Genomic DNA, 500,723 nt, shown 5'->3' on the forward strand with positions numbered 1-500,723 from the left:
ATCATGTAGTGGCAAAGAAGCATGCGCGAAATGTAGGGCCAATGACCATCCGTCTGACAACTGCAATGCTCCTGCACTATGTGTCAATTAAAAGAACGATTATCCAGCTTACTCATGGAGCTTCCCATGCTGGAAAAGAGAAAAAGGAATAATCACAATCACTGTAAAGGATAAGATCTCATTCTATGAAGCGAGGAAAAGGGTAGGGCACTTAGCTCAAGTGAGCTATACCGGTGTGACGCGGCAGGGGGCAGCGCCACGCCGGTTTCAGGAGTCTGCAGGGTCCACGTCTGGTACTCCTGTAGAAACTCCAACCGCCCCCTTGGTGGCTGCAGCCAGTCAGCCAGTGCTGCTCCATCATCATCGAAGATGGGCCGGCAGACCGGAGTGCCGCAGGGCCCAAAGTTGAACCGAACTCCACGGCCCGAGACGCACGTCTCGGAGCCTGACTCGATCTTCCAGCGCCTCAGACAAGGCGTTGAAGGTCGACCTGAAAACCCCGGCGTCATTGATGGCATAAGATCCGCGATTCTTGGAGCGCGCCAAGAAGGACAAGCTTCTTGTAACTGCGCCGAAAAAGGGACAGGTAACCTGAACGGTTACCCCCCTTACCGCCTTCATTTATTAGCCCATCCCTTATGTAATACCCCCTAAACGGGGGTCTTTAAGGTAATAAAGTGATGTGATGTGATGAGAGTAATCAACTCTCTAATACATGCCACCTACGACTCACACACAAATAATTTTTTTCAATTCCATTAAAATGGCATTCATCATTTATAGGAATTGTAGAGGTCTAATCCACTATCTAGGTGACATCAAAAACATTATAAATAAGTTATTTCCAGTAGCATTCTGTCTTCAAGAAACGGAATTAGGCCCTAAAGATACATATTTTCTTAAAGGTTGAGTATCGTACGAATAGACCGCGAGCACTCCAGCCGTCTATCAGGAGTTGCCACTATTGTTGTCCAAGGTGGCGTCCCCACACGGAACATTCTATTAAATACTCTGTACGAGGCTGTAGCTGTCACCGTTTTATCATTTCAGACTGTCAGCATATGATCATTGTATATTCCTCCCAATACCCAATTCATACTCGAGACCTGCAAAATTTAATTGACCAGTTGCCGGAGCCTTTTGTTTTAGTTGGAGATTTTAATACTCATTGCACTCTTGGCCAAAGAGTGCAATGACCAAAGAGGACAACTTATCCAAGATTTTATTTTAATAAACAGCATCTGTATTTTGAACTCAGGTGCGCCAACATATTTTTCACCGAGTTCACGTAATTTTAGATGCTTTGATTTAGCATTTTGCTCACTGGATGTTCTGACCGATTTTAAATGGGAAGTACTGGAGATTTCATATGGCAGTGATGATCCTTTACCTGCTATAATCAACCTTACATCAACGCTACCCATTATACTCCATAGACCGCGCCGTTGGAAATTACATATGGCAGACTGGTCTGTTTTCAAAGAAAGTACCAGGCTGGAGAAGCTCATTTTGACAGACCTAAGCATTGATAAAATTAATGAAAAAATTGCTAATTGTACATATGCCGCCGCTGAAAAGACTATTCCTCCATCTTCTGGCATTGTTCGGAAAAAGCTGAATGCTTGGTGGACACATGAATGTACCGAAGCAAAATAGCAGCAAAATAAGGCCTGGGAAATCTTGCGTAGATACCCAACGCATAGCAACTTTCTGAATTTCATACAAGCCAAAGCGACAGCTCAATATATTCGGAGACAAGCTGAACAATTCTCATGGCAGATATACATATCTACAATTAATAGCCCCCTCACATCCAAAAGGATGTGGGAACAGGTCAGGAAGTTTAAGGGGGACTACTCATCATACACGATGCACTATACTTACTCCTTCAGGCACTCAGACAACGCTACAAGAACAAGCCAGTATACTTGGGGAGCATTTCTATGACGTCTCTAGCTCGGCGAATTATTCAAACACGTTCATAAAATACAAACTGTCAGAAGAAAAAGGAGAAATTACGAACTGCTTGTGTGTCAAAGGAAGAATACAACGCTCCATTCGCTTTACAGGAACTTAACAGGGTACTCTGTGTTGGCAAAAAAAAAAGAACTGCAGTAGGTCCTGACCGGATAGATTATTCCATGCTTGCCCACCTGTCCCAAGCATCCGGAGAAGCTCTCCTTAAATTTTTCGATAAAGTGTTTGAATCTGGAATAATGCCAAAAGGTTGGGAAAACGCAATAGATGTGCTTTTTTAAAAAATAGGTAAATCTCCCACATCCCCAAGCAGCTTTCGACCCATTGCCCTCACAAGCTGTTTGGCTAAATCGTACGAAAGTGTCGTAAATGCGAGATTAAAATTCACTCTTGACCTACTGAACTTATCTGATTTTCATCGTGCGGGTATAAAAAGGGCTATTTAACGACTAACTACCTCGTCCGACTTGAACAGGAAATGCGGGAGGCATTTTTACACGAACAGCACTGCCTGACAGTGTTCTTCGATCGAGAAAAAGCACATGACACCATTTGCAGATTTGGAATCTTACGTAACCTCGCTGCTTTAGGAATCTGTGACAAAATGCTAAACTGTCTCGCAGATTTTATGTCCAACAGAACATTTCAAATCCGTCTAGGCACTGCTCTCTCGCGCATATTTATCCAGGAAAACGGCGTGCCGCAAGCTTGCATACTTAGCACAACACTCTTTATAGTAAAAATGAACTCTATTAACAAAGTCACCCCCCCCCCCCCCCCCCCTCTGTTATGCACTCCATATACGTCGATGATCTGCAAACAGCGTGCCGCGCCTCAAATTTGCCAACATGTGAAATGCAGCTCCACATCACAATACATAATAGAATAGGCTGAGAAAAATGGCTTCCGCTTTTGTACTCAAAACACTGTTACAGTGCTATTCTCGCAAAAACGAGGAATGTAACCGGTATAACAAGAATATAAATTCTTGGGAGTAATCTTTGACAAAAAAACTAAACTTCCTGGCTCGTATAAAGACAACAAAAATTAAGCAAATAAAGCGTTAAATATTCTGAAAGTGTTATCCTATAAGCACGGGGGTTCTGACCGAACATGCCTCTTACGTATTTACCAGTCTCTTGTGCGTATGTAGCCTTCTAGACTACGGCTGCGTAGTCTATGGCTGAGCCAGACAGGCGGCATTCGATGACTTGACGCAGTACATAACCCTGGATTGCGACTGGCAAGTGGTGCCTACAGAACATCACCTGTCCCAAGTTTATACGTTGAGTGTAATGAACCTCCCTTACAGCAGCGCAGAGTTTTACTCACTTTTTCCTACGTACTCAGAATTCAGTCATCACCGCAACACATATGCTACATTATCACACAATAAACGAGAAGAAAGGTGGTTAACCAAGGGGCCCGATGTTTTATTACTCATATCATAAGAAGCCAACAAACGCTGACACCAAGGACAACATAGGGGAAATTACTTGTACTTAATAAATGAAATAAAGAAACGAAAAAATAATGGAAATGAAAGTGGCTGAAAAAACAACTTGCCACAGGTGGGGAACGATCTTCGCACTTCGCACTTCGCGTGCGATGCTCTAACAATTGAGCTACCGCGGCGCCGTTTCCCCACCAACTTTCTAGGGTATTTATGTTTGCTAGTAGAAACCTGGGAGTGTGAGCCAGCGCCACCACTCACACACTTTGGCGGCGGATGTGGAACATCCTTTCTGCCGCAGGTATCACGAGAGCGTGAGCTTCCAGTCAGGGGCTCAGCCATATGGGGGGGGGGGGGGGCGCTTATGGGGCTTCAGCTCCAATCCACGCGAAACGTTTGCGTGCCGTCATCCACCGCTGACCAAAACAACCCCCAGCACCGGAAATCATGCTGGATTTTGTCTAGAGTGTCTTTTTCACGCTCGAAAAGGTATATTAGCGCGAACATTGCGAAATCAGGCTGAATTTCGCGGCAACGCCCATGAACCGGGAGTCACATATATAACGCAAGCAGCCCCATCCGAGCACAAAGATTCAAGGGCGTTTTGATAGCGAGCGGTCTCGTCGCGGCATCTCGCGGAGGTCGCGGAATCTACGGGGCGCATGAATTTCCATTCCGAAACTTTATGGGCATAAATTGAGTTCTCATAAACTTTTGATTCGAAATGTGCATTGATATTTCCAAAGCCATGCTTTAGATATTCAATTCCGGAACTTTATGGGTTTAATGTTATACACATTTGACGCCAAAGGTGCATTGACTTTTCTAAAGCCGTAGGTCGGACCGTAGAACTAGACAAGCCAAATCAAAATCAACACACCATCAGGTCCGATGAGGTCGTCTCATTCGTGAGGCACCCAGGCCCAGTCCGCTTGCGCTTGCGTTTACCCGAATACCGGACACGCGGAGCACTAGTAATCACGCAGTAATCCTCCGGCGTGAAGTGACGGCCGCAATCGCGCAAATCCGGCGCCGATCGGATACAGACAGTCCGATGCGCTGGAGTCACTCTGCTCGTCTGCTGCCTTGCAGAGGGACACGATGTCGCAGCTTGACACAGTATTGCCAGTCGCTACGTTTGCAGCCCACAGCGTAACAAGGGCGAACCATGGCGCACACGAAAAGAAAGATCGATACCAACACTTACCACGGAGCTCTCGTCAACACAGATCACGTTGCAACACAAGCAGACGACATTTGCTGTGTGTCGGAAGTTTTGAGTGTAGTGATAAAATGGGGCTATTGTGCATTCTCTTTCTGTTACTTCCTTTTTTACAGAAACAAATGAACTAATATTGCAACTATTACGAACAACATTTTTTCGCCATACGGTTTGGAAAGTTATCGATGACGCACTCTGGGCAGCCAATCAGATAGCTCGCCCTACTGTGGTCATATGGTCATCTCGCGTCACCTTGTCAGGGGAGGCTGAAAACTCAACCGAGTGGCACGCTGCGATCGGGAGCGATGTACGTTTTTAAAACCTTGTAAAAACACTCTTTACGCGGAACACTTAGATGCGTCAATTAATGATCAGGAAGACTCAGCATGTTTGTACAAAATCATCAAAATAGTTTCAAGGTCCCTTTAATGCTACCAGTTGCTTTTCTTTACGATTTCTGTAATAGTTTGACGATATCTTTCTTTTTTCGTGCTGGATAATAGGATAGATTTTTTTCCTCTATAAAATGAACTCTTTCTAAAGTTCCGCAAAACAGCAAACGTTGAGGCACCGCTAAGCAGCCACTTTTTTGGTTTAGAACTGTGCCAGAGCAAGAAGTTCCTGCTTTGACACCGCTCCCAAAGGGACACCGCTGATAAGAGCAGACAGTTGATGTCTTAACGTTGTACTTTATTTAAGACAATATTGTATACTGTACAAACAGGAACACAATGGACCCATGACAGACATGAAACAGGTTCAGCTAGCTTGCTCACTCGGTATAACACGTTACAGTTAGGTGGTATGAAAACACTCTCAGGTTGACACAAATATCACACCCCTGAAAACATTCGGCGTAGCCAGCAGTATTGTACGGGTGGAACATCTCAAATCACGCACTGTGGTGTTGCCAACAGTGCGGATATGATTTGTCCCAAACATTCTTCAAGTCACATAGTTACTACAACCAGGGTGCGCACAAACGACCGAAGACAGTTTCCTAAAGCAACTTGTTTTTAGTCAGAAGAGGATCGCGCGTTCGCGCATTACACTCCAAGGAACATTGGCCTTGACTGAAACCGTCTGGTAGACATGACATATAAGTAGGGTTATTCGTTTTCGGGTTTTATATTTTTTCTAATTCGGGGGGTAAAAATCGGGCGTTATTTTTCGGCTTGATAATAGGGGAGAAATCGGGTTTTTCGTGGAAAAATTCCGCAATTCGGCTTTTATCGGGTTAAATTTGCAAACTAATAATTTATTCGATTTGCTCTAACCGGTGGGTAACAATTAGGGCTAGATTTTGGGCTGCTTTCAAGAAAATATTGTAAAATTTGGCGTTTCTTTGGTAATTAATTATTACTCGCAGTGAGAGGCAACGGTCAGTCTTGAGAAAAGAAACATTTTATTCACGAGGGCTGGTCATCGACGTTCTACACGTCCTTATTAACATACATAATCATCTGCATGCGCAACATCTCGGTTTCCATACGAGACCTGTCGGGTCTCTGCAGGTACCTTAGCTGAGAGAACGTTCGCTCAACGTCACAGCTGCCATTAGCTAGGCACGACAATGATAACGCTGCATTTGCTAGCCTTGGGTAACGCACAGTTGCGTCGTTCCAAAAGTCCGTCACTTCAACACCTTCATTTGTGGGGCTTGCTTCCAGCAAGTACTGGTTGAACTCCTCGCGAAGCGAGCCTACATCGTCCATCACGGAATTAAAGAGAGGTCGGTAGTCATCAAACGACTGACTCAGCAGCCGCTTCTGGAACCACGGGGTCTGCAGTCAACGATTGTCTGTCTGTCGGCCACTTTCGCCGCCTCTCGCCTGCGCGCCAACTGGAGGCACAGCAATTCCGTGGGCACAGTTGTTTCAGAAATCGGGAAAAATCGGGTTTTACCCGATATGTTAGGAACACGTTCGGGGTGCAAAATCGGGTAAAATCGGGTTTTGCCCGAAAACGAACAACCCTACATATAAAGCGCGCAAAAGCATCGCTAAGACAGAATACAATACAGTTGATTCATTCACAGGAAGAAAAGTCTTATTAAAAGGTCCGCGGCTTGAGAGAAGGTTTCCCATGCACATGCGCCGAGTTCAACGACACGGCAGTTACAGGGACTATCTCAGGACGATACTGTCCAGAAGTTGCAACTGTTACAGTGTCCATCTCCCACAGGAGCTAGGTGTTGGTCTTGAGGAGGCCTTCGGTGCAAGCAACCGAGTTTGAGAACGCTGCCATGACGGGACGTGATCTTGCAAGCCACAGCTCGCCAATTCCATGTATTGCCGAGCTTCGAGTCTGGCGGCACAAAATGCTGCGTTGCTCATTGTCAGAAAGCTCCTCAGTCCAGAAAGAAACCACACAGCGTGTATGAACGAAAAATCTAATAATAGTAGGAAAAAAAAACGCGCATAAGTGACCTGACCAGATAAGAGCACGTGGAGTATGGTTGAACTGCACAAAAATTTGCAGCTGGCAGGGGCGCTCGAATGCGACCGCAAGTGTAACAAGAGACGCAAGCGTCACATTTCCTGTGGCTACAGACAGCTGTCTTTGTTGCTGAGAATACGGCACACACGCAGATGAACGCGCTTCAACATCACAAACAAAACGCGTTCATTTAAAAAAGTTGTCTATTGATAAAGCGCGATACCCACCCGTGTGCATGTGTGCACAGGTACGAAAACGAGCAGGAAAAGCCGCTCCATTTCTTTCACCGCAGAGAGCTGTTCCATTTGTTGCTCGCAATGCGTACGCACAAGCGCAATGGATTCGCTCACTGCCAAACCCTGTCATTCGCACAGAGATCAGTCACACGGACCCTCGCATTGCGCATCGCTCAAGCGAAATGCGAAGTTCCCATCACTGTGTGCGAATGCACACTTTTCTCAGGCGCGTAACTCATCCCGAATAGTATACAGCAATAACACGTGGCGTGTTCACTCATCTATTTACGCTCGAAAATACATGGATGAAAACTACCGAGCTATTTTTAAAAATAAGCTGCCACTATAGTGCTATAGGGAGGCGCGAAGACAGTTATAATAAACAAGGGCTTCAAAAGAACAAGTTGAGTACATTCCTCACGACACGTGCACGAAAAAAAAAAAGAACACGAAAGAGAAGAAATGCGCAAATTTCAAGTGCAGCTTTATCTACGAAGGAAGTAGTTCAGTACTCGCACGCTGGAACTCGGCTGCCTAGAGCGCTCCGATCCCTCAATTACACTAAAGCATGGCTGAGGGAGACTACGCATAAGAATGTTCAGAAAGTCAGGAGAGAATCCAGTGTGTTCGTGTGTTTTGTATGCGTGTGTGCGCGCGCGCATGTATTTGGCGGGAGGCGGAAATGTGAGAAGCTTGTGTACTTACTAGTCCTGACGACAGTGATCATGGCAGGCGCCGTCAAAAACATTAAAACTAGTGTACAGAGGCAGCCTTTGGTCCAAAACAGGGCAATACGTGTTATTCTCGTGAAAGCACTTTAAACGTCGGCCACCTAGTTCTCGGTTTGCTACTGAAGTCATAGTTTCACGAAACAACGATCAGAAAGCGATTTCAAATTTCATCGCAAGATTGCTACCTTGCCAGAACGATTCGATGTTTGACAATTGTGCATTGCAGGACGAGAAATTTGTACGTAGCGCTTTGAGAGCCCTACGAGCAATCCATTCACTGGCGTTTTTGATCCGACATTAGCGTCCTGCGTAGAAGGCAAGTGAACAGCGGCTCGCGCCCGCCAAGACAGTGTCATCCTTTCGGGGACAGCAGTTGCACGAAAACAGTTCTTCGCGTGAGATCTGCGGCCGGCGGTGGCTTGGGGCCAGGACGAGCCGAGTGGCTGCTCAGGCGATGGTGCGCACCTCGTGCGGCGAGCGGGCCTGCTTCTTGGAGCCGGACTCCTCGGGCACCAGGGCGCTCTTAGAGCGCTCCCAGACGGACGCGTCACTGGCCTTGAATTCGAGATCCATGAAATGGCAGGGCGCCAGGCCTATGCAGGCACGCAGCACGTTGACGATGCAGCAGCGCTGCTTGAAGAGTGCGTTGACCACGGGCGCGCCGGGAGGCACGGCGGGCGCTTTGCAGAGGTACGACAGCAGAGAGAGCACGCTGTGGAAGCCCTGGAACTTGCTGCCGGCCACGCTGAACTCGATGCGTTCGCACAGCTCAGCCAGAACGAACAGATCGATAATGAGCGGCGCTGCCAGCAACGAGTCCTCGCATGTGTTGTGCACCACAATGGTGTTATGGCCGCCCATCATTATCTCGCTCGTGTATTCGTCCATGGCACGCTTGCTGTCGCCCACGTATGGCACGTACTTGATGACCACCTGTGACGTAATCGGGAATATAGAGAGGTCACTCACCACGTCAGCCACCACGTATTCACGTACTAAAACGCTGACACTATACATGAAGCACGTAATACGCTGATTATTATTACGTGCATCCCGAACTGAAAACGAGCGACGCCTCAATGTAGAACCAGGATCCAAATAAACTTGTCTGTGAAGTATACGAAGGCGTAGCAAACTCACGCCAAGTACTATGCTTCCGTAAAATTTTATGAACTGGTATTTGTCGCCGTAAGTTACTTTCGAGGAGCAATTTTATTTCTTCAATTTGCACAACGAAGGGGTGCACGGTCAGGCTCCCAGCTTCCAACACCCTTGAACAAGCCTGGTGGCAAGATGTCGGTTTTGTAAGTTCAAACAATATTACTATTATTTTTAACTGCCACCAGGAGATGCATGCCTGCTCTAGAGAAAGAAAGGCAAAAAGCAAAGAGGATAGTGAGTAATGAATAGCCGGGCTAATTAAAATAAGTAAATAAATAAAAATGGAATATGTGCAGGCATAAAACAGTAGAGCACTCAACATTCGGCAGACTAGACCACGTCGTCAGTGGTCAGAATATTTAGACTATAACAGGGAATATAAAACCTGAACGACAAGAAACAAACTTCAGATGCATTTTCGACACCGGCGGGAGTGGACAAAGTGAGCGTTCAATATCCTGCCGGCAGCTTCTAGGTATATGTTGCACAACAAAAAACCGGACTTGTACACGCTACCTAAAAAAAGAGTTAGCGATTACAATTACTTCAGTCAAAAATGTAATTAATTACAGTGATCAATTACCGCCCTATTAAATTAATTGAGCAATTACCGTTAAATGTAAACGATTACATTTACATTACTTTCCTCTCAACCTTTACTAAGACTGCACAAAGAGCAAACTGAACGAGCTGGCCTGGCTCTTTCAGTGCGCCCACTGCTCTGCAGCCCTTCACAAATTGTTTATATTCACTAACTACTGCATTTGACAAAAATTTGTTGGTCATCTTCCCTCGTTTTTATTTGAGGAAATCAGCAGCGACACTGAAAGGTTGCTCAATGTGTGTGCTGCAGAGAAGGGTGGTGTTGTGACGTAAAAACATGTGGTTATTCAACGCCACGAAGCTCGCGCCTGTGTCCTCTGCGAAGTGCAGCACTCAGTTGTTACTGGCACTCTTGAGAATGCGATCCCCGGAGCGCCAATGGAGAACTGAAAAAAATCGCCCGCAGGTGATTTGCATGGCACCAACATCCGAAGTGGGCGTAGCTATCGAGCCATAGCAAGGCCGGTTCGAATCGTCGGCCAACATCTTATGTGGAGGAAACAAATACTGAGCGATGCCTGCCTCTCTGTATACGCGCATCCGAGAGTCTGCTGCGTGGTGTGACAGCGGGCGTTCTATTGTATGTCGGGTGTTTCAACGAACACTTTCAAAAAAATTTTTTTTTTTGAACTGCCTGTGCAGATAGCATTATTCTAGTCCGTGAGCTGGTCTATTCGAAGAGGTGGACATTAGTTGCAGAAAAAAGTTGAAACGCATAATCGACTAATTAACAAAAATCTAGCAATTAAGTTGTTAACTAATTACCTTATGGCACACATTGCAATTAACAAATTCTAGCCAGAGAGTTCGCAAGGCGGATCCGCATTCTCAGGGTGACACCAGTTTCGAGATATTAATTCCCGAACTTTGTGAAGAAATGCATTGGCTTTCCAGTTACTTTAGCGATTTAATGCATAAAACGACGTTTTGTTAAAAAAGTAAGTGGAACGACAGCGCATTTTTACCGCACGTTTGAAGGCGCATATCACGTAAATGGTGTCCTCCACACAATTCTTTTCAAGTGATTATGCCTTATATCACCTGCTAGGATTTGCAAACGGCAATATGTACCATCAGGTAATTAGTTAAAAACCTAATTGGTGGATTTTTGTTAGTTAGATAATTATGAATTTCAATTTTTTATGCAAGTAATGTCCGCCTCTTCGAGTAGACCAGCTCATCAGCTAGAATTGTGATATCTGTCACAGGAAATTAAAAAAAAATTAATTGTTCACTGAAATAATCTGTATAGTGCCCAACAAATTCAAGCGCTCGAACCTACGTCGCCTGTTACAGCTTGTCGCGTAAATAAAGAATCTGGTTACATTTAATAATTGGTTACCGGAAAAAAAAGCAATTGAATTACAATGAGCGTTACCGATAAAGTATGTAATCGCTTAATTAGAAAACTAGCAGGGAATGCAATTGATTACAAGTAACTACATGCAACTAGTTAAGTGCAGATAAAACACTATTATTTATTTTATAAAAATGCCCTGCTATATTCAAAGTGCAGCAAAAAGTTTGATTGTTGAGTACATGGCTTCCGAGATCACGCGCGCCGTTCCCTGCGCATTGCCTCGTCTCGGAGGCTATGATATGTGTAATTTGCGTGCCTCTTGCTTTGCGAGCCATTTCCAGTGCCAGCGCCTGTATCTTGGATGGGCAGACTTTGGCGCTAAGCGAGTGTGACCTTTGGTCACGTTGTTTTTGGAGACGCCGCAAATACGCCGGCCGACGCTTGCCGGCCACCATGCCGGAAAAAGCATCGGATATTTGATCCTTTGCACTTGGAAATTTTAGAAGGGCTCTGAGAGCCGCGTTGTAGCACGGGTTGCGGGGAAAGTAACGCCTTCCAGCGTAGTACATTAAAATTAAATTATGAGGTTTTACGCGCCAAAACCACGATCTGATTATGATGCATGCCGCAGAGAGGGACTCGGAAAATTTGGACCACCTAGGGTTCTTTAACGAGCACCTAAATCTAAGTACACGGGTGTTTTCGCATTTGGCTCCCATCAAAATGCTGCCGCCGTGGCCGGCATTCGATGCCGCAACCTCGTGCTTAGCAGCCCAACACCACAGCCACTAAGCAACCACGGCGGGTGCGTAGTACATGTTGAGCACAGTGAGCTACATCTGTAAAGTGCAGCGCGTTGCGCACGAATTAAGCCAGGCATGGGCTAGAGGGGTCTGCTGCAACTATGCACTACTTACACAGTGATCCGGCTTCTCTCCCGGAGCGTAGAGGATGGAGTTGCTGTTAACCATGTCGTCGACAACGTTGCTTTTGCTGATTTCCTTGGAACGGAATTGGGCGGGAGCCGACAAGTTTTTGCCGTCGTTGTTGCCTAGGTGGTTGTAGCTGACGATGGAGACTGGCTTGATGCCGGCCGACACGAGGAAGTCCACGAGCACCGACTTGAGCTTTGTCTGGCCAGACTTGAAGTCATCACCAGCCAAGAAGACCTGGCGCTGCCTGGCCAGCTCCAGAAGTCCCGGCACGAAGGTGTTCTGGGGGGACCCGTTGATGTAGGTGCACTGCAAGGGCGGAAAGACGGAAACACCACGCTTACTAGCGGCAACGTGGCTCGTCCTAGGAGCAAGGGCCGGGTCGCGTTGATGTGAGCGCTGAAGCTATGCGCTCCACTGGGGCATGTGAACTGGTAATTAGCGACTGAGTGGATGTTTCCCACAAAAACACGAGAAAAATGGGTACTACAAATTTGAGAATGTGAACTCATGTTCGCTATTGTCCCAAAAGTGGTGAAAGAAAGCCAACGAACGATGCAGTGACGCGACTTTTGTAGAAGTTATATTTGTATAGAGCATTAGCTGACATTTTCAGTTTTAATTATTGCGCGATCCCTTACGTTCGTAGAGCACTTGCATGACCGTGCTGGTAATACTCGTTCGCATGGTCACTCATGTAAGCAGTGCGGCCTCCGTTCGACACTACGGAAGCACCAATATGACGAGCCACAATTACTGCGAGGCCTTTGTCAACGTAGTATTCACACTATTCAGCGCCGTAGTTGGCACTATTATTATATAAATTACTCGTAACCTTAATATTTTGAAATACTGCTCGTGGTGGCGTAGTGGATTTGGCGTTGCGCTGGTAAGCCCGAGGTCGCAGGTTCAAATCCTGGCCACGGAGGCTGCATTTTGATGGGGGGGATGGGGGGATTAACCAAGGCAGAATGCAAGAACGCCGGTGTACCGTGCATTGAGTGCCGTTAAAGAACACCAGGTGGTCAAAATTAATCAGTAGTCCCCCACCACGGCGTGCCTAATAATCATATCTTGGTTTCGACACTTCGTAATTGAATTATATTGGATTTTAGCATCCTCAACAACTACGTTTTTAAGACATCCTCCCCCCCCCCCCCTCCCCCTATTCCTTCTCTTGTTTGTTACCTTCCGGCGAATTCTCTATTTCCCACTGTATAGAAATATTACACTTCTAAGACGTTCAGTAAACACGTAAGAGGCGGGGAGCCTTACGCCTTCGAGCACTGCGGCTACAGCGAAGATTGTCGACGGAGAGATTTCAGGGTGGCTATTTTCGATGGCGTCAAGAAGTCTTGCAGCCGTGTCGTGGACGCCATCAGTGACGTCACAATAGCGTTCCGTGTTGGCTGTCCAGAGTACGATCACCTTGTCCACTTTGCTCGAGGCAACGAACTCGCGGATGTCAGCCCGGATGCGTTCCAGTTGTTGCTGTTTGTTGCCTGTTGTACAGAAGAACAGCAAGTAAACGTGGTGCGTTAGCATCATCTTAAGGTATAATTTATCTTTCTGTTGTTAGTTGTTTTTCCCCTGCTGCCACAACATGCGGAAGAAGTAATTCATACTTTATCTGAAAGAACTGAACTAGCTTAGTTTATTTTAGAAAATGCCGACTCGTAGTGGTTTATGAACGCATTAGAGCAAATGCCTGTGGATTTCGTACCTGGTATTACGTTGTCGGCGCGGTCCTCCTGGTTGGCGGCAACGAAGGCTGGGTCGAAGATACCAGGCCGAGGCCGCATCTTCTCCATGTGGGGCGCCAACTGATCTTGAAGCTGCACGTCTAGCACCCGGGCCCTGCGCATGGCCTCGGCCATGTTTAGGCTCGATATGTCCCAGCCGTCAAAGACTACATCGTTCGGATTCACCATGGGCAGCAGGTCCTTCATCGGCACACAGACATCTCCCTGGGGCCCAGTCCCCAAGCTGACGGTAGAAGCTTGCGTGATGGACCCGTAGTAATTGGCATGCTGGAAATAAGAATACGTTGACTTGAAGACAAAAAAAAAAAAACCATCGTAGCATTGAACTGGCGCGCTATCCACGAAGAGCATTGGCATAGGCTGCAAAAAGACAACCTTGCTACGGACGCTGGTAACTATACCTGCGATACACGATGGCCTCAGACAAGCCGCCTGCTAATCTGACAGTATACGTTTCGCGAGAGCACGCAGTCCTGTGCTATCGCCAATCTTTGTTCCCAATCTATGCCCCCTCAACACCAAGAAAACGACTGAATTCAACCGTCAGACCCCTTTCGTTACCTATACCGCGGTAGCCTATAGTGGCTACGGCGTTGCGCTGCTACGCTCGAGGTCGCAGGTTCGGTCGCAGTGGCCGTATCAGATCGCGCTTTCGGCACGTAGAAACCACGTAGAATTTCATTTTTAAGCACTTCTGTTGCAATCTGAATGTCAAGCGATTACGTCCTGTTCCAAGTTTTTTTTAGACCGCGTGCGCTACGCTCTTTTCTCTTCAAGCGAATGTTAACATTTCAGCATACAGTTATCCTATTTGTACACCATGGTCAGACCCTCGGTGCGCATACAATTCGTATGCGCACACGGTACGCTAAAACGACCATGTGTCGTACTGCTATAGCGCTATTACTTCCCAGGCGCTACGACTTTTGCGTTCAGTAGTTTGAGAATTGAGCGCCTTGGATTAAACGCGTCGCAGGGTGAAAACGGTAGCAGTACAGTGCTTAAACATTTAATCTACTTTAGCATTTGATGTTATCTGGGTTGCAACTCTCCTACGTTATAAAAGTACTCTTGTCAAAAGAGCTTAACTACTAAATTTCACAAGCACCAATTAAAGGTCATTCAATCCATTTAAGTAAATGTGATCTGGAAGCATATAGTGTACGTGGTAAATTTTTTGAGGTAAAATTTGCTAAAAGGGGGGGGGGGGGCGAAAGCGTTCCCGAAGAGCAGATAAATGTTTCTATACTGACGGTGCTGTCACATCGCAGCCTTTGTAGGATGCTTCACTTCATGCCTTCGCGAACACATTTTACTAAAATAAGTTTATCTGTGCCCTTGTGACGGCGGTGTAAGCTGCTCTTTGCCACGGGTTCTGCCTCCTTGCAAGCGCCTACACCTACCTCCCTAGCAGGGCGCGGCCGCTTACCTGGACTTTGTCCTTGGTTCTCCAGGACAGGCCCAGCTTGTTGGCCAGCGTGGCGGCCACCACGGTGGTGCCGTTGTTGCCTCCCATGCCGACCAGCATGACACCCAGCCGGGGCACGCGCCTCTTGGTGCGAAACGTCATGCGGACGTCGCGCGGCCGCACGCGGCACACGTTGCCCTCGACCTTGGCCTCGGACATCGAGTACACGTAGTCGGCCTCAATCAGGTCCGCCGAGTAGCGCACCATCGGGCTGTCGATCTCCACTTTCACCATCTTGGATGCGCAATCTGCTCCACACGGACACAGACGTCGCGTTAGTGACCGTCCCCAGGTCCACCAGTCGCACGCTGCGGTTAGCTGCAGGCTCGTCGAAGGTGGAGAGGGCCCGGTGCCTCGGCTATCCACGTACTACTCTGGCCGATTTCTAAAGGACACCGTGGCAAGAGGCGCAGCTCCCGCTTCGACGAGACTGTCGCACAATTCAGCAAGTGACTTCGCAGGTATCGAGCAGGCGTGAAGGCACCGCGTTTTTCACGAGTGATCGTTTGCCACTCGTGGCGTTGTTACGTCTGCTGTAAAATAAACTGCACCATTCCTGTCTGTTGAGCGTACATGGAAGAACGGCTGATACTTGTGCAAGACAACAGGCCAGAAAATTTAGTGCATGTATGCATAAGATATTGAATTAACCAGACGAAGACTGCATAGGTAGCTTACTGAATACGAAATGGGTGCAGAGCACACTGTAAGAGAGACAACGCAAGGGGATTTCACACCTGCTCTATACTGCGTCGCATTAGACACGGTACAGGTCCTAAAAGGCTGAGCTGATATCCGCTTGCGTGTTAAAGCTGGCACGAAGGCACCACATAACAAACGAAAGTAGAGATTTCGCGTACTGTTCGACGTTACCTACCCTAGGACTAGTACGCAAATTTATTGAGTAAAATGGTGCAAGCCCTTTTAAAAGGGGGTCACAGTACTGAATTTTGCTAAGCTTCGTGCGGCTAAACAGATAATTGAACAATTCTCATGCAATCGTCTAAATGTACATGGTTTAGGCCAGGTAACGTTGGGAGAAGTTCAGTTGCAAAGGAAGCAAAGCAAAACGGCTCCACGCATGTCTTCCTTCTTTAAGAGCAATTACGGTGGAAAAAAAGAAAACTCTATAACGTGGAAAAAAGCTTAACGTTAATAATTAAGGGCAAAATGTGGCCTAATGCGTTTTAGATATGCATTGCTTATTAGTGCCGTTGGAGAACATTCGCACAGAAGTCTTTCACACGCGGCACTACTTCAGCACGTTAGTGACGCGATTCTAAATACAATCGCTATTTGTACCAAAGGTGGCATAAATGCATATCGTGTGTCGACACCTCGACTTGGTGCACGCAAACGGCGAACTCGCTGCATGCAAGTTGGGTCACGGTGTCAGCTGCCTCTGCGCAGAATCGCAAATGCCGCCCTGCAGAAACTTGGCGCCTCAGTCCGGTGCATCGCTCAAAATCGTGCATTACTGTCCGCAGACCCACCGCAGAAGCATGCGAAAACACAGATAAGCTCAAAAGTTTCGCGATACAACAACGCCGTGTGACGCGCGCGTTATTCACTCGATCACATAAGAGCCGACGACGTGCAAGCGAGCTAATAAGACAGCCAGCAGAGAGGTGTCCAGCTGCGGCCAGTCCGTCGACAATAATGGGAATGCTGGGTGCCGAGCGCAAGTTTCATTCCTATTCTAGCGCAGCTCCCCGCAGAGAGCGTCTATTAAGGAACCTCCAATGGTTTGCCTCCGTAATGGAAGGCTTGTCGAGTCACGCTTACAATGCCGGGAATGAATGACAGGAATGGAACTTGTGCTTTACTCACGCACGCGATAATCACTGCGCGATCGGTTCTGTCGAAAATATTATGAACCCTGTAATGATAGTGCGACAGAGCAGCATGCGTTATGGCTGCAGGTTACATAAACCTTGCTACATTTACAGGAAAGCTCCCTGAAGAGATGCGCGACTTGCTCAAAGTTTTGACATACCACATTGTCCACTTGAAATGATCCACTTGAGGTCGATGACTTGGATGGCGCACACCAGTGACGTTCAAGAGTGTTTTCAATGTAATACGAATGTTATTGTACCTAGCGCTTCGTTTTCTATCGAACTTATGTGTGAGTAACCTTGCGAAAACAACTTGTCCACGTGGATTCTATAAGTGTATATCTGCTTTGCATTGTACCTGATGCAGTGAGTATGCAGTTGTCACCCATGTTAACAGTCAGTGCCTCCGTGTGCTGTGTAAGGTATTGTTGCGCAACAGTTCTTTGAACTACGTGACCCCTAACGACACAGGGTTTCATATGCAGCTAGAACCAAGCTTTAGCTGAGACACATGTAGTTGCAGGTATTCTGGAACAAATATAACAAATGAACTAATTCTTGTAAGGCGTCGATCTTAAGATAAAAAAAACACCATACTTGTGGGAATATTCAATTAAAAACTTAAATAGCGCGGAATAAAACGCTTTCAAATAATTGAGACGAACGCTTTCGTAGTGCGGGCACTTTTCCAAAGCATCGCAGAGGCGCGTTATTTGAATACTAAACAATGCTTTGAATATGCTGTGTTTGGTGGCACCTTCTACTGGTCGTTGGCATGGTGCGCAGCTGCGCTGAAATGTTCTCCAAAACGTGTCGTGTAGCTGACTTGGGGGTTTAAGAAGATTTACTGAATGAGGAAGCGTTTTCGCAAAGTGGAGAGCATCCTGTTAAGCATTCATTTAGTCAGTTTTCAGACAGCTATTCTTTTAGGCATGTTTGAATTTCACAGCTACCGACAGTCGGTTTGGTGCGAGTGCGACGATCCTATCTACACAACAGGACCTTCGTAACAATGTCACTTATCGCAAGATCCCCTTCAGTAGGGGTACTGGTTACATGGAAACCATGTGTAGAGCGACATCATGGAAACCAATTTCAGTAGTGTCGTTGCAGTGACTAAAATGATGAGATTTAAGCCAATGGAGATTAAGCTTGCTCCAGTGCTTTCAAGTCGTGTTAGGCTCCCTTAAATGATATGTAGGATGGAATAAGGTAGCCTACCACTTCGTGTTGAGACTATTTGCTATTTTAGAACGTCTTTCGTTTCGCGTGCACAATTTAACTTTTGTTGCTTCATGGCGAATGACATAACTGGTTAATTAACACAAGAAACAACGCCCATCTTCTAGCGCATACTTAACGCGGTCTTAAAGACAACAATGTTCATTTTGTCTTTCTAGCCAGATCAGTTGAGGGTTCTCCGATGGATTTACCTCAATTACAGTTATAAAGGCGCAGGGAAAGAAGTCTAGACGGAAAGCGGCAATATGCTTGTGTATTTCATCATTCGTTTTTTTTTCGCTAAGAAATGCTGAGAAAGCGAAGACGCGATTTCAGACGGATCTAATAGAAGAACTTGTGCGTAACAGCACAGCCCGTTGGGTTGCATGGAAATGATGTCAGGAGCAACATAACAGTATTTCTAACGCCAGGAACGTAACCAGGATATGAAGTGGTGCTTTACGGAAGACGTCTGTTCAGTCTGTTCAGCGCACTGTTGAAAATGCCGCACATAATTGGCCGTGCACCAAACCTTTACAAAGAGAAGGTTCTTTCGTGTTCAGTGTCCTATCTTTCTTCTTTCTATTTTGTCAGAAAGGTCGACGTATGCATGTCATGGGGCAAAACCCAGAGGCAGCACTCATAAAAAGCATGCTTATTTATGTTCTCGCTCGCAAGTAATGCAGCGTTTCATATCGTAACGGCTTAACACTAAACGATTACTTAAGATCCTGAAATATTCCCTACGGCTATCATCGCCTGCCAACGACGTCGCAGCGACGAACACACCGACTCATAGAACACACTGAATCAAGGCCTGACAAGGTACGACTAGGCTTATAAGCGATCGTTAGTTCGAATTTAGCAAGGCCTTTAGCAAGTATAACAACCTTATCAAACTAGCTTGGCCTTCTGGTATCGCGGAGTCGAGGCAACCTGCCGGTAACAGGCTGCGAGACGAGAAGACAGCAGTACCCAAAAACGAGACTATTTAGGAGTTCAACTTCACACAGAGCATAATTGGTCTTATTACGTATTCATAACTGTGCCCATGAAGTCCTTGCCAGGAACTTGGGCTTTATGAAATACGATGTGAGAGTTGTACATATGGGACTGGTGTTAGTGGGTGGCAACTGCAAAACATTACGTTGAAGAAGCATAATTTTGCTGAGGTCACCACTGTATTTGATTCAACAAGAGACGGCGTGCGGTCTCAACGGAGACATATGTTCTTGAAAGGTAAACAAAATATGATACCAGTGCTAAAGCTAATGAAAAATATGCTCACAAGAATTAGTCATATTGCAATTTCCTACTCCAGATAGAAATAATAAAAAGGATAAAAAAACTGGCTTTCCACAATGATCGTGTCAGTGTTCCTTTGGCTACCATTTTTGGATTGTTTTTTCGTACGTTTTTGCGTAAGTGCAGGAAAGCGAGTGAAACTGTTCAGCGCACAGCATAAATGAAGGGACCAAAATGTGTAGCATTTTGCACTGCAAGCATCGAACGGTCGTCTTGAAAACGAAACCAACGGTTCTTGCTTGCAATAATACAGGGCACAGGGTTTCTGTGGATGAATCAGCTTTATGTCAAGCAAGAGGTTACGGCGGCAGGCAATTCAACACAGAACGCTTACAGGTTGGATTATTTATGCCTCGGACCGTAACAAACTTTTTGTTGTTTTTGTTCTGTACACAACGCACTATTGTTTCTACTGTTCGCCCAGTTTTCGCGAGCACCGCTGCGAGAAATGGGCTTTGCTTGACGACGAAAATTCACTTGCCGAAGCGTTGGCACATACCCCGAGCCTCTAACACCAGAGACCCATCTTTCCTGGCAGTACAGCCTAGAGGCGTCAAACATTTTATTTGCAAATTGAAACTTGCACGTGTTACGACACACACTCGTACCGAAGACAATGGCAGAAAACTTAAATTGCACTTTTAATTATTTTCTAATGCTCAATGCACGAGAAAAATCTCGGTACTAAATACCTCGCAGTTTGGACTGTGGACGGCTATCATGTAGGCACAATTCGTGCTGACATCCTGCAGTAAACAGCTTCCACTGAAAAGCATTCAAGTTTTGACTGAGCAGGGGTGCACTTTCGATACTATCGTTATCCGGGAACTTGCGAAGGCTAGATTTCTAGAGAGCACCCCGGCATAGGCACCATTCATAACGCCTGGCTTTGGCGAGAATGAATATGCTTGACTACGCAGTACGATGTTTTACCGCACTTAGGTAGCTACAGCCAAGAATACAGTCTTAATAGACAGCACCCAATGAGACTGTTATGTATTTTATTAATTTATTCATGTGTATACAGTAAGCGCTGCAGGCGATGAATCCACAGGGAATATGTTCTTTAATATATGTTTCTTCATTTAATAAAAAAAAAACTCAACTACACTTGGTAGTATCATTGACTTAATACATTCACCTAGAGTAATTGTCCAAGTGCGTATTTCAATACATGACCAGACCCCGTGGAAGGACAGAGCGTGTCATATTGACATATACCCATGGGAGGTACTTGGTACTTTTTGGTCCAAAAGGAACTGTGCCGCTCAGTTTCAGGGCGACTGTAGTTGGCTTACTGCTTGCAAAAACTATTGTTGCAAATTTCTGTAGCATAGGGCTGTTGGGCTGTGGTTAACTAGCGCACTTGACTTCAACTACAAGTGATGAGGCCAGGAAATTCAATCTGTTTTAATCGAACATGCGTTCAGATAATCTTTTTAGTCGACCGGGTTATTTTAAAAGTTTGTCAGTATGAAAATTCAGAAGTGTCTCACTGCGCCAGAATTTGAAACTATTGAAGCTGTTTCTGACCCGACAACTCCCACCAAGATGTGTTGCTCATTGGTAGTCGAGGGACGCCAGTGCTTACAATGATACGAATGGAGCACAAAAGCAGTTGGTCAGTTTCATGGTTAGTAGCACACTTCACAAACATTTCATTTTATGTTAGGAAAATATTTTTTTACATAAAACAGACTGCGCCCAATGAGGAGTGAATAAAGCATAGTCATACAAGCAGGCAACGTGCGAAATTGCTCAGTACCGTACTGACATTGCAACATTACTACGAGTTGTTTTCCTTTATAACGGTAAACGTTATTTCACCTTCACGAATCATGAAAATGCCATGACGTATTTCATTTATTCAAGCTGTGGTTAGGCAGAATAAAACCAAAGTTACGGTGTTGTGCAACTCCTCATTGAGGCACAGTTATTTGATGTAAGAAACAACTGCACTGAGTGCTCGGTCAGTGCAACCTCCGTTGTGCTTAGCTGAATGGCAGTACATGGCGCGACGTGAAACAAAGGACGTCCGGCCGTTATACCTAAGGCGTAGAAACAGTTCGAATATGCGGCTAACAAGAATGTGGTTCCGCATAACCTCAATGTTCAGGCTATCTTGTTGCACCAGTCGTTATGTATAATTAAAGAACGCTACATTCACTTTTGAATTAAGAATGACCCTTCTCAACAAGATGGCATTCTTGAGGTTACGCGAAATCTTAAGGAAGAAAACGTCCAAAATCGGCACACTTGCAGCGCCTAAAGAGTTGTGACAACAAACACCAGAGCAAGTAATCATTTGTTCAAGAGGATACAATAACCATTCCCAAACAATGACGCCGAGTGGCGAGACTGGCTAATGCTTTCGGATACTAGTGCCGATTCTAGGATGATATTTGTCGAGTGATATCAGCCAATCAACGAAAATAAACGCTTCAATCACAACCGAAGAACCTAGGTTTAACAGCATACTAATAACGTGATGACAGCTGGTGACATTGCCTAACTGCACAAGCTTGAATAAGAAAGCGGCACTCGCATCCAACAGCAGATGGCGGCGCTTCAGGGCACGACGCATTGTGCTGCGCGCACAAAGCGAGTAACTTGACAATTAGCACCATGCCGACTGATTGATGCGAGTTGCTTTCTTGAGTCACTTGCGGCATTGTAAATGCGACTGACACGATGCGTGCGCTAAACACTTGCTAACCGCTCGAGAAATTACGTACTTACAGAAATTAGTACAACGCCATATTAGAAAGATGAGAACACCAGAAGTTGGAAGCTTGTCCCGGCATTACGGTTGTTGCAATGCTTGCTTCTTGTGGAGACTGGTCTAATCGTGCCATGAGCGCGCAATCCCTTACGTTGCGCCTACGCATGTCAGTTTCTATTTACAGGCTTGTACATACATGACCATGTTCAGGCAACGAGCGTCACGGGGAAAAGAAATGGTGAAATATTTTATGGAATATTGTGATTTGGCATACTCACTAAAATTTGACATAATGAGAAATGTTGCCTCTGACTGGGAACGAAATGTTCGTCTGAAAGAGTGATATAGTCGGAATTTTCTTTTTCATTGACTACGCTACCCTACCCTCTCTTACCCAATTATCGCCTGAGGGGCCATCCCTAATAAATTATTAAGTTTCTCTGTCAGCGCTTGCGGCAGGAGCGCGGCTACCACCCACCGTTGCAGACCAATCAATCCCATTTCCCTGCCTAAAAGCACTGCAGCAACCCATCATGGAGGGTATGATAACCTTCTCATCACGAAACAAGTTTGCATCTTCTGGTTGAAACTCGTACACAGGGCTCATTGTACGTAACCCCCGGTGGCACACAACACCATTCTCGACACAGCCGGAACTGAGGCGGTACATGTATCCGCGTGCGCCTGAGGCTTTCAGGTCGACACTGACCAGTGCCTAAGCTACTGGCACCACCCGAAGCGGGCTGAAACAGAGAAGAGAACTTCAGCATCGCAGCGCTAAATGACGAAAAATGGACAAACAAGGTTCAGAGAGGCTCGAAACGCTGCCCAGATCGGCAACGAGAGACATGCTGCAGTGAACGTGACAGCTGCGTGCTACATGCGAGACCAAAAAGGCGCGATTTCGCGACACTAAGCCCCTCTCCAGACTCTCGACACATGCTGTAAACATACAGCAATGCACTGTCAAACTGCTCACAGCGTTGTGAGGCAGCTCACAGCACACTGCCTAAGACGGGCAATCAGCATCGAGCACTGGGGATACAGCCTGCACAACTGAACGCTGATCGATTGCTAGTGACAGACAACTGCCAGGAACGAATGCAGCATTTCTCATTTCCACTTCTGGGGATGGAGCGTTTCGGTGCCTCCTTTGCCAAATTCAATTCACTCTGGAGCGTAATACAGTGCACGGTGCAGTGCATTATGCGCTCGGGACGACATGCACTGGATATTGGCCAAGACTTGGGTCATTCGGCGCGCATGCATGCGACTTCATGCGGTTGCATTGAAGTTCCTGGGCAAATCTGTTACCGTGTCCCGCGCGGGCGCAGCAGTGTGGCGGCCGGACCACGAATGGTGAAACAATGAGGCCCCGGACAACGCTCCCAGAAGGGGAACATGCACCATTTACAGGGATGCAGGCTCCCGTGAGAAAGCCATGTTATCACTCACGACTTGCTTGAATTTTTCTCACCACTATCAAGATGCAAAAGTAAGGATGGCACATTAGCTAAGAATTGAATCAAGATAGGCACTAAAACAAACAAGAAACCGTTAATGCGCTAACGTACAGTACGTCCTCATATTATGCATGGGGTGTCGGTGAGCCTGAGTAAGCAGTTCTAGCAGCAGCTATGGCGGAAAAGAGGAGAGTCCTACGGGTTCCGAAAGCCGCCATGATGGCGGCCTCGCTGCTCGTGCGGGCAGCCCTGGGACGCGGACATTTTGAAAGGCAAAAAGAAAAAGCCGGTGCGAGGTATGCATCGCTCTGACGCTGGGAGAATGATTTACGAAAACGAGCAGGTTATTCGGGATGTGCCAGAAGAGCTTAGGAAAAGAAAAGGAAGCATGTGCCGGTACGCATTACTGGCGCAGAAATAGTAACCGCACAGAGCCAGATGGAGGCGCGCAGGGTAAACAAACAGCCCTTCCCCCAGTCGTGTTTTTGCTATCTATATCGTCCTTTGAAGTGTGTGCTGTGCTTGTTGATCGCGGCTGCCGGCTTGAGCTATTAGAGAAGTGCTGGACCCAAATTTTGCTGACGTTCCGCGAATTACTACATAACGTTTTAGTATATGGATGCACGATAAACTCGGATATTTCACATAACCTTCGAAACTGCTTTAATTGCTGCTACTTCGGAGGAACGAATTGTTATTTAGCAGGGTTTAAATGCAGGGCAGCCTCCAATTTACACCGATACGAAAGCATTTTATTTTATTTTTATTTAAACATGTGCCAATGTGCTTCTATGCAACGGGTCACTCGACAAAACCATGTCCAAAATATTTTTCTGTTGGTTTAGTGCCTAGCGATTAGAGAATGGCTCCCCTCCAGGCGCCAATCAAGTTAAAGAAGTGCCAGATTGGGACATCAAAAGTAGACAAACCAATGACAATGTAAATGCCACATCCCGATTTTGCGACTGGATTGAAAAACGATGATCGAGACAGGCACTCGAACGTTCTCGCTTTTAACCCGCTTATAGGTATCGGCGAGAACGAACGATTGGAGCCATTCGAAGGGGGGTAGTGGTGGAACATGGCTTGCAGGGAAGCCGCATTACGCTCTCCTTGTTTACCAATACTGCGTGCTGTAGGAGCCGCAGGCGCTGAAAAATTTCGAACGGCTCTCGAAGCAGGCGCCGCGTCGCAGTGGCCGCCGGCACGGGGTTGAGCGCGCGCGGACACGCATCTCTCGATGGAGAACTGGACCGAAAGCGGCACCTACCGTGCAGTGGGCAGGAGCTCTAGGAGAGATCGGAGCAGCGACAGCAGCAGCAGTGGCTAATGTTGCAGTGATCGCGTACGAGGATGGCTTGGTAGCCGAACGAAGCTGACCTTCCAGAGACTGGAGAGTGCTGAGCCGGAGGAGCGAACAAGTGACGACCGGCCCGCAGCGGCGACTGTCTTTTAAGCGCGTCTACTTCCGTACTGGCGGAAAATCGATCCTCGCATCGAATCCGCCCTCCGAGAGAGAAACGCCTAGAAGCGGAATTTTCCTTCGCCGGCTGCTGCACAGGCGCAGCCGGTGACTAGGCGTGCCGTTGCCACAGAGACGCGGTCACGTGGTCGCAGCGGGAAGCGAAACTGCAAGCTGCGTGTCACGTGGTGCGAGGAGCACGCTCCGCGAGAGCAGCGGACGCAGCGGAAGAGTGCCGCGCCGCCGGTGTGGCCGCTTAACCATGGCCTTGGCATCGCCGGCGGCGCCGGCGGACCCCCCCTCCTGTCGCGGTTGCTTTCCCTCGCACACCAGAGCGTGCGGAGAGGTATACTTGCTGGGGAGACGGCCGGTCCCGCCGCCACTTTTTTTGACGGTCCATCATAACACCCTCACTCTTCGTCTTTATCAGAGTGCGCTCAGCGCAGCTACAGTTGTCTCGCAACATTCGAACGCATTGTTGCGACGCATAAAGCGCGCAGAACAGCAACAAAGCAACCCTCCCCGCGCGTTTACTGGCGCGCGAGACAATTCCGCGGAGCCAAGGCGCAGTGTTTACGAGCGCGATGTTGTAGAGGGAGTTGTATAACAAGAAAAACAGAACACACTTATTTGCATTATTGCTTCATTTATTCACACATTAGAAAAGCGAGGTTGGTGAAAAAACAAAAATGATGCGAGGAGCGCGATTGTACAGTTCATTGGAGGCTGGTTGGGGGTATCTATATGATGCTAGATTTACGTTGCGCTTTACGAACTTTGGGCAAAGCTAAACACACGTAACAGAGTGTTGGAGGCCTGTTCACAGATATCGACATGTACGCACCGAGTTAATAATTCAAAATGTTTGCTGCGTAAGCGGTGTGGTTCTTGCGAAGCATCGACCCATTTCCGGGGCTTGTGACGTCCTGATGCCCGCTATGAGAAGTCCGTTTTGGTTTATTTAATAATTCAACAATACTGTAGCGCTTACCTAGCTGTATTGTAATGTCGAAGAACTACTTATCAGCGGTAGGATTTCAGTCTAGCAATAAAATACGTGTCCAGCGTAAGACGCAATGATACCAAGTTTCTTAGTTTTTGTAAGTTACAAAGACCTGGTGAAGTCCAGTACGACATTCAACATTGCGAAATATTGGCGGTTTCTTTTTCACAGACCGAACAAGGGCGTAATAGATTAAAATGCAGAATGCTGATGCTACTGAACAACCTTTCAAAAAAGAATATCGATATAACCACAATTACCCGGCAGAAATTAAAAGGGCAATATACTAATTGGGGATAGATAGATGTGTTTACTATAAACGCAAGTTCACAGCAGAAAACTTTGTTTATACTCTGCGAAATTATGAAACTGAAATATATGCGTTGTGCTCAAATTGCGCCGGTGATTCGAATGCATTTAAATGTGCAGCAGTAAATTACTTCGTACAGCCACATGTTTGTATGTCCTTTGATGCGTGTTTTTTTTCTTTTTAGATGTTGTTTTTCATGAAGTGTTGCTCGACACACGCTAAATATGTATATATGCAATCGTGATATGTGCACTGTGGCTGAAGTAATATTGTTTATATCAATGTATTGTACTGTATAATAATCACGAGTAAATATTATGATTACAATGTAAATACATGTTCATGTGTTATTTGATATTTAGTTATTACAATGTGAGATATCATGTACATGTTTCGTGAATATCATTTATGTGTTTTTAACTGCCAAATGCAACGAGTGCCGGAGCCCTTGTCAAGCTGCTGAAAAGAAGCTTTTTGCTCCAGTCCTGGCATTTTGTTTTCTTTGTAAGAACGGAAAGCGAAACGTCTGTCCGTCCGTCCGTCCGTCTGTCTGTCTGTCTGTCTGTGTGTGTGTGTGTGTGTGTGTGTGTGTGTGTGTGTGTGTGTGTGTGTGTCGGTCTGTCTGTCTGTCTAAGGTTCGAAAAGCGGACAGCACAAGAGATGTGAAACACCACAATTCCGTCATTCTAATAAAATGTATCATTTTTATTGTACTTTATACAGTATTTTTCTGGCTGAATAAAATAAATCTGTGTTTTTTAACCGAACTTTTCCAGCAGGGAGAAAGGGAAAAAAAGCGATGTGACTAAGAGGCACCCAATTTTTTTCCGCCATCTCTTTTCCCCTTTTGTTCGTTTGTAGACGCGCTATAGCGACCGTCGATTTCCGCTCGCACCGTTCCGTTCTTTTCACCTTGGTGGCCATTGGTGACGCAGCCAGTAAAGAGGAAACGACAGTCGTGTTCCGTTCGCCAGCAAGGGCGCCGTGAGAGCGATGATACTAATGTTACTCCAGACGAAACAATGCACGAAATTCGAGAAGCTATATACCGGGCAGTAGGAACAGGACACCGTGCCTATACCGTGGCTGAATCTGCGCGAGGTCGAAGCAGGTCTCGAGCGCCCCCTGTCCCATCCCCTCTCACCCCTCCCCCTCTCTTGCGGTGCTTCTAGAAAAATCTCGACGGGAGATGAATGATATAGAAAGAGGGGACATTCGTCTGCGTCAAAACGGCAATGGCGGAATGCGCTCCAGCAAGACAACAAGGTAATCACCGAACTAAAGTGCCGGTCGCGGGACCCCGGTTAGCTGCGTCTTCACGCCCCTGCAGTGCATTCAGGTCAAGCAACCGCGCAAAGATTACGAAATCGGGACAACGCGTCTCGTCCGAATAAAAAATGGCAGGGTGCCATGGCGGGACGAGGCGTTTCATTCTCTTCGAAAGGCCGCACGCTCTGATTGGTCATTTGGGCACCCGTAGTGTGCGGCACGATGATCCGCTCACCAGCGTGGAGGAACCCAAAATAATAATACCACGCACCCTGCTTCAGCGGTCGGCAGTAGTAAATGCGGAACGTGACGCAAAGGCGGCGAAAAAGAAAGGGAGAGCACAATGTTGTCGCATAAACACCAATGACAACTACAATGACGCTCAAACCGAACGAAGGCCTCAGTGCTTGTGTGCGTGGGTGGAAAGTACACAGCCGTTCTGTACAAAAGTACACAGAAAGTACACATTGTTACTGCTCTCACAAAGCATAATTCCTCGAAATTTGTTGATTAGCCAAGGCCAGAATACGCTTAGGCTGAAAAAAGAAAAACACGAAGAGCAAGTTTATCTACTAACTAGCGGCCTTATTTCCCAACTTATTTAACATAAATGAGAATTGTACCTGTTTTTATTTTAGGGCACACTCTAGAAGAAAACAAACAAGAACACGTTTACTTTTTGTATGTCAAAATCATTATCAGCGAATTTTTGTTTTGTGAAATAAATTTGCACACATACGTAATGTAATGCCTGTGACTACTTGAACATTGCACGAGCAGTGTAGGCAACTGTCCAGTTACCCAGACATCCATCAACTACGAGTAAATAAAAAGAAAGAAAGCGAAGAGAGGTATTGAACGACTTGTTTCCCTTTGCAGAGCGCAAGGGAAGGGTGAATATACACGAAAAATCATTCCATTGTTGTTATACAAAAACTATGCGCAATGTTATGCGTCTTTGTAACACATGTTGATGGTACAAGGAGTTGCCCAGGCGCCGTATTTGTGCGCCAACATCTCCTTTTGACCATGCCAATAATACTAAAGAAAAGATACAGCACTATCACTGTTTTAAGCACAGCGTTAATCAGACACAACGATGAATGTTACTCTAATTGGGTTTCTGCATGCCCTTTCGTATATATTTAGACCAGCGGATTTTCTGCAAGCAGCTTCGCCGTTGTGTCACGGTCAGAGGCATAGCTGCATGCAGGTGGCGACAGGAAAGCTTAAAGGCCTGAAGTATATCGAATCGAAAAGGCGTCGAAGTTGCGTATCTTTTGTCCGGAATTTCATGCCCTACACTGCATACTAAAAAAATTTTTTTTTTTTACTATTTTGGTCAGTAAGATAAAACATGCCAACAGCGTGACCCATACAAGAACTCTCTTTTGTCTCTCGCTCCAATCACTAGCACTATACGTACTTTCACTTAACGCAAGGTTTCGCCGTCAACCGTCTCTCCCGAGTGAAGTCCTGGAGCTCACTGCTGCGGTGAACAGTGCGCACTGTGTCTTTTGTGCATTTTTCTCTCTGGCAAGTCAACAAACTGAGATCGAGATCATATCACTACGTTGGCGTTTCCCGAACATTGCAGGCACTTTTGACGAAACACTGCCCCCTTGTCGCCGTTTCACTTTCTTCAAAACAAAACAATTATTGCGGATTATAAATATGCATTTGAATTTAGAGGGCTGGTTAATTTGTCTGTTTCTTGCATTGCAAGAAGCAAGCAAACAAGCCCTTGAAATTCAAATAAACATTTACAGCTCTTCAATCCACTCGACAACGTTTCTGTTGAGCCCTGCAGTGTGCCTGTCGGCGCATATATTGTGCGCGTACACGCTCTTCCTTTATTAGTTAGCTTTCTTTTGTTAATTTGTCCATTGCAGTTTACTTGCTTAAACGCTATCATGCTTCACAAGAGCTCATGTCTTTCTTCCTTTCTTCAATAATATATTGCTGCGGAGAAACCAGCAACGTTTGCTGTACAGCATCTTGCATTATGCCCAAATAAATAAATAAATAAATAAATAAATAAATAAATAAATAAATAAATAAATAAATAAATAAATAAATAAGATGAAATATCCTCAACGCATTGAGGGCCGCGATACTCTAGCTATGGAGACGGGCTTATAGTGTGGAAGAGGGCAATAGCCGAACACGAGAGATATCACTCGGAAAACAGGTGCGGAACCTCAGATGATCGCGGCGCTGCTTGGCTGCGATTCGCGGCGTGCACTCCAGAGGCTGCGGCTGCAGCTGCGTTCACTACCTTCAACCAGCTGTTAGCATCGGAGGCGTGCTCCTTAAGCAACACGAGGACGTCAAAAAAGAAAAAAAAGAGAAAAAGGAAGAGAGAAATGCAAGCCAGCAGCTTTAGCGTTTGGGCTACCGCTGCTGGCGGCTGCTGCGAACTAGGCGTTGCGCCCTTCGTCGAGCCGGCAAGACAGGCCGCCCTTCCCCGTGGCCCGACTATCAACATGTGCGCCCGGGCCACTTCGCCGTTGCCAGAATATTCTCGCACACCCTCGGCCGTTGGGAGAGCGCGCGACTCTCTACTCCGCCGCGCACGCGCGCCCTCGTGCAAAACACAAACTGGCAAAGTGTGCCAGATAAACGCCGTCTGACCCACTTTTGACCTTTGGGAAGAGAAACGAAAACACTCCGAGCCGACCGGAGTAACCTGGGTGGGCCGCCGGTCGATTTGGCGGGGAAAGGCGGCGCTCGCGTTTTTTACCCCGTCGTCTTGCTTTATTAGACGACTGATTCACTGGAGGATGGTAGATGTAAAGCTTTAGGTAGATGCAGTCAGCACCTATGGCGCACGTGGTATGTGCACGCATTCGCTTAACGGAGGGTAAAAATAAGCCTGTACGGGCAGCACGTCGGCTGTCTGCTCGCTTTTTATACTCGGTGGAGAGGACCTTGTATTTTATAGGCAAGCGCAACGCGCAGCTGGTGCGTATGCCTTTTTTTTATATCTGTGCTGTGAGACCGGCGCTTTCATCGGCGTAAACAACACAGCCTCGTGCCACGTGTACAAGGGTATAAGCAGCCGAAAATGTCACTGACCCTTCCCAATTAAGGCCACAAAGAAAAAAAACGAGAAAAAAGCTGCTCCTCCGAGGCACTGCGTGTGGCAACATCGACCCTGCCATGGCAACGAAGAAACAGAAAGGAAGGAGAGATACACGGACCGTTGTTTCTGCTACATTGACTGTAAAGAGCACGGGGAGGTTAGGAGCGGGGGGAGAAGAGATGCGTGCTTCTTGCACAACAATTCAGATCACCACGACGTAAGCGGAAAAAACTAGATCGCCCTCGGGCAGGCGTTACAAAAGGCAAGTACCCCATATAGCTGAACGATCTTTCGACCTCGTGCTAATCACCACAGGCCGATGGAGCAATCTTAATGAACTGTAAGCCGACGGAACAACCTTGCCCGGCCCAATATTGAACTTAAAAGCCTAGGTTTGGCATCAGCGATAAGGCCGTATATCTAGGAGGTCAAAAATAGACGCATTTTTTGTTCCCTTGTTTTTCAGTCAGGATTTACATCACAACAGGTGGGAGTTCGAGCACTCTCAGAGAACAGGCAGGTTGGCGGTTAATGAAGATCAGTCGAATATCATGCTAGAAGACTTCGAAGAGGTAACTTCTCTTCAAGCAAGGTGCTTCTGCCCGGTGTATTTGTTAGGTTGGTTGTCTTACTGCGACGCACCCCGCGGACTCATGGTGCGACAAAAGCGTCTTCGTCGACCGAGCAGCATTCGTGCGTTTTATTGCGATATCGATTATATGGACACTCCAACCGCATTTCTGTCGTCGTCGTCGGCGTCGCCGTCGTCGTGCGTCGCCGTGAGGTTTCGTATAAAGTCCAAGTGCAATTACAACGTCGCCGCTCGTCCTGCGGTGTCCGTGCGAGTAAAAGCATGCGACGGGAGGCTCAATCTCGCCCGCGCGAAAGGGACGGAAGCAGCGGAAGCGTGTAGTCTTCCGCGAGGCACCGGGGGAGGGAGGGCAAGGGGGCGGATTTCTACTCTGGCTGCAATTGCGCATGTGGCAGGTGCGAGCAGTCGCTGAATCTTCAGAGCGATCTGCGTTGGGGCCTGAGTCTAGGTGCGTCGGCGGCTCGTAGCTTTGTGCGTGATGTGTGTTCTCGGCGCTCACTTTGCGTCGAAGCGATAGACAGCACGAAGATCGCTTCGCTCGCTGCTGCTGCCACGTTTCCTCACGCCAGCGTTTTGACAGCGAGTGTCCGCGGTCATCGAGTGCGATGGGTTCATGTTTGCACTGCGCGCTGACACCATGCTTGTTAATTTAGTTAGCAAGCGAATGTTTACAAGTTGATACGGCCGATAAAAGTACTATCGTTACTTCGTACGGCTGTGTTCTAATTTGCTGTCGCAATCGATGCTTTCCCTTTCGGGGAAACTGCGACTTTTTTTCGTAGCCTCAAAGGTGATATATTCACGGTATGTTGAAGAACCTAATGAAAAGAGGCTACTGAGCATGTTGACTTCGGAAGTACGGTCTTCGGCTTCAGGATGGATCAACGGCGTTTGTTTGTTTGTTCTCCTTCGAGTTATCCGGCGCGACGTGCGCTTTCTGTCGGATGCCAAAATATGAATGCCGAGCACAACGATTGCCGTGCATTGCTACTATCGGCGTAGCTCCTTTAGGACCAGTTTTCTTGGCGGAACCAATTTTTGGAACCGGTAAGACGTGGTTGTTTGTTAAATAGCATAGGAAACAAAAGCTAATCTTGCTTTGGTGATCCTCGCAAGACGGCTAGTGATGCACACATTCGCGTACGAGGTAAAAGAAGAAGAAAATAACTTGCATATTTAGATATTTGGCGAGGTCCTCAGTGTCTTCCCAAGCGGGTTTGGTCTGCGGGCTACATTTCTGAAATGACTGATCATGCATAATGGCTTGGCTTCGTTCTGTGCACAAGAGCATGCCATGTTTTTGCTTAATTTTGATTTTGTCAGTAATTTGATGTGAAGTGCCAAATGGGAAAGTTGATGCAGCGCCAACGAAGTAGTGAAAAATGTTGCCATTGACTTTTTCAGCCTGGCTCATCAATTAGCTGTGCCAGCTTACCAAAAAGATTTTTACGCCAGGGAAATTATTGCCTCGTACTACACGTTGTTAAGTTCTTGCGTCAGCCAGCATAGCCGCGTTTGCTGAGAAAACTTCCACTACCTATTCTACGCACATTTCCATAGCTTTTCTGCAGAGGCAGACCAGCCGTCAGAAAGAGTGTTCTATGGACCATTGAAAAAGCGTGAAGAAGGCAGGCGCGCCGTCACTCTGCTAATGCTTCCGACCAAGCGCTCGCGCACTCATATCGGAGCAGCTTACTCTATGACAAAACAAAACACAGGAAGCTGATGCTGAAAAGAACTGTGGGTCATGTTAATGCCTTCAGTGCGTGCGCGAATAAACGCATCCATGCGTCCTAATAGCAGGAAATGTATGAATCAGGGAAGCAGGGCGCATATCCAGCGCCAAATTCCACTTTAGAATGATCCTCGAGCACAGCTGGAGTTATCTAGCGCTCCCCGAAACAACGGTACACAGAATGTTTTCAGATTTCGAACCCCAACAAAATGGCGCTTACCATTGTAGCGAAGAGGAAAACGGCGGGAACAGACCACGTGTAATATTGCTGTGCGCACGAGTGAGCTATAGAGCAGCTGCCGCAAATGGACGTATTTTCGTATTTCCTCCCACGGGTTAGAATGAAAGGGCCGTTTGTTTTTGGCCCCTCGCACTGCAACAGAATGCTTGCAGAGCTGATAAAAAGAGTACGAACAAAACATTCAAGGTCATTCCGCCCTGCGAAGGTGAATGACCAGCGTAGCTGTAAACATCGTAGTAAAAAAATTGTGGTAAAGACTTTATTACAGTGGAGCTGTATACAGCTACGGTAGCATAAAATTTTCGTATCCAAACACAAAAAACTATCATCATTGATGGCTCATGCCCCCGTAAGCACTCATAACCCCATAAACAAGCAAATAATATAATGGCTCATTGCCTCTTAAGGCAGAGGCTACAAGCACTCAGGAAACTGAAGCGAACAGTGCTTACATTCTTTTTAATGACACATACACCATACAAAACCGCATGTCGAAAACTGTCATTATCAATGGCTTATACCCCCGTAAGCAATGTACCCCCTTAAATAAGCAAGCAAAAATTGCAATGGCTCATAGCCTCGTAAGGTTCATGGCGACTCGCTTTGCGTGGGTTAGTTGCGATGACACTACTCCTGCGGTGTTGTCGGTGATTTCAACGTGGATGTGCCGGGACCGGAAAGAGATTGGTGTGCGCGTTTCGTGTTGCAGACATATCACTTGCGATTGCCTCTCCAATCCGATCCAACGGACCGAGATGCTGATCTCTCTGAACATTTGTTTGTGAACACTCGACCTAGCAGTGCAATAGAATACACTGTAATCTTTCTCTCTTTGATAAATATTCGACTAGCTTCTACCTAGGCACTACCAAAGTGCATGACACCACGGAGATGTTATGCGGAAACATCAAGACGCCGTGGTTACCCGTATTTAGTTTCTTTTGCATCCATTTTGGTGTATGAAACCTGGTATACGCTGTTAACTTTTGGCAATTACAGAAACGTTATCTACCAGTACATTTCTATTTATGTGTGTTTTGATTTATTGCAAAAGTTTCATGGCACATATCTATCCAAGCACAAAGAGTGGCTGATGCATGTGCATGCAAGGCCGTTTTTATTCAAAAATATTATCAAATGAGCTCGCGCCAGCCCTCGGCTACGTTGCACAAGGAAAAGACGGCTTTCATACACGTCAAATAGCGTTGTTGCAATGACTTTATCTCACTTTCGGTTTTTGCTTCTGCTTTTTTATTTTCTCCCGTGCGGTTTATGACTAAACCCTATCCCCCATATGCGTCACATCTGTGAAATAAAACTTCCAGCGCAAGTCAGTGACAGTTTGTTTTCTGCCTTCATGTTCCGTTCATGTCGAGCAGTTGGTGAAAAATTTTTGACTGTCGTAACAACGGCAGTGCCAAAGAAACTGCATGTGTTTTCACTCTGCCGATGCCTTTGAAAGGGCAAGCTATATTCTGGTCGACTTTATGTACTATTCTGATTTATTTAAAGAGTTATTGCATAATAGAACATGCATTTCCCACTACCGCCAATGTAGGGCGTCCTGAGAGGAATTATCGCTATGGTGGTTGCTAACGGCAAGTTCTTTCGATAGACAACTCCAACATAGAAGGCGGGCATGTGTTGTAATGAGAGAGAGAGAGAGAAACAAAAAGAAATACAGATTTAACAGGGATAGGCGGGCTAGTTGGTGGTCGATATTGGAATGCATCATGTAACCGCACAAACAACAAAGCAAAAAGAAGGAAACACACAGGACAGGCGCCTGTCCTGTGGGTTTCGTTCTTTGTCCTTTGTTGTTCGTGCGGATACATGAAGAAATACAGGTACGTTAACCAGGTTGCAGCTGGTTTACTGCCGTTACTGGAGCAGGGGGAAGCGGAAAAATGACGGAAAAAGCAAGAAGTAGGAAGTGATGCACGTATGCACAGCTGCGTTCACTGTGCAACCATAGGTGGTTGCGGAGCTCAGTCGTACTTCAAAAGTGCAGTAGAGGTGGCTTTTTGCGCGGATGGTGATCGAGTCCATGGTTCTAATATTTTTATTTTCTTCTGTGAACGGTCTGTGACCTAGTTTGCTGAAAATGCATCGCAAGGGCTGTCTTTCGTCTTAAAAAAAAAGGGGGGGGGGGCAGTAGATGAGGACGTGCACCATGGTCTTGTCGTAAATACAAAATTTGTAATAAGGCACTGCCCATTTCATGCCGATGATTGTGAACAAGGCTCGCGTAGTGGGGCCGAAACGTATTTTTTTCTTTTCCAAGGATTGGTCGGCGCTTGATATTTCCCGCCAGAAATTGCAGGCGCTTGTAAAAAGTGACGGTAAAGTTGCGACCCACCGAGATAGGCGGGGCCGTAGGAGAATGGGGAATGAAGGGCTAAGGCGATGGGGCAGTCGCGAGTTAGCCCATTACACTGAATTCCAACGTTCTAATCCAAGTTGCCGCTGCGCTGCATGTAAGGGCTTCCAGAGTGGCAGAAGCGCGCACTCTGTGCTTGTTGGTGGGCGTAGTGCACACCTTCGATGGCATATTCGCTGCCGTAGATGCCGCAACGGCCTTGCATACAGTGAAATATGATTGTGTGCCCATTTTCAGCAGTGTGGTGGTAACATTCCCTGATTTCGGACACCAGGTGTTCATGAGGATCATGGTATAGGCTTTACTGCTCAAGTTTGGAGGGCCGCCTTGAAATCCCAAATGATGGCCCAGCTGTTTGCGTATCTTAGCCAACAGCGCCCGTTGCAGCCGCAAATTTCGACCATGCTGGTGTTTTGGAATCGGAAAATTTGAACCTCACATGCGCCGATCTTGGTGGGCCGCACCGAACGAGCTGTTTGCAGTAACCGAGCCATCTGTATATAAATGCATGCAATCAGAGCATATCATGCCTGACAGTGATTTGCTTCAGATCTACCAGCGGCAAGTCGGCTTACTTTTGAATGCCAGGAGCATTAAAAGTCTTATGTAAGCGATGCGCGTTGACTAGCCACAATACTGGAAAACGCAGCGCGTCGCCTTTGCGTTGTCAGAGACGCATGGGTGGTGAGATTAGACGCGAGATAAGTGGCGCATGGGAATTCTGAGCACTTCTATGGTAATGTGTGCAGACACAGGACCGTCTTGGGCAATGACTGTCGTTGCGACAGCACAAGCACATCGGGGAAGGCTGAGATAAACCAGGGTTGTTTGGACTTTTACGCTTTTCAGTGCACAGATATTGGTCCTGCATGTGTTGGGTAACTATGGGATGTTGTAGCGGCGAAATCCCCAAAAGAGTTCCCTGTACAACTCCAAATGTACGTTCATATATATGTACGGTTTAGGCTGCCATAGGTTTGCAGGACAACGCGACTAATGCGCTTTTGTTTTTGTTTTTTTGCTCAGGCTTGTCGTCCTAGTATCGACAGATAGGTATATATACTCACGAGAAAAAGTTCGGATGTCCATGATTCAGGGATTTTTTTTTTCTTCGCAGCCTGGGCAGGTTGGCTTAAGTCAGTTGGTACAGCCTATGTGCACATGTTCGATTATTGGAATGTATTGAAGAAATTCCACATTGCGAAGCTCTTTTAGAACTGATGCCGCCTACCGAAGTTTTGCACGCAGTTGAAAACGTAGTCCCCTAAGCAATAGTATGCTGACCAGGAATTCAACGATAAAGCCGATTTTCTGCTCCGCCTAGGAATTTAACTTGAAATTGACCACTGCAGTCAAAACTCGTTCCAGTGCGCTCGTCAATTTGAGTTTGTGCGTCTGCATTAGGAATAAATTTAGTTATTTCGGCGAAACCGGGGTTAATAATAACTGGGGTATAACGTTGTATTGTCGGTGCTGAAATTTATCTTTTTATTTTGATAATTCCTCTTCTGTAATGGCCCTCAAGTGAGAGCTACAGTATTCCTAAATAAATAAAAATATAATTTCGCTCACGGGTGTACGTGTCACCCCTGATGCCGAAATGCAGATAGTGTCTGCGTAAATCGAAATAGCGTCTGTGACAGGGATTGTAATAGTCAGACAAGGGGCGCTATAACGTAAATCTATTCCAAACTTTTCTATTCCACTTGTACAATCAGCGCTCCGCGATAGGTCACATTTTTTCGACCACCCCCACTTCACCTGTCTCTCATGCGACGTCACGAAAGCCGCGATAGCTCCCAATCTGGCATGACGTGTACACACTGATTATGCATGATCCTACCGAACAAAAGAAAAATAATCATTTCTGATTCGACGCCTTTTGGCCATTAACCCTCTGCTATTGGTCAAAAGGTTTCACGCTGCACCCACTTCACTTGCCTGTCACTCGACGTCACAAAACTGCGAAAACTCATTGCGTCAAAGTGACGTGTACGCGTTAAAGAAGCATTCATATGCCGAACAATTAAAACTAGATTTTTTTTGAATAGCCGGAGACTGCCCCGATCGGAAGGGAATAGAAGATGGCTGCCGCCTATCGCTCAGGCACTGGGTACTCGCACCTGCCGGAAAGCATGGATTTATTTGCGTATAGCAAAACTTTTTGCGTGGCCGTATAACGTTATCGTGCTTTTTCGGCACGTATACGACACCGCTCTGCCAACTCTTAGTTGCTGAGGATCCGTTTTAGCGGCATTTTTAACTCTGCGTTGCACGCCGCCGCGATTTTAGACAAGCCACCGCAAGCTAAGGAAGGGAAAGCGGACCAATCGCCTACGCCGGCCCCTTCCTCTTCATCGGGTTATCTATGTTCAATGCGCTGGCTCAGCCCCAACGAAACGCTCTCCACTTGAGCGTGCTCCTCACCTTTTGTCAGCCAGTGAGATAAGAAAAACCGCTCAGTGTAGGCACTCTTATTCGTTTTGAAAGCAAACAAAAGTGACCTCCTATAAACGAGGAGAGTGTTTGATTGGGCTGTTCAGTCAGCGCTGCTGGTCACCACTCGATGCTTGCGTTGGCGGTTCAGTAAATTTGACGCCAGGAGATTGGAATAAAAACATATCGGAATAGTTTTACGTTATCGGGCCCAAGGGCTAGATTGAAAAGTGTGGGACTCAAAAGCCCAGCCTGTTGCATAGGCGGAAAATTTTCATTTTTCCGAGGGCTGGTGGGGAGGGGGGGGGGAAGCTGGAGCCCGACCAGCTTTCCGAACTGTATATACATATACATATATATATATATATATATATATATATATATATATATATATATATATATATATATATATATATATATATATATATATATATATATATATATATTTGTGTGTGTGTGTGTGTGTGTGTTAGATTTAATAACAGTTTCACTTGAAGGAACTTCGTGTGACCTTTGAATTGGAGATCACTGAAAGAGGCCGTCCGAAGTGGACATACAAATAGGAAGATGATGAATCTGAGTGGCGGTGAATCGCGCGGCTCTACGAACCGCTCGCCCCCACTGCCGGCGTTCTTCGTAATGCCACTGAAGTGACAGCGAATGCGAGATATTTAAAGGTTTACATGCACCGCGTATTACACTATGTTTGTTATTTAAATTGATAAGTGAATGTTTACTATAACTTATGTGGCCGATATAAATATTCATTTTTTAAAATTTTATTTATTTATTTTCAATAATGCCAATCTCAGTTCAGAGCACAGCAGGTGGGCATTACAAAGGGATAATCATGCTTTAAAGAAAAAAGAATCGACATTTTGAAAACATGCACTCCGTACACACACACGTGAAAACAAAAAAGAAAGAAAAATGAAGCACATCACCCAAAGGTATACGCTTAAAGCAATAAATGTGGTCTAAGCAGTTTTTCACGCAAAGAACATCAATGTTTGGTATGCTATACTGTCGTATAGAGTCGTGTAAGGGTATGCACTTTTTTTGTGGCGATATTGACGAAACTTACATGGGACGCGGCCATTTTATCTAATCTTTTCAACTAGAAGTATGAAATCCGCCGTGAACCCTGGCGATAAAAGTCCCTTGATGATTATTCGCGATCGCCTTTTCTCGCCTTCGATTAGCGACACGCGAAAGTACACTGCGTGCGAAAATTCGCTGTTGAGCGCGGTCGGAATCAGCGCACCGAACGCAATTGCTCGTGTGTTGGATTGTTTTTTGAACATTGGCTGTAAAGTTGGGGGTGCGGCCTTTACACGGTTGCGGCCGTTGCACGGATTTAGACGGTAATGATCTTTCGTCGTGTTTTTCTCTCATACTTCGCTATCACCGATACTGCTTCGCCTTTCCGGGGAAACTACAGCCTCTTATTATTATTTTTTTTTTTGCTCTCGCTGTGAGTTCGAGTATAAGCGTTGCTGCGCACTGCTGCTATTCACTCTGATTTCGAGTGAATTCGGCTTGGTATATTTTGGGTTACAGAGTGAATTTAATACCTCTGTCACACGAGCACGCAAAAAAAAAAAAAACTTTTACGTGTTTTACCAAGTTTTACGTGTTTACCAAGTTGTACGTGTTTTGACGTGTTTTACCAAGTTGGAAGACTTTTTAATGAAGACGTGTTGCATAGCAGACACACGGCACGGGCGATCACATTTTCGTGTTTCCTTCTGGACACGCTACCGAAAGCGTGGCGCTAGCGTTTGACACAAAATCGGCCGAAATAAACTGATGTATCTCGAAATACAAAGTGAAAATTTACTGTATTACACGGCTTTCATGTAAGTTTAACACCAGATTAAGAAACGTTAATATGAATATTTATTGTAGCAGTTTAAAGAGCGTTCGAACTGCTTACGAGACCTGTTCGACAGAAGGAAATGAGCAGCACTGGGTTTACTGTACATTCTGCGAGACGTACAATTACTTTTTATCACGAGCCTAGGCAACAGAATAGTATCCACTTGCTTAATATTTTTTCATATATGATGCCCAATGGTTTCGAGGCTACTCCTTTTCCGCTTCCAGAAACGACCGCTTCTCAAAAACGAGATCGCTCCCTGCCGTGTGTCTGCGAGCGAAACTCTTTTTCAAGAGAGGTATTTTTGCGCAAAAGACTTTTCAGTGCCCGTGCGACACGGGTATTATATATTTATGACCGCTGCACGAAAGTGCCGATGTTTCCATTGCTAATAAATGTTGTAAATCATTAGGAAAGTTCTTTTTCATGAGTCGCTAGCCTTGCCTACTGGAAAGAGAACTAATACTGAGACACATATCATTCACAGCATTTCATACGCCATTGATAAAAGGCTGTCGTTTTTTAGGGTTAAAAAAAGCACGCAAAACAAGTTGAAGCGAGATGAACATAGAGCGACATATTCATTCTCTAGGCATAAGCTATCCATACCATTAGAAATAATTGTTAGTTGGTTACCTCCTTCTTTTAAAAAATATAATAAACTTTGTCACGTGTGTATATTTAAATATATTGTTTCTGTGCATGATGTTCACAGTGTAAACTAAAGAAAAAACTGTTGAGTTGAAAAAAATACGGATGAGGTAGCCTCCGCTGGTGCTTCTGATGCGCTTGTCGTCCTGTTAAAAAAATTATGGGTTTTTACGTGCCAGAACCACTATCTGATAACGAGGCATGCCGTAGTGAGGGACTCCGGAAATTTAAAGCACCTGGGGCTCTTTAACGTGCATTTAAACCTGAGTACACGGGTGTTTTCGACCCGCCGTGGTTGCTCAGTGGCTATGGTGTTGGGCTGCTGAGCACGAGGTCGCGGGATCGAATCCCGGCCTCGGCGGCCGCATTTCGGTGGGGGCGAAATGCGAAAACACCCGTGTACTTAGATTTAGGTGCACGTTAAAGAACCCCAGGTGGTCGAAATTTTTGGAGTCCCCCACTACGGCGTGCCTTATAATCAGAAAGTGGTTTTGGCTCGTAAAACTGGATGGCTAACTGGAGCGGCTTCGGGCAATTCGCTGATGAGCTGAAAGGCGATACAAATGCACAAAGTCGATGCTCCAACTCAGGCCGCGTATATGCAAAAGAAAATCAAGCGTCAGATGTATAAGCTTCTGCCAATTCCTTGACCCTCACAAATCACAGTGATGTGTACGAATAACTTTACAGGGTCTTCGTTTGTCCACACAGTAAGGTCCCTCTTTCTATGCAGTGGCTGTCAGTCAAAGTCGGCGAGAGATCATAGTCGCTGACGAGTTTCGCGTGAAGATACCTGGCGAGACAGTTCTCAACGATGTGGGCCTACAATGGTAGAATCTGGGGTAGCATAGTCCAGACTTTGTAGGACCAACCGTGAGACGAAGCACAATTATGGAAAAAGACAAAAAAAAACAGCGTAATGTGTGTGTTTGTTTTCCTTGTGCTTCGTCTATGCATTATTCCTACAAAATCTGGAGTCGAATTCACAGAGCCGAAGCAAGCAAGCAAGCAAGCAAGCAAGCAAGCAAGCAAGCAAGCAAGCAAGCAAGCAAGCAAGTAAGCAAAGGGACATCCATAAAAAATGCTGAAAAGCTGATGTGAACTGTTGGTAAACCTTCACCAGACGTAGCAAAATGAGTTCAGGTATAGTTCTCCCATACCACAAAACACAGTTTGTTGCCAGCGTGATGAAACAGAAAAAGAGCAGCGTTGAAGCCAGTTAAGGCATGAACAGGTAAATAACGCCGCAAGCTTTTCCAGTACTGCACCAGGTCCTTTCCCGTGCCATATACTTCAAGCACATGCCCGACACAACCCCTGTGCCACATACGCATATCCCAGATGTACTACGTAGTACTGCAGTAATTACAACTCCATCGACAACGTTGATTTTCATAAATTGCCCACACACCAGCGATCCAAAGCCCTCGCTCGATGCACCTCTTGAGCATCGAAGTCGAGGACTCGCGAGTTCTGTGTCGCCATTTCGATACGCTCTCATATCGCAGCAACCTGACGAGCTTCTGCTTTCGTAGCATCGGTAAGCCGATGCGAAAGACCCGTATCGGTTTCCATCGGGCCCGACCAACTTCCGCCTCTTGAGCAGTGGCATCGCTGCAGCGCTACTGCGGCCAACACGAGTGCGTTGGCCTAGTCGGACTAGCTGGATGCCAGTTGGATGACGAAACATTCGGCGTTGGTTACAGCACCACCGCATGCAAGTAACTGCGCGCTGTCCTTCTCCACCACCCGCGTTTATGAACTGCCGCGTGGTCTGTGACATCCGCGCCCCCGCATACGAAAACATTCAAGTCTAACTTACCTGGTGATAAACGCAAAAAGTAACAGTATTCAAGAGCGGCTTCTACTGCAATTTGTACCAAGTCACCGAACTGTACTTATATAAAAAAATCCCGTATGGCAAAAAAAAAAGAATCTGAAAACAAAACAATGGTGCGGCACCCTAAGGCAAGAATGCTACCCAATACGTATGCATTAGACTCTGCTGTTGTAGGCTAATTTTATTTTGAAGCGAAAATGTGATAAATATAATAAAATGTTGCACTTTCGGCCGGAAGGCGAAGCATCGATTGCGATAGCAAATTATGGACAGCTATACAAAGTTAGGACAGTAGTTTTATCAGCCGTATAAACTAGTAAACGCAGGCATACAAACTAAATTAACGAGCATGTTGTCACGCGCGCACTAGCAAACATGAACACACCTCACTTGATGATCGCGGAAACTCGCTGCCAAAACGCTGGAGTGAGGAAGTGCGGCAGCAGCAGCGAGTGAATTGACCTTCGTACTGAGTCTCGCATCAACGCCGATTAAGCCGCAGAAATAGCGCACGGCGGATTCTGTACCTGTCGCAGATGGTTTTCAAGGTACAGCGGCTTGGGTAGGAGCGCGCGACCACCCGGGACGCTCGCAGTAAAACGAGGCCCCCTCCCTACCCTGCCCCCCCCTCCCCCGTAGCCTCGCGCGCGACGGAAGACGGCGCGCTTCCTCCCCATTTTCTTCCTCTGCGCCCGCGAGATTGAGCCGCCATCGCCAACTCACCCTCGCACGCTTTCACTCACACATTCAGTATGCGGCGCGTGGCGACGATTTTATTGCCCTTAAGAGGAAGCTTTAGCTCGGGTGCTCCTATCTAAATACATGTAAAAGGAGAATTCGTTTTTCTAGGCAACCACTGCACCAAATTTGACGAGGTTTGCTGCATTTAAAAGGAAAACTTAAAATCTAGTGACTGTTGGTTTCGAATTTTCGATTTAGGTTGTCAATTTTTTATAAAAATTTGGGAAAATTCGCAAATTTTCAGAAAACGAAACTTTCAAGTTTACAACTCCGTAACTCAGCAAGAAAAAATGATATCGCAATTCTGTGAATTGTACCTGATAGCACATCTAAAGCGGACAAAATTGATATGTTACACATGAACCTCAAAAAATGGGGAAACGTGTAACTACAACTTTTGCAGAACCCTCGTAAACAACGTAACAAATTCACGTAAGATGTAAACTGACATAACAAATGTGTCCGCTTTGATTGGTCTAATGGATGCCATTTACAGAATCGCGATATCTGTTTTTGATGCAGAGCTATTAATTTGTAAACTTCGTGCTTCTATTTTTTTCAAACGTCTGAATTTTTGAAAATCCTTTTAACAAAATTCAAGCCCTAAATCAAAATTCCACTTCCAACAGTCACTAGAATTTAACTTTTTCTCTCAAATGCAACAAATTTCATTAAAATCGGTCCAGGGGTTATCTCAGAAAAACGTTTTTGCGTTTTTACATGTATTTGAATAGGCCGCGTCGGAGTTGGGCCCGAGCTAAAGCTTCCTCTTAAACTTTATACGGAATTTCATGGCGACGGCAGAAATGCGCGTGGAGTGTCCATATAATTGCTATCGCAATAATATTTGATTTTGCAGAAGTAAGTTCGTGGCTTGAATTAAGGCTCGTGCGCCATGACAACAAAACGAGAGCAGAAGCTCACCAAAAGAAAAAAGAAAATAGAATTAAGCAAAAGATCATGTTACTTCGATTTTTCCCATTTGCCATAAAACAGTTTGGCAAAACGTGGGACGCAGGGCTAGTTGTTTGGTCCTAAAGTGTATTGAACCAGCGTAAACGAAAACAAACAAACAAAGCCAACATAAACACAACATACCACAGGACTAACAACTGCGCTTATTTGAGAACGCAATTCTAGCCAGCCATAAGAAACTGAAAAGCACATAGTGGCATCCAGAATCGCATAAGGCAGGAAATGCACAATAAAAACTGTCCCTCTAGCTACATTCCATGGTACACGATGACAAAGCTAAGGTGCACCTATTGCCTTCAAAATTCCAAATTTGTTTTTTTTTATGTATGGTAGTTTGGAAGGCAAAAAGTTGCGTAAGCACTCTGTTAGTCTGTATAACAGAAAATGAATGTCGCTGCCTTCACGCTGGCAGTTAGACTTGATTTTGCAGCGGTAGTCTGTATACTCTGCTTGTTGTAGCACACGTGCGAAGGTGGCTTTTCATCTTGCTCGAATTTCATTTGCCTATACGCGCCATCCCGCTGCGTTTTGCACTTATTCCGTCTGCGTTGTCTCTGCTGCTTTAAGCTGGTTCAAAAAGGACAGCGCACGAATTCGATAAAGTTTCCGGGATACGCAAGGTGAGGATTGCATCCATTTTTTCCGCGCCCCATCAGCAGACGCCCAGCAGCAGACTTCCGACGTGCTTCCGATCGACCTTGTGTCGACTGGCTATATTTGACATACAAGCGAGGAGCGGCAGCTTTCCGGCCGCAATTCAGCGCCCGAGCTCACAACGCTGACTCGGGGCAGAGTGCACATCCGGTGGGGGAAATACGATGCCGAAAGTCACGTGACACATACTGGTTGCGTGCGACATCCGAGCCTACGCTCACTGATCCTGCCTGTAAATGGAAGTGAGCGTGTAACGGCGCAATAAACAAGTATATAGGCAGGCGAAGTCTAGGAAAAGCGGTTTGATTTGATTTGCCCTTTTTGGTGGTAGCAGGGCTAAACATGAATGGTTAGAACCTGCATCAATGGACTGTGAGTACTGCAGGGAGGTCTGAAGAAAGGTGTGTGCTTGGGGAAGGGAGGGGGGGGGGACATCAAGGTGCCGCATCATTCCCTGTTTGCTTCCAGTGGTACGTTCTCGTGTTTATTGAGAGACTGTTTGGTATATTATCAGTATTCTTTTGGTGAAGGGTGGCGGGGGGAGGGGAGCCGCTCTTACTGTAAAACGACGAGATGCGGAAATTGCCCTGCATAAATTTGGCAGAATGGTTAAACAGTGGGTGAACAAGGGATCTCTCAGGCTAGAGTGAACATTTCGACAGAGGCTTTTCACCTTGACGAACACAAGCTTTCTTGTCGAAACCTTTTAGCTCCCAGCGACACTTCTTGTTCCCCCACTGTTAATCAATTCAAGTGTCCACCTTCCTGTGAACCTTTGCCTTGTTTAGTTGAACAGGTGACTTTTGACTGCGTGATGCCTGTTGCTCTAATTGACATGCTTCCTGCACGTACGTTTTCGCATGTTTCTTTCTTTTTCTACCTTGTTCAAGGCGTGTGGAATGATAACGGTAGCTAATCGGGATAATCTCCCGAACCGTCAAACGCGGCGAGAACTCGGGTAATATAAGTAAGCTAAAAGGCCGCGCGGGTCCTGTAAGTTAAGCAGCCGCACCTCATTTACTTGTATACATTTGCATTCATGCGCTGGACACTCAGTTGTCTACGCGACAACTTCATGACGCGTGCTCCCACAGCATAGAAATGTACTTTTCTAGGATAAGTATAGGTACATTAAAGTATGCACGAACCTACATCATCTCCTTGCTCTGCTTTTGTTGCAGTCGGTCAGGCTAAGCTATTTATGAAAATAAAAATAAAATGGTAAGTGAAAGTTACAGAAAGGAATGCAAACCTGGTGCGTATGAAGTGTGACGGGCGGTTGCGAGGTAAGGTCCGCAGCAGCAGATGTTCTTCAGACGCCTGATAGCAGAAAAAAAGGAAAAAGAAAGGAAAGCACATAATTTATGAATGTCGCAACGGCAGCCATCGTTAAAGCGTTCTTATTTTTCGTTCTTTGGTGAGAAACAACTATGTGAGCAGCCATTAATAGCAGAAACCAAGGAAATCACGAAAATTTAAGTGTTTTTAACTGTAGAGGGCGTAAATGTTATTTCTTGGATTCCGCCACAGGAATATAAACAAAGCAAGAAAATGTCCCACGGGCGGTAAAAGTCAATTCAATTTTTATGTTATGTAGCAGTCTCCACTGACTGTTTAGACCAGTAAATTTCTTTGATTATTCTCGTGGAATTGTAGGAAGAGGAAGAAATAAAGCAAGTATCATGCACAGTACGTCAATATATGTAAGGTTTTCTTAACTTTACACATCTGATAAATGTTACTTCGCGGTCTTTCGTTCTCGATTGTAGACAATGCACCGTGGAGTGTCGATTCACATTGCTTGCCTTGGCTTTTTGCTCCACTGTAGATACATTCGGACATTGTCAGACTGTAAAAAATAAGGCTGTTTGCACCCTTTTTGCCAAACAGTTAACTATGTGTCACCTACATGATTATCACAATGGAAGATACATATTGATAGACTGACGGTTTAACAATTTCGCTAGGATCAGCACTCGCATTTGTAATTCCATCAATCGGAATGTGTCGCAGTTACCGCCTTTCCCACGAGACATCACCAATGGCAACATAGCGCCATGCAATTTTATTGGCCGCTGACTTCACTGAAGCGCAGGAGAAGCCGTATTCTACAATCTGCTGTATTCTAACAAACTCAAAGTCGGTTCTTCAACACTTGCGGTAATTTTGCCGGCGTGAGCCAAACGCAATGACGATTTATCAGGTTTCACCGAAAATGGCTACTGCTGTGCTGTCATGGCATCAAATGAAGCTGCAATGGACTCCTGGACATGTCGGTGTCGCAGGAAACACTGAAGCCGACAAACTAGCTAGAGATGCCCATCATTTCGCTCCTGTCGTACTAACTCAATTCACGAAGGCCGATGCTAACATTCGAATAAAACAATTATACAAGTTCATAGCACAAGTTAATCCACTTGACAAGATTCCTGTGAACCATCTCCTGTACAACGTTGGCCCATGGTTGAAATTTCTTATCGCTGCTGGCCGTGACATATAGGTGTCGTTTCGCTGCCACCGACGCCTGCTTTTTCGCTCAATAAGCCACTTGAAGTCAATAAATCACTCACACAGCAATAAACGTTTGTGCCTTGAAGTGGCAAATATATACCGGTGGCCTGTAAGTGTTGCTGCAGAAGTGATTTGTGCACCCACAAACCACCTCCTTCAAATGGAAACAGCCAGAATTTTAATTTAGGGCAATGCAGTAGTGGCCATGATGCCTTTTTCGTGGAAACGCCTTATTAGCGGCTGTGCACATGAGTGGATGTGTCATAAGCACTGATTAACTAAATATTTACCAAAATTGTTGAATTACAGGTTTGATTAACTACATTAGGGCACATATTGTGATTGTGGAAGGCAAGCAGATCAGTGCGCAAGACACGTAGCAGGAATCCTGAGGCTGGCCCCAGATTTTAGATATCCTTTCGGGGATGTGCGGAGCAACGCCCATTGGCGTCCGGTTTATTAGTTTCAGAAAAAGGTTCCTTTGTGTAATGCGAAAATAAAATCAGTGGAACGCCAATGTATATTTGGTCATTGGGAAACAGCGGCTACGGTCACAATTTCTCCTATAATATAGTAGACATACCTTGAGCACTGACCTATTTAAATTCTTAAGGTGGAACAAATGTCTAATATAATTAAAACAATAATTAATTAGACGTAATTACAATTACTTGCTTATATTACAGTTACTTATTTTACTTATTTTGATTACTAATTACTTACTAATAACTTACTCGATTAGCTAATCACATATCATCAGATATCATGCTTTCAATGAAGTCTGCCGCCATAATGTAATACGTTGCCGGAAAATAAAGACATTATAATCTTCAATGTAGTGCCTTAATATGTTGACTGGTCCAATCAGAAGGAAATTGCATATTCGAATGACAGCTGGAAACAATTACGTGCACAAACCAGGCACGTACCCAGGGGGGGAGGGGCCTCTATCCGCCCAAGGCACCACTCCTCACACACATTCCTAAAGCGTCGACAAATCAATATACTCGGCGTTCAACATTTTGCTGCCTTTGGCAGCGAAAGTAGTTTATGACTAAATTCCGTAGTTTTTTTTCGGCGGCCTTTAACAGAAAAATGTGGGCCGATCTTGGTGATAGTGCAAAAAGGGTCCAAGATAAATGGCACATACCCCTGTGGACTCGTTAACCTATAACACGCCCTTCGGAATCTTCGGGATGGTCCCACGTATGGGGAGTGCTTGACGCCTGGTTCACCTCCCCCACGGGCCGGCCCGGCATTGCACTACATTCGGGATGGACTCACGTATGGGGAGCACTTAATGCCTGCTTCACCTCCACCGCGGGTCGGCCCGGCATTGCACTACCTTCGGGATGGACCCTGTTATGTTTGTGCCTTGGGATTTGCCTGACGGGAGGCCAGTGCTGTGGTGTGTCGACCGCGGAGGCAGCATTCATCCCCACATAGTGCCCGCTTCGGGCACATCACAACTACGTGCACGGCTTGGGTGTCCTCGCGACTGCATGGCGTCAACGACGGAAGCGGCCGCCTGCTCACGGACTGCTATTCGGCCCCTCCTCGTGCCGGCAGCAATGCAGCCCCTCCCCCCCCCCCCCCTCCGCTCCTTTTTGCGGCGGCACCCAGGGGCAACACTTTTACCGACCACCCAAGGACTATAGTTTCGACACCGTGCCTTGCAGATTGTTCTCTTTGTCCTATGCCGGGCCATTGAACTTGCCCGGCGCACCATTCCGACGGACCGCCAGATTGGCCTGATGACGCATCGCGTTGCCCGGAGGCGCTGAAAGCGGCGTTGGGACCACGGAGGCTGCCCGGACCCTCTCTCTCTCTCGACCTTGTTCGTCCTTAGGGACTGTTTGGGGAATCTGGGGACGGGGAGATGTTATTTAAGCAGCTTGCAGCTGCTCTGTTGCTCTATCCTGATAACCACGCCAACTTGTAAACATTGTATAAAGAATTCTTCGCCGAGAAAGCTCTCCTCGTCTCTGACTGCGTGAAGCGGGGTCCAGACCTGCCGGCTACGCATACCTCGGCACACGCAACAACCCACACATGGCGAGCGTTTAACGCCTGCTTCACCTCCGCCGCGGCTGTGCCCGGTATTGCAATATGTTCGGGATTGGCCTACGTATGGGGAGTTCTTAATGCCTGCTTCACCTCCACCGCGGGTTAGCCCGGCATTGCACTACCTTCGGGATGGACCCACGCATGGCGAGCGCTTACCGCCTGCTTCACCTCCGCCGCGGCTGTGCCCGGTATTGCAATATGTTCGGGATTGGCCTACGTATGGGGAGTTCTTAATGCCTGCTTGACCTTCACCGCGGGTCGGCCCGGCATTCTACTACCTTCGCGATGGACCCACGTAGGGGGAGCGCTTAACGCCTGTTTCACCTCCGCCGAGGGTGGGCCCAGTATTGCAATATCTTCGGGATGGGTCTACGTAGGGGGAGTTCTTAATGCCTGCTTCACCTCCACCGCGGGTTGGCCCGGCATTGCACTACCTTCGGGATGGACCCACGCATGGCGAGCGCTTACCGCCTGCTTCACCTCCGCCGCGGCTGTGCCCGGTATTGCAATATGTTCGGGATTGGCCTACGTATGGGGAGTTCTTAATGCCTGCTTGACCTTCACCGCGGGTCGGCCCGGCATTCCACTACCTTCGCGATGGACCCACGTAGGGGGAGCGCTTAACGCCTGCTTCACCTCCGCCGCGGGTGGGCCCAGTATTGCAATATCTTCGGGATGGGTCTACGTAGGGGGAGTTCTTAATGCCTGCTTCACCTCCACTGCGGGTTCGCCCGGCATTGCACTACCTTCGGCATGGACCCACGCATGGCGAGCGCTTACCGCCTGCTTCACCTCCGCCGCGGCTGTGCCCGGTATTGCAATATCTTCGGGATTGGCCTACGTATGGGGAGTTCTTAATGCCTGCTTGACCTTCACCGCGGGTCGGCCCGGCATTCTACTACCTTCAGGATGGACTCACGTATGGGGAGCGCTTAACGCCTGCTTCACCTCTGTCGCGGGTGGGCCCAGTATTGCAATATCTTCGGGATCGGCCTACGTGTGGGGAGTTCTTAATGCCTGATTCACCTCAACCGCGGGTCGGGCCGACATTGCGCTACCTTCGGCATGGAGCGGGATGGACCCGAGATTGAACATGATCTGCGAATCGCTGCTTTGTTTCACGCAATGTACAGTACCTACGAATGATAAAACATGGTTGCAGAATAATATTACCACTGCTTGTAAAGTAGCGATTTCCGAGGTTTACGCACGAGGACTTGCCGCCATTCCGCAGTCCTACTACAGCGACTCGTGCAAATGACCACGAGGGCGCCAACGACTTCCGTGTAACCACACAAACGAGCTTTACTCTGCTAAAACATCGCTAACCATTTCAACGGCATGATTCTTTGCTTTCGACTGACTATATCGGTCAGTTTCCCGACTCGACGGTAATGCTCCTGACGTACATTCGCCACATGACTCGCGCTTAGAAAACAACTCTCGTGTGCTGTTGCTTTCCCCAGTTCCAGCTGTGATGTGTGCATTCTTCGAACTGTGGTGGCACTCTTACACCGGCGATGAGGAGTGCACGGAGTACACCTGACATTTAATAAGCGAGAATCTCTTGGCTCTCGCCTTTGGCTTCACCTCCTGTTCTCTCCACGTCGGCAACTCAGAGTGGAGCATGCCGATACCTCCTCCCGACACAATGAGCCTACCGCTCAGCAGGAGTAATTCGTCGATACCTGTACTTTGCGTCATCAACTGTTGTGGGATCAGCATCGTGACATGTCGTTTTCGTAAGCTTAGGCATGCAAGCTTCAAGAACAACCTGTAACAAGCCCGCTTTGACGAAGTCCATGGTGCTATTGTCGAAGAAATCGGAAATCGTTGCCCTGCTAAAGTACTATGCGATATGCAAGCCTGCTCGAAGAGGGAGCCGCGGCGCAAGCTTTGATGAAAATATTTTCAAACAACTCTTCTTACAGTGGAACACCCTCCTACATTACGCCGTAAGTCCTCGCAGAGCGCTCTGACGCGATCATGGAGATTGCCAACCAGTATCATAAGTGGCCTGCCGTGTTCTCTATTCTTTTCCCCGTGATTCTGGTTCAAGCACCACAGACACGGCTTCACCATCAGCTTCGAGTGAAATCATCCTACTCCGTTAACACCTATATATAATCTTCGTGACGTAATCGTCACCGCGATGCGTTCTCTATGCCACCAAAACTCGTCTAGCTACCAGCATCGCCATCGTAAGAAGTTCCACCCGCTGTTTTCCGGCACCCGCTTGGCCTCGCCACTTTCTCGCCGTCAGCAAAGCTCATCCGGTACAGCCACGTACTCCTGGTACAATGAGCACTTCTTCCAGACGCTTCACGCGTCCCTGCTGCTGCTTGCGAAACAACGCGACGGATCACTAATAGTCGCGAGTGGCTCCATGGGCCACAAAAATCGGATCTTCTAAATCAGAGACCCCACGTGTTTTCTCGGGAACTCAGCTTAGCATACTGCTCACCACTGCCTCCGGCCGTACCTTCACGCCCTTGTGCCACCTACAAGCGGTCAAGACTCGAGCATGCTAGGCTTAAGCTCGTGCTATGCCGTGCGCGTCTGGAAAGTTTTACAAAGGAAGCGCTGCGAGTCGGAGTGGAGCAGGAATGATTTGCCGACGTTATTTTCGCATCCTGCTTTGTTTTTAAAACACTTAGCCGAGCAAGGTCTCATTACGAGCCCTCAATAGTGCAAATTTGGCGTCTGCTTTCCGGATTGTTAGGGTCACCTGGTAGAGAGCAACGGGATTCGTGCCCTACGAAGTGAAAACTGTCATGGGCTTTCTAGACCAGCAATCATTATGACAGTTGTGCACTTCCTTTTGGCTCACCGACTATTACCGCAGCCTTATGCTCCATGGGCCACCATTTCGCAGCCTTTCGAAGCCATTCTCCGTTGAACGTGCAAGTACCTCCGGAACTCCCTTAATTTTGCCATTGGCGCTTTCGTTGCCACGTCGTCAAAGAGCCTTTCTACTAGCAATAATGCGTGCTTTTCGAGCATCCCGCTCATAAGTTGGTCAAACTGTTGCCAACTCTATGGTCATGAATATTTACCTTGCCCGAACAAACGCAGGATCTCCTCTCCTTCACTTTAAAATTGTCTCGTTCTACGGCCACCACCCATGCCGCCCTGACAACATACTGCTCCTCGACCTTTGAATTCATCACCCTTCCTTAAAGTACCGCTTCTTATTTACCAAACTTACACGATAATCAGTTACACACGTTTTTACAGACGGGTCATTCACATCGCGTTCACCCGGTGACGCATTTGTAGTAACAGTTACTGATCTTCGCCGGTATAAACTTCACTACATTACCAGCGCATGCTGTGTAGAGTACATAATATTTTTATAGGCCACTTGATACATTCAAAAGACGGGTCAATATACCACGATAAATATATACACTGAATTGTCTATCCCTCCTCATAGCACTAACCCGTATCACAAAAATTGACTCTGCCGTACAAACCATTAAACAACGTTTACATTCTTTTAGTATAACACATGGCGTTCACATTTACTACGTTCCCGACCATCAAAACATTTTAGGCAGTGAAGTGGCTGACACACCTGCTTCAATAGCCTGCTTAACTGGCAAATCATGCTAATATTACTCATCAATCACTTCAATAAGTTTTCAATTATAGCCTAATTAAATATAGAATGGACATCTATGTGGACGAGAGAACATAGGGACACTGAACTAACTAATTGTATAGATAGCCTCGTTTCAATATTTGTATTTTTTTCCACCTAGAAATCAATAACTCCATCTCATTACGGGACACGGTCACTTCCTCGTTTATCTTGACGGATTTAATTTATGCTCTTACAAACACTTGTTTTGTGCTTTATCGTATTATGGTATTTATGGCGGATTGTGGTATATATTTATATTACACATTTGAATTGTCAAATAATGAAGTATTCAGAAGTGTCCCGAGATATTCACCGTTACATAACTCTCAAAACGCTAATTTCACATTCAGAGGTGAGGGTGTCAATGCAAAGACAAACCTTCTATGTGACGCAGTCCCCCTCGCCGAAATACGTCTCTGAAGTGTTGCCGCAGAGAACCAGCGCAGCATTCTATAATTTCGCTAAACTCGGTGACCACCTCTGCAGTTAGGCAAGCTTAAAATATGTAGGTAGGCAGTCAGCTTTACCTGTTTTGGGAAGCTCGCATTCTTGCTAAAAGAGTTGAAAAATTGCAAGTTAACACAATATCCAGTTGGCGCTTTTTATTTATTTATTTATTTTACCCTCAGGGCCAAAGGAATTACAGAGGGGAGTGGCTAATATAGGTTACAAAGACAATCAATACAATACAGTGAGTTTTTGTTAGAACATAATTTCAACATTCTTCAAAATAAACAAAGGTTGTTAGTGCATTGCAAAATCGTTGATTATCTTCAATGGCTGCAATATCAGGAGGGAGTTGGTTCCATTCGACAGATGTCTGGGGAAGGTAGGACTGAAAACAAGCTTTATTATTGCATTTTTTGATGCCAACTTTGTGCCGATGATCAATGCGATGGGAGATGTATTCCGGTGGTGAAATAAAATCGTCGTGTAGCGTGACGTAATGATGTGCCTTGTGGGATAGAGTGAGGCGACTGATTTTCCGGTGAGATCTTAAAGGTGGGAGAGAAAGGTTAGTTTTCATGGCTGTGATACTTGCGGTACGGTTGTAATTTGAAAAGATGAAGCAAACGGAATTATTTTGGATACGTTCGAGAGAAGATAGAATATTTTCATGCCCAGGGTCCCATATAGATGACGCGCATTTGCTCTCCACTCCGTCACTTGACAAATATACAGGTCGGCAGCAGCTGCTATTCCTTTTTATTAACTTGCGCCGCTCGACACATACCAGAGAGGAGATGGGCCAACCGGCTGCTATGTGCAGCGGTCCGGAGGCAAATACAGTTGATGTGCCGCAGCGGTTGTCGCCTCGACGCGCGCAGCTGTCGAACAGTCACAAGCATGAGTTGTCGCGGATAGATGGCATGAGCGTTACTGCAACATCCGTTCCCCCGACAAAGCTATCGTTTGTATATTTATTGAGTACGATACCAGGATGATATGTTAATGAGAACAGCCGTACTTTTTGAATATACAGGGCCAGATTCTCTAAGTTTTTTGTTCGTGAGAACATTTGTTATTAGCCAGCCACCTCCGCTAATATGTTCACCTTTCGCCCTGTCTGCAGATTGTTGGAAATTAGCCCGCAGAATAAATGAATACTCGATCACTTACAGACACAATCGTGTTTACTCACACTCATCAGCACTCACATTCACACACACTCGCCAACACTCAGTCGTGTTCGTAGTCGCTTCCTTACCGGCACTCACTGATGCTGGTACTCGCGTGTACTCACCAGCACTCATGTTCCACTCACCTTTGCCGACAGTCCCTCACATTGATGCACACGTTCACTCAAACTTACCGGTACTTCGTACCCACGTCCAATGACACCTTTCGTCACCCCATCCCACGCCTGCGAAATCGGTGTGGAGTAAATATGTGCCAGTGTACTCATGAGTGAGTTTGCCCGACTTTTTTTTTTTTTCTGGAACAAGTTCTACAAGGACGACCCTAACGGAGGCGTGCGTCGCCATCGCCGCGTACCCGCTTACCACCGCAACCCATGTAGTCTGAGACTATCCGACATGTTCTCACAGTCTATCAGAGGTACCCCAAGGCATCATCCAGGTCGCCTATATGTTGTTTGGGGCCCTCATCCTCACACGACAAAGCGGCCGTCATGCTTCATCGGACGAACATTGCGGAGTTCGCATATAACGGACCATGCGCAGTGCTTTATGGCAGCCGGCAGCGGTCTAACCATACACTCCCAAGAATCACCGCCAAATGGTGGGAGCCATAGGGCTAAATGGAGGCCTACAGTAAAAGCAAGAGTAGTAGTAGTAAACGACTTTATTGGGATCCTGAGGAGCTAGGCAGTAGGTAGGTCCCTACGCAGTCGTTGGGTAGTCCCATGTCGGAAGAGAGAAGCCATGCCTCTCCGCTCGTTCCCGGACCCTCTGGACAGCAAAAGTACGATCAAGTTACATAAAGTACGTTTCCAAACAAGCTCTCGCTACCCCGATTGGTCGGTCGGTGACGATTCGTCGATGTGGATTGCGAAGCACTCTAACGGATAGAAAGAACTACAACGAGCTAACAGACAGCGACATCAAGAAAAAAGATACGAAGAATTCAGTAGAAGATGAGGGTTAACTTTGCGATAAACTTCACATCCCTAATGAAAAAGGGAAAATGTGAGTGCGAAAAAGAGAACGTTGTCCCTAGTGAGAGACGATCCCACAAATGCTTCACGAGCGTTTAAAAGCTTACTGAGGAGCGTTTCCTCATTGGCCGGCTTTCGGATGGCTGCCAGATTTGATAGCGTCCGGATATCGCCGCGGCAATAGTCAATCGCGGACGGCACATACTTCAGATTAGGGCCCGTATTAAAAAAAAAATCTCGCGATAGAACTACATGGTCGTAAGAGTGCATGGCAACCAGTTGTGATGTTACAGACATATATCATTAGCGAAGGCAAGCGGCCAATGGCAGGAAGTACTTACGAAAGAAAAGCTTTGTGAATTCGCCCATGAGTCCAGGTGCCCAAGGAAAGTCAAGAGGAACCTCCTTTTTGTATTGCTGTTGTATGACCATTCGCTTATTTTTCAATAGGCAGTGTGGTCTTTGCACTAGCATTAACCCCTAAACGAGAAACGGCACGGCACAGCGGTTCGGACGCCGTGCTGCAGGATTGTCACGATTTCCAAAGTAGGCGTGTGCCGCGAATTGCGGGAGTTGTTCGCAGTGTTACGCAGTCGCAGCACTGTTTTTTGCCGTCCACGACGGAGACGGCGAGTTATTCTTTGACGTCCGTTTCAGCATCGTTGTTTCTCTTTCCTCCTCGACCCCATACTCCAGGAGGCCGCATGGCATGGACGAAGAGCCGTTTCAAATATAGTTTTATTCATTCATTCATTCTAGGAGGTGCCATGGAGGCCGCTTCCCTTGGTGGAACATTGCGCAACTTGTCGTCGACTCTTCCGGGCTCGTGATATCGCATGGTGCAGAAGTGCAATCGGTTTCAGGCAATGCAGGTCCATCCGGTTGTCCCTTTCATTTCATTTCATTTCATTTCATTTATTTCTTCTCAAGGTCGTACAGGCATTACAGAGACGAGTGGCAATAAAACAACAAGGCTAATGAGGCAGCACATGATCACAGATAGCCGACTTGAATACATCATGATCTGTGACAGTGACGATGGAGGCGGGAAGGCGATTCCATTCTTGACTTGTTTTCGGGATGAAGGCTTAGAGGTATACATTGCTTTTACACTGAGGCACCCCAACCTTCATTCGATGATCAATACGGAATGACAAATGGCTCCGAGGCAAAAAAAGTGTCATTTTTAGGTCATTAATAGCGTAGTATATTTTATGAAATGGGCATAAGCGGGAAATTGAACACCTAGTAGAGAGGAAAGGTAGGTCAAGCTTTTGCTTCATGCGAGAAACGCTGGCTAAGCGGTAGCAGTTAAAAGAGGACAAACCTAACTGAGCTGTTTCGAACCGATTCTAAGGACTGTGTTAACGAGCTAGTGTACGGGTTCGATATTTGTGAAGCGTACTCGAGTTTAGAACGCACGAATGTTTTATATAGCAGTAGTTTCAACGGAACGGGAGCGAGGCAGAAATTCCGCCGAAGAAAACCAAGGGAACTGTTAGCTTTGTTAATAACATGGTGGATATGTTGCTGCCATGACAGGTTATTAGTGATATGGACGCCTAGATACTTGTAGCTGTCGACGAACTGAAGAGGGCAACCGTTACGATCATAGCCCTGAGAAATGGGCTGGTTAATCTTTCGAGACACCCTTATTGCTTTACAACCCGCCGTGGTTGCTCAGCGGCTATAGTGTTAGGCTGCTGAGCACGAGGTCGCGGGATCGAATCCCGGCCACGGCGGCCGCATTTCGATGGGGGCGAAATGCGAAAACACCCGTGTACTTAGATTTAGGTGCACGTTAAAGAACCCCAGGTGGTCGAAATTTCCGGAGTCCCCCACTACGGCGTGCCTCATAATCAGAAAGTGGTTTTGACACGTAAAACCCCATATTTTTTTTTATTGCTTTACATTTGCTAATGTTTAGTTTTATAAGCCTTGTATCACACCAAGAAATTTTGTCTAGGTCTGATTGAAGAACCGAGAAGTCAGACTCATTGGAAATTACGCGGTACAGAACGCAGTCGTCTGCAAATAGCATTATCTAGAAGTAACAGAATCAGGCAGGTCATTAATATAAATTAGAAAAAGAAGAGGCCCAACGACTGCCCCCTGAGGAACACCGGATGTTACATTGCATGGTTTAGAGTCATGATCATTAACAGAAACATACTGTGTTCTATTCGGCAAGAAACATTCAATCCACTTAAGCAAGCTACAATCAAGATGGAGTGCGCTAAGTTTCCGTAATAGTAGTCGATGTGAGACGGTATCGAAAGCTCTCGCGAAGTCAAGAAAGATGCAGTCACTAACTGAAGCTGGATCTAAATCGGAATATACATCATTAGTAAAGGTTAATAATCGAGTCTCACAAGAATAATTTTTACGAAAGCCATGCTGTTGTGACGCAAACAATTTATTAGACTCGAGACAACTAATCAGGTTGCAGTAGATTATGTTCTCTAATAACTTGCATGGAATAGAAGTTAAGGAGATCGGCCGTTAGTTTAAGGGGTTATGTATATCACTAGACTTGTGGACCGGAATCACCTTCGCCGTCTTCCAGTTGTCGGGAAATGTTGAACTCTGCAAAAACTGTGTAAAGATATATGACAAGAAAGCAGATGAATATGCTACAGCCCTCTTAAGGAATTTGTAATTTATGGTATCAACACTTGCCGATGAGGAAAGTTTAGCTTTTTTAATCAAATTGAATGTGCGATCAACGTCGATCGAAATCGGCTTCATCTCAAGGTACGTAAAGGCATGTGCGGATGGTGAAGTATCTATTAGAGCGTCAGAAAAAGATAGCGAAAATGTGTTGTTAAAAACCGTCGAGCAAAGCTCACGGGGGACAGGACATCTAGCGTCAGTTTTCAGAACAATTTCTTTAGGTTTGCGTACGTTGATAACGCTCCAAAACTTCTCAGGATTAATTGTGAGCAGATGTGGTAGTGTTTCAGAAAAAAGCAATTCTTGGCTGAGCGGATAGACATTTTATATTCATATGTGATAGCTACGTAGGCAGCTTTTGCTTTGGTATCCCCAGACAGCTTGAAGTGTCGAAAAATGTGTTTTTTTTTTCTTGTTAAGAAGCCGTTTTAAACACAAATTAAACCAAGGATCCTGCCCGATTGCATGAAGGTAATAAGCGAGTCGGAATATATTTTTCAATTAGTGTTTCAACCTTGTTTTTGAAAAGGAGCCAGTTTTCTGCGATAGACCTTTCCGAGAAGTGTGGAAAAAGAAATCGGCAAAACTTTGTAACTCGTTATTGATGCAGGAAAAATCTGCTCTATTGTAGTCCCGAAGTTTCTTACAGTATTTTAGACGCTGGGGCGAGCATAAGGTCATTGCAAAATGAATCACGGAATGATCGCTTAAACCAGGTATAATTGACAATGAAGAAATTGAATCACGAGATGTGGTGAAGACGAGGTCAAGGATATTGGCAGAAATTGCAGTGACACGGGTAAGCTCTTTAACAAACTGGGTGCGGCCAAAGGTCGAACATATATCAAGAAAGGCTGAACGTTGGGATGAGTATAGAGTCACTGAGGGGAAGTCAACAGCCCAGTCAATGCCAGGGAAATTCAAATCACCGAGCAAGAATATTGGTGCTGCTGGATATTCAACAACGATTTGGTTAAGACAGTTGAATAGTTCATTGCAAAATGTGGATGTACTATCGGGCAGTCGATAGCAAGCGGCAAATATCATGTCTTTGTTATTTATGTGAATGCAACAGCACAAGAACTCAATCTGCGAAGGCACGTGTATATCAAAAGAGGTGATATCAGATGAAATAGCGATCAAGGTCCCACCGCCACATCGTCCTATTCGGTAATTTCTATAAATATTGTACGCCTTACTGCACGCGAAAAGTTCCGAATTTTCAATTTTATCTGAAAGCCAGGTCTCGACTAAAACAACAATATCTGCATTACACGTGTCGATCAGCGCTGATAGGGCATCGCGCTTATTCACGATGGAGCGGATGTAAGTGAGCAGCACAGAGTAATCGTTGTCATGCTTATTCTGTACGGCCACGGCATGCTAACTCGAAAAGGGGGGATGGCGTATTCGCCGGGAAATTTATTTCGCTTCTGCCTACATTACCGCTGGCAGTAGCAATACTGTTCTGCTGAAGTTCATAACAGTATCGGTTTGAGAGCAATATACGTAGCACGTTTTGTTGATGAACACTTTATTGTACCTGAGATGATACAATTGACCGGAGGACTTCCCAAATACAATTAAGTTATTCCTAGTCATTCTAGTTGCCCGACAGAAGTCTTCTTGAATCGACAAACCGGATCCTTTCAGTCTCTTCTTTTCTGCTAATATGTTTTCTTTTACTTTAAATGATGTCAGTTTCACTACCACTGGTCGACCTTTGTTGTTTATGAAGGTATCTAAGCGATGCTCATGCTCAATTCCCTCTTCAGGTAATTGCAGCGCGAAAAATTGCACAAGAATTGAACGAACTGTTTTTTTTCTGTTTCCGTCCAAGTTTCAGAGGCCGCATTTCGATGGGGGTGAAATGCGAAAACACCCGTGTACTTAGATTTAGGTGCACGTTAAAGAACCCCAGGTGGTCAAAATTTCCGGAGTCCTCCACTACGGCGTGCCTCATAATCAGAAAGTGGTTTTTGCACGTAAAGCCCCATAATTTAATATTTTTAAAGTTTCAGAGGTACTATCGGCAATACCATAGAAAATCAAGCTATCTAGCTGTCCTTGACCTCTCCTTGAAATCGTACAGACGAGATTGCACCGATGCATTCTCACTTTTCATGGTTTCGGTAATAATGCCTTGGATATGAGCAGGTTCCTGCTGAGTTTCAAGTGCAGCAACTTTCTCCTCTACGGACGCTAATCTAGCATTCATGCTTGTAACACGCTCCTCAAGTAATTTTTTGGTTGGCTTGCACTTCTTTAAGAGTTGAGATGAGCTCAGTGTGACTCGCATCCATTTTAGTAATTTTAGTAGCAAGAGAGTTAATGGCCTCGAGGACCAGGTTAGTGCTACAACTGGATCAGGGCCAGGGTTAAGCTCAGTGTCTCCGGACATGACAAGCAACTTTGTAACATGTACACAGTCGATAATAAACACCGCAAGATGTCCGGGCATGGGACGAGCAGCAAAGCGCGATTGCTAGAGCGCTTACAGTAAAGGGAAGTCGAGTTACCAACCTGGTAGTAAAAGAAGAACGGTCTCAGCAAGGACTGCGCCATTGCTGCCATGCCATGCCCACTGACGAGGGTCTTCATCATTGGCCTATTTATATGCGCACCACAGGGTGACGCATGCGTCGATGCCGTTGGTTTGATGAAAAGATCCGGTGCGATGATTCCGCTGACATTTCCGGCGTGCGCAGACGAAGAAGGGAAGAGCAAACCACCGCTTGATGCAAAGGCCGGCCCTTAAAGGCCGGCCTTTGATTATAATATGCGGCCCACACGATCATAATAGCATGATAGCTAAGCATGGTTGCCTAAACCACGCGGCAAAACAATAATAATATTTGTGCAGATCCCACGCACTGTGGGAATCGACGTTATGCGAAGTATTTTGCAGACAGCTGGGCTATGCAGCACTGTTTGGTGTTCCGCAAAGCGTTACCAGACTGACCAGTGCGTTTGAGTAAAATCAGTATTTGTGTATGTGACGCGAGTACAGTGAAAAGTGAACTAGAATTCACGGGAGAATTTGTGTGTGTGACGACAGAAGCAAGACGACGACGACGGTAACGGCGATTGCATGATTTCTACGAAAGGTCGAATTCATGTGAACGAGTGGAATGGAGGTGCGGGATGGGTAAAAAACGCAGAAACTGAATGCCCACTGACGGCAGCACTAGGTATCACATGGAGGACAAAAACGGGTGACTTCACAGTGAAACAGCCCAACCTGAAACGTACGTGTCCTTTTATAGCCATTCGGATGAGTCGCGAGGCGCACGGCCACTTCGGCCGAGCCTTGATGACGCTGCCGCAGTGGAATTAGATGCAACGTTGTCGTACTCGGACATTACGTGCACCAGGAAAGAGCAGGCCTCGATGTTTGATTAAGCGGCCTGGTATATGGACCAGAATGGCCGTGAAAGTCCGGTACGAGCTTTGGGAGGAACGAGGAGGCGGCGCGTTGCTGTCCGGCATTCGGAAATCAACGCTCGTAGGAAACTTGCTTTTCAATCGCCGTTTGAACGGATGCAGCCTGCAACGGCCAACCAAGATAGCAACGCTGTGCAAACGAAGAGAGCAGCGCAGCTATAAATACGTTTCCTTCTTATCAATAAAGCATTCTTCTTGTAGCCACGACCGTGTGCATTACGCTTGATACATGGTGACAGAAGTGGGATCGCTCACGTGACCATGACCGACCGGCGCCCGCCTGAGCCACTTTGAGTGGGCGACAACGCAGCAGCGTCCTGGCAGACATTCAAGCAACGCATCGAGCTGTACCTGATAGCAACTGAGCCCACGAAGCCACGCAGTAAGGAGCGGAAAGCTGCAATTTTTTTGCATGTTGCGGGTCAAGGAGCAATTGACGTGTTTAATACTCTGAACCTATCACCAGAGGAAGCTAAAGACTACGTCGTTTTGGTTAAAGCATTTGAAAACTACTGCTTGCCTAAGTATAATGAAACTTATGAGCGATATGTGTTTCGCTCGCGTCGTCAGGCACACGGAGAGCCATTCGAACAGTTCTTTCGGGATCTGCAACTAAAAGCAAGAACGTGCAAATTCGGGGATTTACAAAATTCCATGCTGCAGGATCAAATTGTCTATGGCATTTGCAGCTCTTCCCTGCGAGGAAAAACTTCTTCGAAAGAAAGACCTGACCATAGCCACAGCGGTGGAATGCTGCAAAGGTGAGGAACTTGCCGAATCGCAAATTAGGGCTTGGACGGAGGAAAACAAGATTGAACCTGTACAGTGGCGTAGCTAGGTCGTCTGGCACCCGGGGCCCATAGGTCTTCTGTCACCCCCCCCCCCCCCCCCCCTGATGTAGTCGAGGAAGGCGAGGATATCGACAATTTCCGGGTTTCAGCACCAGGACAGCCGCCTTGGATACCGCGCACGTTCCCCGGGTCCCCCTCTCCTTAGCTTTCTTTCCCAGAGATCGCGAATGCAGCAAATATAGACGCCGTTTTTCCTGCTCCAAATAACACAGCGTGCTGCACTGATAACGTGTGATAAGCCAATGTCCACATCTGTCAGACTGTAAGGCTTGGCAGCCAATACAAATGGGGCATCGTGGAAAATTTCACTCACGTACAAGTAACAAAAATATCTTTATAATAAAGTTTTAATTACCAATCTTAGCGACAATATTGCATTTGAAAAATTGAAGCTTGACATTCATATCTTGCCCAACAACAACTTCACAAAAATCGTCGTAGGTACTATGGCACGCAGCCCTGAACGAAAACGAAAATTAAATTGTCAGTGACGCTAGCTCACCTTCCCACCCTATAGAAAACGCTACCTACCTCCCCGCTGCGCGGGCGCCAATGCTATGACAATTACGAGTTCTCTTCATTCTGACCAATAAAGCCTTTATTTTTCATTTGCTGCTAAACGGACAAACGTGATTATCCGAGCTGCGGCACCACCGGAAGATTGGGAACAGAATAGAGCACGCTTCGAGTCCATTCTTGGCGTCACCATAAAAAAAAGAAAGAAAAGGCCGTGATGAAGCCCGTGCCAGCGAAAGTTTCCACTACTGTTGGTTTGCACTCGCAATGGAGAGGATTAAGGGATCAACGTCACTGGTCCACTATTTCATATTTCTTTCGCTGCTGCCATATACTGCGCCGCCCGAAGTGCCGAAGTACTGTAGGTTGTAGCACCCAAAACGATTTTAAGAAGCTTTTGTTCAGTTAATAATATGACTTTGAGTCCTCAATTCTCGAATGATGTGCTTCCTCTATAAGTACTAATTACGGGATTACTAAAGATATGGTTATTACTTATCTGCCATATTTTTCGCGCTACCGAGTTCCTAGTAGTCACAAAAAGACAACTTCATAGAATCTCGATCGGAAAATATCCTTACAAAATTCACCTTTTCTTTAAATAAAATTCTGTGCAGCTGATACAGACACTGTACTTGTGACATGAAATCACACAACAACAGTTTTCTGAAACTTTCGAAGGTAAGGAGGAAAGCGTGAAACATAACGGCAGGCTTCGCAGCGGCTTCTCGGAGCGAGCGGGAGAGGGGAAAAGCGAGCCGGACATCGCGGCGGGCCCGCGACTACAGCCTGTCGAGTCATACGCCGCCAAACTCTTCGGCCGAACCGAGTCTGAAGACGATCCACAGAATCCTATTCGCGACTTTTGACTGCCCCACTTATGCAACGTCGCTCTCAACGAACGCTTCGCCGTAAACGCGAGCGCCGGGCGCGCTGGTTGAACGCCCTCTTGCTGCTGTCTTTGTTCGTCTTCGCTGCGCGTTCTGAACGGAAGAGCGGCTCAAGAGCCCCACCGACTTACAATGCCTCACTGTATGTTTAGCGACTCCTGCTCCCAGCATGAACGCACAGCACGAGCGCACCCCACATGAAACGTTCCGATAAAGCGAGTAGTTTAGCGACCATTTCGCCAATTAAATTTTTCAGCCCGCACATTCGTGCAATTATTTCGTGGGGTGTTGATAGAGCTGCAGCCGACAATTCTGCGGCGCAACGCATCGGGTGCATAAGCTCGGGCTACTGGATACCGGAACATTCTTTGCAATTTGCGCCCAGTCAAGCCGGCGGAAAGAGGGGTGTCTTCAGGCGTATATGACACCCCCCCCCCCCCCCCCCACTGGCCCCTTGCACCCGGGGCCCACGGCCCCCCGGCCCCCCCTGTTGCTACGCCACTGAACCTGTATTACGAACGCAAGCTAAACACGGACGCCAAAGATGCCGCTATTGCAACTTCTCGCATGCGCCAAGGAAGTGACCGGCGTACGGCAAAACATGCTACAAGTGCGCGAAGCCTAATCACTTTGCCTCCTGCTGTACGAGCAAGCGAGCAGCGTTGATGACGTGGTCGAAGGAGCGGAGAGTGACAGTGACTTCGACGTTCTGGAGATCAGGACGACGGAAAGTAAGCGTGGTCCCGAAAGTCGCGACTGGATTGTAACAACGAGCATTGAAGGAACTGATGTGCAGCTGAAGGTCGACACGGGAGCACACGCTAACTTGTTGCCGCGTTCGCTGTTCAAAAGGCTCGGAACCAGACAGCAGCCGTACCCCACGAGGAGCATCCTGCGCCATTACGGGGGCGGTGAAATACCGCACAGTGGAAAATTCGCCTCGCCGTGCAGTTAGGCAAACGGCGTGTAGTGCTTGAGTTCTTCATAGTAAAGGAGCAAGCCATTCTGGGCCTCGGGGCAAGTGAGCAACTTGGTCTGGTCAACAGAGTGATCTCGGTGAACAGCAGCGAGACATACGGAAGCTTAAAGCAGGCATTCCCAAGGCTATTCACGGGCATTGGCAGGACGCGGCGCGAGTACAAAATGGTGCTCCGGAAGGACGCTGTCCCTGTGGTTCAGCCAACTCTGCGTGTGCCTTACGCCCTCAAGAAGCCGCTTAAGAAAGAACTTGACCGGATGAATGCTGCGAACATCATCGAGAAGGTGGAAGAACCATCAGACTGGGTAAGTCCCTTGGTTATCGTGAGGAAGAAAAATGGCGACTTAAGAGTATGCATGGACCCGCGGGCAATTAATAGGGCGGTGAAGAGAGAGCACTTTCAGTTGCCATGCCGGGAAGAAATCGAAGGTGATCTTGCGCATGCAAAGTATTACAGCTGACTCGATGCAAACAGTGGGTTCCATCAAATTCCCCTCGACAAAAAAACATCATAAATCTGCACATTCAGTTCGCCGTTTGGTCGGTATCGGTATCTGACTGCCATTCGGTATTGCATCTGCACCCGAAGTTTTCCAGCGTACAATGGGCCAGATATTCGACAACCTCCCCGGAGAAACGTGTGTACATTGACGATGTGCTTGTGTGGGGTTCTACGCGAAAGGAGCACGATGAACGCCTGTACAAAGCGCTGGAAAGGGCACAGGCAGAGGGCCTAACTTTGAATGCAGAACAGTGCATTTTTGGACGTACTGAAATCAGCTTCTTGGGTGATAAGATTAGTTTCAAAGGTATTGAGCCAAATCCCGACCTGATAAAGTGCCTTTTAAACCACCCTTCGCCAACGACCAAGAAAGACGTTCAACGCTTGCTTGGCACCATGAACTATTTCGGGAAATACTTGCTACTGTTGTCAGCCCACACTGAGGCCCTTCGCAGCCTGATTAGAAACGACATACTTTTCGAGTGGACGCATGTTCACGAGCGTGAGTGGGTGCTGCTCAAAAAGATGCTGACGCAAGCACCCGTCCTGGTTACCTTTAATCCCGAGCTTTCCACGAAACTGTCGACGGATGCGTCAGCATTTGCACTCGGAGCAGTGCTTTTCCAACAACATGGAAAAGACTGGCGCCCGGTAGGCTACGCATCGCGAGCACTCGCAGAAACTGAGCGAAGGTACGCCCAAATAGAAAAAGACGCCCTGGGCATAACATTCGGCTGTGAAAAGTTTAATGATTACGTTATTGGAAGACATGTCGTTATAGAAACCGACCACAACCCATTTTTGGCTATTTCAAAGAAAGAAATCGGCGCCATGCCACCCCGTCTGTAACAACTATTTCTTCGACTGCTGAAGTACGAGTTTGAGTTGCAGTATGTTCCAGGCAGCAAACTGGTTGTTGCCGACACCCTGTCACGAATCCCATCACAGAAACAACCAGAAAAAGGCTCAACGGACGTTGAAGTTCATGCCGTGCACCCTGACTGCCGTTGTTGGACCAGCCACCCTATCTCGTCTGCAGGTAGCAACGGCCAGTGATGCAACGGCGCAAGATGTCATTTCTAGCCTGCAGTCGTCAATACCGGTAGAAGATGAGCTAAAGTCCTTCGCAAACGAACTTTCTGTAGTTAACGGAGTACTCCTCAAGGCCTGTCTGTCTGGGCTGTCTTTATCAGCAGAAAAATCTGCCTTCATGCTTTTCCCGCTTGGCGATGGGAGTTCCAACGGCGGCTTCAAACAAGAAAGTCACTAATGAGGCAGTCTCTCCCACTCCGCCTCTTGGCATCTCAGGCCTTGCTGACGCAGCTATTACGGCTGGGCGAGTCACGCGCAGGCACGGCGCTTCTCCGGCGGCTAAGAGCAAGAACTCGGTCACATTTTCATGCGGCGCTGAACACCTTCCGATTTTTAGGATTGGAATGGCCTAAACAAAGCCGCCTTGACCCGCCATGGTCTTTTCCGGACGTTACCTGCAGCCTTAATGTAACCCACCTACCGACGAAACGCACCATTTCAACTGCCGAAGCCAAGTTTCATGTGCTGAACCACTTGAGCACTGTGTTTCAAAGCCACCTACAAGTATACACAGACGGTTCGGTGTGCGCACAAACAGATAGCTGTGCAGCGGCATTCTGCATACCATCCCTTGATGTGTCATAGTCTGGCCGACTGGATCGCGTAGTTTCCTCTACAACAGTAGAAAGCGCCGCAATCACCGCGGCTTTGCGGAAACTACGGGCCTTTTCTGCACGTGATGTCCTGGTGCTGACGGATTCCAAGTCAGCATTACAGAGATTACATCGGGGCCTACCTATAGAGAAATTTACAAGGCAGTCTCTGGCACTGATTGACGACCTAACGAGCAAAGGATTTAGCATATGGTTTCAATGGATTCCATCACACGTAGGAATTGATGGAAACGAGGAAGCTGACGCCCTTGCACGCCTAGCGCTGACATGTGTCCCAAAAGTGAAAGCTCCAAAACCTTTTCAAAACTCTAAGGGTGCAATCCGCCTTCACTTTAGAGAGATGCACAAGAATCCACACGAACCCTGTGTGACTCATGGATTTACACGCGAACAAGCGACGCTTTTATACCGCATCAGGGCCGACTCCGCGTACACCCCAGCTTGGTTATTCAAGACTGGGCTTCGCGCTTCCCCACTCTGTGCTTTCTGTGGGGACATTGGCGACATCGAACATTTCATTTGGCTATGCCCGCAGTTTGACACAGAAAGAAAAGCGATGGTCGACAAGCTACAAAAAAGCGGTCTCACGCACAGGACCTTTGAGGACGTTGTTTTCCCCGGAGGGCCCGCGGCATTCAGGAAGAGAGTGCAACGACTGCTGATAGCCTTCCTGCAAGACACGGGGCTCATCGACAGCTGGTGACACACCCCTGATCTCAACTCGAAGGAGGATCAGGCGGAACAATTGCCGGCTATGTATGCCAGGCTAACCCCGCCTGCTTCAACATCGCCACCACCACCACCACTACCACCTACTCCTCAAGGGAACTAAAGTAGTCGTACCTGCAAGCATGCGAACAGAGATGCTGCGACGAGTGCACCAAGGGCATATCGGCTTAGGAAAATGCAAATCGAGGGCTCGCGAGTTGATGTATTGGCCAGGAATTTCAACAGATATTGCCCATTTCATTGACAGGTGTGACGTTTGCAAGAAGTTTGCTTATCGACAGCCTGTGCCAACGCACCGTTCCAGACATGCCATGGGTGAGGGTTGGTACAGATCTCTTTCAACCCGCCGGAAAGCATATTTTAGTTGTCTATGACGCCTACTCTAATTTTCCAGAAGTCGAGCGTCTCAAGGATACCTCTGCAACGACTGTCATCCATAAACTACGTCAGATCTTTGCAATGCATGGATTACCACTAGAAGTTTGCAGTGATGGCGGCCCGCAGTTCACGTCAAAAGAGTTTAAAGATTTTGCGGCTCGTTATGACTTCGTGCATACGATTTCCAATCGCCATTTTCCCAGGTCCAATGGACCCGCCGAGAAGGGCGTACAAGTGGTCAAGCGGCTTCTTGGCAAGACTGAGAGCAAGAACGAGGACTTCTATTTGGGCCTTCTCAATTACAGGGTGTGTCCTCTTGAGGATGGCCGATCACCATCGGAACTGCTAATGGGACGAAGTCTCAGAACCCTACTTCCAGATTTTTCAGCGTCATCATCAGGTCCCGTCCAAAAACATGTCCAAGCAAGGACCACAGGAAGAACACTAACTCCACTACAGAAGGGAGACGTCGTCCGCATCCTCGGAAATGGTAGATGGGAAATCAAGGCGCAAGTCCAAGATCTCGTGGCCCCAAGGTCGTACACCGTTCTGACAGAGGATGGCCGGGTTTTCCGTCGAAATAGACAGCACCTTCGCAAAACACCAGAAGCGTTCCATCGAGCCATCCATTACCAGGCGGACGACTGCGACGACACCCCTGATTCATCTTCGAGCGCAGCCTCGCAGCAGCCGCCTGAACCTCCGCAGGCCGCACCGGATCGACCACCAGCAGGCACATCCGGCCCACCTAAGCTCCCAGATTCACTAAGGCGATCTACCAGACCGCGAAGACCACCAGATCGCCTGGCCTACACGCACGGATTCCGGCAGACTGAAACAACCTATAAATATAGGAGTGTTGACTGCTACTCTTCGATGTTGAGAGCTTTCCGTGTTTTTAGTGTTTCCATTCTTCAAAGAAAGGAGGATGCAATGGCCAACCAAGCTAGCAACACCGTGCAAACGAAGAGAGCAGCGCAGCTATAAGTACGTTCCCTTCTTATCAATAAAGCATTCTTCTTGTAGCCACGACACGACCGTGTGCATTGCGCTCGATACACAACCACCACCCGGTGTTCTGCTGCTGAGATGCCGGGATCTTCTTACGCGTGCCACCTGACTCGAGCGCAGGTAGCACGGGGCAATCACAAATGAGAGTCGGATTACGAAGCTGGAATGACAATACAATGACCATCACGGAATCCCGAACACGAGTATATAGCAATCGGCCAAAGTTAGCGGACAGCTTGGCCCCTGGGTTGGCATAAGTTCTTGTCATGGTAATAATGTCAGCCATGCATGCATGCATTTTGGGACATTCTTGAGAATAATGTGATTTGCTTGACATACAGACTAATAACATTCATGACATTCATGCCACAAATGTTATCACATGCATGTCATTCATGTCACGCATGCATGCCATGACAAGCATATTAGAATATATCTAAGGTCATCCAAATTTTCATTCCTTAATTGTACACTTCCAAATTTATTGAAGACTAATCCAAAACGCTTCTGGGAAGCCATACGAGGAAACAACCATAAAACTAGAATATCATTGCTAACAACTTCTGGGGACCCAGTACCTGACCTATTGTGTTCTAATGTACTTAACGATACCTTCACTCAGTCATTCTCATCACCTCAGACCCCTGATCCGATGCCTGAGATAAAATCAACTAACTACCATTTCATGGATCCCATCGTTTTCGACGCAACTGGTATCAAAGCCATAATACAAAACTTAAAACCTAAAGCATCATGTGGGGTGGATGAAATTAACACTATATTCTTACAAAACACAGCGGAATACTGTTCAATCCTACTAGAATGCATTTACTCACAATCTTACAACTCTGGCACCTTACCGTATGATTGGAAAATTGGCAAAGTAATCCCCATTCACAAAACCGGACCAACCCATGATCCACTCAACTATAGACCTATTTCACTTACATCTGTACCATGCAAAGTTATGGAGCATATAATATACACGCATCTGGTTAATTTTCTTGAAAATAACAACTTCTTCACAGTTATGCAGCATGGATTCCGTAAGAACTTCTCTTGTGACACTCAGCTTATCCTCTTCACTAATGCCCTACATGCCAATTTAGATTCTGGTTTTTTAACAGATTGTATATTTCTCGACTTCTCTAAAGCATTTGACAAAGTGAACCATGCATTGCTTCATCATAAATTAGGCGTTCTAAACATAGACCCCCCATAATTAATTGGATTCGCGCGTTTCTGACATCACGTGTTCAATTTGTAACCACTAATGACGCTAACTCACCCTTAACCCCTGTTGACTCCGGCGTCCCGCAAGGGTCTGTGCTCGGTCCTTTATTATTCCTAATTCATATTAATGACTTGCCCACTCACGTTGCCTCGAACATTTGTCTTTTTGCGGATGACTGCGTCTTGTATCGTAAAATAACTAATTCTTCAGATATTCTACTAATTCAGGAGGATCTCAATAACATAAATGAGTGGTGTCGTACGTGGCGCATGGAATTAAACATTAGAAAGTGTAAGACAATGAGGATTTCTCGTACTAACGTCATCTGCCCCACCTATACGCTAAATAACATCCCACTAGAATGTGTAACGTCATATCGATACTTGGGGGTTCACATTGCCAGCAATCTATCCTGGAAAACTCACATTGATCACATAACATCTAAGGCCACTCGCACACTAGGATACTTTCGTCGAAAATTTTCTCAAGCACCATCATCACTAAAACTCTTACTGTACACAACTTACATTCGCCCACAACTAGAGTACGCGTCATCAGTATGGGACCCCGGTCATGACACCCTCATACAATCTCTAGAGGCAATACAGAATCGATCAGCCCGTTTCATTCTCACCAACTACCAAAGAACTGCGAGTGTCACTAACATGAAAGCTCTCCTTCACCTCCCGCTGTTATCAACCCGTCGAAAACTATCTCGCATATGTCTTTTCCATAAAATCTACTACCATAACACATATTTACGTTCTATCTTTGTCCAACCCCCACCATACATTTCATCTCGCTTAGACCACCACCAAAAGGTAAACATTCCGCACTGCAACACCGTCGGCTTTTCATATTCATTTCTTCCCCAAACGAGCAAAGATTGGAATAACTTACCCGCATTACTTACAAGCATTATTGACACCAATAACTTTAAAAGCACACTTCAAAGCTTCATGTTATAAATTATTGTTGCGTTTGCTTGTTCTGTATAATAACTGCTTTTATGTCATTGTTTTTACATTTTTGGCTTGTATTTTTATATCGTATGTTCTTTTCTTTCTTTATTTTGTTATGCCATGTATTTTTGCCACGCTCACAAGTTTCTTTTTACCATTATTATTTTGTATACGATGTTTTTTGCCATGTTGTTTGCCTTCCTTTCTTATTTTGTGATTTGCCTCTGTATTTACTTACTTTGCCCCTCCCCTCTGCAATGTACAACCGTACCTTGAGGGTATGATAAATAAATAAATAAATAAATATATCCAGTTAAAGCAACGCATGTCATGTCACTCAATTCATGATTGCCATGTCATTTCATTTAGGACATTCGTGTTATGTCATATGTGTCATGACATGATTGTCATTCATGTCAGGTCCGTTGTTTAACAAGTTATGTATCAGATATTCGTGTCATGAATGAAATGCATCGCATGAATGACATGACATGGGTGTCATGACGTGATTGTCATGAATGACATAATTAAATGATATGAGGTGATGGCGTCATGGTCGTTTCTTTTATTGGATAGGTATCAGGATGCGACGAGACATGCGTGCGTGACATCACGAGAATGACACATCTTGTCATGAATGTCATGTCCTGACAACGTGACATGTCAAGCAATTCATGACACTAATGTCATGACACGTTAGGCATTCATTTGCTGATATTTATGTCATGTCACCCGCCGCGGTTGCTCAGTGGCTATGGTGTTGGGCTGCTGAGCACGAGGTCGCGGGATCGAATCCCGGCCACGGCGGCCGCATTTCGATGGGGGCGAAATGCGAAACACCCGTGTACGTACGGAACAAACAGCAGTGGCCCCCATATAATCGGTCCATTTACATAAATTAAATACAACAGCACATTACATATATAAAAAAGTCCAGCGTAATAACGTGTTGCTACATCTCAACACCACAAAGGCGTTGGTTGGGCGTTTGCCACGTGTCAGGCCACCACCCCTCTTATCCAGACGTCAACGCGGCGTGGACAACGACTAAAAGCGCTCACCCCACCATTACCTGGAAGCCAAAGCAAGGGATGAAGAGGAGGGGGACAACGACGAAGAACTGAGAGGCGCAGTTAATTAAATGTTTGCCACGTGTCAAACCACCATACCTCCTATCCAGACAACAACGCTGCGTGGACACTCACGGTTGAAAGGCGCTCACTCCACCATTACCTAGAAACATGAGAAAAGGATGAAAGAGAGGGGACCACGACAACAAATTTATAGGCGCAGTTAGTTACACGAGTCTAATGACCACCCCTCTCTTGGCACTTATCCGGCCGTCAAGACAGCGTGTAGACCAGCTGTTGCAAGGTTCCACGAAAGGCCCTCAGCCAGCCCTTCACCTGGCAGCCTGAGCGAAGAAGAAGGGGCAGGGGGTACAATGACGAACGAACTAGGTGCCGGCGGTTGATTTCTTTCCACAGATCCTAAACCAGTTTCTTCGAAAGCGGAGTTACTGTGGGTTATTGCGAGCACGGGCGGGGTATGGCAACGGAGTCGACGATGGTGATTTGGTGCTGGACAGCGTTCAGATTCCCTAGTTGACTCGCCTGGGGAAGACGATGATATTAAAAGCAGATGCTTTTCGAGAGTGAGGAAAAAGGGTCCTGATGTGAACTGAGACGTTGAAATTGCTCTTGCATGGAGTGGGCTTCCGTACTGGAGCCGTGTAACTAAGCTAATAAAACATTTTTCCTTCATTTTCTACAACCTGACGTAGTAGTCGATGGTCTTGGTAGATTCCATGCCCTGAACGCCACCCAAGCCGCAAGAAACTGGTTGGTAGCGGTAAGATCAAGAAGGGAGTCCTCACGATCTGGGATCAGGTTCTACGAACTACGGGCGCAAGAACGACTTCTGCGGATCCGGGGTCGGCACATCTCCTCTTCGTGGCTCAGGGCGACAGAACCGTCGCAGTAACGGTATGGAGTCTTGGCTGACTCGAGGAATCTGGAAGGAAAAAGCAGCAGAAGGCAGTTCCACCATCTGGGATAAGCAGACCTGGGAACGTGGCCCCGGGAGACACGACCTTCGCAAGCTCGACTTTAGGTGAGTACTTGAGCGACTACGTTTTGCCGGACGATAAGGACAGCGTTTTATCGGGCAATTAGCTGTAGTTGATCGCCACCGGGTGTGCGGTCAATACAGGGGAAGTTGTGGTCAGCTCTCGAAAAGCATGAATATTACAGTGTTAAAGAAAGAGGAGCTGTTGCTCTTAGCAGCAGAGCTCGGTATGAACATTAATTATACGTTGAGGAAAGCCAAAATTCGTACTGCGATTGACAAAGTGGGTTTCAAGGAGGACGAGCTCACGGATGCTTGGGAAAAGATATGTCGCGAAAAGGAAGAAAAAAGAGCGCTAGAAAATGGAGCAAGAGAAACGAATGCAGGAAGAAATTGAGCTTGAGAGTAAACGAAGGCAGCATGAAACTGAGCTAATGGTAATAAGACTATACTCCGTTTCATGCATCATGTGCAACGCCGTGGAGGTTAGAGATACCTTTTACAGTGGCTGCGTTCGCACTTAGAAGTAGTTTGGTGTTTCTTGACCCGATTTTTTTTTGCAAAATGTTTCTTTATATAAGCTCAGTTCTGAAAGAAAAAAAATTACGCTTAGAAACAATCGGCATACTTATGCGGCTGCTAACACGTTGTTTTAAATCAATTTGCTTTTCATTATTTCTTAATTGCAGCCCGTCGAGGCAGCCTCACGTGCATGGTCGCGCGAGCAAACGCCGCTGGCGCTCAGTGAAGCATAGAGGGAAACGCGCGGAGTGATGCATTTTGGTGACCGGACTTCTTGCGTAGCTTCCACAACGTTGCACCTGATGTATGAAATGGAGTATAGAAATCGTGAGATTAAGGCGCAGGGCGCCGCCACAAACAGAAAGCGTGAAAATGACGAGTTTGCTTCAGCCGTACAAAACAGGCGATGACATCGGTCTCCACCTGAGTAATTTCGAACGGATTTGTGAGAAGCGGTCATTTCACCAGGACACATGGCCGGAGCAGTTGTTTAAGTTGATGCCGGGAGAAGTCGCGCAGGTCGTAGTCCGGCTGAGCGAGGCCGAGACAGACAAGTACAGGTTAGTGAAGGCGAGTTTGCGCTCCAGATTCAAGCTCGGTATGTCGGGAGAAACCGATTTCTTCGACTGAAATTCAGGAAGAAGGTCTGGCGCTGTGTTACGACATGGAACACAGTGCGAAGAAAGAGGATGAAAGTGCAAGCTCGGGAGGCGTAGTTAAGGCGGAGGAGGAAATCCTTCCGATTTCCTATACATAAATTCAGAAAGAGCATCAGGCGCTGTGTTACGACACGGAACACAGCGCGAAGAAAGATGATGAAGTAGGTAGAGGCGTAATTAAGCCGGAGGAGGAAATTCTTCCGACTTCCTCGAGAGAAGTTCAGAAAGAAGGTTTGGCGCTGGGTTACGACGCGGAATACAGTGCAGAGAAAGAGGACGAAGTAGCTAGCTCGGGAGGCGTAATTAAGCCGGAGAAGGAGGAGCAGGCATTGTGTTGCGACGCGGAACACTGTGCAGAGAAGGAGGTTGAAGTAACTAGTTCGGGAGACGTAATTCAGCCGGAGTAGGAAATCTTGCTGATTCCCCCCCCCCCCCTCACCCCTTTCCGAAAGTAGGGAAAAGAGTCAGGCGCTGAACTACGACGAAGACCTGAGCGCGAAAAAGGAAGATGAGACAGCTAGCTCTGGAGGCGTAGTTAAGTCGGAAGATGACATCTTTCTGATTCCCCCGATCGAAATTCAAGTTGGTCAGGTCGAGGAGCGGCGAACGAAAAAAAAGGCACTTTTAACGGCGCACCAAAAACAGTGCCAAGAGAAAGAGGCGTCGCAAATTCAGAATTGCAGTAGAGAAAACGCGGCCGAGTAAATCTAAAGCCACTAAACCCTTTGGAGAGCGCAGAGAAAGATTTAGAAAGGCGCGTTTGTCGGTTGCTATGTTCCTAGTATTAGCGCGTCCGAGTCGTCAGACGAGGTTGAAAAGAAAGCGACGTTCGGCGCGGAGGAGGGCAAAAGCCAGGGGACAGTTATGTTCCCCTCGTTTAGCTCTTCGAGGTGTAGCCTGTATGACACAAGAGAATGCGGCGTTGAGGCGACGCGACATGGTGATACCAGGCAGTGCATCACAAGGGCAATGACAGAGAGGCAGGTGGACAGGGCGAAAGGTATTGGGGGTCTGCGGACAGGGGAATGACATACGTGCCATTTGTATTCCTGAGTTGACAAGTTTGACAGGAGCTTTCAGACAGCGCCCACCTCGAGTACGGTTTAAGGAGACGGTTTTCGCACGCGTAAAGTTGGGAACTTTGTTTTTCGATATGTCGTTTTTTGTTTAGCAGATATTATTCATTTTTTAATACGCTTGCATCGCCGAGTCTAGGTTAGTTGTTTAAACCTGTAGTGGCACGCTTAAGTATCAGTTCGCTTTTCGTAAGTGGTCGTGAGATTTTTTTTTATTTGGCAGAAAGTCGCGCAATTTAGCGGAGCCGCTGGTAACCGCCCAATTTAGAAAATGCTAATACTGTGTCTTTGAGGTGTGTCATGCTCGGACACAAAGTAACCAAGCGTTGGTGCGTGTCTCGCACGTGTATTCATCAGGCAGCAGCGTTGAGAAACGATTCGAGCATGCAGAGTAGATAGAATTTAGCTCGGGTCATCGTGAAATTTCAAGTGCGTAGTTTACTAAACATTTTTTGGTTCTTTCATTAGTGCGGGTACTTTGTGGACAAGAGAAAGACACTATAAGTGCGTGAGTCGCACGAAAGTTGAAGATCAGCGGAACTTATCCGGAAAATGTGGTTTGCTCGAGTAAGAACCTTTATTTGACGGCCTACACTTGTCTCGCCAGACTTCTGCAGAGAATGCATTCCCTGGTCTGACCTGACGCCAGCAACCGTGGTCAAAGTGTCGTCCTTGACCCAAATTAACGAAAGAAGTGAAGCGCATCCTGTGCTGTACCTCAGTCGAAAAGTGACAGCTCGAAAAGAGGCATTTAGCACCTCGGAGAAAGATTGCTTTTGCATGGAATGGCCAATCCAAAAGCTAGGATACGATATTCGAGGCGCTAAATTCATGGTAGAGCACGTCCATGACCCTCTCGCATGGCTGAAGCAAATGTCAGAGAGAAACGGGAGACGAATGAGATGGTCACATTTGGCCGGAATCAGAATGCAGACGAGCTGGGTCGGGGTCACGAGCTCAGAGTTATTTTTTTTTAGAAACGTGTTTTGTACGTATCGCTAGTGATGTTATTAAGTTAGCCACCTATCTATATCTTGTCGAGAGCTGACCACGAGAGAGACAGAGAGAGGAGTAAAACATTGTAAATAAAACGGGGATCATAGCGTAGTCGTCGAGTATCTCGACTCGTCGGGGCTCTCGGCGAGACTATAGGATTTTCTGCAAAGACAGATAACCTTACGGCTATCCAAACCACTCTAGGCTACTCGACCTGTCCCAACCATCTGGCTCCTACTGGATCACCGCCGCTTGGCCTTTCACCAGATTGCCATTCCTGCCGGACCCACTAGGCCCTTGCTGCCGGTCTGCTCAGCCGCTGCCATGGCGACACTTTAACGGACTACTCTCCTATCTCCTTTGCTCCCACTATCTCCTCCCCCCCTCCCACCCCTGTTGGCGCTGAACCGTGCTCCCGCAAGGGCTGCAGAAAATAGTGTCAACCTTTTCTTTACCCTTCAAGAACCACTTCTCTCTCATAGCGTCCGTTAGGCGCATCGCTCGGGCACGCCGACGAGTGTGTGTGTGGGTGCCTGTGTATTCTCAGGGAGGTGGACACGACAAAGCGAGGGCTGGGCCCTTGGGCGGCCATGTGACATCAGTCATCACAACTAGAATGATCTCCGAGGCCGCGACCGAACATCGACGCTACGGGCAACCTGACATCTGGTTGGATCTCTTGGTGGCGGATGTGTTTGTTACGTCTCAACACCACAAAGGCATTGGTTGGACGTTTGCCACGTCTCAGGCCACCACCCTCCTAACCAAACGTCAACGCGGTGTGGACAACGACTAAAAGCGCACAACCCACCATTGCTTCTAGGCCTCAGCAAGGGCTGAAGAGTAGGGGGACAACATCGAAGAACTGAGAGGCGCAAATAACGTTTGCCACGTCTCAAACCACCGCACCTGCTATCCAGAGAACAACGCAGCGTGGACACTGACGGTTGAAGGGCGCTTACCCCTGCCATTACGTAGAAACATGAGAAAAGGATCAAAGAGAGGGAACCACGACAACAAATTTATCATCATAATCATCATCATCATCATCACCATCATCATCATCCTAGTTACGCCCACTGCAGGGCAAAGGCCTCTCCCATACTTCTCCAACTACCCCGGTCATGTACTAATTGTGGCCATGTTGTCCTTGCAAACGTCTTAATGTCATCCGCCCACCTAACTTTCTGCCGCCCCCTGCTACGCTTCCCTTCCCTTGGAATCCAGTCCGTAACCCTTAATGACCATCGGTTATCTCCCCTCCTCATTACATGTCCGGCCCATGTCCATTTCTTTTTCTTTATTTCAACTAAGATGTCATTTACCCGCGTTTGTTGCCTCACCCAATCTGCTCTTTTCTTATCCCTTAACGTTACACCGATCATTCTTCTTTCCATAGCTCGTTGCGTCGTCCTCAATTTCAGCAGAACCCTTTTCGTAAGCCTCCAGGTTTCTGCCCCATATGTGAGTACTGGTAACACACAGCTGTTATACACTTTCCTTTTGAGGGATAGTGGCAACCTGCTGTTCATGGTTTGAGAATGCCTGCCAAACGCACCCCAGCCCATTCTTATTCTTCTGGTTATTTCAGTCTCATGATCCGGATCCGTGGTCACTACCTGCCCTAAGTAGATGTATTCCCTTACCACTTCCAGTGCCTCGCTACCTATCGTAAACTGCTGTTCTCTTCCGAGACTGTTAAACATTACTTTAGTTTTCTGCAGATTAATTTTCAGACCCACCCTTCTGCTTTGCCTCTCCAGGTCAGTGAGCATGCATTGCAATTGGTCTCCTGAGTTACTAAGCAAGGCAATGTCATCAGCGAATCGCAAGTTGCTAAGGTATTCTCCATCAACTTTTATCCCCCATTCTTCCCACTCCAGGTCTCTGAATACCTCCTGTAAACATGCGGTGAATAGCATTGGAGAGATCGTATCTCCCTGTCTGACGCCTTTCTTTATTGGGATTTTGTTGCTTTCTTTGTGGAGGACTACGGTGGCTGTCGAGCCGCTATAGATATCTTCCAGTATTTTTACATATGGCTCATCTACACCCTGATTCCGTAATGCCTCCATGACTGCTGAGGTTTCGACTGAATCAAACGCTTTCTCGTAATCAATGAAAGCTATATATAAGGGTTGGTTATATTCTGCACATTTTTCTATCACCTGATTGATAGTGTGAATATGGTCTATTGTTGAGTAGCCTTTACGGAATCCTGCCTGGTCCTTTGGTTGACAGAAGTCTAAGGTGTTCCTGATTCTATTTGCGATTACCTTAGTAAATACTTTGTAGGCGACGGACAGTAAGCTGATCGGTCTATAATTTTTCAAGTCTTTGGCGTCCCCTTTCTTATGGATTAGGATTATGTTAGCGTTCTTCCAGGATTCCGGTACGCTCGAGGTTATGAGGCATTGCGTATACAGGGTGGCCAGTTTCTCTAGAACAATCTGACCACCATCCTTCAACAAATCTGCTGTTACCTGATCCTCCCCAGCTGCCTTCCCCCTTTGCATAGCTCCTAAGGCTTTCTTTACTTCTTCTGGCGTTACCTGCGGGATTTCGAATTCCTCTAGGCTATTTCCTCTTCCACGATCGTCGTGGGTGCCACTGGTACTATATAAATCTCTGTAGAACTCCCCAGCCACTTGAACTATCTCATCCATATTAGTAACGATATTGCCGGCTTTGTCTCTCAACGCACACATCTGATTCTTGCCTATTCCTAGTTTCTTCTTCACTGTTTTTAGGCTTCCTCCGTTCCTGAGAGCCTGTTCAATTGTATCCATATTATAGTTCCTGATGTCCGCTGTCTTACGCTTGTTGATTAACTTAGAAAGTTCTGCCAGTTCTATTCTAGCTGTAGGGTTAGAGCCTTTCATACATTGGCGTTTCTTGATCAGATCTTTTGTCTCCTGCGATAGCTTACTGGTTTCCTGTCTAACGGCGTTACCACCGACTTCTATTGCGCACTCCTTAATGATGCCCATGAGATTGTCGTTCATTGCTTCAACACTAGTGTCCTCTTCCTGAGTTAAGGCCGAATACCTGTTCTGTAGCTTGATGCGGAATTCCTCTAGTTGCCCTCTTACCGCTAACTCATTGATTGGCTTCTTGTGTACCAGTTTCTTCCGTTGTCTCCTCAAGTCTAGGCTAATTCGAGTTCTTACCATCCTATGGTCACTGCAGCGTACCTTGCCGAGCACGTCTACATCTTGTATGATGCCAGGGTTCGCGCAGAGTATGAAGTCGATTTCATTTCTAGTCTCACCATTCGGGCTCCTCCACGTCCACTTTCGACTAACCCGCTTGCGGAAAAAGGTATTCATTATCCGCATATTATTCTGTTCTGCAAACTCTACTAATAACTCTCCTCTGCTATTCCTAGAGCCTATGCCATATTCCCGCACTGACCTGTCTCCAGCCTGCTTCTTGCCTACTCTGGCATTGAAGTCGCCCATCAGTATAGTGTATTTTGTTTTGACTTTACCCATCGCCGATTCCACGTCTACATAAAAGCTTTCGACTTCCTGGTCATCATGACTGCATGTAGGGGCATAGACTTGTACCACCTTCAATTTGTACCTCTTATTAAGTTTCACAACAAGACCTGCCACCCGCTCGTTAATGCTATAGAATTCCTGTATGTTACCAGCTATTTCCTTATTAATCAGGAATCCGACTCCTAGTTCTCGTCTCTCAGCTAAGCCCCGGTAGCACAATACGTGCCCGCTTTTTAACACTGTATATGCTTCTTTTGTCCTCCTAACCTCACTGAGCCCTATTATATCCCATTTACTACCCTCTAATTCGTCCAATAACACTGCTAGACTCGCCTCACTAGATAACGCTCTAACGTTAAACGTTGCCAGGTTCAGATTCCAATGGCGGCCTGTCCGGAGCCAGGTATGCTTATCACCCTCTGCATCGTCACAGATCTGACCGCCACCGTAGTCAGTTGCTTCGCGGCTGCTGGGGACTGAGGGCCGGGGTTTCATTGTTGTATTCATATGGGAGGTTGTGGCCAAGTACTGCACCAGGGTGGCCAATCCTGCTCTGGTGAGAGAGTGCGTTACCGGTTCTGGTCGCCGGGATCAGGCCGCACTCCAGGCCTGTTTGTGCAATTTTCTCAACACACGTTTTTTTTTTATTTTCCGGTGGAGAATAGCGCGGCACCGGGATTTGAACCACGGTCCTCTTGCACGGGAGACAGATACTCTACCGTCCCCGCAGTAGTTAAATTAAAAAATTAAATTATGGGGTTTTACGTGACAAAACCACTTTCTGATTATACGGCACGCCGTAGTGGGGGACTCCGGAAATTTCGACCACCTGGGGTTCTTTAACGTGCACCTAATTCTAAGTACACGGGTGTTTTCGCATTTCGCCCTCATCGAAATGCGGCCGCCGTGGCCGGGATCCGATCCCGCGCCCTCGAGCTCAGTAGTCTAACACCATAGCCACTGAGCAACCACGGCGGGTACCGCAGGAGTTGTACGCCTCATTTAACCTACAGTGGTGCCCTATTTGATCAGTCAAGGTTGACCAATCTGAGATTGGTTATACCGCACGGATGGCACTCTACTAGAGAACCTGGTATTTATGACTTGCACATGTGTCGTCATACCTAATTGAGGATGTATATATATATATATATATATATATATATATATATATATATATATATATATATATATATATATATATATATTTTTTTTTAAGGGGGTTCCCGTACAGTCATAAACTAAAGGAAAAGACATTAAAAAGAAAGAAAAAAATAGAAAAAACGGGAAAAAAAGGAACATGACAGGTGATTTGAACTCATGACCCTTGGATGTTGCCCGGAAAGGTAGCTCAGTCGGTTGGTTCGTCAGGCCCCAGGTTACTTTCAAGCGCCATAACTCCTGCTCCGAGCCTCATACTTACTTGGAAAGGGACTGATGTTGTCCGCGACAGTCGATTTTCTGAAAGGGACTGATGATGTCCGCGACAGGCATACTTTCTTGGGAAAAAGGGGGGGGAAGATGAGGGGGGAAATATGCGACCAGCGAGAGAGCATTGTCAGCACGAGACCACCACCAGGCACCTTACTGAGATGTGGGGGGGGGGGGGGACTTCGCGGCCGGAACGAAGCCTCCCTTCTCCGCCGGCCAAGAGGGGGAAACGCGCTTTCCGATAGCTCAAGGTTGCGCGGACACAATAGTATAGCTCTAGCGTCTAGGAAAAGCTTAAAAAGGTGCGAGGGCGGCACGCATAGCGTGGGGAGCTAGCCGCCAGAATAGCTATCTCAAGGACTGCTGCTGACGAGGGCGAAATACCTTCGTGTAATTATAATAACCCTAATAGGACTACTTTCGAAAGAACAAAAAAAAAGAAAGGAAACGGCCCAGAAAGCTATACTGAGAGCTATGGCTGATAATTTTATATACATATATATATATATATATATATATATATATATATATATATATATATATATATATATATATATATATATATATATATATATATATATATATATATATATATATGTGTGTGTATTCATCTCATCTATGGGATCGCATGCGCGCGTTGTTGCTTTGTCTCTGCGTGTATTAGTGAAGAGGGCCAGTTTAAGGGCGGAGAAGAATCAAGGAAAGGAAAGCAAAATTGCAGCGCCGTGGTTTTAAAGCGCACCCGTGGTAGAGAAACGGAAGGCGATATAAGCGTGCGTGGCTATGATACGCACACGAAAAAACTGCCTCAAAATAGTTAGACTTGAGGGAAATCTTCGTTAACAAACGATAGCACAGCAATCAGCATACGAATATAATTATAACCCTAATAATAATTGTAAATATTCATCTCATCTATGGGATATAATGCGCGCGCTGTTACTTTGTCTCTGCGTGTAGTAGTTAAAAGAGCTAGTTTAAGGCGATATAAGCGTGCGTGGCCATGATACGCACACGACAAACTGCCTTAAAATATTTAGACTAGGCGCAGGCGCAGTTAATTTAGGCGCAGTTAATTAGACGAGCCTAATTGGCAGGCTTAGCGATGAAGAAGGGGCGGGCGAACGAACTAGGTATCACCGGTTGATTTCTTTCCACAGGTCCAAAACTAGTTTTTTCGGAGGCGGAGTTACTGCGGGTTATTCCGAACACGGGCGTGGTATCGCAACGGAGTCGACGATAGTGATTTGGTCCTGGACAGTCTTCAGATTCCCTAGTCGACTCGCCTAGGGAAGACGACGGTATTAAAAGCAGATACCTTCGAGAGAGAGGTAAAAGGGTCCTGATGTGAACTGAGACGTTTAACCTGCTCTTGAATGGAGTGGGCTTCCGTACTGGGGCCGTGTAACTAAGCTAAAAAACAATTTTCCTTCATTTTGAACAACCTGATGTAGTAGTCGATGGGCTTGGTGGATTCCATGCCCTGAACGCCACCCTAGCCACATGTATGAAATAAAGATTTATATTTAGAAGATATGACGAATGATATTCACTATATTGCGTATTTACTTGAGAATCCGTGTGACTACAATACTGGAAATTTTTTACGACCGAAACAACGGTAGTTGCAAGGATACGTTGCCATCTGTAAGTAGTGCTGGCCAATATTCGTAGCCTGAAAATAAAACATGAGACTAATACGCGTAGATGTGTATAAAATTCATGCTATTAATTAAAAATGGTCGCTTACTGCCTGTGATAAATTTCACACGTGCATAGAGTTTGTGTGGCAGGAGCACGTGGAGGAGGAGGAAAGCGAAAAGCAGAAGGCAGGGAGGTTAACCAGGATAACGTCCGGTTGGCTACCCTACGCCGGGTGATTGGGAAAGGGGAAAACAAAGGTGGCAGGGAGAGAAAGAAGGGAAGGAAAAAAGGAAATGATCGGGGAGTTCGCTGATGCGTGTGGTCTAATAGAAATTGCATTAATAGTCACAGACGTTCACACAAGCCCGTCGTCCTCAAGAAACACAAAAGCGCCTTCACCGCTTTATGGACCGACGAGCGATGGGGGCGATGTTTCAGCAGCACCTGCACAGAAAGCGGCCGATCGGCAAGTTTCTGGCGAGCATTAGCAAGTTCTTGTCTGTCTGGGGCATATCGTGGGCAGTGGCACAGCAGGTGGTCGATGTTTTCTTCGGTGCCACAGACCTCGCATGCTGCACTGTCAGTCACTCCAATTAATGTAGAGTATGCCTTTGTGAAGGCAACTCCTAACTAAAGGCAACAGAGAAGCGCAGCTTCACGTCGAGGAAGTCCGAGTGGAGTTCGTAGTTGCAAGGAGGGATTTAGTCGATGCAGTCGTGTAAGTCGGAAGTTTGGCGAGTTCCACTCGATCAGTGAGAGACTGCGTCCCAGGTGTCGAAGCTGCCTTGCGGCGTCTGTCCTCGAAAGCGTAATTGGAACGCTGTGCTCTTCTTGAAGTGATGTGCGAGCAGCGTTATCGGTGGAATCATTGCCACTGATTCCACAATGGCCAGGTACGAACTGAAAATCAACCTCGTGACCTTTTTGTTGGACGTGATGGTGAAGTTTCATGGTTTCGTATGGCAACTGTTCATAACATCCGCTTCAGAGAACTGACTGGTTTTGATTCAGAGAACACAGCCCATTTTCTAGCAGGAGCACGTGAATTACACAACCTACACTGTGGCTTGAACAAGACAATGTGAAGTAAAAAAAAAAAAGAGAGAAACGACATTGATGGTCGCGCCATAACATATCCACAAACAATTAGAGTTAAATATGAACAAGCGTGACTTCGTTATGAAAACGCATTAGAAGGATTTGAATACAGATAGTTTACAACGCAAAATACAACAAGGTAATTCTGTAACGCTGAGAAAATGTCAAATTTTGTTCGGTTCATTGAAGCCCACGGTCTGCACAATGCTTTTTGGACATACTTTTCGCTTCTGTCATTTGTTGCAGGCACTCTATAGAAAATAAGAAATACAGCTGAATAACCACGTGCACGATTTCTGATTTATATTAAAAAAGACAGAAACATTACGCGCTTCCCTGGGAATGCGAAGAATTTCGTTTCTTGACTAAGCACAAATTATAGCCACCAAGAATAATACTGCATGTTTCTGAACATTTTTAACAAATATATGATACTCGTAATTGCATGCTCGAGCATCTCCGCCTGAGGAAATGTTAAAGTGTAAACGGTGTTAAACTGTAAGAAGTGATAAAATATGCATGCCCTTAGGACCCTGAGTGATTCTTCAGTGTGCGGAAGACGGCACTACTTTCAAATAGCCTTTATCACGTCTTACATCCCGCATCTTGCATATGTAGTATACCTCAGCGCTGCACTAGTGTACCAGAATATTCTAGTAATCAGAAAGTGGTTTTGGCACGTAAAACCCCATAATAAAAAAAAAACACTCTAGCGTGTACACTATACGGAACTCCCTCCACCTCTTTTCCCCTCATTCCTGGGTCGGCCTTTTTGTCGCTGTTATTGTTTACGTTAAAGGACGTGGAAGTGAAATCGGGCTTCAACTATATAATGGTTCACTCTACAATAATAGCCCATATGGGCTCCTATTGGCTCTTCGGAAAGCAAGCTTTTCAGTTGAAAATATCGTTATGGTCTGAAAATAAAATCAACTTTTCTTTCATTTTGTTGCTTGAGGTTTTACACAGGGGGAGGACTGTGCCATAAACAACTAACGCCAGTTGCTCCGTCAGTCTATGCGGAAATTGCAATTCAGCTCGTAGAGGGCCTGTTATATGTGCATGCGTGGGGGTGTACAGCATACAAACTTCTTTCGAAAACGCTACAGTCGGTACCCACAAAATATTATGGGGATACGCTGAGGCAGTTCGTAGAAATAGACGTCAACCAACAGTAATGCTCAACATGCCATTACAGATGGCGGCTGGCCAATGAAGGGTCTTTTCAGCGAAAAGCATTGTGAATTCGGCCTCTGACGCCCAAGTAAATGTCGCGGTAGATAGTTTTCACGTGACGTCACGGGCACAGCTTCTCATTGTACTAACGCGCGGATATGGCAGTCTGTAACCCATATTATCACGCAAACATTGTTTTGCTTTTTGACGGTGACCGTTTTTCACCGGCCGATCACTGTTATCGGTTTGTAGTTGAGCGCAAGACGCGCCTGTCGTGCTGTTACGTTCCTTCTTTACGCCGCTTGCTGACGTGCTAGTACCCAAAGATGGCGGCCACGATGACGTCATTACAAATCATCGAGACATGTGGCAATTAATTTGCAACATGTTATTATATTTTTTGCCATCTTATTGAATGTTTCTTGCTTTCGCCACGCTATTATTGTTAGCATGTTTCCGTTCGCGCATAACGCGTTTGCAGTATCAGCCATCTTGCTACATGAATATTGTAAACGCGTCTAGAAAGACGAATCCCTCTTATCAGTGTATGGGCGCTGCTCATGCAAAGTCTTCGAATTGTCGTGACCTTTGCCGGTTGATCCGGGGACGTATTTTCGGACGACCATTTTCGGCGATGCTATCGCTTTCGCATGTCGTGCTCGACCAGCCAATCAGCTTATCCGGTTTTGCTCAACCAGCCAATAAGCGCGCACTGAAAGTGATATTGACGAAAGCGACCGTCCGAGAATGCGTCCCCTGTAATGTGCCTCACGCCTTTAATATCAGCACTGTCGACGGCCACTCGGGCGAGATCAACACTCGCATTTGTCGAAGGCTAAGGCAAAAATTAAACACGATAAAAACAACGGGCAAGAAGAGACAGAGCGCTATTGTGTCGTTTCTTCTCGTCCACTGTCTTTATTTTTTGTCCTTGCATTTGTCTCAGCATTCTAAAGTGCGCCAGCTAGCCCAACTGCTTTCATTAAATGTCACAGTTGTTTCATGCTTCTTTCGGTGAAGGATCATTGCACTTTCGTTCTCTAGAAGCCACTCACCCTCGTGAAATGCACATAGTTGTTTGGCATGGTTTGCTGTCCTACAAGGAAAATTTTGCATATGCTAAATTTTCTTGCACGGGATATCAAAGAATGACAGCATTGTGATCTCTTGTGGAGAGAGCCTCGTGAGCAAGTATGAATGCGGTTTGTTGTGCTGTAAAATATGTAAAATATTTCTTGCACGGGATAGGAAAGGAGAACAGTGCTCTGAGCTCTTGTGGAGAGAGCCTCGTGAGTAAGTATGAATGCGGTTTGTTGTGCTACAAAATATGGTAAATATTTCTTGCACTGGCTAGGAAAGAATAACAGCGTTGTGAGCTGTTGTGGAGAGAGCCTCGTGAGCAAGTATGAATGCAGTTTGTTGTGCTGAAAAATATGCAAAATATTTCTTGCACTGGATAGGAAAGGAGAACAGTGCTCTGAGCTCTTCTGGAGAGAGCCTCGTGAGCAAGTATGAATGCGGTTTGTTGTGCTGCAAAATACGCAAAATATTTCTTGCACGGGATAGGAAAGGAGAACAGTGCTCTGAGCTCTTGTGGAGAGAGACTCGTGAGCAAGTATGAATGCGATTTGTTGTGCTGCAAAATATGCAAAATATTTCTTGCGCGGGATAGGAAAGGAGAACAGCGCTCTGAGTTCTTGTGGAGAGAGTCTCGTGAGCAAGTATGAAAGCGTTATTTTGTGCTGCAAAATATATTCACTCGCCATAAGAAGCTGTCGCAAAGTTTATAGGCACTGGATAAAAAAACCGATATCACAAAGAAAATCATGGGTGCAAATCACGAAAAATTGAAGCACGTTGCTACACGCACGTTAGTACAATTTGTTCAAGAAGAATTAACCTCTGAAAGGGATTCGTAATGTAGAGCACATTCCTGTGCTCTGGAGATCTTACAGAATTAACACTAAAAGCCAACAAAATGGTTGGAAGGCTTCTTGATTGGAGCGACCTATCGTCGCTGAAATTAAGTACCTCAAAAGCAAAGCAATCATATTTGGACTTGAAAACACACTCGTGAGGTCTGTTCCTCAGTGTTGCTGGGCAATTTATGAGTTGTGTCATTTACAAAAATGTCCGAGCCCTAGCACAATCTCTTGGAGTCGGTGCGCCTCTCTTCCAATAGCTTCAGGATGGCCCTTGGCGTATCACAGTGACGAGGTTCTTGCTGAGCCACCATCCCGGCTTTAGGAAGAACTGTCTAAGGTAAGTGGTTTGTTCACTTCCATATTAATTATTTCCTCTTGAACAAGCAGCACAAACCAGGTGAAGGAAAGAGGCTACTTCAAGCCGGCATCTTTAATCGCCGCGATTGTATCAGCTCAGAGTAAATTTTACAGATATATAGGTTCACCCAGTGCTAATCATAGTTACGTAAAGTCTCATACAGCTTATAATCAAGACCCGCCGCGGTGGCTTAGCGGCTATGATGTTGAGCTGCTAAGCACGAGGTAGTGGGATCAAATCCCGGCTGCGGTGATTGCATGTCGTTGGGGGCGAAATGCAAAAAACTCCCGTGTCCAGTGCATTGGGAGCACGTTAACTATCCCCAGGTGGTCAAAATTAATCCGGAGTCCCCCACTGCGGCGTGCCGGCCTTTTAATTAAATCGTGGATTGGCACGTAGAACCTCACAATTCAATTCAGCTGATAATCAAGTGATTTACAGCATTTTATGTAAATATGAGTTATGTTCTTTACAGCACTTCTACGGCAAAATGAGGTCTACTTGGTCGGACCTAATTGAGGAACACGCCGAACTGGCAGTCGAGTAGATCCTCGTTCCTAAGACACGATGAGAGGTAAGGCGCGTGATCACTCTTCAAATCAGTTATTAGCGACGGATATGCTAAGAACGTGAAAGACCACGTTTTGCTTAGCGGGGGACGATACATTTATAATAACTTTATTTTTTAAAACTATTTGAATGAAATTTGCACAATAAATGTATTTTTAGTAGCTAATTTAAAAAATCCAAATGTTTTTTTCCTGTAATAAGCATTTTTATGCTATCCAAGACCGGGTCTCCTTTGTTTAGGCCCTAATTAGCGAATTAAAAGCAACTTGCACGGTAATGTACAGCAGACGGAACCGATTCTATATCCATAATGTGTCGTAAGCTATATGTCGTTTCAGGCTACCTTGAAGCGAAGTTATAGGTTGTCAAAGTCATAAAAAATGCCACCTTCATACTTTCTAGTACAGATACTTTCTACTTAAAGCAAAGCTCTGGTGAAAGGTTGTAATTAAATTATATGAAAACGTATACATATGACCCACGCAATTTGATTTTATGTTCAAGCACGCACAAGGAACTGTTTATGTTCTCTTCCCATCACACAAGTTTCGTTTCACTTGGCTTTGCAGCAACGCGCACGCAAAGACAGGAATACGCAGACCCCCCCCACGCGACCCACGTGACCTACGCGACCGCGGATTACACTGCCTCCGAGATCGCGCCACTTTTCGTTACACCAGCTCCAAGAACAGCTCACTTAACAGTGCACCCGGGATTCGCCCCTTAATCGACGAGAAGCCGACCGAGCATACGCGCCAAACCCCCGGGGAGGAAAACATGCAACGCTTCGCTTGAGTAATTGTGCCCTCGAAGGCGTATATTTGTTGCAGTTAGAATATTTAGGTACCGATCGTTGTTTTTCTTGCGTAATTTTGTGAAGAACAAAGCTGGCCACCGGCACATGTGTTTGTAGGGCAAGCACACATGGCTATATATATAAGCCGACTAATTGTATGCGTGTTGTACTGCGCGTAAGCTATTTGTTAAAACAGCAGCAACCGACGTGATCAGGAAAATCTGAAAAGGTTTGCGAAAAATATGTTCGCTTTAAAAACTAATTTTCTTTGCATAAACACAAAGCTGAGGCTGTAACATGGTTCGTTACGTTGGCATGTTGATGCTACGTCGTGGATTTTAATGTGAACTCGCGATACTCGAAATTTTGTTCACGTTTTTTTTAGCCGTCTGGGACGACACAACGGTCTAGATGAAGTTAGTGCCCATTTTCGCGAAAGATGACATCAAGAATATGGCTAAACCAGTTCCGTACAGTTCTGAAGGCATCCAATGCTATATTTTGCACGAATATTTTACGTCATTGCTTGAACTGCGCAAGAGCTGAAGGCACTGTGCCCCCCTCCCCATTACTTAATTGTCGCATTAGTGAACATGTTGTGTAATGCAGCATTACCAGACAGCTGAATGGGGTGGGGAAGGAGAAGAATCCAAAATTTCTCTGGCGCTGTAGCAGGATAGCTATTTCGCCAGGTGTTTTGGTGAGCAGCCAGTACGAACAGTGTTGAGCCGAGGTCGGGACTCTTCAGCAGGGACTTATGAACGATCGACACTAACGAACTCCACGAGCACCACGCACACCAAGCGTTTCTCAAGAAAAAGAAAGCATCCCTTCACAGAGAAAGCGCTTTCTACAAAAACACGGCCCGAAGGGTACAGTATCAAAAATCCAAACTAAATGTCGTACAACATGACGGCAAGGTTACACCAATGCGACTCATTCAGGTCGCTTTTTTCTTAATGCTCATTTGACAACTACACCAGCAGAAAAGGCCAATTATTGTAAGAGCAGAAGCCTTCGCTCGCCAGGCCATACGGCCGTAAGCTTCTGCTTCTCTTCAGGTACATTAATTAATTAATTCAATTATTTATGTAGTTATTGCATCATTTGAAAATCCGAATTGTAGTAGAAGCCAGGTATACCTTGTGGCGCAAAATACATTTCTTGAAAAGGAACAGAAGAAGGCAGTGAAGTGCCAAACTACCAACTGTTTAATGACAGCCTGAAAAATACAACTGTCATTAAACATTTGGTAGTTTGGCGTTTCACTGTCTTCTTCTGTCCCTTTTCAAGAAATTTATTTTGCGCCACAAAGTATACCTAGGAAATCTAAGCACCAACTTGCCCAAGAAGAAGTTCTTTTGTAGTAGGAGCGAACGCCTTGTCAGCCATAGGGACTTAAGCTTCCGCTTCTCATCAGGAAAATAAATAAATAAATAAATTCATTCATTCATTCGAAGATAACTGCTTCATCAACGAAGCTGAATAGATGTAGGAGCAGAAGCCTTCGTCATGCCACGGGCAGGTTAAGCTTCTGCTTCTCTTTAGGAAAATAAATTCATTCATTCATTCATTCATTCATTCATTCATTCATTCATTCATTCATTCATTCATTCATTCATTCATTCATTCATAAATAACTGCATCATCAGAAAAGCGCCGCACTTTTCTCGAATCAATGATTTACAAAGTTACTTGCGTCCATACAATGAGATAACGATACAAGGCAGTTTCTACATGTCCGGAAGCTGACGTCGCCGAGAAACCCAATACAGTGGGTATTCTGACTTTCCGGCACGTAGCCGTGGACTCTGTAGGATCGCGGGGGACGACAGTCAGAAACTAGAGACGACATGCGATCGCTATTATATGCCACCGAACCCTCGAGCTTTTTGGAAATATCGATTCCGCGGTGATAGGTTCTGAACAGCTACAGGTGAAGAAAGGCACGCCGGCCAACGCGCCCGCAGAGATTCTCGAAAACTTACGTGGCAGGGTGAGCGCCTCACAGCTTATTCACCGCGACGCCGTCGTTGGGTGTCGGAGTCCAAGCTGCGTGCGGCTGCTGTCGCTGCGAGGCGGTCGACAAGAGGAAGGAGGGGGCAGTAGTGCTGACGCATTTGGAAGCGTTGCATCGCACGATGTTTTTCGCCTCCCGCTCTTTCTTTCTGTCTATCGCGAGCTGGCGCGCTTATCGTGTTTCAGGGGGCTCGGCCACGTGTTTAACGGGCGACGGTGTCAGGCCACAATCTTACTCACGGCCACCCATGTGAGGCAATTCACTGATCATATATGTAGCGTTAGTGTGCGGGTAAGACGTTCTTGAAGCATTCTTCTCGCCTTCAATTCTCTCCAAGTGTCCCAGTAGAAAAAAAAAAAAGAGTTGAGCATTGAGCGCGTGGTTGAGTACGTTAAGAGGCTGTTTTAAACGAGCGATCTGCTCTCGTCTCCTTCAACGGTTTTCATTCTTTGTGAGCAAGTTTCAATCACCAGTACAAGCTTGTATTACGCTTTTAACTCGAGCCGGACATTACATGACAAAAATATAGCACGAGGTTATCTACCATTAAAACAGGTTCGGCCAACGCTCCGATGTAAACTACTTTGGCTGTAGTATTAATCAGAGCCCAATGAAATGAATATATTGAGATTAAAAGGTGACGAATGCTTATTTTCCAAAGTGTATCTGGGACTTGAACGTATATATACTGCGTGTTCCTGCAAGGAGTCTCAGGTTATTAATAAAAAGGGAATTGGAAGTAAAATGACATTTTTTACATACCAAGCTCTATAGTAGCGGCGGACATGAGAGTTTGTGCAATAATCGCCAACACCAATGTTTATTAACAATACTTCACCAATTAACATATAAGTTAAAGACAATATGAATGTATTGTAACTGCAGAATTACAAGCAAGGCAGCCAGTACTCAAAGAACATTACCTCTTGCGAGAAACTTAGTAGCATTTTTTCGCACGGTAGAAGAAGAAAGCATGCAAAAGTGTTAGCTAGAACAGCAATGCATTTCACGTCACATTTTGAGTGAGTCTCGAAACTGGTGCTGGGCAGAAAGTTTCTAGGAGAATTTTTTGCTGCGAGTGCCGGAGGAACTCAATTATGGACTTGCAACATGCCCCCTAAATTTATAATTTAGGATGTAATTAGTGAAATTGTTAATTAGATATCAAATTGGCGATTACCGCACCAATTCTGATGTCAGACACTGCTATACATCTTGGTAAAACGCTATTATACCTCGGATCCTTTTTCTTTAATAATAAGAGACATCTCGGGGGGGGGGGGGGGGGTAATACTTGGTATAATCCACCGCACAGTAGTGAAGAAGGGTGGTAAATTAGGCTGAGCCCGATAGGGCTGGTGTGTACCAAACATACAGATACTGTTTTAAATATCTTCTTTGGATGTCTTGTATCTCCATCATAATACATTCGGCAACACGAGTACCATTATCTGCATTTTCGATGCATCAATGGAAGCGTCGCGTATCTTAAAGCTACAGCTATCACAGCACTCAAGAATATGTCCAGAATCAATAAAGGATAGCAAATGACGCAGTTGAAGTTTATTCTAAGAAATTACAGTTTTATGTTAACTCATGATTCTAATAACGAAGCATGACCAGGAATATAAAGAATGTCCAACACAGTGGTATACCTATAAACTCTGCGCATTCCAACCTCAACAAATAGGACTACTTTGGCGAAATGAGGATTGAAAATACGTCGTGAAAGGAAGAGCTGCTCCAGGTAACAATTTGCCATGCTGCATTTTCTATAGCGTGGAAACATATTATCTGGAAGAGCAATGCTTTTCATTGCAGATTTTAATTTAAAGAGGCCGACAACCATGATAAATTGCTAGAAATGAAAAGACCATGATTTATAGTGATCTACTCCATCATGCTGTTCGCGATTTAAGTAAGAATCACAATTTTAAATTGGCGCAGAAAGTCGGACAAGCGCTAAGTGGCACGAACTGGCGGCGAAACCTTGACACTTTGGATGAAGTCAATGAGATTGCTGCACGTATGAATGTCGGCTATTATCAAGTGGCTCACACTTACTGCTTAATATCGCAGTCTTTATATTACAGGTGCGCTTGAGCCTTATTCTCTAAGCACTGCGAATAAAAACCGGTTCACGCTCATGAGCGGCGCTGCCTTCGCGGCAACGAGGGGACCGGGAGAGCTTAGCAGAGCCGTGGCGTCGCTCATTGCGTGGGGGTGCACATGAGCGCATTTGTAAGCGCGCACACGAGTTTAGGAGTGAGTTCCGCGAGTTCTGCGCTGTCCCTGTGAATGCCATAAATAGGTGCCATCACCAGAATAGGTTTATTCGATTAGAAAAGATACAGGGCACCACAAACGAAAAGGTGAAGGTGGTGCCGGTGGTGGTCCACCGGGCCACACCCACGCGCGGCAAGGTTCAAGGGTGCGTTGCACCGCGGCGAAACCTTTCCTAGCACCCCGTGCAATCGAGGACAGGGGATGCAGGGTGCGCCGCTGCACTTTGGTCAATCGAGGGCCTAGGTGCAGAATGTGCAGTACCACTTAGCTTGGCTTAATTAGCTAAAAAATGTCTTTATTTGTATGTGGCCATAGAAGTGAACCACGAAAGCACGTAGCTAATATCGGAGAAATAATTCAACATTTGAAAAAAACTAATTCGAGTGAACCCATCTCACGATGACTGTCGGCGGTAATGTTTTTAGCTTTGCATCATTATAGCGACACGACATATTGCCGCCGTCGAAACTGGTGATGTATGAGCCGTGTACCGCAGCGGGACTCCTCTTTCGCGCTTGCTTAAGAACACTCCGCGCCATCTATCGCAGCCGCCGCGAAGCCTGCGCGTGGCCTCCGAAATGCATCGCGCACCAATGCGTGCGAACGCTGCGAAACGGGCCATGCGGCAATCGGGCTCCCTCTCGCGCGCTTCTTCCTAAACACGACGCACCTTCTAATGGCGCTGTAGATATTCTGCGCGTGGCCTCCGAGACTAGAAGCGTGGCGCGCCGATGCCTGCGAAAGTTGATAATAGTTTCCTCGCTTGCCGCACACACAGTGGCACATACTCGGTGATCCGAATTGACGGGATATTTATTGAAGAGGGGCGCATTCATGGCGCAGCTCACTAACGCGTTGGCGCGAAAGGCGTTCATTGCAAAATGGCACATAGCCAGTGCATCTGATGCGCAGCCTGCTAAGCGTCAGGGTGCTGTCCTTGAGGAACCCTTGCGAGGTGGGTTCGATTCTGCTCAGCGTCGGATAAATTTAAGCGACCTTTTTCGTCATTGTAGAGCGGCACATTACAAGTGGCGCATACCTAATTACCCACGTTGGCGTCAAAGACGATCACTAAATAGAGGGACATACCTACTGGCACATACCGAGTGACCCAGGTTGGCATCAAAGAGGCTCATTGAAGACCATGCACAGGCCGAGTGGAACATAACCAGCGCTCCAAGTATAGGCGTCACATAGTTTTGTTGAAGAGCGGCGCCTACCCATTCCTACACCTACAGTGACCCGTGTCGGTGGGAAGGAGATTAGTAGAAGAGTGGCGCACATGTACACATGCACAGGGACCCAAGTTTGTCCGACGGTTAGGTTCGAACCCGGTTCCCTCAGCCCAGCAGCCCTATGCGCTACCCATTCGACCAGGGACTACCCAGTGACCCAGGTAGGCGGTAAGACGGTTAGATACAAACTTGCATAGATTGATACATTCTTGATCCCCGGAAATTGCGTGAAGTACCCTAAGAATACCAACGCACGAAAAATATGAACTGCAGAAACATCGTCTTCATAAATAAAATTCGACTTCCCGGCAACTAGGGCTGCTCTTGTCGTCTGATTCCCATCAATGCCAAAGTATTATATGCTATCGCGCTCACCTGTCACTCTTTCCAGCATGTTTCTAGCGTACGACTACATCCTCACTGCAGATCGAAAATTTTTGATTAAAAGTTTTCCACGGCGTTTGCGTGTTATTTCTGAATGATTGGAAACTGACCGGTAAACTTTCTGTAGCGCAAAAAAAAAAAGAAACGAAAAAAAGAAACGGGTACGACGAAATCTGTTTGTCAGCACCTTTAAGTATTTAGACTGGACTTCATTAGCGCGGATCCAGTCACTGCTGAGTATCTGGACAGACGCTCAGTAAAGGAATTCGAGGCCGCTAAAAGCAGGCGCTAAACCAAGGAGGTTAAAAAAATAAATAAATTATGGGGTTTTACGTGTCAAAACCAGTTTTTGTTTATCAGGCACGCCGTAGTTCAGGACTCAGGAAATGTAGACTACCTGGGGTTCTTTAACGTGCACCTAATTCTCAGTACACGGATGATATCGCCCCCATCGAAATGCGGCCGCCGTGGCCGGGATTCGATCCCGCGACCTCGTGCTCAGCAGCCCAACACCATAGCCACTGAGCAACCACGGCGCGTAAAGAAAAACTACTGCAGTGATATCCCGAAAGTGAACCGCACAGGAGGGGCACGATAAAACTATAAATAAAGATTAAAATATGGCAAAGAAGCACTTTTCGCACACTTCCATCAACCTTCTTGGTCAATCATGACTTATTTTACCAGACAGATCCTTATCTACGTGTATCTTTGTATTACTGATTTTAGTGTGAAATCTGAATATATTCAGATATATATTCACGTTCACGTGAGTATATAAATATAAGAACGGGATATATAATCACGTTCTTCCCATTATAATATGCCAGTGCATGTTGTAATGGGAAGGACGTGATCAATATTCAGACGAAATTATGTTCGTTGGGAACAACCAGCGTTTATTTTATAATTAGCCTAGCATTACAATAACAGAGTCAAATCAGCTAATCTGTAAGCGAAGATCATCCGATAAGGCTCTATTCCAGGTGAAAGGAAGGGCAAGCACTGGCTTCACCTTTCCTTGTAAGGAGCTACGGGAGCTTCCCCTCCAGCTGTTTTGCTTTAACCTCCATGCGCTAAACACGACAGTGGTCTTATTGCGCTTGCGGCGCTCGCCACCGCCGTACTACATCCCCTGCGTTTCGCCGTCCCCTTGAAACCAGGTTATTAGATTATCGCGAAGTGACGCTGGTATTTACATACAAACGCATTAGATCGCCAGTAAGACGACGACGAGTGGGGATAAGCTCCTGCAGAAAGGCAAGAGGAGATCGGCAGGCACGACGACGACGACGAAGACTAGCATTTGAGACACTAAGTTTGTTTAACTAGATATTAATTTAAAGTTACACTGTGCACATGTCAAACAAACCACAGCCAAACGATGTCGTACCGGTCGTAAGTGGGGTGCCTGAATTGCAGGTTCCCCCATGGTAAGTTGCGCCGTGAGCTGCTGTCTTCTTGCTCACCCCCCAAAATACTGGACCCCTTTTAAATCGGCTGTTTCAGTGTCCTAAAGACACGCGGACTTGGGGAGACGCAGTTCTATCTACCAATCAGGCAAGCCGACAGGAACCAGTAGGGGCGAGAGTTTAAGCGGCCTGACATGGTCAGACAAAACTAACCACGGCTGCTGGAAAATCGTCGCAGAGCAGATCGAGAACTGATCGCGACCCGTGCACACACTCGTCGCCATCCGTTTCGCGGTGCCTCCAAGGTCCGCCGCGTGCAGAAGATGGTTAAAAGAATGGATGCTTTATTTTGCCTAATGTCCTCTATCGGAGTAGGACACACAGGTTGTAATGGTTGTGTTGCATTTATATTTCACGAGATTGTATTGAATGACAATTTATTGTATATATAACATCTGTTTTATTGTTATAGCTGACTTCACTAATTATATGCATGAAACAATGTCTTTCTTTTTTTTGCATTTCGTATTTTTCCAGACTGTACTGTGTAGCTACATGTAGCGTATCTAGTTTATTGTACTTTGTATTCACATGTTCTATGAATAATGTTGTATCAACGCTTACTTTGTAACAATATGCCCACCTGCTATGGTCTCGATAAAGAGACTGGCAGTATTGAAAATAAATAAATAATAAATAAACACACACACACGAGCGCGCGCACCGCACGCACGCACGCACGTGGCTTCTGGCCTTCAAGGAGGCCAGAAGTGCCTAAATCGTCCGCTGGGCAGATATCTTCAAATTCTAATAAAATATGTTCCATCGTTTCCCTAGCTTTACCGCACCAAGTCCATGCTTCTTCCTTTATGTACATCGCTTTATAACAACGCGTTCTACGGCATCCTGATCTCGCTTCGAAAAGTAAAGAGCTTCCCTATGAGTTATGACAAGTTACTTCTTTTCTGATTTCATTTTTGCCTTTATGTAGTTACTCATAGCAGGTTTGTTTTCCATTACCGCCGCCCAGGATATTATCTCAGACTCTGTGACTTTGCATTTTGCGTTCTTTGTTGCCACGTCGCTTACTATACCGGTCGCATACTTGCTGGTAAGCTACCTAGTTTTTTTTACTCAACTGAGATCAATATTTTTCCTGTACGAATACCTGGACACCCTCGCAACCCATTTACTTTCTTTCATATTCCACAATCCTTCCCCAAAATAAATTTTTCTCCGACCTTCTGTCACTTCAAAACTAATCCAGCCCATATCACCCTATAGATAGCTTCATTTGTAGTCTTCATGTAAGCGCCAAGTGCGAGGCATCCCACTGACCTTTGGTTGCCATTGAGTCCTGATTGCACCCCTGACTTCAAGAAACGACCGCATTTTCAAATGTAAGTCCTGGAACCATTACACCTTTGCACATACCCAGGGTTGCCTCGTACCAATTGTTTCCCCATAGCGCTCTGGGTTTCATTACGGGTGCATTTCTCTTCCCCTTTGCTATTATTGTTTTTTCCTATGTTTCTATATATCTGTGGCCTTCGTTTATCCGCACAGCAGCTCGTTTGTATTCTTTTACCCGATGTATTGCCTGGCCCTGTATTGACATTGTCCGTTCACTGTTTTCACTAAATACCACAAAACCTAATTTGTTAAAGCTAAGTTTCAATCCTAAATGGTCACCTTTCTGTTCACAGATATTAGCCAGACATTGTATATTACTGTGCCTGTTAACAAGTAACGCAATTTGTCCGAATAGGACAAACCTAGAAGCTGCTGCCCTAACATCGTGCCCGCCTGTTTGAATGAGAGGTTAAACCCGATACTGATTCCTTCTAGCGCCCTTTCGCTCCTTATCATGCACATCATAAAGAATCGCGGGGATAAAAAGCACCCCTGTCTAAGTCTCTTGGATATATCAACTTTCTCCTCACTCCTCATTTCTTCTCATTCAATGCAAACGGTAATTTCTAGGCAGATCTCTCTCCAAACCGGTATACATTTGTTGACTAAGGTTTCCCCTTCAAGAATATCACACATAATGTTGCGGTCCACACTGTCATATGCTCTGGCAATGTCTAAAAAAACGACATATAAGGGTTTCCTTTCTGCTCTTGATATCTCTATACATTGAGTAAGAACAAGAACTTATCATTCAGACGCCTACCGATTCTGAAGCCATTTTGAAGTTCTCCCAATATGCCATTATGTTCTGCCTACGCTGGTAGTTGTAATTTAATCACCCTGCATTGCTAACCTGTATATTACTGATGTAATGGTCAACGGTCTATACAAGTATCTATCTATCTTAGTGAATTCCATCTATTCCTCCTTAGCTTTATAAATTAAATTTTGAATTTTTGATTAAATAGAAGATTCCCTTGACGGGGCGAATCCCTAGTGAAAGTTCCTGTCATCTACGACTGCGCAGGCTGGGCGAGAACACATGCCCGAGGTGCGGTTGTGGACGCTTCCGCCATCACCACGAGCACTCCCCATACAAAGATTCCAGTTGTCCGCACCACACGTTTTCGTGGTTCCACTTCTGGGACCTCGCTCTCTACCCGTCCCCCCACATCGAGGAAGATATAATAGTTACAAAAGGAAAAAAGAGCCCCGTGGCATACTTCGCGATAACGCGATGATTGAAGTCACGTGACGAAAAAGACGTCTGATGAATTCCACTGTAGGTGCACCGAATTGGTCAGCAGTTCACCATTTGCAAATAATCTGAATACCACGAGTCACAAGAACGTGGATGTCGTCATTATGAGCCAACCGCGTGAAAGAGTGTACAAGCGAATGCAGAGCCCACTTTCACTCAAGAGTCCGCGTGTTCACCAATAAAACTCCAGCCGTCTTTTAGATTACATATACTTTCCCGCGAGTTCAAATTCCAAGTGAATACGCTTACGAAAGTAATCTCCAACGATTCCCTTTGTCGGTAGCTTAGAAAGGATGGCAGGTGTTCGCGCAAGTTATGCTTACTCGAGTGACACGTATTGGAGCAAAAAATGACAACGCGTGGGGCTAAGCTCCGAAAACATAAAGCTGTAAATGAAGATGCATCGGTATTTAGTACTCAATAGAAGTCCGTGGCGCGTTCGCATGAAATATATTTAAATCGCTTCGAAGCTTAAATTTGGTCCTGCCAATTCGTGGACAAGTATGTCGCGGCGATATGCTAGCAATAATGCTTGTTGGCTTACCTGGCATTGCGAGATCGGCATATTCCCCAAGAATGCACTGGCTTGTGTAGCCATAAGTGTTGATTTTAATCAAAAAATACCCGCCCCGGGAACTCAGTGACTATGGCACTGGGCCATGAGCTCTCCAGTTCACTTCCGGCCGCATGTTCTATATATATATATATATATATATATATATATATATATATATATATATATATATATATATATATATATATATATATATATATATATATATATATATATGCCAACGAACACAGACACCAAGGACAACACAGGGGAAATTACTTGTACTTACTAAGTGAATTCCTGGTAAATTAATGACATCGAAAGGGGATCAACAACTTGTCGCAGATGGGGAACGATCCCACGTCTTCGCATTTACATGCATTTGAATAGGTGACACGACATCGGAGTTAGGCTTGAGCTAAAACTGCCTCGAAGTGTTTCCGACAATTATCGTAGCCCGTTGATTTCGCACCATTAAGAAAATACCATGGCTGCCTTTCGGGCAGTTTTTGAAAAACCCTGAATCAATCACCGCTGGGTTTGCCTCGTCGCGACTAAACGTTCTTAAGATGACAAGTAATTTTCAGCCGACAAGCGGCCACTCTTTATTAGGCTGTTTTAGCAGAGCGTTTTTGACGGTCCGCTCCGCTCAGCGGGCTAGCGGAAGCGCAAGTGCGCACGCGCGACCCGTTCAGCAGTGAGCGGGCGAGCGGACGGGAGCCTCCTCTCCGCTAGAAAGCTTCCTCAGCGGAGCGCGGCGAGCGAGTCAAGCGGGTCTAGCGAAGCAAAATGGCTGCCCCCAGTGCTGCTGGCCCATCAACGAGGTCGTTTGAATCGGGATTTGTAAAGCGCAAACCTAGAGTACACTTTAGGAAACACGAAGATCGTCTACTTCGGGAGGTTGTGGCCATGAACCCGTTTCAGAACCATGCCATGTGTGCCCGTTTGTTTATGCGGACCACGTTTTAGGTGTACAGAAAGAGCAAAAAACCTTGTCTTGGCTACAACACAGCGTAACGGCTTTGCTAATGTAAGGATTATATATATATAAAGAAATGAAAATGCAATGTATTGCGTGAGATGCCTTCAGACATTTGAGCAATTCCAAATATATTATTTTATTGCGGCAATTCTTACAACTTGAATATTATGTTCATGGCGGTTTTACCTTCTGCGGCAAGGTGGCGCGTCAGGCAAGCACATGCCTTTCGGACGCAGCCGGGCGCTCCGCTAAAACTGGGGCGCGATCGGAGATATTTTGTTCGCTGCGCGTTCTGTTCAGTTGCTGCAACGTCACAAAGTTGCAGTATGCAAAATTTGTGACAGCGGGGCGGAGAGAGCAGCCAATCAGGAAGCGGTGACCTCCCCGGAAGTTTACTTCCGTCGTTTGTCGTCTGCTTGCAAGCAGTATACTACAAAACCAAATGTTTCTCGTCTTCCAAATGAATTAAATCTTTATCTAAAAAAATGTATTTTTCTTCTCAAGCCCAAACACGTTTTCAAATAGTAGTACGTGTGACTTCTGCAATTTATAACTACAAGGTTCTTTGCGTCGTCCCTAGGTGGGGTCGCGCACAGCGAGAAGGAAAAAGAAAAAAAAAACGACGGGAAGAGTGGCGCACTTTTCAAGAGGCAGCGACAACATCCCAGTGGCTCGCTGGCACCGATGATGTTGTCGATTTCTCTGTGCAACCAACGAATTATTTGTTTCGAGAAAGAAAAACGACGCCGGAATTCACTTTCTGTCATTTCTTCAAACGCGTTTCGCAAACGTGCCATTCTGCAGCCGCAAAGGCCGCCTGTTGGATCCAATCCAATCCACCAGACGCGCCATGCGAAGCCGTATGATCGCTCCAAACTTCTCAACTCCCGTCGCGTTCGGACGAAATGCTCGGTGGGCGGATGATTGACAGGAGCGTGTCGTCATTTTGACGTCACCAAAAACGGGGCGGCGCCCCGCGGCTGGCGACGTCGGCGCGGAGTAGGCCAATCGCGCGCGCCGGTAACCGAACGAACGCGCCGAACAACCATCTCCGATCGCACCCCTGATTCTTCGTCCGCCGCTCCTCTGACTGTGAGCGGGTGCGCGAGAGCGGAGCGGACCGTCAAAAACGTTCTGCTAAAACACTCTATTAAGAGCACTGATAACGCCGGCGGGACATGCTTTGTGGTGAAGTTTGGTGTTCAGGGATAGCTTTTAATTCTTTTATTTTTGTTTCGTTGACGTCATCACTACGTCACCACGGGAAGTTGCAAAGTTTTAGGTCACTACGCCACGTGCTGGCACTCCCGCGAACTAAAACCCTGATGTCCAGAAAAGCTGGATACGTTCCCTTCATAACGTGATTGATGTGATCAAGGAGTACAGACATTAGCACTTGTAAACACAGGAGCCGCCATATTGGTACTGCATGCCCGCCTCTTCTGCCGACTTCAGGAATTGATGACGCCGCTTTCAGCTGTCTCCATATGCCCAGCTAGTACGCAACACATTCAGCCATCAGGTGCCTGCACAGTACGAGTCATCATTGGAGAGGAACATTATGTTATTAATTTTGTTTGTTCTTGCGTCTTTTTCTGACAACTGGAACTTTCTTTCAAGCCATCATACCATTGTCTGCGCCCGCGCCGAGGTTGCGCTTCTTCCCCTTTGTGACTCGCTATTTGAAAAGCAGCCTCCTACCAAACTTGTCACAGAAAGCATCGACATACCTCCATGGTCGTCTGTGATCGTTCCCTTGTCGTGCGACTCTATGTGTGGCGGTAGTGTGCTTTTTATACCGTCTCACCTCTTCACCCCTCGCCGAATGGTTCCTCTACCCTTCGCTATGCTTGATTTCTGTGTTGGTGCCACATCCATGTGTTTTTCTAACCCAACGACACTCCCGCTTCATTGGTTACGTCACGAATGCCTCGGTCGTGCTGATCAGGTGCACTTGTTTTTCAACACGCACGGAGACCCACCTGCCACTTACATCGGCGTTGTAGAACCTGTGCCTTCGAGTTCTTCACCGTCCCCCTTTGCAGCATCAATCGACCGTAACCTTACTCCGACGGAGCGCGACCAGCTTCTCCGTCTTCATCAATTCAGCTCTTCATTTAATTGCTACACTACTCTCTCCTTATATTGAAAGTTCAGCACGCAGGACCCGACGTAACATACGTAGGAAAGAGACGACGAACTTTTTGGAAGACTTCGTTTATTTAACGTTTTCGGCTGGTGGACCAGCCGAAAACGTTAAGTAAAAGAAGTCTTCCAAAAAGTTCGTCGTCTCTTTCCTGCGTGTATATATATATATATATATATATATATATATATATATATATATATATATATATATATAGTACTAATACGCACCTGCAGGTTGAAGAAGCCAAATAGTCAAAATTTAACCGGAGTCCTCCAACGGCGTCTCTGATACTCCAGTTGCGCTGGTACGCTGGACTTGTAAATTAAACAAGAGACCCAAAATTACTATTACGACAGATTGTCCCGCGTCATTCAACGAGAAGGCCTACTAAAGGGGAAAGAAGGATTTACTCAGTTCAAGAGGCCCAACCTTGGTCCCGTCACATGATCGTGGAAGAGGGTCTTGCTGACCGGACGCTGTTGCCTGTTGTAACAACACTGTCAGCTTGACGTGGGCTACAAGTACTGCATGGAGTAAATACGGCACTCGCAAGCCTAGAGAGTAGACACCATAGATCGTTCAATACCATAATTTCGCACTGAGGCCAGAAATGTTTCGATTTTGCAATAAAATACCAGATGCGTGAGCTCCTGCATGCATCTTATGCTTCCATCAAATTGTGTTCACAAATCACATTCTATACACGACACTTGCGAAAACGACGTATCGACTCCCATTACAATCTCAGGCTACGAACCATTCGTTTCATCGACATGCTAGAAAGTATCAAAGTTTTTTATTTGTTTATTGTTTTTACACTGAGGGCCATGCAGGCATTACAGATGTGACTGGGCAGAAACTAAAGCAGACAATGTGAAAAATGAAGTTACATAAGTGCTTGCTCCCATGTATACAACGTTAGGTAAGAAGCAAACAATATAATCGTTACTAATTACGAAATACAAAACTGTCAGTGTTCATACAATACCTCCTAATTTTTTGCGAAAATAATTGATGTCAGTAATAGATACAATTTCGTCGGGAAGGTCGTTCCATTCTGTAGAAGTGCGTGGAACAAATCAGCGTAGGTAAGACTATGTCCTGCATAATCGAATGGCTACTTTGTGGGGATGATCCATGCGACGCGACGTGTAATTGGGTCTATGTAACAAGTTATTGCGGAACGTGGAATGATAATATAACCTGTGGAATAGAGTGAGCCGACAAATATTTAGTCGTGAAGTCAACGATGGAAGATTCAAATTAGTTTTCATTGCTGTTATGCTTGCTCCTGAAGTTGGAGAAAATGAAACGAACACAGTTATTCTGAACACGTTCTAAGGATGTAATGAAGTAGTCTTCGCCAGGAACCACACTGCTGTTGAGTATTATAACTTAGCACGAATTCATTGTTTTGTAAAGAATTAATTTCAAAGAAGGGGGTGCGCGAGAGAATTTATGTCGCAGGTAACCTAGCGTTTTGTTAGCGTTATTGATTATGTAATCGGTATGAAGCCTCCAAATCAGTTCATATGTAATGTGGATGCCTAAGTACTTACAAGAATTGACACATTCAAGTGCAATGTCATTTAGATGGTATACACGGGAAGGAATTGAAGTACGGGTGACACGCATGACATTGCATTTGTTAAAGTTCAGTTCCATTGGCCATTGGTTTATTTATTTATTTATTTATTTATTTATTTATTTATTTATTTATTTATCATACCCTCAAGGTACGGTTGTACATTGGAGAGGGGAGGGGCAAAGTAAGTAAATACAGAGGCAAATCACAAAATAAGAAGGAAAGCAAACAACATGGCAGAAAACATCGTATAAAAAATAAGAATGGTAAATAGAAAGTTGTAAGCGTGGCAAAAATACATGGCGTAAAAAAATAAAGAAAGGAAAGAACATACGATATAAAAATACAAGCAATAATGTAAAACAATGGCATAAAAGCAGTTATTATACAGAACAAGCAAACGCAACAATAATTTATAACATGAAGCTTTGAAGTGTGCTTTTAAAGTTATTGGTGTCAATAATGCTTGTAAGTAATGCGGGTAAGTTATTCCAATCTTTGCTCGTTTGGGGAAGAAATGAATTTGAAAAGCCGATGGTGTTGCAGTGCGGAATGTTTACCTTTTGGCGGTGGTCTATGCGAGATGAAATGTATGGTGGTGGTAGGACAAAGACAGAACGTAAATATGTGTTATGGTAGTAGATTTTATGGAAAAGACATATGCGAGATAGTTTTCTACGGATTGATAACAGCGGGAGGTGAAGGAGAGCTTTCATGTTAGTGACACTCGCAGTTCTTTGGTAGTTGGTGAGAATGAAACGGGCTGATCGATTCTGTATTGCCTCTAGAGACTGTATGAGGGCGTCATGACCAGGGTCCCATACTGATGACGCGTACTCTAGTTGTGGACGTATGTATGTTGTGTACAATAAGAGTTTTAGTGATGATGGTGCTTGAGAAAATTTTCGACGAAAGTATCCCAGTGTGCGAGTGGCCTTAGATGTTATGTGATCAATGTGAGTTTTCCAGGATAGATTGCTGGCAATGTGAACCCCCAAGTATCGATATGACGTTACACATTCTAGTGGGATGTTATTTAGCGTATAGGTGGGGCAGCTGAGGTTAGTACGAGAAATCCTCATAGTCTTACACTTTCTAATGTTTAATTCCATGCGCCACGTACGACACCACTCATTTATGTTATTGATATCCTCCTGAATTAGTAGAATATCTGAAGAATTAGTTATTTTACGATACAAGACGCAGTCATCCGCAAAAAGACAAATGTTCGAGGCAACGTGAGTGGGCAAGTCATTAATATAAATTAGGAATAATAAAGGACCAAGCACAAACCCTTGCGGGACGCCGGAGTCAACTGGGGCTAAAGGTGAGTTAGCGTCATTAGTGGTTACAAATTGAACACGTGATGTCAGAAACGCGCGAATCCAATTAAGTACGGAGGGGTCTATGTTTAGAACGCCTAATTTATGAAGAAGCAATGCATGGTTCACTTTGTCAAATGCTTTAGAGAAGTCGAGAAATATACAATCTGTTAAAAAACCAGAATCTAAATTGGCATGTAGGGCATTAGTGAAGAGGATAAGCTGAGTGTCACAGGAGAAGTTTTTACGAAATCCATGCTGCATAACTATGAAGAAGTTGTTATTTTCAAGAAAATTAACCAGATGCGTGTATATTATATGCTCCATAACTTTGCATGGTACAGATGTAAGTGAAATAGGTCTATAGTTCTGTGGATCATGGGTTGGCCCGGTTTTGTGAATGGGGATTACTTTGCCAATTTTCCAATCATACGGTAAGGTGCCAGAGTTGTAAGATTGTGAGTAAATGCATTCTAGTAGGATTGAACAGTATTCCGCTGTGTTTTGTAAAAATATAGTGTTAATTTCATCTACCCCACATGATGCTTTAGGTTTTAAGTTTTGTACTATGGCTTTGATACCAGTTGAGTCGAAAACGATGGGATCCATGAAATGGTAGTTTGTTGATGTTATCTCGGGCATCGGATCAGAGGTCTGAGGTGATGAGAATGACTGAGTGAAGGTATTGTTAAGCACAGTAGAACACAATAGGTCAGGTACTGGGTCCCCAGAAGTTGTTAGCAATGATATTCCAGTTTCATGGTTGTTTCCTCGTATGGCTTCCCAGAAGCGTTTTGGATTAGTCTTCAATAAATTTGGAAGTGTACAATTAGGGATGAAAATTTGGCTGACCTTAGGGCTTTAATATATGAAATTGCTGCGTGTTTATATGCTATCCAATGTGTCTGTTTTGAGGAATGTTTCGCTGTACGTAATAAACGTTTTTTCCTGTTCGATAACCGATTAAGATATGTGCTGTACCATGGTGCTTTATTGTTAGCATAGACGGATCGAAGGGGTACGTGTTTGGCGATAAGCTCACTTATTTTATTTTTGAAAATAGACCAGTTAGTTTCTACGGAGCGTTGCAGATAAAGTGGTAAGAAAGTGTCTAGAAATATGCATAGTTCTCTGTTGATGGCTTGATAGTTAGCTTTTTTATAATCTCGGAACTTTTTCCGCTGTCGGTATGTTTTTTGTTGTGTTGTTGTATGTGTAAAATGCAAGATGTCATGATCGCTCAGTCCGGGCATGTGTGTCACCGCAGAAAAGTTATCGGGCGATGACGTTAGAATGAGGTCCAGGAGTGAAGATGTGTTTTGTGCTACACGTGTTGGAAGTCTGACGATCTGCGATAAGCCGAAGTCAGAGCAAATGGAAAGGAACCGATTGGCCTCAGCCGACGAAGGATTAGAAAAGGGCTTGACATGTGACCAGACAATGTTAGGAAAACTAAAATCGCCTAAGTGTATAATTTCAGTTCCGGGGAAACGCATGGTAATATTATTTAAACAATCATATAAGTCATCGCAAAAGGATGAGTCGCTTGATGGGGATCGGTAGCACACACCTAGTATTATTTTTTTAAAGCTAATAGTTATACAGCACCAAATTAGCTCTAAATTGGTATCAATGGTCACAAAAAACAATTAATACATTCTTTCACGGCGAGCAGAACGCCACCACCAATTCTACCAGTTCGGTCACTTCGGTAAACAACGTATTGGTCTTCGCACTCAAACAGTTCGGGGTTTGTTATTTTACTATTTAACCATGTTTCTGTGAGTACAATGATGTCAGCATTACAGTCGTTAATAACAGCACACAATTCGTCTTTCTTAGGAAAAAAACTACGAATTTTAGTAAAAAGAACTGAACACCCGCAATTTTTTAAGGCACCTCCCCTCGGATGGCCCTAACTTGGCTATAACTTACGGCCAGAACGAAGAGTTGTACCAGGTGTATGCGTTCTGCGCATTTCATAAATACTTTCAATGGCTTCGTCATATGGGTAGCATTTCCCATCCAACATTAGTTTTTTATATTTTAGTTTGAAAAGCGTGTTTTTCGATTTGCCACATTCTATTAATTTTTTCCTTATGTTACGAGTTGCTTGGCAGAAATCTTCACTCATTGCTGTGTCTGTGTCTTTTAACAAACCTCGCTTTGAAGAGACTAGCTCCCTGGTTTTATAGGTTTCAAATTTAGTTATTAATGGTCGAGTTTTCGCTGAATCAAAACGACCAATTCTGTGCGCCCGGCATATGTCAGAACCCGTTATGTTAACCTTCAATGTATTAGTCAGCAGGTTTAGTATCTTATTTTCTGATTCTGATGAAGTTTCGTCTGCGGTGTCCGGGATACCATAAAAGATCAGATTATTTCTGCGAGATCGATCTTCTGCGTCATCAAGACGCGAGTGAAACGCACTCGTGTCTTTTTTGAGGCGCTCTACCATGGCATGCAACTCTTTCATATCTTTTTGGCACTGCTCGAAAACAGAAGTTTGGGTTTCGACTTTCGCTAGTCTGTCCTTTATTTCGGACATCGCTTCTGAAACAGACTGCTGCTGTTGCTTTACTTCAGCTACTGTTTCCAATATTGTTTTTTGCGCTGATTCAATTCTCTTTGTGCGCTCATTCAAGTCCTTCATCGTTTTCAGGACTTCTGCAAGATTATCGGGGCCAGGGTTGCTTTCAACATCCCCACAAAGAAGCAGCAAGGAGCAAAAAGGCAATAGGACGGCTTCAGGGCACGGAAGCATGATAGCGAATGGATCATCTGATCTGAAGCTACGACAAGGTAATTTAGAAAGGCAACTAACCTGCAGGACGAAAAAAGAGGTGTGTAAGCCTTTGGTTCTTCCGCTCATCGTGCCTCCGTGCCCACTGGAGAGATACTACTCGATGCTTGGTCTTATCCTTTCCAGACGTGATGACGTTGACGTCGCAGCTGCGCACTGGCGGAATTGCAGGTGGCGCCCGATGCGCACTGTCAGGTCCACGTGAGCTGTTGCCAGCAGGTGTGGGTCCGGAGCAGAGGCGGCATCACAAATTCCGTCCAAGGGTGGAAGGTTACCCCGAAGGCCAACCACCGATGCGCCGGCCGTGAAGACAACGACGAACTGCAGGACTAAAAAAGAGGTGTGTAAGCCTTTGGTTCTTCCGCTCATCGTGCCTCTGTGCCCACTCACCAATTAGCCCCACCAATTACACCAATTAGCCCCAACTTCGTGCTATAACATGTTAACATCATAATCGCTTTTAGTCTCACGAAAAATAACAGTCATCGGCGAATAAATGTATGTTAGATGACACATAAGAAGGAAGATCATTGATATAAATTAAGAACAGTCGTGGTCCGAGAACGGAACCTTGTAGTACACCAGAACGCACACTAACAAATGGCGAGTTGCAGTTGGGGACGGTGACAAATTGCAAACGATTAATTCGTAAACATTATATCTATTGCAAACATTTGATTCATTTTAATAAGTTACTGTTGATATTAAGGTTAACCATATTTAGTAGAAGCAAACCATGGCAAACTTTATCGAATGCTTTTGAAAAGTCTAAAAAGATGCAATCAGCGACTGATAACCTGTCAAATATATAATACAAGTTATCTGTGAAAGAAATTAGTTGGATTTCGCACGAATATGATTTGCGGAAACCATGCTGTACAGACGAGAAAAATTAATTACTCTCTAGAAAGTTGATAACAGTGGTGCAAATGATATGCTCAAGCAGTTTGTAACACGTACAATTAAATGATAGATATGGGGCGATAATTAGCAGGAGAATTCTTGTTCCCAGATTTATGAAGTGGAACGATCGTTGCAATTTTGCATTGTTCAGGAAGTGTGCGTGTGTCCAGTGACTGTTGAAAAAATATAAGCTAGAATAACTGAGCTACAAGCACAAGTGCTTTTTTTAAAGAATTTTGCATCAACGGTGTCGTGTCTTGGACTAGTACGATTTTTTAAGGTATTGAATAATTGGACAACACCAGCTGGGTGAACAGTCACCGGAGGCACCACTAAGTAATCATGGTGATCTACATCAGGAACATGGGGGCTTTTATGTGGTGAAAAGTGATTAACAAAAGTATCATTTAATACTGTAGCACAAATATGATTATCAAATGGTTCACCACGTGAGTTTACCAAATCGAAAACATTGCTAGCTGTGGGATTAATGACACGCCAGAATTGTTTAGGACTTTTTTACAACATGTACGGTAAGGAATCGGACAGGAAGTTGTTTCTGGCATTATTTAGGGCTGTTATGTATGCATTAAAGCCAGAATTGTAAGCAGCCTAGTGCGAGTTAGTTGGTCAAAGTTTTGCGGTGCGATAACGTCGTTCTTTCTTGTTTGATAACTTTTTGATATGGGCGTTGTACCAAGGTGCGTGCGAGTTAGAAATGATGTTTCGAACTGGAATATATCTGTTTGTTAAATGATCAACCTCAGCTACAAAGATGTCGCAGTTGGTCTGAACGGACCGATCAAAAAAGTTTGCAAGAAAAGTTTTCATGAAGGCTCACAGATCGTTATTCATTACAATGAAATCTGCCCACTTATAGTCTCGTAGTGTCTTTCTTGCCTTAGAAGGTATGGGGGGCACTGCGTCAAGATGAAAAGTAATTAATGAATGGTTACTAATGCCTGGCAAATGAATGATGTCCGATGAAATATCAGGTCTTGTGGTCAGGATGAGGTCAAGAGTGTTTGACACATTAGATGATATTCTAGTCACTTCCGTCATTAGTTGTGTCAGTGAAAATAGAAAACTTAAGTGGACGAATTCATCACATTGCGCGGAGAAAGGAGACAATGTGGGCAGGGTATTAGGGTTCCAAACAATGCTCGGAAACAAGTCTCACAGTAAAAGCGTAGGAGCGGAAGGGAACGTCGTACTGATTTCGTTAAGGCAGTCATGGAGTTCCCCTATAAATGTAGGCGGGGTAGACGTAGATTGGTAGCAAACGCCTAGTATTAATTTATGATGGTCAAGAGTTAATGACACCCAGGCTATTTCAAGACTAGTATTAATATTGATACTTGAGGATGAAATGCTGTTAGATATGGCGAGAAGAACGCCGCTACCACGATCCGCAAGCCGATCGCATGGCATTTGCACTGTGAAAGATTTCATGGTTCTGAACGCCAAAGCTGAGCCACGTTTCTGTGAGGGCAATAATGTGTGCCGAGCATGTATCAAAAGTGGAAGACAGTGCATCATATTTATTTTGTGTGGTTATGGCATTGGTAAATATAACTGACAGTTGTGAATTGCATTAAGAATGAGAACCACCGCCCCTCTCACCGCCCTAGACTGAGGGCGACGATCAAGCACCTGAACGATTGGCGCTGATATGTGTGCGTGTTTGTAGTTCTTGAACGCTGTCCAAAATTGGGTGTCGTATAAGTAGAACCTGTTAGTTATGGATAGTTTATCGTATTTTAACTTGAATTTTGGTGACTGAGATTTCACGAGATATATTAGCTTTTCGCGGGCGATCCCTGCAGCAACTGAAAAAATCCTCGTTTACTGTAATGTCCTTTGGTTTCAGCTGATTGCAAAATGAGAGAACTTGATCACTTATTTTAAAGTTAGTAAACTTCGCTACAACGGGGAGACACTTGTTAGGAGCAAAATTGCCCAAGCGATGGGCACGTTGAAATGAATCAACGGGAAAAGATTCAAAAGTACTCTTAACCTCATTTCTTAGTTTTCCTTCTGTTTCGAGCCATGTTTCTTGAGAATCGGGAAAACCATAAAATATTAGGTTATACCGACGAGATCTGCCTTCTAGCTCGTTCAGGCGTGATTGTAAGCGGTGGTTTTAAGCTTTCAGTTCTTCCACTGACTCCTGAGTTGACGTTACTTCTTCAGAGAGGTGGTTGAAAAAATCTGATTTCGTTCTGGATCGTCTAGGCGCTTGCGATTATCGGTGATGTCAGAGTGCATACTTTTTTGGGCGGATTTTATGGACTTTATTTAAGCGGCCAATTCTGCTTGAAACTTCGCACTTTGTGGTGAACGAGTGTGCAAATATTTGAGTAGCTGGAACAGAACCGCCATTTGCTCGGGAGGGTCATATTGAGTGCAGACAGAGCGGGTGCGCGCTTAGAGGGACCAGAGTCAGTTTCAACGTCTCCACAGCATAATAGAAGAAATAACATGCACTCACACAGCGTTTCGCACAATGTTCCGGGGCACGAGAACACTATTAAGCATCTGTCATCAGATTTCTTTGCATAGAGTGCAAATTTTGTACACAGCTGCATATCGAAAGAGCGCTGAATCAAGACAATGCCTTGAGATGCCTCCCCGTGCTTAGTGAATTTTCAATTGACGGGACGGCTGTTTGAATAGCAGGCGGGTGACAATGTCGTTGCCGATGATGCCAGATGAAAATCAGTGAGTTGCGCCGAGGGTATGAAGTCACGGCAGGGAGGGAGCGTGATATTGTAGTCATCAGGCGGTGGAGTAGATACCGGGAATGACGCCAGCAATGGCTGGTTGAACGGTTAACTTATCTATTAGTTATCTACATTCTCAAGGACTTGACGTATGCTCACAACGCAGTACAGCAACATGACGACAACCAATATGTCCATCCACGTGTCAAGAAGAAAGCATAATTCATACTAATCGGTATCTACATAACCCCGTCGAGACAATTTTTAATGCGAGATACCTCTCAGTCACAAAGATCTCAGTCAGATTTTGTCGGCCTCTGTAAATGGTATCTGTTTCACGTATGATGGCATTCCGACATATCTGCGGGGCCTTACGTAGAGCAAGCGGATTTCCGTATTTGACTTTAATGCCCCAATTCTTAACCTAACAAGTTCAGTGGTTTCTGGACATAGAGACATAAGGGTTGTGTTGGGCTATAAAAATTAGTAAAAGTAAAATAATTAAAATAGGAAACTAAGCCCTGCCTGCTGCACCGAAGTATTGCAGGCTGCCAAATTAGAAAAATAAATGAAAATGACGTGGTCAAATAATTTTGTATAGAAAAAAATGGGGGGGGGGGGGAGTCTACCACCAGGGGAACCACGGCCAAGGGAACGGATGGTTGCGGGATTTATTATTCATGAATACAATACATATTATCAACATTGTCTGTCTTGACGTACAATTGCTCTTCTTCTGTTCCGTAAATTGCATGCATACTTATACAATGTTAATTTCTTGGTTGTCTTTTCTTGACTTACAATATTTTCTTTTTCCGTCTTCAATTGCTTGTGTCCTCTTGTCTTGTCGGTTATCTTCTGTCCGTCGTGTCTTGTCGTTATCTTCTTTCTTCTGGTGTCTTCTTTCCAGAGTGAAATACAATTTTTTTTTCCTCTCTCTAACGGTTTCCACAGCCTACAGAAGTCCAGATTGCTTTAACTGTTGAATTAATGATACCGATTGTAAAACCTAATATCTGAACTAATTCTTTCACTGCCTTTTTTTTTCCATTTGAGTTTGTAAATGTTTGATTTTATGTTAGCTCGTCTTTTCTTTTCCTCAAAGTATTTAGTTTGGTTTGTTAAATGATATAACTATGTACTATATATATATATACCATATAGATTTAACATGTCTACACATGTGCACGTTTCGCATGTACGTACTCGTACTACACTTATATATGTTTTCTGATTTTTTTTATTATGTTATTATTATTATTTTCTTACTTCTTCATTTATTTTCTCTGTTGTTGAATAATAACTACTAGTTTAAGTGTTAATGTGCCATAGTTCTATGAGAACTGGGAAGGTCGGATTTGGAGGAGATTGATTTGTTTATTACAGCACAATGCAGTATGGAGTATGGACACTCCGCCCAAAGGGTTATTTCTGCCTGTGACTTTACCTCCCTCCATCCAGTTTGATAGACCATGGAGAAGGCAGTTGAACTCGTTGGCATTCAGTTCTGACATTAGTCAACTGTTTATATAGGATGGTTTAGTTTCTGTGAGCCTCTCTTTACTCAGGTGGTAGCCTTGGCCGTCTTACCTTTTCAATTAAGGACTCAACAGTTGGTGTTCATCTGAGTTCGGTGCTAACCAACGCCGTCATACCGAAAGATGCAGTTGATGTTTTCTGCTTCGGTGGTAGCGTTGGTCGTCTTACCGATGATGTCAAATCTGTTTTACTTTTCGTTCCGTTTTGAAAAGTTTCCATATAATCTTTTTCATTCCTGTATATGCCTTTACTTCGGTGGTGGCCGCAGCCGTCTTACCGTTTGAAGGTATCAGGGTTGTTGACTGTTCGGTGCTAGCCGAACCGTCTTACCGAGTTGAGAATTATTCCTCGGTGATAGCTTGGTCGTCATACCGAAGATGTCAGGTGATGTTCCATTTTTTTTTCTGCCTAAATGATTGGTCTGAGGTATGATTGTTTATTTGGATGGGAGGTTGATTTTATGTTTAACTTGAAAATATGTCCTTTTGGACTTTTATTGGGCTTTTATCGCTTGCATGTGCTAAGTGCTTTTAGTCTATTTGTTTATTTTCTAGATTTTTTTTGTTCTTAACCAATAATATATTCGGTTTATTTATTTATTTGTTTTATTTGGTTTTACAAACCAACCAAACCAATATTTTTTAGATTTTACTATTTATCTCTTCTACCAACATCCATCTAAAGATAAACGGACTTAATAGTTCTTCTTCCATTGCTGCACTGAAAATAATCAGCCAGTCTAAATTTAAGGTTCACATGGAAGCTGCATGCCGCGAACGTTCTTGGCGACAAGTTGGATGATACCATCGCAGAGGAAATAAACTGCGCCTTGCTTGCTTAAGCCCTCAGTGAACTGAATCAATTTCGATACGGAATTGGGTATGCGACATGAAAGGCTACGTGCAATGCGATGACGAGCGGAATGGTAATACAGGAGCACACAAACAATTCACGAACTCAGGGTGGCAAGGCGCACATAGGAGGAGAAATCCGACGTCGTGCGGAGAAACTGCAAAAACAGAGTTTAAGACCTTTCTGTGCATAAATTAATCCTTGTACACCAATGTCGCGTATTTGGAGGCCTGTGCGCAGCCGTCACTTGTCCTTACCACAACGACATCCTTTCATGGCCCAGCCATCCGCGCCAGGGGGATGCAACTTGAGCTGGCGACTGATTTCTGTGCACAAATCGCTGGCGAGCTGATCATCACCAGCGGTGAAGTAGTGAGCATATTTCCCATCTCTCGTGTCACAGAAATGGACTATCCTTTTACAACTAAAAAAATTGGCTCACCTGTGGCTACTTCTATAGAAGTCCATCATCAACATCGGTACCCGACGGCATCAATTATGCTGCTCTAGTTCATCCCTGACAAGATAACAGGAAAGAGTTGCTGAGTTACTACAACCACTCATGAAATGACGGAATTCTTCCCCTGCATTAGAAGATAGGTCTTCAGGTATGACTCCTTAAAGAGAGAATGTCACCACTTGGCATCATATCGCCATATTGTACTTGCAAGCTATATTGTAGAATTAATGAACATGATTGTTTTTGCGTGGCTGCAGTGACATATTCTGCACCATAATACCTACCCTGACACCGTGGCGGCTTTCAGCGAAGCAGGTCATTGACTCGCAACGTTAATTACACTCCGAACATTGTGCAGCAACAAAAGCGCCTGTGTGCATATGCGTGGCATTTTTTATTTTTGTGAAAGGCGCGTACGATAATGCCACACACGAAGTTACTCTATCCTAGATTTCCTGAAGGCTGTCTGAATCGGCAGCCAAATGTTTCATTGTATCAGTGACTTTTTAACAACGATGTCCTTCTACACGCTTACTGAAACTTTGTTGACTGTTACAGATACGGTGGCATCGCTCGGTGTGGGGCTTTGCCATTCAGTGTTTAACGTTATTCTGACTGGCTTTACTGAACCTTCTCCAATGACAGTTTGCCTCTCAATTAAGGATGATGATACTTTCATCGATGTTCTGCGGTTCTCTGTTTTCAGGTAATTCTCCAGCGGGAAGCCATCTTAACATATTCATATTTCCATTCATAGGGCTTGAACGAATCCGTGAAGAGAATCCCGACAATTGCGTTTATGCGCAAGCTCACGACACCATACCCTTTCTCCAACAGCCACTATGTTTCATACCATAAGGCTTGCCACTTTTTGCGTATGATGATTGACATGCACTTACTGAGAAGCCCCCATTGCTACTACCGCAATACGAGACTGATATCCATTTCTTACTAAATTTGATGTGTGAAAAAATAAGGGGTTGACCTGTATGATGCATGTTTATGTTGTATAGGACTGCTACTACACTGTTCCTGGTTTTTTTACGTTGTCCCTTATGGTCGTTGGCGAATACATGCAAATAGAACATTCGCACAATGGAGAGTTCTCAAGGTCAAGCACTGCGTGTGTCACTGCCACTACCTTGGCGTGCCCACTTTTTATTTACAGAATTGAATGCATTATAACACTTGCTTGTGTATGTTGTATCCCGCCCCTTATGTAATAACCCCATTACGGAGTCTTCAAGGAAATAAAAGGACATGAATGAAATAAGTGCCTGAACTCGTGTAGCAATCACAGCTTTATATCCAACATCACAGAGTGCGCACTCGATCGACATCTCCGTCCGGTTACCGTTCACTTTTAGGCGTTGTTTTTTCGGCGCAGATACCTCCGACCATATTATCACAAGTCGTCACTCACCGATGCTGCCTGACGTAGAGTCACACTCTAACAACAGTTGCGTAAAATTAGGCGAGTTGGTTTCATATTGTTATGGAGCAACCAAGAGTGGCGCCAGTCAGAAGAAAATGATTTGACGTGTAGATGTGGAATCGGTCTTGACAGCCGTCTTGTATATGCATCGTTGTCTCTCTTGTAAATATAGTAAATACTTAGACTTTTCATCGTCTCATTCAGCCCTCTTTGATTGCACATCCAGTGTCATTCAAGTTGAACTGCCCCACGGCTGCTATAGTCCACCATTCACACAACCATGGTTATGCTCTCCCGAAGACATCCATCTGCCGCCTCAAACCACTACGTACGTGACTCTACTGTCGTTCACATCTGTTCCTGACGGCGTCTATGCACTATGTCCTACCGCTGACATACTGCTTGAAAGAAATTTGGCCGTTCTCCATACCGTGATCACTGTTACAGGCAATCAGACTTCGCTCCCTCTCCTTAATTTTAACTGCTTTACACAAATTCTACCCTGCGGCATGTCTTTGGGCGACATCTTGCCTGTGGACATCTCGCGTGTGAAAGACCCCACTGAACGATTAGGTAGATGGGCGCTATGGCTCCAGGGATATTCATTTGCTGTTTTATATAAATCAGGCCGTTTGCACAAGGACGCCGACTGCCTCTCCCGTCATCCTGTCGGCCGACCTGAATATGATGCGCATGACACCGATTCTTGCGTCGTGGCCATTTCTGTTCTGCACGACATCCGCACTGAACAACGGCGTAATGACTGCTTAGACGTTCTCGTCGAACACCTCAATTCTGGACATGCGAAGCCCACGAAGCGCACATTCGTGCTCCGCGATGTCGTTCTCTACCGTCGCAGCTAACGCCCTGAAGGACCACAATTTTTACTCGTTGTACCACGCCATCACTGGACATCAGTGCATGACGCCCCTACTGCAGGCCATCTCGGCGTTTCGCGTACTTACGACCGCGTTCGGCGCCGTTTCTACTGGCCGGGCCTGTACCCCTCTGTGCATTGCTACGTTGCAGCCTGTGCGATCTGTCAGCGCCGTAAAAAACCTGCTGTGCTGCCAGCTGGACGCCTTCACACCATTGATGTGCCCTCAGTATCATTATTTCGCGTCGGTCACGATCTTCTCGGTACTTTTCCGACGTCGAAATCTGGCAATAACCGGGTCGTTGTCGTGAAGGGTTACGCGACCCGGTACGAGATCACGCGAGCTTTGCGCACAAGCTGTGCAAATTTACTTTTACATGACGTCATCCTCCATCATGGCGCACCCCTGCAGCTCTTCACTGATCGCGGCCGCAGCTTCTTGTCCCGAGTAGTAGAAGACCTGCTTCGTTCCTCTTCTACCGAGTACGAGCTTTTCACCGCCTACCACCCGCAGACAAACGGACTCACGGAGCGGCTCAATCGCACGTTGACAAAAATGCCCGTTTGCGTACGTTTCCGACGATCACAGGAACTGGGACAGCTCGTTGCCCTTCATGACCTTCGCTTATAATTCGTACCACCACGAGACCGCTGACTTTTTACCAGTTTACCTACTGTTCGGCAGCCACCCTTCCTTGCCCTTTGACACGCTGCTTCCTTCCTCGACGAACGGCGCAGCCAAGAGTGGGTGCAGTCAGAAGAAGACGATTTGACGTGTAGATGTGGAATCGGTCTCGACAGATATCTTGGTTATGCATCGTTGTCTCTCTTGTAAATATTGTAAATACATCTTTATGTGTGACTTGTGCAACGTAACAATGTGTACGTGGCTCTCGCGGCGGCGGAAGACGATTGCCGTGAGAGTTGACGTGCGTGTTGTTTTTTCAGCTCGGGGTAAAATAAGAAGGGCTTGTGCTCCTGCAGAAAAAAAAGAGGGAAGTCAGTCAAGGTAAAAACCTGTGCTCTGTAAATCGTCGCAATCGTATTGTTCTCTGTGTTTATAACGTAATGTACAACATTCCACTATCCTATGGAAATATGTACATTGGTCAGACTGCAGGCGCCTGCCTTAATGGAGGTTCCGCCAGAACAACAACAATTTAAAGAGCACGCCTCCATCACATCAATCAGCGCATTGCCGGCCATGTGGTTGTAAACCAATGTTTTTTTTTTGCAAAAACACGTCATAATCAGGGACATGGATCAAAAAGCCCGTGCAATCACCGAGGCTCTCCACATAAAGAAAAATAAGGAATTCTGAATTTCGGTCCCTTCTATCAACACGCTTGATTGCGAAATCACTCTTCTTGAAAGATTTTGCCTAAGCTAGTACCTATGAGGTTACCCACGCATACGGGCTATTTGTATTTATTCCTTGCAGATGACAATGAACTGTCAGTTTTTAGCTCGGCGCTTGTCATGTGTCCTCCTCTTCTCTGTGTCGCTGCCCGCCCCTTCGCACTGCCGTCATAATGAACAGGAAGACCTTCGTCTTCCTTCAGATGCCTCAGAACAATCACAAGTGCGCCTCAACGTTCCAAGAATGGTGAAAAAGTCCAGTAAGCCAACAATGGCTCCGCAACAGAAGATTATATTTGAAAAAAGAAAATTCGTGGGGCCACAATATTCATATGGGGGCGGATTACCAGCGAAACTGTTTAGGCTGCATACATGGGATGCATACATGGGCTGCAAACATTATGAAATTATAGATTTTTTTTTAATACGGCACCACACTACGTCGACGCAAGCGTCGCCGCGGTCACCGCACCTCCCATGCATCTGCGGCAAACCACTGTTGTAGCCACGCTGGCACCTCCGACATGCGTGACACTATAACCACACAAGCCCAGGCAATGTGCACAGGCGCCGTTGCCACACTCTTTCCCCCTCTCATTACTCGTCAAACAGGATTTAAAACAAATAAAGCGCATGAAGGCCAACTTGCTACACTAAGTGCACTCTCTAATATATATATATATATATATATATATATATATATATATATATATATATATATATATATATATATATATATATATATATATATATATATATACACCAGTATATATGCAGTGTTTCTCTTACAATGCCGAATTTATGTGGTTCTATTTCTACCTAAGATATTAAACTTATTTTGTGAAGTTCGGCTTGAAGCCTGCTTCACCTCGGCCGCTGGTCGACCCGGTATCGCACTATCTCCGGGATCGGCTCACGCATTCCTGTCCACGCGCCGTGATACGGACGTAAGCCGGCCAGGGTACCCGCGCCTAGGAACGCGTGGGGGGTATGCATGCAGGGGCTAGAGGTAAAGAGCTTCGCTGTAATAGGTATATGGAAAGAAAATGCGCATTTACAACATGACGTAGCAAATTCAGAACGCTCATCCAAATCTGGTGGAAGGGACGTGAGGGAGGTTCAGTGGCCTTTAGGAATCCCGCGGTACTTGTCGACGGCATCTTGAGTTATTGACAGTCTCCGCAACTTTTGGCGTAATGGGCGACGTTGTCGATCAGGAGCAGCCAGTAATATTTACCCTGTAGCTTCCGAGTGTACGGGAGAGCCCGGGGTGCCCAGCTGTCATTTTCATGTACAGCGTAAAGGACCTCTGGCTGTAGCGCTGAAGGCACAATAAGAATGTAGTTGGCGCGGATCGGTGAGCTTTCTATTCGTTTCTTTGTTCTTTTTGCGAAGACGCTGCTATCCAAGAAAAACGAAGATAATCCACGCTTTAACGTTCTTTTGTAGTGAAAAAGGCTTTGCCATCCAGCTATTCGAGGCTTATTAGTTACGGCTCTGCTCGCTGCCCTTCGCTTAAGTCACCTGCGCTTATTGTGTCGTCTTCCATTGGCTTTTGTGATGGCGTGTCCATGGCTGCAGGGGACAAGCAGTCGGCATCAAAGTTTTTCAGTCCGGTCTTGACCACCGTGGTGTAGAATTCCTGAAATCTCAGACTCCACCGTGCGAGGCGGCCTGAAAGGTCCTTAAAGGGAAGCTGAAGAGTCTGTCGAATTCAATAAGACGCTCATATACGGATGCGGGAACCTTATAAACCATGTAGGTAAAATTTTGTTTTTTTTTCAATTAGGCGCGACGTAATCGTCGGTTGAAATTGCGCTGTAGCTCCGCCCCCCGTCGAATGCCGCACGCTGCTGCTGACGCTGACGATGCGAGCGGAGACCGGAAACCGCGGTGTTGTGACGTCAACTCTAGTGTTTCGTTCCTTTGCAGCGTCCGCGACCGTGCCTGACCGCGCTTGTTTCTGCGTGCGTGCCATCGTAATCTGCTTCGATCGACCCTGCATTCCTTTGTTGGTGCGTCTGCGTGTATGTTGAGTGGTAGTCAACGTGCGTGGTAGTCAACGTGAGTGGTAATCTACGTGAGTGGTAGTCAACGTGGTAGTCAACAGATGAAGGTCACTACACGTACTGCATGAACCGGGAAGCTTTTCACGCGTTTAAACCGTCTTTGTAGATTGCCGACAGCTTTCGACAGCGCACAAATGCCGACGATCGCATCCCCGCTTATGTTCCACAAGGACGCATGCAGCAACACAACACTACAGTTGTTTGACCGGAAACGAGCTCACTAGATCGGCGAAAGATCAGCGAGATCACTAGATTGCGTTGCAAAAAAAAAATTACCGACGATTACGTTACTTCCTAATGCGAAATTTGAGCGCAGCAAATAAGCTGTTTCACCTTTTCGATAGATTGAGGCAAAGAAATCGAGCAACACATGTATGCGCTATCACAGAATTTTTTTTTTATTTTTCACACGTATTCCTTTAACAAAGACTCCACTAACAGTTCTTGACAGTCATGAAGGAAGCTTTGTGGTCTCTGCTCTGGCAGCTCGTTTAGCAGCAGCAGCAGCAGCAGCAGCAGCAGCAGCAGCAGACGGAGGACTTCCATCGGTCGTCTCGCTCATGGCTCAGAAAGAACTGGCAGATAATTTCGCAGTGGCGAACGGCAGCGGGAATTTCGGCTCGGGCGGTGCACATATACAGATCCGCCGCCACCGATCTGGCTCTCTGATTGCCACCGCACAGGGCGAACGGCAGTGGCAATTTCGGCTCGGGCGGTGCACATATACAGATCCGCCGCCACCGATCTGGCTCTCTGATTGCCACCGCACAGGGGTTGCATTGGAGGAGGAGCGAAGAAAGGAATTAAGTTCGAGCCGGCGCTTTGACAACCGGAGACTCGCAGGAAGAGGGGGGAGGGGGGCGGCGTGTAGACCCAGCGGCAAACGATGGGGGCAGGAGCGCGCGCAGCAAGCGGACAACACGATAAAGGGAGGAGGGAAGAGTTAGCAGCGACTGACTGATGCCGCTGACGCCGATAGTGAGTCAACCCCAGCTGCGGAGTTGGTTTCAGGGACAACGCCGCCGATGCCGACACAAACAATATGATACCCCCGCTTCCGCAGCGCTAAGAACCAGGTCTAGCCGTGGGAAGGTGGTCACGTATTCGTCGACGTGCCGGGGCCTACGTGAAATAACCGGCGCGTCGGCAACTGAAGAGCACCCTATCCGCCACACAAGAACAGGGGGGGGGGACCCTTTCCTCCTCTTTCTGCATGGCGGCGACGGCGTTCTATGCAGTCACGTTATCTTGACTCTCTAGCGGCGTCAGCGGCATCCAGCGGTATCAGTCGGTCGCTGCTAGCGCTGGGGGGATGAAAGGGGGGCGGAGCTGGTTACGAGGCCGACGACAACGCCGACGACGACGCGAAACCCAGGAACGGACGCCAAAGAGCTGCGCTCTAAAAACATACTCACCAAACAGCATTTCCAACATGAGGAGATCCCAAGACTTTGCTTTCGTTCGCGTCGGAAGCACTGCTCGCACCAGCATCGTTTGCTTCTTCGAGAGGCCGGCTCTTCGCAATCGGCTCGTACATGTAGGGAGTAACGCCGAACTCCTCAGAAAAACGCAGCCTCTCTATATTTTCCATTACCGTCTCAGAAAAACAGCACCAAACTACCTGGCACCGCACTTCATGTGTAGCGGCAGCGGTCGGTTACTAGAGTTGACGTCACGAGGCGTCCGACCAATCACAGGCGGAAACGAGACGCGCGAGCTGGGCGTGTCCGCTGCTGCACTTTTCGTCGAAATAAAATATATTTGCGCTTTCTTTCGCTCAATTTCGATAGGATATTCGAATTCGGAGGGTTGAAAACCATTATGTACAGATGTTCCACTCATTTTTTCTGGAAAACCTTTCAGCTTCCCTTTAATGTTCAACAGCGAACACATCGCGCGGTGGTAGCGCGTCTTTTTTGGTTATTGTTATAACGTCATCACGCAGCAAAACCGGAAATGGAATCAGTTTATTCAGTGCCGGCGTACATATATATATCGCTATGTGACGTCACATGGATCATGGCAGTTAGCCCGCCCAGTACACATGCAGCATGACTTGCTGCGCTATCACAGTTATTATGTGATGCTTAGCAATTGATGTTTGTCAAATGTTTAATTGCGACGAAAAGCAGCCTTCGTGCCCTAGACTTTGAAGTTGTTACTCTTTACGCTTTGGATGCCTGGATTAATATCAAAAGTTGGTTCGACAACTTGAGTCGACGAGGAAGGTGGGGCAGAATCCGAGAGAAAAGACTGATTGCTGGCTTCGACAATTTCTTCGCTGTATGTGACAGTCGTACTCTTGTTAGGGTGTTTATTTGCGGCTAAAGTTTATCCCTGCAAGCTTCGCTTTCCCTTCCATGTAAATGAGCGATTTCGCACATGAAGCAGCTCCACTAGATGTCACGCTGTAGTGGCAGCCAAGACTCAGAAACGTCGCCAAAAGTGTGTGTCAAGCATCACGCTACACGCCGAACAAGCTGGTGCCCAATGAGCGAACGTAATCAATGCGGCCGACGTAAACAGTGCTCGGCGGACAGAAAGAACGAGTGGGCTGGCGACTGCGGGCGCTGACGGCAGGGAGCCAGAGTCGGTGGTTCGAATTGCGGAACAGCCAGACCACTTTCCACGCACCGTACTTGCGCATTCATTCGGCTTCACGCATGGTTTCAAAGCACCATAGCGTGCCCGGTCATAGGAAAGACGTTCGCCATCCGGCGGTGTGCAGGACATACTTCTGCGGAGTCATCAACTCAAAGCGACGGTGTCTATGTTAACACGATGCGGAAGAAGTGGATTTTCATAAAGGCACGCTGCGGTGGTGTTCGACTGTTTAGACACAAGGGATCCCAAGTGTGAACCCGAAGACCTTGCGTACGGCTACTTGTTATCAGAACGAACAAGACCCACGTAGCCCCTCCCCCCCAGTTGTTGTTCACACGCAACTCGTCTGCGGGCACGAACGAAGGTGGGAGACGTCCACCAGAACCTCCCAGAACGAATGATTGTTGTGGTTTTGCCGTGGGGTATAGATTGCTTCCGAGTCCGAGACCAGTTAACAACTTCTGGGAAAGACTACGCCCAAGCTCAAGACCAATGAAACGTTCCTGGGAAAGAGTACTGCCAACTTCTGGGACCAATGGATGAATTCTGAAAAAGGAGAAGCCTCAGTTTATTGGACGTTACTGTACACTGTAGTGTGAGATAATATTTAAAGAGGGGATCCAATCTTTGATAAGACTCAGGGCAGAGAATAAAGATCGCACAAATTTCCGTGCATGTCTGGAAAGGTCTTCGCATTGAGCTGAGCTTAGCAGAAGAATAGAAGTAGTGTTGCGAATTGGAGTCTCGAAGCGTAAATTGAATTACATATGAGGCCACCTAATAGTAATTGCATCAAGTTTCACAAATATCCAAATGTGTGAGTTAAGAATCTAACTTTTTATTGGGGAACCTGTGCCCCAAGACTCGTGTAACGCTCGAATCGCAATGTTAGTGGCGAGCATGTTCTTCGGTCGTCGAACCTGAACTATCGGTTTAAGTATCGTCCATCATTATACATGCATCACCGCACATTTCAGAGTAATGGCTGGCGCTCGCGTACATTGGGGAACGTCTGCAACAGCTGATATTCGCTTCGTGCGCGATCTCTTTATATCGGACATCTTCGCTATAAAATTGGCGACATTAAAGAAATTTCGAAAACAGTGGGCGCGTATTGGCGATAACAATGGCAATCCGGTGAAAAAGGGTCACCCACAAATAGTGATGCAATGAATGCGCGGCAACATTATAAAAGGCACAGACAGAAGCTCTTTATTTAGAGACAGCCAGATAGTTTTGCCGGCGTGCTGCTATGGCTAAGGGTATTGAAAGTTTCATGAGGATAGTAGAAAAAAGTAAAAAAAAAATAAATTTGGATAAACCTAATGAGGATATCTACAAGTGAAACAATGCCGGAAAACTTAGGCCTTTCTATATCACGAAGCGAACTTTGGTTAAACATTTCTGAGAAGGCCGCGTTCTCAAAGGCAATTGAGTAATGAATCATAGGCCGGCCACTGTTTGTAAGAGAAGTGTATAGGACCTTGGAAACCATTTAATGTGAGCGGCGCGTGATAAATTATTTCTCCAGCTGGCGCTAAAAGCATATTCTCTAGTCGCGATGCAAGGGGCATTAAAGTAACGTATGTGTCCCATTGTCTCTAAGCTATCGTGATCACCACAGTAGGAATCGGTGGTTCACTAGACGTAGACAATTTTTCGGGAATAATATGTTCAGTCAAAGTCGAGCCAAGGAATAATGGTTAACATGCAGATGAGGAAGTAGCCATGTAATTCTTTATATTACTCAGGTGTCAACCGATCGCTCGAAGTTGTCCTGGTGAAGCGGCAGACTCCAGAGGCGATCCTTTCATCATAGGCATTTCATTTGCCCCTTGTTGAAAGCGTCGAATTTTGTAAAAAAACATTCTTCTAGAATTTCTATAATGAAGTCTGTTTCGGACAGCCTCATCAGTTCTTTAGTTTGCCGAAATACCGCAGGGGCCAGATCGAACTGAAAGCGATTCAATACTCTGCAATGTTGGCCTTCTGCTAAAGATAGGCAACGTTACAGGACGCAGGTTGATCGTTACATCATTCGTTTTGCATATATTTTGTAGGGCTGCTTTCTGTCAATATGACTCAGCATTTTGATGGCTGCCGAAGCAACAGAGAAGGACCTCTTTAACGCCATAGAGCTCGACTGACATTGGTGACGTCACTCTCTCAAGGTGGAACGAGAATTGCTATCCTAGCACGAAGAGCGCAAAAGAGATGTAGAGCCATCCATGAAAATGTTAGTCATGTTTGAGTACTCTTTGTAAATATATATCAGCAGTTTTATTGGTTGCTACTTGAGGCGCTTTGTCCCTTGCACTAATTCCAGGTATACATGGCGCAACTTGAGGGAGCGGCAGTGTACAGGGTAGAATATTTAGTAGCATAATCTGCGACAAGAGAGGCTTCCGACGGGGTATACGTATAGATAGACCTAAGACGAGTTCTTGCAGTATGCCTTAAAGAGCAGGTATTCGCACGAAGGACGTGTATTCGCAAGACAGAGTGTCGAGAGGCAGGCATCCACCTTCGGCTATAGACTGTTCCTAACCAGGATGTTCGTACTCCCGGCGGCGCGGGCGGCCGGGCGTGCTCGGGCCGCTGTATCTTGAAAGCCATCTACGACGGGGACACAGTCTGCCACGCGCTGTGTTTTCGCGGCTTAATTCACGTTGATGCGAGACGCAGCACGAAGGTCAGTTCGCTCGCTGATGCTGCCGCGCTTCTTCACTACAGCGTTTTGACAGTGAGTATCCGCGGCCATCGAGTGAGATGTGTTCTTGTTTGCTTGCGGGCGCGTGACACCATGCTTGTTAATTCAGTTAGTATGCCTAGGTTTATAAGTTTATACGACCGATAAAACTACTATCCTTACTTTGTATAGCTGTCCACTGACTTACTATCGCAATCGATGCTTCGCTTTTCGGGCGAAACTACGACATTTTTTCTATCCCCCGCTTATTTATAGAATCGAGAAGTAATTTTATCCCAACTCACCCACCCATGCTGAAATCTTGGTGGCCGCCGGAGGCGATAGCCCATGCTTTCGAGTAGTGACTGGAAAGCAGGCCCGATAAGAAGGGGACGTGATAACGAACGTAAGAAGCCGGCGCAATCGCGCTCTGCCGCATGAGATAAACGCCACACCCGTCCACACCACTAAGCACAGATCAGCCTTGCAAGCTGTTGGCACTTGCGTCAGAAAGCCAGTGGGCAGACAGCGTATTTCTCAGGCGAGCAAGCTAGCGGAGCGATAACGCCAAATACAGGGATAGGAGCGCATGGTGACTGCACGCGTTTTGAAATTTGGGGGGGGGGGCGAATGAAACCTAAAATATTATGGGGTTTTACTCGCTAAGGCACCGATCGGATTATGAGGCACGCCGCAGTGGGGAGCTCCGGATTAATTTTGACCACCCGTACGGGGTTCTTTTACGAGCACCAAAAGTGCGGTACACGGGGCGTTTCTGCCTTCCGCCGCGGACTGGATCGCAGCGCAATGCCATGGCCTCTGGGCTACCATGGTGGGCAACGCAAGCTTGCAAAAATATTCTTTTTTCGTTTTTGTTAAAGATAATGATAAATTTTGACGTTTGAGCTGAAAAAAGAAAATCGAAGTGGGAAGTATGAGGAAGGGGTTGGCAACAGCACACCCACTGAGTCTGCAGTTTGACGTTCTGAGATAGTCACTGTATTGGCTTGCTTATTGACTTTGGAGATATCCCATAAGAATGTCATCAAGACGTTGCATGGCTTTGCTTTGAGCCGCCAAGTGCGCCCCCAGGCAGAGAAAATGAGCAACAAGAGTAAAGGTATCCGAGGGGGTTCGATTTTCTTTATTTGTCATAATTATACAAAGTGGCAGACAGTAAAGCCAGCAAGGCATAGGGAACTTAATTGTAAAGATTAATTCAAAAGTAGAAGTAATCAGGAAAAAGAAATTGAAAGCGTACGAAAAGATAACTTGCCACAGCTAGGGACCGAACCAACATTTTCCTCTTCACGTGCGCGGTGCTTTACCAATCAGCTACGGTGACGCCATCCCTCTGCCATTTCCTTGAGCATTTGTGCGCAAGGTTATGCCTGGGAGTTTTAGCCAGGGACGCTCACGGCCAAGGCGGCGGACGTGATCGCCCTTTCAACCGCAGGTGTCACGTAGTATACGTGAGCTTAGGAACAGACAGCTGGCCAATAAACCTTCGCAGGCACGTAACCAAGGGGCAGACCGGGGGGGCCCGGGGGAGCGCCCCCCCCCCCCCACCGAAATTAAGACGCATACCCCCCCCCCCCCTCCCCGCCCACGCGTCCACTTCTCAAACACATTCATAAAGCGCCCCCAAATCAATGTCGAAACTTGACAGCTATTTGGCGGTCAACATTTTGCTTCCGTTTTCACACCTTTTCGATGGCGGTAGTTATCGGCATCTTTTGGGGTGGGAAGGCCAGTTTACTCATCGATTTGGTGCCCATGCGATTAACTCAAGATGCATTCAGTTGTCACCATCTTTCCGACGGTCACGCGCTTCGCTGTTGCTTCATTAGTGTTTTTTTTTTATTTATTGCGATGAAGGCTTGCCCTTAAGGCATAATTGTTGGAGCGTATATGTGTATTATATGTGTGCTGTGAGGCCTGTGTTGTGTATGAATTGAAGCAGTGTTTTGTGAAATTTGTTATCATGTATCCAGCGGTCATAGCTGGTTGTCACACTGTAGCGGAGGCCGGCTTGCAGTAGGTGACGCGAGCGTTCCGATTGTAAACCCGTACATGTCCATATTAGGTGGTATGCATCTGATTCCACCACAGGAACGGAGCAGTATGGACACGTAGCACCCAGTGGTAAATGCGACCAGTTCCACCTTGAGACAACAGCCGGTGTAAGGGCCACCCCGGCCCGAAGCCTCCTAAGCACAACTTCCTCCGCCCTAGTAAGGTGAAGGGGGAGGGAGCAGACACACGGTGGGATAAGAGCGCGTGTGTCCTGCCGGAGAACATTTTTGCGGGCTCGCAGCGAGTTACGGGGTTGGGGTGGGAGGGGAATAGGTGGAGGATCAGGATTAGGAGGGCAGTGTGCCTGCTGGTCAGCAGCAATGTTGTGAGGGTTCGCTGAATGGCCTTGAATCCAGTGTACCTTGACGCAAGTAGCTGTCTTACTATTCATAGTGTGTATTCTCTCGCAGATTTCCATCGCCTTATCGACCTTCTTGAGTTCCTGAATAGCCGCTAAAGAATCCGTGAAGATGTCTAGTTGCTTGATGGTAGGCAGCTTAGATGTCTCATCTTGCATAGCGTCGTGGATGGCTTGAAGTTCCATTACTAGAGCGCTGGCTTCCGTAGATAAATAGCGCTGGTGGCCGCTGATGAAATTATGCGTTGTACTCAGGAATGATGTCCTTCCGCCGTCTGGGAGAATGGTAGCATCCGTATAGACTTTGCAGGTGTTAACGCATGATGCATCGACGATGTTGTGTTCGTCAATAGTACCTGTTGTATCGCTGCGTCGTAACTTCGTTGGCTTATTAGTTGTGATGCTGGTGAATTCCCAGGGAGGCATTGGACAGGGCTGATTGTCAATCCGAGAGCCGCGGTGAAAATGAGCATGCAGCGCAGCGACAGCCGGAATAAGTTGCTTTTTTATTTCACGTGCTTTTTCACATTGCAAAATTAGCTCTGCAATTGTGTTGAGCTGGGCATGTTCCTGTAGGGCTGGTATCGGAGTGATGCGGGGCAGTGCTGTGATTGTGCGCATAGCATCGCGATTAATCGTCTCCAACTGTGCTAGCTGTGCCAACGTCAGCCGTTGAAATTGTGCTTGATATAAAATTCGTGGCTGCAAGACTGCACGCACCAACCGTCGAGCTACGTCAGTACGAGCTCCAGCTGCTTTTGCTGCAATGCGACGAATAAGGTGAAGTGTTTTTGTCGAACTCTGTCTGGTTTTACGGAGCCAGTGTGCACCACTGCCGGATTGGTGAATATCGAGACCCAGTATGCGGACCTCAGAAGCCTCAGGGATTGTCACTGCGCCGAGTCTAAATGTAAAGGGGTGCTGCGTGATTCTTGTGCGTCCTTTCTTGTTGGCCACCACAACATAGCTTGATTTTTGGGCGGTAATGTCCAATCCTGCTTTCCGAGCGTAGTTGTTCAGCACATCAAGGGCTTCTTGAAGCTGTTGAGTTTGTCTAGATATATCTTTATGCACGGACCACAAAGTGACGTCATCTGCATAGATTAAGAACCTCACATCTGGAATCCGATGTAGTTGCCAGGCTAGAGGTATTAGAGCAACGTTGAAGAGAAGAGGAGCCAGAACCGAACCTTGTGGGACTCCTCTGTTCGATGTGAAGTATCCTTCTTGCCTTCCATCTACTCTAATCGCAAATGTGCGATTCTGAAGGAATGAGTAGATGAATCTTATCACCCGCGGTGGAAGTCCCAGGTCGATGAGGTTGGATATAATGATTTCATGGTCTATATTGTCATAAGCTTTCGTTATGTCTGTTGCTACTACCGTGCGCACAGCGTGACTGTGTGGAGAAACCTGTAAAACATCGTCTGATAAGATAGAAAGTCCGTCTTCAGTTCCCAAGTAAGAACGGAATCCAATTTGAGCAGGGTGATATTTATCGTGGCGTTCAAGCCACCAGGAAACTCGTGTGGCCAGCATCTTTTCAGCGAGTTTGCAGACAGTTGAGGTTAGTGAAATTGGGCGTAAAGATTGCAGGCTATTTGGAGACTTTCCTGGTTTCGGAATCGCGACAACAATTGAGTGCTTCCAATCAGGTGGAACGTTTCCAGTCTCCCATACTTTATTAATAGCCTGAAGAAGTGCGTCGAGAGCTGCTCCTTCCATGTTCTTGAAAACCTCATAAGGAATACCATCGGGACCAGGTGTTGTTCGTTTCTTCGAAGTTTCAATCGCCGCTATTAGTTCGGCCATGGTGAAAGGGCTGGATATATCGGATATGGAAGTTGTGTCACACTCATCAATTTCGGGGCAGTTTATAGGTGACGCTTGATCGTATTTCGGGAAAAACGCTCTAGCAGCGTGTTCTGCAAATTGATGCGGCGAACTCTGCATCGCTAACCTAACGCTCGCTGCAGGGTCAGGTTGCTTATGACCGCGTTCCATTGACCGGAACGTGCGCCAAAGTGCTCTGTTTCCAATGCCCGATCCAAGATTCTCGCACCACTCATACCATCGTCGTCGAGAAAGTTGCTTTTCGTGCTGACGCGCCTTCGCCGCTATATGGTTAGCACGTGCACGGCTACCTGGTGCATCGGGATTTCTCGACGCATACAATTCTGCCTGACGTCGCTTTGCCCAAAGTTGCAAAAGGGTGAGGTCCGGTTGAGGTTGTTCCTCGTCAACTGTGGTTACAGTGGTGTTCCTCCGTAGCAGTTCTTTCAAAGCGGGAAGAATTTCTGAGGGCTCTGAGGGTACTTTATCAGTCGATGATTCCCGAAACTTATCCCAATGCGTGACTGTTACTCGTCGTCGAATTTTCTTTATGCACGTTCTGTGCAAACCAATTATTATTGGCATATGATCACTGCCCCATGTATCTGGTTCCACCCGCCACTGCGGCATTCCAGGACCCAACCACCACGTGAGGTCTGGGGCGTTTGTTCTAGATACTGCGGGTACAGTACAGGTAGCCACAGCATGATGGTTCAGCAGTGTAAAAGTGGCATCGCTCATGATGTTTTTAACTTGGTATCCTCTTCGGGAGTTGTACCCCCATTCTGTATGTGGGGCATTGAAGTCTCCACCCACGAGAATAGGAATTCCCGGGTACGTAGACCGGAGATGGGCTATCCACCCCAAGTTCAAACGTGTGCGCTGCGGTCTGGCGTAGAATGACACTAGAATGACAGGAGTCTTCACTGGTCGTGTCAGGACCCCGACAACTTCTTGATTACCACTACACCATGGCTCCAGGTCAATCACTGTGTGAGCAATTTGCGATGATATATAAACTGCAGCTTTTCCCGGAGCTGAAGCCATTGTAGTAGCACGTCTATCTCTAATAGATGGGTTATGGTACCCATTAAAATTGGTTAGGGAGCATAGCTTATTATGCTCTTGAATAAGCAGTGCCCACACATGTAGCTTATTGTATTGAAGCTTGGTTTTAATTTCTCCTAACTTGGAGTTTAGGCCCCGACAATTCCACTGAAGAATTCCATCCTGTGACAGCTGCTGCAGAGAATTAGCCATGATGCAGGCAATTCTGAATGAGTAACGTTAGCTGAGCAAGTTGATCTAAAACTGCTGTCCAAACAGCTTGGTTGACCTGTGGTGCCGGACGGGATCCAGGCGTAACGGTGGCATTAGCAGTGGTTGAAGCGTCACGTGTCGGTCCTATTTTCTGACGACGCAGAATTACCAATTCTTTATTTTTGCGTAGTCGCTCAATCTCTCTGGCCAGTGCGTCTATCCGAGCGTCAATGTCATCATGGTCATCATCTGACTGATGCAGAGGTTCCGGTAATTTCTGTTTCTTTGTCTGCGACTGCTTGCCACGTTTAAGAACAGAAGAATACAGTTGTGTTTCTGGGGCTTTTTCTTCTTCTGCCAGGAGCATCTCTGGCTCTTCTGCAAGAACCTCATAACCATTGTGTGTTGTTACTATAGTCGTTTTTGGTATAGCCTTTCGTATCCGGATTGTGGCCTTCTGTGTAGTCGGACAATTTGTGCTTGTCAAATCGTGCTCATCAGATTTACATAAGCCACATCGATATCGTGGTTGGCCTTCTGGTGTGAGCTTTTCTGGATCAATAGTACGCTGTGGGCAAAATGCCTGCATGTGTCCACGTTGAAAGCAGCGGTAGCAGAATATTGCTCGAGGGAGGTATGGTTTAGGTCGCAATATGCAACCATAGTAATAAAACCGTTCTGGGATACATTGAGGGCCCTGTACCGTCACTAAGCATGTACGGCTTTTGCCCATGAATCTAGCTGCGAGCACCCTGTGTGTCGTGGAGGTCAATTCACGACATATTATCTCAGGGGTGTCTTCTGGGTCAATGCCATAGACAACACACCTCTGTATATTAGGGCCCGATGCAAAGTAGCACTGCACAGGCAGGTGTTGATCTTCTGACAGCGGGATAGATGTTAAAGTGCACATTTTCTGCACATCACTGAGAGATGCCAAGTGTACAGTGATCGAGTTGGTAGATTTATATGCTGCGAACCCTTTGTATCCGGTGGTTTCAAGAGATTGGTCGATGACCCTTTGGACATATTTTGTGGCTACTGAAGTTATGTCGTAGCATGAAAGGGGCCGTATGTGAACTCGATATGATTGAGAAGGGGTGGGCGTTGGGTAAGACTGAGAGGGAGCGGGCGTAGGGGAGGCCGTGGAGGAATAGTCTGGGGTGGCCCTTACCTTTTTTGCCGGTTGCTCCGATGCGATGGCGTCTTGTTGAAGCACGTTGATAGGGGGACCTCGCTTGGCTGCATTCGTCGAACCGCCAGAGGGCTGCACGTCCATGGGGTCACCAGTGTCCGTCGGCACGACTGCGGATAGGTTCACATTCACATCACGAAGAGGACTGTCCTTCTGTGTTTCATCTTGGGTATTCGAGCTATCGGATGCACACTTCGGCTGCATGGTTGGCATGGATGTTGTCACGCGCAGCAGTCCGGTGGAAGGTACAGATGAGGAGCTCACATCTGGCACAAACACTTCTTCTTCGTCGGGCGAGCGCGGCGGCTCGGTCGTACTAAGCCTAAGCGCCAGCCGTGCTTGTTTTGAGTCTATCAGACGAGCAGGATCAGTAGGACAAGGCAAAGAAGAGTCCTCACCAGAGTGCAACCTTAGTGCAACCTTCTTCGTTTAGAGTGATCCAGGGACCAAGAAAGGGATACGGTTCGTGGTCAGCTGGTCTGTATGCACATGGAATGAGTTGCGGCGAGAGAAAGCGCCAATAGCGTTTTACTTTTCCTTTTGCTTCAATATTTGCTCGAGTAACGGCTCGTCGCGACGCTGACAAATTCTCGGAACCATATACCCGCGATATGGGTTAGATAAGGTGGAAAATAATATAATGCGAGACAGCGTCCATCATCAAACTCTGCAATAACCCTTAAACTCATAGGCAATATGACTGTCACGCCTTAACTCGCCTGGTTTTTCTCTAATTGTAGAGCTCTTTTCGTGCAAAATTGCCAACTGGAAACAAGAGTCGCAAGGAGTTGAAAAATTTAGCGATCTACTAAGGGAGAGAGCCATGGCAACCACCAAACGGGAAGGAAAAGCGAAAACTATCAAATTTAACCACTGTTTATGAAAATATTTATGGAGCAACAACTTTTTATTTAAAAAGGAAGTAGAACAGAAAAAGGAAGTGGAGAACAGTTCCGTGTGTTCTGAATGACGCTTCCAGTTTTCATTCGAGCCGCCTAACGTAGCCGCTTCTCTGCTGTGCTTATTTAGGTGTTTTTCTAACCTTGGTGGGCGTAGTACGTCTAGAATCTCAGCGTCCTGCGCCCTACGCGGTTGTACGGGACTGGCAGCCACGCATCGTTACGTAACTTCCCAAATAACAATACGAGTCGGTTGTGGCACTTGGTAGAGCATAAACGAGGGATCCAAAAGAACTGTAATTCAGCAAATATATATTTCTGTATAATTCTTCCAGAGCTAATTCAAAAAAACGCTACTATAGTCGGATACAAATTAAGTCTGCAGTGAAGCCCCGCCCACGCCCTCATAACCGCCAGCCACTGTTCCTCCGGGAGGCTGCAAATAATTCGTATACTGCAAACTTTTTCTGTTACCCAAATGAGGCAGCAACCACAAAAATAAAATTATTAGCGCGTAATTTTATACCTTTTGCCTCGCCTATTATAGTGGAATGGCCAAACCCTAATTCTTTATTGAACTGAAATAACATGCATGCTTTGCTGCAACTATGTATTGTCAAGTTTCACTTTAGTTGGCAGTGAAGTTTCTTGAGTAAAACGGGTTCAGCAGTGAAATGAACGGCACCGCAGACTGTTGAAGAGTGAAAGGCCCGGACTCCATACACTTTGTCCATGTATGTTGCACACATCACTGGTTCCGCCGATGAAAAGACTCTCCAAGAACAGCAGACGCTCCGGAGGTATCAAGTACGACGCCATTTTGAGAAGGCTGCATGACGGCGATTTTGTTTGCTTTTGTGATTGGCTGACGAAGTAACACAACCCCGCGCGGTTTGTGTGCCTTGGTTGCCAACTGCTGCTTTTTTTTTAGTTGTAGTCTGCTAAAGTAATCTTTATTTTACACTTTGGCTTTTTTACTTGTCCTTGGCAGCATTCTTCCTGTGCTTCTTTCCTGCGCAAGTCCATTTGACGCAGTTCCTTGTTTGCCAAGTAAAGGAGAGGTATATCGCACAGAGCGTACCTGTAAAATACAGCTTGGGCGCTATAACATAAGACTATTCCAAACTTTTCTATTCCAAGGGCTGTATAACGTAAAACTATTCAAATATGTTTTATTCCAATCTCCAAACGTCAAATTTGCGTAAGCGCCGACGCAAGCACCGGGCGGTTAGCCGCAGGGTTGTCTGTAAAGACCAATCAAATGCTCTCCTCGTTTATAGGAGGTCACTTTTGTTTGCTTTAAGAACGAATAACATTGCCTACACTGAGCGGCTTGTCTTATCTAATTGGCTGACTGACAAAAGGCGAGGAGCACACTCAAGTGGAGAGGGATTTGATGGGCCGAGCCAGTGCACTGAAAATCGATAACCCGATGAAGAGGGTGGTACCGGCGTCTGCGATTGGTCCGCTTTCTCTTAGCTTGCGGTGGCTTGTCGACTATCGCGGCGGCATGCAACGGAAGGTTAAGATTGCAGCTAATGCGGATCCTCGTTAAAGAAGAGTTGGCAGAGCGAGGTCGTAAATCTGCCGAAAGTGCTCGAAAATGTTACAGGGCCACGGAAAAAGTTTTATTGTATGCAAAAAAAAAAAACCGTGCTCTCCAGCAGGTGCGCGATAGCCAGTGCCTGAGCGATCGGCGGCAGCGATCCTTTATTCCTTTCGGAACGGGGAAGCCTGCGGCTATTCAGAAGAAAAGTCACTTTTGTTCGGCATATTAATGCATCTTTCACGCGTACACGTCACTTTGACGCGGTGAGTTCTTGCGGTTTTGTGACGTCGCGGAACAGGCAGGTGAAGTGTGTGCAGCCCGAAAACTTTTGACCGATTGCAGAGGGCTAACGGCGAAAAGGCGTTGAATCAGAAATAACTATTTTTCTTTTGTTCAGTCAAATCATGCATAATCAGTGTGTACGCGTCATATGAGATGGGGACCTATTGCGGTTTTCGTGACGTCGCGTGACAGACAGGTGGAGTGGGGGTGGTCTAAAAAGTTGTTGACCAATAGCGGAGCGCTGATTGCAGAAATGGAATGGAAAAGTTTGGAATAGTTTTACGTTATAGCGCCCAAATACTGCAATCAGCCCACCGCGATTGGTCAAAAACGTTTTTGGACCACCCCCACTTCACCTGTCTGTCGCACAACGTCACGAAAACCGCGATACCTCCCCATCTGATATGACGTGTATTCACTGATTATGCATGATTTGACTGAACAAAAGAAAAATAGTTATTTCTGATTCCACGCCTTTTTGCCTTAGCCCTCTGCAATTAGTCAAAAGTTTTCGGGCTGCACCCACTTCACCTGCCTGTTGCGCGACGTCACAAAACCGCAAAAACTCACCGCGTCAAAGTGACGTGTACGCGTGAAAGATGCATTAATATGCCGAACAAAACTGCATTTTTTTCTGAATAGCCGCAGGCTGCCCCGTTCCGAAAGGAATAAAGGATGGCTGCCGCCGATCGCTCAGGCACTGGCTATAGCTCACCCGTGCCAAAGAGCACGGGTTTATTTCGGCGTAATAAAACTTTTTGCGTGGCCGTGTAACGTTTTCGAGAACTTTCGTCAGGTTTACGACCTCGTTCTGCCAACTCTTCTTTGCTGAAGGTTCGTTTCAGCGTCATTCTTAAGCTTCCGTTGCATGCCGCCACGATTGTCGACAAGCCACCGCAAGCGAAGAGAAAGCGGACGAATCGCAGTCGCCGGCACCACCCTCTTCATATGGTTATCGATATTCAGTGCAGTGGCTCGGCCCCAACGAATCCCTCTCCCCTTGAGCATGCTCCACGCCTCTTGTGAGCCAATTAGATAAGACAAGCCGCTCAGTGCAGGCAATGTTATTCGTTTTTCAAGCTAACAAAAGTGACCTCCTATGAACGAGGGGAGCATTTGATTGGTCTTTTCAGACAGCCCTGCGATTGACCACCCGATGCTTTCGTCGGCGGTTACGCAAATTCAACGTCAGGAGATTGGAATAAAAACATATTGGAATAGTTTTTCGTTATACGGCCCCTTATTTCATTTCTCTTTTGTAGGTTTACGAGTTTTTATGTCAAATGGTGGACGTTATTCACATTTGTACTAGTAAAGTACCCCCCCTCATTTGCATAGAAGTTACCTCGAATTGCCCCCCCCCAACCCAAAAAAAAATCCTGCGTACGTGCCTGAACCTTCGTATACTACATCATGGCACTAAGACTGCCTAATTCGAGGCCCTCGTTTTGGCAGCCCTGTGGCAAGTTATCTTTTCACCCACTTTCATTTCCCTTTACCTGATTATGTCTACATTTTAATTAAGCATGACAGTTAAGTTGCCCTATTGCTTTATCTGGCTTCCTTGTCTGGTCTTCGTGCGATTACGCAGAAGAAATGACATTTTACATTCTAAATTATATACCAATGCTATAAGAGCGTCGGATCGGCGAAGCCACCTCTACCAGTAATCACATAAGGTGAATTAGCTCAAAGGGGATGAAAAAAATTGTCATGTTCGTGTGCTTCAATCTACTCAAGGTGTGCACAAGCTTACATACAGTCAGTCAAGAACTTTATTGAGGTCCTGAGGGGTCTAAGCCGTTGGAGATCGCACGCGGGGAGCTCCTTGGGCCGAAACCGTAGGCGACGCCCAAGTCGGGACGGGAACGTGGTGACGCTCCGCCAGTTCTTGGGCCCTCTGGACGGCCTTGAGTTGCAGTTTGAGGTCCGGGCTTTTGAGGGCCTCTTCCCATTCGGGCTCACTGGAGAGAGGGCCCTCTGGTAACGCGGTACATTGCCAAAGCATGTGCGAGAGTGAGCAATAGGGTTCTGGGCAGTCTGGGCAATTTGCCGGGATTTCTGAATTGTAGTGGCTTAATAGGCCTCGTGACGGATACATACACAAAACCATAATCTTCAACTATTTGAACTGAGTAAAAGCACGCGATTACTTAGAACAACTCGACCTCACTGTTGAGCATAACGACTCCACATATCAAGCACCCCGAAATGCAGGAGGGCGCATGAACTACACAGAAGTGTTTCTTCTGCATCCGTGTAGTTACGTTACTGTATGCTTTCTATTACTGCGATAAGGACGCCAGTAATACGAAACCATGTTTGTCTAACGTAACTAAGGCAACGTCAAATTCATTTTGATAATTTTGAATGGCCGTCATAGGCAAATCGGCACAAGTACGGAGATGACGATTGGAAGTGAGAGAGTCAAACGTCCGGAGATATCAACTGCGAATTGTTAAGAACGTGAGAAAATACTACTTGGTATAATTAGGCCCAAAATGACCTACGTAAATGACATTGGATGACAAAGCTCGTGCAGAAAGAAGCGTTGAGTGAATCGACACCGGTTTGTGTCGAAAGAGTTGCGCAAACGCCAGTGGAGCCGAAGCCCGTGCAGAAGAAGAGAGAGAAATGAAGCGAGGGAAAAACAATTTATCCACGTTAACTGCTCTTCGCAGTAAAATATTCCCCCCCGGATACATACAGTTCTAATCTGCCATTTTCTTTCTTTCTTCCTTTCCCCTTTTTATTTTTTTGCCCTGTATTCTTGTGGCGCGTAACATGCAGCGGAATCAAATGGTGAACTCCCAAGCTACAGCGTGTGAGTTCGTCAACGAGAAGCACTCCAGTCAGGGCTGGGCAAAGATACTTCGCAATTGTATCATGATACAACACAAGATACCCGGGCAACAAGTATTTGAGATACAGATACACGATATTACCGCAATTATTGTATACGACGCAATACTTTTCATTTGTATGTTAAGATACTTTGATACATTCCCAAATTTTTTATCATAGATCTATGTAATCTAGCAGCAAACGCGTATGCACAAAAATGTTTGCTTGGAAATTTCTTAACTCCTACCAACCTTATTTTATTTCAATGAAGTGTCTGCTAGTTCCTCAAACATTCTTTTATTTCTCGATCGAAGCATAATATTTCATTCCGAAACAATTTATTGGGGTTGCTTTAGCTGCTTAGTAAGAAAGTTCTTTATACGCTGCGCCCTCACTGAGTTCTGCTTGTCGCTTTGTAATTGATGGGAGTCGTTACTCTGCTTGCCGACCAGCTATAACGAGTTGCCAAATAATTACAAGAACGTCAATAAGAAGCCTCTGCACAATGGCGCAAATACAGTTGTGGAGTTTTAGCTTCTCCGTAAACGTATTACCATTTACACAATAGCGGATCATCGGACAGACGTACAGCAGCAACGCTGGTAGCGAGATTTCTTGTGAGGTATTGTGTATACAGAGAGCACATAAAACCGTAATGACCTTTCTTATTTTACTTATTGGCTGGCGTAAAGGGTTTGTTAGTGGCATAATCATTAACGTGCAATCCTTTCATGATTTGTCTTACACGAGAAAACTTGTGCAGCCAAAAACGTTTCATACGTATTGTAGTGGCACAAGGCATCGCAGGATGTCGAGGCTATTCACACTACTGCTATTCACACGCGCCTTCGCAGTTTGCCCGTTTGCTTCGCGGAGCGTGCGTGGTGGCTAGTAAATTCGGCGTATTGTGTCGGTATACTTCTCGCTTGCATTTTTGCCGGGCATACTCGGCATTTATTGCGTCTTGGCGCAGTATTCTAGGCCTTGTTGGCGGGCCAGAGGCGTAAATGATTAGTTTTTTTTCCTTTGCCGCAAAAGGGTCGCACAAATGTGTGGAAGCAGGCGAACGAAAGGCTTGTTATGCTTTGAAGTGAACAATAATTTACGTCCGATGGCCACGACTATTTCAGAGAGCAAGTGCTAGCTGAGTTATTTCCGTGAGTTATAGGTCTATATATAAGCAACGTTGACAGAATCGTTAGAACGCACTCACACTGATCCTAAGTGTAACGCGGTAAGCACATGGTTTGTTGGGGCCCAAGTTGACGGATTCAATAACTCTTACATTTCTTAGCATTGTTTGCCTAATTTTGCCACTTCAAGTGTAAAAAAATAGCGTTCTTGTGTCTGGAGCGCGTTGACTATAAAAATCGACCTAATCAATTTTTCATAACGTATAAGCAAGCGCTTATACGTTATAGCGCTTATGCGTTATACGAAGCTTATTCATATTTCGCCGAATTCTAGTCATGTAACGTAGTCCAAAAAGCTGCTTTTGTGCTTGCGAGCAACAATGACGTACACAAAATAGCCGCCTCATGCATAAGTCATCCGGCAGCAGCGTCATCCACGCTTTGTTTCACAACAGTCAAACTCACATCCACGAGACCCTTCAAATCGCCGATGTGTGAAAGCCACTGGACGCGAGGCAACCACATTCTTGCATTCTTCAGAATTCGTAACAAATGACCACGCAAAAGAAACTTCGACAACGACACTACAGCGGTATCAGAATTTGCGCGAAAGACACCGCACGCACTGGCGTATACGCAGCACAATACGGTGGTAAGGCAGTAAGGGTAAGCAATAAGGGTTCCTTGAATGATATCGCATTCCAGTCTTAAAGGCGAAGCTTAACCGTCCTCCAAATATTTATTCAGGTGGCTTAGGGGCAGCAGTATCAGCTTCAGAAGTGGAGTTCAGCCAACGTTTATAGTTTCGCACGGTGACGTTGCGATAGCCAGTACCTTCCTAAGATACACGACACATTATTTAATGTATAGGAAATACAGATACTGATACACGTCCTGCCAGACGTATTATGACACAGATACAAGATAGCCAAAGAGTATCCAAAGTAGTATCTAAGATTCATGTGTCGCCGATACTGCCCACCACTGCTCCCAGTCTCCGCATTCAGTACTTGGCTGGTGCATCTGTTGCACTAACGCCTTGCAGGCTTGAACACGCAATACTCAAGGGCACATGGCAAGCGCTCGGGAAGAGTCGCACTCGCGAGCGCCTCTGGTTTCACGGCCAGCGTTTGCAGGAAATTTAATGCCTGCACCGCCGTGCTGTCTAGACGACACGTGATCCAGGAAGAAAACGGCGCAGCGAAATGGCAACACCGAACAACGCGAGACACATGCAGGACTCCGGTGACCGGCCCCATGCCCGTGGGAAAGTGCCCCGATGAGATTCGGCACTTTTGGAGGACGGTGCAAGCGCAAGGGGAGGGGCGCAGCGAAATCAGAGATCGTTCGTGAATACGAAAAGACAAACAAGGAAAAGCGTTAAACACGTGCTGCAGACTCCGAATAAACGAGGCTCGTGATAAACTTCTATAGCTTGTATAAACAAAACTTCCGGATGAAAGCCTACTTCGCGCAGTTTCGGTTATAATTGTATCATAGTAAATATTTTTATCTTGAATGGACATTTGCATTTGTGTACGGCGGATAAAAATATTTCAGCGTAAGAATACTATAGATGTATACGTCTTTGCCTCTGACTACGGTGCAATCGTAATATAAAAGGCAGAGATATGTGCTACAGTGAGCAAAAATTTGTCAGACCATGGCAGCTACAAAAAATAATAATTTACTCTTATCATTATGTTCGCTTCAGGAGTAGCTGTGCAGCGCGAAATTGGGACATACGTTGCATATGTCCAGTATGCCCACGCGTGTTGTGTCACTCGATTTCAGGCTAAATATTGTCAGGCTACGAATTTTGCGGCGCCTGTGGAGGAGGAGGGATAAACATTATTTGTGCACAGCAGACTTGAGACCTAGGCCACTCTACCTAGATGACGGCCTCGAGCCCTTTGCTTGTGACAGTAGCTCACTGCAACTACGGCCAAAATACTGCACGGAGCTTGCGCAGTCATGAATATCTGTTGTCGATATTGTAGTAGTAGTAGTCGTAGTAGTATTTGATTTGATAATATATATAAATTTGACAGCACAGTGAAAGCGAGGAGCAGACTGGCAACTCCATGGCCGCCGGGAGGGGCACAACGCCTGCCTGCTCTTCAGAAAGGACGAGACAGAAACATAGAAATGGAAAATAGCAAGAAGCGGAGGAAAGAGGAAAGGAAACAAGATGTCAAGTTTGAACGAATAAAGCTGAACACACGCAGGTCACGCACAGTTGGGCCGGTCACTGCCCAACTGTGCCCAACTGTGCGAATTTAATATAGAAGAAATAGCGTCTGAGGTCTTGTCATCTGAAAACATAAATATGCTACAAACGTGAGCCTAGGTCGCGCTAATAAAGAATTTAAAATAGAAGAAATAATGTCTGAGGTCTTTTCATTTGAAAACGTGAACCTAAGTTAGTAAGAGAGCGCGATGAGCCTGATTACGTCGACGCGCACAACCACTGGGGTACAAACATTCTTCGAGTGTCGTACACCGCAACATGAATGGGTATCTTTGAAAAAATTCAGGCAGAGAGTGCTCTGGGAGTGCTAAAGTATGTGTAAGCATTGTGCCACGCAGCCCGGTGAGATTATCAATGCTATGAAACTTTATGCGAGCAGTACAAACCCGATCGACCCGATTCTTGTCAAGCCTTATCTGTCCTTATCAACCTTACGGGACATGATCCGACCCTTATCAACTTTTATCGGTCCTTAACAACCTTATCGGCCTTGATCCGACCTTTAGCTACTCTAATCGGTGCTTATTAACCTAAACAGAATTGCTCCGACCATTATAAGCCCTTATCGCTCATTAGCCCTTGATCCATCCGCATCGAACTATTATCCCCATTACGCGATGAGAATCCTTGCGTGACGTGAAGCGCATGAGCCCTGAGAGGTTGGTGGCATTTTGGTTGGTGAAGCAGGGTGAGGAAACTCCTTATTATCCCTTGGTACGCTCGGTCGAAATCTGATGCGCTGCGGCAGCGCCGCTTCCACCATTGGCGGCTGCTGGATATTCAACTGGAAATAATTAACAAACAAAACAATGCTTTCATGACGTCACTAGCGAGGTCAGAAGGTGGACGGAGAGGGTGTGCAGCCGGGAGGAGGAGCGTTGCCGCGGGAAACCTCCTTTCCCCCTTCGCGTGCAAGCTGGATGTGTTCGTGCTCTATTGCAGGCCCGCAGGCCGCTCGGCGACATCGGCCAAATTTCGGAGCAGGACCCGCTGAAGTGTGCCGTATTGCGCTTTGCTATGTGCCGCGTTTACCTTGCAAGCTTCTGTCCATTTTTTAAAGCACGGAGACATCGGTCGTACACACCAGCGACAATAAATTATAATGAGAAATATTTAGTATATAGGAAACCATCGTTAACTACCAGTATTCACTGTTAAAATGTGAAATGTACATTTTGTCATTTCGTAAAACTAGTCGCTCTGAAATTCCAACTTGTGGTTAAGTTTATGACTACAGTTCAACTAGTCCACAGATATAGCGGGCGCTAGCATAAAGAAAATAACTTTCTGGCTCCAACATTCATTAATTGTGTTGGTGTGTTGTGGAGTGAATCAACTAAAGCTGGCCGATTTCTCAGTCAGCCAAAACTCAACACAAATAAAAGCTGTACATTTTTGTTTTTATTGACACATTTCGTACTGGAAAAAGACTAATCTTCACGCAGCGCGAAGTGTCAATCTGCAGAAAAATTCAGAGAAAATACACAGCCTGAACTTTCTTCAGTAAGATCAGGGGTGCATCAAAACGCAACAAGGAATTACGTGTGTGCATCGTTTCGCCGTCATTGCTCTTGAAATTTGATAAAACATCACGGCTGTGTTTTTTTTTACTTTAGCCTTGGCTGTTCATGTCGACAAAGGGTGAACAAGATATATAGCCCAACGAACACGCACTCAAGCCCTTCATTACACGTACTTCACAGGCACCAGATGGGCTGCCGTCATGAAGAATGAATCAAGCAACACTGTTCTTATGTCAGTTCACTCAGGCTTGCACAGAACTGGTTCACTCATTAAAAATGAATACCTGCTCAGAAAGAGTGAAATACATGTGCTTACCTGTTTACATACATACATACATACATACATACATACATACATACATACATACATACATACATACATACATACATACATACATACATGCATGCATGCATGCATGCATGCATGCATACATACATACATACATACATACATACATACATACATGCATGCATGCATGCATGCATGCATGCATGCATGCATGCATACATACATACATACATACATACATACATACATACATACATACATACATACATACATGCATGCATGCATACATACATACATACATACATACATACATACATACATACATACATACATACATACATACATACATACATACATACATACATACATACATACATACATACATACATACATACATACATACATACATACATACATACATACATACATACATACATACATACATACATACATACATACATACATACATACATACATACATACATACATACATACATACATACATACATACATACATACATACATCTTTATTTCAGCAGTTCACAAATTATGACACATATCGCGCCCGCATAAGCGCAAGTCGCTTGTGGGCGGGTCACGGCAGACATGAGGTGCTAGCTCGCTGCTAGCAAAAGAAGTATGACGGATGTGTTACATATCGCAACAGCTTGAAGAGAACACTGAACCGGAATATTTTACTGTGTTAGTAGCATGATAAAAAAAAAACTAATTTGAAAAATAAAGTTTCCCTCCATTTCTTTGGGAAACACATAAATAAAAAAGATCAAAATCTTTTTGTTTACAAGACAAAAGTGTAAATAATGATAGGAACTGTTTAAAAAACATAAGCACACAATACCTGTCAAGTATTTTGAGGATGAAGTAACCATGCTTTAATTTGTTGTTTGGCTTCTTTTTGGGAATGCTGTTGATCGAATTATTTCCTTCGGCAACTGGTTAAAATAAAAAGGAACGTAATATTCTCGACAGTTTTTACCATAGTTCGTATATATACGCGGTAACTGATAAAGGCATGTTTTTCTTAGCGTTTTATTACTTTTATTACTTTTATTACTTTTATTACTCTGTATTATTTTGTGGCGATTCGAGAAAACATTACGAAGAAGTATCACTTGTACAAAACTTGTACGCTTGTTGTCATTAGGGAACCCGAAAAACTTCGCAAAACTGGAAATCCCGGTGTTAGAACGCCACAGAGCCACACAAGACATGAGATGCGCCGATTTAGCCATCTTCGTCTAATGCTTGGGAGACCACCCTCTACTCCTTGCATGCCTGATCAAGCCTCCGTGTCTTATCTTTCCCATCTTCATACTTGGCACGACAACCCAAGCTGATGATCGAGGGTGGTTTGACTTGTGATATCGCGGAGCGAGTGGCAAGTGTGAGGGGACACGCGAAGTCAACCACTTCGCGCGCTTCCCCCGATTTAAAATTCACAAAAAGAGAAATATAAAAAAGCTAAACAGAAAGAAGTGTCGTTTGCAGTTAAATCAAATTTCTTTATTTGTGAAAACTTGTGAATGACAATAAATGAGAACATCCACATCTACTTTGCCTTGTTCCACGAGATCGTAGGATGTCCGGCAACCGCTAGGAGCGCGCATTTTCCTTGAAACCGAAACTAGCACTCGCCTTCCAGGGGTTGGGTGAAGGAGCGCTCCAACAGAAGGCACATGCTGCGACCACCGAAACAAATCGGTGATGTGGCGTGTTTGGCATTAAATTTTCGCAAAATCGGAAAGTTCCTGATCTCTACGATGCTCCCGCTCAGCTCTACACGTGGTCTTAGAGATTACATTTATTCAAGCATTACCAAATCTTTCAAGAAAGCGTTCAAAGAAACTTTTCTCAGTTTACATTTGTTCTGTACCACCGGTACAACACATTGATACTGTTCAGATATATTCATCACCTGCAAGAGTGGGTGTTTAGGCAAGTGGAGGAGGCACTCGTCTTCTCAGCGTGGGGTCCTAGGTAAGAAACTCATCACCGCCAACTATTTAGAGAGCAGCACTTAGGCGCCCGTTCCTGTGCTGGCCATCGGTGTGGCTTGGCGTCCGTCGGCGTAACCGAGTGATCGAGCAGAGCGAAGGGTAAAAGCGCTAACGCTAAGCGCAGAGAGAAGAGAGCGCGAGAAGAAAAGCAGAGGAGGAGGGTATGGCGAAAGCGTCAGAAGAAAAGCGTAGTGCCATGCAAGAATGGCTCTGCGCACGCGATGGTTGCGAGATAGCACCAGTGTAAGCGCGTCGTCTCAGTTTCGGTTACCTTTGTGACGGACGGACGTGGTTTTCCAGGGCTCCATGGTGTCGGCGAAAACAAGTTTTCGTGCATGCTTTGAGCTTGCTTCTGTTTTAAGATTTGCTGATTCTTTAGCCTTTGAGTAGCAATTAGCTAGTTTTCTTTTCTTTTTTTTTCATGTGCATGCTTGTGTTTCGTGTATATTTGATTTTGCAAGATAATCAGAGCGTCCTTTCGCACCACGTGTTTCAGCATGTGAAACCGTGTCGGACGTTAAGTGTATGTAAGTGTGTATAGTGTGATGACCGAAGGAATTCAGGATTAGTTGAGAGAAATGGTCATTGACGAGGGAAGGTGTAGCAGCATTGGGAGTGGCCATGAACGCATCATTTTGAAAATGGGATATATATGTAGTTGGGGAAGAGAGCAAGGAGCACAATATGGCCAGTCCAATTTTGAACGCTGAGCAAAGAGCAAATATAGTCTCAAGGGTCGAGGAGAACTTGGCAAACGGTGAAACAAAGAGTGGAAATATAGCGAGCTTCTAGGTGTCATAACATAAATACGGAAAGAAAAGCAACATGTTCGTTGGAAATGAAAAAAGAAACCGAAAAGCTGGTGGAACAGGGAGATACCAGAAGCAATCGCCGAACGAGAGAAAACATCCCGAGAGCTCAGGCAGGCGAAAAAAAAAGCGCAGTTGTCGCAGGATGAACTAGCCAGAAAATAGGAAATATATCGGCAGAAAAAATCTACGGTTCCAATACTACTTCAAGCAAAAATAAAGGGGGAAAGTGAACGTTGGTTCTCAGAAATCCGTGAGTAAAAGAAGGCCGCACCTAGAATGTCTTGGAACCACCTAAAATTATTAGGCAGGAAGTCAACAACAATGCAACAACATATCCTAGACGAAGATGGAAACAAAGTGGAAAGGGAAACGGGATTAAGTTACCTCCGAAAAGTAACTGCCGAATCTTTCCAAAGCAAGGACGAGGTTGTATCGAGGAACAAAAGAGCATGAAAGGCAATCAGTTGGAAAAGGAGCTGGTGCTGACAATTTAGGTGCTCGGGTAAAAGAATATAAATAGCTTGGTATATGGATAAACGAAGGCATTAGATATATGGAAACGTGTGGCTAATATCTGTGGACAGGAAGGCGAGAATTTAGGTCTGAAATTTAGCGTTAAAAACAGGCGCTATGGCATTCAATGAAAACAGTGAACAGACAGTGTCAATTCAGGGCCAAGAAATACCTCGGGTAAAAGAATATAGATACCTCGGTATATGGATAAACGAAGGCAACAGATATATGGAAACACAGGAAAAACAATAGCAGAAAGGGGAAGAGAAATGCAGCCATAATGGAACACAGAGCGCTATGGGGATACAATAGGTACGAGGTGCTCCGGGGTATGTGGAAAGGTGTAATGGTTCCAGGACTTACTTTTAGAAATGCTTGTTTGCTAGAAAAGGGGTACAATCAGGACTCGATGGCAACCAAAAGTAAATGGAACGCTGTTAGGTTTGTGCCTTGGGATTTGCCTGACGGGAGGCCAGTGCTGTGGTGTGTCGACCGTGGAGGCAGCGTTAATCCCCACATGGTGCCCGCTTCGGGTACGTGACGACGTGGGTGTCCTCGCGGCTGCACGGCGTCAACGACGGAAGCGGCCGTCGGCCCACCGACTGCTTTTCGGCCCCTCCTCGTGCGGACAGCAGTGCACCCCACCCCTTCTTTCGTGTGGCGGCGCCAGGGGCAACCCTTTTACCAACCACCCAAGGACTATGTTTCGACACCTTGCCTTGCAGGTCGTTCGTTCCCTTTGTCGTATGCCGGGCCATTGAACTTGCCCGGCGCCCCATACCGACCGACCGCCAGATTAGCCTGACGGCGCAGCGCAGTGCCCGGAGGCGCCGGCCACTGAAAGCGGCGTTGGGACCACGGAGGCTGCCCGGACCCTCTCTCTCTCGAGCTTGTTCGTCCTTAGGGACTATCTGGGGAATCTGGGGACGGGAAGTGTTATTTAAGCAGCTTGGAGCTGCTCGGTTGGTCTCTCCTGTTATCCACGCCAACTTGTACATACTGTATAAAGAATTCTTCGCCGAGAAAGCTCTCCTCGACTCTGACTCTGCGTGAAGTGGGGTCCAGACCTCCTGCCGGCCACGCATACCTCGGCACACGCAACAACGCCTAGCATTGGACTGGAAGAAAGGCGAAGAGAAAATTCCGAAGAGTACAGCCACCGGGCTAGACGAGGTTCCCGTTAGGCTGATTAATGAACTAGGTCCAAAAAGTAAGGAATCTCTGTTGAAAGTAGTAGAAAAAAAGTTTAAAAGATAGACGAATGCCAGACAGTTGGCGACAAACTAGAAATAATTTAATGTATAAAGGTAAAGTGGAGAACTATAGAATTCACTCATGGACCGTTGACCACTACTTTGGTAATATACAGGTTAGCAATGCAGGCAATTAAAGCTGCAAACGTGGGCAGAGAATGATGACATTTTGGGAGAACTTCAGAATTGCTTCAGAATAGGCAGGCATCTGGAAGATAACTTGCTTTTCCTTACTCAATCTATTCGTATTTCTAGAGTAGAAAGGAAACTGTTATATGTGACTTTTCCAGGCACTACAGGAGCGCATGACAACGTAAACCGCAGCGTTTTGTGGGATATTCTGGAAGGGGAAAGCTTGGGCGACGATTGTATACAGTTTTTGAGAGAGATTTACCTAGAAAATACCGTTTGCATTGAATGGGAAGGGATGAGGAGCGAGGAGAATGTTGATATCAACAAGAGACTGAGGCAGGGGCGCCCTTTATCCCCACTGCTGCTTATGATGTACATGTTGAGGATGGAAGGGGTGCTAGAGGGAAGTGATATCGGGTTTAATATCTCATACAAACAGACGGGTACAGCAGTAGAGCAGCAGTTTATAGGTTTGTTTTATGCAGACGACATTGTGCTGCCAGCTAACAAGCAAAGTGATTTGCAATGTCTGGCTAATATCTGTGGACAGGAAGGCGAGAATATATGCCTGAAATTTAGCGTTAAAAAATCAGGTGTTGTGACATTGAATAAAAACAGTGAACAGATATTGTCGATTCAGGGCCAGGAAATACCTCGGGTAAAATAATATAAATACTACCTTGGTATATGGATAAACGGAGGCAATGGATATATGGAAACACTGAAAAAACAATAGCAGAAAGGGGAAGAGAAATGCGGCCATAATGAAACACAGAGCGCTATGGGGATACTATAGGTACGAGGTGCTCCGTGGTATGTGGAAAGGTGTAATGGCTCCAGGACTTACTTCAGAAATGCTTGTTTGCTTGAAAAGGGGTACAATCAGGACTCGATGGCAACCAAAAGTCACTGGGACGCCTAGCATTGGGCGCTCACGGGGAGACTACAAATGAAGCTGTGCAGGGTGATATGGGCTGGGCTAGTTTTGAAGTGAGGTAAGCTCGCAGTAAAATTGATTATGAAGAACGACTGAGGAGTATAGAAGAAAGTAAACGGGCTAGAAGAGTGTTGAGGTATCTGTACAGGGAAAACATTGATTAACTGTGAAGGAAAAGAACTAGGAAGCTTACCAGCAAGTATGCGAACTTTATGATGAGCAACATGGCCACAAAGAACATCAAGCGGAAAGTCAGAGAAGCTGAGATAATCTCATTGGTGGCGGCAATGGAATAGAAACATGCTGTGAGTAATTACTTAAGAGGAAAAAAAACGAAATCAGGAAAGAAACAATTGATAATAATTCAAAGGTAAGCTCATTACTTCTGAAAGAGAGATAAGGATGCCTTAGAGCAGACCCTTATAAAGCGAGATACACGAAGGAACAAGAAGCATGTGCTTGCTGCTGTAAAGCTAGGGAAACGATGGAGCATGTTTGATTAGAAAGTGAATATATCTGCCTAGTGGTCGGTTTAGCCATCTCTGGCCTCCTTGAAGCACTTGGGTCCAGCGAGAGCAGGGGGAAAGTAAACATGCCCACAGTAGATATTAGTAAAAGGCGATAGGAAGATTGGTGGATGAAAACTAGTGAAACGACAAATAACGGAGGCGTGCAAAAGCAAAATTCACAATATGGGTTCAGAAAGTTTTGTTATGGGTATTCATCGTGTTTTTTTTTTGCGTTCCTTTATGTTCTTCCCTTCCCCTCCCCCCACATAGGTAGGACATTAGGCAGTATAATAACAAGAGCTTGGTGGGGCAACCCACTGCCCTATTGCAAAGGGGACGCTTATAGCATCCATCCCTCCGTCTGTTCACCGATGGCATGCGGTGAGTGCATCCAACGATATCATCTATGGAAATAAAGCACGGCATGAGCGGAGGTCTGTCTGCAGCGGCTGCTATGAATCGCGACCGTGCTTCTCCCACGCGCTGTCTCTCGCGATCTGACGATTAGCGAGGCAGTCGCCTTACACTTCGCCCCGTTTGCAACGTGCCGCACAAGACAGAGTGTCCGCGCCAGCCAACATATCGCGAAATGAAAAGACGTACAGAGCTGTGCTCAAATTTCGCACTTGGGTGTATCGTAAATCTCGGTTAATTTTTTGCCTTTCGAATTTGCTTCGTTTTATACGTTAACTTTTTTGTAAGTATTCCTCTTAAGTGACAGGCGGACGGACGGGTTTCCTCGTTGGGTATAGGCATAGGAATGCTTACCTAGTTAAAAGCAACAACGAACAGTGTTGGGCTGCTGAGCACGAAGTCGCGGGATCGAATCCCGGCCGCGGCGGCCACATTTCGATGGGGGCGAAATGCAAAAACACCGGTGTACTTAGATTTAGGTGCACGTTAAAGAACCCCAGGTGGTCGAAATTTTCGGAGTCCTCCACTACGGCTTGCCTCATAATCAGAAAGTGGTTTTGGGAGGTTAAACATCATAATTTTTTAGCAACATCTGCTTTAGTCATTTGGTGGTAAGAGAGGGATGTGAAGCGATAACAAAGTCACCGTAAACACCTCGTCCTTCGAAAGCATGTGTGTGAAGTGATATTTAAAAAGAAATGGAAGAGATAAATGCAGTGCCGTAACTGTCTCTCACAGGAGGACACCTCATTAGCACTGCACTCGAAAGCTAAGCGATGCGGTTTGCTGACTGTTACTACGGTGTTTAAGCGTTTTCTCTCGAAGTCGACAAATCACACCTGGCTCTGAGGCAGTCCTTCTGTCAACGAAATTAGTTATGTTGTTTTGCGCATCACAAACCAACTCACGGGCTTTGAAACGCGCCGTAATGGAGTGGTCCGGGTTAATTTCTACCGCTTGGGGATTTTCAACCCTCAACCAGCGCGCGGTACACGAGCGTTTGCATTCTGTCCCCACTGAAATGTGACCGGTGTGACCGAGAACGGAACACGGGAATTCGTGCTCAGCAAACAAAATCCATATCCAGTGAACCACAGTGGCGAGTCTCGTCATTCTGAATCCAATCTAAAATTCCATACGCTCGAGCACATTCACAGCAGTTGGCCTATATGCGTATCGCGGTGAGCTGTTGCTTTGGAATATAGTGTACTTTTCAGAGTGCGAACTGACGAAGCTAGAGAAGCCACCCCACGAAGCGCCGCCAAATGGTAGCTTGTCTTATTAAAATCAGAAATTAGGTTAACCCGAACTGTCCAACGCTCTGCTGCATAGCAGAAATAAAAGTATTATTGGGAGATGAATTATATGGACCTTGCAGGCGCATTTCTGCCGTCGGTGTCGCCGCAGGTCTCGTATAAAGTCCAAGGGCAATAATATCGTCGCCGTGCCCACTATGCTGTGTGTGCGAGTGAAAGCGTGCGAAGGTGGGCCGGCGATCGCAGCTCAACTTCTTGCGTACGCAAGGGAGGAAAGCGGGAAGGAAGCGCGTTGTCATCTGTCGCGCGCAAGACTCCGGGGGGAGGGTAGTGAGGGCGCGCGCGTTCCGCTCCGGGCGTCCTAGGGCGGCCCGGGTGGCCGCGCGCTCCTGCGCTGGCAGCTGTATCTGGAAAGTCACGTGCGACGGGGACAGAGTCTGCCGTGCGCTCTGTTTTCGCGGCTTAGTTCGCGTTGATGCGAGAGGCAGCACGAACGTCAATTCGCTCGCTGCTGCTGCCGCGCTTCTTCACTCCAGCAGTTTGACAGCGAGTTACCGCGGTCATGGAGTGAGATGTGTTCATGTTTGCTTGAGCACTGATGTCACCATGCTTGTTGATTTATTTAGTATGCCTACGTTTACAAGTTTATACGGCCGATAAAACTACTATCCTTAGTTCGCATAGCTGTCCACGGTCAATACATGGGCTTCTACAGGAGGGAAATACTAAAACACACCACAACTTTGCTGCTCGTCCTTCTTCACAGAGTGGAACGTCTGATTAATTTTTTAACAAAACACGGTTTTATGCCTTGAAGCACAAAAATAACTAGAACGCCAATGTATGCCAACGTAATAATGAAAGACCCAGAAGTACGACTACGCTGAAACCGTCGAAGGGTAGAGCGGGAGGAACGAGGTGCTTCGAAGGAACGTTGTCAAGAAAAAACGGGTCTGTTTGCCACTGTGATACATATGGCAGCTATCAACCACGCAAACGATGGGCTCAAACAGCGAATTGTCAACCTGTTTTAAGAAAGGGGTATTCTGGCCTCACGTGTAATTTTTCGACCGACTATCCGTATAATGCTACGCATTAAAGCTATCCCGGCTTAGCGGCATACACCTTAAGAAAAGGCGCACTGTTGTTAGAATAGAAAGTAGCGAGCTAGTGCTAGAATACAGGAGCGCCCACCCTTATTTGGGAAATGTAAGCTGAAATATTCTTACAGATCTACGAAACCTCTTAGCCGATATCGAACATAGCACAAGCAGTTACCGCAAATACCTGTTTGTCATTTTTTGTTATTTGTTTGTTTGCTGTAAAGCATTTAAACGTTTCGTGTATTATATGCGTTTCGTAGTCTACGTTTGCAAACCCGGCCCAATCGTTTTGAAACTGATCCCTTATCGACGCCCCGACAAAGGGTGGCCAAAGCGCTACTTGAGCACATTTCTACAAGAAACCTGGGAAAGCTGCAGCAGCTTGAGGGGCATAAGCGTGGAAGAGTTAAGGCTCTACTTTCTTTGGTGCATTTTCCGATTTTCGACGACTTAAGTTGAAATTAAAAAAAACATCTCACGATCACTGCCGACGGTAATGTGATTAGCTTTCAAGCAGAATAGCGACACTGTATTGCTGAAGTCTGTTACAATCTGTAGTGGTCAGTCTGAGAGTTCCGTTCCTTCGGCTACATGTGACTAACACGTACTGTATCCGGTATCGGCCAACTTTGCTATCGCACTCGCTTGCCAAGGTCGCCCATGATCATGACGGCATGACAACGGGTGTATGACGACGCAGTGACGATGATCGAATGACGAAAGAATGACGTCGATGAAAGGACAAAACGGTATGACGGCGACGGCATGAAGACAAGTGGATTACGAAGCGGGAAGGACGATAATGGCACGATAACGGGGACGAGTTGACGACGGATGACAATGGATGCATGACAGTGACTGTATGCTGACGATGTGCTGACGACCGTGGCATGATAACGGCGGCCTAATCACGATTGAATCACTATAGTATGATTAAGACAAAGTGACGAAGAACGACTGACGTCGACGGAACGACGAAGGCTTTATGACAACGAGGGTATGGTGACAATAAGATGACGAGGTTAGAATGACGACGAGGAAAGGACCACGAGGCATCACGACGACGGTATTACGACGAATGCATGACGACGATGGGACGACAACAGTATGAGGACACTGGGAAGACGACCAGAGTGGGACGATGATTGCGTGACGATGATGTGATGACGACGTCTGTGTGACGGCGATGTCGTGACGACAACGGCCTGACGAGAATCCGATGACGAAGCCGGGCTGACGACGCTGGAACGACCACAACCGCCTCACGATGCCGGCATGGCAGCTAATGCATGACGACTGTATGACGACGATAGCGTGATGACAATCACATGACAAGAGTCGGATGACAAGGCTGAAAGGACGATGCTACGACCACGACGACATTCCGACCACGACCGCATACCTAGGAATTGAAGCTGTTGATCAACTTGGGCCACAGGGTCAGTGCAGAAGGCGTGACGACTACGGCATGACGAGAGTCGAATGACGAACCGTACTGAGGCGATAGAACGACTACGACGGCCTCACGATGAAGGTGTAACAAGGAATACATGACGACTACACGACGACGATGGCGGAACGACGAACGATGGCATGACGAGAGTCGGATGATAAAGCTAAAATGACTACGATCCAACGACCACGATGGCATCGCGCCTGCGAGCGGATACATAGTAGTTCAAGCTATTAGAGAACTTGGGCCAGTGTGTCCGCATATAAGGCGTGACGACGTGAAGAAAGTAAGAAGATCGAAAGACCGCGATCGGCATCACGACGACGAGCACATACCTAGTGGCCCACGCTGGTAAACAACTTGGGGCACTGGATCTGTGTGAGAGACTATCTATCAAGAGATAGACTCGCAACTTTAAGAAAACCACTTGGTTATTGTAGGTATACTATATATAGTATACACACGTCTTCTTCCAGTCCTCATCACCCTCTTTAATCTCTGCGTTTTTGTTCCCTTCCATCATTCCCCTGTGAAGAGCAAAAGGCCAGAGCATACTAGCTCAGGCCCTTTCGTCTATTATATTCTCTTCTTCTCTCTCGGCCCATCGTGTACATGCAGACAGTCTCAAAAAGTAATGATTCAGTGGGCTGTATCGTCAAAAATGAGCACGAATGCGTGTCGCACTTTCCAGATCTGACAATGCAGAACGTGCGCTTTGCCTCGACCGCGGTTTAATGCTTTGAAATGTAAGCAGCTGCGAAGACCTAATATATTGTTTCGGCTTGCCTAATTACCTTGAACTCTCATAGATATGCCCCGTTACCGAAGCCTCAAACCTTACCACTTGCTCCGGAGTGACCACTGGTTGAATTTTTATGTTTAACACTTCTTTGTTCTCTTGTTTTCCCCTGTGATTATACCCAACCATCACCGCACTTTCGTCAAGTCAGTATTTGTCCTAGAAATTAATTTCACCTCACATGTGCATGTGCAAATATGCATATGTAAATGCGTTTATACTTGCAGACTAGCGCGCACTAGCTCAGGTCGACCTCTCTGTCTTTCCTGTCATTAAATTCTATTCTATATACTGTCAACCTGCTGTCAACACAGAGCGCTCCTCTAACAACTCATATTTAAGTCCAGTGATCCCAACTGCATGTATTCATGCATGTATCTGCCATAAAGGAATCGGCAATAAATTTCCTCAGGGCTATCAAGTGAAATTTCATTTGTGTCTCCTTTGAGTTGTCTTGATTCATTACTGTTCCAGCAAGGCAACACGTTTAGAAAGTGCCAGTGGTTTTTTTAAGGCTATACAGATTCCTGGATTCCTTAAAGAGACGGACATTACTTGCACAACAACTTGAAATGCATAATTTACTAATTAACAAATTTCTTCCACTTAGGTGTTCGACTAAATAATTTGTGGCAAGTATTGCAACGCACAAATAACAGCCGTTTACTTTAGAAGTCATCTAATCTTGGAACTAATTCTGAGGATTGTACAGGTTTTGAGATATTCGTAGTGAAAACTGTAATTGCCATGTGGACACTACAGGCGCACTTCTGCCGTCACCGTCAGGTTTCCTATATAGTCCAAGGGCGATGAAATCATCGCCGCGCGCCGTATGCTTTGTGTGCGAGTGAAAGCGCGCGAGGGTGAGCCGGCGATCGTGGCTCAGTCTAGCGCACGCAAGGGAGGGAAGCGGGGAGCCAGCGTGCCATGCGCGCCCGCCCAGGCCGCTGTACCTTGAAAGCCACCTGCGACGGGAACAAAGTCCGCCGCGCGCTGTGTTTCCGCGGCTTGATTTCACGTTGATGCGAGACGCAGCACGAAGGTCAGTTCGCTCGCAGCTGCTGCCGCGCTTCTTGACTCCAGCAGTTTGACAGCGAGTATCCGTGGGGATCGAATGAGATGTGTTCATGTTTGCTTGTGCACGCGTGACAATATGCTTGTTACTTTAATTAGTATGCCTATGTTGAGAAGTTTATACGGCCGATAAAACAACTATCCCTACTTCGCATAGCTGTCCAATAACATGGTATCGCAGTCGACGCTTCTCCATTTGGTCGAAACTGCGATTTCTTTTAATAAAATACTGTTTTATGCCTTGAAGCCCAAAAATACGTAGAACGCCGACGCATATTTCGTCGCACAATTGGGGATTAATATATATATATATATATATATATATATATATATATATATATATATATATATAACTTGGTGTAATGCTGCAACTTAGTTCCAAAGGAATACGCTCTGCGAACACACCAGCTACAATTTGTGAACAAGAATATGTGCGGTAAAGTATTTATTTCGAACTCATGTAGTGAAATTTGGTAATTAGTCGAATATGCATTTCGATTGCTGGTGCAAGTAATGTCTGGATTTTTGAGCAATACATCTCAAACACCAGAATTACGCTATCTGTCACAGGTGACTTTTAAAGTTCTGTATAGTCTTGGAGGAAAAAACGCGGTATTATGAGAACTGCATGCTTCAAGGTAGTGTGGAGTTTTTTCTTCGACAAGCGCAACAAAATTTAGCTCCCCGCTGCCTTGTCTTTACCGGGCCACACTGGCATCACGGGCAACCTGCAGGCCGACAGAGCAGCTCGAGGATTCGTACATAACCGAGCACTCATCACGCCGGCTGCAGAAGACCCGGACCCTGTCGACCTCGAGTATTCAGCCATCGTTAACTACAACAGAGGGCGTCGCTTGCGATATCCACCACCCCATCGAAATCTAAAGACAGAAGATGCCGTTGCCTGGCGTAGGCTCCAGACAGGCACTTACACGAACCTACACATATGACATCGGATACACCCCACAGCCTACAGGGACGAATGCCCATGGTGTGGGGCCACGCCAACCCTATACCATATTACGTGGGAGTGCACACTACAAAACATAGAACACCTAGACACGAACACCACGAGGGAGCAATGGGAGGCACTGCTGTCCAGCTCGGCCCTCGACGACCAGCTCAAGCTGATAAAGAGAGCTGAGAAGATGGCAAGAGCCAGCGGAGCCCTGGACTAAGGGCCCCGACCATTAGCGGTTTTCTGATTATTCTTTTTATAAAGTTTATCTATCTATCTATCTATCTTGTCTTTTGTTTGCCGGAAGGGAAGAATTAAACGGAAATATTGTGAAGCGAACAAATTTTCCTTCGACGGTCGTTCAGCTCGTAGTCCTCTGTACATATACGTTCTGGGGCAGCGAATTCGCGCATCCCCTCGCACATAATCACGATTGACGCATTGGTGGCCGCACTGGCTGTCCAGGAGCTTCGATAATCATGAAATGTAATTTTAGTATTCCTGCGGAAGCCATTTCATTATTCTACGTGCACCCGTGAACATAAAACTGTCCGTGCATCCGATGCATCGGCAAAATCCAAAGTATAGCGAGGATGTTCCGTCATTGCAATGAATTCATGCGCCGCTGGCACCGTGCAAGTTAGAGCATGTATTGTAAAAGTACTCAAAGTAATGCGAGTTGGTAGCTGTTCGTTGTCAAGCTGCAGGCCCACAGAACAAACGAGGACACAGGGCAGAAGTAACAAACGGCGCTTGTGCGTTGCCTTTGCCTTGTGTACTTGCGCCCCTAAAGAACACACATTCATTCATTGCCTTGTGTCCTCGTTTATTTTGCGTTAGTATCATAATGTAGAGCATGTACGCAAAAAAAAAAACGAAGTTATTTTTTTTAATATGGGATCGATAGAACGCCAATAACAATGAAAACGTTCATTTTATACTCGAAGGAACGCGAAAACCGGCCTCAAGAATTTCTGTCCCTCTCAGTCTGACTAGCCTGCTTGTGTGTTCCTCGCCATGAACGAGCATGACTGTGACAAACACTGGCCTTGGCCGTCGACCTCCAGACGTTCTTTATATCCTACGTGTAAGCGACTGGCTTGTCGCTCCGTGTCGGGAGCGCGCGTGCCAACCGTTGCGAGAACAGGCGTCACGCTGTGGCAGATAGACGCGCAGGTAGAGGCATGATGATGCATGCATGCATGCGGCCGCGTCTTAGAGGAGACTGCTGTCTTTCGGTGCCTGGCTCTGACGTTTACCGCGCGCGAGAATGTTTCCTTTCTAGAAAAAACAATCTTTTCAGCAACTTCTGCGGCGAAGTACCCTGTAATTAAGGTAAGATTGGTAGTTTTAACTGCGCTGGATAAACAAACATCATCAAAGGAACAACTAAACATGAAATAAAATAAAACGCAGAGAAAATTAAGCACTGTAAAGCAGGACATGTTAGGTTGCAACGTTGTGAGGCTAAACATCCTGCCGTGCGAACATTTCCTACACTTTACACACAGTTCTGCCAGTACACAGTTCTGCGCGCGGCCTTTCGTAGTGACTCAAGGTGCTCTCACACATTTCATCATCGCTTGTTTGTGCTTGGGGCTCAGTCCTCCACGCAGTTCTTTTTCATGCAGAGTGCTCGATCACCTAATCGCACTGTCCTCCTACTCTTTCCCCTCCCATGCCGTGATGGAACCACTTCCTGAACGCGGACATTCTGTTTTTGCTTACTTTATTTGAATAATCATTTCAACAAGGACACTTTTTTCCGGTGTCCTTGCATATCTCGACATTTTTGTTCCAAGATCTTGAAGTGGCGTGGTGGCTTCCTGCCACTAAGCACGAGGTCGCGCCTTCGGTTCGTGGCTGCGGCGGTTGCATTCTGACGGGCGCAGACTGCAAAAACTTTTGTGCACTGTCTATTGGTTGCCAGTTAAAGTACTCAATTATGGTGCAATTTAGCCCTGAGACCCCTGCTACCGACAGAAGATGCCGCAGTCGGAAGCCGACTGACACTGAACTTCTATGGTGTGGCTCTGTCCGGTTCTTGCAACATCGCGATCCACACAGATACGAAAATTGCCGCCCACCTCCAGACTGTCCATATCCTAAGAGTGAACGCGACCAGTCGGAGATCACAATCAGCGCAAGCGGATTCAATTCAAGCGAATTTCAACATGGCGAATGCCATGTTGATATTGATATACATATTACCTAGATGTAGGTAAGTTGGAACACGACACAGACTAGACCAGTTTGCCTGCTTACACACACACACACACACACCTATACATAGCTGTTTCTTTCTGGCTTAAAGGCTGCTCTCTTTGCGAGATCATAACAGATCGAAGCGCTTGTGACGATCAGAGATTACGGATTTCCGTTGTGGTTATTCTAGAAAGACAATGTTGCACTTTCCAGTGTTTCAGGCATGCGCATGATCATTCAAAATCGGACATGATGGGGTTAGAATTCGTTCATATCAGTTGTGAGCCATTGAAAGGTAACTCTGCGGAAATGCTATAGTTTGTATTTTGCCCAGCAAGTGGTATTGACACCGTTTCTCTTGAATATAACCAGGGTTCTTCGTGTTCGGGTAAAACCCGATGATTCCCGTTTCCTGCGCCCCGAACAAAATTTATAAAAATTGGCATAGAACCGATTTCTCCTCGATGGTCGCCCTTTCTTTAAAGGTAATAATCAAGGCAGGCGTTACAAAACTAATGAACGCTGGTAAATTTTTGTAAGGACGTGGTCAAGATATATCTACTTAATAATATAATTAATATATGACAACGATGTATGCCTCGTTTTGCTTTAACACTCAAGCGATAACCGGCATATATAAAATATGAAACGTGCAGGGCCTGCTGGCGTTGAGTGAACGATTACTTATTGATTTGAAGTAGGGGCGCGCTTACAAGAATAAGACAAAGGGCGCATTGCATGACGAAGACCTCACCCAGCGATCTTCAATTACCCATGTCTTGCGCTAGCTGATTCCAACTTGTGCCAGCAAATTTCCTAAATTCATCACCCTACCTAATTTTCCGCCGTCCTCGACGGCGCTTCTCTTCCCTCGGCATCCATTCTGTAAACAGGCTGGCTTCAGGCAGGGATATTCTGCAATGGATCACGACTATGCCACCTATCAGGTAATTGAGAAATTTGCGGAGTACAATCAACCTCTGTGTACGGCTTTCATAAGTTACGAAAAGGCATTTGATTCAGTAGAGATACCAGCAGTCAGGGAGGCATTGCGTAATCAAGCAGTACAGAAGGAATACGCGCATATCTTGGGAAATATCTGCAAAGATTCCACAGCTATCTCGATTCTCCACAAGAAAAGTAGAGAATTACCTACCAATAAAGGGATCAGGCGAGGAGACACAATCTCTCCAATGCTACCCAATGCGTGCTTAGAAGAAGTAGTAAAACTATTAGACATGGAAGGCGTAGGAGTGAGGATCAACGGCAAATATTTCAACAACCTTCGGTTTGTCGACGACATTGCCGTGTTCAGCAACACTGGGGATGAATCGCAACAAATGATTGAGGGCCTTAACTGAGAAAGTATAAGAGTGGGGTTGAATATTAATATGCGAAAGACAAAGGTAATGGCCTGGAAAGGGAACAAGAATTCATGAACACGTACATCTAAACTGCAGTAGTGCGCCAGGAAGCAAATTAAAGCAGCCCTGACGTTGCTCTCCATTGGGAATGGTAGCTGTGACGTTGAGAGAATCTTTACTCAACTACGAAGAAGGGTGGCTCATTCATCTCGCTTGTGTTTCATTCATTGTGTTGCAAGAGCGCATACTGGCAACCAGTAAAAAAGAACGACAGCAGACAAGGACGAAGACCCGAAGGTAGGATTGATACATAAACTCATATGACAATGTACATAAACAACGGCCCTTCTAAGATAAAGAAAAGAGGCACACCTCCTGAGAAGCATGCCCGGGTTCACTACTTAGTCTACATTTTTCTTTTGTTAAAAAGTGCAGAAGACAAAGTTAAAAAGCCATCGACGAACCCGCCTGGATTTGTTGTCTTTGTTATTGTGGTTTCTTTAAAGTGCCTGATAGCGACTACTTGTAGAAATGAGTTCGTCACATGATTTGCGAGCATTGCTCCTTGGCATTGCATGTTCCTCTGAGTAATCTCTTTTATTTAAATTGAATGTTTCTGTCCAAAATGATATCGTTGCTCACGTTAATAGTTGAAAAAGTTACTAGAAAAATCCTGAACTTTCGGCTGCCAGAGAACAAAACCCCAGGTTTCTCCCTGGTTTCCGTCTTTAAAAACTAACACTCAATTTTTTACTCCCCAAATTTAAAAAAAAAAAATAAAAAGAGCCGAGAACGAAGGACCCTAAATATACAACGCTTTGCCAATCTACACTCACTTGAGCCTGGTGCAAGAAGTTATTAAGAATGAAACAGTTATTACAGTTTGTTACCTGAAATATTCGCCAAATAGGGTCTATTCCCTACCAGGCATACTTATATATTCTATGATTTATAAATAAGAAGTTGTCTAATGGAAGCACAGCTGCGCTAGACAAAAACAAAGTGTTTCAAAGCCTAAGAACTATAAGAAAACAATGGAGAAAACTGCGTCTACCCCATTCCACCGAAGTACGATGGCGTAATATAAAATATGACGGAATAAACGAAACTGACAGTCTCCGATAGGCAACCTCGTGTAAAATAAAGCAAAAGGCATGGAGCGGATATACAAACGGGTGGAAGCGGATGGAATCGGACACGTTGAGCTTTTTCAACGTGAATCTGTTGATAAGCGAGACCTAAAGAGTGCGGGAAGCGTACTCATGGCGTTGTCCTTGAGCGGAGTAAGAAGGTGTTCAATTCTGGGTGTGCGCGGGGGAGGGTGGGAGGGTTTAGATTGATGCCTAAGGCCGTTCTCCGAACTACTATTCGCAAATTGCAATATGTTCCAGTAATTAACTAAGAAGTTTATTTGTTATTTTTATTATTTGAATATATGCTTCGATTTATCGTCCAAGTAGTGTCCACCTCTATCATCAATTTAGTTAAAGGGCTAAAATTATGTTATCTGCAATAGGCGATTTTTCAGTACTCTGGGAAACTTGAAAATGATCACGCCGTATATGTCGAGTGCTTTTTCAGTAATTTTCGAGAAGAAAACGGGTTAACCGAGAGTCCCGATTTTTTATTAGTCATATCATAAGAACCCAACAAACATTGACACCAAAGACAACACAGGTGAAATTACTTGTGCTTAATAAATGAAATAAAGAAACGATAACTTAATGGAAATGAAATTGGATGAAAAACATGACTGTTTTAGGCTTGTAGCGCAGCTCGGAAGAGCAAAAAAGGAAGGAGGAAGGGTAATCAAAGGGAACGGAAAACAGAGTGAGCGCTAACTTCCAACTGATGGTTTATTTCGTGACACAAGACTACTTATACACTCGGCAAACCATATGACATCAAGAGATAACACCGTCTCACATAATCTTATGAAAATCGCCCAGCGATCGAATGTTCATGTAGTGTTTTCTGCCCCTAACAAGCTAATGAGGATTTGCAAACTCACTAATCCGAATAAGGTAGCTCCTCTTTCCTGTGACAAGAACCAGAAAAATAGGTTTGTTAATTGCGCACATTGTGTTGTTTATTGTTTTCCACTCAAGTGCGGAAAACGTTACGTTGGTCAAACTGGCCGATGTCTGAATAACAGGCTGCGCGAACATGGTTACAATGCCAAGAATTGTATTACAGCTGGGGGGTTTCTTGCGCAGCACTGCAAAACGTGTGGTTGCGAACCTGTCTTAGAGGAATGCGTCATTCTTGGTCGCAGTCGTAATCAGCTCACAAGAGAAATCATCGAAGCAAAGGCTATCATTGGTCTGGGCCATGCATGTGTAAGCTCGCCTTCATTATCATTATCAAGCAATGAATTGGCGTATCTCCGACTGCAGCCGCAGGCTGTCTGAATATGTTATCACTTTGTTACTATCGGTTTTGTTGCTTGGTTTCTTTGTTATCTCTCGATGTCATATGGTTTGCCGAGTGTATAAGTAGTCTTGTGTCACGAAATAAACCGTCAGTTGGAAGTTAGCGCTCACTCTGTTTTCCGTTCCCTTTGATTACCCCTACCTCCTTCCTTTTTTTTGCTCTTCCGAGCTGCGCTACAAGCCTAAAACAGTCATGACATACCAACTCGCCCAAACTGCCATGCTTTTGGATGAAAAAACAATTTGCCGCAGATGGGGAACGATCCCACAACCTGTTGTGGGATCGTTTCCGACCTGCGGCAAGTTGTTTTTTCATCCACTTTCATTTCCGCTAATTTATCGTTTCTTTATTTCATTTATTAAGCACAAGTAATTTCCCCTATGTTGTCCTTGGTGTCAGTGTTTGTCGGCTGCTTATGATATTTTCAGTAATATTGTGACACAGCACATAAAAACGAACGCACTAAGGGGACAAGTGCACACACAGGGGGCATTTTTTGTGTGTGTTTGTCCAATTAGCTCCTGCATTATTTGCGCTGCTCGACGAAATGTGTAGTGAACAAGCCCAGCTCACAAGCATAATGACTGGAGGCCCTGGGGCCTGTGTTTTTGCCACGACAAAGCTAAAGACTTCGGTCGCAAAGGAAGACCTCAGGGTGGGGTAAAGCGCCTCGACTGCATCGGAAATTAATCTGGGCAGCCGAAAACAAGGTTATATATATATATATATATATATATATATATATATATATATATATATATATATATGTGTGTGTGTGTGTGTGTGTGTGTGTGTGTGTGTGTGTGTGTGTGTGTGTGTGTGTGTGTGTGTGTGTGTGTGTGTGTGTGTGTGTGTGTGTGTGTGTGTGTGTGTGTGTGTGTGCATAGCTGCATAGATGTGCATAGCTGAGGGGCAGATTTTAAATCGCTTACCGGGCAAGCTACCGCATAAAGTTTCATACAATAATTACTATAGGGAAGTATGGCGCTGCGATCGTTCAGCTACCATGGGAATGATGGGATGTACATAGATTTGTTTGATATTCGGGCTTGTGGATTTAGGCGTTCTTGTGGCTTTGTTGATTACGCTTTATGTGACCTCATTGTCCTAAATTGCAAACCGATCTATACTTTTCTAAGCGCAAAATACTTTCTGAACACGCACAATCGCTACTAAATGCAGCGGCTCAACTTGTCGAGGTGGCCAAATCGGAACGCGCCAAGGGCCTCAACACGCTGGCTTGTCCGCAAGGAATTCATAAGGGCGTTGTATGCTGCTTGTCGATGCATTCGTCGTAAAGTAATGGTTTAAATATCGGGCCTTTATGCTATAGGTCCTGTGTTCGATTGCTACCGTCAGACAATTTTGATAATGTTTATTTAAATATTTAATACACAGTATACTTGGTTCAAAATGACGAATTTACAAAGTCGCGAAGCCGTTTGAAGCCAGAAGGACGAAGTTTAGGCAAATCCATGTACTTCCCATAATTCGCATGCTGGCTGAACCGCGCCGATTGCAGCTCCCTAGACACAAGCGTCAGAGTTCCCTCTAGTAATTGTTGCATGAAACTATGAGCTACCGCACGTACGCCGCGATGCACCCATGACTATGACGTCGCCGCATGGCGTGGTTGGCTGCCTACGGAGCGCTACGTCAGATGCTTCGATACGTTCCCTCGGCCGCTCGATTGTGCAGATACCGACCTCGTTCTCAAAAGAGCGATGAAAAAAAATGCACTACATGATAGGGGCCGATCGGGATGTAAACCGGTGCCATGCGGTCGTGGTAACCCCAACCATCTTGCGTCGCCTGGTCAAAACAACATTGCATTTAGGCCTACCGCCAACCTTTTAGCGAGCGTGACGGACATGGCGTCGTTGGTAGGGTGAGCGTATATCGACGTTCCGCGCTTGCAGTGAACTCTGCACGCGCGTGTACTCTCTCAAGGCCGAACATAATGGCCTTAGTATGTGAAGCGCCTCTGCCTGGAACAAACAGCACTGCAGCTGCACGCAGGATCAACTTATTTTTAAACATGTTTCCATTCTTCTCTCTCTTCTCTTTCTTTTCATTTCTATATGATTCTTGCTCGCTGATTGGCGTCGATGGCCTCCTTCTGGTTGCTTATCTCTGCTGCTAGGGTCGTGTCATGGAGTGGATGGCGGTGCGCACAATGGCAGTGCGAGAGCTTGAGCGTTGTGCCCCAGATCCCAAACACATTCCGGTATGCGCATTGCCGGGGCAGGGACTGAGGGCAGCTTGTCACTCTCGGGTGAGTGGCTGGGGTTGCGCACGAAATAGTTTCCCAGACAAGCTTGCCTTATTGAAGTTTGAAGACTCGACTTCTAGTGGCTCGCCTCCCTGGGGAACAAGTGTAATGATGTTTTTTTCAAGAAGACGGGGGCAATTAGCTCATAATAAGGTAGCGACTTGGTAGCGTTACCCAAACTTGTGCCACCGGTTTCCAGGCCGATTATAACAGCGTTTGTCAAAGCACAACGTTTGTAATTCGGTAGCATATGCACATGCACTCAGGCAGCAATGCCACGGAGTAATACAAGAAATATTTTCTAATCTTGTGTATATACCAGATATGTGTTACATAATAGGGTAGATGCAAAATCCTGCAAGTACGCTTTCTCTACACAAATCGTTTGACTCGCACACGCACATGATGGCGGACATCGCCCTAGAAGTGGAAATCAAAGCTGGAGTGCACAAGTTAGTGCCGCTATTTTTGTCAGGATGGCGGCGCGGGTACTGTAAGAAAAAAAAAACGATAAAAATGAAAAAAAAACATTGAACGGGTTAGGCACTCACGCAAGCTGGCGACGACTTTGGTTCGATGGGCGTGGAACGGCGCAGCGCGGGGTGCATGACACCTTGATGCGCGACTATACGCGATCGGGCTCGTAAATATGGCTCTGGCAACCCTGTAATAACGTTGACGGTCGCTCGTAAAGTTCTTAGCCGCATAAATCTTTTCTCCGCTCTCGCCTACGCTCACGTATCCCCACCAGCTGCGATATGAAGCGGCAAGTTTAAGTCATTTTCGTGTCAGCTATCAGTGACTTACCCAACGAGCATGCAATTTTCTGTAGTCGCGACTGTGCACATATGCCGCAGGGTATACTGGCGCCAATAATAAAAAAAGAAGTCTGCGCCCATTTGCGGAGGCCCCTGTAGTGCGCGACAACATGCTTTAAGGCGAAAGCCTTAAATGCCTCATCATCCGGCGGCCTTGAAAACGCGACGTGCGGTACAGAAAGTCACGTGAGCTCGGCTCGCGCAGAGATAATTAATATTTGGGGTTTTACGTGCCAGAACCACTTTCTGATTATGAGGCACGCCGTAGTGGAGGACTCCGCAAAATTCGACCACCTGGGGTTCTTTAACGTGCACCTAAATCTAAGTACACGGGTGTTTTCGCATTTCGCCCCCATCGAAATGCGGCCGCCGTGGCCGGTATTCGATCCCGCGACCTCGTGCTCAGCAGCCCAACACCATAGCCACTGAGCAACCACGGCGGGTTCGCGCAGAGAGGTGCTCGTGCCACTGCTCACGCGTTCGTTGTCGTCTTCCTCTACAGCTGGCTCCGTTGCCATTCATCACGCCCCCCCCCCCCCCCAAAGAAAAAAAATGAAGTTAATTAAGATATAGGTAATTAAAGCATTTGAACCCACGACAGTTGTTAATTAGGGCGAAGTTAATTAAGGCACTCTAACCAACGGCCTATGGTGGGAGAAAACAATAAGAAGGAAGAGCGCATTCGAATGAGAATCTCAAGTAATTTAATGAATGTCTCTTGAGCGCACAGGCTCTCACCTTCACCCTCTTTTGCGCATGCTAAAGTGACTGACATTTTTTTTTGTGCGTGTGTGTGGTACAGAATAGTCTTGACATCACTTTAAATTGTTATCAAAGTTTAGTTTGCTTCGAACGACCCCGTGCATATTTATGTTAACGTTTCTGAAGCTAATTTTTCAACACAATTTCGTTTTATGACAATGTTTAGGCCAATTTAGCATCTTATATATACCATTCGTCGGTTCTAAGAAAAAAATGATTAAGCCGGGTGACTTTCAATAACCAAACATAATTTAGATTTAGCGGCGCGTGTCGTGAGTTATATATGCACGAGAAATACTCAGTGATATATACTTAGCGAAAACTAAGCTCTTGTAAAGTTATTGTGAGACTAGCGGGCAAAACATTTAAGCCACAACGAATAATAACAGAAGCGGAAATGTGGCCGCTTCCTCAAGCGATCCATGCCAAATCGTGCCAAATCGTAGAAAAAATGTATGTGCTCGACATCCTTGATCGAAACAGTAGTTTAACAAATCCAGCCGCTAAATTTCGCTCAAATGTTGGCACGAAATTCCATATTGAGAATGCTCACGCATTTTAGGTTTAGCGAAGCATGTATTGACTGCACATGTATATCAAACATCGCCCTCTGTCGGTGAGCGGAGACCGATATTAAGTACTTGCTAATTTGCTTAGTGTTAACTACTCATTAACTACACTACACGCATGAACTGTAACGTAGTGAATAGGTTCACTACATATATTACCTGTCCCATCTTGACTGTGCTACCCTGTCCCAGTGCCAGATTCTTTATTTGTGGGGCAGACCACACAGGGCAGTAGCGAATAATACCTTCGGGTTTATTGTGAGCTAGAAAGAGATAGAGATCGTGTCTCTGTGTGTGTCTTTAATGAGAACTTGAAAGGCTTGTTACTTGTAGGCTTGTAGCATGTTACTATAGATGAATGCGATGATGAGCGAAATGATGTGCACAGGATATACGACGCACACAAAGCATTTAACATGCTATAAATTATCTCCTTGATACCATTGTTTCGTGGTCAAGTTAAAGGCGCCTTCGCAGCACGCACAAGTCCATGGTCAAAGTATATTTCGTTGCTCAAGGTGCGTTCCCTGAGGTAGATTCAGTGCCTCTGAAGTCCTTTGGAGTGGGAAGAAGCTGCGAAAGAAGCATATTATGTCTTCTCGCACATTGCACGCAGGTCGTAGCAGTGATCCTTCTATCCACTTGGTGTTATGCAAGGAGTATTTTGCGTGGTCCACATTCCGTCGAATACGTTGCGCATATGCAAGATCACGCCTACCAATGCCACGCGGCAAATAGAAATCGCACATTGGACCGTAAGAGCAAACATGCATGCACTGCTGCTCCAGTTCGGTCCGCATGGCAAGCTGTGAGCGCCACAAAAAGGGAGGCGCTGTAGCTGAATCTTCGCTCCTACAGGAAGGCCCCGGTATTTTCCGTGTGCTGAGCCGCCAGCACAGTCAGTGCACGTACAATGGCCACTATGTCGCTGTAAGAGGGAAGCCCACTGCAGTACAACTCTACGCAGCAATCCACATGACTTGATGTGCTAATGATCAGCTATGCTCTACTGCCTCCACGCAGCCTTAGAGTTTCGCAGCGTATGTTATCTCAAGCACCCGCCAGATAGTTTATGAAAATATAAAACGAAGTTGCGAAAACCGCAGAAAATACATCGAGTAGGGCGCACCTTAACATATACAGGGACATTCCAAATGCTACGCATACCATGGCACCTTAATGGTATTATTGACGAACGCACTGTGTCATATGCTCTGTTTGCCAAGTTATTCCCAATAAGAACACGCGCGTTCCAATGTTGCAAGCAAAAGTTGGCAGGCACAAATTGAGCAGAAGCGTTGGCTTTTTACGTATACATTTGTGCTGTCAGTATGTGTCACGTAAAAACAGAAAAGATTCATGGGCTGGTTCCTTTTGACGTGGAATCATCTTAGAGGTCTATTACCAACATTTTCTAGAAATTTGTAAAGAAAGTAATGTCGTTGTCGGTATAATATCTGGATCAAAGGCGTAGACCTAAAGAAAATAGGTCCATACAAAAGCTCGTTTCCCAAGTGCCGATTTATCAACCATTGCCGCGGTTCCACTATTTCTATATCCTCGCTCTTTCTTCTCGTCAATTCTCACGCTGGGCATTCTTTCTAACAGAAAAAAACGTGGGCATGGTAAAATTTTCCGTCGGCTACTCACCAAAGATGTTTGTAGTCAAACGCTAGCGCTGGCACGCACTATGGGCGCGCTCTTCTCGCCTACTGCATGTCATTGAATTGCATCGTGGGGAACTGAAAATGGTCCTCGGCGCTTAGGTTTTGCGTTCGCCTTCTTCACTTCTGAAATTGGATAGTCATGATAACTGTTGCCTTACGATATCAACCCGATTGTTGCGACGGAAGGTGAGAATTGTTTGATCCAGTTATAATTCGGCAAACTGGCGCCGGCGGCTGCAAGGGTGCGAGAATTTTCGTATCGACGACTCAAGATTTCAAGGTGACAGTGACTGCTGGGTAGAATTAATTTTGCCTACCATAGAGAGCAGCCACAAAGGTTGCCCGAGTAGTTACGTGTCATTACGTTCCGCCACGCAAAATAAAGGATTCCTTCTGATTGGCTTGCGGAAGACTTGCGTCATTGAGCACACCACCTGCGTCAGAAATCACGAAAAGCAGTACAGCTGCGCGAGAACTAAAGCCAGTTTTTGCGCATTGCGATTCTAGGAAGCAGAAGCAGGCGTGGGAGCCGGCCGACAGCTTTGTGTTTTCGAAGGTAGTGGAACCTGTTTAGTGCACAATGTTGCAAGAAAACGGTTTGTCTTTTTCTTTTCCGTGGGTGTTTTATGGCGCTAATACATGTGCGGGTATTTTCTATCAGAAAGCGCGGATCAGCTGTGGAAGAGTCAAAGAGGACTGGCTCATAGAAAGAACAAAAGAGCTGTGAGTATTGGGCAATATTCAAATAATAATAATAATAATAATAATAATAATAATAATAATAATAATAATAATAATAATAATAATAATAATAATAATAATAATAATAATAATAATAATAATAATAATAATAATAATAATAATAATAATAATAATAATAATAATTATTATTATTATTATTATTATTTATTGCGCCAAGTATTAAAAAAATTGTACAACAATCCGGCCGGCCAAAGCCTCATTGGGCTTTAGTGGCAGAGCCCGACAGGCAGCGCGCGCGTAACCGCGCAGATATATATACACAGGCATAAACGCACTTTAAAAATTACCGAACATCAAATTAGTACAGTGGCAAAATAGAAATAGATACTAAATCCAAGTTACGTATAGAAAGGAAAATTTCATCAGAATAAACAGCGAGGAAGGTAAACCAAAGTGGCATGACAATACTCAGATCAGTGCAAAAAATGCTGCAGTAGCCAGTGAAATCACAGGATTTACTTGACAAGTGGTGGGGCGTATGTGTACAATGTCGTAAACCTACTAATTAGTGTATCGCAGCATCTTTTTTATTTTATATTTAGTTTATGCCCGGCGAACACTTGGAGGTAACCTGTTAAAGTAAAAGGGAACGTAAAAATCTTTTCCTCGCTTTCCATATCTTGTAAACCGTCGGGGAATACAAAAAGGTTCCTTCGGTCGAAGAGACCGTGTGGGAGCATACGGTATCTTATAGTCACTAAACCAAAAATGTTTCAGGACAATCGTTTCCATCAAAAGGCGATCACAATCAGGTAGCGAAAATACCTTAAAAACATCAGAATTAGAGTGCAGGCCTAAATCATAGCCAATATTTTTTAACAAAGATCCTAGGAGAGAATTGATCCTGTTTTTCCAACGAACTGCACAGTGACCACAAATCGTCATGCCATAACGCAGTGCGCTATAACCGAGAGCGTTTACAATAACTTTGCGCATTGAAAGTGGCATGTAGTACCTAATGTTGTAAAGCTCACAGGAGATGGTTCGGAGCTGAGTTGCATCTTACGAGAGAGTTGGATCGAAGCGCCGCGCCTAGCGTTCACGCAAACGCGGGAAGCAAAAGGCGGCATATATTTCTGCGCCATGCGCGAGGAGCCTGCGCGCGCATTTGCGTTGTTGGCCCTCGGAGTCAGCTGAGCTCCAGACTGGTCTGCGTCGCCGCAACCGTGCCGTTCCGGGCTCGAACGCAGGAACGGGGATTCTTGCACGTGCGCCCGAAAGCGGGTCCATGCGGCACACGTGCGTCGTCTGCGAAGTTGGCCTGCAGCTATCCATATTTTGAGAAGCTCCGACGGCAAGCGGCCCTTTGAGTGAAGCCCGAATACGACTAACAGCAGTCACTACATGGTGCAACACATGGATATGGCACTAAATGCAGAAAAATAATCTCATTTAGCCATAATCACTCCAATTTTTGACGCTTCCTAAACAATACACCTAATTGTGCTCCCGACATCGTCGTATAATTACCTAGGCGTACAGCTTATGATGTCGGGTTGCCTTGGTGCACAGCCACCACCGCTTCCCTGAGATAGCCCGAGAGCAGAGACAAGCAACGAGGAGGAGCAGGCCATCGACGTCACTGACTATCAAAGGACAGCGTCCATTCCTTTAAGCCTGTTCCATCGAAGCTCTCCGCAACATCTCGATGACCCTCCCATTGGACCTCTCCGCTTATCGTCCCGGATACGTACGCGCCATTATTCAAGACCGTTAAGGTACCAATGTCAGAATCAGAATGACTCGAGGCTCCGAGAGACTTATACCATGTAAATATCACGTAAATATATTCCCTTGATTTTCATCATCGGGATGCCCGTCTTCGTCGTCTTCTGAGTCCTGCGGCAAAGTTCACCTCACCCGGTTGTATCAACAGAACAACGTTGCGTTGCCGAACCACCAGCCTTCTTTAACTCTTCAGCAGGTTCCGCTTACTAATTAGCGTTCCAAGCTTCCGCGCGCCATATCAGCCCCCGTTGTCTCCAAAACGATTTCAGATGCATGCGCATGTTAGACAATACGCCGGCGTTGAACTCAGCGATGCCTCGTGCACTGGAATGACCTTTCTCGCATCGACTATTTCATCAGAAAACTTTTGGTGCAAACTGCACACTGTTTTATGACAAAGTCTGCAATTTTGCTACAGCCAATCTAGGTGCGTGCTATTATATCAGACTGCGCTTGCCGTCTGCTCGCGCTCCCGCGCTTGTCACCTTTCGTGCTCCCTCTTTATTCCGGCGATTTTATCGAGTTGTTATACGTATGAATTTTTGGCCTACCTCGTATTTTTAGCGGCGCATTAGTTTAGTTGTGGTATTTAAGTATGATGTAATCCCAGACTGCTTCCTACTGAATACCCTACTGAATACTTTCATAGCCCTGTAAGATTTTGTAAATAAATGAACAAGGTGTAAGTTCCGAGCCTATGCGGGAGCCAAAAATTTTAGCTTATCGACAGCCCTTGTTTAGCCTACTTTGTCATCATCATTTTCTTGGTAAAATAGGCATCCTCGAAAAGCGGATTCTATTTTTTTTTCTACTTTGTGAGAAGACTTATTCGTAGCGTTAAACGGTAGAGACGTAATGGCTCCGGAGGCTCCTTTACTTTCTTTACACTTACGAGCGGTATTTTGCAGGAAAGAAAGGTACAAGAGCTTACAACGAAACGATAAGTTTTGGCACCGCAACGCCTTCACATTGACAACCATCGATCACCATTTGCTTCTGAGCGCGCGATCAATTTCTTAGCAGCTCGCAAGATATTAGCGCCACCTGTTTCTCGTTTTGCGACTCACGCATTCCGCGTGGAACTTACACTGGAATTTAAAACTGAGAGGTGACGATACAGCATGCATGTTCAGGTTTGGACGCCGCTGCAGCATTTCAGTGACTTTCTGTGCCCTTTCAGTAATGTGCAGCAAAATCATTCTCACTCGATATGCACACATGATCATGTTTGATTGGGATTTCTGAAAAGCCTGTATACAGATTGTTCCGTGAGCCATTCGCCTATGAATGGATGAATTAATGAATGTGTTTTATTTGTGCCAGTCAATTATAAAATTGACCCCAGACAAAAACATACAAAAAAGTAGCTGGAGAACATCTGGGGCGCCGAAAACAAATACAGGCATGCATTATACAGGGGCGGCACGCAGACACCATTTATGCAAGCAGGCCATGCCGAAATAACATTTCAAAAAGACACACGATGTAACATTTCATATTACATCCAATAAACGCCAGAGGATATTTGTGATACAGGCTTTAGTGCAGCGCTATTGCCAGCAAAAAACATAGGCAAAGTCAAGCAAGTTAAGGACCGCATGCAGTTTTGTGTACCGTCTACGAATCTGCTGCAATTGAACTGGGAGAAGTGTAAGTGTAAGACTAACGGAGCATCACGGTTCACCGAAAGGTGCAGCGCACTCCCACTTGGCCTTGCAAAGAGTTGCGGGCACGCTGGTTTTTAATGAAGCTGACGTGCTTTTCCAGCACGAAAATCAGAGGGAGCGCGAGCTAGTAGAGGCATACCACATAAAGAGGGAGTGCGTGCGTCAGCCAGACGTCAGTATCACTTTCAGAAAGTCAAGTAACCTTACTGGAAAAAGGGCTAGGCACGCGCGTAATTTTTGTCAAGTGATTTTGTACTTGTGTGTCACGATTTGTACCTGGTGTGAACTTTAAGCTTGCTTATAATTTTAGGACTTTGTTGTGTTCGTGGTTTGCTTCGTTTTCTGCCGTCCTGTTACGTCATAGCTGGGTTTACGTAATTAGTTTTTCGTAATCTTGTTCGCACTTAAAGAAGCATTTTATGTGAATACATTGTAATTGCAGTTCAGCGCTGGTCTTGCGTGGTGTTCTATTTTTTGTCCTCGTCGTTCGCGCTGCACATGACCGTGCATTAAAGTATAGAAGCTTTTTAATGTAAGCCTCGTTAAATAGGGAGATTAAATCATTCTAACTGATCGTATGAGCCTTGCTAGCAGGTGCATTAGTCTGTGGGCCAAATGGCCGCGCACAAGTTGTCATGCGGTGTGCTAGCCACATGCCGCATGACGCAAGCGCCCCAAACGCTAGTGCAATGTTACGACTTTGCACCGCTGCACCACTATTACGACTTTGTGGTGGTACCGTAGCGCTCGTCACCCGTTTCGTGACAGAGCGTTGGTAGCGAAGACTCCGAGTCAGGCGTCGGTGAGAATAACGAAAGGGACTTTATACACTATATACAGGTCATTATACAGGACAGGATCGGATCGGCACTGGGGCCGAGAGCTCACAACAAACGCGACTGTTCCCGCACGGCGACGTCCGGCGAAAACGCGTGACACATCTCACTCCAGTCGAGAGCGGCACTGGCTCCCGGTGGGTCGGCGGATCCGGTTCTCGAGGCGGCCGCCTCGCAGCTTTATAATCCCCGAGAACCATTGTCACTCAAACGGCCCAATACAAAACCAGCACTCGACGGTCGTCCGAGAGGTCCAACCAGCGACCGCGCTGGCCACCCGGTTCAAAGTTCGCGCGCATGGTGACCTCCAGGCAAAAGGAGGTGCGGCGCCGGGCTGTCTGGCACTTGGTGACACTTTGGAACATGTTGCCCGCCGATGCTTCTCCGCAGGACACCGCTGCCTGACGGCTCAGCATCTTGACTTGTCAAGGAAGAATTTGGGCGCTCACAGGATAAATTCTGCATCTTGCAGATCCGGAATCCGGGCTGGTGGTAATGGCACAACAGCAAACGAACGAGGCGAAGGCAGCGCAGCGCCGTTGAAATGAATCAGCAGAGTGGCCATCGCTCGGAAATGTGTGTCGCTAACAGTGCAAAAAAGAGGTGAGGCGTGCAGACAAGACTCAAGAGTAGAGAAGTGGACAACACGAACGCCGACTATCAACTGAAGGGAGCACTGAGGCGAAAAAAAAGCAGACACAGAACTGATCTGCGCAAGCTCAGGAATGGTATCACCACGTGTCAATGAGGTACATGTGCCGGTCTACGTGAGAGATAACTGTTAAGGCACTTAATCTCTTCCTTATGTAAAGTAATCGAAGGCTGACTCACGCACGCACTTCCACCATTATATATATGCCATGCCTCTAGCATAAGACGCGTATCTTCATTCTTATGCCTGTACAATATCGCGCATTCATCTAACTCTGGCGTGCAGTTACAACCTTGGCAATGTAGAGAAAGATTAGAAGGCGATCCATCGGTTAACGACCTTTTATGTTCCATTAGCCTCTGAATGATACACCGTCCCGTTAGCCCTATACGTAGAACTGGCCACAGCTAAGGAGAATTTTATAAACCATACCCATACGACAGTCAGTAAAACTGTTGTTCTTATTGTGCTTCACTGGACAAATATCTGTTCTTTTTTTGCCCTTTACCTGCTCCTTTTTCCTCTGTACGGCAGCGCATATCTTACCTATCTTATTGGGAGCAGTGAAAGCAACATTAACATCATATCTACTTGCAACTTTTATAATAAATATATGCGCTGCCTTACAGAAGAAAAAGGAGCAGGTAAAAGGCAAAAAAATAAGAACAGATATTTGTCCAGTGAAGCATAAGAACAACAGTTTTAGTGACTGTCGTATTGGTATAGTTTATAAAATTCCCCTTAGCTGTGACCAGTTCTACGTATAGGGCTAACGGGATGGTGTATCATTCAGAGGCTAATGGAACATAAAAGGTCGTTAACCGATGGATCGCCTTCTAATCTTTCTCTACATTGCCAAGACTGTAACTGCACGCCAGAGTTAGATGAATGCGCGATATTGTACAGGTATAAGAATGAAGACACGCGTCTTATGCTAGAGGCATGGCATATATATAATGGTGGAATTGCGTGCGTGAGTCAGCCTTCGATTACTGTACATAAGGAAGAGATTAAGTGCCTTTATCTCTCACGCAGTTATCTCTCACGTAGACCGGCACATGTACCCGACGGACACGTGGTGATAGCATTCCTGAGCTTGCGCAGATGAGTTTTCTGTCTTTTTTTTTTCGCCTCAGTGCTCCCTTTAGTTGATAGTTGGTGTTCGTGTTGTCCACTTCTCTACTCTTGGGTCCTGTCTGCACACCTCGCCTCTTTTTTGCATAATGAATCCTTACCAACTAGCTCAGCTTTCTGTCGTTCTCGCTAACAGTAAGTTTTCCTTTCTTTCTTTCTTTCTTTCTTTCTTTCTTTCTTTCTTTCTTTCTTTCTTTCTTTCTTTCTTTCTTTCTTTCTTTCTTTCTTTCTTTCTTTCTTTCTTTCTTTCTTTCTTTCTTTCTTTCTTTCTTTCTTTCTATATGCGGTTTGCGTTGAGTGTGTGCAAAACGCAAAAACAATGTAAGCGAATATATTTGTACTTCAATCCGCGCCTCTTCTCTACAGTGCTTGCCCCGTTTGCAGAAGCACACCTGCTTTTGGGGAACAGCTCTAATCTTGCGCCGGTCGAGCCACAGTTCGGTTCGCAAACGAGCGTGAAAGTCACATCATGTGGCCAATAACGAACCCTGGGACGAGGACTGGCAGTGGGTCTTCAAATGAGCGAATCGTGTTGGCGTGGTATTGAGAGGCGTGCACGAGGAGAGAGGCAACCGGGAAAAGGTTATTCAGCATATATGTTATTCAGCAACACGCGAATGTCATTCATTAAGGATCGCAGTAGCGATATCACTTGCTGATCTGCATGTCTAGCTCATCTGATGTAGCAGCTTGCTGTACTGGATGCGGCACCTGCTGTTGCTCTTGTATAGGTCGTGTATTAGAAACGGGTGCCATTAATCTATAGAGCGACGTTTCATATTTTTCTGCCGTCCAGCGTCAGCGTTTGTTGCGCTGGAAACTGCAGGTGACGTTGTTACTTCAAGAGGTCTCACACTTTTCATAGATGTCATAGAGAACCGTCGATGGCGAGGTCGTCTACGCCGCACTGTTTCAGCGGCTTCCTTCTGGGTTGAATTGTCTCTAACCATTTTTTTAAGTACAGAAATTATTTCCCAATCTTCGGGAAGTTTCTGGAAGAGGTACTGAGAGTACCGTTAAAGTTAGGGCGCTTCAAAATAGTATCATTACATTTTTGTTCTGAGTGGGGCTCAACGCATCGGGGACACATGGCAGAATGTGTGCAAACGCCTTTCACAAGTCCGATCCTCTGGCAGTTGTAACATTGCAGCGGTTTTGGAACAAACGGTCGAACCAGGTGGCATAAGTTGCCAACCTTCATGTAGGAGGGAAGGCAGTCACCCTTGAATGTTAATCTCACACAACGTGTCTTACCAAGACGGCCGGCATGTACAATAGCATTGTTCTCTCTTACTGCATGGTTTTATGAGCCCTGGAAGGTCTGCATCGGTTATTTTCATGCCAATGTCATAAATGACTCCTGCAATGGGGGTACCATTCACTGGTACAATGGATCGAACCCTTATGTTGCCCAGCTGCGTTATAAGCTGCAGAGTGCTCAGCTTACTCGTGGTCGTCACGTCGATTGCCAAGATGTTCTTCATCGTGTTTAGCCTCACATTATTGATCTAGTTTGGTACAGTGTTCTCAAGAAACAAGGACAGTGCTTGCTTGTTGAGGAAGCGCAGATTGTCAGTTGGGTTCTGTGGCACAAATCGGACGGTATGGGGCCATCGTTGAGGCACAGTTTTTATGGTGAACGAACTTGACACCGCAGATGCGTTGACGATCCTTCGCTTGGCTTTGCTGTGCAAGACAGGTTCAAAGCCGTCTTGCGATGACTCATCAGGTGAGGTGGAGTAGCTGTCGCTGTCAGCTCAGTGTCCTCGCTGTCACTATATGCACTTCCTCGCTTCCTCGAAGCAATTCCTGCTGATGAACCGGAAGCGGATGGGGCCTCGGGAGTCTGGACATTGATCACTTCGAGATGTGGGTGGGGGCAGAATCCGCAACAGCAGTGAAATGTCCAGAAAATCAGAGAGACGGGCAGAATGTTCTTGTTTTTGTCCCTGAAGGAAATGGCAGAAACCACTCTGGGGAATCGGCCATGAATCGGGCAGTGAAAAAGCTGTTATCAAGAGAGATAAAGAGATAAAGATATAGAGAGATAAAGCTGTTATCAACTTCTACTATCTACAAGATACTTATTCGATTTCCCCTTACTTTTGTAAAAAAGCTGTTATCAACTTTTTTACAAAAGTAAGGGGAAATCGAATAAGTATCTTGTTGATAGTAATGAAAGTGTGTACATAATAATATTACATACTAACGTTACATATTAATACTGCAGTAAAAAATTAAGACCATTCCACCTTGCGAAGATGGATGACCAGCGGAACTCTAAACATCGTGGTAAGAAAATTTGTGGTCAAGACCTTATTGCCTCAATCATTGTCACTTAGTCACTACGGTTACGATGACTTTGTGGTCTCTACGATATACACTGATCGGCATATTCGAGCTCCTTTCAAAGTTTTCCGACGGGGGGAGGGCAGAGCCCTCCCCTCCAGCAATATCGAAGCCTACCTCCCTCCCCCCCCCCCTCACCTAAAATGTAATTACCAGAGTTTTGTCACCCACATCATTTGAGGTTTCTATTAGATTAAAAAAATGGCGTTTCTTTTGAGCTGCCTCTACCTTTTCACTTAAAATTTTATCATTGCGAATAGCATGCATACTGCATCACTGTTGGCGCGGACGTGCACGGCTTTTAATTCATACTTTCGCTTTATTTCTGCAAATCCTGACAATAAGAGGACAAGCGCATTAGAAGCACCAGTGGCGGTTGCCTCATGCTTATTTTCTCACTTCAACATTGTTACAAATTTCCACTGTAAACACCATGCAATACACATTATATTTAAGTATACTGGGTGACACAGTTAGCTTGGACCAAGATTAAAAAAAAAAACAAGAGCGCTAGAGAAATCGTACCGACTGTATAGTAGCCGTAGTTATGTGTACTTACAGCCAGTATTTTTTTCATTGCGAAGTATTAATTACTTATTCCTTTTAATTAGCAAACTCTTTAGTTATTGCTTGAATCGCAGACATATCAATTACAAAGTTGTAAGGCACATCAAATAACTTCAGAATCAAGCATTTGTTTGATGCTCAGCTCTGCCTCGTTGGTTTTTCCGAGAAAGAAACAAAACAAAAGCGCGCGGAACATCCAAAATACGAAATAGATACGCGCTCGCGCGCCACTGCTTAAGCGCTCCCAAGCGAATAGCAGCGGATACACTGCTTTCCTAGCGGCGGCACCTCGATACAGGGCTTCACGCTATGTGATGGTCGCAGCATCATCAGAACACGCCGCTGACATATTGATGAGCGTAGCGGAACCGTAGGGTGGGGAGGAGGGGGTATTTCGAAGCCGGGATATTGTGACGGCGCACTTCGGATTCATTTTGCGCACTCATCTTGCTCTGTAGATAGGCGCGCCCGGAACTTGTGTTCCTTTTGTTCCTTTTAGCTATAGAAACAAACCTTGCGCAGGCTATGTCTATCTAATGCGTTTTGGCGCATCTGTACGACGGCCAGCATATGCTGTTGTCAATTATGTAAATAATTTTTGCTTGACGTGTCAGATCTCAACAGTACCACGCCAGTGACCCGCTCTTCACGAAGACAGTCATCCCCTTGACAAATGATCAGAATGCTAAAATGATCCTGGCTCTGGGGGCGGCGCACGGCGACAAGGGGAAAGCAGCCAAGCTATTCGGAATGTGGCATTGTCGCCCTAATCCGTCAACAATACTTAGAACGTACGCACTCCTTTGCGAGATAGGTAGCTTCACAAGAAAGCGACACAGGGCTGCGACGGTACTTCAGGAAGAGGAAACGGATTTGTGGCATCCTTTGCTGCTAACCCTCACTGAGTGCGCGTGACGCCAGTGCGGAGGCCAGAACTTCAAGGTCATCAGTGTGGAGGGGTTAAAAAAATTTGATATGCACTCGTACCAAGTACATCTTCATCAAAAACTTGAAGACAGAGATTTTGAAAACAGACTTTGCAAATTGGATTTTCATGAAATGTGAAGAAGGATCGGACTTTCTCACTCGCGTGCTTTGGACTGATGAGGCTAATTTCTCCAAAAACGGTCAAGTTAATATTCACAACGCGCACTACTGGAGTGATGGGTATCCCCGCTGACTGGCACAATCACGACACCATACAAGTGGTCGTTTAATGTGTGGTGAAGTATTTTTGATAGCAACATCACCGGACCCATCTTTTTTGACAACACACTAACGACGCAATGCTACGTCACCGACATCCTCGAGTAGCTCGTAAACGACGTCTGTTGCAACGTTCCACTTGCGCACCTTCGGAACATCTCGTTTCAACACGATGTTGTTCCTGCGCATAGTTGTAGTCAGCCTCGAGCGTGGAGGAGGAGGAGGAATAAACTTTATTTGTGCACAGCAGATTTGAGACCTAGGCCTCTACCTAAATGACGGCCTCGAGCCCTTGGGCCCTGGCGGCATCTTCGGCCTGCTGGATTGCCTTGCGTTGGTCTTCCGGTGCACAGCTGAGCAACGCGGTCTCCCACTGCTCTCTGGTTTTAATTATTTTATTCTGTATGGGTGTACGAGGACAAGCCCATACCATGTGTTGTAGGTCCGCCCTTTCTTCACAGAATCTACATCTATCCGTGTAAAGGTCCGGGTAGTAGCGGTGGTAGGCCACCGGGTTCGGATATGTATCTGTTTGTAAGAGGCTCGACAAGCTTTTTCCTGGACAGTGGATTGGCCAGCATGGACATGTAACCTGGCCTGCAAGGTCGCCGGACATGACAGCGCTGGACTTCTTGTGGGGCTGCATGAACGATCGCGTGTATAGCAGCGAAACTACCACACCGGACGCCCTAAAGGCAAAAATAAGCAGAGTGTGCCGCGAGATTCCAACGTCGTTCGTCAAAGCTGCAACAGCACAAGTGTGTGAAAGAAGCAAGCACTGTATTAAATTGCTTCAGATGGTGACCAGTTTGAGCAAGTGCTACAAGTGGTAGTGGAAAATAACCGCTCAAAACTGGTGTAAAACGTGACTGTTAACCGCACCTTCATGATGTCACCCTATGCTTACATAAAAGAAGCTTGCGACAAAGATAGAAATAGGTAAAAAACTATTTTGTTTTGCCTCTTTTCCAGAGTTCAAGAGACAGAAAGGGTAAATGGCTTAATGAGTTGCACCTTTGGCTGTTTTTTTTTTTGTGGGCGGCTGAGACGCTTTACGTGCTTTTGGTTTATTATTTTTTGAAATAAACTCCTGAGTAGCTCTTTTCTGTTCTTCCGAGAGCTGCCTTTCTTTTTTCTTTTTTTTGTACTCTTTTGCTGACTGATTTTTTTAAACATCAGTTGAATTTATTTTGTAGCTTTGTTTCATGATACGAGTAGGTTAAAGCTATCCCGAGGGCCTCATGATCGAGCACAGCATTCTAGCATCCGCAGATGCTGACGCTTATCGGCTTATCGCACCACGCTAGTTAGACCGTGAAACCTCTCGAGCCATCCTACACGACGAAGTCTTGCACAATGTGGCGATAAACGAATGCAGCCGTTTATCTTTGAAATGTTGCGTGGAGGCGCTTGAGTAGCGGCGCGCGTGTCCATTTCATATTTCACGTACTTCGCGGGAGGGGGGGGGGGGGAGGTTCTTGGAACAAACAACCAAGCACACTACAACGCGACATAAATGCTTGATTTGGAGGTTATTTTGGTGCCCTACAATTCTGTACTTGACATGTTTGCGAGTCAAGGAATAATTAAGAAGTTCACTAAGTAAAAGCAATTAATTAATAATTCCTGACGAAAAAAAAATACTAGCTGTAAGTACACACGACGGCCGCTATTTCTCTAAAGCCGTTGGGTTTTTAAAAAATCTTGGTTCAAGTTAACTGGGACATCCGGTACACACAGGACAAAGTTTATTACATTTTTGAAAGAGAAGAAGGTAGCCAATTTACAGTCACTTCTAAAGGTATGGATAGCCTATGTCTAGAGAGTGAATATGTTGCTGTATGGTCACCTCACTTTAAATTGCTTTGCGTGCTTTTTAGACCCAGAGAAGAACCTGCAGACCACCGTGACCCCTTGGGCAGAGCCTTTCATCAACGGCGTGTGAAATGCACGTGAATATGTCTCAGTAATGCTGCTCTTTCCAGTAAGCAAGGCTAGCGAGTCACGAAAAAGAAGACTTCTAATAATTTACAACATCTATTAGGGATGGAAACATGGCCACTTGCATGCAGAGGTCATAAATATATACAGGTTGACTCAACTGTCATACACCAAGATTTAAAAAAAAAGAACAATTGCGTTACTCGAAGAAAAACCTAGTGCATATTGTTTCCAGTACAGTTGAGTAGGCACCAGTAATTTTTCTCATTACTTAGATTTCATTAGGTAATTGCAATTGTCTAACTCGAGACGTACCGTCCTAATTATCAAAGTGTCAATGACGCATTTGTAGGCACCCCCAAATGAGATCTAAGTGCGATATTTTCAGTGACGTACTAAGTGCGTACTTAGTACGGTGCTCCCGCCCGCATTATAAAGCAGCCCCCTCGAACCAATACCAATACCAATACCCTCTGAGTTAGCCAGAAGAAGTAAAGGAAATGAAGAAAAACATTATGATCGAGCTAGTGTCTTATCTTCCGCGCCCCGACCGAAGTAACACGTCACGTTTGATCTTAGGTGGAAACAAACTGTGATAGGTATTTTATTAGCGTGCACGGATGGCTATTTTTGTGCCACAATACACATCACCACAAAAGCGAATTGACAACGTCTGTGCAAAGGTTTAGAGGTGCGTTTTTTTTTCGTTCCAGTGCCCATGTCTTTCTCTAAGTAGCAGACGGCAAATATGAGCCTTGCCACACACACACACACACACACACACACACACACACACACACACACACACACACACACACACACACACACACACACACACACAAACACACACACACACACACACGCACACACACGCACACACACGCGCGCGCGCGCGCGCGCGCACTCGCACACGCACATACATACATACATACATACATACATACATACATACATACATACATACATACATACATACATACATATATACATATATACATACATATATACATATATACATACATATATACATATATACATACATATATACATACATACATACATATATACATACATATATGCATACATATATACATATATATATATATATATATATATATATATATATATATATATATATATATATATATATATATATATATATATATATATATATCAGGCAGGAAGTGTGGCGGTAGACCAAACGCATCGACGATCATCAGGAATTATGAACCCTTGAGACCAACAGGCACCTTCGAGAAACAGTGGTGGAGAACTCCATCTTTGAGCTCTAGCCTATACGCACTTATTTTCTAACATTTATGGTCTCAAACCCTCATGCTAGCGTGGGGGCGTGGCCGCCCAGGTACCAATTTCCAAGTCATCAGTTTGGAGGATTCTAAATGAGTCGGCCTTTCACCCGTACCACCCTAACCTGCACCAATGCGTGGAAGACAGGGACCTGCAGAATCGTCTAGATTTCTCGAATTGGGTCATCAGAAAAGCCGATGAGTCACCGGACTTTTTCGGCAACATCATGCGGACAAATGAAGACAAATTTTGCAGAAACGCCTAGGTAAATTTGCGTAATGCACACTATTGGAGTGACTCCAATCCACACTGGGTTAAGCGCACTCGGCATCAGTATCAGGGGTCTTTCAATGTGCGGTGGGGATTTTACGCCAGTGCTATAATTGGTGCCATCTTCGATCACACAGCGACTGGAGAGCGTTACGTGGACGAAAACTTTGAAGGCGTGGTTGATGAGCTTCTCAGCGAAGTCCCGCTGTCACGTCTTCCACTTCTGTGGTATACGTCAGCAAGATGGGGCGCCAGCACACAACAGCAGCTGAGCACGAGGCTGGCTGGATGCAACTTTACATGCGCAATAGATTGGAAGGCACGGGCCTGTAAATTGGCCGGCTAGGTCACCTGTCCTCTCTCCACTCGATTTCGTTCGTCGGGGTTATGCGAAATGTCGTGTTGACATGATAGACGACGACGTCAGATGAGCTCAAGGTAAGGATAACGGATGTTTTCCGTAGAATTCCAGCGTTGGTCATCAAGAAAGCCACTGAATATGTGACAAAGCGGACTCAGTACTGCGTAGCTGCAGAATGAGATCTATTCGAACGCGTATTCTGCGCGGCAGCTGGTGTTCAACAGCGCTTAGGAAGGCACAGATCGTAAGGGCACATTGAAATCTAATGTTTCTTTTTATTATTTTTTGTTTGTTTCGTGCAGGCGTCCCGTCCCGGTGGCCAATTGGGCACATTTAGAAGTGGTACATTTACTTTCTTGAACGCACCGGTTTTGCCTTTTCTCTACACATTGGTCCCCTCCCGGTTTCTTTATTTCGCTTTTAGTTTTTGACACGAACCTGTTTTTGGGGTTATATAGCGCCAAATAAAACGGCGACTTTAATTTGGTTTTGGTCCGCAGCAAGCTTCTGGCGCGAAATATAGCTTCGCACGCACTCTTTCCATGCCGTGATGCCGTGCGAGCAAAGCAGGCATTTTGAAACATTCCATGCCTATGCCATTGCTTTTAGCGTTTCGTGCGGGGTCAGAGCGGCGCTTCAGTGGCGTTATCAAGGGCCTTTTGTTATCAATGCGATCAGTCGGCCTTGAGAGACGGATAATGAGTGTGACGTACAAATGACAGAAAAGAACAGCTGCGAAGCCGCGAAACCTGCTGCCGGTGCTCCTTGGGTACCATTATCAAGGTGGTGTGCTGTCTCTTCGGGTTTGCGACAGGCAACGCAGTTGCTTTCAGTTAGCTGATTTGAGGGCGCTGCTTTATGATGCGGGTGGGAGCGCATACACGTGGTATTTTTCATATTTCGTGGGGTTTCTTTACCAGTCGGAAACAATTAGTACGCAATTAGTATGTCGCTGAAAATACCATAGTTAAATGTAATTTGAGGGGGCCTACAGATGACTCATTGACACGTTGATAATTTGGACAGTTCGTCTCGACTTAGATAATTAATTACAATTATGTAAATAAATCTTAGTAACGAAAAAAATTACTGGCGGCTCCTCCACTGTACTTGAAACAATACGCACTAGGTTTTCTTCGAGTAATGCAATTGCTCTTTTTTTAAAATTTGGTGCATGATAGTTGCGACACCCTGTATAATTCATTCAGTAACCACAATGAGTCCAAGCCAGATTCACGTGAAATCAGAATCAATAGCAGCCATGCGCAGCAGCGCTTATACTGGGACTCACAGTAAAAAAAGGAACAAAAGACGGAGAGCAAAAGAAAGGCAGTGATTTCTCCTGAAAGGCGAAACAGTAATAGCGATAGCGAAGCATAAGACAATTACACGAAGCAGGATTGCACCACCGAGAGAAGCCAGATTCTTGGTGGTGCGAGCTACCATGTCCCCATTGATTTTCCACAAAATATATACATGTTGTAACCTACAGCTATTTCGGGACACTGGGAAGCATAGCTGATCACACGCTCTCACACTCTCATGTCACACGCTCTAACACTTGAATAAGACTTTTCTTGCAAAGGTTGTGTTTGATCCAACCATACTTAACTTTGCACAGAAAGATTCCATAGCGTATCCCCAATTTTAGCTAAATTTGGTCTTGGTGGCTTTTATAGTTCTCTCCCACTTGTTAGGCCCGCTCATAACAGTCTAGAATGCTGCATATGTAATTTATTGCGAAAGCCTCAAATAACCATGCATTTTGAACTTCCCTTACACTTCACCTATTAACTTGTCCTAGCAGTCACCAAACATAACGAATCTGCCTCTTTTGTTTCAGTGAGGGCACCAGGCGAAATTAATATATCACGCACGAAAAAGCATAAAGAAAAAGATCAGGGTTCAATAATCACTCTTTACACTTCTAAATAAGCCAGAAAGGTTAAAAGTATACGCTTCATATCGAACTTGAAATGCTGCCTATACCTTCGAAGTATAAAATGTAACACAGAGTTTTCTTGGGGCATTGTAAACCTAGCTAATAGCAGCAGCGCGACACTTTCAAACATTTGCTTAGAATTTTCTTAATGCTGTACTTGATCAACATGCATTCACCATCCCACATAAACTTGGTATATTGTTCCCCTTCAGTTCACTAAATTTGACCTCAATTCTAGTTCTAGTTATATCATCGTGGCTGTCTAAGTTTTGCGTCACTCGTAAAACAGACTAATAACGGTATGAACCACTTCCATACATATTCTGCTGGAAAATGCGCATTTAACCCACCCATTTGAAACATTGTCTTCACATTGACCATACCATGCCCCTAATTTTCCCCCGATATAAACAATATACTTTGTTTAGTTCACCGTGGACAGCGGAAAAACAAGCTACGAATTTTGTATACACAAAAACACGTGGAAAAATGGGGATTTAGTAATTATCTGACAATACTTGCATTCAAAGCAGGAAAGTGAAAGTTTCGCAACACATAGCATTTAAAATTATTTCTATTTTCATGGAATGTCAACCGTCTCTTGTGTTGTTGTTATAGGAGTCTGGGAAACATTTACATTAGTGGCACTGTGACACTCTGGAACGCTCCAAATTGTAACTTGCTACAAGGGCTGTAATCAACTTACACAGAATAAGCATAATCGCTTGCCACTCAGACCATTGCTTCGTACTTTGAATAAATACAAACACCGTGCCCCACACGTTTTACCGAGGATACCGAGGGAAAAGAACTAAATGCCGTGCATAACGTATAACAATAGGAAGAAAGGGACTAGCTGTACTGTTTTCAGAGTACATAAACAACCTACACAGTGCAAATCTTCGGTGCACGTCACCGAAAAGTGACCCTCATTTTTTCAAAATGCGAAATATCTGCTGTTCTTGCTCCTGCCGGGAAACAAGTAATATTGTAGCTCTTATTTAGAAACAGCCTGAAAATGCAATCGTCAGTCAGAAGTGGCCCCCCTTTAGAAAAAAATTGTCAGTGTTCTATTGGTATAGAAATGATTCTGCACGTTCGACCAAGGTAATTTTCACGAGCATATCTACGAGAAGTTGTGATTACCCGATGAAATTCGACAGTTATACCTGTAGGAGGTTTCATTAGATTACTGATGGTGATAAGATACTGAGACTGCAACGCTACGTAGGCTATCTCTAGACAGATTTAATAGTTTCAGCTTTTGATAATCCAACGATTTCATGCCGTAAGACACACCCGTCGTTGGGCGCGGCTGATTATAATAGTCCTTTATCAGGACCTCCCCCTCGCCCGTAGCCTAATGTATCTTGCAAGGTGATGGTGTTTTCTAATACGGAAATAGCAGTCCCCAAAAAGTGTGCATGATTCAAGTTGTGCAAACTGACATTTGTTATGGCGGGAACTGTCCAGCGTCAGGCGTTCTCCGCCACGCGAGTGTGTATGGCCAATCCCACGCGTCGTCCACTACAGGGGGCCCCGAGAAGGCACAAAAGACAATCCTTGCTGTCCAAGCAGGGGCCGCGTAGTAAGGAAAAGTATTATTTATGTGTTCACTATATTCAGAAAGGAAATTAAGCTTCAGCTGTAGTTTTGTGGGACTTTCAAGTGCGGAGCCAAAAGTGCCCGCTTTCAAAAGTGGGGTGGGGACAAATGATATAGTTTGCCCCCCCCCCCCCCCACTTGTGAAAACGGAAGAGGGGGCAAGTGGCCCACTTACTCCCCCAGTAGATACGCCTATGGTGGACCAAGACGCAGTATGAATCGGCGAAGCAGGAAGGAAGGCACATTGCGCGCTGTAGCAGCTGGGAGGGCGGCAGTTTCGGCGTATCGCGTGAGGTGGTCAACAGCCACGTTGGCCCAGCGGTTACCAGCAGGTGTCATAGGAAGCCACCTATACAAGTAGATGCCGACGCACCCGAACGGCCTGGTTGGGCAAGGTAACGGTTGCAGACCGGCTGCCGAGAGGTGCGGTGAAGATTTCCGGCACTGACATTCGGGGCACGAGCGAACTTCTGAACGTATAGCTGCACATCCCGCAGCAATAGTACCGCTCTAGAATGCGCTGGTAAATTTCGAATACTTCCGAGTGTGCACACTGTGGGTCAGAGTGGAATGACACGCATATTTCACAACGCAGAACGCGAGGTACTACTAGCAACCACTGGCCGCCATCGGCTGTGTAATTGCGAAGGTGGAGTAGGTCGTCGCGAATGGCGAAATGGTGGGCTTGACAACGCAACGCGCGAGTGGTTGGTTGTATCAGTGGATAAGAGAACAAGTCCATGAGCGAGGCAATCCAGTGGTCCTTGCGCTGTTCGGAAGCGATGATGCGATGATCGATGGTCGCCGGGCAAGGAAGAGCGTGAGAGGGCGTCGGCGTCAGCGTGCTGGCGGTCGCTGCGGTAACGCACGCGAATATCGTATTCCTGCAGGCGAGATGCTCAACGGGCAAGGTGGTCTGAGGGGGCCTTCAGTGATGACAACCAACAAAGTGCAAAGTGCGCGGTGGTCCGTGACGACGTTGAATGGGCGGCCATACAAATATGGCCGGAACTTAGTAAGATTCCAAATGATCACCAAACATTTTTTTTTTCCGTCATGGTATAGTTTCTCTCAGCTATTGTAAGCATGCGACTTGCATAAGCCACAACGTATTCGGAATGCCGTGTTTGGGCTACGCAAGAACTGCGCCGAGGCCAACAGCGTTGGCACCTGTGTGCATCTTTGTAGGGGCCGTCGGGTCGTAGTGACGCAAAATTGGAGGTGACATCAGCAAACGGCGCAGAATTGCGAACGCCTATAGTCGCACTCTGACGACCCCAAAGTGAGGCTCCCACTGCTTCCAAGCAGCTTCGTCAGGGGCGATATGATGGTAGCGAAGTTTCGAATGTAGCGTCTAAAGTAGGAACAAAGACCTATAAAGCTGCGCAGGTCTTTGAGGGATGTAGGTTTAGGAAATTAGGCAATGGCCCGAAGTTTGGGTGGATCGGGCAGAATCCCACCCATGGAGACGACGTAACCTAGTATAGTGAGCGGCCGCACTGCAAATCGGCTTTCTTCAAATTTAGTTGGAGGCCGGCGTTGCTCCAGCACGTCAAAACACGCCGGAGGCGTTGAAGGTGCGTGGGCAAGTCGGGAGCGAAAACAAGTTCGGCGTCAAGGTAGCGCAATCATGTATGTGATTTCAAGTAGCGCAGAACGGTATCCACCATGCGCTCAAGAGTTGTGGACGCATTACAAAGTCCAAACGGCATGACGTTAAATTGGTACAAGCCGTCGGGCGTGACAAAAGTTGTGAGCGCAGGCTGTCAATGGCGTCATTAATTCGCGGTAGCGGGTAAATGTCCTTGCGAGTAACCTTGTTGAGGAGACGAAAGTCCACAAAGAACCGTACAGAACCGTCTTTTTTTCGCAACAATACAAGTACTACATTATCCTCTAAGCGTCTGTCTGGTCTAAACCCACGCTGTAGTTCCCCCTTTATATATTGTTACGTGTGGAAAGACACAGACAAAAGAGGCTATTTACAGGCTATTTACACTGCAGCCAGAGAGCCAGGCCGACACTCGCTCGCGCCAAGGGCACAGACCCACTTCGTCGTTCTAATGGCGGCTCGTCATTATTACGATAATATCGTAATAATATAATTCTTCTGCATCCACTTCGACAGCCCTAATTTTATGGCTTGCATTGCCACTCTATATATCACTCTCATTACTATAACTGGTCTATACGAAGCAGTCTTATCCTTATCATCTTTGCCTTTATAAATAAGGCTCATCCTCGTTTCACGCCACCCAATCCGCCTTTTGCGATGCATTGTGGCGCCATCGCGCGGTGGCCACAATAACTAATTTGGCAGGCGCCGCTACGCGCCGCGACAGCCGCCCGGCCGCCCCACGCGAGACTCGCCACCAAACAAGCAGCGTGTGAGACAAGACCGAAACAACGTGTACGCGCCGTCATATTTTGTCATCGTCAGCTAGTCATCGAGCCCGCTGGTGAATGCTTCGTACCCAGAGGTTTCTTCAGCGTGACGAACGACTGGAAGAAGAGCTTCGGCAACGCTTTACAAGCTCATCCTTGGCCTGAAACCGCTGCACCTGTGGCGTAAAGTGAATAAGTAATAAAACAGTATGAGTACGCACAAGAACGCATGACTCTAATAGGGCATGAGGTGTAGTTCTTAGGGCGAATATCACGTTTCACCACTGCATGTATTGCTTTATGGTGTGCCATGGTGCTAGGCGTACATACATACTCAGGCAGTGGGGAGGCCAACAGAATGCCAAGTTGCATGCGTTATTTACCCACATAAAGTGCGTGTATATATACAAAAATGCCACAATGGTCAGAATGACCAAAATCGGTGATACCTCCTATTTGTGGGGCGCCTGTCATCCTCTTAGAACACGCCACGTTACGAACATAGCGGTCGACCACGTCCTTTTTTTGAACTGGTGTGTGCACACAAACGTGGTAGTGAAGGCAAAGAACCCCCCCGCAGTAGCAATACTGTGACACTGCAAAACTACAGCCGAACCTGTGCCCACCAAAAAGAGGCTACACTTAAAGCACAACGACAGCGGCGAACTCAGTCGGCGATCGTCGAAATCTGATCAGCGGGTCAAGCGCGTCGGATTTTATACATGAGCCATCGAACATTCGAGAGTAATCGCTGGTGCCCGCGTGTCTACCATTCGCGTCGCGCATATATACATGCAATCAGATTACACTAGGTTCGGCGACAACAGATCGATAACGCTAGAGAAACGAGATGCGGGGCGCGACCTGCGCTGAGCGATAACATTTGTTTGACGGTGAAAAGCGGTCACCCGAAAAAATAAACAAATAGACGTGTCAGTATGAAGTTCGGATGTCTGGGCGACAGTGACGGCGCCCCTGAAATGTGTTAGCTACACAGTAAAGTTATGTTCACACTACGGTCGTAACGCGCGTAACAGCTCTTTCGGCGTATCCAACGTAACGGCTGTAAAAAACGCTACGGCAGTTAAGCCGGCATCTTTGTTCACATTTACTGCTGCGTAAATTACGGATTTTACAACAGGCCAATCAAATTTGGAGCTGCAGAATCGACGTCACCAGCGGTCCAATATGGCTCCTGTCAACATGCGAGCGCTGGCCGAGATCGACGAAATTCACGCTCAAAACAAACTTATCGTCATGTATTCAATCGCACAAAGACGACGAAGGCGACGCAGAAGGGCTTGGGAGCGGCAAGTATTTCTCGACGGGTCCGTGGACGGCGATTTTAACAACCTTTTCACCAAGCTCCGAGTTGGTGACGCTGTGATGTTTCATAACTTCATGCGCATGTCGCCCCAGCAGTTCCGCTTCCTAGAAAACCTAGTGAGACCACTCATCGAAGTACGGAGCACGCATCTGCGGCCAACGATTTCCTCGGTGGATAAACCAGATGAACTGAAAACAGTCTCCAAGGCGCACTGCACAAATTTTCACGAACACAGCCAACCTAATCGTGCGCACGGAATGGCACTTCCCGCGCCCGGAGCTGTCTGCAGACGGGAGGACGGAAGTGTCGTCACCGGTTGTTGAAAACCGAAAGCTTATCGGTCATTGGCTGTGTCGCAACGGTCGTAATATCACAGTCGTAAATGTTGCCGACCCTTTAACACTCTCACCCACGATTTTCGCGTGAATTGCGCACGTTGTACCTTTACGTTCGCAGTCTGAACTAGACGCATACGCTTGTTGCGCTTCCGCTTACGCATGTTGCGAAAAATCGGCGCCTTACGAACGTAGTCTGAACATAGCATAAGACGCGCCACTCGACTCCAGAAGATGCCGCACAGGAAAGTGAGCCTTAGTACATACCGCACTAGATTCGCTAAACGAACATAAAAGCCTTCTGCAAGTAAATATTACTCGGTGCCGACAAGAATGACGAAACAACTAGTAACGATTGCTATCTAGCGCTACCAGCTACTTCCACAGTGCACGCTGTTTCCCACGTTAGCCCGGCAGTGCAGGAGAGCTTCGCTCCGAGAGAGATCTAGACCGACATCACGAGCATTCGCTGGGCGTATATAAAGCTGCAAGTGTGCACGGTGTGAAGTCGCGAAATGACGGCGTTCTAGCGACTGACGCACAGAAACGATAGAAACGCAGAAACACTTCGCGTTTCACTCCATCAGGTCACGCGAGCTCAGAGATCGTTTGCTTCGCTATCTCAAACATACCTTTGCGTCTTCGTCGAGGTTATTCGTATGAGTCAGAAATGACAAAAACAGAGAGATAAACTGCATATGCAAATACATATCTGTCACAAACTGCATCCCTGTTCCAGGCTTCACGGCGCTGTCGATCGCGTTTTGCCGACGGAAATAGGAAAATCCGCATTGCTCTTCAGGGATGGTCACGGGAGGGGCAGCCGTAGACGAGACACGACATTGCCATCGCGCCAAAATTTCGGTGGCAATAGCGTTCGAAAGGCGTTCCGTGCGCGCGGCAGCGAGAATGGCAAAGCTGACAAGTGAGTGAGTGAGTGAGTGAGTGAGTGAGTGAGTGAGTGACGAAACTTTGTTGTGAACGCCTGCAGAACGGTTAGCCTTCCCCTGTTAGGGAGGCGTTACCGTGACGCGGCCATGGCGTCTTCGCGGCGTGTGGCGCCTCTACTTCGGCAGCGGCCGCACTATTCCCTTTGGTCGACCGCGCCTGCCCCTCTTTTGGGGTGGCAGCCTCCCTCCGGTTTCGCTCGGTCGTTGCCTTTCGAGGGCCGCCGAGATCTGCTGGACGGCCTGGGTTTGTACATCTTGGTCATAGCATCTCGTTGCAGCCTCGAGCCGCGGCGGGATCGTTGTTATTGTTGCAGCTTCATGCGGATTCTTAGCGCAGTCCCAAAGGATGTAAGCTGCAGTGGCTCTTTCCTTTCGGCACACACAACACAGATCACTTTCATAAACACTTGGACACACGTGCCTCATCAGCACCGGGGTGAATAACGACCCCGTTTGAAGTTGTCGGTATAAAACCGCCTCCTTACGGGTCAAGCCCGGATGAGGTGGCGGCATAGTCCTTCGCTCTAGTCGGTACCATTTCAGAATTTCATTGTAGGAAGTCATTTTGTCCTTGGTTTCCCACCACCACGACGGGTCGGCTGTAGTAGCAGCGGCACGGTTGGTTAGTCCTCGCGCCGCCGCGTTCGCCGTCTCGTTGTGATTGGCGTTGCCGCGATCCGACACATCACTGCCCATGTGGGCCGGAAACCACTTTATCACCACACACCGACTTTCACTCGCGAGATCGACCACACGCAACACACGCGCGGCTTCACCACACACCCTTGCTCTGGCGTAATTTTTCACTGCCGTCCTAGAATCACAGAGCACAGTCGTGCACTCGGGGTCGGCGATGGCCAAAGCAATGGCCACCTCCTCGGCTTGATGCGCCCCTCGAGTCCACACACTCGCCGCAGTTCTCGTTGCACCGGTCGATGCCCCGACGACTGCAGCGATGAATGCCTTTCTTTCATGTGGATACTCTGCCGCGTCCACAAACACGGCACCCCTGTCTTTGGCATGGAGATCGATGAGCGCCTTAGCCCTCGCCGCCCGCCGCTCTTTGTGGAACTCTGGGTTCTGGCGAGGACGCGAATTCGTCGCGCACCCGGCTAGTCCCACGTCGGGAATGGTAGGTCTAGCCTACCGCCCCAGTAACGGGCACGCCAGACAGCCAGGATTTGCTCATCTAGAGCGGCGCCACGCAGACGCGAGTCCAGCTCCTCCTTGCTGACCTTCGGGTATCTCGACCCGCACTCCTGGAGCATGAGTGCAGAGTGGAGGTCTGCCCGCTGGACGGGCAGGCGTCGTCCCGATACACGTCGTGGTAAACAGTGTAGAACGGTAAGACACGGATATGTATCGGCCCGTAAGAGTCTAAGAGAAACGACTGGCGCCCTATTCCACTGACAAGTGCAGCGCCTGCCACGGCAGCACTCCACTCACTCGGAGGAGATAGTCGAGTCCGGCCGTGCGCCTGCCAAATTGCTTCGGTTCTCAACCGCTAGGGCACTGCGCATACGCAGTTCGGCGCCGCAGAAGGCGGATTGGAATTTTCTTTGTTTTCATAACTCGATCTATGGCACTGGTCAGTTGTTTCTTACTTTTTAGACCCAGCTGTGATTTCCATCTCATTGGTATCCTCTTGTGGCGCTTCCATCCGACTGAATTACAAGCGTACAATCCAGGAGCAACTCCACGTAGTCACTACTCACCACCACTTCGCTCGAACCGGCCAAGATGGCAGTTTGCAAGACTAGGCTTGTGTAGGGCTGAACTTTTCAAGTGCTAATCTCTTGCTACTATTACGGTGATACCTTGTACTTCATCCCATTATGCATGCATTAAGACAATCCTTCGCGATATTGACAGTCATTTTATCACATTTGAGACCCTGCGGGTGCTCTTCGTGCTCAGCTTGATGCGCTTGACTCGGATGAATTGGGCACAGGTCCATGTCCCATGAAGTGCTCCAGATGCCCTTTATAGAGATAGCCTAGCTTACACCGTAAATGTAAGCCTGAGAAATACGTGTACAAAATTTCGCATTAAGGCCTGGTTTTAGTATTTTACTTCATGGAGTTTGTCCTTCGTTTTTCTCTCATCGGTAGGGCCTCTGGAAATCTTACTGTGCAATTGTCTATAAATTATACTGTATCAGTCTATACTTTATAACTCTTCTCAGCTTCTTTATTAAACAATATTTTATTACAGAAACCCTCGCTTCATGCGGTTGAACATTTCATTTCAAGAACTATAGTTCGTATCGCTTGAACGGTTCAGTGCAGTGGTCTTACGTTATCTATTTCGACAACTAGTCATAAGACACAAATATATGACTGCTTGAGTTCTAAGGGCGAATTTTTTTGTCGTAGGCGTGTGTTGACCATGAAGTTTGCCTTTTTCTTTATTTTAATTATATAGTCGGGATTCAGCGTTATCGGTCTAAACGAAAAAAATAAAATAAAATGAAGGCACGCCAAATTCTTAGTCTTGAATTCGGTTCTCACTAATGAGGGTAAGTGAAAGTAAATTAACCACGGAGCTAGGAGGACATACACCATGTAGCTGATAGCCTGTGTGCGCTTCTGTGCAAGGTTTCTGGCGACGTCAAGGCACGTCACGTGTCAACCGGCCACCAAAGCAAAAATTATTGTTTTTTATTTGCCCCCGTTTTGCCTGCCGCTGCGACGAACACTAGACGCGGGAAGGGGGGGGGGGGGGGGTTGTCACTGGGTTCTCGCTGTCCCGAAACGTGGCGGGGGACTATCCACTTATCCATGTTTTAGCGCGTGTGTTTTACGGTTTTCATCGATCTAATTAGAGCGGCTTTACAGTTCTCAACCTTTCCGTATAAAAAGAAACTGTTTCTGATTCGCGTTTACTTCTATTTCAGTTCCTCTTTTAAAGCCTCCTCCGACTACACCCGTCTATTGAACCGCAGCCAAAGAGGATCGTACCACCAAAATTTGGCGGGAAATGGGTCTGTAAGCGACTATTTTTCTCAAAGCTGAGAGGCGTTCGTATGGGCACAGAAATGCAAATGGCCTGGTGACAAACATTGTCAGCTTTTAGCGAATTTTTCGTTCCCTCTTCATTTCATGACATTCGAGCAGAGGGGAATCTTGCATGTTTTTAGTGGATGTACAGAGGCACGTGAAACCTTTGAGTGGAGAAACACAAAATTAAACTGCAAGCGCGCATGTGCGCAGTTGAATAGAAGAAAAACAGCTGCGTGGTCGGCGGATGTGAAGCATGGAATGCCGCTTCGCCCCTTCTATACAGCCCTACATGGTTGTCAACAGCTAAAAACGACAGAAAGAAATATTCAGAGCCATTCCACTCTGTGAAGGCGGATGACTAGCAGAGCTGTATATAACTACAAATAAAATAAAATAAAACAACAAAATTATATAACGCAAATATGAACGTGATATGTTTATTTGTATTTAGGTTTATCTCTTGACCACAGTATAATTATGGCTTTATGGTCGCTATGATAGACGCACATGGCTTCTGTAACGACACTGGAGATGTTCTTAGCGAACGTTAGGTCTGTGCAAGACCAATGGCCCGTCCTGGAGACATTGGTCTTGGTGTAACATTGACGGCCGAACCTTTTCAATGTAAACTCCAGGAACCACTTTCCGTCGGCACGAGACACGTCGGCGTTAAAGTCACCCATATTGATGATGGGATTGGGGTCCATCGGGAGCATCCTCCTAAACGTGTCGATCATAAAGACTTCGAGGCCCCCCTTTGACGTTCCGGGATGAACGTATACGGCGGCGACAGCGATTCCGTCCCCGGCCTGTCTACGGCGCACGCGTCGGCACATTCCACGGCGAGACCCTCGCCCGTCGTCGGTAAGCCACGGGGCGCAACGGCCGCGCCGTCGTTGTTTGCGTAGATCGCGACGCGTCAAACCGTCATCCATCACCGGTGTTGACACATCTGGCCTCAAACGCAGCTGGGATATATACGCTGATGCGATTTTGCCTTATGCTTAAGCTCTTTCAGCTCTATTGTCGGCGAGGACTTACGCAGTCGCCATCTGTCGGAAGCGCCTCGCTTGCGTCGCGTGAGGGATAACACTACGCGCTCCTCACAGATTTGGCTGCCGGTGCTAATTAAAAACACCACGCGGGAGCCCTCCTGGACATTTCTGTAAGTGCTCTCGAAACCACAGGCGTTCTTTACTCTCAAAATAATAATCTTGGGCAAACAGAAAGCAAAGAATCGTTTACAGGCGCTATATTTTTAGCAAATACGTACAGTGAACGCCCACTGCGCGCAGTCGCCGCGATGGAGTCTCCCGAACCGGCTTCTTGCGTGAAAGGTAGGCAGTCACTGTAAGCAAACTATGTCAAATATGCTCTTGCAGTGGGCTGTCTGCATAAACGAATGGAGCATAACAGAATGAAGCCTCAATTCAGCGATCGCACGGGTTTGCGGTGACTGCGGTTAAATATCCTCGCAGACCTAGGAATTCCAGCGTGTATGCCACACATCCGACTTTTCCACAGACCCAACAAGAAGAACATGTCCTATGGAGGGCCACCAGGATTCCTAAAAGACAGAAAACGTGTCGACTGTGATGTACTGTCTATATCTTTTCTAAGTGTCCTTTTCAGTATGTCCCAAAAGAAAACCGCGTTTCTGTAATCTACGAAACAATTGTCGAAGGTTTCAGCTTTCTCTTACAGATGACAGTTGTTTGATCATGCTACAAAACAACCTCTTTCTTTCAACCATGCTTTAGAAGGAAGGAATGCTGAATGCAACACATCGTTTACTAGAACCTAAACCTAGGGAAGAACAACGAGCACTGTCTACGCTGTTCTTTATGTTTCGTGCATTGAACAGGGCAGATGAACTTTCATATATATGCATCCATACTCGCGGACAACTTTCTGTGGCGATGGAGGGAATGTTAAAAGGGCAGAGCTTCTGCACTGATGTTGCTGCGCCAAGTAGTCCGGCAGCCTATGGCGGTGCTTTTGGTTTCTCGGAACTTGTACTAAATCAGCATAGCTTCACGCGCGATGGGCAAATGGTGTGGCCATTTGCGCAAACGTGGGAAAGAAGAGTAGAAAAATAAGTAAAATACTCAGTGGCGTGTTGTCTTATTTGCTGCTGTATATTCGATGGGAATTATTTCTCTTTCCCAGACTAAATTAACACGAATGAGAATGTGGCACCTTTTAAAGAGTTAGCTTTCCTTAGCTCGTTGGTCAGTTTGGCCCCACTTGTGCCGTCCGCTGCTGGATAAGTTGGCGATGAAGGATGCCAGACGGTGCTTCGATTGATGGAAGTGCACAATTGATGGAAGCGCTTTACCCAATGAGAGAGGAGGGTTCGCTGATGTGGGCTGATGCTCAGTTATCTGTAACACTACTAGATGGTGTTGCCCTCCACGTATCACTATGAAAGGCATGTAAAGAATACCTAATGAACTCCACCAGGCTAGGTGGTTATTTTTTCACCGCCCCGTTTCAAAGGGACTGCCAGTAAACAACAACAACAACAACAACAACAACAACAACAACAACAACAACAACAACAACAACAACAACAACAACAACAACAACAACAACAACAACAACAACAACAACAACAACAACAACAACAACAACAACAACAACAACAACAACAACAACAACAACAACAACAACAACAACGACAACAACGACAACGACAACGACAACGACAACGACAACAACAACGACAACAACAACGACAACAACGACAACGACAACGACAACGACAACGACAACGACGACGACGACAAAACAATCAGCATGGTACCCCGATGACCAGCGCCGCCGTTCAGGATGGCCTGCGCACGAAAGCTTCTTTATCGTATTTGCCCTGCCCAAAAAGTCTCCAGAGAGAAATGTGGGGACTTCCTGCTAGGAAATCTTGCCTATTTAAGAATTCTTTTCGCGCGATCTTGCCTATATGTTGCTCCTCAAAATGGGGATTTGCATAAATACTAAGGAGAACGATGTACTTTGCATCGTCCCGTCTGAACTTTCGCCCAAACGGCATCACAGTGTCCGATACATATTCTGTAATGGCGAAGCGCCAGTATTCGTCGTCGGTTGTTGGCTTGTGTCACTGGGGCGCACGTAACATCAGGCTTTCCGTTTCATAGGGAGTGTTCAGCACTCTGCTATAGGAGTATGGTCGTCGGCGACAGGAGAAGCGCGCTCCACATGGACACGCTCTTCGTATGCGCTATCTGTAGCCATGAACAAGAACTTCAGTGAACCGTGCAACTTATTATTATACAATACACCGAATCTGCAGTAACAATGTGTCATTGTGCATTGGTATGCAGCCGCAAAATACATCAAATTTGTCATTTTGTTCTCTTTGTACAACTTCCGGGCACGCGTTTTTCCTTCTTGTTTTTCGCGCGTCCTCTCCCTCTTTCTTTTTCAGTTTGTTATTGCCCCATTCCTGTACATTTTATCTATATTTAGCTCCTTATATTCACCAGCTCACAGGAGGTGATGTGCACTAGATACGCTGCCTCTTAGCCGACCCGACATGTTTGGCACACGGTTTGTCACATGCTTGTCACATGGGTAGCCCTCAAGCCGTTTTGACTGTTTTCTGTAGGACAGCAAGGATCTAAAACGGTTTGAGTACACTCTTTCATTTTTAGGCGTACTGTAATCTGAGAATGCGCGACTGCCAGTGCATATAATTTTATTTTTCTTTCGTGTTTCTTTCACTTTTGTAACCACATAATTTCATACATGCGCTCTGCGTTTGTTACCCTGCAGCATCTTTTTGCTCTCTTATGTTCTTTTTTTCTCTCTTTTTATGAAGAGCACTTCATGGTCCCATGATGTTTTAGTTTTTACCATGTCGTCGAACTGTATGCAGGGGGACCAGGCTATATGTTAAGCTGTTCCTAAGCAGCTCTTACCTGACTTCTTTCTCCTTCGACATTGAAATAAAGATTGATTCGATTTTATATATTAGTCCGCATGTTTTTGATTCTCTCACACTTGTACTGAATGCTGTAGCGGCTGAGTAATAAAGCACGCAGCTATCCGTTTCTGTACATGGTCAAGCTGAATGACATTGCGACCACGCTATATACAATGGCTTTTAGAGATGTTAAAAAATCACACCAATTTAAGAGGTTGTTGATCGCTTTCATTGAGGTTGTTGTGAAAGGCTGCATGAAAAGGCGGTTTCAACTTATTTTACCAAAATCTGTGGCGTAGTTCACTGAACAGCACGTACGCCTGGGGCCGTATAACGTAAAACTATTCCAATATGTTTTTATTCCAATCTCTTGACGTCAAATTTGCGTAACCGCCAACGCAAGCATCGGGCGGTCACCCGCACGGTTGTCTTGTGAACCAACCAATCAAATGCTCCCCTCATTCATAGGAGGTCACTTTTGTTTGCTTGAAAAACGAATAGCATTGCCTGCACGGAGCGGTTTGTCTTATCTAATTGGCTCACAAGAGGCGAGGATAATGCTCAAGTGGAGAGGGATTCGATGGAGCCGAGCCACTGCACTGAGTATCGATAACCGGATGAAGAGGGTGGTGCCGGCGTCTTGCTGAACAGGCAAGCCCTATTCATATTTTTGGAATGTGCGGTGCCGGATCAAATTAAAGACATCAGAATAAATCCACGCAAGAATATACTCGCCATAGACGTCTACAACGCGAGTGCGCTTCGAAAACTTCAAGAAATCACGGAGCTAGGCGGAATCAAAATGCGCCCCTTTATCCCGATCGACGACACATCCATAGCCGGTGTAATTTACGACATTGACATTGCCATTCCCAATGATGATTTACCTAGCCTCGTCAAGCCGGCAAACGAGGACACGATCATAACGCAAGTGCGCCGCCTTGGGAATACGCGCTGTGTAAGAGTTATTTTCGAGGGGGATTGTACATCATCCCACGTTAAAGTCGGACATTTCCGACATCCGGTTCGACCTTTCATCGAGAAGCTGCTTCAATGCTATCAGTGCTTCAGGCTAGGGCACACCAAGGGCGTGTGTCCCAACTCGCTACTGTGTCCCCGTTGCGCTGAACCTCATGCAGAAGAGACCTGCGGTGCCACAACTATGAAGTGGGCCAAGTGTAGCGGCCCTTACGCAGCCTAGTCGCATCAAGAGGGAGCGCGTGGTTCTGAACCAAATGGCCAGAGACAATTCGGCCCACAGGGAAGCAGCCGAAGTAGTCCGGCGGCAGCATCGACGTCGGCACGATCGTACGTCTTCAAAGAAGGCGCATACGCGTAGTGATAGTACGCACTCCACTATAGGGTACCACTTAGTCGCGCCGCGAAAGGGCCCACCGCTTCCACGAAGGAATCAGATAAGACTCTTTAGAGGAATGGCCTCCGCTACCGAGCCACTCCCTTGCTAAGGAACCTCAGAAGGTCGCCCCCCCCCCCCCCCGGAGCCTTCTCCGGCCATGGATAATTCACCTAAAACAGATCGTCAAGTCATCTCGGTGCTATGTTCCCTCATGGAGGCCATCCGAGCGATTTTAGTGGACATGGGGACAACGTCTGCTCAAAGCGCATTTAAAGTGCTGGACACCTTAAGCCCAGTGCTTGAATCCCTCAACTAGAAAGATGGCTATCCATACCCCATCCTTGCGAAAAGAAGTCAAGGCAGCGTACGTCATCCAGTTGAACGCCAGAGGGCTAAAATCACGAGGTTCAGATTTTCGTCAGTTTGTGTACGCCAACGTGTTTCCACTCATCGTCATTTGTGAGCCCAACTTGTCGAAACCAATCAGACTGTCAGGGTACGTATTTATCATGTCATCAGCAAATGGTGCATGCAGCAAAATCATCGTTTTTGTTCGTCGTGAACTCACGTATGTTTTGCAACCAATTGCACCCCACGACAACAATCAGTATATACGCATCACAGTTAAAAAGAACAAACTCTTGTTTACTCTCATAGGCGTATATATATCGCCTTCCAGCAATTTCGATACTAAAGGATTAGCGGACATCTTGACTGTTTGTTCCAACCCATGGGTAATCATAGGTGATTTCAATGCACACCATCCAGCATGGGGAAGTACAAGGACAAATGCAAGAGGACGAAGATTAGCAAGCGTCGCCTACAACTATGGCCATACTCTCCTGAACGATGGTAGCCCCACCTTTTTTCGAGGCATGACATACGGCAGCTGCCTCGTCCTTGCTTTGGTCTCCAACTCTCTCGCCAGATGTGTGAAGTGGTTTGCAGATATTGAGACACATGGGAGTGATCACATTCCGACCTATCTAAACATCAAAGGTTTGTCGTCTAGATCTGGCCCACGGAATAGCATTCGGACGATTCAATGGGCCAACTTCAAATCTTATATGGAAGATGCCTGCCGCGAGGGTCTACCCTCTGGGTTAGAGCAAACAATTAAAAATACGATGCAAAACGCCACTCGCATGCTGACGATCTCTTACACGCGAAACGACTTCGACATAGAATTAGAGCGACTTCGAGCACTTCGTCGCCGGGCGGAACGTCGATATCGGCGAACAAAATCAATCCATGACCTTACGGCAGCCAGGAGGATGCAAAAGAAGATTCAGCGTCGGAACGTTGGGCAAGGTTTTGCCAGACACTCCGCCCCCGCAAGCCACTGTCTCACATTTGGAAAACGGTGCAAGGCCTCTGTTGCCTTCCGGAACAGCGTTTTCCATTCAAGGCGCTCGCGCTTTTCCAAGGGCGGCAAGACGCCGATGTCGCAGAAGACTTTTGTGCACGGATCACTGACCAAGCGACTCGTCCAGATCCTCCAGCCCGAGATGACGTCCCCCATTCCCGTGTTGCCGCATAGACCTTCCGTTTACAATGGAGGAGCTCGAGGCGGCACTAGCTCTCTGCAGGCGCTCATCATCTCCGGGTCCAGATGGTATATCATACCGAGCCTTGTGCTATCTCGGAGGATCCGCACGGATACAATTGTTGAGTCTTTACAACACCTCATGGCAGGAGGGAAATGTTCCTGACGAATGAAAAGTAAGCCGCCTGGTGCCACTCTTTAAGCAAGGCCAATCCCCGCTAGAGCTCACCTCTTACCGCCCAATAGCGCTGGCCAGCTGTGTAGGAAAGACAATGGTACGGATGATCCTTGGTCGCCTGGAATGGTACCTTGAACACCTCAAGATTTATCCGAATTCTATGGCTGCTTTTCGACGTGACCGCTCTTCCATCGACAATGTAGTTGATCTCATTTCATATGTCCAGCACGAAAGGTCCCGTAAGCGTTTATCTGCAGCTTTATTCTTAGATGTGAAACGGGTATACCATAACGTATTGCATGAGGCCATTCTCGAAGCTCTTGTGACGGTTGGCCTAGGTGGTCGAGTCTTTTTGTGGATTGCAAGTTACCTACCTGCAAGATCATTCTACGTGTTAACTGACGATGGCCCAACTATGCGACGCTATACCAGCAGGGGCGTTCCTCAAGGCGGTGCTCTCAGCCCGACGCTATTCGACCTCGCTCTTATTGGACTTTCTGAATACTTGCCAACTACCATCGAAATTTCAATATATGCAGACGACATCTGTGTCTGGACTTCAGCAGTCACACGTCCTCAGATACGTGCATGGCTCCAAAGAGCGGCTACTTTGACAGCGAGCTACTTGTGTAAACAAGGTCTCAGCATATAACCTGAAAAATGCGCACTAGTGGCATTTACTCGCAAACCTATGACGTCTTATGTCATCTCAATCAATGGGCGGACCATTTCCTATGTCAGAACCCACAGATTTCTTGGCGCAGTTATCGACCGAGACCTATGTTGGAGCCTGCACGTGGCCTACATGAAACGGCGCCTGACAGCAACCTCCCAGTTGTTTAAATACTTGAGAGGAAAGACGTGGGGGATGTCAGTAGACGCAATGCTGAAACTCAACAGAACTCTCTTTCCCGGCTTTTTAAGATATAGCCTACCTGTACTGAACAACACCTGCAAGACAAATATTCGTGTTCTGCAGGCAGCACAAGCTCAAGCACTCAGAGTTTGCCTTGGTTTGCCCAGATGCACGCCAACAGAGGCAACTCTTGCGATTTCTCGGGACCATCCAATGCGAACTCACATTATGGTGGAAGCCCTGAGAACGCACATCAGACAATTGGCACGTGCCCCCTATCACCACCTTGCAACACTACCTTCAGACAGGCACCAAGCATCATTCTCTAAAACTATCGTCAAGTACAACGACAAACTTCCCTTGGGCTTCACCGCTGCATCTAAACCATCGATACCCCCCTGGTGTCCTATCAGCCCCACAGTCCATCTCAGCGTACCAGGAATCGGGAAAAAGTCTGAGCTGTCGTCGCCTGTGCTGAAACTACCGTCTCTGCTTTTTCTGCACGAGAGGTACGCGGACAGTGTACATATTTATACTGATGGTTCCACAAACATCCAGTGTTCGTCTGGTGCTGTGGTTGTCCCAGCAAGAGCTATTACCATCAGCATTAGGACTGACCACCCAACGACATCGACATCTGCGGAACTAGCTGCTCTTCGCGCTGCACTTTGTTTCGTCAATCGGCAACCACCTCGACAATGGTCAATCTTCATTGACTGAAAGGCAGCCCTACAATCTGTGCTATCAGTTTTGCGTCGCGGGCCATTCGAGCAGCTCGTGTTCGATATTAGATGCCTACTCCATACATCACATGAGAATGGACATCACGTGACCTTTAGAAACGAACACGCCGATAAAGCCGCTCGGGCAGCTCTTGAAGACACACAGTAAGAGGCCATACCACTTTCATGGTCCGACGCAGCCAGCAGACTTCAAGTGCTTGCACGGGAGATCACGCTCTCTCTATGGTGCACAACGAGCAGCCAGGCCAACCGGAGCAATCGTCAATACGACCTGCCCTCTTTGATGCATCTCTGTATGCCAACTGGACTCCGCCGAAGTGAGGCCTATCTGCTTTATCGCTTATGGCTAGGGGTGGCCTTGAGGAAATCTTACTCATTTCGCATTGGAATGGCCGACAATGCTCTCTGCAATGCCTGTCTTTGCGAGGAGACGCTGGAACAGATTCTGTGCGACTGTCCTGAATATAATGTTCAGAGACAGTCCCTGGCGTCCATTCTAGCGCCCTTGACAACAGACCATTGTCAGTTGCAACTATTTTCACATATCGCCGACAGAAGACATCGCAGCTGAAGGCGACGAAGGGACTACTTCGGTTTATGAATGAGACGGGCTTGGACAAGCGGCTGTGACAGTGATGCCACGTACCGCGCAAGAGTGACGGACTGTAACTAACGATGTGTGTGCTGTGTTATGTGCTCTCTCTCTCTCTCCTCATCTGTCCTGCCCCCATCCCGCTCCCTTGTGTAGGGTAGCAAACAGGTTAAGCTGAACTGGTTAACCTCCCTGCCCTTCCTTCTCCACTTTTTCCTTCCTTCCTTTACTTCCAACCACCCTAGCTAATATTTAACTCTAGATTCCATTTTCTTCGTCGGAGTTGTTTATGCTTGAGCCTGTAGGTGCGCTGACTGCAAATGCTCCTGGTTCGCTAGGCTTAATCTCTGGTCGAAGCGAATGATTACAGCTCTATTTGGCATTGACGGCTGGCGATTGCTGAAGTTCGTGCATTGGAAATTCAGGAGCCTTTTGCTATTCACTTTGAGTACAAATCCAACAAATAGGACCGTAGGCATGGCCACAGCTGCTCTTATGGGTGGACAATATCGACCATACAGCGGCCCGAGGCCTGGCTTGTTAAAAATATATCGTTGCCGTCTCCTAACTGGAAAAATAATGTAAACGCTCATATAATAGTTACCTATAGAAAGCTTCCTAAGCTAGGTCGATATATGAGCCACAGTTTTTTATAAAATAAAAGACAAGATTTAGTGGTATTACCACATACAACGACACGTCATGGCACTCGTAAGGTACTGAAATAAAATTCGTACAGTTTGTCCACCAATAAAACCTTGTGTGTATTCTCAAGGGAACGCCTGTTTTTAAGCTAATGCTTAAACGCACCATGAAAGAGAGAGACAGAAGAAAGGGGAAAGGCAGGGAAGTTAACCAGACAGGAATATCCCGTTTGCTAGCCTAAGCCTGGGGAGAGAGGGGGAGGTGAGAACTTGTGACAGGAAAGTAGAAAGAGAAAAAGAAAGGGAGCACGCATACAACAATCGCAGTCGGTGATTGTCACCGCATCCTATCACCGTACAACACAGTAGCGCGTGTAGCACTGTAAACATCAGTTAAGGCTACAGCCGCTTGTCCAATTATATTGTCTTTAAAAACTGCAACGTAGCCCTTGTCACCCTCATCTGTGATGACTTGTTGTCGGCATTCTAGAATGTTTTTTTTTTCTGTTAATGGTCTCGGATCTCAGCGTGCTATCACGATTTTAGAGCGATCGTCTCTGTAAAGTGTAGCTACGTCAGTCACAGAGAAGATGTTGAAGAGTCTCCTCGCTACCACAGTCATCACACGAGGCGGCATCGGTGCATACGATTCGGAAAGCAAGACTTTTAAAGGCCACTCATGGCCATGTTCGATAAAGCAGGGTATACCCTCGCGTCGGCAGAGCCCAGCTGGGATGCGAAGGCGGAGAGAAGAGTCTAGGTGGCGCAGCCGGTTGCTTTGAAAACTTCGTTTGTTCCACATGGAGAACGTGATATCCAGGGTGAGCATTCGAAGTTTTGTATCGGCATCTGTCCTTGTGAATGGTATCGACTTCCTCTTTGTTATCTTGAAGAACCGACCGAGCAGCGTTATTGGCGCGTTCGTTCCTATGGTGCCGCAGTGACTTGGAAGCCACTGAAATGTCACATGGTGTCCTTTCTCAGTCAAGGTATGGATTAGTTCTCTAATATCAATTACCAGTTGTTTGTGTCGTCCGCGCCGCGGGGCTGATAGCAAAGACTGCAATGCTGCATTCGAATCAGTGAATATTGACCATCTTCGAGGTTGTTCTTGGCTGACGAGATGAAGTGCACCATGACTTTACCCCTAGGGCACCGCACCAGAAATTTGCTTATTCTTAAATGTGTGCCTCTTGTGAAGCTAAGCCGTAACACATTATGTATTGATTTCTGTATGGATTTATGTTGACTAATAAGGAGATAATTAGGAGCTGAAAAGAAATAAAAAAACGACAAGAAAATGTTCACAACGGTGTATTTAAACTAGCTGTCTGTAACGATGTACCGCTTTATTAAAATTGTTTATTTCATCTGTTACCATTACTTTCTGCAATGTCTGGGTGGCCGTAACATTAAATAAATGAAATTAACTGATGTCTCCATTTTTGTTTCCTTCCTCCATAATTTGGCAGAATACCGCTCACACATCCGAGTTTCATAGTGTAAATGTTCCGGGGAAGCAGTGTAGCTTAATAGCTTTTATTATTCTTTGATCATACACAGACGCATTAAACTTGTAACATGTTACGAAACCACAAGCCACCGTATGCTAGCTGTCCCACATAATTCGTGCCAAAATTTAAGAATATGCTTGTGCCACGTGGCTGGGCAGGTTGGAGAAAGTCAGACAATTTTTTTAATGTTTTGCCTAAGTACATAATTAGGTATTATTAATTAACTTCTCAAATACTATAATCAGAGCAAAATTGTCAATCAGAAAATTTTAGGCCGTGATGAAAAATTCCCGATGCATCTTTTTGTTGTTCCATACGCGCTACGTAACATTTTTCATAAGCCTGATGAAGGCCACAAAAGCGCGCAAGAAGTGCTGCTCGACAAGTCGCGCAGTACTTTTCGTGTCTTGCGCGCTTTCTTTAACGCTTGGAAAAAAATTGATTGATGACCAACAGTGACTGGTGCCCGCTATTTGCTATGTTCTTTTCTCATAGAGCAAATGCCTCGAAAATCTGACCCACCGAGCCGACGCCGAGAAATCAAAGTTATTGAGGTCCCAGCGGTTATACAGGTCCTATATGCGCAGATCACCTTTCATTGTGCATGGGGACGTAACTAGTATGCCAAACGTGTTAGAGCCTATTATGTGGCTGACATACTTAATAAGCTGCCTGCAGAAGTCTTCGCATTAAGTACTCGAAAAAAAAATTGAAAATTTCGGTAAATGACTTCCCTTTATCATACTTTTACGATGGGGGCGAAATGCGAAAACACCCGTGTGCTTAGATTTAGGTGCACGTTTAAGAACCCCAGGTGGTCAAAATTTCCGGAGTCCTCCACTACGGCGTGCCTCATAATCAGAAAGTGGTTTTGGCACGTTAAACCCCAAATATTATTATTATTATTATTATCATACTTTTAAAACTATTGCTTTGATTTATTAGATTACGGTGTATCTGAGGTTCTAGTGCATCAGAGTTTTAGTGTATCTATATAGTTCGTGTCTTCATAGGATCGGCATAACCGCTGAGGCAGCTCAGTAGCCGTGGCGTTGCACTTCCGAGCACCAGGTCGCAGGTTCAAACCCGGCGGCAGGGGCTCCATTCCGATGGGGACGCAATCCAAAAGCGCCCGTGTACCGTGCATTGGCTGCATGTTAAAGAACCTCACGTGGTTAGAGTTAATCTGGAGTGCTGCGGCCTTTCTCAAAATCATATATCGATTTATGCACATATGACAGTAAAAATTAATTATAGAATCTGCCTTTTATTTTTAACGCGAGAGCGTTAAGGAGCTCGTGTCGCAGAAAAGCCGGTGTCGTCGGCGTCCGCGGCGTTGACCGTGAGCAATAAATCACGGCAGGCACTTCATAAATAAAAAGCAACTTCGAAGATGGGCTGGGTGGGAACCGAACCAGGGTCTCCGGAGTGTGAGACGGAGACGCTACCACTCAGCCACGAGTTCGATGCTTGAAAGAAGTACAAAAGCGCTTCTAGTGAATGCGGTGTTGCCTTAGAAACGTGCCGTAGAAAGTTATACTGCGGTGTATATCGGTAATTATGAGCATGTAACTTACAGAAGTCGAATTTACATGAGTAGCGCAGTACGTTTCCGAAACATCTCTTCTGTGGTTACCGCACACGCAGAGCCATCTTGCGGCAAACACAGAAGACCCCCTCCCCTCAATGTGCGGCGCTTCCCCGACAGGTGGCGCGTCACGGCTGTGCGCGGACCGGTGCCAGGCGCGTCGCATGCCCCGACTCCCTCTCCCCTGACGACGCTTCGCCGTTCTCCCACACGGGTTGCAGACTCAAGCGCCGTTCCTTTCTTTAGATTAGGGACTTTTAGCGTGTCCGGTATCCGGGAAAGCGCGGGCGGTTTTCCGGTTTAGCGGGGGCGTAAAGGTGAGCGGCCCGTTCGGTGCCGCCAGCTGGTGGCGCAAAGCTCAACCACACAACCACAGAGCTAATTACTGTATTCTGCTTAGCTGCTGGGGTAAATATTCGACAGTGGCGTAATCGTGTTCACAATTACGCCGCTGCCAAAAATTTGCACGAGTGGCGAAGCAGGATATGGTGAGTTACTGCAGTTTTAGCTATGCGTTTGTCTGGTTGAGCTCTACAACACCAGGCGGCTTCACCGCTCACGTTTACGCCCCGACCATCCGGTAACCCGCCCAAACCGCTCCCGTTTACCGGATTAGCGTACAAGCTAAACGTCTTTATTACTATCTATCTCTCTGCCCGTGCCGATCACGACGTTCGGCTGGCGTAGATCGTTTCCTCCTCCGAGACACCGAGTTCTTTGGTTCGTTCCGTTTGCTCTGGCGCACATTTCGTTGCCGCGCCGAACACTGCGTTGCTCGACGCTTACCGTGTCCGATGCGGGGCGCCTCGTAAGTGATCGCTGCGCCGTAGCGCGTCTTACACCCCTTGGCGGGTCGACGGGAACGCTGTCGCGTTCCACTCTTGAAGGCGAAGCTTAAGCGTCCTCCAATTTTTGTCGTCTTTCCTTCTCTGTTATTATTATTATTTATTTGTTTGACTGTTGCTGAATACTTTTTTTCACGAGCTTGTTCCACGCAGATGCCAGGCACTTCCCCCTCAAGAAGCTTTGGCTAGCCCGAAAATGTAATACTTCCCCATTACGCTAAAATCCGTCGTAGTCGGCGGCGGGATCGAATGATGGTGCCAAAAATGGCCGACAGTGCAGCCTGAAAACGCGTGGGGGCGTTGTATACATTGGCAGCAACTGCGTATGGCGCGGCCGCGCGCGGTCGCGAGGGCTTTATCTTAAAAGCGATCTGGTTTGGTTGCAGAGTCTAGGCCGGCCGATGGCTCATAGGTTTGCGTGTGCTGTGTTCTCGCCGCGCAGCTTGCGTTGAAGCGACAGACAGCAGGAAGGTCGATTCGCTCGCAGCTGCTGCCGCGCTTCCTCACTCCAGCGTTTTGACAGCCAGTTTCTGCGGTCATCGAGTGTGATGTGTACATGTTTGCCTGTGCGCCCTGACGCCATGCTTGTTTCTTTCTTTCTTTATTCAATACTGCAAACCTTGTACAGGTCCAAGCAGGGTGGGTCAAATGACAACAAAACAATAAACAATAATAACAAAGCTAAAAAAAAAACATCAAAGTGTGGCGAAAGGCAATAAGGAATCATTCCAGTCCGTTACCGTGCGAGGGAAAAATGAAAACTTGAATAAATCTGTTCGCGCAAAATACGGTGTCAGGGAATTAGGATGATGGTGGCGTGTATGCCTTGACGTTGAAAGCGACAGATATGGAGAAGGGTTAATAGCTAGATAGTTATTCCAAAGCAAGAAAAGAAATTGCAAACGTAAATTTTTTCTTCGTTGTTCAAGACATTGTATACCGTTAATCTGCATTAATTCAGAGGGTGAGTCATACGGGGAAAATTTAGAGTAAATAAACCTTACAGCTTTTCTCTGTACCTTTTCTAGGCGGGTGATATTGTGTTTATTAAATGGGTCCCAGACAACGCATGCATATTCAAGTTTAGGTCTAATTAGTGAATTGTAAGCAAGTAATTTTACGCTAGGGGGAGAACTTCTTAGCTTATGTCTTAAAAAGTACAGTTTACGGAATGCGGAAGAACAGATGTTATCTATATGTAAATTCCATGATAAAGTATTAGTTAGTGTGACACCCAAATACTTATATTTAGTCTCTTCCAGCAAAGGTGACGAACCAAGTCTGTAGTTAAAAGAAAGAGGAGCTTTTTTGCGAGAGAAGCGAAGAAAGACGGTCTTATCTGTGTTAAGTTGCATGTCCCACGTTTCACACCATTCAAAAATCTTAGCAAGAGAGGAGTTAAGATGGATTTGGTCGTTAATTGAAGTTATTTCTTGAAAAAGCACACAATCATCCGCAAACAATCTGATTTGGACATTCGGATCAAGTTCAGCAGCAATGTCATTAATATATAATAAAAACAATAATGGCCCCAGCACACTTCCTTGGGGCACGCCAGAGCCGACCGGAAGGCAACCTGATTGCTGCTCATTAACTGTTACAAATTGGTAGCGATTGGTTAAATAGTTTGAAATCCATATGATTAAAATTTCCGGGAGTCCAATACGTCTGAGTTTTAAAATTAGTTTGTCATGGGGAACTCTATCGAAAGCTTTACTGAAGTCAAGAAATATTGCATCAATCTGCCCGTTCCTATCGAGACATGAAGCGAGTGAATGTATTACTGTTACTAATTGTGTAATTGTTGAGTATCCTTTTCTAAACCCGTGCTGAAAATTAGAGAGGACTGCGTGTGCATCTAAAAATTCATTAATCTGGTTGGCAATAATATGTTCGATTAGTTTACAACATGATGATGTAAGTGATATTGGACGATAATTTTGTAATAATGTGCGGTCACCTTTCTTATGTATTGGCACAACCCTAGCTATCTTCCAGTCGCTCGGTAATTTTCCATGAAGTAATGAAATACGAAATAAAATAACTAGAAACTTTGCAACAGATTCCGCATATCTCTTCAAAAACACGTTAGGAAGGTTGTCGGGACCACATGATGATTTAGTTTTTAAATTTAGTAACATAGAAACTATGCCAGGGTATGAAATAAAATTTACATCACAGGGGTGAAACACTGCGTGATTGGATGGACAAGCACCGGATTTAGAAAACACACTGTGAAAGTAGTCATTGAATTGGTGCGCAATATCCTCGTGATCGGTAACCACAGAACCATCAACCAAAATTTGCGACACCGGTTTCTTTTTTTCACTTATATAATTCCAAAACTTTTTTGGTTCCTCTACAATGAAATTTGGCAGCACTGTATTAAAATAATGTTCTTTCGAAGAGTGTACTGCACGTGCAAGACCTTCTTTTAAATCCTTTAAATGACCTAAATGCAAGCGCTGTTTCTTTAACCGTTTTATTTTTCGCTTTAAGTGTATTATTTCACGCGTCATCCACGGCGTTTGTCTACGAACAAATTTACGTTTGCTCGGCACAAACTTATCGATACAGAAGTGGCACATATCTTTAAAACGGCGCCAAAGTGTGTTCAAATCAGTATCATTGAAATCGATAAGGCATGTTTCCAGATGTTCTATAGTTGATGCATCATCTGCACGTGAGTAATCTTCGAAATAACAATATTTCACAGTGTTATTAGGTACAGTACAAGCGACAATGAGTAAGTGAACACTGACAAGCAGGTGGTCAGAGATGCCTTCCACAATTTCAACAGTGTAATCAGGTAATCCTCTTGGCAAAAATACCAAATCCAGTACAGATTTGCTAGTTCCTTGTACACGTGTCGGTTCCTGAACTATTTGAATGAGGTCATGTGTTAACATTATGTTAAGTAAACTGTTCAAATTATTGCTGTTTTGAGGAAGGGATTCAAAACGCTCCCAATTAACGCCTGCCAGGTTTAGGTCACCAATAAGTACCAATTTGTTTCTCTGGAACCGAGACATGTGCTCTTCAAGTTTTAACAGATAATCAGCTGATGCATCAGGAGGTCTGTAAATGGCAAACAAAATCAAGGTATGGCCCCAGCATGAGATCTTTATGCACAAACATTCAAGGTCGGGAATTTCCTCCAAGAGAATAGCCTGTATGTGGTCTTTAATTAGAACTGCAACGCCGCCTCCCCTGAAAGGCCGATCCCTACGAAAAACTTGGTAACAATTAGGGAAGACATCCTCGTCGGCTATTTCAGTCCGCAGCCACGTCTCGGTTATAACGGCAATATGTGGGTCATGTTCTAGTAAAGAAACCTCAAGGGGTTCCGTTTTGTTAACTACACTACGAGCATTTTGGGTGATTATGCGCAAGTGCTTGTCACATTCTTTGGAAAGGCGTCAATGCTCGGGCTGCTGAGAGCGTTGATTGTTTATCTTGACACGCATGTTTTTTGCCTCATCCCAAAAGAACATATCATTATTGACCCTAAGTTTATCATGAAGTAGGCGTACTTTTTTACCCTGCAGTTTTTCATCTTTCGCGCTTTCCCACAGAAGCTTCCGTTTCTTTAGCGTTGCTTGTGAGTAATCATGTTGTACAGACATGCCTGAATTTTTGAGCTTGCTGCAGTTTTCAAATATAAGTTTCTTTTCGTTGAAGTCCTGCAGATAGATTATGACCGGTCGTTTGCTACCTTGTCGGCCCATTGTTCATTTGGTTAGTAAGATAATGTTTATACGGTTAATAAAAGTACTGGTCTTACTTCGTATGGCTGTCTGCTAATTTGCTATCGCAATCGATGCTTCGCTTTTCGGGTGAAACTGCGACTTTTTCTTTTCTGCAATCAACCCTTCTGACTTGCTTCAACTCTTTAGTGGTACGAAGCGAAGGTAGTGCGCGTCGACTTACATTATGCGGAGCGTGCACAAAACGTAATGTGTGTGTGTGTGTATGTGTGCGTGCGCGTGTAAGAGAGATAGTAGGCATATGGGAGCGGTGCGCGCGTGTGTGATGACAAATGAGAAACCGTTGTATGCGCATAATGCGATGTGCGCTGTTTTGCCTGCCAAGGCCAACCCGCCCGGCAGCTACCATGCATCAACCTCGATAATGGCCCCTCTTGGGCCGATCGGGGGCCGTTTTTATCCGGGTCAACAAGCCAGGGATCATTCATCGGCGCAGCTTAGCGTTGGGAGACCTCGAGGGCCCAAGACGCGGTGACACTTGAACGCTGACTTCATATCGCCGAAGTGGCGGCCATTCACGGGGACTGCTCAATCTCGGGACGCTTCGGTGGCGTGCACGTTGTGGGGCAGTACGCGCGCAACCAACCCGAGAGATGCTTCTCCGCGCGCTTCATTGGTAGCTCCCCAAACGGCGAGCTGTGTTTACTGCTGTCAGTCTACTGACCTTCAAGCCTTAGGAAAACAGAGCGCTGCCTACTTTATTGTTCCTTTAACGGCGGCGCATTTTCGCTTGTCGCTCGCGCACAGTTGAAGGCCGTGTGGGTCGCGCGTCAGCCAAATTTAGCCACATAATGTAAGCGCGTCCTGTTTACGGGCACGTAGCGACGCAATTCTATCCCACCGGAAGTCGTAAGCCTTGGCCCGGAAGCGTTGCCCGGAAATGAGCGCAAGGACAAAAGGACAGCGGCTTCCAGTGGTGCCAATAGCTGTCCGAAGCTCCATCTCCGCCTGCCACTTCGCGCGCATCTCTCACGCCAAGCAGTCGTATCGGTTCGTTATGTGGATGGATCGGAGCGGGCGGCCACGCCTCCGCTAGCTGGGAAAATGAGCATCCGCATTCCTGTACGGACTGCTTGTTCTATGGGACTACGGAGCCAGCTCCAAGTCAGTATCCAAGACGACATTGACTTTGAAAATTTGCGTGCCCTTTAGGGTTTAATTTTGTCCTACAATGGTAATGGACAACGATCTTGTGCGCATTTCCTTTATTTGGCGCATTGTGCCCGCTACTTCCCCGTCAGGCGCGTTCTGGCACGCTGAGACTCGTGTGGCGTCCCAGTACAGGACGAATAGCGTTAAAGAAAGGAACGTTGCGCAAGATTCTCAACGCGGAAGACTGCTCTTGCACCGTGTTTATAATAACGTGATTGCAGTTCAGTGGTACTGTTTCACATGTTGAACTAAATGTTACGGTGTATATTACATACGTCGTTCCTCGCCACAACTTGCCATTTCCATTTTTCTTTAGTTTACTTCCTCTAATAGGAATGCTTGTTCTCCAGAAACTGAATCAAGCACACGTGCAAGCGAAAAAAAGAGCAAACTAAGTGGAAGCCCGTCATTCTGAAGTCGTGCGTTAATTTGCACCTGCATCTGTGTGTGGATTTTTCTTTTCTTTTAGGTACAGTGACAATTTTCTCTCATAGCGCGTGCAGAGTGCTTGCCATTTTTATGCCACTCTCCTTATCGTTTGCACGCTTATGCGTTTTCATCTCCTAGCTATGACTTTGGGATAAAATGCTTCATAGTTCCCATATTTGTTTCATTGACGCAGCTAAGAAACAACACGCGGAAATATTTTTTTTAGTTAAGCATATGTTTTGGGGGGAAGCTGGTGCATTTTGTGCGTTAAGAGTTCCCTGAGACATTCAACATTTTCGATGGTGTCAGAAATGTCCGACATCTTTATACATGTATGCATGCATACATACATACATACATACATACATACATACATACATACATACATACATACATACATACATACATACATACATACATACATACATACATACATACATACATACATACATATGGTCACAAAAGTTCGCACACCAATCCCTCGACGACCGGACAGGACATTCCAATGGCGGTGACCTTATCGTCGCCGCAGTGTGGTCCTTTGGGGGTCCTTTTACCTGCGTGCATGGCGCTTGTGTTTGGCAAAAAAAACAACAAATCAATTAAGGAATGAAGTGCGCTACTCTTTGCCTCATATGAGCTTTATTTCCGGAAGTGCTTGCACTTAACCTCCCGTAAAGAGCATGGAGGAAGTGGTGACTTGCGAATGCGATAAGTAAGTGTCGAAAACTGCAGTGCCCTCCGGTTGCCAGCAGAACACGTTAAGTCATTCACTCAAGAGTTCCGAGAGCTGCGTTCGCAGGAAATGTCTGCCGTCTCGTCGCTTGCAAATGGGCTAAGCAAGTTATAGCACCGTTGCAAAAACCGGGTCAGCCCTCATCTTTTGTTTTGTTTGTGCGCCTGCGTTAGCTGGAAAGAGATGTGCCTAATGGACATATCGCGACATCTGTGAAAGAGCGCGCAGCGTGGTACGCGGCAGTAACGGTGAGTAGTTTCACGGAACATGAAATGGAACGTTAGGCCATAAATGACTTGAAGCGTCCACTTGAGTGCAATGTGAACTGCCTCTAAAGAGAGATTCTGAAAGTGCGCGCGGAAGCAGTGCCAAACATTAGTGAACCAGGCTTCAAAATTTTAGATTTCGGTAAAAATTTGCAGATATGTATGACATATAGCTGGGACACAAATCTACTAGTCATTAAGGCGTGGCGACTCTAAAACTGGAGACTCGGTGGAATCGGTCACATACCACGACTGTTGCCAATAAATTACTGTGATATTCTCGAAGTATATACAGCAGAATGGGGCAGACTGCGAATATCAGGCCCCGCATATAGCTTATCAGCGATAAAAACGAAAAAGAACGTCATCACCTCTTTCCAGGAACGTTTCCCAGTAACATAGCCGTAACACGATACTGTCTTGTACACCTCAAAATGGTAACATTAAAAAGAAAACGAAAATAAAACGTACGTCCGCTTATTTGTTATCTCAGGTATCAAGATGAACTTTTTCTTTTGGGGACACTGTCGGGCGTGCATGTGAGTACACGTACACTACAACTGGCTATACGGTCGTTCCCTTTATTCCTGCGTCCTTCGACACACACCCTCGTGGAACGGCAAGGAAACAAGGTCAGGCCTGCGAAGGGGGTGGAATGGGGGAGAGAAACAAAAAAAGATACAGTAGCGGCGTCTCCGCGCATGCGCGCCTTCCTGCTGCTCCCTCTTTTGGTCCTCGACGCACGCATCACTGGCTCCCTCGTGGCGCACATCGGGTACTTTCGCGCCCCTGTCGCGCGCGTCTGGCCGAGTGCATACCTTCGTGCTAACATCCCCCGCCCGCGCGCCTCTTGGGTTTACCGGGCATCTCTAGCGAGCCATGCTCTCATAAAGGTGGGTTCACGTACGTAGCTCTCCTTCTTTGTTATGCGCTGTTACGCACAGCGCCAAGTGCTCCTTCGCCGGCGTATATCGTGAAGGCCCGGGACACCGGCACCTAGATACTTTATTACACCGGCACCTAGATACTTTATTGCGTGGGTCCTGCAAGGACTCGGTTCAGTAAGTTTTACGACAACGATTTAGGAAAACAAATGTTCTCACACATGGGAAAAGTGCAAGCTGCGAAATTTGAACCGAAATAAGTATTTCGAAGGATAAATCGGCTTTCTCTGAGCACCCACTCTTCGGGCGCTAATTAACACGAATGAAATTGTTTTACTGTGACGAGACAAGTGTGTGCGAACTTTGACAACGGGGTGCGCGCAATGAAAGCGCGAGAAATGTTTTGTCGCTCGGTCGGTGTAGCGCACCCGTAAAAATAAGACGATGTTTTGTCAAAACACCTTCTTGTGATGCACGCCAAGTACCCGAAATCGTTATTGTCGCTCTAATTTAGTGTTTGTCATCCAATGTCGATCATTTTCGGCTGTTTCGATTGTTTCCGTTTCCTACTCCAAGAACAGCATTAGAAGAAAGGTGCGGCTAACAAAAGACCATCTGGTTACATCGATATGCTTAACGGAGTCATAGAGCTGGAAAAGTAAAAGTAAACGAAACATGGGAATAGAAAGGGAGAAGTAAAAAAAAATCGATCCTTTTCAGATACTGTGCGCACCTACTCATGGTGTGGCTATGTTGTACACAAAACGCTAACGCTACGGGTCACGTGTGTGCGATAATTTCATCCGCCGGAAGCGATCGTCCGGAAGCTTAATAAAGGAGCCAGCCTTTTGGCACTCCTCGTTCCCGCCATGACTTTATACGTGGCGAGATCAACAGAGAAGATGATGGAGGAATCCTGTCGGGGGGCAGGTCACACCCTCCTTCGCTACGTGAACTCGTCAGCAATATGAGCTGCGCGAGTCCCACTGGTAGTTAATGCCCCGCGAAGGGCGACGGTTCGCTCGATAGTTAATAGCTTGTCTCTCCGTGGCTGGCTCGTTTCCAGCGAGTAAATAAAGGTTCGTTACGATTGCGTAGTCTCTGATACTGCAATCAGTCTTCATTGGCGGAGATAACGCCTCGAAGGATGACCTCGTGCAGTGGTATGCGCGCTAACTCCGGGCGTTGTTTGTCTTCTGCGTGGTCATTACTAGCCGCTCATATGTACAGAAGCCGGCGTTATATATACGTCCTTTTTCGTAACTGGCAACCAGGTCAGTGGTTCAACGCACTTGAGCGCATGCAAATTTACCACTCATCTTGAGGCTAATGTACCCAGCCTCTAACGTCACCGGGTACCGGCGTGCTCGTGGCTTTTCGCAACGTGCATGCCCGTGGACTAGGCTTGGCCAAATGCATCGCGGTGATCTATGCGCACACCGCTTATCTTTCAATATTCAGTCCCATTTTTGTGGAATTCCTATTCTGACGGCGTCAGAAATCTTCAGTTGCACACTGAAACAACTGTAGCGCCTCCTGACCACCACTGGTTTCTCTTTAGAGATCGGCTAGTGCGGACTTGGCGCTCGAGTAATGGAGCTATGCATGTATTGCTGTTTCTCCGACAATTTCTCCGACACACACACACACACACACACACACACACACACACACACACACACACACACACACACACACACACACACACACACACACACACACACACACACACACACACACACACACACACACACACACACACACACACACACACACACACACACACACACACACACACACACACACACACACACACACACACACACACACACACACACACACACACACACACACACACACACACACACACACACACACACACACACACACACACACACACACACACACACACACACACACACACACACACACACACACACACACACACACACACACACACACACACACACACACACACACACACACACACACACACACACACACACACACACACACACACACACACACACACACACACACACACACACACACACACACACACACACACACACACACACACACACACACACACACACACACACACACACACACACACACACACACACACACACACACACACACACACACACACACACACACACACACACACACACACACACACACACACACACACACACACACACACACACACACACACACACACACACACACACACACACACACACACACACACACACACACACACACACACACACACACACACACACACACACACACACACACACACACACACACACACACACACACACACACACACACACACACACACACACACACACACACACACACACACACACACACACACACACACACACACACACACACACACACACACACACACACACACACACACACACACACACACACACACACACACACACACACACACACACACACACACACACACACACACACACACACACACACACACACACACACACACACACACACACACACACACACACACACACTATGCTGAATAGAAAAAAAATAAAACATCGGACAAACTCCGTCTTCTAGCAGCAGGAGCAACTCAAGAACGGGATAGAAAGTGGTAAGAACGCTACGCACTTGAGAAGCTTCGTTTCTGAAGACTGACCTCGTCGATAGTGGCGGCTCATCTTGGTTTCGCGGTTCCTCCGTAATGAAAACAATTACATGGAACAGCGCTGCTGTCGAAACGCCGAAGTCCTCACCCTTTTCCGTCGAACGTTCTTGAAGGTGTCGTGGGCGCTGCCCGTGCATATACGTGCTCTTACATATACGGGCGCTGTCGTTTCCGTTATTGACGCAATCGTTTGCCGTAAGCTCCGAAAAGTGTTAACGTCTCTTAGTGGACTTTTCCCGCGCACAGCAAATGGAGAACCCGTTCAGGCCTTTGCTGCTTGCACTGCCCGTGTCATTATTGAGCGCGTTCACTAAACCGTTGAATCCATCGTCCTTGCATCCTGCTCTCACGATGTCATACTTGACTGGGACTTTCTCTCACTCAACAACGCCGTAATCGACTGCGCCCGCGCTGAACTAGAGCTCTTGCCGCTGCATGACGAGCCCATGAAAAAGACCCATCAGTCTCGAAGCAAACTCGTCGTCAAGGAAGACATGGATATTCCTCCGACGACGTCAGTTCTTCCACCCGCATTCTGCAGCGACCTTTCCGACGAAGTCGTAATTTCTCTGTTTTGAGCCGCCGGACCTTATTCTGGCTCGGCAAGCTATTGTTTTTATTACATGGTACTTAGCAGATGTTGTCGCCTCTAGTTGGTGCCGCCCTCTCCTCTTCATGTAGAGATTAAAAAGATAATTAACTTCAACTCATTAAAACTGAAAGTCAGCTCTAAATCATAACACAAAGTCCACTCACACAAGTGCACTAATGTCACTAAAACTGAAAGTCAACTTAGAAACACAGCAACAGAATGTCCAGTCACATAACTACAGTAAAATCAGGGCACATAAGAAAGCACAAGTTAGATTCAAATTAATTGAATTGGGCAGAGTCTGGTTTAAAAAAAATGCATTAGAATGAGCTTATCATATTTAAGCACTCTACTCAATAGTTTCCGAGAATATTACTCACGTCTAGGAGTCTTTCATTGGCGAGTAACGCTCGTCTTCGCAATGAGTATGTTGGCCATGGACTTAAGATCTTCCTGAGGCTGAAAGGCCTATGGTCTAATGTCACTCAATCACGTGTCTAGGTGTCGTCCGGGTGTGTCGTGTCGCGGACGTTCTACCAGAAGATGATATATACATCCTCGTACGCGTGGCCACAAGTGAATTCCGGACTACGACGTACACAAAATGTGTTTTGTGTACGTGGTACCAAGCCGCAGATGGTGAATGAACGCTTCAAAAGCTCTGGTTGTATCTAATGTGGGTGGGATCTTAAATTGAAGCGATGGGTCAATGTAAAATAAATCTGAAGATTTCATTTCATTTTTCATTCATTTATTAATACTGTTAGCCCATTGTTGGGCCGTTACAGGGTGGAAAATATTTGTTGCAATGTAGTAAATGCATTGGCAATCACAACCTTGCAGACATGCAAATACAAAATAAATTAATTGCGCACAAACCTGCGGTTAACAACAAAGTACAAGTGCGGTAGTAGAAGCACATACAGCAACATTCATATTTCCAAGTAGGTGAAATTCGCTATAAACGAGCTGTCGTGGTTAATTTGGTAGGTCAAAGTAAAGGTGTATTGATTTTTCAAACGAACTGACAGAGTCTGTTTGCGTTATGTGCTGTGGCAACGAGTTCCATTCTTCAATTGTTCGTGGGAAGAATGAATATTTGAATTTGTTGATCCGAGCTTGAAGAGTTGTAAGTTGTTCGTTGTGGCTGTTTCTTAATGTTCGGGCCGAGCGCTTCGTTATGTACAGTTCGGTGTTTATGTTAAAGAAGTTACCCCGCAAAAGATAGAGGAACTTAAGTCTAGCAACTCTTCGCCGCTCTAGCAGTTGGGGTAATTTAAGTTCTGACAACATCCCCGAGACTGAGTCCGTGGACTTATATCTAGACAGAATAAATCTAGCTGCCCTTCTTTGGACTTTTTCAATCCTTTCTATCTGGTTTTTTGTGTAGGGGTCCCACACGATACAGCCATATTCCAAAGTTGGTCTAACAAGTGTCAAATAGGCGGTTAGTTTCGCTTTCGTGGTTGCCTTCCCTAGTTTCCGGCGTAAAGTCCACATTTTTCTCTCGGCTGCACTACATAAGCTATGAATGTGCCTATCCCAATTTAAATTTTCATTGATTGTTATGCCTAGATACTTGAAGTAGCTTACTTTCTGTAATTTGTGTCCTTCAATTTCGTATTCAAATGGAAGAATGTCTTTTATTTTGTTTGTTATTCTTATAAATGACGTTTTGCTGTGATTTATTTTCATTTTCCATTTTGAGCACCAGTCATGGATACTACTTAATGCCGAGCTTAAGGTAATTTGATCTTCTTTGGATGTTATATGTGAGTAAAGCAGGCAATCGTCTGCGAATAACCGAACCTTAACACCTGAGGAAACTGTTTCTGCAATATCGTTGATATAACACAGAAATAAGACGGGACCGAGCACGGAGCCCTGGGGAACACCTGATGAAACACTCAGAATGCCGGATTTCGCATTGTTGATTTCCACATACTGCGTTCTATTTTTAAGGTACGATTTAATCCAAGCGACAATAGTACTATTAATTCCAAAATTCTTTAGTTTCCTTATAAGTTCTATGTGTGGGACCCGATCGAATGCTTTCGACATATCAAGACAAATTGCATCTACCTGATGTTTATCGTTGATTGCTTTTGCTAACTCGTGGACTGTTTCTACGAGCTGGGTGATCGTTGACAATTTCCGTCTAAAGCCGTGTTGATTAGGATTAAGCAGATCTTGGCCCTCAAGGTAATCAAATAAACTTGCTGATATTATGTGTTCAAGTATTTTGCAGCATGCGGACGTGATTGAAATTGGCCTGTAGTTTTCAACACAATGTTTGTTTCCGGTTTTGTGGACAGGTATAACTTTCGCTCTTAACCAGTCGGAGGGCAATTTTCGCTTATCCAGGGACAAGCTGAAAATAATGTTTAAGTATTTAGACACCCATTCTGCATAACGTTTTAGAAACTCATTCGGGATGTTGTCAGGGCCAACAGACTTTTTTGTGTCAATGTTTAGCAAAAGCGATAATATTCCTTCCTCAGATATAGTGATATCCGGCATGCCTTCCTGTTCGTGGATGGTTTCTGCGGAGAGCTCTGCGCTTTGAACTTCGGGAGGCACGAATACAGAGTGGAAGAACTCGTTACATTTTTCAGCAATTTCTGTGGGGTCGGTTATAATGTAGCCTCCGGAATCTAGGTACTGAATGCTGTCTTTCATCGGAGCGATATGACGCCAGAAACGCTGTGGTGAGGACTTCATAAAAGAAGGTAAGGTCTCAGAAAAATATTTTTCTTTTGCTGAGATTAATTTGCGCTTAAGCAGAGATGATACTTGTGAAATGTCATGATGTTGTCTTAGGTTGTTTCTTTTCATGCGTTTCAATTTGCGTTTTAACTGAATTATTTCCCGATTAACCCATGGGTTACGCTTTCTGACTGTTTTTTTTCGTTGAGGCACAAAATTTTCTACACAATACTTGATTATTCTTTTAAATTCCGTCCACAACATATCAACGTCATCCGATCCGTCGAAAGAGTACAGCTGCTTTTCTAAGTAGTCTAAAATGCTGACGTCGTCGGCCTTGTTGAAATCTCTAATGAGGATTTGTTTCCTTTTCTTATTTTTACATGGTAGACCGTTTTTTACGCAAAGTATAACAAGCTTGTGGTCTGAAAGTCCTTCTTCAATATTCACCTCATATTCATGTATTTTTTCATTTACGAACACCAAGTCTAGTAATGTTTCTGTCGTCGGTCCACTTCTAGTTATCTCCTTCACAACTTGTGTTAAGTTTTGACTAAATGCGATGTCCAACAGGATGTCACAGTTTGCAACGTCGGAAGAACCACTTTCGAGACTGAGCCATTGTATACCCGGAAGATTAAAGTCTCCCGCAATTATCAAGCGCGCGCTGGCAGGTACATTACGGCACAGGTAGTCTTGGATTGATTTCAAATATGTTAGAGGGGCATTTGGGGGTCTATATACTGCCCCAAGTACGCAGCAAGTTCCATTGAGTTTAAGCTTGCACCAAATACTTTCGGTTTCAGGACACTCTTTCAATCGTACGACGTCAAATCCTTCTTTAAAGATGATAGCCACACCACCGCCCCGCGTGTCACGATCTTTGCGGATAATCCCATAACCAGGGGGAACTATTTCAGAATCAGCAATTTCGGTGCGCAACCAAGTCTCCGTGACAACGACAACATGGGGATTGTGCTGCATCAGAAGGTGCTCAAGCTCAACTGTTTTATTTGCTAGGCTTCGCGCATTTACATTGATCAGGATAAAATTATCTGTATCTGCTTTGTAACGTCAAGCAGACTCGTCTTCACTTGCATGCTGCCGGTCAAGTTTCACACTGCACCCTCTCTCATTGTTCCATGCAAACGCCTCGTTATCAATAAAAACCCTATCGTGCACGAGCCGTACCTTTACCCCTCTTTCCCTTTCAATTTTTGTGCTCGCCCACAAGTTTCTGCGTTTTTGCGACGTTGCTTGTGAGTAATCATTCGATACAGAAATTTTTGTTCCCTTTAGCTTCTTGCAATTCTTTAGTACTGCCATCTTTTCGTTATAGTCAAAAAATTTTATTATCACTGCTCGTGCTCTGTTCCTGGTTTTCTTGCCGAGTCTGTGGATTCTTTCTACAGAGCTAACCTTCACACCGAGTCGCTTTTCGAAAACATCACACAGAACTCTTTGTTTAAGTTCATCTGTAGTCTCGCTCGCGTTTTCCGTGATTCCAAATACGACTAAATTATTTCGGCGTTGTCGGTCCTCCAAGTCAATAAGTTTTTGTTGCTGCTGCTGAATCGTTAATTTCATCTCCTGCGCCATTTCTTGAAGTTCTGTTCTACTTTCCTGCAAGCTCATTAGGGTATTTCGCAGCTCCTTGATTTCTAGTTTGACAGTACCTAGTTCCTCCTGAAACGTGTGTTGGTTTGCCTTAATTTGGCTCACATCTTTTATGAGATCTTTCTGGCCTTTCAACAGTTCTTTAAGCAGTTCTTCGACGTGATTCGGCCCAGGGTTACACTCCACGTCACCGGACAGCATTAACAGCATTTGAACGCATATCATAGCATTTTCAACACAGGCCGTTGGGCACGGCAGTACAATAATGAATCGATTGTCACTTCGGAAGCACTTTCCGTGCTTACTAACCTGTAAAAAAAAGTTGCGCATATCAGGCTTCATTCCGCTTGTCCTGCCGTGCCCACGGGTGAGTTCGTCGCTGACTGAGCTTATAAGGGCTGCGCGCTCCGTTGTCACTGCTGTGGATCCTCGTCCGTGCGCATGCGTTGAGCCACCCCAGGCAGCAGCGGGCCACGCAGGTAGGTGTAGTTGATGGACTTCGATGCTTGGGACAAGGAAGCATGGGCCCGGTTCCAGCGCCAGGGCAGTCGCACCGCATAGGAAAATCTGTAAAAACAGGGTGTGCATTTCAGGCTTCATTCCGCTTGTCCTGCCGTGCCCACGGGTGAGTTCGTCGCTGACTGAGCTTATAAGGGCTGCGCGCTCCGTTGTCACTGCTGTGGATCCTCGTCCGTGCGCATGCGTTGAGCCACCCCAGGCAGCAGCGGGCCACGCAGGTAGGTGTAGTTGATGGACTTCGATGCTTGGGACAAGGAAGCATGGGCCCGGTTCCAGCGCCAGGGCAGTCGCACCGCATAGGAAAATCGAGTTCTGAATTCCGCATAGGAATTTCGAGTTCTGATCAAACCATGTCGCTTTGCAACCACTGGTACCATGTGACGCAATTCGCCTTGCGTTAGAGGGAGACCATTATCGGCATTATTAATATGAGTTTGTCCAGCTTCCTTGTCTGCTGCAACATTTCCAGAGATATTGCAGTAGCCAGGTATCCATTGAAACATTATTGTGCGATTCCCTTCACTTGCTTTTGTGAGTTCCTTTATTGTCTTGGAAACTAACGCCATGTTTTGCGAATTGCTGATGTCACCATGAAATGAAGACAAAGCTGCCTGCGAGAAAGAAATGATTACTCATTGTTCCCTTTTTTGCATTTAATTTATGTATCGTAACAAGGACAATATTGCAAAATGTTTTGCTGTTGCTGATGATATCGTGTGAGACAGTTAAAACGTCTTTATTTGGTTCCATTAAGGAATGATAAAGGCAGCTGTAGAAGAATATGTTTCGCAAGAACCATCTGTATACGCTTGAATATAGCCAGGGTATCGAAAGTATATATGGCATAACATCAGTTGTTGTGCTTCTAGCATAGACATAGCTCGCTTGCGAATAATTCCTTCAACGGAAAGTTCGACTTTTGGAGTCGCCATGGAGGGTAGGAGGTATCTGAGAACAAGAATTCGTGTTGGAGTAGTAGATTTTTGTGCTCCTCACTCACCACATTGATGTGCACCCTGTCTTTCTCAATAAGCGCAATTGCTAGTTGGTGCTTTTTGTGCTGCACGGAAACGCGAAAGTAATGTCGTCAGTTTTCAACCGTTCTCCTAATAGAAAATGGGGAAACGTACCTCTGCAATTACTAAGGTGCTTGAGGTTACTCGAGGAACGCCTAAACATACTCTAAGACTCCTAGCTGTTAATCGTTGAAGCCTCTCTTCAGATCAGCGCGAGATTCCATGTAGAACAGGTAAAGAATACGCTATCTTTTGCTTTATATGTGCATTGTGTGCTTTTAGTAGGGATGAAACGAAACTTCCCCATGTCGTGCCTGCTACGCGCCGACGAACATTTATTATTGAGTTTGTTCTACTAAGGCGTTAATGTGAGAATTCCAAGAAAGTATAAAGTTGTCTATCTAGTATAACCCCCAGAAGTTTGTGCTGTTTCACTATATCTAAAGGTTGTCCCTCAAGGCAGAGATGAAAATTCTTTACATACCCTCTGGTGAAAGGTAGCACAGCCGTCTTACTGTAAGACAGTTCCATTCCTCTTTCCTTTAGGAAATTGTCTACAATGTTTAGACCTTCCTGTAAAGTTAATTGAACAAGGCTGGTACTTGAATCAGAGGCCCAAATACAAACATCATCCGCATACATAAAGTAGTGTAGTGCAGGTGGAAATCTCCGCGGTACATCCGTCATCACAGAATTAAAAAGAAACGGACTTAGGACACTGCCTTGGTGGGACTCCTTGAATAAGATTATGAGAGGAACTTTTTCTTCGTTTCTTTGAATAAATATTGATCTGCCTTTCAAGAAGTTGGATATCCATCGTAGCTCCTTTCAAGAGATTGCCAGTTCCAGCAGGCCACACAATATACGAGCATGGCTGACTGTGTCGAAGGCTCGTTTAATGTCTAAAACAAACCACTGCTAGTGACATTTTCCCGAGATCGTTCTTGTTCGACATAGCTAACGATATCCAAAATTGCGTCCACGGTGCATCGTCGCATTTGAAATCCTGTAATGTGATCGGGAAGTGCTTCTATTTGCTCACACCATCATTGCAGCCTAGTGTCAATCATTTTCTCCGTGTCCTTGCATAAACAGCTCGTCAGACTCACTGGATGAAAAGACTCAAGAGAAATAGGAGTTTTACCAGATGTCCATATAGGCGTCACACGTGCTGTTTTCCAAGAGTCAGGGACACGCTCCTTTTTCCACAAGTCATTGAGTAACTCCAAAAGTGCCAATCGACCATTATATCCAATGTTTTGCAACATGCTCTATTTCACAAAATCTGGACCTGCAGCAGTGTTCGTCTTACAAGACACAAGCGCATATTTTAGCTCAATCATAGGGAATTCGAAGTCTAATTGCACTTGTTGTGACTGAAAACCTGCAGAAACTGTTTTGCTTTGCCACTTCAACTGAATATTGATACTTCGCACAAGTAATAGCTATGCTTGCTCTAGTTATAACTTTGCAGAATTCCTTAGCAATCACTGATTCTGAAGTATCCTTGGCGAGAGCACTAAATGGTTGTGTTTGAACAACCGGGACGCTTTATGCAGGAATAATCACCCATACTCGTGGAACTGGTGTCAAGGGAGACAACGTATTAAAAATTTCACGCAATCTTTTTCCCCTAATTTTTGTAGTCATCTCCGCATGACCGAGTGGATTTGCTGCTAATTTCCAGACGCTTCTATATTTCCACTCCGGTGATAACTCTTTCTGCTCTTCTTCTTACAGCTCTAAAATGTTGATATCCTCCATCAACTTATGTGTACCCATCAGGAATGGGCACTTGTTTCATTATGCAAAAAACAGTAAGGCGTGCAGACACGGACACAAGAGAAGAGAAGCGGACAACACAAACGCCACTTCTCTTCTCTTGTGTCCGTGTCTGCACGCCTTGTCCTTTTTTGCATTTTGAATCCTTACCAACTAGCTCAGCTTTTTGTCGTTCTAGACTTGTTTCATTGTTTCTTGTATCCTTGATGTGAGTTTTTTTTTTTTTACATTAGCTTCACAATCCACTCGACTGGACAAGCGTTGACGACAGAGCTACCAGTTTGTTATATCCACGTATCTTCGATTCGCAGTACTTTTTAATCGTGGATGTGATATAGGAATTGGTAAGTGATTGCTTCCACATGTTTCTGCGTCGGTTGTCCACCCAACAGACGCGGCAACGAAATCATTAGAGTACAGTGTTACGTCTGTGCAACTGGCGTAGCGATATCGTCGCGTAAATGTCACAGGTTCATCATTAATTATTGATAGATTTTAAATTTCCGCGACGCACTGAACGATATTCCCACGGACATCACATTGATTACTCCCCCGTAGTGAAATATATTGAGCGCACAACTGACAAGGACACAGTGAAGGGGGACACACGAGCGCTTACTTCCAACTGTTTTTTTTTTCGGAAAGATGCAGAACATATATACACCAGCTATCAGCTCTGAGCATGTGCAACAAGAGTCGTCAGTAAAACAGAAACAGATTAAAAAGGTTCAACCAGTACTTAAAGAGCAAATTCATTTTCAGTGATTGCAACCGATGGTTGGCTTATGCATTATGTTTATGCATTATGTTTATGTTTATGCACATTATGTTAACGTTTATGCATGCAGCATTGAGCATGCTCTCAGGAACGGAGGACGCCTAAAAGAAGTGAAGAAGAAACTAAGAATAGGCAAGAATCAGATGTATGCACTAAGAGGCAAAGCCGGCAATATCATTACTAATATGGATAAGATAGTTCAAGTGACTGAGGGGTTCTATAGAGATTTATACAGTACCAGTGGCACCCACGACGATAATGGAAGAGGGAATAGTCTAGAAGAATTTGACATCCCACGAGTAACGCCGGAAGAAGTAAAAAACGCCTTGGGAGCTATGCAAAGGGGGAAAGCAGCTGGGGAGGATCAGGTAACAGCAGATTTGTTGAAGGATGGTGGGCAGATTGTTCTAGAAAAATTGGCCACCCTGCATACGCAATGCCTCATGATCTCGAGCATACCGGAATCTTGGGAGAATGCCAACGTAATCTTAATTTATAAGAAAGGGCATGTCAAAGTCTTGAAAAATTATACACCGATCAGCTTACTGTCCATTGCCTACAAAGTATTTACTAAGGTAATCGCAAATAGAATCAGGAACACCTTAGACTTCTGTCAACCATAGGACCAGGCAGTATTTCGTAAAGGCTACTCAACAATAGACCATATTCACACTATCAATCAGGTGATAAAGAAATGTGCGGAATATAACCAAGCCGTATATATAGCTTTCATTGATTACGAGAAAGCGTTTGATTCAGTCGAAACCTCAGCAGTCATGCAGGTATTTCGGAATCAGGGTGTAGACGAGCCGTATGTAAAAATACTGAAAGATATCTATAGCGGCTCCACAGCCACCGTAGACCTCCATAAAGAAAGCAACAAAATCCCAATAATGAAGGGCGTCAGGCAGGGAGATACGATCTCTCCAATGCTATTCACCGCATGTTTACAGGAGGTATTCAGAGACCTGGAGTGGGAAGAATGGGGGATAACAGTTGATGGAGAATACCTTAGCAACTTGCGATTCGCTGATGGTATTGCCTTGCTTAGCAACCCAGGAGACCAATTCCAATGCATGTTCACTGACCTGGAGAGGCAAAGCAGAAGGGTGGGTCTAAAAATTAATGTGCAGAAAACTAAAGTAATGTTTAACAGTCTCGGAAGAGAACAGCAGTTTACGATGGGTAGCGAGGCACTGGAAGTAGGAAGGGAATACATCAACTTAGGACAGGTAGTGACCGCGGATCTGGATCATGAGACTGAAATAATCAGAAGAATAAGAATGGGCTGGGGTGCGTTTGGCGGGCATTCTCAGATCATGAACAGCAGGTTGTCATTATCCCTAAAAAGAGTGTATAACAGCTGTGTCTTAATTACCAGTACTCACGTACGGGGCAGAAACCTGGAGGCTTACGAAAAGGGTTGTACTTAAATTGAGGACGACGCAACGAGCTATGGGAAGAAGAATGATGTGTGTAACGTTAAGGGGGGCGGGGAGGGATAAGAAGAGAGCAGATTGGGTGAGGGAACAAACGCAAGTTAATGACATCTTAGTTGAAATCAATAAAAATAAATTGGCATGGGCAGGGTATGTAATGAGGAGGGAAGATAACCGATGGTCATTAATGGTTACGGACTGGATTCCAAGAGAAGGGAAGCGTAGCAGGGGGCGGCAGAAAGTTAGGTCGGCGGATGAAATTAAGAAGTTTGCAGGGACAACATGGCCACAATTAGCACATGATCGGGGTAGCTGGAGAAGTATGGGAGAGGCCTTTGCCCTGCTGTGAGCGTAGCCTAGCTGATGATGATGATGATGTTCGTCACCTCTGACACAGCTTTTTAGTAGTGCCATGGATACATCATCGTGGTCTTCCGAGTGCGACAACGTGTTCTCCACTCTCCGCTGTCTATTAACTTCTCCCCCTATATTGCGCCAGTAACGACCCCACGGCTGCAACTGAAGTTCACACGGATGCAAGCGGTGTCGATCTCGGTGGAGTTCTTGCATAGCAGAAACCTGGCTTCACCGAATATGTCATGCGAGCCGAACTCTCATAAAAGCTGAATCAAACTACAGTGTTATCGGGAAATAATGCTTGGCAGTAGCTTGGGCGCTCAGCAAGTTTCGTCCATATTTATATGGACGTACCTTCGACGTTGTCACAGACCACCACGCGCTGTGTTGTTTGTCTTCGTTGAAGGACTCCTCAGGCCGAATTGCGCGTTGGGCTCCTTGGATTTAAGACTAGGACATCCCCGTTGTACACCATTCCGGCCGCAAGCGTGCAGATGCTGGCGCACTCTCCTGGTCACCTCTTCCTGCCGAGGCGGCATCTCTCCCAACGCTTGAACACACGCTGTCTTCTCTAGACATCGACACTGTCTCCTCAGCGTAGCGCAACGATCCATGGATCGCTTCACTCCTTGATGTTATCTTCCGATATCTCGGACATCGCGTCGTCAAGCTTCGCATTTTGTTATTCATGACGGCCTCCTGTACCGGCGCAACTATTCGCCAGATGGTCGGACGTGGCTTCTAGTAATACCACGAACGCTGCGCCATGAAACCTGTGCACCTTTTCACTCAGACCCGCAATGTCCTCACGCCGGTGTTTTCAATACTTACGAACGTTTACTGGCGTGGGATGTACACCTTCATTCGCCAGTTTATTCATGCCTTCTCTGAGTGTCAGCGATGAAAAAAAAAACCTCATCCTACGACCGGTTCTTTACAGCCGCTTCCGTGCCTTGACTGTCCTTGCGACCATGTCGGCATTGATCTGTATGGACCCCTGTCATTCCCTACTACAGGCAATGGGTTACCGTCAACCACCTCGCCCTATACGCCGAAACTGCCGCTCTGCCCACCTACACAGCACAGGACGTCGCCTCCTGCCTTCTTAACCAGTTTATTCTTCGACATGGCGTTCCGCGCGAACTCCTGAGCGACTGCGACCGTGTCTTCCTATCAGACGTGGCTGAAGCCCTGCTTCATCAGTGCCATATTGTCCATCGCACCAGTACGGGCTACTACCGTCAGACAAATGGCCTCACGGAGTGGTTTAATCGGCCTTTGGACGACATGCTTACGACCCATGTTGTGTCCAATCAGGCAAACTCGGAGCTGTTTCTCCACTTTGCTACTTACGCCTACAACACTGCTACCCAAGTCACGACCGCAAACTCGGAGCTGTTTCTCCACTTTACTCCTTACGCCTACAACACTGCTACCCAAGTCACGACCGACCGACCGACCGACCGACCCCACCTCGAAGAAACTGGTTTGGAATTTGTGGAAGAAAGAAATCATACGGTGACACCTGATTCGTTCGTCGTGGCCCACCCTGTTCCTCGCTCAGTCTGCAAGGTGAAGGGCTGGCTGAGGGCCGTTCGTGGAACCCTGCAACAGCCGATTTACACGCTGTCTTGACGCTGGTTAAGTGCCGAGGGGTGGGTGGTGATTTGACGCATCTAATTAACAGCGCCTACCCATTCGTTCTCGCGGTTGCCTGCTGTTCATCCCTTTCTCCGGTTTCCAGATAATGGTGGCGTGAGCGTTTTACTCGTCCACGCCGCGCTGACGTCTGGTTAGGAGGTGCGGTGGTTTGACACACAGCAAACGTTCAATTAACACCATGGTGGTGTTGAGACGTAACAATGCAATACCAAGCTCTCATAATTAAACAAAACATCTTTTTGCTCAATAATAAAACTAAAACAGCTCTTGATATGCTGTTTTAGTAGAAAATGAATGATTGTGGCAGACGGAACGGTGCTTGCCTTTAAGGTGTCCTGGCTCTCTGAGAACGATGCCAATTCGAAGTCACAATAAACCGACATTCCCATGTATACCACAGCGCAGCAGTGCCAGGTTTCCCTCTGGGTAATGTAGTGAGAAACTCTATGGTCCGCAGCGGAGAGCACTGGTTGAGATCGAGCACTGTCTCGCACAGTGCCTTGGTGATCTGCTTGCGCTTTGGCTGTCCTGCTCTTCCTCATTACACCATTAACAAAACTCGCCACAACCCTGCGTCCGCAACTGCGCATGTGAATTACATCTCTCCCTTCGCCTTCTCCTTTTTTCTTTCAATCATTAATCCTCTCTCCCTTGTGCGAAGTAGCCAATCCGACATCCCTCTTGTTAAACTCCCTGCATTTCCTGGTTTATATCTTTCTCTCTCTCGCTCCCTTTTGGTACTCAGAAATGTGTGTGGTTTTTAGCGCACCACAAGGAGCCTGAGAGTTGTGGCGTCTGTGTATCTATTTAGTTCTGAGTGGCTCCCAGGAGGCGCTCCGCATATATGGACGTGTTTTTCCAGGGCTCCGTGGCATAGACGAAATCATAGGTTTTAGTGCATGCTTTGAGCTTGCTTTTGTTTTTGATTTGCAGAATTTTTAGCCTTTAAATAATAATTGGGTAGTTTTCTTTTTTTCCTTTTTGTGTGTTTGGGTGTTTCGTGTATATTTGGTTTTGCAAGATAGTCAGAGAGCCCTTTCGCGCCACGTGCTTCAACACGTGCAACCATGTGGGACGTTAAGTCTTTATAGCCTTTAAATAGTAGCTTGGAAGCGGCAAGACTAATAGCTATTAGTGGTTTTACTGTGTGTGCCTTGGTCTCAGGAATATTGCTTTGGTAGGGGAGTGAGAGCGTGGCCGCGTGGTTGAACAAGTGCTAAAACGTGTCATACCTTAACTCTGTGCGGCTTTATTGCTCCTAAAACATTGGTGATAATTACTTTGCAGCATTTTAAGGATTTAGATTCTGTGTATATTGGTTTTTGCTAGAAGGCACATGCTCGGAAAGTTTCCTATTTGCATTTGAAAAAGACGTGCATACATGACAAGAAAGCCAGGAAAGCCTGCAGTGTGCGGGTGGTGCCTCAAGGCAGACGAGGGGACGGAAGAAAATGGAGAGGAAATCGAGTCAATCGGCAGACACTGTGACGTCAACGCTAAGCTTAAGAAAATGGAGGCTTTCCCGGATGAGCTTGTCAAACAGGGCGAAGAGCTCAAAAATGAGCTAAATAAGGAGCGTAATGCACGAAAGGTAGTGCAAAAAAGACTTCAGGCAGCCAAGGAAAAGCTGAACAGGGACGCCATTGGGAACGAGAATGGTCGTGACAATGGAACGCAGTCCCCCAACGTGACAGGAGAGGGAGTGCGAGCAAAGCACGGGGAATGCATGCAACCCGGGAAGGGGGCAGCTGGAAAGAGCGGCACCTACCTTGAGGCCGCCACACAAAAAAAGCAGGAGCGCAGGGGTCAGTGCCCATTGTCGAGTCCGACTCATGAGGGGAAGGACAAAGGGAAGCAGGGAGAGGTAGGAGAGAGTAAAATGGCGATTATCGCTGGCGATCAAACCTGGTTAGGTGCTTAGAAGCAATTGTGGAGAAGGTGAAAGCCGATAACGGAGTGGCGGTAGGGACATTTCCAAGGCGGACACTGGGTTCAGTCATGGAACGAGCAAAAGCAAAGCTCGCAAAAAATGCCCAAGTGCGCAACCCTGTCATAGTAGCAGGTGGGCTGAATGACGCCCTGTCCCTTTCCTAAACAGGAAAGGGACAGGACTAGCCCAGCGGTTGGCGAAGGGGGTGGACGACTTGCGCGAACTATCCCCTCAGGTGCAGATCGTGGTATGCACGGTGCCGCAGGTGTCTGTACGTGACAGTCACGTACAAAGAGCCGTAGGGGCTGCTAATGAGGCGATATGAAAAATGAGTCGAGAGAAAGGTTTCGAGGTTGTCGAAGTAAACAGGTAGGTGAGAAGGTGCGGGGGTTTGGAACGAGACGGTATCCACTTCAATTACAGGCTTGCAGGAGAAGTGGGCTGGCAACTTGCTGGTCGCGAAGGCGGAGATTGAAACAAACTGGAAGGGGACGCGGCATTAAATTACATCAAAACAATAACAGCCGAATCTTTCCAAGGCAATGACGAGGTTGTATTTGAAGGAGAAAAGAGTACGAAAGAGAACCAGTTGGAAAAGGCGCTGGTACTGACAAATTTCAACTGGATGAAAGCAGAAGAGAAAATTCCCAAGCGCACAGCCACAGGGCTAGTTGAGGTTCACGTTAGGCTAATTAATGAACCAGGACCAAAAAAGTAAGGAAGCTCTGATGAAAGCAGTGGGAAAAATTTTTTAATATAGACAGATACCAGCCAGTTGACGACAAAGTAGAATGAATTTAATTTATAAGGGTGAAGGGGGGGGGGGGAGAGAAAGATAGAACGTTCACCATTACATAGGTAATATACAGGTTAGCAATGCAGGCAATCAAATTAAAGCTGTTAGTAGGGGCAGAGGATAATGGCATTTTGGGAGAACATCAGAATGCCTTCAGAATACGTTGGCGTTTGGATGATAACTTATTTATTCTTACTCAGTGTATTTAAATATCAAGAGTACAAAGCAGACCGTTATATGGGGCCTTTTGAGACATTACAGCAGCGTATGACAACGTAGTCCGCAACATTTTGTGGGATATTCTGGAAGGGAAAGGCTTAGGCGACGATTTTCTACAGCTTTTGAGAGAGATTTACCTAGAAAATACCGTTTGCGTTGAATGGTAAGTCATGAGGAGCAATAAGTAAGCTGATATCAACAAGGGACTGAGACAAGGCTACCCTTTATCCCCACTGCTGTTTGTGATGTACATGGTGAGGATGGAGAGGGCGCTAGAAGGAAGTAATATCGGGTCTAATCTCTTATACAAACCGGTGGATACAGTATAGTAGAACAGCAGCTTCCAGGTTTATTTTATGCGGACGACATTGTGTTGGTAGCTAACAAGCAAAGCGATTTGCAATGTCTGGCTAATATCTGTGGACAGGAAGGCGAGAGTTTAGATCTGAAATTTCGCGTTAAAAGAGCTGGTGTTGTGCTATTGAATAAAAACAGTGAACAGATAGTGTCGATTCAGGGCCAGGAAATACCTCAGGTAAAAGAATATAAATACCTTGGTATATGGATAAACGAAGGTAATAGATACATGGAAACACAGGAAAAGCAACAACAGTAAAGGGGAAGAGAAATGCAGCCATAATGAAACACAGAGCGCTATGAGGATACAATAGGTACGAGGTGCCCCAGGGTATGTGGAAAGGTGTAATGGTTCCAGGACTTACTTTTGGAAATGCGGTTGTTTGCTTGAAATCAGGGGTACAATCAGGACTCGATGGCAACCAAAGGTCAGTGGGACGCCTTGCATTGGACGCGAGGAGTCCCAACGGGAAGACTACAAATGAAGCTGTGCAGGGTGATGTGGGCTGGGCAAGTTTTGAAGTGAGAGAAGCTCACAGGAAAATTGATTATGAAGAACGGCTGAGGAATATGGAAGAAAGTAAATGGGCTGGGTGAGTGTTGTGCTATTTGCACAGGAAAAACATTGATTCACCGTGGAGGAAAATAACTAGGGAACTTACCAGCAAGTATGCGGCATGTAGGATGAGCAACACAGCAACAAGGAACGTCAAGCGGAAAGCCAGAGAGGCTGAAATAATCTCATGGGCGGTGGCAATGGTAAAGAAACCTGTCATGAGTAACTACTTAAGAGGAAAAAAGCGAAATCAGGAAAGAAACAATTTATGATAACTCAAAGGGAAGCTCACTACTTTTCGTAGCGAGATCAGGATGCCTTGGAACACGCACCTATAAGAAGGAAGAAGAAACATGTACTTGCTGCGGTGAAGCTAGGGAAACAATGGAGCATGTTTAATTAGAATGTGAAGATATCTGCCCAGCGGTCGATTTAGGCACGACTGGCCTCCTTGAAGCGCTTGGGTTCAGCGAGAGCAGGAGGAAAGTAAACATGTCCGCAATAGAGATTAGCAAAAGGTGATTGTAAGATTGGTCGAAGAAAAGTAGGGAAACGACAAAAAACGGAGACCTACAAATGCAAAGTTCACCATAGGGAGTCGGAAAAGTTGGTTATGAGAATTCATCGTAGGTTTTTTTTTTTGCGACTTGCCGCAATAAAGCCCCTCTGTCTTGTCACCTGCGGCACTGGTGGAGGTGCGGGGTACGATCGCCTCATGATCGGTACTCCTTCAAGTAGCCATCCATCCAGCCCCACAAGACAGCCACGCGTCGAGACGCTTGTACACCGAACGAGCCGCCGCCTGCAAAGTTTGAGCCCAGAATTTGGTCTCTTACGACGATCAGCTCTGTGAACGACCACTCCAACTCCAGAAATGGCACTTTCAAGCAGCCCAACACAGGTAACGGTCCAAAAGCTTCGGATTCCCAACGTGCATGAGGATGCGGAAGACTGGCTTGAGTAGTATGAACGGGTAGCTAGATATAATCACTGGCGCCTCGACCAGAAGCTTTTCAACGTCTATTTCGCCCTTGAAGGCAGTGCAACGACGGGGTTCCAAAACCGCGAGGGAAGTTCGACGACGTGGGACGAGTTTTCCGGTCGGTTACTCGATACATTCGGGAACACAAATCAACGTGAAAACGCACAACGCCTGCTGGAGTCATGTATTCAACAACCAAATGAAGGTGTCGCCATGTTTGCCGAAGATATGGCAGGTTTGTTTCGCTGAGGAGGTCCCAACATGTCCGAGGCAAAGAAACTGAGCCATCTCATGCGGGGTGTCAAAGAACAGCTGTTCGCTGGCCCTGTGCGCAATCCGCTGACAACAGTGGACGAGTTTATTAAGGAGGCCACGATAATCAAGCTGGCGCTGCAGCAACGGTACCAACAGTAAGATCGCTTGGTTGCTGGGGCACCGACAAGAGCTGCAGCACTCGACAAGGCCGTTGAGACCTGCTTACGCTAACCGATCTGACAGATTGTGCGCGAGGAAATTGCAAAGGAGAACGCTAGGCATGCACCATCAGCACATGCACCGCCGCCACAGGAGTTCACGGTTGCCTCCGTCGCTGATGTGGTGCGCCCGGAACTCCGTCAGGCGTTTGTCCCTTCCGAGCCATGTCCCGAGATATCATATACCAGCTGACCGCCTATAGCTACGCAGGCGCGGTTCATCGTCCATCGCCTTTTGAGGGGCCATACCAGCCGAACGCATACAGTTACACCGACGCTGTTTCTAGTATTCTGTCTGCTATACCGGCAGCACAGTACCGTCAACGGCCCCCCATCACAGCCTGTGCCCAACGGGGAATCTGTAAGGCGACCCCAGCTACGCAAGACCGATACATGGCGCACTGCAGACCGGTGACCACTATGTTATAATTGTGGAGAGCCAGGACACAGTTAACATTTTTGTCCTCATCGTCCAGCTGGCTACCAGGGAGGTCAACGTGCCGCTACGCGCCGCTTGTTTGATGAAAACCCTGCCTCCTTCGACGACAGCCATGCTGGCCGGCAAGTGAGCCCATCTAATATACAGTCACGCTCACCGTCTCCAGCACGTTTTTCCTCGCCGAGCAGCCGAAGTTGTTCTGACGCCGCCAGTGGTTGGTCTTCTAGCCCATGGCGGGGAAACTGAAAGCAGCGACCTCTGGGGGGAAAGATGCAAGTCCTCAAGTTGCTGAAAATCCTCCCCCCCCCCCCCCCCTGTTCCCGAAAGAAGACGACACCGACAAAACTGTGATTGCCAACCTTGCTGTAACGATTTACGGGCCCGAAGTGTCGGCTATAGCCGACACCGGCGCGTACTTTTCTATAAAGAGCGAGCCGCTGGCAGACAAATTAAAAAAAGTCGGAGTAGAATGGACGAGCCCTTGCATTCGAAATGCTGGAGGCCAGATAATGACACCAACAGGCAAGTGTACTGGAAGACTCACGATCGCGAACGTATCTTTTGTCGCCACATTGGTGATTCTACAGGAGTGCTGCAAATCACTTATATTAGGAATGCACTTCGTAAGGGAATATGGTGCCGTTAACCTACGCAACGGCGTGGTAACATTTTCCCCTGAAAAAAAAAAAACACGACCCATGGCACCGAAGCCCAACGCCAAGCCTTACGTGTTATCGACGAGGACGTGTGCGTTCCGCCGCTATCATGCAGACTTGTCTCCGCCAGTTGCGGCGCACAGTACAAAGAAGACGCAGTAGCGGAACATGTGACTGCCCTTCTATTCCGCCAAGGTGTTGCCATCACCCGTGGCATCATCAGCTTAGTCGACGGGCGTGCGGAGGTGCTCTTGACAAATTTCACAAACGAACGGCGGTACATCAGTAAAGGCACCGCTGTCGCATACCTAGATGAACTCGACCGCGCTCAAGACAGCTTTGCCGTGCAAGAAGAAGCCAAGGCTCGCACAACACCATATACACCCGCTGTTGACGTTGGTCCGGGCTTAACGCCAGCAGAACGACACCGTCTTATGGAACTGCTCGAAGAGTTTAAGGTCTGCTTCTCATCTACATCGCGAGTAGGACAAACGCCGCTGACAAAGTACCGCAGCGTCACGGAGGAGACAGCAAGATCCATTCGACAGAACCCCTATCGTGTGGCTCAGAAAGAACGTGAGGTAATACAGCAACAGGTCGAGAGCATGCTACAGGATGATGTAATTCAGCCATGAAAGAGGCCTTGGGTATCACCTGTAGTGCTTGTAAAAAAGAAAGATATATGCACGTTGAAAGCACATATACGTTGAGGTTCTGCATTGATCATCGCAAGTTGAATCACGTTACAAAGAAAGATGTTTATCCGTCGCCGCGGATCGACGACTCTTCGGACAGGCTACGGCATGCACGTTACTTTTCCTCTATGGACCTTAAAAGTAGATACCGGCAAATAGAGGTGGATGAGCGCGATCGAGAGAAGACTGCTTTTGTGGCGCCTGATGCGCTTTACGAGTTAAGGTTCTGCCTTTCGGCTTATGCTCGGCCCCAGCCACGTTTCAAAGGCTCATGGACACTGCCCTATCCGGCCTATGCCCTATGTCGTCAGTCAAGACGGCGTTAGGCCTGACCCGAATAAAATTGCAGCTGTCGCAAGTTCCTACGGCCAACGAATCAGAAGTCAGTCAGACGCTTTCCGGGTCTCTGCGCCTATTACCGGCGATTTATTGTGGATTTTGCGCATCTCGCCTCTCCACTCATCCGCCTCACAAGAAAAGACGTGGCGTTTGTATGGAGAGAGGAGCAAGAAGCGGCATTCAACGTTTTACGGCAATGTCTACAAACTCCGCCTGTGCTCTCTCACTTTGATGAGGATGCATCAACAGTGATCCACACAGATGCAAGCAACGGGGGCCTTGGCGCTGTTTTCGTTCAGTGGCAATACGGTGCCGAGAGAGTAGTTGCCTATGCGAGCAGAACACTGCCACGTGCTGAGTCCAGCTATTGAACCACGGAGAAGGAATGCCTGGCTGTGGTATGGGCAGTTGCGAAGTTTCGCCCGTACTGGTACGGCCACGCTTTACAAGTCGTAAGCGACCACCATTCCCTTTGTTGGTTCACCAATATGAAATAATAATTTCGTAATAAAGCTACAATATATATATATATATATATATATATATATATATATATGTGTGTGTGTGTGTGTGTGTGTGTGTGTGTGTGTGTGTGTGTGTGTGTGTGCGTTAAAGCAATATATAATAAATATAGTACAAGCCTACATGCAACGTCTTGTCGTAACCCTGAAGAAATAGGTTAGGTTTGGGAAGATGTTGAATTAGCAATGTGAAAGCTAGATACTCAGTGTACTCTAGTCATGTGTGACTTCAATGCGAAAATCGCGAAAAAGCAGGCTGGGAGCAGGTTATTGGCAACTACGGCATTGACTGTAGGAATAGTACTAGTAGCGGACGCATGTTTGTAGAATTCGCGAAAAGAATAGACTCCGAATAATGAATACCTTCTTCTGGTGATGCTATAACAGGAAGTGGACCTGGAAATACGCTAATGGGGAAAATAATTAATGAAATAGATTCCATATTGTGTGGCGACTGCAGCATAGTGCAGAAGTAGGATGAACTAGGCCGATTTCAGAAGCAACAATTGAAGTGGGAGGTAAGGCACCAAGGCAACCGCTAGCAGTAACCAGCTCTCCCAAGTAACAAATGACCCAATAAAGAAACGACAAAGCCTGAACGTTTCTAACTCAGAAGATTAGATAGCATTCGCTGAACTGTCAAAGATGATAAATTATAAGAAAATAAGCGATATTTGAAATCATAATGTCGAAAATATTCACAAAGTAAAAAATGGCAGCAGCATGAAATCAGTGAGAAGTAAACTTGGCATAGGAAAGAGCGAGATGTAAGCAGTAAAATATAATCAGCAAACAGCAGAGGAATTCTGTATACGGAGCTGTTCACTACCCAGAGCAGCCACGCAACCTTGATTGGAAGTAGCGATGAACACGATGCAAAAGCTCTTTGTGTAACTAGCGATGAAGTTAGGAGGGCCTCGCAAGACATGTCCAGGAGAAGATCGGCCGCAGAAGATGGAATAACATTCGATTTAAGCAAAAACGGAGGAGATATTACACTTGAAAAGCTTGTGACCCCTTATATGCAATGCCTCATGACTTCTAGGGTGCGATCTTGTACGCGTTCCAAAATAGAACGGAGGCGGTCCGTTTGACCGGGTCACACATGATTGGTCAATTTGAACCGTAACGAATGCCATGACGACAATTGTGCCGTGATATCTGCTGTCAATCATTCCGTGTCGTCGGCTATCGGACGAATACAATAGAACGGACCGCCTATATCACGACGTAAAGAACGGACCGCCTCCGTTCTATTTTGGAACGCGTACAAGATCGCACCCTTAGTGTACCAGATGCTTGGAAGAATACCAACATTATACTACTTCATAAGAAGCGAAATGCTAAAGAATCGAATAATTATAGGCCCATTATTCCAGCACAGACATGACAGTGAGATGTGCGGATGTGCGTGAAGTTCCTCGCAAACGTGGTCTCTCGCTTTTCAGATTCGGATTCAATTTCATAGTTTCATTAGTTCTTTCAGTAGTTGTCCACCGTGAGTTATGAGAATGCGACCAACTTAGTATCGTTCGCTAGCCGTTCGCTTGAGCAACTCGGCGTATTTTTTTATATAAGATTATGCAATTAATTAACAATAATTATTTAACCAACTTCTAAAGCAATGATATCAACGCAAAACTCAAATGTGGAACCTACTGAGAAATATCAAAAAAATTTCTTTCCGTACTTATAGCTGCCGTGGTTTTCATTTTTCAGGACTGCAAAAGCGCGAGATATTTGTAAAAAAATTCCGTGTGACTACACGCTTTCTTTACAGCCTAGGAAAATTGAAACCACAGCAGATATCACGAAAAAAGTTAATTATTTGGAGTTTCTCAGTAGAATCTACAACTACCATATTGAAGATTTGAGTTTAAAATAATACCTGGAAAGTTGCTTTGTTAATTATTGTTATTTATTTATGTAAGCTCATAGTAAGAATACCTTGAATTTCTCAAGAGGACAACAAAGAGTACTACGTTGGTTGCATTTTCGTAAGTAATACGGGGATTTTTTAAAGTTTAGCCCGACCTAGCTGGAACACAATGTATACAGAATATGTTACATGGAAAGAGATCCCACTTTTGGAAATTGCAGCGAGACCTCTTGTTCTGAGTTAGCCCCATAAGGATACATTAATGACGAGGTATCAATATCTATGGCAAATAAAAAAAAAACGTTTACACGAGTTATTGAATGTTGAAGCAGTAAAACTTTAGACAACACATCGTAGCACAAAAACTGTGCAGTATAATGTGTAATCACAGGGTATAGGCAAAACAGAAAATTACAGGGTCTCTTAAGATCTCTCTTAAGAGGTGAACGGCGAAAGCCTACTTTTCCTCCTCTTATTATTCGCCTCATTAGTAAGCATTTTTAGTCTTTTGTAATCAATTGTAATCCTTACAATTCGTCATTAGACATATTGGTCATTAGTAGTCATTACTAGTCATTACAAGTCACTTCAGTCATTATAAGTCATTACTGCTCACTACTAAGCATTTTAGTCACTTGTAATCAATTGTGCTCATTACAAGACGTCGTTAGACATTTTGGTCATATCGTAGTCATTACAAGTCATTTCAGCTATTATTAGTCATTACTAGTCATTACTAAGCATGTTTAGCGATTTAAAATCAATTGTAGTCGTTGCAATTCATCGTTAGACATATTGGTCATTTCGTAATCATTAGTAGGCATTACAAGTCATTTCAGTCATTATTCGTCATCACGGGTCATTACTAAGCCTTTTTAGTCATCTCTAATCAATTGTTGTCGTTACAAGTTTTCCTTAGACATATTGGTCATTTCGTAGTGATCACAAGTCATTAGTAGTCATTATAGTCATTACTGCTCACTAGTAAGCATGTTTAGTCATTTGTAATCAATTGTGGTCATTACAAGCCGTCGTTAGACATATTCGTCATTTAGTAGCCATTACAAGTCATTAGTAGTCATTTTAGTCATTACTACTCATTACTAGACGTTCCTAGTCATTTCCAATCAATTGTGGTCATTACAAGCCGTCGTTAGAGATATTGGTCATTTCGGAGTCACTAGTAGTCCTTACAAATCATTAGTAGTCATTATTTTTTATTTATTTATTTATTTATTTATTTTTTATTCATGCATACTGCAGCCTCAATGAGGCTATTGCAGGAGTGGGATGAACAACAAACATACAACATTTATAAACAAGCTTGTATGAATTGTTTCAGTGGTAGTGAACGGGTGTTGCCCGATAATGAATTCCAGACTGCAATTGTTGATAGGAAAAAACTGTTTTTGAAGGAATCAGTGCGGGCAAAACAGGTTGAGGTATTTAGAGGGCTGTGACCCCTCGTAGATTAGGGTTTGGAAAAAGTCAAGTAGTTATCTAGAGAAGAGAGGCGAGGAGAATTGATTAACGTGTGAAGGAATTTTAGGCATTCAAGTTTGCGACGCTCTGCAAGAGGAGTGTGACCAAGTAGGGGAAAAGAGTTAGACGGCGAGAATTCCTTGTCATATCTGCTGCAAACAAAACGCACTGCCTTTAAAAAAAAAACTCATTCTAGTTTTTTGACATCGCGGTGTTTGCATGGGTTCCATACAACGCAGTCATATTCGAGGATGGGACGAATCAGTGTTTTACATGTAAGAAGTTTAGTTTCTTGAGAAGCAAGAGGCAGCGTACGATGTAAGTCTTTTAAGAGCCTTGTTACAGGCGACATCAATGTGTTTCGGCCATGACAAATCGTGTATTAGTAGGATACCTAAATATTTGAATTCGAAGACCCCATTTAAAGTAATATTTTTAAAGGCACAGGCAAAGAAAGAAGGGTATGAGCGTCGTGTGAAGGATATGGAGACAGTTTTAGAAAAGTTGATATTCATTTGCCATGCTTTGGACCAATTACAGAAGTCAGCAAAATAATTGTTAAGGATAACATGATCAGTAGGAGACTTTTTTGTATGATGTAAAGCGCAATCGTCTGCAAAAAAGCGTATTTTAACTGAGGTCTGTAGGTGTAGATCATTAATATAAAGCAGGAAGAATATATATATATATATATATATATATATATATATATATAGAGAGAGAGAGAGAGAGAGAGAGAGAGAGAACGGAATAAATAATTATTAGTCATTACTACTCATTATTAACCTCTACCAATCTCTAATATAACGTTGTCATTTACTAACTGTCACTATCAATTGTTTTTCATTCTTTAATCTGTCAGTAATCCGTCTTCATATGGTGTGATGATGACGCTTCGGCGGACACTCCGGCGGTCAGGTCCGCTGACACAAACTTCACCATGAGCCTAGAAAGGGTTTCGCCTTAAAATACATCGGAGTGGAGATGCAGTTTACAAAGTACAATATATAAGTTCTAAGTGAACGCAGGTACAATCATAATGTTGGCGAATATTTCACACGAGGTGGTAAACTATTCTAAATTTTCACCGTTGCAAAACAGTTTATCTGCCGTATTTGATGCGTGATTTGGGGAGTACGAGAAATTGGAAGAGCTTTTGTCGTGTATATACAGTAGCTTTAGACCACGCGCAACGCCGAGCGCATCCTGCCGCCGACCTTGGTCGATCCCGTAGGCGGTGCAGTGTCGCATAGCGTCTCGAAGCACTAGCTGCTGCCAGAGAGAAGGATGAGGGAGACTGGCGAGCTCTCACTTGTGTCGGTAAATTGTTCCTATGCGACTCAACGCGCGCGCCAAGCATCTCAAAGCGCCATATCTTGCACGAGGGAAGGACATGTAAGATTTCTGTTTGCTCTTGCTGTGCATGCGTCTGTTACCTAAATGGGTAGAGCACTAGGCTGCTGCTCTAAGAGGCTATGATTCAAGTCGCACCACCGGACATGTGATTGTTTTAGTTATTGTGCGATTGAAACTACCCGGCAGGACGCCGGATGTACGAGCAAGCATGGGGAGTCATCTTGCAAATGCGGTGCATTAAAACCACACTTTTTTTCGGCTCGTAACCACTACGGGCGCCGGTGTTTGATGTTAATGATGTAGGTTGTTAATGGCAAAAAATATGGATGCCAAAGTTACCTATGTGAGTTACCTTCAAGCAGAAATTCAGAGATTTCGAGAGGACTTGCTTGGTTATTAAAGTGCAAGATAGACTAACATTACAGCCCTTCAGGGTCGGATAAAGCAGACATTAAAAAGGAAATCTTTTTTCCAACGCGAGCGTTTTACTTTTCGAGGATACCACATCTGCCGACAAAACGAGGGTGTTAAGTGCGCAAAAAGATAGCGCAAGATGATACGAGATAATAAACGGTCTTTCATTACATCTCCAGCAGTGCATTTCGAAATGAGCGCGTCATGCGACCATCCTAGCCCAAGGAGGCAGACTTGGCAGATGCTTGCCGTATGAAACTCGTTGCAACATTTGCTCTCTCAAAAACGAAGCGTCTGACAGCATGACAGATGGAGCGATCGCCAAAGCGTCACAAGCCCGACCATGTGGTCTCTATCCTCGGCCCGAATGCACTCGCGATGACAATTGACCAACCTCCGTAGTCTACAATATATGCACAACGGCGATATACAGTGCCACAAGCCAGCTGCGTTGTTACATATTCAACGCACGCCTACAATTAGCTGAGAAAGTCTTCGTACTCGTGAAACTGCCGTACGAGTAGACATTCGCTGCTTCACCGAATTGATTCAACATCAACACACACACACACACACACACACACACACACACACACACACACACACACACACACACACACACACACACACACACACACACACACACACACACACACACACACACACACACGCACGCGCACACACACACACACACACACGCACGCGCACGCACGCACGCACGCACGCACGCACACACACACGCACGCACGCACGCACGCACACACACACACACACACACACACACACATACATACATACATACATACATACATACATACATACATACATACATACACACTAACATACATATATATATATATATATATATATATATATATATATATATATATATATATATATATATATATATATATATGTATACGATTCCCTGATGATATTGCCTTCCTTAGTAACTCAGGGGACCAGTTGCAATGCATGTTCACTGACCTGGGCAGGCAAAGCAGAAGAGTGGGTCGAAAAATTAATCTGCAGAAAACGAAAGTAATGTTTAACAGTCTCGGAAGAGAACAGCAATTTACGATAGGTAGCGAGGCACTGGAAGTGGTAAGGGAATACATCTACTTAGGGCAGGTAGTGACCGCGGATTTGGATCATGAGACTGAAATAATCAGAATAAGAATGGGCTGGGGTGCGTTTGGCGGGCATTCTCAGATCATGAACAGCTGGTTGCCATTATCCCTCAAGAGAAAAGTTTATAACAGCTGTGTCTTACCAGTAATCACGTACGGGGCAGAAACCTGGAGACTTACGAAAAGGGTTCGACTTAAATCGAGGACGACGCAACGAGCTATGGACAGAAGAATAATGGGTGTAACGTTAAGGGGATAAGAAGAGAGCAGATTCGGTGAGGGAACAAACGCGATTTAATGGCATCTTAGTCGAAATTAACAAAAAGAAATGGGCATGGGCAGGGTATGTAATGAGGAGGGAAGATAACCGATGGTCATTAAGGGTTACGGACTGGATTAAAAGAGAAGGGAAGCGTAGCAAGGGGCGGCAGAAAGTTAGGTCGGCGGATGAGATTAAGAAGTTTGCAGGGACAACATGGCCACAATTAGCTAATTTCGAGTAACACCGCTACGCACGTGCTTGAATACAGAAGCAGCACTCATGCTTATAAATGTCAACAATCCACGTTTACGACACAGGCAATGTCAAGAAAAAGAAGCTTTACTGCTTTCAAAAACAATGCATTAAATTTTTAATTTCAAAAATTCGTAATAGACAACCCATGGTAAACAACGCAAAAGATTCACGCAAGGAAAGGGGCAGTCAATAGAACGCTGTTGTTGTCTGTCCCTTATCTTATCCGCTTTTCCTCTGCACGTTTAAAGCGTCGCGAATTGCCCAGAGGCGTACTTGACCTTCTTGTGCGGATTGCCTGTGTATACTTCGCGAAAATTGCGCGTTCTATGATAACAAAATGTTACTCTTTAGTGAACTTTGTTTAGGAACTTGTGGAAGGGATATGTATCGAAAATTAACAGAATACATCCAATGTTGGACTCGCTCATTTATAACTTTATTGCCTAAAATTTGGCGTTCCTAATGATGAAATCGTTAGTTTCTAATATCAGTGAATTGGCTGCCGAAAGATGACATAAAACTCTAATACCTGCAGGAAGGCGACTACTGAGCAATGTTATCTATACACAGCACCAGCGTTTTCTGTTTGTTTCTTTTTAACTTCTTCATTTTTTTTCAATTTCGCTATGTTTAGAGGAGACATCTGCACGGCAAGCAGCCCATCGTTTTGCCGTCTTCACGAAGCTGAGGCGAGCTAAACAGACCGACTCTTTCCCTGTAGAAACGCCCTCCTTGGTAAGCCTTCAGAATGCGCCACTGGAGTCCGCCACTGACACAGGCACCGTCCGCATCGAACGCATTCAGCTTCGCCCTGCGGCACGGACCTACGCGGCGCGGCGCTCAGCAGTTCGTGGTTCACTACCGGCTTTTCCAAAGGTTGTAAATGTGCAACACACGTGACAAATGGAGTACTCGGCAGCTGGTCTTTGTCCCCTCGGGCATGCGTGGGCCTCCTTCAGGTCGTGAAGAGAGGGTGTTTATTGCAGTGAAGGACTTTCGGTTAACTGTAACATGACTTCAGTGTTCAACGTTCAACTAGGTAAAGAAAGCTTCGCTAAAAATAAATGAAGTTACACCATGATCGACGCCACGGGAAGTGTAATCTTCCTGACGCATCTATGCACTTATGGAGAGGTGCTATAATGGACCTGTGAATGGCGTCCACTTGATATGCAACAAATGAGAAAACCCTACTGAATAAACATAAACCTATAGGACCCATACGATCTCATACAGGACCCATAGGCGCCGATTACGCGGGGGCTCCGGGGCCCGAGCCCCCTCCGGAGTTTTCCGGAGGGGCAGAGCTCCGCCCCCACCCGGCTATGCCGAAGCATATCGGTGCTCGTTCTGATTTGTTTTCCTGATCGTGCTATCTTCAACAGGTATATGAAGCTATGGAGTGCGCAGGCTGTGTTCTGTCATATATCGTGCTAGAAACGTAACGTGTTATTGTTGTAGTGCTGAGAGTGCGTAGCTTTGTCAGTCCATGCTTTTGTTAGGCTCTGCAAATATATTTTGTGAGGACAAGCTGTTCAATACAAGTGCAAATGATTTTGAGTATTGTGAGTAGGCTTTGTCTGCTTCGCCGTCTCGGCAGGATAAAGTGGTGCACGAGTTTCTTGGCTGATGTTGGCTTGGAACTGCGCAAAGAGGGAAAATGCTCATTGATGGAAACCATTTCTATCTGTAAATTTCCTCCTTGCACACGCTTTGAGTACAAATGAAGTACAGGTTCCACTGTGATGTTCTCGCTTGAGAGCCAACGGTACTAGTTTGTCACAAAAGCGTAGCACCAGTTTCACTGCATAAAGAGAGGCCAGCGTCATGACGAAACGACGAGAATAGCTGAGATGCTCCGCGTTGATCGCGCACGTTCCTTCATGGCGCTCGCGTTATTCAGGCGAATATGTCACGCGCCTTGCGTTCGGTCATTATGGTGTAAGGAGGTTTATTGGACGAGTCCAACAAACAGGCGGTAGCTCGGAACAGTAGGTCAGGAGAACAAGATGGTGGTGTTTGAGCGCTGATCTCGTGCCCTCCGCTTTTGATGATGATCGGGATGTCATTATCTTCCTTTCTTCATTAGAGTCGTACTAAGATGATTAAATTATGAAGCTGTACACGCTGGACAACCTGCAGTGGATTGGGTACACGCAATTACACACGCACGCACTTCGAGCAGCGCAAACGCATCCGAGTTGTTGAATCGGCAACTACATATTGCACACACGCGAGCGCATCGCCTTTGGCGTGCGCCACCGAAACCTTAATCGCAGTCCTTTCACGCCGGGCAAGTGTCTTTAGAAAGTCATATAAAGAATCTGATCAATGCAATAGAAATAACTCGCGAAGCGGGTTGATCTGCGCAAGCCGCGACAGTGTTTTTGCGTACGAGTACAATGTATGGCCGTGGATGACTTAACACTCAAATAAAGGTCTGGCATGTATGTAAACATCGCGTACATTACGTATACATTATTGGCGAGACAAATAATTCTGATTTTTGTGCTAGTACTCGACACTAATAGGTATTTGTCCACCAAACTGGCTCCAAAAGCCTTCTTCTAACTGGAAGCAGGTAGCACACCCTTAGCCATAAAACAAGCGCGCCGCTACGCGGTGAAAAAGCAAAAAAAAAAAAACATCTGCTTCTGCCGGTTTCATAACGTTCCATCATCCCTCCTAGCACAGCACACAATAATCAAGCCTTAAATACGGTAAAATTTTATGCGCTAACACCCTACAACAATTTTTAACAGAGTTTTAGAATAGGGACCCCGAAGAGCTTTGCGGCTGTTAGCGTTGGGGCACGCAGGAGTGAAGAGCTTTAGAATAGGGCTTTGCGCATAGAGTTACTATACTGACTATAGATGACAAGCTACCCATAGGGCCCATCATGGAGGGAGGAAACTGAGGAGAGGCCCTAGCCCCTCCGCGCGCTAGGAGAAAAGTGTGCAGGAAATGACGTAGTAGGTTCTCCTTTTTTTTGCTGTTTTTTTTATTTCTTTGCTGTAGGGGCCACGCCTTTCGGGCCACAATGGCGGCTTTGTTATTGTTCTGTGTGTTCACACGTGTTTCCCCGTAGGTTTCGTACCGTGGCAAAGGCGCCGTGCGGGCAGGGTGGTCTCCGTGTTTTGTTGCGCTGGGTTATCTGGACCGTGCTCTCCCGGATGTTGCTGTGGCCAGGTGGGACAGCAGGAACTAAAGTTCGTGAAATGAACGCGCATGCAACGCTGTACGCAATGTACTGCGCCATAGCAATGGCAACGGACGAAGGAATATCCGTGGGAAGTATTGCTCTCTTCGGCGGAATCATGCTAACGTGCTAACGATTGTTTAGTATTGCTGCGGAGCGCGCGGGTCCGAGCAGTACGGTTGCGCGCAGCGCGGCGTGGTTTCGCGAGAAATGTAAACAAGAGAGGAGAGCTGGCCCGATAGGCGGAGCAACGCCATGAGCAAGGCCGATTTCCGGCTTCACTTTAGCTTCACAAAGAGTGACGTCAGGGCCTCTCCTGAGTTTCCTTCCTCCGTGTATTCTGGCGAGTGTTTGTCGCTTGCTGTCGTCCCCCCAATTACAGTGTACTAGAATAGGGGCAGTGTGTTCAGACGGCGGAGCGCGCCACACACTGCTTTGAAGCCGGGAGCGTAGAGAGGTCCCGGATGTATGCGGCGGCGCTGCAGTCGCACGGGCTGTACGGACGCATGCGGACACGTTCACCGTACCGTGTGTTGCGCCCGGTTGCAGCGTGCTTGCTCTGAAGGACTCTGAAGGAATTCCTCGAGTTTCTGTCTCGTTGGGAGTCACACGCAAAAGGATTGCCATTTGTTGGGCGTGTTGGTAAACTGACTTGGAAAGTATATTTAGCGCCAGCGAATAAGGATAGAAGGGACACGACACCACAATGCACTAACTTCAGCAACTTGATTTTCAGTAAACACCCACCTATTTAACTGTGCAGGGGTTAAATATGTGGGTGTTTCCTGAAAAATCAAGTTGTTGAAGTTAGCGCATTGTGGTGTCGTCTCTCTTCTGTCCTTGTTCACTGGCGCTAAATATGCTTTCCAATGTAAAAGGACTTTGCGGCTTCTTGAGCCAGTCGACGGCAGATGGGCTCCGTGTGACATTGTGCAGCACGTTGGCTCTGTCAGAATACTTGGAAAGAGAGGGTTTTAAATACCTAGTGACATCTAGACTAAGCCAATATAAGTTGTAGAACTACTTGTGAGGTAGTCGTGTGGATCCAACGACCACCCAGCGCCGTCTCGATTTTTTATTCTTGTGAATTGCCTGTCTTTTTATAACTTGGCGAAGGCAATGCAAACAGGGAACACAGAGGTCAGTAAAGATTTGGTATCGCTACTTCACTCCCCTGATAATTATGACAAGGAAGGGGACGTTGCTACACTTGATGAGTAAGTTGAAGCTGGAAATATAACGCTGGTAGAGCAGGGCTAAACAGTACTCCGGCAGAGCACCGGGCTTATGTGGAGAAAAGCAGCGATGACCGCCTCATCCATTATATATGGCAGGGTACGTCGCGCAGACATTTTTACTCGCAACAAATGTGAGGACGACCGCTCTCTTTTGCAGAACTCGATCTAGTATCAGTAGCAGAGTCTCAAAATTCATAAATTTGTTACAGGGCATGATAGCTGTATCCCTCCAAGTTGCTTTTTGAAGTACTAGAGAAACTTGAGGGAATATATTTACAACTTTCTTCAGCAAAGAGGAGCTTTGCAGCGACAGCATAGTTGATGTCATGAGTGAAAACTTTAAATTTAATTGGCTATGCCATAGGCTGCGAAATACATGCTCATAATTTCACATCAGCAGTTGTGCGTTTTTGTGTCCTAACAAGGCTGCACATTTATGTTAAAGGGCTTAATCAGGCTTCAGCTCTCCCCCCCTCCCCCCCCCCCGAAATTTTTTCGTGCTGTCCCATGCGCCGCTGACCCAAACAACCACCGGCGCCGAAAATCATGCTCGATTTTGTATGGAATGTCCTTTTCACGCTCGAAAAGACATTTTAGCGCGAACATTGCGAAATCGCGCTGGATTTCGCGGCAACGCCGATGCACCGGGAGTCACATATCGTAACGCAAGGAGCCGCCTTCCGAGCACACAGTTTCAAGGGCGTTTTGATGGCGAGCGTGCTCGTTACGGTATCTCGCGGAGGCCGCGTAATCTACGGAGCGCTTGGATTTCAATTCTGAAACTTTATGGGTATAAGGTTCTCGCAAACTTTTGATCCGAAAGGTGCATTGACATTTCCAAAGTCGTGCTTTAGGTTTTCAACTCCGGAATTTTGTGGGTTTATGCTGTTATACACATTTGACGCCAAAGGTTCATTGACTTTTCTAAAGTCGTACATCGGACCATACAACGAGACAAGCCAAATCAACACACTACCAGACAAGTTGACAAAGCACACAGCGAGGTCCAATCAGACGAAGCGTCGTGGTGGTTCATTTGTGCCGTCATTTTTTTTTTCACCTGCGCCAAAGCAACCATGTCAAGACACTAATGCCAGCAAAGGCAACTACGTTCTTCTTTATTTTTTTACTTTGACTTTTAATCGCGAGCACACATTGAGCGTCTTCAATTTTCTTGTTCTACCCGCGGGCTGCCAGAGCCAGCCAGAACGCATGCGTTTTTCTCGTGTTGCCCCGACCACCGTGCGGCGCACTTTGGTGCGCGTTCTCTTTTCTCTTGGCGAGTGTACTTTCGCCTGGCAGAGTTTTGGACTCTTTCTGATTATCAGATGAGAAAAAAAAAACGATAGTCGCTCGTTGCCATCACTGTGGAGACCCGACGAATTGCAACGCGTTCGCTTGAGCGCAACTCCTCCGGCAAGCCTTGCCTCGCCGGTGTAGCATACCGAGCAGTATGGTTCTCTGTGGACCAAGCGTCCCACGTTTTCTTCGATATTCCTTCGGTAGCCACCTTAGGTGCCCAAAGTAGGCATTCGATTGTAGCCAACATGCTTTCCTTTCCGTCATTTCATTTCGGTGCCCCCCGCAGCAGAAAAGAAAAAAAAAGACATTGTTGCGGCGCAGCGAATTGTCGCATAGTGAAAGTTCGATTTTGGCATTTCTTTTACGGAAAGTAATGGGCCATGGGACGCTTCAGTTGCCGGATATTCTTATTATATTATTGCGATAGCAATTATATGGACACTCCAGGCGCATTCCTGCCGTCGCTGTCGCCCTCATGTCCCGTATAAAGTCCAAGGGCGATAACGTCGTGACCGCGCGCCACATGCTGTATGTGCGAGTGAAAAGGGGGGGGGGGGGGGCACGGAGGAGCCAGCGACGGTGGCTGGCGATGGTGTGTATACAAGGAAGAAAAGCGGGGAGGAAGCGCGCCGCCTTCCGTCGCACGCGATACATCGGATGGAGTGGTGGGAGTGGGGCTGTGATCTGTTAATCTGTGGTTGCGCAACATATTTATTTCCCATGTTGGACACATCATATATAGTAACTTTTTCTTAGATACGTAGAATTATTGGAGACTTATATGTATATTTAAATATCTTGTTGGGAGGTGTTGTGTATATGTGCAGTAAACTTTGTATCTAGCGACACTATTTTATTATTTATTTATTTATTTATTAATATCTCAAGGGTCCAAAATAGGACATTACATGAGGGATGGGCATGTAAAAGGCGGGATTGATGATGTGGAAATTAGAAAGATGAGTCGGAACACTCCATGGCAGATCTAAAGCGTGCTGTATCGCGGATGAGTGCAGTTTGTCTGGGAAGGCCATCCCAGTCTCGGGCAGTTCGGACGAAGAATGACTGCAGGAACGTAGTGGTGCGGGCTTGTGGAGGGATTACGTGATTACGGATTACGTGACAGTGATATTTGCCCTTATCAAGCTGTGTCTTCGAATTTGTATATTCCATTGTATCTCCGCATTTCTAATGTACGATGGCGAGTCAAATGAAAGTGAGCCAACCCCCCCCCCCCCCTTGCGCAATAATGGCTCGGTTCATTATCTGCGAGGTATGAACGTGGCACAGAGGCATCTCTCATTTACCAAAGGGACACGCAGGTGTGAGGATCAAGGTTCTTTAATGCTCTCATACACTGGGTTGAACATGGTTGCGTGACATAATGGACATTCCAAAAGTTGAACAGCGTGGTGTCGTGAGGTTTTTGACAGATGAAGATGTTTCCAAAAAAGAAATTAGTCGCCGCATGGCTGCCGTGTACGTTGAATATTGCATTTCATTGGTCACTGTGCAGCGTTGGAGCAAATGGTTCAAAGAAGGACGTGAAAGTTGCAAAGACGATCCAAGACCGGGCCAATGCCACCGTGCAAACACCCCCAACACAATTCCAAAGGCGGGTTAGACAAGAACGGAGGATAAGCATCGATGAATTGCCAGGGCATGTGAGCATCAGTCACAGTTCGAGTCGCACCATAATTCATGACAGACAGACAGACAATGAACTTTAATTCATGAACATCTCGGTTATCGGCTCTTAGGTGCGCAATGAATGCCCAAGATTTTGAACCACCGCCAAAAGAAGGAGAGGTTCGGCGCTGCCTTGACTCATCTAGTCCGGTATCGTGATGAAGGTGACGACTTTTTGTCTGCAATTGTGATTGGGGACGAATCATGGTGCCATACTAGGAGCCTGAAATACGATGGCAAAGCTTACGGTGGAAACATATAGATTCAGCACCCGAAAGGAAAGCAAAGGCCGTCATTTCTGCCGGAAAGGTGTTGTTGGCTTTCTTTTTCGATCGCCAGGGGCCATTATTGACCGAATTCGCTAAACCTGGACAAACTGTCAATCGTTTCCGATATTTTGAAACGTCGGATCGGCTGCGTGTCGCAATCAAGAGCAAACGACGTGGAAAATTGAGGAATGGGGTCGTCTTGCTCCACGACAATGCCCGTGCCTACGTCACTGATATGGTTAACACAAAACTGGCATAGTTCAAGTGGGAAACACTGCAACATCCGCCATGCCTGTCGCCTTGCGACTTCCATATTTTGGAGCATCCGAAAAAGAAAAACAGCTCAAGGGAACCAGATTTGTGTCGGATGATGACCTGAAATAGTCAGTTACAGACTTTTTGAAGGATGCAACCCAAGGAGTTTTATGAGACGGGAATCACGCAACTCGTTAGTCAGGGGTACAAATGTCTAAATGCTCATGGTGGCTACTTTTAAATAAAGCACCCAGTTTCTAATATATATTCGCATAGGCTCACTTTCATTTGACTCGCCCTCGTATATTTTGCGGAACTGCTTTTTATATGTTGCTCTCTGTTACGACTTTTCCGAATTTCGGAGCAATTACTCAAAATGCACTACCTGTGACAGCGGCCCCTACGCAATACATTAACAAAGGACAGCGTCATTGAGATTTTTCCCGGGTCATCGCATATGTAAAAAAATGTAAACAAGGTTCTTGAATAACAGCGAGATGCAAATGAGAGAAAGGCAGGGAGGGTAACAAAGTTTTATTAAAATATTTCTGCTCAAGTTATTCATTTCGTGGCCATTACAGTTTTCATATCAGTGGCATGCACTGCTTTGGTGGTTTCAAACTGATATAGTTCTAAATTTCGTGTGATATTTGCTTTACTTGTTAAATATACAGAAAACATGGAAGCATTGATATCAGTTATTTCGGGCACAATTTTTGAGACGCACGAGTTTATTGTTGTATGAAAATTACATATGTTATTTGTCTTGACAGTGCGTAGCGTTCAAGAATTCGTTTGCAGCATCTTTGGCAATGGCAACGCAGTTATTATTAATGTTTAATGTATTTGGTCCCTCGACAATTTCCATAAGGAGGAGGCCGAGCTGCAAAGTGAGCCCCCCCCCCCCCCCCCCCCTCTAAACAAAATTTCTGGCTACGCCACTGCTTGCAGCGTCTGCGCGGAAACCAAGCGAATCCATCTTGACATCGCAACCTTCGGCATGTGCGAAGGAGTGAGAGCGAGCCTGACTGCTGCGCCGGCCCTACCGACGTCACACGGCTGCTTCGGAGCTCTGACGCAGGCTGCGAGGCTTGCTGTTCACAATTTTGTACATATCGGATGTGAATAAACATTGATTCGCGCCGAGGTAATTGCGTCTACCTTCACTAAAGAGGCTGTGCGAGGTTTGCGAAACCCAAACCGGGGCAGAGTGCGCCCGGAATATACATTGCGTACAAATACAGTCATGTGCAGAAGCTCCGGCCCCGTAGCTTTCACTTCATAGCCAAGAAAGGTTGTCCGCAAGTACAGTGCCTTATCTGCCGCGCCTCGGTCGAAGTAACACGTCGCGTTTGGTGTTAGCTAGAAACAAGCTGTGATAGCTGTTGTCTTGGCGTAGATAAAATGCACGGATTGTTCTTTTTTTTTTGCCACAGAACCTATCTCCACAAAAGCGAATTGGCAACGTCATTGCAAATGTTTAAGGGTTTGTTTTGTTTCTAGGGTGGTTGCTTGGGCTAGTCGGTAATCCACGATCAAAAATTCATGATCGTCCCAGTCGCCATGTCTTTACGAAATGAGCAGAAGGTAAAAATGATCCTTGTCTTGGGAGCTGCAGATGACAAGAGGAAGGCCGCAAATATATATCAGTCATGGAAGTGTGGTGATAGACCAAATGCGTCCACTATCATCAGAAGTGATGAAAACCTGAGACAAACCGGCAGCAATTCAAGAAACAGCGGCGTAGGACTCCATCTTTGAGTCCTTGCCTACGCCCTGATGTTCTAGCATTTACGGCCTCAAATCCTCATGCTAACGTGCGGGACGTGGCCATTTTCAAGTCGTGGACGTGGACGTGACCAATTTCCAAGTCATCAGTTTGGAGGATTCTAAATGACGGCCTTTCACCAGTACCACCTTGACCAGCACCAATGCTAGGAGGATAGGGACCTGTATAATTGACTAGATTTCTTGAATTGGGTACTCACAAAAACCGATGAGGCACATGACTTCTTGAGCGACATCATGCGCACACATGAAACGAAATTATGCGGAAACGCCCAGGTAAATTTGCATAATGCACACTAGTGCAGTGCCCACAATGCAAACTGGGTAAAGCGCAATCGGCACCAGTACCAGTGGTCGTTCAATATGGGGCGCGAAATTTACCCCGGTGCTATAATCAGTCCCATATTCGATCACACACTGACTGGAAAGCGTTACGTGGACGAAATCCTTGAAGGAGTGGTGGATGAGTTTCTCAGCGAAGTCCTGCTGTCACGTCTTCTACTTCTGTGGTATCAGCAAGACGGAGCACCGGCACACAGCCACAGCCGACCAGGAAACTGGCTGGATGCGACTTTTCATGCGCAATAGATTGGAAGGCATGGTCCTATAAATCGGCCAGCTAGGTCACGTGACCTCTCTCCACTCGATTTCTTTCTTTGGGGTTGCGTGAAAGATTGTGTTTACATAATGAGACGAACGTCAGATTAGCTCAATACAAGCATAACAGATGTTTGCCGTAGAATTCGAGTGTCGGTCATCAAGAAAGTCACCGAATATGTGATAAAGCGGACTCAGTACCCCGTACCTGCAGAAGGAAACCTAATGAACACGTCCTCTAGGCAGCAGCTAGGGTTCAATGGCGATTACGAATTCATAGATAATAAGGGACATTGAAATTGGGTGCATTTTCTTGCTTGTATTTTGCGCAGGCGCCTCGATTGCCAATTTGGCTCATTTAGAAGTGGTTATTTACATTCTTGAACGCATCGGTTTTGCCTTTTCTCAACACGTGGGTTGCTTCCCAGTCTGCTTATTTCGTTTTTTTTTGTTATGCCATGAACCTGTTTTTGCAGCACGTATACACTCTCATTTAAACTAGAACCAATCTTTCATTTGGCTTTGGTCTGAAGCAAGTTTCCGGTGCGAAATATAGCTGCGCGCGCACTCTGTCCCGATGAGGTGCCAGCAAAGCCAGGATTTTGAAACATGCTATGCGTATTACATTGCTTCTCGCATTTCGTGCGGGTTTAGAGCGGCGCTTCCGCCGCGTTATCAAGGGGCTTTTGTTATCAGTGTGATCAGCCGGCCTTAAGAGACGGATAAGACGTGTGACGTAGAGAGGAAGGAATAGCTGCAAATCCGCGAAACCTGCTGATGGTGCTCCTTCCGTACCATTACCAAGGTGATGCGTGTCTCTTCGGGTTTGCGACAGGCAATGCAGTTGCTTTCAATGAGCTTATTTGAGGGCGCTGCTTTATGATGCGGGTGGGTGCGCAGTCATGGGGTATTTTTCCTATTTCTTGAGGTTTTTATGCCAGTTGGGAAAGAATTGTACGCAATTATTATGTCGCTGAAAACACAGAAGTGAGATGTCACTTGGGGGTGCCTGGGGCTGCCTACAAATGCCTCATTGACACTTTGATAATTAGGACGGTACTTCTCGAATTAGACAATTATTTGCAATTAAGTAATTAAATCTTAGGAACGAAATAATTACTGGCGCCTACTCCACTGTACTGGTAACAATATGCACTAGGTTTTCTTCGAGTAACGCAACTCCTCTCTTTTTAAGTCTTGGTGCATGATAGCTGGGGCACCCTTTATAATTCACTCAGTAACCGAAATGAGGCCAAGCCGGATTCACTCGAAATCAGAATCAACAGCAATCATGCGCAGGAGCGCTTACACTCAGACTCACAGAAAAAGAAAAAAAAAAGAGAAAGAGAGAAGGTGCAGTTTCTCCGAAAAGGCGAATCAGCATCAGTGATAGCGAAGTACACCATAATTACGCGAAGGTAAATTACACCACCGAGAGACGCCAGATTCTTGGTGGTGGGAGAGGAATCGGCTGTAAAATAGAACTATCTCCTTCTATGAGATTTTGTAAATTCTCATATAAGGCTGTCACTTCAGTGAACAATTCTTCGAGGTCACACGAAGTGTCTTCAAATGCAAGAAATAGACACATGCACGCACACGCACGCATGCACGCGCGCACACACACACACACACACACACACACACACACACACACACACACACACACACACACACACACACACACACACACACACGCACACACGCACGCACACACACACACACACACTTATCTATATATATATATATATATAAAGGACGACACAAAACTCATCCGCGCATGCTCTGGAATGGTAGCACCACGTGTCAATCCGGTACATGCGCCGGTCTACGTGAGAGATAACTGTTAAGGCATTTGATCTGTTCCTTATGTAAGGTAATCGAAGGCTGACTCACGCACGCACTTCCACCATTATTGATATGCTATGCCTCGACCATATGACGCGTATCTTCATTCTGATGCCTGTACAATATCGCGCATTCATCTAACTCAGGCGTGCAGTAACAATCTGGTTACTGGTTAATGACTTTTTATCTTCCATTAGCCTCTGATTGATACACCGCCCCGTTTACCCTACGTAGAAATGGTCACCGCTAAAGTGAACTGTATATACCACACCCATACGACAATCAGTAAAATTGTTGTTCTTGTGCTTCACTGGGGAAATATCTGTTCTTTTTTTTGCCTTTCACCTGCTCCTTTTTTATCTGTATGGCAGCGCATATCTTACCTAGTTTATTGGGAGCAGGAAAAGCAACATTAACACCATATCTACTTGCAACTTTTTAAGCCTGTGCGGTACTGAATGAGTGTAAGGAATAGCCGCTACTCTTTTCTCGCTAGTACTGCTTTCTATAATCACGTCCGTCCTCCTCGAAATCGACTTTTTAGGCGTTCAGCCACAGTGGCCACTGATAAGCTGAGATAACCTGCTTCTAATAGGCGCCGGACCTGTGCATTAAAACTGGCGCTCATTTTGTGCATGCACGATCTGATGAAAGAAGACTTAAGGCACGACAAGGCAATTCCATTTTTTTACTGCTTTGGAATGCTTGGATTGAAATTTTGACAATGGCTTCGAAGATCTAGGGGAGTACTGCCAATACACGTGATTTTGTTCGAAGACCAAGGAAATGTCTAAAAACTGCATTACGCGCCTCTGAGGAAATTCTTTGGTAAACTATAATCCTCGTCCATTAAGTTGAACTTGCTTACTTACTGAGGCAACAGCGGAATCAAATTCGTCCTTATTGCAGCAAATCAGGTAATGATCAGCGTAACGAAATACCTCAATAACATAATCGCCTAAGGCCTTCTCTAAGCATCTGTCAATCTTGCTCAGGTAAATATCACTAAGGATAGGAGCAACCTTTGAACCAATACAAATTCCTGATTTCTGCAGAAACACGCCATCTCTCCACCCAACCAGCGTCGACATTGAGTACATAGAAAGAATTTCTAGAAAAACACCCGTCGAAACACCGCATCTGTCTATAAAAGCCGACTCTTGCACTTGTTCTTTAATGCATTAATTTACGGAATTTAACAACCTGTCATGCGGCAAGGAGTAATACAAGTCTTCGATATCCATACTTAAAGCTGTACAATCACGAGGATTTTCCTCTGTAAAAACTGAACTAGTGCCTGAGAATTACCCAAGCAAAAGTGGTCTGAAAAAACTAGTAAAACTAAGCAGTTCTGCAGGTAACTAGCTACACAGACCCGTCATGTCCCTTTCTCTGACACTATAGGACGAAAAGGAATCTCTTGCTTATGGGTCTTCGCCGAGAAAAACAGTTCTAAAAAGAGCGATTTTTCTTTCTGGACATTAGAGGCAATCTTATCTAGATTATGTCTTGACCGCAGGTCAACCGCATGTTACTTAACTGTCCAAGGCTTGCGTTTTACTGACTGAAAATTCTTTTCTATAGCTGATATCACTTTTACTGAAAACATGTCATCTGCCATAATTACAAAATAACCTTCCTTGTCTGATATTACTGGTCTAGGTTTATGCTCCACAATATAATTAACCAACGGTCTGACATGGTCAGACGTCTTAATATGAATATTCGGTTGTTTAATGCTTGCAATGCACTCTGAAATACAGCGCGAGCATTCTTCTTCCGAGACAAACCTGGTTATAGCGCGGTAGGCTTAAAACGTCAACGGATTTTGTGTTAGGCTTAAAACAGTGCTGGTGACCTAAAGCAAGGGTTTTGCAATGGGTATCACTTACGATGGCGTCTCCGAGAACAAGTACGTTATTTGATGGTGAATTAATAGAAAATGGTTTCCTCTTACTTTTTTAAAGCTCTGGAAGTTTCATCCTCCACAAGAAGTCCGCGTGTTGCTCGGCTAACCTGTTCCAATCGGCGTAAAGGCGGTTCCAGTGGCGACCGTCTCCCAGGGCCGCGCAACGTACCTTTAAGCACTCCTGGTAAAACCTAGCTTGGCGCCACGATTCAGCGAAATGAATAGCACCTATCCTCCTTGCATGTCCAGTTGATGGTTGAAGGAAGCCGCACATCATTTGAACTTCCAATGGGACGACACGATTACGAGTAAACCACGACATAGTTCTAGCACGGAAGATACATATCACAATCCCCTCTCGCTGAACCCAATGGCTTCAAGGAGGCCAGTGGTGCCTAAATTGACCGCTGGGCAGATATCTACACATTCTAATAAAACATGCTCCATCGTTTCCCTAGCTTTACCGCAGCAAGCACATCCTTCTTCTTCCTTCTTATATCTCGCTTTACAAGTGCGTGTTCTAAGACGTCCTGATATCGCTTCGAAAAGTAATGAGCTTCCCTTTTAGTTATCATTAATTGTTTCTTTCCTGATTTTGTTTTTTCCTCTTAAATAGTTACTCATGGCAGGTTTCTTTTTTATTGCCCCCATCCATGAGATTATCTCAGCCTCTCTGACTTTCCGCTTGACGTTTTTTGTTTCTGTGTTGCTCACCATACAGGCTGCGTACTTGCTGGTAAGCTTCCGAGTTCTTTTCCTCCACTATGAATCAATGTTATTCCTGTAAAAATACCTGAACACTCTCCCCAGCCCATTTACTTTCTTCCATATTCCTCAGTCGTTCTTTGCTCAGCTACTGAGATTCACGTGCGAGAAAACATGGGGCACATCTGTACGCTCCATGCTTCAGCTGTACACAGCTCTATTCCTAGGCTATTTACACTACAGTCTTCCAGTATTGTCCAGTACATGCAAGTCAAATACTCGCTCATTAGAGAGCTTACAGGGCCAAGCTCTGCGCACGTGTTTAGAACTTTTTTGCTGTGTATCAGCAGCTGCAACAATCGTGCTCACCAAAGATCATTCCATCCAAATATACGTTGCTGTCGATTGTCTCAGGACGCATATCCGTCATCTTTCCCTTGTCTCTTACCATCACTTGGTGTTCTTGCCATCGCAGAGACCGCGTGCAACGTTTTCTGAAGTTATAATCACCCATACAGATTGTCTTCAATTAGGATACATACCAGCAGCAACGCCTTCATTACCCTTGTGGTGTCTCCAACAGCCTCAGGTGCGCCTAAGTATTCCAGGTGTAAAGAAGAAGGCCAATAACCCAATAATAGCTCTGATACAGATGATGCTGCTATTAATCAATGAGACATACGGAGACTGAATACACATCTATACTGACGGTCTGGTCTCACCTACCAGCTCTTGAGGTGCCGTTTTCATCCGGCTACGAAACCCACAATCAAATTCAAGCTGTCCCACATGACAACACCAACAACGGTAGGGCTTGCTGCCCTGCGTGCTGCCGTCAAATATCTCCAGCAAGAAACACCTCAGAAATGGGTCATCTTTTGTGACTCTAAGGCAGCACTTCAGAGTCTGCATTTTGTCCTATAACGCAAAACTCATGAGCAGCTGACATATGAAATAAGAGAAGATCACCGCCAAGCTATCGCTAAAGCGCATGAAATTATATTCCAGTGGCTACCTGGACACGGGAACTCGATCACCACGGGAACTCGCTGTTTAAACGCTGGGGTTAGTAATCACGGCAGCGGCAGCGAGCGAATTGACCTTCGTGCATCTCTCGCTTCAACGCGAACGAAGCGTCGAAAGCACAGCGCATACGAAGCTACCAGCACTATGCGCACTCTGCATGCATCCGAGATCGCTTTCAGAAACGGCGCCCGCACGGCCGCGCCGTAAGAAGCAGGCGCCGGAGAAGAACGGCAGAAATGGGCCATAAGATTTTATATAATTGCTATGGCTCGAAATGGGTATTCACGTACACCTATAAACAGTGACTCAACGCGGAGTAGGGTGGACCAATAAATTTTGGTTCTTGGCTATTAAGAGCCGGATTGATCACTGTGTCCAAAAGGTGATAACATTACAAAGTTCAGTAAAGCGAAAACCCGCATAATTCTCAGCAACTAATGAATGTCAGACGTGAAATGTCAACTAGAAAGTAAAAGGATAGCACTTCTTGAAGAGGAATCATAATCTGAAAGCTGTCGTTCTTAAAAACTGCTATGGAGCGAATGCAGAATGATGACTTATACATTTTGTGAATTATATATACTGCTAAAGAAAAACAAAGGAGAAAGTTGCGCTACGGTGGTTTTGATTTTCAGGGCAATGAATTTGAAGGTATTTCCAATACAAATAGTGTCGGTGGATCCTGAATGTACCGGCCTTTGTAGCCCAATGCCAGGGAAGTTGTTTAGGCGCATTTTCATGAACCCCAAGTGGTGGCAATCGATCCCCATCCTCCGGAAATGGTGTCTCTCAAAGCTTTCGCACGCAGAACCCCCACCGTTTGTGCGTATATAGCGTATGAAGTACTTAGAGATGGTGGCGGCGTTTCGTGTTGTATGTCTTAAAGGCATTGTATTATTTGCCCGCCTCTATAGCTATCACCAGCTGTCGCCTATAGGATCGCAAGTCAGCCTCTAGAGTCTGTGAAGAAGCACGTTTACCTAGGTCAATTACTCACAGGGGACCCTGATCATGAGAAGGAAATTCACAGAAGAATAAAAATGGATTGGAGCGCATACAGCAGACATTGTCAGCTCCTGACTGGAAGCTTACCATTATCATTGCAAAGGAAGGTGTACAATCAGTGTATTTTACCGGTGCTGACATATGGGGCAGAAACTTGGAAGTTGACAAAGAAGCTCGAGAACAAGTCAAGGACCGCGCAAAGAGAGATGGAACAAAGAATGCCAGGCATAATGTTAAGAGACAGAAAGAGAGCGGTTTGGATCAGAGAGCAAACGGGTATAGCCGATATTCTAACCGACATTAAGAGAAAAAAAATGGAGCTGGGCAGGTCATGTAATGCGCAGGTTAGATAACCGGTGGACCATTAGGGTTACAGGATGGGTGCCAAGAGAAGGGGAGCGCAGTCGAGGACGGCAGAAGACTAGGTGGAGCGATGAAACTAGGAAATTCGCGGGCGCTAGTTGGAATCGGTTGGCACAGGACAGGGGAAATTGGAGATCGCAGGGAGAGGCCTTCATCCTAAAGTGAACATAAAAAATAGGCTGCTGCTGATGATGATAGCTATAAGACGCTGCGGTGTGATTTATTATTAGTATAGCGCGATGGCGCGATACGCGCCTGCAACATTCCGTCTGCCCGCCCGCATCTGCCCAGCGTATTCGACTCGCGAGCCGTGCATCGCGCTGCTCCTTAAATGGTCTATATTTATTGTTTGCACGGATGACGATGCGCTAGAAAGGCGAGGCGGCACATAACTGTTGCATTTACGCGAACGAACTTTCAGTCTTGCGGCGCTATCTGTTAGCCCCCGGCAGGGGAAATCCGCGAGGCTAGCCAAAGCCAGGTGAAGTTAGCGCCGCTTTGTCTTCAACGTGCAGCGGCCGCCATGTACGGCATGCTTCTGGAGAGCGTGCAGCACTACGTGCGGCTGCAGTTCGGTGAGCCGCTGTGGGAGGCGGCGCTTGCGGAGCTGGGCCAGCACAATTTTTCCACACACCTGGTGTACCCAGACGACTCCATGACAAGGCTGGCCGACGCCTGTGCAAAGCGAGTTCCCGGTGAGTTCCTGAACACTGGTGGCCGAGAAGCGTTCACAATCAAGTGAGGAAATTCAGCTCATTTTGCTTGCGCCTGCATGCATGCACTGCTCCTCGCTCGATCCTCCTGACTCATTAACACTGATTCAGGCTCATGAATACAAGCCTAGAATCACTGCATTGTGTACGTTGCGCTGAATGCGTACCAGTATGTCGTCTGAGAAAGATGTAAGGAATTGGCGAGCTGTCGGATGTGTAAGGTAACTCTGTGGGGGCGACTCCTACCACGCTGGGGATAAAAAGATGCAACTTGACATATTCAGAGGCTACCGGCCACATATGTCGGAGCTGGGACAGGAGGTGTGCTGAAATGCTTTTAAACTATACGGAATAGTTGTTCTCTCGACGACAGCTATTCGTACTTCATGAGGTTATTTCTCATTGTGCTTTTTTTCTTGTCCAGCATTATTCCCTACTTTCCTCGGTCAGAAAAGTGATCTACGTCGACTCTTGAGACGTCAAGAATTATACTGTCGCCACGTCTCGTCGTTCCAGAATTGGACAACCACCACGCGCTTAAGTGATTATCGGCTGTTGCCACCAAAGAAATGTTTACCTATTGCTAGCAAGATACTGATGGTGTTTACCTGTGAGAGAGGACGTAATTGTGTACTGTAATACTATGAGGTGTAAAAGGACAAAAATTCTTGCCAGGACAACAAGAGCTACATTAACAGTCCGGCACATAACAGCGCCTGAACGTCGTGGCGGCGACAGTACCTGGCGCGGAATTCCTAAAGTTTTTTGCTTGTAAGTACTGTTCGCCGTTGGCTGGCCACCTTCGCTATTAATATTTGCGTCATCCCAATTAGATGACATCTCATCTTACGAATAATTCGAGAGTAAGAAAACAGTTTTGGGAAGCAGGGACTTCATTTTGCGCTGTTAAGCGCGAGATCACGAGAGCGACTGCTTGAACTCGAAAACACAGTTGAAGTGTTGCGATATGCTCAGGAAGCCACTGGGGAACATTTTGTTTTAACATCTGTACCGGTATTGCACGTTTGGTTCACGAACATGTTTCTGCGTAGGTACCCAAGCTGACAGTTTTATGACCGGGAAAACTTAGGCATTAAGAGAGAGCGACACGTTAATTTTAGCGAATGCAATTGGGCGAGTGTCAACTGCACACTGGACAAAAAAGCGCAAAGGAAATCTTAGGAACAATATGTTAGGTTCATACGCGGGAGTAGAGACTCGGGGTTGTTTCTAATCTTCAGCTAATCAAAAGCTACCAGCAGCACATTAATGATTCCTAAAAATAATGTGAAATATCACGCGAAATAAAGCCAAATAACACAATAAGACTAAGCACAAGACTGCGCGCGCCTGCGCAGAGTCAAGCGAGCCATTCTTCGGGCGCGAGCTGTGCATTACGAGGCTATACGCGTCTTCCTGCTGCAGGATGGAGCCGCGACACATTCCTCTTCTTCTTCGGGCGATGCTTTGTGCGCTTCTTCAGCCACTACGGCTACGACAAGTTGATCCGGGCCTCTGGGCGTCACCTGCGAGACTTTCTTGGTGGCATAGACAACCTGCACCACCAGATCCGCTTCAGCTACCCGCGCATGCGCAGCCCCTCGCTGCAGCTGCTGCAGGAGCACCGCGGCGGCGCGCTCCTCCTGTACCGCTCGTGCCGTCGAGACCTCCACTTCTACCTGGTCGGCCAGCTGGTGCAGGTGGCCAGCACCTTCTACGGCATGCGCCTTCAGGTCGGTGAGATTTCCGCCAGGGCGCCTGTAGGCGTTGGCCGTTGCTAGCCGCAAAATGAAAGATAAAAAAACGTAAATGAGTAAATCTTGACATTCGGGCCCGATTTTTATTAGTCATATCATAAGAAGCCAACAAATATTGACACCGAGGACAACACAGGGGAAATTACTTGTGCTTAAGAAATGAAATAAAGAAAGGATAAATAATGGAAATGAAAGTGGATAAAAAACCAACTTGCTCCAGGTGGGGAACGATCCCACAACATTCGCATTTCACGTGCGATGCTCTGCCGATTGCGCTACCGCGGCGCCGTTTCCCCGTCCACTTTCTTGGGTATTTATGTTTCCTAGTAGAACTCTGGTAGTGTTAGCCAGCGCCACCACTCATAGACCTTGGCGGCGGATGTGGAATATCCTTTCTGCCACAGGCATGACGAGAACGTGATCTTTATGGGTGAAGGCAACCGGTCAATAAACAAGGGTCTCGAATCCGGCAACATTGATGCCTTCAGGTAGCATGTGTGGGTTTATTGAAATAGCTGACAAGTTAGTGATGCCACATGTGCTATAGGAGAGAACGAGTAGCCGTACATATTTGTTTTTGCTTGTGGAATTTGCAAAGTTTAATAGGATGTGTTCCTGGGCTACCATACTTGGTTCATATTTGTACGTTTAACAAGCGCAGACCTTAGATGGGACAAGAAAGAAGAAACATGACAAGCGTTTATATTGCATGTATACATCCTTGTCCCGTCTACGGTTTGGGCTTGTCAAACCTGCAAGTATGAACCAACTATGGTAGCCTAACAACACGTTCTAATATTTCTTCTGCAGTGGCCATGCTATGTGTGTTTCCTTCTTGTGTTCAAACTTTTGCATTCATTGGTCACATCGTGGCGTCAACTTGTTATTGTCAACCAAATTATTGGCCTCATTGGAAAAGTCAAGCCTTCAATTGCACATTCCAAAAGTATCTGTCACATTAGCAAAGTTTTCTCATGCTCACGGCGTGTTGTTCGTCTTGTGTTGCGTTGAACATATATATGACGGTTCACTCTGGTTAGATTGTGGACTATTCTAAAAATTATTTTGACGCAGTGTACGCTGCAGCGATGTTCAAGAGTGGTGAGCTAGGAACGATTTGTCAATTACGTCTGTGCAATGAGAAGCTGACAGCTAGAAAATAAGGCTTACATCACGTCGGACGATAAAGCTGGACGATTGCTGACGTAATAATAAGAGCGCGCTTCGACCCTCACAAAGCTGATCATACGTAAATAGGCTTCATAACAACGGGCGTCGGTCCGTGCTAAGCGTTTCTTACGAAAAAGAGAAAAAAAAAATGTAGTAGTTTCGCCCGAAATACTATGCATAGATTGTGATAGCAAATTAGTACACAGCTATTCGAAGTAAGGATAGTAGTTTTATTGGTTGTATAAACTTGTAAACATTCGCTTACTAACTAAATAAAAAGCACGGTGTCACGCGCGCGCAGGTAAACATGAACGCATCTGACTCGATCACCGCGGAAACTCACTGTCAGAACGCTGTACTCACGCGGCAACGACAGCAGCAGCGAGCGAAGGTATATTCGTACTGCATCTCGCTTCAACGTGAACTAAGTTCGAAAGCACAGCGCATACGGAGATACCAGCACCCCGCGCACTTTGTACACATCGCAGATTGCTTTGAAGATGAGGCCCGCACGACCGCGCATATTGTCCACATCGTAGATCACATTCAAGACATGGGCCCCCACGCGGCGTACGCAGCAGCCGCCGGTAGTGTCAGGCTAAGTCCCAGTTTGACCTTGGCTGTGCTTCAAGGTCAGCCTGACGGAACGAGGCGTTTTCTGCGTTTGTACCTGGAGTAGTAGAGCTATCGCCCTAAAAGCACTGTACATACGGTCTGAGTTTCGAGCTTGGAGAAGAAGGAAACCTTTCTACTCATAATTGTACACATGTAATCGGTGTTTCTACGCAGCATTTCTTGCGGCGGTCGGGCAGCTTGCGTGTACATTTACAAAGTTTTTCACAAAGAATTCAAGAAGTTTTTCGTTCGGAAGTGATTTTTGTCATTGGCCGCCCGCCTTCGCATATATCGATCATCAGGATTGGCTTAAATTGGCTCTTACGAATGATTGTATCGTAAGAGCTTTTTGTGAATACGGGCCCTGATTAAGAAAAGTCCGCGAGTACAAAATTCATCTTAGCTGGCAAATGAGCACTGCATTAATGATGCTTGTCAGAGAAAAGAACGAACTTGCTGTGCAGCACCGTTTTTCTTTGGACGCACCTTGGCTTTACTGCACCATCATTACTTCACGTGATCACCACGAGGTTACTATTTCTCGCAACTCTATAAGTGAATGTGTGAATAAGACAGCGAGTGGTTAGGTGAGAAAATGAAGGAGCTCGGATGCGGTAGACGTCATGCCTGCTTTTGCACTTTTTGGGCGATCGTTAGTATGACACATCACTGACCAGTGTAAAGCAATAAAGCGAATAAGCAAAACAGAATTTGACTTTTCGGAACCTGTATAGAACTCTTGTTCACCTGCACAGATCTCTTTCTACAGATGCCTTGGAATCTGTACTTTTTTTTGCATTGGCCAGTGACCTATTCATGTTTTTACCTGGCGGGATAGTGTTCCGTTGAGCTATTGATTACATTTTTGGACTACGTAGGCAAGTTATCGTCCTAATTGAATTATAGAATTACAAAAAATTGGTGAATTCTAGAAGAGACGCATGTCCTCATTGCCGCCGGCCGAAAAAAAGAAAATAACGCGTGCATAAAAACTGGCAGAAACGTCCGGCCAGGTACAAGTTAGAAATACTAGAGAGGTTAAGCAGTTTAATCCCTCAGTCATATGTGATACGTTACTGTGATACGTGATGCATTACGACTACTGAGCATGCGCGTCTTATACCGCTGACTACTGCACAGCTTATTATGATGATGATGATTATGTGGATGATTGAAAATTAAAATTCAATTATGGGGTTTTACGTGCCCAAAACCACGATCTGTTTATGCGGCCCGCTGTAGTGAGGGACTCCGGAAACTTGGACCACCTGGGGTTCTTTAACGCGCACCTAAACCTAAGTAGACGGGTGTTTTCGCATGTCGTTCCCATCGAAATTCGGCCGCCGTGGCCGGGGAAGATGATTGAAACGTAACACGACGGCAGCGCCCTCACTGGTCCAGACCAGCCGTTTCGGTTCGAATTGGCCCGCACTGCTTGCTCTCCGTTGGGACAGCAGCTAATAAATGATAAAATCAGTCATCGATTAGCCCCGTCTTGCACTGAGGGCAAGGTACTGGTGATGTTTTATTGATATTATTGAGATCAGCTCTTTGTTTTGACACGGCTAGGCTATGAAGTGGCGACATCGAGGCAGGAAATATTTTAATCTCTGTCTAGCCCATAGGCGCCACAGCATTACCTTTCATGATGCGCAGACGATTGTCAACGCTATAAAATCCTAATTTTTCACTGCATCATTATTTGATTCTACGCTCCAGCCGGGTGCGCGATAAAACTGTGCACGGGCTAAAACGTTGACCTCTTTGGCCTGTCTAGCGGTGTTCCGTGGTTGAACGGAGAATGCGCAGAGAGCCTAACGTATCACAGAAACGTATCACGTATCTCGCAAAGCTAACTCTCTCAATAACAGGGGCCAAATCCACAAACAAGTTCTTGCGCTAAAGCTGTTCGTATGAAAAGATGAAGGCAATCGTAATGTCGAACATATTGTTATCGAAGGCGACCGGTCGACAGCACTTTAGAACAAAGGATTTTGTGCATTATACCCTACGTCGCATAGTCATTTACGACTGGAGCCCGCAGTGGGAAGCCTGTGGAACCGCCTGCGTGCCTATGGAAAATCATGAAGGGGAGTAGTGCAGCAAACGCACGTTACGTGAATGCGCAGGTGCGCGTGCTGAGCCAGCGCAGTACACCGGACGGTGCCCAGGCGCTGCTGCGACTGAGCTTCGACAACGCCGCCTTCACGCTGAACGAGCAGCGGCGGCGGCGCGCACAGGAGGGCATCTCGCTGCCCGACGTATCCTGGGGATCGCTGCTGCGGCTCTTCCCGTTCGGCATGCTTGTGGACCGCTGCATGCGGCTCCTGTGGCTAGGACACCGCCTGCGCATGGTGTTCGATCAGGGCGGGGAGACCGGAGCCTGCCCCGGTAGACCCGTGCACGACCTTATGCGCCTGCACAGGCCCATGGTGGCCTTCACGTGGGAAAACGTGAGCATTCGTCCGTGTATCCAAAATAGGGGCCGTCGATACTGGGCTGCAGTAACGTGAAACTCAGAGTACGTCAGTGAGCGAGGCAGTTAGAAAGTTGGGAGACGGGATAGGGGGGCCAGGTTTAACCGTGCCGTCCGAGATCAGCTGGCGCGTAGTGTCAAACACCGCGAGCTGCCAGATCTCGAAGGTTTAATAAGGGCATTTGGCTTAGACATACTATTTCGTGCAGAAGAGACGAGTATCGGCGTCCGAGCAATGTTTCTGGGCTGCGGAAAGCGCCGTTAGCCGTGCATATTATGAAAGTTATGCTCTGGTTTTTATTTTTACATAAATGATGACAGTGTAGTAGTAGTAGTAGTATTGGCAGCAGCAGCAAGCTTATGGGGTCCTTTGACCCTAAACATGCACCCACTGCCAAGACACGATCTCGGTAGATTCGGTGTACAACACGTGCGGAAGTCTCGCGCGCATTTAGTACAACTGTTGGCGCACTCAGAACATTCAAGCATGCGCTGAACAGCGAGCACGGATACTGGTGCCACCATATGTGACGTTTACATTTATTGTTAATTTATTGTTTAGTACACAAATACATCGTATTTGTGGTTGCTTACGTACGTGAAGTAACGTTGGCGTCCACTTTTCTCTCCCTCGGCCATCAGTTGCTTACCAATCAGCAAGTCGTGGTGGAGCTGGAGTGCATTTTCCCTGAACAGTCGACCCTGCCTTCACGTCGTTTGCTGCTCAAAGGAGAGATGCGCTACCTGCACGAGTCGGACGTCATACTATTCCTTGGGGTGCCACTGTGAGTCCGAGCACACGGTTGCTTTTCCCAGGTTAGCAGACGCACGTGTGCTGATTATTCGGCCCGAATGTTGGTGTATACACTCGACACTCTTGTCGAACGACAGACATCAGCAGATGAACGGCCACATTTTCGACGCTATACAGCACATCGCGTTATACTTGCGACTCAATGTTTGCCAAGCACCTGCGCTCTCGTGCTAAAGCCCTGTAAGCAAGCGCCGGCAACAGTGCAGTACGTGTCTTGTCTCGCAGTGCCATACCTTGGTCGCGAGTACAGACATCATAATCTTCTGTTATGGTGTTTTCCTTTTACAGCTCCGTAAACCGTTATTATCGTCTGTAGAACTGGCTGCAGTTTACTTTCTCGCTTTCTTTTTTGTTCCTTTTATTACTACATGCTCCCGCGACGATACCATTGATCAGACGGGTCGTTCTACAGTAAAGCTTACGGTAGCGCGTTCCGAAAATTCGCGTAATTTACTGCATGGTAAAGAGCTCTTCCTCGTTTAAGCGGTCCTGCCTACGCTATCGCTGCTGTGGACCGAGAAATGTTCGGCGGCATTACGTGTTTACTTTCTTGCGTTCGTGACCTTCGCCTTGCTTGCCGGCTTTAGGGCTGCTATTTCTGAGATGCCCGTCTAAGGCAGCTTATCCTCTGACGACCAATTACTGCCAGAGGATAGGTCCTGCACGGTAATTGCCCTTGGCAGAACGGCTTACGGTAGTTGTGCTGACGGCAGTGCCGTCTCCGCTAACGTGCGCGGAGAAACAACGTACAGCAATGAAATCTTTTTCCTCCTAAGCTCCTGTCCATCGACGACTTTGTAACTGAGAAGTGTCTCTGTATTTTGTCGTCATGCTTCGTCCTTTTCGTTGCCTCCACGTGGCTATTAACAACTTACGATGATGGGGCGCTTGGGATACTTGAGCGAAGCAAACGAAAATAACTACTATGCAATATATATCACGAAAATGCGAACAGCACTGGCGAACTTTATCGTGCATGTCCTCAGTTGTTCATGTCCACGTTCGCTTCTTTCTTGAATGGAAGTAACTAAGGACCACGAGCTGGCAGCGCCTAATTGTGCCAACTGCAACGTGCGTTATATATATATATATGGGATATAAAGCCGAATCATTGTAATTTTCACGCGTATGCAACCTAAAGTGGTTTTCTGGGATCGAATCTGTTATAAAACTATAACGATTCGCGTCTCACGCTAGCTGCCTTGTTACCGCGAGCACCGAATCGACACTCATGCGTGTGTCGAGGATGCGCCAACAAGCACGCGGCTTGTGTCTGTCAGGTATATGTGTAAAATTTTTAATTTCACGAATGCGATTGGCGTTGTTAAATGCACTCTACTATAGTTGCATCACTGAACTACACGACACGATTATATTTATTACTTCGAAGCAACAAAAGCGACTAGAGGAGCCTTATGGATCCCGACTCGAGAACAACCAACGCATTCTTTCTTTCTTTCTTTCTTTCTTTCTTTCTTTCTTTCTTTCTTTCTTTCTTTCTTTCTTTCTTTCTTTCTTTCTTTCTTTCTTTCTTTCTTTCTTTCTGTTTACTCTTAAGCCGCAAGTTACGGCGAAATACAAAAAAGAAACTACAGCAGACGTTGGGTCCGGGTTAGTTGAGCAGACAAACTAACTCATCAATGCCGCTGCTTTTCTTTATTTTTAATATTTATTTTGAACTGTTCGTTATACCCAGCTTTTGCTGACACTTCAACACGCACGAATCAGGAAGAGTATGAAGAAGGCAGCATAGCTGGCGTGGACTAAAGATGCCGAAATATGCTGCTCACGTAACAAAAAAAAGAGAAAAAAAAGATTACGGCAAAAGAACTTTCATTTAGAATGGGAGCTGTATGTGAGGCCAGCAAGTTGACAAGAGATGAGGGTGACCAACTCAATGGCGTGGTGTCAGTGCGTTTATCTTTCTTTCTCTCCCTCTCTCTTTCCAGAAGACGCCAGCTCTCTGCGCACGCCGCCGTCCCTTCTCTTAGCACCATCTTTATCTCGGCTTGCCACTCCGGCCTATATATAACGTGTATGAGAGACTGCGCGCTTTATTTGTTTTCTCTCTGTGGACGAAATGGAGAACGGAACTCTGTGGGCTTGTGGTAATATAACGTGGCTAGGACACAGTACTGTGCATCGGGGGATTTCGTGGTTGGTATAGGCAAACAAATGCCGAAGTACTGTGTTGTGGACTAGTGGGCTCATACCGTATAAGTAGTGTGCTGCACCAACTGCAACAAAAAAGGCGACAAAGAGATGGGACCGACCAGTCGCATCTGTTTGTCGTCTCTCTGGTTGCATTTCGCGCAGCAGACTACTTATTTAAACAAATGCTGCGCATCTTCTACTTTACAGGGTGCCCAAGTTTATGTTAGCCAAGCCGTTCAACGAAAAATAAGATACTTAGAAGACATGGTGCAAGATACGATCTTAAGACCTGCAGATTTGAACAGCAGGTCTTGATATCGCATCTAGCACCGTGTATGTTCTTTTAATCTTTTTTTTTTTAACAGGTTTAGCCGTTAGAACAGGTTTGGAACAGGTTTAGCCACCGTTAGATAGGTATGCTACATAACCAAATGCGCGCACCAGCCGAAGTCGTCTTGCGTAGATCCTGGCGCTCCGGCCGACGCGCCACGGAGTGTCACATGCCTCGCACGTCACCACGGGACGTAACTATCGTCACGCGCGCTTCTGACGGGCTCGTTCTCGGTTTCGTGCTGGAAAGGAAAAAGGAACTCGGTGTGTCAACGTGCATTAAAGGCTTTTTATCCGCTTTGAAAGGTGATCTGTAATAAATTCGCTGTTTGGCACATACGTACAACTGGCATTAGTGGTCTAAAGTTAAAAATCAGGAAGTTAGTGAACGAATATTAGTTAATTAATCTATTCAATGATTTCTCTCAGCGTTTTCTTTTGACCGCTCTTGTGGTGAGCCATGGAGATAAAAAAAAAGCACCATGGTGTCTCGAATGCCCTATGTCTAATAATTAGACAGTCATCGCTGAAACACACCGCATGTCCACTTCAATATGCGAAGCCACTCCAATGAAAGCTGGAGAGCTTGGCCTCGTCGGGCGCCTAAAGAAGTAAGTCTAACGAAGTGCGAGCAAAAGAACACATGTAGAGGTAGTACAAAACGTCTGTACTTAAAAATTGAGGCATTAGATGCGCCAAGAAGGACCCATTATGAAAGTTACCCTATTGAGATGCTATGACAAATATCGCTGCTTTTCCTCGCTATTGCGCAGACTGAGTGGCCTGGACGAGCTGCAGATGGCGGGCCTCTACCTCGAGGACCTGTGCATCCACGACATGACGCGCGACATTGTGCTGGCTGAGTGGCAACACGGCGCCAACCTCGAAGTCTCCTACAGAGAGGTGGGCAGAGCACGGCCTCCCGCGCTCGTTGACGCGCAAGCACGACTCCGTTTCACGAACGAAACAAGAGCGCCACAATTGCTTCCCGATAGCGGCGGTAGAATGGGACGCGCACCCGCATATGCGTCTCCTTTTCTTTTTTGCTCCGAACAGGCTTTCTTAAAATCGTATGAAGCACATATTAGCGCGATTCCTGTTCAGGCGGATTACCGTGAAGAGGTATACATTACTTGCACGGAAAATCGCAATGTTTGGGCGGATAATTGAAAAAAGTGTAACTTAATTACATTTATTCACCTTAAGACATATGTCCCCATTTCCAAGCTCAAGCCTAAAGCAGTAGCTCGTATGTCTTCTGAGCAGAAAATTTAAGACTAACATCACTGCTGAGATATCCGTTCTGAAACACATTCACGTTCCAGATAACGGTTTTCCTAAAGCCTTGATCGTGATGATCCTACCTGTAACGTTAATGCATTTTTTAGCATAGTTCGGGTACGGATTCTAGGCTGTGGTTCTATAGTCAGGTTTCTGTTAAGTAGACATGACTTCACTGCGGTTCGGCTCCACAAATGAAACACGACCATATAAAGCCAAAGACAATGAAGCCAAGGAAAGCATGGGAGTAATTAGCTGTGGTTGAAATGGAACCGTAGAAAATAACTAAGAAAAGGGAAAACGAAAGTGGCCAGACAGATAACACGTCGTCGGTGGGAGACGAACCGAAAACCTCCGCCTTACGCGTGCGTTGCACTACCGTCAATCCATTCAGTATTTTGGGAATTAATGCGTCCCAGATCCTGGGAGCGTTAGCCAGCGCCACTCGGCACCATAGCGGGCGAATGGGGAACATCCATTTTTGCCCGATGGCGCCACGCAACACATTAACTTGGGAGAGCAGGCCCGTGGCTAATAAACTCCCGAATGCTGGTTAATGGCATCAACGCTGCCAGATTCAAGACTCGCGCTGTGAATCAGGGGCGTAGCCAGAGGGGGGGCTTATGGGGCTTCAGCCCCCGCCCCCCCCCCCCCGAAATTTTTTCGTACTGTCATGTGCCGCCGACCAAAACAACTCCCGGTGCCGGAAATCATGCTCAATTTTGTCTAGAATCTCCTTAATTCACGCTGGAAAAGACATTTAAGCGCGAACATTGCGAAATCAGGCTGTATTTCGCGGCAACGCCCATGCATCGGGAGTCACATATCGTAACGCAAGGAGCCCCACCGATCACACAATTTCAAGGGCGTTTTGATGGCGAGCGGGCTCGTCTCGGCATCTCGCGGAGGCCGCGGAATCTACGGAGCGCTTGGATTTAAATTCTGAAACTTTGTGGGTATAAAGTTCTCAAAACATTTTGATGCGAAATGTGCATTGACATTTCCGAAGTCGTGCTTTAGATTTTCAATTACGCAACTTTGTGGGTTTAATGCTGTTGTAAACATTTGACGCCAAAGGTGCATCGACTTTTCTAAAGTCGTACATCGGGCCATACAACGAGACAAGCCAAATCAGCATACTATCAGACAAGTTGACAAAGCACGCAGCGAGGTCCGATGAGACAAAGCGTTGTGGTGGTTCATTTGTGCCGTCAGGTCATAGAAAAGAATACAAACATTTTTTTTTCCACCTGCGCCAAAGCATCCATGTCAAGACACTAAATCCACCATTGTAACTAAGTTCTTATTTATTTTTCTACCTAGACTTTTATTCGCGAGGATACATTGAGCCCCTTCGTCCTCTTTTTTTCTTTTGTTCTCGTAACCGGCGGGCTGCCGATCCAGCCAGAGCGCATGCGTTTTTCTCGTGCTGCATCGACAACCGCGCTACGCACTTGGATGCGCGTTCCTTTTTCTCTGGCCGACTGCATTTTCGCCTAGCAGAGTTTTGGACGCATCCTGGCTAGCAGGCGAGAAAAAGAAACAATGCACAGTCGCTCGCCGCCAGCACTGCGGGGACTTGACTGATTGCAACGCGTTCGCTTGAGCGCAACCTCTCCAGAAAATTTTGTCTCGCCGGTGTAGGATACCGAGCAGTGTGCGTATGGTTTTCTGTGGACCAAGCGTCGCACGTTTTCTTCGATATTCCTTCGGTAGCCACACTAGGTGCCCAAAGTAGGCATTCGATTGTAGCCAACATGCGTTCCTTTGCGTTATTCTATTTCGCCGCCCCCCACCCCATAAAAGAAAAAAAAAAGGAAGACATTGTTGCGGCGCAACGAATCGTCGCATGGTGAAAGTTCGATTTTGTTACTTCATTTGCGGATAGTAATGGGCCACGGGACGCTTCAGTTGCCGGATATTCTTATTATATTATTGCGATATCAGCTATATGATCACTCCAGGCGCATTCCTGCTGTTGCCCGCATGTTCCGTATAAATAAAGGCCAAGGGCGATAACATCGTGACCACGCGCCGCATGCTCTATGTGCGAATGAAAGCGTGGGGGTGAGGGAAGGGGGAGGGGTGAGCCGACGATGAGTCTTGTATGCGCAAGGGAGAAAAGCGGGGAGGGAGCGCGCCGCCTTCCGTCGAACGCGATACATTTTGGGAGCGGAGGGAGGGGGGAGGTGTGATCTGTGAATCTGTGGTTGCGCAACCTGTTTATTTGCCTTGTTTGACGAATTATATATAGTGACTTTCTCTTAGGTACGTAGATTTATTGGAGACTTATACGTATATTTAAATATCTTGTTGCGAGGTTTTGTGTATATGCGCAGTGAACTTTGTTTCCAGTGACAATTTTTTGCCCTGTATCAAGCTGTATCTTCGCCCCGCGCAATAATGGTTCGGTTCATTATTTTCGAGGCATGCGCGTAGTACATACGCATCTCATTTACAAGTGACATGCAGAGGTGAGGTTAAATATTCTTTAATGCTCTCATACACTGGGTTGAACATGGTTGCGTGGCATAATGGACACTCCAAAAGTTGAACAGCTTGGTGTCGTGAGGTTTTTGACAAATGAAGATGTTTCCCAAAAAGAAATTATTCGCCGTATGGCTGCCGTATACGTTGAACATTGCGTTTCATTGGCCACTGCGAAGCGTTGTAGCCAACTGTTCAAAGAAGGACATGACAGTTACAAAGAAGATCCATGGCCGGACCAAAGCCACCGTGCAATCACCCCCAACACAATTGAAAACGCCGTGGTTGCTCAGTGGCTATTGTGTTGGGCTGCTGAGCACGAGTTCGCGGGATCGAATCCCGGTCACGGCGGCTGCATTTCGATGGAGGCCAAATGCGAAAACACCGGTGTACTTAGATTTAGGTGCACGTCAAAGAAACCCAGATGAGGGTGACGACTTTTTGTCTGCGATTGTGACCGGGGATGACTCATCATCATCATCATCATCATAATCATCATCATCATCATCATCAGCCTGGTAGCGCCCACTGCAGGGCAAAGGCCTCTCCCATGCTTCTCCAACAACCCCGGTCATGTACCAATTGTGGCCATGCCGTGCCTGCAAACTTCTTAATCTCATCCGTCCACCTAACTTTCTGCCGCCCCCTGCTACGCTTCCCTTCCCTTGGGATCCAGTCCGTAACCCTTAATGACCATCGGTTATCTTCCCTCCTCATTACATGTCCTGCCCATGCCCATTTCTTTTTCTTGATTTCAACTAAGATGTCATTAACTCGCGTTTGTTCCCTCACCCAATCTGCTCTTTTCTTATCCCTTAACGTTACACCTATCATTCTTCTTTCCATAGCTCGTTGTGTCGTCCTCAATTTGAGTAGAACCCTTTTCGTAAGACTCCAGGTTTCTGCCCCGTAGGTGAGTACTCGTAAGACACAGCTATTATATACTTTTCTCTTGAGGGATGATGGCAACCTGCTGTTCATGATTTGGGAATGCCTGCCAAACGCACCCCAGCCCATTCTTATTCTTCTGATTATTTCCGTCTCATGATCCGGATCCGCCGTCACTACCTGCCCTAAGTAGATGTATTCCCTTACGACTTCCAGTGCCTCGCTGCCTATTGTAAATTGCTGTTCTCTCCCGAGACTGTTAAGCATTACTTTAGTTTTCTGCAGATTAATTTTTAGACCCACTCTTCTGCTTTGCCTCTCGAGGTCAGTGAGCATGCATTGCAGTTGGTCCCCTAAGTTACTAAGCAAGGCAATACCATCAGCGAATCGTAAGTTACTAAGGTGTTCTCCATTAACTTTTATCCCCATTTCTTCCCACTCCAGGTCTCTGAATACCTCCTGTAAACACGCTGTGAATAGCATTGGAGAGATCGTATCTCCCTGCCTGACGCCTTTCTTTATTGGGATTTTGTTGCTTGCTTTATGGAGGACTACGGTGGCTGTGGAGTCGCTATAGATATCTTCCAGTATTTTTACATATGGCTCATCTACACCCTGATTCCGTAATGCCTCCATGACTGCTGAGGTTTCGACTGAATCAAACGCTTTCTCGTAATCAATGAAAGCTATATATAAGGGTTTGTTATATTCTGCACATTTCTCTATCACTTGATTGATAGTGTGAATATGGTCTATTGTTGAATAGCCTTTACGGAATCCTGCCTGGTCCTTTGGTTGACAGAAGTCTAAGGTGTTCCTGATTCTATTTGCAATTACCTTAGTAAATACTTTGTAGGCAACGGACAGTAAGCTGATCGGTCTATAATTTTTCAAGTCTTTGGCGTCCCCTTTCTTATGGATTAGGATTATGTTAGCGTTCTTCCATGATTCCGGTACGCTCGAGATCATGAGGCATTGCGTATACAGGGGGATGACTCGTGGTGCCGCTACTACTAGCCTGAAACACTACGGCAAAGCTTACAGTGGAAACACTTGAATTCACCATTCCCAAGGAAAACAAAGGCCGTTATTTCTGCCGGAAAAGTGTTGACTTCTTTTTAGATCGTTATGGGTCATTATTGATCGAATTTTCTAAACCTGGAGAAACTCTGAATCGTTTCAGATATTCTGAAAGGTCGTATCGGCTGCGTGTCGCCATCAAGAACAAACGACGTAGAAAATTGAGCATTGGTAACATCATGCTTCACGACATTGCCCGTTCCCACGTCGCTGATGTGGTTAATACAAAACTGGCAAAGTTCAAGTGGGAAACGTTGCAACATCCCTCATGCAGCCCAGACCTGTTGCCTTGCATCTTCCACATTAGGTAAAATTTGAAAAAAACTGCTCAAGGGAACCACACTCGTGTCGGAAGATGACGTGTAGTCATTTACAGATTTTTGAGGCAGCAACTCAAGGAGTATTATGAGACGGGAATCACGCGACTGGTTAGTAGGACAAGTGTCTAAATACTCATGGTGACTACTTTTAAAGTAATAAAGTACCCCGTTTGTCATATATTCGCATTGGCTCACTTTCATCTGACTCGCCCTCGTATATTTTGCAGAACTCCTGCTTTTTATATGTGCTCTCTGTTGCGACTATAATTTCCGAGCAATTACTCGCAATACACAACTGGTGACAGCTGCTCCTGCTCAATACATTCTAACAAAGGAAAGCGTCATTGAGATTTTCCCCTGGTCGTTGCATATGTACGAAAATGTAAACAAGGTTGTTGAATGACAGATATATATATTGTGAGCATTATTCATACGCTTCATATTCTCACCTGTACATACTCATCATCACCGTTTTGGGGCCTGGTGGTGGGGCTCTGTCTCGGGAGAATAAAGAAGAGACTGGCTGCCTAAACCTCGTCTCACAAGTGGTGGAGTGTGCTGTCCGGTCCCTTCGCCCTCTCGCTCCTGGTCTCTCTCCAGCTTCACCTACGCTACATCCCTGGAGCTCCGCTCGGGTCGCCGCCTCTACCACCTGCACTCGACCATGTCGCAAGACCAGCAGTCCAGTACCACGACATCCACCTTGCCGACTCCTGCGGGAACCCCTTCTTGGACAGTCACCACCCCTCAGAAGGATCCACCGGTATTTGCTGGGCTTCCAGGTGACGACGTTGAAGACTGGTTGGAGCTATACGAGCGCGTGAGTGACTTTAACCACTGGAACGAATCAGCAAAACTTGCTCACGTCGCCTTCTACCTAACCGGAGTTGCGAAAACATGGTTTTACAATCATGAGCTCGATTTGGTCAACTGGAGCATCTTTAAACACCAGCTACGCCTGATTTTCGCGAACTCGTCTGTCCGCTCCGATATCGCTAAGAAGAAGCTTTCTGAGCGTGTGCAGCACTCAGGGGAGTCCTACACTTCGTACATAGAGGACGTCCTCGCCCTCTGCCGCCGCGTGAACACCTCGATGGCAGAGAGTGACCGTGTACGTCACCTGCTCAAGGGTATTGGGACTGCGGCATTCAATGCTCTTGTAGTGCTGAATCCCACTACCGTCGCCGACATCATCAGTACGTGTCAGCGTCTCGATGACCTTCATATGCTCCGCTTACACCCTGACACATCTGATTTCAAGGCGTCCAACGACAGCGAGCTACGTGCTTTGATTCGCTCCATCATCCGTGAGGAACTGCACGCCCAAGCTTCGTCAAACCCTCCTGAGGTCCATCTGACGCCTCCTGGTGGCGGCCTACGCCATATCGTGAGGGAAGAGCTAGCTGCCGTGACCTGCCCGCAAATCACGAGCCCGCACCCTATCCATACGCCAACGTACGCTCAGGTTGCCTCTATAGCGCCACCCCCCCAGCAGCCACCACAACAGGCACCTGCACCGCACATGTCCCTTAATCCTATCACTGCAAGACCATCGCCTGTTCCGTCTTATAACGCATGGAGCCCACCTCGACCGGTTTGTTACTACTGCGGCATCCGTGGCCACATTTCCAGGTTTTGCCGACGCCGTCAGCAAGATGAAAGACGTGGCTATGACGGCTTTGAAAGGGATCAGTTTTCTGGCCCTGTACCACGACGTCGGCGTTCTGACTACGCTTATTATCCACCACGTTCCCCATCTCCACAGGACTTCAACACTGCCAGTTCATCGCGTTTCCCGCGTCGTCGCTCTCCATCACCGATGCGGCGCTCTTCTTCCCCTCTACGACCGGCTACTTCGTCCTCCGATCACCGCCCGGAAAACTAAATGGTGCAGCTTCAGGAGGGAAAGCTGCATCTTTTGGACAACGTGAAACGCCTCCGGAGCGCCCGTCAAATGTACTTTTGGTGTTTGTTGAAGGTGTCCGAATCGAAGCCTTGGTTGACACAGGTGCATCGCTTTCCGTTATTAGTGCTGATTTGTGTTCTCGATTGCGAAAAGTGAAGACACCGTATAATGGCCCTCCTCTTCGTTGTGCTAATGCAGTTCTTGTTCAGCCCTCCAGTGTTTGCACTGCGCGCGTTTTCATTGATGGCATCCTCCACCACATTCAGTTCGTCGTGCTGTCTTCGTGCACTTACGCGATGATTTTGGGATGGGACTTCCTGTCCTCCGCCTCAGCTTTAATCTCTTGACGTCAGCGGACTATTCTTATGACAGACACTGAATCTTCGTCCTCTGTCAATGATCACAGCCTGCGTTTTGTCACGTCTACCGACTGTTTCATTCCCGCGGGCACTGAGCATATTCTGACGCTGACTTCCGACACTATTATTAATGGTGATGTGTTCCTTGCACCGAGTGGTTACTGCATTTCTGGTGGGCTTAGCCTTACTCCTAGCCTAGTACGGTTTCAGGACGGTAGAGCCTCAGTCGCTGTTCATAACCCTACTTCTTCGCCAGTTGTGCTCTCCCAGGGCTCTACTGTGACATGCTTTACTGACACCGAACCTCTTTCGCTGGTACCGCTTCACACCGAATCACCACCTTTGTCTACCACAACTGATTATCACACTGCTGCCGCTGCTTTAACGGCCGCTATAAATCCCGATTTGACCACTGCGCAGAAAGAAGACCTTCTGACACTCCTGCACAAACACAGAGCCTTATTTGACGTCCACTCCAAGCTTCTGGGGCGCACTTCCGTCGCAGTACATCGCATCGAAACCGAAGGCAGTTCGGTTGTACGCCGCCGCCCGTATCGCGTGTCTTCCGCAGAACGGAAAATCATTGCGGATAACGTTGATGACATGCTCAAAAGAGACATCATTCGGCCTTCCTCCAGTTCTTGGTCGTCTCCTGTCGTGCTGGTTCGCAAGAAAGACGGCTCCGTACGATTCTGCGTCGATTATCGAGCCCTTAATAAGATCACGCGCAAAGACGTATATCCGATGCCAAGAATTGACGATGCCATTGACTCCCTCCAGGGTGCAGAATATTTCTCTAGTCTAGACCTCCGATCCGGATACTGGCAAATCCCCATGCACGAAGCGGACAAGGACAAGACAGCCTTTGCAACGCCAGACGGACTTTACGAGTTCAACGTCATGCCGTTCGGTTTATGTAATGCCCCTGCAACATTTGAACGCATGATCGACACAGTTTTACGTGGCCTTAAGTGGAAGACCTGTCTGTGCTATTTAGATGACATCGTTATTTTTTCTACAACTTTTAGTCAGCACCTTGAGCGCTTGGACGAAGTTTTCACTTGCATTTCCAACGCTGGACTCCAACTCAACACAAAGAAATGCCATTTTGCCAGAAAGAACATCAAAGTATTGGGCCATCTTATCAGCAAAGATGGCATTCGACCAGATCCTGAAAAGGTTGCTGCCGTGCATCGCTTCCCTCGCCCTGAAAATCAAAAGCAATTAAGAAGTTTCTTAGGCCTGGCATCCTACTTCCGCCGCTTCATCAGTCATTTTGCAGCCATGGCGTCGCCGCTACACAAGTTGCTCACGTCGGGCTCTGCTTTCCCTTGGACAGATGAATGCGAACTTTCTTTCCAAGCCCTCAAGCAGGCATTAACCAGCGACCCTGTCCTCTGTCACTTCGATGACAACACACCGACTTGCTTGCATACCGACGCTAGTGGCCATGGGATCGGTGCTGTACTTTTACAGCGTGATACCACCTCACGAGAGAGAGTTGTTGCCTATGCCAGTCGCGCACTAACACCTGCCGAAACGAATTACTCGATCACAGAACAGGAATGTCTCGCAGTAGTTTGGGCGATCCAAAAATTTCGACCATATCTTTACGGACGCCATTTCACGGTCATAACCGACCACCACGCCTTATGCTGGTTGTCGTCAATCAAAAATTTGTCCGGACGACTTGGTCGCTGGGTAGTACGCTTACAAGAGTACGACTTTGACGTTGTCTACAAGTCTGGGAAAAAGCATCAAGATGCCGACGCTCTCTCTCGCTGCCCGCTGCCATTATTAGCTTCGAGTACACCTCTCCATTGCTCGCCACTTGATGATGAGACTAAGTCGTCACTCCCGTTATTACCGTTATTACCTCTCACGGTCACTGACGTGTTATCTTCCAATCGCCTCACTCACCTCGCCTCGTGTCAACGTTCTGACCCCTACTGCGACAGCATCATCCAACGCCTGTGCGGAACTACATCTGCACCAAATACCAGATTACGTCGACAACTGCGACTATTTAAGCTTGACAACGATGTGCTGTACCGCTACATATACAACTCCGACGGACATAGCTGGGTACCTATTCTTCCACGCTCGATGCGCACACAAGTCCTCGAAGCCTTGCACGACGACCCATCTGCTGGCCATTTGGGATTCCACAAAACATACCACCGCGTTAGGAGCCGTTTCTTTTGACCAGGCATGTCTACCTTTGTGGCCAAGTACGTCGCTTCTTGCGTTCAGTGTCAACGGCGGAAACGACCGACTTCGCCTCCTGCTGGGCTTTTACAGCCCATCCCATGTCCCGAGACACCGTTTGCCATCGTTGGGATAGACCTAGTCGGCCCTCTGCCCATAACGCCAGCGGGTCATCGATGGGTCGTGACAGCTGTTGACCAGCTCACACGTTACGCAGAGACCGCTCCTCTACGCTCTAGTTCAGCCTCCGACGTCGCCACCTTCTTTCTAGATGCCATTGTACTGCGCCATGGTGCCCCTCGTGTACTGTTAAGCGACCGCGGCAAGACTTTCATGTCAACAATGCTCGCAGAAGTACTCGGAGCTTGTGGCACAGTTCATAAGACGACATCCGCATATCACCCACAAACAAATGGCTTAACCGAGCGATTTCATCGCACACTAATAGATATGATATCGATGTATATCGGGCCAAACCACGACAATTGGGACAAACTTTTACCTTTCGTGACTTTTGCTCACAACACCGCTATCCAACGAACTACGGGATACTCGCCTTTCTACCTAGTTTTCGGCCGTTCACCGACATTCACCATCGACGCCGCTTTCTTCAATGCTCCAACTAACACCTCAGACAGTACGCCCGAACAGTTCGTTTCGAGACTCGAGGAATGCCGTCAACGTGCTCGTTTCAACACAGAAGTCAGTCAGCTAGATCGCAAGCAACGTTACGACATCTCTCGTCGCGACGTCTCCTTTCGTCCCGGAGAGGAAGTGCTTCTTTGGACACCCATTCGTACACCCGGTTTGTGCGAGAAGTTTGAATCCCGCTTTCTTGGACCCTACATTATTAACGAACAAACATCCCCCGTGAACTATCGCGTTACTCCCGTAGACGTTTCTTCCGACCATCGTTGTCGTGGTTCGGAGATCGTTCACGTTTCGCGCCTAAAACGCTTCGTTCGGCGTTCCCCTCCTGGCTAAGTCGCGGCCTGGCTGGCCGCTTGCGCGCGCGGGGAAATTAGTGTGAGCATTATTCATACGCTTCATATTCTCACCTGTACATACTCATCATCACCGTTTTGGGGCCTGGTGGTGGGGCTCTGTCTCGGGAGAATAAAGAAGAGACTGGCTGCCTAAACCTCGTCTCACAATATATATATATATATATATATATATATATATATATATATATATATATATATATATATATATATATATATATATATATATAATCTTTTTTTATCCCTCGACTAAATTATAAGGGGAGGCCGAGCTGCAAAGTGAGCCCCCCACGAACGAAATTTCTGGCTACACCACTGCTGTGAATGTACGAGAAGAAGGGAAAGAGAGGGGCTCGAGTGGTTTGTCTCCCGCCAGCAACATGTCATCTTTTCGTAACGTTTCATTTTTTCCCTGGTTATATTCAATATTTCAATTTCAACTACAGCTAATTATTCGTATGCTTGCCTTAGCTTCATTGCCTGTTCTCTATATGTACTCCTGATTAACAAAAAATGGCTTATTGGCTATGGTGCTGCGCTGCTAAACACGAGGTCACGGGATCAAAGCCCCGCCGTGGCTGCCGCATGTTGATGGGGGCGAAATCCAAGAACGCCCGTGTCCCGTTCATTGGGGGCAAGTTAAGAATCCTCAGATGCTCAAAATTAATCTGGAGTCCCCCATTAGGGCTTACTTCATAGTCAAATGGTGGTTTTGGCAGGTAAAACTCCAGGATTCAATTCCAGAGTGGACACGGGCATTCTTTCCCACTAAAACCACTTTACGTCCAGTTCGCTTGGAATTGCCCTTGATGCCCCTTAAAGGTCACATTTACGACGATCTTGAACGCAGAACCCAGCTATGCAGCAAGGGCGATACGAGGTTAGAAGAAATGCATCTAGACTGGCACTGAAAGTCTTTATTGCTGCTGTCATTGTTCTAAAGTTATCGAAGAAACATTTAGACAACTTCAACCCAGGCGCCCGAAGCAACTACGGAAGATATTTAAGATAGTCATTTTCGTGGCGTGGCCTAAGGATGTGCTCACGAGAGCTGAAACTTGTAATCGCTAGCTTTGTATAATAATAATAATAATAATAATAATAATAATAATAATAATAATAATAATAATAATAATAATAATAATAATAATAATAATAATAATTAGAAATGCGCTGGCATTGTGGATTTCGGTTAAGCCCCTTTAATTATCTATACAGCAGAAGCTGATCGGTAGCTTTTAGCTGTGGATTGCCTCGTCACTCCTGCAGTTAATATTTCGGCACTGACGAGTAAGCTCTTACTATATATAGGAACATGAGACGAAGACCAGGCACCTAGCCGTAAAAGTACCCGGATCCGTTTTAGTGATGCTGCTGTTTCGTTTCATTGAGTGATCCACGTGTGTCGTCTCCATGATTGTTTTGTTACTAAAATGAGCGTAATGCGGCGAGTGCAGCAAGAGAGCAAGAGCCGGACACTGGAGGAGAACCTGGTGCGGCTGGACGCATGGCGCCAGAGGGGCGACGAGTTGCTGTACTCGATGATACCAAAGTCTGTGGCCGACAGGCTCCGCCGCGGGGCCCATCCCGTCGACACGTGCGAGGTACGTGCGTGCACAGCAAACCGTGGCTCCATATTTTGAGACTGTGTGCCGATTCTCGTACCCCAACTAGACCCAGAGGCGTCATCTAGAGATGCCGTTCTCTCTGCTCCAATTGTCGCCAACATTTTTCCTGGTTATTTCCTGGTTTTAAGACGCCTGTTAAGTTGCGAAGGTTAGTTTTTAAGGCTCTATATATACTATAGGCCAGTCTGTGCTCAGATATGGTATTTCAGTTCTTGGTTCCTGCTCACAAACGAAAGTAGATCGAGTGGATAAGCTATTGCACAGGAAAGCTGCGAGCGTACTGTATGGTACCGCTTATGATTGTTCAGACAACGACGTAAGAAGTATTATTGCAGGTGTTGAGTCCTTTTCGGATCTGTTTGTATAAGCGATACTTCTTCGTAATATTTTCTCGAATCGCCACAACATAATAAAGAGTAAACCTAAAACTCTAAGAAAAACATACTTTTATCAGTTACCGCGTATATATAGGAGCTATGGTAAAAAGTGTCGAGAATATTACGTTCCTTTTTATTTTAACCAGTTGCCGAAAGAAATAATTCAACAGCATTCCCAAAAAGAAGGCAAACAACAAATTAAAGCATGGTTACTTCATCCTCAAGGTACTTGACAGGTAAACTTGATGTGTACGTAAGTTTTTTTTAAACAGTTCCTATCATTATTTGCACTATTGTCTTGTAAACAAAAAGATTGTGATCTTTTATATATATGTATTTCTTCACCTTTGCCCAAAGAAATAGCCGGAAATTTGATTTTTTTAATATGTTCTTTTTTTCTGACGCTACTAACACAGTAAAATATTCATGTTCAGTGTTCTCTTGAAGCTTTTGTGATATGTAGCATATACGTCGTACTTCTTTTGCTAGCAGCGAGCTAGCACCTCATGCCTGCTGTGACCCGCCCACGAGCGACTTGCGCTTATGCGGGCACGATATGTGTAATAAGTTGTCAGCTGCTGAAACAAAGATGTATGTATGTATGTATGTATGTATGTATGTATGTATGTATGTATGTATGTATGTATGTATGTATGTATGTATGTATGTATGTATGTATGTATGTATGTATGTATGTATGTATGTATGTATGTATGTATGTATGTATGTATGTATGTATGTATGTATTGTAGACAGCCTACGAAGAACGCTTCGAGCCCAAGTTATGGAACGTTTTAGGCATAGAGCTTCATGCAACAATTACCAGAGGGAACTCTGCTAATTGTTGCCACCATGCTCTTCTTATTTAGCCTAATGTACTACCTATCTTGTTGAGAAAAACATTCGCTGACGATTACGATACTCCCTTACGCGAAATTTGAGCGCAACTCTGCACTTGTTTTAATTTCGCGATATATTGAGGCACCGCACCGATGACCGCACCCACTGGCAGAGCCGCGACGCGCGGCGCTATATATAGACCGGCCATACAGTTGCCGCTTCCCGGCAACTGCAGCTTATGCAGCCATAACCTTAACTAGGAAACACTTGCGGCGAAGGCTATATGTGCGCGAAGGCGAGCTTTCTGGTTCTTGTTTTGTTGCTCCGCGCGGCCGGTGCCGCCGCTTCCGAGCATGCGTGGTTGTGAGGGTTATCTGGTGAGGCTTCAAGGTGGCTTCCTGCGCTTTTCTCCTCATGCTTCCGCTGCAAGCACCTCCTCCGCCTCGCTCCTCGCGCTCGCTGTGCTCTCGCCGTCTTTCATCCGCCGCTGCGCTCCGCGTTCACTCTTTCCTCGTTCGCGCGGCTAGGCCTGTTTCACGTGCAAGCGACGGAGCGGCGGTGGTCGCGGCGCGCAAACGCAGCTTCGTTTCACATGCGTCGTTTTGGCGCGACGCGTGCCGCTGTGATGCACAGTGTCGCTTGCGGAAAGCGCCCGTGAGCCGCGGGTTTCAGCGGTCTTCAAAAGCCGCGCCTTGCTCCATATTTTCATGTTTTGGCGTGCTTGAGCTGCGGGTTCGATCGGTGTATTAAGTTGGTCTTAACTTTCGTGCTTATAAACCTTGCAAAAAATGAGAACACTGTGTATGGAACGGTGGATACAATTTTTTTTTATTCCCGATTACGTATCTTTTAGCTCTTTATAGGCGACAGCTTAAGTCTTGTTTAGTAGACGCATACAGAATTAGCCACATGGAAGCAAATGAGGGAGTTGGTTCGTATTTCCGCGATCTAGGCTTGCGGCAGGTGCCCGTCTGCCAACGGCTCTTGTTTTCGAATACCGCAAAGCCTTCGGGTGCCATCTCGACCACCCGGATGCAAGAGGCCCATGGATGGCTTTCAAAGAAGCTCGCGTTCCTTTTCGCCTGTAGGCATTCGAGTACAAAGGCGGCAGCACTTGTAGACCTCGGGGTACGTCACCTTTTAGCTGAAGACACATGACCAAACAAAACTACGAACACGCTAGCTCGGAGTTGCAAGGAAGGGAAAAAAAAGCACCTACACGCGCTGCGAACAAAACGTATGGACTGTCGTTTCATCGTGTCTGTCTGGGGCCATATGTGGTCATCATCAGGAGAAAAGAAGAGGCAAGAAGAAAAGAGCACGTGGGGACAATTTGGCTCCAAGGAATGGAACTCGGAAAGGACAGATGGAAACAAGCGGCAATTCTGAAGCACCAACGAACATGGCCGATTCGAGCGACGCCGACATTTACTTCATAGAAGTATGCGTCACTTGCGACGACGAGTACCTTCGGCTTCAGTCCATAATTTCTTCCCAAAGAACCCTCCTCTTTATTGCGAAAATCTTTCGTTTTAGCATCCCAAACAAGTGGACGCTGCACAACTTGAGAGATGAACAGCTCGCTGAAAACCGCGCGAGACATTGCAAACTGGCAGCGGACGTCGTCTGCTAGAACCGTCTGCTCGAGCGGTCGAGTTCCCCGGTTCCTCGCAACGTCACTGCTCAAGGCACTCCGCCATTGGTTGTCGCTCTCGCTGCTCGCGAATATTTCCAAATATTGCGATCGCGATCGCAGCCGCGCGCCGCTCGGGAAACTGCTATTAGTAAAGGAGGCTTGCTCACGCGACGGGTGCCGCTCCGTTTCTGGCCCAAAATCGCTTGCGTGTGAAACAGGTTTTACGCCGAGGGAAGACGAGGCTCGCCGACGCTCAACGCCGAAACGGGCGCCTAAGAGCTGCGCTCTAAAACACACACACGCACGCACACAAGGAATTCCCAGTACCAAATTTTCTTAACCACTACTGTGAACTGTGGTTTTGTACGCCTCCGTCTCTGAGACTTAACGCCGCCTTTCGTCGACAATAATAATTAAAAAAAAAGAACTGGAAAGAAAGGAGGAATATTATTGCAATATTTTGACCCCTTCTGTATACTATGCTAAGAAGAAAACAGCATAGCTTGCTAAAAAATCTGAACGATAACATGACTACGCTTTCTTGTGCGCAAGCCATGTTTCAGCTAGACTTTCGTGGTTCACACATATAGGTCTTGCAGTGCGAGAGCAAACGTTTGTCAACTCCGCCATTGAACCACTCCGTTTTTCTTTACGTCATGTTCCCTGGCTTGTTTTTTTTTTATACAGTGCCCTCTATCTATTCGTAGGTATGCACCCTGGATAAATCAGTTGGAAGTGCCGCCAATGTCTTCGACATTGTGTTTTCATCTTTTTACGTGAGTCCCCTTTGCGGCAAATGTTTATAGTGTCCTTGTGTATGGTGTCCCTCCCACACGTACTTAGTGCTTACTCTCTCCCTTACTTCCTCTTTCTATTCCCCTTTCCCCCACACCCAGTGTAGGGTAGCAAACCGGATGCTGTTGTGGTTGACCTCCCTGCCTTTCCTACCCTTGTTTTCTCTCTCTCTCTCTCTGTCTTTCAGCAAACATAACCAGGCCATAAAGCAGTTCTCTTGAAGCGATCTTTACGCGCTGCGATGGTTCTGTCCGCTTGAGTAACATACTCGGACGCTTTTGAATGCGTTTCTCTTTTCGTTTCGTGTCCGTGAAGGTTAATGACTGAAGGAGGCCGTGTTCGCGGGACGTTCTTCGTCCTACACGGCTCACAACTTTTCGTCAATTACTGATGACGTCTGGCAAAAGCAATGCGTTTTAGATAGTGTCCCTAAATCGCTCCATCTCTCGCACTCCATCTTTAGCGCGCTCATTACTGCAGGCAAACTATAAGGAAGTGCAGGTCGCTTTTGGCTTTTAAAATAACTCTGGATGATTCCTTCCTTCTTGCATGACGAATAAAGGGCAGCAAAACCTTCGAGGCAATGTCTGCTATTATCGACATGAGTTCTTCATTTCATTTGTTTGGTGCCGCAGTGCCCATAGCAAGGCGAGCATTGGAGGCTCTGAGTAAGGAACTACGCGTCGCTAATACGCGAGTGAAAATTATTGATTAAACTTCTAAATCCAAAACATTGTCGCGAGAGATCTCGCGTGTTCATTCTGTCTTCGACCAGGCACAGCTTCTCGACTAACTAGTATTCACCTGAACACGGCATCATTTATTCGCGCCTCTTTGCAGCGGCATGACACATACGCTTTAAGGCATAGTGCATTTTGCCCTTGTGCCTACCACTACACAGACGTTCGACAGCGTGACGGTGCTGTTCAGCGAGCTGGTCAACTTTCCTATGGCGTGCCGGCACCTGAGTCCCATGCAAGTCGTCAGCTGGGTGAACGCAACATTTTCTCTCTTCGACTTGATCACGGATCGCTACCACGTCTTCAAGGTGCGTCTGCCTTGAATGCCAAAGAAGGTGCAAAGTAAAGGATGGTAGTAACGGTGAAAATCATTGCAAAAAAGAGATTACAACGTTTCGTACGCGTTCAATAAGAGGGCCTGCATTCGTCAAGGACTTGACAAAGACAATTTCGCTGCACGAAGAAAGACAATTTCGCTGCCTTTGTTATCCTTTTGTTCTCACCACTAAAAAAATGCAGCATAGCATTTCTCTAAGTTCTTAGCACTGTAAATGATCAAACTGAGTGCCCAGAGTCGTCCTCTATCACTACTGACCTGACGATGTGCTTCTAATTGCCTAAAATATCTATGGGATACTAGATAATTAATGCGGACTTATACCCAGCCGTTAAAAAATAATCAGTGGGTCAACATTCGGCATTTCCACGTGGTCTACCACCGAACTTCTGACTAGCACGAAAAATGCTGCTTAGCTTCTTTACGTAGTCGATAAGCGGCGAAGTCACAATGACGTGACAGTTAGACCATAAGAACGTGCTGTGCGGCCTGCTTAGAGCTATCGCCGATCGTTCACAGGTGGAAACTGTTGGCCAAGTTTACATGCTCGTGAGCGGTGCGCCTGAACGACGAGAAGACCATGCCGAACAGGTCTGCGCAGCGGCGCTGGAGATGCTGTTCTCGTTCCAGGGAAAGCGACAACCCTTTGACGAGCAAGGCACCTTCCTGAGGCTTGGTAAGACGCACGCGCCTCTTTTTTTGTGCGCCTTAGCCCGGAGCCAATGAGAGAAGGCTGGAATGCGCAACAAGAACGACAACAGCAAAACAAATCAGTTAGAAACCACACAGGTGCAATAAAATATCTGTTTTTCATTAAAGGAAACAAGCAAAAAATATTTAGGACTATTTGATTTCTCAACCAAAACATGTTACCGCAGAAGCTGCGGCCGCTGAGCGCCATAGGAACAATGAATGTAGTCAAAAAAGAAAAGAAAATCAGATAATTGTCTCCTAATGGCCAGCATTCTTTGACTCGGCTCGTACTTTTCTTTCCCTATGTTTAGCCTAGTTTGTACTCTTCTTTCCCTGTTGGCCCACCCCTAATTTAGCTGACTCACCCCAAATTTCAAGTTGGCCCACCCCCGAATTTAGGTTGACCCACCCCGTATCACCTCCAAATTTAGGATGGCCCGCCCCAAATTTAGGTTGACTCACCCCAAATTTCAAGTTGGCCCAGCTCCAAATTTAGGTTGACTCACCCCCATATCACCCCCAAATTTAGAATGGCCCACCCTCAAATTTATGTTGACTCACTCGAAAATTCACGTTGGTCCACCCCAATCCCATGTATTTTCTATGGAGCCCTATGTATTCCTTTGGGAAAGATATCACGCATCTTGCGTTATAGACAGGATTTTGCCCAATTTTGCTTCCAAAATTGCCCGGATATTCGCCAAAGAATGCTACGGATTAAAAATTGTACACAAACCATCGACGATGACTGTCGATGTAAGCGAATATCCGAACGCCTCTAGAAACCTATCCGCTTTATTGAACGTAGGATGCGCTTGAAGGCGTAGATTTGTCGCAGTGAGGACATTTCTTAGTGTTCGTTGTTTCATTGCGAAATGCTGCAGACAACGGGACCATATTCACGTAAATGCCCTTAAGTAGCACTGTTCGTAAGAGCTGCAGATCCCAGCCAGTCGTGCTGTTGCACATATTTTTGCGAAACTTAACACTTATGAATGAAACTTATGAACACTTATGAATGAAAAGCTTTGTCAAGTCAGCCCCAGAATTGTTAACCAGCACACCTATGGCGGTAGAATCGGTGTCTATACTGGTAAACCAATTCGTCATATGCGCGCTGTCTCGGGCGGCGTGGAAGGCGACTGGCATCGTGCCGTCGGAGCCCTCGCCGCAGGAGTAGTGGGCGGCAGGGTAAGAGGACCGCTGTCCTTCCCGAGCTCTTCAGCGCAGCATGGCCCCAAACCTCTCGCGCGACAGCGTCTCAACGAGCTCGTTGGCGTTCGTCGATGAATGCGCCCAGCGAGTCGGCGGCGCGAGAGGAGCTGCCCTTAGCGGAAAAACTCCGATATGCGAAAACTGGAGAAACTTATTCGCTTTAAAATGGAACAATGAGCCAAGTAAATCAATTCATTTATATTCAAGAAATCGTGCGTTTGAAGGCGCATATTTGTGGCGGTGACGATATTATCAAGGCTTGGGAGTGTTTGTTTCGTTGCATAATAGAGCCGGCGGCCGGCACGGCTGTAGTGGTAGTACAGATACCTATACGCATGCAGGGGGGGGGGGGGCGATTCAATACACAGGGTGTTCGGGGTAACTTTGACACTTGTAGTTGAGAGACGAAAAGAGGCCGCAACTTCAGCAAAAATGGAATTTATTGGGCACTTGGAAAAAGGACATAAAGCTGTCTGATGGCAAAGGGAAACCACTCAAAGAAGCCACCCTCAGCATCCACAACTGCCTTAAGGTGGCTGCGGAATCTGTCACACGCGACCTTCACGGTGTCCCGAGAGAGAGACGCACCTTGTCGATCAGCTGGGTCTTTCCGCTACTGCCATTTCTGTTGGATATCTGCCCACTCGCGCCCCACGCATAATAATTAATATGATTGCAATAAGGACAGTTAGATTGCCAGATGTTGGGACTGGTAGAATCGTAAAAATTATCGGACAACCACTTCCGAGTTTTCCATGTGGTATGGTAGGAAGTCTCTTGCTGCCACACGTAGGATCGTCCGGCAGCCACTTTTTCCCCCTAAGGCTTCACAGCACTACAGCAGCTCCACATAATCATTCGAATCGAGCCTGAGTCCCTGTGGAAAGACGTGTGGGCCATCTCATTACCCTCACTGAAGACACATCCAAACAGTATCATTCTTTGGGAAAATATGGTTTTCGTGATACACACACAGACATATAGCATCATATTCGACCATGGCTTCACAGTCTTTATTACACCTCTGAACTTCATGCTGTATTGCTTGAACGATGTTTAATGTGCACTTTACAGCTATCTTGACTGCGAAATTAACCGCCCGGCACAAGTCATAATTATTCGCGTAACTCTTTCATAATATTTCGCTGGATTCCTTGCGTTCATTGCAGTTCTGTTTGATTTGACGGGTTTATTATCAGAAGCAAAAAATAATAATTATATGTAAATTAAAGCAACATAGTGGCCATACACATATATATCTAATATGCCAACTGTGAAATTTACTCCGAACACCCGGAATGTGTGCTGTCCTGCGTTGAGCCATGTCGAACTTCGACTCCGTTTCCGTAACACGGAAGTCTGCGGGAGACCTCGAAAAATAAATGCCCTCCTCTGGTTAAAAAAACAAGAAAAAAAAACGAGCTAGAACATGATAAAAAGAGGTGAAAACGAAGATGGGCCTACATTTTGTGGCTACATGTCACAGACAGCAAACAGGTAAAGCTTTACAAGGAGCTGTCATGCCATGACCTCTATGAACTGGGTATGCAGATAGACAGCGACAATAACCATGAGAATGGCCCAACGACGACTATAGCATGACGTGACGTTTGACGTCCCAGAGGGCCCTCTCTCTCGGGGATAAGCTTATTCAGAAATGTGACCTGTTATCCCGCTGCAGTGCCCTGCACCACCAGGCGCTTCAATATCGTAAAATGTTGCCTCGCTCCTTGTCTCCTTGGCCTAGTGGAAGCGCGAACCATGGTCCCCCTTAATGTAGTTATTAGACAGTTTAGACCCACGTACGCAGCGCGCGAGGTCGTGCGCACATTGCGAAGCGCGCGCTCACGAATCGGCAATAGTTGGTCGGACGCAAAATGTTGAGAGCGGGATTGCTGGCTAGCACGCGCAGGAGCCGGTAGTGTGCTACTAACCGCCGCCATATGCCAACTCCTGAAACTGCTGTGTAGCCAATATCAGCCGCCACGAAGTCAAACCATTTGTCTGATATTTGTGCTTGTGGATTCAGACGTTCTTGTGGCTATGTATATTAGGCTTTATATGCCTCCATTGTCGTAAATTTACCCGCCGTGGTTGCTCAGTGGCTATGGGATTGGGCTGCTGAGCACGAGGTCGCGGGATCGAATCCCGGCCACGGCGGCCGCATTTTGATGGGGGCGAAATGCGAAAACACCCGTGTGCTTAGATTTAGGTGCACGTTAAAGAACCTCAGGTGATCAAAATTTCCGGAGTCCTCCACTACGGCGTGCCTCATAATCAGAAAGTGGTTTTGGCACGTAAAACCCCAAATATTATTATTGTCGTAAATTTCAGAGCAATTCTTCAGAGCAACTCTTCGAAGTGCAGAAGACGCTGCGAACACGCACAATCACTACTAATTGTACCGATTGAGCTTGTCGAGGTGGCCAAATCGAAACGCTCCAAGCCTCTCAAGGCATTGGCATGCCCGCGATAATTTCATAAGGTCGTTTCACGTCCCTTGCCGATGCATGCGTCCGTGGCTTAACGGTTTCAATATCAGGCCTTTGTGCTACAGGTCCTGTGATCGAGTCCTGCCGTCGGACAATTTTGACAATGTTTATTTAATTATGTATTACGCAGTACATTGTTGAAAGGGACGAGTTTACAAAGACGCAAAGCCGATTGAAGCCAGACAGACGAAGTTTAGGCAAATCCATGTGCTTGCCATAATTCCCATGCTGGCACAACCGTTGCAGCTCCCGCAGACGATAGCGCCAGAGTTCCCTATGGTAATTATTGTGTGAAACTCTTTGGCAAGAGCCATATCGAAAACTGTGCTCTCGTGGACGCGCGAGCACGTCCCGCAGCGCCCGCAGCGGACGCTACGCAGCTCTTGAAAAGCTGTGGGCGCACGCAAGAAACCGTGCGGGCTCCTCGATACTGCGCGTGCGCACTTTCGCCTCCGTGGGCTTCCTGCGTACGCACAGCTGTTGCGGATGCCAAACGAAAACTATCTGTTGTTTTTCTTTAACTGCATTTATTTTTTATTCATTTCCCCAATTATACTGGTGTATACTTAAAACGAGTCTTCTACGCAGTCTGTGGTGCCGTTTACATCGCGTTGTATGATGATCTGGCCTGAGGTAATTATTTTCATCATAAGTATCCTTTTCTCTCGTAATTGCATGTATTTTTTTCCAACGCCTTCTGTAAACTGTAGGCAGTAACGTTTAGGTTAGGTCCTGTAGCGGTCTGGCCTAACACAATTGCTGTATTTTTCGTCTAATCAAGCAGTGCTTGTGCGAGCTACGGTTTGTAAACATGCGTTCCAGCATATTGTGGTGCGCTGGAGCACTTCGCAAAATCACTGAATTACCAGGCTGAAATGGGAAAGACTGCAGCTTGTTATACGCTAGGAGACACCTCTTTCCTCGGGGCGATTTTTTTGTCCGAGATACTGCAAGGACTGGCCTGCTAGATTATTTAAATTGCCTAGCAGCATTTTGTGCTGAAGAATGTAATTAGTGAGTAGCTGGCTGAAGATTAAAAGTGAAGTAAACAGTGAGAGAATAAATTTTATAAACTGACTTCTTTAAAAATAAAGTTGTGTTCTATAAGCAAACGAAGTTACATCATGTGGAGGAACGTTTGAAATCCAGGCTCGCAAGTATTAATCTTTCTTGGTCGGGATGAATTTTGTCAAGAATAAAACAGTGGCAGTGACCACAATAATTAAAACACTTGACAGCTCGGCTCCCGCGGCACCGTGTTCGAAGAGATAAAATGTGCTCCCTGCTCGTTTAAACGAGCACGTGACGCAGGGACAGGCTAAGACTGCGGCTGTGCTTGCCACTGAAATTATTACTGCTAAATCTCTTGGTAACGTCTATTAAACCCTGAGAGAATTAAGGACGAGTAAGAAAGCAGAAGACAGAGACACTATACCGTTGGCAGCTACTGCTTGTGTTGTATGCAGAGGCGAGGCTTTCGTTGTAGGTAACTGACCATATAACATTTCAAGTATTTCCATTTTTCGAAAAATGATAATCCTGTCAAAATTATCGAGCATTACGACAGGCGGTGGTCGTCGCTTTCAGTGATCAACCATAGGAACCTTCTTTTTTACTACATTCTTATATCGTCTTAGATAAATATGAGTTGATCTCAAGTCGTGACGTCCTTGGATGATGTTGAAGTACGATGTGATCAGAGAAGTTAATCGAATATAACTCTATCTCAGCGTGACAAGCCTCCGTCGCGGCAAGAAAATAAAGGAGCGTCAAGAGCTTTCCTATCTGCGGTGATGCTAGAAGAGAGCGCCGTGGTGTCGGTGGCATAACTGCTGACGCGTTGAGCCTCTCTGATGGTCTGTGTTGCCTGAGAATCGCTGGCTCAGGCATGAAGACGATTAAAATCAAGTGCCTATCAAACCGAGCTCTCGTAGTAATAGGAGAAGAAATATAGCTGTTACAACCGCTTTAGGCAAAGCACGCACGTGAAAAGCCACTTCAGTGCAAATCGTCAAACTGTGTCTTTCCATACAAACAACTAAATGATGTAGTTTATGACGTTCTATCTCATCACGTCATTAATGTAGCGCTGAAACACAAATTAGCTAAGCCCCGGACGCAGTCAAAAACAGCGAGGCAATGCGCAGCAACTCCTCGAGATAATAGTGCAATGAAATTAAAGAAGAACGCTTCTGGGGTATAGAGAAATAGGGATCAATACTTTGTTTAAAATCAGTCGGTGGAGGCCCTCAATCCGGAGCTTTGCTGGGGCAATTGCTCGGCGTGGCTATGATGAACTTTACCAGGTACTCTTGTGCCGGAAAGGAGGTTGCCTGTCAGCTAGGCATCCGGTGATGTAGAAATAGGGAAAAAGGAGGAACAGGGGCAAGCCTTAGTAAGTTATATTTACCGAGGGGTTGCCCTTCCTCCCGCACGCCCACTTTTGAAAGTGTGCACTGCAAGCTGGATACTTGCAAATAAAAAAAATGCAGCTGTGACGAAATTTTCATTCAGAACAGCGGCCACGTAAGTAACTTCACTGGAGTTGTCTAAGTATGCGTAAGCATTGTGCCACTTGCTCATTTTTACGCAGACCCTAGTGTCATTATCAATCTTATCAAACTTCATCCGACCAGTATAAACCCTTATCCATCCTCCTCGGACTAGATCCCTCCCTTATCAGGTCTGCGCTCAGCAAGGACAGCCGTCCTCTACTGCTCCCTCCCCCCCCCCCTGGTGTGACAGCTCCTGTAGCGAAACTTTCTTTCCTTCTCTCGCTCGTTCGTTCAACACTAATGCCACCTTAAACATCCGCATTGCGACAAATATACGCCTCCAAGCGCCCATCGTTGTTTTATTAAACCGAATAGCTTTATAGAAGCGTTCGGCTATTCGCTTACATTGCAATCATCGTCGATGGTTTCTGCACAATTAATTAATTGAGGGCGCAAATTTCGATAAAAATAATTGTGTTTTAAAACACCCGATTCAGTTGTTTTTAGTGTGCTATGTCTCACGTAATTATTTTTCCGCGTTATAAAGAAAACGCGTGAAATATGGAAATAGCCGGCATGATTACGCTTCCGCGCGCCTCGACAACAGTGGTCCCAGGCGCTACTCGGAAGAATTAACTCTGCGCAATGTCTGGCTCCACGTGAATTGGGCGAGGCATCGGTATTGGCGTTGGTCATGGGTATTGGCCTTGACTCCACGTGAAGTGCGAAACCAATGTAGGACGCTGCGGCACTGTAGGACGGTACGTGTAGGACGCTGTAGGGCAAGCGCCTTTTGTTATCAATGTGATCAGTCGGTTTTGCGAGACGGATAACAGTTATGACGTAGAAATGGGAAGAAGGAATAGCTGCGAAGCCGTGACACTTGCTGTTGGTGCTCCTTGAGTACCATAATCTAGGTGGTGCACCGTCTCTTCGGGTATGCGACAGGCAACGCAGTTGCGTTCAATCGGCTTATTTGAAGGCGCTGATTTATGGATGCGGGTGGGAGCGCAGTCACGTGGTATTTTTCATACCATCGTGAGGTTTCTTTACCAGTCGGAAAAAATTAGTACGCAATTAGTATGTCGCTGAAGATAGCATAGTTAAATGTCATTTGGGGGTGCCTACAAATGACTCATTGACACGTTGATAATTCCGACAGTACGTCTCGAGTTAGATAATTACTTGCATTTGCCGAATTAAATCTCAATAACGAAAGAATTACTGGCAGCTACTCCACTGTACTGGAAACAATGTGCACTAGGATTTCTTCGAGTAACGCAACTGTTCTTTCTGTAATTCTTGGTGCGTGATAGTTGGGGAAAACTATAATTTATTCAATAACCGAAATGACGCCAAGCCAGATTCACTCGATAATCAGAATCAACAGCAGTCATGCGCAGCAGCGCTTACACTCGGGCTCACAGAAAGAGAAACAAAGAGAGAGAGAGAGAGAGGCTGCTGCAGTTTCGCCGGAAAGGCGAAGCGGTATTAATGATAGCCAAGTACGAGACATTTTCACAAAGGTAGATTACACCCCCGAAAGGACTCAGGCTGTGAAATTGAACGATCTCCTACTAGGTCTTGTATATACTGAAAACGCCGTCGCTTCAGCGCTCAATTCTTCGAAGTCACACCAAGTGTTTCTTCAAGTGTTATATATATATATATATATATATATATATATATATATATATATATATATATATATATATATATATATATATATATATACACGGTGCTCGGAAAACTGGTCGGGACCCCACCTCTCTCGGAAAAAGGAAAACTCTCCGGCTATGGGGTCCCAGCTATTATGCCCCAAGATTTAAATATATTCAAATCTCAAGTAGCTGGACAGAATCGAGGTAATGTTGGTTGCCGTCGATTCCAGATACTAAGATTATTTTTTACATTCCGCCTAATTACATAATTAGTCTTAATGAATCAACTTCTCAAATATTATTAGATGATTAGATGAAAAGTGGCAATGAGAACATTTTAGAGCAACATGAAAACCCCCCGATACGCCTTTCTGTTGCTGAATGCGTGCTACATAAAAGTGTTTTTTCCGATTATGAAAAAAGCCCGCTAATACACACAAAATTTCAGCGTGACTGGCCACTCGAGGCACTTTGCGTGTATAATTGTGTGATGATCTATGTGATGATCCATCTCTGGCCATTTTTCTCAAGATTTTCTGCTCTTTTTTTAGGCGTGGACAGTCTTTTGAGGATGCAGCGTGCGAGCCTTGACAATTTGGGAACTTGAGCTCTGTTGCACGGCAAGTGTCGGTGTCGTGTTGTTCGGAATATCGTGGCCATATCGTTGTATTTCGGCAGACAGCACTCACTTGTCCAATTCTTTGACACCTTCTGCACTGAAGGGGTTTTGATACGAAAGGTCGTACCACATGCCGAAAGCGGTCCATCTTTACATGTGATGGTAGGCAGTTACCTCTAAACACGAGCCTTACACAGGTCGACTTGCCAATTCGCCGAGCTTGCAGTAAGGCAACACTATCTATCGCAGGTTTGATTAAAATTGTCAGGTCGCTGTCGCCAATCAATGTGTCAATATTATAAACAACACCATGCAGCCGTGGTTTCGTTGTCCTGCGGAATGAGATAGTGGACATTGATGTTGCCCAGGAACTTTACTGCCATCAAAGCATTGATTGCGCTTTGGTTGTGGACATCAATAGCCAGGACGTTCTTTCGAGTATTAATTCTGATATCCTTGATTTCTCCTGCGGCAAGAGCCTCCAGAGAAACGGAAATCGCTTGTCGATTAATGCGCTTGAGGTTGTCGGCAGGTGTGTCCGGCACAAAAAGAATTGTGTGCGCCGATGACCTTCGCTGTGGCATGACTGTAGACTTACTTGACGAAGACCGTCCGCTGATGTTTCTTCTCTTGGCCTTCCGGTGTACTCTTTCAAAGCCTTCGTCATCTCAGGTGTCATCGTTTAAGCAGGAGTACAGCGCAGTGTCCTCGCTGTCAGCTTGGCTTGGAGGGCAATTTCTCTTCCTCGGGCCGGTACCTGCCGAAGCAGTCACGTCGCGTCGGCATTCTGCCGACTCCACTTCCGTTGCCGTGGCAATGGAAGCGGAGTCTCCCAGTAAAACACGGGAAAAAGCCGATAATACGGCAGCGCAAAGGAACGGTGGTCTCTACGAGAATCACTTCGTCTTCTTCGTCTTTTTATCTAATTGACGGACAAGAGGTGATTAGAACGCCGCAGTGGCAAAAGTTTCGGTAGGGCCGAGCTAGAGAAATGAGAGTAGATAACTGGAAGAGGGGGGATGTTGCCGACGTCTGCGATTGGCCCGCTTCCCCTTGTTTAGCTTGTGGTACGCGGGTCGCAAATTGCCGCTCTGTGCAACGGAAGGTAAAAAATGCCACTAAGACAGATCCTCAGCGAAGAAGAGTTGGCAAAACAATGTTGTAAGCGTGCTGAAAGGACTTGACAACGTTATACCGCCATGCGAAAGTTGTTGCGCCATACGCAAATAAATTCATGGTCCCTGGCAGCTCCGAGTAGCCAGTGTCCGAATGATTCGCAGACAGACATACATTTCTTTCAGAATTGGGCAGTCTCAGACTATTCCGAAACAAACTCAGTTTGTTCGGCATAATAATGCACCTTTAGTGAGTGCACGTCACTATGGCATGGCGAGTTTTCGCAATTTTGCGACGTCACGTGACAGACAAGGGAAGTCAGTGCCACCCGGAAACTTTTGACGAATAGCGGAGGGTTAATGGCAAGAAAGGCGTAGAATCGGAAATAATAATTTTACTTTTGTTTGGTCAAATCGTGCATAATTAGTGTGTACACGTCATATTAGATGGGGAGTTCTCGTGGTTTCCGGGAAGTCGCGTGACAGACGGCCGGGGTGCGGGTGGCACGAAAAATGTTTGAGCAGTCATGAAGGGCTGATTGCATAAACGGAAAAGAAACTGTTGGGAATAGCTTCACGTTTTGGCGCCACGTGATTGCAAGCATTCTCAAGCGGTGGTCCCCTGTGAAGGTAGCGGAGCACTAATGAGGCAAACAAGCGGCAGCGAGAAGATTATTTGATTGGAATGACGCTCGTGCAGGCGGGTGACAGCAAGCCACCACGAAAATAGCGGTGATAGTGGGTTCCGTTATTTGACAACAATGTATACTGCCAACTGATTGCGTGTTATGCCTGAGTAACGTGTGCATGAACTGCCCTGAACAAACGTAATCCTTTAAGTAGTTCTGCTATAACATTGATCATCATCGTCATCATTTACTTAGCCCTAAAGGTGCCTACACTGTAAACAGGTTTGACCCTTTTAGGGAGTTTTGGCCTCGTTGCATAACTCAAGCCCTTAAGGGAGGACAAGATCCTCCCTTCGAACGGAGTTTTTTTTCACCTCCTTGTGTTTGGTGGTTTTATGGGGAATTATGGGAGTTTTTGAATTCTCCTTTAAACATCAACCCCTGAGCGGTTGCAGGAGTCTTTATGGGGAACGTTGGGAGTTTTTCATTCCTCTTTTGGACACCAGCACTATGGAACTTTTTATGAGGAGCTTTGGGAGCTTTTACAAGTTGACATGGGTATTTTATTTTGCTGCTTATGGGAATTTATAGGAGAAACGATGGGAGTCCTTACGTACATTTTCGGAAACGTTTGGCTTCTTAAGGGAGTGTTGAAGGAGACCTTTGGGAAATTATTTTGCCTCCTTGTAGGAGTGCTTAGGTGTAAACATGGGAGCAACTGTTCCCATATTTTGGGAGCTTTGCTTAAGGGAGCAATTATGGTTAATTTTGAGAGTTGAATTTTTGCTTTTTATGGGAATATATAAGAGAATGTTTGGGAGTTAATTTTTACAGCTTTAGGGAGCTGTTTTATTAAGGGAGTTTTAAACAGATATTTTGGGAGTGCATTTTAGCTCTTTATTAGAGCTTTTACAGGTAGGTCGGGAGTTTATTATGCACCTTTTGGGAATTTTACGAGGTTGAAGGGAGTTTTTTGTGTGTTTAGTAGATTGTGTCTAACGAGGTGCAAAAATTATGACAAAGCAATAAAATGTCTGGAAATTTATTACAGTTCCAGAATCAAATGTGCCAGCATAATATTACAATCAATGACTATTAGCATAATGAAAGTGAAATAATTCAATAAATTGGATACAAACAAGCAAACCAGTTTGGCAGGAAAATCAAGCATATTGCAAGCTTCAGTGATGTTGAAAATCCACAAGTGCAGCCAAGACTGAAATTGAGTGGCTCAAAACATCATGAGCTATTGGGCAGTCCTTGCAGGCATTAGAACAGGCCACATTTGTTTTTGCACGTAAACAAGCATGCTACAAAAAATGATGCAAAGGAGGCCAGACAGCACCAATGACCTAGAACATAATGAAAGTACTTTTGAATACCTATGCTATTTCTAACAGACATCTACATACAACTTATTCTCTCATGTAACACGCAGCTGCAAAGAAAAGCCGAGGTAGTACCACCCACTCTGAATCAATTTCCTTAGCACTGTGCAGTACCTGAAATTCAAGCTTGCCAGCTAGAGAACATGACAAGTTCACAGCAAAATGGGGCATAATGTGATAACAGTAGTCAAACAGGTGATATCTCAGGCTGAAGTAAATTCAACAAGGGGACTAGTCGTCAGGGAAAGAAAATCCAAGCAAACAATTTCAGCTCACTTACATGCATACACAGATGCCACTACGTAGGTTCTTGTTGTGATGCCCCATGACCTAAGTCAGCATCAAAGAGGTCCATTAAAGAGTGGCACACATGCAGTGGCACACACCCAGTGTACACACACAAGTTTGTGTCAAAAAAGTTCGTTGAAGAGCTGCATCTGCCCAGTGGCCCCAAGTGATAACCAATGGCCACAGTGACACACCCATGGTAGCCCCAGGGGGCACGTACTGAATTTCCACAGCTATAAGGAGCTTTTTCAAAGTTTCTTGCCTCAGAAGACGCCTCGCATTATATAACCGACATTGACACAAACAACAAGATCACTCATAGAAATCGGTTTCAGCAACCTCCCAAACTCCCCTACTTCTACACACCTTGCTATCCTAACTAAATCCCCATGTTGAGCATTTAAACTTGCCTCACCCTCCCTATGCACTCAGTCATTTTGCTGGATATCCATGAAGTGGAGAAAAGTGAACTATATAAATAATGCCAAGGAAAACAGTTGTTACCCTAACGAAGAAGTCCCCTGCTCAAAAAAATTTGTCCACCTGATATAACGCTTGTTCGACCTCTGCTGACCACCTTCGGCTGAATATTGCATATCACACAAAGCAGCAATTCAACTCTATAATTTTTAGTTTTATAATGAAACAAAAATTTCCAATACAGGAATCCTGAACAGGAAACTGTAAGTAATAACAATAATACAGGAACCCTTAACAGTATCCATAAGTGTGAAATTTTTACACAGGCAAAGAGGCCAACATTTAGCCACTAGGGCACACACAAGGCATTATTACAAACATTTTCTCTGCAAAAAGCCCTAACACCCCGACGCCAGGTGGTGTCTTGCGTGGAGCCATGCACGCATTTAAAAAAATAGGCATTTTGTATTTTCTTCTTCCGCAAGATCAAGGCAGGCAGGCTGTGATGCTGTGCAAGCAGTGGTGGCATTCAAAATGGAAGGAATCCACACAAAAAGCCATGGTACTGTTGAGATGGCAGTGCATGATAGGGAGCATCCTGAAAAACCAAACGTAAATAGATTATGTACTATTGTATTGCAAACTGACACCACATGAATATTTAAACACAGCATCACGAATTATTCAACAGTGCTGGGCCATTCAATGCTATCACGCCAAGTGTATCTTGGCCACCTCAGATTTTAGGAAAAATTACAGCCCATTGTACCTTAGGACAGAAAGCTGATCTAGTTGCTAAGGATTCATTATGCAAAAAAAAGGTGAGGTGTGCAGACACAAGAGCAGAGAAGTGGACAACACGAACGCATTGTACAGTTGCAGATTGGATAAGTCGAGAGTATGACAAAAGCCCGTCTGGTCGGGATGATGCATACTAAAAGGAAGAGGTCCAGACACCGACCAATATGGCTTAAAATAGTTATTTACGTTTTGGCTCCATCACGGGAGCCTTGTGAACAAGACTCCCAGGGGGAGCCAAAATGCAAATAACTATTTTAAACTATTTTGGCCAGTGTTCAGACCTCTTCCTTTTATGTTGCAGAACGCACACACAGAATACTTTGTGAAAATTTCACATCGTGTGAGCATCGTTATCTTGTAGACTAAGGCTGAAACATTACGGCGCTGACAAAGCTACAAACAAGTGTTTCTATGAATGACCACAAGGCTTTCCATAATGTTTCATTAATTGAGATGGACCATTAATGTTATGTATCTGCAAAGAGCATCTTCTTATCTGACTTGATTAAATATAATAGACCTTCGAGCAGTTTCTGAAAAGTATTTTCATCCAGCTAGGGTGGTTTGTAGGTACGAATAACCAATTTAGGAACCACTATTTTGTATTGAAGAAAGAGCTTATCATTAAAAGAACCTATAGCTGCATGATTAAAAGTTTCTGAAATTTTGAATCAACTCCATATCTGCAGAAGCTCTTTAATTAGGTATTAGGATGCCTAGCAGTACTAACAATGAAAGTAAATGACAACACATTAAAAAACTAATAAAATGAATGTGTTCTTGATAATACAATGTGTTGTCTTATTATACACAGATTATACAAAACACCAGCAGTAATGCGCATATCTTCAGAGTGCACATAGTTTACTAACGTAATAAATACAGGTCAACATCATAAAGCGACACAGGTACTGGGGTTTTTCTTTCACATTGGCCTGAAAAACCAATCACTTGAGCATTCAGCCATATTACAAACAGCACCTGCGTGCATGAATTCAAGAAACTTTCAGATGTGCAAAATTGTTTAGGAGCTTTTAAGCAATGGGCATTACACTACTATTATGGGTAATTGGTTGCCTGTAAAAGTGGTAAATTAGGTGAACTGGTAGTTGTCCTTCTGGTGAAGGATATTGCAGAAAATGTGAGGACAAAAACATAGGAGCAATTTGGAACCTATGAATGCTAAGAAAGAAGACAATATGCAATGTTACCATGCTGACAGACAGTCAGATGAAAGATGATACGAAGAAAGTTAAATACAGATTACACAGATGCAAGCATTCTGCTTCTTTATTGCTGCAAAACTCGGCAGTTACAGAAGTGCTTCATCCCCTGAAGAATATTTTAGCAATACGTTCACTATGGAGTTCCATTGAGGATGCATCAGATTTGCATGCTTCAAGTGGTTTGGGCTACTCAGAAACAGACATCTGGCTTCTAAACGCAGGAGCATGACGAAATACTGCAAGTGTTCCAGAAAAATGCTTACATGGTAAGGGAAATGACAAAAACAAGAACGTGGATGAAAAGACCAAACTGCCCCAAAGTCAAATTTTAGCAATGTAAGGTTTTATGAAGCATAATTACAGTTCTAAGACAAAACAAAATACCAACATGATGTGCAGAGAATGGGTGCGGGAAATGAAATGACCTCACTAAACAATGACTACATAAATAAAAACGACACATTTGCAGGAAATTTCACAATACGCGACATATAAACTGTGATTCATGATGCACCCATGTCATACATCATATTGTTCAAGTAACCAACTTCTTTATTCAAGACCCCTGTAGAAGGTTTGTTAATGCACTTATTGGTTTCTTGGATGGAAAAGGCCTAGTATGCAAATCTGCACTTTCCTGCCTTATATTTGCAAAGTGCATGTGTACAGTCAAATTTTGGCACAGTTTGGCATCTTTTGCAATGTTTTGCGAGATATCCACATACTGTTACCATCTACATCTGTGCACGATGCTCCTGCAGCCTGCCATTAACACAAATACTGGTTTATCCTACGTAACACTTTCCGCTGAAGGCATTAAATGCACTCAAAGGTGCCCCAAAGACAGGTTGAGCATTCTGCGCAGGTTAGCAAGGTCTGAAAAACTTGCAGGACATTGTAAAAGATGTCAATACATGGCAAAATACAACAGCACAAAATACTCAGAAGATATAAGGCTAAAAGTGTACACTGATATATAAGGGCCTTTCCAGACAAACCGATAAATGCAACAGCACACCTTCTATTGAAATCTCGAATAGAAAAATTGATTACTTGAAAAATATGTATGGTACACGCAAAATAGAATGAGTGATGTATCTTATATGTCGCGTATAGTCAACTCTTGCTGCAAATGTGAGCCTTTCATGCATGCATATAATCGCACTCATACTAAAACAAGTTCATGTGCAATGCTCATCTTGTGCATTTCATGTGCTTCATGTTATAGTCAAGTAACTGTTTCCTAATGCCAATAACCAACTCTCCCAGCTTTCAGCAATAGTATGCAAGATTATTTATTCTTAGAAGTATGATAGCATGAAAAAACAAGGAGAAAGACCTATCAACCGGACCAGCACCAACTACAAGCTGATTTTGCTCTTGGATGGAAACGAGTATTACTAACCATAACCATTATCAGTGTTTCAATGAGGGAGTTGGTGAACCCAGAACTTGCATGAAGAATAACTACAGTAGCCATCTGACTGCACATATGAGCCATGGGTGTTTCCCTATCTTCCAGCCAGCACATAAGGTTAGCTGCAAAGAGCCCTGACAGAGCTGAGAAGGACGTGATTGAGGTTTTCCACATTAGCAAACAAAGATCGACATGTGTCAAAAAATAATCACCATCTCTTTTCAGATTCGAGTAAATACGGTAGTCACCTAACGCAATGTGTAATAAATCGAGGGTAAATGCTTTATAAAAAATTACATGTTTTTGACGAGAAAGAGAGAGAGAGTAAAACATCTTTATTAATAATATTTGAATGGCGAGAGCAGTCCTCCCACACTGCTCTTGCCATTCAAATATTATTAATAAATATGTTTTACTCTCTCTCATCAAAAACATGTAATTTTTTGTAGAGCATTTACCCTAGATTCATTACACACATTGCGTTAGGTGACTACCATATTTACTCGAATCTAGGCCGACCCCAATTCTAGCCGACCCCCTAAAGTTCGAAGCCAACAAAAAAATATACTACCTCGAATGTAGGCTGAACAAAAAAAGCGAGGACAGCATTCACAAAATGCAAACAGCATTTATTGAATCTGAACGTGCAGAGCTCATTGAACGTTGTCGTCACTGCTAGACTTTTCGCTGTGTCCCTTGTCCCTGTCACCTTCAAACAGTGCACTATCTTCGGTACCGTCAGTGCATTAGATATGCTGCACTTTTTAAAGGCGTGCACGATCAATGTGCCTGGGATGTCGTTCCAGGCTGAGCTACCCAGCCCACCAGCTGCGATAGCGATGCACGTTTGATGCGGCCGTTTCCATTAGCATGTGGTCTTCGTCAGTCCACCAGTCCGTGTAATATTTCAGCAGACGATCCTTGAAACGTTTGTTGATGCAGACATCAAGTGGCTGCAACTGGCCCATCATGCTGCCCCGTATGACAGCGAGGTCCGTGTTCGCTTGTGCGAGTGCAGCCTTCACATTGTCGGTCAAGTGCCCACGGTAGGAGTCGACAAAAGGAGCGAGTTCTTTGTCAAAAGGGCTCCTGGACGCCATCGCCACACAATCTTAACCCACTCTTCCCCAATCGCACCCGTCATCCATTCTTATTTACCTGCACAATGACATTTCTTGGGAAAGTTTCTTGAGCAGGCATGGTCTTCCTTTTAAATATCATATAAGGAGGGAGTTTATGTCCATCAGCTGTGCAGCACAGCATCACAGTTGCGCACTGCTTGACGTAGCCCGCAGAGCACACCTTCACCTCCTTGGCACCCTTTTCATTCACTGTGTATGCCACTGGCATATCAAAATACACAGCCGCCTGGTGGGCGTTGCCGATTTGCCGAAGGTTGTGGCCTGCCACTTCTCTCTTTCGCAGCACGTAGCACTGGAAAGCTATCAGCTTTTCTTCGAAATCGCTTGGCACCTTCTGGGTGATTGAAGTGCGACGTCAGAGGCTGAAGCCAAAGCGCTTCATGAATTTTTGAAGCTAGCTCCGGCTAGCTTTGAAATCCTTTGGCATTAGGCCTCGCTCCCTCGAAAGCTCCCTAGCTTTTGCATGGAGCACTTCTATTGTCACTGGAAGGGCAGCTGCCTCTGCGTCCAGACAAAGTTGGCCAAAACTGTCTCCACTTCGTGGTAATGGCCTTTCTTTGGTCCGCTAAAAGCCATCCTCGTACCGGCGCACACAAAGAGCTGCTGTCGTCCCCTCCAATGACGGACGTTTTTCTCGTCGACGCCGAAGTCCCGCTCGGCTTGAAGGTTTGACGATGCCTCTGCAGCTATCACAACTTTTCGCTTGAAAGCGGCACTGTAGTGTCACCTGCTTGGTGCCATAGCAATAACACCACGCCGCACACTGATACGGCCGACACAACACAGGTCAAAATGGCAACCTCGCTTGTGTACGGCTGGCTACTGGCATGGCTAGTAGCGGCTGTGATACTGACTTTTCTAGATGGCGCTAGCTGTGTACCATATTTAGCAGTTTCAATGAAAAACTAAAGTGTTTTTTTTTCTCTTTAAATCCTTGAATCTAACCCGACCCTAGAGTTAGGAATATGATTATTTGAAAAAAAATAACTATCGGCCTAGATTCGAATAAATACGGTAATTTGTTTCGCTACTTTTCTTAGTGCCCCATACAAGATTAACCTTTTCCATGCCAATTTTATTTTCAGAAAACCAGCGAAATTTCCAAACTATTTTTATGAGCTATTCTTTGTGAAGAGTTTCCTTACTACAATATTCGCAGTTTGTTTACAACTTTCTGCTGTCTTTTATTAGCTGACTTTCATGTTTTTAGGTTGCAAACAGACAAGGATGTAGAAACAGTCTACATGAAGCACATATTTTGGAAGAAAGTCAAGCGTACTTTTTTTTATCCTCCATGAAACATGTTCTTCCAGGAAGATAGGGGGTTAACTGAGGGCCCCGATTTTTATTAGTCATATCATAAAAAGGCAACAAGCACTAACACCAAGGACAACATAGGAGAAATTACTTGAGCTTAATAAATGAAATAACAAAATGATTAATTAATGGAAATGAAAGTGGATAAAAAAACAACTTGCCGAACGTGGGGAACGATCCCACAACCTTTGCATTTCGCGTGCGATTCTCTACCAATAGAGAAGAAATAAATGAGAAGAAAGGGGGTTAATTGCGGGGCCCAATTTTGTTTAGTCATATCATAAGCCAACAAACACTGACACCAAGGACAACATAGGGGAAATTACTTGAGCTTAATAAATGAAATAACGATGCGATAAATCAATCGAAATGAAAGTGGATGAAAAAACAACTTGCCGCAGGTAGAGAACGATCCCATAAGTTGCGGCAAGTTGTTTTTTCATCCACTTTCATTTCCATTAATTTAGCCTTTCGTTATTTCATTTACTAAGCTCAAGTAATTCCCCATATGTTGTCCTTGGTGTCAGTGTTTGTTGGCTTCTTATGATATGACTAATAAAGATTGGGCCCCCAGTTAACCCCCTTTCTCCTCATTTATTACATAACGAGGGTCTCAAATCCGGCAACATTGATGCCATCAAGTAGTATGTGTGGGTTTCTTGACCGGTTGCCTTCACCCAAAAAAGATCACGTTCTCGTGACGCCTGCGGCAGAAAGTGTGTTTCACGTCCACCGCTATGGTCTGTGAGTCGTCGCGCTGGATAACACTCGCAGGGTTCTACAAGGAAACATAAATACCCAAGAAAGTGGACGGGAAACGGCGCCACGGTAGCTCTATTGGTAGAGAATCGCACGCGACAGGCGAAGGTTGTGGAATCGTTCCTCACCTGCGGCAAGTTGTCTTTTCATCCACTTTCATTTCTATTAATTTATTGTTTCGTTATTTCATTTAACCTGAAGTAAGCTCCCCTATGTTGTTCTTGGTGCAAGTGTTTGTTGGCTTCTTATATGTTATTGCAGGTGCGGCACGATAAGTAAACCGCAGAGTAGTAAGCAAAAAAAGTGTTTTTTTCTAAACAGGTCGCTAGGGGCCCAAATATTGCTACCAATCATTAGTATTAAGTTGAAGCTTCAAACATGAGTTTTTAGCTTTCCAGCTTCTATTCTTTACTTCAGATGAACAAATACATGACATTTTGATATGATATGGGATTCTTGCACTGGACAGGCAACCTTTGTCACTGCAGCCACCTCACTTTGCACGGTCATTTTTAAAACCCATGGAAACCAACTTCTGCCCAATTTCTGCTCACTGCACCTTCAGATATCATTTTGTTCAGAAATTGACATCACTCACACCAAGCTGATGAAAACATTGCCGCTTGTACATGGCACTGAGTAGGTAAAATGAAATCACTGGACCAGTCAGACTCATCACTATCCCAAAAAGAGTGAATGTGGCTATAATTGCACTCCCTCCAAGAATAAAATCGGGTGGTACTTGGTGCGAGCACTTTCAATGTGTCTCTTTGTGCCCATTTCTGCGCGCTATATGTCTACTAGTATGTCTTACTTAGTAGCTTAAGCAGAAGCTCTGCCATAATATATGTTGTCCACTGTAATGTTATTAGCCCAAACGATGCTGGTAATACAATGTGAGCTATATAACAGGGACATAAAAGTTCTTTGTATCTTTTATATATTTTATCTTTGTCGCATATAGCACACTTCTGCTGGTTCAGGTGGGTTACTAGAAGCGAAGGAAATAGTTTAGCTGAAAAGATGTGTTCTTTGCTCCAAAACAGCAATACTATAACTGATGAATGCCCGTGTAACTTGGCTTTGACTGTTCTGAAGACCAAAGCAATGAATATTGCACAGTGCCATGCAGCAGTATTTACACCATGTCTTGATTTCCCTTCAAGAGCATCTCTTCCGATCACCTGAGGGATGTTTTTAGCACACAAAGTGTCTCCTTGTTGGCTTTTGACTTTTAGCAGTTAGCAGAATGCACATAGAGAACTGGCAAGTGACCAGCCATAACATACCCGCTGTGGGGGCATAGTGGCTATGGTGCGGCGCTACTAAGCCCAAGGGCTTGAATCCCAGCCACAGCGCCGCCACATTTTAATGGGGGCGAAGTGCAAAAATACCTGTGTACCGTGCATTGGGTACATGTTAAGGAACCCCAGATGGTCAAAATTAATCTGAAGTCCCACACTACAGCATGTCTTAAGATCAAATTGTAGTTATGGGATACAAAACCCTTGAATTTAATTTTTATTTCTAAGCCATGACGTGAGTAGCTAGGGATTTGCATTTTTTGTTTTGTGAGGTTGACTCCGGGAGTTCTCAATCAGAGCTTCTACAAGATGATGACATCATTTTGAAAAGTTGGCTGCCAGTATAGAAACATACTGCCCTGTGGTATCATCATGCATTAAAAAGAAGTACGTAGTGGAGCCAACCCTATGAACAGCAAATCAGAACTTTATGGTTTTACTTCTGATAGACCCAGTGCAGCCTTAGTTGTACAGGCACAAATTTAAATGACAAGCCTTGCTCATCCTCAGTAGGGAAATGGTTAAGTGCATTTCGCTTCCTAGTTTCAAGTTCTGCAACTAAAATATACAATTATGTTCACTTTCCTTTTTTGGGGTGGGGGCAAAAACTGAGCACAATTAACTAATCACCTATCTATCATGCAAGCGATGTTTGCCTTTCTCAGTAGTCGATCTAAAGACAGAAAACTAGGCTCAGGTGTTTTTATCTCTAAAAGAAGACAAGCTTTTATATGGCAACCTATCAACTTGAAGCCCACAGTAGTAGTTCAGCTTCTATGCCATCTAGCTGTTGAGCACGAGTCAAATAAAAATTAATGCAAAAGTATTAGTGTTCCATGCTTTTAATGCACGGTAAAGGGACACTAAAGGAAAATAATGAGTTAAGTTAGATTGAAGGTTAGCCTTTCATAATAATAAATTGATCATTTGTAGCAAGAACAGAGCTTTTCTAAGCAAGAAAATTAGAGAACTGGAAAATCAAAGAGCACCAACTAATAAATTGAACCAAATTCTGTAGTTTTATGTGCCAAAACCACAATATGATTATGAGGCATGAAGTACGACGGAATCTGGATTAATTTTGACCCCCTTGGTTACTCTACTGTGCATACAATGAATGCACAGCACACATGCATTTAACACCTATCAAAATGCAGCTGACACACCTACAATTTGATCATTCACCCTCAGGCTTAGCAGCGCAACATCAAACAGCACAACTCAGAGCCCATGCTTGCAGGCAACCTTCTGCAGTGATTGCGTCACTTGGTGCTCATGAGGCAGTACTTCCAGCTGCTTCAGCTGCTTTTAAGTGTGTGCACTGCTGGCTTTTGCTGTTTTAAAGCCCTTAAAGCCCAACTACAACAAAAGTTAGGGCTGCGTAAAAAATGATTCAAACAGTGTAAATACAAAACAGCCTTCTAGCATTATTGATAGCGAGACTGAAATGAATGCCACAATTACCAGTAACTGGCAGTGAAGCATGACTCAGATTGCAGGGCTCCTTAGTGCGGCCTACGAGATAAGGGACCACCTGCAGCTGCCTGCAGTGTGATAAAAAACCTGGAGGCGATGTGGGCTCTCAAAAAAAAATTATGGGGTTTTACGTGCCAAAACCACTTTCTGATTATGAGGCACGCCGTAGTGGAGGACTCCGGAAATTTCGGCCACCAGGGGTTCTTTAACGTGCACCTAAATTAAGTACACGGGTGTTTTCGCATTTCGCCCCCATCGAAATGCGGCCGCCGTGGCCGGGATTCGATCCCGCGACCTTGTGCTCAGCAGCCTAACACCATAGCCACTGAGCAACCACGGCGGGTGATGTGGACTCTCGTCATAGCCACTAACCACCAGGTTCATGCGTCATCTGCTAATACACTATTAAAAGAATACCAAAAAGAAAATTAGACAGTTACCAGCCCCGCAGCTTTGCCAAGATCACTACAGTAGTATTTACTACTCATTTATTACCAATTTAGCAAAAGTGAAATTTCTTTGCATTTGGAATTTAAGCTTTTGCAGTAGGGGTATTGAGGTGTGATGATCACAATGCTCCTGTGCTTTGTGACATTACATCACTACATATTTGACAAGGCCATGGTGTTAAGTGTTTTTAGATACATCGATATCTTAATTCTTTTACAACCTAACTCCAATATGACACATGAGAATACAGTAGATTACATTTGAAATCTTTTTAACGAGCATGGAAAAGCACTAACCTTTACACATGAGACACGCATGGCGAAAGCATTGTTAGCAAAGCTCCCACGTGCTTTAGATAATTTTTCACCTTGGTCAGTGTCGGTTCTGTTTTTTCCCTTAACTCTTCCTAACCGGACAAGACTTCGTCAGACTCAACTTCATTAAACTATTGACAATGCACTGCATATCTTAGATAAACATTTGATGGTCACCCTAAAGCATGTTTCCCGAAGTTACCAACCAAGAGCAAAGAATGGTTAGCTACTGTATGAACCAGCCTACACCCATGTTAAACCAACTATTGCCCCAATGTGCCTTGAATAGGCTCTAAAAATGTGTATTCACACAATGCGCAATAGCTTTTGTGCTCAGGTTGGCAGGTTCATAGCAGCTGGCCTCCCTCACTCATCATCGGAATCTCAGAATCCCTACTGCAAGAACTTCAGGAGTTGAAAGCAGCAAAAGACAAAAGCGCGCAGTTTGAAGCAGCCAGAGGCACTGCCTCAGAGCACAGCAGTTGCACTGACTGAAGAAGTTTGATGACAAATATGGGGCACCATTTGTGTCGCTGGTTCCGAAGAAGCCATCTAAGCTTTGTTCCCATGCTTGAGTGTAAAAATACAGCTGTTTTTAACAAAAGGCATGCAACACCGTTCATCAATTGTGCCACTTGAATGGTTTATCAAATAACCTCTTACTTCTGGTAAGCTCTACACAAGCGAAATTGGACACTGCACTGATGAAAGGGTAAGAGAACATTTGCAGAATATAAAAACAAAGGAAGACCAATGTAGGTGAGCATTGTAACACATGCACTTGTCATCCCTCACTTGAAATATATTTTTGGGAGTAGAAACACGAATGCACAACTGATATCATAAGCTCTTAATATCAAAGAGTGGGAGTGACTGTGTAATTATTCATTTTCTTATTTTTTTCTATTTCTCACAAGTATGTGTATGAATGTTTTTTTGCTTTCGGTTTACACAGGTTGCTTCACCTCAATTTGTTTGACCCTGTTCCCTTCTTTGCAATCCTTCATCCCTCCCCCTCTTTTATGAACCTCCAGAGATTATATGAATAGGTCCTGCTTTCTTAGAAAACATGGCACACTGGATTGGCATGCCTACCACTGCATGTAAATTCTTTTGTGTTTCTGGTTTTTATCTCAACTCCTGAAAGAACCCAACATGAGTAGCCCCTTTCCTCTCCCCTTCTACCACAACTCAAAACCTCGCCTTGTCAATCCCTTCCATTTACAGTCTGCCTTTTTTTTTCCTTATTTGACATCCACTACTCTACACAACAAACTGGCTTATACGGATTTTTGCTCATTTTATGTCGCATCGATTTTTATTTTAAAAGATTTCTGTTCTCATATGTATTGAAGGATGAAGTGGCACAAGCATATCTAGAAATTTTGGACAATGCACCTTCCGCTATTGTCGGAAGCTATGTGTCGTGATCAAGTGACGAGCATACAACACTTTTTTTTAAGTGACAACTGTATAATAGGTTACATATGCAACGCATGCAAGGCTACATGCTGGCTTTGCTCGCATGGTCTGGGCCGCTCTCCCAGAGGCATCGTTCCACATCTCACATGATGGTGTACATAGCGCCATCTTGTTGCGGTGGCGCACACATCTCCCTTGCTTTAGAGTGGCCCCAGCCATAAGTTGAGCAGACTTGGAGCTCTTACTTCTCACGTGCTCTTCGAACTCTTACGTCCACTTCTTCTGAATGCTCCAGGTTGCGATGGCTGCAAATGCTTACTTGTGCATCGAGTGAGACCACTAGCTGTGCTCACCGCATATGAACGTTAAGTGTGAGCTGGCCCAACTACTGTCCCTGTTGCAGCACCGGACAGGATATGGACGGCAGTCTGTGGTTGAATAGGGTCTTTTTCCAAAGTCCTGTGTTGCCATTTTTCCAAAGTCCTGTGTTGCCACTCGTATTACTTGCACTGCTTGACCGTATATGCTTCATTTCTTTTCTTGAATGTCCTAGTGTTCCCCAGTGGCTTCAGCATTCTTGGTGCCACTGGCACATCGGTTCTGAGGCATTTTCCTATGAGTTCAGCAAGTGTGAGCCCTTCTTTGCCTGGAGGTCATGATGAGCAAGCAGAGCCTTTTGAATGTTGGATGACTTCTTGAGCAACTGCTTAGCCATCTGTACAGTTCTTTCTGCAGCACCGTTGCTCTGGTGTAAGTAGGTGCTACTGGTTACATCGCATAATTCCCATTGCTTGACGAACATGCTGAATTGTGCCAAAGCGAACTAAGGACCGTTGTCCTGTCATATAATAGCTGGTGTCTCAAAGTGAGCGAAGATCTGGCTCAGTGCTTGAGTTATGTTCTGTGTGGTAGTATGCCTCAACTTCATGTGTTCAAAGAAGCGCGAGTAATAGTCCACCACTACGAGGTAATCTCTCCATTCTCAAAGAGATCAATTCCAATCACTTCCCATGGGTGTTCTGAAAGTGGAGTGTGTATCACAGGCTGTGTCTGGTTTACAGTGCTATTGACAGACAGGACGTTTTGACACATAACTCTGGATGTGTTGGTTAATATCTGGCCACCAGACTGATTGAGTGGCTCAAGCCTTACATCTTCCAAGAACCTGACGACCAGTATGCAAGCGCTAAAGCACATCACTTTGCATGTTCAGTGGGATGATAACGTAACTGCCTTTGAGTAAAATTTCATCCACCAGTGTCAGTTCATGGATAAATTCTGCGTACCTCTGCACTTCTGGCCGCAGCAACTTGTTTGGGCCATGACGTACAGTAGCCCCTGACCCTTGCTAAAACGGGATCATTCATTTGCATGGCCTTTATCCTCTCTAGCAAGTCTTGGGAGGCAGACGGCAGTTCCATTGTAAGAATTTCGTGTTCTATGATGGCCTCGCTGATGGTCCCTGGGCTGCTACTGCCTGTTTCTTTCTGCAGTTTCCTTGAGAGCACGTCAGCAAGGCATATTTCCTTGCCAAATATGTGGGAAATAGGGTAATCCAGCAGTCTCATTCGGACACGCTGCAGATGTGGACTCGGTTCACCCAGGCAGTTTGATGACAGCAGAAGCACTAGCGGCTTATGGTCTCTTTCTACATGAAACTGCAGACTTACCAGGTAGCAGCGGAAATGCTTGCAGGCCCATGTAACTGCCAGTGCTTCTTTCTCTATACAAGCATATTATGTCTCTATGTCAGAGAGGGACCTTGAGGCACAGTCAACTACAAGCCTACGATCTTCTGTCTCTTGTAGGACTACCCCAAGACTGTAGGATGATGCATATGCAGACACAGTGACAAGACTAACGGTTGTACTGGGTGAGCACCGGTATCGTCGTCAATGGCTTTTGATGGATTAAGCATCACTGTGAAGCAGATCATGTAATGGTTTTGTGAGCTGTGAGAGCCTTGGAAAAAACAGACCAGGTGGCGGGCCATCCCAAGAAGGAACACACTTCTACATCCTTCGTCTGTTGGTTCTGCTACCTGACAGCACATTGACCTTTTCAGGGTCAGCAGTGATACCGTTTGCCAATACAATGTGTACAAGGAATTCCACAGACTGCTGGCGAATGAGAAGAAAGGGGGTTAACCAAGGGGCCCGATGTTTAGTAATCATATCATAAGAAGCCAACGAAGACACCAAGGACAACACAGGGGTAATCACTTATACTTACACAATGAAATAAATTATAAATTAATGGAATTGAAAGTGGACGAAAAAACAGCTTGTCGCAGGTGGGGAACGATTCCACAACCTTCGCATTTTGCGTGCGGTGCTCTACCAATTGAGCTACAGCAGCGCCGTCTTCTCATCCACTTCCTGGGGTATTTATGTGTTACTACTACAACTAACCCTAGGAGTGTTAGCCAGCACCACTGCTCACAAACCTTGGCGATGGATGTGGAACATCCTTTCTGCTGCAGGCGTCACAATTACGTGATCTTTTTGGGTGAAGGCAAGTGGTCAGTAAAGCCCCACATGCCAACTGAAGGTTTCAATGTTGCCGGATTCGAGACCCTTGTTATGTTATGAACGAGAAGAAAGCAGGTTAACCAAGGGGCCCGATTTTTATTAATCATATCATAAGACACCTACAAACAAAGATACCAAGGACAACACAGAGGAAATTACTTGTATTTACTAATTGAAATAAAAAATTATAAATTAATGAAATTGAAAGTGGATGAAGAAACAACTTCCCGCAGTTCGGGAACGATTCAACATCTTCATATTACGCGTGTGATGTTCTACCGATTGAGCTACCATGGCACCGTCTTCCCATCCATTTTCTGGGACATTTATGTTACTACTAGAACTAACCCTGGGATTGTTAGCCAATGCCACGACTCACAAACCTTGGCGGGGGATGTAGAGCATCCTTTCTGCCGCAGGCATCACGAGTATGCGATCTTTTTGGGGGAAGGCAACTGGTCAATAAACCCACACATGCTACCTGAAGGCACCGATGTCGCCAGATTCGAGAACCGCATTATGTAATGAAGAAGGGGGTTAACGAAGGGGCCCGATTTTTTTACTGCTGGTGTAGTACACACTCTCCTGTGTTTAGGGTGATGCCAGCTTCTTGCAGGCGCTGAAGTACTTTGTGCAGTCATGCATCATGTTCTGCCTTCGTGCGGTCAAACACTATTATGTAGTCTTGCAGACAGGCTTGGCCGTGCAGGCCTTCTAGCGGTCTTAGCATTTCCCTGTAGAAAAATTCAGTTGCTGTGGAAATTCCGAAGGGCAATCGGAGGAACTTAAATGGCCAATTGGCGTCAGGAAAGTGTTGTACCTCTAGGACACAGGTAACCAGTAACCAATAACTGGCCCTTGCGTCAATTTTGCTAAACCAGGCAGCTCCAGCGAGTTTGGCCAGGCAATCATCGACGGTGGGCACTAAGACTCGTTCTCACAGAACGTTCTATTTCAACCTTCCAAAGTCACTGCAGATTTGAAGCTTGCCTCCTTTATTTTTCGCAACTACCATAGGTGCACGCCACTCTGTGGTCTCTTTGACCTTTATGATGATACCCAGACTTTCCATTCTCTCCAACTCACATTGGACACTCGGCAACATGGGCAGAGGTACTCGCCTCGAGTACATAATAGCACACTGCTTGGCATCAAGGAGTAGCGATATTTTGTAATCGGTCTGTCGCCAGGTAGAGGTAGCGGCATAAAATGTTGGCTGAGTCACTGACCTTGCCTGCTGACTCTGCTACTTTTAGGAGACTTGGAGGACATTGAAGGACTTGATTGCGGGACATCAAAAAGTGCGTCATGCAGCTAGTCTATTACATAAATTTCTTCTTGACACAACCAGCCATTTCAGCACAGGGTCGCAGTGAAGTCTAACCGTTGCTATTTTGGTCCAGTTGGGTCCGAGCAGCTGTTCATTTGCTTGCTTCATGTTGCCCATGACTTGTTCGTCGTAGAGGCTTGTTGGCATTACAGTTACATTTGCACCAGTGTTTACCTTGAACTTCACTGGCAAGCCATTGACCATCACATTGATTTTCCATGGCCCAGGATCCTGTTGGTCAGTTAATTGTCCAAGTAAACCTCTTCCAAAACAGCTTGGTATGTGCTTTTTGTTCTGCTTTTTGGAAGCAGAAAAGCATACGGCAGCAGTGTTCCTTTTTACTGCAGGCACTGCATGTTTTGCCATTCGCTGGGCACATAGTGTGTGATGGTTAACCATAGGTGTTCTGTTGAACCGTACCACTTGCATGTCTGTGCACTTTGGTCACACTGGTTTTTTCGATAATTATTTGACTTTCCTTTGCTCTTTGAGAAGCTGTGCATGGTGTTGACAGCTTCAAGTTACTGTAGCTGTGGCCGTAGGTCCTTTTGCTGCTGGTTGATTGTCACCATGTTGTGAGCAGCATTGACAGTGGCTTCTAGAGTAAGCTCGGCGTTATGTTGCAGCTTCTCACTTACCTGTGCGTCTGTAGGACCGACCACGAGTCTATCACAGATCAGTTCCGCTTTCAGGGCACTGTACTCAGAGGCTTCGGCTATTCTGAAGAGTTGAGTGATGAACATATCGGCTGTCTCATGCGCGTCTTGCTTCCGGCTGTTGAACTTTGCACACTCGTATAACACGTTCATCCGTGGCAGTAAATTTTTTATGAACACTTGCATTACTGTGTTGTAGTCGAGTTTCTCAGCATCACAGCACCTGAGCAAGGCTAGGACGTCTTCTGCTTCACGACCCATGGCATAATGAGTGTGTTCACCTGCGTCTCGCCGTATTGCTTCTTTAGTCTGGAGATGGCTCTATAGCACTCCCATCTCGTGAACCACTGTTTCCACTCCTCGGGTCGCCAAAAATCAAGTTTTTCCGGCAGTTCGATGATGAACGAGTTGAGCGGAGCTGCGTGCTGGGCTGTGGAAACTGTAGGCGAAGCCATGGGTAGCAAAGTTTCGTATTCACTGCACTGCGCTGCATGTGTAGACTTCTACTTGCGTGGTGCACTTCTCACAGCGTTGTCGAGTATCCCACCGCTGCCTCCATGTCGTGGCTGGATGACGAGCAAACATAATTGACAAAACATAAGTGCTAACTGGGGACTGTTTACTAGGTCGCATATGCAAAACACGTACGGCTACATGCCGGCTCTGCTTACACAGTCTGGTCCACTCTCCCCGAGGCATTGTTCTGCATCATACATGACCGTGTACGAAGCACCATCTCATTGCAGTAGCTCACACGACACAATGTATCAGGGTAACTCAATGAGCAGCAACTTCAAAAGAAGTATACTTCGGACGGCTGCTCAAGTTTAAACAACTCTCAGTTAACAATGTCAAGACTATTTGCCCTCTCATTAACATGCACATTTATGCCACTAGACCGTAACCTCTTTGCTACATTATAGCACAGTCTTGGTCCGAATTAAAACACTGATATAACACAGCAGATAAGTTACGAATAAGAGCCATAAATACGCAGAATATTAGAAAGGCGTGCACTCTCATTCTTGCTAACTGATCATTTGTTGAAATTCTGGCAGTCTTCTGAATTGTAATTTTTAAACGGGCTGCCCATTGGGTTACGATAATGCATTGCGGTGAAATTTGATAGATGGCCGCAGAGCGAATTCAACTATTCAGTTTAAACCACAGCTAGTTACCCCTATGCTTTTCTTGGCTTTAGTGCCTTTATTATTTATCATGCACTGCCCGGGGGCGTGCAAGCAGGGGGGTTACAACTTCGAAAAAAACACATCTTCATTCGCACAGCACACTTGGTCACAAGATAATCGATTCCACTCTGTTGCAGTTTGGGCAAAAAATGATAGCATAAAGGTCCGTTCTAGTTTGGTATTCTCGAATTTTAAAGTCATGATCTGTTCTCTTAGATACATGGTGCGGTGGTTTAAAATAAGTGTCTCTATTATTTCCGGTTTTGTTATTATATATGCTAAATAGCAATTTTAGTCGCAGTTTCCTTCGGCGAGACGAGAGCGCTTCCCATCCGAGCTCACTTTTCATTGCAGTGCAGCTCTCCTCCCGCTTGTATCGCCCATGAACGAACCTTCCCGCTCCGTTTTGTATTCTCTCGATTTGGTGGATCAACGTTTTCTGATGAGGGTCCCAAACACAACACGCATACTCCAAGATCGGACGAACGAATGAAATATAAGCAGTATTCTTTAGGGCAAAAGTTGAAGATTTCAAATTTCGCTGAATAAAATTTAGCGCTCTGGCAGCGTTTGCAACTACATTACTCACATGTGCGTTCCAAGAACAATCACTTGAAAACATCACACCCAAATATTTATACATATATTGCTGGTCAATAATATCAGTGTTCAAAAAATAACGCGTTTCTATAATTTTCTTTTTTTCGTGAAAAACAGATGAACACATTTTTTTTTATTTAGTTGGATTTTCCACTTCTCACACCATAAGAGAATGTTAGTAAGATCAACCTGCACATCGATGAAGTCCTGTTTATTTTTTATTTTTCTATACACTATACAGTCGTCGGCAAACCAGCGTAAACGCCAAGATATCCCGGCAGGAATATTGTTAAGATAAACTAAGAACAAAAGCGGCCCTAAAAAAAGACCCTTGAGGAACTCTCGATGTGACCTCGACACAAGGAGAAGTAGCACCGTTCAGTATTATGCATTGCCGATGCTGCGACAAGTAATTGACAATCCAGTTACACACTCCTTAACATTTGCCTCATGAAGTTTTTGAAGGAGCAATGAGTGACAAACCATGACAATCGCCTTTCGAAAATCTAAGAAGACAATGACTTTGCCCGTTCTCATCCACCTGAGCCACTGAGTCGTGATAGAATTCAATTAGCTGTGTTGTACAGGACAGTCCCTTGCGAAAACCATGTTGATTATCAATTAATAATCTATGTTGTAATAAATGTAACATTATTTCTTCGTACAAAATATGCTCTAATATTTTACAGGAAATGAATGTTAAAGAGATAGGCCTATAATTGTTTACATATTTTTTTGGACCACCCTTATGAACCGTAACTACATGTGCCATTCTCCAATCATCCGGCAGCACTCCAGTAGAAAGATCTAGTGTAGATTAGGTAGAGGTAAGATGCGATTGGCCAGGTACAGCACTTCAATATGCGGGGAGAAATACCATCTGGGCTGGGGGCATTAGTCTCATCTATACTTTGTAACAATGATTCGATACCACCAACACTGAATTCGACAGGTTGCATCATGGCTCAGCTCTCACATGAAATTTTCCAAAGGTTGTTTTGGGCAAGCAATGCAGAATAAAAAAATCATTAAAGCAAGCTACCTTAGCTGTATCATCGGATAGGACCTTATGATGGTGAACAATTTCATTTACTCCCGTTGAGTCAGATCCGCATCCTCTTACGTATTTCCAAAAAAGCTTTGGATTTGTTTTCATATTATCATTAAGTCGATTGAATACGGACCCTTTCCAATGTGAACTTTAGTTTTATATTCATTAGTTACTTTGACCTGCTTCTTAAACTGATAACTGCTTTGTGTTCTTTTGAATGCGTTATATACTCTTCTTTTCCTTATTAACCTCAGGATACTAGGCTTCACCCATGGTTTCTTAGTTTTTCAGCCTAACTGAATGGACACTCGGTACATACTTTTCCGTCAGTTCTGTAACTTGTTTTAAAAAGAGACTACATTTGTACAACATCAGAATTCTCACAAAGATAATCAAAAACAGATAAATGAGCGAATAATTCCTGTGAAATGGCAGAATAATCACCTTTATCAAAGAAAAGCCTGTTGGCTTTATATGGACGTGATTTTAAAAAAAATGAAACCCATTTTCCTTCTCATTCATTCTTGCGGGGGTCTGAAACCTCATAGCCTTGATGCCTCAAGGTAGCATGCATGGGTTTATTAACCACATGCCTGCTCACTTCAGTTCAGGTGTTACACGACACCATCATGCAAAAAAGGATGTTCCACATCTGCCCACCACGGCTCTAAATGGCGCTGGCTAACACTCCCAGGGCCACGTATACCACACATAAATACCCAAGTCAGCACAATTGGTAGCGCATCACGTGTGTACTGCAAAGGTTCTGGGTTCAGTCACCACCAGAGACAAGGTCTTTTTGTCTGCTTTCATTACTTTCTTTCAATATTTTCTACATTTCAATTTTAACGACAGCTAATTACACCAATGCTTTTCTTGGTTTAATTGCCTGCGACCTTTATATAACCAGCAAAAATAAGGTAACAAGAAAATGAAAAGAAATAAGTGGAGGACAGGGTCATCAGTGTTCAAAGAAGCACCTTCCTTTTTGTATCTTTAACCAACACTTGCGCCCAATAGGCAACTCCTCTGCCTGCACATCAAATGACAGTGCAAGAGATGCAGCTGGAACCCACACTCAAATATATGTACAGCATACCAATGCATCTTCTCCGAAGGTAGTGAAGAGCACAGGTGCCTGTGGAGCTGTGTGCCACGGTTCCTCTTGCCAACCCATGGAAAGGAGCATAAGTGATACTGTAGAGCTTGCCGCTTCAAGCATCGTTCAGGTAGCCATTCATTATCCTGCACGTAGTATCCAATGTATTGTAGATATCGAGGCAGCTTCAGTCCTGCAGCAAATAAAGTGATCAGTTCTAACCAAAATGTTGAGATGCAGGCACTTTGGCAGACGGATGCTAACATGTTGAAGTTTCTGGGATGCCAGTCATAATTTCGTTAAACATTATATGGGCCACTCATGCAGGGATGGAAGCAGTCAAAGAAGTTTTGGAGCAGCTCTGAGAGCAGCAAATTTGACACACTGGAGCATGAATTGCCCGTTTTGGAGCAGTAAATACATGTTTACATGAGTAGCTTGGTAAAGGTCAATGAGTGAAATACAGGCATATGAAGAAAAGGTGTTGCTTAGTTTACTTTACAGAGCACTATTTGATTATGGCAGATCAGTTCTGCGGAAGCCTGCAAGGCAAGTAAAATTCATGACAGGAAAAATTTTCACCCACCCTACTTTAGCATGAAGCTAAGAAGGAAACCTGTACATGTTTCTCGAAAACCACCATTAAATTACATACTGGATGTGACAACTAACTGTGGCCAAGAAAAAAATAAATGAGTGCTTTCCGTGAACATCGCCCCCTCTATTTTGATAGACTTATGTTAGTGCTACTGAAGTTTCTTTTTTTTTTTCGTGGTGAACAAGCAGTTAATATGTAATTGTAACGAATGTTTATTTTCTTACTTATCCAACACGGTGCCAATGCAAAGATTGTGGAATACGCCGAGAAATGACCGATAACAGTGTTACAACGACCTAGGTCAAGTGTGGTCTTTCTTTTTTTCGACAAAAAAAATACAAAAAACGCAAATTTTTCTTTAGTAATTCATGTGACAATGCGCCCCGCATCAGTAATGTAAGTGGTCTCAGACGGAAACATTGCCATCAGCATACTGCATATATTACTAATGTGCAAACCTGGGGCACAGTCTTGTAAAGGTTCACAAAGTGAACGGTTACCATGATTGCGCTACTTCGTGTTTGGTAGGGACTGTACTTGCACGCCAAAAACTACTGACATGTCGAGAAAAAACTGCAGCTGCTCATTCCCAGTGCCCCTATTTGGCAAAGTTTGCGGAGAGCTTGATGCAATATTTGGTGCGCTGAAGCGTTGTCATGGTCAGGACAGTTTATTTTCACCTTTTAGTTATTTCACAGGCTTTTTCTCGTTAAAGGAAGTCTTCACAAATCCTAGGCTGTTTTAAATGCTGTTACCGGCCATTTGTAACCACCATACAAAACTTTTTCGCTTCTCATCGATTAGGTAAATTTAAAAATTTAGCTAATGAAACATGTTCGTGCACACTGAACGAGAAATATATGCAGTGGCTGCCATGAACAACACTCATCAAGGTGTCCATCAACACCATTCGAGTAGTGTCCTCTGGTAATTTTTAATTCTTGGCAACCTGCAGTTGAGATAGCAGAGTATCGCAGAATAAATGTCAAGTGACGTACTGGTCATTGCATGTTTGCCGGTATTTTACACAACTTTTGACACACTGGTTGGAAAAAAGACATGAACGGGCATGCTGATTGCACTTGAGCTGTGGTATACAAGTTTCCCTTGTCGTGCAAGGCATCTACATTAGACAGACGGGAAGGGGTATCAATGATTGCTTGGGCAAGCATAGTTACAACCTCCATAAAAGTTATTGAAGTAGGTCCCTTGCCATGCATTGCAAGACTTGTGGATGCAAACTAGTTTTTTTAAAGAATGTGTCATCATAGGATGCAGTCGCACTCAAGTGATGCGCGAGATTATTGAGGCTAATGCCATTGCCAAATACATTAGGATGTGCGTGAGTACACCCTCCTATCTTTATCAGACAAGGAACTTTACTTTCTAAGTTGGTCGGCACATTTTCAATGAACTGCAGCCATATGTTTCTAGTAAGGTTGTTGTTTCAATCTTTTTCTCATGTGTGCTATGAGTGGCGCATATAATGTGCAGTAGGGTCATGGAATAACACCAGTTGAAATTTAGCACTCATCCTCCTGTCACCTGTACATTTTCTTTCATGCTCAAACTGAGTTATGCTAAAGCAAGACAAGAATCCATTCAGTCAATTTGTGCCTTCGAACCGGTTCAGTGTCCACAGTGCATGATGATGCTATTATAGAGGGATATTGAAAATATCGTTTATTTTCTTTGAATAAATAAAGTTTAGTATTAAGTTTCACACTGCATTTTGCAAGTTTTAATTACCCTAGTATAAATTTGTATTCTAGAATGTGAAGGATGAAAAAAAGCATTTCCAACCTTAGACATCTCCAATGACATCTAATCACTACAACTTAGAGGAAAGGCGCTACGATCTCAAACAGTCGCAGCTTCTATCCGCGGTTGTTGTATATAAATGCATTACGTACCGAGAGAATATGATCAAATCTTAAAGCTAAAACTAAGGTAAAGGCTTGTACCAACACGCTTAAACAAGGGAGACCATATCAAGACACATAGTGCGGATGTAAAAAAAATAAATCATGGAGTTTTACCTTTTAAAACCACGATCTGATTATGAGGCACGCCATAGTGGGGGGACTCCGAAATAATTTTGACCACCTCGGGTTCTTTAACGTGCACCTAAATCAAAGTACAAGGGTGTTTCCGCATTCCGCCCCCATCAAAATGCGGCCGCCGTGGCCGGGATTCGATCTTACGACCTCGCGCTTAGCAGCCCAGCACCACAGCCACTATAAGCAACCACGGTGGGTACAGTGAAGAGCTGTGAAAATTTTTCCTATACCAGAAATAAGTTTTTGGCCAGGGACTCAATAATCGGGGGAATCGCGCCCTGTCTGGCGTAAGGTCTGGCGCTGCTCACAGTGCCCCCTCAGCAAACCGGGACATTTGCACGCGAGAACGAGAGCACCAAGTCCGGCCATGGCTGGTAAACCATATGACGATACATTAACAAAATATACAGTAACTAAAACAAAAGGACGAGTAAAAACGAGACGTGTCGTTTTTATTTAACTGACATATTATCTTCGCGTCTTTTCCCCCGTGTACGATATAGAGGTTACACAGTTCTGCTTATTCCATATCAGTAGTATCGTCTTACATCATGCATGCGCACTGAGCACATGAATACGTTCTGGATATCGCAGAAGGCGTTGTTCACGACGCGAGACTCACGATAGCGAAGTCAAATGCGATCCTTTTAGAAATAAAGAAAAAAATTGTTTGCCTATGACAAACTTTGCAAACAAGAAATAATATATAAGCTTACCAAAATGCTTCGTCCAGGTTGGTGGTGGAGTTCGTTGGCGTTCACCGTTGCGCATTACGCTGTGTTGTTAATCACGCTGCCCTCGCTTGTAGGCGTGAGAAGAGCATCAAAGTATTATTATTTTCTGTCAAATACTGCTGCCTCGTAAGTACAAACAGAAAATTTTGAGCTGTCTAGCCTACCCCGGCATACCGGCACACAGCAGCTTCCCGCGCTCAAATCTCGCCGTGGATTCGAATTCGCGCCGGGTGCATTTCGATGAGCTGTTGTGGCGCCACCTAGAAGAGCTTAAATATGGACGGAACGAAACAAAGTTCTAACCATAGAGTTTCTCACTACATTACCTAGAGGGAAATCTGGCGCTGCTGCGCTGTGGTATGCATGGGAATGCCGGTATATTGTGGATTCGGATTGGCATCGTTCTCGTAGAGACAGGACACCTTGAAGACGCGCTTGGCAAGTACCGTTCCGTCTGTCACAATGATTCATTTTCTACTAGAACAACACGTGAAAAGCTGTTTTAGCTTTATTATTACGCGAAAACATGTTTTGTTTAACTATGAGAACTTGTTATTGTGTGTACGACTACATGTTACGTAAGAAGTATCAGCGGGCCGCTAAAGTTGGAGGACAGACGACAAGGTTCGCGCTCGCTTTGAAACAGTTTGTCGTCTGTTCTTGCTTTTCTTCGCTTGGTCATGCATAGTGGGTGAGTAAAGATGTAATATGCGTGAATTGAAACATTCTATGAAGGTTTTACTTTGAGAACGCGTTATTTGCGTAGCCATATCCACGTTTTAGGCGAAGCCTCTTACAACACCAGCCAACACGAGCCTCGCAGACACATATACCGTCATTCCCATGACGGCACGGTGCCACCTTAGGAAACTCCCATAGACGGTGGCGCCAGATTACCCTCTAGGTGTTATAGTGAGAAACTCTATGGTTCTAACATATGTCCGTCTAGATTTCTTTATATTTATTTATTTCAGTCTAGATTTCTTTATATTTATTTATTTATTTAAGATATAAGGCACATGCTGTTTAGAAAATACTCACGGCAAACAATGTTTTGGTCTAGTTTCTTTGGCCCCTCCGATTTACGTCCATTGTCAGCTGGCCTGCGGCCTTTAAACGATATTCCTTACATATTGTGGCTCAATATTGAGGGCACTGAACCTGGTTGAATGGGGTTTAAATAGAGGGACAATATTTCGTTCTCTAGAGTATTGCTGCTGGGGATGGAGCGAGTATTAGGCTGCTTCTCGTCGGCAAAAGGAACCGGACGAGTCACGAAATGCAAGAAAACGAACGGCTTGCATGATTACTAGTACAGTCTCGCTTGGGTGACCAGTGAGAAACAGCATAATTAACAACCTAACAAATACAATGGACAGCCGCCAAATCGTTGGTCAATTAGACATGTCAATGATGAGTCAGATTGGTGATTCTTTCGTGTTTTTCCGTTTCGTGTGTTGTGAAAAGCTTCGTTTATTCGATGTTCTGCCCCATTTTCACCAGAAAAAGAAAAGCGGCGTGTTTCTGTTGACGCCGCACGCGCACGGATTTACGGGCAAGCCGCGCGTGTCACGTTCACACATATCGCTCAATAAAGCACTTCAGCGGTATCGACATAACGGCCGCACCACTGGTGGTAACGGCTAGTGGTACCGGTAGTAAGAGGAGCCGAAAGGACCCAGAACCACAGGGCACTACAAGAATATATTTCATGGTTTCACACCTGCTTACTGCAAAAGTGTACAAAATACATGCATGGTAGCGCACTGTACTCGTAATGCAAAAATAAACGAATTAAAATTAATTTGTAAACTAAGAAACGAAGGTGAACCTTCAATAATTCACGAACAGGTAGGTTCACACTCAACTGACTCATGAAACAGTATGCTAGCTGTGTCAAGAATCTTAATTAGTCGAGCAATTAAGGGTGGTGATGTGCAATGCCTTGGGGAAATGCATGCAGAAGTAGGACAATATAGCTGTTGCCCTGTTTTTGCTCATTCCCTATCAGCTGATTAATCACTTATTCATTTATTTATTTTTATTTTCACATACTGGGCTATCATTGGGCTATCACAGGAGTGGGTTTGTACAGTGCATATAACAAAATATTCTTCTGCACAAATCAACTTCAGCAACTTAAGAAACATATGATACCTTCAAAATAAAAGATACAATCAATATAAAAAAACACAGCATGAATCAAGTTAACTTAACAAAAATTTCTCTAAAGGCAGTGACCAAGTTTCACCTGGGAGTAATGAAGTTCCATTTTTCAATTGTATGAGGAAAGAAGCTATACTTAAATAGGTTAATATGCGGTTGAAATGGTGAAAGGCTAAGTTTGTGGCTATTCCTAGTAGGTTTCAATTTATCAGGACACAGATAGTTGTTCTTTAAAGAGTAGCGTGGGGTGTTAATTAGATTATGCAACAATTTAAGGCATTCATGATCATGCTGCTCAGACAGAGGTTGTAAACCGAGTTGTTATTTATTTAAGTCATTATTCAAAAAATTGGAGAGTTGGAATTTCCCCTCACAAGGCACTACTGGAAATAAAATCACTTTTAGTGCTTGTCGAATGGTTGCCGCAGTGTTACAGTTGACCTGCAAAGGCGGGGCCGAGCCGTTGCTCAGAAAATGGAAGAGAGGACGGACTCTCTCCAGGCCCGGGTAACTTTGAGCACTGACTGGGTTGATCGGTATACTATGTATTATACTACCGCACAGTACAACGACATATATTAATGGTTAATACAGTAATAATATGTATATATAATTATGATAATGATTCAGATCTGCATCTCCTTCCTTCATGCCACAGAGAATGTCTATAGAATTCTTGCTGTCAAATCAATAAATATACTTCAGAGCATTGTCGCGTTGTCGTGACAGTGTAGAATAACACACTGGCAACATCACTTCAAAGCATTAACTCTTTATTGGTCAAACCTGTGCCCAAAAAAACATGTGCCACTTAAAGCACAACAACCTAGCGGTGAGCATGGTGTGTCAAGCGCGTCACATGACTTGTCGAAGGTCGTAACATAATCACTGGTGCTATATATATATATATATATATATATATATATATATATATATATATATATATATATATATATATATATATATATATATATATATATATATATATATATATATATATATATATATATATATACCTTCCGCAAAGTACAACACTATTTTCATCTCGCGTTGACTGATACCTTTCAATTGTTAGTAGGTGAAATGCAATCCACAGAAAAAGGAAAAACAACTGTATGCATATGTGTCAGTATAATCACGCAGTATCAGGCTGGGCATCAACTGAACTAATTCTTAATATCTGTAACTGTGATGAGGAAAGCATATGTCGTCTTGAAGAAGACAAGCCCACTTGTTGAAATGTTGGCTCCTGCTTTCACCATGTTCTCATTTTGCTCATCCTCTTGAATTTCCATCTCCCGCCTTCCCAATGTTTTCCCTTGGTTTGTATACATGGTATTTTAACACACAGCCTAAAAGATTGCAGATTCTTCTTCTATATGCATAGTTGGTATATAATTGTGAATCAGCAACACACTAAAAAAAACGTTTTCTTATAGCATAACACTGAAGCATACAGAGCTGAAAATTTATTGTGCCTACCTAGGCGTCATTTCACGTATTTAAGAGGTGAATCATTTTCCTTTGTGTACATGTGGATTGGGCCAGCTCCCACATCGAACTATATGTCATCAATCTGCACAGTTGGCACAGTAGGAATTCACAAGACAAATTTTAGCACGGTGCCTTGTTTACACGTTTCTACATTTCTGTATGCAAGATATAACACTACAATTTCCACTGAAGATACTGTGCTTGTTGTGCAGGCCATGTTTTAATGCTAATGGATGGCACCTGTAAAATCATGTAAGACTTTTGTGAATATATTGGCACAGCAGCACCTTCTGTTATTTTGTATGTATATATCTGACCAGCAACACAACCAAGCAGAGGTATTTTGTATTGTAGGCGAAACAGGTGGCCACTTAGGTTTGGCAGCTCTAGATGGGCACATCGCACCTAGTCGTTCCTCACCCCACTTTAACATCTACATTTCACCAATGGGCAAAGGACAATGTTGGATTCCGTAAAATATCCAATTTCAAATGCACTATGGATGACTGACTTTTGAAATAACAATGACGTGATGCCTGGAAACCCATGCACCAACTTTCTTCCCATACTAGTTACCAATGCCTTACAATATGCCTTAAAATTATTTGTATGATGCGCCTGAATTTGGTACTAGAGTGGAGAGGAGTGCAGTAGTTAACTTTACCTGGACAAAGTACAGGACAAAAGTATGCTAACATTGCTTAGCTATTAAGAAACAGAGTGTAAGAAATCATAAGAATTGCAAAACGAAAGTTATGCACACAGCACAATCAAATGTTGAAAATATGCATGCCCACATGAACTACGGTATTAATACAGGTATTTATTAGTAACTCACAAAAATACCTAAACAAGAATGTAATAAAAAAGGCAACTAATTAACAGTGCGTAGCACGTCGTAAAATTTTAGTGTAAGATTCTGTGGCAATATCAGAGGGAAAGCAGTTCCATTCAGTGATGATGCAGGGTGTAAAAGAGCATGCATATTGTAACGTGTGACATGGTGTGCACTTGAATTTGAGGTGGTGATCCCGGCATAAAAAGACGACAGGTGGTGACCGAAAGAAATGATTGTGAAGGGAAGTATGATTATAAAGTTTGTCAAGCAGGCAAAGACGCACTGATTTGTGTTGAAGGGATAGTGCTTGTAAATCGGTACATGCTTTTAATGATGACACGCAAGTGTAAGATGAATAGTTTGAAAATATGAAGGTGAGCAGCCCAGTTTCAAACAAATGCAATCTTGTCAACAATGTATACCTGCCAGAGTACTATATTAGTGATGCGTATTCGAGCTTTGTGTGGATTAGTGTAGTGTAAGCAAGTTTATGTATGTTGACAAGAGCATGCTTTAGGTTTCATTTGATGATGCCAAGAGAGTGACCAACTGCTGCAAAGATGGAGTAAATGTGGTGGTTTGATGTTAAGTCGTAATGTAAATGAAAACCTGTGCTGGTAGTTGAATGTTCAACTGGGATCTTCGAAATAGTCGATGACTTGTGAAATAATAATGTGTTCCATAAGTTTGCAAATTGTGCTGGTTGATCTTCATTGGTAGTTAAGGGGTGAGAAACACTCGCCGTATTTATAGAATGGGATGACTTTAGCCACTCACTAGTCTTAGGAATGGACCCAGGGGGGTATGTCGAGACACTGTGACACATTCTTGAGTAGCTTGTTATTAAATTTGCTGTGACCTGATCTAGATGAATTTTTTAATCTGTTTAGTAAGGTAAAAATGCCCGACTCATTAATAACAATTTCAGACATGTCAGATTGCATGGGGAAGTCAGGGCATGCAGTGATCTCTTTGCAGGTGGACACTCAACAAAACATGTCATTTAATGACTGCACACACTATAACTCGGGAACCACCTCACCACCAGAATTAGGATTATGTCATGCTGTGAATAGGGGTTTATTACGTGCCATATAATCACTGTTATTCATAATAAATCATAGCTGTAAACTTGCTGACGTGTGGATTTTAGTAGCATCTGGCATTCTTTGTCACATAATATGCATCTTTGCCATGCCATGTTTTCTTTTTTGTTAAAGATAAGTTAAGCAGACCTACTATAACTGCATGATCAGACAGCCTGTCCAGGTGAGTAATGCCGGAACAGATTAGAGGATCGCTCGTCGAGATGAGGAGGAGGAATAAACATTTATTTTTGAAACAGTATCCGGGTTAAATCCCAGTTCTACTCTCGGTGGGAGGTCTCCTCATCCCAGGAACCCTCTGACCTTTGCTGCCTCCTTGGCCCTGGCGACGAGGTGTCATTGTTGTTCCAGGCCCTCGGAGACGAGCTTGGCCTCCCACATTTCAATGAGGTCTTCACTTTCTTGTCTGGCGTTATATTCTTTCGGTGAAGGCGATGCATCTGTATTTAGATGCCATGGACACTAGAGAATCAGGTGCGCCAAGGTGTCTGGTAAGTCGCACATTGGGCAGTGGTATCCTTGTAGCATTGGGTATAGTCTGTGCATGAGTATTCCGTGGGTGTAAGTGTTACTCTGTAGTCTTCCGAGTGTGGTACTTTCTTCTTTGGTGAGGTTTGGGTGAGGTGGTGGCTACACCCTGCCTTCCACCGTGTGATGTTGAAGGATCGCTGAGTAGGTGACGGGTACGGTCTCTGCTCCTGCTGACGCAGACCAGGCATCTTGAGAGTAGGAAGGGTTGGGCCGGCAGGTGTGGCCTCGGGCCGCGGCATGTGCTGCTTCGTTCCCCTCCAGCCCGTCATGCCCAGGAACCCAGGTCACGCAGGTGTAGGGGATCAGAGTGCTGTTGTGCTTCAATATCTTTAGTGCTTCTGTCGACACGTGACCCTTAGCGTAGTTCCTGACAGCTGCTTCAGAATCAGAAAAAACGATAGCTGCGTCCTTGCATGTGGTAGTTGCTAGGGTGATTGCAGTCTCTTCTGCAGTCTCAGGGTTTTGTGCATGGACTGCGGCAGACGCTAGCTCTCTACCCTGAGAATCTACGACGTTCAGGGCGTAAGCATTTCATTGCGGGTATTTGGCTGCGTCAATGTATCTGGCGTCCGGATCTTTGCTTGTGTCTTCGCCGTAGGGCATCCACTCGGGTTTGTCTTCTTGTCTTGTTGTACGTGAGGTGCATGTTGCGTGTGATTGGTGCTTTGCACAGGGATTTGCGGATGTTTGGAGGAATTCTTCCTTTTCGGTCCATGGTGGCTTGTAAAGGTTTCACCGCAGCTCGGCCGTTGCAGCACTGATCTCCCGGTGGGCGTGAGGTTAAGTCATTCTAACTGACTGGCTTTATGAGCTTGCTAATTCTTTCCAAGGGTTGTGTACGCCCATCTTGAGAAGTCTCGTAGTCGAAGCCGTAGATGGTAGGCCCAGGGCGATTTTGATGGCTTTGCATATTTGAATGTTAATTTGTCTACCTCTGATGAGATCTAGAATATTGGCCAATGTACATGATGAACAGGTTGGGAGAGTAATGAGTTGAGGTAATGGGAAGTGTAGACAGGAATGAAGGAAAACGTGCTATTGAGCATGAGCAGCTGCGACAGATTCTGTTGTCCAGTTAATAACCGAGAAATTAAAATTGCCATAAATGATCAGAGTAGAATGCCAAAATAGCATATGCACTTCATTTAGAATGTTTTCAAACTCACTTGAAAATGCTTAATTTACATCTGGAGGGCAGTAGTATGTGCTTATGATAACATTCTGCTTGAGCATTGAAGTGAAATGAAAATGTGCTCTACGAATGAACGAACGCCAGTTGGAACTGCAAGAAATTATTTTTTTAAAGCTATGAGCATGCCACCTTCTATGCAGTTGCATCATTCACAACAAGAAGTATTGTATGCAGATGTGGAAAGAAAAATTTTATTGGAGATGGTATTGTTTAGCCAAGTCTTGATTAGTACAAGAGATGTCGCGCATGAATCAATGAGTGATGAAAGTGACATATATTTTGATATCACACTTCAACCATTTGTGTATAAGAATGACAGGTTTGTAGAAGTGTAATGGGTCTGTGGTTGCATAAACTAGTTTCCATACTTGCAGAAGATGAAGGTTTGGCTTGTCATTCCAAAGAATGCCGAGACAGATGCACTGCACAGTTTACTTCAGAGTCCCAAACATACGTGTCGTCGTTGACCAAGAGCTTGTTAAAAAGCAAGCAAGCTAAGTGTGATCTGTCTCATAATGAATACAAATTTAAAAAATAATAAGAAAATTAGTATATCTGTCCTGATTTGCTGTTCCTAAGTGATGGAGTAGTGCAAAAGTGACATAAATATTTTGTTTGTACATTGTACTCAACCCACCACAACGTACAGTAAAAGAAAAGGAAAGAAAGGACGGAAAATGTAATTATGTGAAATTATACAGATGGAGCGTCCTTTTTTTTCATGCTGAAGTAAACAATCAACATATGCACATGTGAATACGATTTATGTGCATGCATTAGAATAACTTTCACCAGTCACATTATGTCAGCAAGACTGCAAGGCGGGCGAATTGCTTAGGATTTATCTTAGTTTTGGTAACAGCTAGCGCAAAGGTCCGATGAGTAGAAAATGTTATTAAATACACGAGCAGGGGGCTGTTAATGCTTTGTGAACACCTTTCTGTAACGCTATGTGTCATATCCGCGACCGCAGCGACTAGGCCGGTATGGATAAGCGTAGGTTATGATCGAGCTATTCCTTGTCATTTCACGCGCTGATAACCACGACTTATTACAATACGGCAGTTTCTCGCCGTTTGCTAATCCGGCTTGGGCAAAGCTTCCGTCGTTGTGTGCCGCCTCACATCCGCCGTGCGCGATGCCGGCCAGTCAATAATAGAAATTGACTTTCGGATGGTATGCTCGCTGCGTGAGGGAAGCCCGCAGGTGAAGGGCATGGTAAAATAGCCCATTATTACGACGCGGGGTTCGATATATGACCTGTGATTAGCCCGAGGGTTCTTAGATTAACTGCGTAGCTGTTGCGAGGCCCAATGCTACGCGCTGCCCGATTGTAGACGGTGGATATTGTAAATATGTAGTCGAAATGAACATATTTGAATTTCGCTTGCGTTCCGCTCGCGCAAGAACTTTCAGCGACTCGCTGACTTCCCGGCTGTCGCCAGTGAATGTTCCCCGGCTAGACGCTCCTAGGTCCAAGCCCGGCCCGGGCCCGAGTAATTGCTTGCCCGCCCCGGGCCCGATCGAGTAATTGCTTGCCCGCCCCGAGCGTCTTCGGACCGAGTTTGGCATATGCGGCCGACAACGCTTCCTGTGTGGCCAGCGCTAGTCGTAAAATCATGTTTTGTCAACAATTAAGTTAGCGTGTTGACGGTACGTGAAACGTCGGCCGCTTCCGTATCGCAGCTCTGTTAATTGGCATTCGCTTTGTTTTTCTTATTGTGTTACACAGTAGGTGCGATTGCGATCACTTTATTCCGACGGTTATGCTTAAAGCCAATATATATATATATATTTTTTTTTTCCTGCGACGTCGTCGGCGATAGAGCAGGCAGGCCGGATCGAGGTGCCGTCCTTACGGTGCTGCGCGTACGCTATCACCGATAGGTCGTTTATATGCACGGTAGGTAATAATAACAATGGTAACCCCGAGAAAGGAATCCATGTGATATACTGGCCCTGAATATAGGTTCGTGTATGCCGAATCGCGCCGTATGTATGTATGACTCGGTCGAATTGGCGCGTACAGTTGAGAGGCTCTCATGCCGATGAAATGATGTTTAGTATTTTTCTCGCACGCAACTATAAACGAACTTCCTATTAGCGTGTAGACGAATGATGAGCGCGGCATATATGTACAGTACCGTACATATTGCATATGTGCAAAACAAATGTGCATAAGGGACAGGAGTTGGCTCTGTCTGAAACCCACTGATGTCTCCATTATAAACGTAAGCAGCAGTGCTTGTGTTATGCCCTGCTGCTTAATTTCAAAGAGACAAAGAGATAAATGAAAGGCATAGATAGAAACATTGAGATGAGCATTATTTATGTTCTTTTGCAATATCATGCTGCACTTACCACGAATTATAAACACTGCATTAAACACTGCAATAGTTGTCTCTAGCTTGCTCATTTTAATAACAGTTCCATTCACAGTCTCAACTGAACAGCGTTACACAACATATTAACTTAATTATTTTACTAAAGTCTGAAAGTGTCTTGGTTAGGCATGCATTTACGTATACTGGATGAGTGAGAGGCATATTAACACACTCAGTGCTGCCCTCCAACTGAGATTATTCGATCCATTGAGCAACCTGACTTTAGGCCTTCGCAGGTGAATGTTCAAGTAAATTAATGCATATACATTTGCCCACATCTACTGTCTGTTCTATATTGATTCCTCTCTTACGAGTAATCGCGGTGGATTATATGGGATATTACAGTTTTAAACATTGAAGGCCACAATAATTAAAATAATATAGCCTTTGAAAACAAGAAGCACAGACAAGCCATCAAAATGACAGCAAAAATAAAGAATAAATTAATTGTTTGTTAAAAAAAGCCTAATAAACTCATAACCCAGCATGGAGGAAATACTACCTGTGGTGTCCACAATTTAGCTAGTGGGGAGGCCTGAATGGTCGGCTCAACAAAGAACGCCACTGGTCAGGCATTTTGGAGGCTATACTACACAAAACTACGACCTTTTCACAGCTGTACTGATGATGAAATGCTTGTACACAGTTTTAATGTGACAATTCCATCTGACTGAGAAAATGCATGATTTAATCACCCATGACATGCCTCTTGGCTCTTGAAAGTTGAGCTCCAAGACTGGTATGCTCTGTATATCACCGACCGTAAGCACCAGACTAGCAATACCAGAGTAACAGGGAAATCACCCACTGCAATCACCTCTGAAAATTTAGTCAATGGAGTTAGAGAGCTCTTCTGAATCACCTTTCTAACAGCAGAGTAACACTGTACCATTTTGGAACAATACATTTGTGTTTCTCTGACATGACCCAAATACCTCAAATGGATCCCGGCACGTAAGGGAGAAGTAACCATGAATAGCCCTCCCATTCTCACGAGAAGGCCCATCGAGCCGTGCGAGAACTAACTCACTGCGGCTCGGACAGTGACAGCCCAACACCCCGCAGCCCCCAGGGAAAGAGGAAGGACTGCGGGGAGACGACGACAACAAAGAGACAACAGGGACAGACTGGTCAGGTACCACGACATACTGACACACTATACGAAACAAAGAGAAACTTACCCACAACACCGCAAACAACTCGACAGGTCTCAAGAAACAGATTGGAGAAGGCTGCAAATCAGAACGTTCCCAAACCCAGTACATTTAAACAGATTAAATTCAACACAATACTCAGACACGAGCTGCAAGCTCTGCAAGCACGAACACGCAGACTAGGCACACATCTTATGGAAGTGCACACAGATCAGATCAGTATATGTAGAGGACAAGATAGAACCAGGCCTTCTCGAGGAGCGATGGCTAAGCGCTCTGACTAGCTCGGAACTACACAACCAACTATGGGCTATCCAGTGGGCCCGGGCAGCGGTGGAAAGGCTATGCCTCACCGCACATAATGCCCGGGTGGCCCGAGTCCAGGCTGGCAACCTTGCAGATGCTTTTCTCACTAAAGTTTTTTCCGTATGTCCCTCCCTGGTCAAAAAAATTTACCTTCCTAAACGCCAAGTGCATCTTTAGAGGCATGACTTATAGAGATACACTGGCAATTTAATCTCTCCACCATGGATGCTAAAAAGTCTCAAAAGGCAAAATTCTACTTGCTGATAGATGCTCCATTTCAAAGAACATTTGCCCTTTTTACACACAATGCTTTGTTTGAGGTCACATTCAGAGCAAGTGAAAAGCACAATTAGGCCTATAATTCCCTGCCTGTAATGATCCTTTGTACAAACTTGCTGTGAAACAGTATTGCATGAAGCTACACTGACTCTCTACAACTGCAGAAGATTACTCTCTTCATTCAGGCAGCAGTGACATTTCTTTCCATTCATAATAAGTGAGTCAAAATGCCTGCTCTCACATTATTAAAATTACGTATTTCCTGATGATAAATTGCAGTTAAGAATACTGTGTCCTTGACAGTGCTGGCAAAATTGATGCAGCAAAGGCTGTAGAATTTGAGTGTAGAAGCATGTGTCACATCAGAGCAAACTTTCCGGGGTAGAAAGACGGTAAGTGAGCCTGGCACAAGAGGTGCAGGTAGATACATGTCGTTGATGTTGTTGTGTGCTTTGTTATCTGCCATGGCATTGAAAAGGCCAGAGATGTGTCCCTGTACCTAGTGTAAGCAAGCATTAAAAGTGAGTAGTTGTGAAGCTTGTGTATCCTCTGACAAAGCTATGTGGCTTTACTGTCTTGCTTCAGCTGTTAAATGACACTCAAGGAATTGGTGTATGTCTGTATTTGGGCGATGTTTGATAAAAATGAGGCTGCCTCATTGGTGTCATGTGTTACTATCGCGTACCAGCCCTGCTCTGCAGACTCTTTTCATGTATGGTATGAAGCTCAAGTAGAGTTGCAGACATCTATTGTATATTCCTTATTTTTATAAAGACGGTAGTACTCATACTATGCTTCCATCTCCTGTAATAGCAGCGTCTGTACAAAATACATTCGTCCAAAGGAACATCAGTGTACAGCCGTGCCATAACCTTAAGTCTGTTCTTGCACCCAAGCAATCAGAAGTGACTGCAACATGCAACCTCCTTAATTCACATGCTCATTCCCATTGAATCAGCAACGCTGCCATGGTGTTCACCTGGGCATGTTCTTGAGTGAACAGAGGGAGAGCAGCTATTGCCCTCATCCCATTCTGAATAATGATCTCAATCTGGTCCTTCTGCTTCGGTGAGAGCCAGTAAAACTGAGCCTGATAAATAATACGTGGCTGGAGTGCAGACCAAACAGCATTACTGGCTACTTCGGTACATGCCCCTCCATATTTTGAAGCAATCCTTCATATCAGCTGGAAGGTTGACATTGGTGTCTTCTTTACTTTGCCTAGCCAATTTTATCGTGTTCCAGATTGGCGAACATTGAGAGCAAGGATCTGTACTTCTATTTCTTGTAACAAGGACCAGTGCCGTAGCCAGGAATATTTTTGTACATGTATTGGGGGGGGGGAGGGGGGGGGCGAGGAAGGCAGGGGGCAGGTGAGGATTGTCTGCACATCATCTTATGCCAGGTAAACAGAAATTTTGGGTTTGGGGGCAAGAAGTTACGTTCCCGGTGTCAAGCATGCTGCAAGGCAATGCCGGTCTAGTCTGGTGTGGTTGGAAATGCCTCTCTCAAACTAATTGCCAAGAATTGTTAGAAAGCTATACTGTGGCTCCATTTCCTTGCAGCAGGGTGTGTATTGTCCAAAATGAGTGATGCACGAATGATGGATGTCGCTGCGCCTATTGCTGCCTGCAAACGTGAGCCACCATTCAGGAGCACAGCAGTACTGGGTGGTAATGCTAATAAATTGACATAAGTAGCAAGGCTTCATTATGCGTGCACTGGAGTTAAATGTATTTTTGATTAAAATGGCTGTGACATATGAGTAGGCTTTGTTTTTTGTGGCTATTATCTGGCTTTCATGCACCCCCTGCATGGGCTGTATTATTCTTGCATCCCTCTGACAATAAACATTTGCGTGTGAGTACTTCTTGCTACCTTCATTATCGATTTCTTTTTCTTGATACTCAAATCCCCGTCTTTGCAATGTGGCCTCTGGCTGTTTAAGTTCTTAGGAATGCAGACTTGTATGATGTTAACATACCTGAAAAGAAGCAGTATACATACTGAATACTAGAATTATAGAAAGCCACTGCTGTAAAATTAATGGTTAGTCTTGAAAAGGGTCAGCTGAATTTGCCACAATGAATAATTTACGGAAGCTTTAAAAGCTGCTTGCCTGAATAAATTTTCCAAGACAAATACAGCAATATGTGTGTCATGTTTGAATAGAATTCACAATTACCTGAAACATATTTGCTTTGAGAATTTGTCCCAGGTGCCAGAAGCACACTTATTGCAGAAGCTTAAAAGCAATACAATGACAGCCACACACCTCTACCACGTGGAATAAAAAAAAACCCAGACGGTAGCACACTACTCAGCGAGATAAAAAAACAAACTCATGTTGTCATTTATTGAAACTGCTCTTTATTTTTAAAAGTTCAATTCAGAACAAGTTGCTGCAGAGTGTATTAATGTTTACGTCGGTTTCCGTATTACATGCCCTTCTGTGACAAAAAAATGTTGCACATAAACAATCAATCATGCATGCCCTCCAACAAAGAGTGCATTTTCTGGATGGAAACTGAGTGAATCAAGTGACATGTGGCTCATATGTAATTGCACGTAAACTTGATGGCTGATAGCACTAAGGGCAAGTAGTAGTAGTATAAACTTTATTTCTCTTAGTGGTTTGGGCGGTCGGTGCGTCCCTCAGTCCAGGGCTCCACTGGTCTCTGTGGTTTGCTGGGCTTGATCAAGAAGAGCTCTCTGGCTCTCTGCATCTTCACTAGCAAGCCAAACATTCCATTGTCTGTTACTTGGCACTTGCGTCGTAAGGGGCGAATTGGAATTTGGAGACTGTAGTTTATACATTCATGTTACGTGGGCAAGAGTTGGCAGCTCCCCGCACCAAGAACACATACTTTCATAGAATGCAGAGTGTATCTTACTGAGTATTTGTAGGCGTAGATATGTGTTAGTCTGTACACAGCACTAATCCCTGGCCTGTTCTCCCATAAGGTTGGGGTGCGGACGCCTGTATTTTTGTCTCTCTTTTTCCTGGTTTTCGAAGGTGTCACGTGGGTCAATGGGGGGTTCCTTGAAAGGACCGACTAGTGCTTGGATGCTTATTGCCCGAGCAGTCGGTCTGCCCTCTCATTTCCCTCGAGTCCAGAATGCGCCGGGCACCAAATTACCACCTGGTTCAATTCTGTGAGTTTTGCGTGGGAGGGTACCCGTCATTAACGAACAGCATGCTGCCTTAGAGGTACACCATAGCCAATGCAGATTGTTTCTTTTGGGAGCTCTGCCATCCGGAGCTCAGAATATGCACGTCAAACTTAGGCTACCCACTATATGGCCTGCCCAGCTCCACTTATTTTACTTAATGACAATTAGAATATCGGCTGTCCTCGTTTTCTCTCTAATCCATACCGCTATCTTCCTGTCTCTTAACGTTCAGAATATGCACGTCAAACTTAGGCTGTCCAGAGAGCCCACGATGCGGCAGTTAGGCTCGGCCTAACAGTCCCCACGTGGGAGCAGCCCGCAGCTCTGCCCTAGGGCAAAGCTTCTCAGGACCTTGTCATTAAAGTTCTTTGTCTGTCTGTCTGTCTGTCTGTCTGTCTGTCTGTCTGTCTGTCTGTCTGTCTGTCTGTCTGTCTGTCTGTCTGTCTGTCTGTCTGTCTGTCTGTCTGTCTGTCTGTCTGTCTGTCTGTCTGTCTGTCTGTCTGTCTGTCTGTCTGTCTGTCTGTCTGTCTGTCTGTCTGTCTGTCTGTCTGTCTGTCTGTCTGTCTGTCTGTCTGTCTGTCTGTCTGTCTGTCTGTCTGTCTGTCTGTCTGTCTGTCTGTCTGTCTGTCTGTCTGTCTGTCTGTCTGTCTGTCTGTCTGTCTGTCTGTCTGTCTGTCTGTCTGTCTGTCTGTCTGTCTGTCTGTCTGTCTGTCTGTCTGTCTGTCTGTCTGTCTGTCTGTCTGTCTGTCTGTCTGTCTGTCTGTCTGTCTGTCTGTCTGTCTGTCTGTCTGTCTGTCTGTCTGTCTGTCTGTCTGTCTGTCTGTCTGTCTGTCTGTCTGTCTGTCTGTCTGTCTGTCTGTCTGTCTGTCTGTCTGTCTGTCTGTCTGTCTGTCTGTCTGTCTGTCTGTCTGTCTGTCTGTCTGTCTGTCTGTCTGTCTGTCTGTCTGTCTGTCTGTCTGTCTGTCTGTCTGTCTGTCTGTCTGTCTGTCTGTCTGTCTGTCTGTCTGTCTGTCTGTCTGTCTGCACCTCGAAAGGCCAGTGCTATGGCTGCTGCATCCATGGTACAGGTTGAAGGGTTACGAATGGAGGTTGTTATCACTGTGAACCGATTGAAGGCCACTATTGTGAATTTGTCTGCTGCCACTCTACACGCATTTGTGTAGTATATGTCTGGATTTCTTTCATACTTCTTTAGTAAAGCCTTTGATTGCGCTTTCCTGCTTTGGTGGTGTTCCGTGCTCATATTCTTTGGGATTGGTGAAACTATAATTTTCTCTCTTGTTTGTCTGGGTAGCGAAACTGTTTTTTCCCAGCCATACTGCGCTCTCAGGGGATATCCCACCTTTTGCAATAGGGCCTTTCCTTGTTTTGTCGAATTCAGACGTTCTGTCTGAGGCGTTACCACTGCTGTGGCATGTTCTTCATATGTGTTGTGAATACCAAGAGCCTCCAGATTTTTGGCACTTGTGTTTTTGGGAGCCCTAACTGCCCCGATGATGGAGCTCACTTTAGACATGTTCTGCAGACTTTAGTTCTGCTGAACTACTACGTCAAACACTTGTCTTTGCTTCGTGTGTTGTCGACAAATTCGACTTCGCCCTGCCATCTGCTAGCCGCCTGGTTAGCTCAGATGGTAGAGCGGCTGCCCCGGAAAGGTGGTGGTCCCGGGTTCGAGTCCCGGACCAGGACGAATTTTTCTTCAACTCTGAGGCTTTTCTTTCGAGGAACCCGTATGGGCTTCCTTTGTAGCAATTGCTATGAATGGGTGGATGTCTGATTTTCCCTTTATTAATTAAGAAAAAGAAATAGTATGCTGTAACTGCCTGAAATTTATTTCTAATGCACAGACTTCTGTGCATAGACAATTTGGTACAAGAAAGTGATGGTACAGATTTCCCAGTGAAAATGCATGCATGCAGTTTTAGGCTTATTTCACAAAACTGATAAAATGAACATAATTGTGTGCACACACTGCATGCCTCCATTTAACACAGAAACAGGCTGGCTGTTTGCATTGTTCATGCTGCATAACAGTAATTTGCCGCCTTAGAAATAATGTTGCTGTGACACAAATCGCTGTCACAACCTATATCGACACTTAGGGAATGGTTATCAAACACACCTCATGACGAAAATACAACACTCTTTGACCCGCCGTGGTTGCTATGTGTCCTTGGCGTTGTGCTTAGTATTAAGCACGAGGTCGCAGGATCATATCCTGGCCACGGCGGCCGCACTTCGATGCGGTGGCGTGCAAGAACGCCCGCGTGCCGTGGCTGAGCACGGTAAAGAACCCCAGGAGATCAATATTAATCCGAAGTCCCCAACTGCATGCGGCGTGCCTCGTAATCAGATCGTGGTTCCGGCACGTAAAACGGGAGAAATTGAAAGAAACAAAACAATGTCTCTTTTTCGTGCGGCACTAGCTCCTTGAGTTTTCTTCAGCGGACCGACGGGTCTCAACACCGCAGCATAAAAGGTGTGAGCATTGTGTGCATTACGCAATGGGTCCGCGCCGTACTCGCCACCGCAGCTGAATATATAAGGCCGCGTGAAACATGAGGCAACTGGGCAAGCGGTAATCCGAAACGCGCCGTTTCCAAAGCAGTCCACACCGTACGCGCTCCGATTTTGTGAGGACTGTGGGCGAGGTTTCACTAGCCGCTTTCATATCGTGGCGCAGTAATGCCCGAGCACGGCCGCGCGAACCACAAAAGTGTATTGTAGTACACAGATCACAAGGCGATGGCTACGCGGTGGCCGATCACCGCCGTGCTGCGCAGGGGGCAGGTATTCTTGTGAGGTTCCACATATTACACGCAACACTCTCCGACGGTCGTAAGAACGCACATAGACACACGCGCAGAACTACGAAGAGCAAAACAGGTGCCGTCACCGGCGCCGACGACAGTGGCGCTTCGAGGGCTTTGCCTTCAGTTTCAATTTTAGTTGATGGGAAAACAAACAGAAGCGAGGACATTCTACGGCCGAAGCCGTCGAAGTTTTGCATCGTCGCGCTTCCGAAGTCAGGTCGTCATGCAGGTGCCGACCGGTGGTTCTGGCAGCGCGACAGGACATTGTGATCAACGAGACGAACAAATCGTCTTTTATATCGCCCTAAATAAGCTGGCTTGCACTCTGGAAATGTATAAATTGGCAGAATTAAAAGAAAGAAAAGCAACCACTTGGACAATATATCTCTCCTTTCTCGTCTCCTTCTCACAGATGTGTATACTAAAATAAAATAACGCATAAAATAAGAAACAGAGAACTCCGTTTACGCTAAAGGGAGGCCTCTATCTTCGAAACTCCCTCTTAATAAGGATGTAGAATTGAGGTTCTTTCTCCTTCTTTCATCCCCATTTTGCGAGGGAGCGAAATGGAGGACGCTGAACATTTCTGCACCACTGTAAGGGAGCACGGTTTTCAGGCACGTAGTCTCGAGGGAGGTGACATCCCTTAATATGCCCTTTTCGGCTCATTTGCGTTTACAGTGTATCGGGCCGATAGGGCCACACATAAAGGGGGAGAGGAGGCGACGGCGGCAAAACTCAACACAGGTCAGTAAGAATTAAAGAAAACAAAAATAAAAAAGCAACTAACACGTTTGAAACCAACAATAATAGCGGCATCACAATGTCTTACTGTCGAAATAACGATAATAATAATTCTATTTCAGCCCACTGCAGGACAAACGCTTCTCCAAAGATCTCCGACAGCATCCTTCCTGTGCCAACAGCATCAAACAATGCCCGAAAATTGGCTTGTCCAATATTTATCGCCCTCGACACTGTTTTCGTTTCTTTTACACGCATTCCGTTACTCTAATATGCCACGAGTTATTTGTCATGTGTACATTAACATGGGCGTGCCCTTGCATCGGTACTGTGTCGTAATATCAACAATGATGTCTATTTGCCTGCTAGGCTAAGTCCATACTGCTGTGTTTCTGCATATAAATTTAAACCTGTAGTGTTGCTCTCGGTCGCAATTTTGCGTGGTGCATGGATTTTTAAAAGTTCCTTTGTTAATCTTCCCGTTCTGACCCCGTACAGGACTACTGGTACAATGCACTTGTCGTACATATCTTTTGTTTCAGCGGTATTCGTAAGCTTCTGTTGGCGGCTTTGGAACGTCTGCGAAATGTTTTGTAATGACAGGAGCGCCTTGTCCTGTCATTGCTGTTTCTTCATTGGCGTGCTGTCTCTGTTGGCGCTGCATCTTTTGAAGGAAATGTTTTCTAACAATTTTTTATTCACCGGTTAGTTTCTATACTCTGCTTTGGGTGCGTGTCACAAGTTAGTGTTTGTAAATGCACTCTTTGATTGTGGGGCGCCGGCTTGCAACCATAAAGTCCATCTTTTTCTACATTTTGGAACATAATTTCAGTTACCTGCATAATAATTTTCGAACTTGCGATCACACTGTGTCGCCTCATGTCTTCAAGAATTTTGTGAATCATCTGCTGAATCACTCAACAGAAGACAAGTCCACTTGTCGAAACATTGGCTCCTGCTTTCACTTTGTTCACCTTTTGCTCATCGTCTTGAGTTTCCATCTCCCGCATTCCCCGTGTTTTCAACTGCACGATGTATTTCGCAATTGGCTGTTAGCTGAACTATTTGTGCCTTATTCTTACACCCCGTGCTTCCAAATGGAGACTTCTGAACGCTTCTGGCTCACATGTGGTGAAAATTAACAAAGCGATTCTTGCTTGTTTATTAAATTATAAAACCGAGAAAAATATAGACCAGCGAAGGGCCGGCTATCCCAATTATCAAAAATAGGCTCCAGCGATTGTTAATTTAAACGAAAAAAAGTGGGAAAAAAACAAACAATATCATCCATAACCGAGCGTACAGTCACATCGAACGTTAAAAAAATAGTCTATATCTGCACACTCATAAAAAGCAAAACACGAGGGAAAATAAAGTCAATAAAAAATCGCTTTGTAAAGGTACGGCCTCACTTGCGGAAGTAAGCGCGCGCAAAGCCCGCGCTTGGAAACGAGCGCCGTGAAAGGTGCTTTCGCGGCAACAGTTCTCTAAAATAACAGCTTGGGCTTGTTGGTCTTCCATCCTGGTGTTGACAGCGCAAAACGTAGACGGTACTCGAGACGAGAAGACGACACCACAAGCGCTGCTGAAATAAGCGCGCCGCCTTGCGCGCGCTGATTTCCGAAAGTGTGGTCGTAGCTTAAGACGTCCGTCTGCGAAATACATCTCACAAAGCGATCGTGTTCCCCTTCTCGAGAAGCTCTTCTGGCTACTATTTGTACGCCGCTATTGGAATCTCAGTGCTGACGCCCGTTGTTGCAATCTGGGTCGCAAGCCCCAAGGGTAGCGTTGGCCTGGCGGCCTGGGGCACAACTGGAAGCATCTGAAGGTCCTGGCAAAGCATGAGTCGACTGCTAACAGAAAAACTTGTTTATTCTAGCATCGCAAAAGAGCGGCCGGTCAGGTCGACCGAAGTGGAGAGACGGGAGAGCACGCTTCTTGACGGAAGAATTCGGAGCCTCTCTCCTGGCGTCCGGGGGCAGCTGCTTTTATACTCTCGGAGTTGAGGGCAAGAGGGAACGTCACGGGATGAGACCACGTGACAGCGGGGCACGGACACGCTGAAAGACATGTTGAGACGAGTGTAGTGACGCATCCGCCGAGCCGGTGCGGGTCAGACCTCCTCGCTTCACACTTGGGGAGCTCCTCTCCCCGGCTGCCGCGCTTTGACAAGCGTGGGCACACACACACACACGCACACACGAAGACACGTGGCACTGAAACATGCCTGGACGCGCTTGGCGGGGAGGCGTTGCGGTAGCTCCGAACGGGCCAAAATGTCCGCCGCTTTGAACGAAGCCCCGGCGTCCGTTGCATCCGCGCCGGCTATACTGCGCGTCGTAGGCGAAACGTAACACCGCCCTTGTGAAGGAGCACTTATCTGTGGAGCCCCTATGGACATATTTTTCTATATGGTCACGTATATCCCCTTCACCCCGTGGTGGAGGTGTGCAGTTTCTTCGGATAAAAAGTGCCGAAAAGTGATTTCGAAGTCGCGATCCGCAACGTTTCGTGACTCCGCAAAATATTGTCACGTTGTCGTGACGGTGCACAATTAGACCGCGGCACAACGGCAAGTGGCAAACCCAATTCCTTGTTGGGCGAACCTGTGCCCGCAACAACAATTTTCATTCGGGCAGGACAATGTGTGACGAGCTCGTGCGTCGATCGTCGATACTGCGTCGGCTACTCGCACACGACGATGATTTCAGCCTAATCGCGGGTGCATTCCAGAATGTACAACAGTGTTGGCGTCGCGCGTGCAATCTGATTACAAAAGGTTCGGCGACGACATCGAATCGGGCGCGTCCTGCGCCGAACGACAGTTGTTTGCGGGTGAAAAGTGGTCCCCGGAAAAAGGATGAACAAAATGATAAACAGAGCACGCTCGTATTTCTTTCGACTGCACCAAATTATTAAAAATTGTTTGAGGCAAATGGGCGCAATTCCAACTTTTGATCTACATTGCTCGATGAGGCGGCCATTACTTCCAGGAGAAATCAAAATGCTTAATTTATCTATTCGAATACTTACGATAATTAACTTGTTAAATAATTACTTTAAGGCGCCTATTTCAATCGAGGAATTGTAGCTTGTAATATTGCAAGGCATATCGACTTGGAAGGATTTCTGAGGATGGCACTGGTTGCGTCAAAGTTGCGGTAAAAATGCACTGTTCAACTCACTTTTTTTAAAGAAAACGCTCTATTATGCATTGAGGCCCAAATGTAAATGAAACGCCGATGCATTTCGTCGGACACTTTGAAAATTAATATCTCTAAACTGGTGGAGTCCTAAAAATTCGTTGCAAGTGGATATGCCTTGCGAACTCACCGCCTACAATACGTAGATTTAATTATGTACCATAAAGTGAATCATTAAAAACTTTTTAACGTATTTATGTTAATTATTCAGTTATGCATTTATATTTCACGTAGAAGTAATGGCAGCCTGATCGAGTAACTTAGATCAAGGGTTATAATTTGCTAATTGCCACAGCAATATATCTTTAATTGCGTTGCAGCTAAAAAAGAAAAAGCACCCTGTTGAACAGCTCCATTCCGTAAGCTATATCTGTAAGATTGTCCAAATTGGAACAAATAAGCGGTGTCAGTTTACAGCTGAGGTTAAATAATATTACGTTGTGTTCGCGTGTTCTCCAAAGGTTCTACAGAAGTTTTAGTGCTCCTGTATTTTGGGCTGCTGCATAATATGTAATTTTTTTTCGCTTTTCCTGCCCGAGCAGAATCAGTCCAAAGCATCCTGCATGATATCGTTTTTTTATTGATGAGTTAGAGAATCGTAAGCTTTGGCAGTTTCATATATTTTTTTTCGTAAGTTTCCTATTTTCGACAGTTTTTATAACAAAATAGAGGGCATAACAATGAAATGGTGATACATGCATACTGCGTGTTTCTTGCGGACGATGCACGCGGGCGCCCCGACGAAGACGACGAAGGCTTTCTGGCTCGCGAGCTGTCGGCTGAACTGGCCAGCGCTGCATTATTATCCTTAGTAAACATACTTTGTAAATAGTCTCCAGTTCTTAATCCTTCGTTCGCGTAACAATATGCTCCTGTAGATGTGTAGACGTTAACGCTATTCTTTAAATGCAACAAACTTAATAAAGACTGCTTCAGTGAATGCCGAGCAAGCAATTGCTCTGGTATTGGTATACGAGCTGCAGAAGGAAACCCACGTCTTTCTTTTTAACGCCATTCCTTTGGTGCAGAACTGCAGTTTTCCGCAAATTTCTTCAACTTCATCGAACAACTACAACACACCTCAACTGACGAGGGCTGCTGTACGACAACCAGGATAACAAAAAGTGATGGTGGTAATGATAATGACGATGACATGACTGCGACGAAGACAGGACGACGACGGCAGATGAAGCATGACAACGACACTTATTTGACCGCTTTTGCATTCGAAATGCATGCACACGCGTCACCAATCTCTGAGCCGGCGTCGCCGGGGCTACTACTCATGCACAAGCTGCCGAATGTGCATGCTATGGGATAGCTCAGAGGTTAGCGGCCGCAGCGGCATGAGTTGGATCCCAAGTGGTGGCGGTGGGCAAGGTTTTGTTTTTCCTCGCCATGTATCACGGGGCCGAGGAGGAAGAGCTAGCATGACGACAATGGCTCGTGCCGCGGCGCAACGGAGGGGACAGACGCACGGACAGCCGGACGAAGCAAACCGAATTTCGTGCCCTTTACTGCTGTGGCAGTAAAAGAGAGATTGTGATAAATCCCATATCTTACCGCCGAAATTGACGAGTTTAGTAGCGGACAGTTAAGCTACAGGGAAGGAAAAGAGACGTCAGCTTCGTACCATCACTGCCAGACAGGCTGAGCGAAAATAAGAAGTGTGTCAAAAATGGAAACACATTGGATGATAGTCCTTCGGCAAAAAAACAAAAGAAGAAACAGCAACCAAGAAGCAAGAAACTGCGCACAGCAGAATTCATTTTATCAGTTAGGAGACGCGCGGAAGTGTTGTCGCCTTACGGCAAAGTTAACTTATGCTCTAGGAAGTGTCTCGGGCGAAGTCTTTTCTTTCATCGGAGTACAACTCCGCACACAATTTCAAGAGCTGCGACGAAATGCTGTTTGACTTTGGCTAATGCAGAAAGCGCACTGATATAAGTTCGGGCTCGACACACACAAAAGAGGAAGTTGCACTCGAGGCTCTCTACAAACAGACCCCGGGGGGAGACACCTTTACGATTTAGGAAAATTGTACGGACGTTTATTATCGAAATGCGGTAAGAGAATGATGAGACAAACTTTCAACAATGCAAACTTCCAACTTGTGCTCTGTCGAATTCACTATGTTCTTGCTGGTCTTGCTAGTGCAAGTGGTGAGCCACGTCTATTACTTTTCAGGTGTCGATGAGGAAAAAGTATAACCCTAGCAATTCAAACTAGGCCATCGTTTGTTTCCGTTGAACGACTGGTTGATTGGAGTTTCTTGGCGTCGTTGTTGGTCTCTGTGAGAGCACCATCCCAACTAAAATAAAAAACGTCGCTTCAACCTTCATTTTCGTCCTTATCGCCAGTATTTTTCTCTCTCATTTTACTCCCATTCCACCTCTGCAATACTTAGTAGCTGGTCGGAACTTTGCTTCAGGTCGACCTATCAGCATATCCATAGTATCGAACATCTGTAAACACTGTCCGCAACGACATTATAAGAGTGCTACTGTCGGCAGCCCTCTAATATTGGACGACCAAGAAATGTTTCGAAATGTGATTCTCAACAAGCGCCACCTACTACTTGTTGGCCAGCACTTGGGTAACGCGCTCTCACATCAAAGAATGTTCGACAACACACTCAGGGGTCATGGCCAACACACAGCTTTATTGTTTTATCATTCACATCACATACTTGTCATTTTAAGGCAACAAGTTGGACATATTTATGACAATAAAAATTATGCATTGGCACCGTTCGTCGCCCCAAGATGCGTAGATTGCGATGCGATTCAGCGGGCGGCTGTCTTAACCGGTATTTGTTACTCTACAGCACATCTTGCAATTAGTACAGTGGAAGGAACCTTAAACAGTCATTCCCACTTTCCCTACCCATCCCGAATTAGAATAAAGCGAATAACAAGGAATACTAAAAGCTTGGACATATATTGCACTGCGCTCCACAAAGTGCAGGATTGAACACACACACACACGCACACACACGCACACACACACACGCACACACACGCACACATACACATACACATACACGCACACATACACGCACACATACACGCACACATACACGCACACATACACGCACACATACACATACACGCACACATACACATACACACACATACACACACATACACATACATACACACATACATACACACATACACACACACATACACACATACACACACATACATACACACACACATACACACACACATACATACACACACATACACACACACATACATACATACATACATACATACATACATACATACATACATACATACATACATACATACATACATACATACATACATACATACATACATACATACATACATACATACATACATACATACATACATACATACATACATACATACATACATACATACATACATACATACATACATACATACATACATACACACACACACATATACATACACACACATATATATATACATACTGTTACGTAGGAAGACACCGACGAAAAGCTATTTACAAGTATATTTACAAGGCAATACGCCGCAGTTGACCAAGAGGCAACAGCCCGCGCTAGCTTCCAATCGTCGTCTTCGTCTTCTTCCTGCGCGGCTCTTCGTCAGTGGGAATACGACCCCGTAGCATTACCCCCGGCGGCAAAAGCGCCGTCCCGGAGCGACTAAAGGCTGGACTCTGAAGCAGTGTAGTAGCTCTTGAGCCTACTGACGTGCACGACATCACTGGACGCCAGAGTAGATGACGAGGGTGAGCTCACAGGAGCAATTTCATAAGTCACAGGCGTCACCTGGCGAAGCACGCGGTAGGGCCCTGTGTATCGCGAAAGGAGCTTTTCGGAAAGTCCAACGTGACGACAGGGCGACCACAGGAGCACGAGTGCATCAGGCGAAAACTGTACGTCACGGTGGCGGGCGTTGTACTGACGCTGCTGCGTGGTTTGCGAGGCCGTCAGTCGAGCACGGGCAAGCTGGCGTGCATGATCGGCGAGGGCGATGGCGTCGCGCGCATACTCGGTTGTTGAGGTCGCAGCAGGAGGAAGTACCGTGTCAAGGGGCAAGGTCGGTTCGCGACCGTACAGTAGATAAAATGGAGAAAATCCGGCGGCGTCGTGCCGGGAAGAATTGTAAGCAAAGGTGACGTAAGGAAGGGCAACGTCCCAGTCGTGGTGGTGTTTGGAAACGTACTTGGACAGCATGTCGGTAAGGGTACGGTTTAAGCGCTCTGTCAGGCCATTGGTTTGAGGATGGTATGAGGTAGTCAGCTTGTGTTGAATAGAGCAGGAACGCACAATGTCGGCGATAACTTTCGAGAGGAAGTTACGACCGCGGTCAGTAAGCAGCTGTCGCGGGGCGCCATGCACTAAGATAATGTCACGCAAGAGAAAGTCCGCGACGTCAGTGGCGCAACTGGTAGGTAGAGCCCGCGTGATAGCGTATCGGGTGGCGTAATCAGTTGCGACGGCTACCCATTTGTTCTCAGAGGATGACGTGGGAAAGGGACCGAGGAGGTCTAATCCAACACGAAAAAACGGTTCCACAGGGACGGCGATCGGCTGGAGATGACCGGAAGGTAGCACCTGAGGCGTTTTCCGACGCTGGCAGCGATCACAGGCAGCAACATAGCGTCGGACGGAGCGAGCAAGACCAGGCCAATAGAAGCGGCGGCGGACGCGGTCGTACGTGCGGGTTACGCCAAGATGTCCTGCAGTGGGTGCGTCATGCATCTGAAAGAGCACAGTCTGTCGTAGATGTTGTGGCACGACAAGAAGAAGATCAGGGCCGTCAGGGAGGAAGCTCCTTCGGTACAGAATGCCGCCCTGGAGGACATATCGGCGAACGGATGCGTCGGTATGTGCAGAGCGCAGACGCTCGATGAGTACTCGCAGCGATAGGTCTCGGTACTGCTCATCGGCGATGTTAGCGAAGGCAGACACAGAGAAAATGCCGTCGGCGGTACTACTGTCGGCGTCGTCAGGCTCGTCTACCGGGTAGCGAGACAGGCAGTCAGCGTCCTTGTGTAGGCGGCCAGATTTGTAGGTGACAGAGAACGAATATTCTTGGAGGCGTAAGGCCCAGCGACCAAGTCTTCCTGAAGGGTCTTTCAATGAGCATAACCAACAAAGCGCGTGATGGTCTGTGATAACGGAAAAGGGTCGGCCATATAAGTATGGGCGGAACTTCGCAACCGCCCAAACTAGGGCCAGACACTGACGCTCAGTGATGGAATAGTTGCGCTCCGCGGGCGAGAGGAGCCTGCTGGCGTAAGCGATAACACGGTCGTGGCCACGCTGGCGTTGTGCCAGTACTGCGCCAATTCCGTGACCGCTGGAATCAGTACGGACTTCGGTAGGCGCAGAAGGATCGAAGTGGGCCAGAACGGGGGGCGTTGTGAGAAGATCGATGAGAAGCGAGAATGCAGAGGCCTCGTTATCGCCCCACTGGAAAGGGGCGTCTTTTTTCAAAAGCTCGGTTAGTGGTCGTGCTATGGCCGCGAAATTTTGGACGAAACGGCGGAAGTACGAGCAAAGGCCGATGAAGCTGCGCACGTCCTTGACACACTTCGGAACAGGGAAGTGCGTAACAGCATGGATCTTGCCTGGGTCCGGTTGCACTCCGTTCGCGTCAACGAGATGTCCAAGGACGGTAATCTGGCGACGGCCGAATTGGCACTTCGATGCGTTGAGTTGCAGACCGGCTCGCCGAAAAACGTCCAGGACTGCTGAGAGGCGCTCGAGGTGCGTAGCGAATGTTGGGGAGAATACTATAACGTCGTCTAAGTAGCACAGGCACGTGGACCATTTGAAACCGTGAAGAAGGGAGTCCATCATGCGTTCAAAAGTGGCAGGAGCGTTACATAGGCCGAACGGCATCACCTTGAATTGATAAAGACCGTCTGGTGTTACAAAGGCCGTCTTCTCGCGGTCGAGATCGTCCACGGCAATCTGCCAATAGCCGGAGCGAAGGTCAATAGAGGAGAAATAGCGAGCACCGTGGAGGCAGTCAAGGGCGTCATCAATCCGAGGTAGGGGATACACGTCCTTTTTGGTAACCCTGTTAAGGTGCCGATAATCCACGCAAAAGCGCCATGAGCCATCCTTCTTTTTTACCAGCACAACCGGTGACGCCCATGGACTACATGACGGTTCAATAATGTTCTTGGCAAGCATGTTGCGAACTTCGGTGTGAATCACTTGACGCTCAGCTGGTGATACTCGATACGGGCGGCGATGAATAGGAGGGGCATCTCCGGTATGAATGCGATGTTTAACAGCTGTTGTTTGGGCCAAAGGACGATCGTTAAAGTCAAAAATATCTTGGTAGGAAATGAGAACGCGGTAGAGCGCGCGAGCGTGCTCGGACGGCATGTCGGGTGCAATCGTTTTCTGTAAGTCGGCGATGGTACAAGTCGCCGACTGCGATGGTAGAGGAGGATCGGTTGAATTGTCGTCTACTGAAATCGATGCTACAGAGTGATCCTCGAATGAGCAAAGTTGGGCCAGAGACATCCCGCGTGGCAGCACTTGTGTCGTCAAGGCAAAATTGACCACTGGCAGGCAGACGCAATTCGCCGTAATAGATAAAATAGTATGAGGTAGTGTGATCCCGTGTGTAAGGAGGACTTCTTGCATAGGAGCCGCGATGTAGTGACCGTCGGGCACTGGCGGGGATGACACGAAGTCAACGTAAGTCAGTGCCGAAGGTGGCAAGCGAACGAAGTCGACGGAACTGAGGCGAGGAAGGTGTTCTTCAGCGGGATCCAGAACAGGCAGGTCGAGGCGGAGAGTACTGGCGGAGCAATCGATGAGAGCAGAATGTGCGGAGAGGAAGTCGAGGCCGAGGATGATGTCGTGGGGACAGTGAGCGATGACTGTGAATAGCACGGTAGTGGAGCGATCGGCGAAGGAGACGCGGGCGGCACACATACCAATTACGGGGGCTGTTCCGCCATCGGCGACACGGACAACAGGCGTCGTGGCGGGCGTGATTATTTTCCTCAGCCGGTTACGAAGATCCGCGCTCATTACCGACAAATGCGCCCCAGTGTCTATGAGAGCTGATACAGGAACACCGTCGACTTGCACGTCAAGAAGGTTCAGATGGGTGGGCAACGTCAGGAGAGGATTTGGCGGCGTAGGGAGCAATGCAGCGTCACCTCGAGGCGCTGCATCGTCTAGTTTTCCGGCTGGGAGCGGCGTCCGAAGGGAGTCGGCGAATAGGAACGACGGGGCTGGGGAGAGCGAGATTGTCGTCGTTGGGGCGAAGGCGAACGAGAATAGGGGCGGTTCGGCGCAGGAGAATCGGTGGCGGCATTATCTGAGCGGGCAGCATAGGGACGAGAAAGGCCACCTGGGGGGCGAGAGTAGGCAGTATATGTATATTGGTTCAGGGAACTCCAGCGACTGCGGCAGTGCCGAGAAATGTGCCCAATTCGATGGCAGTGAAAACAAATTGGCTTGTCGTCTGCAGTGCGCCATTCAGAGGGGTTGCGGAAACGTGGAGGGTAAGAAGGTGAGGGACGGGGTGGAAGCGAAGATGCCGGGTGGGGATCAGGGCGATGGGCCGAGCAGATGGTGTGAATACCCATGTTGGCGAACTCCTGGCGGACAACTGCCTGGATCAGGGAAACAGTGACTGCAGGTGCATTGGAGGGGCTGGAGTCGAACGCAGCCGGATAGGCGGCCTCGATCTCACGCCGGACAATCCTGGTAACATCGCCAGTGTTGTTGGGACGAGGAGCGTCGGCACAGGAAGATGTCGCTGGGGTGTTGGGCAGACGGGCAAACTGTTGGTCGATACGTCGGCTTTTAGCGAATTCCAGGCGGCGGCACTCTTTTATAACTGCATCCACCGTCGCGACGTTGTTAAACACGAGCAAGTTGAAGGCGTCATCGGCAATGCCTTTGAGGATGTGGGAGACCTTGTCGGACTCAGTCATGTGTGCGTCAACTTTGCGGCATAGAGCCAAGACGTCCTGAATGTACGTGACGTAGGGCTCCGTTGACGTCTGCACACGACCGGAAAGCGCCTTCTGCGCGGCAAGTTGGTGACCGTAGGGGTTGCCGAACAAGTCTCGAAGCTTTTGCTTAAGCGAATCCCAACTGGTCAGCTCATCTTCGTGCGTCCGATACCAAACTCGAGGTGTGCCACCGAGGTAAAAGACGACGTTGGCGAGCATGATAGTTGGGTCCCACCGGTTATTGCGGCTGACGTGTTCGTAAAGGCTGATCCAGTCCTCGACGTCTTCCCCATCTTTTGCCGAGAATACGCCAAGATCACGGGGAGCGGAGAGGGTGATGTAGGTCGTCGAAGTGGCAGCAGGTGTCGGAGCCGGTGGAGTCGGGTTGGCGTCGCCGGGAGCCATGAAGGTAGGCTCGACGGACCGTCCACTGCGAAGCTCCGTGACGAGGTACAGGGAACGTCCACCTCCACCAAATATGTTACGTAGGAAGACACCGACGAAAAGCTATTTACAAGTATATTTACAAGGCAATACGCCGCAGTTGACCAAGAGGCAACAGCCCGCGCTAGCTTCCAATCGTCGTCTTCGTCTTCTTCCTGCGCGGCTTTTCGTCAGTGGGAATACGACCCCGTAGCAATACACACATATATATATATATATATATACATGCATATACATGCATATACATACTTATACATACATACATATACATACTTATACATACATACATATACATACTTATACATATACATACATATACATACATATACATATATATAGATATCAGGAAAAGAACGCGCAGCCGAAGGCGATGGCCAACGCTATCGCTCATTTTTGTTGCCTAGCTTGCCAACGTTGTTCATGTGCAGCGCTGTTCTTGTCGCCAGAGCTGTGCTGTGGGGCAGGATGTTTAGCAAAAAAAGACGTTGGCAAGCACATTGAATCGCCGAACCATTCAAAAACATGTCGGCCAGTTGTTGGGAAAACGTTACTCACTGCGCGTATCGGCCCTAAGGGTCAAAAATTTAATTACGTCTTTAAGACAAGAAACAAGCATCGTCCAACAAGTAGTGTTAATAGACCTATTTACACAGCTTCTCGGGTGTGCTCCTCAGTGGCTCTTTCTATTGTGCAACCGGCTTGTCCCCTGATCGAAACACCGCATAGCGACGAGCACCCGACATCTTCAGAAGGTAGTAAATGCCTTACACAGAGCACTTTCGTAGGGGGTGGTAACACCTAAGCTGATAATTTCGTCCGTCACCAAAGAAAACCAATAACCAATCTGGTGTATTCTTCCCACAAATGTTTCAAAAATGCACAACGCGCACCAGTAATAGTGCTCGGCGATTGCTCGATGAACGCATGGGGTAGTCTATTTGAGCTCTATTCGGGATTATTTATTACAGTGGAGCTGTTAGAACTTCGCTGCGTTTCTCTTGACATCCGCAGCTTCGCTGAGCTGCGGTAGAGAGAGCTGATGGAAAGTGAAAGCAGAGTATAAAAATATCATCGCGCAGCATACCGACGCGGCGAGGGTGGGTGGAGCCTAGCGGTGTAAAAGGAGCGGCGGGGCGGGGGCACAGGAGGTGTGACGTCATTGCTCTCCGATAAAAACCCGCGCGCTTGCTTCGGCGGTCCTCTTTCTCGCAGTGGACAAAAAAAAATATTATCCGTGCTTTTGCTCTCGCAAACACCAGAGTCCAGCGAAGCTGGAGGAAGCCCACTAAAAGTTAAAATAAGTGTGAGGTTTGGCACTACTTTACTGGCTGTCCTTCAGATTATCTGTCTGAACTCACCCACCCATGCATTATTATGTTGCATCAAGTGCTAATTATTAATTAAGAGGCAATTGGCCCTGCGCCAGTTGTCATTCAGCGCACTTGTCAAACTATACGCTCAGGAACAAAAGTATCGGTGCAAGAAGAATGACAAACTAGCGCGGCAAAAGCATCGCTAGCACCCAAGTAAAACGAAGTCAGAGTGTATGGTTGGCCGTGATGATTGCTTAGAAAAGAACCGCGGGAACATAGCTCTTTCCACCGAATATTGTGTCGCAAGCGGGCAGGACCCCGCAGCACGGCATTTCTATTTTTCATTCAGTGCGAGACATACCTTCAGTGTCAGCGGAATACTGCATTTGCAAAGAATATGACGCTAGGTGTGGCTGTCTAGGACGGCGTCTTCTGTTGCGTGATAAGTATAATTCTTATCGTAAATGTATAACCCCAATGGAGCTGTGTACTGCACCTGAACTTGCGTGTTCCATATAGCGTATTTTAGCGTAGCTCGATGTGCGCGCGCACCGCGGTGATGAGCATCGCGGATCGCCCACGGGATCTGTACAAGCCCCGCGTTCTGCTCAGACGCGTATCACGGTAGCGGATCGGCCATTATACTCTATTCTAATGCGTTACAAGGAGCGTAATGCGCTGCACTCAGGGACCAGATGGGCGCGCGGCGGTCAGCTGGCACGTTTGCATAGTGAGGCCCCGTGGAAGGGCGTCGCTAAAGTGGATCTGCCCATTGGATTTGTACTTCGCAGAAAAAGCATTCTTATTGCAGTCGGTCTCCTTTGCGCAATCGCTCCATTCCCCTTTTTCGCGCTGAGTTGCAGGGTCGCTGTTCGCAGACCCCTTGCCACCTAGGTTGGCTTCTCCAAATGGCTTGGTCGTCCGGTGGCCGAGCATACCTTATGCGCTACATTTCGCCATGATAGGAGGGCGCATAGCGAAGTAGCGCTTAATCGTTCACATTCGCAAGGCACCTAGAAACAAATGTAAACAATCCCGTAAGGCTCCCCACGGCTAGCAATATGATATTCGATGGGGTTAATATATTAGCATGACAGCGAATATAAACATAAATAGAGCGTTGTTTCTCGTGTCGAATTTGAATATTGCGGATATTATGTTCAACTGGGTATTTAAAATGTGCGATATTCGTACATCACAATATTCCCGCACAGAAGCTTTGCCCTTGTTAACTTATTATGCACGTTTATCAACACGCCCTATTTTTCGAACAGAGTATTTTGATTAATCTGGTCAAGATCGATAGAGTGAGCGAGAGAGGAAAGGCAGGAAGGTTAACCAGAGGCGAGTTTCCGGCTTGCTGCCCTGCACGGGGGTGGGGAATATTGGGGTTGGAAAGAGGGCAGAGAGAGCGAGAGAGAGAGAGTGAAGTAAACAAGAAAAAAAGAAGGTGAAGTAATAGGAACAGGCAATAGAAAAGGGATTCCAATCGCAGGCGTTCACACGGGTCGGTCGATCACAAGAAGCACACTAGCGCTTGCACGGCCTTCTGAGGCGACGTTAAGTCGCGTCGATGTCGCAAAATTCTTTCTTCCGACAGATTTAGGGTGGCCGTCCAACTGGTTCAGCACGACGGACTGTCTCTGCACACTGTACTGCGGGCACTGGCAAAGAACATGACGAATTGTTTCCGCGTCGCCGCAATCGCCACATGCTGCGATGCCCGGCGGCGCCCAACCATAGCCGACACAAAATGATTGCGTCTCTTCTGGGAAGTCTTGGTGGAAGTCGGAGGCTTAAAGTTGGATCCAGGATGTATAAACTGACGAGCATAAAATCTGGTTTATCCCTCTCTGATATAGTGCATTGCCGTGCAAGTAGGCGGAGTACCCTTGCAGACTCTGTTCTAGACAGCGGGATTGATAGCCGGTGGTCTTCTACGTGAGCTAAACGAGCAGCTTGATTGGCCCATTCATTGCCGATACCACAATGACTTGGTAGCCATTGAAAAATTATTTATTGTCTTTTTTTCTGAATCAGGTGGTGCATGGCCTCTGTGATTTCGAATACCAACTGTTCGTGCGGAAAGAAATTATATGGGCTGAGAAATGTCCTTCTCAGCGGTTGACAATCCCTGTCCTGCTTTAACCGCGCTAACTTTATCCGGCAGTAACGTGATTTCAATTAAACTTTACGATAATCAATGAAATCCGAAGGAATTTCTCCTTCTAGAACGATGAGTATGGATGGACATATTTTATCCAGATAATTCTGTCAAGAGAGAGAGAGAGAAGAATACAGGAAGGCAGGGATGCTAACCAGTCAATAGTCTGGTTGGCTACCCTACTCTGGGGGAAGGGAGAAGGGGAAGAGAAAGAAGATTCTGTCAAAGGTTGAGTTATGACTGTTTGCTCTCATCAATTTATTCTCAACTTGCAGCCTCCCGCCCAACTCGTTTAGTTAAGCGTAAGTCTCCATTTTATGCTTTAGTAGGACTTTCCGCACGCGCACAGACCCTGTCTCATGCGTACAAACATCGTGTATATCTCATGGATACTTAACGGACAGATCAAGCAGACCAGTCAGGATGGAATACCTCACTGCGAAGCCCCGACTACGGGGACATAATCTGGGCCGTCCAGGGAGCCCACGGTGTGGTGGCCAGGCTCGACCTGCCGGTCCCAACGTAGGAGTGGCCCACTGTGCCATAATCGCGTATCTGAGGGCTCTCAATAAAGTTTTCCCATCCATCCGTCCATATAACATATTCGCTTAGATGATTGCCTCACCAAACCTTAAAACCCTCTGGACTCGTACTACACTGATCGTGGTTTCATTTCAGCTGAGTGAACGCTTAATGAAGCCAACCTTACAAGTTGCGTGATTGACGCATTCGGTTTTTATCAAAGATCCTTCTTACCTTGAACTAGCATCTACATGCAGAATTATTACTCACTATAACGTGGGTCCGGGGCGCACTCCACACCCACCCCCGCCCCCTTTTCTGGCTTACCTGACACTTTCCCAAGGAGAAGAGAAAAAAAAGAGAGAGTAATCTGCAACAAGTAATATCACTTTCTAACTGTACTTTTTGCGGTGTCCCCCCCTCTTTTTAAGCGTTCGTTCCCTTCAATCACCTAAGTGCGTTAAGAATATGTGCAACCGTGAAGGGAACCTCTGTTCGTCTTTAATCGTTCTTTGTTGCACAAATAATATATACTTTCAGTGCTTCATTTGTTGCACACTTCCGCTCAGGGCAAATGTATTACAATGAATACATGATGAGACGATTATTATTACCAACAAATGCCGTGTATTGGAGGTCATTTCTCTCTTGAAAGTCTTACAAGGGCGCTAGAGAGTAGTAAAACTTTTCACAAGCTTCCTGGTTATACGCATGTACCGCAAACACGCATCAACATTTGACAACGTACAATCTTTTTATACGTATACTACAGAAACTTCTTCGCTTATTCAGACAGTAAAAAATAGGCCGAACATGGGCAGGATACATCGCTGACGTCTGTCCATGTAAGCGAACCTTTCTTAGTTTTTGAGAATAGTGTATTCAAACACAACACATGATATGTATACAATGAACAAGTATCTTTATTTACAAATAACGATGTGTCCATCGTTCCGGGTCATTCATTCTTGTTCCAGCTGTCGGGACCTTCCGGGGGGCCACCATATACGGCTGAGAGAAAAGGTCTTAATCTGCAGTCGCTTTTATGTACGTCTGATGACGCCAGTTGCCTCTTTCTGACAGATTAATTCACAGTTCCTTTTTTCAGTTACTTACCTAACGCAGCTGCCCTTGCTGCTGCTGAAAGACCCCGGGCTGACGATTTCCGCGCGTTTAAATCGCTTGCTACTAGGTATGCGCATGCATCATTGATCACGTGAGTGAACTAAAAACACATATGGCCGCAACCTTTCATCAAACGCCATGGTCGAGCGAGGCCGATTAGCTATTCATGGGTGTTAAAGGTGTGGAAAATGGGCAAGGTGTGTGGCCCGAATTAGGCCTCTACCGTATAATCTCAAGTAAGTGCCGCACCCGTGTAAAGGTCATACTCCCAACTTGGCAGCTGAAAATTTGAAAGAAAAAGCATTCCAACAGGAAAGCCTCCGTGGCAGCGCGCAAGCTGCCGGTGCCAACTTTTCTTTATGCGGTTAGTTTTCGCAGCCAGGGCCGCTATCTTGTACACGTTCGAAAAGCCGACGTTCGATTTCGCCTCGCGCGACTGTCCAGGCTGCGCGATATCGCGGCCTAGGCCAATCTAGTCCAATCGCGTGAGGCGAAATCGAACGTCGGCTTTTCCAACGTTTACAAGATAGCGGCCCAGCTCAGCCAGCTCCTTGGGCTTATATTCACCTGCCGGGAATCCGCAATGGAGAGGAACCGTCGGATGGCTTACGACACTTTATTTAAGCTCAAGGTTGTAGCTTACGCCTAGAAGCACGACAAGCGAGCAGCCCGCTGCAACTTCGGCGTCGGCGACAAACGCGTACCTCGGTGGCGGAAGTAGAAAGAGGAGCGCGCCGCAACGAACAAATCGAGAAAGGAGTTCCGTGGGACAGCGTGCAAGTTCCTGGAAGTTGTGGTCGAAAGGAATTAGACCGAATGGCCCGGTCCCGTGTAAGGACCGCACCTCGTCGAAATCGCGAAACAAAATGGGTCCCTTACGCGAGTCTATACGGTATATTGTGCCCCTGCGTAGTCGATAGAGGTTAGAAGAAGAAACAGAAGCCAAAGGGTGAGAGTGATGCTCAGAAATCTTTGATTTTAAAACGCGAACAATTGCTGCACCAGCAGTAAACAAACAAATTTAAATGTTTCTCCCGCCCCCTCGTAGACCGGCCTATAGATCCACCCCTGTTGGCCATTCTAGCAGCCAATTTTATTTGGCCGTCGAGCTTTCCATCTACATTTTATCCGAGTGCTCTGAAAAACTATGATTCGACGCTGGACTTTTATTTCTCAATCCGAGAGTCTTAGCTGTCCTCAGATTATTGTGGGCTTGCTGCATGTCGAGGAGTAGACCTGTTCCACGAACGGGCACTGCCCGTAGCGCTCGGCGAGTCATCATGTAATCACGCTGCCTCGTTTGTATGAACTTTACCTACCAAATCTCCCGAATTTTTCGTTCAGTTTACGGATTCGGGCCCGTTTTACGATTTTGTGAATATTACGAACAGTTTTACCAAAAATTAATTTTGTTTGGGAAACTATTCGCACGTTGGTCTCCGTACCTTCCATTCCGTCTTCTGATGGCGATAGGATTGAAGAGAATTACTTGCTTTGAGCAAGTTTACAAAAACAAGTTCTTGATAGCAAGTGAAAAGAGAGAGAGAAAGGCAAAGGAAAGACAGGGAGGTTAACCAGAGATTATCTCCGGTTGGCTACCCTGTACTGGGGGAGGGGCAAGGGGATGCGATAGGTGAGAAAGAGAAGGATTAAAAAAAACCACACACACGCACGTACACACAAACTGTTTCTGTGGGCACTGTCACGCAGCCCGCGAAGGCGTTCCTAGTGCTATGCAGTGTCACCGTACAATCCTGCGTCACACAGTGAAGTCACAATCTCTCAGAAAGCCCAGTGTCTTTTAAATACCGCAGCAGCGCCTTCATAGCCGATCGCGCTGATGTTCGCGTAGGCCAGTATCCAAGGATCTTGTTTTCTGTCAGTGGGCGCTTGTCCAGTTTGTCTAGGGTGGCTGAGAGGACTGCTCTTTGCGGGTTGAAACGAGAGCACTCACAAAGAAGGTGCGCGATTGTTTCATTGCACCCGAAGAAGTCAAAAAGTGGGTTGTTGGACATTCCGATAAGAAAGGAGTACGCATTTGAAAATGCTACTCCAAGCCATAGACCAACTAGAAGGGTACAGTCGCGTCGTGGAAGCTCGGGCGGAATACGGAGTTGTAAATTAGGGTCCAGGGTATGAAGTCGTGCACTTGTGAAATCGGATGAATTCCACTGAGCTAATGTCAGGTCGTTTGCCAGTACGGCAAGTTTTTTCGCTGCGTCGGCTCTCGAAAGAGGAATGGCAACGCAGCTGACGCCGTCATGGGCAGATCGGGCAGCTGCGTCTGCTCGATCATTGCCGTGTATGCCACAGTGACTAGGCAACCACTGATATATGATATCGTGTCCTTCGTCAACTATGCGATGGTGTACTTCTCTGATCTCTGCGACGAGCTGTTCATGTGATCCATGGCGCAGTGCTGAGAGTACACTCTGTAGGGCTGCCTTGGAATCACCGAAGACTGACCATGCATGGGGTGGTTCCTCCTGAATGAAATGAAAAGCAGCACGCAAGGCTACCAGTTCAGCAGCTGTCGTTGATGATACATGCGATGTTTTTAGCTGTATTTCAACGGATCTTGTTGGTATCACCACAGCAGCAGCTGAACTTGCAGATGTGACTGAGCCATCGATGTAAACGTGTACGCGGCCACTGTGCACCTCATGTAAAAGTACTAATGTGGCCTGCTTCAGGGCAAACGACGGCATGTTAGCCTTTTTAGTGATTCCTGGGATGGTGAGGCGTACTTCAGGTCTGTGCAGGCACCATAAAGGTGAGGATGGTCTTGCTGCAGGCATTTAGTTCAATGGCAATGAGGTGCGATTGGCAATAATCATGCGACTGATAGTTGCGTGTGGCCTTTCTGCGCGTAGAGCGGCAAGGTGGTGAAAAGGTAGTCGGGCAACGTGGCGAATATGCGCCCTGAGAGAGTCGGTTACCAAGTACGTTGATATTTGGTGATCTCGAGCTATGACAATCGTTGCCGCTGTAGACGCACACCTCGGAAGACCGAGACACGTCCTTAGGGCATGAGCTTGTAGTCCCTGGAGTACACGCTGGTTTGTTTTGCAAGTGTTACCAGGCACAGGGGGGCTGTAGCTTGCGAAACCGAGGAACAAGGCATTATAAAGCTGCAGCATTGATCGCACCGATGTGCCCCATGACTTTCCGCCGAGAAATTTGAGGAGATGTATTATTGTCAGCAACCTCTTCTTTAGGTACGAAATGTGCTGGCTCCATGATAGGTCGCGGTCGATAATTACCCCTAAAAAGCGGTGTTTACGTGCATTTGCAACTGCTTGTCCGTTGACACTTACAGAATAACGCTTCATTGCCTTCCGAGTGAAAGTAACAAGGCAGCATTTCTCTGAAGACAGCTCTAAGTTCTGTTTTCGCAAGTACAGTGAATTAAGGTAGCTGCCTTTTGTAGCCGTGCTCGTACCTGCAGTCGTGTTGCAGCAGACGCCCAAATGCAGATGTCGTCGGCATAGATTGATACTTGAACTGTGTTGGGCAAGCATCTGACTAGGCCAATGAGCACTAGGTTGAATAGCGTCGGGCTCAACACTCCGCCTTGCGGTACTCCACGGAACGTTTGGTGTTGAGTCGTGGTGCCTTCCTCGGTCATCACGAAGAAATGCCTGTCGGTCAAATAACTGCACAGCCACTGAAAAGTGCGGGAAATTGCTGAAAAAGTGACTGCGAGCTAGAAAGCTTGGTGCTTGTCAGTATTTGGTGTTCCAAGTTTGTTCCTCATCGGTGATTTGCGTCTAAAGTTAAATCCACGCTACTCGAATGCGTATGTATTCTGACCTCCACATATCCCCCCCCCCCCCGCCTTCCGCAGAATTTTGCCAATTGTAAAGTTCACAGGTTGGCAGGTATATGTATGGTATGAACATTTATTTTCGCCAAAGCGGCCATTGAACAGGCTTTATTGTTCTGCATGTACAATGCGACAGCTAGAGTAGCGGTGGCGTTCATCTTCGGCACTGTAACAGAAAACATTGGGACGCGAGGCGGTGAGAAGTTCAGGAATTCTGAACCCAACGAAGCGCAATACAGGAACAACGAAAGTAATCGGAAGGAGGTGTGAAAGTAGCCACGTGTCTGTAAATTGACAGTCTGCGTGACCACAGTAGGACGTTCTTGCTGACTAGTTGGTTTATACTTTAAGGAAGGTCAAAACTGCGCGAGGAAACGAGGACATGCGGAAGGAGCACACAATACACTACGAGCGCAGTGTGTTCCTTCCGCTTAATTGTCCTCGTTTTCTCGCGCAGTTTTAACCTTCCTGCGTGACTAGCGCGGTATAACAGCATTCCTAGCTCGTTTCGAAGGCCTGACGCTTCCTCTGGCGGGGCTCACACCTCGGTCTGTAGAGCTCACTTTGCCGTTGATGAATATCTTATTGTGCTCGAGAATATGTATGTACTCAAGAATACGGAATTCGCGGGTTCTTTTGGCTCTTCTTGAGCTCTATCACTATCTCTCAAACCATATGCAAACCTGCCTTCGAATATGCCATTGTTCCTTTAGCAGGACAGCATCTCATTACTCTAGAAATAAATGTTCGGGGCTGTACAGCACATGAGTGTCGGTCACTTTGAGCGCAAGACGAGACGTCGATCGATCTTTGAGAGCATTCTTCACGTGTCAACCCGCCATTTGCAAAAAATAAACATATGCGCGCTTTCGCTACTTGGTAAACAAATAAAGAAAGAATAACGCTGCAAGGTAATGCCCTCTTCGTGCAGGATACAGAGCCGCACGATGCAGACACCACTGTAGCGGTAGCCGCCGCGTCGATTATTTCCATGGTGGCCTCGGGCTATTAGCGGGAAGCCCCAGCACCGAACGCGACATCCAATCAAGCAGGTGTTTGCCTGCGAGACGTCCATGATGGTAAAGCGCTTCGCAAATATGTTTGATGTAACGCCATTATGCTATACCAAACGTGAGAGCGACCGCATTGTCATGCATGTGCACATATGAGACAGGGCTCTCTGACGTTTCGCGAAAGAAGCTTCGCAAAACGTTTTCACATCCCGTTTGTTGGGCTCCTTTGCTGCTTCCATGAGCAAGCAAAGAAAACCCTGCATGCAATGCATTTCGAAAACAGGCATGTCGAGCGCACCAGTTTCAGAGGAAGCTTTAGCTCGGAACCTCCTGTCTAAATACATGAAAAAGGAGAAATCGTTTTTCTTGGCAACCACTGCACCAAAATTGATGGGGTATGTTTTCTTTCCTTTTCTTTTTGTCTTCTTTTCTTTTCTTCTTTTTTTTTCTTTTTTGGCGCGGTGGTGGTTGTTTTCCTAGCGAGCGCCGCCACCATTAGTTTCAGGACGTGTCCCCCAATGGCATCGATGGCTACCGAACTTTCAGTTCTTCGCGCTGCACTTCGTCTCGTCAGCCAAGAACAACCTCGAAGATGGTCCCATATTCAGTGACTCGAAGGCAGCACTGCATGCAGTCTTTGCTATCATCCCTGCGGCACGGACCACACGAATAACTGGTATTTGAGATGAAAATTACAATTGGAAGCCGCTGAAATGTCTTCTGTCTCCACAGATCAATTTTTGTATGAGATGGCGATCCATACCATGTAGTCGCATATTATGACATTCTCTAAGTCATGGAAAGTTGGACACTGTATCGGCTGAGATGTGCATACTTTGACAAACATTTTTTTTTTGTCCCAGCTGTAACATGGACGTTTTTAATTGCTGCGGACGCAGGCTTTCCTTTTCTAGCAGCACCTGTCTTTGGGAATGTGGACTATAGGTGACGCCGTGATTTCTATAGGTGACGCCGTATATATTTTGTTATGGATTCCAGCAGGCAGAACATCAGAAACTTTTGAAGTACATTCGTTAACCACTTTCTCGGTAACGTAAATGAATGCCACACTATAAAAATTGCATAATTTAGATGCGTCAGTTAGTCTTCCCTGAAGGACCGCGCGCAGTACGCAAGGAAGTACGTAATGGCACGCTCACAGAAAGAATTTAAACTACATACGCTGGCATCAATGTATCGGAACGTTTCGATGGTCTTCCGGTTCTTTAACATCTTCGCAGGCCTCAATACAAATTTTGAAGATGGCTTTTCTCGATACATACGTAGAACCTTTGATTCCAACAATACAGCGTCAAACCGGCAGTTAATAAAGCACGAATTAAAATTTTCCTATAGGGTAAGGTGATATTTGCCATTATTCAATGGGGTCGTAAGTATTGATGGGGGAGATGTGTGGAGCAGGCTGAGCAGTCACTGCACGCCACGACCCTACCACTGGAATTGTATTACTGCACAGTGTACTGCAGATGCTGTCGGCTAGCGAAGCCCGCTTGCGGGAACAGACCGCTCCACTCTCGGCTCTCCCTTTTCCTCTCTTCCACTACTTATACGTCTGGCACGTGCGAAATCCTTGGCGTTATGGACACATATTACGTTCGCCTGTTCGGTTTCGAAAGGGATCTCCTAACTTAAGAAGACAAATGCGCACATCCCCGAGTGGGAGTGACACGTTGAGTGTGTAAGTGTGGTGCGGTGCTTGTGCGAGAGCCTGGTGGGGAAAGGAAGGTGCGGATGTGACTGCCTCGGTGCTGATATTTTAATGCGGTGCGTCGTTGGAGGATACTTCGCGGCAGACTGGACGGCGGTGACTGCCATGGAGCAGTCCGTGCTGCGTCATCGACACACCAGGAAGGGTATTCCGCATGTAAGCGTCCACTAAGTGGGATTGTCCATTTCAGCGCACTCTGATTGGATAGAGCTCAGAGCCGGTAGATCAGGCACCAGTCGTCACTGCCGGCTCTCAATCTCTACCCATTCTGCATGCGCTGAAATGACCAGCCCACTTAATGAACTCTTACAGAATACCTCACCCCCCCCCCCCCTCAGGATTGCGATGCCCTGGCCTACGCTGACTCTTGATGCTTTAGAGAAACATAGAAATGTAGGGTCCAACGCGCAACGCGTACGGTGCTTTGTGTTGTTCCAAGTGTAGGCTGTACCGTGTTTAATGTTGTGCAGTTCATTGAGGGGTGTACACGTTTTGTTGAGTGCGTTAATGCTTGTCCAACAAGATCGCCAATTTGGCGCTGCTTTTTTTCAACATTTATTATCAACTAGCTAGTCCGACAAAATGTTTTTTTTTCTCTTCCTAAGTGTCTTTTGTGATTTTTCACGCTATTCCTCCTGATATGTACCTCAGGTTTTAATTAATGTTGATTCTGATGGGAATGAAGGTGTGGCGTTTCCTTTTTGAGCGCGGAGTAGTCGTTGTTAGTAACGACAGATAATCGATCCCTTTTCGCGACGGTGAAAACAATTCGTTGTGCGATTGGCTGACGTAGCAGTAAGTTCATCATTACAGGGAACGGCTTAGGAATCTGTCGAAGACAAGCACCAGAAAGATACACTCGGTGCTGTGTGTCTTTTTTCTGCCTCTTTTCATATTCGTCAAATTCCTGCGTTGTTCGCTGTAACGATGAGCAACCAACAAGCCCAACTCGAGACGGTGCTCAACTGTGATTGTAAGAACTATCGTTATGATAGGATGTGTGGACACAGGCTTTTTCTTGTTCAACAAATGTTTTAGAAATAAAAGGAATGAACACAAATATGGTAATGGCGCGATTGACGTACGTAGTTGTAAGGACCACGTCATAATAGGATTTGGCTCTTATTTTCTTCCCAAAGAAATATCTTGAAAATAAAGAGTAACGTACGTGCGCCCCCAATTAAGGTTTATATATAAACTGCTCCGAAGATGTGCTTCTACAGTGACGTTGATTTTTTAGTTTTTAAAGAGCAGGACAAAAGCATTGGCGTAGCGATGGACAAAGATTCTCTCATAAATGCTGGCAACAATTGACGTAGTAAACTTTTTAATCCGCAATGTTTTAGGGGCAATGGGTCCAAAACTTCTGTGCGTCCGTCTCCTGCAAAAAAATTGGAGGACGCTTAAGCTTCGCCTTCAAGAGTGGGACGCGACAGCGTTCCCGTCGACCCGCCAAGGGGTATAAGACAATGCGCTACGGCACAGCAATCACTTACGATGCGCCCCGCATCGGACTTAGCGCCCACCTATCACGCGGTGAGCGTCGAGCAACGCAGCGTTCGGCGCGGCAACGAAACGTGCGCCTGAGCGAACGAAACGAACCAAAGAACTCGGTGTCTCGGAGGGGAAACGATCTACGCCAGCCAAACGTCGCGATCGGCACGGGCAGAGAGATAGATAGTAATCTAAACCGGGAGCACGGCGAAGCGTCGTCAGGGGAGAGGGAGTCCCGCGACGCGCCTGGCAGCGGTCCCAATGCGCGCGCGGCGCGCCTCCTGTCGGGGCAGCGCCGTACATTGAGAGGAGGGGGTCTTCTGTGTTTGCCGCAAGATGGCTCTGCGTGTGCGGAAAGCGCAGAAGAAATGCAGCGGAAACGCACTTCGCAACTCGTGTAATTGTGACTTCTGTACGTTACATGGTCATAATTACCGATATACACCGCAGTATAACTTTCCACGGCTCGTTTCGAAGGCAACACCGCATTCACTAGAGGCGCGTTTGCACCGCTTGGAAGCATCGAACTCGTGGCTGAGTGGTAGCGTCTCCGTCTCACACTCCGGAGACCCGGGTTCGATTCCCACCGGGCCAATCTTGGAAGTTGCTTTTTATTTATGAAGCGCCTGCCGTGATTTATCGCTCACGGTCAACGCCGCCGACGCCGACACCCGACGCCGACGACACCGGCTTTTCTGCGACACGAGCTCCTTAACGCTATCGCGTTAAAATGTTGGCCGATCCCGGAGATAGTCAAATACCGATAGCCCTGTATAGAACTATTTCCTTATACAAGCGGAGAAGGCGCAGTTTATGCCTATTGTAAGTGCGCTTGACAACGACTGGCAGTTGTGGCGTGATGACTCATTTTCCGCGCAAACATTATGCGCATCGGTTAAAAGCAGCATACGCATCGAACATCCTCTACGGACGACTACGGGCCTACCACAAGACATGGAGTAGTCACTGATCACGTATACGTACGTGGTATCCACAACGTGAAAACACTAAAGTACGCGTCATAGTGTAGCACGCATAGACCCGTACTTACCTTTCCACCAGTGTGGGGTAGCAAACCAGAATCTGATCCTTTTAACCTCCCAGACTTTCCCATCCCGTTTACCTCTCTATCTCTCTCTTGGAACAAGCACGTACCACAGGAAACACGAGGAACAAGTACAAGACGCACACAAGCGGGAAAAAGAAGACTGTACGTGTATGGAATGTGAAACAATTAAATTATGGGGTTTTACGTGCCAAAACCATGATCTCATTACGAGACACGCCGTAGTGGGGGACTCTGGACTACCTGGGGTTCTTTAACGTGCACTTAAATAAACGGGTGTTTTCGCATTTAGCCCCCATCGAAATGCGGCCACCGTGGTTAGGATTCGATCCCACGACCTAGTGCTTAGCAGCCCAACACCGTAACCACTAAGCAACCGCGGCAAGTTATGGGATGTGAAGTACAAGACCACGCGAGACTGCCAGACTACAACTTTCTAATAGGAATTTTTTGACGAACTTTGTTCCTTCAGAAGTTGATTAATTAATATTGACTAATTATGAAATTAAGCAGAATACAAAAATAGTGTGACTTATATACAATAGTCAGCAACATGCATTTGGTTCCGTCTTCTTCGAGTGCATCTGCATATTTTTCAACTCTGGCTAAAGCTAGCTGAGACACACTGTATATACGTTGTCTTTAATTCCATACACATAGCAAACGTTACTCTTCCCACAACACGCGTACAAAACAGCCGCAACAGCAGCAGAAGCAAGACGAAAGCGAATATAACACTACGCATACCATGGATAATTCCCATTCAGGGAGGCTTTTTCTTTATTGCACAACCACACCAATGTGCAGTCGTCTTCTAGCGAACCGTTTCAACTCTATAAGAGCCTGGATCTGTATTCACTACACCTCTCACCTTTCAACTTTTGTGAAAGCAAATGCTAGCCCATCCTCATGCTGGACATATTAAAGGTTGCTAGTCAATCGCAAAGAGCACTTACGAAGGAAAAGCTTTGTGAATTCGGCCCCAGGTACCCTTGGCAGTTTTACGTCCGTGGGAAACGCAAATGATTCTGGGCGTGGCATTGTTTCCTTCTTCTCCGTCTGTCTTATCTGCATGCGAAGGCAATAGAGTTGCCCAGTTAACTTGACATTGGCGAGCTGTCCGCCAAGCGATGCTCCGACATGTACGGAGAGACCTCTGAGGCCGCCCTATTGATTTTGCTCCTATATGGACGTTAGCGAATGGCTCCTTCTCGTCCTTTTCTTTTTCGCCGATCTCTCTTTGCAGTGCTATCGATACGCGAGTTCACAGAGTGGAATCTGAGGCGGCGACGCAATCTCGTCCGTCGCCACTACGCACGCTGGCTCTTCGAGCCCACGCAATCTGTTTGTAGCCAGCGCGTGTACGAGAAACGGCGATTCCTAGCCGTGATTTTCACGGCACGAGGGCAAGCAAGACTCCACTCATAGGCTCCCAGCTGGTGCCACCGTCGCAGTGCGTGGACCATCCCGAGGCAGCGCGTTCCTGCTTGTCGACCTAAAAGCGGTCTCGTCGGCGCAGCCAAATAAGCGCAGCGGCACCTCGACGATGGGCGCGGCGGCGCTGCCCGGCGGGGCGCCGTGATGCCAGACGTCGGCGCCGGTCACGCGCCACGTCAGCCCTCCCGCCGGCCGCTGTCGTCGGTGTGTGTTTCTCCGGGGCGTCAGCGCTTTTTCTTCCTCCTGCGGTCGTGCCCGCGCGTTCCGTGCGTCTCTGAGTGAGCGTAGTGCGCAGCTGCGCTGACAGTGCCTCGCCGCCCCCGATGCTGACAAATGAAATTCTCCCGCTCGAGGAGCCGCGCAGGCCGGGCCGAGCGCGCGCCATTTGCCGCGATCGAAGCGGGCCGGCTTCAGTTAAGATTAGTCGGCCACGATTACTGCTTGGGCGCTCTCCGACGATGTTTGCAGGCACGTGACGTTGAAGCCGGATGCGCGGCTCAACTGCGAGCCTTAGCAGGCTGACCGCCCGCCCATGGAGGTCAGCAGCCATGTAGAAGTACTGGCACAATTTTCCAGCTCTCTGGTTTGTACAGTCTGAAGAATATTTAGCAATAGTGTTTGGCCCCTGTTGTCCAATAAGAAAGAGCGAAACGATCTGTGCAGACGTGTATCACCTAAATCAACTTGAAATTCTTACAGAAATGGCGATCCATGACGTTCATTATCGCTTTCTTTTTTTTTTTCTGTGTCATGCAACAAAATTTCTGACAGTAGGACTGCGGCTGACGACAATGAAGAAGCGGTGGACACAAGATTCATCTCATTGGTGATGTTCTTGGGCAGTTTCGGTGGCATAAATCATAATAGCGTCCCGCGCGCTTCCTTTCAGCTGTCTTTAGAGCAATCGCTATTTTGCGCTGTCTTCTCTCCGACGCAAAGCAATCATCCGAATCCAAACACGGAAGAGCTGTATTCGGCAATGCTACCTCGAGGAATGCCCGCTCAGAGTGCAGTGGTGTAGTTGGAGTGCCAATAACGTACCACCGAAACTTAGTGACTTTATGGAGCCCTAAAGACCTAAAGGTAGGTAGAGAAAAGACAGAGTGTTTTGCGTTTAGTTTTTCTTTCTCATATAAATAAAGTTATTTCATAATAATTTCGGAACGCCTTTGTCCATGCGGGACTACCTCGCTTTGTTCCAATCATGCGTAAACCAGTCCAAGGTTCAATTTTGCTGTCCGCAGTTTTAAAATTAAATGATCGCTTGCTTTAATGCATGTCATGACCCTTAAAAAGAAAGAAGCGAAAGAAAGAAAGGGAAAGAAATAAATTAAATTATGGGGTTTTACGAGTGGAAACCACGATCTGATTTTGAGGCACGCCATAGTGGGGTACAAATTTGGACCACCTTGGGTTCTTTAGCGTACACTTAAACCCAAGTACACGGGTGTTTTCGCATTTCGCCCCCATCGCAATGACGCTGCCTGTGGCCGGGATGCAAGAGTAAGGTCGAGCCAGTGACACCGCGTTTGTCCCTGTGTGTCCTCGTCGTTTTAGGCCTGAATGCTTAGACTGAAGGCAAGATCGTGCATTTAAACCCGGATCTTCCTGACTTTTATTATTTCTTTTCGTTCCATTTTCTGTCCTATTCGATTGACCTAAATGGTCCTCCTTTTCACTACAAGCGGGTATTGGAGACACTCGCGGTGGAGTGTGCAGAGGGGGAACGTGACGGAACAAAGCTTTCCACGACATCAAAAGGTTGCGAGAAATGACTCAAATTTAAGAAATAGCAACTTCAGGAGTGGGCTTGTGAGTGCTGCTATGGTGACAACGCGCAGGTGTGCACTCGGGACCCGTGGCAGCCGGTGTGGTTGGCCTGAAGACGCTGCGCTACTGCCTGTTCGGGGACACCGTCAACACGGCGGCGCGGATGCAGACACACGGAGAGGTGAGCGCGCGCGCACTGCCTGGCCGGTCGCGTGGCCGAACGCTGCCTGTTGCGAGCATTCTACTGCAGAAATGAGAAGACGAGCAACTGGGTCGACAAGTGGGCGGTTTACTTGGCGACGGTTCATCACTGATTCGGGCAGCGCGCGCTAGCCGCGCCGTCACACTGCTGGCGTGTGCCGCTGGACCCGCCTGCGTCATCTTCTCTCCTTCTGTGCCAGGTCTGTCGTGCGCTGCTTCAGTCAAGGAAGACGGTGCCAGGTTAGCTTTCACTAGCGCAGATCGGCACAGGAGGCCCGAAAGCAGCAAAATTTATTTTGTCACGTTACAACGAGCAGAAGGGCTGGACAAGTAAGGAAGGCGCAGAAAGAGAAGATACAACTGTCACCCGAATTTGCCTGCGGGTCTTATTGAGCGGTCTCTATAGAAACTTAAATCATAAAAAACTCACGTGTGAACACACACACTCTATATATATATATATATATATATATATATATATATATATATATATATATATATATATATATATATATATATATATATATATATATATATATATATATATATATATCATGAGAAGCCAACTAACAATGACACCAAGGAGAACGCAGGGGAAATTACTTGTACTTACTAATTGAATTAAAGAAACGATAAATTGATGACAATGCAAGTGGATGAAAAAACAACTTGCCGCACGTGGGGAACGATCCCATGCCTTCGCATTGCGCGTGCGATGCTGTATCCAATTCAGTTACGGCGGCGCGGTTTCCCCATCTACTTTCTTGGGTATTTATGTGTTACCACTAGGACTAACCTTGGGAGGGCTATATTTTCTGTTTCATCCACTTTCGTTGCCATTAATTTATCATTTCTTTAATAGGATTAATAAGTACAAGTAATACCCCCTGTGTTTTCCTTTGTGCCGTTGTTTGTTGCCTTCTCACGACATGATTGAAATATGTGGCGTACAGTAATTAATTAGAACTGTAATTAATGTATTCAACACTTTGATTTTTCGTTGAAGTAATGGCTGCCTCATCGAGTAATTTAGATCGAGGGTTAGAATTGTGCTTATCCACCATAAGCAATCTTTAAAAAGTTTTGTGTAGCTAAAACAAAACACCCTTTATATATATATATATATATATATATATATATATATATATATATATATATATATATATATATATATAGTGGAGCCTTACATTCACAGAAAACATGAGTTGTCTTCAGACTTTATACATTCTAGTTGAAGTATTCCGACGGGTGGCCTACATATAAGCTAATGCCAACGACATCGTAATTCGATGCCAAGACGTTGTTTGTTTTCCGAGAGTGCACACTGGACTGCGACGCTAGGATCCCTCATGCTCGATTATACTTACGAAAGACACCATCTGTCTAGCTGCTTCTCTATACGGCGAGAAAAACGAGGAAAATAGACACAATCGATTACCTTTAATGCGTGCTTGTCAATGATTGGCCATAAGGCAGTTGCTAATTGCGATGATTCAAAGCTAGTCTAAAGCGGCAACATTGGCAACCTTGGAGAGATACACCCGGTTGCATCCGGAGTACCACATATATTCGACTAAGGGCCGCACTCACATAACGGTGCCCCCCCCCCCGGCAGCCTAAAATTAAAAAAAGAAAAAATGTTGACATAAAAAATTCGAAGGCTGAAGAAAACGTCGCAGCTTGTGTGCATGCTCTTTAATTCTGAGCGCGCGGCGTGCGTGGTTCTCGGACATCGTTGTGAAACGCTGTGACGTCACAGTTATACCTAATGCATGCACGGTGGTCACCGAGGAAGACTGTATCCATGAGTGCGCTACCAAACCGAATCTTAGCAGCGGTGACAGTGACAGCAGTGAGGACTATACATTTAGATGGACACCAACTGCGTGGCGTGCTTGCGTGAACGTGTTATAAGTGCTATAAAAATCGCAACGTTCGTTCTTTTTGCGCAAAGAAATCAAGAATATTACACGCGGACAGAAAAATTAGACCACAATGGCCCATCTCCGTGAAAGAAACTCATCTCATCAGGAATGCGAGAAGAAAAGTGCGGCTCTTGCCCGAATACATACGTTAATATGCAAGTTTTCTGCCCTTGTAAACTGACGACAAATATTTACGAGATATAGAAGCAAGGACGGAGATTTTCTGACTGCCAGCGCAAGCATGCTGGCACTAAGCGGTGCATTACGTGGTAATACGTGCAACAACCACAATGCGCCCCCCCCCTCGCCCCACGTCACTTCTCTTGATACCAGATTGCACGATGAAGTCACCGATATATTTAATCATTTCACAACATTCCTACTCTCAATAAGTTGCCACTTTACGTGCGCGAAGATTTCCAAGCCCTATAGCATCACCTTCAGAAGCGAACACTTAATGTGATCTGCTATAGGGGATGCTGCAGCTTAAAGCTTCACTTGAACCGTAACGCCAAACCGACAGCGCTATTCAGGGATGTATTTGCAGTACATTAGCGAAGTGTGCGTTCGCTAATCAGAGCGAGTCTATGAAATCGGGAGGTTCCGAACTGCTCGCTCCTCCACCGATCCCTGCTTTCGCGTCATAGTGATGAATGTTAATCTTGGAAAAAGGGGGTATGTTCTGTGCGCGTCGCGAATGCACGGCCAGACTTTTCCTTCAAGAGGGAAGCGAGCCTTCCTTACTTTTATGGCTTTCTCTTTCACTGGCCCCCCGCGGACTCCAAGCTGTGCGCGAGAGAAAGGACCCCGCTCCCTCCGTTCGGTTCCTGAATGTGACCCATTGACGACGCTTCGGGGTGTCGGCTGTTGTTTCCCGTGCCTGGGGGCGGCGACGGGGATGGAAACCGCAGTTGGAAAAGCGCGGGACGGGCAGACTCGCCCCACCAGCCCTAGAGACCGGACCACTTTTTTACGGGGCTAAAACTGAACGTTTTGTGTATGTTTAACTTGCTTTTTTGACCTTCTCAGTGTAATTAAAGTTTGTTTTAAATGTTCAACTGCGTTCGACCCGTTATCTAGCTGGACAGCGGACGCTTTGATCCCGTCAAGTGCGATCCGCGAGGCCAGCATAGTAAAAAAGTGAAGTCGACTGCCATCGGCCGCCAACTCAACGTCCGCTGCAGTGGAATACGTCGCACGGCCAGACCTCCGGTTTGACCATGACATCCGCCTACTGCAAGGACACGGCATCGCCTACAAGTTGAGCAGCTGACGGCACACAGGGCAACGACAAGGTGGGCTCGTTTCAAATTTCATCGCGCAGCTTAGCAGGCTTCACCACATACGTCCGCTTTGAGTGAGATACGTCGTGAAGCACGCACGCCAAAATGGATCAGGACAAGCTGACGCCTGAAACGTCTCAAATTATGACAGCAGAGCATGAAGCTTCCACGGCAAGTATTCGACCACAAAGAGCAACTACGTTTTCCATGAAAGCTAAAGAAACGTATGAAACGAGCCGCGAAGAGCACTGCCGTAGAATAGACGCTGCCTGGAAGAACGTGGAGACAGCTATTTTCAAAGTGTCATGTGCGAAAGAGGAAGACGTTAACAACGCCGCAACGCAGCTTCGCGCAAGCTATGAGCGCTACGAGCACGTCGCCGCCAGATACTCTACCTTCCTCGCCAAAACAAGCAGATCTGAAGCCCAGCAGGAATTAGAACTTCAAAAAGCAATCGACGCAGATCGTTATGTGACTGTAAGCGACAAATTACGTGAGGCTACAGAACGAGAACGCGACCGCTTACAAGAGGTAACGTCGCAGCACTCTCTATCGGCCCACTCAAGCGTTTCTTCGAGGTCACGACGATCGGGCTCGTCAACAATCAGCCTAGCCGCCGTACAAGCACGCGCACAAGCTGAAGCCGTCCGGGCCAGAGCAGAGTTTGGTCGCAGAGAGGCCGCGATGCGTATTGAAAAGGCAAGGATTGAGGCTGAATTGGATATTTTGCAGCATGAAAAAGAAGCGGCAGCTGCAAACGCACAGGCGAATGCGCTCGAGGCAGCCGTGGAGCAGGATGGCGGGGAGCGCATGCGCACGCTCCCTCCTGTGGACCGAACGCTGCAGACTAGGAGTTATATCGATGAGCAGCAAGCCCTACGCAACTCTGCGCTCGTGTTTACTGAGGAGGCCGTTACCAACTCAAGCGACGACGTAAACAATGCTCGCACGTCGCCGAGGGCCAACACAGCTGCGAATAATTCGATGTGTCTGCGAGCTGATGAACGTCCACCTGACTACGATGCTGCCCCTAACAACCCAAGTTGTAAGCATGCTGGAGCTACGAGTCGTCTTATGAACTTACGAGTTGGTCCGCAACCGCTTGTGCACGCCCCGACACACAACAGTTCAAGCTCAGAGCTAGCCGATGTCCTCAAATTCCTGTGCCGCAAAGACCTTGTTTCAAGCGGTCTTATCAAGTTTGATGATCGACCTGAGAACTTTCGCGCTTGGAAATCATCGTTCAAAGGTGTCGTCAGAGATCTAGGTCTTTCTGCCCAAGAAGAGCTAGACCTCCTCATCAAATGGCTTGGCCCTGAATCGTCAAATCAGGCTCGGAGGTTGAAATCGGTGCACGTGGATGACTTTTCAACGGGCTTGAACGTTGTGTGGAAACGGCTCGACGACGTCTTCGGGCGCCCTGAGGCAATTGAGGATGCACTACTGAAGCGGCTGGAAGACTTCCCGAAGATAGCTTACCGGGAAAGTACCAGACTCCAGGAACTTGGCGACCTCCTGCTAGAACTCGAGGCTGCGAAAACTGACCCGTATCTTGCCGGTCTTGGCTATTTGGATACCGCAAGAGGGGTCAACAAAATTGTCTCGAAGTTGCCATCAGGACTTCAAGAAAATTGGATGTCGGCGGGGTCGAAATACAAAAAAGATCATGACACTGCATTTCCACCCTTTTCTTTCTTTTGCAAATTTGTTAGAGATCAGGCCAGCATGAGGAACGACCCGAGTTTCATCTTGCATGCACAAAATGCGCCGTCTGAATTCAATCAGAGGAAGCAGGACAATGCTACCAAGACCACGCGGCAAAGATCGTCTGTGTCAGCGAGAAAAACAGAAGTGGATCCTGCTTCTACCAAAATTAATCAAGATGCCACTGCTTACGAACAGCAACCGGAATCGAAGGACTTGAAAAGGTGGTGTCCATATCACAAGAAACCTCACCCTTTGGAAAGGTGTCGCGCCTTCCGTGAGAAAACCTTGGAGGAGCGGCAATCTTTCATAAAGAAGCAAGGGATCTGCCTACGATGCTGCTCATCCAAGAACCACATGCAGTGGCAATGTCAGGCAGTTGTGATATGCCTCATATGCGACAGCACCGACCACGCCACAGCGCTTCACCCAGCACCGCCAACCTCAGAGCCGTCAAGGGCTAGTGGGTCTGATGACAGTACGACAGATGACTCAGAAAGAAGAGTCACATCTAGGCGTACCGAAGTGGCAAACGCTGGCAGCAGCACAAAGTCGTGTGCTAAAATCTGCCTCGTAGAGGTGACCCATGAGACTCAGCCTGAGAAAACAGTCAGAGCGTACGCGATTCTTGACGACCAGAGTAATCGCTCGTTGGTTAGGCCAGAACTCCTCAACGATTTCGGAGTGAAGGGGACGCCTACGCAATACACGATCCGCACTTGCTCCGGCAGTACTGAAGTGGTTGGAAGAGTCGCTCATGGTTTTTTCGTGCAGAGCATGTCAGGCGAAGTCAAGTTTCCTCTTCCACATCTCCTCGAGTGCAAGGCAATTCCAGAAAACAGAGAGGAAATTCCGACACCTGACGCTGCAAGGCACTACCCGCACTTGAAGTCAGTAGCAAATCACATTCCGCCTCTTGAGGAGGCTGGAATACTGCTCCTCCTTGGCCGGGACATCCTAAGAGCTCACAAGGTTCGTCAGACAATCAACGGACCCCACGACGCGCCGTATGCTCAGAAGCTCGACCTCGGATGGGTCATTGTCGGTGACGTTTGCGTTGGTCGAACGCGGAAAACGGGCAGCGTCAACGTGTTCAAGACCCATGTGCTGGACAGTGGGCGACCATCTCTTTTTGAGCCATGCCCAAGACATTTCTTTGTTAGGGAGGCGCCGATTCTCTACTCTGCGGATAAGGTCTCAAAAGATTTACGATTGGCAGCAACATTGGATGATAACCTGGCCCCGAATCTTTTCGAGACAACAGAATTTGACAACCAGCGTGCTCTCTCCATGGAAGACAAGACATTCCTCAAGATAATGAACAGTGAATTCACCCAAGACAAATTAAACAATTGGGTCGCCCCTCTCCCCTTTCGCACACCGAGAAGTCGGCTTCCGAACAACAGAGAACAAGCTCTGTCTCGTCTGCTCTCGCTACGGCGTACCCTGCGAAAAAATCCTGAAACAAGGGAACGTTTCGTGAACTTCATGAACGAGCTCTTCATCAAGGGTCATGCGGAGGAAGCTCCACCACTTCACGTGGACGAAGAATGTTGGTATCTGCCCATATTCGGCGTTCGCCACCCCCAGAAGCCTGATCAAATCCGAGTCGTATTGCAGTAATCCGAGTTGTGTGCAGCAGTGCTTGCTGTAGAGATGACCGATTCTGTACTACGAGAATTGGACTTCCAGCCGAACTCGGTCACGTTCTACACGGATAGCAAAGTGGTCTTGGGTTACATATACAACGAAACAAGAAGGTTCTACGTGTATGTGGCCAACAGGGTGCAGCGGATACGTAACAGCACGCAACCTGAACAATGGAAATACGTTCACACAGACGAAAATCCAGCAGACCACGCCACTAGAGCGATTCCAGCGGCACAGCTTAAGAGCACGAACTGGTTGTTCGGACCTGATTTTCTCTCACGACGAGAAGAGGAAGCACGGTCGTCGAGCTTCATCCTCTTAAATCCTGATGAAGACAAAGAAATACGCCCTGAAGTCTGCACTCTGGCGACGGAGGTGAACAGACGACAGCGACTCGGAGCTGAACGCTTTCATAGACTCTCGAACTGGAAATCTCTCACTCGTGCTGTAGCAAGTCTGATCCAGGTTGCCCATCGCGCAAAGAACGCATCACAAGGAGAGGTAGCTCCCGTTGAGGCGCTCTCCAAAGCCAGGCTCGTCATCATTCGCGCAGTACAGCAGGACGCATTTTATGAAGAGATATGCTGTATCCAGAGAGGAGAGCAGGTTCACAAGACAAGCTCGCTTCGAAGGCTTGACCCATTCTTAGACGCCAACGGCTTGATCCGCGTCGGCGGCCGCTTGAACAGAAGCGACCTTCCAGACGATGAGAAACACCCTCTCTTATTGCCGGGTCGGCACCATGTGGCGAAGCTTCTCGTGCGCCACCACCATGAATGCGTGCAACACCAGGGCCGACACTTCACAGAAGGAGCCGTACGAGCTGCTGGGTATTGGATCGTCGGAGGTAAAAGGTGCATCTCATCCGTGCTGCAAGCATGCATTTCATGCAAGAAGCTGCGAGGGCGCTTTCACGACCAGAAGATGGCTGACCTTCCGGCAGACCGAATCAGCACAGATCCTCCTTTCACGAATGTTGGAATCGATGTTTTCGGTCCCTGGATGATTGTCTCTCGCCGAACGAGAGGTGGTGTTGCAAACAGCAAGCGCTGGGCAGTCATGTTCACTTGCTTAAGCATTCGCGCAGTACACATTGAGCTGATCGAATCAATGGATACGTCGAGTTTCATTAATGCCTTCCGAAGGTTCCTAGCAGTGCGAGGGCCCGTCAAGCTAATACGCTCTGACTGCGGGACCAATTTTATCGGAGCTTGCAGAGAACTTGGGATCAGCGCAGAGGGCATTCATCGCTCACAAATAGGCAAGTTCCTCAGCGGAAACGGCTGCAAATGGATATTCAATCCACCGCACGCGTCCCATATGGGCGGTGCGTGGGAGCGGATGATCGGCATTGCACGCCGCATTCTTGACTCAATGCTCATGCAGTCACGTCATCAACGACTCACGCATGACATTCTTGCAACTTTTTTGGCAGAAGTTGCAGCCATCATTAATGCCAGGCCCATAACTCCTACTTCGTCTGACCCCGAAGATCCCACAATCCTAACTCCGGCGACACTCTTAACCCAAAAACACGGAAGCGCATCTGTAACAACTGGGCAGTTAGATACACGCAACCTCTACAAACGGCATTGGCGTCTCGTGCAAAACCTGGCTGACGAGTTCTGGAAGCGCTGGCGCACAACGTATGTCGCTACTTTGCAGCAACGCCGAAAATGGCAAGCAGCGAAACCCGACCTCAAAGAAGGCGACGTCGTTCTACTCAGGGATAAAGAAGCAACCCGCAGCGACTGGCCCGTCGGAGTGATTACACGAAGCCTGCCCAGCGCAGATGGAAGGGTGCGCAAGGTCGAGCTGAAAACAGCCAAAGACGGGGTTGTGAAAACATTCTTCCGACCAACAACAGAAGTTGTGCGTTTGCTGTGACCGTGATATAGCGGTGGCGTCTTAACAACGAAAGACACCAGACGGGGAGTGTTCTGTGCGCGTCGCGAATGCACGGCCAGACTTTTCCTTCAAGAGGGAAGCGAGCCTTCCTTACTTTTATGGCTTTCTCTTTCACTGGCCCCCCGCGGACTCCAAGCTGTGCGCGAGAGAAAGGACCCCGCTCCCTCCGTTCGGTTCCTGAATGTGACCCATTGACGACGCTTCGGGGTGTCGGCTGTTGTTTCCCGTGCCTGGGGGCGGCGACGGGGATGGAAACCGCAGTTGGAAAAGCGCGGGACGGGCAGACTCGCCCCACCAGCCCTAGAGACCGGACCACTTTTTTACGGGGCTAAAACTGAACGTTTTGTGTATTTTTAACTTGCTTTTTTGACCTTCTCAGTGTAATTAAAGTTTGTTTTAAATGTTCAACTGCGTTCGACCCGTTATCTAGCTGGACAGCGGACGCTTTGATCCCGTCAAGTGCGATCCGCGAGGCCAGCATAGGGTACTGCGCTAAAAACACACGGACAGCCGAAGTAGAAGTCCTGTCCACTTCTCTTGTCCGTGTGTTTTATCGCTACAGCAATTATATGGACACTGCAGGCGCATTTCTGCCGTCGCCTTCTGCGTCGCTGTAAGGTTCCGTATTAAGGCCAGGGACGATACAATCGTCGCCGCGCGCCGTATCCTGTGTGTGCGAGTGAAAGCGTGCGAGAATGTGCCGGATGCTTGTTAATTTAGTTAGTATGCCTCTGTTTATAACATGTTCCTATGGCTGGGCAGCACAACCGTTTTGTGTACTTCCTCTCGTCCTTCGTCCGGGTTGCGCTGCCCACCCGTAGGAACATGTTCAATCACCAACTCGCCCAGCTTGCCGTGTTAATTCAGTTTACAACTTTATACGGCTGGTAAATCTACTATTCTTACTTCGTATAGCTGTTCACTAATTTAATATCGCTCGATGCTTCGCCTTTCGGGAGAAACTGAGACTTCTTTTGCGCTGTACCCCCTTTTTACAAGGTGAATATCCACCAACTAGCCAAACTTGCTGCTCTACTGCAATAGTGACAAATGCCCCCCCCCCCCCACTCCCCACCACCCTATTTGCTCTGTCAGAAAAATAGAGAGAGAGAGAGAGAGCTACACCCACCTTTGCCCTTACCGTAATCATATACACTGTCGATAACCGTTAGTTTCTGTAATGGTAACATGTCGCATATGCATATGTTGAGTGTGGTAGACACATTGAGCGCAAAGGAGTGTCTTGCAGCAGAGAATTAAATTACCCTGGGCAGGAATGATATAATGATTCTATTCTAATTCCCATTCTCATCGCGCCATCTCAGTGGCCTGAGTGACAATGTCACCAGAATGAGCCAATCGCGACCGGTGGATGATAAGTAAGGAATAAAATTGAGCGAGAAGGAGTTGTTACATCATACCGTTCCAAAATTAAGCTGCTTCTACGGTATCGTCACTAGCATTTCTGTCACAGGCTCAAACAAGAGCTTTGTACGACTGACGTAGCGCAAGATCACATGCATGGTCGAAATTTTCGCCCTGTTTGCTTCCTTCATTTAAAAAACCGAGTTTCACACGCCAACGGTGAATCGAGGCGTCGCGTTGCTTTGCGGTGCGACCGTTGACGCGTGACGCGGTTGTCGTTAGTGCCTGCTGGCCGCGGAACACTCGAGATGCCGAAGGTCAGGTGCACGGTGTGGGCGTTCGCGCGTCTCAGTCGACGCAAACGTGGCGTCTGCCCGCTCTTCTGCTGAACGGCCTCGCTTCAACCTGCCTCAGATTGGATTAACACTTCGTGAAGCGCGATATAACAAGCGCGTCGAACTTGCGCGGCAAACATTCAGAGGGATCCGGTAAATGTAGTCTTTTGTTCGGCGGCGACTGTATTCGGAAGTCCTGAACTAACACAGCCGCGATCCAGGATCAGCTTAACCTTATGCGAAGCCGTCTTGAATGCCGCCTTGCCTCCTATTATGGGTGACATTTGAGCCTTGAAGGTGCGAGACGTCGCATCACAGCCGCGCAAACGGGTAAACTGTACGCTGGCAAAGCTGTTTTATTCCAGTTTTTTTTTTCTTTTTAGATTCCTTGTGCCCTAAAGGTGACGTCATACGAAACGTACTCAGCGTTGCTCCTTCAGCTGTGTTACTAGGTGGAATCGCAATTGCAGCGCATGCGACGAGTATACGCTGGAGCTTGTCATTTTGGCGACCAGTATACGCACGCCTTGCATATGGACTAACTGACCCGCTCACTATGAAGCGGGCCGTTGTCGTTCCGTGTACAGCCGCCTGTTGCACTAATCAATTATTCAGTTCGCACACAGTCACGCCCGAACGTCGTGCCACTCTTCTACATGGGAAGGCGGTATGGTGTTCCTGTTTCCGTTGTCGTGCGCAGCGTCTCGGCCGTAACTACAGATGCGTTTTGTGTTCAAGGCGAGCTTACTGCTCGACTAAATATAGTCCGAGCACGTGTCTAGATCGCCGTCCTTCTGTGCGACGGCAGTGGGGATATGATTTTCCTGGACTGTTATTTCCACGCACATTAAACTTCGTTGCTCGGGAATCAAACAAGTCCAAGGAAGGAAGGAAGGCCGAGCGATGCTGTTGTTATATATAAACTGGGTAAGTTTAAATTAGATTTCTTTGAAATGAATGCTGACAGCACAGTACCGAACCACTGGCGCTGTGGAGACGCCACTGTGGACAATCTCCACTGCTCATGGCTTCGCGTGAAATTATCGTACTTTCCCAAATTAGAGCAATCTTCGCAGAGCACAGCTGATCTTGTCTGTCCCCTACACAATTAACGCTGCGCTCGGGAATGGTAAGAAGGTGTGCTTCGATGCACGCGTGATTGGCAGGAAAGCGAAAGTGAAGCCCTGCACCACGCCTTAGATTGTCTGTTTCATTATCGTCAGTTGCTTTCGTGCCCATTTAATTCAGGTTTTCTGGTTTATTTCATCTCGTGAGGCTCGAAATATAATGGTGCAGAAAGCACAAATAGGACGCATATGATGAGCGTGTAGAAGGTAAACTTATAAAACTGATAAAAACCAACGGAAACACACGAGAGACCAGATGAAGAAGACGACCGGATTAGCTTCATTAGGTTAGGTTCATCTTCATCTGCTCTCTCGCGTGTTTCCGCTGGTATTTTAAGAGTTTTACAATGTGACAACCACACCAGTTCACCGCTTTGCTGCTTAAGATAACTTAGTTCGTCCCACATATTTAGCATGTCTACTTCCCTTACCATTTTTTTTGTATATGCTTTCGGTTTCTAATTTCTTTTTTTTTTCAACGGTACCACGCTGCCTAAAGAACGGAAGGATTCACATCAGTGACAGCTGCCAGAAACTCATTCGGAAGAAAGGCTTCGTTACTGAAATTCGTGGGAAGATTGAAGTCAAGGTAGGTGGTCTTTATTATTTTTTTTTTCTTTTCATACCAATTGTATGCATGCGCTTCTTTCCCACTGTCCAATAATCAACGCTCCTCGACCCTTATTCACAAAACGCTCTTACGCTAGAATTGATCGCAAGAGAAAAGTACAATCAATCCTGATGCTAGCTATATTATTAGCCGAGCTGGCCAGCCAATCGCAAAGGGCACTTGTGAACGAAAATCTTTGTCGATTCAGCCTCATCGTTTTGTTCGCTCTTCAAGCAAAGAAACGGCGTGTTCGGATTTGAAGGCGAAGCTGTTATTGCTGCTAGACATCAGGGCTAGGCAAGTATACTTTGAAATTTTACTATTATACAAATATGCTGAGACGATAAGCCATTCGAGATACCGATACAAGACACTGACGGAGTAATTGTATCCGATGCGAAGTTCGCCGTTTGTATCAAAACATAGTTCGATACATTAGTTCTTTCCTTGAGCAGGTGCAAATTTACAGTAGTTGGCTTGTCAGTTCCTTAACTCCTCCTAACAGACCTGTGGCTGAATTAACAAAGACTTCCGTTCGTAAGTGATGTTTGCTATTGGATGACTACTTTCGCTAGTAATATGTTCGTCGACACGATTGACTGGCATCTGATTTCACGAACAGTTCTGGCGTAAGTACACTTTTGTGTGACCATGGCCGGGCACTCATTGCTTTCTAATTTCACTATCGGGGATGAACGAATATTTTTTTAATGTTCTCACCAAGTAATATATCGCAATTTCGCAAGATTCTACGGGGATAACCAGCATTTATTTTGTTAACGGGTACACATGCAGCGGCTGACGAAAAGGTGTTAAACTTAAAGTCGAAGATAGAGAAACAGCATACCGGGTAGGCTCGAGCATTCAGTAACTCTGCGTTGCTCCGTGGATTCTGCAATAGGTGTATCTTGTATCTTATGATACATGATAGTTAATTATATGTACCGAAAATACAGATACTGACACACGTCATACTTAATGCATCACGATACCGACATGACGAGGAGGAGGAGGGAAATTGTTTCTTGATGCAGGCGGAAATATCCCGGTAAGTGCCCCCTCCGAGCGCCACCTATCAAGCGCGGTAGAATCCGAAGCCCGTCACAGTTCATCTGGTCGCATAACAGCACCCGGTAAAACAAGCAACTGAACACTAAGCGCTACAGGCTGCGCGTCATCCATTCCACGTCGACGGACACTTTTATACACGAAGAGTATCGTAAGATACCAAGATACGTATGTACTGTATAAAATATAGGTTTCTTCGATACTGCCCAGCCTTGTGACAGAAGGGAGAATGTCCGCTATAGACCCCGAGCAAAATGTATTGAAAGAATTATTACACATCGTGCAATGAAATTTACGGAAGTGTCTTCTAGATCAAATATCCTAAGCTAGAAGTGTGTGGCGTAAGTATACACGTTTCAGAAACTGTCCAGAGTTCTATTAATCACGCTTTGTAGCGCTCAACCGTGCGTCGTTCAAAACTTATCCGCCCTGTTAAGATTAGACGTTTTAGGAATTAAGTGTGCGTTAGGAGCAACAGGCAGGGATATTAAAACGTTTCTTTGAGCAGTGAATTAAAATTTCGAATTGTTGCTGTAAGCAAACGGCTCATGCTTTTTTGTTTCGATATCAGTCTCATTCACTCCACCTCGCATAACTCAATCACATGTAGCTAGGCTCTGCTGGTTTCTTCTGAATGCCTAAGTTACTTAATGCAACAGCTATTGTGCCGCGGCGAGAAACGCGTTTGAGTGAAGAAAGTTCCCAAGGGTTTAGCTGCTCAGTCCGTAGCTCCACGCAGCACAATGGACGCGCCTGGTTTTGTGTACTGTTACCAGCCGTAGAAAGCGCACTTGCTGTAGTTGCAGACGTTGCAGAAGTGCAAGCAAGAGCCACCTCCGGCCTAGGCAGGAAGGATAGCGTACCTTTTAGATTAATTCTTCCTTCATTTTTTCTAAACATCTTGATCAGTCACTGGTGCTTGTTATCACCTAACGCATGTGTATGAGCATAAGTTTTTTTTTTTTTTTTTTTTTTTTACTGGCGACAGAAGTGAGTAGGTTCTTGGCACTAATCTAGCTTGGAAGGCGTAGTCTTTGCCGGTGCTAGTGCTATAGCTAGGAGCTGACCATACTCTGTCACCTAATTTCTTTACTTCTGTTTTTAGTCGCAGTTCGTCGTTTTGTCAAGCTCTATTTACAGACGCACGGTTCGGTAATTCATCACACTGGAGAGACCAACCAAACGTATTTATAAACACCCCTTATTCGTTGACGACGGAATGTCGTCAAGCAAAGTGTGCCGGATTTTCATGGTCAGTGTCGCAATAGTTCTAGTGGTTCAGACAACACTTAATAAGAAAGATGATGCACCGAGCCCAATGGCGCTGGTGTATCGCACATGTCGGCATGGTTCGCATGCAGGGCAAGGGAAAGATGCGCACTCACTGGCTCCTGGAAGGCGATGTGCTGTCCAGCGCCGCCGGCGGTGGCCGCCGCCGCATCTCGCTGGGCGAAATGGGACCGCTCACACGAGCCAGAGCCAAGCGAGCATCCAAGTGACGGCCCGTCGGAGACCAAATCTGATCGACTGTGTACAGGCCATCCGAGGCCTTCTGCGAGCATTCTAGGACAGTATACCCCACACACGGGGCATCCGAGTGAAGGGTCGCGTCATTTTCAGGCCAGGGTGGCGAATCAGATTGAATAAAGGACAGCAAATGAGTGTGACATCGATGTATATGAAGTTCAAGTGTCAATTTAACATCGAGCTGGAGCTAGCAGTTCTTGTGCCTAAACGCTGATCTCGTTTCGTAAATCTTGCTGTCATGACCAAGCTTTAGCCGTTGCGAAATGCCATGCTTGCGATTCTTGTTGTTTTAGGACTGCTTTCTAGCTCGGCTCTTTGTATGCGAATGGATTAACTTTCAAAGACTTTTAGTGATTGTGTTAAATTTCTGCATTTTTTTGTGTAGCGGTTTGTGTGCATTTGTTTGGCAGGTCAGGGGAGGAGAAGGTGTGTTTCGCGTTTTCATGTGTCGCGGGGTTTCATAGAAATGTAGGCACTGTCATGTGACATTCTCAGGCCTGGGGTTACTAAGGCTCTGTCTCACAAGCAGCATGCCGCTTGGGGATGCTAAGCCTAATTACTTTCAATCAGAACTCGCCGTCACAAAGCCACTTGCGTGAAAGGTTGGTGATTGGCTGGCGTTTTCTGTATCACGTAGTTGCTTAACGGGATATACGGGAAGAACAAAAAAAGAGACGGCGAATCACAAAATATGTTTCGCTCTCCTCTGAACATGGAACTTCTCCCTGACTTTAATAAAGCCCGCTCCTGATTCCGTGAGCCGTCAAGAAAGATGGGGCTGTAGCAACGTCTGCACGAAGAAACACTTAAACAACGTCTTTAGACGTTCCCGTGGGTGTGTGATCGTCCTGGATCCTTCTTCCGCATTAAAACTTAGCTTTGTTAGCCAAGCATACGGTATGAAGACGGAAACAACTGCGTCTATGAGCTGAGGCACACCGACGAGCGAACTCGCCGTCTTTTAATGTAGCGTGGTTACTCTGTGCATTGTCACTTGACTGTGTCTTGTTCACTCAGTTAATAAATAAAACTCATGATGTGAAGACCAAAGGTAAAGGTTTATTTAAATTATATACGAAAGATCCTTAGAGTTTTCAAGTGCTCCTTTTTTTTTCTTTTTTTATATTTGTACCTGTCTCGCCCGTGCAGCGCCATCGCTTTAAAAATAAGAGAGAAAAAAAAAATAACGGAAGACGGACGGCGTTGCCGCACGTATCAGCTTGGATGCAGTTAACCTCAGCTTGCATATCTTGGATGCGAAGCAAACACCACAGCACCATTTCGTGGTTGTGCAATGAACAACTGCTCAGTGTGGGCGGCGCACAAAAATTTCGTGTCGTGAAGCGTGTTTCACCATAGCTGCGTGCTCACGGGAAGTATACTTCAGGGGAGGGTACAAAAAGCTTGTTAAGGTTTTTGCCTCATCCTCATTGATTAACTTAGTATGCTTTCACACGCATTAAAGGCGAAACATTAATTTACACTGGAACAATTCTTGAAGGTGCTGGGTCTTTTTGAGATAAAAGCTCAGTGGATGGCGGCCCCCAAGCCGTACTTCTGTCCCTAAATTGCTCACGGGCGCAATCCGCAAAGCGGCAATAACATCATTGTCGCTATGCCCCATGATTCTCAGTAGTTTCGGGTCTTCTTCGGAACAAAAGCAAGCAGAAGTTACACGGCTGCATTTTATTTGCCTGCACATCCTACTATACCCTTGATAATTGCCTGTTTCCGAATGTCTGTGTTTCTCGACGCGGCCAGGCTCATCGCACCCTGCTTACTTTTCTACAAGAAACTGGATTCGTTTCCCGTTTGTGAGAGAAATATTTTTTGCTAACTTTGTTTTTATATCTTTGCGACCTTCTGCAGTTAGTGCGACCAGCGTGTTTTTTTTTCAGTCCCTGCGTGTATGTTCTTTTCCTAATTGCTCACTGTATGTTTTGCTTTACTTCCCTCCTTGTGGCCTATCATTTTGCTGTTTATTTCTTCTTTACTTCCCTCCCCTTTGTCTTCAACTTTCTTTTCTATACCCTCCTTCCTAGAGTAAACAGGCTTTCTGCCCCTCTCGGTGGCAGTTGCCAGCCTGCTCACTGACTATTTCCCTCTCTGTGTGTACATGCGTGTTTTCGTATATTATAATAATAATAATAATAATAATACGCATGCAGTTTATTCTTTTTGTAGCCGACGACTACCTAGCATCTTCCTCTCAAGTATTGCTGCCGAACACAAAAAAGTGCACCGATAAGTCATTTCTACTTGAATGATCCGGATGGAAAATGTTCAGACACGCTTGTGTTGCAATGATGATCTGCCAAGAGCTCAATACAACTACAATATCTGCGGGAAGAGTATGTTTAGTTTCTTCTTTATTGAACTCGGTCGCCAACCCATGAAAGATAACCACCTTTCCGAGTTCATCTCGAGCCATGACGCCTGAAGCCAGACCACAAGTACGCTTGCCGGCGCGCTCAAGCTCGCGCCTACGCACCTCGCCCCTCCCGCACCTCGCGAGGGATGGCGGTTTCCATCTTCAAGATGCGAGCGCCAGCGCGCGCTCACACATACACGCCTTGGCTGACATCGTCTCGCACTTAGTTATTGATAGTGCTACGAAATGCATACACATTTATAAGCGTAATTGTTTTGTTTTCATAGTTGTTAAACATTATGCAGAAATTCCACTGGAGTTGCCTAAGTATGCGTAAGCATTTATGCCACTTACTCATCTCCACGCAGCCTGGTGGCGTATTTGCAATTGCTAGTAGGTACAGCGGGGCGTGGCACTCGCAGAGACACCAGACGTGTGCGCGCATGCGTGAGTAAGAGCGGGTGCGAGAGAAAAAGTGTGGGGACTTTTGCTCCTTGAAAATACGATTCTGCCTAGGCACTACGGAGGAGTTTCTTAGCGCGTGATGTATGCGTTTGTCCCTAGGCATGCCGGCAGAAGTCGCGGGGCGCGGTAGTGTTAAACTCAGCGTCGCAAGTTGGCGGCTGGACGTAATCATATTTATTCAATCGTGTTTTTACTAGTTAAAACAACATGTCATTATTTCGCATTATTGGCGGCGTCTCCAGGACACCAAAACGGCAACGGGGACACCAAAGCTAGAGCCCGGACTGGTCCGTGGGTTGGGGCTCGCCGAGGCATGCGCGTGCGAGGTGTGTATAAGATCGGGTGAGAATAGCCAATTTTTTTCTGCGAACAACCCCTGGCATGCTTCGGTCCCCGCGGCACAACCCACGGGCCGCCCTGCTTCCAGCTTTGATCACCCCACTACCCCTTGGGTGCCCTGGAGATCCTGCGCTGCCTGCTTTTATATAACCTCAGGTACTCTCCTGAGGCCTTCGTTTGACGGTTACATGTGCCCTCCTGGAGCAGTGCTTGTAAAAAATACAACCTATCGTCGCGACGAAAAACAACCCCTGACTTATACAACACCAGTCAGAACCTTGCCCCTTCAGACGCAGCGATCACCGTGCCCGAACCGTGCCCACTGCCTCACTGCGCGGGCAGCCAGCGGCGGAGCGTAAACGTATATACTCGACCGCACTCCACAATGCCGGCATGTCTAGGGGACAAACGTATAGAAAACACGCTAAGAAAACTCCTCCGTATATAGTGCCTAGGCAGAGTCACATATTCAAGGAGCAGAGGTCCCCAAATTTTCTCTGTCGCACCCGCTCTTACTCGCGCTTGCGCAGAAACGTCGAGCGCGGCGAGAAACGCCATGCCCCGCTGTACATCAGCATAATCATCATCAACAACAACAACGCCATAATCATTATCATCATCAGCCTATTCATGTCCACTGCAGGACGAAGGCCTCTCCCTGCGATCTCCAATTACCCCTGTCCTGCGCCAAGCGATTCCAAATAGCACCCGCAAATTTCCTAATTTCGTCACTCCATCTAGTCTTCTGCCGTCCTCTACTGCCCTTCCCTTCTCTTGGTACCCATTCTGTTAGCCTAATGGCCCAACGGTTATCTAGTCTGCGCATTACATGACCTGCCCAGCGCCATTTCTTTCTCTTAATGTCTGTTAGAATATGGTCTATGCCCGTTTGCTCTCTAATCCAAACTGCTTTCTTTCTGTCTCTTAAAGTTATGCCTAGCATTCTTCGTTACATCGCTCTTTGCGCGGTCTTTAACTTGTTCTCAAGCTTCTTTGTCAGCCACCAAGACTCTGCGCCGAAATGTCAGCACCGGTAAAATGCACTGATTGTATACTTTCCTTTTCAATGATAACGGTAAACTCCCATTCAGGAGCTCACGATGTCTGCCGTACGCGATCCAACCCATTTTTATTCTTCTGTGAATTTCCTTCTCATGGTCCGGGTTCGCTGTCATTAGTTGACCTAGGTAAACGTACTCCTCCACAGACTCTACACGCTTACTTGCGATCTTGACCTCGTGCTCCCTTGCCAGGTTATTTATCATTATCTTTGTCTTCTGCATATTAATCTTCAGTCCCACTCTTACACTCTCCCTGTTAGGTCCTGAATCATTTGTTGTAACTCGTCTGCATTGTTGCTGAATAGAACAATCTCATCGGCAAACTGAAGGCTGTTGAGGTATTCGCCGTCGCTCTTTACTCCTAAGCCTACCCAGTTTAATGGCTTGAATACTTCTAAGCACGCAGTGAATAGCATTGGAGAGATTGTATCTCCTTGTCTGACCCCTTCCTTTATAGGTATCTTTCTACTTTTCTTGTGTAGAATTAAGGTGGCTGTGGAATCCCTGTAGATATTTTCTAGGGTATTTACGTAAGCGGTCTGTACTACTTGATTACGCTGTGCGTCTATGAATGCTGGTATCTCTACTGAATCAAATGCTTTTTCGTAATCTATGAAAGCCATATAGAGAGGTTCATTGTACTCTGCGGATTTCTCGATAACTTGGTGAATGACATGGATGTGATCCATTGTAGAGTAACCTTTCCCAAAGCCAGCCTGCTCCCTTGGTTGACTAAATTCCAGTGTTGTCCTTATTCTATAGGAGATTATTTTGGTAAATATTTTATATAATACTGGGAGTAAGCTAATGGGCCTATAATTTTTTAGTTCTTTAACGTCGCCCTTTTTGTGGATTAGTATAATGTTTGCATTCTTCCAGTTTCCTGGGACCCTAGCAGTCGATAGACACTTCGTATAGAGAGCCGCCAGTTTTTCTAGCATTATGTCTACCCAATCTTTGATTAAATCGACTGTCATTCCATCCTCTCCTGCCGCTTTCCCCCGTTTTATGCGGTGCAAGACCTTTCTGACCTCATCTCTAGTTATAGGACTTTCCGTATACTGTTCATTATATTTTTTCGAATAGAGTGCTCCTGAGTCCTCTGGGTACTGTAAAGGTCAGTATAGAATTCTTCCGCTTCTTTTATTATATATTCGAGATTGCTGATGATATTACCCTGCTTATCTTTCAGGGCATAAATCTTGATTTGTCCTATGCCAAGTTTCTTTCTCAATGAATTCAGGCTGTGTCCATTTTTTACGGCTTCTTAAGTCTTTCTCACGTTATAGAATATCCCTTACTTTCACCTTGTTGATCAGTGTTGACAGTTCCGTGAATTCTATCTTATCTCTTAAGTTGGACACTTTCATTCTTTGTCGTTTCTTTATTAGGTCCTTTGTTACTTGGGAGAGCTTGCCTACTGGTGGCATTGGTGCCTTGCCTCCCACTTCAATTACTGCCTCTGAAGCCCGCCTCGTTACGGTTTCATTCATTACCTCTATGTCATCATTATCATCTCTGTTTTAAGGCTGCATATTTGTTTGCAAGTACCAGCCTAAATTTGTCTGCTTTTACCCTTACTGCCTCTAAGTTCACCTGTTTTTTCTTGACCAATTGTACTCTTTCTTTGTTTAAATTGAGGTGGATCTTGGCCCTCACTAACCTATGATCACTACATTGTACCCTACCTGTTACTTGAACATCCTGCGCTATGCTGGGATCGGTAGAAAGTATGGAATCAATTTCATTTCTTGTTTCACCATTAGGGCTCTTCCAGGTCCCTTTTCTGTTGCTACGTTTCCTGAAAAAAGTGTTCATTATTCTCAGGTTACTCCTTTTTGCAAATTCTACCAGCATCTCACCTCTAGCGTTTCTATAATCGACACCGTATTTGCCAATTGCCTGTTCACCCGCCTGCATTTTTCACACTTTTGCATTGAAGTCCCCCATTACTACTGTATACCGCGGTTTTTATTTTTCTCATCGCTAATTCACTGTACCTATATACTAGCTATTGTAAAAACGCAGCCCGGTGTCATTATCAATCTTATCAAACCTGGACCGCCCATTATAAACCCTTATCAACCCTTAGCGGTCGTTTTCAACCCTATCCTTATCAACCCTTATCTGTGCTTATCAACCTCATCAGAATTGCTCCGACCATTATAAGCCCTTATCAATCACTCTTTAGCACATTGTCCATCCGCGTCGAACTATTATCAACCATGATCAGACCCACATAACCCCCATCAGGGGCGTAGCCAGGGGCTTATGGGGCTTCAGCCCTCCCCCTCCCCCCCCCCCCGAATTTCTTTTGTGCTGTCCATGCACCGCCGACCAAAACAACCGCCGTGCGAAATGTCATCTTCAGGCTCGAAAAGACATCTCAGAGCGTACATTGCGCAATCGGGCTGGATTTTACGGCAACGCCCATGCACCGGGAGTCCCATAACGCAAGGAGCCCCATCCAAGCCCAAAGTTTCAAAGGCACTTCGATGGCTAGCGTGCTCGTCGGAGCATCTCGCGGAGACCGCGAGATCTACGGAGCGAATGGATTTTAATTCCGAAACTTTATGGGTATAAAGTTCTCATAAGCTTTTGATGCGAAAGATGCATTGACATTTCTAAAGTCGTGCTTTAGATTTTCAATTCCGCCACGTTGTGGGTTTAGTGTTGTTATAAACATTTGGCGCCAAAGGTGCATCGATTTTTCTAAAGTCGTACATCGGAACATACAACGAGACAAGCCAAATCAACACACTATCAGTCAAGTTGGCAAAGCAGGCAGCGTGGTACGATGAGAAGAAGCGTTGTGGCGGTTCATTTGTGCCGTCATGTAACAGAAAAGAATATCACCATTTTTTTTTCACCTGCGCTAAAGCATTCATGTCAAGTCGCTAAAGCCAGCAAAGGTAACTACGTTATTTATTTTTATACTTTAACTTTTATTCGCGAGGACACATTGATCCTCTTCAGTTTTGCTGTTGTCGCTACCCGCGGGCTGCCAGAGCCAGCCAGAGCGCGTGCGTTTTTCTCGTGTTTCTCCGGCCGAGTGGATTTTCGCCTGACAGAAGTTTTGGGCGATTTCTGGATCGCAGACGAGTAAAATAAACAAGGTCGCTCGCTGCCATCACTGTGGGCACTTAACGTATTGCAACGCGTTTGCTTGAGCGCTACCTCTCCGGAAAGTCTTGTCTCGCCGGTGTAGGATACCGAGCAGTATGCGTACGCTGTGGACCAAGCGTCTCACATTTTCTTCGATATTCCTTCGGTAGCCACCTTAGGTGCCCAAAGTAGGCATTCGATTGTGGCCAACATGCTTTCCTTTGAGTTTTTTTTTTATTTCGATGCCTCCGCCCCACACACACAAAAAAAAATACATAGTTGCGGCGCAGGGAATTGTCGCATGGTGAAAGTTCGATTTTGTTACTTCTTCGTTTCCGGAAAGTAATGGGCCACGGGATGCTTCAATTGCCGGATATTCTTATTATTGCGATAGCAATTATATGGACACTCCAGGTGCATTCCTGCCGTCGCCGTCGCCCTCATGATCCGTATAAAGTCCAAGGGCGATAACATCCCGTCCACGCGCCACATGCTGTATGTGCGAGTGAAAAGATGTGGAGAGGGTGGCATGGATGAGCCGACGATGGTGGCTCAAGGGCAAGATATAGTCCGGCGTAACGCGCGCGCGCGGCCACGCGCGTCGCGGTTAAGCGACGTCGGTAAAAAACGCGCACTCTACAGTCCGGCGTCCCGGCGTAGCCGGCGTGCTTAGGCGCGCTTGGCGAGCACAACGCCGCCGGCGCGGAGATAGAGCGTGTTCTATTTCACGCGGCTGCCGCTAGACCAGAATGCACTGCGCGCTGCAGCGGCAGCGAGCAGAAGGCAGAATGGCGGCCTGCGGTGCGCGTACTGACAGGGCGGCTGTGGTTTTTTGAACATCCGTGTGGGATGACAGCGCGAGTGAGGACGCCTGCTTGAAGCGATTTGCAACCTTCCATGTGTATACGATGTGAAACGCATGGACCACCGCGACACAGAGCGCAAGAACAACGCGTGGGAAGCTATACGAAAGCAGTGTGGTCTCGCCACAGGTAAGCTGCATTTCGCAGCTCCTGTACTAGCTGGTGGTAGTCGCCGAGTTGAGGGCGCTTGTCGAATAGCTTTCGCATGTACATACATGGTCCGCTTCCGTTTTTGACGTAGCCGAAGTACTAGCAATATGAGTACGATGTTCTGGTTGTCAGGCACGGCGGCCGCATTTCGATGGGGGCGAAATGCGAAAAACACCCGTGTGCTTAGATTTAGGTACATGTTAAAGAAGCCCAGGTCAGAAAGAAAGTGGTTTTCGCACGTAAAACCTTATGTTTTTTTTTTTCTGGCTGTCAGGACAAGTTAACACCATCCCGCAAAAGTTTTCATTTTAGCGCACAAACAGCGCGCGGAACGAGAAGCGCGCGCGCTACCCGAACGACGCGCATGCGCCATGTAAACAGCTGTTCGCCGCGGCGAAGTTGCGCTCCCGGACGCACAGATGGCGCCAGCCTCGAGCTGCGCGCGCACGCCGAACTCTAGAGGAAGCAAATTTCTTGCACTCCTGGCGTCGCTAGCGCAGCGTATCCGACTTCGCCTGCCGCGGCCTGGCGCGCCGAGAACGCCGGACTATATCTTGGCCTTCAGTCTTGTGTGCGCAAGGGAGAAAAGCGGGGAGGAAGCGCGCCGCCTTCCGTCGCGCGCGATACATCGGGGGGAGTGAAGGGACGAGGGGCGAGCATTAGGATTCTGTTATCTGTGCATCTGTGATTGCGCAACATGTTTATTTGCCTTGTTTGACGCAATATATACCGTGACTTTTTCTTAGATACATAAATTTATTGGAGACTTATACGTATATTTAAATATCTTATTGAGAGGTTTTGTCTATACGTGCAGTGAACTTGCGCAGAACACGCGGGAGAGGAGCCTGGCGCGCGCTGTAGTTTCTTGTGTCGTTGATCGTGCTTCTCTGTCTTATTCCCGTTTCCTGAGCAAGATATGCAACACCAGTCGCACGTGTGGGGTGGCCAAAGCTTCAGGGAATGTCGAAGAAGAATTGTTGCAGGGTGGGGGGCTCAAATGCCGCTGAAAAGGTGCCGGCGATACGGTTCTAATCATTCCCGGCAAAGCCTCATCAGCGGGAGCAACGGTAGCAAAAACGGATCGTCGCTTCGAAGAGAAATTTCTTGTTCTCATCCTTTCCTTTGTCTCGTCGGTGTTTTTTTCCACTCGATCATAGTTAGACGCGTGAGCAACGAATTTCGTCTGCAGTGCAGCATGAGGTTTAAAGGCATTTCGCTAAAGTTCGGAATGCTGTTTGCAGCTTATATTGTTTTCCGCTTCTTTACCGCGTTGCGCTAGCTAGGCAGCACGACTGCACGAGCGCATTGCGTTGTATGTTAAAGCTACTGAAGTTTGCAAGAACTGAAATTGTTGGTTTCATGTGGCGCGGTAAATCCTCGCACCAGCTGTCGCGCACTTCATGTTTTTACATCTATTTTATGCGTTGTTTCGCACATGTTTAACTGTTGCTAGTTGCTCCATGCATAACTCTTGTCGATTCTTTTGAACTGCGAAGTTTTCACCCTGCCTTGTTTGTAAAGGGTATAAATCACGCTGTGTCTTATCGGAATGATACCAAGGAAGTGCTTCTTTAACAGCTTTATTCTTTTCGCCCGAGGGCATCTTAGATATTGTTTGCGTTTTTGGAAATGCGTTTAGAAAATAGGTAGTTGAGGGCGAGAATTACTAATAGCTGCTGCATATGGTATTTTGGTTCCATTTCTCGCTGAAAAGTTCGCGTCCCGTATGGGAAGTCATCACACCTCGATGCTGCCTGAGCAAACTAAACACGCCGAGTGATTTGTTTGTTTCACAACGTAGTCCCTTCTTGCATGTGAGCTTTGTACTCAACTGAATTCTTTCTTATACTTATGCTGCAGACGACTAAACCGGGCCTTGCCGCCAGCGCGCATCTACTTTGACTGGCGCTGCTCTGCCTTTAAATATATCATGTGGCACCTTTCTCTAGTAATATAAAGAAGTACTGAAAAGCTAGTTAGTCTTTAGCTTTGTACGTTTCCAAGCAGCTCCCTTGGGGAATTTAAAATTGCACAAACTGCAGCGGGAATGGTAGTTCATCGGCGTACGCAGCAGAATTGCATCGGCGGTACAGCACTAACACGCGCTTTCATTAACCCGTGTGTTTGGTGACTTCGTTGGCTAGTGTTCGCGTTTCCATCAATAAATTGGCACTTACTCTTCTTGAGGCGACTTCGACTGCAGTTATTCGGCGATGTCACATGTATTCATCGGCAGAAAAATCACAACGGCATATGCAGAGATTGCACCGTGTGGATTTGTTTGATATAAGTCTGCACTAACGACGAGTGCTTATTATTCAGCTACAGAAGCAGCATTGCGGCAAGGGTAGAATAAAAAAAAACCACCGAGAGATCGCATCACTCAACAAAATTTATCGGCTAGTCAACATGAGCTCCACGTCATGTAAATGGGGTTCATGGCGTTTGTCTGCGGGACACACCTTCCACGTATGTGGACCATGTTTGTTGTCCCAAACACCGGTAACATCGTGTTCATACCCGCTCGCACAGAAGTCAGCATCTTCCCTACAGCTTTCACCGCAGAAGAAGCAGCCTACCCGCCGTGGTTGCTCAGTGGCTATGGTGTTGGGCTGCTGAGCACGAGGTCGCGGGATCGAATCCCGGCCATGGCGGCCGCATTTCGATGGGGGCGAAATGCGAAAACACCCGTGTACTTAGATTTAGGTGCACGTTAAAGAACCCCAGGTGGTCGAAATTTCCGGAGTCCCCCACTACGGCGTGCCTCATAATCAGAAAGTGGTTTTGGCACGTAAAACCCCACAATTTCAAGAAGCAGCCTGGCACGCGAACAAAGCAGAAATCGCAGCCGCGAACTTCAGCCGTCCTTGCTGCAAAGGGTTGTCGTCTGCTACTGCTCCCGCGTGTACTGTTGGAAGCGTCCGCTAGGTGGCTTTCAGTGGCGCCTCTATAGGCGGTGCACGAGGCGCATAGTTCTAAAGTTCGTGTTATATTTTCTGTACTTATGAAATATACAAAAAAAAAAACAGGGAAGCATTGACATCAGTTATTGCGGACACAATTTTTGGGACATACGAGTGTATTCTTGTGTGAAGAAATACGTATTTCACTTGTCTTGACAGTGCGTAGCATTCAACAATTCGTTTGCAGCATCTACGCCACTGCCCCTCATCACTCCGTATCATCTTTATCAAGTCAATGGCTGTTTCTATGTGTGTGTAGCGCGACGCGACGCCCACCATGGGCCCTCCGAGATCGGTGCCATTTCGGTCAGTGAAGGAACGCGGCAATGGAGGACGCATCCCGAGGCCACGGAAACGCAGCGGGTATGTGGTGTGCACGGGCATTGAATTTTCGCAAAATCAGAATTCTCGTAGCGTATACAGCGCTACATGTCGGGTCCACGAGTGGTCCTTGAGATGGCGCTTATTCCATCATCGCCAAATTTTTCAAGAAAGCCTTCATAGAAAGTGTTCTCCTTTGACATTTGTTTTGTACCACCGGTACAGCACATTCTTATAGTTCAGATATGTTCTCCTCCTACAAGCGTGGGTATTTAGCCCAGTGGGTAAGACACTCGGATTCTGAGCGTAGGGTCGCAGGTTCGCAAGTCACCATCGCCAACGTCTTTCCTTCAGATCTTATTCTGCTTTTCACATATTAATTTCTTTGTAGTGATTCGCCTTACTTGAAAGATTGACGGGTTTCTTCGTTGGGTAAGCGTGGAAATGGTTGCGCATTAAAAGGAAGAAAAAAATCACTTCCTTGCATGACATAAATCAGCCTCACTAAGAATTTATCGTATCACGCCGTAGCTGTGGAGTGAGAGGCGTGACGACGCGAGGTAGCCCGAACGCCAATGTCTGTCTTGAATAGATCGTCGCATTTGCGCCGCGCTTGGACGCGCACGAGCGCTCCCACACCGTCTGCGCATGCGTAGGCGCGCAGACGCGAGCTTGCGCTCGTCGGCAAGCGTACGCTTGGTCTGGCCTTAACAGGTTAGAAGGAACAATGTCCGTGGCAGGCGCTGTGCACATCGTTATCGGTCCGTTCCCAGTGTAGGGTAGCTTACCGGGCTCAGTCCTGGTTAACCTCCCTACCTTTCATTTATCATTTTCTCTCTCTCTCTCTCGACTGGTCGCCTGTATGCCCCGAAGCAGAGTCGGGTAGATCGGTTGTTTCCCGAGCTCAAAGGTAGGGGACAAGCGCGCAAGCCGAACGTGCGACTCGCTCTCGGAGGAGGAAATTGCTGATGCGAAACCCCGTGACTACTGCCAACGTCCGATGTTTCGCCTATCCAAAGCTCCCGGCGCTGCCCGAAAAACCGGCGGACGTGCCGGCGGGACGAACGTTCGTCGAGACGCCAGCATGCAGTGGCCTAGGTTGCCAAGGTTACGGTGGGCAGTCGCCAACAGCAGCGACGCGGCGCTGCGATGACGTTTCAATCTCGATGACTGCTCCGACGACAGGGCTCGGAGCGCCCCAGAGCGCTCCAAGATTGAGGAGAGCAATCGAGAAGCACCAGCCGAACGCAGGGCGCGCACCCTCTTTCAACCAGTCGAAGACAACACCGCTCGCGAGAGCGCTCCAGAGTGCTCAGAAACGACCAGCCGAAGATAGCATCAGAAACTTGTGAGGGCACCTTGTGATTGTGACAAAGTCACAACGTGTTCGCGTATTAAGTACCGTAAGCTCTTGCTATACAGGTTGTCTGAGCTAAATTTACACGCAAAGTGCCTCGAGCGGGCAGTCGCGCGGAAATTTTGCGTGTGTTTGTGCGCTTGTTTCACGCTCTTAAAAAAATTATGTAGCACGTATTGAGCAACAGAAAGCTGTATCGGGAGTTTGTCTTGTCACTCTACAATTTTCTTATTGACACTTTTCATCCAATTGTAATATTCGAGAAGTTGATTATTTCATTAAGACTAATTATCTTATTAGGCGGAATGAAAAAAAAATAATTTGAGTATCTCCAAACGACGGGAAACATTACCTTGATTCTGTCCAGCTACTTGGCATTCGTATATTTTTAAACTCTGCCTAAAATTAGCTGGGACACTCTGTATATAGTGTCCTACGAACAAACAATCTTTTCAATGCCGAAGATGCTTGCAGTTGTCCAATTAGAACATCGCAAAGGGTCAAATATAGACTGTACGTTCGGGCTTACTTACAGGGTGACCATTTCTAAGGTTTATGGAATTTTTAAAGATCGCCTGTGGCAGAAAGCATAATTCTTGTCTTTGAGATGGATTATTCGAAGAGGCAGACATTACAAGCACGAGATATTGAAAACATATTCATCTAATTAAAATATTCCTAATTCACTTGTTAATTCGTTACATTACAGCACATATTGCAATTTACGAATTGTAGCCAGTGAGCTTGCAAGACGTATTCTCTTAAAATAATGTCCACGACGACACCACTTTCGAGATATTATTTCCCAAAGTCTGGGACGAAATACACGGGCGTTCCAGTTACTGTTGTGCCTCAATGTATGAAAGAACGTCTTGTTAAAAAGTAAGTAGAACAACAGTGCAATATTACGCCAAGTTTGATGGCGCGTATCTTCAAACTGGCGTCATTCTGGAAATTCATTTCAAGTGAATACTCCTTGCAAACTCACCAGCTACAATTAGTAAAGTAAATTGCGACATGTGCCGTCAAGCAATGAATTCAATATATAATGCACCGATTTTTGTTAATTAGTTGAATATGTGTCCCGATTTCTCGTGCAGGTAATGGCCGCCCCTCAAGATAATCCAGCTCAAGGACTAAAATTGTGTCTCTGCAACATGCTATTTTTATAATTAGCATAAAACTTAACAATGACCGCCCTGTATATATATATATATATATATATATATATATATATATATATATATATATATATATATATATATATATATATATATATATATATATATATATATATATATATATATATATATGCTAACGTTGGTTAGCCACCCGTGGTGTTTTTAGCCTGCAGGTGGTGTGCTCTTTAGATGCGCGTGCTGTTGTGCAGGAGCAGTTGTGCTGAGTACTGTCGCCTCGTGTCGGCTCGATTTGGGGTGAGCGAAAATGACGGAGCAAATTTAACAAAGATACTGCATCAATTTGTGTGGAAAGCTTAGTGATAGCCAAGCAGAAGCAATTCGAAAGATCCTAACCGCGTTAGTAGATGACGGTATTGTCATGAAGCAGATTAAAATGGCGTACAACCACTTCAAGAAAGCCGCATCAAACATCCGTGAAGAGTGAGCCACGCTATAGGAGGCCTTCAACAAGCCATAATGGCGCGATTATCTATGAACCACGATAAGGAGAGATCGTCGGCTCGCTGTCAGAGAAGTTGCTCAGCTGGAGATAACAACAAAGGTGCTACTAAAGCCTTTTTAAAGCCGATTTCAGTGCGCAGTGGGTGCGAGCAAAATTTTGCCAATGATTTTGACAGAGGAATTCCAAGACCTGTCAAGTGCCCCAGGATAGCGGCCTCGTTCGGGCGGCTCAAATGATTACGTTAGTATAAGTCCGCGCGACTGTCGGCTGCATAAAAATCGAAAGACTCCGGAAGGGAACGCACTTTCCAAACCGAGAGGACATCAAGTGCAACGCGACGGCAGCCCAGCAGCACTTCCCGAGCAATGCTTTCAGTACTGTTTCGGAAGGCGGAACGAGCGTGGGAGTCTGCGTGCAGAAGCAAGAAGGAACTACATTGAAGGGGATCAGGACGACGAAAACACCAGGCGACGCTTCTATTTTTCCGGGATCATGGTCGGATAGTTTTCAGACAGACCTTGCATACATATAGGAAATGTGTCTCATTTATTGTTTCATTGCGGTGAACAGAGACGTGCATGGTACTACTTTGTGGATCTTCGCTGCATGGCGCTAGCATTGTCTGCAGAGCGAGCGATGTTTGCGTATGGATCGACTTCCGGGTGTACGAAATGCCAAAGTATTTACCGGTGGCGAAAACCCTCGCTTGAGGCACAGGCTCGCTTCACGTGAACAATGCGGCGGCAGAAGAGTGCCATTTGAACTGGGGAAAAAAAATAAAACGCACCTGGCCATATCAGATTATCCCATTATTTTCTGTCATCCGCTTGCACTAGTTTTCTCCCACCTAGCGAAGATGATCGCACTTGAATGGACGCCATGAAAGCGGAGCAAAGAGGTTTGATTCCGCGATAACCGTTCTGACGAGCTTTCGTGGCATTGTTTTCAGCCACAGAGACAAGGGCGCGAGCTTTAATGATAAAGCCTGAATAATAAATTGAGTTTAGCAGTTCCGCATAGTCAGTTGCAGACATAGTGAATTATTCATTGGGACGCCACAGCAGGGCGACTATGCTAATCAATTTCAAAAGTTAGCGCCTCTTTGGGTGTGCTGCGCACGTTTCGCTGATCAGCGGAAGACGCACGCAGAAAATGCGGGAGGCAGCTAATTATGTGCCACGTCATGCAGAAGAAAGGCAACATACATCAGCCACCCCGTACGGCGATTTGTGCAGACTCTACACATTGCACGCGACTGCTGTACATTTGCCCAGTCGAGAATGTTGCATTTTTAGCAATACACGTTATCAAATAAAAAAAGTGTTCAACTTTGGAACACCTAGCTAGCTACGCAATGTACGTGTGATCAGTTCAATTTGTTTGAATTTTTAGTCGTGCACTCAGGAACGTAAACTCGTCAACCTGTTTCCGCAAATGTGGCCACCTGCATTGCATAACCTAAACTACACTACTGCGGCATAGGCGACCAGTGACCTCGATACCGTGTACTCACATGGGTCTAGCAACTCGACGCTTGCGCGCTTATAGGCGTCATTTGCAGCTAAGTACAGATAGACGTGGCGAATTTTTTCGTGTATGCCCGAGCCCTCTGTTCGGGCCGCGAATGCTTAGTGTTGCCGTGCGGCTAGCATGGAGGACCTAAGCGCAAGGTTAGCTTGAACCGACAGGTTTAGGGAAACGTTCCACTTACGAATAACAGTGTTTCTGATCAACATTTGTGTGGAAAGATCCCGAGTATTCGCCTCGCACGCTCTGAGAAGAAATTCTCAAGAATACTTAGACGAGCCGTCGCTAAGCTGCGGTAGGAAGGCGCCACATAATACATATTCTGTGAATGACAGACACAAGCTGCTTTCAGGGTCGGCACGCAGATGACATCGCCTGTCTCGGCATGGCGTTTGCATTCTTGCATTCTTGCAGCCCTTGTTTCGCTTCGGCCGATCACTTCAAACGTTTCGCTCCTCGTTCCTCGTAGTTTCTCTGTGCGTGTCGGTTTTGGCACCTTCCGATCGCATGGCTTTCTGTTTCTCTGCATCTTGCTTGTCTCTTTTTTTCTCCCTTTTTTTTTCACAAGATGTTCACAAGTGCCTCCATGCACCCCCTCAGGAGCGTCTTTCGTTCCGCTGCCCAGCATGGCATCGACGCTGCTTCACAAATACTATGCGTTCGCCCTCGTATTCACAGTGTGCGAATAAACTGACGCTTACTTTAACGCCTCGACCAGACTCAGGGCCGTATAACGTAAAACTATTCCAATAAGTTTTTATTCCAATCTCCTGACGTCAAATTTGCGTAACCGGCGACGCAAGCGTCCGGTGGTCATCCGCAGGCTCGTCTGAAAAGACCAATCAAATGCTCCCCTTGTTCATAGGAGGTCACTTTTGTTTGCTTGAAAAACGAATAACATTGCCTGCACTAACAAGTGGAGAGGGATTCGATGGGGCCGAGCCACTGCACTGAATATCGATAACCGTATGAAGAGGGTGGTGCCGGCATTTGCGATTGGTCCGCTTTCTCTTACTTAGCCTGCGGTGGCTCGTCGACAATGACGGTGGCATGCAACGAAAGCTTAAGAAGGGCGCTAAAACGGATCCTCAGCAGAGTTAGCAGAACGAGGTCGTAAACGTGCCGAAAGTTCCCGAAAACGTTACACGGCCGCGCGGAAAGTTTTATTACACGCAAATAAACCCATGCTCTCTGGCAGGGGCGAGTAGCCAGTGCCGAAGCAATCGGCGGCAGCCTACTTTTATTCCTTTCGGAACGGGGCAGCCTGCCGCTATTGAGAAGAAAGTTCAGTTTTGTTCTGAATATTAATGCATCTTTAACGCGTACACGTCACCTTGACGAGGTAAGTTTTTGCGGTTTTGTGACGTCCCGTGAGAGGCAGGTGATGTGGATGCAGCCCGAAAACTTTTGACCAATAGCCGAGGGCTAATGGCAAAAAGGCATTAAATCAGAAATAACTATTTTTGTTTTGTTCTGTCAAATTATGCATAATCAGTATGTACACGTCATATCAGGTGGGGAGCTATCGCGGTTTTCGTGACGTCGCGTGACAGACAGGTGAAGTGGGCGTGGTCGAAAAAAGTTTTTGGCCAATCGCGACATAAAGCTATATGTCGCCTTTGCTTGAATTCAACATAAAATACGAAGTTTTTGGTGTGTTTTCCTTATACAATCATTAGGGTAAATCGAAAAGTTTCTAATGGGCCAGAAGGAGCTGCATCTAAGGTGAAACCTTTAAGTTTCTCGCTAAAAGGAGCATCAAAACAAGATGGTTGCGATGCTAACAGGTATCAAAACCAGTTCGTGAATGTCTGGAGGTGATGGTGTATGAACTACTATTGTCTTTTGGTAGCAAATACATCGGACAAACGGGACGATGCCTTATTAATGACCGCCTAAGATAACATACTTTGAATGTGAAGAATTACCACAGCGGTCACCTGTCTGTTCAGTGTCAACGTGTGCTGAACATGTTTGTTTAATGATTGTTTGATGATTGCCAGATACAGAGATAAGGACATGTATCAAATTACAGAGGCAGCAGCTATGAGGAGGAGTGGTGAAAGGTGTGTTGGCGCGGCGTCTGTCGATCAGGTACTAGATAAAGAGACCGCCTCTTTGGAAGAAGCAGTATGACGTTTGAACAGGAAGTGGCGCAGGTGTGCATGGTGTTCAAATCTACGAATTTCCCGAACACATAACGTTGATATTGGCACATCGGGGTGCCTACGTGTCCATTTTGTACTTGTTTACTGGTGTTAAGATAATGCCCAAGTTCGTATGTGCCAACAAGCCCAACATACAGCAGTGCAGAAAGCAGGCATCCTGTTACAGGACGATGTCCTTCCTGGTAGTCGGAAATGCCCGAATTGTTTCATTCGGATGCAATTCTCTTCACTAAGCCAGAAAAAAAAAGAAACTACACCAAGTGATTCCACGAAACTTCGCTACAGAATTGCCGAAGAGAGCAGGGCCCGTATTCACAAAAAGCTCTTACACTGGAGCTGTTTGTAATAAAATTTCGTCAATCAGGATGCTGGCATATTATTAAAGGCGGCCAACCAATGGCAAAGAGCACTTACGAACTTAACGCTGTGTGAATTCGGCTCCATATTTGCAAGGTGCTTGCATATCCTCCGTTTCTGAGGCGCCGTAAGAGCGAAGTATTCTGCTTATGCAAAGCGACTCTCTTCTATAGTGTGAAGAGCTACGTTTCAAGGAGCGTGATAAAAATAATTGATATCACAAAGCCAAAGCAGCACGCTGGAAGATTTTGAGACAAGTAATGTCAAAAGAGGGGTTTCACTGAAAATTTAAATACACGGAAGCTGAGAGTTATAGTTAATTAAGAACGTGGCGCAGAATTCACAAAGCTTTTGGTTCTCAAGTGCTCGTTGTTATTGGCTGGCCACCTTCGCTAATATTCCCGCATCAGGATTCGCTGGAAAATGCTCTTAAGACGAATTCTAGTATAAAAACTATTTATGAACACAGGCCTCGGTGTAGGGCAGACAGAATTTCGGTGTGTTTGGGAAAACAATCTTTTTTTTTTGTCTGCACTGTGAAACAGAAGCTGCATGGACTTCTACCTTGCTGATAACACATTATGATCACCGGCTTTCATAGTTAAGTGTATTTACATTAGTTTGACGCCACTGTACGAGAATTACCGCCATACACGGCACATTTAGAATGTCCCAAGTAGATAGAGAGAGAATAAACATCTTTATTGTGTAAATGTAGCTTTGGAGAGGCATCCTCATTCCAGAATTCCTTGAGCTCAGGCCGCGTACTGGGCCCTCGAGATGAGCAGTTGCTGATCCTCGAGGTCGGAGCTGATCAAGGCTCTCTCCCAAAGCTCGTTGGTGTGGTAAGGGTTCGGAGGATTTAGCGTTGCATGTATGCAACCCCCTACTGTGTGCCTAAGGGACGCAGGTTCTCCGCAGAAGCGGCATTGCGGAGAGAATTGTGTAGGGGCTATGAGATGATTTCTGGTTGGGTGGGGGAATGTATTGAGTTGTAGAGGTCAGAGGAGTCGCTCCTGCTCTCTAGGTAGTGACTTGTGTGGGGGAGGGTATGTCCTGCAGCTTAGCTTGTAATGTAATATGATAGCTTGCTACGAGACTAGAGGGTGCATGCACTCAAGTAGAAACATGGTCAGGTGCGAGCTACACTGGGGACGATAATTTTATGACCGACATACATTGGGGGGAGCGGAAGATGTCTTTGCGGCAGCCGGGTCCATCACTTCCAGTACTGTTGTGCCTTGGCGGGTGCGCTGTGCGGTGATTGAGTCTGCAGGAGAAGCGGGGTGCGGCCAATGTACTCGACGCCGACTATGTAGGCGCCCAGTCCACTGCGGTTGCTGCCATTCTGCTTGTGCATCTTCTTCCCTGACGAGGGCTTTGCGCCGTACCTTTGACTTTGCCTAGCGTACGCTTCGTCATAGCTGCCCTCGTTGAGAGCATTGCTGTAATCTTCGTACGGTTTGGGCTGACCTTCGCGTACGCTGGAGCCAAAGCTCTGGAGCCCGTAACCTCCGTTGTCGTGGCGGCTATAGTACCCGTCCGAGCCGTAGTACGGGACAAAGTCTCGGTACCGCAAGTTGCCATTTCCCTGACCGTAACCGCCAAAGATGCTTAGGCCACCCTGGATAGAAGATCCCGGCTGCAAGTGCGGCTTGTTCGACCCGAAGTCGTAGTCGCCGCCCACGGCCTGGTAACGATTGGCGTCGGCATAGTTGTAGCTTCCCCCGTCGAACACCGAGCTGCTGCCGCCGATCTTGTTGTTGTGGAGCCGCGAGGAGTAGCCGACCTGGCCTCCAGCTTGCTGGTCCCCTTGCTCGTACGGGTACAATTGGCGGGTGTACTCGACCGGTATGTAGGACATTGCGCTTGGGCGGCTCTTGTGGCGGTAGGATCCTCTCTGGTGGCTCACTCGCACGTAGTCTCCTCGGTTGTAGATGGGCGTCAGGTAGCCATCGTTACTGTACGTGTTGCTGTCATCAGCTGCGGTGCCAGGCCTCGAGTCATCGCTCTCTCTGTAGCCTGCATCGTCGTCGCCTCCGTGGCTGTACTTCACTTTGCCATAGTTAACCCTCTCGTGCATCGACGGGCTCTCGTAATCCCGCTCCTGCTGGTAGGAATCGTCGCGACTGTAGCTTATCTTGCCATACGTCGCGTCTCGGAGCTTTGCGTAACCCTTTACATACCCAGAGCGTTCATAGGTTCCTTGGTTCTGGTAGCCGACAGGCTCCACAGGAGTGTCCACTTCGAGTGAAGTTGGCTTGGTGATGCGTCTGTGTTTGTAGCCCGTGCTTTCGCCAATCAGGTCACCGCCATTCGAGTCTTTGGCCCCTGCTTTGTCCGTAATCTCTTTTGGTTTCGTAACATCGGTGGCTGCTTGGTTCGCCAGGAACAATGCTGCGAGTGCAGTGGCCAGCAGCCTGCATTTTACCTGCGAAAAAGCACAAACATGAATTGCGGACCCTCCCAAAAAGAGAGAACGAGTCTCCTACTACCTGCGCATGGAAGGACTCTCACCAACTATCCGAGGCTAGGTTAGTATGCATCTATAATGGGAACTCTGATATTTTACTGTGAGAGTTCATGAAATAATGCGTATTCAAAGCCTCGAGATAAAGATACAGCTAGAATTGCTAGAAAACAAGGTCGAGGTAACGTAGCGATTACTTTCGCTCAATCCTATTGCTTTCTTATCATCCACCGCTCACAACACGCCGATCCTGGTGATATTTGGAATAAGAACACTATATTATGCCAACCCAGAAATCGCTGACTGAAGGTGGCGCGTTAACGGCACCACAAACACGACCTTTCATTGTACAACCTAGTGCGCTTCACAAAAATGCGATCATCTGAGCCAATGTATGACTCATGCTTAGGATCACTATTCCTTCCACTGGACTTGGCACTCCACGCTGACGTCACTGCTGTCCTCGCAGCGTTACTCTTTCTGTACATTCTTCCCGTTAGCGTCGTCTAAAGTGATGCTGGAGGGAATATCGGCTCCAGGACACGCACGAGTTACAGTGACGAGTGCGTTCTCTAAGGCCCGTGGATGTAAACTGGAATAGTGAAGTCTACGCAGGGCCGTTGAGTTCGTAGCACAGCGTACACCTATTAATCAGCGATTCGTTCAGCCGGTCGAGAATGCGCATTATCTTGGACCGCTTCATCTCGAACGCAAAGATAGGCTATGTGAAGGTGATGTCGTTGTTTACATAAGATTAATTAAGAAATAATAGTAGCAGCGGTTAGGATAGCTTGACCATTTCTGAATTACCACTCACTAACTCACTCACTAGTATTCTACAGACAGTCGGAACTTGCTGCTGTTTCGGCTCTGCTGTTCCGGCTCTGCGGTGAAGGTGGCTTGAGGGCTACGTGTTGCAGAGCTTCACTCTGTTTAATCATCATCATCATCAGCCTGGTTACGCCCACTGCAGGGCAAAGGCCTCTCCCATATTTCTCCAACAACCCCGGTCATGTACTAATTGTGGCCATGCCGTCCCTGCAAATTTCTTAATCTCATCCGCCCACCTAACTTTCTGCCGTCCTCTGCTACGCTTCCCTTCCCTTGGAATCCAGTCCGTAACCCTTAATGACCATCGGTTATCTTCCCTCCTCATTACATGTCCTGCCCATGCCCATTTCTTTTTCTTGATTTCAACTAAGATGTCATTAACTCGCGTTTGTTCCCTCACCCAATCTGCTCTTTTCTTATCCCTTAACGTTACACCTATCATTCTTCTTTCCATGGCTCGTTGCGTCGTCCTCAATTTGAGTAGAACCCTTTTCGTAAGCCTCCAGGTTTCTGCCCCGTAGGTGAGTACTGGTAAGACACAGCTATTATACACTATTCTTTTGAGGGATAATGGCAACCTGCTGTTCATGATCTGAGAATGCCTGCCAAACGCACCCCAGCCCATTCTTATTCTTCTGATTATTTCTGTCTCATGATCCGGATCCGCAGTCACTACCTGCCCTAAGTAGATGTATTCCCTTACGACTTCCAGTGCCTCGCTGCCTATTGTAAACTGATGTTCTCTTTCGAGACTGTTAAACATTACTTTAGTTTTCTGCAGATTAATTTTTAGACCCACTCTTCTGCTTTGCCTCTCCAGGTCAGTGAGCATGCATTGCAGTTGGTCCCCTGAGTTACTAAGCAAGGCAATATCATCAGCGAATCGCAAGTTACTAAGGTATTCTCCATTAACTTTTATCCCCATTTCTTCCCAATCCAGGTCTCTGAATACCTCCTGTAAACACGCTGTGAATAGCATTGGAGAGATCGTATCTCCCTGCCTGACGCCTTTCTTTATTGGGATTTTGTTGCTTTCTTTATGGAGAACTACGGTGGCTGTGGAGCCGCTATAGATATTTAGCGGCTCCACAGCCACCGTAGTTCTCCATAAAGAAAGCAACAAAATCCCAATAAAGAAAGGCGTCAGGCAGGGAGATACGATCTCTCCAATGCTATTCACAGCGTGTTTACAGGAGGTATTCAGAGACCTGGATTGGGAAGAAATGGGGATAAAAGTTTAATACTAGGACCGAAGAAGACGTTGTGCGAATGTTCTCCAATGAAGACGTTGTTTGAATACGTCCGAGCCTTGTAGGAATTAATATAGAAACTTAGCCAAGCTATTAATTTTGCTCATTGTCACTTATTTTCAAAGGCATTTATATTCGGCTCAGCCTTGTGGTCTAGCCCTTGTGTTGAATTTTCTTCAGAGTTTTTGTCTCAAAATAGTGGTCAAAGGACACATTGGGACCCACTAAGGAAAGTTAGATTCCGAAGCACCCACATACGTCTGCAAGTTCCTGTTCTAGTTGTTATTTTCTGGCGTGTTTACTATGAAAAAATGTAACTGTGTGTATGCGTCTAATGCTAACATCTGAAACAGCTCCCAATTTCTTTTTCTGAAGTTTGTTTTTGAAAGCGCTATAACTTAGTAATCATAAATAGGGCCGATATAATGTAACAACTTCTTTCCTCTCCTAATTCTATTTCATTGTCGTCATTAACATGTCCGGACGATATTATACAGGTGATAGCGCAGAAGGAACTGCTCTACCCACTGCCGGAGCACGAATAGGAATAGATCAAACTAGGATCATTACGTTAGTCAAGCCAAATTTTGTGATGCACCGGAGCACTACGGATTCATTGATTAATAAAATTAGTTTGAAGTTAAGTGACACAAATAATCCCATGCAGTTATTTTGCGTATGTGATGTTACGTCTCAACACGACCAAGGGTCCTAATTAGACGATTACTCCGAGGCAACCCCACCCATTCATCAGCGCCTATACCGAAGTCACCGCAGCGTTGACACCGACTGTTGACGGGTCCCCAAAAGGCCCCTCTACCTGTACCTGACAAGCTGAACTAATGAATGAAAGGGGACGAAGTCGACAGCTACCGAAGAACGGTGCCACCTTCGGTTCCCAGATTTCTGCGCGCTTGCTAAATATGCGGGGTCATATTTAGCACCAACTGAGGTGGAGTGTGGCGGGACGATGCGATACCATGGGCGGGATATTGCGACCGATACGGCGATTGTGATTGGCCGGGATACAATCATCAGATTCCCTAGTCTATTCGCCTAGGGAAGACAACGGCATTAAAAGAAGAGACATTTCGTGCAAGGGGCTGACGTGTCCTGATGTGAACTCAGACGTTTAATACGCTCCCGCATGGAGTGAGCTCTGGTATCTGGAGCCAGTGCAAATAATGTAAAATAAACCAATTTTCTTTAATTCCTACTAGCGGACGTACTCGTCGATGGGCTTGGTGGATTCCTGGCTCAAATGCCACCTCGAGCCGCGACAGGGAAAAGAAATTGCCACTGACAAGCAATCCTGGTGCTCATGTGCTATACCGCTGCTGAACTATGTTACTTGCAAACTCTCCCATTCCGTTTGCGCTCGCACAAAATGTGTCCGCGTAATTGCAGTGAAGAATCACAACTTTATTAGCATACTGCAGCTATCCTAGGTGACGAAGAGCATAAAGTGAAAATTCGCAGCCTATTTCTTGTAGACCTGTGTTCTACAAAAGCAAGAAAAAAAATCAAACACCCAACTATACAAACAGACAAAGAAAAAGCAAAAATAATTGCGTCCGGTATTCTTCACGCACTCATAAGGGACTTTAAGGAGGACGAAAAACACTTCCCCATGCCACAAGCAGGCTGTGAATCGATGCTTTTCCACAACTTGCGATAGCACTTCGCTGCGCTTTACTCTTTCACAATCGTTCATACCCATACAGTTGTAGTAAGCACAAAACTGCGTCATTCAATATGAGAGCTACCATTTGAAGGCTTCCTTGGAAGTGAGAGCACAGCACGCGTTTGCAGGCTCAATATATATATATATATATATATATATATATATATATATATATATATATATATATATATATATATATAAACACTACATCACTGGCTGAATGGCTCGGTAATCAAAACATTGTACGTACGGCACCGAGCCACTTTCGCTAAGCTGCCCCAACGAGAGGAGAGGGGAGAAGAAAGGTGAAAAAAGTGCCGTGTTACAAGTACACGCAGTGCTTTCGTTCTTATTCATTTTTTTTCAGCACTAAAGGAAAATCCAAAGCTCTGTCAGAATGCAGTCTAGAAAAAAAAAAGGACGGCTTGAAAACAGCCCATCGAGTGAAGGAACCACACAACGAAGGGCTGTCCCGTCTTAGTACTGTTTCTCTTTTCTTTGTAAGCCATACACCACCTAGCCCACGTAAACACAATCTTGCTAAAAAAGGACACTTTTAGAAAACTCTTAAATGGAAGGAACGGTTTCTCACTGACTGGATCTTCACTGATGACATACTCCGTATCACTATTGCCAGGCGATTGATTTTACGAACCTCGAAATGCTTTGAGAATATCGGTCTTCATTTTGTATAGCCGTTCAACGTTGAAGTGCTCTTCTCTGGAAATGTGAAGGCAAAAGTGGTTTTTTGTGTGTGCTTGCGTGCGTGCGTATGTGCGTATGTGAATATGGACCCGGGGCCATATTTACTAGAAAGCACTTAACGTTAGGATTGTTCGTAAGAGTGGATGCCAGCGAATCATACTGTTAAACATATCACTAGGGAAGTTGGGAGGCCGATACAAACACCATTTACGAGCAAAAAGCTTCGTCAATTCGACCCCAGTTCTACCGTGAGGCTAATGACAAAAGGCACTTACGAACAAAGAGGTTCGTGAGCTCGGCCTCAGTTAATTTTGAGGCCATTTTCCAAAACAACGACACATAGAGCGATGTGCACAACACTCGTGTAAAAAGGTTCTTCTACTTCCTGATATGTTAGCTACTAGCACTGGAATTTACTAGACTGGTTTGAGTTTTGAGCGTGGTTACTCGAAGTATTAGTACATTTCTTGGGTAGCCGGCTCCTACTGGAGGTTGTCAATGCACATTCTTTCGTAACCACTTCTTTCGGACCGAAGTATTAATGTTGCCGACGTTTCGGCTAGGAAGACACTAAATAGGCGTATTTTGATGGCAGTATATGTACATCTTATATAGGCATCATATTAATGTCAGCATAATATTATCTGAAAGAGCAGAGTATATACGCCTGCTTTTTGTGTCACGTCCTGCAGTGTTATCCAAGCACACTTATTGCACGCTACTTTCGTTCTACAGCGCAGAAGTTACGGCCTTCGGAAAAAAAGGTGACAAGTAGACTGCTTTTACGACAATCTGGCGCAGTGATCGATAGCATTAGCCCGCGAGTGGCAGAATAGTGGGGACAACGCAGCCGTTGTGGACACTGACACACGAACTGCAAATCGATGTGTCCAGACACAGCTTAATTTGCAAGCTGTTCGCAAACAAAGACTACATTCATACTATTCGCGCTTTCATTGCCTGGATGGCGACAGTTCATTTATCACGTAAGCGTTCAATATTTGGCGGCTACTAGACAATGTGTACTATAAAAAGCCATGGCTCTTTCTGTATGTGCTATCGTCCATGCACACCTGCCTGGCTCGAGCTAAAAAAATAATAATTCGTGAAATTTTCTCAGTGAAATTTGATAATGACAATGAGAGTACAATCCGAGCATGCGCAGCTATGATATGAGTCTTCTTTTAGTTCCATACTGCGCCATTTTTATGATCCGCCGAGTGGGTGATGTTGATGACAGCGTAGGAGGGTCGCCGATGGAACCAGTGATGAAGAACGAAACGTATGTGCTTGAAACAGAACTGGTATAATGTCGCTGTACAATTGTTTAGTTTTGTAAGCGGAGATCTTTCATTTTCCTTGAATTCGGCAGACCGAGATACCCATTTTCCTTCTCAGAAAAGGATGTATTCGTATTTTTTTTTTACTAAAAAAATGCATCCCTTTGCAGCGTGAAGAAAAATGGCACTTTCAAGCTGTGAGCGTAAAGAAAAAGCCAAGAAAGTTTTTTCTTCGTGCTTTCAAATGTCTGTTTCACAAGATACAGAATGTCCACTACAGGGGACAACATTAGCACCAGCTCCAGTGCGTGTAGGCGCCGAGTGTTTTCTTTTGCCACAACAGGCGAAGTTCCGGCCGCCACATTAACAAACATGAGCATGAATACAAAATACAAAAATTTGGATGAAGCACATGTTATTCGCGCTATGGAATACAAAGTAGGGTCACTTTTGCCGGTAACGCGCAAGTATACCTTGAATGGCGTATTGCGGAGTTTATTAGCGCTCAAGGAGGAGTTCTTGTGAATGGTTCGCAGGTGTAGTGATACAGCGACCGCTCCAGAACAAAAGTTAAATGTCTATCTAGCTTTTCTCACACCGTATATTAACACATAACGTTTGGTCAATGTATGCCCCACGTGGGACCAGCAATGGCCCAACATCAGGCCCACATGAGCCCCATACACTGTGCTATTTGTGTTATGCTGCCTTTATCGGTCTTTAGCAGGCAACTAAGAGTAACACCCATGTGGATGAAAAATGCAACACTTATTTTACATTTATTTTCAACAAGTTCTTTCAGTGGGTACTCGAGATCTTGCTGTCGTAATATTGGCTAAGTTCGGCCAAAATTGATAAAAGTGCATCACTTCCTCCCCCTTCGACTCAACGTTTCTGTATAGGTGCGATGGAATTATTGCCTGATATAAGGTACTCGGGGCAGCTTGAAAAAGGTATGCGGAGGGTTAACGTTTCTTGTGAACGCCGAGTATATGCACCTATAGGGGGGAGGGGGGAGAAGAAACTGTCCGTTTTAATTTGCGTGTGTTTTTGCACAAGTAAGATTTCGAAAAAAACAATGCATAATTTTATCCAACTGGTAGGAGCAAGGTTGGTAAAAAAGTTGGTGGGATCCCATGAATGAATAGTACTGTCGATTTGTCGCGGTCTCCGGCTAACATATTTGTTTGACAGACAGCAAGACACAGACAGACAGACACAGACAGCAAGACACAGACAGACAGACACAGACAGACAGACACAGACAGACAGACAGCAAGACACAGACAGACAGACAGCAAGACACAGACAGACAGACACAGACAGACAGCAAGACACAGACACACAGACACAGACAGACAGACAGCAAGACACAGACAGACAGACACAGACAGACAGACAGCAAGACACAGACAGACAGACAGCAAGACACAGACAGACAGACACAGACAGACACAGACAGACAGCAAGACACAGACAGACAGACACACAGACAGCAAGACACAGACAGCAAGACACAGACAGACAGCAAGACACAGACAGACAGACAGCAAGACACAGACAGACAGACACAGACAGACAGCAAGACAGACAGACACAGACAGACAGACACAGACAGACAGACAGACAGACACAGACAGACAGACAGACAGACAGACAGACAGACAGACAGACAGACAGATAGATAGATAGATAGATAGATAGATAGATAGATAGATAGATAGATAGATAGATAGATAGATAGATAGATAGATAGATAGATAGATAGATAGATGATAGATAGATAGATAGATAGATAGATAGATAGATAGATAGATAGATAGATAGATAGATAGATAGATAGATAGATAGATAGATAGATAGATAGATAGATAGATAGATAGATAGATAGATAGATAGATAGATAGATAGATAGATAGATAGATAGATAGATAGATAGATAGATAGATAGATAGATAACTTTATTGATCCTTCTTAAAGGTAATGCAGCTGCGGGTGTTGATGTGTTGGGGAGGAGCTCGAAGTTATCGCGTAACTTGAGCGGGGTTTGGGCCCATAGCACCCCGAACGTACGCCCATGATCACGCCTAGTCACCGCTGCTCTCAATGTAAATGTTTCCGGCCAAACATCAAGGTGATCCGAGCGATGATACACAACATGTTTCGAGTGATGCGCTTGGCCGCCGGTAATGAGGGGAAATTCCCAAGGCACACTCGGAGAAAATACGTGTCGGTACTGACCGGAATGTCGATGCAGAATTTTACGCAGAGACGGGCCCCGCCGACTTTATCCCACACAATTAAACCAGCGTTAAATGGAGGACGCTGTTTTGATAGCAGAACCGTCATTTTTTTACCATATTCGATATGCTTGGCTAGACATTTTCTTTGTTGTCTTTCAAATTTTGGCGCTAGGATTTCACCAGTAGCACATGGACAGTTGTAGGTTGCCTTAGAACAGTGTGCATACATGTGTTCTTCACTTTGAATGAGCACAGTTCCCTTTCGTAGGAGAAAGGGGGGGGGGGGGGATAAATGGCGTGAGTCCGGCCCATTCTCGGTAAAGGCATCTTAGGGCCAGTGGGGTGAAATTAATTTTAAATTCATGTACATACCTTTCCTAGTCGTGAGAGTGTTGCTTTTTTTAACATAAACATTTTTAACACGTGTCGTTTGTTGTGATTATCTTATACGTGTGGAGCATTCAGAGACAACCGTTGACTTCACTCCTAACTCTAAGTATAAGCAAACATAATAGTATATTATGCATATAAGTTGCTCCTTTCTCGTAGCATTTACGAATACGGTCAGGCATGCTGCGCGGGATTTACTCGTGCATATTTCAGGATGCGGCAATACAGGCGTAAGCAGAAGCCATTCGCTTCACCCGGTGTATGTGAATAAAAATTGAGCACTCCTTTAAATATCCGACAACAAAAGCCCCCAAGGGAGCAAGGCGAATGTGCTTTATGGACTCGGCTGAGCTCACTGGAACATACAGTGATGCTATTAGAAGCCGTCCTACCTGTGACCTGCACATAGCTTGTATGTCCATCTGTTGTTTCCTCCATAACGACAATAGAAAGGCAATGTTCCGTGGAAGGCCGCCGCAAGCTAGCACGTGGCCCATAGTTTTGCTTGAATGCCGAAAGTATAAGCTCAGGTCATCTTTGAGCACAGGAAAACAAATTTTGAAAGCAAGGCAAGGGCTGACCTCCGCAAACACCATGAATTTTATACAAGAGCCGGCTTCGAGCTTTGCACGCAGGATGGCCGCGATATGGCTCCTCCCTTCTCCGTGTATGGCCACTACATTAATGGTACTTTTCGTGCAACATAAATGATCGCCAAAGAACGCTTCTACTCTCTACAAATAACCAGAAAGTGACTTGTCTGTCTTGCCGTAAGGTCGTTCATATGTACAGCTGCCAGTTGTTCGTAAAGTATAATGCATCATTCTGACAACGCGTTCCTGTTGTGTATAGACTATATCATGAAATATGCATTTTCCAGAATAACGCCGAAAAGTACCGCAAAGCACCGGATTGTGGTCAGCGAACACGTGAAAAGTCAATGAAACAATATCACAGCCTACGAGTGAGTTCTTCGCGCCAGTAATTTCATTTAACAGCCTTTTACTGGCCTCTTGCGCCTCTAGACAACATTCATTCATTCATTCATTTTACTGGTTTACTGAACGGAGAGATTCAAGGCAAGGACCACAACGTTGACCGAGTTGTCATCACTTGGTCAAGTGACCACACCGTTGTTTTATACGAATAGGCTGCCGGAATTAACAAGTGTCTACGGAAGGAGTGTAGCGCAACGTGCGATGAGAAAGAAAATAATTCTTAGGAAATACATCCTCCTGTTGTGTGTATATATATATATATATATATATATATATATATATATATAGCGTTTCTCACTATAACACCTAGAGTGTAATCTGGCGCCACCGTCTATGGGAGTTTCTTAAGGGGGCACCGTGCCGTCATGGGAATGACGGTATATGTGTCTGCGAGGCTCGTGTTGGCTGGTGTTGTAAGAGGCTTCGTCTAAAACATGGATATGGCTACGCAAATGACGCGTTCTCAAAGTAAAATCTTCATAAAATGTTTCCATTCACGCATATTACATCTTTACTCACCCACGATGCATTTCCAAGGGAAGAAAAGCAAGAGCAGACGACCGACTGTTTCAAAGCGAGCGGGAGCCTTATCGTCTGTCCTCCAACTTTAGCGGCCCGGTGATACTTTTTACGTAACATGTAGTCGTACACGCAATAACAAGTTCTCATAGTTAAACAAAACATGTTTTCGCGTAATAATAAATCTAAAACAGCTTTTCACGTGCTGTTCTAGTAGAAAATGAATCACTGTGACAGACGGAACGGTACTTGCCAAGCGCGTCTTCAAGGCGTCCTGTCTCTACGAGAACGATGCCAATCCGAATCCACAATATACCGGCATTCCCATGCATACCACAGCGCAGCAGCGCCAGATTTCCCTCTAGGTAATGTAGTGAGAAACTCTATATATATATATATATATATATATATATATATATATATATATATATATATATATATATATATAGTCATATAATGAGAAACCAACGAACATGTACAGTATATTATATGAACAGTACAGTATATGTATGTACAGTATATTCACACAGTATATTTGACTGACGCTTCGGCTGGTGGGCCAGCCTTTGTCAAAGGCTGGTCCACCAGCCGAAACGTCAGTCAAATATACTGTGCTTATTGAACGTACTATCGGCGTCAAATGAAAGTTGAACAGCGGAGCGCGTGGCCCAAGCATAAGTGAAGATATAGTGCGCGCCGTCCAGTCATCACCATTGACAAGCGCGCACATCCGATTTGGCCGCACTGCGCGATCCCCCTCTAGTGAGATAATTTCGCTTCTGTCCTGGTTCTTACATTTGAAAGGGAGGAAATAAAAAATAAAAACGAAGCTAAAATATTGCAGTTTACGGAGAGTCTTGTCGCACAGATCGCCGAAGCCATAAGTGCTGTCAGCGCGAATAGCGGTGCGCGTGGTGCAGTTTGCACCGTCATCACCCGCACCGCGCGGGCGAATCTACCTTGCGATGACGGTGCACGGTGCGGGCGATGATATATATATATATATATATATATATATATATATATATATATATATATATATATATATATATATATATATATATATATATATATATATATATATATATATATGAGGCTTGATAATGGACTCTGAGTATGAGCTCAGCCGCCGACGGTCAACCGATTAAGCTGAAGCAGTTTTTGTGAATACGGGCCCCAGGGCGCGTATTCACAAGAAAACAAAATTTCTTGCGGTAGAACTGTTCGTAAGAGCAGCTGTCAACCAATTGTGATAGTCTACCTATTGTTAGTGTAGGTTGGCCGGCCAATGGCCGTGTGCACTTACAAACGAAAATCCTTTCTGATTCACAAAGTTTTTCATTAGTAAGAACAGAATTTCATTGGCAGGCCAGCTTCCGTTAATATATTACACTTTATCCAGATTAGTCAGCACTTCTTTTTATAATCAAATTATTTGTATGAACAGACGCCGGTCAACCGAGAACGCATTGTAAACATTGAATATGGAAGTGAGTTTTTCAGTAGTTCAATAGCTCCGATGTTACTTTCTTCGTTCGTATATTTTTGTATTCATTGAAATCACGGCTTCAAAGAGCCTCCCAGCAGAACTCGCGCTGTTGCCATACTTGCCGCATTAGGGCTGAGGTTTCACGTGACCCGTTGGGCAAATCACAACACCTTATCTAAGACTCGACGGTAGGCTGAGATGCGTAGCGATGTATAGGTACGCACTAATGCCTTTTATTCTGTGTGCCGCGGACTCTTTTTAAGCTTAGGTAAGTCTTTCAACCTCCCGTACACATTAGTACGTGGGGGACTCCTTAATTAAAGGTGTAAATACTGCAAAGTGCATCCTGTGTTCTTGTGCTGCTGTGCACTTCACTTGGTATTTATTTATGCACGAATTGTGGTAGCCGTTTTCTTTTCTGCATATATTTTGTTTATATATGTCCGTTAGAACACAAAGATAAGAGTAGTAATTTTTGCTTCTACCGTTCGACCGCATCACACGTTAAACAGGACCCAACAAAGAACTAAGGTGAAATGAAAGAATCAGGGCCCGCATTCGCAATAATTGCGCAACAGAGTTCTCAACGAACGCTCTTTCAGATGGCCGCCGGTCAATCAATCCCGCCGGTAGGATCGCAGGAGGCTATAGGTGCTGTCTTGCTCGCCCGCAGTTTGCGTCTCCTCCCGCCCGCCTTGAACCCGAGCAGCGCTCGTGTGACCACGTGGAAGCCCGCGGACCGTGTCAACATCGCGGCCGAGTGTTTACGCCGAAGCGACACACACGGTCTTCCTAATTCATCTGCCGGAGGGAAGCTGGAAGGGGCGCCACTGCCGGTGTTTTCCTTACCTTCGGGCGATGCCGGCTGAATGAAGCTCCCACTATACCGCTCTCATTTGAGCCACGAAAGAAGCAAAAAATAATAATAAAGAACAGAGGATGAAACCAACTCAGAGAACCTCTCGGAGTCAAAGCACCACTTCGGGGCTCAGATGCGGCAAAATGAAGAGAGACGTTCCTGTCAGCAGGAAGTTGTAGCCAACGCCGGATCTGTCCATTTGGAAGCCCAACCGCGTGGATCCGTGAAAGCCCTCTTCTGCGGAAAACGCCCAGGACGACCGGGAAGGTGATGCAGAGCTTATTTTCGCGCTTCATAAGTGTCTTGTTTTTTTTTTTTTCTCATTCCTTCCGTACATGTATACCTCACGATCGTATATCCCGTGCCCGCATTGTGCTAGGTCGCTGTATACCCTGCGTCGTTGCTGCGTAAGACACGCTTCTCTGCCTCTCACAGGTACATCGCTTCAATTTCCGCTCAGTCACTTCTGAACCAGCACGAGTACTTCGTGGCGCCTTTTTCCTCGCCGTAGACAATACGAGTGCTAGGGATAAGTTGTAATGAATTTGCATCGCTTCTTGTTGAATGAAATTTACCGTAGAAAGATTTATGGCTGTTATATGTGGCGCACAGAATTCATAATCATGCACGATGAAGTACGCTTGAATAATCGCTTTTCAACGTAAGCTCCGATGAAAAAACTAAAAAAACATAAAAATAAAAATAAATAAATAAATGTGTGAGCAACAGCCTCTTTCACGTGGGTTGTTATTATGCTCGAATGCTGCTAGATTTAAGTGTTTGTGTATTGCGGTGACCGTTTTTTTTTTTTTTCAAACACAAGTAACCTTCAGTGAACCGCAAAAGGGCAGCGGATTGGGCGAGTTGGTGTTGCATGGTAACAATAAAAATTCAAACAGCGCATAAACGACGGGACCGATGCGCTGTTTGAATTTTTATTGTTACCTTCAGTGAACCGTCTGCTTACTAAATTACCGGTTGCTATTGGCAGCGCGATTGGAGCCGATGCCATGAGAAACGGCGCACTTTTGCCTTGTGCGCACGTATTTCTTTGTGCCTGAGCATCTCGTTGTGCGCGTTATTGCTCGCAGAAACCTTCTTGGAGCGCATTTTTTGTGGACGCAACATTCTCGGGGTCGAGGGCGCCCGAACTTATCACCCGATTGCGTTTCCCGCCAGATTTATTCATACAGGTTCGCGGCCTGTCTATATCATTGGTTCAAGAAAAACTGTAAGTCTACGAAAATTATGCGTGCGGCACTGAATATGCGAGTGAAGGATAAGTTATTAACTAAGAGGTTGAGTGAGCCGCTTTATCCCCGTTAAAGTTTTAAGCTTTGGAACAGGCGTACCTAGGGGCCTCCTTCAGAGCAATAACCCTCCAATTTCTACATTTATTTATTTATTTATTTATTTATTTATTTATTTATATATTTATTTATTTATATATTTATTTATTTATTTATTTCAAGGTTACTACGCGCCTGTGGTAAGACGCCTTAGACAGGAGTGGCTACAGAAATGTAGTAGGAATGCAGAAAATAACATATTAGGAAGACAGTGAATACAAAGTGCGGTGAATGACATTGTCTCAATAGCAAATTGTCACTAAAAGAATAAAAGCTTCTTTTATCGACGTTATTTCACTAATCGCGCAAAACTAAGTAGAAAATGCACTCAGCAGCACGGTATAGCCATGTCTGTTCTACAGACATCGCTATACAGCGAAATTAACGAGACGAAATTAACTATCCGCTATTTCTCAGTAAAAGGGCCCGAAAAAACGCGTCACTATACAAAGGAAAATGCAGTTCGTCAGAATATTGTTACGTGTAGCTGAAGCCCAATGCTATGTACAATTTATTTACAGGGAAGCTAACGGAAGGCCAAAATGGCGACGCTATATCAAGCCGGCTGACGGCGTCTTCTTCCTCCTCAGTGCAGCCACACTGTGGCGGCTGTTCCGTAGCATCACCCCCGGCAGTAGAAGCACCGTCCCGGTGCTGAACCTACACATCCGCCGTGAAAGGTGTGTGGTATGGCCTTGCCACGTGAATGATGTCACTTGCAGCCGACGATGACGCTGAGAGGTCGGCGGGGATGACTTCATATGTGACATCGGTCACTTGTCGCACCACACGGTATGCGCCAGTGTAGCGCGACAGCAGCTTTTCGGAAAGGCCCACACGTCGAATGGGTGACCAGAGAAGCAACAGAGAACCCGGAGTAAAGTGCACGTCGCGATGGTGGCAATCATAGAGGCGTCTCTGATGCTCCTGTGAGGCCTCGAGACGGGTGCGGGTGAGCTGGCGCGCGTGGTCGGCGTGTGCGATCGCGTCGCGGGCGTATGCAGTGGCTGAACGTGTGGCCGAGGGCAACAAAGTGTCTAAGGGCAACGCGGGTTCTCGGCCATATAGGAGGTAGAATGGTGAATAGCCAGCGGTGTCGTGACGCGATGAATTATACGCGAACGTCACATATGGTAAGTGAAGATCCCAGTCGTGGTGGTCGGTCGCAACGTACTTCGAAAGCATGTCGGTGATGGTCCGGTTGAGGCGCTCCGTGAGGCCGTTGGTCTGTGGGTGGTAGGACGTGCTGAACTTGTGCTTTGTCGAGCAGGAGCGGATGTCCTCAACGACTGCCGACGGAAAGCTGCGGCCACGGTCAGTGAGTAATTGGCGCGGAGCACCGTGCACTAAAATGATGTGATAGAGCAGAAAGTCAGCAACGTCAGTAGCACAACTTGTCGGAAGGGCTCTGGTGATTGCGTACCGCGTAGCATAATCAGTAGCGACGGCGACCCATTTATTTCCGGAGCCCGAGAGAGGAAACGGTCCAAGAAGGTCTAGACCAACACGGAAAAAGGGTTCCGGTGGGATGTCGATCGGCTGGAGACATCCAGCTGGAGGTGTGGAGGGCTTCTTCCGGCGCTGACAGGGCTCACAAGCGGCAGCGTACCGCCGCATGGAGCGGGCGAGAGCCGGCCAAAAGAATCGACGTCGTGCACGGTCGTATGTGCGCGAGACGCCCAAGTGTCCAGCCAAGGGAGCGTCGTGAAGTTGTTGGAGGACAGTCGAACGCAGGTGTGTTGGAATTACGAGCAGAAGGTCAAGGCTGTGTGAATCTAGATTGCGGCGGTATAATGTCCCCTCCTTAAGGAGAAACATACGGCGAGAGGCGTTGCCAGGCGTTGACTCCAGATGGTCGATGAGGGCTCGTAATGAAGGATCGCGGCGTTGCTCGTTGCCGATTTCAAGCAACTGGGACACAGAGAAAACGCAAGCGATGGCGTCCGCATCAGCCGGTTCGTCGACGGGGTAGCGGCACAAACTATCGGCATCCTGGTGCAAGCGTCCCGTCTTATATACCACGGAGAAGGTATATTCTTGCAGGCGTAACGCCCAGCGAGCGAGTCGTCCCGTGGGGTCCTTGAGCGAGGATAGCTAGCAGAGCGCGTGGTGATCAGTGATGACACAGAAGGGGCGTCCGTACAAGTATGGACGAAACTTCGCAACAGCCCACACAAGAGCGAGGCACTCGCGCTCTGTGATTGAATAATTGCGCTCGGCGGGTGATAGAAGTCGGCTGGCATAGGCTATAACGCGATCATGTCCACGCTGGCACTGTGCTAACACTGCTCCTATTCCGTGACCACTGGCATCAGTTCGAACTTCCGTTGAGGCAGACGGGTCAAAGTGGGCCAGAATTGGAGGCGTGGTAAGGAGAGTAGTGAGTTGCGAAAAAGATTCGGCATGGTCAGGTCCCCAAGAAAATGGGGCGTCTTTCTTCAAGAGGTCGGTAAGGGGATGTGCGATGGTCGCAAAATCTTTCACAAAGCATCGGAAATAAGAGCACAGCCCTACGAAACTACGAACGTCCTTGGTAGACATCGGAACAGGAAAGTTCGTAACGGCGTGAATTTCGTCCGGATCAGGTCTCACGCCTCTAGCGTCCACGAGGTGTCCAAGGACGGTGATTTGGCGGCGAGCGAAGGGACATTTTGACGAGTTCAGCTGGAGAGCGGCGTGGCGGAAGACGTCAAGAATCGCTGAAAGACGGTCTAGATGCGTGTCAAATGTGGGCGAATAAACGATGACGTCGTCCAGATAGCACAAACAGGTGAACCACTTGAATCCCTGAAGCAAAGGGTCCATCATTCGTTCGAAGGTGGCGGGCGCGTTACAGAGACCGAAAGGCACCACCTTGAACTGATAAAGGCCGTCAGGGGTAAAAAATGCAGTCTTCTCTCGGTCCATGTCGTCGACGGATATCTGCCAATAGCCGGACCGTAAGTCGATAGAAGAAAAATAGGTGGCACCGTACAGGCAGTCTAGAGCGTCATGAATACGTGGCAAAGGGTACACGTCCTTTTTTGTGATTTTGTTCAGGTGGCGATAATCTGCACAAAAACGCCACGTCCCATCCTTCTTTTTGACAAGTACGACGGGAGAAGCCCAGGGACTACAGGAAGGTTCGATAATGTCCTTTGCAAGCATCTTTTTGACTTCTTGTTGGATAGCAGCTCGTTCGGACGCAGAAACACGATATGGACGTCGGTGAATAGGGTTCGCATCGCCAGTGTTTATGCGATGGGTCACGACGGACGTTTGACCTAAGGGTCCATTGTCAAAGTCAAAAATGTCGCGATAGCTTTCAAGAACGCGGCAAAGAGCTTCAGCTTGAGCAGGTGTAAGGTCAGAGGAAACCATCTTCTGAATGTCGACGTTAGTACCGTGCGATGACGTCATGGTATGGGCTGAGCTGTGACGATCTTCCACTGTGAATGGCTCGACCTCATCATCCTGCAAAGCACTAATTATAGCCAATGAAATCCCCTGAGGCAAAACTTGCGCGGTTAACGCAAAATTGACAAGGGGAAGGCAGGTGCGGTTGCCAGTAATTGTCAGCACAGTGTGCGGCACGGTAACACCACGTGTAAGTATAACTGCCGGAATTGGTGTGACCACGTAATTACCGTCAGGTACAGCTGGTGAGGACAACAAGTCGACGTGTGTCACAGACTGAGGTGGTAGGCGAATAAAATCCATGCAGCTTAAACGGTTTGGAGGTGGGTCCGCAGGGTCGGCAAGAAGAGGCAAGTCAAGGCGAAGGGAGCCGCTCGAACAGTCAATGAGGACAGAATGATCCAGACCGAGAATGAGTTCGTGAGGGCAATGCTCGATGACGGTAAAGAGAATGATGTTGTGTCTATCAGTAATGGTGAGTCGGGCAGAGCACATGCCAACAATAGCGACAGTCCCTCCGTCGGCGACTTGTACAACTCGGTTCGGGGCGGGTGTCAGAACTTTCTTGAGCCGACGGCGAAGAGCAGCACTCATAATGGACACATGCGCCCCGGTGTCAATCAACGCGCACACAGGAACATTATCGACGAGAACGTCCAAAAGATTCTTGTTCGATGGTAAGGTGAAGCGAGGATTTCGTGTCAATGTCGTCATTGCAGCTTCACCTCCAGAAGCTGCGCAGTCTAGTTTTCCGGTCGGGGGTGCGGCGAGTAGGTCGGAGAAGGAGCGCGACGTGACGGGGGCGAACGAGAATGACGACGGGAGGGAGAAGGCGAGCGGGAGTAGCGAGGTCGTGTCAAAGGTGTCGCAGGGTCAGATGATGGAGCGGGAATAGAAGGGACGAAGGAAAAGGATGCGCTAGAGGGGCGAGGGTGATAATCAGGAGAATAGCGCGTCGGAGAAGTCCAGCGGCTGCGGCAGTGGCGAGCGACATGTCAATGCGTCGGCAGTTAAAACAGATCGCCTTGTCGTCCACGATTCGCCATTCGGAGGGGTTGCGTTGTCCATAAGAGGAGTAAGAAGAGCGCGGTGGGGACGTGCGTGCAGAAAGAGGTTCCGAGCGTACGGGACGAATGGATTGCAGGCCGACCTTGGACAACTCTTGACGGACGACGGCCTGGATCAAGGAGATTGTCACCGGAGAATGATCAGGTGACGGGAAAGTAAGAAAGTAAATATATCTACAAACCTCAAATAGCTTGCGTGAATTGATGCGACTGTACTATTTCTGTTTCTTTTTTCTCGCCTCCAACCACTCAAAATTATGATTTTTCAAAAGAAACACTGGCAGAGTGTAAAATGCTTTGGGATTCCGCGAAGCAAGAAAGGGTGGGCGGGCGCCCCGTGCGCTTGAATTGCGACAACTGTGACATGCACACGTGGGACCAATCAAAGCGCAGCTGTGTGAAGGTTCCGCATCCCAACAGACGCCCTGCTGCCGGTAGGGGTGACTGACGGAACAAAGAATGTGATTCGAATGCCTTCCGCTTGATCAATTTAAATGCTAGAAGTTTAGCAAACAAAATTGGAGACTTAGAATATATCCTGGCTACTTACGATCCTCGTGTGCTTACAATAACCGAAACGTGGCTGCTCGAAATAGGTGGTACGAGCTCCAAGAGCTCGTACCACCTAATTATAAAATCATACGCAGAGACCGCGATGCTCGTGGGGGCGGAGTTGCTGTCGTATTCAAGGCTGATATTGACTGTGTGCAAATGACTGGCATTCCAACACATGAAAGAATCTGGTGTGAAATTAAGCTAGATAAAACAAGGATAATCCTTGGAACTGCTTATAGACCGCCTAAATCACCCATTTCCTATGTTGAATATATGCAGCTTTACTTAGAAAGCTTTAAAAAGCGCAGCTGTCGCATAATTATTGCTGGGGATTTCAATTTGCCAGAGATTGATTGGTCCACACTCAGCGCTCAGTCTCGCGAAGATACCCATTATGAACTACTTCTAGAAATAGCTTTCAGTAAGTATTTACAACAGGTAGCTCACGAGTGCACACGCGTAGTTGAGAAATCAAGATATATATTAGATTTGGTGTTCTTGGACGGGTGATTTGAAGACTATGACGTATTGGTTGAAACCGGCCTCTCGGATCATGAGCTAGTTTATGTGGAGATAAAGTGTACCGCTGTATACCCGAAGGGGGCTGGTAGTACTACGCATGTTCTGTGTTTTGATAGAGCCGAGGTCACAAGCATTGTTGATCATCTTTCGTTGTGTTTTGATGGATTCAATTCGACGGATGACCTCAATGCGATGTGGATTGCATTTAAATATATTGTTTTTCACGGAGTAAACAGATTGGTGCCAACTCGGAAGAAGAAAATAAATAAACAGAACCCGTGGATAAGCCGCGTAATTATACATTTAAAGCGGAAAATTAACCGTGAGAGACAGAAGTCAAGAAAGATCATAATAAAATTTCGGCGCTAAGCTCTATATTGCGCACAGATATGTCTGCTGCTAAAACAAATTACCATGACGTGACATTAATTAATTTTATGAAGTACGATCCGCAGTGTTTGGCGCCATTTGTTGCGTAATAACGAAGGTCCAAATGATATTGTCGCTAATGGCGCACTTGTGACGGACAACTCGCGTATGGCAATATGTTTTAATGATTTTTTTCAATCTGTCTTTACTGACATTTCTATAGATGGTTTTCCTTCCCTCTCCCTAGAATCCCCGTACACATCACCAATGCCTAATATTCAAATTTCGCATGAAGGCATTGTAGCTCTTTTGCTTTAATTTAACGATAAGAAATCTGTTGGTCCAGACGGCGCATACCAAATGCCTTTGTGCGCAGATATGCGGAATGAGTAGCCCACTATCTAGAGATCACTTTTAATGCTTGGCTAACACAAAAACGGGTCCCTGATGACTGGCTAGTCGCAAAAGTGGTTCCGGTTCACAAGTCTGGGGAAAGGCAGCATATTGGAAACTATCGGCCAATTTCACTCACGTGTGCATGCTGGAAACTACTTGAACACATAGTTTCAAAGTCAATCTACACCTACCTTGAAGACAAGAAAGCTTTTTTTCCCAATCAGCACGGATTTCGACAGCATCTTTCGACTGTCACACAGTTGATAGAAACGATCAACGATTTTTCAGCTCCCTTGAACAATAGAAAGTAGGTCGACGCAATATTTTTAGATTACTCGAAAGCTTTCGATCTGGTCGTACATAACGAATTAATTATTAACTGATGGAAATGAATATAAATTATGATGTTGTTATGTGGATCCGCTCATATATTAGAGATAGGACACAATACGTTGAAATAGATGGTAACAAATCTAACCAATTAAAAAAAAACATCAGCAGTTCCACAGGGATCCGTTTTAGAACCACTTCTTTTTCTAGTTTCCATAAATGATGTTGCTCATCGCATAAGTAACGACATAACCATCCGGTTATTTGCAAACGAATGTTTATTATATCGTGAAATCAATAACCAAAACGATCAGGCGTCACTTAGTCAAGCCCTTAAAGCTGTAAAAGTCTGGGCCGCAAAATGTAAAATGAAAATTAACGAATCTAAATCAGTCATGCTTAGATTTACAAACAAAACAAAGCTTGTTATTGAGTGTAATTATGAGATGAATTCAACAATTCTAACTGAAGCTGGAACGATAAAATACCTAGGTTTAACAATTTCGAAAGACTTAAGTTGGAAATCACACGTATAGACAGAATTTGTGGAGCTGCAGAAAGAACGTTGTGGTTCCTCCGCCGAAAATTAAAGCTAGCAACCACACCTGTCAAGCAACTTGCATATTTAACTTACATTAGACCGACGTGAGAGAATGCCAGTATCATTTGGGATCCGTTTCAACCAGGATTCATCAATCGCATTGAGAAGATACAGAGAAAATCCGCAAGATTCATTCTTTCCCGGTATTATCGTACTGACTCGGTTTCTGAAATGCTTCGGTTGCTTGATTTGCCTCCACTGGCTCAACGGCGGAAGTTGGCTAGACTTATATTTCTGTCTTTTGTTATCAAAAGGCCACTTCAATATTGAAACCACACCCTATATTGCTCCCAGACAGGCTAGAAACGTCAGGTCAAGCAGTCATTGCTTGTTCTCAATTCGAAAAGCATATCTGGACATGTACGCTTACTCATTTTTTCCATGAACGATTAAGGAATGGAACAGTTTGTGGGCGTAGATGTCTTGCAGTCGAGTAGCATTAAAGGCTTTTAGGAACGCATTAAAAACTTTTTATGAAATTGAATCTTAGTGGTGTCGTTCAAACATTGTCACACTGTTCTAGAATACATACTATAGTCTTTCTTTTATTCTGCGTCCGATATCACTGTCACAATGTTACAAACATGTATTTCTTAGCCAAAATATTGTATTTGTATTTGCTTATTTGCACTCTAAGAAAAAAGAGAGTAAAAGGTGAGTCACGGCAACTTGACTCTCTTTTTTCTTCCGAAGACCCACTTTTGCGCGAGTAGAGTCAGATAGAAGAGTCAACATTCCCGCATGGGTCGTTTGACTCTCAATAGCACGCTAAGAGTCATGGAAGATCGCCATTCCTCTGATATTCGACATGAGTCTGGCGAGAGAAAGATTTTAATGCAGGAGAAGAAATACCAAATAAACTCTTCTGTTTTAGGCAGGCCCTCGGGTTCCTGTCCTGGTTGTAATGCCGTGTATCATTCTTTCATCCTTGTCATGTTCTGCAATTACTTCGAACTCTATATATTGATTTTCCTTGACCATGTTTGTTGATACCTCACACGCTTAAGCGATAGCTGGATTCCCATGATAAGGAAAACTTGGCTTTGTCACACTGGATTCTGACCATAAGTAAATCTAAAAAAAAGTATTGGCTACTAAAGAGAGCACAGCAAAGAGATAAGTTCAGTAGGTGCAGTCAACAGTGTCGATTGTAAATGTAATTCCGCGACTTAAACTAAATTTTGAAGATTTAAGTTCCATAATCAATATCTTGTTATGAGGCGCACGGTAATGGAAAGCTGCAGATTTATTTTCAGCAGCTCGGGTTATTTAACGTGTACGGAATGCACGGTTACGCGCGTTTTCGCATTCTGCCCCCGTTGGAATGTGACTGCCGCGGTTGTGATTGGACCCGTCACCTCGAGCTCAGCAGCGCAACACCAAAGCCACTGGGCTACCGCAGTGCGTTGCGTTCCGCGGCCAGAAACAAATATTAGCGTACGCAACACTGCTTTGGAACCCCCTAGAAATATAAAAACAAAAATACAACAGTTTCGCCCCAATGCTGCATGAACCACTGCACCAACTATTGCTCGAACCAAGGTTCGTTGTTTCATCGGCTGAATAAACTGCAGTAAACATTCGCTTACTCCTTAAATTAGGAAGCACTGGCTCACGCGCGTACGTGCAAACAACAGATCTCACTCAATGACGGCGAATGGATGGATGGATGTTATGAGCGTCCCCTTTGGAACGGGGCGGTGGCTTGCGCCACCAAGCTCTTGCTACTATGCTGCCTAATATCCTACCTAGGTTAACCCATGAGAAAAGGAAAAAACACACTATGAACTACCACGTCCAAATTTTCTGATACCCTATTGCGAACTGTGCTTTTGTACGTCTCCGTCCTTTGTCGTTTCCCTACTTTTCTTCCACCAATCCTCCAATCGCCTCTTACTGATGTCTATTGCGGACCTGTTTGCTTTACCACTGCTCCCGCTGAACCCAAGGGCTTCAAGGAGGCCAGTGGTGCCCAAATCGACCGCTGGATAGATGTCTTCACATTCTAATAAAATATGCTCCGTCGTTTCCCTAGCTTTACCGCAGCAAGCACATGCTTCTTCTTCCTTCTTATATCTCGCTTTATACGTGCGTGTTCTAAGGCATCCCGATCTCGCTTCGAAAAGTAATGAGCTTCCCTTTGAGTTATCATAAATGGTTTCTTTCCTAATTTCGTTTTTTTCCCCTTAAGTAGTTACTCATGGCAGGTTTCTTTTCCATTGCCGCCACCCATGAGATTAATTCAGCCTCTCTGACTTTCCGCTTGACCTTCTTTGTTGCTGTGTTGCCCACCCCCACAGGCCGCATACTTGCTGGTAAGCTTCCTAGTTCTTTTCCTCCACTGTGAATCAATGTTTTGCCTGTATAGATACCTGAACACTCTCCCAGCCCATTTACTTTCCTCCATATTCCTCAGCCGTTCTTCATACTCAATTTTACTGCGAGCTTCCCTCACTTCAAAACTAGTCCAGCCCATATCCCCTTGCACAGCTTCATTTGTAGTCTTCCCGTGAGCGCCCAATGCGAGGCGACCCACTGACCTCTGGTTCCCGTCGAGTCCTGATTGTACCCCTGATTTAAAGCAAACAACCGCATTTGCAAAAGTAAGTCCTGGAACCATTACCCCTTTCCACATACCTCGGAGGACCTCGTACCTATTGTATCCCCATAGCGCTCTGTGCTTCATTATGGCTGCATTTCTCTTCCCCTTGACTGTTATGGTTTTTTCCTGTGTTTCCATATATCCGTTGCCTTCGTTTATCCATATACCTAGGTATTTATATTCTGTTACCCGAGGTATTTCTTGGCCCTGTATCTCCACTGTCTGTTCACTGTTTTCATTGAATACAATAACACCTGATTTTCTAACACTAAATTTCAAACCTAAATTGTTGCCTTCCTGTCCACAGATATTAGCCAGACGTTGCAAATCACTTTGCTTGTTTGCGAGCAACACAATGTCGTCCGCATAAAATAAACCTGGGAGTTGCTGCTCTATTACTGTACCTGCCTGTTTGTATGAGAGATTAAACCCGATATTACTTCCTTCTAGCGCCCTCTCCATCCTCACCATGTACATCATAAACAGCAGCGGGGATAAAGGGCACCCCTGCCTCAGTCCCTTGTTGATATGAACTTTCTCCGCGCTCCTCATCCCTTCCCATTCAACGCAAACAGTATTTTCTAGGTAAATCTCTCTCAAAAGCTGTATACAATCGTTACCTAAGCCTTCCCCTTCCAGAATATCCCACAAAATGCTGCGGTCTACGTTGTCGTATGCTCCTGTAATGTCCAAAAAGGCCACATACAACGGTCTGCTTTCTGCTTTGGATATTTCAATAGACTGAGTAAGAACAAACAAGTTATCATCCAAACGCCTACCTATTCTAAAGCCATTCTGAAGCTCTCCCAAAATGTCATTATTTTCTGCCCATGCTTGAAGCTTTAATTTGATTGCCTGCATTGCTAGCCTGTATATTACCGATGTAATGGTCAACGGTCTATACGAGTGAATTCTGTCTTTCTCCCCCTTACCTTTATAAATTAAATTCATTCTACTTTGTCGCCAACTGTCTGGTATTCGTCTATCTTTTAAAGTTTTTTCAACTGCTTTCACGAGAGCTTCCTTACTTTTTGGTCCCAGTTCATTTACCAGCCTAACGGGAACCTCGTCTAGCCCTGTGGCTGTGCGCTTAGGAATTTTCTCTTCCGCTTTCTTCCAGTTTAAATTTGTAAGCACTAGCTCCTTTCCCCCTTGGGTCTCTTTCATGCTCTTTTTTTCTTCAAATACAACCTCGTCCTTGCCTTGGAAAGATTCGGCTGTTACTTTTTGGATGTAATTTATTGCTGCTTCTCCTTCCAGTCTGTTTTCATCTTCGTCTAGGATATGTTGTTGTATTGTTGTTGATTTCCTGCTTAATAATTTTATGTGATTCCAAAATATTCTAGGTGCGGCCTTCTTTTTCTCACGTATTTCTGACAACCAACTTTCACTTTCACCTTTTAATTTTGCTTGCACCAGTATTTGAACCATAGACTTTTTCTCCCGGTATATTTCCCATTTACCGGTTACTTCATCCTGTGGCAACTGCGCCTTCTTTGCCTGCCTGTGCTCTCGAGATGCTTTCTGTCTTTCGGCGATCGCTTCTCGTATCTCCTTGTTCCACCAGCTTTTCGGTTTCTTTTTTCCTTTCCAATGAACGTGTTGTTTCTCTTTCCGTATTTCTGTCGTTACTACACTTAGAAGCTCACCATATTCCCACCCCTTACTTGGCGACTTGCCAATTTCTTCCTCCACTCTAGTGACTATATTTGCTATTTGTTCAGCGTTCAAATTTGGGCTGGCCATTTTGCTTTCGTTGCTCTCTTTCCCAACTACATATCCCATTTTCAAAATGATGCGTTTATGGTCACTCCCTATGCTGCTAAACCCTTCCTCATCGATGACCATTTCTCTCAACTTATCATAAATTCCTTCTGTCATCAGACAGTAATCAATGGTCGATTGCCGGTTTCCCACTTCCCACGTGATCTGTCCTTCACACTTAGGCCCTGTATTCACGATCACGAGGTTATGTTGCTCGCAAAGGTCTAGCATTGACTTCCCATTATTGTCGGTATAGCCATCTAAATCCTGTATGTGGGCATTCATGTCACCTAATAGGACTATCTCAGCACCATTCCCGAAACCCCTAATATCAGCGCTTATGCATTCCACTAACTCTTTATTCTTCTCTGTGCAATTTATTCCGGTCCACAAATACGTAACTCCAAGCCAAGTTTCTTTCCCACTCATTGTACCTGATAACCAAAGATGCTCTTGACATTGTGAATTTACTCTTTTCCATTTGGCTCCCTGATGGATGAGCATTCCGACTCCCCCTCCCTTTCTTTCCGACTTAGTTCTGTTGCACCCTTCCCATACATAATTCTCAATAAATGGCGGCTCTTCTGAGTCTCTAAGGTGCGTTTCTGTAACCGCATACACCCCTATTTGTTCTCTATGTAACTGCTCCTCAATCTCTGCCCACTTTTCCTTTCTTCTGCCGCCCTGCATATTTATGTAGCCTATTGCATGGCGAGCTCTTGTTCCTGCTTTCCTCCTTTTTCTCTTATCGACGGCGATGCTCTTCTGCTGTTCCCCTAGGGGACCTTCTTTATTACTACCTACTCTGACCTCCTGAGCGCCCGCGGGCCCCCTAAAAAAGCAACAGCGCGACCCCCAAGTCGCCAGCCCACTTCTCGTGCTAGCCTGTAATTGAAGTGGATCCCATCTCGTTTAAAACCACCACAACTTCTCACTTCCCTGTTTACTTCGACAACCTCGAAGCCTTTCTCTCGGCTCATTTTCCATATTGCCTCATTGGCAGCCATTACGGCTCTTTGTACGTGACTGTCACGCACAGGCACCTCCGGCACCGTGCACACCACGATCTGCACCTGAGGGGATAGCTCGCGCAAGTCGTCCACCCCCTTCGCCAAGCGCTGGGCTAGTCCTGGCCCTTTCCTGTTCAGGACGTCATTTAGCCCACCTGCTACTACGACAAGGTTGCGCACGTGGGCATTTTTCGTGAGCTTTTCTTTTGCTCGCTCCATGACAGAACCCAGTGTCTGCCCTGGAAATGTCCCTACCGCCACTCTTTTGTCGCCTTTCACCCTCTCCACAATTGCTTTTGAGCACCCAGCCATGTTTGAGTCGCCAGCGATAATCACCCTTTCACTCTCTCCTACCTGTCCCTGCTTCCCGGCTTCCTGTGGTTTCCTGTTGTACAGCGCCACCCGTGGTCACATACTTTAGTTCACGACGCCACCGCTACGCTTATTTCCGTAGCACTGTGGAAGGTACAGTTTCCCTTCTCTAAGTTTGTATAGGTGTTCTGTGGCGCAAGTGCGTTGTCGTTGAGTGGTTCTGAAATCGCTGCGTTAGCGGCGACTGCAACCAAGCGTTGCGGCAAGTTACGGTGGGAGCTTCTGTCCGTGCTGTGTGATTGCGTCGAGGGGACCGCCGCCAGCAGCAGCGTATCGCCGATTACGTCTTTCGGTTTGCACTGCATCTTTCATTGTGATATGGGACATCGCAACGGACAGAGACGACCCGATGAATACGAACCACTACCAGCGGGGACCTCTGACCTGTGCCATATTTCTCTTAACGTCTCAGGTAAGCATATCGGCTTTCGTTCCGAGTTTACAAACGGCGCGGACTCGGCCCTTCCGGTATGGCTACATTTTGCGCCACGTTTCTCTTGGCAATTCTCAGACGTTTCTTGGGCATGCGTGCGCGTATGTATGCGAAAATACTACTGGCAGACGGAAGCCTCAGGAGAGCATCTGAAATTATTGCAAAGCTGTACTGCCAGGAGAAACACCGTTCTTAACGACTCCGGTGACGAGTGGCCTGTCGCATCGAAAAATCCGTATAATATCAAGTACTGCGTAACTTGAAGTGTTGAGCACAAGGTCGCGGGATCGAATCCCGGCCACGGCGGCCGCATTTCGATGGGGGCGAAATGCGAAAACACTCGTGTACTTAGATTTAGGTGCACGTTAAAGAACCCCAGGTGGTCAAAATTTCCGGAGTACCCCACTACGGCGTGCCTCATAATCAGAAAGTGGTTTTGGCACGTAAAACCCCATATATTATTATTATTAACTTGAAGTGTAGATACAATACTAGCACCAGTGTGACTTTCGCTGGCGAAGACAGGTAGTCGAAAAGACAGCTTGTGTATTCTGAAGATTTACTAGCGCTTTAGGTATATTACCGCGATTAATAAAAGCGCTACAACGCTGTGTGGCAGTGTCAGGCGATGTGGCAGCACAGATATCTTAAGAGCGGTAAAGCGGCTGCATGCACAAGCGAACAGACACGGCGCTTTAAAAGCGCAGAAACAGAAAAATTTTTATGTGCATTTGGCTGTAAGTAGAAAACACAAAACACGTTAGCTGACAATCTAAGCCGATGTATAATGTTATTATTTTTTATGTAATCTTTATTTTCATGGTGGTAAATATTGGTGGTAAACACGTGGCCAGCGTGGATGCTAGGGAGAACGCAGAAATACGGAACATAGGTCGTCGCTATACGTACCGTTGGTTAGGACTAGGGATACTAGGGAGAACGCAGAACCGCCCGAAGGGTTACGCTAGCGTGGATGCTAATAAGAGCCCCGCGCAACACGTGGCCAGCGTGGATGCTAGGGAGAACGCAGAACCGCCCGAAGGGTTACGCTAGCGTGGATGCTAGGGAGAACGCAGAACCGCCCGAAGGGTTACGCTAGCGTGGATGCTAATAAGAGCCCCGCGCAACACGTGGCCAGCGTGGATGCTAGGGAGAACGCAGAAACGCGAAACATAGCTCGTCGCGCTATACGTACCGTTGGTTAGGACGAACTCCGGTGGCATTAGTCCTGTGTCGTCCCCCGTGCTTGCAGGTGAAAGTGGCGTTTGAAAATCGAAGCTTGCTGTCCAGTTTTACTGCCTCGCGTGACAAATGAGCGTTCACAACATCTATCGACTTCGATGTTTTCTTGACAAATAAAGTATTTGTCTGCACTTTGAAATGCCGCAGAGCAGTGTCAAATGCATCATACGAATCGAACCTCGCACCTGTAGCAATTTCCATGACTAACGCGCTCAAGAACGTCTGGGCAGCGCTGGTCCGCTCGCCAGCGCACAAGAACGTCTGCTGGGCAGCGCTGGCCCGCTCGTCAGCGCTTTACGCGCAAAATTGGCAAGGTGCGGTCACGTGACAAACGTGTTTCCCTAGGCTCTTCCTAGATGGCGCCACGGGGTCCGTAGGCGCACTCCGTAGTGTACATAGCATTACTCATATTTAAAAGCATGAATTTGCTGCAACCTTTATATAGTAAATCCTACTAGGCGTACAAAACCTGGCTGTGTTATGCACAGAAGTTGTCGTATTCCTACTGGATTTTCTATTTTGAGTCCGGTGTTTTATGAAAAAGAGGGTCTTTTTATTTGTAGTCTTATGTTAGTGCAGATATTTGGCAAGCAGAAATGAATTGATTGCAAAGTGGTACCTCCTGGTGATCTGCATATAAACCCAAGTTTATCCTGTCTTGGCTATTGTAATGTGCATATAACAATTTTAAGTATATACTGCTGTAGTTGGCTTAGTCACTGTCGCGTATTTTGTAAAAGTAGAAGGCTATGATTATATTACTGTTTTCATGCAGAAATACCTTTCTTTCTTGTACCAAGAAACGCTCACAGCATTGAATGAAATGAAGTGTGGTGTATTATTCTACTAATTTAATAAAGGAAATTTCGTCTGCACTGCATCAGAGATTAGTTTACTTTCTTTTACTAATCAATGCATTATCTCCTCTGCTACTGCTGTTCTGTGTATTTTTGTAATTTTGAAATGTACTTTATTTTAGGTATTCAAGAAATGCCAACATCCAGAAGGCGCCATCTTATCCAGCACGTTATGGGTGAGACAGATCGTAGCAGGCACTTTCGCATATCTCATTAGCATATGATGCTATTTGTTGTAATTTTTGTGTCCACTTTCCTGGCCTTTATTCATTTCAGCATTATTGTGCAAAGGGTAATACTTTTACATCGAGATAGAGTAATTGTCCAAAGGAGAGACATGGCTGGAGGAGACGGCACACATAAGCCTCCTTTGTCTGTATCTCTATGTTGCGCAGTTACTCTGTCGTTGTCTACCAACAAGCCCAAATTCTTCATCAGCTACATTTACTAATTCTCCGTTATTACAATTTCATTGATACAACATTGAAAGTACAGAGGTACACAGGAAGACAGAGACTTGAAATGATGAAGAGCCGTAGAACAATTCGCTGGAGCCAATGTTTCGACAAAGAGAAGGAGATAAGTTTTCTTGTCAAAACATTAGCTCCAGTAAAATTTCTTGTTCTATTACTGTTTATGATTAAAAGACAGCATTATTGCTCTTGCTGAAGTATTATGCATTATGGAATAAAAATTAGCAGGGTTAAATGTCAGGAATGCGAAATTTCTTGTGTATTTTAATGCTACAGCGAAAGCCAGAAAAACAAGATGTAGAGAACCACATTGTTATTTGTCACTACCCAGTTTGGCCAGCTTCATCAGAGCATGCACTTTGTTGCATTATCAACCACTGGAATTCATTAATTGAATTGCTTCGTGATTACTTATATTTAGAGATGCTGAACTTGTTTTAATGCAGCTTAACATAGTGCGTGTAAAAAATATACAATGACATTTTAAGAGGCTTACAGTTGACTAGCAGATCATTTGATGGTATGCGCTCGGGTTTCCACTGAGCTTCCATGCACAAATCGGATGCACATTCTTTTTTTTTCATTGCTTGGATTTTCATAAGCATAAGTACCATTTCTTCTTTGTCGATGTTCTAGTTGTGTTGTAGGACCTAACTGTTTACATTTATTTGTATTGGTATCCATGTTACACAGACAGCTTAATTTTTCTTGTAAATTGTGACATGGTAGGACTAAGAGCATTTGTGCAAATTTGCTGCAGGTACACTCTGGTGGCTCCCGCCCCTGCATCCTACCACCACTGTGTCCTGACTACGTCCACTAGAGAGTTCGAAGCCTTTGGCGGCTCCTGCCACTGCGTCCTGCCACCACCGTGTCCTGACTACGTCCACTAGGGAGTTGGCAGCCTTCGTGATGATGCCAAGCAGGCTGGAAGCCGACAGAAAGATTAAGGTAAATACATGTGATTAAGTGGCAACTTATTGAGTGAAATGGCTTGTAGCCACTCAGCAATGAAAGAGTTAACTTCAAAGCAGTTCAGACTCCCTGCTATCTGTGCAGGGATGCTCAAGTCCATGCAGTTTGCCTTAGCCGCCAAAAGGCTATGTGGATTACACGAAACGCGCTGCAAATTTTCAAACCAGTAGGAGACCACTTGTACAATTTTTTTTCTTGCTTAACAAAAAACTGCTTTGATAAAGCTTTAGCAATCTAAAAACAATACAGTGTACACTCATACATGGTAGTGGGCATAACTTTACTAGGACTGCCTCAATAGTAAGTATGCCGATAAACACACCAAAACTGACTTTTTTTGCTAGTTCATCCTCATCTCTGTGCACTGCTGCATAATTTATGTTCCTGAAACCAGTTTTTGCATGCAGCACAACTCCTAAATATGTGGATTACATAAATTTGCAGCTTTTGCTGTGAGCCAGATTCATGAAAATAAAGTTAATAGGCCATTTTGTCCATTTTTAATGACCCATAATAAACAGCAGTGGCTAATAAGCAGTTCAATTTTTGGTGTAAGGCCTCTCTTTATTGTCCTGAAAAATTTGGCCCCCTTAATGAAGGAACCAATTTTTCTGCTATGCCTTTTATGATGCATAGATTGGTGCATTACACAAAATCTCACTTAGTGCTTGCGCCAGTACAAAAACTTTTTAAGTTAAGTATTTCTTGAAATTAACATTTGCGCTATATTGAAGGGCCTCCAGTTTTTCAAAAAAAAATTTCAAGTGGTCGTGTGCCAGGTTGGTACAGCTCGCATGGAATAGCCTACTTACACAAATAGGGAGGGCCATGCCCTCCGTGGTTGCTCAGTGGCTATGGTGTTGGGCTGCTGAGCATGAGGTCGCGTGATCGAACCCCGGCCATGGCGGCCGCGTTTCGATAGGGTCGAAATGCGAAAACACTCGTGTACTTAGATTTAGGTGCACATTAAAGAACCCCAGGTGGTCGAACTTTCCGGAGTCCTCCACTACGGCGTGCCTCATGATCAGAAAGTGGTTTTAGCAAGTAAAACCTCATAATTTAAGTTTTTTTAGGGAGGGCGAAGTAAACTTGACTTTATGTTAAGATACTATTATTGATCTACAAAAGACAAAATGAAACATTCCATCCTATAAGCAGCTCTTCACACTCATTTACACTTTTGCACATTTTTATACCTGAAGTCTGGTGGCTTGTGTCTGTTTTCATTATCTGCTATGTGCCGATGGTAAACTTCAGGTTTGCCCTATGGTGAAGAATATTGCGGTGCTTATAGATATCGATCTATGTTTTTCAGGTTGCCTCGAAATTTTACCAAAGCCGTACCACACACTCGGGCCAGGCCTTTTTGCAAACGGCGTATAACCAGGCTCAACGCATGAGTGTCGAGTGAGTCCGGAGATCAAGGCAACCTGCTGTGCAACCAGCGTGCAACCTTTGGTGACCCCTCTACATGTTCCACCTATTTCACAGCTGCACCTCAGCTGCAACTTATCCAAACAGCATCACCAACTGTGGTCACTCATCGAACCATGGATGAATGTTGGGGTGTAGGGATTTGAAGAGACATTCTAGTATTTGTCTCTTCAAATTCTTAGCAAATACTTGTGTTATTATAATTAATATGTGTCTTTAGTGCCTATTTTTTAATGGTTCCTTTCTATTAGAATTCTCACCATCGATTCCTGGTATTATAATGTATGTCTTTATGCCCAGTTTTTCGTAGTTGTTTCGTACTTGTGTATGTAATTGATAGGTTCATACTTGTTATACAGAAGGCTAAAATTCAAACTTACAGCATTTTTTTTCTTTCTTTTGATAATCTACAGCACTGCAAAGTGTTCAAGAAATGTAACCTAACGTGGGCTCTTGTGCAGGAAAAATATTTCAACCCATTAAAAATATTTCAAAATAAAAATATTTCAAACACCCATTATTCTTGGAAAAGTCAAGAATATAGGAGCACAAAAAAGAAAATATTAAACTAGAGAAACATGAGCTCCCCTCATAAGTCTGATAATAATGCGACTTCCTTTCACTGCAAAGATACCAGTAATGTACTCGCATACAAGGTTTCAAACAAGAAAGCTATGATGCCCTTGGCATTTCTCAGTGCTTATTTGCCACACTGACGAATGTCAAAGGCATCGTAGGTTTCATGCACACATTGGTTGTGTTACACTTTTGAGTATTGCATTTCTCAAACACAAAGGTTTACAGCAGTGCTTTAAATAGCAAGTGCATTTCCTAATTTATTAGTGCAAGAGTAACAGTACAGATCATGTAAAAATTATTTTACAGACTATATGTCCATGGATGCACGCTTCTGATGACATAGCAGTGACGTGTTCGTGGGATGAATGTCTTTATTTAAGATTTAAATATTGGCTTCCAGGTCTGGGTTAGTCTCCTACACTGAGTAGTCTAGGTCAGAGCCCATTTACTAGAGAAAGTGAATTAAACTAGGAATTATAAACACCAAAAGATCTTGTTTAGGACACCAATAAGACAATCAGCAAGGTTCTTTGGTTATTCATTTCCAAATTTGTGAGGATATATTTTATGACTGGTTTCAATATTGTGAGAACAAATATTTGTTTATTGTCACACTAGAGTTGGCTGCCCCCATTTGTATACAACCCCTTTACAGGCTAAAAATTCAGTGTGTTACCCTATTTACTCGCATAATGATCGCATTTTTGTAAAAAAAATTGACTCAAATTCAGGGGTGCGATCATTACGCTGGTTAAATTTCCCGCAAAAAGAAAAAAATATATTATCTGGCATTTACTACGGGATGACAACAGGTCAACAAATAGGCGGCTGCTGCTGTATGTAGTGCAGGACACGAAAAAAAATGGTGGCCGGCAGAGCAAGCCGAACGCGCCGAATGCGTTTTTCTTCTCGTGAGTACATTACAGTGCATTCAAACAGTTTCTTCCATATTAGTAATGAATAATATCGGCAAGTTTGCGGCAATAACATAGCCATGCCCACTTTGAGGGGACAGAAACAGATGGGTGCGCTTAGCTGCCAGTGACATAGGAACACATGATGGGCATGCTGCGGAAACTGCGGCATTTGTCTTCACCACTATCCTAATGTGGCACGTTTCCGCTAAGGGTGGGCGAATATCTTAGCTGCGTTACAAACGTCGGCGAATAAATAGGGTACACTTCTAACGTATCAGTGTAAACGTGGCTGCAATCATTGCCGCTCGCGATTTGTTGCGTGCCCACAAGTGCAGATGAGAAGAATCGAAAGACGCCTTTTTTTTTGTTGTTTTTGTTGACCACAACCATTATAAAGCCTACACATAATAAAGGAAAGTTTGGTTGTAGCTTTTTTTTTTTGTCGTAGAAGTGCGGAAAGTGATGAAAGGAATGAAATGGGGTATCTGCTTAAGAAAGTTTTTTGCATGCAGACTGCTTGGTTTGTCTTGAAGAGTCGTTTGCATAGCAGTCGACAGATGGTAAGCGCGATCATTATTAGCTAGATTTGGCACATGACACATCGCTGCGGCAAGTTCGGGGTGAAATCATTACATGGGAAATAAAAAAAATCGAATTTTGACGACAAAATTTAGGAGTGCGATCATTACACGAGTGCAATCATTATGTGAGTAAATACGGTAATAGGCTGTTTTTGGTTTTGTGCACTCTATGTTAAGGGATGCAAATGGTGACATACAACAGAATCCAAAAATGACTAATGAATTCAAGCAGGGCATGGGACTTTTTAGGCAGATGCGTGCGTGTGCTATTTATAAAGCTCCCCATGGTATGCCTGAAGGCATTTTCTAACACTTTGGTAGAATACACTGACACCCCCTTATTAACTCTTCGAAACAACTTTTTTATATATTTGTACTAGAGATTTGAATATACTGTCATTCATAAAGTGTTTTATTAGATTTGAATTGTCATTTTTGTGTAGCTGCTGTTTTTCAGTTATGTCCTACACAGTGGCAAAATATTTTTGTGGGCACTTTCCTGTGTATAAAATTTTCAGAAATAGCTTCATGCTGTATCTTATTTAGCTACTCGTATACTGCAAAGTGGTGATACCTATCCAAACGGCTTGTACAATTACTGGAACTATGCAAAAATATATTAGGCCACATTAAATAATTTTACTGATTGCAATTTCAATTAGATATCAGCATTCTGCATATCTTGAAGAGTACGTATGCCAAATTTTGAAGTATAGGACAACTATAAGTGCATAAGGTTATTCTCATGCTATTGTGAGAAAATGTTTTTGAAGTATATTCAATAGTTTTTTTTTCACAATAGCATGAGAAGTATGCAAGATTAGTAGGCAGGCCTCTCTGCCTGCCTACTAATTTTGCATACTTCTAGTAACTTTACATGCTCTTTGAATAGATATCGGCACTTTGCAGTCTACAAAGAGCTGAGGTAGCTACAGCACACTGCTTTTTGTGAAAATTTACACAAGAAAGTGCCCGCAAAGATCAGTGTATTTTCCCATTGTGTAGGACATAACTCAAGAAGCAGCTAAAGAAATACTAATGACATATATGACATCTGCATGAAGAACTCTACAATTTGCTCTCTTTTCAAGCCTCTAGTACGAATAATAAGACTGTTTCGAGTAATATTCAATCAGCAAAACATGCCCCTTGCTATAGTGACCTACAACATAGAAACGCAAATTGAACGCAAGTCTTTTTGTTGAAGCGACTCTGGGCTGTCTTCCCAAGGGCTTCTGTTAAACACTGAAATTTCCTGCATTTACCAGAAGTGCAATACTAAAATGTTTGTGTATGTGCAATCGGGATTGGCAAACTAACAGAAAAAAAGACAGTTCTGTGAAATGAATTGACTATAACTTTGTTCGACATTTACATTTTGACTCCATATCTTTGTTTTGTGCTTTGTACTGAGTGTTTCAGCAGTGACTGCCGCTAAAAATTGAAAATAACTGCTTCATGACAATGCGACAATTTTCGCTAACAGAAATTTATAGCAGTGGCAGGCATTATAATTACCGTACCCAATAACGTCTAGTTTGTAAGAACTCAGACTAGCACCAGTTCCGAGATACACAACCCAAAAAGACATGATCAGATAGGTTTATCTTCCACACAGAATTGTCCCATAAAGCTTACAAAATGTTTTGTGGCTAAGTAATATCTGCAACAGCAAAGCATGTTCCACCAAGTATGGCGATAAATATTTCAGAGCTGTCAGTCTGAGGACTCCTACAAACTAGCAATACCTTCAGCACTGACTAGCCTCAATAATAGGATGTCAGCCATTTTGCTGAAATTAATAAAACTTCAATTATTGTGATCTTGTTTACGAAAACATTTGCAATTGTAATTTAGTTCTAGTATCTGTCACTTTTGTAAATATTTTCCAATTAGTTTTTCAGACTACAATTTTTGGTAATAGAGGTATTCATTGCAGAAAGATCTAGTACATGGCACTTAATAATAAAGGTACTGGTCATCGTAGACTTTCTGTTGCACAGCTGTTTCTTGAAATCTGAAAGGATGTACCCGCCTCCTTATGTTAGCTAGAAACGGAAATCTGTCAGTATGTTTTGTTTAAAATACAGCTGATCAACCCGATAGTTAGGCTGCTTGCCAAATATAAATTATAACGATAATAGTGAAGGGCCATAATAACAGAGTGATGCTGACTCATAACTATGCCCAGCTACATCCACGCAGCTGTGCCATACAATGTGCATGTGTTCAGAAGAGCCAAATGCCCCAGAGAGAAAGCAACAGTAACTCATTGTTTGTCATCTTGTTCAAGCAGATTATGTGCTAGCTGTAATTTATGCTCAGTAAATACATAAATCAGTCATGTCAGGTGTCTTACTTTAGGTTGCAAGTTCGAAGTTCTTGTAATCTTGCTTGTTTTTATTTTGTTTTCTTTGTGAGAATGAGTGGCCTGGTTGCCTTCGCACATATTCTCAAAACTGTTTCATCACTGGGAATCAGGAAATTTAATTTGCAAATTAAATTCCCAGTTACTAATTTGGTAGGCTTTGAGCTTCATTCTCTTATCTTTTATATGTTTATCTACCAAGTAGTCTTATCGTTCATTGAAACATATCCATGTAATGCAGAGAGGGCACCCAAATTATAAATATCTCTTCTTGCTTTCTACCCTGCTCTGGTGTTTTCAAAACCTAGCATTGGTGCAATGGCCTGTCTGCAGAAAAGTAGTAAAGTGGCTAAATTTAAAGGTCAACAACATAATTAAGATACAAAGCAAAAATATAAGTTCGCAATTGTCCCCCATAACGAGAGTTCTGCTTAGAATTTTTAAAGAATTGACATCCTGCTGTGGTGTGAGAATTGCTTTGGGTGCCAAGGGGACTACGTAGCGCCTGTACTAGTGTATACAAAGCAAAAAAAAGATCACACCAGATTGGAGCGGTAGTGGGAAGTCAAGGACAGATGCTTTATTTCACGCACCATTAATGTGGTTTATCATCTGCTCCTGTTGTATGGGAATGCATACATTGGGAAGACAATCCTTTGCGCCATTGTTACCTTAGCGGGACACCAGAGAAAGGTAGAAATCGAGAACAGGTATTCACACTTGGTTGCCCACAGTGTGTTATTTGGATGTGTTTCACTCTACAAAAGACTACTGTGGTAGGTAATCATAATGACAAAGACAAAAGAATTAAAAGAGGTATGTGTCCGTCATCCGTCCGTGACCTCCAGTGTTTATCGAAACACTTCTTTGTGTATATGTGCCAAGCCGTAGGGAGGCTTTACGTAACTCAGTCATGCTTGCTAAGCTAAAGATTGGAATAAGGAAAATCACAAGAACATTGTATGAGTGATTTATAAATGTGGCACCTAAAGTAACTTATTCATGTATGTCCTGAGGATAGATTACAGCCAGTGCATAATGTGCTCTTACAGGATGACATGTGATGAGTAAAAGAAGCCTTCCTCACATCTTCCTCTTTGTTTCTTTTGGATCTTTGTGCACTATGTGTATTGTTACAGCTGCGTGCATGCAGCTGGGTATAGTTTGTTTATGTGTTCTGCTTCCTCTCTTGTACTCATCATTCATGCGCTATCTTTGCCGTAACAAAATACAGCTCCCTGTGCTACTTATTTTGTCAACGTGTTTGCATTATGGAAAGTTTTGTATTAGCGGTTATTTCTATCTGTGAAATTGTCTGTGTCAGCTATTTTACTTAGTCTTGCAAAAGTATGCTTCTCAACATAAATAAATGATCAGTGTAAGTGTTGCTGTATTTATTTTTGTAATTTTGTCAGTTATGAGGTTTTTATACACTGTTGCATGTTGTATGACAGAATAAAATTGATGCACAACTTTTTAATGTGGTGTTTTTCAGATCAATTTTCATCATGCTAACATGCACAAATTGTGTGGGAAAAAGTGCCAACAAGAGTACCATAAGGTAAGACAGCTGTTTTTACTATTAGACTGGATTATCAATTGCCAACCAGTTGTTTTCAGCAAGCATAGCATAATGCATAGATAATGTAATCTAAGTTGGAATATTGTTTTTATTGCACTTCATTATATGGGTCTCCTTTGTACATAAGTGCAGCCTCTCTTATTTGTTATGTGTAGCTTACTTGCTTAGAATGTTAAGTCGTAAGTTAAGTCTTTTAGAACAGGGAAATAGGTTGCACTTATGAATATTTTGACATATTATAAGAGACTTGTGCGGTTGTGAATTAACCTTCTACATGAGCTACATAATATTTTGGGGTCTCATTATGGTTCTGAGTGGCATTGCAGTGTCATGCATATGCAGCTGCAGGCTACATATTGGATATTTATTTAAGACTGTTTTGCTTAGTTGGCTATTGATGCCAGTTTAATGGTAAAGAGAACTGTCTTGCTTTCATGGTGATTTTGTGCTGACTTACACATTTGAATTTTCCAGAAGACAGTAACAAAGATTGATGAAATATTAACTTTTTCTTGCTAACCTGCCATGTGCTTTTTGTCAAGTTTACTGTGGATTCTTTGTTATCCTATGTTGTCTTTTCATAGTAGTCTTCTTGAGAACTAGCCGTAGTCGTGTGTACTTACAGCAAGAGTTGTTGACACATCTTGAAAAGCGGCTCGACACTGCCATCCAAGAGTGAAACGACTTACATAGATTAGTTACCTTACTTTATTTGCAAGAGGCCAGCACCACGCACTAAGGGTAACTTGACACACATGCTGGAGTCATCAGACTCATCTAGAAAAGTTACCTGAATCATTCTTGCAGTGTTCACGTGACACTTTATCTTGAGTCGTTCGACTCATTTAGAATTGTTAACGGACTCCCTCAGCACTAGTCTTGTAACCCTTTTGAGAGGGTATAGGCGACTATTACAACAGAGTATGCATGACTATTGTGTGCGGAGTCACGCGAACACCTTGTATTGAGCACAGATAGTCTCGGGACTCTCTGCCAAAAGAGAGTTCGGGTGTCTCCCACAAAGTGAGTCGTATACGTGACGAGTCCAGACTCTTCGAAAAGAGTAAGGGATACTCTTTTTTTTCTTAGTGTGTGGTTTGGTGGTTAATGCATTGTATTTCCAACATTCATTGCTTCATACCCTATTTACGTTTGTAAGGTGTGTACATTTTTTACGCTATGTGTAAACTTGCTGTACCGACCTTATTACGGCCAAGACGGCCAACAGTATTTGAAAATAAATACAATATTTCCATGCTTTTCCAAACTTGTGTCTACGGTTGTTCTCGGATGGCGAGGCTAGTAGCGGTGGGGTTTTCCTCGAATTCTTGTGCAGCCGAAGCCAGTCTATAAGAAGCGACACCAAAGTAGTTTAGCACTGCGTTGTTCAGCGATCCGCTCCCTCAGTTCGCGTCCACTAAAGATGATATCTGCGTATGCACACGCCATCAGCTCCTTGGGGAGACACTTCATTAGCATTCAAATGGGCAAATAATGGCAAACAATGGCAAATAATGCTTGCGGAAAGATATTTCACAAATGGATATCTCCACTATAGGCACGATATCGGCAGCTTTTCCCCACAAAGTAGAATGACTGTTGAAATTACTACGTCGTTCTGAATACGAACGACTCCCCAGCAGTCGCGACGCGACGCGGCTTTGTGCGGCTGAACACGAAGTCGCCGGTTCTATTTACGGCCGCAGAGGCTGCATTCATATATGCAGGCGAAATGCGAAAAAAAAAATCCGGTCGCGTACCGTTCTTTGGGTGCATGTTACACAACCCGGAATAGCCAAAATTATTCCAGACCACTTCGCTATACGCCGTCTGCCATAGCCTGTCGGCTTGGGACGTTAAACGCCATCTTAAACTTAAACTGCCTTTAGTACGTACACATTTGGCTGTTTTGCCGCTGACTGCAGCGCACTGCAATGTCTTCTGTGTGTTCGGTATGCGACAAGCCGGTAGAGGGCAAGTTCCTTGTATGTTCAGGTTGCAAAGCAAGTTTACATTTAGGGAAACACTGTTCCGGGATAACAGACAGTGTTTACACCAAAATGTCCACTTTTAAACGTGAAACATAGACGTGTCAGACATGTAGCTCTGATACTGGTTCCATTCATAGCGATGGCTCACTCAGCCCCCACTTTTCGATTATTAATACCAAACTTGACCAACTAACTAGCACTGTTCAGACGCTCATGGTAAAGGTTCAGGAACTGCTCTCTTTCAAGGCAACTTGTGAAAAGATGGCTGATACGGTGACCGGCATTCAAGCCTCAATCGCTTTCCTTTCTGAAAAATATGATTCTATGCTCTCCACTGTGACTACTTATCAAACCGAAGTGTCTCAGCTACGGGCTCAAGTGGAGTCACTTTCCGGTACAGTCGCCCGTCAGGCTGAAATTCTAGGCCAAACAACGATGCGAATAAATGAACTTGATCAATATGGCAGACGTTGCAATTTTGAAATCCATTGCCTCCCTTTGAAACCTGGTGAAGACTTGAAGTCCTTCATGTGCGACTTAGCTGGACAACTGCGCCTAAGGAGCTTCCAGGAAGATGAAATTTGCAGGAGACACCGTTTACCGACCGGGAATAAATTTAGCTCTAGCCCTCCTATCCTTGTGCAAATACAGAACGCTTCAGTGAAAGAAAAATGGTTTCGTGCTCGGAAGGGTCTCGCGGATCTTGCTCAGCCGGAGAAGTTTCCTCGTCTGTTCTTCAACGAAAACTTGACGCGGTTGAACCGGGAGCTCTTCCGGTTGGCCCGCTCCAAAGGAAAGGAAAATGGACATAAGTTCGTGTGGACGAGAAACGGAAAGGTTCTGGCGAGAAAATCTGAGGGAGCACCTTTCATTCGAGTTGAAAAATTCTCGGATTTGGATATGATTGCCTAGACATGGCTGGCATAGAGAGTATGAAATGCACTGACTTTGCGGATGTAAATAGTTTTTTTTTTTTTCTGATGCCTCCACCAGATGTTTCAAAGTTGCGCATGTGAACATTCGCAGCCTTCGGAAACATTGGAATCAGTTTCATGCCATCATTTCATCATCTCACCTAACCTCCGATGTTTTTGTACTTACTGAAATTAAGATTTCTTCCGAGAGCATCCCACAGTATTCATTGCCGGGTTTCCAAGCCTTCTCGTACACGCGTCCAAGCAGAAAAAAAGGAGGCATCGCAGTTTTTATAAGTAACAGACTGGCAGCTTCACAGTCAACTTTTTCCTTTTCCCAGGCTGAAGTGATATCACTGCGCTTGAGCACACCTGTTTTTTCGGTGATTCTGCTATCGGTTTACCAACCTCCTAGTTTTAATGCGTGGCTTTTCTTCTCCGAACTCGATTCCACATTGTCAACCTGATCGCTCGAAGAGCACGTGTGTATCATAGGTGATATCAATATTGACCTTTTGCGTCCTACTGTAGGCTTGGTCCCAGATTACCTCGATAGCCTTTCCAAATGGGGCTTGGTATGCGTCATTTATCAAGCGACTCGTGAGGAATTTTCGGCAGGTAAGCTCGCTGTGTCCTACATTCATCACGTTATTGTTCGCGCTCAAAATCTAGCCATAAAATCCGCAATTGTAGAAATTAAACTTGCTGACCATTATTTCATTTGCGGCTCAATGAGTTATCCAGATACTGCGACAACAGCCACAGATTCCAAAAAACTAATTTCAATGCTTGATCCGGAAATATTTGATAATCTGGTGGCTCACTATGACTGGAAATCTATTTTAGCAATAGAGTCTCCTGCTGCCATATATGATAAACTCGTAGAAGTGTTCAAAAACTTAAAAGAGAGTGCTACCCGAACAATACATATCAAACAACGTAACCTGGATAACAAGGGGATGTCGTCTGACATACTCGCTGCAATAAAAGAAAAAGACTTACTGTGGGCCCAATGCAAGCGTGCCCGAATTAAGCAGACCTATGGGCTCAATTTAAGCAGCTCAGAAATAAAGTTACTGCCGTAATCCGCTCCGCAAAGCGAATACATTTTCGAGACAAATTTAAAGCCGCTAGTTACAGTAGTAAGAAAACATGGTCGTTAATTAACAGCTTTAGAGGCACTAATACGCGAGCTGATATAATGAATTATTTTCCTTCCAGTTTATTCAGCGGCAGACAGAATATTTCTGATGAGTTTAATAATCACTTCTCTCGTGTAATGAGAAACACTAACTTACAGGTAGATTTGTGCACTTTGCGTCACAGCATTTGTGAATCGGCATATCTGCCTTCAATTTCTCAGGAAGAGCTAAGATCGATTGTATTCAATTTAAAATTTAATAAATCTCCTGGAAGTGACGGCATTTCCATTAATGAGTTGCGCAGAACATATGAATACATCCAAAAGGTTTTGCTAGCACTATTTAATCGCATAATTTCAAGTGGTGAAATTCCTGTAAAACTGAAAACAGCAATAGTTACACCTCTTTATAAAAGCGGTGCGCGTAATAAAATTGAAAATTATCGCCCCATTTCAATTCTGCCTTCTATCACTCAAATACTTGAAAAACACTTATTGTTCACAATGACAAGCTTTCTGGACGCCCACGGCATTTTGTCGCCACATCAGTGTGGTTTCCGACCCGGCAAAAGCACTCAAACACTTCTGGAAGATTCATCCGATCAGTTGAATATAGTTTTCGATAATAATAAAGTTGCTTGTGCGCTCCTTCTTGATTGTAGCAAGGCTTTTGACAGTGTTCATCATGGTCTGCTGTTAAATAATCTTTTCTTGTTAGGATTTCGGGGTGCTTTCTGGTCGTTGTTAGCAAATTTCCTTCGGGGTAGGTGTCAGGTCATCTCAGTTGGGCAAGTTCATAGTGCATTCTCCATTATTAATGCTGGAGTTCCGCAGGGATCTATGCTCAGCCCGTCATTATTTAATATTTTTGTAAATGACCTCTCTAGCGTGATACCCGTTTCTCTTTTCAATACGCCGATGATACGATGATCGTAACTTCTGCCCACAGCTACTATGATGCGATTGCTTCTTTACAGTCTGCTGCCACAAAAGCTATGGATTGGTTTCGAAACAACCTAATTACTATAGATGTATCTAAGACGCAATTAATCTGCTTCCATAATCCTTTAAGGAAGGTAGCCCTTGACTATACTCTTGTTTTTCATTCTTCAGATTGTTCAGCTTGTTCTTGTAGACGATTACACTACTCATCTGTTGTAAAATATCTTGGTTTATATCTTGACAGCGACCTTTCTTGGAACAGCCACCTTGCTTACGTTTGTAAAAAACTTCGCGCCGTATCCTGTCTACTGTACAATATAAGATACTACATGCCCTTATCAGTAAGGAAAACAATAACACATGCTTTAGGCTACAGTATACTCCGGCATGGAATAACAATTTACGGGCACTGTGCTGTCCGCTGGCACAACAGAATAAATGCGATACTGTACTCCCTCTTAAAAAACATATCTTATGATCTGAGCCTGAATGCTGAAACATACCGTCTCAAAGTACTTTCGATGCCGAATTTCAACGATCTTTTAATGCAAACGGTTGTTTTAAAACACTTCTGGTCCAGTCAATTCCTAGTTCCGTACACAGCTTCCCGATGCTTAAGGCCCAGAGACCCCTTTTGGAGGCCACGTTGTTCCACAAAGTACGGCACTAGAGCTCGGGCCCATTTTGTGCCCACCTACTTCAATAAACTACCGCACAGCACCTTCTGTGCAAAAACGAAATATAAGTTAAAGAGACTGCTTAGGCGTATCTGTTCGTAAAGGCGTACTTGTTCCGTTTATTTACCGTTACTGCTTGTGTTCGTGCATGTGATTGTGCAATTCCTTTGCACCATGACGGTCAGTCTAGTATATGGTTATGCATTATCTCATGGTAATTTTTGTTCACACGCATTGCTGTACTTCTGTGTTTCATTATGCTCAATGAAAATTCTTTTCATAGACACTGTATAAATTCTAATAACCTTTATTGGTGTTCTATACTTGAGTTCGCTGCTTATAACTGGTCTATTAATGTAGCGCGTGTGCGGTTTTTCTGCCTGCCAGGCGCTGCCGCTCAAGCCTTCAAAGGCTTTGGCAGGCCTGTATGAATGTACTGATTTTACTATTGGCAGTAAAGGTTTTATTATTATTATTATTATTATTATTATTATTATTATTATTATTATTATTATTATTATCTAGAGCGGATGATTTTGTACTGGAGTAGCTGCTAAATCGTTCTGCTTTAGCAACTGAGGCCGCCTCTCTGCAAATTGAAATTCCCAAGTCAAGTTTTTGAGCAACTGAGCGCATTGCATCAATTTCTTACTTAAAAACTTGGGCGCTATAACGTAAAACTATTCCGAACTTTTATATTCCATTTCTGCTAAGCCCTCCGCGATTGGTCAAAAACTCTTTTGCACCACCCCCACTTCACCTGTCTGTCACGCGACGTCACGCAAACCGCGATAGCTCCCCACCTGATATGACGTGTACACACTGATTATGCATAATTTGACAGAACAAAACAAAAATAATTATTTCTGATTCGATGCCTTTTTGCCATTAGCCCCCGGCTATTGGTCAAAAATTTTCGGGCTGCACTCACTTTTCCTGCCTGTTACGCTACGTCACAAAACCGCGAAAACTCATCGCGTCAAAGTAGCGTGAACTGTTGTGCCATTACCACAAGCCTGGATTCCGAATCTACAAGATGCAGAATTTATCCTGCGAACGCCCTTTGGACAAACCCAGGGCTGCACCGAAAGGCACAGCGCCCTAATTCTCCCTTGACAAGTCAAGATGCTGAGCTGTCAGGCAGCGGTGTCCTGAGGAGAAGCATCGGCGAGCGACATGTCCAAACGTGCAACCAAGTGCCAGACAGCCTGGCGCCGTACCTCCTTTTGCCTGGAGGTCACCGCGCGCGCCAACCTTGAACCGGGTGGCCAGCGCGGTCGCTGGTTGGACCTCTCGGACGACCGTCGAGTGCTGGCTTTGTATTGGGCGGTTTGAGTGACAATGGTTTCTCGGGGCATTATAAGGCCCGACGCCGCCGCCTGGAAAACCGGATCCGCCGACCCACCTGGAGCTGAGTGCCGCTCTCGACTGGAGTGAGATGTGTCACGCGTTGCAGTCTCGCCGGACGTCGCCGTGCGGGAACAGTCGCGTTTGCTGTGAGCTCTCGGCCCCAGAGCCGATCCGATCTTGTCCTGTATAATGGCCTGTATATAGTGTATAAAATTCCTTTCGTTATTCTCACCGACGCCTGACTCGGACCCAAGTAACCACGGATATCCGGGCGACGTCCGACGGACGTCCTTTCTGGATATTCGGGATGTCCGTGGGATATCCATGAATGTCCGACGTACGTCCGAGGGACGTCCCTGGGAAATCCAAAGGTAATCGCTTTGGCATCCGTAGTACGTCCGACGCGGACATCCAGCATGGACATTCAGGGGACGTTCAGGATATATATATATATATATATATATATATATATATATATATATATATATATGTGTGTGTGTGTGTGTGTGTGTGTGTGTTTGTGTGTGTCTTCCCGGGGATATTCCAGATATACACATGCCTTGAAGCGACAATAGTGGCCGGGACACATTCAAGCACCGGACCATTATATACATTACATTGGTCTAATGCTTGAATGCATTCTTGTTTTAAATAAACGAGAAATGAACTTACACCAACTTCCAAATACAATTAAACGTTTATTGTCACCTTATACATATACATAAAAAGACCAATAAGCAGATATATGCGTACTGTTCAAAGAACAAATAAATACACGGATAAAGAAGAAAACTTGCAATTTCAATAGCACAACAAGGTAGAGAACAGCAGAACAAAAATACTTATTGCCCACCCTGCTTTGACATTTGAGTTTGCAGCATGGAATAAAAAGAAAGAGCAATAACACATCAATTAGCATTATTAAGCAGCGAAAGCAACAGAAATGACATGAAGGAATTAATCTTGACTACATCACTTCACTAGCACTCTGCGACACGGGCACAAAAAATGACATTAACTGGCTAATGCCTTAAACTTTAATGTCATTCGCGGGGTGCCACACGGACATGCTTAATGGTATTGCAGCTTAAATGTTATTCGCGACGTAGTGCTACGGTGGCTGTAGTGCGTTCTCGTAAGTCAACTTGCCGTCAAATGCGTACTCTCGTTCCCAATGTCTCCACATTCTGACGTGGCTAAACGAACTATTAGTGAAGAACAATCAATATATTCTTCACTTTCTTTAAACAATAGCTCTTTCTCGTGGCGTAGTGCGTTCTTACAATTATTAAAACTCACTTGGCCATCGAATGCGTACTCTCGTTTACAATGTCTTCGCCGTGGCCGTAGTGACCATATTCTCACGATATTGAACAAACTTGTAGATAAAAACAACTAATATATTCTTCACTTTTTTAAAAGGAGCTTTTTATTTTCGTAGAGATCAGCAGGCGATCTTGCCGCTACTGACGGCTACAGCTCTGATCATGAGCGCATTAGCCAGGAGAAGCTGTTTGCCAGGAGAATCAAAGGGCGCCGATGAAGAGTCCGCGGTAGCTAAAGCAAATGTAGACTCCGGGGTCCTGCTTACCAGAAAACCAGCATTGACTTGTGCGTACACCTCTCCTAAGGGATCCTGTTCCGTTCTCACAGCGAAGCGAACCATCCGAAGCATCACGTAGAGTATATCCATCAGGGAAGCAAGGCACATTGTCCTTAGTGCGCGTACTGTCACAACCACCGTCCTGAACTTCCGATGTCGCCTCGGTGCAGCGACCAGCATCACAAGGCGTACAAATGTTTGCAGGGACAGCCCGAACGCACATGTTAATGCATGCGTGCGGGGTATGCGCGCCACTGCACAGTTCTAGACTTGCGAATTCTCGAGCTGTTGACTGCTGGCTGCCGGTGCGAGATCCGAAGTCCTCGAATATCGTCTTTGTTTCCAGCGACGCTCTTTTTCGCGCGTGCGGCTTCTCCCGCAGTCTAGGCATCCTGGCACCTGTGAAGAAAACACATTTCAATACCCAAACGAATTAAAAAAGAAATCGATGTAGCTGTCATACCTTGGTAGCTGAGTAGGAGACTTCGGCAGGCACGGAAGGTGACAAACGCTGCTCCGCTGCCCTTAAAACGATCGCAGAATGAAAAATGGCGTGGCGACGATGGCTAGAGCTTGGATTGGGTTGGATGACTGCAGCGTTCTGCTTTGCCAAGGTTGTAACACTTCCACGTGCATCTACGCAAACATAAATAGGTTTTTAAAATATTCTATTATTACACAGTGAAATATTTACTTATTCTGGGAATATTAGGTATCTGATTTTCGAGTTTTTAGTTTCTGCTAAAGCTGTCGGCGCCAGAAAAACATAGCCTTTGAGATTACTGTCAATGCATGGCGGCTCTGACGCATTATAGCTTTCGTAATCGCTTTCAACGCACGCAGCCACCAAAAGCGTAGCCTTTGAGATTTGTTTTTGTTACCTATAATGATATTATTGTATGCACAATTGAACACTGCAGACAACTTCCTGTTTTAAGAAACCAGCCAAAAACAGGCGCACACAGGAAACATACGAGAAGACAGGAAAGAGGCTGGAAGAGGCCTGTCTTGTGTATGTTTCCTGTGTCCGTCTTTTTTTTGCTGGTTTTTTTTCTTAATACAATGCACCAACTAGCCTAACAACGTGTTTTACTTCCTGTTTCAATGATAAACCTGAACCTACATGTTCGGAGGTCAGGACCAAAACTCTATGATCAGGAACTTTTCCTAATGAGGGATAACTTGAGTGCTTGGCTCTAGGTCGAATAAGTGGCTTCAAATGGGCGCTTATATATTCTGCTAGTCATCCACAAGCATTTTTTTTAAAGCAAACTACAAATTGTTTGTATGACCCACCGATAGAAAAAAAAATCGTATTTTAATACTGCGATGTTAAAGTGGGCAGAATTGATATCAAGTTGAAAATATATTTATTTTGCTTTGAAAAAAGAATGAACTGTGTCCGATAGAGAACAAAAATAAACAAATATAATATGAACAAACTAAAATTTCCGGCAATATATTTATGCTAGTTTATATATAAATCACTAGTGTATATCCTGGGCATGCCTATTTATGGACACCCAGCGGACGTTCAAAATGGGATGTCCCATGGACATCCCGGTGGGATGTCCTTCGGACATCCAAACAGGATATGGACTTCTCCTGTACGTCCCACGGACGTCCGTGTTGGATATCCGGATGGATGGACGTTGGGACTTATGGTGGACGTCCCACGGATATCCGTGGTTACTTGGGGAGTCTTCGCTACCAACGCTCTGTCACGAAACGGGTGACGAGCGCTACGGGACCACCTCAAAGTCGTAATAGTGGTGGCAGCGGTCCAAAGTCGTAACAGTATTCATTAAAAATGCATTGATATGCCGAACAAAACTGAATTTTCTTCTGAATGGCCACAGGCTGCCCCGTTCCGAAAGGAATGAAAGATGCTGAATAAGAGATGACTGCCGCCGATCGCTGAGACGCTGGCTACTCGCACCTGCCGGAGAGCATGGGTTTATTTGCGTATAATAAAACTTCTTGCGTGTCCGCGTAACGTTTTCGAGCACTTCCTGCACGTTTACGACCTCATTCGGCCAACTCTTCTTTGCTGAGGATCCGTTTTAGCGTCATTCTTATGTTTCCGTTGCAAGCCGCTGCAATTTTCGACCAGCCACCGCAAGCTAAGTAAGTGAATGCGGACCAATCGCAGACGCCGGCACCACCCTCTTCATCCGGTTATCTATTTTCAGTGCACTGGCTCTGCCCCAGTGAATCCCTCTCCTCTTGAGCGTTCTCCTCACCTCTTGTCAGCCAATTAGATACGACAAGCCGCTCAGTGTAGGCAATGTTATTCGTTTTTCAAGCAAACAAAAGTGACCTCCTATGAACGAGGAGAGCGTTTGATTGGTCTGTTCAGACAACCCTGCGGGTTACCACCCGTTGCTTGCGTCGGTGGTTACGCAAATTTGACGTCAGGAGATTGGAATAAAACATATTGGAATAGTTTTACGCTATAGGGCCTCTTGTTTCCTTAAGGCAACACAACGAAGGGATCTCTGGTAAGAAGACACACACGATCACCTATTGTCCGTTATTAATAAAAGCACGGTGATGGTGAAAGCATTTTGCGGCTCCACAAGGGCGTTGCTGAGTATAGAAAACTACATTCGACGCACCGAAGTAAGCAACACACCAGCATACACGAAAGCTGCGGCGCTCTCTTTGAGCCGTATGTTTTCAAGTATGATGGCGGTCTTGCTGGTCGGACGTATTTAATCTGTTCTCAACAGCTCGACGAGTAACCGATGTATTCTACGCACTTCGGAGATCCACGGCCGCGTCCCCAGTCCTGAACCTGCTCATCTGCAGTAAATGGATACGCTGCTCATTGCAAGGTTGCTGCAACCCAGCCTGAGTGGCTGGATTGCACAATGTGCACGACATCATGCCTGGTTTGATCTCCAGCGAAATGTTACGTAAATTCCCGAGTTAACGACTAGGGCATGTGCTTGCGCTAACTCAATTAACAGAGTGTGGAATACCAGCGACATTCAGAGGTCTCTCTCACTGGTTTGACGGTGCCACCGCTGCATCCAAGGAAAGGCCATCCAGTTTGTTTCCAACCGACCGGTTTCTCTCACGTCTTGTGCACCAAACATTATGCAAACGTTTATTTATCAGGTGCCGTGCTGCAGCGTACAAGCAAAGAAAAAAATTGATGACGAGCATGACTGGTTCGCGCATGGCTTCTGTCATAGTGTTCTTTTTCCTATTTCCTTAACTTATTTTCCTACATATATTCAATAATCAAGCAATCATTTATTTACCGCGCCCGGGAACAACCCTAAGGGCGGAGTGGTGGCGCACGCATACACTAAAAGAAACGAAAAAACAAAAATCAGCAGGGGAATATAAATAAATTAATATGAAGAACAAACTTGAAAAAAAGAGCACACATACAACAAAGCGCAAGGTAAAGACAAAATAAAACGGAGACGAAGGGGAGTTGAAAAATGCGTGAAATTACGACGCAACAACGGAAATCTCGAAAAATAACAATGACAGTGAGTTATGAAAAATATCGAGATCGTGAAAAGGACTTAGTATTCTGTAGACGTTAGAGTGTTGGTGAGGACAGGCGGAGAGAGAAAGAGAGAGAGATAAAAGGAAAGCAGGGATATGTTAACCAGTCAAGAGTCCGGTTGGCTAACCTGCGATGGGGGAAGGGAGAAGTGGAATAGAAAGAAGAACACAGAAATATCCATGTTCTCTGGTGATCATGTGCGGAATACGAAGAATGATACGACTGAGGAGCTTGGGGCAGGTGAGGATACCGTGAAGACGTTTGAAAAGAAGCAAACGGTCAGCGCGATTAGGTCGGCAGCGAAGTAACGGCAATGATCATAATCCAGCACTGCTAGAACAAGTTCCAGTGTCCGTGTAAGCAAAGCGGTGATGCTTATGAACTCTTTTTGAACCTGATCTATAATGTCACTGTTGGATCTACAAATACCATTCCAGACGACCGACGATTATTCAAGTTGAGGAAGGCAGATTGTTGCGTACAATTTGAGGAATGGCGCAGGGGAATTGAATTGCCTCGATAGTCTGCAAACAGGCAAGAGAGCGCATGAGCGCACCCCACATTGCAAGGCGCTTTGTGTAGGCAGGTATGTGTAAAGTTGTATCAAAAGAAGTACCCGAGATCATTGATCTCACAAAGTTTAGAGAATGATGCAGAATCTATACCGAATAAGAAAAAGAAATGTTTGCTATTTTGCGTGTGAAAGTGATTACTTTGGTGTCAGCAAGATTCAGGACTAGATTATTATTTTTGCACAATTTAGGAGAAGGAAACAGGACAGACTGCAGGCTCCGACAGTCATAAAAATTATGAATTTCCTTTAAAATCTTCACGATGAGCAAAACGTGAACAAGGTGAATGCAGGAGCCAACGTTTCGACAAGTGTACTTGTCTTCTTCAAGGCCTTTGAGTGATTGAGCCTTGAGCCTCAAGGCCTTTGAGTGATTGAGCCTTGAAGGAGACAAGTCCACTTGTCGAAACGTTGGCTCCTGCATTCACCTTGTTTACGTTTTGCTCATCGTCTTGAATTACCATCTCCCGCATTCCCCGTCTTTTCCTTTTAAAATCTTGGTGTCATATGCATGTAGAAGGAATGAAGAATTCCTAATAGCATAAAGAATGCGTCATTATTGAAAATTAGAAAAGGAGTGTTCCTAATACTAATAATACACGAATCAAACAATTAATCAAACAATCACTCAATCGTTTGTTTACCATGCCCAGGAACAACCATAACATTTGACTGCTGGCGCACTCATACGTTAATAAAAAAATTGCAGGGGAATATAAGTAAAAAAAAGCAATCGGTAAAAACAACATTTGAAAAGAACGGTGTTCATAAACAAGGCGCAAGGTGAATACAAAGAATAAGGAGGAGAAGGGCAATTAAACAATGTGTGAAGCTATTGCTTAACAACGCAAAGCCCAGAAAAGAACAGTGACAGCGAGTTAAGAAAACTATCGAGATCAAGAAAATAACCGTTATGAAGACTAAGTAATAATAATAATAATAATAATAATAATCACTCAAAGGTGTTTATTAAAGTGCCCAGGGTCTTGTTGCTGACGTCTTGGTCTTGACGTCTTGGTCAGGGTCTTGGTGCTGGCGCACTCGGCAAAACAATGCACATGAAGAACAATGCTAGCTCACACACACTTACACACATACGCGCGCACACATAAAAAAAGAAGAATTTCGCGAATACAGATTTTAACAGAGCATAAAATGTGTACACGAAGAGAACACAAAGCAAAAGTGGAGAAACAGAAGAAAGAATTACAGAATGACGGAACACACAACAGATATGAAAGTTTTTGTTCAATTATTGAAATACCTCTGCAGCTCCTTTCAGGAAAATATTAAAATTAGGCATGAAGATATCCAGGCACTCTGAATGAGCGTTATACGTATGTCGCCTGCATTCTAGATAAAGGGTCACAAAAATTTGAAGGCTGAAAGGCGTGCTGTTTCCTTGTTCCTTTCTGCGGAATGTAAAAGCGCACATTAGAAAGCGAGTGCCAGCAGCATACTTTTTCAGGCATTAATTTGTGAAGAAAAAGAACATCCGATTTATTGCGTCTACAGGTGAGGGTAGGTAACGGGAGTGTCTGTGTTAGTTCTATGGAGATGGAAGTCTTTTGACCGAATCGATGTTTAAATATAGACGTGAACTTTTTTTTGCACATTTTCGAGAAGTTCGCAATTTTACCTACAAGTGCCGCTTCGAGCCACGATGGGGTAGTCAAGAACTGGAAGGCACACGCTCTAATATAAAGTTACAAATGTACCAGGTTGTTTGAAGTCTCTCGTCGCTCGACATACTGTGCCGAGCGTTCGAAGTGCACGCTGTCTCGGCGAAAAACTCAGAGAGCTATTGAAGTACACTACAAGGTCCTTCCTTCCCTGAGCTCTTCGCACGAGAACATTTTTAACGCTATAGCGAAACAAAGTCCTGTTAGCCTTCCACATAAAGCTTACAACTTTCATTGTTGATGCATTTGTGACCAGCTTGTTTTCAGCGCACCATGATGCAAAATTTGCAATGTCCTTCTGAAGAGCGGCACAATCATTAACATTTTTTACCGCTTTGAAAAGTTTCGCATCATCAGCATATAATAAAATGGAATATTTTTGAATGACTGTTGAAACGTCATTAATAAACAGCGAGAAAAGAAGAGGGCCCAGGACAGACGTTTGAGGAACTCCACTTGTAACCGCATGAAATTCTGACAACTGACCATTTACGCTAACGTAGCAATACCGGTCGCGTAGGTAGCTTCTTATCAGCGCTATGACAGAGGGGTGCAGATCAAGTTGTGTCAACTTTTGAAGCAGTATTTTGTGGCATACGACAGCAAACGCCTTACTGAGGTAAAAATAAATGACATCCAGCTGTCCTTTCTTATACACTGCTTGAGAGACATGCATCATGAAGCTAACGAGGTCAGTAGTTGTGGAGTGCCCCGATGTGAATCCATGCTGCTGAGGAAAGATTGTATTTTTATTCGAGGGTGAAACTGTTGAGTCCAGAGTTGACTCGAATAATTTAAATGCTGCGCATAGGAGAGAAATATGCCTGTAGTTACTCGCAGCAGTTTTTACCTCTGACTTAAAGACGGGAATGACCCGCGCTGTTTTCCAAGCCTTTGGGATTGTGTTAATCTTTAAAGCAGAAAAACACAAGTAAGCACTATAACAAGCAAGGACCCGTACGTCTTGATCAAAGCAGGTGGAATGTTATCAGGACCACACGAAAAAGACGGTTTTAAGCGTTTGAAGCTCTTAAAGACAAGTTCCTCTGAGACCGATCGAAATTCAGGAAAGGGTGATTGGACAACTCCATCACTGTACCCTTCACCGCACACAGACCCGAAGTGTAGGGCGAAGGCCCCCGCGACGTATGGGACAGGTTGGCCGTCGCCACTAAGTAGAGAGATATCTTGTTTCGTATTGTTGGGTGACTGTTCACGAACGTGTTTCCAAAAAGACTTTGAATTTTTAGAAGTACTAGCTTCCACATGTGCTATATAAATGGAATGGTCACGCTTGTAAATACGTTTAGAGAGTACCCTGTACGTTTTAAAATCTATATGCCAGTGTTCCTTATTTGTACGCTGTGCCTTCCAGTGCATGAGCACAGTCTTTCAGCTTCAAAGTTATTTTCAGTTCAACAGAAAACCAGTGGGGAAATTTAGAGCGTTTAGCACCAGTGGCATAAAGTTCTTCGTTCCATCGTGAATAATATTCGTGAATGCCGTGACTTGGTCATTAACATCTCTTAGTTCTGCTACTGGAGACCAGTCCGCATTATTAAGATAGTGGAAAAGACCCACGTAATCTCCGCTTCAGAAATTAAAAGACCGAGGTGTTGCTGTATCCTTTAATCTCCTGCTACTAGGTATCGCGAACTGTAATGATATAGGAAGCGGCGCATGAAATTTATCTGGCTTAACAAGGGGAAAGTCGCCACATGACACATTCACAGCTTCTCCGATACTAAGGCATGGGTCTAGTACATTGCCATAAGAGTTCAGAATATTGTTAAATTGGCGCATACATGTAAAAGTTATAAGATCAAGTAACCAGTTGCACTCGGCAGATAAGTAAAAAGAATTGGTTGAATTTCACCGGTTTGCCAAGAAATGCCAGGCGCATTAAAATCACCAATTATGAATATTTTAAGGTTACCATGGGCCGATATAACATTTTCAATAGTGTCTAGTATAGTCATTTACATCTCAATATTCATATCATGCGCAACATAGAAATTCCGTACTAATAGCCTATTACTATACCAGTACCAAAAATCTCCGTCCAGACACATTCTGTTGCACATTTTAAATGAAGGCGCCGAGCGGATCTGAATGATTGATTGATCGCAATTAGGACCCCACCACCCTTTGATTTCGGTGAAGAAGGATCGCGGTCTCGTCAGAAATCTTGATAAGTTGACAGTAAGTATGAACTAGAAGGCATTTCAGGGCACAACCAGGTCTCTGTTAAGGCAATGATGGGGAAACAAGATGATATGACGTTGGAGAAAAATTCGTTCACCTTTGTGCGTAATCTACAAATATTCTGATAGAAAACTCTCACATCACTGATGCTTCTTTTCATCTCGCTGAACATTTTTCAGTATCTTAGCATCGTAATGTTCACCTTTGAAGAGCTTGTAGAAGCAAGAGCGCCGCCACAGTGAAGGGTCCCTTAGACGCTGATAGCAGTCCTCATTAACATACACATGAAATGACGCGTAGGAATCGTACTTGGTTTTTAGTCGAGTGCAGGACATGGCCTTTGCACCAACTACTGATAGGTGGACGGCAAGCTGTAAGGAATGGGTGTCAGGCGCAAGCTTTGTCACAAAGATAGCCCGAGGGCGCACAGTGCGAGAAGCAGCAACAGTCCCAGTGGTGTCACAACAGCCAGCACTGAGTGTTGACTTTCGCTTCAACGTTGCTTGACTGGCACATGACAGGTCCACTGAAGCAGGTAGGCACAGCAACTGGTCAGCAGCGGGAGCCTTCCACGAAGCAGGCCGATCCAGTGCAGGAGGAAAGCGCAGCAGACGGTCAGTGGTCTTCGGCAAGCCGTCCCCCATCTGCTGCTCATCTCATCTGCTCATCGCCCACTTCTGCTGGTGCGCCGGCGGCGCAGCAGCAGAAGTGGGCGATGACGACTTGCGCTCTTTGGCAAGCTTGTCTCGGAGAACGCGCACCTCGGCTCGAAGAGCGCCCATATAGCTTCGGCTTGCTGTGCAACTGTGCAACTGTGCAACTGTGCGTCATCATTCCGCAGCTGCGCCACTGCATCACTGAGGTATGATATTCTCTCAAGCGCCTGAAGGAGAAGGCCGCGAAGCAGGACCGCCTCGGCGCCGCGGAGGGTGGTCGGGCTAACGACCGCATCGGAATCTGTCGCGTCAGGAGACGCGGCCACCGATGGGGAGGCACGCTGCTAAGCCTAACCGCAGAAATGTCGGCCTTCTGCCACAAGTTACAGGTGAATGCCTGCTCACCCGACTTAAGCAGCTCGAGGTCGTTGTCCGACCACGCAATATAGTTTGCGTGTGCACGTTTTCCTCAGGAAACATTGCGAATGAATGGTTATTTGCCGAAAAAAGGCAGGGAGCACAAAATACAGGTGTCCTTACTCGGCGCCATCTTGAAAAAAAATAATTATAATGCCGATGCAACCTGTTCGAATCTATGTGAGGTGATCCTAGAGGATGAGTTTACCTTCATCCTATATATGCAGCGTGCAGTCTCGAGCAATGTTTATGTTTATCCACCGCAGAGGTCACAACTTTAATGCCATACAATGTTTCTGTTTCTGCACTATATCGTTCATAAGCTATGCCGAAATTCACACACCAAAAGAGGCGGATGTACAGTGCTAGACGTATACGAAGCAATGTCATGATGACGGAGGCCATGTATAATGCTTGGCGAGGTAAAGAGAGAGAGCGAGAGAGGAAAGGGGAAAGGCAGGGAGGTTAACCAGAGAAAAAAAAATCCGGTTGGCTACCCTACGCTGGGGAGAGAGGGGAGGGGGAGGTAAAGTGGTAACAAAGTAGAGATAAGGAAAGGAAGGAGCATAGACACACAATCACAATCGGTCACTGTCACCGAACACTGTCATCGCACAGCACAGTGACACTTGCAGCACTATCAACATCTGTTCAGGCTACAGCCGCCTGTCCAGTTCTGTCGTCCTCAAAAACCGCAACAGTGCCCTCGTCGCCCTCTGCTGCGATGGCTTATGATGGCGGTATCTTAAAATAAGCTCCTCTGTCGAAGCTTATGATGGCGGTATCTTAAAATAAGCTCCTCTTGGCGAGGTAAAAGTGGACCATGACAGCTATATGCACATAGAAGTAGCTACTTTTAAAGATTGTCCACCTATGGTGTCACATTGGCACATACCCATTCTGTAGCATTGGCCAAGAATATAGGCACACGTTCGATGGCACATATCAAGTGGCTAAAATAAAGTAATAATAAAGAAAATCAAAGAATCCATTGAATATAATGCGCTATTCCATTAACAGGTCGCTGTGCTTTAAAGATATTCTATGAAGCGACATAACATGCTCAGGTTTTGTGTAGGGCTGTATTTTTTTTTTATTATGCAGACCAGAAGTGCGATTACTATCACTAATTCGTCAGTCAGCAGACAAGGGTTACACAAGCCCGTTTGTTGATACTTGCATTCAGTGCTTAGTATATACTGCATTCGTATATTATTGCATTCGTGTGTATTGCAATTCGTATATGCGTTGTTCATTTATACAGGGTGTTTTCTTTAGCTGCACCACATTTTTTGAAAGATTGCCTATGGCAGATCGCAATTCTAACCCTTGATCCAATTTACACGATGAGGCGGTCATTACTTCTACGAGAAATCGAAATGTTCAAATGAATAATTAGCGTAATTATGCTAATTAACTTTCTAAATTAATTACTTTTGGCCACATATTTCAACCTACGAATTATAGCCGCTGAGTTCGCATTGAGTATCAACTTAGAATGAATTCTCTGGACAGCACCAGTTCCGAGATATCAGTTTTCAAGGTGTCCGTCGAAATGCATTGGTGTTCCAGTTACTTTTGTGCTTCGGTGCATAAAACAGCGGTTTCTTCTAAAACGGTATGAAGACAACCGAGTGAAGAAGCGAGAATGACGACAATCACACTACCAAGACGGCATGTTGACGACGGTGTGACAACAGATGCATGCTAGCGTCTCTGTGACGACGACGCAGTGACGACGAAGGCATAATCACGATTGAATGACGATAGCATGACCACGATAATATAACGAACAAGGAATGACGTCGATGAATCGACGAACGTGGTGTGACGATGACGACATGATGACAATGGGAAGCTAATACTGACGTGATGACGATGGCATGACGACAACGGTATGACGACGAATGCATGACGACGATGCAGTGACGACGATGGCATGAGGACAGTGGTATGACCATGATGACGATGGCGCGACGAATACAGTATCACGAAACCAGTATGACGACTATGGCTTGATGACGAAGGCATGACGAGAGTCGGATGACGTAGCAGGAGTGACGTGATATGGCACGACCACGGCAACATCACGACGACGGTCTGCCAATGGAGGCATGATAGCGACAGACGATGATGGCATGACAAGAGCGTCATAATCACGATTGAATGATGGAAGTACGATTACAAGACAATGACAGAAAACAATGACGTCGATGGAACCCTGAAGGCAGTATGACGACGATGGCATAGCGACAATGGGATGATGTTACTGAAGTGATGACAATTATGAAAAAGCAACGTGACGTCGACGACGTGAGGATGACTGCGTGTCGACGATGTCGTGATGACGACGGCATGACAAGTGTCGAATGACAAGGCTGGAATGACGGCGATACAACGACCCCGATGGCATCACGACCATGAGACCATACATACTGGCCCAACCTATTAGACAACTTGGGCGTCTCTGTCGAGGTAGATGACGTGACGACGACGGCATGACGAGAGTAAGATCACGAGGCTGAAATGACGGCAATGGAACGACTACGATAGCATCTCGACCAGGAGCACACACCTAGCGGCCCAAGCAGGTAGACAACTTGGGTCACTTGGTTGGCGTTTTGAGACTATCTGCATCAAAATGGCTGAAGTATGCAAAGAATGCTATTCGCATTAATAAATTCACAACTTGCAAAAGCCATGCTACTAATAATAGCTGCTTTAAATGATACATTGTGTGGGAGAAATACGGCAACACTCTCTTTTTGAGCCTTGTAAATGAGGGTCTAAACGCTTTCCTCAAGCGAATTGTTTCGTTTTCTGCCCGGGCTTGTCCGCATCTACACGATGTGAATAAACTGAATTGAAATTAAAACTGAAAATTTAATTTCATGCTCCAGTATTGCATGTATTGCCCCAACACAGAATAATTTGTGCCCATTGATGCAGACTGGGGCAGCCACCCATTTCCTGCACTCAAGTCGCATGCAGTGCGTCTAGTTACTTGTTATTAGAAGAGCGTGCTTTACTCATTGCATCGTAAAGTGGGCAGGAGCGCCACGAAATCATTGGCCGCCAATGACTTAATTAGAACACGGGTAGAAGTTGCCGAAAAAGCAACACAAGAAAAAAAAGCTGATAGAATGAAATGGCATGCCCAGACGCTGGCAAGCTTCCCAGCGACTTCCTGTACAGCTATTCCAGCTGCAGGAAGAAGACATCAACCGCTCAAGTCCTACTACCACGCCTGCAATCACACACTGTTTCCCAATTTCACTAGCGATAAGATGGTCCTATGTGTTTGACTGCGAAAATGTCATAACCAAGTTGAGCATACCGTAATTGATCGAAGTGCTGTAATGCCGCCTTACCATATCATCTCTGCACTCGAAACAATGTACATCAGTGTCTCGTACAAGATTCATAGCCGTGAGCACATGACTACCGCTATTCCAGTCAATGGTATGTGCCCACAGGCGGATTATTGAATGTGAAAGTTAGATTGTGGAACCGCCTATTGGTTCCGCAATTTACCGTTATATGGGCAAACCCCTTTCACCGGTATGCTTCCATAGTCTCCAAGAGCACGGCCATCTCAGCAGGGTTTTCCGCCTGCCACCCAAATCCTTGATTTTCGTCGATTTGATATCTTTCCCTGTGCCCGATGGCGATTATTTCGTCACACCTGTTCCTGGTATCCTTTTGACGCCCAATATCATTGTGCTCCACTCCGTCATAACCATTTCTGGTAACCGGAAAAGCCTCCCTATCGTCAATTTTGGCCCGACAAAGCAAGTTCCACCCTAAGGCATATCGGTTCCCACGCTGCGTGCTATAGCGGCTGACCACGTCACGACTTTTTCAGTAGACATCTGCTCCAATTCTTCACCATGTTCACAGAATGCAATTTGCCTCAATGCAATATTTAGTCCCGTGATTGCTCCGGACCTATTGCCTGAACAAGCATGAGCTCTATGCCGCCTTTTGGTTCCCTACCGCGAGATCTTCGACCTCAACAATCGATAATTGGGCCGGACTTCACTTGTTAAGCATCTCGATGGCGGCGAAACGCGAAAACACCCGTGTACTTAGATTTAGGTGCACGTTAAAGAACCCCAGGTGATGGAAATTTCCGGAGTCCTCCACTACGGCATGCCTCATAATCAGAAAGTGGTTTTGGCACGTAAAAGCCCATAATTAATTTTTTTTTGTTAAGCATCACATAAATACTTGTTATGCTAGTCCCATTTATCGCCGCCAATATTGACTTTCTACATCAGAGCGTAAGGTAATTCTAGATGATGTGAACAAGATGCTTGCCAAAGCTAGGCATTGTTCAACCTCGTCGAGCCTTTGTGCGTCGCCCATTGTGCTTCTTAAAAGGGAAGGTGGCACCTGGAGTTTTTGCGTAGACTATCGTCACATAAACTGGATTATCAAAAAGGACGCCTACCCTTTGCCTCACATTGACGACGCCTTCGATTGTCTCCACGGTGCCAACCACCTCTCATCAATAGACTGAAGAAAGAACGAAACCCAGCCTTTGAGGACGCGTACACAAGAGGAGAGAAAACACAACCGCTCACGCTGGGTCTAGCAAAAGAGTTTAGTGAAACACTTGGGTCGAAAAGAGAAGAAAACCAACACGCGCATGTCCCATAAAAAACCAGGCAGTCATAAAAACATTTAAAAAAAAACATCGGTGAATGACACATTCTAAAGACGGCATTTTCCCAAAAAGTCTCTTCTTTGCAAGACAGCGACAAGAAGGGTGCGCTCACGCACTGATTGTGACCATGTTTTTGGATTTGCTAAGCTTCCATGACTTCTCTCCCGCATTTCGTGTCTCCTCTACCAATAATTTGGGTGTCTTCATAAACACGACGGCATGACACCTTCGGCAGTGAGCAGGCAAGTTTGCCCCTCCACCTGACGTCACAGACGTTTTATGTTCTTTTAAGCGAACACTGACGCAGCGCCCCGTCTGTCCGATGTACACTCGACCACACGACAACGGTATGCGGGAATCCTTCCTTCAAGTTTGCATGAATTTCCACTAGTTCTATGCATATATATATCACTAAGCAGCTCCTCGAAATCGCCATCTATGCATTCCTGTTTGAGAATGTCGCATAGCAATTCTCTGTCTATGTTGTCGTAAGCTCCCTCAGTATTTAGAAGTTCCACCCGTACAGGTCTACTCTCAGCTATTGAAATCTATATACACTACGTTTGTACAATAAAATATATCCTCTAAGCTTAAGCCTGGTCTTAACCTATTCTGTAGTTCCCGCAATATGTAATTTCTCCCCCCCCCCCCTTCGACAGCTCTAATTTTGTTACTCAGTTGCATTGCCACTCGATGTATCACCGAAGTTACTGTAACAGGCCTGTACGAGCTCGTCTTCTCCTTGTCCCCATTGCATTTATAGATCAGGTTGATCTTGCTTTCACGCCGTCAAATCGAAACTTTCTTTGTTTCAATGACTTCACTAGTGACTTTCAATGACTTTCTCTAGTGAGCTGTGCTTTGCTCTTTGGATCCAGCTATTAGATTAACTGCATTGGGTTTTCATCGGGTCCTGCGGCCGCGTTATTAGGGTCATTTTCTTCTGGCTGCCGCGACAGCACGGCGCCGCGAACATCACTGACGGTGGCGGCTCCGCATCACATCGCTCAGTTTGGCAACTGACTGGTTTTATAAACGTTGTCTGCAGCAGTGCGTCGTAGCGAGCCACCAAAGAGTCTTCACTGCAGAAGCAGAGGATAGGTAATAAATAAAGCATTACTTCCCTGGCCGCTATTCTCGAAAGAACAATTGGTCTTCGTTGTTGCTTTGTTGGATTTGCCAGTGCGCAGTCGACAGTGCGCGTTTTCAAAAACGAAGAGGGGGGGCATGACAAAGAGGGATGACATACAGAGGGATGACATACTTCGCATATACACTTTTAACAACGTGGAGGCAAGTAAATACGCCTATGTACCGTGCCGCTTGAATACAGCGTCATCCTCGGCGCAGCCCAAGTTCGGAAGACAAGTCGTGCTCTCTCGCCGTACTGGGCCTCTTGGAGTGCAGTGAGCGACTTGTCTGAACTTCCTGGTGCAGTCTACTGTGGCACGCTTTGTCAGCTTGAACGCGTTTGATATACGTATAGCTGCTGTAACGAAGATTCACCTTTTACAGACAGGCCGCAATTGTGAAATCTATTTTTTCTTTTGTTCTGTGGCTCACGTTAATTATGCTTACACGTGCGTAAAGCGCCGTCTCTTCCGCTGCAAATGAGCAAATAAGACGATACTCGCGCAACGGAATGGAGAGAAGTATAGGCTTCCGCTCTAGGGCGGCAGCATCATGCTTCTACCCAGCCCAGTTGCAGAGTGCTCACAGAGTTGCACTATTTCTCACCGCTCCGCTCATGCCACTAAAAGACGGCACAGCTGCGCGCGTGTGTAAGATGCAAATCCCTTCAAAGGACTGGCGGTTTCACGAGGAATGCTCGGGAACTTCTCACAGTAATTAATTCACTATTGTTGTGCAGCGTACGCCTGATCCTATAGGAAAATTTGCCAGCTTTTGCTCGTACCCTACCCAATGGCAGCACCTGGCTGTGCACTGCCGTGCACTATGGTACGATGTATGAGGTGAAACTGACACTGAAAAAATAGAAAAATAAAAAATATAAAGCCGGCCTTCGTCAGCACAAAATTCAAATGTTACCTGCTCGCACGGGTTAATCGGTCTCGGCTCGGGTGGGAAAACTCGGCTTGAAAACGTAAGAGTCATTCGTCCGACGCTATAGCCAGATATTTATCACGTCCTGCTCATGCCTCTATACCAAAGTATATAGAACGAACACCATCGGCTCATTTCTTAGTTACAAACTGCTGTTCAAACAAAAAAGCTAAAGACAGTGGATACATGAGCGTAAGGACTAGGCGTAATGAGATAAACCTGAATTTTGTCTCATATCAGCGACCACTGTGCATGAATCATGCGTGAAGATTTATCTCGTTGTTTTATCATATGTCCCAAAAGTTGACATCTTTAAACAGCCTTTCCTAAAAAAATTGCTGTTAAGTGGAACTCCATCACGGTACGATGGGGTACCACAGCATTGCTGCACAGTGATTTGAAAGGCAACTGTAACGACCTTTTTTGTACCCAGACACGATGGATACACGGCTCAGCGCAAGACGGCGGTTTGGATTCACGGTCGCAGCGACCGTATTCTTATGGTGACTGAATCAGAACACGCCCATGTGCCGATATTTCGAGGCACGTTAAAAACTCGAGGTGGTCAACATTTCCTTGACCCCCCCCCCCCCCTCAACTCGGAGACCCCCGCTCGACAGGGAGCCCCGCATCGCTCCTTTTAGCCCTAGTGTCACTTTGGGACGCTATAAATCCCCAAATCAATCAAATGCTATTAGCGCCATGTGTATTGTAGCGATCTAACATGGGCATCTTTTCATGCATTCTTTCGGCCATAACTAAAGCAGATGTGCGTTGTAGAGAAACATTCAAGTAAACTCGTATGTTTGCACAGGAAGCAGGGACAAAAGGTCCCTTGACTACCTTTAAGACGTCAACACATTTAGCCAACAAAACAAAGACCTTATCAGGCGGACACAGTGCACCACACCATGAACATGATTAGAAATAAGCTTCCAATAGAATGCCAACCATATGTACATAAGTGTACGCTTCCTAATGAACTTATCTTTGTAGCGCAGTATAACACAAAGATAAGCCTTCTTTGTTCCAAGTCATGTTTAGTGACAGAGTTCTTTCTGGCTAGGGTGTTGTCACTACACTGAGCGATGATTCAGTGAACATAAATTAATTGCTGATTGCCTGAGAGAAAACTGTGCACAAGACGGATTGCTCCAGCCAGCCGTATGCCCATTCAAGTCGTAGCGTGTTTAGCTTGCACATATTGCCCTGTCGACATTATTCACTAATATACACAGCTTAGCATTACGGCATCATCGCGCCTCCACAGGTCAGGAGGCACGAGGAAACCGGCATAATGATTCTCATCTTTTACTTTCAATTCGCCATTAGCCGACAAACAACGAGAAAAAGAGGATTCTATAGGCTTTGAGTAATTTGTGTCGTCATTCTTGATGTCTGCTGAAATCACCTGGCAATATGCCAGGTCGGCCTGACTGGCCCATAGCCTCCGTAAATCGAAGGAAACAGTGCGTATGCGGGGCGCAGGAAGGAGTACAATGACACTGGCGCTGCCCTGGCGTCTTTCCTGTTCCCCACGTTCGCGTTGTTTGCACGCGTACCATAACAAGCCGCCAGAGAAAGGCAAGCTTGTCACTGAGCACTGACAATGAATGAATCGGGAATAGAAAGACTGCGATCAGCAAAAGGAGAACAAAATGGAGCCAACTGTTTGTAGGTAGCCCCATCGCTTCTCAATTCTGACACGCAGACCAACGTATGTGCTTGCAGAAGCAATCCGCAGTGGCAGTTAAATTGCTCAATAGACCCGCAGCAATATTTAGCAGACATAAATGTGCCCGATTACTCTCCATACCAGTGTTCAGGCGAAGTCTGTAGAGGGCAAAATTAGTTTGCAGTAACACCACGGCGACATCATTCACGAACATTTTGTAACAGCCTTCGTTTGATTTATATAAGCTGATTCTTTCCAGAAGAATGATTAAAAATACGAATGTGAATAAATACATGTGGGTTGTCCAGCACGCGAAAACAAAATCGCGTAGCCAGCGACGAACGAAGCGCAACAATCGAGCTTTGCATTTTTCACCATTTGACAGCACACTGGAAAGCTTTCCGCGATATACGAGTAGATATTAAAGGCTAATGTGGTAGAGTGCTTGCGCAATTCGTGCGTTTTTTATCTTCTCTAGAAGCATTTACGTACACTTCTAGGTACGGAAATTGGCCAACGCTGCATGATTGCTTTAACGAATTTCGCACGTTACCGGACAGCATACTCGAACAGTGTTAGCTTGGCGAAGTTTGTTCAGTTATAGTCAGCGAGAGCCTAATTCACAGCAGCCGGCCACTTTGGTACAGGGAACAGTCTATATGTTTGAGGACGGGATGATGACACTAGTTATACTATTACAAGAACTTGCTGACACGTGGTGTCTGGAGAATGGTGTGGAAGTTCTCGCAGCTCCACGGACTCCTAACACTTTCTTCGAAATTAGCCAAGACGCCCCACACGATGAAAGTGAGCGCAGTGATATACAATGCACACCGACCGTTTCGTCTGATGACAATCTCACTATCATGAGAGAAAAAAGGCTCTTCGTAGGGTGCTACCCCATTTGGCAGAAAATTGAGAGGCTCACCAGTCGGAGTGCTCCACACATGATTGAGGTCGATCGCGTCGCCGCTCGTTTCTATCACGGTGCTTGCCGGCGATGAATAGCCACGCTTCACGCGTAAAGGGACGCTTTTTTTATCCTGACAGGCGCTATGCGGCACGTGACTCGATGACGTCTAAGACGCGCGCACCGTCGATTGGTCAAACCCGGAAGAACAACTCGGGAACCCAAGCGCGGGCGCGCGGCGCACCGTCAGCGACAGGTGAGGCTGCGCCGGCCAGCCCCGTTCTCCTCCCTCCTCCTCCTCCGCAGGCCCGCCGGTCGGCCCGCGTCGTGAGCTCCTTATCGGGGAACACGGGCTGCACGAGTGGCGCGCACGATTCTGTCAGTGCACGGAATGTGGGGCCCGCCGCCATCGTCTGCTGTCGTCGTCCTGAACGTTTCCGCCCCACAGCATCGTTCGGGCCGAGACAGCAACAAAGCGGAGACCATCCTTGACTCGCATCTCGATGGGGATGCGTGATCTGTTGGACCCCAGTGAACGAACGGCCTTGATTGTGGCCGACTCATTTGGATAGGAGCCTCAATGAAGACCAAGCCCATTGAGCGAAATCGTCCATGGCGCGGCGGGGGCAGATAAAGCGGGAAGCCAGTATCCATTTGTGTATTTTTCTTTTTTTTTCTTTTTTTTACAGGGGTTTACACTTCTATGGTTCTTGTTTACTTGCTTACAATAGTGGCTTTGCGAACGCTACTCGGAGCGAGCTGCCTTCTTTTTGAGCGACGCAGACTGAATCCTTTGGTAGCGATGCCGGGTCACGAAGAACGCGATTGGCCGTTTCCGAAGGGTTCCTTCCTGACTGGCACCCACTGGCGGAATAATTACGCAGGTTACAGGCAACCACGTGCAACACTCGCGTTGTGTTGGGATAACAGGGCTGTTATGGCAGTGTGCATGCGTGTGTGCGTGCGTCTGTGTGTGTGTGTGTCGAATTTTAACAAGTGGACACAGCGGACTTGCTAAGAAGTTATTGGTTAGCTAGTTGGTAGACCGCTGTTGCAGAAGCGTCGCGCAAACAGATGGACAACCCCAAAAATAAACACAAGTACTGCATCAGTTTGACTGTCCGTGCGTCTGAAAGTGCGCTGCTTCTACAACAACGACATAGGGGATAACTACGCGGCTGTCACATATTTCTCATACGTGGAAGTCCCACCGTGACTGCTGCCTTGTCGAATCGCAAGCGCTTTTAGCACAGACATTCATTGAAATATATTTGTTCCTGTGAACGTGAAAGTAAATCTGCTATACAGCTTGTCGCTGCAATCAAGAAGACCCTTTGAATAGCTTTCTCTTAGATTACGTTAAAAACACTACAATAAAAGAACGCGTTTTTGGGCTTGGTTGGTTCACATACTTGCAGCATTTAAACAAGCGTACACTTTGCACGAGGACGAGAGAGATACAGAGACACGCACAACTAAACTTATTCACTACATACAACGTGCCTATGCAATGAAGTAAATACGCGGGACGCAGAGCACATCACACATAAGAAATATTTACTTATCTTCCAGTGTAACAATATAGCCTAATCACAGCAAATTTTTTCAGAAACTTTTGCTCATTGATGTGCAAATGCAAGACGTGTCACTAATACAAACGCCTATATACTGTGCTCGAGGAAGAATGGCGCAAACGAACAGGGACGAGATTGAAAACACGGACGAGCACAGATTAGCAACAATGGTCTACTTTGATTAACGCGCCACATGTATACCTTGGCATAAACACGTGTAGCAGCTTAAAGATTAGTGCTTAAATAATCAATTTCTAGTTCGTGCAGACTCACCGATGGCCTACCCACGCACACAAAGATTAGGACAGCAAGGGAGATTGCTGAAGCATTCTTTATTCGTAAGTCCTGTGACACGTGCGTGGCGAGGCCATCAGTGAGTCTGCACGAACTAGAAATTGATTATTTAAGCACTAATCTTTAAGCTGCTACACGTGTTTAGCCAAGGTATACTTGTGGCGCGTTAATCAAAGTAGACCATTGTTGATAGTCTGCGCTCGTCCGTGTTTTCAATCTCGTCCCTGTTCGTTTGCGCCATTCTTCCTCAATTATAGATTACCAACACGCCCAGCGGTCAGTATACTTCTAAATACTGTCTCTTTTTCGCCCTCGTGCTAAATGCGCGCTTCCCTAAAGCTGCATACAGTACACGAATATGGCATGAACCAAGCCTCTACTGCAGGACCTGGCGCTTCGATAGTTTCTATTTAAGGTTTCATTATTTATTTATTTATTTATTTATTTATTTATTTATTTATTTATTTATTTAACATACTTTCAAGCCCCAGGGGATTACAGAAAGGAGTGGATGAACATAACAAAAATAATTGTGCAAGATACAAATACATATTCCACGTAGCGTTTCATGAATGCTGGTTTTGAAGGTGTTGGTATCCAGGATGGCTGGAATGGTGGCGGGAAGGTGGTTCCAATCTTTGCTTGTGCTAGGCATGAATGCATTACTACAAAGTTTAGTACGTCAAGACGGCACACCAACTTTGAAACTGTGGTCAGAGCGAGATGATATGTATGACGGTCGGGTGATAAGCTGTTCTTTCAACAAAGGGTTGAGGTGGTAGATTTTATGGAATAGCGAAAGGCGGAAGCGTCTACGACGGAAAGAAAGTTCTGGCAACTTAAGTGTTGTTTTCATTGAGGTAACGCTAGCATGTCGGGAGTAGTTTGATAAGATGAAACGTGCTGCACGATATTGAATGGCTTCTATGCTGTTCATGAGTGTAACGTTAGCCGCGTCCCAAATGACGCATGCGTATTATAGTTTGTAGCGAACTAATGTTTTGTAGAGAGTTAGTTTCAGGGACGATGGTGCGGATGAGAAGTTTCGGCGCAAATAGCCCAACATGCGATTGGCATTGCTACATATAATGTCGACATGCGTGTGCCAGGAAAGGTTGCTGGTGATGTTTAGGCCAAGGTGTTTGTACGATGAGACAACTGAGAGAGGGCTATTATTGAGGAACTACGTATGCAGATTAGTAGTATTGGTACGCTGTGATACGCGCATGCATTTACATTTGCTTAAGTTAAGCTTCATAGACCACTTTTTACACCATAACAGAACGTTATTAATGTCGTCTTCAAGTTTACGAGAATCATTGAGGTCAGTCATTTTATTATATATAACGCAGTCATCAGCAAAAAGCCTAATAGTTGAAAATTTCACACAGGAAGCAAGGTCATTAATATAGATTAGAAAAAGTAGGGGACCGAGAACCGACCCTTGCGGCACGCCTGACGTTACCGCGAGGGGCGCAGACGACGAATTGTTCGCGATTACGTATTCTGTTCTATTAGCAAGAAATATATTATTCGAATACATAGACTCAAATTTAAAGTACAATTCGTTCAACCGATCAGCAGTTACATCCCTTGTATAGAGCAAGTCGGCTACGCAGTTCCTTTAATTTAATTTGTGCCGGGCACAAGCACTGACTTGTTCGCAGCGCAGATCACGAGTTTGCAAGCGTACCGTTCCATTCGCTTTTCTTACCACATTGCATTCACGTCGAAAATTGAATAATTGAATTAGGGTTGGCTCCTAGCAGCAGCCAACCGTTACACTGCACACCTTCTCACCTTTACGCTGTCGCCAATTAAGTCAGCCATTTGTTGGATTTAGAATGTGTTGCAATTTTGGTTAGCTTTCAAAACAGTCCGTAGTTTGACTGCTAAGAAGACAGCTTTCAGCCCCAGTAGAATGGCCTAGAAAACTGACCCAAATAATGGAACGCATTAGGAAGACAATCACGATGTCTAATAGCATATCTCCTTCGAAAAGGGGCGGCGACAAATGATCACCTAGCTAGCCTGCTTGCAGGGGCGTAGCCAGGGGGGGGGGGGGGCTTATGGGGCTTCAGCCCCCCCCGAAATTTTTTCGTGCTGTCCATGCACCGCCGACCAACGCGACCCCCGGCGCCGGAAATCACTCTCGATTTTGTCTAGAATGTCTTTTTGACGCTCGAAAAGACATTTAACCACGAAGATTGCAAACTCGGGCTGGATTTCGTGGCAACGCCCATACACCGGGAGTCACATAACGCCAAGCAGTCCCATCCGAGCACAAAGTTTCAAGGGCGCTTTGATGGTGAGCGGGCTCGCCGCGGTATCTCACTGAGGCCACGGAATCTATGGAGTGCATGGATATCAATTGCGAAACTTTATGGGTATAAATCTCATAAGCTCTTGATGTGAAAGGTGCATTAACATTTCCAAAGTTGTCTTTTGGATTTTCGATTGCGGAACTTTGTGGGTTTAATGTTGTTATAAACATTTGACGCCAAAGGTCTATTGACTTTTCTAAAGTCTTACATCGGAACATACAACGAGACAAGCCAAATCAACGCACTATAGCAGACGAGTTGACAAAGCAGGCAGCGAGGTCCAATGAGACGAAGCGTTGGGGTGGTTCATTTGTGACGTCATGTCACATAAATAAATAACAATATTTTTTTAACCTACGCCAGAACATCCATGTCAAGACACTAAAGCCAGCCAAAGTAACTACGTTCTTATTTATTTTTTCTACTTTGACTCTTATTCGCGAGGACACATTGAGCCTCTTCAATTTTTTTTTTTGTTCTCGCTACCCTACCCGCGGGCTGCCAGAGCCAGCCAGAGCGCAAACGTTTTTCTCGTATGGCCCCGACCACCGTGCGGTGCACTTCGGTGCGCGTTCGGTTTGCTCTGGCCGAGTGGATTTTCACCGGACAGGGTTTTGGACGCTTTCTGGCTAGCAGACGAGAAAAAAAAACAATGGTCGCTCGCCGCCATCACTGTGGGGACTCGAAGGATTGTACCGCATTCCTTGAGCGGAACCTTTCTGGAAAGTCTTGTTTCGCCGCTGTAGGATACTGAGCAGTATGCGTATGGTTCTCAGTGGACCAAGCGTCTCATGTTTTCTTCGGTATTCCTTCCGTAGCCCCATTAGGTGCCCGAAGTAGGCATTAGATTCTGGCCAACATACTTTCCTATGCGTTTTTTTATTCATGTTGGTGCCTCCGCCTCACAGAAAAAAAATACGTTGTTGCGGTGCAGCGAATTGTCGCAAGGTGAAAGTTCGATTTTGATACTTCTTTTGCGGAAAGTAATGGGTGACGGGATGCTTCAGTTGCAGGATACGTTTATTATATTATTGCGAAAGCAAGTATATGGACACTCATGGCGCATTCCTGCCATCGCCCTCATGTTTCGTATAAAGTCCAAGGGTGATAACATCGTGACCACGCGCTGCATGCTGTATGTGCGAGTGAAAGCGTAGGAGGGGAGGTGGAATGGGTGAGCCGACGATGGTGGCTCAGTCTTGTGTGCGCAAAGGAGAAAAGCGGGGAGCAAGCGCGCCGACTTCCGTCGGGCGCAATACATCGCGGGGAGTGGATGGAATGGGGGCGGAATCTAGGATTCTGTGAATCTGTGATTGTGCAATATGTTTATTTGCCTTGTTTGACGCATTATATACAGTTACTTCTTCTTACATACATAGACTCATTGGAGACTTATACGTATAGTTACATATCTTGTTGCGAGGTTTTGTGTATACATGCAGTGAAGTTTGTTTCCAGCGACACTTTTTTGTCCTTTATCAAGCCGTATTTTCGCATTTGCATATCCCATTGTATCTTTGCATTTCTAATGTACGAGGGCGAGTCAAATGAAAGTGAACCTACCCTAACCGCGCATTAATGGTTCGGTTCATTATCTGCGAGGCATGCGCGCAGGAGAACGGCATGTCTCATTTACAAAAGTGACACGCAGGTGTGAAGATAAATGTTCTTTGATGTTCTCATACACTGGGTTGAATATGGTTGCGTCACATAATGGATACTTCAAAAGTTGAACAGCTCGGTGTCGCGAATTTTTTTGACAGCTGAAGGTGTTTCCAAAACAGAAATTAATCACCATATGACTGCCGTGTACGTTGAACACTGCATTTCATTGAACACTGTGAAGCGTTGGAGCAAACGGTTCAAAGGACGTTGCAAAGACATTGCAAGACCGGGCGAAAACCATCGTGCAATCACCCCCCACACAATTTCAAAGGTTCATGAGCTGCTGAAACAAGAACGGAGGATAAGCATCGATGAACTGGCAGACCATCTGAACATCAGTCACGGTTCGGTTCACGCCATAATTCATGAGCTTCTTGGTTATCGGCTCTTTGGTGCGCAATGGATCCCCAAGATTGTTATCCATCGCGAGAAGACGGAGAAGTTTCGCGCTGCCTTGACTCATCTGATCGGGTATCACAATGAGCATGACGACTTCTTGTTTGCAACTGTGATCGGGGACGAACCTTGGCGCCACTACTACGAGCCTGAAACACGACGGCAAAGCTTACAGTGGAAACATTCGAATTTACCTCGCCCAAAGAACGTAAAGGCCATCATTTCCACTGGAAAGGTGTTGTTGACTTTTTTTTTCGATCGACAGGGTCCACTACTGATAGAATTTGCTAAATCTTGAGAGGCTATCAATTGTTTCCGATATTGTAAAACGCCAGAACGGCAGCGTGTCGCAATCAAGAACGAACAACGTGGAAAATGGACGAATGGGGTCATCTTGTTCCACGACAATGCCTGTCCCCACGTCGCTTATGTGGTTAATACAAAAATGGCAAAGTTCAAGTGGGAAATGCTGCAACATCCGCCATACAGCTCAGGTCTGTCACCTTGCGACTTCTACATTTTGGGGCAACCGAAAAAACAGCTCAAGGGAACCAGATACAGACTTTTTGAAGCAGCAACCCAAGGAGTTTTATAAGACGGGAATCACGCAACTCGTTAGTCAGTAGGACAAATGTCTAAATTCTCATGAAGACCACTTTTAAATAAAGTACCCCGTTGTTGGCTGATTCATTTGACTTGCCCTCATATATCTTGCAGAACTCCTGCTTTTTATACGTGCTCTCTGTCGCGACTATAACTTCGGTGCAATTACTACGATACACGACAAGGGACAGCTGCTCCTGCATAATACATTGGAACAAACGACAGCGTCATTGAGATTTTTCACTGGCCATTGCATATATACAAGAATGTGAGCACGGTTCTTGAATGACAAAGTTTCATTAACATATTTGTCCTCAACTTGTTCAGTTCATTGCCTTTTAATTTTTCATATCAGCGGCATGCACTGCTTTCCTGGTTTCGAACTCATATAGTTCTAAAGTTCGTGTGATATTTTCTTTACTTAATAAATAGACAAAAAACATGGAAGCATTGACGTCAGTTATGTTGGGCACAAGTTTTGGCACATACGAGTATAATATTTTATGAAAAAATACATATTTTACTTGTATTTACAGTGCGTAGCTTTCAAGAATTCGTTTGCAGCATCTTTAGCAATGACAATGCAGTTATTATTCATGTATTCGATCCCTCGATAAATTGTTTAAGAGGAAGCTTTAGTTCGGGCCCAATCCGACGCGGCCTATTCAAATACTTGTAAAACGCAGAAACGCTTTTGTGAGATAATCCTGCTAATCGCTTCTAGTGAAATTAGTTGCATTTGAGAAAGTTAAATCCTAGTGTCTGTTGGAAACAGAACTTCGATTTAGGGCCTGAATTTTGTCTAAAATATTTTGGAAAATTCGAAAGTTTGAAAAAATAGAAGCACGACGTTTACAAACTAATAGCTATGCATGAAGAACAGATATTGTGGTTCTGTAAACGGCATTTATTATAACAGTCAAAGCGGACAAGTTTGCTGTGTCAATTTGTATCTTACGTGAATTGGTTACGTTGTGTACAAGGGTCCTCCAAAAGCCGTATTTCCACAATACTAAATTTTTTTGAGATTCATGTGTAACATATCTATTTTGTCCGCTGTAGATGTACTATTAGATGCAATTCACAGAATTGTGATATAATTTTTCATTGTTGAGTCATGGAGTTTTCAACTTGATAGTTTCGTTTTCTGAAAATGTTCAATTTTGGCCAATTTTTCATAAATAATTGGCCACCTAAATGAAAAATTCCAAGCCAGTAGTCACTAGAAATAAACTTTTCTTTTAAATGCAACAAACCTCCTCAAATTTGGTGAAGTGGTTGGAGGGAAAAACAAATTCCCCTTCTACGTGTACTTAAATAGGAGCATCCGAGCTAAAGCTTCCTCTTAAGGAGGAGGCTGAGCGGCAACGTGCAGCTATATATATATATATATATATATATATATATATATATATATATATATATATATATATATATATATATATATATATATATATATATATATTGGGCCAGTGGCGTAGCCCCCCCCGAACAAAATTTCTGGCTACGCCACTGCCTGCTTGAGCTAATCAGGTTTTACTATTTTTACCTCTCTCTACTTCATGTTCTTCCTCTTCATTAGAATCGCTATTTTTAAATGTTATGAAGTTATATTAAAAAAAAAAGTTAAATTCGCGGGGTTTTTTTAAGGCGGGAGATGGAAATTCAAAATGATGAGCAAAACAAACGATCGAGGCTCCCGGTACGGTCTTGTGACCTTGGGACCATCTTCTCCCTATCCTTCTTGTTGTAATCATGCTTCGAAAAAAATAAATAAGTGTTTGATTTGATTTGATTGAAAAAGGAAATAGCGGGAGCCAACGTTTCGAGAAGTGGACTTGCCTTCTTCAAAGCGACATATGCTTTCCTCGGCACAGCACATATTGACCTCGAGCTCCTCCACTGGAAAAGCTGACGCCACCGTCGGCGGGACCTGCTAGGAGGGATCACGTGGACATAGCGGCCGCGTCGCCTGCTTCGGGCGCGCCGAAGCGAGCTGAAAACGAGTTTAAATTCCCTCGTACGCTGCGGTCCTCATTTAGCGGCGAAATTTTCCCGCTTCGAGTGTCTCCTTTACAACGCTTCAAAGCGCTACAATAGGTAGTGGCTGCCTTTGAAGGCGCGCAACATGGTAGACTACTGCTCGGTGCCGCAGGGCCGGACGCACGTAACGGAGGCCGGTGTCAGCCTTATTCACACGTAGCCGCATGACAAGACGCTGCGTGAAGCTTGGCTCGCGAATCATAAAACCGGCAAACAGTTATCGGCTACAACTCGGGTATGCAGCAAGCACAGATGCGAGGAAGACTTCTGCTACGGCGCCCGGTCTGCGATGTTCTGAAAACGCGCACTGAGACGCTCGCCCGAGTCCGCTGCCCGACTAATAGGGAGCTTTAGTTTAGGGGACGCAAGCGGCTTGCGTACGCAAGAACTAGGGGCGACGCTACTGCGCATGCGCAGACCCGGACGTAGCGGTTTGCGCATGCGCAGTACCGTGGCCCCTAGTTCTTGCGTACGCAAGCCGCTTGCGTCCCCAAAACTAAAGCTCTCTAATGTCATGACGGTTTGGTCTATGAACTTGTCGATGCTATAGATACTGGCAAGTTCAGTGGAGTGGAAAGACAGCGGTAAGAAGCACATTTAAGAAAAGCATGGCATATGGTCATGTTTGTGTTATGAATTAATGCACCGGATTACAATAAAGGAGCAGTGGGAAATTGCACGCTGAGAACACCGATAACATACAGTGCGACGCAACTCGAGAAATAATATTGAAAGGTCAAAGAATTTAGAAGAAAAAAAGATTGAATCGTCGCGATGGCACATCACAGTCCCCGTAGGCGCCGAAGTCTCTACAATGAAATTATTTTTGAACAACTCTGATAGCGCCCACGAAACAATGGTTGCTTGTATACTGTCAAATGCTCATATTCTGCGGCCTAAAGCTCATGGCACGGTGCGAAAACGCGCGCGCGGAGAAAGCGAAACAGTGCGCGGACAAGCATGCAGACGCGCAGTCGGTCGCTGCGAATCTACGCGATCGCTGCATTGAGGCTTCGTTCTATTACGCTTCATTTAGTTATACAAACACTATAAGAACATATTTCACATAGCTTGCTCTCAGCGTTTACCTACCTTTCACGCAAGAAGCCGGTTCGGGAGACTCCATCGCGGCGACCGCGCGCAGTGGCGTTCACTGTACGTATTCGGTAAAGAGAGCGTCTGTAAACGATTGTGTGCTTTTAGTTCGCCCAAGATTATTATTTAGACAGTAAGAAACTTCTCTCGTTTAGAAAGTACTTACAGAAATGTCCGGGTGAGCTCGCGCGTGGTGTTTTCAGTGAGCGCTGACAGCAAAACCTATGAGGAGCGCGCCGCGTGATCCCTCATACTACGCCAGCGAGGCGCTTCCGATAGATGGCGGCTCCGTAACTCCTCGCCGCCATAGGTAGGGTTCTTCTAAAGGAGAGAGGGGGTAAGGCGGGTGGGCGAGGCAACGACGGAGAGTGTGTTAGCGGCGAGGGTGTAGAATTCAAAAGTAAGGTGCGCTATTCAACGTCGGTGGAGGAATGCGAGGTAGCGCCGTGTGTCAGCCGGTCGTGTGTTTGTCGTGGAAGGAGCCCGGACGACTGGGGGGAGGGAGGGGCGATTATCTTCTCCGCTGGTGGTTAGCGAGGGAATAAGAGGGAATAAAAGAAGTGGCAGAAAATGGTGCTCCTAGAAAAAAAAACTAAGATGGAATAAAAATATTGCTACGGAACAATATGTGCGATCACGACAAGGCGAGCAGTGCGAAGACGACGACGACGATGAGAAGCTAGCGCGGGCTGTTGCTTCTTGGCCAAGCGCAGCGTATTTTATTGTAAATATACTTGTACATAGCTTTTCGTCTGCGTCTTCCTACGTAACATATCTGGTGGAGGTGGACGTTCCCTGTACCTCGTCCCGGAACTTCGCAGTGGACGGTACGTTGAGCCTTCCTTCATGGCTCCCGGCGACGACAACCGGACTCCCCCGGCTCCGACACCTGCTGCCACTTCGACGACCTACATCACTCTCCCCGCTCCCCGTGATCCTGGCGTATTCTCGGGCAAAGATGGGGAAGACGTCGATGACTGGATCAGCCTGTATGAACACGTCAGCCGCAATAACCGGTGCGACCCTACTATTATGCTCGCCAACGTAGTCTTTTACCTCGGTGGCACACCTAGAGTTTGGTATCGCACGCACGAAGATGAGCTCACCAGTTGGGATTCACTTAAGACACAGCTTCGGGACTTGTTCGGCAACCCCTACGGTCACCAACTTGCCGCGCAGAACGCGCTTTCCGGCCGTGTGCAGACGTCAACAGAGCCCTATGTCACGTACATTCAGGACGTCTTGGCTCTGTGCCGCCAAGTTGACACCCACATGACTGAGTCAGACAAGGTTGCCCACATCCTCAAAGGCATTGCCGATGACGCCTTCAACTTGCTCGTTTGCAACAACGTAGCGACGGTGAAAAGAGTGCCGCCGCCTGGAACTCGCTAAAAGCCGACGTATTAACCAGCAGTTTGCCCATCTGCCCAACACCCCAGCGACATCTTCCTGTGCCGACACTCCTCGTCCCAACAACACTGCCGATGTTACCAGGATCGTCCGGCGTGAGATCGAGGCCGCCTATCCGGCTGCCTTCGACTCCAGTCCCACCAACACATCTGCAATCACGGTCTCACTGATCCAGGCAGTTGTCCGCCAAGAGTTCGAAAACATGGGTCTTCACACCAACTGCTCGGCCCATCGTCCTGATACCCGCCCGGCTTCTTCGATTCCGCCCCGTCCGGCACCTTCTTACACACCACGTTTCCGCAACCCATCTGAATGGCGCACTGCTGACGACAAGCCCATTTCTTTCCACTGCCATCGAATCGAGCACATTTCTCGGCACTGTCGCAGTCGCTGGAGTTCCCCGACCCGGTCTCCTTATACCGCCTACTCTCGCCCCCCAGGTGGCCCTTCTCGTCCCTATGCCGCACGCTCCGATAACGCCGCCGCTGATTCTCCTGCACCGAACCGCTCCTATTCTCGTTCGCCTTCGCCACAACAACGACAATCTCGCTCTCCTCAGCCCCGTCGCTCCTATTCGCCGACTCCCTTCGGTCACCGCTCCCGGCCGGAAAACTAGACGATGCAGCGCCTCGAGGTGACGCTGCATTGCTCCCTACGCCGCCAAATCTTCTACTGACGTTGCCCACTCATCTGAAACTTCTTGACGTGCAAGTCGACGGTTTTTCTGTGTCTGCACTCATAGACACTGGGGCGCATTTGTCCGTAATGAGCGCTGACTTTCGTAACCGGCTCAAGAAAATTATCAAGCCCGCCACGACGCCTGTTGTCCGTGTCGCCGATGGCGGAACAGCCCCCGTAATTGGTATGTGCACCGCCCGCGTCTCCTTCGCCGATCGCTCAACAATCGTGCTATTCACAGTCATCGCCCACTGTCCCCATGACATCATCCTCGGCTTAGACTTCCTCTCTGCACATTCTGCTCTCATCGATTGTTCCGCCAGTACTCTCCGCCTTGACCTGCCTGTTCTGGATCCTGCTGAACCACACCCCAGTCGCCTCAGTTCCGTCGACTTCGTTCGCTTGCCACCTTCGGCACTGACCTACGTTGACCTAGTGTCATCCCCACCAGTCCCCGACGGTCACTACATCGCGGCTCCTATGCAAGACGTCCTCCTTACACACGGGATCACAGTACCTCATACAGTTTTAGCTATTATGGCGAATTGCGTCTGCCTGCCAGTGGTCAACTTTGGCTTGACGACACAAGTGCTGCCACGCGGGATGTCTCTGGCCCAGCTTTGCTCATTCGAGGATCACTCAATAGCATCCATTGCAGTAGACGACACTTCATCCGATACTCCTCTACCATAGCAGTCGGCAAATTGTACCATCGCTGACTTACAGAAAATGATTGCGCCCGACTTGCCGTCCGCGCACGCTCGTGAACTCTACCGCGTTCTGTTTTCCTACCACGATATTTTTTTTTACTTTAACGATCGTCCTTTGGCCCAAACTACAGCTGTCAAACATCGCATTAATACCGGCGATGCCCCTCCTATTCATCGCTGCCCGTATCGAGTGTCACCAGCTGAGCGTCAAGTTATTCACACCGAAGTTCGTAAAATGCTTGCCAAGAACATTATTGAACCGTCATGTAGTCCATGGGTGTCACCTGTTGTGCTGGTAAAAAAGAAGGATGGCTCATGGTGCTTTCGCGTGAATTATCGGCACCTTAACAGGGTTACCAAAAAGGACGTGTATCCCCTACCTCACATTGATGACGCCCTTGACTGCCTCCACGGTGGTCGCTATTTCGCCTCTATTGACCTTCGCTCCGGCTACTGGCAGATTGCCGTGGACGATCTCGACCGCGAGAAGACTGCTTTTGTAACACCCGATGGTCTTTATCAATTCAAAGTGATGCCGTTCGGTCTATGTAACGCCCCTGCCACTTTTGAACGCATGATGGACTCCCTTCTTCACGGTTTCAAATGGTCCACGTGCCTGTGCTACTTGGATGACGTTATCATATTCTCCCCAACGTTCGCTATGTACCTAGAGCGCCTCTCAGCAGTCCTGGACGTTTTTCGTCGAGCCGGTCTGCAACTCAACGCATCGAAGTGTCAATTCGGCCGTCGCCAGATTACCGTCCTTGGACATCTCGTTGACGCGAACGGAGTGCAACCGGACCCAGGCAAGATCCATTCTGTTGCGCACTTCCCTGTTCCGAAGTGTGTCAAGTATGTGCGCAGCTTCATCGGCCTCTGTTCGTACTTCCGCCGTTTCGTGAGAAATTTCGCCGCCATAGCATGACCACTAACCGAGCTTTTGAAAAAAGACGCCCCTTTCCAGTGGGGCGATAACGAGGCCTCTGCATTCTCGCATCTAATCGGCATTCTCACAACGCCTCCCGTTCTGACCCATTTCGATCCTTCTGCGCCTACCGAAGTCCGTACTGATGCCAGCGGTCACGGAATTGGCGCAGTACTGGCACAACGCCAGCATGACCACGACCATGTTATCGCTTATGCCAGCAGGCTCCTCTCACCCGCGGAGCGCAACTATTCCATCACTGAGCGTGAGTATCTGGCCCTAGTCTGGGCAGTTGCGAAATTCCGCCCATACTTATATGGCCGACCCTTTTCCGTTGTCACAGACCATCACGCGCTTTGCTGGTTATGCTCACTGAAAGATCGTACAGGAAAACTTGGTCGCTGGGCCTTACGCCTCCAAGAATATTCGTATACTGTCACCTATAAATCTGGCCGTCTACACAAGGACGCTGACTGCCTGTCTCGCTACCCGGTCGACGAGCCTGACGACGCCGACAGTAGTAGCGCCAACGGCATTTTCTCTGTGTCTGCCTTTACATCGCCGATCAGCATGTACCGAGACCTATCGCTGCGAGCACTCATCGAGCGTCTGCGCTCTACACCTACCGACGCATCCATTCGCCGAAATGTCCTCCAGGGCGGCATTCTGTACCGAAGGAACTTCCTCCCTGACGGATCTGATCTTCTTGTCGTGCCAAAACATCTACGACAGACCGTGCTCTTTGAGATGCATGACGCACCCACTGCAGGACATCGTGGGTAACCCGCACGTACGACCGCGTCCACCGCCGCTTCTATTGGCCTGGTCTCGCTCGCTTCGTCCAACGCTATGTTGCTGCCTGTGATCCCTGCCAGCGTCGGAAAACACCTCAGGTGCCACCTGCCGGTCATCTCCAGCCGATCACCGTCCCTGTGGAACCGTTCTTTCGTGTTGGAGTAGACCTCCTCGGTACCTTTCCCACGTCATCCTCTGGGAACAAATGGGTAGTTTACGCTGATTTAACTGATTACGCCACCCGATACGCAATCACGCGGGCTCTACCTACCAGTTGCGCCGCTGACGTCGCGGACTTTCTCTTGCGTGACATTATCTTATTTCATGGCACCCCGCGACAGCTGCTTACTGAACGTGGTCGTAACTTCCTCTCGAAAGTTATCGCTGACATTGTGCGTTCCTGCTCCACTCAACACAAGCAGACTACCACATACCATCCTCAAACCAATGGCCTGACAGAGCGGTTAAACCGTACTCTTACCGATATGCTGTCCAAGTACTTTTCCAAGGACCACCACGACTGGGACATTGCCCTTCCTTACGTCACATTCGCCTATAATTCTTCCCGGCACGACACCGCCGGATTTTCTCCATTTTATCTACTGTACGGTGGCGAACCGACCTTGCCCCTTGGCACGGGACTTCCTCCTGCTGCGATCTCAACAAGCGAATATGCGCGCTACGCCATCGCCTTCGCCGACCATGCACGCCAGCTTGCCCGTGCTCCGACTGACGGTCTCGCAAACCACTCAGCAGCGTCAGTACAACGCCCGCCACCGTGACGTACAGTTTTCGCCTGGTGCGCTCGTGCTCCTGTGGTCGCCCTCCCGTCACGTCGGACTTTCAGAGAAGCTCCTTTCGCGATACACAGGGCCCTACCGCGTGCTGCGCCAGGTGACGCCTGTGACTTACGAAATTGCTCCTGTGGGTTCAACCTCGTCCTCTCTTCTGGCATCAAGTGATGTCGTGCATGTGAGTAGGCTCAAGGCCTACTACACTGCTTCAGAGTGCGATCTTTAGTCGCTCCGGGACGCCGCTTTTGCAGCCGGGGGTAGTGCTACGGAACAATATGTGCTATCACGACAAGGCGAGCAGTGCGAAGACGACGACGACGATGAGAAGCTAGCGCGGGTTAATAATAATAATAATATTTGGGGTTTTACGTGCCAAAACCACTTTCTGATTATGAGGCACGCCGTAGTGGAGGACTCCGGAAATTTTGACCTCCTGGGGTTCTTTAACGTGCACCTAAATCTAAGCACACGGGTGTTTTCGCATTTCGCCCCCATCGCTAGCGCGGGTTGTTGCCTCTTAGCCAAGCGCAGCGTATTTTATTGTAAATATACTTGTACATAGCTTTTCGTCTGCGTCTTCCTACGTAACAATATAAATGAAAGTGAATGCAAAACACTAAGCAACCCAATGAAAAATAACGAAGTGAATTTGCCTATAGCTCGAAATTTAGCATAGCGAACAGATTCTGAAGCTCCTTTCGGAACGTTTATGCCAATTGGTTGAAATGCCTTGAACGTATGGATGAGGTATCATTCTCTATTTTCTGTCTCGCGCAGAACGGAAATTTGACTGCAGGATGTAGAGTTTAGGTTCATCAAATTTAAGAACTGGTTGGTTGAAATTCTCGGCGACGGCTTTGGAAATGTATTTCGCTAGAATAGCAGCTTGGGCTTGTTGGTTTTCTATCCTGCTGTTAACAGCGCAAAATGTAGACAAGACACGAGACAAGAAGACACCACAAGCGCTGACTTTCAACAACGTTTATTTTGAAAGAAATACGGCTTCTTATAACCATTGCCCACACGTGTCGCAGTCACGTGATCGCACATCATGCCAAACATGCACTTTTTCTTTTTTGCGCTCAAGGTAGTGGTTGCACATGCAAAAGCTCAAGTTCCTTTTTTTTTGTCAGTAACAAGGACGGCGTGCTAACGCATTGGTCACGAAGTCTGGTAATCTCGGCTGCCATCTCCCGGACCAGCTGGTCATTGTGTTTCTTCAGCACTTCACAGCGTCTGAATTCTGCGGCGCAACCTTTTGAGGGGCAATCCCTGACATGGATGCCTAGATTCCTGTTAGCCTGCTCGACGCTAAGTTTGTGTTCCTTTAGTCTTTCTTTGTGCATCTCGAAGTTTGCCCTACATACCTTTTACCACATTTCAATGGTGTTGAATATACCACGGCTTCTGTGCACTCCACAAAACGATTCTGGTGATTTATCGTGCACCCTTACTGGTTTATCGGCTCTTCAGCATTGACGCGTCGGAAGAGGCTCTTTAGTTTTTTCGGGGCAGCAAGCACTACATTAACTCCAGCTTTGCGCCCAATCTTTTTCAAGCGGTGAGATAAGTTGTGCACGTATGGCAGGGCCACGGTCCTTCACTTTTCTTTCATTTTTTGCTTCTCGCCACCTGGCTCGCCATGGACACGCTCGAGTTTTAGGTTCTTGCTCATTTTTTTTTTCTGCAACGGACACAAGAAGGTGCGACGGGTAACCAGCCCTAGTAAGCCGGTCAACCTGCCGACGAAAACTTTGTTCCATTGCGTGGATGCACGATTTATTGAGCACATTTGTTAGAAAAAGGTTTGCAATTGCTCTCTTCACCAGTTATGAATGCGCTGATTCGAATGGCAGTGGCGCCTTGTCGCCTCTGGGTTCATAGGCCCAGCAGACCTTCCCTTTGGAGAGCTCGAGTCTGAGATCAAGGGATCTCAAAAACCCTTGCGTGGGGATCTCTTGGGTAACAGCAAGCGGCTGAAGCGCATGACTAAAGCATGTTACTGCCTCCGAAACTGCGTCATCTGAATTCGTGACAGAGTCATCACATAGAACTAAGTAATCGTCAACATACCGAAAGACTCCCCGGACGCTTGTTCTGGTTAGGGCGTTCTGAAGTAATCTATCTTTCTGGGCAAGATACAAATCGCTAAGTGCTGGCGCAATACATGACCCTATACAGACGGCGCGTTTCTGGAGGTACACATTCCCTTCCCACGTAACATAAGTGGACTTCAAATATACAGAAAGGAGTTTCAGGAACCCACCAGTTAAAACCCCGGAGGCATTCTGAAAAGCGACAGCACTGTGTGCATCTATACATTCTTCCACGCACTCCAAAATTTCATCTTGGGGGATCGAATAATGTAAATCTTTAACGTCTACAGAGCATGCTGCAAAGTCAGTGCTAGAATTGTCTTTTAAAAACCTTATTACATCGTCTGAGGATTTCAGCTGGAAAGGATCGTCAACAGTTAGTAGTTTTAGTTTTTCCTGCAAAAACAGGGCAATCGTTTTCTGCCAAGTGGCCTTCTCAGATACTATAACCCGCAGGGGCCACTCAGGTTTATGTGTTTTTACAGTGAAAAACATGTCAAGGGATGATTTTTTGCTAGTTTCTATGCTACGCACAAGGCGGTCGAGCTTGAGTTTTCAGCTTCTTTGCAGCCGACTTTGCTTTTCGCAGAACAGACTTTTCATGACTGTTAAAAACAGAACTTATGGCCTCTAACGCCTTATATTGGTAGACGTCTTTCGGCATCACAGCGAAGCCCCCCTCCTTGTCAGAAGTAAGCAACGAGAGGGAATGTTCTTTCAAATACGTCACCACTTGTCGCACAGGTAGGCTCTTCGTGCCCATTTTGCAACGGGCGATTACGTCGACTCCGTCGGACAGGCACCTGGCACTTTCAGACTCTGGCCCCGCGCGCGCAACTCGTCGCACCATTGCCAGTAGTTCCGGTGTAGAAGTCCTCGGCTCGACGGCAAATTTCGGTCCATGACGTAGAACCTCCAGAATCGAGTGAGGCAGAGCCTCGACTCCGCTGGTATGGGCACTGCTTCCAGGCGTCCGTGTTTCTGCTGCTCTTCTTTTCAGGGTAGTGTCGGCGCGCAGCTTCGCCAAGGTGACGTTCCACAGAGCCTCGGTAGACCTGTCGATGACGCGCAACGTATCCCGCCACTGCCGAGTGCTGCTGGAGAGACGGAGGCGTAAGCAATCCCTGTACAGACGGGCCTGGCGGTACCATTGAGATTTAAAAATCTTCAAACATCTTCGCCCGTGGCTATATCAGAGGGTGCATGCCCTCCAAAGAGGGCAATCACTTCCGGCGGAAGAATCTTCATACGGGCGCAGAACGATATGGTTCTCGCTCGACAGACAGCGTTGACAATGAGGGCAATGAGTGCTGGGAAGTCGAGAGTGAAACATTGGAAAGGGCCCGAGGTACTAGAAATGTATTTCGCTAGAATAGCAGCTTTGGCTTGTTGGTTTTCCATCCTGCTGTTAACAGCGCAAAATGTAGACAAGATACGAGACAAGAAGACACCACAATGAGCAAGAACCTAAAACTCGAGCGTGTCCATGGCGAGCCAGGTGGCGAGAAGCCGAAAATGAAAGAAAAGCGAAGGACCGTTGCCCTGCCATACGAGCACAACTTATCTCACCGCTTGAAAAAGATTGGGCGCAAAGCTGGAGTTAATGTAGTGCTTACTGCCCCGAAAAAACTAAAAAGCCTCTGCCGACGCGTCAATGCTGAAGAGCCGATAAACCAGTAAGGGTGCACGATAAATCACCAGAATCGTTTTGTGGAGTGCACAGAAGCCGAGGTGTATTCAATACCTTTGAAATGTGGAAAAAGGTATGTAGGGCAAACTTCGAGATCCACAAATGAAAGACTAAAGGAACACAAACTTAGCGTCGAGCAGGCTAACAGGAAACTAGGCATCCATGTCAGGGATTGCCCCTCAAAAAGTTGCGCCGCAGAATTCAGACGCTGTGAAGTGCTGAAGAAACACAATGACCAGCTGGTCCGGGAGATAATTGAGGCAGCCGAGATTACCAGACTTCGTGACCAATGCGTTAGCACGCCGTCCTTGTTACTGACAAAAAAAAAAAAAAAGAAGTTGAGCTTTTGCATGTGCAACCACTACCTTGAGTGCAAAAAAGAAAAAGTGCATGTTTCGCATGATGAGCGATCGTGACTGCGACACATGTGAGCAATGGTTATAAGAAGCCGTGTTCCTTTCAAAATAAACGTTGTTGAAAGCCAGCGCTTGTGGTGTCTTCTTGTCTCGTCTCTTGTCTACATTTTGCGCTGTAAACAGCAGGGGCTTGGAAAGCTCTTTAGCTGTGTCCGCGCGATGTCCGTTTAACCTGACGTTCATTGATTGTCCCGTTCTACCGATATATTGCTTCTTTACAGAAGGAACATTCAAGCATATAAATCACATCAGAGCTAGTACAAGTAAAGCTAGTTTTCACTTCGTGTGTATAGCTATTTGCGGTGCTTTTAATTTTAAGGTCACTATGAAGGTGCCTGCAGATTTTGCACGTTGGGCGAGAACATGCTTTCATTACGGTGAATGATGTTGGCTGATTTTTGCGTGCACTAACCTGTCTTTACAGTTGCTGTTGTGGTGAACACCCCCCCCTTCGCCGGTCGTCCAGGCCCCTACCACGACAAAACACACGGCCGGCTGACACACGGCGCTACCTCACGTTCCTCCACCAACGTTGAATAGCGCACCTTTCTTTTCAGTTGACGTCACGCAGAAGAGGGCGGAGACGTGCTCGAGGATACAGGTTGCATGAAGGGATCGCGCTTATGGGCATCGTTAGCCAGAGCGCAGTTATTGCTTTTTTTTTTAAGCATAGTGGAGCAGATGGCCCGCAGAGAACAGAGGGTGTTCCAAGATTATTTTATTTATGCAACACTATTTACGCGCTGCATTATTAAAAAGCCCGTCCATAAGAAATGAAATGGTTCAACCTTAGGATTGAGAACGAATTTCGGGTAAATGATGACAGGGAGCATGGCTTATGTTCAAAAGTCACAGTCACGATGTTAGAAGTACAGGTGGAACAACGGACCGCCGCCGCCGTGCACTCGCTGCCACGACGTGGTTACATGTGCTGCCCTCTTCTTCAGAGTAGCTTCTTTGCCTTGATTTATCGTCGGCGTCAAAGAGTTTGCCATTCATGCTACCAGAAAATGTTAGCACTGCACCATAACACATATCTGACAACTTCACTGGTGTGCCCTTCTTCACATTGGGGACACGTATTTATTCCATTCTAGATTAGGCTCTAAATGAGTATTTTGCTTTCGAGGCATTATTAGATACATCACCGCAGTCCACATATATACAACACCTCAAATTAGTTTAGCAATGAAGATACAGAACATTCGTGCAGCTATTTACAACGAAACAGCTGCCTTATTCCGCAGAATTCCAGCTTTTTTCTTCTTTGCCTTAGCATTGGCGCCCAATATTCTGTCATGACAATGTTCTCATGCTGATAACGCGCGTGCCGTTCGCTACTGGAAAGTACCGGGCTCGCAGCGTTAAAGAAAGGAAACGCATCAAGGCAAATGACGATTATACATGGATTATCGTATAATAGCAAGAGCTTGGTGGCGCAACCCACCACCCCGTTCCAAAGGGGACGCTCATAACATCCATCCACTTAATTGGCATCAGTAGGGCGAGCTATCCGATTGGCCGCCCAGGGCGCGTCATCGATAATTTTTCCAGCTTTATGGTGAGCAAATGTTGATCGTAATAGTTCGAATGTGGCTTAATTTGTTTCTATAAAAAGAAAGTAACAGAAAGAGAATGCACAAGAAGAATTTCTCATCACACTTAAGCACTTCCGGCACACAGCAAGTGTCGTCTGCTTCTGTTACAACGTGCTTCGTTTTGACGAGAGCTCTGCGGTCAGTGTCGGTTTCAGTCTTTTCGTGAGCACCATGATTCGCCTTTGCTGCGTTTTGGGCTCCCTCTGCAAGGCAGCAGACAAGCGGACTATTGGTATCCAATCGGCGCCAGGATTTGCGGCTGCCACTTTACACCGCAGGATTACTACCACAATAACGTTTCGCAAGTACGGTATTCGAGTAAACGCAAGCGAGGGGACAGGGCCTAGCCGCTTGACCATGCCGTTTCACGGGATGAGCACAAGCACAAACATGAATGATCTGCACGATGCAGCTACCTTGTGCCACGTGCAGAGCTCAACCAAACACAGTAGCAGTAACGTAGTCTGCTTTGCCGCTGGTGTAAATTTTTTGCACGAGCGTAATTGTTAGCATGCTGTTTTTATAGAAGTTTAAAATGTTTCACACTTGGTTAGAGCAATATTAGCTCTTTGTTTGGCTGGTTGAGCTCTGCGCCAACAGGTGGCTGGACCGTGCAGACCGATCAGGCCGCTGACGTACGTCTACGCTAAAGTTGCTTCATCAGCTTCAGTTTATGCCTCCGCCCATCCGTCGAAACGCCCAGCTAGCCTGTGGTTACCGGAATACCAGACACTTTCGGCGCTGCGACAAATGCTACTTCGATAGTTCTCGTTCGGGGTCGACTGCCAAGCAGCTGCCGGAGAGGTTGGAGAGGCTTCGCGCGCTCGCTCCTACAGACCAGAAGTAGATGGAACGATGTGCCATCATGACGCAGAGCCAGTGAAGGCGGAGCTTAGCCCCAATCACTCGGTGAACCAGTTGAGGAGAAAATGCATGACTATGGAGGAGGGTAACTTGTAATCGTCCATAGCTCTCCTAATACGAGATGCTTCACACAAATTCTGGTACCAATGCTTAACTTTAGCTGTACCCTACGCATCTACAAAATTTGTGTGTTAGGTTGGCGCTGTAGCATTACGTGCTTTATCAAACTTCAGAAGAGCAAAAAGAAGGCACTACTGCACGATACTACATACATGTTCTATGCTTAGAACCTTTAAAGCAGATAGAAAATGTGGCATGCCTACTAATAATTCAAGTGGGGCTTTCATTAAAATGTGCCACGATTGTCCATCTACTGGTGCTTTCTTCTGGGATGACTGATCGGGCCGATGTTTACCGGACCACTGGTTATATTCCCTGTGCATTACATGGCCTGCCCAGCTGAATTATTTTCTCTTATAACATATAGAATATCGGATTTCCTCATTTGCATCCACACTGCTCTCTTCCTGTCTCTTGCCGTTGCACATAACATCTTTCGTTCAGTCGTTCTTAGCGTGGTCAGTATGTAGATGCAACTTACTGTTTTGCTACGACTGTTTGGCTTCTTGTACATGCAGCTCTTCACAGAATCAAGTCTGCATTACATTGCAGAACTCACGAACAGATGATATTTTACATCAGGGAAGTGCCCCACCATGCTCTGGAAAGAGGGCACAACATTATATTTCAATGGATTCCTGCTCACTGTGGCATCGTCGGCAACAACCTAGCTGACAAGGCTGCTCGGTTTGCCCACGAAGATACCCAGACGCGTCCAACACCTTTGGCGAGGTCGGACGCTGCCAGGGAACTTCGCCTACTTGCATGCAAAAAGTCACAAGATCTCTGGAGTTCAAATACCTTCAATTGCTGACTGCATAAACTGGACCCCACGCTACGGCTACAACTGCCACCTAACCTTTCCCGTGGCGAAACAACCTTGCTGTGCCGCTTGTGGCTGTAAGTGGTGTTCACGAACGCATACTCTTATCGTTTAGGAATGGCTGAAAGCCTGATGTGGCGACTCCTATGGGTGCAAGGAAACCATCAAGCACCTATTGTGTACCTGCCCTCGCTACAATGTACAACGCCTCTCTCTGTGGGCAGCTTTACACCGACTGGACTCAAGACCGTTCACCAAGTCAAAGATACTCGGACCGTGGCGACACCCATAACTAGCACGAAAAGCGATTCGTGCACTAGTGCAGTACTTGAAGTGCACCGGCTTAAGAGACCGTTTATAGTGTCCCTCCCACACGCACTCAGTGCTTACTCTCTCCTTTTTTTCCTCTTTCTATTCCCCTTTCTCCACCCCCAGTGTAGGGTAGCAAACCGGGTGCTCTTCTGGTTGACCTCCCTGCCTTTCCTGTCCTTGCTTTCTCTCTCTCTCTCTCTCTCTTATATTTGCAATGCGAGTCTTAAAGCTGTAAAGTTTAGCTGCACGCGTGTGCTTGGTTTATAATAGCCTGCCAGTAACTTTATTCTGCTAGTGATGCAGAGTGCAATAGAAAGACGGCTGACTACTTGTATAACATATTTTGCTTACTACAAAGACAGTTGAACTTCTAGTGGGTTGACAATCAAATTTGATTTAGAGCTTTATTAAGCATTGCTCGTTTATGTGCATGCTCATTGAAATGTGTGTTTGAGGACATCTGAGAACAAAAACTTGTGGTAGGAAAGGTTGCTGCTTCCTGGCTGTAGTCTGCTGTCGCAAAATGGGTAAGCGCAAAGCCATGCCATAACAGCTGCTGGCGCGCGCTTCAGAAGTATACTTCAATATAATATTTAATGAAGCATACTCGTAGGAGGCCACAAGCGTCCGAGCTAGCAATGCAGCAGATGTGCTTAAAAGTACTTGAAGACGTTCAACAATTGTGACAGCCGACGCAGCCTTTCGAAAGAGCGAGAGAGTTCGCAAGTGCCTGTCGTCTGCGTGAAAAGTTTAGCGTTCGCAGCGAGCAGGCGTTGTAGCACATGACACTTCTAGCATTCCTCTCAAAGGCGCAACACTTCCTCACAATACAAAATTTGTATTTATACAGATACTTGATGAGTATTCTTATATAAGTACATGCATAGTTGTTGCTGTTGTAAAAATAAATAAAGAATTATTCACTGGCACTAAATCGGGAACAGAATTGCATAACAATGCAAACCCTGGTGGTAAACGGTGCTTCAATCTCGAAGTCATACAAAGTTTATGTAATATGTTGTGCATTATAAGATATAGCAGAAATAAAATTTGATTTTACGCGAAAATATTTTAGTATAGCTTCGTTTACTGTGCTGCAAGCAAATGCCACTAGTCTAAAGATCAAAGTCAATCC

At 45.9% G+C, this 500,723-nt stretch overlaps 3 protein-coding genes, 4 long non-coding RNA genes and 1 pseudogene across 15 annotated transcripts; 3 read left to right on the forward strand and 5 right to left on the reverse strand.

Annotated features, from left to right (window-relative positions):
• Nucleotides 1–6,034: 6,034 nt before the first annotated feature.
• Inos (Inositol-3-phosphate synthase) lies at nucleotides 6,035–91,690 on the reverse strand. 2 transcript variants are annotated; one of them, XM_065439464.1, is made up of 7 exons: nucleotides 91,613–91,690; nucleotides 46,340–46,407; nucleotides 15,247–15,533; nucleotides 13,778–14,084; nucleotides 13,330–13,556; nucleotides 12,040–12,363; nucleotides 6,035–8,991 (listed from the first exon to the last, which is right to left on the reverse strand). In XM_065439464.1, exons 3-7 carry the CDS (start codon nucleotides 15,517–15,519, stop codon nucleotides 8,506–8,508), a joined length of 1,617 nt encoding a protein of 538 aa, XP_065295536.1. In that variant the 5' UTR covers nucleotides 15,520–15,533; nucleotides 46,340–46,407; nucleotides 91,613–91,690; the 3' UTR covers nucleotides 6,035–8,505. The 2 variants fall into 2 exon arrangements, with proteins under 2 accessions (XP_065295536.1, XP_065295535.1); XM_065439463.1 differs by lacking the exons at nucleotides 46,340–46,407; nucleotides 91,613–91,690 and adding an exon at nucleotides 25,105–25,367.
• On the forward strand, nucleotides 62,700–73,919 carry LOC135907744 (uncharacterized; annotated as a pseudogene).
• A 10,909-nt stretch (nucleotides 91,691–102,599) lies between the features above and the next one.
• On the reverse strand, nucleotides 102,600–109,176 carry LOC135907733 (uncharacterized). Its single transcript, XR_010566098.1, has 4 exons — nucleotides 109,051–109,176; nucleotides 103,730–103,802; nucleotides 103,547–103,633; nucleotides 102,600–102,696 (listed from the first exon to the last, which is right to left on the reverse strand). It is a non-coding gene; the product is annotated as an uncharacterized lncRNA (long non-coding RNA).
• A 74-nt stretch (nucleotides 109,177–109,250) lies between these two features.
• LOC135907732 (soluble guanylate cyclase 88E-like) lies at nucleotides 109,251–391,214 on the forward strand. Of its 6 annotated transcripts, XM_070524744.1 has the most exons (14): nucleotides 224,432–224,802; nucleotides 224,917–225,060; nucleotides 264,326–264,505; nucleotides 265,949–266,256; nucleotides 270,195–270,518; nucleotides 271,184–271,326; nucleotides 274,613–274,742; nucleotides 286,830–286,976; nucleotides 290,561–290,629; nucleotides 291,550–291,696; nucleotides 292,245–292,401; nucleotides 375,553–375,662; nucleotides 387,479–387,568; nucleotides 390,019–391,214. In XM_070524744.1, the coding sequence occupies exons 1-14, from the start codon at nucleotides 224,589–224,591 to the stop codon at nucleotides 390,154–390,156; spliced, it is 2,301 nt and encodes a 766-aa protein (XP_070380845.1). In that variant the 5' UTR covers nucleotides 224,432–224,588; the 3' UTR covers nucleotides 390,157–391,214. The 6 variants fall into 6 exon arrangements, with proteins under 6 accessions (XP_070380868.1, XP_070380861.1, XP_070380864.1 ...); XM_070524767.1 differs by lacking the exons at nucleotides 224,432–224,802; nucleotides 224,917–225,060 and adding an exon at nucleotides 109,251–109,369 and having other exon boundaries at nucleotides 390,019–391,212; XM_070524760.1 differs by lacking the exons at nucleotides 224,432–224,802; nucleotides 224,917–225,060 and adding an exon at nucleotides 216,467–216,738 and having other exon boundaries at nucleotides 390,019–391,213.
• Nucleotides 305,087–328,276, reverse strand: LOC135906899 (uncharacterized). Its single transcript, XR_011508236.1, has 3 exons — nucleotides 328,200–328,276; nucleotides 324,826–325,018; nucleotides 305,087–305,338 (listed from the first exon to the last, which is right to left on the reverse strand). It is a non-coding gene; the product is annotated as an uncharacterized lncRNA (long non-coding RNA).
• Nucleotides 391,215–409,559: 18,345 nt separating the features above from the next.
• LOC139049434 (uncharacterized) lies at nucleotides 409,560–476,480 on the reverse strand. Its single transcript, XM_070524796.1, has 2 exons — nucleotides 476,382–476,480; nucleotides 409,560–411,309 (listed from the first exon to the last, which is right to left on the reverse strand). Exons 1-2 carry the CDS (start codon nucleotides 476,400–476,402, stop codon nucleotides 410,098–410,100), a joined length of 1,233 nt encoding a protein of 410 aa, XP_070380897.1. The 5' UTR covers nucleotides 476,403–476,480; the 3' UTR covers nucleotides 409,560–410,097.
• Nucleotides 438,159–449,268, forward strand: LOC139049436 (uncharacterized). Of its 3 annotated transcripts, none has more exons than XR_011508255.1 (4): nucleotides 438,159–438,341; nucleotides 440,584–440,637; nucleotides 441,695–441,885; nucleotides 443,225–449,268. It is a non-coding gene; the product is annotated as an uncharacterized lncRNA (long non-coding RNA). The 3 variants fall into 3 exon arrangements; XR_011508251.1 differs by lacking the exon at nucleotides 438,159–438,341 and adding an exon at nucleotides 440,015–440,271; XR_011508241.1 differs by lacking the exon at nucleotides 438,159–438,341 and having other exon boundaries at nucleotides 440,016–440,637.
• Nucleotides 457,064–458,651, reverse strand: LOC139055549 (uncharacterized). Its single transcript, XR_011511848.1, has 2 exons — nucleotides 458,452–458,651; nucleotides 457,064–458,387 (listed from the first exon to the last, which is right to left on the reverse strand). It is a non-coding gene; the product is annotated as an uncharacterized lncRNA (long non-coding RNA).
• Nucleotides 476,481–500,723: the final 24,243 nt, after the last annotated feature.

This window comes from Dermacentor albipictus, chromosome 1, assembly GCF_038994185.2.
Source record: "Dermacentor albipictus isolate Rhodes 1998 colony chromosome 1, USDA_Dalb.pri_finalv2, whole genome shotgun sequence".
NCBI classification, from domain to species: domain Eukaryota; kingdom Metazoa; phylum Arthropoda; class Arachnida; order Ixodida; family Ixodidae; genus Dermacentor; species Dermacentor albipictus.

Coding starts and splice junctions, on each gene's coding strand:
- Inos (XM_065439464.1), bottom strand. CDS start 15,519: ATGGTGAAAGTGGAGATCGACAGCCCGATGGTGCGCTACTCGGCGGAC. Junction 13,557..13,777: donor CGCCGACAACGTAATACCAG/GTACGAAATCCA, acceptor TCTGTACAACAG/GCAACAAACAGCAACAACTG. Junction 8,992..12,039: donor GAGAGAAGCCGGATCACTGT/GTAAGTAGTGCA, acceptor ATTACGTCACAG/GTGGTCATCAAGTACGTGCC.
- LOC135907732 (XM_070524744.1), top strand. CDS start 224,589: ATGAATCGATTGTCACTTCGGAAGCACTTTCCGTGCTTACTAACCTGT. Junction 286,977..290,560: donor ATCCCGTCGACACGTGCGAG/GTACGTGCGTGC, acceptor ATCTATTCGTAG/GTATGCACCCTGGATAAATC. Junction 292,402..375,552: donor AGGCACCTTCCTGAGGCTTG/GTAAGACGCACG, acceptor GACAACGCGCAG/GTGTGCACTCGGGACCCGTG.
- LOC139049434 (XM_070524796.1), bottom strand. CDS start 476,402: ATGTGTGGAGCACTCCGACTG. Junction 411,310..476,381: donor TGTGTGGAGCACTCCGACTG/GTGAGCCTCTCA, acceptor GCTTTTTCGCAG/GTAAAATGCAGGCTGCTGGC.